This window comes from Periplaneta americana, chromosome 6 (assembly GCF_040183065.1).
Source record: "Periplaneta americana isolate PAMFEO1 chromosome 6, P.americana_PAMFEO1_priV1, whole genome shotgun sequence".
Classification (NCBI taxonomy): Eukaryota; Metazoa; Arthropoda; class Insecta; order Blattodea; family Blattidae; genus Periplaneta; species Periplaneta americana.
In genome coordinates, this window is record NC_091122.1 from 126,532,145 (window position 1) to 127,054,297 (window position 522,153).

At 35.6% G+C, this 522,153-nt stretch overlaps 12 protein-coding genes and 1 long non-coding RNA gene across 26 annotated transcripts in view; 4 read left to right on the forward strand and 9 right to left on the reverse strand.

The window, feature by feature from the left end:
* The window catches only part of Myo10A (Myosin 10A), a 696,078-nt gene extending 561,653 nt beyond the window's left edge, over positions 1 to 134,425 (forward strand). For all 10 annotated transcript variants that reach the window (XM_069828898.1, XM_069828899.1, XM_069828900.1 and 7 more), the window contains 10 exons: positions 81,338 to 81,642; positions 106,503 to 106,632; positions 111,786 to 111,959; positions 112,439 to 112,652; positions 115,119 to 115,300; positions 118,983 to 119,147; positions 120,694 to 120,849; positions 124,644 to 124,848; positions 128,633 to 128,766; positions 129,544 to 134,425. In XM_069828898.1, the coding sequence (XP_069684999.1) occupies positions 81,338 to 81,642; positions 106,503 to 106,632; positions 111,786 to 111,959; positions 112,439 to 112,652; positions 115,119 to 115,300; positions 118,983 to 119,147; positions 120,694 to 120,849; positions 124,644 to 124,848; positions 128,633 to 128,766; positions 129,544 to 129,753 (1,875 nt within the window). In that variant the 3' untranslated portion in view covers positions 129,754 to 134,425. The remainder of the gene's footprint in view (positions 1 to 81,337; positions 81,643 to 106,502; positions 106,633 to 111,785; positions 111,960 to 112,438; positions 112,653 to 115,118; positions 115,301 to 118,982; positions 119,148 to 120,693; positions 120,850 to 124,643; positions 124,849 to 128,632; positions 128,767 to 129,543) is intronic.
* Positions 134,426 to 150,331: 15,906 nt separating this feature from the next.
* LOC138701707 (uncharacterized) lies at positions 150,332 to 183,083 on the reverse strand. Its single transcript, XM_069828901.1, has 4 exons — positions 182,884 to 183,083; positions 164,630 to 164,857; positions 162,177 to 162,511; positions 150,332 to 155,834 (listed from the first exon to the last, which is right to left on the reverse strand). Exons 1-4 carry the CDS (start codon positions 182,926 to 182,928, stop codon positions 154,253 to 154,255), a joined length of 2,190 nt encoding a protein of 729 aa, XP_069685002.1. The 5' UTR covers positions 182,929 to 183,083; the 3' UTR covers positions 150,332 to 154,252.
* A 24,465-nt stretch (positions 183,084 to 207,548) lies between these two features.
* LOC138701714 (adenylosuccinate lyase-like) lies at positions 207,549 to 481,143 on the forward strand. Of its 2 annotated transcripts, XM_069828914.1 has the most exons (9): positions 207,696 to 208,223; positions 215,788 to 216,003; positions 458,580 to 458,783; positions 461,018 to 461,142; positions 463,948 to 464,257; positions 468,377 to 468,594; positions 470,015 to 470,195; positions 472,165 to 472,341; positions 476,128 to 481,143. In XM_069828914.1, exons 1-9 carry the CDS (start codon positions 207,711 to 207,713, stop codon positions 476,212 to 476,214), a joined length of 2,031 nt encoding a protein of 676 aa, XP_069685015.1. In that variant the 5' UTR covers positions 207,696 to 207,710; the 3' UTR covers positions 476,215 to 481,143. The 2 variants fall into 2 exon arrangements, with proteins under 2 accessions (XP_069685014.1, XP_069685015.1); XM_069828913.1 differs by lacking the exons at positions 458,580 to 458,783; positions 461,018 to 461,142; positions 463,948 to 464,257; ... (2 more) ...; positions 472,165 to 472,341; positions 476,128 to 481,143 and adding an exon at positions 237,848 to 241,993 and having other exon boundaries at positions 207,549 to 208,223.
* LOC138701708 (uncharacterized) lies at positions 249,033 to 256,855 on the reverse strand. The gene is made up of 4 exons (XM_069828903.1): positions 256,689 to 256,855; positions 254,324 to 254,488; positions 251,385 to 251,598; positions 249,033 to 249,702 (listed from the first exon to the last, which is right to left on the reverse strand). Exons 1-4 carry the CDS (start codon positions 256,740 to 256,742, stop codon positions 249,662 to 249,664), a joined length of 474 nt encoding a protein of 157 aa, XP_069685004.1. The 5' UTR covers positions 256,743 to 256,855; the 3' UTR covers positions 249,033 to 249,661.
* LOC138701709 (uncharacterized) lies at positions 262,400 to 271,360 on the reverse strand. 2 transcript variants are annotated; one of them, XM_069828904.1, is made up of 4 exons: positions 271,204 to 271,360; positions 270,483 to 270,642; positions 268,449 to 268,613; positions 262,400 to 262,736 (listed from the first exon to the last, which is right to left on the reverse strand). In XM_069828904.1, exons 1-4 carry the CDS (start codon positions 271,275 to 271,277, stop codon positions 262,470 to 262,472), a joined length of 666 nt encoding a protein of 221 aa, XP_069685005.1. In that variant the 5' UTR covers positions 271,278 to 271,360; the 3' UTR covers positions 262,400 to 262,469. The 2 variants fall into 2 exon arrangements, with proteins under 2 accessions (XP_069685005.1, XP_069685006.1); XM_069828905.1 differs by having other exon boundaries at positions 270,483 to 270,734; positions 271,204 to 271,342.
* Positions 280,672 to 298,530, reverse strand: LOC138701711 (protein snakeskin-like). Its single transcript, XM_069828907.1, has 4 exons — positions 298,322 to 298,530; positions 291,452 to 291,611; positions 287,620 to 287,784; positions 280,672 to 281,078 (listed from the first exon to the last, which is right to left on the reverse strand). The coding sequence occupies exons 1-4, from the start codon at positions 298,408 to 298,410 to the stop codon at positions 280,854 to 280,856; spliced, it is 639 nt and encodes a 212-aa protein (XP_069685008.1). The 5' UTR covers positions 298,411 to 298,530; the 3' UTR covers positions 280,672 to 280,853.
* Positions 283,371 to 286,089, forward strand: LOC138701710 (uncharacterized). The gene is made up of 2 exons (XM_069828906.1): positions 283,371 to 283,600; positions 283,820 to 286,089. The coding sequence occupies exon 2, from the start codon at positions 283,821 to 283,823 to the stop codon at positions 285,648 to 285,650; it is 1,830 nt and encodes a 609-aa protein (XP_069685007.1). The 5' UTR covers positions 283,371 to 283,600; position 283,820; the 3' UTR covers positions 285,651 to 286,089.
* Positions 312,678 to 335,877, reverse strand: LOC138702231 (uncharacterized). The gene is made up of 5 exons (XM_069829821.1): positions 335,625 to 335,877; positions 329,863 to 329,945; positions 324,992 to 325,144; positions 317,250 to 317,420; positions 312,678 to 312,992 (listed from the first exon to the last, which is right to left on the reverse strand). Coding segments are annotated over exons 1-5 (585 nt in total). The 5' UTR covers positions 335,626 to 335,877; the 3' UTR covers positions 312,678 to 312,815.
* Positions 343,424 to 458,296, reverse strand: LOC138701713 (uncharacterized). 3 transcript variants are annotated; one of them, XM_069828909.1, is made up of 4 exons: positions 458,071 to 458,296; positions 353,417 to 354,642; positions 351,327 to 351,494; positions 343,424 to 345,800 (listed from the first exon to the last, which is right to left on the reverse strand). In XM_069828909.1, the coding sequence occupies exons 2-4, from the start codon at positions 353,477 to 353,479 to the stop codon at positions 345,480 to 345,482; spliced, it is 552 nt and encodes a 183-aa protein (XP_069685010.1). In that variant the 5' UTR covers positions 353,480 to 354,642; positions 458,071 to 458,296; the 3' UTR covers positions 343,424 to 345,479. The 3 variants fall into 3 exon arrangements, with proteins under 3 accessions (XP_069685010.1, XP_069685011.1, XP_069685013.1); XM_069828910.1 differs by lacking the exons at positions 353,417 to 354,642; positions 458,071 to 458,296 and adding an exon at positions 365,601 to 365,720; XM_069828912.1 differs by lacking the exons at positions 343,424 to 345,800; positions 351,327 to 351,494; positions 353,417 to 354,642; positions 458,071 to 458,296 and adding exons at positions 356,158 to 357,055; positions 357,733 to 357,964; positions 365,601 to 365,750.
* LOC138702145 (uncharacterized) lies at positions 399,863 to 404,288 on the reverse strand. Its single transcript, XM_069829752.1, has 3 exons — positions 403,156 to 404,288; positions 401,943 to 402,110; positions 399,863 to 400,111 (listed from the first exon to the last, which is right to left on the reverse strand). Exons 1-3 carry the CDS (start codon positions 403,216 to 403,218, stop codon positions 399,863 to 399,865), a joined length of 480 nt encoding a protein of 159 aa, XP_069685853.1. The 5' UTR covers positions 403,219 to 404,288.
* Ssk (smooth septate junction protein snakeskin) lies at positions 427,829 to 454,155 on the reverse strand. Its single transcript, XM_069828908.1, has 3 exons — positions 453,947 to 454,155; positions 438,995 to 439,201; positions 427,829 to 431,912 (listed from the first exon to the last, which is right to left on the reverse strand). The coding sequence occupies exons 1-3, from the start codon at positions 453,995 to 453,997 to the stop codon at positions 431,697 to 431,699; spliced, it is 474 nt and encodes a 157-aa protein (XP_069685009.1). The 5' UTR covers positions 453,998 to 454,155; the 3' UTR covers positions 427,829 to 431,696.
* Positions 481,144 to 485,411: 4,268 nt separating the features above from the next.
* Positions 485,412 to 494,689, reverse strand: LOC138701715 (uncharacterized). The gene is made up of 3 exons (XM_069828915.1): positions 490,722 to 494,689; positions 488,635 to 488,763; positions 485,412 to 486,888 (listed from the first exon to the last, which is right to left on the reverse strand). The coding sequence occupies exons 1-3, from the start codon at positions 490,823 to 490,825 to the stop codon at positions 486,801 to 486,803; spliced, it is 321 nt and encodes a 106-aa protein (XP_069685016.1). The 5' UTR covers positions 490,826 to 494,689; the 3' UTR covers positions 485,412 to 486,800.
* Positions 494,690 to 495,224: 535 nt separating this feature from the next.
* Positions 495,225 to 495,600, forward strand: LOC138701716 (uncharacterized). Its single transcript, XR_011332675.1, has 2 exons — positions 495,225 to 495,380; positions 495,452 to 495,600. It is a non-coding gene; the product is annotated as an uncharacterized lncRNA (long non-coding RNA).
* The last annotated feature ends 26,553 nt before the right edge of the window (positions 495,601 to 522,153 follow it).

Consider the following 522,153-nt stretch of genomic DNA (forward strand, 5'->3'; position numbering starts at 1 on the left):
TGCAGTCATTTTAGCCTTGAAGCAAAAGACTTTAACTTTAATGTGAGCAATAGAAACCTTGAGTGAGTCCAGTCTACTGGTGCTCCAACCAGAATCAGTTTTAAGCTTCGTCTCGTGAAGTACGAACTTGCAAAGTTTTGTGAACTTAATTCAAGTGAGTTTTACTCAGCATTACTTCTGGTAAGTTCTCCAACTTGTCTTTCCTCTCGTAATTGCTGTGAATGCTTTCTAGTAAAAGACCTTGGCCATTCGCGTTCCGTCTGTATCTCCCATCCACGAGCTTTGTAACTTAAGCAACAGTTATGAAATTTCAACGAATGTCGTGATGAACGTTAAGATTTTCTGCATAAGTAAAATGATCAAATTGGTACAAGGTAATGCTGAAACATAAATTACAGCTTTATAAATTTCTTTGTGTTAAGGTATGCTCTTTTGTTCAGTTTCATTCTCGTAGGAAGAATCGAAAGTAGTTCGTTGTTTCATTAATACGTATTACATTTAAGTGGCCGTGAAAAACCCTCCTTCTCGACATCCATTCATATTAGTCTTGTTCAATGAAGTAGCAGTTATGTTTTATACTTCATTTTCAAGAAGGACGTAGGCCTACAGGTGACTTACAATGAATAAGGCACAATAGACATTTTAATCCAAATTTAGCTACACTCTTAAATACATATTTATTTATCTCTTCTTTATAAATTTCTTCCCATCACTTATGTATATTTTACTTGAATAAATGAGTAAATGTTAAACAATATACAGGGTGATTGTTAACCAAACACACATAGAATACCAATGCTTGTATCTCGTCAATGACCTTTCTTATCTGAACATAGTATCACTAGCGGGTAATTACTGCTATTTTTAAACTTCTAAATATTTTAAATTTCAAATATGTCCATACAATATGACCTAAATTGATTATAAATATTTATAGACTCAATTAAAGTGTGGTTATCATTATAAGACTAATTTTAACATATTACAAGTTTTATTAAATGTTATTTATTGCATGCCATAACGACTCAGAATCATTCTATTATTCACATAATTTTATATTGTTTTTATACATGTTCACTTTTATAATATACACAAATTTTTTCTCGCTGTGTATCACCTGTGTTAAATGTGCCATTTATTGTGTTCTCCACCTGAAGATGACTTTTAAATAAGTCGAAAATATTTGTGGAAATATAACTTTGCAATGTAATAAAACAGAAAATTAATTCTTTGTTAATGTAGATTGATAAGTTATAGACTGAAACTACTCAATTATAATTTAATTTAAATTTCAACTTATCTGAAATCAACTCTCAAAATGGCTTTCAAATATACAGGGTGATACAAAAGGTCGTTTACAACGTTTGAGGGATGGTGGGGGAGGTCATCGAAAATTCATGTCCATTGACGTTTTGCCGCTAGGGGCGCTGATAAGGTGAAGCGGTTAAGAGTCTAGGAACGCACATCCTCCATAATCAAAAGGTCGTTTACAATGTTTAAGGTGTGATAGATTCGATCAAGATGAACAACTTTTTAATGTAGGTACCAAAAGTCATGTTACATAGACCGATTTCCCGCTAGGGTGGGTCACAGCTCTACGTACTAAGTACCATTCCACGAAAGGAGAGTTCATATGTTTAACTTACAGATGTTGTTCAAATAGCTCGTCATTGACTTCAACACAGAGGTGGCATCTGCGTACCATTGATTGTCTGGTACGTTAAAAAAAATGCCAGACGTTTCCGCGATGACAATTGCAGCTGCAGCAACACGGGCAACCAGTTCTTCTGCTGTATGTACAGAGGTCGAGTAAACGAGATGATTTTTAACGTACCAAACAATCAATGGTACATAGATGCCACATCTGTGTTGCAGTCAATGGCGAGCTATTTGAACAGCGTCTGTAAGCTGAACATTTGGACTCTCCTTTCGTGAAAATGGTAATAGTTTGGGAATGTGTGACAGCATGAGATGTGGAGAAACTTCATTTTATCTACTGTAAGGCATAATGAAGAAACACAATTACTTGAAACTTCTTAAAGTCAGAGCTGAAAACCTACAGATCGAAGAAAATGTATTCTATCAAGATAATGACCCGAAACATTAAGAGGAATGCTGTTTATATTACTATCCAAAATAATGAAAATCCCAGCTAGACCTAAATATAATGGAAAATCGTTTAGCTTGAAAAAACAAATTCTAAAACAATCGTTTTCTAATAAAATAATTTAAGAGAAGAATAGGAAAATTGCTTCGAATGTGCAAAAGAAATGGTAGAATTCCCATTTCAAACTTACAAAAAAAATGTTTGGTGCAAATTATAAGCTCCCTCTGTTCCAAAATATGGTATACATTTGTTAACGTTTTCAGTAATATAATGTAACTTCAGTACATCCTCTAGATACTTATTTGTTTGATAAATTAACATAAGAAAAACATAAAAATAAAGTATATTTCATTCAGTGTGATGTCAAATTAATATAAGAAAAAACAAACATTGTTTTGAGAGAGACAAATTAACATAAAAACTGCAGTGAATTACAATCCATTTTTATACGAATGTTGTGCCTTAGATGTTCTATTCAAAATTGACTGGGTTGTTGATACATTTTCTGTAACAGGAACACCACAGCAGGTGTCCATTTTATTTCTGTTCATAATGAATTTAAATATTATAATTTGATACATTGCAGAAAATTAGAAACATTCACAACTGCACTGTCTGATAGTCCCTTCACTATTGAACAGAATGCCTCACCGCGAATCATTTCATGCACGCATGCGCAATAATCAAGCTTGTTTTGTTTGTTACTATACCATATTTTGGAACGGAGGGAGTATTAGGATTAGGAAAAAGATATTAAATATGTGGACTGTAGAGAGAGAAACTTTTCTAGCTTCACCTAACGCTATGTGATTATCAAAAGTTTGCAAGAGTCTATTAAACAGAGAAAATAGAAAAAAATGTTTGCATCGGAACGCAAAATTACAGTATGTTGTTATGAGTAATAAGCACCTGCAATATTACAGCAAAACTTTTAATGACGCATAAGAATTAGACCACACTTTTCATAGTGGAATTATGTTGATGGTGTAATTGTGCCCGTGTAGATACCAGAACAACTGAAGTAAAAGTGTTAGCGATAGTAATCTTAAATCTTACGATATAACTTTATAATTGTTTTCACTTGTATCTGTATTCAATTTTAGTGATCTCATTTATGACTCGTAGAATCAAGTTGGTAAAAAAATACACAAATAAAAGTTGCCGTCATGACAGTTAATTGAAAGCAAGAAAGTTGAATAACCTCCATTAATGACCTTCATAGAGAATTCTTTGAAAACATGTTCAAATAATCGGAATATAGATTCATTCTTATTGCCAGAAATTTCACTTTCCTAGTGAAATGTGAATTGAGAATAAAACGACACCTGAAACTAGAAGTTAGACGTAGGAACTGTTCTGACATATATTTGATCCAGACGTCAAATAGTAACGCATGACTGGAGACCTACATTTAGTCCATTTACATCATGACTCATTAGCAGGAACACAGATCTGTCCCCGGGGCTTGCACTTGTCTGGTAACCAGTTCAGAGCTCTAATGATGTGGATCTTACAAATCGCACACTTTCCAAACGTTACAAGTCACATTCAGATTCATCTCGCATCTCACATTGTTCAAACTAGGAAGAAAGAAATCGTTGACATTCCAAATAAGGTTATCCTTTTCTGAAGCATAAAATTCTTCGTATAGCCTACAGCAGTAACCCTTCCTCAAGCCATGTCTACATTAAGTGCTTACTGTCATGAAGAATTCCCAAGATTTGAAAGTTCTTGTATGCTGAAAGATGTGTGATCAGTTTACTGCCATCGAAAGGATACTCCAGAAGTTATTAGGGGAATGATATAGGTCGTTCGTTATCTCGTGAAACCAAATCCTTGTGTGCGCTGTTGATCATAGTAAGAATCTTATGGTAGGGGTAAGAGAGCTAGCTACCTGCAAGTGGAAGTGTAGCGAGGAAGGGAAGCTTTTCAGTCCACTTCTTTCCCCTTACGCGCAGGTAGATTTCACGAGATATCGAATGGCCTATAATTGTAATGATGTCGACGAGAATTATGTTATATGATAAGAAAAATTCTATTACAATTTCAGTCAAAAACTTATCAGATTGGTACAAAAACAAATTTTTGTTACAATGATCACATTATAATTCTTGGTAGTAGGCATATCCACGAATATTTTCGATTTTACAAAAGATCATCATCAGGTGGAAATAATAAATTAGGCAAGTTGAACACAAGTGAAACACATTATGTTGACTAAGAAGGAAAGCAAGCCGATCATGATGACAAGATAATTATGCTATTGTTGATGACGAAGATGACAATCGTGAAAAAAGTTAGTATTGTTTAGTCAACTGTCCGAAGACAGGTCTGAAGCGGCAAGTGATACCAAGAAGGCACCACTTACGAGGCAATTAGGCCAGGAGATAAGGGATAGGGTCGCCAGTTGCTTTTCCCCTCCATTGCGTACATCGCCGACTAGCTACATATTACACTAGTCAAACTTCAGATGTATACAAACAATAATTTTATTGATCTTCCTCTGAAACATATCAAGTGAGGTGTACTGCAAATGAGTATTACGAGTATATTATTTTGTATAATTTTTTTTATTTACTGTATGTTCAGGATTTATAGGTTCTAATAGAGAGGGTTTGGAATTGAACGGGCTACATCATCTGCTTGTCTATGAGGATGACGTGAATATGTTAAGAGAAAATCCACAAACTATTAGGGAAAGGATGGGAATTTTACTTGAAGCAAATAAAGAGATAGGCTTGGAAGTAAATCCCGAAAAAACAAAATATATGACTATATCTCGTGACCAGAATGTAGTACAAAATGGAAATATAAAAATTGGAAAGTTATCCTTTGAAGAGGTGGAAAAATTCAAATATCTTGGAGCAACAGTAACAAATATAAATTACACTCGGGAGGAAATTAAATAGATATGAGTGTTTAATAGATAGATATGAGTGTTTATTGTTATTAAAATAACATGTACAAAAATACAATCTTAGTTCTTCCCTGAAGGAGTAAAAACTCGTGCTCAGGGAGATATCTAAACACAAAGATAAATATGGGAAATTCCTGTTATTATTCGGTAGAGAAGCTTTTGTCATCCAGTCTGCTCTAAAAAAAAACTGAAAGTTAGAATTTATAAAACATTTATATTACCGGTTATTCTGTATGGTTGTGAAACTTGGACTCTCACTTTGAGAGAGCAAAGAGTCTAAGGGTGTTTGAGTATAAGGTGCTTAGGAAAATATTTGGGGCTAAGAGGGACGAAGTTACAGAAGAATGGAGAAAGTTACAGAACGCAGAACTGCACGCATTGTTTTCTTCACCTGACATAATTAGGAATATTAAATCCAGACGTTAGAGATGGGCAAGGCATGTAGCACGTTTGGGCGAATCCAGAAACGCATATAGAATGTTAGTTTGGAGGCTGGAGGGAAAAAGACCTTTGGGGAGCCCGGGACGTAGATGAGAAGATGATATTAAAATGGATTTGAGGGAGATGGGATATGATTGTAGAGACTGGGTTAATGTTGCTCAGGATAGGGTCCGATGGCGGGCTTATGTGAGGGCGACAATGAACCTCCGGGTTCCTTAAAAGCCATAAGTAAGTATATATCTACTTATGGAATATCTAATATACCAAATGCCGATGACATTTATAATGATGAGAATTGTGATTAAAATTTGATGAAAAGAATTGTGATAATGCTGACTACATACTGATAATAATATTATAATGAATATGATGAAAAAGACGCCGAGGTGTTGCGGTAATTCGTAGAGAAAAACGGATTTGGAGGGAAGCAGTCATGACTTGATTTAGAGTTGTTTCTTGTAAAGAAAGGATATGTGAGAGATGGAACTTCAGACCACCCAGCTACAAAGCGAGCACGATACTCGTTCTATTTTGTTCATCATTTCCTAAACAGCAAAATCTTGTACCTGACAGACATCCTGAAAAGGATCCTATGATATGCGGAACAATTCCGTTTTACAAAATACAGAACATGGCAGCTCTGAGATCTTTAGCCGTGTTTCTTTATTGTTAAACACGATGAGATAAAAGCTTTATTTGGAATAGCTGTTCTGCTTGATTAATGCTTGAACGTAAGGGTACAAACTCTGACTCTGACATACAGGTAATTCACTTCAAATCTGCGAGTGGCTCTCTGGCACCAGGAAGTATGCAGGTCAAGTCGTGATGCCAGCTGTTTCTTCAAAGCTTACAATATAAGCGATTCATTCAAGAGTATAAAACCGTTTGTTTTTATTATTATTATTACCTATACCTCACAGTCAATATAATAAGAATTTGAATTCATTAGTGCTGCAGTACCTCTCATCAAACTTTGTGTTGTACAGTTATAGGAAAATCCTCTGATGTTACAAAGAGAAAAGATAGCGATTTCAATGCCAGCCTGTTGAGTGATTTCTAGAAACGCCAGATATTGAGAATTTTGTTACATTTTTGGAAATTGCAATGATCTCATTGTTGAAATATATGTTTTTACTAAAAATTTTTGTGAAACGTTATAATTTTTTTTGTGACGTCATATCCATATACTCTAGCAGGGCGCCAATCTAGGGGATATCCGTGGGTACCTGCTCCCTGAAACATGAGTTCTGTCCATTATTAAGCACTTTTTTCTACGAATACTAATGTTTCTTTATTTCCATAACGGTAGGGGTTTTCTAAAGTTTTTCATTTGAAAAGTAAACCTTCTCTGAACACCGTGAAATAAAGCTACTTTATTGCACACTTCACGGCCTGCTTTATTATGAATCATCACTGTCACAATAGAAACGGAATGTATTACTGCTACATAAATATTATAGCCTACATGACTGGCATCTAAACTGGCCTTTATTTCACAGTCCTTAGCAACCTAAACAATGACTTTATTCACAACAATGAATTAAATTAATTCACTTGTGAATTAAAATTTTTAAATCACTCTCTCCTTGACAACCAACACATTAACAACAATAAAATCCATACATACATTCATACATTCATTCATTTATAACTTCTTCACAAACAGTACATTAGAAAAAGGTCTACAATTTAAAATTAAATTTAGATGCCAGTAATTAAATGTAAATACCAGTAATGGATAAAAAAAAATGTGTAGCACACAACAGTAAACAGATTTTATGCTAACTTTCCACTCGCGAATAAAATCTAATTTTATTATAGTAATGTACCGACGTACATATGATATTTCCGTGCAGGAATTCTGCATTATCATATGATGAAGGATGGCTGGAGCGGAGAAAAATTCTCTCCTGCACCGGGACTCGAACTCGGGTTTTCAGTTCTACGTGCTGACGCTTTATCCACTAAGCCACACCGGATTCCAGTTCCGATGCCGGATTGAATCCTCTCAGTTTAAGTTCCACCTCTTAGTTTCCCTTTAGTGGCCATCTCTCATGCATTGCGTCACAGATGTGTGACAGTGGCACAATGTCCAACACGCTATGTGTAGAAGTGCACTCATCATGAGTGACTAAGTGGCCGGGATCCGACGAAATTTTATTCTGTTATATGTTATTATAAATTACTATTCTCACTTCGTAATAACCAGTACATTACCAAGAACAGACCTACAATTAAAAATTTAAATTGTCTTACATACTCTGGATTATAAAAATATATACCAGTAATACATAAATTATTGTATGCAGCTAGAGTAAATCGATTTCATTCTCTCGTGAAAATTATCACCCTCGGCTACTCCTCGACCGCTAAACATTCCACTCATGAATAAAATCCTACTTTACTCTTTTGTACCGTAAATCACTATTTCGTGTAAGTAGCCCTACTGTAGTGATTAATATCAGAAATGGTTTTAAAAATTTATTTGTTCTATTTTAGTTTCTGTTTGTTCTTTTTGGCAAGAATTTACAACTATTTATTTATTTATTGTTCTTTTTGGCAAGAATTCACAACTATTTATTTATTTATTTATTTATTTATTTTGCTAATAATTGTAACATAAAATATAATATAAACAGAAAAACTTTAGCTCGCCCCTGAAAGAGTAGAACTCGTGCTCAGGAACGGATTCCTGAATTGAAATTAAGAAGTATATAATACAATTTGTCTTATCTACTACGCAATGAGAATATATAAATTTAAATTTACAATTTTTCAATTTTTTAAAAATCCATACGTAACTTTTTTAATTTAACACTAGAACTATTAGAATTGACAAGATTAAGATATTTACAAATCTCATATTTTATTGTTACTTTCCATATAATGTGTAATCGAATTTTGTTTGTATTAACATTTATTTCCGAAGTGTTCTTTAATTGTCAAACATTTTTTGTGTACTTTTCTGCAAAATCACAAATTTATATTTTCTAGTGGTTAAATTTAAAGAATTGATACATGATTTTGCTTTCCGTCTCAATGTTTATTATGCATTTGAATGTACTTTGTTTTGTATTGAATTAATCATAAGCTAATTTATTCTTTCTTCTTCTTTTCTTTGCTTTACTTTACTCGTATCTAGCGATGTTCTCACTGTCTTGGGTTCAGCAACCTAAGGTATATCATGGAGGGATGGCTTACTAATGAACGCTTAATTACGCCACACACACATAAACGGATATTTTATTTTCGCACAACTCCTCAACACTATAATTTCTCTTGCGTTTATAGCAAACATGTAATTAGTGAAAATGCGCCGAGGTGGAACATCTAGCATCTAGATAATAAAGTGATTTATGCAACAATGCATTTCTCATACAGTAATGAATTGATTACTTCGAGTGCTTTGTAGAAAACAATACTCAGGATTTCTTCAGCTCAGAGAAGTAATTAGTTAAGGGGTGGAAAGACATTAGTGGTGTAAAGGTAACTGTATGTTTTATATTATACTGTCTGGAATTAGCTCTTTTGTTGAGTACTAATTAAAGTAAATTTAACATTGGTCTTTTAATGAAGGAAACTCGTACGGGCATTGTCGGATCAGATCGTAATCAGAGAGGTGACGTGCACATGTTAGGACATAAGAAGTTGTTGTCCACCTGTGGAGTAACGGTTAGCATGTTTGGCCGTGAAACGAGCGGATTCGGGTTCAAATCCTGGTTGGGACAAGTTACCTGGTTGAGGTTCCTCCTGGACTTTCCCCCTTAACTCATTAAGAGCAAATTCGGGTAACATTCGGCGCTGGACCCTGGATTCATTTTGCTGTCATTATCACCTTTATATCATTGAGACGCTATGTAACCATAGCAGTTGAAAAAGGGTCGTAAAATATCCAATTCAAAATAAGTTGTTAGGACCTCACTACTCACTAATTCATAAATGAAACTGTTAGATAATCTATTCTAGCCCAGCATCGCTCTATTCTGAGACACGTAGGGCGCCATAACCGAGAAAGTTGAAATTCTCTGCTAAGTATATGTGTACAGAGATTGTGGAAGAAAGTATTTCTGAGTGAATATCGTTCAAAAAGATCCATTATGCACGCAATTGCCAGGAGATAGAGATGAAATTAATGGGATCTTATGTGGGATGACTTTTCAGCTCCATAGATACCGCAAAGATGACTTAGGGCCGGTATTATAAACGCCGTTTAAACCTCATGTTCAGTTTAAACTGAAGTTTTTCGTTTTGCTTCGTATTATAAATCTTAACTGCCAGTTAATCTTGAGTTAACTTGACTTTAACTTGATCGGCAGTTCTCTGCCGGTTAAACTGCAGTTCAAAGCTCAACAGTGCAAGATGGCGGTTCCCGCAATACACATGGATATTGCAGATGTTTTCCAAGAACTTATGAGTGACGATATGTGAGTGATCAATATTACTGAATGACCACGGTGGCCAAGAATTTTTCGAAATAGAGTGCACCACTTTGAAATTCACATAAATGAACATAAGTTTTAAAACAGATTGAGGTTTTCGAAGCAGACAGTCCTAACCTTCAGAATTAGGCTTATAGTCCTAACCTTGTTTCGAAAAATTGAAACTCGGATACAACATGCAACAGAAAAATGAGAAAGTGCAAAAATATGTGTTTTAAGGTTTGAATTTAAAGATGATTTGAAAAGATAAATGATTTATTTTTTATTTTTGAAAACATTCTGTTGAATCTCTGCATCAGTTACTAGTTGCGCTGCTATATTTTTCCTCTGGTAGTAGGCATACTGAAAACGATGGAAGATTTCGGAGGTGTCCGTAAATCTACTATAAACCTATTGCGCATTGTATGTTTGTGGCACACAATCTTCTGGTAAGATTTACTATGGGACCTGATTTATAAACACACTAATAATATTACCTAATTTTACTAGACTCATAAAAAATAATTTTGTTTGATTGAATTGTTTCATAAATATTCTAGACAACACATAAAATACGCACTCTAATATTATTACTTCATTACTCAGTTGATTCTGTGTGGAGTTACCTCGCGGATGGTCATGCAAGGTTTAGTTTGGTTGCATTGTGTTTGGGAGTTTAACGTTGGTAGCCAATGTTAAAAAACTATTTGAGGTTAAGTCTGACAAGCATACTGAAGTACGCGGTATTGATCCTCTTTAGGTTTTTTATGGTGCTCTCTCTGATATCGAAGAACAAAGATGTTTCTTAATGAAGATTCTCCACGAGCGTCGGCTATTTTAAATCAATAATATAATTAATCAGTTGCGAAGTTCTACTTTTCTTTCCTAGCAGTAATAGGCCTACCAATCGTATTCCACTACGGTTGAACTTAACCGAGACTCTGTAATACGGCACGTTGAGTTAAACTCATGGTTAGGTTTAACTTAGGTTTAACATAGTCCTTAGATTAACCGTAACGGTCAGCAGATAAAAGTCCGTCCCAAAATACGAGCGCCAGTTAGGCTACTCTGACATGCACACTAGCGTAAGACGTCTCTTTTCCATGACCGAATACATATCCTCTTATGCCAGCAGGTATCGTTCATTGCATACCTTCTTCCGACACCAGGGCACAGTTGATGTAAATGTTCCAATGTGAAGTGGGAAACTGATATCTTCAATCTGCATCACCGAAGCTCGTATACCTCACCTTAATGTCGTCTTTTCTTATTATGTGAAATAAAGAGAAACTTTTGCCGTAGATCCTGTACAGAGATATTATTTTTTAACGTGAAACGTTTATGCTTGAGTCTCAAATAAGTAAAACGTTACGAAAATGTTCACATCTGACGTCATTTACTTAGCAACGGCAATGAGTTAATACGAAACATTATTCACACGTTCCTTGCTTAGCAACGGGGACCCGTACTGGGACCCAGTGATTTCCATCTCTTCCGACCGTTGAAGAAGTACCTGGGTGGTAAGCGATTCAATACTGATACGGCCGTTCAGTAACGTGGCTTCAGGGACTTGGTGTAGATTTCTTCCATGTCTGCCGGCGTCGATGCCTTTGTCTACCGTTGGAACAAGTGTATGGTCAAGCATGGTGACTGTTGAAAAGTAGTCTAATGCGTACCAGTGCGTTACTACTGTGTATCAGTATATCTGCCTGTGAAATACAGTTTGTCCATGAGCGCTCTTGTTACTTTACTTTTGGAAGCAACCTCGTATGTTGGCGAGATGCCTTCGAGAATTTTCCATGAAATTACCTGACATTTGCCTTACAGTTTAGGAAAACTTTCTGCACTGTATCACGTAGAATACATCAACCAGTTTCGGGAATTAAACTACAGTTGTATTGGTTTCATTTTTTTTTTTATATATTTTTGTTTCGGTTTACAAAATGAGAGTATGGATCTCTGATAAGAGAAGTAATCAATTAAGGACAAGTAATCTATTTTCATTTCATATGAAGCGACATTCCGAAATTAGTCTCAGCTTACAACAGATTTTTCACTATAGTTAACTCAGTGTGTATCGTACGTGTCTACTAAAGATGAACAAAACTAACTGCCGCTCTCGCTCGCTGTGTTCGCTGCATTTGTCTTTCGAGTCTCGTCTCGTCATTCTCGTGCGCTTCGAGTCTCTCTCGTCATTGTCGAAATAGCATTTGGTCGGCGTGGAAAGATTTTGTATGTTTTAATAACATGCATATTGAAATAAATAACATTATAAATGTTTAAATGAGACAAAAAGACAAAACAGAACAGTATCTTAGTTATCAAAATGTTCTGGTTCTATTATATAAATAAAAAAAAAACAATTCTCAAATAAATTTACATTTCTAAGATACATAAAACATAACATTAATATCTTTTTACTTGAGATCGTACACTTGATCTCAAACATATGAAAAGAAAATTCCTAGCCTTTTAATAAGGGCCTAGTAATTAAATAAAGACTGGAGAACGGATTATTATACACTGAAAGATAGGCTACTTGATTGTTTATACATATATAACAGTTGCCAAAGTAGATAAAAGTTCAGTCAGGTATAAACAACTTACTTCGGGACCTCGGGACTTCGGGAGATATCAATATCGAGTCTCGGAACACTCATAACCAGTCTTTACGTCAAGGACGCTACGTAATACAACATTGTCGTGCGGTTTTCGGCTTTGCGAGCGCTGTTAGTCTCGTTTTCTCGATCGTTGTTCATCTCTAGTGTCTACTGTATTATTATAATATTACAGAACTCGCGATTAAAAATCAAACGAGTGGTCGCACAGGTCTGTAGCTCCTCTCGATGCCGAGATATTACTAATAGAGGTCGCGAGGCACTGCTAATTTTATACGCAACTTCGGTGCTTTTATATCCGTAGCGAGGGGAGGCGTCATCATTGGGGGTATTCACACAAGTTATAGTCCTGATCAGCTTACTTCATAACATAAGGGTGAAACCTAACCATTTTTCCCCCCGTTACTACATAATATGCTAGTGGATTGTGGTGATTTTCTAGTTTTGCAGGTTGAATTTTCTTTTGCCGACTTCGTTTCGAATTTCGATACTGACAGATAGTACAAATGGTAGTGATTTTGTAAATAGTATACTGGCAGCTGAGACAAATATCGACAATATTTGTCGGTACTGGAGTTCCATGAAATTGAAATTGTACTAGATTTCTGAGCCTGTAACTGGAAACAGTGAAATTTGAACATATTAATAATTAATTAATATCAGTATTAATATTAATACGTAATAGTTATTTTATGTGTTGCGTTGTGGTTATAATTCAAGACTATAGTCAGGTAAGTTTTCGGAGTTAGTACTAATTATTTCATGTGGTCAAACAAAATACATTTTTAGGTTAGGTCTCGTGAGTCAATTTTTTAGTCAAACTAATGAAATTCGTATTGCCAGACAAAATACTTGACATGTTGATCCCTTTCTCGTATAGTTTACCTACGAAAATATGTTATAAATTACAGAATTATTTAGAATAACCTTCCAACGGTAAGTAAATAAGTCATTTAGTACGAAAGATCGTGTGATATCTGGTAACAGTTGGAAACACTGACAAGACGGCAATATTTGCTGTTTAGAAACTGTTCTTATGTGACCCTTACTATACATTGGTTCATGGCCTAACTACTATAGCATTCGGCAGTGGCTCAGTGTTACAGTCAGCATTTAAAATTCTGCCATTTTTTTGTTTCACCACGGAACAGGTGCTTATACTCGGTGCGGGGAAAGATAATTATTTCAAGCGGATTTCGAACCCATGATCAAACGCAACGTCGTAGCTTGAGTTCCTTTCACTAAGTCTTTACCACACTGGTGTGGCCCACATATTGTGCATTTTACAGGAGACAGTAGATTCCAAAACCGTGCTGGAAGTATCTTGAAAATAAGTGCCACTTGACTCCGTCCGGGATCGAATCCCGTATTATATGGACGGCAGTGGGACATCCCTGGCAGTGTGGCAGTTGGTTAGTAGTCCAGCCACAGCTGTGCAGCATTGTTGGTCACGCTACGTGCTCACCGTTACCAGCAGCAGATGGCTCATGAAGCCCTCCATCCGTGGCCGGAGCAGAGTCAGCATCATCCGTCAAGACATGACATGCTTTCCGCGCAGTTATATCACTGGACCTGTAAACAGCCACACTAATTGAATCCTCTTGATAATCGTTTAAATTTAGAGCTTAGATGATATTTCAAGCGATAATTTACAGCGCAATAGAATTATGTCATCACACTCTCATCATCATCATCATCATCATCATCATCATCATCACCACCACCACCACCATCATCGTCGTCGTCATCATCATCATCATCATCATCACCATCACCATCACCATCACCATCATACGTTAGACATCTATTGCCTGTGGCCATTTACTTTAGTTCAATCCAACATTTCATTAAATGTATCACACTGTACTTTTCGCCATTCCGTCGTCATTATGGTAGAAATTATTTATAATACACCCGACATTGCATAATGCTATTGTTAATGATTTTAATTGTTGTAAGAGCAGAGCAGTTTTGAAATTTTTGACAACCACAGATTTATTTAACTATTTAATTTTATTTAACTAGCTCGCTAGCGAGTACAAATTAAAATTATAAAACAAAAATGTTTTTACCACTACCGTAAGGGCCAGGCTCGTGTACGGTGTGGTCTTAGTCAGTAATATAATATATAATTTACAAGGACAGCTTACTAAATACAGTAAGTAACTTAATTGAAACCAATAAATAACACACAAGAGCAAAAAAAAAAAAATAGGGGGAAAAAAAAAGAAAAAAAAACACATTTAATGAATGAATTCATTCATTCTTCAGTAGGCAGTTTCTTCTCAGCCAGTGACCCAACCAATTCCTTTTCCTCTTTCTGCATCACACTTTCTTCACCCACTCTTTCCAACACAATTTCATTTCTTATTCTGCCTGTCCACTTCACACGCTCCATTCTTCTCCATATCCACATTTAAAATGCGTCTATTCGTTTCTCTTCATTTCGTCGTAATGTACATGTTTCTGCCCCATACAATGCCACACTCCACACAAAGCACTTCACTAGACTCTTCCTCAGAAGTGCGCAGAAGATGCTCCTTTTTCTATTAAAAGCTTCCTTTGCCACACAGCTGTATGTATGTATCTCCTATGCCAGAAGATAATGGGGTAGGGTGGTCGGTTCCTTTCCCCCTCCATTGCATACCCCGCTGACTAGTAACATATTATACTAATCAGACTTCAGATGTAGGGTAAAGGTTGGTAATATTGTGATAATTCTTTTTGAGAATGTATTATAATTTTACTGAGTGAGAGAAGGACCGGTTTTGTGCAGCAACTTGTCCACGAACATTCCCTTAATACGTTGACGCAAAAAACCGATCTTCCTCTCGCTCAGTAAAATTGTAATAAATTTTCAAAAAGAAGTATTACAATATTACTCGTATCACAGTATTACCAACCTTTACCCTATACAAACAATTTATTCTTCCTCTGACACATATCGTCACGTGAGATGTACTGCTTGATAATAGATGTATCAACCAGAACCTCAATCATAGGTACATTAATTAAAGAGACGAGATAATTCATGTCTCAAGTAATTCACACATTATAAAACTATCCACTCTCAAGAAAAACAGGTATTAAAAAACAAATATCAGCCATCAGATGTGGAATATCTAGCCTTTTTATCTAATAAAATTAAAAATATATTATTAGAATGCATAGGATCTGGAGGGAAAATAACAAGGACTAATATTGTTCTAAAACTACCTTACATTCAACTGTGTAAGGTAAGGTTATTATTTGTATATTTGCATAAATCTTTGTGACGCTCTTGCTGTTAGCTTTCGATAAGTCTTATATTTGTAATGCTAATTTTCTTTTATTAATCACACAAATTGAGTGCGGGGTATACTTTAATACTTTAATGAGGAAAGTTTCTAATAAAAATATTTATTATTATTATTATTATTATTATTATTATTATTATTATTATTAAAGTGTTCAACCCGTGAAGAATTGACGGTGTCATTCGTACAGTTCCATATCAAATTAGCCTATACAATATTTAATTCACTTACACAGCACTCGAATTGGTTTCAGGTCATTACGTCTAAGGACAGCAGGTCTAATGTACAGTAGGTCTAATAAAATCTGAAGTCTAATAAAAAAAAATGTCCAGTAATAACTCAGGTCTGAAAGGAAAAAGGTCTAATGCCTAAATGTCTAAATAAAATTTACGTCTAATATGTAAATTTCTAAATAAAATTCACGTCTAATGTGTAAATATCTAAATAATTTTAACAATACTTATTTACTTACTTACAAATGGCTTTTAAGAAACCCGCAGGTTCATTGCCGCCATTACATAAACCCGCCATCGGTCCCTATCCTGTGCAAGATTAATCCAGTCTCTATCATCATATCCCACCTTCCTCAAATCCATTTTAATATTATCCTCCCATCTACGTCTCGGTCTCCTCAAAGGTATTTTTCCCTCCGGTCTCCCAACTAACACACTATATAATTTTAACAACACTTACTAAAAAGCTGATATTGTTACGATAATGAACATACGTTTCCTTAGCAATACGGTAACTTATCAGTTTTAGAAATTATTTAAGCAAAATGAATACATATACTATTAATTCGCCCGAAGATAAAAAAAGTTACAGTTCATAATAATTTCAACTACCACTTAAGATGGAGAAGTAGAACCAGAAATAGGATCTACTGGAGATGTTCACTCAGAGACGTTTACAATGTTGCTTGTGTCACCAATGAGGACTTGGGTAACATTCAAGTCTAGAAAGTGTGGAATGTGTTTAATCTTGTATTAAATGTACTCCAAAGAACTATAAATAGTGTTGAAGAATTGAACTCGAAATTAAAAAAAAAAGATTATATTTCATCATGCATCCATAGCCTATGGAAGTTTTAGAATATACAGTATAACAGACTAACGTAATAATGAAGTGCTCATACCAGCTCCTGGCAGGACATGGAAGAGTTCAGCGTCACGTAAAGAAATCGTACCAAATTAATCAAGCAGACGTTACCAGCAGTATAAAGATCGTGGAGAAATTGATTTGTACTTGAGAATTTTAAGCTGCAGGCTGAAATTTCATGCTGTACCGGAAGATGAAAATGATTAATCTACTGTATATTTTCATTACTCAACTATTCAACATTAGGCCTACTGTATTTTATTCCTGAGTTACATGTAATAAACAATAATATACAGATAACACATGTATTATTGTTATAATTTAGGCATAATAGTATTAGACGTCATTGCAAGTTAGACTATGTAGTATTAGATATTTTTGTTAATTGGACTAGGCTGTATTAGACTTGGTTCCAAAGACAAAAAGTCGTTAGACTTACAAAATTAGACCTTCTGTCATTAGACTTAAAATCCTTAGCCCTACTGACCTCTAATCCTCGAATTATTTATTCATCATATTCAATAATTCGGAATACAGGTACCGTTATGACATTAACAATAATTAGTTCGCAAAACCTACGTTAGAATTTTTACACAAATACCAACTAAAAAAAATGCTAGTGGAACCACGGGCCTAATAATCGCAAAAGGATTCACATGAAGACAGATGCTTCGTAAGAACCGACTTTATCCAGTAACCTAAAATTATGTTGTCACTTAACTGTAGTAGAAAGTAGAAGATAATTAATATCGCAAACGTCACGTCAGAGAATATTCCAGGAACATCACTAGTGAAAACTTTACTCGACATATATCAGTGACTATAACGTTTAATGGATATGTAATTCGAAACGAAATTGTTCAAAAAAAGGTCATTTTGATAGATCTAGCTGGGGTAAATTGTAAGATGGTGAATACAGCAAGAATGTAATTCAGGAATTACGGAAGATAATATTCTCTGAAGCCAGCTATACGCTATGTGAATATGAGACCAACAGTCTGCTGTTAGGCCTTGGCCTTCGATGGACCGTCGCATCACAGATTTGTTTTTAATCACATTATTTTATGAATCAATGTAGAAAATAGTATTTCCAGTTGGATTGTAAATTATTTCTTTGACGACATTATACGAATATTATGACATAGGTGCTTGAATTTATTTTAATAATCAAATTTGTGGTTTAGATTACCCGCTTCGCGTTACAATATGGATTTGTTAAATTTTATCGTTTTTGGTTAAATTTTCACATGTTGACTAGTGCTTTTCCATCCTTTTAATGATATTTTACACAGTGTAATGCAGATGAACAAGAATTCTGTTCTTTTTGTAAATGCTCGATAATATAGTTGGGTCGTTTTGTTTCTTGGCTTAGATAGGATTTTTTCTTCAGAATTGTACTGTAGGCGTTTTATCCACCAGAAAATTCTGTGTTTTTTGTAAATGTTCGATAATATAGTTGGGTCATTTCGTTTCTTGGTTTAGATAGGATTTTTTCTTCAGAATTGTACTGTAGGCGTTTTATCCACCGGAAAATTCTGTGTTTTTTGTAAATGCTCGATAATATAGTTGGGTCATTTCGTTTCTTGGTTTAGGTAGGATTTTATTCCTTCAGAATTGTACTATAGGCGTTTTATCCACCGGAAAATTATGTTCTTTTTGTAAATACTCTATAATATAGTTGGATCCTTTTCGTTTCTTGGTTTAGATAGGATTTTTTTTTTTTTTTTTCAGAATTATACTGTAGGCGTTTCATCCACCGGCATATGCCTTGTAATTTATTACTTAAATTTTGAGCCTTTTACTAGGAAAACATAGACGGGCATCTCGGTTTTCAAGTTACCTTTGAATAACGTTACGCAATGTATTAATTGCATAATGTGTATGTTTTGACTTATTAAATATCAAAGTAAGATATTTAGACTTACATTTATGATAAGAGTTTTCTACCGACACGCTTTTTTTTTTTTTTTGCGGTAACATAATATCTTATTTGTATATTTTGTCACAGCGGACTAAGAGCAGTCTTCTTCAATATAACAAAGCCTTGTTAACAAATTGTACCAAAACTCTTAAACCATAAAACCAACCAAAATCTAGATACTGATTTGAAAATCTCATGTTTCGTTCGCAATACGTACAGATTCATCTTTTGTACTTTGGGCGTGGTAAGCTATTGAAAATGAGGAATGAGAGAAAATTGTTGCATATTTTGAGTAATTCTGTATTTATCATCGTGTAAAATATTCATTATGAAATAAAATGAATTACATAGTTAAGAATCTCTTTATTTACTCTTTAATTTACATACATTTGTACTGTCTATATTTAATAAATACTGAGTTACTAGCATTTAACAATGTTACACGCCAGCGTGACTTACATTTTGTATCTAGTGCAGGCTCGTATAAGAATATTATTCAACATTAAAAAGAATTGTGAAGAATAATATTTCCAGTGTTTTGGGATGGGCTTACTGATGTATTTCCAGAAAAAGATAGGTGACAGGAGTAAGCCACATACACCGTATATTATAATTGTCACTTTGTCATCTTAAGTGGGACTGCTGAATTATACGTCCTTTTTGCCAGAATAGTCTCGACAACACTGCAGTATGTAGCCTATGACGTACTTAATAGCTAGATTTCCCGATTTAAGATATCGATTTCCCATTTTCCCCTCTTCAAGTTGGAAAACTTTGTAAAAGTTAAATTTCAGCAATTTTAATTTTGCACGTTTGGTAACATCTTGTAACAAACCTTGTACCACAGTCTACTATATAGGCTACTAAACTGTGATGGTACGTCAGATTTTTGCATTGAGCCCTATGGTACATACGAGAAATCACTCGATCATGATTAGTCGATACAGGATAGTGACGTCAAGAGAAAGGGGAAATTCAGTAAGCTTATTCACTTTGATTGGAAATAATATATGTCTTTGTCGTGTCTTTGTGTAATAAATAATAAACTTAAATATTTAAGGAAGCGAGATTCTGATGATAACGATCCTCAATCGAAGGAAAAAGTGTTAATTTAAAGAGGTGGGAAGATGTGTACAATTAGCTTGTGCCCACGCGGAATAACCCCACTGAATCTCGCAATGAACTACAAATGGCCAAACGGCAGGAACAGATACTTTACTGTTTTAATGAAATCAGAATTGTAAGTTTGTGCCAACCGAACCGTCAAGATTTTTATAATGCCCAGTAAAAAATTGTATCACTGTTCTGAGATGCTAGATCTTCAGAGAAATATAAACAATCAAACTGAGATAAATTTGAAAATATTCTTTTTTTATGAAACTCGGCATTGTTTCACTAGAATTCTCTCCCCTCCCAGTTAGTAGGACATTAATATTATGAACATCCTTATTTAGTTTAAGGAACACTGCGATAAATTTAAAATGTTTAAAATACCGCTTTCCCGAATTTTCATTAAAAATCGGGAATTTCCCTAATTTTTACAAAACCCAATACTTTCAACTAGGATACTGTATTTACATCAAGATGGAACGTTAGATTCCTTTTGCACAACTACATTCCGAAGTACAATAATTGAAACCTATGAAGGCTTTAAATGTCAAATAGAGAATGTTGCGCTGCATGTTATGTTTATGTCTTGCCGCTCATCTCCCATTCGTGATTAGATTTTCACTTTCGAGACAGGAAAGGAGGAGCCGTGTTTATTAAGAAATGCTATCAGATCTTGTCATCTTTACTACATGTTATTAATTTTACTGTAAAATGTAGTTCCACTTTTATATCATAAAAACTAACATGAATAATCGTAGTACGTGAAGGTCAGTTGCTTTATGCTTTCCTTAATAATTATTACACACTGCCAAAAATATTTCTCTCATCACACTCCTTTCCTTTCAAATCAGATGGCCTTGCTCCCTCTTCCCTCCCACCCTGTCTTTCTCTTTCTCTTCCGTCCTACTCCTCCCCACCATCCTCCGTCGCTCTTCTGCTACTTGCCGCTGTAGTAGTAAGCAACTGTTGTGGTTTTTACGGTTAGTGTTTTTTGAAGTCAGTAGTAACTGAAACGTGTTTCGGACGTTGTGTTTTTTTTTCTCTCGTGCCTGCACATGGCAGTTTGCTGACCAGTTCCACTATTTCAACTTCCTACTGGTTATTGGCGTCAAGTGGGAGGGAGTGAATGAGCTAGTGCTGGTTTGGATTAACTAGTTCTCCGTTGTAATTCTAAGTGTGAGGTTGTCAGATAAACGCACATGGCGCGTGTGATGTTATGATTCTGTTCTAGGCGAGGACGTATTGCCAACTACAACATTGAAACTGTTTCGTTTATACATTGTGTGACGTTAAATTATTTATATATTTCGACCTATGTTATGAATTGTGTGTACTGAAAGATACATTTCTTCGAACTGTTTAACTGGTGTTCTGAATCGTGTGAAACTATTATTTTTGTTTGGTGTATGTTACGACATCATTATGGAGGGAGAAACAGTGGACGAAGAGTGTTCTTCACACTTGCCTTTCAAATTACTTTTGGAATGTGAAATATCTGTGTCAAAAGGGTTGTTAGTTACGTAGTGGTTGGTAAGATACGATCGGGGAGGAACGTCTTGAATTGCGACATTGCACGTAAAATTCTCTTTTAACCAAATACATTTATTGCAGAAATATTTTAATGAATTCAGAAGTGGTTCAGATTCATTTGGTGATTTTATTAGTGTATTTTAATAAGATAAATGACTTCGAAAATAACTGGCCAGAAGAATTGGAACATACGTAGTTGAAATGTAGCGTCTTTTTATTTTCTGACATTTAATTGGCAGATTAGGTTCAATTCCATATTTTCTTTGGTATTTGAAATTAGGTTTGCGAAAGATTAGTATGGAAATGCATAGATATCTTCACTTGGTAAATGCAGTACTCCGGAAGAGTAAAGAGTGAACCATTGAAAATAATTGTAAATAACAATAAATTTTAACGAAGAGTATAATATATGGTAATTAATACTTTATGGTTAGTAGTCATTTTGAAAGTATGTTCAGTACCGTGCCAAATAACTATTTTATAAAGAACAAAAGAAGTCAGTGTTATTTAGTGATACCGCATCAGGAAGATAATTTTATTTTAATTTATTCGAAACGGATTGTAACAACGCTGTGTGGAAAAGCGTTGGACTAACAATTGATGAAGTAGTGTGTGAACTGAATTGCTTGCTGCATCTGAAAGAGACAGCGCAGTGTTGTGGGTGTGATCATCCGAGATGACAATTGGAGGTGTTTCCACGTATGCTGATTAGCGACTGTGAGAGTTCTAACCTGAAAGCAGATCAGGAAGTCCCTTCTCTAATAACGGCTTCCGGTCTGGCAGAATAACGTGTTTGTGTATTGGACCGGGTTTCCGTCGCTGGTGGCATTATCCTATTATGTGACTTGGTGACCTTGATTCTCTTGTTCCCTCGCTGATGATGCAATTCAGAGGTTAATCCACACGGGTGTTACATTAATTGCAAGAACGCATGTTTCTAATGACTAGAATTGATTTAATTGTTCCGGTTTCTTTGCCTCTGTTGACTAGTGTAAATAGAACATGGCAGATAATTTATTTTTATGATGAGAATCGTAAAAACAAAGCACCAATTTCTCTACAATAAATGTAATACAGGAAGAAATGTTCCGATGAATGCGCATTTTACCGAAAAATGCAATCTGGTTGATATAGAAATGACAAACGCTAGGGAAAGTTTTGTTATTACAGAAAATGATGCTTGGAGGAGTAAGCAGTCGTAAAGCATTAAAGGCTTTCTAAAGCATTTATTAGAAGCATTCAGCAGTTGCCATCTGCAATGATGTATGTCACTCAAAAAGATATAAAGAAGTAATTACTTTTTAGCATACCATAAGCTTTTGGGTTAACATAAAATATTGCACGTTATGTGCAATATGACAAGCTTTTAAAATGAAGCGAGGCATTTCGCTCAAGGGAGTTTGAGGCTATGGGCTCAGAATTTTCATTTGGTTTGATGGTGTTATGAAATAAACTCAAAATGCCAGAAGAGACAGAAGTAATTCAAGAGCCACATTCTGGGAAGAATGGCGGTCATCAGAAGTCAGTTGGCGGATCAAGGAAATTGCTCCAGCTCTTCAGACTCAAACCGCGACGATGGAGAAATAAGCAGTCCGAAAACAAGGGAAAGAAACAGAAACACAGCCCAGATGAACGGCGAGATCAGCTGGACAGGGACATGAAAAATAACTGGGAACAACTTCCGGCAACTTTACGAAGACGCAAAGAGAAACTGTCACAAGCTGTGCTCGACCAGTTCACGACAGACGATGAAATCCAACCAAATCCTGCTAGAGATTCTGATAACAAGCAAGTGTCAAGTAGCAGTGTTGAGTCTAGTGCGCCATCCACCGAGAAAGGAAAGGCAGAAGCTGTAAATGAGTCAGCGTTGGTATCTGAACAGGATTCTGTCAGCATAGATTCACTGAAATTATCATCAGTTCCTTCACAAATCGTAGTCAAACCTCAAATTCATAGGGAATGTGAAGATTCTAGTCTAGAACTTGTAGAAAGTTCCGGTGATAAATCATGTGAAGAGAAAGCAAGTAATGATTCCGATCTAAACGACCGGTTAGTGCCAACAACTAATGAAGAAATTGACGTTAAAGAAGAAACAAAAGCAGAAATAGAAACACAAGATAAATTAGAAGGAGATCAGTATAAAGCTAAACAAGAGGAAGGGAGTAAACGAAATGAAGAAACACATAGTCCGGAAACATCTGAAGTCGTCAGTGATGTACCAATAACAAGGTCAGAAGAAGAAGAAGAAGAAGGATCTCAAGAAAATAACGTACTAAATACTTGCTCAAATGATGTTACTCAAAGTAATTATCCTAAAGAAAGTATAATAGAGAATAGTTCATTTCTTGAAGTTAAAAATGAGTCTGTTTCATTAAGTAAAATTGGCAATTCTGTTAATCCTGATTCAAAATTGATTACGAACTGTGATACACAAAATAATGAGACAGAGGAATTAATAAAAACCTCTGCCTCAGATAATACTGACTCGCAGAATAAGACTGATTTCAAGAAGTTGTTCCTACCTAATGAGTCATATTTATATCAGTCTAAACACAAAGAAAGAAATGACTCTGTAAAACCTGAACCTTCCTCGTCTTCTAAGCTACCAGAAGACACAAGTTCAAACCAAGAACCTCCTAGACCGAGATCTCCTTTAAGTCACGAGGAACAACAAGTAATGGCATTGTTATCACGCGCAGTTTCAGAGGACAGTCTATTGATCCCTTCATCCCCTTCTTCGACTTCTACAAGCTCAGTGACTTCGTCGGGAGATGAAAGAAATCATGACTCTGGTACCGACGTCAACAGTCCTTCCCCGAGCACATCTTCATCGCACACACCGGTGTCTCCATCCCATTATCAGAACCCTACGAACGTATTGAAGTCTGTCGAAAAAGCTAAAGATACTGCTCAGGCCTCAGGCAGTACCTCGCAGGATTCTGGGAGTGCGACAGATTCTGGGTTTGAGAAATCGTTAGGTTCTCAGTCCACAGATAGTTTGTCTTCATTATCAACTTCAAAAAATAATGGGAAATCTTCCAAAAATTCAAAACAAATTGATAAGGTTCCACCAAAAACCACAGTCAATACAGCTACTGCTATATACATGAGCACTAAGCCTGAATCTTCATCTTCCGGTGTAAAATGTTGTTTTTCATCCCTTCCTGATGATCCGTCACTTTATGAAGTGGTGATTCCAAGAGCAGAGTATCACAAACCCTCACATATTGCTTTGAAAGCTTCAGAATATCAGGTACCTAAAGAAAAACTTCTTCATGAAATCCATGATTCAGCAAGTTGCCTTGCGTCGTCACAGATTAAAGAAAAATTAGTCTGCGGTGACAGAAGTAAAGTACGGAATCAGCGAGCAAAGTCTCCAATTAAAATAGAATCACTAGGCAGAGACGAAGAAGACGTTATGTCCTATTACGACTCTGTGGTCCAAGAAGAACAGGTTTCTAGTAATAAAGATTGTGACGTCACAAAAGATGGACTTGGTAACTATTCCATGCATCCAAAGTCAAAGAAAACCATGATTGATGGCAAGGAATATGAATATATTGCAAAAGGATTGTATGTGAACGATTACGTGCATGTTGACTTGCGAAATCATAAGCCAGGTTGTAGTGCTAGAAGTGAGAACGGTCACATTAACGCAGGAAATGTATTTTCGAAAAGATACGCCGCTATGGAATTTGTCTCAGGCTTTGCCAAACCAGTCGAACATAGTTCAGCGTGTTCTTTAGATTTTAATAAAGCGAAGGGTTGTGTTGGGGTTGTGGATAAGACATGCGCCGATAAGGTGAGATGGGTCCCAGAATCGGGTTGCAAATGGAAAAGACCATATTTAGAAACATTGAACAAGAAACCGGTGACTATGGCAACCATAATGGAGGAGAGAGAAGGTGATGCAGACAGCAGTGCCACCACAGGGAATACTAGTGATAGTGAGAAGTTATCAGTGCGCGAGATTTTGCGTCGGTTTGAGGAACTGGGGGGACGCATGCAGTTGCCGACAGACATATCGCAAGTGGATGGCGAAAGCGATGCTGAGAAGAGTGCCACACTCAGGGAGATACAGGAGACCCTTCGCTGTCTGGAGGAGAAGGTGCGGCATTACGAGACCAAGGCGGCTACAACGCAAACGCAAGAAGCAGAAGAGAATGAAAAGGTACAGCACAGACTTGCTTAAGGCTGATTCACAATAAACCGGGAACGGAAACAACGAGAACGAAAATATTGTTAAAATAAATGTATTTAAATGTGAACATTCACAATTAACTATTGTGAATGCTCATATTTAAATACACTTATTTTAACATTATTTTCTTTCTCGTTCTCGTTGCGTTTCCGTTCTCGGTTTATTGTGAACCAGCCTTTACACTTTAAAGTAACGTTGTACGTTGCCTCTTAACGGGGCTAACTGCGAGTCATGGCCGGGTCGTTGTAGAGGCATGTTTCTGAAAACACTCTTGCACCTGTTAATGCACATTAAAATTACATAGTGTCTTGTTGGAATTATGGTAGCTGTTGACTTCGTTTCCTTTGCCCCCTACTTATTCTCGCTTTCTTCTTATTCTATAGCGTAGACTGGCTTATGGGGGGGGGCATGGGGGGACACTTCCCTCCCCCCTAACTTGTCTGAACTCTTCTTTTTTTTTTCTATTAACATTAGAAAATAGTGAATGCAAAAGACTCTTCTTACTTTTGTTTGTGATTAAATTTCTGTACTTAAATTGATGAATTAATGTTTTCAGATCATGTGTCTAGAGACTATAATATTTATTTTAAATTTCTGAATGTATAAGAATTTCTATACCTCGTTTGAGGAATGGAAGCACTGTAATGTTTCTTTTGTAACAGCCTGCACTCTTGTGTTAGAAGTCTGCAGCGGCCATCTACTGAATTAGGTGTTAGTGAAAAAAAAAAAAAAAACACCATAGTCCCATGTTAAAGGAGTCGAAATTTTCAGTAGTTTTCATAAAACAACCAGAGTTCAAAGATTCTTTTGTCAAAACAGCCATTTTCCAGGAAGTTGGTGTGATGGTAGCATTTACAAATAATATTCCATTCATAAACAAAAACAAAAAAAGTCTTTTAAATTCAATATTTTGTAATGTTAATAGCAAAAAAGAGTTCAGACCAATTTCGGGGAGGCAGTGCCCCCACATACCCTCCCATAACTGTGCCTATGGTTATGCCCTATTATAATTTGTAGTAGACCTACAGTTGAAGCCCTATACAACTCGGTCCGAAACATCGTGGATATGGATGTAACACTGTAACAAACATGCATCCCAAAAATACTTTTATTAAATGATCATATTCCGATATACTATACCACGGTCAAGCTATAACGGGGGTGGAAATAAATGATATCCCCCGTAACCTCGTTATATCGGGATTCTATGGTTTTGCTTTGCCTCCCCCCCCCCCCAAATGAAACGGTTCTCTCTCCGCCTATGTTCTATAGCTGGGCTGACCAAGCGATGCGATTTTATATGAGTGATTGTTAACAGGGTCGTCGCGGTCCCTGGGCGTCCGCAGAGCAGTTAACGGGGGGGGGGCTGTGAACAAAATAACAATAACAATAATGTTAATAGTAGTAGTAGCAGTAGCAGTAGTTAATCGCGAAACCAGGTGGCCCGGGTTCGATTCCCGGTCGAGGCAAGTTACCTGGTTGAGGTTTTTTTCCGGAGGTTTTCCCTCAACCCAATATGTGCAAATGCTGGGTAACTTTCGGTGCTGGACCCCGGACTCATTTCACAGGCATTATCACCTTCTTCAGACGCTAAATAACCTAAGATGTTGATGCAACGTCGTAAAATAACCTACTAAAAAATCTATCACGGTCATTTTTCAGCATCTGTTGTTGTTTGGAGCTGTGACGGCAAAACATCTACGTCAAGTTTCGTTAAACTTGTGTAGCATGGATCAGCAGAAAACTGCTTTTATCATTGACACGCTTAACTTGTAGTTTTGATTATAGTTGTCTGGTTTTTATTTCTTGATCTGTTTGTTTCCAGACAATTATTATAGCAAATAACTTGAAAAGGTGAACAGTTTGATTTCAGAAAGGGATAGATCGAGCATGATAGATTTAAAATTACAGTGATTTGATGCTTGTGGACCATGAAGGTGGGGAAATCAGATTATGAACAGATATGGTTTAATGCCTTTCACTTTCAAGACAAACTGTCTGAGAACTGACAGTTCGAGAACAATCGATGCGTCTTGCGAGTAAAAATATTAATGTTGAACATTCGATGAAAATTAGTGGCATTACTCTGACACAATGTATATTATTAGCCGCTAATGATCTGTGATTATTCTATCGGTAATAAAATACAAGGTGTAGAACAAAAGGAAGCGACCATCATGAAGTAAATTACCTACGTCTATATTAATGCCGCACTGATTTGTATGAATCATGAAAGCGAGAAGTACAGGGTTGTTTCCGATCTCTGATAAGGAATTTGAATGACGTCATGTGCGTCAGGAATCACACCGATAGCTGAATTGCGGCGAGAGGTGACAGACCAGTAGTGAGTGATATATCAGAGTGCACGGTGTATCACAATAGCAATGCCCAAGAAAATCGAGCCTTTTTGGGAGGGGTACATAACAACCCTCTCCGATACCAAATACAGTTACGTGAAATTCATATGAGCCTGCAAAAAACGTGGTTTCGTTATTTCCAAGAAAGGCATCTTGTGTGTACCTAATAAGACTGGCAAAGCTCGGATGGGATTAATTCGAGAGTGGAAAAAACAAGCAAATCCACCCCCCCCCCTAGTCACAAGTCGCCGCACCCCACGAAATGATACAAATTAATTTCATTCAAGCTTTACCAGTCTTATTAAGTACACAGAAGATGCCTTTCTTGGAAATAACGAAACCTCGTTTATTGCAGGCTTTTTTTTATTTTCACTTAACTGTACTTGGCAACGGAAAGGGTTGTTATGTACTCCTCCCAAAAAGGCTCGATTTTCTTGGGAATTTCTGCTGTGAGTCGCCGTGCACTCTGAGTATGAAATCACTCACTACTTGTCTGTCACCTCTTACTGCAATTCAGCTGTCGGTGTGATTCCTGACGCACATGATGTCATTCAAATTCGTTATCAGAGATCGGAAACAATCCTGTACGTGGCTATCAAAAATATCTAACAGCACGAGTCATAAAGTAAGGCTTGAATTTCTTCTTGTTACAGCGACATATTGGGTTGGATACTTGCAAGATTTCAGTAAAATCAATAACTGTATCATGGGAAATTAATAAGACAGATAAAAGAAAACTATTAGCGACTGCGGAATTAAAACTTCTGGCAGAAGCTTCCATCCTTATGCATTAAGGTAACAAAAATTTGAGGATATTATAATAAATTAAGCTTCAGTCGATTACAACATTTGTGTGAAATTACCGTGTTCACAATAAATTCTAAAATGGTAAAATATACTATAAACTCGGTGCAAGAACAAAACTGGTGCAGTACACCTGGTTCTAATTTTACTATTAATTGTCTCGTCAACATCATCATTGTCATCACATTTGTAGATATTAGACCTAGTGGCCATAATAATTACGATGTTATGCAATTAGGGAGTCTTCCCATAGAGTATTATTATTATTATTATTATTATTATTATTATTATTATTATTATTGTGTTGATAAGATGATGTGAGTACGTATAATAGTTTAACAGATCTTCTTTAAACTGTAAGCTATTTCCATCTTAGTTTTGCTATATGACACCACACAACAAATAGTAGATCTATGTTAACAGAAACTGCTTTTCCAAAATTATGATGTTATATTTATTTACATAGTTCTTTATACCTGTCTTCGAACAGTTGACTAAACAACAACAATATATAAATAATATACGTACTACTCCTAGAATGTTAGAGCGGGTACATCAGTCCATTGTGCGGCGTTTGGCACTTTGTCCTGATGTTCATGGACGATATTTTGAACATGTCTTGTACTTAATATTCCACATGATAATTAAATGGATCCTCAAAATTATGTTCCTTTATTGAGCTTTCATATGACTCAGCATTTGTGTTTTTTTGGTAACTTAAGCAAGAGACTTTATTGCTCACGGATCCCCTATCTTAAAATATAGAGAATCATCCTCCAAACATCCCCTTAAAGTTTCTCGGTAGATTATTTTATTGCGATGTACCGAAGTACATATGATATTTTCCGTGCAGGAATTCTGCGTTATCATATGATGAAGGATCGGTGATGCAGAGAAAAATTCTCTCTGGCACCGGGATTCAAACTCGGGTTTCAGCTGTACGTGCTGACGCTCTATCCACTAAGCCACACCGGATCCCAATTCCGATGCTGGATTAAATCCCCTCAGTTTAAACTCCACCTCTTAGTTTTCCTTTTGTGGCCAACCCTCATGCACTGTGTCACAGATGTGTGACAGTGGCACAATGTCCAACACACTATGTGCAGAGGTGCACTCATTGCGAGTAACTAAGTGGCCGGGATCCGACGGAATGAGCGCAGTCTTAAATTACTAAGTGATTATATACACATATCATATACTTGCGATGTACCTAAGTACATATGATATTTCCATGCAGGAATTCTGCGTTATCATATGATGAAGGATTCAATCAGGCATCGAAATTGGAATCCGATGTGGCTTAGTGGATAGAGCGTCAGCACGTAGAGCTGAAAACCCGGGTTCGAATCCCGGTGCCGGAGAGAATTTTTCTCTGCTTCACCGATCCTTCATTATTTGTCGATAGAGTTCGGAAACACCGTGTATGAACATGAATTATTATCCCAACACTGAAAACAAGAATCTCACTTCTGTTTTCCTTATTTTTATATAAGTTTCTCGATTGAGTGTCCATATTTTACTTACACAAGAGTGACGAGCCAGCTTTTTCTTTCAATAATCTTCGTATTGTTAGTCTACTGATCTGGAAAGTGCGAGTGTATACCAATTTCTTCTAGCTAATGTAATGTATTTTCCCTTATTTTCTGAACATTGAACTTTCCTTTATATGCTAATTAGCTCTTTGAACATATTTACGGGCTACTAAATAAAAAACTCTGAGTAATATGTTTCAACAGTTTTCCAATGTGTCAACCGTACGTAATACACTCAACTTGAACGTACAAGTCGTACATGCGATTTTACATATAATTTTTCTCTGCTATTAATTTGTGTTTTTAAAAATATCAAAACAAATAACTTAACAATGAATTTGTTCTATAGAAAGCTTGAAAGCCGAGAAGCAAGACCTGTGCCTGACAGACAGGCTTATGAATATGTATTGTTACGGAAATAAATTGGGTCAACAACAGATGTAAAACAACTTTAGGAACTGGATTCTTTCTTCTCTGAATTCCTAATGTGGTTTGGTGTGATGTAACGACTGTTGAGTCACTATACTTGTTTTGAAGTCATTTATTGCTATGAATAAATTCTCTAACGTAACATCAGAATAATGCCATACGGCATTCGATGGATGGTATAGTCGTACTTTGAATATCATAATAATTATGATGTGTTTAATGATTTAGCTTCAACGGTAAATAATTTATCCCGGGTAATCTGATTTGTAGATGATGCAAGTATGGTCACCTCAAGTAAACAATGTGATCAGTTTATACCTTGTACAGAGTTGTTTTCGATCTCTGATAACGATTTTTGAGTGACGTCATGTGCGTCAGGAGTTACACGACAACTGAACTGTGGTCAGAGGTGACAGACCAGTATTTAGTGATTTCATAGTCAGAGTGCACGGTGTCGCACAGCACCAATGCCCAAGAAAATCGAGCCTTTTTGGGAGGGGTACATTAAAAACCTTTGCGATACCAAGTATCGTTAAATGAAAACCATAGGAGCCTGCAAAAAACATGGTTTCGTTATTTCTAAGAAAGGCATCTTCTGTGTACTTAATACGACTGGTAAATCTCAAATGCGATTAATTCCAGAGGGAAAAAAGCAAAAAAATCCACCCCTCGTCACAAGCCACACTACCCCAGAAGGTGATACAAATTAATTCCATTCGAGCTTTACCAGTCTTATTAAGTACACAGAAGATGTCTTTCTTGGAAATAACGAAACCACGTTTTTTGCAGGCTTCTATTAGGCCCATTTTCAGTTAACTCTGCAATCTATGAAATTACTCACTACTGGTCTGTCAGCTCTGATCACAGTTCAGTTGTCATGTGACTCCTCACGCACATAACGTCGTTCCAAAATCGTTATCAGATATCCGAAACAACTCTGTACACATCTAATACACTGTTAAATCCAATGAATGAGTGGTTTAATGCAAATAAACTAGCACTTATTGCTGATAACATCAGTGTAATCAAATTTAGTGCGATACACATAATATTCTGCTTCGTTTCTCTACAATATTACACAATATTTTAATCTAAATGAAGTGGAATTAATCTCGAAGAATTTATAAGCACAATTTTTTTCTTTTGATATTGAGTAATTACTTGAACTGGAAAACACATACTATACGTAACTCCTAATTTGAACTCTACCTGTCATGCATTAAGTTCCTTATTTTCTATTGGCGATATAAGCATCCTTAAAATGACATACTTTGCATAATGTAATAATTCTCATGAAAAATAGATTAATATTTTGAGGCAATTGTTCTGATGCTAAACATATTATTTGTTTTACAAAAGTAACTCCTAAGGATAATGACAATTGTACATAAAAGGACACCACGTAAAAATATTCAAAATTGATAAATATAGACCCTCCTTTATGAGTATACCTTATTTTATTTCAAGGAGTGCAGTTCGGTGTTCAAAGGAGCCACCGAACTGCACTCCTTGAAATAAAATAAGGTATACATTCATGTTACAAAGATAGGCTAATCAAAACATTCTTAATTGCAATATAAGACACAAATAAAATCACTAGTTTCATCTGTTATACTAAATAAAGTTTAATCCTCATATATGCACTTCCTAATTATCTTAAAGCTTTGATGGGCCAAGAGAAAAGGTTCAGAACAAAATTAACATAATTTCTGCATACTCTTACGTTCTGCTCAACTGACATTAGCGTTTAGTACTTCTTGAAAATCCTAAACCTATAATGACAAGTGTTTTTCATTGTGATTCAGTAAGGGTGAATGAAAGTTGTTGGTAGGAAAAATCATCTCGTTCTAACCGCCTGCCTGTGCCGACATAAGCCAAAAATTTGTAGAGTAGCAGTTGCTTCCAGTCAACACATAACACTGGAGTCGAGTTCACTGAACCACCATTTGGAATTAATTTTGGGGTCGCAGATATAAATCATAGAGAATGTAGATATTGGATTTCTACAAGATGTCTTGTGACACTGTTTGACGGAAGAAGCTTGAAACAAAATACAAAAAATGAAACGCAGTAGCCCTGTGAATGTCACAACATTTAAGGAACCTAAATGGAGACGACCATTATATATTATTTAGATTTAAATTAAAAAATGATGTCATAGGTTTCAGAATTTAACATATGGGAATTTCAGTTTTAATGTCGTATTTTTGTTTTGTTTTTTTATTTATTTATTTTTAAGCACCGTGATGTGGGATATGAACTGACCTTAGAAAAATGCTTGAAGGCAGTTGGTTTTATTTATAATAGGAGTGGCATTGCTACATTCAGAGATCAAAGGTTATTAGCAGGGAAAGGATTTATATGTAAATACATATTTACTTATAAAGCTAATATAATTTATATTTTTCATTATCTTTATGTTTCACAATGTGTAGGGTTGAAAAATCCTACTTTTATTTTCCATATTTTTCCATATTTTAGAGTTTAGTACATATTTTCGTTAATTTCCATATATTTTCCATATTTCATATAAAACAGTCCATATTATATTAGGTTTAACAATAAAACAAAACAAAATTCCATTAACTTTTAAAAATACATTTCAACAATAGAGATTTAAACACATGTTCAGTAATCCCTTTAACATCAGAGTTATTTGAAAATTAGCAGTCCTATCAACAATGGGAAAGTAAGTTACAAAACTGTATTAATTTAATTTAAAATTTTTAACAGACTTCAGTTGTGCAGCTCAACAGTTAAATGCCAGTCAGAGTACACATAGGTTCAGTTTTGTAAATCATACTATAAAGACGGTAAATATGCCAAAAGTACGTCATTCAGTCAATTTAAAATCAAAACTAACAAGTTACATTTCAGAATTTAAAGAAGATGGTTTATCAACTGACAATAAAATATTATTTTGTAATTTGTGTCAGTGTGCAGTATCATCTACACAAAAGTTCCTGGTGCAACAACACATTACAACTAGTAAACATCAGGCCAACAAACAACTAAATTCCAAGCAGAGACAATTGTTTTTAACACAACCAACAACATCGAATGTAAGATCTGAGTTTAACATCGACCTGTGCCGTTCTCTCATCTCTGCTGATATTCCTCTCTACAAACTAAAGAATAAGGTCTTCAGGGAATTCCTTGAAAAATATACTCAACATACAATCCCGGATGAGTCAACACTTAGGAAGACGTATGCTCCATCCATCTACGATGAGACAATACAGAAGATAAGAGATGAAATTAAAGATAGTTCAATTTGGGTTTCCATTGATGAGACTCCCGACAAAGAAGGTAGACTTGTTGGTAATGTAGTTATCGGTTTGTTAAGTGAACAATATTCTGAACGAATTCTTTTACATTGTGATGTTCTAGAAAAGTGCAATAACAAAACTATAGTTAAACTGTTCAACGAAGCTATGGGTATCCTGTGGCAAAAGGGTATTATGTACGATAATGTGTTATTCTTTATTAGCGATGCTGCCCCTTATATGGTCAAAGCTGGACAAGCATTATCTGTTGTATATCCTAAATTGACTCATTTTACTTGTGTGGCGCATGCATTTCATCGTGTGGCAGAAGTGGTCAGAGACAATTTCCCTAAAGTAGATTTGTTGATTTCATCAGTGAAAAAAGTATTTCTCAAAGCTCCCAGTAGAGTTAACGTGTTGAAAGAAATGTACCCTGAAATTCCATTGCCACCAAAGCCAATTTTAACTAGATGGGGGTACATGGCTAGAAGCAGTTGAATATTATGCCGAACATATAGACTCTATTAACAATGTTCTCCTTGCATTGGACTCTGAAGATGCAGTCTCAATTGATACTGCGAAAACAGTTACCTGTGACATAAGTGTGAAGAATGACTTAGCTCACATTCAGCATACATTTTCATGCATCATAAAAACGCTCAAAAGTCTCCAAAATAGGCACCTTTCACTATCTGAAAGTTTTGAAATTATAAATAGTACTGTGGAACAACTGAATCGTGGTAGAGGTAAAGTTGCAGATGCAGTAAGAGCTAAGGTGGACACTGTACTTTCAAAAAACCCTGGATATGAAGAACTACAAAAGGTTGTTGCTGTGATGAGTGGTGAATCAACAGTGAAGATTAACTTGGACTTATCCCCAGCAGACATTGTGAAATTGAATTATGTACCAGTTACTTCTTGTGACGTCGAACGCTCTTTTAGTCAGTATAAATCTATCCTCAGAGACAATAGAAGAAGATTCACTTTTCAGCACTTGAAAGAAATGTTTGTAACCTATTGTTATGGTAACAGACAATAAAAATTGTGTTTTGTTGAAACTACATTGGAAGATAAGGTACGTCCATTATATTTTTTGTTTAGTTTGATTAAAATGTACCAATATTTAACGTACATAGTCATTTTTTTATAATTTTAAGTCCATATTTAATTCCATATTTTGGTAAAAATCCATATTTAATTCCATATTTTGGTAAAAATAACTACATGTATATTTACATATTTCATATATTTTTAGTCCATATAAATCCGTTCCCTGGTTATTAGTAAGTTGTTTTGCTTGCATGTCCTGTATTTAGTACTACTCCAACTAGCGACTTGACATTGAACACAGAGACAGCGATAGCCACGGTCAAGCAGGAACGTGCAGAGTTCTTACGTGAAAAATTGTAAATGTCGCTCATCACAGTTTTTTTTTTTTTAATTAGATTGTAAATTGAAGCAAGTTTTATCAAGCAGGCGTCCAAGTCTTTGCATGTCCTTATTAATGCCTGTAAGCAACTTTCAAATACGTGAGCCAATTTTCACCAATCTTGAAATGTTTATCTCTGCGAAGAAAATTTTAATGCAACAAATTGAAATAAAAAATAAGTTAGGCTATGTAATATCCTTATATTCTTCAAATAATACCTCTAAGATTGTTAATACTATTTACTTTGTTAAAAACTGAGTCAGGAAAAATAAATCTGTGTTGGCCGAAGGCTCCGTATCTGTCTATCTAGCTATCTATCTATCTATCTATCTATCTATCTATCTATCTATCTATCTATCTATCTATCTATCTATCTATCTATCTATCTATCTATCTATCTATCTATCTATCTATCTATCTGTCTGTCTGTCTGTCTGTCTGTCTGTCTGTCTGTCTATCTACCCGTCAATTATCTATCTATCTATCTATCTATCTATCTATCTATCTATCTATCTATCTATCTATCTATCTATCTATCTATCTGTCTGTCTGTCTGTCTGTCTGTCTGTCTGTCTGTCTGTCTGTCTGTCTGTCCGTCCGTCCGTCCGTCCGTCCGTCCGTCCGTCCGTCCGTCCGTCCGTCCGTCCGTCCGTCCGTCCGTCCGTCCGTCCGTCCGTCCGTCCGTCCATCCATCCATCCATCCATCCATCCATCCATCCATCCATCCATCTATCTATCTATCTATCTATCTATCTATCTATCTATCTATCTATCTATCTACCTATCTATCTAGTCCACGCCTGTGGAGTAACGGTTAGCACTCTAGCCGCGAAACCAGGTGGCCCGGGTTCGATTCCCGGTTGGGACAAGTTACCTGGTTGAGGTTTTTTCCGGGGTTTTCCCTCAACCCAATATGAGCAAATGCTTGGTAACTTACGGTGTTAGACCCCGGGCTCATTTCACCGGCATTATCACATTCATCTCACTCAGACGCTAAATAACCAAAGCTGTTGTTAAAGCGTCGTAAAATAACCTACTAAAATAAAAAATCTATCTATCTATCTATCTATCTATCGATCTATCTATCTATCTATCTATCTATCTATCTATCTATCTATCTATCTATCTATCTATCTATCTATCTATCTATCTATCTATCTATCTATCTATCTATTTTATAATGATGGATAGGAAAAACAAATGAAGACCTAACATTCTAAATGCGCTAAGTGCCAATTTTTCAAATTTCATTTTATCCAATCTAAGGGAGGAACATCCATATGAGAATATCATACTAAATTGTCTTTATCGTAGCTCAACTGTAAGTGACTCATTCGTGCGCCAAAAGACGGTGTTGTAAATATCTCAACATGCATTGCGTAGGCTTTTTTTTTTCATCAATATGTCTGAAAGTTGGTTTTGGCACTTAGCACATTTAGAATGTTAGGTCTTCAAATATGATTTTTTCTAAGAAGTAATTGCAATTCCCTTATGGACATACGGATTACAGACGTGGATATCAACATCACGACATTTAAGAACAACAGAAACAGCTGAGAAGCGATTCCTAAGGTCTATTGTTAATATTGTTTTTATAAGAGAACTAAGATAAAATTGGCGTCTTCTAAATCCAAATATTTCAATTCCCACTACTCAACAGTAAGAGACATGCTTTTATGTTATTATATTCATACAGCTCACTATACCGTATATGTCGTTTGATCATATTGCATTTGTTAGTTTTGAAAAAGCATTCGGAAATAAAAAAATATAGAAACAAATTAATAAGTTGTAATAATCAGTTAATAATCAAGATTAATTTAGAGTTACGGTTAGCTACTTTACTTTAGACGATCTGAACTACGAATGCCATTGTCTCTGCCTCTCTTTTTCTCTCTCTCTCTCCTATATTCGATTTTTATCTGGGCGGCTAGTTTCTCTTTAAACATAGTGCTTTGGAAAGCCACTGAACACTGTTCAGTGGAATTAACGATTTCCCTAATACCTCTTTCCACTTCTTTAGTCATGGTATGAACCTACTTGAAAGTATTGTTGGGGTAATAAACAAGCAGATACTCTTTTCAAATTACCTGTTATTTGACGATTGTCGCTCCAGGAAAGATAATTTTAATAATATTAATCATATTATGATTAACAATGTTACGTTAAATTATTTATCATCTTGATCGTAATTTCATTTAAAACTTATTTAAGGGGTTAGGTATAGCTTACAGCAGTAAAATTTTTGGAAATATTCAAATTTTGTTTCCTTCCATTACTGTATCTTGTACAATAATGAAAATTGGTATGTGTAAAACACTATCCTTCTGCTATATGAAAAAAAATATATATTTTTACTATTTAAGTTTTTTTTTTTTTTTTTTTCCCAAAATTCTTAATGGTGGCAGTTTACTGTGCAGAGATGAAACGTTTCCCTCATAACTCATAAACTTGTTAACTTTTTTCAGCTTCCCTCTCTTTTATTTTATTCCTGAAACTCATGTTTGCAATATCACGCTCTTTCAACTACATTTCTTAATAAATGATATTTTTTTTTATTTTGTGTTAGAATAAAGTACTGATATTTGACAATTTTTTAAAATGAATTTATTTTTTATGAGACAATCTATGAAAGTTAGAGTAGTGATTTTGCATTATAATGTAGATATAACATACCCTACATAAATTCACACAAAATATTTCATCACAGAATGTTGGATAGTTTTTGAGTTATGTGGGAAACGCTTCATCACTTGCAGTGAACTGAATTTTGAAAACAAAAATGTAAATAATTTTTTTAAATCGTAAAAATGTTTTTTTTTTTTTTTTTTTTTCATATAGCAGAAGGATAGTGGTTTTTACACATACTAATTTTCATCATTGTACAAAATGCAGTAATGGAGGGAAAAAATGTTGAATATTTCCAAATTTGTATTGCTGTAAGCTGTACCTAACCCCTTAACATATTATTTGGAATGTATTTTATTGATTCCGCGCCGAGTATTTTCAGTACATATGTCAAACATGGAGTAAGGCCACTAAAGGAAAGTACTAAAGGCGAAAGATTCGATCCAGTGCTGTGGATTGAGTCTCGACGTAGTCCAATGGTTAGAGCACTCAATACGTAGAACTAGAGGTTCCGGGTTCGAACCTCGGCGCCGAAGCGAATTTTTCTCCATTAATAAGCAATATCGAGGAGACGGCCTCCAGATATGGAAGGTAGCTGTGAATATATTAATAAGGAGTCGCGGAGAGCCGATAGGGGGTGGTCCTCCAGCTTGGGGGTTGGGCGAAGGGCTAAAAACCAATCACCGTAAAAACAACTTGTTACGAAACCTTCAAATAAGCCTCGGAATGGGAATACGGTGCTTAGGAAAATATTTGGGGCTAAGAGGGATGAAGTTACAGGAGAATGGACAAAGTTACACAACACAGAACTACACGCATTGCATTCTTCACCTGATATAATTAAGAACATTAAATCCAGATGTTTGAGATGGGCAGGGCATGTAGCACGTATGGGCGAATCCAGAAATGCATATAGAGTGTTAGTTGGGAGGCCGGAGGGAAAAAGACCTTTGGGGAGGCCGAGACGTAGATGGGAGGATAATATTAAAATGGATTTGAGGGAGGTGGGATGTGATGATAGAGACTGGATTAATCTTGCTCAGGATAGGGACCAATGGCGGGCTTATGTGAGGGCGGCAATGAACCTCCGGGTTCCTTAAAAGCCAGTAAGTAATAACCAATAACAGATAATTCTGTAGGACCAAAGAATTAATCTTTACGTAGATATTTTCAGAAGTTTAAGGTCATTTTATAGTTCATTTTTCTGTGATTTTAGGTCATCTACTTCCGAGCTCTAGCGATAAGCCTATATTTAACAGATAAAGGTACCGTCGCCATATCTTCTTTGATGGACTCACATTTCCTATACCAATCGGAAATTTGTGACATAGGGCTACTGTTAGCACGATTCTGTTGCAGCGTATTTCAATCGCATATGAAAAATGTAGTGGAATCTGCAGAATCTTGTAGCCTTGTGTGTGTTGTGTTAATTGGCCGGTGCCCCAGCAGAGGATGTACTCTGATTTGTAGCCCACATAGACACGATGGCTCGCTTCGCATGTCACCTGCTTCTCCTCGAGTGTGCAAAGTGCCAATTACTGTGTAAATATTTACAGCAGGCAGCAATGAGATGCTGCATGTCCTCGAATGTGTATATCCTGTTTAGGTCCAGCCTGTCAGGTGTAGCCACGGGTATAAGCAATAACTGCTAATTAAGTTCAAGTGCCTCAAGGATGTGATTAGTGATCTCAGTTATTCTGCAGAAAATTTAAGTTACATCTGCAGGGAAAAGTTGTGCCATTCTTGCGTTCGTGTCTGTGAATGTACGCACGTGTGTATGTATACAGACTATTTCTAAAGTGATGGTCATATATTTAAAAATAAACATTACACTCTAATATAAGCAGGAAAGTCCCAGTCAACACGGATCTTCAAATGAACCGTTTGCGGGATAGTGTAGATTGTTCATTATAACTACAAGTATTATTAGACATCCTACATTTTATGGCGAATAAAAATCTTATGTCGGTATAAAAATTAGGTTAATTTTTAGTATTTTTATCGCAATTACTTAATAATGGCTTTTAGAGAACCTGGAGGTTCATTGCCGCCCTCACATAAGCTCTCCATCGGTCACTATCCTTAGCTAGATTAATCCTACCTCCCTCAAATCCATTTTAATATTATCCTTCTATCTACGCGTCGGCCTCCCCAAAGGTCTTTTTCCCTCAGCTCTCCCAACTAATACACTATACGCATTTCTGGGTTCGCCCATACGTGTTGCATATCCTGCCTATCTGAAACGTCTGGATTTAATTTTAATTAGTTCTTCTCAGCCAGTGAACCAACCAATTCCTTTTTCTCTTCCTGATCAGTTTCAGCATCATTCTTTCTTCACCCACTCTTTCCAACACAGCTTTATTTCTTATTCTATGTGTCCATTTTACACGCTCCATCCTTTTCCATATCCACATTTCAAATGCTTCCCTTCTCTTTCAACGTAATGTCCATGTTTCTACTCCGTACAATATCACACAAAGCATTTCACTAGTCTCTTCCTTAGTTCTTTCTCCAGAGGTCCGCAGAAGATGCTCCTTTTTCTATTAAAAGCTTCCTTTGCCATGGTTATCCTCTTTTTGACTTCCTGGTTGCAGTTTTTCTTGGGAAAGATAAGTGCGATAGCTTCCCGTTTCTTTCCGCACACCACTCTCTCTTTTGCATCTTAAAAGATCTCAGGAGGTCAGGAGAGTGGATTTGACTAATTAGGCCATCCGGACTTCATCGAAATTCACCGCAAAGATTAAATATCAGTTCTATCAGGGTTTTTGACCCGATCAGAGACCGGAAAATCTCAATTAGCCTCCCCCCCCCCCGACGAGACATAGTAAAACCCTATAGATTTCTGAAACGGCTGGTTTCGGGATCTATGTATATTATGATTTATGACGTTTTGCCTTGTTTCGTTGTCCTCTACTGATCCCTGCAGTTTGCATCTACTGGGTATAATTGTAAAAACACTCTGTATATTTATGTTTCTTCTAAGACCTTACATTTTAGCGTATTGTGGATTGTTGCGCTCCTTCTTTGGTATGTGTAGAACAGGGATGCAAAACTGGGGAAGAGAGGGGTGGAAGCATGGGGAAAGCTTTGGTTCCCCGTCTACAGACTCTAAATGTTATGTTATGTTTTATTTAACGATGCTCGCAACTGCAGAGGTTATATCAGCGTCGCCGGATGTGCCGGAATTTTGTCCCGCAGGAGTTCTTTTACATGCCAGTAAATCTACTGACATGAGCCTGTCGCATTTAAGCACACTTAAATGCCATCGACCTGGCCCGGGATCGAACCCGCAACCTTGGGGATAGAAGGCCAGCGCTATACCAACTCGCCAACCAGGTCGACTTACAGACTCTAAATACAAAATCCATCTACCCTACCATGTGGGGGTTAAAAGAAAGGATGAGTGACGTATTCCAGCTTGTGGCGTATGCCACAATTGGTGCCCAGTTCTGCATCCTTGCTTTAGATTACGGCTATAGGAAACACTTTGCAATAAGAACTGCTCTTTATAGCACCCATTTAAAATTGGATCTTGCACGAATACTTTATGAAATGTTGTGAAACATAAAAGAACGAACAAGAAAATGGCCATGACATTGATACTACAGAGTAGCTGACATGAGCAAGCAATTCTTGAAATTAATAAATGCTCAAGGGAACAATACAGTTAGAGAATGACGAACCATAACAAGACTGAAGCTGGAAACAGTTTAGACACGCGGCTTCCATTGTAAACCGCAGACTGACACGTGTTGTTGTCTGTCAGTCTGTTCTGCCCTCATTCAAGGCCTCACAGGCCACATGACTGCATCCTACCTGCCTGTCACCTGTTACACGTGAACAAAAACAGAATTAAATTTACAGTTAAATAAATCACATTTTGGACGACATATTGTTCTCACTATTCGTTTCTAATTTTGTCTTATAAAATATGCTTACCTGCTGCTAGTGATTAAACATGGTGACCCACACTGTGTCTTCTCGTTAATGTAGATAAAATGAGTGTCACAAAATTAATATGGCACATACTTTCTCGTTTATATACTTTACGAACTCTGCAAGAATTCAGTTCCGTTATCGTGCTCCGAATTATCTATATATATATATATATATATATATATATATATATATATAATTTGAACTGGTAATGGAAATTACGGGAAAACGGCTGAACGGATTTTAATAAATGGCCTCTCATTTTGAAGCTTGGAACCCTAAGTTTTTCATAAAAATAGCAGTTTTTGTAAAATATCAATCTTCCTACATCATTTTCCTATTTTCCAAAATCCATCTGTCGTCACTTTTGAGAAATATGGCTTTTCAGAATAAAACAAAACACAAACACACTAGAATAAACAATAGGATATTACACGAAGGCCGTGACCTGCAGGATTGCTGACATATTTAGAGCTCAAATTCAATTGGTTATTAAAATCTTCAAGACTTACTAAAATAATTCACAGGTCTGATTCTGCGGTGTGTAATTTTCTAGGTACAGCTGTGTATTGGGCATTAAAATCTACAAACTTTGAGGTGGTTTGATGACATTATTACCATTAGAAATGAAATATTATTACAGATAATGCCATGATGTGACTATTTTTTATAAATTATACATATTAATGCTATATTAATGATATGAAAGTGAAACGTTTTGGGGTTATGTAAGTAGATGTAGAGAATATCTTAAATTAGATCTTAATTTCTATAATTTACTGAGTGGCGGCTATATAGTATATATAACTACAAAACTTACATAAGATAATAATATTGTTATTAAAAATCAAATATTTTTTATAGTTATTAATCAAGTGGGGTTGGGTCTTTTTCATATACTTAATGGCGGTGTGGTGTAGATATTTATATGCGTCATTCTCTTCAGTATTGGCTCGAGAGAGCAAAAATTACAGTTCTAAGGAAAGACCAAACGGTATTACTTACTAATAAAATAAGAAGCCTACAAAATTATGTAGTCTCCCGATCATTTCAGCAAGATCTCTTAGCAGGATAAAATCATTTTACCCTCTACATTTCAAGCTCTACATGCAATAGCTATACCAAGATGCTATGTCTATTGTTCGAAAGCATAGCAAACTTGACATTTTTTTAACTTTCACCTACAATCCGCAAGGACCTGAAATAGCTATTGCTTTACTCCCACATGAAAAACCCACTGATCATCCTGACATTGTTACTTGCGTTTTCGCGCTGAAACTAAAAAACTGAAGGTGGATAGGTTCAAGAAAAAGTATTTGGCATAAAAAAGTCAGAGGGAGTATGTTTCATTATTACGGAAGCAAATAACTTTCAAAATATCTGGTATTCTTCATTCAAAATACTGTAAATCTGAAAAATTTTTATTTGAACATCTAATGAACTTAGTTTGCAGGATTTGCTGCACAAGCCACTAGTCTTGTTATAATTCTACAGCATTTAGGAAAAACCGGGTAAGTCCACTTCCGGTCGAAAACGACCATTTCCTTATGATCAGATCCAAGTTATGTAAAAAGGGGTAAGTGATCGTGCAAAAAATGGACGAGTTATTAAGTATTGAATCTTTGAGGTAACTCAATTTGCATGCACTTGTTACGTGTATTCGAGTTACATGATTTTGATCAAAGGAAACTGGAAAAATAAAGAAACAGGTAACTCTATTTATATTGTTCGACCCTCTGTGATATTTGTTTGTTCTAGTTAATAAAAGCGGGTAAGATTACTTGCATTAAGCAATAAACCAAATATTACGTATAGAATTACATGAAAATTAAAGTGTAATATTATCATAACCGAAGCTGTGTTGGAAAGAGTGGGTGAAGCAAAAATGATGCTGAAAATAATCAGAAAGAGGAAAAGGAATTGGCTGGGGCACTGGCTGAGAAGAAACTACGCTGTATGTTCTTTAAGGATACGTTCCTTATTCCGAATGAAACAAAATAAATAAATTAATTTGAAGGATTGGATATAACTTGCGTATTAAGAAAACGATGTTATAGGAACTATAAGAAGAGGAAATTACTCGATAAAACATTATCCACGAAGGAATAAACGTACGAAAGGAGGAAGACAATAAATAATTTACATAACAGATTGACAACACATATTTAACATAAAATTATCTATAGTGATGTCTCCAGAGGTCTGAGATTTGCCGATAGATCTACGAGCGAAGCGAGTGGACTTGTTTGGGAAATCTCAGACTTCGAGTGACATTTATTAGGACTATTTCTTGAATGAAATAAAAATGTAAATAATGTATCCCTAAAATTTGCTCAGAAAATGTTAATAATTGTATATTTATGAATACAATACTTAACCTATTCAGACATTGTGAAGTCGAAATTGATGAATAACAATTACTGCAATAAAGTAATTGAATATTATTCAGTGATGCCAATTGAGAAAAGCGAAATACAGGTTTAAAATGTTAATTACATGTCCTGCGCTTTTCCCTTGTTATAACAGAAATACGTTTTCATTATCTGCTGAAATCATAATTTAATTTAAACATTTTATACTATTATTACAAATAACCCAATTAATACATTAATTAAATGAACAATTGTTATGAAGGAGTATAATTTTCTTTAGATACAATGGACATGCAATTAGAAGATAAAGATGTAGATGTGGAAGTAGGATTTCGCACTTTATTTAGTACAATGGATTCATGCTCATCGATTTACGTGGAAACAGTTCGCGACACTGACTAAACAAAAGAACGATCATGTGATAAATTGATAGTGATAAATCGAGCTGCAGAAATTATCGCGATGTACGTATGAATGTGATTGGTTGGAATTCAGAATTTCATTACACCTCAATGGCTGAAAATGGAATGATGTCATATAAACGAAATAGTCATACAAAGACTAAAATTCGTAACATTCACGTGATGATGTCAGTGAACGTTATACCCACCCCTGATTCCTTCTACGAAACCATTAAATGTCTCCCACATGTCTCGACTGTTATTTGGGCTGTCTAAGCAGAAATGAACGGTTTTAGTCAGACACCTTGTACGTTAAATTCTTATTCCAGGAAACTCCTCAATTTTCAGTTTCATGTCTCTGAAATGTCGAACGTTGATCCCTTGCGTGTAAAATTGATGCATTAGCTATTTAGCAAACGTTGCGCCAGTTCTGTAAAAGTGGAAATTACAGTCACATATAAATAAACGGAATTTTAGCACCCCCGGGGCTCATACTGACCTCTTTAAAAGTGTTTTACTTTCAGCAGTTGCTCTGGTAATACATCATGTTACCGAGACAACAGGTTCGCTGTCAAACCTCTTACTTTAGGTCATAAAGCTTACAAGTTATGATCTCGCTTAACGTGGAAGAGGAAACGGTAGCCACACGACCTAAGTGACCCTGCATTTTGCTCAGATCCGAGGCAGTTTTTGCTCTCTGCTCTGTACTGACACACTTCTCTGCGCAGTCTTGATAAATGGGAAGATTGCATGCCCGCAGTGATCAAGCCAGTGCTTTAGCTTTAGCTTTCATCTCCTGTTTCATCCACGACACTCGATGGCCTTCACATTTTGTGATTGCGGATTTTTCCCCTTACACCTCTGCAACCGTCCGCACAGCTTGGCCCACTTCGGTGAAGTAGAAGTTATGTGGCATACCGGTGCTCGTATAGGACGATAATGATAATTTATTGCTCCGACTTTCACTGGAATTAATCTTATTATTTTAATGGGCGAAGTAGACTGCAAATCGGCACTGCTGACATTACTGTACGTCCTTAGATAGAAACTGGAGCTGGTCCTCGATGTACTGACACTTCTTAGATTTAAAGGTTCTATCTATCTATCTATCTATCTATCTATCTATCTATCTATCTATCTATCTATCTATCTATCTAGTCGCTCTGGATAGCGCAGTCGGTATAGCGCTGCCCTTCTGTGCTCAAGGTTGCGGGTTCGATCCCGGCTCAGGTCGATGGCATTTAAATGTGCTTAAATTCGACAGGCTCATGTCAGTATGGTTACTGGCATGTAACAGAACTCCTGCAGGACAAAATTCCGGCATACTGGCGACGCTGATATAACATTTCCAATCGCGAGCCTCTATCTATCTATCTATCTATCTATCTATCTATCTATCTATCTATCTATCTATCTATCTATCTATCTATCTATCTATCTATCTATCTATCTATCTGTCTATCTGTCTGTCTGTCTGTCTGTCCGTCCGTCCGTCCATCCATCCATCCTATCCTGTCTGTCTGTTGTCTGTATGTCTATCTACTTACATATTTACCTTGCTTTCTTTCTTTCTTTCTTTCTGTTTTTCATCGAAGGATTGGACTTCCACTACCGGTACAAATATCAAAGTGTGTGTGGAATCATGTACTATATATTCCGCGTTTTATTGAAATGTGTTGTTTTTTCCACAATTCAGACATATTTTTTAGACAATCATTCCTAAAAGTAGAAATTTTAACTCTAAGCAGTCGTATTCAAAATTGAATAATATACGATAGTGTGCGAAACTTACTTTTAACACTAGTGTGAAAAGTATTTTAACACTACTTTCAGCTGTTTGCGCCGATTTGTCAGTTTTTTCCCATTAAATATCACAAGCAGCATTCGCAATCGATCCACTTTCTTCATACACTCCAAAATTCGGACTCGGTGTCCCACATTTCTCTATAGATATTTTTTTAAGTGTATAGGGGAGTTTTGTAATTCAGCAACATAGAATAATAAGTGCAACGCTGTTATTGTCTTTACGTAATCTGGCTGTCTGACTTTTCGAGATCTGGACCCGGGATGGATCCTTATAGGTCTACTTAGGCCCATTGTGCGTTCATATACGATTATTCTTTCAATCCGACAGGTGACCTGACATTCGTGAATTCGATGCTGACAGGCGGGCCTTTCTTCCTCAGTCCGACAAAGCCAGATCCCATCACCAGATGATAAGCACCAGAGTCTGGAGCCCAAAGCCCTTAAATCGTAAATCAGTATCGGAAGCAGTATTCCCCCAAAACTTCACGCCACCTCATTTTTAACTATTATAGATGATAGATGAAATGAGAGAGAAGGTGGATTGTATTGCTGGAACGAAAGAGGGAAACGGGAGCACCATGAGAAAAACTCACGTTTGCCTTGTCCACTACAAATAGATCAAGGATCGAACCCGGGTTTCCTGGATGGAAGACCAGCGTGCTAAGTTTTCACTCTATTAAACTACTACGCACAACAAGAACAAGACCACTGGCGTAGCTCAGTCGGCTGAGGCGCTTGCCTCCCGATCCGGGGTTGCGTTCGGGTGAGGGTTCCATTCCTTCTCGGAGTGATTAATTGGTTGGGCTTTTTCCGAAGTTTTCTCCAACCGTAAGGCGAATGTCAGGTAATCTATGACGAATCTTCAGCCTCATCTCGCCAAATACCAACTCGCTACACCAATACCATCGACAATAGATAACCTAGTAGTTGATGCAACATCATTAAATAACCAACTAAAAAGACAGGAGCAAAAATGCGTTGTTACGGAGACGAGGAAATAAATGCACGTGTTAATTTTAGATTACTTTATTTATCCTATCACGATAATCCTTTATTCAGGCACTTTATTTTTATTTTTTAAGAAATTTTTTTCTTTATTGGTTCATATTTTTATTTTGTAATATATTTTCTGCTTATTTGTTGGTAATTTGGTTTTTTATTAATAAACATTGCTATTGTTAGCCGCTGAAGAATGTAAACTCTTAAAGGTTCGTGGTTAGATGGGGAAAGACATTACATGAGCAGATAGGCGTGTTTGTGTCAAGGAACATAGTTAAAAATTTTCAAGAAATAAAAAAAAAAAAAAAATCAAATGTCAATCCCAACAAAAGTGAAATGAATGGGCTATATATTTTTCGATATATATTTTTTTTATTATTAGTAGATTATTTTACGACACTTTATCAATCTCTTAGGTTATTTAGCGTCTGAATGATATGAAGGTGATAATGCCGGTGAAATGAGCCTACAGTAGGGTTCAGCACCGATAGTTACCCAGTATTTGCTCATATTGGGTTGAGGGAAAATCCCGGAAGAAACCTCAACCAGGTAACTTGCCTCGACCGGGAATCGAACCCGGGCCACTTGGTTTCGCGGCTAGATGCGCTAACCGTTACTCCACAGGTGTGGACTTTTTCAACAATAATGTTGTAATATAGGCTATAACGATTTTATTCTTTCTTTCCACGACTTTCTCGAATGAGTCACTAAATTCTCCCAACAATTTTCCCACAAATGCTTCTCCACTAAAACTTCATCTAAAAATTAAAATTCCTCAGCCTTGCAACATTGGATATTTTATAACCTACTTCTGTTTCCTGCCTTATCCGTCAGAGCTGTACGATCTTACGATATATTGACCTGTTTTCAAAGTAAAGAACTTGCTTGGCTAGGAACGACTTGCTGTATTTTTTTCAGTCAGGGACAAGGTTTCCATGCATGTCACTTGATCTCAAGTTTATTGGTTCAAACTCTTAACACGGTTTCCTTCGAAAGGGAAGTCAATCTGAAGATCTCATGTCGTTGGTTATTTTAATGCTCCTGTATTATGTTTCTAATAAAATATCTGAGTAATATATAACTGCATAGAATGTGTGCCATTCTACTAGGGGTTCTTGGTAGCTTTCCGTGCAACTCTGATCTCACAGTCAGTGTCATGGTCAGCAGTCTGGACTGGTCACCTGAAGCACCAGAGAAAGCGACCCTTGTGCCCATTGAATATGTGACGGAGCGGAGAGAGACAGAGAGTGAGGCAACATGTAGAGTATATCAGAGAATTAGCATGTACAGACACACTTCACAAACACATACTATTTAGTCATAAAACAATAAAACAAATACAATAATGCTACACTCGTCTTCAGGGCAGGAAGCTACTGTAGCTGTAACATGGAAATGCCTTCATTCGCTTTCTCCATAAGACTATTGCCTGGTTTTACCACACTTCTTTAAACGAAAGTTTCCCTTAATTTTAAAGGCGTCTTTAAAAGTTGGCCGTTTCACCAAACCTCGTTTCTTTTTAATTTACATGTGTTTACTAATAAGGAGGTTTCTTGCTTGCATATTGTATATTATAATTTCCATACGACCGTGACTCCAAAATCGCGAATGTGATTGGTTGCATAAACAGTCACGGCCGCCTGAATTGTTATTATGTTTTGATAGCCTTGCGCACTGATTACTAGAAAAAAAAAATCAAATCGTCTTGGCCTGAGATATCAGTATTACTGGCTTGTAAATTCAGTCATAGAGCCACAGAAAAGACATCGAGAGAATAATTTTGCAGCTAAAAAAAGTTCTTATTTCTATATATTCTTAAAAGATACATACAAAGTATCTGTAGTCGAAAATAAGAAGACAGATGGTACTAATCTTAAGCAGAAAGAAGCAATTTGGGAAAGACTTTGTAATGAATTTAGTGAATTGCCATAACGATGTAAGTAGGGCTGATATTTTGCCTAGATACCACGAGTCTGTAGATTTTGGAACACTGTTTATGTGTGTCTATATCATCTATAGCAAGTTGACAACTTCGAAACTAGATTTTGGAAGACCAGTTATGTAGGCCTATTTCACCTATAACAAGCTGACAACTTCGAGATTAGATTCTGGAACGCACTTATGTAGGTCTAATCACCTGTAGCAAGTTAACAACTTCCAGACTAAATTTTGGAACATATTTATGTAGGTCTAATCACCTGTAGCAAGTTAACAACTTCGAGGCTAGGTTTTGGAACACATTTATATAGGTCTAATAACCTGTAGCAAGTTAACAACTTCGATACTAGATTTTGGAACGCATTTATGTAGGTCTAATCACCTGTAGCAAGTTAACAACTTCGAGACTAGATTTTGGAACACATTTATGTAGGTCTAATTACCTGTAGCAAGTTGACAACTTCGAGACTAGATTTTGGAACACATTTATGTAGGTCTAATCACCTGTAGCAAGTTGACAACTTCGAGACTAGATTTTGGAACACAACTTCGAGACTAGATTTTGGAATACATTTATGTAGACTTATATCATCTACAGGAAGTTGACAACTTCGAGACTAGATTTTGGAACACATCTATGTAGGCTTATATCATCTACAGGAAGTTGACAACTTCGAGACTAGATTTTGGAACACATTTATGAGCCTATATCAGCTACAACAAGTTGAAAACTTCGAGATTAGATTTTGGAACACATTTATGTAGGTATGTATATATCACCTACAGAAAGTTGACAACTTCGAGACTAGATTTTGGAACACATTTATGTAGGCCTATGTCACCTGAAGCAAGTTGACAACTTACAGTAGCACAAAAATGTAGTGCTAGCAACAACTGTTGAAAAGTAGAGGATTATTTCTGTCCGTATTGTGTTTTAACCTATCTTGAATTTGTCTCAATAACAATCCAAGCACTTGTTTCTTTGACAGTATCGTTCGTGAAATTTATTTTCATCTAGTTCTTCAAAATCACTGTTTCTTGATTTATAATTTTCTATCACAGGCTCAGCATCTTCAGGATATTCTAAATAAATAAATTCAGCATCGAAAGTTGCCGCCATCTTGACAACAAATAAATGCGAAATTTTCAATTTAGAGATACTAATGACTGCGTAATAAATTAACTACGTATATAACGACGCCATTGCCTTAACGGTGCTTCGTGAAACGCAATAAAGAGTAGACCTACTTGTCTCAATAAGTAGGCCTAAATTAAAAACGCGTTAAACATAGAATTAAGGTTGGTGAACCGGCTATAAAAGTGTTTTCGTTCTATCATTTTGGGTGCGTGCTAATGGACAGTAACGCAATGTTTATCATTCAGACTAGAGGAATTTTGGAAGGGTAATTTGAGATAGGGAACCCATAATCATGGACATAAAATGTCTGTAGTACAGGGCATTAAAGTAATAAAATTAGAATTCGGTACACATTAGAGTCCTACTAAACTGGTTAGAGAAAAAGGAAATTATATATTGCTGTCATATGCCTGGTGCTGTAGGCAGTATGCAAAGTTCTTCCGTTTTGTGGACTGTTTTGTGTTCATTTTAAGGAATATTCGAGTTGTTTCGCTCTCTTTGTGGGTGGAGTATGAAGGACAGATCACATTGAGTCATCCAGTTGGGTATCGTCAAGAGCAACAATATTCAGCGTGAAAGTACAACCATTAAGAGCCTGGTAACACTGTTCTTTTAATAAAATTTTATTTTATTAATGCAATAATAATAATAATAATAATAATAATAATAATAATAATAATAATAATAATAATAATGCATCTGCTTAGGAATTAAAAAGCATTGTATATTTATGGAGGTAGCCACGCTTTTTGAGTTTAATGTACGAGTGTAAACATTAAAATGGAATGTACAATAACTACGCATTTGTTCTCCTGTTTTGTAATTAATTGTAAGTCTATTTTTGCATCTTTTTATATGTCATATTTCATATTATGCAATGTGCTTATTTCCTTTCTTATTATCGGTGTCTATTTGTTCACTTATGTATTAGTAATATATATATATATATTTTTTTTTTTTTTGTGTAAAATATTATCTTGGAATGAAAAAATTAATTACTTCTAAAAATATCTATCTATACTAAATAAATTTTACAAGAGAAAGAGTTCATCCAAATGGCTGGACTCGGGAAGAGTACCCAAAACGCTCATTGCATTTCCGCGTTGAATTGCAATACTTAAACGTTGACGCACATAAGTATTGCAACGACGATCACCGGTAATGGAGATCAAAATTTGGCCGATTTGAGATACCAAAACTTTAGCGTCATGACTCCAAGGACCGAAGGTCGCCACAGCAAAGGGGACAAAGATATAATTGTCTAAAAGATGAGCATACTTATTGCCTTTTTTTTTTTTTTTTCACGACTAATTCAGCAGCAGATGCTGCGCGTCTGGAGGTATTCGGCAAGTGAGATGGAGCTAGAGTGTCAACGCAAGTGGAGTCCCAAATTAAAGATTTTCCTCTAGACCATGGAATTAAGGTGAGACCATCGGGCCGTTTACCATCCGCGCGACTAATACCTGGTGGTTCCAAAAGAGACGGGATGCCACAAGAAGTCGGAGATCTTTTAATGATATCATTGAGTGATGTATGTCTGGGAATGCGACCCTTGCTCCTCACACAGCTGAGCAGCTGAGTGCATGATGGCCGCAAATATCAGCAATTCCTCCGCAAATACATTGGTGTGGCTGGCAGAGTTTACAACCAAGGCGTAAAGCCATTGCGATTTTAAAGTATGTACTATCTATTAGAGTGCAGATGTGAGGAGAAGGTAATGCGTGTAACCGAGCTCCAGACTCACTCTCTTGAAGAGCTAGGAGACTTGCAGTGTCTTGTTCGGATTTGAAAGAAGAAAGGAGTTATCTAAAATTTTTTGGGAAAAGATAACGTCCCACTGCTTTTGAAATTCAGGATGGGCAGGAGGATGAGTGGTTTGTGAGGAAGTATACCAACTAGTCAGAGCATCACGCACATGACAGATTTCAGTTGCATCACTGTATTATGAGTTAGTAGGATTTAAAAAGGGCGCGTTAGCTACTATGGCTATTTGCGCCCTTATCTAAAATTCTTCAATAAAATATAGCTATGAAATTACTGCAAGTTCAGAATAACAAAGATTAATGTATTAAAGTGTCCAATCGCCCGCCTCCTTGGTCTCGAGGTAGCGTGCTGGACTCCTGATGAAGGTGGCCCGGGTTCGATTCCCGGTCGTTTAGTCAGAGGTATTTTAATCCAGGCCTCTTCACGGGGACTGGTTGTCTGTCCATTGTCCAAGTGTGTGTGGTGTCTTGCAGTGGCCCCCGGATACCCTGACCCAGTAAACGGGGGAGTCCTGCAGTGTGTGCGTTTGTTCAGTAAGAGTTGTGGGTCTAGGCACAATAAGCCTCAGGCTGCGGTGCCGAAATTAGTAAAAAAAAGTGACCAACCAATTTTTTTTAGTTATTTAACGACGCTGTATCAACTACGAGGTTATTTAGCGTCGATGAGATTGGTGATAATGAGATGGTATTTTGCGAGATGAGGCCTAGGATTCGCATAGATTACCTGGCATTCACCTTACGGTTGGGGAAAACCTCGGAAAAAAAACCCAATCAGGTAATCAGCCCAAGCGGGGATCGAACCCGCGCCCGAGCGCAACTTCAGACAGGCAGGCAAGCGCCTTAACCGACTGAGCGGTTCAGGTGGCACCAATCAATGGTAGACCTATTTCAAGAAATCTGTTTCTTTTTAACCAGACAAAATAAATTTCCTTGAATTGTTGCTCCGTTTGTGTACTAAGAAAATGTTAGTGTCGTGCAATCGAAATGCGCCTGGTGTTCTGTCTAGCCTGCAAAACATTAGTGCTAACCGCTTGTATTTCGAACATTCGGTCGGATGCTCAACCTTGTCGGATGTTCTCTGACCGGTCGAATATAAACCGGTTGTAAACCCTATTCTGGAGCTCTCTTGTCCTCATAAATCAATAATAAAATCCGTGGCGCTACAGCCCGTGAAGGGCCTAGACCGACCAATCAGCCGGCTGCTGGCCTCACGCCCACATGCCGAAGTAGAGGTGGACGATCATCCAACCAGAATGGAGGTATCGTGTGATTAGCACGATGATCCCCCCAGCCGTTATAGCTGGCATTCGCAACCTATCGTAGCTCCCCAAGGCATCATGATGCTGGGTGGGCACCGGCCCCATACACTGACCGAAATTTTTAATGAGAAAATTTCTTCCCCCATGAGGACTCGAACCAGCGCGCATTCCGTAACGCGAGTACTAGGCAGGATGCCTTAGACCACGACGCCACGGCGCGGGACCATAAATCAATAGTGAAGCGAAATACAGGGACATCATTTTATTTTTACTAACATTTTTAATATTGACCTGTCTATACCTTTAGAGAACCGGAAACACCGCTTGCTCCCCCCTCCAAGACTGGAGTTCGATGATACTGGCGTAAAACACAAATCACTTTACTAGGTATAGGAAGGAAGAAAATTAGTTCATCCATTTACGTAAACTAGGAAATATCGCGATTTTGAGTTTGATAATTTTCATTAGGTTTTTCTTTAATCAAAGTACAGTACTGCATTAAGAATAAGTGTTTTTACTCACGAAGTGAGTTATCCATGCGAACGTATTCATTATGCAGTGTATATTATACTGTCTACAGCACATTAGCGTACAATATAGAGAAATAAGTTAAATTGAAAAATAATCATAATATGAATATTTAAAAACAATTTTGAAAATGGTGGCCGTTCATTTCGATGCAGGCTTCAGTTCTTTTGTGCACATTATCGCACTATAGACTGTTGCATCTAATTCCAATTACCAGTTTCGTCCTTCGTACTAGTAACTCATGTTGAAATAATTCTGTACCTACTCTACGTACTGTGAATTCAATCTTCACTTCTGCCCGACCCGAAAATATAAAATTACTCAGACATGCTATCTACTGTCCGTCCAAGTGGTTATGCCGCAGGATTGTAGAAAGGGAGGAAATCACGTGACAGTTAATTACTTAACGAGGCCCTTTTATTTAAGTTAAATTAAACAGCTGTATAATATTACGTAAACGTCCAATTCCTAAGAGAAGAGAATGTTTTCAGAAAAGAGCTAAGACAGCCCAGCTTTTACAGAGGGGCGAGCAGAAGCAGGTGGGGGAAATCGGGATGCGACGTAGACAAACGGACAGTACCTGTGCGAAAATATGATTCAATATTGAAAGCTCTTTCGTCACTGGAAAACGCGAACATATTTCTGGAACGTACTATACTCAGTAACTCAGTACTGCTTACTATCTGCGGTCTTGGTTCTGTGTGGAGTTGGAACTTCCTTAGTAGAAGGGGTAGGAGTGAAGTACATTCAAAAACTCAGGTACAATAAAAATTGAAGTAAAAATAAAATGATGTCCCTGTAGAATCACAGTTTTTATTACAATGACTTCACGCCTTCTTAGTGATCGAATGAAACCTGATTGCAAATAATTCAACGGCGTTTTCTGAATTTAGCGTTATAATCTGCAAAATTTACAGACTATTGTATGTTTGCACGCCACTGCCATATTGTTGATCGGAATTCATTTAATAATTTGTGGCGATCCTACATTTTCCATATTATTGCGAGAAATGTACTGTTAATTTATGTAACTGTTGATCGTTTTTGTGACGTACAAGATATTAAAATGGCTGTGAATTTATTCGTGATATGTCAGAAACCTTTCATAGGGTACAAGAATACAAGAATCTTATCTGCGTCGGTTTCGTCTCTTATTGCCGCTGCGTGTCGCCAGTTCCAGCAATTTCTTTAAAAACTGTGCACTTTAATAATTCAATTTTTCTTTCACTGTATCTTTTTATTTTTTTTTTTTTCTGAATTTTAATGTATCACATGGTCGTATATTCCTTGGTTTTGAAATGTAACTGTATACTGTAGTTTATTTGAAGCGTTCACAAGTAAAAGCGCAGTCATCTATGCATTACAAATTGTATTTAATTATTGTTATGACGAATTGTAATAGAAACAATTTAAAAATTCCAGAACGAAACTCAAAGGAAAATATTTGGGGCTAAGAGGGATGAAGTTACAGGAGAATGGAGAAAGTTACACAACGTAGGACTGCACGCATTGTATTCTTCACCTGACATAATTAGGAACATTAAATCCTGACGTTTGAGATGAGCAGGGCATGTAGCACGTATGAGCGAATCCAGAAATGCATATAATGTGTTAGTTTGGAGGCCGGAGGGAAAAAGACCTTTGGGGAGGCCGAGACGTAAATGGGAGGAAATATTAAAATGGATTTAAGGGAGGTGGGATATGATGGTAGGGACTGGATTAATTTTGCTCAAGATAGGAACCAATGGCGGGCTTATGTGAGGGCGGCAATGAATCTCCTAGTTCCTTAAAAGCCATATTTATAACGAAACTCAAACAAAATAGTTATACTTCTCTTCCACCTGACTCTAATATTTTGTCTACTGTGTTAAAAAGAAAACGTTACAGAAGTGCACTAGATTCAAATGTAACTCTTTTAATGATTGTATACTGTGTTATTGGTGATGGATATCACTGAAAACAACTTTCACTATGTCTTTTTATGTTCAATGTAAAGAAACTAGATCTCATCGTATTTGGATATGAGATATATATATATGGTTTAATTTATGTATCTGTTTCGTATAAAAGTTGAAGGAAAATATTATAAAGAATATAATTCGCACAATGCCAGTGGAAATGAATTGTTATGAATTGATAAAATGTATGAAAAAGCATGTGCCAATTTTTTCATACAGATTTTTATGCAACATTTCACTTCTTTTAGTTATTTACCGACATTGATTCAACTGTTAGGTTATTATTTTAGCGTCCATGCAATTGGTGGTAGCGATATTTATTTGGCAAGATGAGGCCGACGATTTACCATAGATTAAATGATATTCGCCTTGTTGTTTGGAAAACCTCGTAAAAACTCAACCAGATAATCGGTCCAAGCGGGAATCGAATTCATGCCCGAGCTCAGCTCCGAATCAGCAAGCACACGTTTCTGCTACTTTAGCCATAGACAATACAGTACAAGTTCTCCAACTGAATGTATACGATGGAGAGACTATTGAAATAAAACTATAAGTAAATGTTATTGTGGTGGAGAAAATCGGAACTACGTCTCATGTTACATTGCCCGATCGGTATTGCAGGTATCCACTATACCAACATTATTATTATTATTATTATTATTATTATTATTATTATTATTATTATTATTATTTTCCTATGTCACCAGTTTGTCATTCGACATTTCTAGTCTCTCCTGGCAATGATTTAAGTGTACCTAACCCACTTTTGAGGTTGGGGCGCTTGGAAGTCGGAATTACTGCCCCGATATTAATATTATAGGATGACTATGAATATATGATAGCAGGAGAGGTCTTAAATCTAAACTTAACCTAATTTCTAGACCATTAAAGAACACAGGAACAATTCTCTTTAAGGAAAAATTCCTATGTTCTAACCGGAAATCGAACCCGAAACGTCATAAACTGTAACCAGAAACTCTGACTACTAGACCATGTGACTGGTAATAATAATAATAATGTCATAGAACTGGTAGATTCCCAAAATGATTAGTATACATAATATCTGCTTAAAATTGTCAGATTCGTAACACATATAATAATCAGTCCCCCCTCCCCCGTCATTCCCATCGGAACACAGCTATCGACGCTCCAACCCAATGCGGCAAACTGGTAAACTTCCTTGCACCATGAGAGTTAAATCCCTGATCACATATATCGGATTGATCAGCCTAATGGACTTTCAAGGCAACCACTTTTATCAATTTCACTATACTGCTATCTAGCGACTACAGAAGTCACGTTATAACCCTTATGGATGGAGCAACTGTACTACCATTTAGCGGTCGTTGCCAAAAAATACCTTTCCAACTGTGGAAGCTCTGGTGATTTATATATATATATAATATATATATATATATATATATATATATATATATATATATAATTCAAAATATGATAAAAGAATTCAGTTATCTCTACCTATAGCGTGTTAAACGCCTAAATGAGAGAGTATGTGTCATCTACGTGATATTAATTATTTTTTACGAACGAATGAAACGTCTGAATGGATACCGGTGTGATTTGTAATCCTTTCGTGACTCATGAGAAACAGTCACTGCTTTCGTGTTGCACTGTTGTGTGTCATGCATTGCATTACACGCTTCACAAATGTCATAGCAGGATTAGTTCCATAGTATGCCGCTAGAGGGCATTACAATGTTCGTCATAATAAAATACACAATGCGCAATTACAGAAATCCCTTTCTTTCACAGCAGATCTCGGACGTATAACGAAATTAAGTGGGTTGTGACCTTCCACTGCCTTATTCAAATATTTGTGTGCACCCATTCGTGTTCCATTCATTATTCTTTCTCATTGTTGTCATTTGTTTTGAGATTTGTACGAGTATTCCAGTGGATCTACGGTTCACTGATTGTCCACACTCCCTGGTTGCACTATCTGTTTCCATTGTTCCATGAATATTGTAGCTCTTCTTTCATTTCATGTTACATGTAACAGCTAGATAAACTGAGCTTGCTATTTGTATGTCAACCTGTATGCAAAAGCAAGGGAATGTTTTATGCTTCAGATGTTACGAAGCGGTAACTGTTTGTCATATCCTGACTACATTCACATAGTGACCTAATTCTACCTTGTTCAACTTGGTTGTTAAACATGAAACAAGTCGTCCTCGGTTGCTAACTAGCTTGTTATTGAATTCTGAGTTTGCGCCTAGGACTATGATCTATGACTTTCAAAGATGTGTTAAAATTTTGACATATAACGTCTGCATTCGTACACTAATACAAAAAAAATTGAAGGGTTTTGTAGACTGGAAATTCGATTTCGGTTGCCATGGAAATGCTTATACGGCCATAGGCGGAGTTATGGGAATGCATGGAGGGTGCTGCCCCCGAACTTGTCACAACTCTTTTTTTTCTATTAACGTTAGAAAATATTGAATTCAAAAGATCTTGTATTTTTTTATTTATTTATTTTTTTGCTTTTGTTTATGATTACGTTTCTATACTTAAATTGACGAATTAATGTCTTCAGATCATGTGTCTGGACTATATATAATATTTATTTTAAATTTCTGAATATATAAGAATTTCTGTGCCTCATTTGAAGAATAGAAGCATTGTATTGTTTCTTTTGTAACAACCTGTACACTTGTGTTAGAAGTCTGCAGGTGTTCAGGCCGCCACTTGGAGAAATATGAATACAGTAACATACTGCACAAGAATACAGAAAAAAATGATCCCGGTATAATGTGTAAACTTAAAGACGATATCTTCAGGAACATAAGCTTTGTATAAAAAAGTTTCTGTTAGCACTGTTACCTAGTTTTATTGATGCATGCATGTGTTTTTTGTACGAGAGACAAAAAGGAGATTGTTTTAAGTTATGCCCTATTATAATTTGTAGTAGACCTACAGTTCAAGCCCTATACAACTCGGTCCGAAACATCCTAAAATACCTTTATTAAAGGATCATATTGTACCACGGTTAAAGTCTTCCTATCCCGAGACCTATCTTGGGATTTCGAGAAACTCATCGGCTTTATGCCCAGCCTTTGGAGATCCAACTCAATTTACTACCGGTACAAAATAATAGCAACTGGGTTTAGTCCTCTCCGGGTATTTTATTTCCCCAGTGTCCACCGTATGTATCAATGAGCATACCCCTATCTGCCACGTGGAAAGGCACCCGATGGGAGACAAGTACCTCCACACAGACAAAAGTAGATGAATTTCGGGTTAAACTTGAGTTCCTTATCAAGTCCCTGTAAATTTCATATACTCTACTGCAGTATTTCTCAAACTATGGTCCGCGGACCACCAGTGGTCCTCGAGGTCTGTCCTTGTGGTCCTTCAAAAAAGGCTGAAGAAAAAATAAAATTCAAACGAATTGCGTATCACTCAATAGCTGAAAATCTCAGAGTTTGGAAATGACACATGGCAATCACCTTTCACTTTTTCTCTCAGTACTGACATTTTATTAAATTTATTATCCTTCCCACTCTACTCTCAACAACGAAAGAGGGATTTAAAGCACTATGACTGTGGTGTTTCTCGCCATCTTTTCCCTGCACATCTAGCGCCGCCCCTGTAACCCAGTCATGGACCACTAAATTCACAACAGAGGACCGAACCTTTTTTAATGTATTTATGACTTTCTTGACAGTTTTGCCGACACCCAGTCTGCACATTGAATTGGTCACGTACTGTACATCTTACACCAATAATACAACTCTGAGGTCACAATTTGAAACTTATTTTCCAAGTAAATATGACGAATTTTCATGGGTTCGTGATCACTTTCATTGCGATATTGAAACTAACAAACTTTCATTGAATGAAAGAGAACAGTTAATTGAACTCTCGAAAGAGACCGGACTTAAAATGAAATTCCAAGCGGAAGGTATGGTTAATTTCTGGACCTCATCACAAGTAAAAAAAAAGAGAATACAGTGAACTGTACAATGGTGCTTTAGAGATTATAATTCAGTGTTTGTTTCTACGTATCTGTGTGAGAAAGGGTTTTCATCACAAACTCTAATAAAAACAAAGTAGCTACAGAAATCGACTCGATGTATGTGACAATCTTCGACTTAAGCTTACCAGCATAATATATATATTTTGATGTACCGAAGTACATATGATATTTCCATGCAGATATACTGCGTCATCATATGATGAATGAGTGATGGAACGGAGGAAAATTCTCTCCGGCGCCGGGATTTGAACCCGGGTTTTCAGCTCTTACGTGCTGATGCTTTATCCACTAAGCCACGCCGGATACAACCCCGACGCCGGTTAGAATCTTCTCAGATTAAGCTCCATCTCTTGGGTTCCCTCTAGTGGCCGCCCTCTCCACTACGTCATAGATGTCTATGAACGCAGGACCGAAGTCCATACATGTGTTGAGGTACACTCGAATGAGTGACTGGTTGGCCGGGATCCGACGGTATGGCGCCGTCTTAAATCACAAAGTGATTTATTACGCATATCATATATATATTTTGATGTACCGAAGTACATATGATATTTCCATGCAGATATTCTGCGTCATCATATGATGAATGAGTGATGGAACGGAGAAAAATTCTCTCCGGCGCCGGGATTTGAACCCGGGTTTTCAGCTCTTACGTGCTGATGCTTTATCCACTAAGCCACGCCGGATACAACCCCGACGCCGTTTAGAATCGTCTCAGATTAAGCTCCATCTCTTGGGTTCCCTCTAGTGGCCGCCCTCTCCACTACGTCATAGATGTCTATGAACGCAGGACCGAAGTCCATACATGTGTTGAGGTGCACTCGAATGAGTGACTGGTTGGCCGGGATCCGACGGTATGGCGCCGTCTTAAATCACAAAGTGATTTATTACGCATATCATATATATATTTTGATGTACCGAAGTACATATGATATTTCCATGCAGATATTCTGCGTCATCATATGATGAATGAGTGCTGGAACGGAGAGAATTTTTCTCCGTTCCATCACTCATTCACTCATTTACCAGCGTAAGTCCAAACATAGAACAAGTGTGCAAGAATCGGCAGGCTCATTCATCTCATTAATGTGAGTACCAACATTTATTTTTTTTAGTTAATAAGTTAAAGATTATCCAAACTCTAATAGCCTTGAATTATTAAAGAGACAAAAATGAATTTTCTTCTATTAACATTAGCTTAATTAGTTAATACTAATATAAAATTAATTAAATTAATTAATTCTATTTAAAATATGTCTATTGATATTAAAATATACTACAAAAATTATTAATTTTGCTTTCGAAGAGAACAAGAGTAAGGTGGTCCGCGGAACTGTTCTGACTTAAAAATGTAGTCCCTACTTCAAAAAAGTTTGAGAAACGCTGCTCTACTGCATTTTAATAATTACATTAGCAAAATGATATCGTACACCGTTTAATTACGTCTAAAATCTCACACCTATTCTCATATTAAATTGGCGTTGTAATAAACTAACCGTTCTTGGTGGCGTAGTGGCTACCAAGCATACCATCAAGTCCGATACTCACTAATTCAAACTCTCCCGAAAGGAATATTTTTGAGGTGGATAAAAATAATTCCTGGTGCGACCTCCTCAGGAAGGGAAGTCAGTCCTGAAGGTCCTTACTCTTAATGAAGAAGACTCCAGGCAGTTTTACTTGTTGTACCTCACCCATATTTCCCGATTCGCAGGCGGATGTCGTTGCATGCATTGTGATACTGCAGCGTGCTCTGATTTTTAGAGCCCCTTCAGACGAGACCACTTTTAGAAGCGCTGCTGCTTATGAATAATGGATATAAATGGGGACCTTCAAACACAGCCACAGCCACAGTCACAGAATAGTGGCGCTGCAGACGGTCTGAGTGGTTGGCTTCGACGTTGGTGGCGGCCACTAAAATTGGCGCTTCCCGGCGCGATACCAGGAATTCAAAACTAGAGAAACCTATCCGTTACAAAAGCGAGAGTTCTGAAGACTTCTACAAGAGAGTTTAAATTTTTTAAGGGGAAGGGAATTGGGATAACAGTGATAAATACCAAATAAAAGAGGTAGACGCAATGTTCTGATTGGTAGACAAGAGCTTAGCGATAATTTATCTCGTTTTTAGTTCTGATTTACTGTTCTGAGCATTAAGGTGTGTATCAAGTTTCAATTATTGGAGATTTTTCTTCAAGTTGTGAAGTATTTCAAGGTCAACTACGTAAAGTAATTGTTCGTTTAATGGAATCCAGTCGGAAGGCCATTTAAAAAGTAAAAGTTCAATAGAGATGCTTTATCAGGTATGTCATTAACACAGCTGTTACACCTGCTGACTGGAATTTTAAACGAATTTAACGGATGTTGAAGACTTTTCGAGGTCAGACTTTCCTTATAATATACAAAAGATTAATAATATATTTTTTTTTTCTGCTAGGTTATTCTTTCTTCGTAAGAATAACAAACATACGTTATTATCGCCGCGGCCTCATGCTTAACATGCCGGCATCATATTATCGCCGCGGTTTCATGCTCAACTTTCGGCAGGTCTTTGAGCGGCCTCTTGAGTAACATTCGACAGGTCTTTGAAATAACTACTGAATCTTTCCTGGCGACGTGATAATTCGAAATATTCTCGGGCTTCCAGCCAGGTCATAAGTTGGTGATCCACCGACGTTTCGAGGATGTTAATCTTCTTCATCGTCAGGGTTAAGTGATATCTGAGGGTACCTAGCTCCTTAATTTATAGTGCCAGAGGGAGTCAGCCGAGGAGCTGTGCGCCGATTGGCTGTTATTAGTGCGGACCGCGGCACACAGCTCCTCGGCTGACTCCCTCTGGCACTATAAATTAAGGAGCTAGGTACCCTCAGATATCACTTAACCCTGAAGATGAGGAAGATGAACATCCTCGAAACGTCGGTGGATCACCAACTTATGACCTGGCTGGAAGCCCGAGAATATTTCGAATTAGGTCTTTGAAATTTGCTTGTATTGTTGTTGTAAATTTCTTATGTCGCCGCTCCAATCACTCGTCTCAATTTCAATGTTGCAACCAATAAGATGCTTCCATTATAAAATGACATCTCCTTGTCTAATCCCGTGGACTAAAACCGAGGTTGCAATGTCTTGTGCTGAGGACGAACATTAAGGTATGTGATTAAAAATTATCAACGTACTCGTATATGAAACAACAACAACAACAATAATAATAATAATTAGTAATAATAATAGCCATTTAACAATATAATAGACTAGGGAAGTAGACGTGACAACGTGACGCTTAGAGTGAAACCTACAGAGCAACAATCGGTCGGCAAAATTATGTTTTAAAAGCACACCGCGCGGTATTGTATGATGCCGGCATGTTAAGCATGAGGCCGCGCGAATAATACTTAATTCTGAATACAAGAAGACAAATGGTGCTACATTCGAATATTCGAGGTTTAGTTGCTGTTTCTGGATTGCTGTGGTTATTTGATCCCTAGTACGTTGACTGTATATGTGGGTGCCGTAAATTTGGACTTCTTAGAACGGTGTGCTAATTTTACTTTGTTACCCGGTACTCCATCGGTGATGTGGTGATGATGGCATTTGGTAGGTTGTTGGCAGGGGAAATGTATGATGAATTGCACGGTGAGGGAAAAGTATTTGAAAGGAAAGTTTTCTGACATGTACTCAGGAATTCTTCATATATCGTGGAGGCACGTGGTGGGGTGCGGGAAACTATGAAAATGTTCCGTCAGACTAATCAGCCTTGAGAATTCAACTCCTAACCTCCTGCATAATACGCCAGACTCAAGCAGGTCACGTTCACTTGTGTCGATTCGCCTGTTTGAAGTTGTTTGCGTACTTGGGCTAATTTATTTTTAATATGAGGAAACTGTTTTTGCTTCACAGAGTTAAATAGCAATAAAATAGACTTTCCTCGCTGGAAGCGAGTCCAAGTGGAATAAAATAGTCTTGGGATAGGTTTTCTCTAGGTACTCCCGTTTCCTCTGTTGCTCTCCTCCGTCACCATTATCGGTTATATTCATTCATTCATTTAGTGTTCTGTCCAAGGGTAGGTCTTTCACTGCAAACCCAGCTTTCTCCAATCTTTCCTATTTTCTGTCTTCCTCTTCGTTTCCTCATATGATCCATATACCTTAATGTCGTCTATCATCTGATATCTTCTTCTACCCCGAACTCTTCTCCCGTTCACCATTCCTTCCAGTGCATCCTTCAGTAGGCAGTTTCTTCTCAGCCAGTGACCCAACCAATTCCTTTTCCTCTTCCTGATCAGTTTCAGCATCATTTTTTCTTCACCCTCTCTTTCCAACACAGCTTTATTTCTTATTCTGTCTATCCACTTCCTACGTTCCATTCTTCTCCATATCCACATTTCAAATTCTTCTCTTCGCAGCTCTTCACTTTGTTGTAATGTCCATGTTTCTGCCCCCATACAATGCCACACTCCATACAAAACACTTGACTAGTCTCTTCCTTAGTTCTTTTTCCAGAGTTCCGCAGAAAATGCTCCTTTTTCTATTAAAAGCTTCCTTGGTCATTGCTATTCTCCTTTTGACTTCTTGGCAGCAGCTCATCTTACAATAACGCGAAATTGCTTCAGTGTAACTATACCATCTTCCCCAAAAGACCAACATGGCGAACATTCTACGGAGGAAATACCTCGGGAATCAAATTAATTCTGACGTCATTTGTTTAGCAACGGATCATTCAGATAAAACACGGTAATTCCATTGTAAATACTTACACAAATATATGTTATATACCGGTATTCAAAAAAGAAATAAATGAAAATAATCATTAATAATACAACACACAAATTAAAGATATGTGGATCATATGCGGAGACTAAGAGGAAGGCAGAAAATAGGGACGATTGAGTTTGCAGTGAAGGACTTGCCCATGGGCAGAACATGTATGTATGTATAAATTAAATTTATTTCACTCTCAATCATATATATCATATCACAATCCTTATAAATAAGAACCATTTCCTTAAAAATCTAAATATTACAAAACAGCCAACCAAAAACAAAAACTTTTCATATAATTACAGAGATCCTATGAATCCCCTGTCACTTTTTTCTTTGTTGAATTTTAGAGGCAATTTCAATAAGTTTCAATGAGTGATCTGTTCACAAAACAGTCAGAATCCCATAAAGCAAAGTATGATACAATAGACTCTCGATTATCCATGCTAATAAAGGGGAAAAAGTACGCAGATAAAGAAACGGATAATCCAAATACACATCAAATGCACAGTAGTAATATAGTTAAGGTATACTTTACTTATTTACTTATGGCTTTTAGAGAACCCGGAGATTCACCGCCATCTTCACATAAGCCCGCCATCGGTCCCTATCCTGAGCGAAATTAATCCAGACTCTACCATCATATCCCACCTCCCTCAAATCCATTTTAATATTATCCTCCCATCTACGTCTCGGCCTCTCAAAGGCCTTTTTCTCTCTGGCGTCCCAACTAAAGGTTGGTCCACAATAAACCGAGAACGGAAACGACAACGAGAGCGAGAATGGAAATATTGATAATACATTTATTTTAACAATATTTCCGTTCTCGTCCTTGTTGTTTCCATTCCCAGTTTATTGTGAACCAGCCTTAAACTCTATATGCATTTACGGATTCGCCCATAAGTGCTACACGCCCTGCCCATCTCGAACGTAACAATGTTACTAACTATCCAAACTCTGTTTTAATCGCGATGTTTTAGTGACATCATAGTGGTCTGAATAATATTTTATGGAAAATGGAAATGTAACCTAATAAGTTTATTAAAATAATTAAATATTTATTAAAACCGATGCCGCGTTTAAACCGCAAAGCTGTTAATCCACATGCGGATTAACTAGAGCAGCTATCGTCAGCACAGAGCACCCTGGGGCTAGCTTCTCTTACCCGCGGAGAACACAATGCACCATGGTGCACTCGTAGCTGCTAGCGGGTATGCTCTCTACCTCCTCCTCCTGCTGCACGACGGGACACACGGGACGGCTCCGCTTACTCTTTGCACATTTCAGCAAGTGCTGACGACCACTGATCTAGAGCCTGCTGTAGTATTAGAAATATACGTAGAAGTATATCATGGAAATTTGTCCAAATTATTTACATATTCTACGTGTGACTAATATTTGTTGGTATTTAATGAGATTTATTTGGGTATCTTTTTCACCTTTACATGATAATATTGTTATCTTAGATAGTTAATGTGTGCCTAAAAATTATTATACTCCACGTGCATCATTTCCGATTAGATTTACCGGTATAATAATATGAGCAAGATCAGGCCAATAGTTGGGAAGAAATCACAGCGCTGTACGTAGACAGACGAAAACTATTTTGTGATACCAAGGATATTGAAAACGTGAATTTTCGTATTCTAGTAGTACTCAATTTATACCTTCATTATATATTTGTTTGTTAAATAACATAAATAGATTAAACAAATAGTCAAAAGTATTGTGATTAAAAGTTTTGGGCAATTAAAACAAGTATTGCTTAGATAAATTCTCCCTCTTCCCCCCTCCAATACTTTTATTATTGCCAGTTAATTTATATTAAACTTCTCTCTCTCTCTCTCTCTCTCTCTCTCTCTCTCTCTGTTATACTTCTTTTTGTCTCGATTTCTCCAAACTATCATGCGTGAGAAAATAAAAAGAGAAATTCGTACGGAAATCAACGTTTTCGTCTGTTAGTTTTCCAGGAACCGTACAATATCTTTTATTTCCTAAGCATGCACTGCGTTATTACAATGCAGTTAAGATTAATTTGGCAACATGTCTCTCCAACTAGCACGTCTTCTTTGCTGACCTTTAAATATCATGTCTTGCAACCAGTAATTTACTGTAATGAAATGACTGTTACTGAAACCAGTTTTCCCTGTAGAATTGTTAATTCCAGAAATTATATACTTTTTGTTCAGACGGCACTTCATCTTTCTGAAAGGGTAAATGCAGTAGGTAAGCGTGTTTGTAGGAAGAAGAAATCTCGATGGTTCGCAACTAAATGCGAGTTGAAAGTAAAATTGTTGACAAACGTAACGAAATCCGCTTTATTTTAACTTGGGAATTTCATCGGTAGCATGTGAAAGGTTTTTTTTTTCTTATGTACGGAAGATTTGAAGTACAATGTAGTGACGTCGTATTCGAATCTTTGTGATTCGTTTGTACTCTACATCAGAGAGAAACATTCACCTCTGTGGTTTATTGCTGTGTCAGCCCTGCCTCAAGTGAAACTAGTGCATGGCGGACAGCTTTCTTATCTCAGATGTAACTCGTTATGCTGCAGTAAAGGACAGCCGCATTGGTACGAACATGTAAAAGCTAACCATCTGTCTTGTTGGTTTTGTGGGTTCAGTCACCGCAGAGGACTGTGATATTGGTGAAATATGCGTTTTAATCGTGTTTTGGTGTGCATTCAGTGTCGTTTTTAATGATGTTAATAACGAAATGTGTCATATCAATTAATTGCAAACTTCGAGGTGAGTAACATGTGTTTCATTTTATGCAGTTATTCCGTGTATATCAGTGTCTGTTTATGCATTTGTTTAGTCTATGTATTCGCACGCGCGCGCGTGTGCTTGCGCGCGTTTCTCATGTTTATATTATTTTGTTTTTGTGTTCTGTGTGTATGTATGTATGTATGTATGCGGGGCTGCAACTAGGGGGAGGGACAAACAAGGCATCTGCCCCTGGTTGGGGGCAAAAAATGACAAAATAGTATTTGTATGCTAAATGTTTCCTGTCAATTACATTAATTTCCATAACTGGCAATAAATAATTTAATATGAATGTATTGTTTATTTTATTATGTGGAATCTACTATACTTAATGTAGGCTACTGATAATGTGACGAATCTGCCAGCTCCTGCCATCTATTTAACACTTCTCTCACTAAAATCCATGGGGGTGAGGGGGGCGCAGAATCCATATTTTCCCTGTTGACACAGAACCTAGTTGCGGTCATGTATGTATGTATGTATGTATGTATGTATGTATTTATGCGTGTATGCATGTATGTTAAAGAAATATGGTAAAGTTTAAATTTTGTTTTACATATTTCAAGTAAGAACTAGGCCTAGCATTCATTCATTCATTCATAGTGTTCTATCCAAGGGCAGGTCTTCCACTGCAAACCCAGCATTATTCAGTCTTCCCTATTTTTCGTCTTTCTCTTATTCTCCATAAAAATAACATTAGATACACATATTACAATTGAAAATTGTTCTAAACCTTTATATTATGTTGGGTATTCTTACAGAAAACTCAAAATAAATTCCCTCTCAAGCATAAGAAGCAAGAGAGTTGTGGACAATTTGTCCATTTGATGTACAATGAGGGACGTATATAATAGTTGAGCAAATAGATTTTTTTGTTAAGTCAAAGAATACCTCGCTGCGCATGCTCCGAGCCGAAAGTTTAGGTTCATATTATGACGACGAGATATTAGGTTAGCTTTCCTGTTTAAGAGGACATTCCACATTTTTTCAACCAAATTTTGAGAGCATGTTTACTATGTAAAGGACTAATAAAATCCAAATTTTGGACTCCCAAATGTTTTTGGCTTTTGATTTTTTATTATTATTTTTTAACATTTTCAAATCCAAGTTTTTATTAGAAGATCTCAATTTTTAATTTTCCTTTTTTTTTTGTTGGTTACATTCACAAGACATAGAGAAATATTTCTATGCATTCATTTTATGAAATATCTCATTTATTCACTTTCCATTTATTCTTTTTTGAAAATTTGAAAATGTTATTTTTTCTACAATTTATGAAAAAATATTAATAAAATAAACTATCAGCATTTCTTATGAAATAAATGTCATAATATCACCGTATTCTCTGGCCGAATTAACAAAACTACAGTATACTGATCTGAAGTGACAACACTGTTTCCTAAACGTAATTATCCCTTCTCTAAGTTCAATTTATTCAGGCACTACCTGCCCACTTCAGACTAATATACTGTAGTGTTGTTAATTCGACCATAAAAGACCCTGATATTATGTAGTCATACAGAGAATGAAATTCATGACCGTAAAAAATGCTGCTTGAAAGCAACATCATATACGTAGCAAAATATGTTTTGTTATATTGAATTATTTTAACGTTACAATTGATTTTTTGGGAAAATATAATTTCAATTAATGCTCCGCCATAAATGTTGTAATTAAAACCTTGTGCATCCCTCGTGTTTATCGCACGGCTCGTCCTCTCCCCACACGTTACCTGCACTTTGTTTACATTTTCACTGTGCCTAAACGAGACGCTCTACTATATATCTTTGCTGAGAAGGAATTAAAACTATAGCCTCTTATAAACAGCGCTACAGATATTGAAACATTTTCCCCGCTCAAAAACTGTGTCCCTCACTTGTACCTAGTAAAAGATGAAAAATTGGTATTATTCTAAAAGGTAAAAATGAAAGTCATTTGCACCGAATCCTTCAAAATGCTGAAGTACAATATTTCTTATAAATCTTATAAGTTATAACTTTTATCTTTCACACACACGTAAATATATATATAGGCCTGTAGGTTGTTAAGAAACAATGCCAAATGAAGATAATACTATGAGTTCATTAAATATTGGTTCTACATTTAATACGAGTATATTAACGCCGAAATATCTGTCATATGTATCATCATCTTATGTTATGCACTTTATTCTTCTTCCTCCTCCTACTATCATCCTCCAATGTTCTGAAAACAGTCCTTCACTAAATCATCCAAGTAGATGTTAAACAGAGTAGGTGATAAGGGTCATCCTTGTCGTACTCCTCTCCTTATATGACTTCCCTTTGACATTTCTTCTCCTATTCTGGCGTTGACTCGTCATATTTAAAGATTACTGACTAGCCACCTCTCCTTCCAATCGACGCCAGATTTCTTCAAGATCCCCTTAAGTACACATTTACTTAATTACTTACATATGGCTTTTAACGAAATGCTACACGTGCGGTTCACACCCGTGCGTACCGTTGCCTAGAGATTCAGGGAGGAATTTTCGAAAATGTGATTTAAATCTACTTTAAATGAAAGAGACTGATACACAAACAATCAATTGTTTGTATTTTAATTATTTTTTTTTTGCATTTTTATTAGTGAAATCCTGAAATACAATTTTTTTCTGCCGTTTTCAAATTACCGTAACTCCGTAACTATGAATGTGATCCCATTAATTAATTTACAGTAGAGCGTCTCGTTTAGGAACAGTGAAAACGTAAACAAAGTGCAGGTAACGTGTGGGGGGAGGACGAGCCGTACGATAAACACGAGGGATGCACAAGGTTTTAGTTACAACATTTATGACGGAGATTTAGCCTAATTAAAATTATATTTTCCAAAAACACATAAAACAAAAGAACACAAATTGCATAACGTTATCATATACACATTTTTAACAAACAAGCAATTTTGTAACGTTGAAATAATTACTGTGCTGTATCTGAATAAATTTAACTTTGAGAAAGGATAATTATGTTTAAGAAATGGTGTTGTTACTTCAGACCAATATACTGTAATTTTATTAATTCGGCCACAAAAGACAGTGGTATTGTGTTAGTCATACAGAGAATGAAATTCATGGCAGTAAAAAATGCTGCTTAGAAGCAACATCATATAAACAGCAAAATTTGATTTGTTATATTGAATTATTTCAACATTACAATTGCTTGTTTGTTAAAATGTGTATACGATAACGTTATGCAATTTGTGTGTTTTTTGTAAAGTGTAATTCCAATTAATGCTTCGCCATAAATGTTGTAACTAAAACCTTGTGCATCCCTAGTGTTTATCGTACGGCTTGTCCTCCCCCCACACGTTACCTGCACTTTGTTTACGTTTTCACTGTGCCTAAACGAGACGCTCTACTGTACATTTTTTTTTGTTCGAAATAACCTTAGAAATCACCTCCATAAACCGTGGGAGAATTTCGAGAATCATCCTAAAGTAAAATGTGTGTATGACTATAGCATTGTTCTAATGCTCCCGACAGTAATAAACTATGCTATAATAAATAAGCGAAATAACTCGAAATTTCTGTTTTTAGCACGAACTGCTTAACATTGAATGAACAAGGGGAGGGAGATCATACCTTATCCCTCCGCCCTGTTCGTGTGTTAAGGGGTTGATTCTCGAATCATGAAATGCCGACCACTTATCTATATCATGCGACGTCAAAGAAATACTGAGGGTTGTAGGGGTAAATTCTGCATGTCTACGTTGTTCACCTCAACTATAGTGAGGGTCACATAAGAACAGTTCCCAAACAGCAAATATTGCCGTCTTGTCAGTTTTGCCAACTGTTACCAAATATCACACGATCCTTCGTACTAAATGACTTATTTACTTACCGTACTTTATGTTGGAAGGTTATTCTAAGTAATTCAATAATTTTTTATATATTTTCGTATGCAAACTATACGGGAAAGGGATCAACATGTCAAGTATTTTGTCTGGCAATACGAAATTCATTGGTTTGACTAAACAATTGACTCACGAGACCTAACCTAAAAATGTATTTGTTTGACCACATGAAATTATTAGTACTAACTTCGAAAACTTACGTGACTATAGTCTTGAGTTATAACCACAACGCAACATATAAAATAACTATTATGTATTAATATTAATACTGATATTAATTAATTATTAGTATGTTCAAATTTCACTAGCTTCCAGTAACTGGCTCAGAAATCTAGTACAATTTTAATTTCATGGAACTCCAGCACCGACAAATATTGTCGATATTTGTCTCAGCTGCCAACATACCAGTTACAAAATCACTACCATTTGTAGTATTTGTCAGTATCGAAATTCGAAACCAAGTTGGCAAAATAAAATTCAACCTGGAAACTATAAAATCACCACAATCCACTAGCATATGTAGTGATGGGGGAAAAATGGTTAGATTTCACCCTTAGGGTATGAAGTAAGCTGACCCGCACTATACCTAATCACCACTTAACGAAACCCTTTAATTTGACTAAGTCTTTACGTCTCAGAAGCATTATTATGTTTTTTTTTTCAATATGAAATCTTTGCTGTTGTCAAACAGCATATTGAAGACCTCTTGTTTGGTACTTATCCTGTTGTAAGAAATGCAAATTGAATTCCGTTATGTTTCATCCCGCTTCTTCATACAATTAGCACGTTTATTGTTAGCAATGGGTCATTAACCCACGCTAGATTTATTCTAACATCACTGATTATTTTGTCGTAGAAGGTTATATTCTTGCTGTCTCACTTTTTCCAGTACTCTGGTAGCCTTGTAAATGTTCAAATTTCATATGTATATGTCCTTTATTACCGCCTAGTTTTTTATATTCTTCTCCTTCCTGCCATTGTCTCTTCTCTCTATTGTTTGTATAATGAAGATGTGTACAGTTTTGTATGATTTATGCTGCCATAGTTGCCGTCATTGTAGTACGGTATTGAAAGAGAAGAAGGTTCCAGCACACTGAGGAAGTGGCGAAGGTGAAGTTATCTGTGTAAGCCAACAAGTGGGAACGGGCTGTAGACTTGCAGAGCTGTGTGCTCCAGTCAGGATAAGATATTGTGACTGTGAAGTTGTGTACTAGCAGGTTGAATAGGACTTGAATGAAAGGGAATTGTGGAATAGTTTGTGTTAATTATTTTCTGTAAATATTTCTACTTTCAGTTTTTTTAGCATTACAAAAATGTTCTACTGACTTAAATTAGTACACAAAGTTTGACGTCTGTGTTACTGCGCTACACGATTGGCGGTGAATGTACGTATAGAGCAATGTCTTGTATAACCTCACAATTAATCTTCCGTGAGCTGTAATGTATGAAAAATAGTGGATTTGAACTGAAAAGGAGACGTTGGCATTCTGTCTTATTATACACGTTATGCGCCAGTTACAGTAATCTTTAATTTCAAGCTAGTCACATGATCCACTATTTCATTCTGACAGATCCTTTCATTTCAGTAGTCACAATTGTACTACTGCCTTCCTGTATAACGCAAGGAACTACAACATAGGATAATAAATAAGAGTGACACCCTCAACAATATTCTATTTCTTCCCCCGTAGTAACAATCTTCAAAAAATAAAACATAAAAACAACAACAAAAAAACAAACCGAACTGATTGAGTAATCTAGAAAATTAATAGTCTATGATCTGTTATGCATTTGACACATACTGAGCGAGTGAAACTTATATAAGTAATATTGTTTATAGTTTTTAATTTTTTGTTTAAAAAGTTTTGGATGAGTGTTGTTTGGAGTAAATGAACAAATTTTACACGTGCTTGTAAAATATTACTTTTTTAATTTGTACAAATTGTGCAAAAGAATGTATTTTTAAAGACACCTTAAATTTCTACATGCTAAAACATGGAGAATACAAAAATTAAAAAAAAAAGTAATACAGTATATCAGTTAATAAATAGGCTACATTCTTTTGCATGTTACAAAATGAAAAGTTACTGGTTTACAAACGTATGCAAAATTTGTTAATTTATTCCAGACACTCTTATGTACAGCATTTATGTATGTATGTATGTATGTATGTATGTATGTATGTATGTATGTATGTATGTATGTATGCATGCATGTATGTGTATGTATCTATGTATGTATGAATGTAGGTATGTATGTATGTATGTATGTATGTATGTATGTATGTATGTATGTATGTATTAGTGTTCTGCAATGTTCGAACATGAGAGAGAAAATCAAGACATTACAAAACTTCGTTTATTTCGTATGAAAAACTAATCGCAAGATCTATGCTAAATCCTTCATCGGTTAAAACATGAAGAGGTGGGAGTGGAGGACAGCGAATATTTTTGTCACACTGTGGAACAAATATGACAGGCCTCCTTCTGCAGAGCGAACATCGACGAATATCGAACTTCGCCATACTCGACAAACTCAAACCGAACATAGCACCTGTAATGAACGAAGCCAGTTTGTATGCATGTATGTATGTATGTATGTATGTATGTATGTATGTATGTATGTATGTATGTATGTATGTATGTATGTATGTATGTATGTATGTATTTTTTAAATCATGTTGCATGTTTGATTACTATGGAGTAATATTATTTGAATTGTTATTATCTAATTGCACCCTATAATCACAGAATATTACTAGTAATGCTTTCGTATAAGATGGATTAAATGTTACTACTGTATTATGGTTTTGGAGCTCATTATAATATATCAAAATCTATTATACTCTTCGTGAATTTGGTAATTGCTCACTGACCAATTTCCTGCCCTTTGTACTACAGCTTTCAGAAGATCTCTTTCTTACTGTAGAAATTTAGCCAAATATGAAATGGTCTACTCTTTGTTCACCGTTACTATATGGACACATTGGGTTATCTATAATTTTGTATTTGTATAAATGTAGTTTGATATTACCGTGTCCTATTAGCATTGCTATATAATTTTGGGGTTACATTTATATTCAACTTCACACTGTCTGCTATCTCAGGGAAGAAAGACTTGTAATTGAGCTTTTTGATGTTTGGTCCCATTCACTTTGCCACTTCAGTATACTAGGTTCATTTAACACTGCACTTCTTCGGATTCTGTATTAACACATCATGAAGGCATGTATACACACATATGTGTGTGTATGTATGTATATATATATATATATATATATATATATACATAAAACTTTAAAAGTATGCAAGGGGATGTGATTTTGTTAACTGTCATATAGATTTTGAATACAAAAATCTTTCCAGTAGTTTAGAAAAAAAGGTTGTTCGCAGACAAAAATCTTGCAGATTTTTACATAATATTGTTCCATATTTTCTAACATGAAAAATTAAAAATAATAAATTACAAGTACAGAGAGAGAGAGAGTGTTTTGAGATTTTTAATACACTTGATATCGATCAGTTTTTGTATTTTGAGGAGATAGCAATTTTTGTGGAGTTTATTTTCCAAAGAACACTATTCTTATTATCCATTTAGTTTAGTACCTTTCATTTCGGGACTGGTACAATTACTATGTAAGTATCCGCCGAAGTAGAAGTCTATGTAATAACAGACACATAGTTTCAATATTGTGTGGAAATTACAGTTGTGGTTTCGAGTTCCGCCTAAGGCAAGAATGTCTGTGTGATGTAAGTTTCGTCTTAGATGAAGATACGGTCCCGTGTAGACCCCACCCCAAATATGGACTTAGGGGCAAAGGCCACAAAATTAAATTAAACTCTTCTGACGAGAAATTGAGATTGCGACCTGTAAAATAAACTCTCTATTATAAAAGACATTCAGCTTTCACATTTACAATTTGAAATAGCTTGATAACTTGTTTCTGTCTTACCCAGCAAGTAATTATAAAATGTACATTTTATTGCATAGAATGGAGATGAAGAAACTATTTCTTTTGAGGGTCAGTAAAAGTGTCTTAATGTATCTAAAATCCTATCCTGCCATACAGTCTTGTGTTATAGATAAATTGTGGGAAAGAATAGAGTAGTAAGAAGTTTTGATCCTGAAATAATAACATTTATTAAATACTCGTAAGAATTATAACGTTCAAGATATATGCATAATTAATCTCATGTATATGATAGCAACTCCATTTTCGCAAGCATTTCGGTGAAATATTGTAGGATGGACATTATTTTATTACTGCTAAGTATATTTAAACTAATTACTTGTAGGTATATTTGTGTCACAATTCGTGTCTAACTGAAAGAAATCTGTACTAGTATTTTTAATAGTAAAAGGCCACCTAAATTTTGTACATTTTTCTGCTATTTCAATAGCCATCAATAATAATAGTTCATGGAGGGCGCAACTTTTTACCCGCCCAGAACAACATGTTCGCGCTCAAGCAACGTTGTCTAGTTGTATTGTTAAGATTCAGTCGCTGTTAGTGGTGTTAATTTAAATATTACAAGTGTCCGTGCAAAATATTGTAGCCACGAAGATGAGACGTATGAACTAAGTCGCGTGAAAATCATTATTATATGTGGAAGCTCATACTTTATATTAATTGCTAGGGACCTTTACATACGATTATCTTTCTTGATTTTATTATTTGCCATCGCTATATTTTTCGGGCCAGATCTATATTAATTTCACTTCCGTTAGCTTAGAAATATTTCGCCTTGTTTTTTGAAAGACCTGTGATGTATTTTCCAGTAGCAGCCTTTTCTGGTTTCGAACATTTTATCGTGTTTTAAAACAATTTGGCCAGGCACGAATAACCGTTGATACTGACGTCCCGTTTAAACAAATTACCAATAATAAAGAAAAAAGGAAGAGCTTTCTTATTTCCTGTATCGTACAGTATTTGTCTCTCTTCTTCGATTTACTGTCCAGATTTTGGTTTCATAAAGCAGTAGGCTGATAACTATTGTCTTACATAACTGTTAATTTCAGCTATTTATATGTACGGTACTCTAAATTTGTGTTTATATTCTTGTTTTATTATTTAAGTTAATATACTTTCGAAATCGTTATACATTTATTAAAATGTTTACGTAAAAAGAGTACAGTTACATTCACTACAGAATATGATTCATTTATATGAAAGGAAATTTATGTAAAACTGAAATATTCATATTTTATATCATTTTCTTCTCAGGTGTATACAGCATTGATAAGAAAATATTGTGGAATGTTGGAGTTTTGGAAAATTTTCTGTAGGCCTAGGATTCATGATAACTAGAGAAACGATGAAGCATTAAAAGCATAATGGAACATAAGGTTGGGACTGTAGCGTCAATCATGACGTATAACATAAAACATACAATTTTTTTAAATTATAACAAAACATTATTTAGGCCTACACAAAGTATAAATTGCAATGCTTAAAGTGTCATTTTTATGTAACTTCATTTTGGTTGCAAAAGATAATTTTAAAAGTTCGACAAAAACACAACCTCTAAAAATGACAGTAGTATTGTTCAGCGAATATCACAACTGTGGAAATAAACCGCCAGCTATTTTTTTTTTTTTTTTACTTTATTGCTTTTCATATTTACATTTATATGTGTATTTTATTCTCTGATTCTTCTGTTCTTTCTAGCGATACTTTAAATTAAAATAGAATAAATAGCTACTTTCTGTTCAAGACAGTCTCTTGAAGCTTGAAATTGTTTTTATATGCCTTATTTGAAAATAAATATTGAGATATTGAATAAGAGGTCCAGTAATGTCTTAAGAATCTTTATTTTCGTTGAAATTAGTATCTAAACTACTAAGACTTCGCACAAATTGAAGATACTCGTACTTACAATAACAATAACTTAGTGCAAAAGCAATAAAAAAAACTTACTAAAACATGATTTTTAAAAAGGAAAAACATAATTTACAGTTAAGTAAAGCGTAAATTTGGTTAAAATAAAACCAAGCCGCTTCTGCAATGAAAAGGAACAAATTTGTGAAAAGGCAGTAAGTCACAAGAGAATAGTTGTATGTTATTATATTCTGAAATTAATATTGCAAAAGAAAATTTAAAAGCAATCATCGTTGCATTGAACCTTGTCCTTAATAAAGTTCCAATGATTACAGATACTTTCCTTATTTCAAGAGAACTCTGCATTTGTCTGGTAAAATGTTTATTTCATTAGGTACATCTTCAGTCATCCTTACTCGTGGGTTGAAACCCGGATAGGGACCATCCATTTTTCAAGATGACGTATTTCAAGCACGGTTTTCTTATCCTTGCTCAGATTTACGACATGTGAAATAAGTCTGTATCTTAAAAGAGAAATACAGCAATATCATCTACTGGCACGGCAATTCATTGCTAAGCTTCCCCTTCGCGCGGACAGGCGTCTCTACAAGCCCGTGTGACTGTGGCGACATCTGATGCTCGAATTGAGAAAATAGTAATCATGTCATACCATTGTTGGAAGGTTCTCAAATTCCTACAAAGTTGTTTAACTTGCGAAATTGAATTTAAATATATATATATATATATATATATATATATATATATATATATATATATATATATATTCATCTTAGATAGAAGTTCCTTGTATTTTCCTCGAGTTAAATATTGTAGCTGTGCCTTATTTACATTCGAAAATCTGGAAATCCTAGTCTGTAGGCGTAATGTATGTATGTATGTATGTATGTATGTATGTATGTATGTATGTATGTGTGTGTATGTATGTGTCGCGTCTGTGACTCAGTGCTAGATCCCTGGCCTTCCATTCAGTTTTTGATGGAATTTGTTGTGAACATAGCACGCGTTGCAAATGGTTTCTCTGGATACTATATTCCCATTTCCCTCTTTCATTCCACCAACATCCTCCATTTCCCTTTCATTTCACCTATCACCTGCAATGGTTAAAAATAAGTTGCGTTGAAGTCTTGGTGTAGTAGGCCTACAGGTTTCTAATACTTATATAGGAAGGCCCTGCTCGTCGCAGAGTGGTCAGCCTCTCTCTTTCCACCGTAGCGACTCTGGGTCGATCCCCTTCTGAGTCACGAACGAATTCGTGGTGACAAAGAGGGCACATGGAATTTTTGTCGGTATTCTCTCATTTACCCTCGCCATTATGATAATAATGGTTCAGCCATTCTTTATTTATTCTGAAGGCCTGGCTCGGGACCTCGCACTGGGTGATTCTGGAGTATTGATGGAATGATGATCATTTGATGATAAATGATTTAGTAACCTCAGTCTGCGAGCTCCCGAGCCAGGCCTTCAGAACAAATAAAAAATCGTTGAAAATTGTACACATTCATATAAGGCCTTGGGACTGCAGACCTGTCAGGGCTAAGGCAGGGTGACCCACCTGTCAGGCCACCCGTCGGATTTGGAACAATATCGCATCTTCCTTTAGTTTTGTGATTGTATTCATATGTATTCAATCTTTTTTCTTAAGTTAATACTTGTATATGTATTTTCCTGTATGTGCTTCGATCCTGGTTGAGTGAAAGAGAAGGCCTGAAGACCTTAACTCCGTTAGGGAAAATAAAACTATTGTTGTTTAGTCAACTGTCCGAAGAACCTCACAAGTGATACCAACATGGCACCACTTATGAGGCAACTAGGCCAGGAGATGATGGGGTGGGATGGCCAGTTCCTTTCCACCTCCGTTGCACACATCGCCGATTAACTACATATTACACTAATCAGCAGAGACCGGAAGTTTAGGCATTATGGGTCATTAAAATAGGCAGGCAAAAAGGAATCATAAATAGCTAAAATAGGCAGGCAAAAAGGCATTATAAATAGCTAAAATACACAATAAAATGCAATTATAAAAACCTTGCACTAGACCCACAAAGGGATTTCGACCGCAAGAAAAGCATTACTTACATAAGTGGAATGCAAATTGAGATTTTCGACGATGTTGCAATTACAGTTGGAAGCAAAGAAATCTTCTTCCCAGTAGCCTTGGAAAGTGCATTTTTGTGTTTGGTTGTGCTGATATGCAATATGAAATATTTAGCTAGCTACAGCAACGTCGCAATGAAAACTGAAAGAAAAATAACGTTAGACCTGCACTCATTGTTGCCTTGTCAAATAAACACAAGCGATAATTAAAACGCTTACTGTTATACATTTTTGCACGGCAGCACTCATTGTTGCAAAGAGAATATGAACTGACTGAAAGACAATAATACACATTCGGTGAAGTCACTTTCATTGTAGCAGTTATAGAAATGAATTAAAGTATACCTGTAGGAAATTTTTAATAATAAATTAATAAATAATAGATAAATAATCAAATAAAGGAAAAAAAAACATTTATTTTGTAAATTAGGCATTTATATTTAAAAAGGCAGAAAAGGACAACATAAAACTGTGACGTTTCAATCACAAGGTATAATTCGTACAGATTTACTTTCAAAAAAAAAAATATATATATATATATATATATATATATATATATATATGTCCGGCTTCACAGCGAGAAGGGTCGCCTTCCGGATCCTAGTTGCCGTCTTCTTCTGTCCTCCCAATCACCATCTTGTAACTCTCTCTGTGACATAGCGTTATTAACTCCTTTAATCCATGTATCTCGCGGTCGCCCTCTTCTTCTTCTCCCATTTGGAACCCATTTCAAGATAGTTTTCGGCAGTCTTTCGTTTTCCATGCGCTGAACATGTCCGTACCAAATTAACTGTCTTCTTTGTATTTCTTCGATGACTGTTTTCTCTTTATGCACAAGTCTTCTAATATCCTCGTTTTTAACCCTATCTAGTCTTGACTTCATGGCTGATCTTCTCAGGAAATCCATTTCAGTAGATAAAAACTTATTTTTCATACGCTCAGGTATCTGCCAAACTTCACATCCATAGAGTAATGTGCTTTTAACTATGGATTCATATATCATCATTTTTGTTTTTGTCCTAATGTTCTTCTGTCATAGAATAGAATTTAATGTTCCTGTAACTTTCCTGGCGTTAATTATTCTTGAATTTATCATATTTTCATATCTTCCTGTATTATCAAATTTTGCTCCTAAATATGTGAATTCATTACATGATTTTATTGTTATATTATTACTCAAATTCAGGTTTTTACTTATACCCCCTATACAAAAATAATCAGTTTTATCCCAGTTTATTGTCAAACCCCATTTTGTGTATTCCTCGTGTAATTTTCTCATCATGTATTCTATATCTTGCTCCTCTTGGGCAATTACCAACTGATCATCAGCATAGAGGAGATAGATTTAACACATTTAAAAAGGCATTCTGCCAAAGTTCCGGTCTCTGCTAATCAGATTTCAGATGCATACAAACAATTTGTTCTTCCTCTGACACATATCGTCAAATGAGATGTACTGCCTGATAATAGATGTACATGTATTATTATTATTATTATTATTACTACTACTACTACTACTACTACTACTACTACTACTACTACTACTACTACTATTACTATTACTATTATAGGGCGCACATGGAGCCACTGTAAGCTTTAGCACATGGAGCCGTCCTGACTAAGTCTGTATGTGTGTGCTTGTTTGTGCGTGTGTGTATATTATGTGTACTATTATGTATTATTTATTTTATTATGTGACCGACCTGCTGGGTGCTACAAAGTAGGGTCTTTGGATGGACAATTAATAAATATGCATTAAATTACTTAGTAAATGATAATATACTAATAAGAGGATTATTTTCCTGTTAATTGCAGCTGCAGCAGAAGGCAGCACCCCGCGTCGCCGATGGGCTGGTTCCCTCGAAGATAGCTCTGGACAGCTGGACGGGACACAGTCGCAGTGCGGGCCATCAACAGCAGTCGTCGGTCTTACAGCCTCACAGTAATTCAGCTGTATCCCAGCAGCAACAGCAGCAGCATCACCAGCACCAGCAGCAACATCATCAGCAGCGCAGTATCATCACATCGTCACCTCAACCACCAGAACCACCCGGCCGTCACGACGGGAAACACTCGTTGCTTCAGTTCGCCATGCTGCATTTCAGACAGAGTCCTGAGAAGTGAGTACTCAACCTTTGACTGATACAAATCTATTCCAGTGTTTCTCGGACCACCACGGATCCTAAGTTTAAATACAGTACTAATGCATTTCAAGCTAACGACGTGGTCTTGGGGTAGCCAGCTGGACTCGTGCTCCAAGTCCATACGGATGTTCCTTCCCTTGGCGTGTGGGCTGACCACTCTTATTTGGTTTTGACGTAGAACCATGTTTAATCTTTCTTGTCATTACTAGGGAAAGGAAGTTCATGCATTTGCATATTTGTTCTCTATCGTTGCGTGAATATGCTGAAAGATTATCTACATCAGTGACCGGCATGTTCCGTGCTCTGTGACGTCATACCACGGAGCCGCCACGCTCTTTGCTCGGCAATCTCTGCATACTGAGCACAGCGTGGAGAGAAGGTTCAACTGAGCAGTGGTGGTACGGCGCCTATACAATGACAGAGCGCGATCCATTCGTCTGAGGTAGTATGGGAACAGCACAATTACAATACATTTGTACGAAAACAAAACTGTACATCCGTGATAAATCAATGTAACAAAATATTTTGGTTTGTAATCAAATTTAATATACTTATAATAATATGAAATTCATGATACAGCCAGCTGCAGAAGCGTTCGCATTATGTAAATGAGGCTCCGAAACTGCTATAAATATACAAATATAGAAATAAATAATTTAAGCAGTACTACAACACTTTGTCTACTCGGAAACTTGAAAACAGTTCAAGTGTTTTTAACAGACATTTTCCTACACAATATACAGATTGAACTATATAGGCCCTAACTTGGTGAGTAGTATGCAAAGTATATTTCAACTTTTGAAACACACCATCACTTTGTGTTACTACCGTGCCCAAGCTAAATGCTTTGTCGAGAGTTATGGAGTATGGAGGAATGGCGAAGTGTTTGATTTGTGGCAAGCTGTTTCAGCATGTAAAGAAATTCAATATACAATGTCATTATTCTCTATGCCACACAAATGATTATGACAAATATGGGGGAGAATATCGACAAGTACTAGTGCAGCAATTGAGAGATAAATTGTTAAGTGAAGCTAGGGAACACACTTCAGTGAATCAATGGTAAGCTTAAGGCTTAAGATATAGGATTTCACTAGCCATTGCAAAGAACATGCGTTCTTTTAATGACGAGGAATTTGCCAAGAATGTTGCCATCATGACCGCAGAGTAGTTATTCCCTAGCAAAATACAGGAATGTGATTCCATCAATTTATCTCCAAGAACTGTCGTATCATTGCTGCACTGACGCCACTGCGCTGGTGCGTGTTAACAGTAATACGACTCAACTGCTCGCTATTCCAAGCTCTGGAGGTCTGACTGGCTCTTACGTCATAACTGCAGCATCTGCCGGCCACTGATCTACATGAATCACAAATTTTTTAATACAATGATATTACTTTTATTGTGCATAAAAATGCATATTTTGCCTTTATTTATAAAAGCATCATATTTTAACATTTATGCAGGGAAACTGCATATAATGTACGTTTATTTGTCTTTCCTTCATTTTTAAAAGTGTGTAACATCGTAAACACGACCCATTTATGTTCATGAATTTTGAACGTAACGATGACGCCCTCATAGGGAGCCTCTCAAGTTAGCAATTGGTATTCTTTTACTGCAGTCTTTAGCAGATTTCGATAGAACAATATCCAGTTTAACATCAGTTCCAGGAAATGTAGGAGATAAAGTGAACGAGAAAACCGCAAATATTCTTTCCAAAAACCCTGGCTATTATAAACTTAAAGAAATTCAAGATATTCTCGAAGGAAAAACACCCCAAAAACCAACAAAATTTTCTATAGAACAGCTCACAGCTTTTGTGCAAGCCCCTCTTACTTCTTGTGACGTAGAACGAAGTTTTTCGCGCTACAAGCTATGCTGAGGGACAACAGGCGAAGAATGACAACAGAAAACGTACGTCACTGCTTTGCTGTGAACTGTAACAGCGTAAATGGAGCATTCAGCAATGAGGCAAGCACTTCAAAATTCATAGACTAAACGTAAGTTACCTATACCTTATTATTCTTTTAAAATAATCTCAGACTGATAATGCAAATTTTGTAGCATATTTATCTATTTTTACGGCATAAATGCATACATATTCTTTACGTTTTTATGGCATGAACTTCCTTTCCCTAGTCATTACGTACGGGGGGGGGGGAATTAAAATAGACCGTTACACAAAAATGCAATCCCCTTTTCTTGTTCTCTTGCATTCTCCTTGTTCTCCTTCTAATTATTCCTCCTATTCTCTTGAATTCCGTTTGTTCTCCTTGTGCACCTCTTCTTCTTGTATTTAATCTGTTCTCCGTGTATTTCTCTGTTCCCTTTGTATCCCCCTTGTTCTTGTCGTATTTACCTCATTCTTCTTACTTTCCCATATTATCCTTGTCTTCCGCTTGTTCTCCTTATATTCCTCATGCTCTTATGTCCTCGTTCTTGTTGTCTTTCACTTGTTCTCCTTATATTCATGTTCTCCTCGTATTCCCCTTGTTCTCTTGCTTTCTTATATCTCATTGTTCTCCTTCTCCTCCTTCACTTCCCTTGTTTTTCTTGTATTACATTTGTTCTCCTTGTATTCTTTTGTTCTCCTTATATTCTCTTTGTTATCCTTGTATTCTCTTTGTTCTCCTTGTAATACCTTTGTTCTCGCATTACGTTTGAACCAGTAACAATATGAATAGATTATTTCTGCAAAATTAATATCTTAGTAATTCTATTGCCATTACCTCATATATGAATCCAATTTAACATTACACTGTTAAAAAAGGCATAATAGGGGTTCTTCAGGTACGTAGGTCTTTGAGACCAATTTCTTTATTTGTCTCGGCAAATAGATGACCCTAGATAATCTCATACAAAGACACTTTATATGTGGCTCGCAATTCAAACTTGGGACCAATATAATTTCATAACCTGTGGTGTAACATCAGGTAGCCTATATGACGCACAGAACACTCAATGTTCTGTGCTTTATTCATATTTAAACAAAAATCCATTAAGATTAAACCATTTCGTGGCCATGTCAAGTGCAAGTGTTAAAGTTGTACTCAAGTTCTGCAAGTTTCTATCATACAAATATATGGCAGTGTCGTGAGCAAACAATATGCTATTAATATTTATATACAGGCAAATCATTAACCACTATCAAGAATAATAAGGGTCCCAAATTAGATCCTTGGGGGATACCACTATCACTGCTAAGACACTGAGAATAATTACCATTAAAAATAATTTTTGAGAACGATTTGCTAAGTTGCTTTCAAACAAATCCAATTCTCTGTCTCTGATTCCATAATAATTAAGTTTACTGATTACAATATTGGATGTTACACAATCAGATGCTTTTGATAAGTCTCGTAAGATGTCCACAGTAAAACTGCAATGCTCAAAATTTGAAATTACAGAACCAATCAAATTTTCTGATAGTTGAGAGTTTTTTCTAACGCCATTTTATGGTTCATTAAACACAGCATTTATATTAAAGTATGTCGTTAACTGAATTCTCATAACTGTCTCGACGATTTTCGTGAAACCATCAAGATAGAAATTGGGCTATAGTTTTCACGTTTGGACGGATCACCTTTTTTTTTTTCCAAAAATAAGTACTATTTTTGATGTTTTGAATATCTGTGAAAATATACCATTAATTAGGCATTCATTTATGCAATATGTTACTGGTTCAGTAATGCTGAATTACTCCGCAGGTCCCCAGTCTACCCTGAATTTATAACTTGTGTTAGGCAAGCCCATGGTTCAGGCAACACAGGGGTTTTCTCCGGCTACTCTGGTTCCCCTTGACAGTGTAACAATTCTCCATCATCATCATCATTATTCATTCATTCATTCATTCGAGTGCAACATGAGAACCACCGCATGTGGTGCACTCTGGATAATCTTTGACGAACTAAGTGATTTACGCTTCTCGGCAGCAGCAATATCTATGTGCATGCTGGTAGAGTCGGGGCGAATAACAGCTCGTTAAAAATAGCAAAGGTTCTAAGTGCCAAAAGTAGAAAGTAGAGTTAGTTGAGAAAAACGGGATACTACAAAAGCCTATGAAGAATTGTCCAGCGTCATATACCGGTCATAGTTTTAACTGCTTAGAGGTCTCATGGCATTTATCCCGATTTATATAATCATCATCATCATCATCATCATCATCATTTTCTACATGGTAGGCCTGAAGGCCTCTCCAGAGAGAATCTCTCCATTTGGTTCTAGGATGACCAACATCTCTATGACCTTCTGGTTTATATTGTAGAATATTTTTACTTATTCTATTAGAATCCATTTGCATTATATGACCATACCAGCTATTTTGATTTAAAAAAATTATATATATATTTTTTTTTTTTCATTTAGGTTAAATATATTTTGTCTATTTCTAATTTCATTATTATTCACTTGATCAAGCAAAGTAAGACGAGTTGCTCTTCTTAGAAACTTAATTTCACTTGTTTCAAATTTCCTTCCGTAAGATCTATTTAGTGCCCAATTCTCTGAACCATATATTAGCATTGGGACAACCATCACTTTATAAAACTTGAGCTGTGTGTCGATTAGGATTTTGTTTCTCAGAGTTCTGTGTATTGTACCACACAAATGTTGAAATTTATACAGTTAATTTGTAAGGTCATTCTTTCTGTCACATGAAACACTACATCCAAGATAATTAAAATGAGATTTATATGCAACCTGAAATGGTACAAGCACAATATCGATGTGACAAAAAAAAAAGGTCCGGATCAAATTGTAACCACCCACATAGTAAGGATTTGAGGTCATATAAACGTCATGTTGTATTCTTTTCATTATTTTAAAGATTTTGTGTACTATATGCATTAAAAGTACAATGACACTTCCCTATCCTTGCGCACTTTATATGAAACTCATGCAAACAAATACTCCAGAATAGTAATTTTAAACTTCAATTAAACTCAACTTAGATTTGTTTGTATTTTGCGAGTCTACTCATCCCTGGTTTTCATTGACCATTAAGCGGCTTATGTAATGCCACGCCACTTTCAAAACAAGGATCGCATGTGTTATATCATGTTCGTTTTCTAGCAGTATTAATTGAAGCATGACTTAGCATTGAGCAATGCTGTTTAGAGAGTTACCTGCAAGCGTATTGTCCCCAACTCGTAGAAATGAGATGAATGATAAATTAGTTGTTCCCTCATCAAAACTGAATAGGAGAGGACCCAGAAAATTATTCAGCAGAACAGCGTGCAATGTATTCATTAACATGCCTGAATCTGTCCTTGATGCCTGCGTCAAACAGAGTGGAAACAATTAACAGCAACAGTGTTTCATATCGCATTCTTATTACTGCAGAATCATGAGTGACTGCCTGATATTACCCTGTAATGCTTCTTCAAGAACGACTTGCATGGTCTTCTCCCACGAGAAATGCAATATCATAACTTGACTTGCATGTGGAAAGAAATGCTTTTACCATGAAAATGCAATAACAAGAACTTAAGATTCTGAAGAAAGTATGAGATCATCTTTGCAAGAATTTGTGTAAAGTCCCAAGAAGTTAATATAAACTATGTTAATAAATACAAGTCAATATAACAATTGTATGATCACATTTATAAAAATCATTAAAACATTTAATGATTTTTATAAATGTGATCATACAACTGTTATATTGATTTTTTATTTATTATCATAATGAATCAATGATCACTATACGAATTTTGACCATAGCATTTCTAAATATTGTAATAAACTATTTGTATATTGTAATTATTTCTAATACTAGAGCAATCGAAAATAAATTGGAAAAAATACTGGTAATCAATTATCTTAGCGTAGATCGTCGGAAGCTTGTAGTATGTGATAGATAGGGGGCATATTTTAACATATTTGCTTGTTTTATTCCTTAGTTGCAGATCATATGCTTGCATTATACATTAGTGACGAAGCCACATTCCACATTTGTGGTAAAGTGAATAAAGAAAACTGTCGCATATGGGGTAACGAGCCACCACATGCCATTTATGAATGGCAAAGGGACACCCCAAAAGTGAATATGTGGCTTGGACTTACAGAAGCCACTGTTTACGGTCCTTTCATGTTCGCAGAAGGTACCATTACAGGCAACACTTAACTAGACATGCTGACAAAGTTTTTGGAATCACAACTAGAGCAGGATGGCATTATTGACAGTGTTGTCTTTCAGCACGACGCAACACGCCCACATTTTGCGTTAACTGTTAGAGCGTACCGCAACCAGCGCTTTCCTAACAGATGGATTGGCAGAGGTTCATCCCGAGTATGGCCATCACGTTCACCTGACCCGACGCCATTAGACTTTTTCGTCTGGGGGGTTTATCAAGGCAAAAGTGTGCAAAACGAAAGTACGAGATCTAAAGAACCTGAGGAACCGTATTCGGGAAGCATGTGCAGCGATTACGAGCAACATGCTGACGATTGTGTTTAGGGCTATAGGTGAAAGGTGGGGACAATGCTATGAAATGGATGACGGACATGTTGAATTACGATGAATTTCTTATGTACCTACCATCACGATAACCCCATATCCATTTCATGTCCGCATGTCCATTATTTCTATAAAATGGATCGAGACTTTATAATCACTCTGTAGTAAATGGCTATTTTTTTATTTCCTTTTTCTGTTCTTTCAATTTTAAGAGTGTATAGTTCGCCGTTTTTAGTGCATATGAATCCACCCCCTAGTGATAGATTAGTCCAAAGTCTTACTTGCGAGTATGCCCTGAAGTTATGGGACCAAGACTTCAGGCAGTGAGTGCTTTCTAGTCAACTCACTCACCCCTATCTGTACCTTGTTCAATGTTACCAAGGGAGAGCAGCAGTGTGTTATTTGGAGTGTAAGAACGTTTCACAGTCTTCCAAGCAAGAAAATAGTCTTAGAAAACGTAGATTTAAGGATGATTGATACGAAAAATATTGATTTTGTGTTAATGGAGAGAATGTTGGATGTTTAATTTGTTCTAAGATTCTTAGCGCCATATTCATAGACATTCTTAGCGCGGGCTTCCGTTGGATGATCAGCGAACTAACGTCTTTCGTATTCATAAACCAGTGTTAGCGACATGATATGATATGAATCCTGTACAAGTAATCAGTCTATAGCCGGGGCTAGTTTAGCACGCTCGTAGCGCGGGCTAGCGAAATGTCTATGCATAGCACTCTTAGGGCCGTATTCATAGACTTTTTTAGCGCGGGCTTCCCGTGGATGATAGCGTTTTTCGTATTCATAAACCAGTGTTAGCGATAGGATATGATTTGAATTCTGTACTAGTAACCAGTGGATAGCCGGGGCTAGCTTAGTACGCTCGTAGCGCGTGCTGCGAAATGTCTATGAATAGCACTCTTAAAGACTTAAAATACAACATATGAGAACATTGCCTTGCCACAAAAACGATCATACAACTAGGCAAGTTAGACGTGTTCTAAATTCATTCATTTTGAAGAATGCATAAAAGTGATTGTTACACGTAATTCTATTAAAGTAAACATGTTTAGTTTAATAATGCTGTTGAAAGGATTAGATTAGTGGAGAAAATCCATGACTTCATCGAGAATCAAACTTGCTACCTTCAGGCTTGCTTGCAGCGCAAAGCTTTTACTGCAATGCAACCGCGCGACTCAGTTGCTAATGGCTCAATACAGTTTTAATGGTGTGGGTGTGGAGTAATAGTAGCTCTGGAAATACTATACTTATACTTCTGTTCACTTATAAAAACAAAGGTCATTGACTGAGGTCGAAGAAAGTTGAGGAAGAGTTACAGTACACTCGTCAACGTGATTATGGGGAGGTTGTGGCAGCTTTCTACAATTTTATGCATATACGTAGAGTCGAATCCTAAAGATTCTTAAACGAATTCAGCAACAAAGATCCTAATACTGAAATACATCATAGCTTCCAGTCAGTTCTGAGAACGAGTTTAACACGGTCGAATATAATTCATTGGAAGTGTCTGTCCAAGGGCAGGTCTTTCACTGCAAACCCAGCATTCTCCAATCTTTCCCTTTTCCTCCTTCCTCTTAGTCTCCTCATATGATCCATACATCTTAATATTGTCTGTCATCTGGTATCTTCTTCAGCTCCGAACTTTTCCTCCGTTCACCATTCCTTCCAGTGCATCCTTCAGTAGGCGGTTTCTTAGCCAGTGGCCAGTGGCCTGATCAGTTTCAGAATTATTTTTCCACTCATTCTTTCTAGCACAGCTTCTTTTCGTAGTCGAATATAAGTGGGTAAGAAACAGCCGATAAAATTTCCGTATAGTTTTCTCATCCACACATTTATGTACCGTAAATGCGACAAGAATCTCCAGTCTTATTTTCCTTTCGAAGGAAGCCATGTTAACAATCTTCCTCTTTGTCATCGCCGAGGTCATCATCATCATCATCATCATCATCATCAAGAGAAAACTGAAACAAAACAAAATTAATCTGTGAGGTGTAATACACGTTATCTAAAAAGTGCTTATGAAAGCAATGTTTAAAAGAATTGCACCTCTTCCTAAATCTCATAGTATTTACCGTTAGAAAATAGTGATTTACTCAAATTTACGTGAAATAAATTGTATAAAGATTGTTGAGAAGAACTTCTCTTAAACTACAATCATAATATTTTGGGTAGTAGGTGATGTGTGGTGATCAGGGTTGGGCAAGCAAATTTCCTGTACGTATTTTACGTGTAATTTACATGTAAAATACGTAATGTAGAAAAATGTTTTATACACGGAGTATAAACTAACATTTATTGATTTCGACAATATAAACATTAACTACTTCATTCCTTTTAAGTCCCAATAAGAAAAATGTCTGTTGCAGCAGAAAAAAAAATTGTAATTTTATACTATAGTTTTCACGTAGATTAGAACATTGTTCATACTTTAATTCGCTCTAATACTTAGAAAAATAGCAATGCTTTGCTTACTTTCAGTTTGTTTGTTGGAAAAACCCCATAACATCCTAACTAATTTATTTTTTTTGGAAACTTTATATATATATATATTATAAAACGCAACTAATAGTGAATAAACGTAACATTTAGCACTTGTTAAATACATTTTGACAATTAGAATGAAATTAATTAAACTAAACAGTTTTTATTGATTTATCATTTGTGGGGTTTTAAAAATAACAATTTTAGTGATAAAGGCCTTTTTGTAATATAACAGTTTAAGGTAATTATGGTGATTTGAACATAATAACTCATTAAATGTAATCATTTTCCAAATTTTATGTTGTAAATGACTAATCATCAAAGAGTTGGGAAGCATGGCTGCATAACTTTTTATATGTCAGAATAGTAATAAACTTATTTTTTCAATCTTCGCTTCCACTTCATTCGGTATGTAGTGCAAAATCTTCTTAAAATCTTCATTTTTTAACATTAATTGGTATCCTCGAGTTATAATTGGCAATTCAAATTGTAAATTTTCATCACAAACTGAACAAAGAAAGAGAAAAAAGTTCTTGGAGGTTTTTTTTACGTATTTTACATTTATTACGTTAATTATGCATTATTTACGCATATTTTACTGTAATGTAAATAACCTTTTTTACGCGTAAAGTCCCAACCCTGGTGGTGATACTACAATCTTCAGCATTTATTCCAGTCATGCAATAAATTTGTAGCTTAAGAATGTCTCTACTGTCCCTTCTATGATGTAAAAATGCAACGTTTGTTTTTTCCATAAGTATAATAGATGTAATTTTAGGTGTGTTTGGTCACTTTATGCCAGTATTCCGACGCCTCCAGTAAGTTTCCAAACTAGGTCTCGCAGTTGTATAATCCTGTAGGTGGATTGTGAAACGAAGTTCCCTAATGACTCCGCATTACAATACGTGCGCACGTGTGCGTGCGTATGTGTGTGTTGAGAGAGAGAAATTGAGAGAAGGGGGCGTTGTATAGAAGGCGTTAATAAAGAACGCGAAACTAATACAAGAACTAAAACATCTCCTAAAGTCTTAATCATTCCGATCATATCTATAATAGATATCGCTACACACAGGTGTCTCTTAAGTGTTCGAAATGAATGAAAAGACATCAATCAAGATGCAAAATAGCAGAAATACTTTATACATGTCCAGGAGTATCATTTCAGTTTTTGATTGGGAGGAATGGAGATTTTTTTAGGGAAGACCTTACGCGGTATATCGCGTGTCATGCTCTCCCCTCCCCAATTTCCTCTGAAATGAATTATTAGTATTTTCCATACCGTAAACTCGGGTAAACTTGACCGCTGGGATATACTTGACCATTAAAAAAAGATTTAAGATATACTGAACATATTTTAAATTTGATTCTTTTTTTTCTTCAGTTTCGTAATTACTTTTATTAATTTTTCATTAAAGTCGCAAATAGAGCTAATACCATTGTTTAATTTTTGTTTTATGGTCAAGTTTATCCCATTCTACAGTACATTTCCATTTTCCACACATAAGTCTAGTTTTAACTTATCCTATTTATACAATACGTAATTTACGTGCACTTGCTGATAGTATGACGTAGGTGCGAACAAATGAACAGACAGCATTGGCAAAGAAATTTTAATTTCAATTAACAAAACAAATGTAGGCCTATTTCTATTTACAGTAGGTAACAACCAGTGATGTAGCAAAGGGTAACGCCTTGGTTTCATTTAATCAGAGCCATTAATTAGCTCGTCTTTTATTTCTTAACCTTCCCTAAAACGGAATATTCATCATCATCATCATCATCATCATGAACTTCTTCGTTTTAGACCATGTGATCTGTAATGGTAATCTATGGAAGATGGCCTTGATCCCTCCATCGATGTCTTGGTCTTCCTTGATATCCGTGTCCTCTTGATCTATAGGGTAAAGATTGGTAATATTGTGATACTAATAATATTATGATAGTTCTTTTTGAGAATTTTTTACAATTTTACTGAGCGAAAGGAGGATCGGTTTTTTGCGTCAACGTATCAAGGGAATGTTCGTGGACAAGTTTCTGCACAAAACCGGTCCTTCTCTCGCTCAGTAAAATTGTAAAAATTTCTCAAAAAGTACTATCATAATATTATTAATATCACAATATTACCAACCTTTATTCTATACCGAGGCTAATCTTGGAAGTCTCTCTCCTTCCATTCCTTGTACATGATTCTTCCACTGCTGGTGATATTGTTGACTTTCTTCTGTTATACAAAGAACTTGTAACGTTTTTCGGATATCTGTGTTTCTTTTATGGTCCAACCTCGTTATACCCAATAACGATCTTTAACAAACGCATCTGAGCTGCTTCAAATTTCTGTGAATTTCGTTTATTTAATATCAAAATTTCGCTTTAATATTAAAAGTACAGTTCTCACATGTTTTACTTTAGTACTACTAGTACCTACTTATTAATTTCTTTTAACCTTGAACTCAGGACTGAGGACAGTTGTCCCCTGCCTCCCCTAATGATACCTCTGTACGTGTCATGTTGTACTAGAACTCCATAATGCATTAGACCCAACAAGGAACATCTACACTGGCTATTTCTTAATTTACTTCTACAGATATTTACTGCCAGAGAAAATCTGAGATGTTCAATAAACACAACAATAATGACAGTAATAATAATACTACTTAGATGGTGATGGATGACGAGGTTATGATGACGTAACTAGTAAATAATGCCGAAATTGGCACTGAATGGTCAGCAACTGCGCCGCAGGAGAAAGTAGGCCTACTCCCATCACTCATCTGATGGGAGGCTGTGTTGATCCAAGACCTGTCCTTGCCTTCAAACCCACTCCAGTCACACCCACGTCACTCCGCCCTCTGTTTGTTACAGATTACGCAGTACCCATTAAACAATCACTTTACGGAAGTTTTGCGTCATAGGCATATAGTAAAGACTATTAGAAGGAAGCCTGATGAACCACTGTCACTATGAAGTACCTACCTTCACTTCATGACTTGGTGGTGCCTGCAAAAGTGTACCGAATACACTGCTTTGGTTCTACAGGGACATCATTTTATTTTTACTAACATTTTTAATATTAATCTGGCTATACCTTTGGATTAATGGTTCAGAGCCGGAAATACCGTTTGCTACCCCTTCCACGATTGAAGTTCGATGATTCTGGCGTAAGATACAAACAAATCACTTTACTAAGTATAGGAGGGAAGAAAAATTGTTCATCCCATCCATTTACGTAAACTAGGAGATATTGTAATTTTTAATTTGATAATTTTCATTAGGTTTTTGTTTAATCAAAATACAGCACAGTATTAACACAGTCTACTATATACAGTCGCGAAGCTTGAGGTGATTTTTTGCAAATCTCGTGATAAAGCGCTCCAAGCGGTTAGCAACTAGAAACAATAGACTGTCCACGGTCGACTTTGGACTGTGTCGTATTTCCATCGGAGTGCTAGCTCGTTGCGTATTTCACATTGTGCTTGTGAAATGTTCGTTATTGGTTGTAATGAAAATGTTAATGGCTAAAATACAATAATTGGAATAATAATATTTTACTAGAGACGTAGAAAAATTAAATTTGTTTTAATGAAATTTATTGATCACGTTTTATTTTCAATTCTGGTGGGATTATTATTGCTTAGGCCTACTTTTTTTTTTCAAAGGATATGTTTTTAATTATAGCTGTTAATTTTGTTGTTATTTTTATTTGTTACTTTACTAGAGGCGTAGAAAAAGTCTGTTAGAATAAAATTTATTGATCACGTTTTATTTCCAATTCTGGTGTGATTATTATTGCTTAACCTCATCCCACTTTGTTAACTACGTAAGCCTACACTACAAGTATCGGTACACTTAAGTTCCTCCATTAATTCATATTTCCATTATTATTGTTGTAAAGGGAAATGAAAATGAATATTTATTGGTTTCATAGTTAATTATCGCTATAATCTTGAATGAGTGAAGCGATTATAGTAAATTTCAGTTCGTTTTGCACAAACAAAAATAATATTAACCTATTTCTTGCACGTATCTTCGAGTTTATGGTGGAATTTAATATACTTAATTAAAATAATAAATTAACTTCATGCATTTAATATTTCAATAATAGAAGGAAGATGTTAATTTTTCCAAAAGAACACAACGAAAGTGTAACATATTTTGTCGTCTACTAGGAGAGAGATCTGCGATGATGAGGCGATAGTAGCGATCCTAGTGGTGGGCAACTACCCATGTTTGCATTTTTACTACATATTGAGCTTCGCGACTGTATATAGTAGACTGTGGTATTAACAATGTGTTTTTACTCACGAACTGAGTTATCCATGCGAACGTATTCATTATGCAGTGTATATTATACTGTCTACAGCACATTAACGTACAATATAGAGAATGAAGTTAAATTGAAAAATAATCATAATATGGATATTTAAACACATTTTTGAAAATGGTGGCCGTTCATTTAGATACAGGCTTCAGTTCTTTTGTGCATATTATCGCACTATAGACTATTGCATCTAATTCCAATTACCAGTTTCGTCCTTCATATTAGTGACTCATGTTGAAATAATTCTGTACCTACTCTATAAAAGAGTACCTTACGTACTGTAAATTCAATCTCCACTTCTGCCCGACCCGCACAGATAACATTACTCAGACATGCTATCTACTGTCCGTCCAAGTAGTTATGTCGCAGGATCGTAGAAAGGGGGGAAATCACGTGACAGTTAATTACTTTTATTTAAGTTATTTTAAACAGTTGCGGGTGAGGGAAATCGAGATGCGACGTAGGCAAACGGACGACACTACTTGTACGAAAATGTGATTCAATATTGAAAGCTCTTTCGTCACTGGAAAACGCGAACATATTTCTGGAACGTACTATACTCACTAACTCAATACTGTTTGTGTTTACTACGACCTTAAGGCGACTTTGACTGTATACGCTTGGTTCTGTAAGGAGAACAGTTTGAAGTTTACTAGTAGAGGGAGTGGGAGTGAAGTACATTCAAAAACTCAGGTACAATAAAAATTGAAGTAAAGATAAAATGATGTCCCTGTATAAGTCTCTGTTTATACCAGTGGTAGGCAGGTTGTGCATTTATGACGTCAGAGCAAGGTCAGACTAGATGAGCACCTAAAGAGGAGCACAGCAATCGCGCCGCGGCAAGCTAGTACAGTTGTATAATATGTGGTTCAGGGAAATTGGTTAAGTTCTAATTTTATTTATACGTTGTATTGTATCTATGCAGAATGATCCTACGTAATGTCATTAATTTCAGGGGTTTATTCTTTGAAATATTTCAAACAAACAGGTTAAATACAATTTTCCTCGTTTTTGCTTCCTTATCGAGATAAAAATTATTCTATATTAAATATTTTGTAGAATTTTTGTGAAAGGCATTGGTTTAATTCCCAATATGCTCAGTCAGTTTAAGAGAGCGGTGTATTATGATTAATAATTGATTGAAAGAATTTTAGTTTTGTCCATTAAATGTGCAGAAATTTGATCCTAACAAATGTAACATTGTAAATTTCCTTTTGCAGAACGCAAAGTTAGATTTCTTCGGATCAAATTTATACACACTTAAAGGACAAAACTAAAATTATTTCAATCATTTGTCATCAATACACGCTCTCTTAAACCGACTGAGCTTATTGGGAATTAAATCAATGGCTTTCCCAAAATACGCTAAGGAATGTTACATATAAAAACCATTTTTGTCTCGAAAAGAAAACAAAAACGAGCAGAATCATATAAAATAATCATATGCACGAAATTAGATGTAAGCCTATAGGTCGTCAATATAGAGTTCAGTATTGAAACTATTCTTCGCCCTCAGAGCTCTGGATGCCGATGTTCTTAAAAGAGAGCACGGTTGCTCTGAGGGATGACGTCACAGAGCACTGATTCTGCCGATCACTGGCTTAAAGTATTTATTTCTATATTTGTATGTTTATAGCAGTTTCGGAGCCTCATTTATATATGCGAACGCTTCTGCAGCTGGCTGTATTATGAATTTCATGTTATTGTAAGTATATTAAATTGATTACAAATCAAAATATTTTGTTACATTGATTTATCACGGTTTTACAGTTTTGTTTTCGTACAAATGTATTGTAACTGTGCTGCTCCCATACTATCTCAGAAGAATGGATCGCGCTCTGTCAGTGCATAGGCGTCGTACCGCCACTGTTCAGTTGAACCTTCTCTCCACTCTGTGCTCAGTATGCAGAGATTGCCGAGCAAAAAGCTAGGCGGATCCGTCGTATGACGTCACAGCACGAAACATGCCGGCCACTGGTCTATACTATTGTTGCTGCTATCACTATAACTATGACCACCACCAGAACCACTACTACTCGTTCTACAAGAACATTGGATGTCGAATTATACATTTCCAAGATTGAAGTAAAATGTGTTTTTGGTTAATTTTTGTAAAAATACCGTACTCATATGGCCAGTATTTTTTGTCAATTTTGTTTTGCGCACATGTAAAGCAACACGGGTAGGCCTACTGTTACTCTAATTGCATCTCTCACAATGGAAGAGACGAGTGTGAACTGCAGGATAACAGCGAAACAGTGTTTGCACTTCACTCTGCATGTGAGGCCACTTTCTGCTTTGTAAGCAAGGTAACTACTTTCAGACGATGCTTTATTTTCTCTTTGTTTATCTCTATCTACATATTTGCGAATAATTATTGTTAACCAGTTGATAAAACGATCATATCGTCTGCGAGCTGTTGCTCTCTCACTGTGAAAGAGGAGCAGAAGTTTGAGGACAGTTTTAGAATAAGATAAATATATCTAAGAGAGATGTAGCGGCGGAAGAATGGAGAAAGTTACATAATTATGAGCTTCACGCTTTGTATTCGTTCCCAAACACAATTAGGACTCCGAGAGCCAGGCCAGGCAGTTGACATGAACGGCGAGAGACAGAAATGCTTACAGTCTGCTTGTTAGAGCAAATGTAGCTTTAAGACCTAAATTGAAGTAGAATATCATGAGGAAGAATTTGAGGAAATGGATTTTGAGACTGAGAATTGGATGGGGCTTGTTCAGAATAGTTCCCATTGGTGAATTCACGGAGGCTGGCTTATTCTGTAATGAAAACGGAATACCCTCGAGGAATTAAATGTAACCGAGCCTGTTATGGTAAAACTATGTTTTGGATGAAATGAAAATATTTTCTTTGTTAAATTAATAATTTTATTAAACTTTAAGTAATCATTGTTTCGTACATTAATTCGCACTGCGTGCTACCTACATGTAAAGTATATTATGTAGCATAGTAAGCTCAGCTGTTGTTGCCAACGTACTTTTTTTTTAATTTTAGGATATTTTATTTCATTACCAAATACTTGATGAATGGGATTGAGAAAAAGTGAAGAATTTTGGTGGTAGGAGACAAAGTGACTGATCTTTTATCGTTAGAAAAAAGTTATGATTTTATTATTATTATTATCATCATCTTCATCATTATCATTATTTTCGATAACTACAATTTGTTGATTAAATATCAAAGATTCACTTCAGGCTACATATTTCTTCTCAGCAAGGAATTTGTTTAGTGATTCTCTATCAAAGCTTCACTTCATATTTCTTCTGAGCAAGGAATTTATTATTATTATTATTATTATTATTATTATTATTATTATTATTATTTATCACTTTCGACAGCTACAATTTCTTAATTAAATATCAAAGATTCACTTCAGGCTACATCTTTCTTCTTAGGAAGGAATTTCTACAATATTTAGTGATTCTCTATCAAAGATTCACTTCATATTTCATATTTTCTGAGGAAGGAATTTAATATTATTATTATTATTATTATTATTATTATTATTATTATTATTATTATCATCATTATTATTATTATTACTGCTATTATTATTATTATTATTATTATTATTATTATTATTGCTATTATTATTTTCGACAACTACAATGATTGTTATTCCGTATGGAAAATTAACTTCTGGTTACATCTTTCTGAACAGCAGATTTGGAAACTGATTTTCTTAAACATTTTAAAAATAATATGAGCAGTAATAATAATAATAATAATAATAGAACTAACGATGATTATCATCATTATCATTAGTTTGAAGTTCATGTACAGATAGAAAGTACTGTATGCACATTTTATAGTACAATAATTATTATTTAAGCTTAAAACGTAAGTACAGAAATTAAAGCAGACATAGATGCTACAATGGGGAAATCGGCTCCAGCTTTTCGAATGTGAAAAAATGGACAGCACTATTTAAACATGTTCGAGAGAGAGTGGAAGACGACTCCCGCAGTGGACGTTCATTAACAGTAACAACTTAAAAAATCGTAGAAAATATCCACAATATGATGTTGAATGACCAACTGAAAATGTGGGAAATTAGCGAGGTTATGCGTATCTCAACTGAAGGGATGCGCCACATCTTAGTCAATGTCTTGGGAATGTCTAAGGTCTCGACAAAATGGGTTCCGTGTTTGTTAACACCGGAAAAAAAGCACGTCCGATGCCAAATTTCGAAGGATTGTTTGGCTCGATTCGAAGAAAATGCAGCCGGTTTTTTTTAGGCAGTTTGTAACCACTAATAAACCTGTATCCACTGTTACATACCAGAGACAAAACAGCAGTCGAAATAATGGAAATACAGTGATGCTCCGCCTCCAAAGAAAGCAAAAGCTATTCAATCGGCTGGGAAAGACATAGTTGACTATCTAGCAAAAAAAGGAGAACAATAACCGGAGAATATTATTCAAATCTTCTGCAGTAACTTACTTATGGCTTTTAAGGAACCCGCAGATTCATTGCCGCCCCACATAAGCCCGAGTCGTATTATTTGGTTTCGTAACAAGCTGTTTTTTTACAGTGATAGGTTGTTAGCCCTTCGCCCAACCCCCAAACTGGAGGACCACCCCTTATCGGCTGTCCACGATTGCTTATTCAATATATTCGCAGCTACCCTCCATATCTGGAGACCGTCTCCTCTATCCGCAACCTGAGGACGCGCCATGCCGTGGTGATAGGGACCCGTATACTATTACAACGTCTTTAATAGGGACCCACAATACATGGTAGGTAGGTAGGTACGTAGGTAGTACAAAGTAAATATAGGCCTACTCTATCGTTTCAAAATTATCTTTAACAATTTAATTAGTGCATAATAATTTGTATCATTTCAAAATATTTATCTTGGGCACAGTATAATCTGGTGTATGTTGTAATTGTTAGATTCTGACCATTGCAGTTTAACCAATCACCAAGTAGCGGATTGTATTAACATCCAGCGTTCAATTTGTTCTTATTTGTATAGCTTAGTATTCTCTTCGCCATATTAGTTTTACTATGACGTAAGCATCGAGTGACATCATGGTTCTTCTTGGTTGCTCAATCGCATTACTCATTTATGACTGCTTATTTCACTTTTGTATTAAATAAATAAGATTATTAATTAACATTGTACATAAATGATTGTATAGGACAACTCTTAGTTAGAACTCTTTTCCAGTATGCTGAACTAATATTGGCTCTAACTATCACGTCAGATTATCTACACCTTAGTAAAGGACACTTTTGCGCAGTTTCCTATTATGCAGTTGTTTGGATAGCGAAGCATAACTTATATTTCACTGTCAGAATACTTGATCCTGACAGATCTTGGGTGATACGGTGGAATCCATACAGTAAGTACAATGGAAGCTCATAAGTTTGACAGAAAACAAGTTCGACATTCTATAGTTCGACTGCTTACGTAGGAGAATTAGACATGCCCCTATACTGGCACTAAGAAATGGGTTTGCCATTTGAATGGGAATTGGTTCTGTGTCTTGTAGTGATATTTTTGTTACAGGAAAACAGAATATTTTATTGATTAGGACATCCATATTTAATCACAGATTTTAAATTACTGAATTCTTCTTTTTCTATTTGAGAATTTTGCCTTTTCTGAGACGGAACTGTCGAAACCCACTGTGGTACTAGAAGAGCATACACAAGTCTCGGGGCGGGCAGGAAATGCAAGTACAGTACTGTATTCGTTGATGGATAACCAATAAGAATTTGTATTCGTTTAACCTGCCACACTCACTACCCTTATTGGACTTTACTTTCAATTCTGTTCAGTCCAACTTAGGAGAGTCCACTGTAGTTCAAAACATCGAAGAAATAATCTCAATACAAAGTTGAAAATTCTCAAAATATTTTTCTCTAAATTAATATAGCATTTGATACCATTGAAAAAGATTTCTCTCAGTTTAATAGAATATTGTTCAGTTTAGATTCCCGTGATGATAGTGACCATAAAAAAATCGCATTCTCGGTCTTTTTTTTTTGTGAAAAATGAATCTGCAATATCTGATTCATGTGTTGAACAAGTTTCAGTGCTCTGCGGCGGTTGGATTCATAGAAATTACGTTATATTTAAATGGGTGAACTCTGGAATTTTAATTCCATACAAACTTTACAAGCTGTTTCTTCAACTCTTTTTTTCAGCACATTTCGTCATATTCGAAATGTAAAGGCTCTTTTAATACTGGGTAAATGAAATTTTTACTGCATGTTTTATATACTGTGATTAGCATTTTTATGGACTAAATACTTTTGAAATTAAGAAATACAAAACACATTTAGTGGACATTACAAATTTAAATTTTGAAGTTGCATATAATTATATCATTTTTAAGTTTGTCTCTACTTATAGATGCATTCATAGATATACAATTATAATTCTGGCTGTTAGTTTTTTCTAACCATATAATAATAATAATAATAATAATAATAATAATAATAATAATACGTTTATTTATCCTGGCGGTGTTAAGGCCATCAGGCCTTCTCTTCCATGCCACCAGAAATATCAATCAATCAATCGTTTATTAATGTCATGAGCAACAGTTTGTTGCAATAGACATAAAATAAAATAATATTTGACATAAAATATAAGAACAGATGAATACAACAATACAAATAAAATACAATACTGGTAATAATATAACAACAATAACCAATACTAATAATAATCGTAATAATGAAGAGGAATGCAGCTTATAAATTTAGAATATTGTATTTACAGTGGACTCCAGAAATTCACTAATACTGTACAATGGCTGCTTGATGTATATATACAGCGAAAAAACTAATTAATAACGTTCATTCAAACAAAACAAGAACGTTTATAATTACAGTAACACAAAACAAAAAAAGATCAAGTAAAAACATTAAAAATGTTTAATTTGTATATGTTACCTTTAAAACCCGATATCAGTTAAAACTAGTTTTAAAAACGTATATACTCGTACATAGAAAGCGAGTCATCGTAAGATCTACAATCAATGACAGGTTAGATTTGGTTTGTTTAGGCTTTTATCGTACAAAAACCTAAACTTACCAAACCTAACCTGTCATTGATTCTAGATCTTACGAAAACTCGCTTTCTATCTCCTACATTTGCTTAAACTAGTTTTTATTAGTTGAAACTGGTTTTGACGGATTTCGGGTTTTAACGGTAACATATACAGTAAGCTTAAGATCTATATTGATATTATTAATCTAAACAACTAATCGAGAAATGACAATTAATAATATAATATCAGAGATGTAAAAAAGGGAGTCATGCATGAAACTTAAATATTTAAGAGGAGATAGATATTAAAAAAAATGTGTCTTTTTTTCTTAATTTGAATAACTCAAAAACCATTCATCTGATTATAATGAAACTTATGTGCAAGAATAATTATAGAAAGAGGATGAAGTATATAAAATATGAAGTGTCTATTTCTCTACCTTGAAAATGGTAGAAAATGGAAATATCACCCTTCACCCACTTAGTAGTTAGGCCTACGAATCGAAGACGATGACCCCGTGTGTAAGCGAATGGTGAAAATACGAGTATAAACTAACTTAGCGTGTTATGTAACTTAATTAAACGGTTCTAAAATAGAATAGAGCGAGTGCATAAACTGTAGTAATAAGGCTGCGATGGGGGAAGGCAAAGAAGCGTGACGTCGGGAGACTTACCATTTCGTGTGAGAGTGTGTGCAGAGCCCAGCAAACCGTTGCGGAGCCATCATCCACGGAAACAATGGCTGTAGAAATTGAGGAACAAGTCCTCACCCTAGCGTGAACGACTGCTAGAGAGTGCGAGGCCAGCACAATGGCAAGTGGGTCTTTCTTCAGACACCTCAAGTACTTATCGCAATAACAACTTGTTTATGTTAGCTGTAGTGAGAGTGACATGTGCGATCATTTATATCAGTGGTACAAGTGAGAAATATGTGTAACGCATTTTATTTGCACCGAATTACAGTTCTGTTGCACAAAAATTGTTTTGTGTTGTGGTTACAATATTGTGTTGGTCATGCACCTAAGGTTTGGGTCTGTTATCTAATTTCGAAACACCGTATAGTTCTTCTTGAGTAACTGTATTACAGAGTACTAGATCAAGTGTGAGTGCGCGTATGTGTGTTTGTTTATTATTTCATATCAAGAGAAAGAAATATTTTACGTCATATTTATATCCATGGCTAAGAAGTGATACCTCGTATGTGTAAATTTGCAAGTGAATAAAAGAAAACTGTTTTAAAAATTAATTTTTCTCAAAATAGGCAGAAGTTTTATATATATTTCTGTTTTGCAAGATCTTCTACTCTAGAAAAAAAAAATATTAGTTAGCTGTCCAATTTTGTGAACATAATAATTTAGTTAATGTAAATAATAATGTAGTTAAACTGAATGATCATTTTTGTAGATGCGTGGTATCACTTCTTAGCCATTGCTCTGTATTTTGTGTAGAGTGGTTCATAAGTGTAATATTGTTCGGAATTTAATATAGAGATTAGAATGAAACTAAAAGTCTTGTAATACTTTTTCTGTAATTTTGGTGCAAAGCAAGAGTAACAAATAAGATAAACTGAAAGTAAGTTATATAGGTAATAACATTACAATGCTCATAATAGATCAGGGTGGCGTTATTGGTCTTAGGAAGAGACATTAGTTAAAGCTTCATTTTATTACTAATATACGTTAAACATGCCAAAAAAAGTTGCATACTTAAGTATACATTTATACGAATCTTGTTTCTGTTTGGTCTTGATATAATCTAACTTTGAAATTTAATTAATTATTATAATACAATTAACCCTCGATTGCCGGACTTCGGATATAACGAACAAATTTTTGCGGAACCTTTTATTATTATATTATGTTTAATTTATTATTATTATTATTATTATTATTATTATTATTATTATTATTATTATTATTATTATTTCTTACCACGGATATATGCATTAACTCTTTCGATGCGCAAGCTTTTCTGTTTTTATGCGGAATGACATCATAGCTATCATGTTCGAACCACCCCACACTAGAACAGTCAGATTACAAGTACATACGTATGTAAACTCTCTTGTTTACCTCTGGTTTGAAGGTGGGGGGTGGGGTGAGATGATGTAACAACTTGTTGTTCTTAAGTTCACCGGCAGTGTTTTTTTGTTCAAACGATACTGTACTAGATAGGTGCTAATGGGGGCCATTTTGAGCACTTCCTGTAAGATAGATTTCCATTGGGTATGCTATTTTTATGTGATAATGTACTGCACCATACAATGTAAGCAGGGTTGTAGAAAAGGGAAATGAAACATTTACGGACCAATGTTCAAGTACTATTTTTTCATCCTCTATATGAGAGGAATATGCCCCTAAAGTTTCGACATACATTTTAGTTATACCCTGTATATTAAAAGTCTGGCGGTCCTCCAGCTTGGGGGTTGGACGAAGGGCTAACAATCCATCACCATAAGAAAGAGCTTGTTACGAAACCCCAACATAAGTCTCGGAATGGCACGACTACAGCAAAGACCTTTGGAGAGGCTGAGACATAAATGGGAGGGTAATAATAAAAGATGGTGGGCTCATGTGGGAGCGGAAATGAACCTCCGGGTTCTTTAAAAAGTTATAAGTAAGTTTAAGTTGTATTAAAAGTCTACAATCAATTTTGTGGTCATTGTCACAACCATAATCATCCACAACAGCTTCAGGGATTGGGCTGATCATCCTTTTCAGCACTAAAACAAACTAATTCGTGGCACTTAATAGTTGTCTTTATCTAGTTCTGCGACCTTTAGGTTAGCATGTGTCTAGTTTTTTCTTAGGGAAAGGAGATCGTGAAAGTGAACTCTACCCTTTCCATGTGTTTATATCACATATCTTTAGAATTGTTGTTGTTGGTGGTGGCGACACATTTACTTCAGCAATTTATGTCTTATTGTCTACTTTCATCTCTCGCAGTTACATTAACTTAATCTAACTGATCAAATATTCTTGTGATTGTTTTCCAATATTTAGAAATATATGGTACTGTAATTAACTGAAACTTTCTGGTATCGGTACTCATATTACCAAACCACAAACGTTTTACTTCCCTCAAATGAACCCTCAAGGCCTGTATAGAGATATTAGTACCACAGTCTAGTATATACAGTGACGAAGCTCAATACGTAGTAATATGCATCCATAGATAGTTGCTAACCACTAGGATCGCTACTATTGCCTCGTCACAAACAATGCGAAGTAGTGCCTGCACAGTCTATTGTTCCTAGTACCCTCATAAACTCAAGCTTCGTGACTGTATATACTAGACTGTGTTAGTACTACGTTTATACTACCGGGCTTTTTATGTATATTACTATTACCATACTCTAATGCTTGAATAACGTATACGTCTGTTAGTTTAATAGTGTATATTTTTATAAGAATGTTCTGAAAGTACACCCTATGAAATGGAAATTGGTCGCTGTTCAGACACAAAGTCACCACATCGGAACAGCTCGGGAATCATCGTGTCTGCTATGTTAGACAAATTCATACTACAGGAGAGCGACCATTTTCCATGTCAAAGGTGTATGTTATACAGTGATTTTAAGAACTGTGCTATGTTTTGTATTAAACATTTCATAGTGTGTTTTGGGAAAGCCATTGAGTTAATTCTCAATATGCTTAGTCAGTATAAGAGAGCAGTGTAACTTATTATGATAATGAATGATCGATAGAATTTTAAGTTGGTTTTTTAAATGTACAGAAATTTGATCCGAACAAATGTAACTTTTCGTCCTGAAAAGGAATTTTAAAATATTATATTTGTTCTGGTCAAATTTGTGCATATTTAAAGGATAAAACTAAAATTCTTTCAATCATTCATTATTATAATACACTGCTCTCTTAAGTTGACTGAGCATATTGAGAATTAAATCAATGGTTTTCCTACAACACGCTACGTATGAAATGTTTCATATAAAATAATTCTGTAGTGCTCGGGAAAAGTGGCACAAATCAAAAATGTTGATCTTACATTAACTTAGAAGGAAAAAAACTGTCTTTACACTGGTTTATGTCGTTTTGATTTTCTTCAGTATGAATTATTGTAATGGGAGAAATACTGATGTCTCCTTTCCCAAGCGAGCAGATGTTCCGTAATTTATCAATAAATTATTCAAAAATGTTTGTGGTAACTGACTTATGCTACTTTTCCCAAGCAGTGCAGAATTTTTATCCCGAAAAGGAAGCAAAAATGAGCAAAATTATATTAAGCTTCTTTGTTTGAAATATCTCAAAGAATAACCTCCTGAAATTGATTACATTAGTTACGGTTTACCTTATAGGCTATATTTAATAAGTATTTTATTAAATTTGTATTACATAGTTATGGACAAAACCATTGTTATTTTCAGGCTAAAATGAATTGAGAAGTTACATAAAATCTGGGACACAGTCTTTAGAAGTTATTGATCACGTTGTAGGCCTAAAGATTTTTTATCGTAGTTATCACAGAAATGAAGTTTACTGAACTGTCGAACCTTTAGTGCATGTGTTTGTGTTTATTTTCAGGTTCGAGATGCTGAAGACGGCCGATGGGTCAATTTCTGGCTCATTGAAAGTCATCGAAAGTCTCAAGACAAACAAGAAGAGCAAAGGAAAGAAAGGCAACAAGGAGAACGATTGGACATGGAAGGAGCAGGTTAGTTGCTACTTGATTACCATGCATTTCAGTCAGTTGTTAATTACTTAAAGCTGTGGTGCGACAGCCCATAAAAGTCCAAGGTCATCCAGCTGACTGCTGGCCTCACCTTCACATGTCTGAGCAGAGCTGAACAATCATGCAGTCAATATGGGGATAATGTGTAGCCAGCCATTGGGCTATAGCCAGTGTACAGAACCGGATTTTGCTATTCACTGTGGCTCGTCAAATTCATCATGATGCTGGGTAGGCACAGATCTCATACGTTGGCTGAAATTCCATTAGAAAATATCTTCCTCCATTCCGTATCTTTAGTCCAAGGCATGACGCCTTAGATCATGTGCTTAAGAAGCATAATGAACATGATGTTTTAAAATTTGGCAGGGCTTTCAGGGTCATTATTTGCGTCCCTGGATAATCGGTACATGTCAGTCATTATGCCGTAAGTTTACTAGGTGTATTGAGAAAACATGGTGAAGTTTATTTTGTGATATTCACATAGATATACCCTTTTAGTATCGGTACCGGTATTTATAATATCAGAAAAATAGTTTCTGACGTGTTGTTTGTCTGTAATTGAACGAATTTTGTCCATATTTAGTATGTACGGGTTTATTTATTCAGGAGTGATAAATATGAAGTACTTTGATTTTTTCCTAGGAATGGACACAAGATGGCGATTTCTTCAAAATCTACTCATAACAATGTTTTTATTTTACTTAAATTAAATTAAAATGGCAAACATCTCTAACAATTTTGTGTCAGATAATTTATTATTTTCTACAGAATTGTGTTCCTAATGGACAAAATTTCAGATAAAGATCTACAGTATTTGAATTGTACTTTGAAAAATGATAATAACCCTTATCGCTAGAAATATGAAGGGAGAAGTGACATACTGTATGTACCCACATAATTTTTTGTTCTATAATTCATTCATTCATAGTTTTCTGCCAAGGGAAATATCAGCATTCTCCAATGTTTCCTCTTTTCTGCCTTCCTCCTAGTCTCCACATCTATATATCTTAATGTGGTTTATCATTTGATTTCTTCTGTCCTAAACTTTCCTTACATTCCAGTGCAGCTGTTTCTTCTTAGCCAATGAATCTGTCAATTTCTTTTCCTCTTCGTATGTGAATTATTGGAATTTCTTTACACGAGGTTTCTGGACTCAGTTTGTCGACCATGTCGTTAAGTTTGTGTTAAAATTAGGAATTTAGGGTGGATAATTGTTATTGAGGGTTGTAATTTCCTAAAGATAGAACTTATAGCAGATAAAATTCTTGTAAAAAATGAATATGTGAAAATGTGATATTTAATAATAATAATAATAATAATAATAATAATAATAATAATAATAATACATTTATTGAGCACTTTTACAAATTTCAAAATTATATGATTTATGAATTAAATTCTATTATAGTCACAATCATGCCATGGTATGAAAGAAAAATTTCACAACCTCGAGCGGGAATCGAACCTGCGACTTCCTGTTCTCTAGAGCACCTGACCGGAGAACAGGAAGTCGCAGGTTCGATTCCCGCTCGAGGTTGTGAAATTTTTCTTTCATACCATGGCATGATTGTGACTATAATAGTATTTTATTCATTAATATGTCACATCAACGGACGTATATACGTCATCCAAACATCGTAAGATGAAGATTACATATATGATTTATAATTAGCCCACTCCCAAAAAAGTCGACGCTTTTGCTCGGAAGAGTTCTTGGAAGGGCAAAAGTAAAAAATAAACACAAATAAAGTAAAAAAATAGATGTTTTTGAAAGTGTGTTTGTTTTCGTTGTCTGGTAAAAGAAGAAGAATTTTATTTGCTGATCACTAATTAAAATTGATTTATTTTACTTTCTTGATGAAGGTAGGTCTAACCTTCGAAATGGCGTGCTATCCCAATATAATTTCGTAAACAGAAAAACGGCTAAGCAAAATGCCTTCTCATAGATAAAACAAACAAAGAAATGAGTGCTATGCCAACCAACAGATGCATATTGCATTGCTTCTGAATGGCATAAGATTTCATAATCTCATTACCTTCGTGAGAATGTAACAAGACGTTACTGTAACAGCTAATGAGCTGCCCTCATTTTATTTTCATCCTTATTAAGAGCGTGATATGCGTTTTTCTTGAAGGGTGTGCGTCTCCTTGACAACAGTAAGAACAATTGGCAATTTTATAATATTACATGTTCCGAGATTAACCAGATATATCAGCCTTGGGAAATGATTCCAATGGCTGTAACCGCAAGTTCTTACTTCTGTCATACACGTAATTAGTATTAACGTTTTCATGAACGAATAGAATCGGCTTAAGAACAAAAACGAAAAGAAGAGAGGCGAAAAACAAACGAAAAGAAAAAAAACCGTGTAAGGCATATTTTTGGTTAGTTTCTTTTCATGCAGCCATGGATATTTTGTTTACTAAGCCTACAGAATTAAATATCATACATAGACTTATTTTAGGAGCAACTAATCAAAACACAAATTGTCCATCTCCCGTCAAAATTGAATTTGGAGTGGTTTCCAATAGATTCCGGTCACAGAAGTATTTAAATTCCGGCATCAGAAGTTACAAAGTCACTGGCAGCGCAGTTCATACAGTATCCAGACACACAACACAACAAAAATGAATCGCCAACACAACATAAAATGAGCAGAAATTCGCGTTTCCTTGCTAAAATAAGATTATAACAATTGCATGAATTCGTTAAATGTCCACTAAACCGCATCAAAACATAAATTGTCCAAGTTAAATAGTGTTATAACTTCTATAATTATTTTTTTTAAATGTGTGACTTTTTTTTAAAGATATGTGACAATTTATGTTTTGATTGGTTGCTCCTCATTTATAGTCAGTGGTGATATTCAGCCTGCTCGAACGAATCGGTTGTTAAATTATTTCTAGATAATATTTGAAATTACCATGCCATATACCGTATATGTTTAATATAAACATAGGTACACACCTAGATCATATAATGTAACAGATTGCTCATCCCTATGTTAAAATCAGCAGCACTTTGAAGAGAACAACTGCCAGGATTGCCACCCGTCCGCTGTAAATGAACACGAGAGGCAATACAGTCGCTAATACAATTCAAATGGGAGTTATGACGTGACTCCTTATGTAACAACCAGATGGCAGCATAGTAAACTTGACAAAAGTTGTTACCGTCAAAGCCTATAAGGCCGAGCAATCTGGGTATATATGATCTAGGGTACACATGAGAGAACTGGTTGTTAAACTTCTTGAATATCACCACTGTTTATAGTTACCAGAATTTTTTCGGAGGTCTAATGGTTATAAGAAAAGTCTTTAATATAGCGTCCTTCAGAATAGTAAAGCCGAACATCCAGTGTCCCAGACTAATGGAATACCAATAATATAAAATATATTTGCCTCTGAATGAGAGGATTCTATGAAAAATTGCAGGCCATTTTCTCATTTTTATTCTCTGCAGCACACTTCCTGCATATGATCTTCAGCAGCTTCACAGCTCCCGTGAATCATAGGAGTGCAGCTTTGTCTAATAAAGGAATATCGTTATCAAAGGGGACATTGGCAGTCGGGCATTTATTCAATTATGAAATTAATAGCTTGCCAGATATAAAGAGAATGCATTTATAAGTACGTCCGAAGAAAAACCCTAATTTTAGGTCAAACTATTCCCTCTGTACAATTATTACAAGGATATGTGTTATAGTGCAGTGTTCGATCTTAACGCATTCTAGAATAGTAGTGTTATTGTTTAGAACGCTTGCATCACTCAAGACACGTAGATACAAGCAAACAGAAAACAAACACATATGGTCAAGCTGACACACTCTTGTTATCATTCTTCCTCTGTATTTATATTTGCACAAAAAGCAGGTCATTTCTCGTTCATGTGAAAGAATATTTATATTACATTTTGTCGTTCATATTATCTGTATTTAATATACGTGAATATGGATGAATAAAGATATATTAGTTTTATTAGTTATGGCTATTATGGATGGTAGCAAGTGGTAGTGATAAAAGAAAGACAAAAGGTTGTATTTTACGCAAACCACTCACAATTGATATTTAGAGTTTACGAGTTATTTATTTTTTTAAATATTCCAGCGTTTTTCCTCTTTTAACAGACAAAAGGCTGAGTTTTGAGTCCTTTGACGAAGCGAAAGCAGTCGTTTAACTCGCCATGTCTCGGAAACCAGTAAATATTTTGAATGGCAATAACTTTTAAAAGTAATTTCAATTCTTTTTCAACATTTCTCTCACTTTGAATCCCCATCTAACGTGAAAAACAAAAAAGTTTGCCGCTTACCAACTTTTGAAGATGTAAATGTCTATTTTGAAGTTATTATTTTTTCTCTCTGTTTTCAAAAAATATTTTGATTTCGAATTTTTTTCTATACTTTTCTCAGTCATTCACCTATTAATCATAGAAATTTCAGCACGATATCTTAGGAGTACAATGTGATAAATATTTAACGCAGTGGGAAACTGATTTCTCCCTTCCTCTGTCTCCAGTATCACCACAGTCTAGTATATACAGTCATGAAGCTTGAGTTGTGAGGGTGCTAGGAACAATAGACTGTGCCGGTACTATTTCACATTGTCTGTAATGAGGTGTTAGTAGCGATCCTAGTGGTTAGCAACTATCTATGGATGCATATTTGCTATTGAGCTTCGTGACTGTATATACTAGACTGTGGTATCACCGTGCCTCTCTCACACGAGACATCACTCTCTCGCACAAGTCATCTACATTACAAGGCTACAGCAATGCCTGAATAAGAAACACAGTACAACTTATTCCTAATGTCATTAACATTTACAAAAGAAATGGAATTGGTTGGATATCATATGTTGCATACAAAGGCAAGTTGACTAATTCTGGCTGAAGTGCTCAAGGCTAATTAAAATTTAAATTTGCAATGCTCGCAGTAATTCAGTACTTCGGAAAATTGTACCATATCTCTAACTGCAATCAAATAAAAACTGTGATAGATAATACGTATCAGACACAACATATTTAAAAATACTTCGGTTAAGGATCCATTTTTGTGATCGACTGTGGGTTGTGATGAAATCATGCTTAAAATTGTCTTTTGTCACATAAGATTAGTCACAAGCTGTTTCTCTTACAGGTCGATCTGGTGAAATTCAGCTCTATTCCAATAGAGCAATCACTGCTTCGTTTAGAACCTGGCGAACTGAGCGAACTGGCTGTAGAATGCTTTGCTGCAGTCATGCGCTACATGGGTGACCTGCCTATGGCACCAGATTCTACCGAAGTCAAGTGTGTCTACACAATTCTTATGGTAAGAATGCTGTCCATAATTAATTAAAAGATATATAATATTGCATTATGGAATATGAAATTTGTAGAGGTCCAGCCACGTCTTAATCAGGTACCAGATTGTTTCTTAACAAAATATTTGTGCAGTGACAAAGATGCTATGAGATAAGTTTTTTTCTAGATTCTGACTTCCGTTTTTCGTTTTTTGTTTGACTATTACTCCTTTATCGCAATAGTCGTTTAACTCACCATACCTCAGAAACCAGTAAATATTTTGAATGGCAATAACTTTTAAAAGTAATTTCCATTCTTTTTCAACATTTCTCTTACTTTGAACCCCCATCTAATGTGAAAAACAAAGTTTGCTGCTTACCAACTTTCTTACTTGAAAAGAAATTCAGATAATGTGAAGAAAATTTCCATAAAATAAATGTCTAATAGATATTACTAATTTTGTAATGACAAAAATATGTATGCTTTATATAACATCGTTTATTGCAGCACTGCCACAAACATGAAGCTCTGAGAGATGAGGTGTACTGTCAGTTGATGAAGCAGACAACGAACAACAAATCCATGAAACCAGACTCGTGTCAGCGAGGATGGCGTTTATTCAGCATTGTCGCTGCCTACTTCGTGTGCTCTGACACACTCAAGCCATACCTGTTCAAGTACCTGGAGACAGCAGCTTATGACAAACGGCGGGCGTACCATGGTACGTGGAGCTTTTATTTTAAACTAGATGTAAGAACCCTATTGCCTGTGACTGTTATTTATGGAACTGAAAAGAATTTGGATGGGGATTTTATAAACTCACCTCTTTCATTGTTGTTGTGAGTAAAAGAAAGTTTCTGCTACTCGTCAGAAAACCATTTCACTCGTCAGTAATGCTGTTGACTATATTGTAGTCACATGTTTTCTGCAACTTTTCATCCCCTAAGTTTGACGCGTCATGCATACTTGAGTCCTGCAGGACCAATTACACGAGCACAAAACAAGAGATAAACCGAGTCTCTTTACCCTGCCTTCATTATCTCATTCTCCGTAATTCATATTACACTTTTATTATTAACAGAAATCTTCTACAATTCTATATTGTGTCATATTTCATGGTATTCCTGCAGCGAGCAGTCTAGGAAGCAAGAAACTGTGGAATTCTCTGCAGATTGACACTGATGTCTGAGTAGACAGATTCAATAATATTTCTCGGATGCAACAAAATTTGTGCTAAAGGATTACCATGTAAGCTTACAGTCAGCTCTGGATATGGGGAACTCGGTTATAGTGAACATTCGGCTAAAGTGAACCTAAATCGTTGGCCCTGATCCCATACATTAAAAAGTACTTCAATATTTCCGTTTATGGTGAATCCTCTCTTCGGTTATAGTGAACCTAAAACTATAACTTCCCCAAGAAAATGTAATTTTAAACTGGCCAAAATGGCAGTTTAAGAAAACCTTTCTCCTATAAACTTTCAAGAATATGTTCAGAACAAAATCTCAAACCTTCTACTTCTTAAGTGCATTGAAAGACAAAGGATTTGTTAGCTTCCTGGACAGCTTGAAACATGTTAAAGAGAATAGTGTACGCAGTGAGGGATAAAGAAAGGATTGTAGTTCTGACTCCTTTAAAAGAGGTTATTAGAAGAATAGGAACAGAAAGTGTTTTCTTTTGTAAAAGGGAGTAGATTGATGACCAAGGGTAAATACAAGAAGGATTACAGTATAATGGTCCTCAACTCTTTCTTCCGCATCTTTGTAAAAGTGAACCCTGGGAAATTCCAAGGCCGAGTACACAGTAGCATAACTCTAGTGGGAAGAGGTGCGAAATCGGTCAGTGCTTACTACTTACATGGCCTATTACTTACAAGTTTCGAACTGTGAACATCAGGATGTCAAAGTGTAAAGCGTTTAAGTTGGAAGGTACAGCGAACATTAGTACTGATATTGAACGTGGTCTGTCCCAAATGGGCATTAAGACTGTATGTATAGCAACGTCAGTAGTATAAAAACAGACACTTCGGTTTTAGTGAACCTCGGATATAGTACTATAACCGGAATTGACTGTATTACTCATTGACATCTTACAAACGTGTAACTAACCTTGTTAGGTTCTTTTTTAAAAATGCATGAACTACAGGTATATTCAAGCTTGGTTCTAGTATATAGGCAAAAATCAGAAGATGTCAACTGACACTTCATGTGATAAAAGGAACTACAAAAACAGTATGTATTATTTCCAAATTGTGTTGATAAATGGATATTGGTCTAAGTTACCTTATATAGATAAGCTGTTAGCTGCTTCTGTTTACATTTAATTTAATATGAAATAGTTTAATAATGTAACTAAAGAGTGTCCCATAAAGAATGCAGAGACTGTCACCCTTGTCAGACAGAGCGTTACTATCCAATGAAGTTGATTCACCGCCTTTCTCAACAATTGGCCATTCCAAAAAGCAGTTTGCAGCGAATTTTAACAAAAGATTTGCATATTATCCTTTAAAGATCCAACTAACACACGAGCTGAAGCTGATGAACCATTTGAAGCATCAAACATTTACCAATTGGATATTGAGAAAACAAGAATAGGATAGTGATTTTCATAAGAAAATAATCTTCACTGACGAGGCATACTTCCAGCATAATGGTCATGTGAATAAACAAAATTGTCAGATTTGGGGGATGGAGAATCTTCACATGATCCGTGAGAAGTCGCTGTATCCAGAATGAGTCAGTGTGCGGTGCAGATTATGGGCAGGTGGACTAATTGGGCCATACTTTTTTGAAGACGAAACTGTGCTTCAAATTAAATTAAAAATTGCGTTCTTCATGGGACACCCTTAATTTCTACATACAGTATTGGCTATTATCTCTATAAAGGGGCTTGCATAAATTTTGAGAAATCATCTTTATGGATTTAACAATTAATATGTTTTATTTAAGAACTGAATGAAGATTGTGATAATATGTATAATAAAAAAGTTGTAAACTTCATATTTTAGTTTGGAAACGAAACATGTTATATTCACAAATTTAATTGTCTGTGACACTCTAATAATATTATCATTTTACATAAATATACATTGCCTCACTTTGTAGGCCTATTCATTTGCTTCCCATTTTAAACTTAGAGAAGGATTCAGTATAAGATTTTATTAACAATTAATACATTTTCTTCACAGGTACTGCGACAGTATGTCTTCAGAACCTTCGAAAAACATTCAAATATGGTGGAAGAAAGAATGTGCCAAGTGTAGAAGAAATCACAGCGATTAGTGCTGGTCGTAACTCAAAACGTCAGATCTACAGGTTACCTGGTGGAACAGAAAGAGTTGTCAATACGAAATCTACCACTGTCGTTCAGGTAAATTTACGCAGTTTAGCGGAATGTATTACAATATGCAGCACTTACGACAGTTTCTTTCATTTCGTTATCACTTACTATTTATTATCGTTGTTGTTGTTATTATTATTATTATTATTATTATTATTATTATTATTATCATCATCATCATATCATCAACAATCATCACAGAAACACTTCTATAATTTCTCTACTGACCAGCCTCATGGTCTAGTGGTCAGAGCTTCTGGCTATAGTTCATGAGGTCCCGGGTTCGGAATTTTTCCTTAAAGGGGATTATTCCTGTGTTCGTCCATGGTCTGGAATTTAGGTTAAGTTTGATTTAAGACCTCTCCTGGCACTACATTATCATAATCATCCTATCACATCATCGGGGTAATGTAACTCCGCCTTCCAGGCTTCCCAACCTCAGAAGTGGGTTGCAATTAAGCCACAGCCAGGAGAGAAAGTACTACATAAAGAGCAGATGTCAGCACACAGCTTAAGGTTACCAGTACAACACGACTTTACAAAAAAATGTTGTAAGACAATATTTAATGGAGTCAATAATAATAATAATAATAATAATAATTAATCAATAGGCAAGATGTTCTGTACACTAGGCCTGAGTTCTATTACATGACTAATTGATTAATTCATGCATGTGACGTTTATTTCATACTACAGCTGTGATAATAAGCTATTACATGGTAGGCCTACTTATATTTCTAACTAAAATATTAGGTACGTGTTTCTATTTTACAGGTGTAGGAGTATATTATGTGATATGGAAGCGAATAAATAATAACTGTTCATTTCTCGTCCACATCAAAGCAAACGTGTTTACAATATAGGCCTAATTTAACGTCTTATACAGGCAGTATTTTGTTAATAGTTAATACTGATAATTTTCTTTTCATCTGAACTATTACTACAATATGCATTTGTATTTCTGTTCGCTCTATATGTTGTCAAATAACTATACAACATCTTTAGTTACGTTATCAAATTGTTACAGCTTTCTTTCATTTCATGTCAAACTAACGGTAACTAAGCTTGATTATGTCTTTAACGTGGTCACTTTAATTGTTATTAAGATTTTTTTTTTCATTTATCCATTCAGATTGATTTATAAGAGACACTAAACATATGGGTATATATTAAACATTCAGCATTGTATAGTGCAGCCGTCTGCTAGCCGGTGCTTCTCCCAAAGCATGGCGGTGGACGCAAGCTTCAATTTGTCCCTACTCTAAACTTCTGCGCAGCCTCGGCTGTAGGGGCTCGGATAAACCATACTACAAATAGGGTAAACATTGGTAATTTCGTGGCAGTGGTTATTTCGTGATACTTTTTCTTTGCGCTTTCCTGAACTAACGAATGGTGTTACGAGATTCAAATTTCCGCCAAGGAATTGCATATGTTGTCTGGTTTCCAGAAACGTACAGCTACGCTTAGTGTGACTATTGTAGCTGCTTCAGTGAGCTTTTATGTTTGGAGAGAGCAAGTTAGCGCCGACTTCTCAGGCGTACAAATTTTGTGGATGTTTGTAATTACATTACAGGCTTATAACTAAAAGTAAGCATATGATATTTGGTACAATGATTTATTATATCTTAATGAAATTTTAGGAAATGTTTTTGGAATTTTAGATACATCTATAGTCGCTATATAGGCTTAGCTTTACTGATAGAAATCTTAGCTGTTTGAGGCGAAATTTTGTTGAGTATTAAGCGTTACATTTTATACTATTTTAAAAATGGTATTACAATACGAGTTTTAGAAATCTGAAGATAAGATGTGATAACAAAAAAGAAAAGGGGGATGCAGTGGGTTCACTGTAGCATCTGTTTGATTTTTTATCATGCTAAGCGCCAATGATAAGTGCTTGATGACTTACTTGCAAGAATTGTGACAGAAGATGAAACATGGCTCCACTATTTTGGATCGGAGACAGAGACAGACAATGGAGTGGCATCATGCAAATTCACCAAAGAAATAGAAATTCAAAAGTGCACCTTCGGCAGGAAAAGTTATGGCTACTGTGTTTTTCGATTCAGAAGGACTCTTGCCACATGGAACCACCATTAATTCTGATGCATATGTGGCAACTCTCAAGAAACTTCAAGCTCGACTGAGTCGTGTTCGACTACATCGGGAGAAGCAGGATATTCTGCTATTGCACGACAACGCACACCCATATGTCAGTCACAATACCACAGCCCAGATCAGAAAATTCGGATAGACAACATTAAAACATCTGCCTTACAGTCCTGAACTGGCACCGTGCGATTACCATCTCTTTGGTAAACTGAAGGATCCCTTGGCGGAAAGAGGTTAGAAGATGACTTCCTTGTGCACGCTGCTAAAGAGTGGCTCAGATGTGTTGGTCCAGACTTTTACCGTGCTGGTCTACAGGCCCTCGTTCCTAGGTTACGTAATGCAGTTGAGAGGGACGGGGATTATGTGGAAAAGTGATATTTTGTTCCTAAAGGATGTATCTACATTCTGTGAAAATAGCAAAGCTGTAGAATAAAAATATAATTTTTAAATAAATGTTATGCATTACTTTTGGAGTTACCCTAGTAATATAGGCTATAGTAAAATCCGTAATAAAAGTGTTCACCCTTTCAGGACAAAGAAGATCCTTTTTCAATTTCAATTTTTACTTTGATTTCATTCTTATTATGTGTTGATGTGTATTTCTATGTTTTCTTGCTACAAATATAAGACGGAATTATTTTGTTTGAAGTCTTGTAACAATAAATGAGAATTTCATGTGACTTTAATGAATTTTTTCACAATTCTTCTATCTCTCACGGAATTATCAATGTAATATCACGAAATTACCAAGGTTATCACGAAATAACCAACCTTTTAGCTTAAGTTGTAAAAGTGGTTTTTGGCACTTGTTCAAGAACGTGTCCAATCTTTTATGTCTCCAAATTTGTACAGCAAATTATCGTCTTTTAGATGAAAAAATCAGAATAAGGATATATTTACACATTTGCATTTTAAATTAATTTTCATGAAATTATCACAAAATTACTAATGTTTACCCTACTGTAGGATTTGAATGAAATATTTACCGGTACTTGGAAAATATATCATAATAATGATTTCCTGAATTCCTAAGCATTAAAATTCGGTTTGTAAGAAATTCAAGAATAAGACTTAATATTGAGGCGTTCAGAGCTAAAGTGGATCAAGTCACAATTTTTCATAAATTGAGTTTAATTCATTTTCTGATTATTTGAAGTTGGATCTTTTCCGAGCAGTAATGAATCAAGTCTTAATTCCAAGCATTTACTGGTAGGTGACACCAGTCACTTTTGGCTCAGATTATTATTTGTTCACGATGTTCTGAGCCATAGTGGATCAAGTCACCAAAGCGTTGCATCAATTAACATCACAATTTTTTATATTTTATAAATCTAGAATTTGAGAATGGAGCAATAAAATTATTGCTACTGAAATTAGATAATCCACTAAAGAAAGTTAACTTTAAGTTCTATTATTTCAAAACTACTTCTCATGGACTTGATCCACTTTAGCTCTGAACACCTGATATGTGTGCGCTGATCCATCAAAATGTGATCCCAGAAATTACTGGTGTTACAAAGTATTCCACGTTAAAAATTTGCTGAATATCCATATTTAAATTGTATATTTTAATTTTAGTACTCTGTTATTGTTTTTTCAGGATGTGATTGAAGAGCTATGCACAGTAATAGGTGTAACAGGTGGAGAGATGGAGATGGAGGAATTCTCATTGTATTGTATAGTAGAAGGTGACACTTTCACCATGCCGTTAGCTCGTGAGGAATACATTCTAGACGTAACTACAGAATTGCACAAAAATCAACAGGTTAGTAAAGTTAATGGTACCATATTATCTGAGAAAAGAGAGAATAATATTATGTAATGTTATTAACAAAGGAGATGAAATCTGCCATAGTCTATATTTTACACAACTTAACTTGCAAACTTGTTGTAAATGTTATGAACAAAAGACTTCAATCGGATGAGGGTAATGGATGAGGTTTTTGTGAGTTTCATTTTACTTTGAAACCTAACTGCAACAGAAAAAATAACTTAAGGGCTTACGGTCCTGCACAATGCAAAGCAAAATCTTCAACACTACTACCACCATCATCATCGTCAATACTTTCGTCTTCTTCTTCTTCTTCTTCTTCTTCTTCTTCTTCCATTGGGTTTATTTTCTGATATAGAAGTGTAAGACAAGCAAAATTTTCCTTAAATTTAAACACTGAAGCTTATATCCTTTTTTCTACATTATAAATTATTCGAACCATATTTTTCATATACAGTAAATTCCCACATATCCGGCACCCAAATAACTAGCAATACCAAAACAACGGCACTTTTGACTAGGCCAAAAAAAAAAAAAATTGTCATTCATGCGAAAGGAAAGAGAAGGGAAGAGTCAGACGAAGATGTGAGTGGTTTTCACTAAGAGTAGGGACTACATGGCTTCTTGATCTGAAGTCAATTGGAACTTCGACAAAATTCGCACAGTGGAGTGAAAACAAGAGTGCATATTATAATTAATTTCTTCTAAACATAGAGGTCTGGATACATGCTGGGTAGTTCATTTCGTTTAATCTTCATCTTGCACACGAAACAAATTTGGGTCAGAGTTCGAGTTCATCGCCATTTTCTGTTTTTGATATCAAATAAAGATGTAATTAATATTTTACTAAAAATATTGTATTTCATGTGCATCAGTTATTGATAAATTGACTTGTAGATGAACAAACCCACGGGCAAAATATGGCCCACCAATGTGATCAGCATGGCCTGTGGGATAAATAACTTTTCAATTTTTAAATATAAATTTGTAACAGAAATTTACAAGAGGCAAAGCTAACGGTAAATGAAGAATAAATTTCACCCTTTATTTCTTGTTAAAAATAATACGATGTATGAGTGATGAGTGGTTATGAAAGTATTTTTCACATTGTGCAATGATAAGCTCGTTTGTCTTGCGTGTTTTTTTAGATAAAAAAAATGAATATTGAAGAAAAATTAACGATTAAAAGTCTTTACCCCTCCAAAAAATGTTGGTTTTTCATTTGGCTCTCCTATAAATAAGTTTGCCCAGCCCTTGTTTAGGATAGATCACTGTACACAGACAGACAGATAGTTGACATGCCCAAAACTACAGGTTTGTTATCAGCTGAAGACGTGTATTTTTACGAAAATCTTGAAAACTATCTTTTGCAGAGTTAACTCTTAACCTGTATTCACACACACAGACACACATCAAATGCTTTTTTCCTTCACTTCCATAAGATCGTCAACTAAACAGAAATTAACGTAGTTGATTTGTTTAAAATGTTAGTGTATCTTGTGACAAATAAAATAATTCTATAAACATGTCTTGTTTATAGGTGTTCTACCTGATCTTCTGCCGTTCTGTGTGGCACTTCCCACTGCGTCTGGACTCTCAGTTGTATGTTGAGGTCGTGTTCAACCAGATCGCTCCAGACTACCTGGAGGGTCTGCTGCTCGTCATGCCAGGGGAGCAGCTCGACCAGGACGTCATTGTAAGCAACTGGACTATATTTCACTTCATAATTGAATTTATATCTAAGGTTCCCTGGCTCAAATCAAATCTTTAATGTGGGATCTTTTGGCATGAAATAAAGTAATTGATTTACTGGAAGAAAATGAATATTGTCGTGAATGGATGAATGAGACAAATTTTACCATTTATTTCTTCGTTATGTTAAACTTCTTTTGCTCGTAATCGTCCATACTATAAGCCTATTATTAAGAGTAGGTCTAGAATTTCATATTAACAATGAAATTTGTCATACTACCAAGCAAGTACAGTAGCATGCAAATTAATCCGAACAACGTAATTACTTATGCAAATACACTCAAACGGGATAAAAAAAGGATCTAAGACATACCTCAGTAATCTATATGGCCTCCCTTGTTCCTAATAACAGCTCTGAGACGATTTGGCATGGATTCCACTAATTTCCCACAAATATTCTTCATTTCTTCATCGCGAAACCATACACCAATGAGACAGAAATCATCTTCTCCTTTGTAGAACAATCCATTTTTTGCATTCTTCTTTTGCAAATTGACCACAAGTTCTCAATGGGGTTGATGTCGGGTGAGTTGCCTGGCCAGGGGAGTACCTGAATATTCTTCTTGTTGAAGAATTCTGTAGTTTTTCGAGACGTATGGCATGGTGCCAGGTCTTGTTGGAACACACCTCTGCCATCCGGAAATGATTTTTGCAGCTGGGGTACGATTCTGGTTTCCAATAAGTGAATATATTTGTCAGAATTCATCATTCCCTTGATAGGTATTAATGCTCCAGGCCCTTCATGTGTAAAACAACCCCAAAACATTACTTTAGGGGGGTATTTGGGTGCTTGTTGGAGATGAGCTGCTGTTACTTTTTTGGATCCATTCCGTACGTAAGAAACACCTGGCCATGGACCTCGAAATGAGACTCATCGGAAAAAAGTACATTCTTCCAGTCATTCACTGTCCAGTGTTGATGTAATTTTGCCCACATTAAGCGTTTTTTGCACATAACAGGGGTTAGCAGTTGCTTCTTAATAGGCTTACGAGCCCTTCGTCCATCTTCCAAAAGCCTACGCCGCACTGTTGTGACGTGAATATTCGTCCCAGTGGTAGCCATTAACTCGCGGGTTAAGTCGACAGCAGTTATTCTAGGATTTAATTTACTTTTCCTGACAATTAAACGATCATCTGCAGGTGAAGTCTTCCTTTTCAGGCCACAGTTTCCTTTTTTCTGGGGTGTGATGGATCCAGTCTCCCTGTATCGTTTTATGATCGAATTAACAGTAGCCAAACCGATGTGACATTCTGCAGCAATTTGGCTCTGTGTCATAGAAGAATGCTCTGCTAATGTTATAATTTTAGACCGTTTTCGTGGAGTTGTATCCATTTGTGAAGACAACAGTATGTACACAGGATTGCAGTATTAAGTCTTCAACACAACTGAAATACTTATAAGTACAAAACAACAGGCAAAATGTCACATATTATAAAAAAATAATAACGACAGACCTTCAACAATGGAATTACACGTACTACAGATATCAATTAAAGCGGTATGAGCAGCTGTGAGGCCAACAATGACAGAAAATGTAAAAATATGTCGTGTTCGGATTAATTTGCACACTACTGTAGAAGACATGTCTAACAGGAGAATTTCTATGAGCCATAGTAATGAATTTTGTTGATAACAAATTTTCTATTAATTTTTGAATAGTTAGGTTATAAACAATATTGTTGGTACATGTTTCTCAAAATGTGGTTCATCCACCACCAATTTTCCTCGATCTGTTGTTAAATGGATTTATTCATTCATAATTTTCTGCCCAAGGGCAGTCCTTGACTGCAAACCCAACATTATACAATCTAATGTACCTAACATAATTTTTTATCATTACTTAATATTAATTTAGGTAGTCCCAATACAGTGAAATTCATTCATTCATTCATAGTGTTCTACCCAAGCGCATATCTTTCACTGCAAATCCAGCATTCTCCAGTCTTTCTTATTTTCTCCTCTTACTCTCTGCATATGATCCATATATCTTAATGTCGTCTATCATCTGATATAGGGTGACCAGATTCACATCGATAAAAAAGAGGACACAAAGCTTCAAAAAGGAGGGCATTGTTCGAAAAAAAGGGGACAGAAAATATATACTTTCATTTAAGCTTAGGCTTATATTATGCTTTAAATTACGTCAATATACAGTACAGGTTTAGACTTACATCATACTTAAAAGTATGTTAATATCTATTTTATTACAAAATAATTATGATAAAACTTAAAAATAATAATGATTTTACAGTTGGTTACATATGAAAGTCAAGGGAACTATAATTATTAAAGCGGACAGAAAATATCTATTTATATTTAGGCTTAGTCCTATATTGTATTTGAATTATGTCAATATCTATTTTATTATAGCATATTTATGATAAAACTTAATAATATAAAATGATTTTACATATGAAAGCCAAGGGAACATTAATTATTATCAAAAGGAGGAGCAAAGAGAGTTAAGAATGTTGGCAAAGAGTATATTCCGTCGATGCTGCTGCCGCTTACTGGCAAATTACTTGAAAAAGGCGTCCAATCAGATAGTTTCAAAATATCAGGCATACAAGTTACGAAAAGGTGGACATTTCTTGGTTTTTTTTCAAAATCCACACAGACCCCGGACAAAGGCCTAAAAAGGAGGACATGTCCGGATAAAAGAGGACATCTGGCCACCCTAATCTGATATCTTCTTCTGCCCCGAACTCTTCTCCTGTTCACCGTTTCTTCCAGTGCATCCTTCAGAAGGCAGTTTCTTCTCAGCCAGTGACCCAGCCATTTCCTTTTCCTCTTCCTTCCTGATGAGAGAGTGAAATTATTGTAATTGAAAATGTTGGAAGATCACTGTTAACAGTTGATAATCATGGGCATTAAATGGTTATGAAAAAGTATTTGTAAGGGTTTTCTCTTGAGACTGAAGTTTCTTAACATTGCCAGCTATTTTTAACAAGTCCTCGATCTTTCAGCAAATTGATTATTGAATAATAACCTTAAAAGTTTTCGTAAGAACAATTTCTACTATTGGTAAGGGTTTCGAAATATCAAATTGTTACTTGTCTGTGCACTTTCTTAAACCAATGATAGTGTTCTGCTTTAGGTTTTAAAGTGTTATATAAAAATAATGACTTCGTATTGGCACATGATTCCACTGTCCCTCCTACTGACAGCACTGATAGCAATCCTAATCCATTTGTAAAAATAGTGACTGAATCCGATAAGAATAAGAACGAAAATGATTGTGCCAGTAGGGTAGGGAGAAGTTTGTTGATATGTTCAAATATGTACGTACCGGTAATTATTTCTGTAGTTTGTTAAGAAATTTGCTAAGTTTTTTTTTTTTCTGGGCAGTAAAAGGCTTATAATTATTTTGTAAATATGCAGTTTATTGTTTATTCTAATAAGTCTTTTTTATAGGATATATAAATTTTTAAATGATAATTAACTGAAATAATTTATAGTTTTGATAATAACCACTTTGGAATACTGGTAGTGTTTCTTACAGTCCGCAGAATGTTTAAAATTCTTTAAGTATCTGTAATCTTTATTTTCATAATAGTTGAGAAATGCTGGTAAAGTCTAAATATCTTAAGTATCAGTACTGTACTTAAGGAGCTGAATGGAAGTGGCGAATTTGAAATCGTGTCAGGTGTTTGCTTGAATCTTTCATATAAAAAGTAGGAAATAGCTGTGTTCTGGAGCTAGAACTAGAGTTGTAAATGTTTCTGTTTCGTTCAACAGTACGACATAGCAAAGATGGCAGCACTGCTACACCGCGCAGCTGACATGACTCATGTGCCAACAATGAAGGAAACCAAGTTCCTGCTGCCAAAGCCTGCGCTGACAGTGCGAGATGTGAAGCCTGCGCAGTGGGTGAACATGGTGCAGAGCAACTGGAGGGATGTGGAGACTCTCACCACGATCCAGTCCAAAGCGCAAGTGCTAGGTCAGTAGAGATATTTTTAAAGTAGAACCTCGATAATCCGAACTAATTGGGACCAGGGGCAGTTCGGACTATCAGTTTGTTCGGATTATCAGATACAGTATATTCTCGTTAATCCGAACTAATTGGGACCAAGACCTATTCGGATTACAAGATTTTCGGATTAACCGAAATATTTCCTGTAATGCAATGCATGCTATTCACGAGCGCTGAGAGACAGTGGTGGGGTGGTGGGAGTACCTGTTGCTATTTTTAGAACCACAACCAACAGGTTCACTTCATTACGACAACAGAAAATTACTGATTTTATGAACATGACAGATGTGTAAATTATGTACAGAAAACACTAATTGTTGTAAGTACCCTTGAATGTGCTATTTTCATAATTTTTTGAAGTAAAAGAAATTGAGTGAATTTATACATTTTTTCTTTTCGCTACTTTGTACTATTACAATAAATTTGTTTTTTTGTTTTTTTTTTCTTAAAATAATTTTGTTCGGATTAACCAGATTTTCGTTTTAGCGTAGTTCGGATTAACGAGATTCTACTGCATATAGAACATATATAGTCCTAAATGCAAAGAAGTGATAAAAATCATTGCCTTTCTTTCTTATTCTGCTTCATGTACCATTTTATCTGATTTACGAGGGGATCCAGGAAATAACGACCGTTCGCGCATACCCGCCGCACAGCTGACTCCCCTTCCTTATTTGAAGGTCAACTGGCTTCCTTAACATGTGTTCTCATAATGTTGTGAGTACTGGTTGCAACAAGTCGCCATTGTGCATTTTGTGTTACTTCAAAATGAACGACGTGATTGATAATCCCGCCGACTGTGAGGTGAGGAGTGTGATTCGATTTTTGAATGCCCGACATTTGAAACCTGCAGAAATTTACCGGCAATTGAAAGAAGTGTATGGTGATACTGTAATGAATGAAAGAAATGTGAGAAAATGGTGCGAAATGTTCAACAGTGGGCGAACAAATGTCCACGATGAAACTCGACCCAGACGCCCATCACTCACCACAGAAGACCTGAAGACTAAAGTGAACGACAGAATCTTGCAAGACGGGCGCACGTCACTCGACGAATTGCATATTGCCTTTCCTGACATTTCTCGTTCTTTGCTTGGTGAAATTGTGTCGCAACATCTTGGCTACCACAAAATCTGTGCACGATGGGTTCCACGGCAACTGAGTGACCAACACAAAACTCAGAGAATGGCCTCAGCATTGACATTCTTGATGCGATATCACACAGATGGAGACGCCTTTCTTGATCAAATTGTGACTGGTGATGAGACCTGGGTGTCTCACAACACCCCAGAGACCAGGCGCCAATCACGTCAGTGGAATCATCCCTCATCACCCAAGAAACCAAGAAAATTCAAACAGACTCTCTCAACACAAAAAGTCATGGCTACTGTCTTTTGGGATCGCAAAGGTGTTCTTTTGCTGGATTTCATGCCAAAAGGCACAACGATCAATGCAAATCGTTATTGTGAGACTTTACGAAAATTACGGCAAGCCATCCAAAACAAGAGGCGAGGAATGCTTTCGAGAGGAGTTGTGCTTCTTCACGACAACACCCGCCCGCACACTGCTGCTTAAACTCGAGAATTGCTGGATCAATTCGGTTGGGAAATCTTTGATCATCCGCCCTATAGTCCAGACCTTGCTCCTAGCGATTTTCACCTTTTCATTAAGCTGAAAGACTTTCTGGGTGGTACGCATTTTGGAAGTGATGAAGAGTTGAAGAAGACAGTGAACACCTGGCTTAATGAACTGGCGGCAGAGGAGTATAACACGGGAATTCTAAAGCTAGTGAACAGATACGACAAATGTTTAAATGTAGGTGGTGATTATGTAGAGAAGTAAAGGAAGCTTCAGTTATGTAACAGACTTTGTTTTTTTCAAATAAATATATATATTTTAATTATTACAACAAAACGGTCGTTATTTCCTGGATCCCCCTCGTACATACCACTGCTGGTAAAGAAAGCGAGCTCCACTGGATCTTCTTTTCGGTGCCCTCTTGTTTTCAGTGCTTTCCGATAATGTACGTACGTTCGGTAGTACCTAAGTTCGGATTATTGAGATTCGAATTATCGAGTTTCTGCTGAACACCGGAAGTTGATACAAAATAATAAGTGTTTATTGTCAATCATAGAAACTGTACAGAGTTCGTTACAAAATACAATTAGGCCTATCATAAACATAACTACACTTATTTTTATTACTGTCACATTCTTCCTCCTGTTCATCATCATCATCATCATCATCATCATCATCATCATCATAAATCCTAAATCGTCTTTCAAAGCAGCTTCTACTGTTGTAATTCGTCTCAAAGCAAACCTCTTCCATATTTCTTTATCTTCCTGTGTTGTCTCGTTTTCAGTTTCCTGCTTTACTTTCTACATGTGTTGTTGATCCTCCATCTGTCTTTCTCTCTGTTGTGTTTTTTCTTTAATTAACTTGGCTCTACTTCATCCTCCAAGCTTATAGTATATCCAAACCATTTTAGGCCTAATTTTTATTCTTGTGGTTTTGGTTAACTTAAATGAAGTTCCCCTAACGCCAAAAAGAAGTCCTTTCACTTCCCATGTATTAATATTCATTTTGTATCTCTCACTGAAGTGAGGAATACATAAATTGTAAATAGACTTCTTTTCATCGTTAACATTATTGGCTTGTTGATCATCTTTTTCAAAACAGACAGTGGGATCAAGAATGAGACTTCTTTGATTCCGGCGATCGATGGCTATAATGTCTGCTCTTCTCGTTGACCCATTCTCAGCCAAGCAGTGTACTTCTTTGTAAACATCCCACGTTGCCTTCCGAAGAGTGGTTGCGCTGGAGCTTCTCATTTTATGGTGGTGATTGTTCCTCAGTAATTCTTGTTTAGGGCAATAACCCAGAACATGTCCAAGGGTTTCTACTCTGCTGCATCCTGGATGACGACAGTTTTGATCTTGAAAGGAACGACCCGGCACAGATCATACTGTTTTTGGACATCTTTATGGCATTGATTCACTCTGATGATGATATCCCTATTCTATTACTAATACAAGAGTTTCTTTTTCTTTATAAATTGTGTAACTTTTTTTATTGAAAGCCTGTTTTTACTTTACCCCTTTTATTTTCCTTAACTCTGAATATCTACTTCATAAACTACTGTGTACATATTCAATATCATGTTATTTGTAAACACAATTGCATTATAATAATGTAAGAAATAAGTTTATTATTACAATAATTAAGTAGTTTGGACTTTTTCTATTGCTGATTGTCAAAAATATATAAACTCACAACGTTTCGAAGAGTGAGTCTCTCTTCGTCTTAAGGTGAAAAGGAATCTACTGTGGGGATCATTACAAACAGCAAACCTGTCTGACTGATCGACAACTGTTTGATCGGTGTGAGAAATAGTTATTACAAAGAACGTCAAGAGACATCCAGAATAAAAAGTTTACTACTTCCTATTTTAAAATTCATAATATTATAAAGTGAACCCCAAGAAAAACGAATTATTATAAAAATGATTTTTAAAATCGATACTTGTTCCCTATCTCAGCACTGTTGAGCAATTCATTGAGAGAACAAGTTATTTCAGAGTTAAATATTGGCTTTAGTCTCTTTTGCTAATTTACTCCATTCTTTGTCATACAATGTGAGTGTGTAAACTTAAGCAATGATACACATAGAAAACTCCAAAATTGAATTAATGTAATTGTAGATATTGTATTATAATTATATAACCTTACTATATGTTGATTCCTTGCAGATATATTATCCAAATGGCCACTTTTTGGATCAAGTTTCTTTGCTGTGAAGCGAGTGTCTGATCCAAAGGAACGCTCAGACCACATTTTGGCTCTAAATAGGCATGGCGTGCACTTCATAGACCTCGTCACACATGTAAGTAGTGTAACATAATTGCGATTTGATACAGAGCAGTGAAATTATTCATATGCACTTAACACATCTATTGAAAACTTATTTTACGGAAATTTTCATTACCGGTACCGAAAAGAATGTCTGATAAACTATTCCCTATAAAATACAGTTGTTACTTGGTAGTGAGTAAAAAAGTGTTCTCAATGCAATCTTTTAAGACTGGAAAGTCTAAGTTGCTTTTAATATTGTATAAGACTTGTCTGGTATGGTTAATTTATTTCTTTCTGATGTAAGAAAAAATGTGCTTCTCAATGCGAAATAACTGTGCCTTTAACTTGTCGAGCCAAGGACTGGATAATGAAAGGATATTAGTTGGGTTTGCCTTCTCATTTACTTTCAGGATCAGAACATTCATGCACATGCTAATTGCGCTTTTTCAAGTAGTTACACAGACAACGTGTAAGAGATCTCTTTTCATTCATTATATCAACCAACCAATCAATTAGGCAATCGTTGTAAAGCGTTGTAAAGTAATCAATTAAAATAAAAGTAACTTACGCGAATACTCAGGTGTAGAAGCCAACTCCAGAGATCGTAACGGTTAATTGCTTCATGGAGAATCTCCCATTTGAATTTCACAGTATTTGTGTTTATAGTACATACGCTTTTTTTTTGTCTGGTATGGCTGATAGTCTTATCTCTACCAGGTTAAATAAATAAATAAATATTTTATCTTTAATTAAATATGGAAAGAATGTAAAAGAAAAACTTGAGATTACTTTTTATGTGTTTTTCCAGGAGACACTAACGCATTATCCATTTTCGGAAGTTATTTCAACTCGAAAAGTGAAGTCTGAGGATGGAACTTTGTTCCTGGACATGAAATGCGGTAACCTCATGCAGCAACGTATCACCAGGTTGCAGACAGATCAGGCGCACGAGATCTCACGTCTGATCAGACAGTACATCACAATGGAGCAAAGACTTCAGCAGCGTTCAGTGGCGTGAAGCATGTTCAGTGTACTCAGAACAGGAAAACGAGACGCTCAACACAAGTTTCTGTCATTGTCTGGAGAAAACTTGGAGGTGAACATTTAGTATTTCTTTTTGTGTTGTTGTTGTTGGTAGAGGAGTAATGACAGTACAGTGTCTTTTATTTTTGTATGTTTTTAATATTAAAATTCCAAGTTCACATATCCATTATTCAACATACAGTGCCAAAATAAAGCTAGTATTTCATATTATTTATTCATTCTTAGGGAAAAATAAGTGGGTTGTTTGAAAATAATATTCTGAATTATATGATTGGCGTGCAGTGCATGAACGAGAGTTGAATAATTTTAAAATTTATTAGAAGTTTTAAACAGAAGAATTATTCATAAACAGTTACCGATTTAATGAGTAGTCTTATTTGATACTAGATATTCAATGGCTGGACAAGAGCTGCAATACAATATATTGATACTTAAAAAAATAATTTGTCTCTTAGGTATCTCGCCATTAGTATGTTATGCAGTGATATACAAAACGTGATTTTCGTATGGTAAATTGTAGTATAAGTTTGAATGTTATAAATATCTTGTACAATTATTATGTTTTATTTTTTGGTACAAATTTTCCTCTTCTCGATGCAACTTTTTCCCAGACATAGTAAAATGCAGTTTGGAGTCTGAATTATACCACACATTCTATTCCTCACCTAAAAGAATGTTATAGTTGCGAAATTATGTTTAGTACTGTAATATTTTCTGAGTTCAAGATACAACAAAAAATAAATATACAAACAGAACTCAAAATGTTTACTGCACATAGACTCCATGTTGAATCTTTCGTACACTACTTTTAACACTTGAATATAAATAATTGATTAATACATAATACATCTACATATGCCGAACACATAACTAATGCTAACCACACATACAATAACATAAATACAGACATGGAAATCCTACACATACAACCCAAAAACCAAAAACTCAACACACTAGAACAATATGAAATATACAGACACACTAAAACACACTCTAATCAAATTCTCAACACACAGATCAATTTCAGAACACACACACACACACACTATTTGACACAACTCTTCATCACACGAACGCACCCACACAACAGGCAGCGAAGTTAAGATAGTGCTGAGATCTAGTAGGCTCTGAGGATGGTGTCAAGTAGCACCGAAACAGCTGTAAGCCACACATGCTTACATAATTAACACGAGTAAGATCGCCATTTAATCAATTATAAATATTAACTGATGTTTTAATTCATTATCTTTATTTTATAAAATATAATCTTTGTATATATTGAAGACATAATTTGATTTTATGCTCTTTAACGCAAACTTAATGGGACAAACAGTAACAGAACAGCCTGAAAGAGCAATCATTATTTGAAGGATTCATTCGTCATCTCTTTCTTGTGACTGTCCAGATATCGAATATCTAGTAGATAATGTCCAGTGTCACCCAGCTAACCAAAAATATTTTGTAACTAAAATAATTACATTATGTTTTATTCCACATTACTCAAAACGTGCTTTATTTTAAGGTCTGTATTTTGGATAATGATTTTACTTAAAACCGAAATAAGAATTGAAGAGTAGTGTTATGTAGTTTGAATTATATTGGTCATTCCAGACCAATATGGAATGTTTATTACGAGAAACGAATAGAGAAGCTAATTGTAAGAAAACAATACTCAGTCATATTTTTTTTGATGTCACTGGTTAAGCATATCTTATTCTGAAATGGTTGTCTGTAGTTCATTCACTGTCCATGGAATAATTGATTTGGTTACACAATTTATATATTATGCTGTGTTGTAATTATATTAAATTCTAATTTAGACTTACTTTTATACAAGTGACTGACCACTTAGAGGTCACTTTTCAAGTAATAATGATATATCGGTACAACTTATACTTCGAAGTTCTTCTCAATTACATCTACTTATGAGATGCGAGTTCAGATAGAATTGATTCACATAATGTCTGTCACACACCTAAAATAACGAGCATAGCTGTGTCTTAGAAAAACTGATTTTCTAGTTTTAGACTGTGCTCGTCTATTTTTTTCATTGCTGTGCAGTGCTATATGTGCTCTTGGTGGTCAAGTCAAATGGTTATCCTGCTTGCTACTTAACTGTCTGAGGTTCATAGTTAAAAATCCTAACCGAATTTTAACCGATTTTAAAGAACGAAAACAATGCTGAACATGATTTCCCTCAAAAGGAAAGTAAAACTAGGAAGTCCTTGCATAGATTTGTAACACATTAAGAGCCGCATGTCCCAGAACAAGAGGGCTGCAGGAAAAAAGTAGGCCTAATGCAAATTTGTTTCCTACTTCAAATTTCATCATCCTGATTCACCTATTATCGGAAGTAATGAATTCACATTAGATGTGTTCTCTTCTTTGACATTGAATTCTACACTCTGCCCCTAAGGAATCGAAAAAAAATTTAGTTGGCTATTTCTGAAAGTGTTAGCAACCAACCAAGCTGCTTCATACTCGTTCTCGGTATGTGCTTCCAACAGACTATCTTATTACATAATGCTCATTACATACAGTAAAACTTCATTTATATGTTTTCACGGGAGTCTGAAGAAAAAAACGTAAGAGTGAAAAAACATGTTAGTGAAATGGCATTCAATAACATCTGAAATAGCATTTCAAGAATATAAGGAAAGAACTAGTTAAGTCAATTTAGTAAACTTTTCACAAGAGAAATTATTTAGAACTTTATAGTTAAGCCGTCTTTGAGTCTATAATACAGTAGATACCCGTACTTAAATTCATAACACATATTCCTGAAGAATATTAGACTATTTGCAGGAAATCTTACCTGCTTAGAACTAAAGATGGCTGATATATTACATTTCAAAGTCCAATCCAGAGCATTTTACAAAATTGACTTACCTTGTTAAGTCAGTCAGCTTGCTTTTGTTTGCTCCTAAAGAATAAACCACGCCCTCATATTGCAATAACTGTTTCATAATTTGTTCAGTTACATTGTGATGTATTTATGAAACATTTCACTGTTTCTAAAGTATTAACAGCATCATTAAAGAACACAAGATTGTTGGAGGTTAGCTCATCATCTTCATCTTCCTCTTTCTCTCACAACTCCTGTCTTGTGACCTTAAAAAATTACAGAGATTGCCATGGCAAACCTTATTTTGAGCAAAATTGCAAAATTGATTTAGAATGTATCTCTCATGGTTTTAAATACGATCGTGTAAGTATAAAAAATGAATAATTGAAAAACGTAGATCCGAAATAAATTACCATGGAAGTATAGGAATTTTGCCGGGACCTAAAAAAAGAAAAACACAATTAAGTCTTAAAAATGCGTAAGTGCAAAACGTATAAAAGGAACTTTATTGTATTACCTTTATAATAGTCACAATTTCTTCTGTTTTTAGTTTTTCATTGTGATAGTTATACTTACTTTTTTTAGTGTGGGATCTCAATTAAGCCGAAGGCAAACCAAAAGAGTTAGTGATTTTGTTATCAAGTGCACAGCATTACAAACCAATTAACCAAAATGTCTGAGACTGTAAGGATCTCTGATAAAATAGATAATTATGAGATACTTGCATTCATTCGAAGATTCTGAAGACTTCCGCGAAAAGGGACGTAACTGGTTTAACAGTGTTAGGTATCTGTATGGCTACAAAAAGTCAATAGATTGGTATAAACAGACCTTTACTCTTGCACCCAAATTTAATCAGATGCAAATGCAATATAATATAATATTCATTGTTTATGATCGCATAAAATAACTGGCATTTAAGTGTGCTTAAATGCGACAGGCTCATGTCAGTAGATTTACTGGCATGTAAAAGAACTCTTGCGGGACAAAATTCCGGCACATTCGGCGATGCTGATATAACCTCTGCAGTTGAAAGCATCGTTAAATAAAACAACATTTAACATAAAATAACTCATATTGTTTGTCGTAACCTCAAATAATCTTATTCCGTGGATAGCTGTAGAGAACTGTGTGTGGATGTGAGTGAGAGGTACCGGTAGTAAATATTTCTTGATGGTATTAATCGACGTGCCCTGTCAACCAAAATGGGCTTTGAGAGATTTTTCTAATGCTCAAAAGTTATTTTAATGGAAACGATATGCTGCAATAAGTATTGCATTTATATAATATTGTTACAATTATTGTTACATGTGTAAATAATGCATTAGGCAACTAACCACTTTAGATGTAGTGTTATGAAGCGATACGAATTGGTATGGATGTGGTCAGAGACACTTGGAGAGCGGTTTGCTTAGATAAGTGTTGTGGCAAGTTGCCGGTCTGTATAGGTAGCTTATGAATCTGATTACTGGACTGTAATCGCATTTAGACAACGATTAGACAATTGTGTTATGCGCATTATCACCTTCCTGTTGTTTACAAATACAGGAAGACATTTTGTTTATATATTGCTGCAGTATATAGATGGAAAGATACTCTATAGTATACAAACGCTTCTTCTGAGATGTAAAGTTTGAAGAATCTGTTCTCTACAGGAGAATTACGAAGGAAGAGCTCAATAATTCTTTCTACAGAACACTTTTGCCAGTTTTCAATGGAATGTTTTATTTTTTATTTTAGAAATACGTTGCTGTATTTCCGATCATCATCTTGCTATGAATAAGCCAAAGTACTCACCTGACATTCCAGTCTTGCTCCGTTGCCCCCTTCCTCTCCCCATCATTTTATAGTAGTGTTTTTATACAGAGCTTATGAAGTCATAGAACTTCATACTTCTCTCTTATCCCGTCAAACCTCTCACTTCCTTGAAAAATAACATAATTTTTTCTTTCAGTAAGTTTTATATAGGCATAAGTAAAGTGATACAGATGTTTTACATACACTGCAATACAACCTACAGTTATATATAAAAGTGAAAAATAAAATTGTGTACTTATTTTTTAGGACAACGTTGTTTTATTTTATTTTCTCCCTTTCTTTTCTTTAATACGTATTTGAAAATAAATTATATTATTTATATATATTTTTTTGTTTATGTTCTTTTTTTGTTTGATTATTCGTTTTTTATTAATTTATGAGGCAGTAGAGCAAATGAACAGCTTCACATACTTGGGGTGTACTATAAGCAGTAACATGAGCTGCTGCCAAGAAGTCAAAAGGAGGATAGCAATGGCAAAGGAAGCTTTTAATAGAAAAAGGAGCATCTTCTGCGGACTTCTGGAAAAAAAAAAACTAAGGAAGGGCTTTTCGTGGAGTGTAACATTACGACGAAGTGAAGAAAAGCGAATAGAAGCATTTGAAATGTAGATATGGAGAAGAATGGAGCATGTGAAATGGACAGACAGAATAAGAAATGAAGCTGTGTTGGAAAGAGTGGGTAAAGAAAGAATGATGCTGAATCTAATCAGAAAGAGAAAAAGGAATTGGTTGGGTCACTGGCTGAGAAGAAACTGCCTACTGAAGGATGCACTGGAAGGAATGGTGAATGGGAGAAGAGTTCGAGGCAGAAGAAGATGTCAGATGATAGACGACATTAAGATATATGGATCATATGTGGAAATTAAGAGAAAGGCAGAAAATAGGAAAGATTGGAGAAAGCTGGGTTTGCAGTGAAAGACCTGCCGTTGGACAGAACATTTATGTATGTATGTACCTGTATATTTTTCTTATACTTGTTTTTTTGAAAGATGGGACACGACAGGAGCGTTGCAATCGGAAAAACAACTGAATGTCACATAGCGTGGTAGACCTGTTGCTATGGTAACAACGGTTGAGTTGCCAAACTTACACTTCCCCTTGGCGAGTGCTTAATAGCTCTATTGGCGACATTTATTGTGCACACAATGTTGGCGTTGGTACATTTCGTCTTTGATTCTCTGTCGATTTTTGTATTGTTTTCTTACCTCCGCGTAAATTGTCAATTAATGTTTTAACGTCAGCCATCTTCACAACAATTGCTGTCTTCCATCAGCTGGCAGCGTGGTAGTCCATATTGGCAACATGGCACTGTAGTTCCAAGTTCGGTCGCTTAACTGTCATGTCCCATCTTTCAAAACAACAAGTATAGTATAGGTATATTTAACTCCATGGACATTAAAAGAGATCTTACTCAATTCTTCCTCATGAAATCTTCCTATGTCTCATTTAAGGAAAGCACTAAGAAGTTTAATATTATTTCCGTTTTCTTTCCCTTTTTCACGACAGCAATTTTGAAGGTAATTAATAATAATTGGTTATAGGCTATAGTGGTATATATATATTGTATTAGAAAGCAGTTACTTAATCAACGGAAATTGCATAAGTAATGCTGTGATTGAGTATTTTGTTTTCAACTTAGCATTATGAAAAGATTCAAGATGGTCTTAGTGAGATGTGTTTGCATGACGTGATTCTTTTATTATTATTTTATACTCCCGAGTTAAGGGGACTGGCTAGTCTACACGTATGGCTGTTGTGTGTAAGTGAAATAAGTGAAGAAATTTTGCTATTATTCTTCAACTTTCGAATCTATCCCTCCGTATTTCTATAAAGAAGCTCTAAAATTAATTTTTAAGATGTAATGAAATTGTTTACCTTAAAATTTAAAAAATCAATATCAAAATTGTGCTTATGACATTTTGAAGAACTCGCTTTTAGGATTAAAATATCCTGTTAATTTTTCTTCTTCAAAATTTGGGCCCCAAAAAGTTTCTTTTTTTAACTAATCTCGAATTTAAGTTGTTGCAGCAATAATATTTCTACAAAAAAAAAATGCATCAATTAGGAAAAAATTTGAAATTTGACAATCTTCTCCATTTAAAATTTTGTATTCAATTTTTATTTTGTGATAAGACTTAATATAGGTAACATTGTTTCTTCAGAATCAGGGGAGAAATGTATTGCAAATTACTAGCATAGTAGAAATCTTTAGTTCTTCCTTGAGGAAGTCCCATTGATAATTTATTGTATAGATTTTATGAGACTTTGTGTCATAAGTTGTATGCATAGGCGGAGTTATAGGGAGGGTAGCCCCCCCCCCCCAAACTTGTCTGAACTCTTTTTCTTCTATTAATGTTAAAAAATATTGAATTCAAAAGAACTTTTTTGCTTTTGTTTATGATTAAGTTTCTGTATTTAAATTGACGAATTAATGTCTTCAGATCGTGTGTCTGGACTATAATATTTATTTTAAATTTCTGAATGTATGAGAATTCCTATGCCTCATTTGAGGAATGGAAGCATTGTAACATATCTTTTGTAACAGCCTGTACTCATGTGTTAGAAGTCTGCAGGTGTTCAGGCCGGCACTTGGAGAAATATGAATAACATACTGCACAACAGTGCAGAAAAAAAAAATAAGTAATCCCCGTATAATGTGAAAACGTAAAGACGAGATTAAATCAAATAATAGAGCTTACATTTTATATGATATCTTCAGGAAGGTAAACGTCATATAAAAGAGTTTCTGTTAACACTGTTACGTAGTTTTATTTATGTTTCTGTACGAGAGACAAAAAGGAGATTGTTTTAAATTATGCCCTATTATAATTTGTAGGAGACTACAGTTCAAGTCCTATACAACTCGGTCCAATACATCGCAGATATGGAGGTAACTCTGTAAGAAACATACCCCCGAATACCATTATTAAATGATCATATTTCGATATACTGTACCACGATTAAGCTATAGCGGGGGAAGGAGGTAAATGATGTCCCCCATAACCCCGTTATATGGAGATTCTATGGTTTTGCTTTGCTCCCCCCCCCCCCCCAATGAAACTGTTCTCTCTCCACCTATGGTTGTATGGACTCTAGTATTGTCTGTAGGTCAGTTAAGCATTATTGCCTTGTTTATTTCCTCTGAAACAAATGCTTTTGTTATCAGGACTATTAAATAGGCGATAAGGATGAATGTCTGCCATTAACTAGCAGTACTTTCCTCGTTCTCAATACTAGAATTTCTTCCTGTTACATTCATGACAAGACACCTGAATACCGATTTCATTGTCTGTATGCATTCTTCAGTTTTAAATACGGTACCTAAAACAACGGTAGTAGATCTCAGTGAGTACCTACTTAGTTTCCAATTAAACATATTATTTCGACTATTACACTTTTACTACGTCATACTACTTTTGACCAATAAAACGCTATGGAACGATGTGTTTCAACCAATCATGGCTGCTTATCCTACAGTTTTTATCATCTTCCTAGCATTTGGTGAAGAATGGTAGAATGGAGAAAAATTCTCCTCGACACCGGGATTCGAACCCGGGTTTTCAGCGCTACGTGCTGACGCTTTATCCACTACTGTTCTCCAACCAGGAGATAAACCGTGAAAGGAATGTGCTTACTACTGCGTCATCTATTGGAGCGAAGTAGATAGATAATATTAGAGTTATAACGTCAGTTTAAAAATCATGCGCTCTCCTGCATATGTTATTTCCTGTATGGAGGGATTAAAAGACCAAGAGATTAACTGTGATCTAATTTTGTAACTAGGTTAGTATAAAAATGTGTAAGTTATATCAGTGTTATTGTTTGTGCTGTGAGAGCTAGCCAATAGAAATACGAGTACCCACGTGTGTGTCCTTATGACATCAACATTCATTCACAGCATCACCCCGCTCCCTCTCATTCCCTGGAGACTTTCTCGTGGTTGGAGTACAGTAAGCCACACCGCATTCAAATTCTAATGCATGATTGATTCACTCTTGGATTAAGTTCTTGGTTCTACCTCTCTGTTTCCGTAGAATTTGTTTTGTTATCACCTCCCTAGCATTTGTTTCTTTGCTTGCTAATATTATACTTTCAATAAGTAGGCCTACCTTTTAAAATGATTCATGTTGATTTCATCATCCTTAATTAAAGCTTTTCTATTAGCCTATTATTATTATTATTATTATTATTATTATTATTATGTAGCACGAGGACATACAACTGGTAACTGACAACCGAAGTGTTGGCTCCAATGGACGATCGATCAGCTGTAATTCCCGTCGTTCGGTAGACGACCGCATACGGCCTAACAAATACTCGGCCGTTCATGTTTCTAGTGGACGGACGGGTAGACTAAAGTCCTGGAAGATCGCGTGTGTGGGATGAAAATCGAGGTAATCTGTATCGGAGACACAGCCTCAAGTTTTATGCGTGAATACGTCGCTGGTAATAGTGTTGTTGCGTCACAATGACAACCAAATCTATTCTTTCCAGGTGTCTTGAAATCCTGGTAGCCTATATCTTCGCTGCAGCATGCCACTGACAAGCAAACATTCTGTTGAGGGCAGATAAAAAAGTTATTTTTTTTTTATTTCACCATGTTAATAATGTCAAAGGAAGTACTTATACAAATTTTGGCCACTCGACCGCAATTACGAGGACTGTAAAAAATAGTTCCCCAGGGGCCGTGAACAGAAAGAAAACATAATGTCATTGGAAAAAAATTATTGAAACAAACACAGCAATTGTTGAGCTTTTTTTCAACATATTTCCCACCGGAATTGAGACATTTGTCATGTCAGGGGATCGACAGAGAGGTCCAGAGGGCTGTCAAACGCTGGTTCCGATCCCAGGCTGCAGACTTCTACGATACAGGAATACAACAATTGACCCCATAGTATGACATATGTCTCAATTCCAGTGGGGAATATGTTGACAAATAGCGCAATAATTGCTGTATCTGTTTCAATAAATATTTCCATGCAATTGTGTTTTTTTTCTGTAAACGGCCACAGGGAAAATCACTTTCTGGACGGCCTCCATCAGAATGTTTGCTTGTGAGAGTAAACATGTCGGTTTCTGCACGAGTAAGCTCGCGCAAGGAACGATTGCCGAAAAGTAAAGGTGGCGTTGCTGTCAGTTTTGACGTGTGTGTAGGCACGCCGAGGGGGGCGAGAGGCGCGGGCCGATGTTAGTACTGCCTCTTCCAAAAAGATGAACAAATGAGGACATCGCTGTGGAAATAAAGAACGTAGCAAGAGAAAAATTCGAAGCTAATTAAACGCGCAACATGTGTTTACGAATGAAATAATAATACCGTGCGATACAAGACACATATTCACATGCAATGGAACAAACTAAAGTCTTAATATAACTGTCACAACGCAAGACTGATTCTATCGATGTCATTTCTCTTTCAACTGTACCTTTGAATATCATTCAAGCTATCTCGTGACCTTTCCTGTCGCCTGCTCTTCCTTATCGCATTGTTTCATTCGCATTCCTTCCGGCGATCCAGTTTAACGTGTCAACTGCTGATTGTTGTTTGTTGTTCAATTGAGATTTTTTTATAGTAGGCTGGTTCGTTATGAATCGTTCTCGAGATTCACAGCGTCGCACAATGCAATTTTCATGATCTAGCTGGACAAAAAATAACTTCTCTCCTATTCAACAGATGTTCATGAAACTTTATGCATAACTTACAGTAACTTATTTGATTTCAATGCAAACTATGGTTACGTTTGTGTACTGTAAGGGGAACTACCCCTTTACAGGGAGTGAATTTATACTAAATAACTTTTTTCCTATCTAACATATTTTCGTGAAACTTTATGCAGAACTTTAAGGCAGCATATTTGATCTGTGTACAAACTTTGATTATGTTTATGTAAGCGGAAGTACCTCTTTATAGAGGAAAATTTAGACAATAACATCTCTCCTATGTAACATATTGTCATGAGATTTTATACAGAACTTAAAATTAATGTATTTGATTTGCGTACCAACTCTGATTGCATTTGTGTAAAGGGAACCAACCCTTTATAGGGGATGAATTTACACAAAATTAATACCTTCTTTGTTATCTAATATATATTTTAGGAAACTTTATGCAGAACTGTAAGGTAGCACATTTGATCTGTATACAAATTTTGATAACGATTGTGTAAGGGGGAACTACCACTTTACAGGGAGTGAATTTATACCAAATAACGTTTTTCCTATCTAACACATTTTCGTGAAACTTTATGCAGAACTTTAAGGCAGCATATTTGATCTGTGTACAAACTGTGATTGTGTTTATGTAAGCGGAAGTATCCCTTTATAGGGGGGAAATGTAGACAATAACATCTCTCCTATGTAACATATTTTCATGAGACTTTATACAGAACTTAAAAGTAATGTATTTGATTTGCGTACCAACTCTGATTGCGTTTGTGTAAAGGGAACCAACCCTTTATAGGGGATGAATTTGCACAAAATTAATACCTTCTTTGCTATCTAATATATTTTTAGGAAACTTTATTCAGAACTGTAAGGTAGCACAATTGATTTGTATAAAAATTTTGATTACGTTTGTGTAAGGGTAACTACCACTTTATGGGGGGGGGTGGATTTAAACAGTATTTTCTGCTTACCTTATGACAGTGCTAAGAAATTGAAGGCCTAATCTTCCTTCTCAGGAGGAGCAGCAACAGAAGAACCGGAACCTACATCTAGCCCTTTCACATTTCGTTTCGTCATCTACAACCAATCTTTACGTAAATTTATGGGTAGTTTACCACAATTTTTTCTGTCTTTTATAATCAAGTACACCGGATGTAGATTTTTGGCAGTAAGGCCTACTAGGACCACTATCACTATATTCTGATTCCACTGCCACTGTCTCACGTCAGAACTATCACAATGACACCTTATTTCTTAACCCGTGCACTACCACAAAACACGAATGTCACAAGGGAGTAATGTTACAAACTGTTTCGTGTTCACTTGTATGTATACCGAATACTGTATGTTTATTTTCTTTTCCAGTTCCGGGGTTCCAAAAAACATTATTACCAACTTATTATATGCTTACGTGATAACAGTAGCTAATTCTGTTGAGAGGATTGGAGAGACTACATACACCTCTGAGACATTTGGAAGTAAACGAAGGAAGAATCTTTGTTCGCATCATATTTGAATGGCCACCAGTAATACTTGATTTCTTAAAGCATCGCTATAATAATGTTTAGTGTACGAAAATCAAGTAGTCGCCTAGACTTGGAGACATAAGAGAGCATTGTTTACTGTGCTCCAACCACGAGAAAGTTTCTGCGGGATGAGACGAAGCGGGGTAATGCTGTGAATGAATGTTGATGTCATAAAGTCACACACGTGGGTACTCGTATCTCTATCGGCTTGTTCTCACAGCACAAACAATAACATTGATACACACATATTTATACTATCTTAGTTACAAAATTAGATCATTGTTAAGCTCGAGTCACATTATACGTCACATCACGGACCAGCAGCGTTGCATCAAAACATTGTACAATGCGTTTTGTACGGTAGCGTTCACATATACAGGCAACGTCACAGCCCATCAACGGCACGGACCGTCTGGGATTCTCGAGGAGAATGTTTTGATGTGACGTGGAAGGTTTGATAGCGTGAATTGTTTATGCTTTCTTTTTCCTCCCGGTTATTTATACTCGCTTTAACATCTTTGGTCATACTGCTAGTATCTTTTGATTGAAATCCGAAGGTCTGTTCTATTGTTGTGAACTAGATGGTGACGGTATATGTATTACTGATTTGTTGTGAATATGATTTCGGTGATGAATGAGGCCGATTCAATTTTTTCAGGTCCAGAATGCAAAGTGAGGTGGGTTTCATTAAGGGAGCAGTTTAGAAAGGCATTAAAAAGAGGAATACTAAGAGCGGACAGGCAACCAATACCGAAAAAAAAATGGAAATATGAAGATTATATATTATTTCTGATCCCGTTTATTAAAGAAAGAGAAACTATAGGAAACGTTGAACCTCAAGGCAGTGACGATTCGAACAATCAAGGAGAAGAAGAAAGTTTGAACAATGATACAAATGAAGAGACTGCAGAGATTGCTGCTTCACATCCACAGAACTTAAGAAAATCAGTGTTGCCAGAAGCAAGAACACTGATCCTCTAGTTACAGGGTCACAAAGGCGTCCAAAGAAAAAGGTGCATGAGAAGGAAACAGCGTCATCTCTCGTTATGAAATATTTATTAGAAAACAATGAAAAATAAAAGCAATTGACGTCTACCTGCAGTGCGGACCCAATAGATGCATTTTTTCAACGGCATAGCTGCCACAGTGAAACAATTTTCATCATTAAGACAAAATCTGGCAAAATAAAAAATTTTCAATATAATTTCTAATCTTGAATACGAAGAAATTCAAGAAAGGATGTTCCAGTCCCAAAGCAATGAGCTGCCTTCGATTTTTTCAGCACCACCAGCTCACTATCAGCATCCCGTGCTGCAACACAATCAGCTGCAAACAGATAGGACGACCTCAACTACGTCACATGATCTGACAAGTATGCAAACACCGTCGCCTACACCATCAGACGTGTCAGGAATATCATCAGTTCAAACCTACTATTAACAATTTTCCCCTGTGGAATAATTAACGTTTTAATGTGAGTGATTTTATGCAAGGAATGACAAACAATAATTTGTTTTAATTGACATAATTGCTTTTCCATTTCATTGTTTAGACTACAATCTAGAAGGACTTACCTTAAACAAACCATCAACTTTTCTTTTGCTGAAATTGCTTCTCTAAATGTTGTGTTTTGTTTTTGTATTTGTATTTCTATTTTTTGAAGCAAAATATAAAACTGATATTTTGACATTCTAAAATACTTATAGAAGCAACTTTCATCATCCTCCAACTGTCGGTATAGTGTATGATATTCATCTATATTCTTCCCCTTTCTGAGCATTTCTTTCATCCATATTCTGTTTCGTTTTCTTCTTGCGGCCTCTTCTTCGTCCAACAAGACAGCAATCATCGCAAGTTTATGTTTGCTAAATATCGGCATTGTTCGAGAGCACAGTTCCTACATTCTTGATGGTAGCAAACTGACGGTCACTTGCCGTTAAATGTGAATGAGTTTGCATTGGACAGTGATGGTCCGTGACGGTGATGTGACGTATAATGTGAATCGAGCTTAATCTCCTGGTCTTTCAATCTCTCCATACAGGAAATAACAAATGCAGGAGAGCGCATGGTTTTTAAACTGACGTTATAACGATAATATTATCTATCTACTTCGCTCCAATAGATGACGCAATAGTAAGCACATTCCTTTCACGGTTGATCTCCTGGTTGGAGAACAGTATAGAAATCTGTGTGGCGCCAATGGACTGTACAGCACTTGTAGCGCAGAACTACATAAGCGAAATATAATACTGTAGAAATGTACGTATATGCCTATAAAATTCCAAATGTCGTAAATTGTAACAAAGTTTAAAAATTCCCTCTTTTTGACATGTTTTTTCCCATTTGCCAATAGGATCATACATTATGTGTATTATCCTTGTGTTGGATCGTACATGATATCAAATTATCGTACATGTACGATCCATATCGTACGGTTGGCAACACTGTCTGTGAGTTTATAGAGTGGTAATAAGGAGAGGAATTTCTACGTGGAGAGGTTACACATTATTTTGAAATGGTAAGTGATGCTAACTTTTTCCAATCAATTAAGATTCGAGGTTAATTAAATGAAGGGCCAGAATAAATAAAATATTAATTTTGTGCGTCCATTACCCAAGATTTATCATTAGACTTACTTTAAAACACCAGAATTTCGACATGTGCTAAATGACATTTTTTGGCACCAAATGACTTCCCAAAAACATCAGATCTGGTGATAAAATCAACTTGGTAATACTGGAGAGTAGTGATCATCTATACTAATAATAAATCTGTAGCAAAAATTTTTCTGGTAATTTTCGATTTTCCAAAAATAATTGGTCCTAACATATATAATTAACCGCCCTGAACCGAAAATCGCTTTTTTTAAATTTTTGTTTGTATGTCTGTATGTCTGTCTGTCTGTCTGTCTGTCTGCATGTTTGTTACCTTTTCACGCGATAATGGCTGAACCGATTTATATGAAAATTGGAATATAAATTAAGTTCGTTGTAACTTAGAATTTAGGCTATATGGCATTCAAAATATTTTATTTAAAAGGGGGGTTATAAGGGGGCTTGAATGAAATAAATCGAAATATCTCCCTTATTATTAATTTTCACGAAAAGTATTACATAACAAAAGTTTCTTTAAAAATAATTTCCGATAAGTTTTATTCTATGCAAAATTTTGATAGGACTGATATTTAATGAGATAAATGAGTTTCAAAATTACAATAACAACACCATCTAAGGCGGTGTAATGAAATAAAAAACAAATGACTTCGTCTGTAAAGGGCCTTGGACAACAACAATCGAAAGCTATGAAACATAGCCTACAGAGAATGTTTCTATGTTTGTATGAAGTAATATCGGAAGCTAAATTAACCGATTTGTATAATCACCATTGGAAAGTGTAGTTTCTCTAGATAGACATAATGCTATAATGTTATTACAGTAACTTCTGCGTGAATCGAGGACAGGTAAGATTAAAATAGCTTCTTATGCACAGAAAACTTGATAGGCTATTCTGTACATTGGTTTCCTGTATTTCCTAAAATAATTTTTATGACCAAATGAGTGATCTCTGGATCAAAATGATCGCATTTTAATTTTTTTAATACAATTTAAATTAAGTAACATAATAAACGATTTATCCTTCTATCAAACACGAATGTTCCCTGGATCAAATGTCCTATTTTAATTATGCAATTACTTCATATTTATTTCTAACGGGTGCAGCGGAGCGCACGGGTACGGCTAGTAAACCTATAAACGGGTGAGTAGCAAAAGAAGTGACGAGAGAAATGAAATATGGCAAGAAAAACTTTATAGTTTCATATGTTTGCATATTCATTTGGAATTAATGGTAATTTGACCCAGGTCTTTGCTATGGACAGCTGACTTAATGGGCCAATAGTACATCCTGTTTCGTTGTGAAAGTTGTATGTTTCTTCCTTTTACTGAGCGATTTGCGTTATCTATTGTTCCTCGTGTTCGTGTTATCTACACGGCCATAGGTGAGTGAACTGCGGAGTTGCCAGCTGATACCAGGAAGTGATTACTGCAAACAAGAGCGTTTAGTATAGTAACCCGAGCCTCCCACACACAGCGGTAATTCATTCTTTCTTTTGCGTGTTGTAAATGTCGATCTCAGACTCGCAGCCCACCTGCCCTTCCGAAGGAAGCCATGCCAGTGGCGTACGCAGAATTTTATCAAGGGAGGTCATTATTAAAATTGTTTAGCCAACAATTTACATTATCGGTATTTTAAATTTTGTGTATTATTATTATTATTATTATTATTATTATTATTATTATGTTACGGTATATTTATTAATATTACAGACCGATTATTTAGTCCTGACAGCTCAGCGACGCGAAAGAGGGGAAGTAACAGGAGGAGTGGGGAGAGTTCCGGAGTAGAGATAAGGGCGAGAGGTCGGTAAAGAAAAATAGTACAGCTTAATTGTACTGGAAACATATCGCTCTACCGCACCCATAACATCCGATCACACCTGGTTGGGATTTTCCGAGGTTTTCCCCAACCAAAAGGCAAATGCCGGGTAATCTTTTGGGGAATCCTCGGACCTCACCTCATCTCACTACATCTCGCCAAAATATTGTAAAAAATTGCACATTGTAAAAATTGTAGAAAATTATTAAATTGTGAGACTGTAAAAATTTGTAAAAATTGTAATTGTAAAATTTTGACTTGTTCCACAGCTTAAAGCTTCATTGCTCTTGTAAGATCTATGGAATAAAATGAATGAATGAATGAACGAATGAATGAATGAATGAATGGAAAATGAAGCGAGTGAGTAACCCAAACACCCCTTGGCTTAACGAAATGAACTCGCCTGACCCAGGCGCACATCTCCGGAGACTGTCAGGACTAAATAATCGTACTGTATGTTATGTTCTAACATGGACATTACGACGAAATTAAGAGAAACGAATAGAAGCATTTGAAATGTAGATATGGAGAAGAATGGAGCGTGTGAAGTGGACAGACAAAATAAGAAATGAAGCTGTGTTGGAAAGAGAGTGCGAAGAAAGAATGAAGCTGATCAGAAAGAGAAAAAAGAATTGGTTGGGTAACTGGCTGAGAAGAAACTGCCTACTGAAAGATCCACTGGAAGGAATGGTGAACGGGAGAGGAGTTCTGGGTAGAAGAAGATATAAGATGATAGACGACATTAAGATATGTGGATCTTATGCGGAGACTAAGAGGAAGGCAGAAAATAGGAAAGATTGGAGATTGCTGCGTTTGTAGTGATAGACCTGCCCATGAGCAGAACACTTGTATGTATGTATGTATGTATGTATGTATGTATGTATGTATGTATATTCTAATAGAACATATTCATGCATTTCCTTATAAAATCATTGAAACTTTTTTTCTTTGACAACCATTTAGTTTTTAACAAATATTATCTGTTTAATTTTGTATAGTAAAAAATGCTTGTGTCATTATTACACTTACAAAAAAAAGTTTATATTAAATGTTTGAGCTATCAAATACACAAAACGTTAAACGAACATTTCACAATAAAGTTAGAATCGGCGTTGCCAATCCTGCGGCTTGACTGGATCGCACAAGTGCTTCCAAATTATCTTACTTTTCATAGGAGAATCATACACTGCACATAAAACTAGGCCTGTTTGGATTATTTTACCTAAACTGCCTTGACAGTGTTTTATTTACACGAGTTTTCAAATTCTCATAAGGAAATTACTGCTAAAAATTAAATATGGGCGCAAGACACTGTTTTCTGCTTACCTTATGACAATGCTGAGAAATAGAATACAAAATCTTCGTCCTCAGGAGGAACAGCAACAAAAGAACCAGAACCTACATCTAACTCTTTCACAGTTCGTTTCACCACCGCTTTTTCGGAAGTAGAGCTTACAGGTACGGAAATAAAAAATGGGCCGAATCTTGGTAGCAGTCCTCCTCTATGTAGGCAACAAGCTTCGCAAGACTGTTCACAAATAGCATACATTTAAGTGCTCTTGTTTACTGCACCTGCGCAATGCGTTGTATCTGGACCTTAGTAAAATTAGGTGGCCCAAATTTTGTTTATGGGTGTGTACTGGGATCACTATCACTATCTTCTGAGTCCATTGCCACTATTGCATGTCAGAACTTATGGCAATGACACCTGTTCTTAACCAGTGCACTATTAGAAAACACGAATGGCACAAGGGAGTAATGTTACAGACTATTTCGCATTTCTTTGTATGTATATTGAATATGTTTATTTTCTTTTTCTGTTCCGAGGTTCCCAAAACATTATTACCAACTTATTATATGCTTACATGATAACAGTAGCTAATTATGTTGAGCCTATTGAGAGGATAAGAGAGACCATAACTCTGAGAAGTTTGAAAATAAACGAAGGAAGAAACTTTGTCCGCATCATTTTCGAATAGTCACAAGTAATATTTGATTTCTTAGCGCGTCACTATAATAATGTTTAGTCTACGAAAATCAAGTTGTCGCTTAGACCTGGAGACATATCAGAATATTATTTAAAGAAATCTGTGTTGCGCCAATGGACCGTACAGCACTTGTAGCCTCAAGTGCTACACGCAGATACTACTTTAAATGCATAAGGGAAATATAATAGTTACTGCAGAAATACAGAGTGATTCACGAGGATTTACCGTCCTTTACGAAGCTTATTTTTGAAGAAATTTTGAGCAAAAAATGTCATACGAACATAGTTCCTATTCTCAATATTTTCAGAGTTATACTAATTTACAGTTGTTTGTAAAATACTTTTTTTCTTTAGTTTGAAGGTAAAATAATAATACAAATAGGGAATGAACCATTCAGAAGTATCATTTCTTTAATTGGCAAATATTATGAAGCTAAAAATGTGCTGTGAACTACTTAGTTGCTTCGTACAGACATCTTTTTCTATTTTAACTAGAAAATTAGATTATTCTTACGCACTTATCACAACAGTTATTACAAATCACACCACTTCCAGCGACTTAATTATTTGCAGTTCAATTTTGTATCCTAATTTACAGTCTTGGAGAGTTTACAACACATTTGAAAAATGTGGCCGTACGCTTGAGTACACTTGACCGCACGCTTGTGAACGGCACTCGTCGCTCTACGTAACTGCATACGGCTATCTTTGATTTCCATAGCGATCGCGCTGCCTGCTGACTGCACGCTGACCAAGATCACGCGTTCACAGCAATGCGTTCTAATAACGAAACGTAACTCTGTAAATATTGAGAATAGGACCCATGTTTATGTGACATTTTTTGCTCAGAATGTCTTCGGAAATAAGCTCCGTAAAGGACGGCAAATCCTCGTGAATCACCCGTATACGCGTATAAAATTCCAAATGTCGTAAATTGTAACAAATTTTTTTAATGTCCTCTTTTAACGTGTTTTTTATTTGCCGATAGGATCGTACATCTTGCGTACTATCCGTGTTTGAAGCGTACGATCGTATATGTCACCAAATTATCGTACTTATACGATCCAGATCGTACTGTTGGCAACACTGGTCAGAATTCAAACTAACAAACGGGTGAATATCGCTCTTAAAATAAGTTTAAAATCGACTATACAGAATTTCTAACATCTGCACTGCAGAACTGCCAAAACAACCTTTGCAATAGCCTATGTTTATGTTATGTTGGGTGATTGGATGTGTTGTGTGTGTATGTGTGTGATGGTGGTTGTTGTTGGTTTTATGTAGGTTTTGAAAGTGTGTTTGTTATCTACTTTTGTTATTGTCATGTTTAGGAAGTTTATGAATTTGAATGGAATGTGTGATAATGAGACTGAACTATAAAATAGGTCAGAGCAGGGAATATTTAACCTTCCATGATAGTTTTGTTATTAAATATTTAATTTGCTCAATATAAAAGTTGAAATACAAGTATTTATACAAAATTTTTAATACTACTACCAAAGTATTAAATTAAGATGTGTTTATAAAAAGATTTATGAACCATGCAATTACACAATTGTCTTACACAAAATATCTGCACACTACACATTGATTCTAGTTTTATCAAAAACTCAATTGCACTATTTTTCTATCATTTCATCGATCTATGACATGTTCATTTAAAGGGTAAATACATCCTACAGATTATATCACTCATAGACGATAACGTTGAATGAGTTGACAATTGTAGTGATTTCCTCTTCCTTTCTTTCTCAATGCCTTGAAAAATCACACGAGGATCATTTTCCGTTTTTGTTCCTCTCAGTAGTTTGATTGTCTGCAAGAATTACTAACATTTTTCTTTCAAAGTTTATAATGGTAATAATTTCAGCAGCTGCTTGAGTCTTACGTAAATTTGGCAGTTCACTTTTTGTTTTTGTAATACTCGTATGCGAATGACAGTATTAAACATTCTTCATCGACTAACGTACCGTTTACACAATTATTTTCTCTAAGGAAAACTTCAGAAGAAGAAATGGATTCAGAACATTTAAAAATCTGTGCGTCAGTGGCTAACCATGACAATATCTTTGAAAAATATTGGAGTGCAAGAGGTCAAATGACTTTATTGTCAAATTCCTGGCATTAGAAAACAACAACAAACTTCAGAAGGACTTCCATCACTTAATGTCATAGCAGACAACACATTAAATTCACTGATAATGCTTATATTCTGAATTAATGCACATTGATTTCGTATGTATAATGTTTATTTTTTTTTACCATTTTGTGCATTTTTCTTTGAATAGGTAGTTATTCCAGCTCTAGTTATTGCTATTAAACTGTAGTTCATGTAAATATTAATAAATGCATAAAACTATATCTACGTTTCGTTTCTTTTCTAGCAAATCACTTAAGTAAAAAAACATGGCTTGAATCGTCCCAAAGAGAAAGGGCCTAAGTCCCAGAAACAAAATGTTAGGACAATTACACAGAACTGTTTTGCTGATTACTAAAGTTCTGAAATTATCTCAAACCATTATTATGACTAGTAAAAGTGGTAAACTTTCTCATGGCTAAGTTATTTCTTTGATCCATTTGTACTTGAGAGAGTTTAAATAGATTCTGGACTTAGGATCTTTCTCTCCGTTTTCAGTGAAGGGAGTTTTCACTGAATATTAAATTAGCCAATTAAAAGACAAGAAACTGCGCAATAAACGTCAGAAAAACAAATAGTAACAGCCGTAGGATGGTTTACACCAGGCCTTCTACGTAATAATAGTGTTCAATTTGGAAAACGGAGAAAAATATCCCAAATCCCAACCTATCTCTTTGAAACAAAGTCACAGGCAAGCTCACACCATCGTTAATGTTAGTGGAACGTAGGCCATTTCAATGTGGAGATACATCTTTAAAGAATGATCATTTTTCCGGTGGTAACTCATTTTCGAAATGTTGTGGATTTAGACCCTTTCTCTTTGGTACGATTCGTTTAGAGTGCATGTTTAAACCAGATGTAACATCTTCATTTCGGAAACACATGTAGGTTCCATCTTCAAGTTAATGCGATGTTTGTGTTCAGAAGAAAAACGTTTTGGAATAAAGTTCCATCTTCAGGAACATGAAGGATTACTTACGGTAAGCGTTCACTACATCGTATCGCACTCATCGGACGAATCGCACGGATCGGAAAAAGACTATCTTTGCTGTAATTGTTATGTAACCGCGTTCACTACATCATATCGCATGCATAGACTCTCGGTAAATCCCTCCACGTTTCTCGGATGAGTAACTTTTCTGATGCGTGCGATCATGGCCTTCTTTAATACATAAATTTTAATTGCTCAATTGTTACTATTATGTTGTGCCATGTTCAGTGTCGCGCCAAAATAGCAGATTTCGCTTGTAGAAAACTGCGAAGAATTATATAATTTGAGACATTCCCTTTACAGTAATCATGTCGTTTCTTATATATATTATGTAACTAATATCTTTTTCGTTTCTTCCTCTTCAATTAAGAAGCATGAAACAATTACAAATTCTTATTCGCTAACACTCATGAAATGATTAATAGACCTAACCTCAAAACTCCTCTGTTTTCAGCAATGTCAATATCGTACGTCATATGTTTTAAACAGCTGATAGGGAATCCGATGAGACAATGAGGTAGAGCCGTTACAGTGAACGCACTGCACTTAAAACATCCGTTGCGTGCGATTCGTACGAGGGGTGCGATACGATGTAGTGAACGCTTACCTTAACTCTGTTGGGCCAGCTTGATTACTCTAAAAGACTTGGTCTTTGAGAAAAAGATCCGAAGATGGAAGTGACGGAACCTATATGTAGTTCCTAAACATTGGAGATGTTAAAGAATGTTGGATTACCCAAAATAATTCTTCTAGACACCGTGAAAGACTAATATCTCATACGTGATTAAAATATTTACGTGTTTTTTCAAGAAGGCACACATATAATAGTCTATTATTTTATATTATTAAATTATTTCAGTAGTACGCGAATTAGTGACAAATTATACTGGGCCCATAATTGGCACAATTAGGTATAGTCTAATTATATAAAACTATAAAAACACATTTAATTAATGAACAATGGTGAAGTCATCTTAAATCTGATGAAGAGACAGCAAAGAACAATTTAATCCATGACGACAAAATGATCACTAGAACTAAAGTTAAGATTTTCACTTTCACATAAAAATTGAGTAATATAATTGAATCATGGACAATGAAAAATTGCGGTGTTAGAAACATAAATTTTGTTTCCTTGCTAACTTTCTGTCAATGTTTGAATGACACGAGATGCAATTTGGCTCTCTTTACACAACAATGGAACAATGTAACATTGAGAAATATTTTCAGAACATTTTTGTTGAATCCCCAAGTTAAATGTTTCATGCAGCTAATTCTTTCAAGGATGGATGTAATGAAGCCATTTAGACGCTTGAGAATAAGTAGGTTATGAAACAGTCCATTGTGTGTTCAGAATTTTACTGGTACCAGAGAGAGAAACAAAGATGATAACTGTGAACTGTATTGAATACAGCAAACATTTCAAGGACCAAGACTAACAATCTAAGATTTCTAGCAGAGCTCTGCCTTCAATGCAGTACTTTCTAACTATTGTTATTTAAAATTCATTCATTACCGTTATATCAAATTAGGCTACAGATGGCTTCATTAAAAAAGCACAGTTATATCGAGTACAAAATATATACTTTTTTTTCCTTATTCAAAATAAAATAGTTCAAGACAGGTGAACCTATGTAGGTGAAATGCTTGCAACAAAAACATAAAACTAGCTGTAAAATACAGTTAGAATATCTGTTCGTCACGGAAAATGGTCGCCCTCCTGTAGCGTGAATTTGTCAAAGTATCGTTCGAGTTAATTCGCGATGCACACGAGGATGAAGTCAAGTCGTAGCAGCGATGTACAGTATTTGTATCGTGGAACGACATATTCCAACTATTTACTCTCCGCAAACATTGGACAGAACTTGAAAGAAATTAAATTTGAGTGAGACAATGATATGATGGCAGCAGTAAATAACTAGATTCGGTCAGAAACTTCTGAATGTTGAGGGGGATGATAAAGCTTCTGTGACTTGCCAATATGTAGTAAGTTAAAAGGTGATTATGCTGGAAAATAAATGTGTCAATTTAAAACCTTACTATTTTCTAATTAGTGGGCTAGAAACTCATTAATTTCTCCGCTCGTACATGGTGGACTACATAATTATATTACAAGAATTATTTATCATTTGTGGACCACTATTTGAGAAACATTCAGTGAAATTTTTCGGGATCTTCCATTGTCAATAAAATGTTATTTTCTTGATTTTTTTTTCGTATTTTCTCTCACAGTGTGTAAGTTTTACTCGTAATACTGGTTATTTTTTTAAAATATGAGCTAATTTAAATTGCCCATAACTTCATTATTATTTTTATTGGGTTATTTTACGACGCTGTATCAACATCTCAGGTTATTTAGCGTCTGAATGAACTGAAGGTGATAATGCCAGTGAAATGAGTCCGGGGTCCAGCACCGAAAGTTACCCAGCATTTGCTCGTATGGGTTGAGGGAAAACCCCGGAAAAACCTCAACCAGGTAACTTGCTCCGACCGGGATTCGAACCCGGGCCTCCTGGTTTCGCGGCCAGACGCGCTGACCGTTACTCCACAGGTGTGGACCCCATAACTTTATGCAACCTTGAATAGCAGGTTACTAACCCTCGTCCGGACTTTCATACATGCTCTGCAAATTAGCTTTACGTTTCTTTTTCATTATTGCATATTTCAACTATTAGATTGTGATTTGTTTCAGTCTTCTCAGCTCAATACTGGAAACATCCATGTAAAGACATTGGGAATATTTTAATGTAAAAAAACATAATACCACAGTCTAGCATAGGCTATACAGTCACGAAGCTCAATACGTAGTAAATATGCATCCATAGATAGTTGCTAACCACTAGGATCGCTACTATCGCCTCATCACAGACAATGTGAAACAGTACCTGCACAGTCTATTGTTCATAGCACCCTCACAACTCAAGATTCGTGACTGTATATACTAGACTGTGATAATACTCTCACATCCAAACAAATGAATTATCCATATCAAAGATACTATGACAATAAATATTGTAACTCATAGCAACATCTTGCTTAGTTTTGTAACTACAGTTCATATTTATTTTTCTTCATGGATTTGACTTTGCTTTTCCAATCTTCGATTTTCTCTGTTTGAGCCACTTTTGAAGAAGCTGCGTTGTAAGAGAACCACCGGACGGCATATCTGGATCATCATCGTCTGCTTCTTCCTCTTCTTCACGTTTCTTTGCTTTTTGAGATTGCTGAGTACTTGGCACTTGATGGTGTACGGGAGGTTTTGACGGTGGAGGCGGTGGAGAAGCAATTGCATAGTCACCCTCATCTGATGATTGGTGGGATTCAGACCAATGAACATGTTGACCTGATGGCGCTCGAGATGTTGCCTCAGACCAAGCCTGTGGCGACTGAGAAGGCGTTCTACCTCTAGAATCCGAACCTAGAGGAATGGATGTCGCAGATCCTGACCAATTCTGAGGTGACTGTGATGGAGTTCTAGGGGATGAATCAGGCCAGTTGTGGGCTGCATGCCTCACAAAACCTGGATCTGAAGGAGATGCGGGAAGTTCTTTTTCCGTGCGAACAAGATTTGCATCACGACTGTCGTATCTCCAGTGCCCCACTTCAGGTGACGGCGTCTTTGATATACCTTCAAATCTACCAAGTCTCCCTGCTTCTATGTCTAAGCTTCTACTGCTCGGAGCTTTAGATTTACCAATGTTCCCAAATAAATACCTCTCTTTTTCCCTCTCGTCTGGTACACTCGCCGGACTTAACCTTTCCTCGTGTCCTATTCTCCTCTGTTTTGTTTCATCATCTGAATCTTCGCTTCTTGTTTTCCTTAACCCTTTATCTTCTGACGTTGATGCTATTGGCACCATGGGAAGAAGTTTGGTGCCTTTAACACTACCTTTACCAGATCTCTGTGATTTCATTCTTCGTTCTGCATCTCCTGGTTTTACTTCAACTCGCTCTCCTCTCTCCGTCAAAAGAAAGGAGACAGTTGGGATGTGCATGAGATCATCGACTTCGCTGTCACTTCCACGATACATTTCCCTAGGTCTTGATTTGTGTGCCTGTTCAGGCGTAATACTTTCTGGTCTTTGACTAATTTCACTCTGCTCTAGATATCTTTGTTCTCCTGAGGATGTGTTGCTGTTTTCATGCTCAGAAGTGCGGCGTCGAGCATCTGGAATTTTTCTCTCCCTTATTATGACGCTAGGTCTCCCCAGATCTTGTTCTGGTGTGTACTGTGCTTGTGGCAGATGCCTTTCGGACGGTCGTTGTTGCTCTTTCGATGGGATTCTGTGTCTTCCTACGTCCTGATCTTGAATTGGGATGTCGTCAGATGGTCTTCCTTCTCTTTTTGGCCTACTGTATTTATCTCCATTCCTGTCTAATCCATTCGTTTCAGGATAATCTCTAGGGATTCTTTGAGGATGATCTCTAGGGACTCTTTGAGGATGGATTTCAATATCAGATGGAAATTGCAGTTCGTGTCGCATGGAATTTTCAGGAATTACTTGCCCATGCCTCCTGTGATCTATGTCGTGTTGTACAGGCGCATGTCCATTGCGTTGATAGCCGTTGGGTGTCTGTTCTTCAGGCGTCACTCTCGCAGATGCAGGGAACCGTCGTCCATTTCCTTGATGCGTCAAGTCTGGGGTTGAATCTCTATGAGGATAGAAAATAAATATTTTATGAGAATGTTTTATTAACTTTAACTTGAGCTTGTGAAGTGAAACTAAAACAGAGATGTAAGATAAAGATTTAGCATTGTCTTTCTATTTGATACAGTTAAACATCTCTGTGATACATCTTCGTGAACGAGAAATAAGATATTGATAAAAATATGAGTACAATTTCAATAAAATGGCTGATATCGTTGTAATACATTTGAACAAATTACATCAAGAAGCATATTACTGAGACTACACAGAAGTACTTTCAAAAGCCACATTATTTTTGGGTTCTGAAACTTGGATTCTAGTAAGGACAGACAAAAAAGAGAGAGTGGTAAGTCTTAACACTGAAGTTACTTAGACATTAGCGAGTTTCATAAAATTGAATCAGTCATTTCTAAAAGGGTTTTATTCCGAAATTATAACAGCAATGAGATCTCTATAAAGGTTATTTTACGACGCTTCATCAACAGCTAAGGTTATTTAACGTCTGAATGAGATGAAGGTGATAATGCCGGTGAAATGAGTCCGGGATGCAACACCGAAAGTTACCCAGCATTTGCTCATATTGGGTTGAGGGAAACCCCCGGAAAAAACCTCAACCAGGTAACTTGCCCCGACTGGGAATCGAACCAGGGCCACTGGTTTCGCGGCTAGACGCGCTAACCGTTACTTCACAGGTGTGGACGATCTCTATAAAAATGACCTTATTCCAGACTAGGGCTTTTCCAGAAGTGCATAATACCATTTTTTAAGAGGAAGGTATATTCAAGTGAAAATATTTGAGCAAAAAAAAAAAATAAATAATAATAATAATAATAGTAATAATAATAATAATAATAATAATAATAATAATAATAATAATAAAGCCCTTTCAAAAATGACTGATTCAATTATTTTTGGCTGAGCTTACACCAGTTACTGTATTTGTTCTTGAAATTTTGTTTTCAACTTAGTGGTGAATGCTTTATCTAACTTAATGAGTATTTTAACAGTCAGAGTTATTTATCATCTGTGAGATGATATTGGAAGTAGGAGTTCATGACAAGAACTATGATGACTAGAAGAGCTTAATTTTATCGTGTAAGGGAAGTAATTTTGCCTGGAGTTCACTTAATGAGATACGGGTTATTTTATTGTCATAAATTCACTACGCGAGATCCCACAACACTAAAGATTTTATCATCCTAAAAATCCAACCCCCTCGGTGGATGTCAAGGCAAAAACCTCACATATAATAGTAAGTTAGACCATCGAGAATCACAAAAGAGAAGTAGTCTTACGTACACCTTTTTGTTTAGTTTTTCTGAAGCAACTTGGCTCCCACTGAATAGATTTGAAGACTGGACATAAAAAGGACTGTAAGTGCCAATATCCTTGAAAATTAGTTTTTTCTAAAAAGAGTCTATATCCCTATCTCAATCCACTAACAGAAGAGTGTAAGTCCCGTAGTAATTTTATTTAGAACCCGGTTTCTCCATAGACGTGCAAAAGTATGGTATTACATTGTTAGTTGCACAAGAAAGCCCTGTTTTGTAGGGATTTCTCTCTGGCACTTACAACCTTTTTACGTCTAGTCTACATTTTATGAGAGGCAATATCCACTTGTTTCTCAAAAGTTTACCGATTGAATTAAAATTAATTCTTTTGACTATGTGCTATAAAATTGTTTTAATTCATTGTTTTTGAATGAAATGAAAAACATTAATGAAAATTAGTATAAATACAATAAAAGATCATGCATAATTTATTCATAAGTCTTTGTTATAAAACCCCTGCCTACAGATCTTTTAAACGGCAACTTAAGAATATATGAGATGGACCTCAGGGAAAAGAAAAACAATTAGATAGTCAGCCGAAGATGAGTTTGAACCTTTTCGAGCGCACCATAGACTGGCCATCATTACTTTTACATCACAGTGAATGCCGCAGAGTCACGAAAATTTATCTCGAGTGCTGGAGTTTCCTCATCTAATTGAAAATAAATTATTCTCAGTAGCCTATCTGATCTATCAACAAGTAATATAGGCCTAATGCATTTTATTGCTGAAGTGAGTAAGTAATATATGATACGTAACTTACTTACTTACTTACTTACTTACTTACTGGCTTTTAAGGAACCCGTAGGTTCATTGCCGCCCTCACATAAGCCCGCCATTGGTCCCTATCCTGAGCAAGATTAATCCAGTCTCTACCATCATATCCTACCTCCCTCAAATCCATTTTAATATTATCTTCCCATCTACGTCTCAGCCTCCCCAAAGGTCTTTTTTCCTCCGGCCTCCCAACTAACACTCTATATGCATTTCTGGATTCGCCCATACGTGCTACATGTCCTGCCCATCTCAAACGTCTGGATTTTATGTTCCTAATTATGTCAGGTGAAGTATACAATGCGTGCAGCTCTGCCACAGTCTACTATATACAGTCGCGAAGCTTAAGGTGTTTTTTTGCAAATCTCGTGATAAAGCGCTCCAAGCGGTTAGCAACTAGAAACAATAGACTGTCCATGGTCGACTTTGGACTGTGTCGTATTTCTATCGAGTGCTAGCTCGTTGCGTATTTCACATTGATGCTTGTGAAATGTTCGTTATTGGTTGTAATAAAAATGTTAATGGCTAAAATATAATAATTGGAATAATAATATGGAACAAGGAGGAGACGTTTGTAGTGCTATAAATTGTAGCAACAATAAGAGAAAGAGGCCAGAGTTTTCCTTTTTCCTATTTCCGAAAGATTCAGAAAGGTTCCTGGGTTTCCACAAGAATGCTGTGCAGAAACAAAACTCTTAATTTTGAAGTTCTTTGTGACTTAGAATACATTATATCCTTAAATTTCACAATGAAATGTTTCAGTCTAACCGAAAGGACATTAGATACCGGTTAAAGTTCTGTCACTTAGGCTGCTAAATTTCCAGAGAAATAAAGGTTAGGTCTACTTTTTTTTTCAGAGGATATATTTTTAATTGTAGCTATTAATTTTGTTATTATTTTTTATGTGTTATTTTACTAAAGACGTAGAAAAATTAAGTTTCTTTTAATTAAATTTATTGATCACGTTTTATTTTCAATTCTGGTGGGATTCTTATTGCGTAGGCCTACTTTTTTTTTCAAAGGAAATTATAGCTGTTAATCTTGTTGTTATTTTTATTTGTTGCTTTACTAGAGACGTAAAAAAGTCTGTTACAATAAAATTTATTGATCACGTTTTATTTCCAATTCTGGTGTGATTATTATTGCTTAACCTCATCCCACTTTGTTAACTACGTAAGCCTACACTACAAGTACCGGTACACGTAAGTTACTCCATTAATTCATATTTCCATTATTATTGTTGTAAAGAGAAATGCAAATTAATATTTATTGGTTTCATAGTTAATTATCGCTATAATCTTGAATGAGTGAAGCTATTATAGTAAATTTCAGTTCGTTTTGCACAAACAAAAATTATATTAACTTATTTCTTGCAGGTATCTTCATTAAAATAATAAATTAACTTTATGCATTTAATATTTCAATATTGGAAGGAAGGTGTTAATTTTTACAAAAGAACACGACAACGAAAGTGTAACATATTTTGTCGTCTGCTAGGAGAGAGATCTGCGATGATGAGGCGATAGTAGCGATCCTAGTGGTGGGCAACTACCCATGTTTGCATTTTTACTACATATTGAGCTTCGCGACTGTATATAGTAGACTGTGGCTCTGCGTTGTGTAACTTTCTCCAGTCTCCTGTAACTTCATCCCTCTTAGCCCCAAATATTTTTCTAAGAACCTTATGCTCAAACACCCTTAATCTCTGTTCCTCTCTCAAAGTGAGAGTCCAAGTTTCACAACCATACAGAACAACCGGTAATATAACTGTTTTATAAATTCTAACTTTCAGATTTTTTGACAGCAAACTAGATGACAAACGAGTGTCATTTATATTTGTTACTGTTGCTCCAAGATATTTGAATTTTTCCACCTCTTCGAAGAATAAATATCCAATTTTTATAGTTCCATTTCGTACAATATTCTGGTCACGAGACATAATCATATACTTAGTCTTTTCGGGATTTACTTCCAACCCTATCGCTTTACTTGCTTCAAGTAGAATTTCCGCATTTTCCCTAATCGTTTGTGGACTTTCTCCTAACATATTCACGTCATCCGCATAGACAAGAAGCTGATGTAACCCGTTCAATTCCAAACCCTCTATGTTATCCTGAACTTTCCTAATGGCATATTCTAGAGCGAAGTTAAAAAGTAAAGGTGATAGTGCATCTCCCTGCTTTAGCCCGCAGTGAATTGGAAAAGCATCAGATAGAAAATAGCCTATACGGACTCTGCTATAAGTTTCACTAAGACACATTTTAATTAATCGAACTAGTTTCCTGGGAATACCAAATTCAATAAGAATATTATATAAAACTTCTCTCTTAACCGAGTCATACGCATTTTTGAAATCTATGAATAACTGATGTACTGTACCCTTATACTCCCATTTTTTCTCCAATATCTGTCGAATACAAAAAGTCAGATCAATAGTCGATCTTTTACGCCTAAAACCACACTGATGATCGCCAATAATTTCATCTACATATGGAGTTAATCTTCTCAAAAGGATATTCGACAAAATTTTGTACGACGTCAACAAAAGTGATATTCCTCGAGAGTTACTACAGTTAGTCTTATCCCCCTTCTTAAAAATAGGTACGATTATGGACTCCTTCCATTGTTCTGGTACAATTTCCTTTTCCCAAATTGCAAGTACAAGTTTATAAATTTCGCTAGATACTGCCCTTCCACCCTCTTCTATTAATTCTGCTGGAATTTCATCAATACCTGGAGACTTGTACTTTTTCAGATTTTCTATCGCAATTTCGACTTCAGAAAGTTTGGGTTCCGGTATAAATGGCTCAGCAGTTTGTATTTCAATTTCGTCTCGATCATTTCTATTTGGCCTATGTATATTTAGTAGTTGCCCAAAATAGTTTTTCCATCCGTTCAGGATTGAATGAGAGTCTGCAGGCAAGTCACCATTCTCATCCTTGATCACGTTTACCCTTGGCTGATATCCATTTTTAAATTCCTTTATACCCTTATATAAATCTCGAATGTTTTTATTCTTACTATTTGTTTCTACCTCATTCAGTTTTTCCTTCAAGTAACGTAACTACTGTTCCACTTTTTGGGACCAACGATGTAGTTCAGATTGTAGCTCGCTTGTCTGATTGCTTGGTTGTTTATTTTTCAATGTTTTCCAAACAGTAAATCTAATCCCTACCCTCATCCCTCCAGATGCCGTCTTGCTATCACCAATTCCATTGTCTTCTAATAACCTCACATTTGACACAGCATCGTTAAATAACCATTAAATATAACATTTTGGTCTAGACATAATTTTCTACTATGGACTACACTACAGTGTAACTTACATTGTGAGACTTCTGTAATTAGCAGGGAAAGGAAGTTCATGTCCTAAAAACGTGAAGAATATCTATGCATTTATTCCGTAAAAATAGATAAATATGATAAAAAATATGCATTATCAGTTCTAAGATTATTTTAACACAATAATAAGGTATAGGTAACTTACGTTTAGTCTATGAATTTTGAAGTACTTGCCTCATTGCTGAATGCTCCATTTAAATATGCTGTTATAGTTCACAACTAAGCAGTGACGTATGTTTTCTGTTGTCATTCTTCGCCTGTTGTCTCTCAGCATAGCTTTGTAGCGCGAAAAACTTCGTTCTACGTCACAAGAAGTAAGAGGGGCTTGCACAAAAGCTGTGAACAGTTCTATAGAAAATTTTGTTGGTTTTTGGGGTGTTTTTCCTTCGAGAATATCTTGAATTTCTTTAAGTTGATAATAGCCAGGGTTTTTGGAAAGAATATTTGCTGTTTTCTCGTTCACTTTATCTCCTACATTTCCTGGAACTGATGTTAAACTGGCTATTGTTCTATCGAAATCTGCTAAAGACTGCAGTAAAGGAATACCAATTGCTAACTTGAGAGGCTCCCTATGAGGGCGTCATCGTTACGTTCAAATTCATAAACATAAATTAGTCGTGTTTACGAGGTTACACACTTTTAAAAATGAGGGAAAGACAAATAAACATACATAATATGCAGTTTCCCTGCATAAATGTTAAAATATGATGCTTTTATAAATAAAGGCAAAATATGCACTTTTGTGCACAAAAATAATATCATTGTATTCAGAAATTTGTGATTCACGGAGATAATCTTTCAGTATATTCACATGACGATAGAGAACAAATATGCAAATGCATGAACTTCCTTTCCCTAGTAATTAGATAACATGGCCACAACAAAGATGTCGACGTTACCTGAGTTCTTCATCCGGTCTCCTCTTGTCTTTTAGTGACGATCTCAGCTCCCTGATGACAGTGTCTCCATTGGGAACTCTATGAACCTTGTCCAGGAGGTCGAGGGAACTGGAAGCGGTTTCAGTTTGCGTTGTCTTGTGAATCCGCTGGGTTGGGGGCGGCTTCGGCCTACTGAGACCAATGTCCAGTAGGAACAAGAGGCCCGTGAGCAGTGCCAGAGTTCCAAGAATGGCGGAGTTCTTCACCAGCCTTGGGGGCACCGACTCCAGGGATGCGTACACCAAGCTTCCCACAATGATGAAGAGGAGGGCTCCTATCCCCAGGAAGAACTTCTCCTGTAAGTCACATTACAATATATTTAAGTTAGGTTAAATTAGATTACATTTAGTTTCGTCTTATTTGATATGATTCGGTTTCGTTTTTTGGTTAATTCGATTCGATTGAGTAACAATTTTGAATTGCATCATTTTCGGTGGATCATCCAAATACACCCTGCTCGGTATCTTAGTTTGAACGCAAATGAACTGAAACGGAATACAGACTTTTTAAAAAGCGGTCGTAACTTTTGATCGATTTTCACTGATCATTTATGGAATATTCTACAGTCTAAAAGCCTCTTGATCATAGATGTCCAATTGAGGGGGTCAGCGCAACAGTGGTCTAACCCTCCTCAATGCGAAAAATTAAATATTGAGCCTTCTGTTGAACTATCTTCCTACGAAGTGGAATAGACCAATCCACCATTAGGCTATATAGCTTGCTAGGAAGCATGTAATTTTTCCCCTAAAAATATCACTTATATATATATATATATATATATATATATATATATATATATATAACTTTAACTTGTTTTTTATACATTAAAAAGTGGCTTAGACCACTGTTGCGCTGACCCTCTCAATTGTAACTCGTACGAGGTAACCCCTGGCGTAAGCAATCCGCAGCGCATATTCTTTACGGTCGGTTTTGCTATTTCATATAGAAAGTTATTGACTTTAGCAGAACATGCTTGACGTGCAATATCTTCTGTTTCTTTATGCGTTTGGACACCCATGCTCTTGATAATTAAGAAAATAAACTACGAGCAGAAATATTATTATTGACAACGCGAACTCGATTGTTAAAGAATTCACAAAACTTATTAAAAAAAAGTCTGTGTCATCTCCATTACACAGATTCTTTTTAAAGTAAAACGTTTATACACTTGACATTCGAGAAATCAGGTCACACTTTCTTTAATACGGAGACGTTATTAATTATAGTAGACCTTGGAAAAGTGCAATACGTTGTTTTAAAACCAAATAGTTTCGAATTCAGCCAGCTGTAATAAAACATGAAGGGAAAAGAAATGATTATGACATCATAATGAATTCATTATTATTCGTACACAAATGGGATGATAAATAAATGCGGAGAGTATAAAGATAGTAGTAGTCAATTTATTTAACATAACCTAATCCTAAAGTAGTTATCTAGTATTAGGCTAATTTGCAAAAGAATCCAATGTAATGAAAATATATATTATCATTCATTAGAATTATTTCAAACCACTAATTGGCGTCATATTTAGAGATGGGAACGATATATCGGTTTTTACGAAATACCGATATTTTCGTTTCGATATAGCGATATATCGATATCGATACGCCATTGCCATGAATGGATGTCACATTGAGCATCTCCTATGAGCAAATGTTCAGATCTCAGAAAGTATGTGCTGTAGGACCCATGTTTATTAGACATTTTTTTCTTGTTTTGATGCATACTAGCACCTCCTAAAATATTGGATACTTTTTTTTAACACTCTGTATACTACACTTCTTTGCAGGGTGCGAATTAACGGGGAGGATGGGGGATTTCCCCTATTGGAAAGTTATTGCCCTCTCGTAAATTCATATTAACATCTCTGCCAGGGATAACTTCTACCCCATCTCACAAAATATAATTGTTTTAATATGAGTATATGCACTTTATAAAGTACAGAGTAAGCAAAGAAAATAATATTGATGTATTATCATCACCGGCAAGCTGACAACAATCAATAACTTAGGAATTACACATCTTATCTCAAGCTTGTTCACGGATATATTTATTATTATGATCAAGATACAAGACAAATAACTCAGTGCGACCAAGCGTTGAGCCGTATCGAATGAGGATAATAATAATTTTATGTATGGTATTCTCTATCTAGGATTCTATCCCCCTTCATCAGAAATCATAATTCGCACGCTGCTTCTCTGTCTGGTATCAAACCGACATCTGCAGAATTGCAGTCGGATAAACTACCATTTGTACATTTTATGAAAATTTCCATGCTAAACGACGTTCTGTTATAATATACCAATATAATCTTCAAACACTTATTGTAGCAGGCCTATGTGAAGTTGAACAGTCCATTCTTAGAATTCCCACGGAATTGTTAAACTTGAAGAAGGCATTTAACTCACCATTATCCTGCCATGCTTGAGCTCTCCAGTGAGGTATCCAATGAGGAGACCCAGTGTGATAATGACGTAGCTGCCAAAAGTAATGTATGTGAATACAGCTCCATCCACATTCCATGTGACATTGTTGAGGAGAGGCCATTCTTCAGACAACTTCTTGCGGAGGTAGAAGGTGCGGCTAGCTTCGTCATCTGTAACTCTAATGTAGATGATGCATGCGCAGACGAAGACCTATGAGAAATGTTCATGTTAGTAATATCGAAAATCATAATAGACCTATATTATTTGATACTTTAGTAGTATAAGAACGATTTGAATATTATCTACTTATTGTAACTGGGCTGTAAAGTAATCTTGAACGTGGTTGGTATAATTATTGCAGATTTTCAGGGATCGTAACGATTCCCCCAGACATTTTGCCGGTAAGATATTTTGTCCCACATTTGGAGTGAACATATTAAATTTAAAATTTATAAATGGAAAATATGAGTTTAAAATAACGTGTTTAACTTAATATTCTCGCAAATTCTTTCATATTTACATTCATACTCTACAGCCTTTCTCGGGAAAGTGTTCTTCTTGTATTTCTTCTTCTCCATGAAGATTTATACTTTTTATCTATTCCAATCTCAGGAGACTAAAAGTATCTTCCCATTTTGAAATTAATCTATTAATCTGTTTTTTTAGGCGTTTTCGCTTTTCATAGTGGCCTCTAATGTTTTTTTCCCTGTCGATAGATGGTGGACCGCTCGCATGTACCTAATTTCAATTGTATGTGACTGGTAAACGGTTGAAGATAGAAACCTACAGTAACGTTTATATGAAAGGAAAACTCAACAAGTTTCAATATGCACATCACCATATCTCTACGTGAGCTCCAGCTGTCACTGTGACGATATCGAGGCGATGAACTATTTCTTGCCAAGCACGTTGGAGCATGTCTTCTGGAATGCTCTCAATAGCCTCTATGATGCGCTTCTGAAGATCACGAAGGTCTCCGACTGGGGTGGCGTTCACTTTATCTTTGACATAGCCCCAGAGAAAGAAATCGTATTGGCGAATTCCACTCGTTTGGGTTTGTCATCCGGCTCCAGACGTTGCATTAACTGCACTTTATATGGGTACAGTTTGAGACATTTGTGGACAATTCGTTGCAATGTCGATTTTGGTACTTGAAGTTGCCGCGAAGCTCTTCTCAATGACTTCCGCGGGCTTCGCTCATACGCCGCTTGAACATTTGCAACCATTTCGTCGGATGTTCTACGACCACCACCATGCTTCTTCAACACCGATCCTGTAGCTAAAAATGTATCGTGCCACTTCTTAATGCTTTTAGCAGTTGGAGCATCACAGTTAAACACTCGCCGATACTCCCTTTGAACTCTAACAATTGATTTAAACTCCGCATACCACAACACAGTTTCTGCTTTCATCTGCGGTGTCGCCATTTTGACAATCGATACAATCTACGAAAAGAAACAGGAGTGGATCAGGACAGTACGTTTGCACATCTCCTTTTTACGTTAGGTTAGGTTCTTTTCAAGCTGAAATGACGAGTGAAGATTTTGTCACAGTTAAAATTACTCTAACCTAACCTAACCTAACCGAACCTAACCTAACCTAACCGTTTAATATGCATATGTTTTTTTTAACAAAGCAGGGATATCCAGATTGTATATTTTAAATTCTTACATATTTTTCAAGATGATCAGGAACACTGGAAATATAAGATAAAATACTTTCAAAGCTCCTTTTTATGTTAGGTTAGGTTAGGTTAGAGTAATTTTAACTGTGACAAAATCTTCACTCGTCATTTCAGTTTGAAAAGAACCTAACCTAACATAAAAAGGAGATGTGCAAACGTGCTGTCCTGATCCACTCTTAAAGAAACTGTGACTGCGCACCATCTACCGACATGATTTGAAACTTGTTGAGTTTTCCTTTCATATAAACGTTACCGTAAGGTTCTATCTTCAACCGTTCACCAATCACATACAATTGAAATTAGGTACATTCGAGATGTCCACCCTGTACTAAGTCAGTAGCGATACTTCTCGGGCAGATAGTTGACTTGTCGCGGAAAGAAATTATATGGAGTGTAGAATTGGGAAAAAAGTGAATCGTGGCCCTGGTACTATCCCACCATTTGCCTGAAGAGACTTGAAAAACCACAAAAAAAAAACCGAAATGAGGATAACCAAACCCCTGGGATCGATTCTCGGACTTCCCGAATGTACTATTACACCACCGTGCTTAGTGAGCCTAAGTGTATCTTCTTTATGTTCTAAATCTTTCTGGTTTGTAATGCAGGAATACTCTGAAAAGTTGAGATTCTGGCAAGACGTTCCAGTACTCAACAGTACAAGGTTCAAGCAGACAAAGGTCCAGTAGTTCATAATGCAAATACTATTCCAAATATTGTGCAATTTCTCACCCGTGGGCCGCCGCGGAATAGATTTTGGCGTCTGCCTTGCACGCTGGTAACCCAGGTCCAAATCCCGGTGGGTCCAAGTAGAATTTGTGGTAGCAAAAGCATTTTCCCGAATCCGCATTCCCGAACATCCATTTTCCCGAATCCACATTCCGGACAGATATTTTCCCGAATACATAATTCCCGAATCCACATTCTCGATTTGTGTGATTTCCATTTTTCCGATAATACAGTAGTGTATATTACGACACAAATGTATTTAATATAATTATTGTACAATTAATTACACGTTCTTTTTACAAAGTGGAATAATGTCCAAGTGTCCTCAGGTAATCGAGGTGTCGGTTATCGGCTGCATAGGTCTGATAATAATTCGTATTCGTGTTTGAAGTTGTAGCCACTTTCTCGTCGGTTGTGCCCTCAGCGTCTACCCAATGTGAATTCCGCAATCATGGTCCTCGTATCGCTCTCTTCCTTTTGGAGCTCAGTCAAAGCAGTGTAAAAGCTTGGATGGTGTCTCCCAAACACCACTTGCAGACGACTGTGGAAGCCTTCCGACAGATTATTTGTTCGGTGTTCATTATTTAATGTGGAATTGTACTGGTTCCACAATGTCGTATCATGCCAAGGAGGTACAGGTCGCCTTTTGCCAAGAGCTCGTGAGCCACTGATGTACGTGACATCAAAGTAATCAAATATGGGAATTACCTAATCCGAAACTTCATCACGGAATTCTTCGAAACATCGCAGAACATCTTCAACGGGCTCAAATGCGAGTGCCAGGAACATGTGAATTTGTTTCACAGTGCGGTCGTTGACATCGTTGTATTGAGCCTGAAGCCCTTCAGTCTGTATTTTTCTAAAGACTGACTGCCCAAGACGGAATAAACAACACGAAATGTCTGCAGTGGGCACGACTTCTCTTGCACTATTGATAATGACTAATTCAAAATCACACATAATGCGATGTGGTAGTGTGAAGTCTATGGGAAAAGTGCCAGCTTCTTGTATTATTTTCCGATTGTTCCGATTGTAGATGGGAAGATAATATTAAAATGGATTTGAGGGAGGTAGGATGTGATGTTAGAGATTGGATTAATCTTCCACAGGATAGGGACCAAAGGCGGACTTATGTGAGAGCGGCAATGAACCTGCGGGTTCCTTAAAAGGCATAATAATAATAATAATAATAATAATAATAATAATAATAATAATAATAATAATAATAATAATAATAATTCAAGATGAACTTCGTAAGCTCCCACCTTTGCACACACGCACAAAAACACATACGAGGCAGAGAGTTCAAATGTTTTAGAAACGTGTGTGATATCTCGACTTAAAGAGAATAATAAAATTATGGGAAATAATCTTTCCTATATCATTTACATTCTTTCCTAGTAGGAAGGAAGCTGACTCAAGATTCTATCTAGGAACTCGGAATTTCACTATTATGTAACAATAATTTCATGGTTAGTGCATTTATGCAAGGAAATTGTAAAATAATATTGCTATTAGCATGACATCATGCATCAGGATTCTGTAATTACGATACACATTACCGGCAAATTAAAAACATTTTCATGTGAGTGGAATATGAAATGAGTCAGTGTCAGCTTTATCTTCTCCAATAAAAAAATTAGAATCTTGTCTTCATTGCGGTATCTTTTATAAAACTTGGCGCGTTTGCTTACCAACTGTACCACCATATTCATGTCTAAGAGCTCAATTTTACAAGGGGGTCTAGTGGTTAATATACTGGTCATTGGACCCGAGATCCAGGGCTCAAAACCAGCTGTGGGCGACGGATTTTAAAGAACAATAAGATCATTAGCATGTCTTTCTTCAGAAGATAATTAAGCTGTGTCTCGTGTCGTAGATTTACGGAACGTAAAAGAACATTTTTCTTAATAGAGGGCGCCAAGCAAAGTTTGTCGGCCTTTTTTTGCCCTTGTTAAATATCAACACTGAATAAATTCTGCAGTTATAAGCATCATTAAATAAACTGCTACTACTTCTTCTAAATCTAATCTAGTATTTACTGATTGCCTGCCTGCATATCAGCCTACCTGTCTAGCTATCCACTTATCCTTCCATCGATCTATAATGTTATATAATGTAATGTCTAATGTATATATTGTTTGTATTATTTTATTTTTAATTTCTCTTGTTTGTTTGTAATTATATTATTCTGTATATTTAAATTTAAATAAATAAATAAATGTTCATATTAGTGATGAACAACGATCGAGAAAGCGAGACTTAACAGCGCCCGCAAAGCCGAAAACCCGCACGACAATGTTGTATACGTCGCGTCCTTGCAGCATAATAAAGACTGATTGTGAGTGTTCCGAGACTCGAGATTGATCACTCCCGAAGTCCCGGATTATCAGTACTTTTTCCTTGCATGAGGAGTCAATAACCCGGTATACCAAGACATGTTGGAACAGTTCTTGTACCACCAGGTAGCTGATCTGAAACATCAAGTAATCTTTCAACAAGACGGAGCCTCCCCACACTGGAGCCTGGATGTTTGGAATTCCCTCACAGAAACCTATCCAGATCGCTGGATTGGACGCGGCTGACCAATGTGGTGGCCACCACGTTCGCCAGACGACACTCCACTGGACTTCTTCTTTTGGGACTATGTAAGAGACTGTGTGTTCCCTACTACTCCAGTACAAGATCTTCAAGATTTACGAACTCGTATCAGTGACACAATTGCAACAGTATCAATGGACATTTTGGACAGACGTGGAACGAAATCGAATACAGACTTGATATTGTTCGTGCTGCCAGTGGTGCACATGTAAAGGTGTATTAATGTGTGACAATGAAAATTCTCTGAGTTTCTCTTTCTTTTAATAGCAGTCTCATTTCATAATTCCGCATAATTTGTTAGCAGTGATTAATTAAAATGTGGGAGGTTTGAAAGGGACACGGTATATCATTCATTCATTCTTTTTCCTTCTTTTCGTTTATTCTTGCTCTGTGTTGCTTCACTTTCTTTCTCTGTCTATGTTCCTCTTTCATTGTTCATTTACGTCTTCATTTTCATCCTGTTTCGATTTTCTAATCCGTTTACTTCGTTTATTTACTGTTTGTTTACTCTAAGACATCACGTCCCTGCAGCTTGTGCATCCTGGTTTGTACGAGTGTGTTGGTATAATGAGACATGTTAAGTACAGAGGCGTGGCCGGATGTGTGAGCAGTCCTTGAGGAACAGAATACGTTCCTCATTGTAATGAGACAATCTCACTCTTGCCTTATTTTCCCAGAGATACGCGCTCTGCGTTCTAACGGCGATGCAACACGAGGTTGCGTGCTGGGAATCCTTTCACTTGCATGCATCTTTAAAGCATACACTTCAGAATTTTATTCGTCACTGAGGTCTACTCGAAGATGCGCGTGTTCTTTTGGAAATATGTATTTATTTTAATTTTATTATACCGTATCTTATTTCAAATGACTTCAACTCTAGAGTAAGCCCAATCTTTTACTGGTGTCTCTTGTGCAGTAGATTGTAAGATATAGTCGACAACCACCAGGGCTATGAATGGTATATAAGGAGCTGATGACCGGAGAGGAATGGTGTGGTGGGCAGCACAATATCATACAACTCATTCTTACTTTTGCACAAAAACCTTGACTGCGGTGCATAGAAATGTTTAGAGATGAACAACGATCGAGAAAGCACGACTAACAGTACCCGCAAAGCCAAAAACCCGCTCAACAATATTGTATACGTCGCGTCGTTGGCTAAAGACTGCTTTTGAGTGTTTCGAGACGTCGAGATTGATCACTCCCGAAGTCCCGAACGTCAAGCAGCCTTGAATCGCCACAGTTATTTATACCTGACTGAACTTTTATCTACTTTTGCAACTGTTATATATGTATAAACAATCAAGTAGCCTATTTGAAACATCATCTCTACTTTTCAGTGTATAATAATCCGTTCCCCAGTCTTTATTTAATTACTAGGCCCTTATTAAAAGGCTAGGAATTTTCTTTTCATATGTTCGAGATCAAGCGTGCAATCTCAAGTAAAAAGATATTAACGTTACGTTTTATATTTCTTAGAAATGCAAATTTATTTGAGAATTTGTTTTTCCTATTTATATTATATATGATAATATAGCATATAATAGAACCAGAACATTTTGATAACTAAGATACTGTTCTGTTTTGTCTTTTTGTCTCATTTAAACATTTATAATGTTATTTATTTCAATGATGTATGTTATTCAAAGTTACGAAATCTTTCCACGGCGACCAAATCCTATTTTGAGAATGATGAGCGAGATTCGAAGCGCACGAGAATGACGAGACGAGACTCGAATGACAAATGCAGGGAACACAGCGAGCGAGAGCGGCAGTTAGTTTTGTTCATCTCTAGTAATGTTCCATTCCCCTCCAAATAGCACCTACATCTAAAATACTACATTATACATTTGCTGCCATCATCTGGGAAATTATCGTGTACAGGCTGGAAGAAATGTAACTGTAGATTATAACAGCTTATTGCTTGGATATAGCATAGCAAAAAGATCTAATACCATATTAGTCCCAAACGAATACCTTTCTCAGAAAAAATAATTTTCCTCTAAATGTTGACATTGTTTTACTATCCGTACGATTCTTATTTTTACTCTTATCGTTAGAGTACATATACAGAGTGGAAATAATATAACTATGCAGATTTTAACAGCTTATTCCTTGGATAGAGTACAACAAAATTATAATAATATATTAGTTCTAAATTTATACTTTTCTAAAAAAAAAAAAAAAGATTATCCTTAATGTTAACACTGTTTTACTCAATAAATGCTGTCCGTTTGAATAGTACTTATCCAGTAAAACAAATTCTAGGACTTTTTGTTGTATTCGATCCAAGGAATAAGCTCTATTATATCCACCCTGTACGTATTTTTCTATTTTCTCATAGCCTATTATTTGGAAGTAGAGAACGCTTTCAATAACATGGACGGTTTTCTTACATATTAAATCAATGAGTTGTGCTTCCAAATGAAGGTGACAAAAATACCCTTGCATCCTATCTATCTATCTATCTATCTATCTATCTATCTATCTATCTATCTATCTATCTATCTATCTATCTATCTATCTATCTATCTATCTATCTATCTATCTATCTATCTATCTATCTATCTATCTATCTATCTATCTATCTATCTATCTGTCTGTCTGTCTGTCTGTCTGTCTGTCTATCTCTGTCTGTCTGTCTATCTATCTGTCTGTCTGTCTATCTATATGGTCTGTCTGTCTGTCTTTACATCCGTCCGTCCATCCACCCGTCCATCCATCCATCCATCCATCCATCAGGAGGCTTTAATGCCCGTGAGTTCCCTAATGCAAAAACATTTTGATACTTCCCCCCCCCCTCATAACACCGATAATATTCGTTAGTACAGTTTCTAAGCATTTTATTTGCTTTCTCCAGATCAAAATACTATCGCCCCTCACAACAATAATTCCATCAACAGAGTAATTTTAAAAATTCTGCCAGGGTTTTTCTTTCATTTGGGGAAGTAAAGCTGCTACCAACGTAGGTTCACTGCGAGTAGATCCCGCAGGTTACGGTGAAAGAGGCCGGTAGTCACTAAACAGTTTGTTTAAGTGACTATTTTTTATTTCATTTATTGTATTCTATAGATCTTACATAAGCATTAAAGTTTTGAGACAACATGTAGGCCTACACAAAAGTATACAATACAAGCAGGTTAATTCAATTTACAAGCATAAACAATTCATCAGTTAAATAGAAGGTAGATATTTTGTTAATTCTGTTCTCAACCTTTTCTCTTGGCCCTTCAAAGCTTTAAAATTATTAGGTAGTGCATTGAAGACTGTAATACATGAAAAGTGAACCCCCTTTTTATAGCAGCTGAGACTAACAGAGGGTAGATGGAGATCTATGCCTTGTATTAAAATTAATTATGGATGTTTTGATTAGTACTAGCCTACATGTATTTTGGTTTTTAATATAAAACATGAAGGAAAGGATGTACTCACAAGGTAAGGTCAAGATTTCTAAATTTTAGTCCATCTTCTTATATCATATCGTTTCATGTACACCTGCCATTATCCTTCTAGTTTAATGCGTTTATGTATAAAAAAGAAAATCTGTGGGAATTTAACTGACATTTCAGTTAGTTGTAATACGATGACTGTTAGGTAATAATTTTCGTGTCCTTGACGTGAACAAAGAAATGAAAATATAAGAGATTGCAGTTGTATTTTCATATTTTAATATGTTGCAACAGTGTAATGTAGCCCTAACATATATTTTCCAACTATTTCATACATATACATATTTTAACAGAGCTTATAAAAGTTTATAAAAATAAACGGAAATGTTTCAATTTCTTGTGAATATATGCCTCCAGAACAACTACTTGGAGTTGGACAAACATATCACTTTTCCGACTCGTCTTAGAGTATTTAAAACAACAGCGCCATTTGTTTGTTACAAACACGCCAACTTTCTCTTTGTCACGAGTTTTGATAACATTTATGGAGGCTTCTTATCGCCATGCGGAAAGATTTCCTAATGAACTATCACAGACAGGCACACACAACGTAAAGGGTGAGCGTGACTTTCATTTTTTGAACCTAAAGGACGGAAATTTCATACATTAACTACAATTAATAGCCACACATATACGGTTCACATCGCGGAACAAATTTTTATTACAGTAATTATTATTATTATTATTATTATTATTATTATTATTATTGTAATTATAAATAATAAATATAATTCAATTTTCCAAAATGTAGTATTCATGAAATCGAGGAACTAATCGACAGATTTTATTTCCAACACAAACAAGAAACTCAGTTGACTGATTACAAAATCTACCCCCTGCAGAAAACAGTTATTCAGAACTCAATTGTCCGATGACAGGTTTGAACCTCATGACATCAATAAGGCATTACTCATAAGGCAACTAAACCAGGAGATAATGGGGTAGGGTGGCCAGTTTCTTTCCCCCTCCATTAGGCCTACATACATCGCTGATTAGTAACATATTACACTAATCAGACATTATTGTTATTATTATTATTATTATTATTATTATTATTATTATTATTATTATTATTATTATTATTATTGCTTACTCAACTGTCCGATGGCAGAGTTGAACCTCATGACACCAATAAAGTACCACTCATAAGGCAACTAAACCAAGAGATAATGGGGTAGGGTGGCCAGTTCCTTTCCTCCTTCATTACATACATCGCTGACTAGTAACATATTGCACTAATGAGACTTCATTATTATTATTATTATTATTATTATTATTATTATTATTATTATTATTATTATTGGGGACTTTTTTTTTCCTTTTGTTTGCACTTGGAGGTTGACTGTTCTAATCAACGAGGGAGCGAAAATAAGATAGATGTCTTTGTGAGATTTATTACTGGAAAAGGTTGACAACGCTGGTTTCAACCATGACTGTCTCCAGTGGTGGTGTCTTTCAGCGGTACACACGGTTCGTCCTAACCGCTTGTTAAATTTGGAACCAGTTGTTAAATGTTTTAAGTTAGTGTGTAGATTTGTATAATACACGTAACTGTCGTTAACAGAAAAACCACAAATTTAAGACACACAGAAATTGTGCACTCAATATTGGGTCTCTGACATCTTGTCAACCCACTTGAGGTATGTGGATAAAAAGGGAATAATTGAGCCAAGGTCTGATAGAGTTCCTGGAAAGCTCAGTCGATAGGGCGTTGGCGCGCTCAACCAAAGGTCCCGGGATTGTTGCCCGGTCCCGGAACAATTTTTCTCTTGAAATTATTCAAAATAGCTTTACAGGGTGCTATGCCTGAAAGCCACATTTATAGACCTACAGTATTCCATGTTTTGTCAATATTCTGACTCCACATTTCACATAGGAAATATCAGTAATTTACAAATATGCATTTCTGACTCTAAAAGGATCATATTCACATAATTATATTTCATCAAACGTTGATGTTTAATCCTAATGTATAACTTCTTAACAATGTTCAGATTCTTTTCTAAGATAATTGAATTATTAGCAACAAATAAGCTCCAATACGAACGTAACTTCCTGTTAAGTCATGAGTCACGTTATTTGAGTCACTCAGATGACGTCCAGTTATCTGTTTCACAACCAGTAAAGCAAAGATAATTATCGGTGTGCCGTGAATTCGTAAACTCCCTTCGTGGGAGTGCGCTTTCAGCTATTGTTCGTTTCAGTGTTTCTTGTTAAACAGGAAACAAAGTCTGTAATATTTTTAACCAATACTTAATTTCATGACATTGAAATCTCAACAAGACGGACATTTCACCTACCGTCTGTCAATGACTCGCATTCGTATTTCATGCACGTCACATCATTAGGCCTACCGTATTAAAGAGAAATGTTGCCGTGACTACAAACGTCTTTAATTGAAGACTTAGGCAGGAATGAAGACACTTATTTCCTGGGAGAAAAGTAACTGAATATATTATAGAAATAATTGAACTCTGCTGGAATGGGTGTTTCTGATTCGAATTCGATTCCCGGTCAGGACGAGTTGCCTGGGCGAGGTTTTTTCGGGGGTTTTCCCTCACTCCTATGGATGAATATCAGGTAACTTTATCAGGTGATTGGAACCTCACTCATCTTCGCCACTTCCTTTCCTCCCCCATCATCCTTTCCTCATCATTCCGTTTCTGGTTTTTCAGATCACTCTACAAGCGGCCTCCCGGAACTACTGGCTCTCTCGACCGGCCTCCGTGGAATGTAGTTCAGCGACGTTAGATGGCTTCTGCAATGGCACCCGAGGCGGACCTACTCGGGGGAGGAGTTTCGCCTCGGACCGACAGGGGGACCTTGGAGGAAGTTGCCGAAGCAGGAATGGTATATGGATTTCTGTCGGCTGTAGGGACCGGTCGTTAAGGGAGTCATGTGGTGCGCGTAGGGGATAATATGTGGCACGCAACTCATTCCATATTGAGGGTTAGCGCAATAGATCTCAACAGGTCGCAGTGCTGGGCCATCCGTGCCCCCCTCACTTAAATTCCATTCCATTCCAGACCGCGTCGGGAGAAGGCAGAGAGGAATGAGGAGATGGATTTCGCTAGTGAGATTAATTTAACACTAGTTAAGCCAAATTAAACATTTCTTGGAGAAACTGGCCAATAGAATTACATATAACTAAACAAATCTACATTTTGCTGTTATTATTATTATTATTATTATTATTATTATTATTATTATATTACCCCATTGTTTTCTGTGCTGCTGTTATTTGTTTTTGCTACGCATTTTTGGTTGAGTGGAAGAGATGGCCTTTCGGTCTTAACTCTGCACAGTCAAAATAAATTAATTACATAAATGAACAAATAATTTAAATTGTAGGAAGCATCATCTTAGTATCAGTCTTCATCATTATAATGCATTATAAACAGCCTATTAGGTCTAGTTTTGAATCATGAATAGAACGTCAACTTCAGCACAAACAAGATGCTGTGGCACGCGTCAAATATGACGTCACGTCAATATAGTCTGTAGACAACTAACCTTATCTCCGCACGTCCTGGTACAGAATACGATCCCTATTAATCACTATTTTAGATATCATTACCATTATTACTGGTTTTCGCAAGCAGGACAAAATCCGTTTGAGCTGCAATAGTCTTCCTCACCACGTCGGGAGAAGGCAGAGAGGAATGAGGAGATGGATTTCGCCAGTGAGATTACACTACAGAGATAACACAAATAACTTGATGCTTTTCAAAGGTTCATATATTTCAATTATTTATTTTCCATAAGCCACATCAAAATTGCTGTCATCTATCAGCACTTTCGAATATCATTACAGCGTCACACTAGCCTTAACCACTTCCCTGATTAACCCGAGTTAACTCGGTTTGCTAACTCGGGTCAAAATTTATTAACTCGTGTTAACTCGTTTGAGTCCCATTTTCGCTGCTAAGGATTATATCCCGAATATATACGTTTCCATTCTTTCATTAACCTTTTCCTCACTAGATGGCTACAGATATTGCTATATCTGGTGGTGTTTTTTGTACTTCTTCCTTGCGAGTGGAATTCTATGCTCATATAGCATTCACACACAGTAGTGAGTAGATGCTAGTTAGTTTTGCTGGTTTCTGTTTGTGTTTAGTGTTTTTTGTGTTGTTTTGTGTAAAGATGGATCAAGTTAGTGATTCCGAAACTTTTGATCAGGACCTATATTCCTGTAGAAGATTAGGAAATGAAACATCGGTGTCAGAAGACGAAGTTATAGACCAACAAACAAATTCAGAACAGTTAATGTCGCGTCTTTTCGACAGTGGTTTGAATAGAAGACATCTGGCACCATTTCTTCTGCACCTCCGAGGTCTCCATTCCCTGAAATTTTAACATTGTTTCTGATAACGATAATTCTAAATGTTTAAATTATTCTTTAATAATGACCTCATCAACATTATATTCGAGGCGACGATTCGGCATGCTAATAAGTGTTCACAGAATGCTGAAAATAATTCGTGGCGGCCTACTACGGACTCTGAAATACGTGTACTTTTGGACATAGTGATACTGCAGAACATTATTCACAAACCTGAGAACAGATGTACTGGTACAAATATTCAATGACTGCTACACCATTCTTCTCAAAACGCTCCCATATAGGAGAGCAGATACTACTGTCCGGAATGTAATGTGCCAGTGTGCGTAATACCCTGCTTTCGAGTCTATCACACGACAAGCAACATTTAACGCCTTGATAACAGCACTGGTATTGTACCTCATAAATTAATCCATAAAAAAACATAAGTTGGTAAATAGTTCAGGAGAAAATCAAAGTGGGACAACTACTAGAGCTGGAATGAAGGTGCACGAGATAAGTCGGGATAATAATTCAGGTATGAATGTATGTCTATTTCATAGTGATTTTTTTATGTAGCCTATGTAAGAAAATTAGTGATGTACAGTGATTCTGCAATATTAAATGACCTCTTTACGAAAATAAAAAATATGACTTTTTTTCACAAAATTGGTAAAATATATAGTAAGGGAAGAGGTTAACGTAATGCAGTAATTATTGTGATGATATATACAGAGAGAAACACAATTTGAAATAAGGGAAAATGCGTTGGTGCGATAATTCACCAAAAGAGGAGCTCAATGACTAACCAACATCTTGAGACATGAAGAGAGTCACCCGTCTGAAACGACGACAATACAACAAATACGTAAACATTATTAGCCGTTGCTAGGAAACGCATTAGCAATATTTCACTCGCTTTGCCAGAATTGGTGAATTATGAAATGAGCAATCTCGTAATGTTTTTGAGGCGCAGCTACATGCTGCGATTCCTTTTTGCAGTTTTGAAGGCAACTTTCAAGATCTTCTTTGGTAAGTAATATTAATAATTCTAGCAGATTAGGAATAGTGTTAACCGCTAATATCAACAGACAGACAATCGTGGTGCAATGTACTACAGTAGGCCTATATTCTAATCTAAAGCATTAATACACAAATAATAATAATTACTTTCTTGAATATTCTATGTGGATATAAATGTGTTCTCAGGTCTATTCTCCATTCATTTTCGAAATTTATTGAAAAGCAATGTTTCCAAAATAAGAACTTTTGCAAGTGCTCATTTTGACCTGCTACTGATCTACAGCTCGATTGCTTAAAGAAGAGCGGTGCCTTGTGTGAGAGGGGAGAGTAGGGTAATGTAGTGGGGATTTACATTCGAAGAGCACAGCGACTACACTTGGTTCCGTAATGTTTGACAGGAGAAGTAAACATTGCCGGCAGAGGAGGAGAGAAGTATAATTGCTATTCAACCAATTACAGAGGTCCATTTCATACTTATCTCGAAGTTGTGCGAGGGTAGAACGCTTCAGACCGCCCAACTTCAATTCAAGCGTAGAGGTACATATCAGCCAGAACCTCAATCAGAGGATATATATTATATTATATTATATTATATTATATTATATTATATTATACTATATTATATTATATTATACTATATTATTTTATATTATATTATATTATTTACCTCTGATTGAGGTTCTGGCTGATATGTAGGCTACATCTATCAGTCAGTACATCTCACTTGACGATATGTGTCAGAGGAAGAACAATTGTTTGTATCCATCTGAAGTCTGATTAGTGTAACATGTAGCTAATCGGCGATGTATGCAATGGAGGTAGAAAGGAACTGGCCACCCTACCCCTTTATCTCCTGCCCTAGTTGCCTCTTAATTGGTGCCATGTTGGTATCACTTGTGAGGTTCAGACCTGTCTTCGGACAGTTGTCTAAACAACAATTATATTATATTACGGTATATTATATTATATTATATTATATTATATTATATTATATTATATTATATTATATTATATTATATTATATTATATTATATTATATTATATTATATTATATTGTATTATATTATATTATATTATGTTTGTAGGCTACTAATAATAAAACTGTAACCTAAATATTTCTAGCAATTTTCGCTTTTCCAAAAATAATTGGTGTTAGCATGTATAATGAACCGTCTTGAGATCAAAAATAGCATTTTCTAAATGTTTGTTTGTATGTCTGTTTGATACCTTTTCACGCGATAATGACTGAACCGATTTCTGCAAAAATTGGTATGTGAAAAAAATTACGTTCTACTTAGATTTTAGGTTATATGGCATTCAAAATACTTTCTTTAAAGGAGGATTATAAGGGGCACTGAAGTAAATATATCGAAATATATCGCTTATTATTGTTTTTAGGATAATACCACAGTGTAGTATATCGATCGTCCAGTTCAAAAGTGCTACAACTCAAAAATTGCCATATTTTTTAGTTATTTATATTACTGAGAGCCCCTTTCGGAGCTCTTTCCGATTCAGTATTGAGATAAGTGATATTTACAACCAAAAAGAAAAAGAACTAAATAAACTGCTTTAGAAATAATTATAACTATGAACTTTACTAATTCATTATTAGTACATTTCGAAATGTATTAATAACGAACTGGAAGATAGTGATAAAATCGTCCTGAATACTGACTCATTTCTAATTGTCGTGGTTATGAACCAGAACTCTGTTCCTTTCTAAGTGATTTATTTGACCAGAACTCTGTTCCTTTCTAAGTGATTTATTTGAAACTTTCAACTGAAAATATCTCAAAACTTGTTTTTTTTTTTTTTAGTTGTCGCACTTTTGAACCAGACGATCGATATACAGTCACGAAGCTTGAGTTTGTGAAGGTACTAGAAACAATAGACTGTGCAGGCACTATTTCGCATTGTCTGTAATGAGGCGATAGTAGTGATCCTAGTCGTTAGCAACTATATATGGATGGATATTTACTACGTATTGAGCTTCGTGACTGTATATACTAGACTGTGATAATATTACATAACAAAAGTTTCTTTGGAAAACGTTTCCGACAATTTAGAGCAATCAATTTCAAAATAACAATGCCGTGCTGCCTCAATCGGGCTGATATAATAAAATTAAAACAAATGACTCTGAGATTATTTAAGATGGTCTTGTATAACAAACGGGAAATATTCGGTAGACTTTTTTAAAATTTATTGGATATGCCCGATCGAGTAAAACTCAATTCAGTGGATATACAAGAACATATAATATATAATATGTTGTACAACATAATAATAGGCAATAACAAATCATAAAATTACAGTCTGTGAAAAACATAGAACATGGCAATAATTAAAGGAAGAAAATAAATAAGAACTGTAATATGTACTGAAGTTTTAGGGAGAAAGAATAACGAGTTTGAAACAACCAAATAAATAAACCAACCGAGAATTAAAATAAATAAACTTGCCAAAAACGTTTTTTCTTAAACATATTTGGTAGGACTTTGTGTTCTAATGAAAGTTGATTATAAGTTGTTGCTTAAAATAATTCTTAATCTCTTTCGTATCATAAGTTACTGAGCCATTCTGAGAAAAAAAATACATGTGTTTGTAGGAAGTGCAGCGAAGTGCCTAGTTATATTATAAGAAATAAGAAGTAGTCTATATTGTTTCCATTGATCTAGAATATTTTAATATAGGTTACATACAGCTTTGGACTTCAAGTTCATGTTTACAAGTAATAATAATAATAATAATAATAATAAAGTTAAAAGTTCAGAAGCCAATAATTTTATTGTAGGTTACGTAACAAAATTTTAATTTCTTATTTTCGGTGGAAAATTCGTGTGTGTGTGGATGTTATCGCTTGTAAAATACATATAAAGGAACTAATATTTAGCCTACATAAGTTGTAATAGTAAAATAATAATAATAATAATAATAATAATAATAATAATAATAATAATAATAATAATAATAATAATAATAATAATAGTACTTAAATGAGTGGTTTGCACAACTTGGCTTTTGAATAGTCCAACTATTATTTATTTATTTATTTATTTCCCCCCCACTCATACCAAGGGGGTTTTTGTATTTCCACGGACCCAGATCATGTCTTTTAAATTCCTGAATAGGATATACAGCTTTTGAGTTCGAGTAGGCACTTAATAAAACATCATATTGATAAATGATAATAATCGTGTTGATATCATTATCATCTCTTAAAATGTACGAAAACCCTAGGCTTCGATTTTACGATTTTTTTTTTTTTAAGAAAGTCTGTTTTCACGAACTGTTTTCCAGTTATTACTTTCGAGCATTTTTAAATCACTTTATAGATTATCGTCGAATTTTAGTCGAGGTATGCGTGTACGTCTTTTCGTTCAGTAAGTAATAACTGATTAGCAGAGCCCGGATGTTTGGCAAAATGCCTTTTTTACAGGGTAGAAGTAAATCATTATTTGCATAGACAATAATGTGATTTGGAGTAAATCAAAGTGATAGGGCCAATTTTTATTTTGCCAATTTTGCCTTTTTAAGGTGTTTCTTACTAATAAATGCCTTTTTTTGTCATTATAAAGCAATATTTCTTGTTTATTTGCAATTTTCTAATTAATTGTAATGTAATGTGTATGAAATTTAAATATTTGAAACAATGACTAACTTTATTAACAATAGTAAATAAAAGTAATTTATTTCGGTGCTTAATCTGCTAAAAATCGTGCTTTAATAGTATTCGTGTAATATGAATAGTGATCGACAATCCACAGTTACAAAATTAATATTGTCATGTCTTCACGAAACAAACAATCAGCTTTATAATTTTAAATGTTAAGCTCGTTCTCATAGAAGTTGTCACGTAGCATTTCCAAATGTTTGCTTTCATATTTTCAAATTTTACTGTTACAATTTTGTGCTACACGTGTTTATTAATGTAGGAGAAAGAAATTTGAGTGAGGAACAGTCATTTATTGTCGGGTGACAGAAAGATCGGTTAGCTAGAATGCCTAAATTCAGTAAATCATTGAAAACTAAACTTCATGCTTACGTTAGTGAATTTGGTGTCCATGTGTTTTCAACCGATGGAACAGTTTTGTTATGTAAGGTTTGTGAAAAGACAGTTAATCACGAAAAAAAAGTATTTTATAAGTCAACATGTGTCACCTACGAAGTAAATATGTGAGTTATGTTGATATAATTTAAATTTATTGCTAAAATAATAAATATTATGTCTTTTTAAAATTTGTAATGCCTTTTCAAAGATTGTTGTGCCTTTTTTTTCTGAGTTTTTATTGACTTTTTTGCCTGCCTATTTTAACTGTTATAAATGCCTGAACACCCGGGCTGTACTGATTAGGAAAAACGTGAAGTACGCAAATAGCAAATAGAGGTGTAAACGGACTTCGCAGCACACGCTTTGGTGACTTACCAGTTCCACTATTTTAACAACCACTATCTTGTCGCATGCCACCATGGCGAACTGTTTCCGACACTATCACTGTTCTTCACGTCTTCACAGGCGTTGTATTCTTCTACGCGATCTGTATTTGGCGGCTCGTCGGTCGACTCCCATGTCTGACGTCTGTCGCACTAGCTAGGTCGTTCGTTGCGTTATGACTGTGGCTAGTCTCTGATGTGCCGGCACTTTCCCACCTGGGGCACCGCCCCCTCCCACAGGTGCAGCGACAGCCCGCGTGACCGACTGACCCCATCAACAGAGTGACATGTGTAGCTTCGCGCCCCCTTTGATATTTTCGAAATACCCGTGCTTCCTCGATCCCTTAAAAAAAAAAACTAGATATAAACATAAACTTCATTATCTTTCACAATACGCCAAGTCGTGGGATGTTGCAAAATAATAACGGCCAATTGTTCATGGATAAAAAATAAAATAAAATCCGCCTGTCATAACAGGTGACCATGTAGGTTCGGAAAACAATTTAAAAAATGCATATATGAAATAGAGAGAAAAATCAATACAGTAGGTAGCAATCATAATACAATATGCAATTTAGAAAGTTTAAAAGATTACATTATATAAATGATTATGTAAAATGCCTCTGGATTTCTTTAAGATATTTAAACAAATATTTTTAATATCTTGGGATGTCATATCATATTGTTTTAACATGTCAGTAGTATATTTATTCGCCGATCCGCGGGCACCAAAAAGCAAACCCCTCACCTCCCATGTGTAATCAATTGCATTGTATCTCTCACTCAAGTGAGGAACACATGGGCAGTAAATGACTTGTTTTTCCTGATCAACCGCTAATGCTAGAGATACATCCTTTTCGAACCGTACAGTTGGGTCCAATATCACTGCCTTCTTCTTTTGTCTTTTAAGAGCAACTAGTCCACACCTGCGGAGTAACGGTTAGCGCATCTAGCCGCGAAACCAGGTGGCCCGGTTCGATTCCCGGTCGGGGAAAGTTACCTGGTTGAGGTTTTTTCCGGGGTTTTCCCTCAACCCAATGTGAGCAAATGCTGGGTAACTTTCGGCGTTGGACCTCGGACTCAATTCACCGGCATTATCACCTTCATCTCATTCAGACCTAAATAACCTAAGCTGTTGATAAAGCGTCGTAAAACAACCTAATAAAAAAATAGCAACTATATCCGCTCGTCTGTTACTGCCATTCTCAGATATGCAATGTACTTCTTCATGTACCGTAATTTCCCATAACTATGGTCCAGGCACCCAACTATGGTCCAAAACGCATTATGTACTACTTAGTCCCCCAAAAGTTCGGTGTTTGCCATTTAAGGCGCCACTGTGATAGAATTATGTTCCCCATAGATGCTTCTTTCTACCATTAGTGGCAATGATATGGATGCTTAACAAGGTCAGTGTGCATCGTTCTATTGAATGTGTGAAGACACGAAACCATTCAGTTTATGATTTTCTGTTTTATTAAGCTCTCCTCTGTAGAATTGGTACGTTATAAATATATGATTTTTTGTACAATTAAACCTGCCTATGTAGTGTTTACTTTCATGTAATAATTACACTGGCAGAGGTTAAGGACTCTGCGTGAAAAATGTTTAACCTCAAGGCTAGAAGTCAGTCCTCAACTATGTACCACAACTTTTCGTGGACCTTAGTTGTATTTCATTTTGAAATATTTGTTTCAATAAAATGTGATCAATGTGATTATTTACTTCTGCAAATACGGTATCTCAGTATATTCTAAAACACCATTTAACATTATAGTCAAGTAAACAAAGAAACAGGATGTTCCAGATGGTCCGGTAAAACGAAAACTTCAGGGTAGAAGGAAAACAACCGTCCCTGTAAGTGACTATGAGAGCGATGAAATTGAATTGGATATAGATTATGATGTTTCCGGTGTTCTCTCCATATTTACAGACAGTGGGTCAGATGTGGAAAAGAAGACGAAATCTGTTAAATTAATGCTAAAGGCACATAGTTATATGGTAGTTACATATGAGGAGGAATTGTGGCCAGGGAATGTTTTGGAAGTGAAGAACAATGGAGCTGTTGTTTCATGTACCTATGGTAAGAAGCGGCAATTACTGAGGTGGCGAGAAATGGAAGACATTTTATCCTATAGAAAGGAAAACATAATAAAACAAATTGAAGACCTCAAATGCGTCTCGATAGAGAGAGATCTATTTTCAATTTCAGAATTACAAGAGAAGTGGAGATTCAAAGGATCGAAATAAGCCTGCTGAATGTAGTCTCAGTGTGGTAAATAAACATTATCAGTGAATTTATGTGTATAATATTTTACTAAGAATGTGTTAGTTTATTTTGATACCGTACTTTTGTTCTTTAATATACTGTAGTTGTTCATTATTGCAGGAAAATGACTTTCAGATTTCACTTGTTTATTGTGTGTTTATGCAATGTGTACTAATAAAAAGAACCACGTACTTTTAATTTATTTGTAATATTTCTGTGCTAGATTATGTTTCTACCCTTAAATTAGAACTCAATGTATTGATTTACGAATAATTACAGCTCCAGCTATAGTCCATTCGTGCTTTGAAGCATGAATATATGAGTGGACCATAGTTGGGCAACTCAGAATACAACTATGTACCAATGCTTATTATTTTTTTTAAGACTTGTAATTAAATAATTTCAAACACATATGTCAATATTTATTTAATATACACTTACAAGAGTCCGAAGCCAAAATTTCACTTAATCTGGATGAATAGTACTGAATATACAAAGAAAAATGTGGAAAATGTGAACCATAGTTAGGGGAAACTACGGTACTTCAAGATTTTTATTTTTCTTTAAGTGTAAGGCAATATAAGGGCGAAGACTATGATGACGTACATTGCGAAATAAATCTCCTTAAATAGGACATAATCCTAGCACATGACTAAAAGTCTCAGTCGCCTCACATCCTGGAGTTCTACACTGTCGTGAAGTCGTCGTTCGTCCTGGTACTGATCTTACTGCTGCAGTATTGCATGACATTTTAATGGCAGTGTCCATTCTAATGACGATAATCCTTTTCTGTTACTCATCCAAGAATTTACTTTCGGTTCATCTTGGAAAACTGATACTCCTTTTCCTTTATGCTGAAGACTAGCCCAAGCATTATAGGCTTCCTTTTGTAAATGTTTTCTAATTTGACGTCCAGTTTGTGGAACAGAATTGTTATCATATTTGATTACTAAATTTCGTAAATATTCTTCAATCTCGGACACTGAATTTCTACTAATATGAAGATGTTCATCAACAACTTGGAGTAATGTCTTAGCAGTATTAAAATCCTGAATGTTAGCATCCCATTTCATTTTAACCAAGTTCAATCCCCTAACATTTCGAGGAGCATAACACACATTATTCGGACAATCATGTGGTAGATTTAACATACATATTTCTCCATATGTGTAGGCCTACAATCTTTCCACCTTAAGAAGAGAGGATGGTTTTAATATGATGGAAAACCAGTGAATTACAAAATAGCCTTTAGGTCTAATCCTTAAATTGGCAAAACTTCATTTCTCACACTAGTTTATTAAACCGTGTCGGACTGTAAAGAAAACAACTATCGCAGTGTTCATATTTTATATGTTGTACAAGAGAGAGAGAGAGAGAAATAAATCGTTCGGCCTTAATTATTAAGGATGACCAAAAGGATCCGGAAATTAATAGCAAATAAAAATACAGTATAATCAATTAAATATGAATATTGTTGTAAAAATAAAATGTAAATGTAAATAAATGTAATAATTATGCATTAATTTTGGTTAAATTTAATTTTCCTACTATTTTTTTCTATTGTGTTGTATTAAAATTATAGCATATAGCCTATTAACCTGTTGCATCCTATAGGACACTTATACTTTGTGAATTTAAGGGTTAAAATAGACATCGATATGTGAAAAATATATTATATAAAATTCAATGCACATTTATGGCCTTTTAACTGCTGTGTTGCCATTTTTAAAGCTCTGGTGCACAGGGTTTTTAAATGACACTAACTTTGATTGCAATTTCCTGTTAAATTATTATTTCTTTAAATATACAAAAAGTTATACAGGTGGACATAAAGTCTTTTCCTGATTATTACTGAAAAACTACGCTAGATACAGGGACGCGGATTTCAGTAAATGATATCTCAACTTACCACGTTTTCATGTATATACTTCAATATGCGCTCCGTTTGTTTCCCGGAGAACATCTAATCGATACTCGATTTCATGCCACGTCTCTCGTCAATATCTCGTTTTTCCTACCCCCGAAACCGAACATTGTATCTGTTGAATTTTCCGGAGGTGTAAAAAATGTTGCACAGACGTCTGCAGTTCGCCGCGTAGGCCCTACAAAGTGCAAATCATGCAAGCTTTATTGCCAGACGACCGTCCCCAAAATGCTGCATTTGTTGCGGATATTCTGGAAGGAACTGAACGACACAATGACTGCCTTAAGCAAGTTTGTCTTTCTGATTAGGCAATCTTTCATACTTCCGGAAATGTCAACAGGCACAATGTTCGGATTTAGGAGTCGGAAAATAGAGATGTTAGCGAAAACAAGGCATGAAATCGAGTTTCGATCTGACGTTCTCCGGGCAACAAACGGGGCACATGTTAAGATGTATGCATAAAAACTTGGTAAGTTGAGGTGAAAACCGCCTCTCTATATCTAGCGTAGTTTTTCATTAATAAATATTTTTTTGACTTTAAGTTTATTATTGCAAGCAAAAATTACATACGTTAAGAAAGAATTTACAATACTATTGTAATACTCGTATATGAATATTCTTCAAAATTCGAAATTGATTAGCAATCTCATATTCAATATATTACAAATTGTTGTATAAATACAATTGTAACTGGGTCACACCCTTAAAAGCAAGATGCTTGAAGTCGGGTGTGCCCAATAATGAAAAGTGGATAGAAAAAGAAAAACAAATAATAATCACAATCACAACTGTGATTAAACTGTTAACTGTAATTACACATAAAATTTAAAAAGAATAAGAAAGAAAAAATAAAAACAAACGTTGCATGTATATAAACATACTAAGTTAAGAATACAACATTCTTAGTGACAAAAAATAAAGGATAAGAATTTATGTGATTATAATTTTAAAAACAGTCCAAGCACTTGTTTTTTAAATAATGTATTGTCCTAGATCATATAATATGTAACAGATAACTCATCGCTATGTTAAAATCGGCAGCACTTTGAAGAGAACAACCGCCGGGATCGCCACCCGTCCGCCGTAAACGAACATGAGATGGCAGTACAGTCGCTAATGCAATTCAAATGGGAATTATGACGTGACTCTTTATGTAACTAGATGGCAGCGTAGTAAACCTGACAAAAGTTGTTAACGTCAAAGCCTATAAGGCCGACCTATCTGTTATATATGATCTAGGGTACTGTTTAATAATTTTAGTTTAGGATTCTACTTTATAAAATCATTATACTATCTTGGACCGTAATTAGAACTATGTCTTAGACCTGCTTCAGTCTTACATTTTGGTTCAATGAAGGGGAGCGAAATATTGTATCTTCTTGTGTTGTGGCCATGATCGAATAATAGAGAAAGACTTTATATTCGCCCTGTACATCTTCGGAACTATTAATGCTATATATGACTATATGATATTTGGATATCGCCACAGTAGTCTAGTGCCTAGAACGCTGGCCTTATAATCCTATGGACCCGGGTTCGATTCCGGTGTACACCCGATTTATAGATTTAAGACTAGTGTTCGGCAAGTCCATGGTCCGGGAAGCTCTTTGGTACACACATTTCTTAAACTATTACTTACTGTACTTACAAATGGCTTTTAAGGAACCCGGAGGTTCATTGCCGCCTTCACATAAGCCCGCCATCGGTCCCAATCCTGTGCAAGATTAATCCAGTCCTTAGCAGCATATCCCACCTCCCTCAAATCTACCTTAATATTATCCTCCCATCCACGCCTCGGCCTCTCCAAAAGTCTCTTTTCCTCGGGTCTTCCAACTGACACTCTATATGCATTCCTATATTCACCCATGCGTGCTGCATGCCCTGCCCATCTCAAACGTCTGGATTTAATGTTCCTAATTATGTTAGGTGAAGAACACAATGCGTGCAGTTCTGCGTTGTGTAACTTTCTCCATTCTTCTGTAACTTCATCCCTCTTAGCTCCAAATATTTCCCTAAGCATCTTATTCTCGAACACCCTTAATTTCTGTTCCTCTCTCAAAGTAAGAGTCCAAGTTTCACAACCATACAGAACAAAGAGTAATATTGTTTTATCAATTCTAACTTTCAGTTTTTTTGAGAGCAGACTAGATGATAAAAGCTTCTCAACCGAATAATAACAGGCATTTCCCATATTTATTCTGCGTTTAATTTTCTTTGGAATGTCATTTATATTTGTGACTGTTGCTCCAAGTTACTTGAATTTTTCCACCTTTTCAAAGCATAAATTTTCAATTTTTTTATTTCCATTTCGTACTATATTCTGGTCACGAGACATAATCATATACTTTGTAATTCTTAGGTTATTAGAAAATTTATTTCTCGAATAAAAATTTGTTATTTTGTTACATTTCAATATCCCACCATATTTCTATAAAAATACCTCTAAAATTCGTCCTTAAAATGTAATCACTTATCTTAAATTTTTGAAAGCAAGTATCAAAATTATTCTCCAGAAAGTTTTAAAAAATATGCTTTTAAGAGTAAAATGTTAAAGAGATTTTGAATTTCCCTTCAAAAATGGTTGAAATATTATATACATTTTAGATTACATGATTTGTACAAAGAACCTGATATTATGAAATTTATAAAAATTGGGCGTTTGGAATAGGTTGGATATGTAGTAAGAACGGAGGAAACAAAAGTAGCGAAGAAAGCTTTTTTATTTAATCCAAGGGGTAGTAGACCTAAAGGAAGACCAAGAGATAGAAGGGGTGATGGTATGATGGAACATGCTAAGATTGTTGGAATACGTAATTGGATGGCAAAGGCTAGAATCAGAGAGAAACGACAAAAAATTCTGCGGAAGGCTAGATCCCTTAAAGAGTTGTTGAGCCAATAATGATAAAAGGTTGGGAAATACTTTTATAAAATGAAGGAGATTTTGTAATTCACTTCACAAACCTGTATTGTACAACAGTTTTTGCACTATCATATTTTTAAAACTGTAAATACAATATATTTTGCATTGAAAATTTAGAACAATATTATTTCATCTTTGTAAAACTGCATTATAATGGTAGGCGTAACTAAATAACAATAAACGCACTATAGTGGGTCTACTACAGTGTAGTTTTATGTTATGAAGAATTATTGTTTTCCTAGCAAATAGTTTCTGCGTAGGAATTCTAACTTTCAAGGCCAAACAATAATAGCTGTAAATAAAACAAAAAACACGATCGTGAAAAACAGTACCGTATCTTACAATATATGCGTTTCGTGATAAAATAAGACTGTCATTTTGATATGTAGGCCAATAAATTTGGTCCTGTTCCGTTTAATTCTGTCACTTTCGTAGAGAAAATAGTGTGTAAACACACTTGAGAAAATGGAAATTGCAAATTTGGAGCATGAACTCCCGTTTTCATTTTGCAATAAAGCCTTTTCCGCACTTGCATTACAATATATGAGCGTTCAGAGCTAAAGTGGATCAAATCCATGAGACGTAGTTTTGAGATGATAGGACTTAAAATTAACTTGCTCTAGTCGATTATCTAATTTGACTAGCAATAATTTTATGGCTCAATTCTCAAACTCTAGATTTATAAAATATAAATAATTGTGATGTTAATTGATGCAATGCTAGGAAAAGATCCAACTTCAGATAATCATAAAATGAATTAAACTCAATTTATGAAAATTTGTAACTTGATCCACTTTAGCTCTGAGCGCCTCATATATTACACAATAAAATATCGTAATATACTCTTCTATATTCTCTGACAGAAGGCAGTGATATCGTGGCAACAATAGTTATCAACAAATCTCTCGTTTTTTAAGTAGGAAATTTAATTCTGTAGTTACAGTTTGAATAATTTGTGTAAAAAACAATGAATTCTGGTGATGAAAATGAAACCAACGAATTTACTATTAATACGTATTAAGATTTTCAATTTTAAGCCAAGAAGTTGAACTAGCGCTTAAGAAAATGAAGAATAGGAAAGCAACCGGAGTTGATGGAATCCCCATTGATTTAGTAAAATGCTTGGGTGAAGACAAGCAAATTCTATTATTATGCAATGAAATGTATGAGAAAGGCGAATGGCCTGAAGATTTTACGGAGAAAGTGTTGTTTCCAATACAGAAGAAAAATAATACCAAGAAATGTAAGGAGTTCAGGACTATCAGTCTAATATCGCACTCGACGAAGATTCTCTTGCGAATACTGAATCGACGTTTATATTCTAAGATGGAAGAACAGTTGGAAGAAGAGCAGTTTGGCTTCAGGAAGGGACAAAGTACGAGAGATACAATTGGACTGCTACGGACAATCGGCGAAAGATACCTCGAGAAGAATACGTCTCCAAAAGAAGTAATCAAGAGGCATCAACTCAGGGGAGCGGACTGGTCATTCAATCTGACTTCCTCTTCCGATCCAACGCTCAGGATATGGGAAATTTAGAAAATCTCGTACAGCAAGAGTAGGGTTACCATGAGAACAAATTCTGTAGGAGGACATGGAATCTAAAATAAGACGACTTTTTAAAAATTGGTATGAACAAAATTAAAGATAAAGACAATGGCTCACCTTAGTCAGTTTTCTCACTAGTTGCTGGATCAGTATTACATCTGTACCATACTTATCGGTGAAGCCCAGTTTGTGCACGAGAGCCTGAAGGGACCAACTTATATCTTGTAACATATAAATATGGAACTGTTCACAAGACATGTTCTTGAAATTATATTTCACCATGAAGATACCTCTGACTATCTCCGTTAGCATGCGATTTCGTTCTTTTGTCCATTGGGGAGATATCAGGGAAAATATTCTCTCAGCACTTCCATTGTGACTTGGGATAAATAAATAGAATTTACATATTTTTAAGAGTTCTGAGAAAGTTTCAGTGCTCGCAGAACTATTGGAATTGAAGAATTTGCACCATTGTTTATCTAAACTTAAATCTTTGTCAAAATTAACTTGATTGGCATATCTTTTTACACTGCAGAATAACATTGATAAAATAGCTTAGAATCATGAATAGTGATATTTTTAGAGTGTAAGAATTCAATGCATGTCAATAGGTCATCATTTTTTTATGTGCTCCAGCTTCAACCATTGAAAGCAGTTAAATTCTTTCATAGGTTTTCACCATTTGTTTAGATATTCTATGCATAATATCGCACATTGTTCAGTATTCATATTAATTGTAGTTGAAATGCGAAATGCCGGACATTTAAATTTTTTTAATGCCTGCCGGACAGGATAAAATGATTAAAAAAGAGGACATGTCCTTCTTTTGCCGGACGGATGGTAACCCTAAGCAAGAGTATAGTATAGTGGTGCTCCATCTTGTTGCATTCACATCTGCTGATACACGATAAGTAACACGTCTTTTAACAGCTCTGGAAGAACTTGTTGCATAAATTTGTTATAAATCGTCTCATTCAAACGTGGTGACAGAAGACAATGTGTTAAAGCGACTGAAGAACTTTCTTCCTGATAAATTAAAATTAATCCTTGTACAAACACTCGTGATGCCACACTTTGACTACTGCGATATTATATTAAGTAACCTAAATGCAAATTTGAGCAACAGGCTACAACGTGTGCATAATGCGTGCGTCCGTTATATTTGTAATATTCGTAAGTATGATCATGTTTCCCCGTCTTTCCAAACTCTGTCTTGGCTAAGTCTAAGCGATCGACGAGCCCTGCATTCTCTTGTTCTCTTATTTCAAATTTTGCGCACCGCTACCCCAATATATTTGGCTTCTCGTTTTCAAAATTTATCCGCATATCATCAGCTAAGTACAAGATCTCATTATAACAATGTACTCATTATACCCTACCACAAGACATCTTTATATTCTTCATCCTATACAGTTTCAGTTGCTAGAAATCGGAACTCGCTTCCGAGTGATATAAGGGGTTGTTGGACAATAGCTTCATTTAGGTCAAAATTACATAAATTCTTACTTAACAGATGAATTGCTGATTAATATTTGTTACTTATAATGAAACTAACATCTGTCCATTCTTATTATTATTATCTTTAATTTCTCTAAATAGATTTACAAAACCTCTAATGGCAATTACATTAATATTCTCATTATAGAAATAGAAATATATATATTCTCCCTGTAACATAGTCCTAGTAAGCTTATATTAAATTAATTTTCATCATTTTACTAGCTATCTCAAATATTAAATTAATTATAATTCATTGAATTAAATTAGCTCATAAATTAAGTTACTACTTTACCTTATAGATTTATCTAAATTTAAATAAATGTGTAGTGACGATTATTGCTGGAGAACCTTTTAAGTGTAGTGAAAATATTTGTAATTTAAATTTATGTATTGTATTGATTAAGGCTGGTTGAGTGGAAGAGAAGGCCTTATGGCCTTAACTCTGCCAGCGAAAATAAAACATTATTATTATTATTATTATTATTATTATTATTATTATTATTATTATTATTATTATTATTATTATTATTAATGTGCAAAGTATAATTACATCCGCATTGTTGATCCTGACATTATAGGTTTGTACTGACTGAGGATTACGTCGAAGACCACAGGTTCCTGTTCGAAACATGTTATATTTCGACGCTCTATAAGCCCTTCAGTTTGAGCATAGCATTTTGAATCCTTCGGTATTCAAGACCTGAAAATTCGCGTAATAATAACATAAAAAAAAGGCGTTTAGTTATTTGTATAAAATATTTCCCTTGCACAAGAACTATGTTTCATCTCTCACCAAATTAAATCACGTGCTTGTAATCATACTTTCGTCTATGCGTATTGTTTACTCAAAAAATTGAATTTAATATCTGAGTACGGTTGCAGTAACACGTTCTCTTGTTCCATGCGTAATATAATTTAACCAAACCTTCTACTGGTAACAGCGACAAAAACCTTCACTCTCGACATTTTCAATGTCATTCTTTCTAGTCATTCTCTTGTTTAAAGTTTTATTGTGTGATTCTTACGAAACCCTCCCTTCCCCTCTTCCTCGTGATTCTCTTATTCTTAATACCGTGAACATTTTCTCATGGCATCCCTACTTACACAAACCTTCTAGTTCACACACTCAGCAACACACAGAACTGACTCATATGATGATTTGAGAGGCAGACAGTCATATGTAGAGCCCGGATGTTAGACAAAATGCCTTTTTTACTAGGTGGAAGTAAATCATTATTTGCATAGATATAAATGTGATTTGGAGTAAATCAAAGCGATAGGACCAATTTGAAGAGTACAGGGGAAAAAGGGGGGATGTCCACTTTCAGGCAAAATTCAGATTTCCATTCCCTTATATACTTCATATGAAGTGAATTCATTCTACACTGAGAACAGGGGAAGAAAGTTCTTAGTCACAGAATAAACTGCTGGTTAAATTCTCAGTATTATATTCGGAATGATAGAGTTTCACATTTTAAAATTGGTTTCCTGAGAATTATTTAAAAGTGGACATCCCCCCCTTTTCCCCTGTACTCTTCATTTTTATTTTGCCTATTTTGCCTTTTTAAAGTGCTTCTTACTAATAAATGCCTTTGTTGTCACTTTAAAGCAATATTTCTTTTTTGTTTGCAATTTTCTAATTAATTGTAATGTAATGTTTATGGAATTTAAATATTTGAACAATGACTAACTTTACTAACAATAGTAAATAAAAGTAATTTATTTCTGAGCTTTATCTGCTAATAATCGTGCTTTAATACTATTGATGTAATATGAATAATGATCGACAATCCACAGTTACAAATATAATATTGTCATGTCTTCACGATACCAACAATCAGCTTTATAATTTTAAATATTAAGCTCGTTCTCATAGAAGTTGTCACGTAGCATTTTCAATTGTTTGCTTTCATATTTTCAAATCTTACTGTTACAATTTTGTACTACACGTGTTTATTATTGTAGGAGAAAGAAATTTGAGTGAGGAACGGTCAGTTATTGTCCGGTGACAGAAGGTGTAAGATCGGTTAGCTAGAATGCCTAAATTCAATAAACCATTGAAAATTAAACTTAATGCTTACGTTAGTGAATTCGGTGCTCATGTGTTTTCAACCGATTGAACGGTTTTGTTATGTAAGGTTTGTGAAAAGACAGTTAAGCACGAAAAAAATAATTTGTGAGTCAATATATATCACCTACGAAGTAAATCTGTGAATTATATTGATTAATTTAAATTTATTGCTAAAATATATTATGCCTTTTTAAAATGTATAATGCCATTTTCAAAGACTATTGTGCCTTTTTTTGCCTGGCTATTTTAACTGTTATAAATGCTTAAACATCTGGGCTCTAGTCATGTATGTGTTGTCAACAACACCTGCAAGAACCGGATGAATTCACTGCTCACATATGCATGGAGAGATAAAAGGACGTTGTTACTGCAATTCTATTAGGCCTACTTGATTTTTTAGCCAGCTTTTGATTTCTGACAATATTTTGTGGATGTTTCAGAAATATCTGCGCATTGGTTAGTTTTAGGATTTTGAATATCAATAATAATAATAATAATAATAATAATAATAATAATAATAATAGTTCATAGTTTTCTATCCAAGGGCAGGTCCTTCACTGCAAACCCAGCATTCTCCATCTTAACGAGACCATTTTTTTTCCTTCAAATTCAAAACCAGAAAATTTAAAATAAAAAGCAAGTGTAGCAGTAAAACAACATTGTTTTAATGAAAAAAACTGCAAAAGTAGGCTACTCACTCTACAATCTTCATTCCTAATTTTGATTCTTATAAGGAGCATCTTCTGCGGACCTCTGGAAAAAGAAGTAAGGAAGAGACTAATGAAGTGCTTCTATGGAGTGTGGCATTGTATGGGGCAGAAACATGGACATTACGACGAAATGAAGAGAAGCGAATAGAAGCATTTGAAATGTGGATGTGGAGAAGAATGGAACGTGTGAAGTGGACAGACGGAATAAGAAATGAAGCTGTGTTGGAAAGAGTGGGTGAAGGAAAAATAATGCTGAAATGGGCGACAGCCCGCAATTTTCAGTGCCAATATTTCTGCAGCCTTTAGTTGTATAATTTGACTTTCTTATACTTCGTTCTGGTACAATAAATTTCCATCCGAAACAGAAGTATCAATATTAGAGATTCCAAAAGCATGCTCACTTCTTGCGAACTACATTTCACAATATTGTTGACACTGAAGTTAAAATTTAGTAGTAGAAATGGTTGATTTTTGTTTATACTTTTCTATAAAAAGTTTAATTATAAGATTTTTACGGTAATCAAATCGCAATAAAATCGGGTAAAACGTTGCGATTTTAATTTCCTCGGAAACTCTGAGAACATCTCGGAGGGAGGTGAAGGTCGTGCAGTATGTAATAGCGACACTTGCTCCTTAAGCCACTCTTAGCGGCGGCAGTGGCGGCTCCCTGCGGTTTCAGTAGAGGGACGTCGGTCATTATCACTCGTAACTGCTACACCAGCGCCAGACCTTGGCGGTGTCATTGCGACAACAAATTTAAGAGACGTGCGTAGCTCTCGTCAGTATTTTACAGAGAGGAAAGCTTTGTTCAGAAACTGTGTCATTGGACAACACGCGCTGTGTAAACAATTCGACTTCCCACTCCAAAAACACGAGTTTAAATCCCGACGGGTGCAATTTAGAATTTAACGAAGATTAATATGTAGAATTAGACATTCGGTTTCAGAAACATGAGATCGAATTCCGACGAATCAAATCTGAAATTTGTTGTGGATAAAGACGAATCAGATAGTCCAGCGTTTCTCAAACTTTTTTGAAGTGGGGGACCACTTTTTAAAGTCAGAACAGTTCCGCGGACCACCTTACTCTTGTTCCCTTCGAAAGGAAATTTGTCACTTTCGTAGCATATTTTAATACCAGTATACTTATATTTTAAAATTGAATTAAAGTTCGGTACTTTGGTCCTCTGTTATGAATTCGGATGATCCCTGGCTGGGTTACAGGCGCGGCGCCAGATGTGCAGGGAAAAGATGTCGAGAAGCACCACGTAGATAGTGCTTTAAATCCCTCTTTTGTTGCTGAGAGTAGAGTGGGACGGGTAGGGCAATAAATTTCATAAAATGTCTGTATTGGGAGAAAGAGTGAAATTTGATTGCCATGTGTCATTCCCAAACTCTGAGATTTTAAGCTATAGTGTTATACGCAATTCCTTCGAATTTTATTTTTTCTTCTGTCTTTTTTGAAGGACCACAAGGGCAGACTTCGAGGACCAAGGTGGTCCGCGGACCGTAGGTTGAGAAACGCTGAGATAGTCTTTTCAGAAATTCGATTCTATACAAACCCGACAAATCCAACCTGAAATTTGATGCGGAGAAAAACGGACTGGAGACTCGGCTTTAGAAATCCAGGATCAGATTTTGACAAGTGAAATCTGAATTTTGGTAGTTAAAGAAGAATAGTCAAAGTGCAGCGACTTCGGAAATCCAAGATCAAATCGCGACGGGTGCAAACTGGAATTTGTACTGAAACAAATAGTTAGTTTCTCTACTTGGGAAGTCCAGAATGAAATTATAAGAAGTGATATCTGGAATTTTTTGTGGATAAAAACGAAGAGATAGTCGATTTTGGATATGAGAGGTCAAATTCCGCCCAAATGTCACAAGGAGAACTTAAAAAGATTAAGAAACAGGGATGCCGGACGCAATAGAAATACGTTTCTTGAGAGAACTTGTTATTGTTTAAGAGAGCAGAAACTAGGTACCGAAACGGATTAATCAACAATGCGGTAGAACTAGGGGAACTATTATCTTGCGAGTAGAGTTGCCTTACGGAAATCAGCTGGGTTACCTCATAGACTTATTAAATTTACGCGAGTTAAATCTATGTTTACAATGTTACAACTTGAATCAATACAGTGAAACTTCCCAATAGCGGACTCCGCCGGGGAAAAATTAAATGTCCGTTATTGAGAAGTGTCCGCTATTTATAAAATCGTTAGTATGTATACAGTACATTAAAATTTCTCATACATACTCAACACTATATTTTACAGTGCAGTACAGTAGATAGTGAGATTGTTTACAGTATTCATCCAGAGAGAAATCGTACCAGTAAATGTTTTGTAAATGAAATAAACATCAGTCATTGTACCACTTCACCTTACACAAAGAAATCTAGAATTGCATTCTCAGTGTATGATTTTAAAATAACATCCTTGTTTTTCAAAATTTCACTAACCTGAGTTTTTCCCACATTAAACTTTGTGGCCAGCTCACGAACACTTAATTTCTCCTTCTCACTATGCTTTACAATATCCACTTTCTCTTTTAATGATAAACGTTTACGTTTTTGTGACATTTTTAATGTGACTGTACTTCCGAACACTCAACTTGACAAACTAGGAAAGTACGGAGAAAGACTGCTCACGTACAGTATCACAACTAACAACTGTGCTGCTTACATTCAATAAAGTACAAGAACGTTCAAATGCACGATAATGATTCTTGCAAAGAATTCCGTTTAATTTACAACCTTTTTTTTATTTTTTTTTCTTTCACGCTGTCCGTTATTTGGAAGTTTTAATTGTTGTTGGGAGATACATTTCAGTGTCCGCGTCCGTTATTGAGAATGACCGCTATTTGGAAGAATTTTATCATAAGGGCCAATGTTATTTTGCAGGGGAATTTTAAAATGTCCGCTATTGGGAAGTGTCCGTTAAGGGAAGTTTCACTTTATAAATAAAAATATCGGATAATAGGAAATGCAGACTAGTTTGTTTAAATTACGTTCTAGGCTATTATCTCTCAAATCGGGATTTTTATCAATTCCGACTCGCTTTATCGGGATTCAACCAGGAAATTGGGAGAATCCCGCCTAAATTTGGATACCCGGCAACTCTGGCTGTCAGGCTTGCATCATTTTCATAGGAACTCTGAATGTGAATATTCATAACCACGGTTAATAAAAGAATTAATTTAATCTGTAGATTAAACTCCTGTGTGAAATTAAAAAAACAGTATTATTATTATTATTATTATTATTATTATTATTAGTAGTAGTAGTAGTAGTAGTAGTAGTAGTAGTAGTAGTAGTAGTAGTAGTAGTAGTAGTATAAGAAACTGTTTCATTAATCCGTAACTATGACAAGAGTTACTTTCAATCAGTCATATTAAAAAATAACTTTTTATAATTTATACAGTTTCTGTATCTTTAATTTCATCGAATAATTATTCATGTACGCACTGAAACAACAGGTGTTTGAAGAAAATGAAGGATATGGAGTGGATGAAGAACAATAACAATGTATATGGTAATAACGTAGTTTGAAAGGTAACAAATATTTTCGAATTGAGTTGAAAACATTGAATGATTCATTGTAGGGTAGAAATTCTCTCTGCGGATTGCACAGGTCTATCCATTTTCGGTTAAGGAAATCTTTACTCAGAGGAAGCATTTAAACGGTCGTATAAGTACAATAGTTTGTCTTCTGTAACATAATGCGGAGCAAAAATCGTCGTAGAAATGGAAGATTAACTAATCAGTCAAATATAACATTCCTTCCGTCTTTATCTTTACATCCGTGTGCATTGCTGCAATCAAAAGCAGCACACGAACGAACTATACGTCTTATTCAGCTGAACCCAAAGACGTTTTATAGTTTAACCGCTGAACCAAACAAATAGCCGTCCGAACACTAGCGCCAGTGAACGGTCTAGCGGTTATTTAGTAAGTCTATGATTTGTCCCTACTCTAAACTTCTGCGCAGCCTCGGCTATAGGGGCTCGTTTCTTCCTATGGAAAGCAAAGTGGAATGAATTCTGAGGAGTGATACGATTAACAAAAATTATCGCATTATCGTATAAGTGTTATCGCATATCGCATCAGGGTTAAAAAAATATCGCATAATGCGATCATTTATCACATGGTTGGCAACGCTGTTGCAATGGAATCTTAGGTGCGAGTTACTCACCAGACGTGGGCGGGTGGAAGACATATTGTACTTCAGTCGCCTGTGTACTGTCTGGCAACGTGCAGGGTCAGATGTCATCGATAACAAATCCACTGTTTTCATCTACTGAAAGTACAGTCACTGCTAAATTTAATGCTGCGTTTTCTTCATTTGTTAAACCTCACGCCAATAATCACCGGTATTAAATCCTAGATCATATATACTCCAGATAGGTCGGCCTTATAGGCTTTGACGTTAACAACTTTTGTCAGGTTTACTACACTGCCATCTAGTTCTTACATAAGGAGTCATGTCATAACTCCCATTTGAATTACATTATTATATTATATTATATTATATTATATTATATTATATTATATAATCATTATTATATAAACTTCTTAAACTTAACATACCTAATGTCTACATTCAATTCATTTCTAAATACCTATACAACAGAACCTTCAGAGTTCGATGTGGATCGTCACTTTCAAGTTCTCGAGTTATTGAAGCTGGGATTCCTCAAGGATCAGTTCTGGGACCTACTTTATACTCCACTTACGTACAAGATCTTCCAAAGAAACCTGAATGCTTACATATGCTCTATGCAGATGACACAGTTCTCTATACAAGACAGTGGCGGTTCCTCGGGGGAGGAAGGGAGGAACGTCCTCCTCACATTTTCTTCTTTTGAAAGTAAATACCAAATAAAATATGTACCTTGAAATTCGAGGAAGATTCGATAATTTTTAAGTTCACAGCTATAAGAAAAACTCGGTTGATCGAGTTTTAAACGACGCGCGCTCATGTGCTGTAGAAAGCTGTGAGAAAGATGCGAGATTGTCTGTGTGGAGGAAAGGCACTCCATTCCTCCTCTACTGCAGTTAACACACATAGACAACAGCGCACTAGCGGCCAGAGAAAGAAGCAGAGTTTTAAAGCAAGTAAATGAACGGAGAGGGAGGAGATCCTCCTCTGAATCAGTCTTGGAGGGGAAATAGAAACCGACTGGTCGTGCAGCAAGCTCGCTTCCGCTGCCACCTAACGATGTTGCATTCAACCAGACTAACACATCTTGGAGGAGGCACAATAAAAACAGTTTTAACGCAACGCTATGAAAGACACCATGTAAACGTTTTTTTTTTAAAATTATAAGTCAAAATTATTATTCATTGCACTTTATATAGGCTACTATTCATGGTTTGAAACTTTCGTGGATATTTGAAAGTTAAAGTCGGGTTTATGTAAAAGAAAAAGGAAGTAGTTCTACGTAGTTGGCCTCTGAAATTCACTTCTATTCATTATTTACTAGACAGGGCAACAGCCAAGTTGTCAGTTTTGTACAAATATATTTGAAATTGAAAATAGGTACTCCAAACTACATCATTTTTAACATAAAAAATTAATCGGCCACCGGCAGGTTTCAACAATAATGTTAGTATGACTTTACAAGAACTGACATTCTCTTCAAAAGTATGTGATACTGAACTTGTAAAATGTACATGTGGCAACACAGACCACGTGGGTGGGTGCAGTGTTCCGGTTACAAGTTAGTAGCTAGTTTCTTCCAACACGTGTGATGCTGTAGTGTGCTCAAAAAATGCTACGAGGTTGTGAATTTCCTTGTAATTGTTAATTTGCGCAATTATTCAACAATGGGCGGAAGTGAAAACATAATATATTTTGGACAATTTAGGAAACTCAGTTTACAAGAACAGATTATTGCTATACAGAAGGGAAGGCCAACCCCAACACTACCTGGTCTTACATGTATGCATGTAGGCTAATTTGTAGCATGTTTCATTCAAGAAGGTGTCATTTCGTGCTGTTAACTTCTTTCCTCCTCTTAAGAAATATGCAGGAGCCGCCACTGATAGAAGACATAATATTATTTTCGCCTGTCAACAAATGCAAGCAGCTCTTGATTTACTTACTCAATGGTCAACAAAATGGCGAATAAAGATTAATGGAACTAAATCACAGGCAGTGGTTTTCACTAAAAGATTCCCACACTTACCAGAAGAACTCACAGTTCAACAACAAAACATACCTTTCAATTCGGCTGCAAAATATCTCGGCGTTTATCTTGATAGAAGACTGACTTATAGACAACATATAGGTTTAATCAGAGACAGAGCTTTTCAACGTTTCATGTTGCTGTACCCTCTTTTCAAAAGTCGGATCTCTCTTGAAATCAAAGTTTTATTATACACTTGGCTGATCCGTTCATACATGCTATATGCTTGCGAAATCTGGTCAAATACACATATACGTCATATGAAACGACTGGACGGAATACAAAGATCAGTATGTAGGACAATCACGGGAGCAGACTATGACATCAGTAACTCTCAACTATATGAGTCACTAAATATAATGCTATTTAGTGATTATATTCAAAATGCCAGAACCAAATTTATACAATCTGTAAAAACACATCCAAATCCACTGCTCAATAGTTTAGTAATTTCTAGTGTTTAATGTATGAGTGATTTCTTGTAAAACACTTCACTCCTGGTGAAAGTGTTGAATGTAAATTATATATATATATATATATATATATATATATATATAATACTGAATCATGTATTAGGTTACATACATCTTGTAAAAGGCATGGGTCCATTTTGCGACCTGGTACTTAAATAAACATTTCTGGGGAGAAAAAAAAACATTGAATTACATTAGCGACTGTACTGCATCTCGTATTCGTTTACGGCGGACGGGTGGCGATCCTGGCGGTTGTTCTCTTCAAAGTGCAAACGATTTTAACATAACGATGGCCTATCTGTTACATATATGATTTAAAACGAAGTTTTACTCCATGTTTACCAAGAGGATACATATAGCCCTTTTGGTATTTACGTTATGTCGATTCTTGGACAAGGCACACCCATTACCAAATGTAATGGTGACATTGTGTTAATGTTTTATGTAGGCCTAGCACATAATATCACACATTTTACGAACTTAGAAACTAATCTCCTTCCATTTCTTCCACACCCGTCATTTTCTTTTTCTAAGGACCCTAAAGGTCACTTTAATTTTCGTTGTCTTCGTCTCTGCTTTCCATTCCATTGTATTCAATTCCGTTTGGCGGATCTCTTCATATATTTTATTTTAAAAAATTCTATATCTGTTACCAACTCATAGCTTGATATCTCCCTAAATTAATTCAGTGATATTCAAGTCGGGATGGTAAGGTGGAAGTCTCAAGGTTGTATGATTGTTTTCAGCTAATATTTGGTCAACTAAATAGGTAGGCCTATTCTATGTTGAATTTTCCTCCGATTGAGGTTATGACTAATAAGTACTCTACATCTATTGTCAGGCAGTATAGGTCTCGCAAGCAGGGAATACTGACGGAAGGAATGCGAATGAAACAATGCGATAAGGAAGAGAGGGCGACAGGAAAGGTCACGAGATAGCTTGAATGATATTCAAGAGTAACTTACAGTCGGAAGATAAATGACATCGATAGAATCAGCTTTGCGTTGTGATAGTTACATTACGACTAATTTGTTCCATTGCATGTGAATACGTGCCTTGTACCGCACGATATTACCGGTATTATTTCATTCGAAAACATATGAGCCGTTCAGAGCAAAAGTAGTGTAAGCCAGAATTGGGTAATGAGTTTTAAAGTAAAAATTCTGTAAAATACAGTGCAAAGTAGCAATTAATATTAATATGTCCTTCTTGCCATTCACTGACTACTAATAGTTTAAATAAATTGAATATTAATTGCTACATTGCGCTGTATTTTACAGAATGTTTACCTTAACCCTCATTACCCATTTTTGATTTACACCACTTCTGTTCTGAACGGCTCATATGTTGCGCGTTTAATTAGCTTCGAATTTTTCTCTTGCTACTTTCTTTATTTCCACAGCGATGTCCTCATTTGTTCATCTTCTTGGAAGAGACAGTACTTCCATGGACCCACACCTCTCGTCTCCTCGGCGTGTCTACATCCACACGTCAAAACAGACAGCAACGCCACCATTGCTTTTCGGTAACCGTTCCTTGCGGGAGCTATACATCTCACTTGACGATGTGTGCCAGAGAAAGAACAATAATTATTTGTATTCATCTAAAGTTTGACTAGTATAATATGCGGCTAGTCGGCGATTATGCAATGGAGGGGGAAAGGCCACCCTAACCTAATATCTCCTGGCCTAGTTGCCTCATAAATGGTTCCTTGTTGGTATCACTTGTGTGGTTCAGACTTGTCTTCGGACAGTTGACTAAACAACAACTATGTTGGCTTGCAGGCTAAGAATAAATAGTATATTTTTTATTTTAATGCTGCTTTCATCATATGAGATGTTGTTTTGTTTTACTAGCAAAGCTTGCATATCTTTTCGTAAGGAATGTGAGGTTGGGAGTTTATCCAGTTGTGTATTATGATACGAAGCATTGACTAGAGCTAGGGGATTTGGAATTAATATTGTACAAAGCAGTGGTTTATTTGGACCTTAACGCCGTTCCGATAAATAAAATGTAGGCCTTTGCATGAGGATGCCGAACTTGATATCCAGTACGAATTCATTTGGTAATTGCTAAATTGATACGGAGAGTTCCTGCAAATATTTTTCTCCAATTAAATCATTGGTACAAACCGGTTTGATGTACTTATCACGTTATCAATATTCATATCTGTGTGAAAATTTCCAGTTTTCAGTTGCGGCCCGTAAATAATCAGCCTTTGGCACAAACCCGAACTTTCCACCCTCATGAGCGATTTTGTCATCCCCCTTTTGATGCAGGAGCCATCAGCCCAACTTTTCGGTATGGTGTGACTACAATGTACTGAATATAGCCTACTATGTATCATCTTCATACAGTATTGGCCGTCTCTCAGCTCTGTATTTTTGCAGACAAGTCTGTTATGTTTCACGAAGGGAATGAATAAGCTTAATGCCTTTTTCAATCAGAACACTTCTGCTGGGTCTTATTCTTTTTTTTTTTTTTTTATCGAAAGCAGAAGTTCTTGATTATTGTTTTAAGACCTGTGATTTTACCTTCGAAATTAACACCAAAGTGATTTCTTAGTTTTCTGCAGTAATCTTCTTGTTGATGCAGCTTTCTCAGTAATTCTCCAGAAAAGCTACACTAAAAGAAGGCACAATTTTCTTTTGCTTCATTAACTTCTATGAAATATATTTAGTGATAGGTACGCAGTTTTAGTTGCAGCCACAAATATTTTCAACATAAAAATCGTTTTATGCTTACCCGTATAATCTAATGCATTGTTGTAGCCCCCTCATAGGCTACTTGTTGATTACTAACATAACAGGACGAATTACTAGAAAAGTGGTCAGTTTCCTTACGATTGTGTCCTGAATCTCTCGAAAGTGTTATATTATTTTGTAACAAGTTAGTGGGGGCTACAACAGTGCGTTAGGATAAACAGGTAAGTTGTTGTTTAGTCAACTGTCCAAAGGCAGGTCTGAACCTCACAAGTGATACCAAGAATGCTTCACTTATGAGGCAACAAGGCCAGGAGATAATGGGGTAGGGTGGCCAGTTCCTTTTCCCCAAACAGCAAAACGATTTTCATGTTAAAAGTATTTCCAGCTGCAAACTAAACTTGCGTACTTATCACTATATACGGTACACTTCATTAAAGCAAATGAAATAAAAGAAAAAATAATTGTACCCTCTTTGATGTAGCTTTTCTGGAAAATTACTGAAAACTCATAGAAATTGGATCCATATGTAGTACGACCAATTACACATTTATCGAAATTATCGATGTCAGTAATTCTACTTGGAACGTTCTGTCCTTATTCAGGGGTTGCCAAAGATATTCCTTCCTCTTCATGCTTTCTCCTGTCCCGTAAAATTATGCGAACAGAACTATGCGACATTCCAGTGGCTGCAGCAACTCCTAAAAAAAAAAATAAATAAATAAAAAACTCAGGCGAAAATTGATCGTTTTCTTTTTTCTCCTTCATGTAATCGTAAACGTTAGCAATAACCTCGCGACTGACTGCGCAATATTTTTCTTATCAATTTTGAAACTTTAAGGGGCATAATAATGATATACCGGTATTAATAATTAGTATCACAATTACAAACTAGTAACACATGCTTGTGTATTGTTTGTTATCCACGAGTTTATGAGCCCGGAATGAAACGGCGGTGGGAAATTTGTTAGTGATATGAATGCGCTTTATAGCCTATTATGTGACGCAATAGTGATACTATAATTAAAAAATATGTAGACTTCATCAGTTACGGTACTCTTGTGCTCAGGAAGTGAGATGTCAAGCTATTAATTACAATTCGTAATAGATCAAGCGAATTTTAATTAATTTATGGTTTTCTGCCCATTGCAAACCCAACAGTCTCCAATCTTCCCTATTTTCCGCGTTTCTCTTAGAAGCAATTATTAACAGTTACTTTATCAAAATAATTAGTACCTATCCTTTAATTTCCATACACATGTTATTACAGGGATGCTTATCTGAATAACGTTTATCATAATCAGGAACATACTGCATATTATGAAGGTCACATTCCTTCCGATCGTCTTCTCATGAGTAATCAAGAATACAATGTTCTATGTAGACCTACCATACGAAAATTTACAAGGACAGTGTACGCTGGTGTAATATGAACAAAGGAACGAACATTGTTGTGGTAGGGTCATGTGTGTGAGGGGGATATACAGCGTTAGGGAGAATGACTCTAGGTTCGCTCACTGTATTTGACGATCAAGGTCATTCTTCAAAATCCCTTGCGAAATTTCGAAAATCAGCTATAACGGCTGGAGGAATCATCGTGCTAATCACAAAATAATATGCCCGTATGGGTTAGATGATCGTTCACCTCTGCTGAGGAATGCTGACGTAAGGCCAGCAGTCAGTCAGCTGGTCGGCCTTGTCGCGCCACGGATTACAAATTTAAATAAAACATATCGTCGGTTAGATGGCGCTAAATATTTCTTTATTTGTGATGCAATGAAAAGTAGCATGGTTTAGTAAAAGAATTTGTTTTTACTTAAACGTGTTCATTGGCTCAGCATTACATTCTCACAGAGTGAAAACTTTCTTTGTGAGCTTTTAGTGCAATATGATACGTTATAATTTTCTTTGCTACTATTTATTGGATGAATGCCAATAATCTCCCTTCTCACTCTTGAAATGGAACTGCAAAGAATGTTAGTAGGAACTGTCAGATTTAAGCCTACATCCTTTAACACGCGATATAATATCCTGTCCAACTACGTGCAATCGGCGCGAAGAGCCTGTTCTTAAGAAAGCTTGCATTCTTCGTGCACACGGTCAATGATAATGGAACTATTATCATTTTGCTATACGTATATGATTAGATGTCATCTGTAGGTATGCGACATTGATGCTGTCACCTGTTTTATTTACAACTGTACTGAGACTAAAACAAGCGGCAACGTGTGGCCAATAAAATTCAAACGAGATCATGTTACAACAATGAAGTTAGCAATAAATATACGAACGCCATGTAATTACCGCCTTTTCGTTTAGTTCGTTCGGCGTCATTGATGAGGTGACAACTGTTCCTAAGCTACCTAACGCAATACAACTGATTTCGCGGATTTTAGTAGTGTTAAACTAGATCACTCATCGTGGAATTACAATCTAACTTACGTATCAGAATTACCTCTCAAGATCAACATAAAAATAACGCGAAATAACCATAAAAATCTGTAAATGTAAAAAGCTATGGCGTCGTTATGTGAAAGCGTGGCTGAAGAAAACAGTATGGCTTCAGTATGTAGTTCAAATGATCGCACGATAGACCACGCAGGTTTGACTAAAGTCACAGTAAGTCTCCTTGAACTCATGGAGAAAACAGGTTATCGGTTGGAACAGATAAATGGACAACGTCGCTACGGAGGACCCCCTCCGAACTGGAAGGGCCCACCACCACCTAGAGGCAGTGAGATCTTCGTCGGCAAAATTCCTCGCAACTGTTTCGAGGACGAGCTGGTACCGGTGTTCGAGAAAATAGGACAGATCTACGAGCTGAGGCTGATGATGGATTTCAGCGGCACTACCAGGGGTTACGCGTTCGTTATGTACTCGTCACCCGAGATTGCGGACTTGGCAGTCAAGAAACTGAACGGCTACGAGATCAGGGAGGGAAGGAGGATCGGCGTCGTCAAGTCTGTCAACAACTGCAGACTCTTCATCGGGGGACTACCGATCGATAAGAGCGAAGAAAACATCAAATGTGTAACTATCATAACTTGCTACTTTAATTTTAAACTGTCCACAAACTACGCTTATCTTTCCTTTTGCTTGGCAGTCTTTTTTTTTCAGTTTCTCAGCTGTCAAACTAACAATAAAAATTTCAGTATACGGTTACCTCACTGGCAACAATTTATTAGGCTATCAAAAATACTGAAAAGAGCAGATTAAGTACTCTGTGTTTGTCGAATGTGTATCATAATACTTACGAAAAGGCACTTTACAGTGCCAACAATTTATTTTGTGTACACAAAGTTGGAATTTTGGAGGAAGAGGGAAATGAAGGTAACCGTGTTCTGAAATTTATCCAAAATAAGTCATCTGATTTCATTTCGAAAATCGAATAAGCTTATGAGAATTGTCATAGTTATTACTAGGCTATACTGTAATTTATATTAAAGCTATATTACTGTAATTTATTTAGGCCTAAATTATTGTGCTGTAAATACACGTAGGTAGACCTAAGTTACTGTTTTTCTAGGTTAGATTACAGTTTAGGCTAGCATTTGAGCTGCTTATCGTCTAAGGAACACAGTAGGACTACGTGATTTTTTTAAGATTATTTATAGTACACACATTAACGTCTAGGTCATTTACGTGTGTATGATCTTTGGATATGCCTATCAGTAGGCCGTGAACTATTGTTTATATTCTGTTTCTGATGTATGTTATAAGAGCTTGTATTAATTTAACTGCTTTCAATTTTATTAATGATTGTGATAATGTTGATTAAAGCGGTGATGGTACCGATATGTAAATTCCCAATCCGACATTTGTCTTTTTGACAAAGCTGAAAAACTTCAGTTAGATTGAACCCGGGATCTCTCGAATGTGAGTATAGTACGTTACCACTGAGCTACTTCGTTGGATCAGTGCTTAGTTGTTACACAATTTGTGAAAGAAAAGACTGTGGGAAGACGTCCTGCCAGCCAAAAGGAAGGTTTTCTTCAGCGTTTCTAAAACTGGCCCTGTGCCCATTAGTGATTCTCGAAGTGTAGATCTGTGAATTGCATTAGGCTATAAAACTGTAATTGGAACAATAATTATTGTTTGATTAATACTTGCTAACATTTCGCCTAAAATAAATCATATTTGACAAAACAATTTATTCGAAGTGCGGTAATTAGATTTAGGCTATTTGTAAAAGTCTATACTAGCCTATATAAAGCTGTTCAATAGTTCGTAGCAGTGATTTACCGGTACAGAATTAAAAATAATAATAAAACAAAATGAATTTCACTTTAACGAGTTCAAGAATAGCTAAGTGTCGGGAAATTTGGGCTTCACGTGCAGTCAACTTTTGCGCCCCTTGGGTGAAACGCAGCTTAATATCAGTTTTATAAATGCAAGAATTGAACGTAGGCCTAAAATAATGGATTGCGAATAGCCTTTGTGAGTCAGTGTCGATGCCATGTCAGCGTTAAAGCCATTCTAAGAGACAGCAACGTTTTTTATAATTGAATCATGAATTGAAGAAATTCCACATATCCATTTGAGTAAATTTTTCAGGAAGCACAAAAAACTGATTATCTTCAAAAGTGTTTCGTATTTTGTAGTGACTATTTTTTTTATTAAAGTAGGCTATAATAACAAGTTTTAGTGTTTGATATACATGAACTTCATTTTTTTTTCTTTAGCGTTTTCTAGAAAAAATATGAATTGCTCTGACAAGTGGGGTTTCTGCCATTCACGACCAGTAATAATTTTGTTTTATTTCTATAAAACAACTTTTAGGTGAAGAAGACTAAGAAGGACAATTTTTTTTTCTTATTAACAACTTTGTTTAAACCAAACAGTTGAAGGGTTTATACTGAGACAGTCCAAAGCCACACTTTTAACAAAAATAGTTCTGTATGCGAGTTCATTTCTTTACATATGTGGGGGAAGTTACTGGTAAAATATTATAAAAAATTACTCAAGAAGTGACGTAAGTACCTTTATGCTGAAGAAATTATGATGCAGCACTTAATAGCATTGGGCTCTAACTTTTAATGCACCCTCCTGCGAAATTTTGTTTTTGTGGCTTGGGACTGTATCATTGTGACCCCTTCAATTGGAAAAATTACACAAACATAAAAAATGCAAAATTATTTGAATAGCATATTTAATGCTTCAAAATTCCTTTAATCCCATAAACAGACGAATAAAAGCAAACTGAATATTTTTTTATATTTTCTAAAAAATTCCACATGCACTGGATTTGTGGTGTTCCCGAAATTTCCTGCAATTCACTGTAAATTATTGCCACCGTTAATGTAAACTGAGTACTAGACGTGTGGGATTTCTGTCTCACTTCAAAACTCATTGTGTGATTATTACAATCATATGAAAAACTGAATGTGAAAAAAATGTGACTTGTGGGGTTTCTGAAATTCACGATTCAATTGGAGTTTCGCATTTAAATTAATTTCGTTGCCACAAACTGTTCGTGCTACAAACTGTTCGTGCTATTATCTTAATATTAAAGGACTCCTATTGTATCCTTTCGCATCGAATACAATGTATTATCGTCTCTTAGGTGTATAAACGTAACATTTTCTTAGGCCCATAAAGAGTTATACAGAGCAGTATTTTTTTAAAAAGGTGTTATTATCAAAACATAAAACATTTGTAATTAAATGAAACGACATAAATAAAATAATTGCAAAGTATAAATCACAGAAATAAACTTGTTTTTTTTTTGTCGAGTTTATTTCTACGCACTTCAACATCTGTGGTCATATCGCGAGCTAGGATCTGTGGGTATACCATTAGGTCGTTGTTACTATATAGTTGAATTCCTGTTTTCTATTGTGTGTTGTAGATGGCTTATTTGATGTAACTGTTTTAGATTTGTATTAATGTTTATGATATTAGTGATTGAGGCGGTGATGAATCACGGTATATACATTTCAAACCCGGAATTTGTCTTTATGACTGAGGGAAACCATAAAAATCCACTGTCAGATTGGCCGACCATGGGGTTTGAACCCGCAATCTCCCGAATACGAGTCTCAAATGCTACCATCTGCAAACTTGTCTTAAAATAATATTACTATAAAATGCACAACATTTAGGTAAACATTTATAAAACAGTATGTTCTAATTTGCTATAAATCTAACTCCCGTATGAATAAAACTCGTGTTCGGTGTGAAATTTGGGCATATAGTACACAGCTTAATAAATTATTACGAAGAAACAGCTTTAAACATCTACAGTAGTTCAGTAGGCCTGTAGCCTACTTTAGTTGATACAGATTGAAAATTGCAGCTTTAGGCGACCAAACACGAGAAGAGTTGGTTCTCCTCTTTGCCTGAAGTCGGAATGCGTCCCGTGTTTGATGATGATGATGATGATGATGATGATGATGATGAAAGAAATGTAAATGTTTATTGCTTTGGGTCAAGCTAGCCTTACCTAAGGCTTCATAGACGACTACGGTATATTCGAGTATGTATTTTTGCACGATAGTGCATTATTTCGTTTTTATCATTGTTCTTGATGACCTGAAAATGTACAAAATCTTGCCCAGACATGTTCAAACATTTTTAACAAGAGCCAGAACAGGTCACATTGTCACACAATTGTACCTACATCGATTTCACATTCCCGATAATCCTACTTGTCTGTGGTGTAATAATCATGATGAAGATCCGGAACACATTCTTCTATACTGTCCATACATATACCACAAAAGAAGTAAATTAAAATCATTAGTACCAGTTGCAGAAGACAAACCATGTATTGCTTTTTGCACGATCGTGTTTTTTTGTTGTATTTAGTATTTAGGCCTTTGAAAGTTAGAATTCCCACACAGAAACTTGTTTCTAGGGAAACCATTCTTCATAACATAAAAGTATACTGAAATAGACCCGTTACAGTGCACTTATTGTTACTTATGTAGTTACCATTACACTATAGTTTTGGGAAGGCTTTGGAATAATATTGCTCTAAATTTTCAATGCAAAATAGCCTATATTGTATTTGCAATTTTAAAAATATGATCGTGCAAAAAATATTGTACAGTGCACATTTGTGAAGTGCATTACAAAATCTCGGAAATTAAAAAACTCGCTCTGCTCGTTTTTATGATTTTCCTCGATTTTGTAAAAAGCACTTCCCAACCTTGTATCGTAATACATACCTATTCCGCACGGTCATGCGGTAAATAAATTGGCTTACAAAAGGATCACACGTAGCCATTCTCGACTAACACTTCCCAAGAGACTTAACTATAGTTTTCCTGATAAAAGTGCAGAATCCGAGGCGATATACATTTTTTTTTATTTTTGCTGTACAGTAACTATGGAAATAAGACATAAAAAGAAGAATTTACCAATTTCTACTAATGTCTCTTTCTCCCCCCTCTCTCCCTCAACCCCTATCGTCTTTTTTGTATCACTTTAACCACATTTTTATCCATAGTACAGAGCCTTCAACTTCGACGCAATCCTGGTCACGGCAGATGGGCGGGCGATAGGCCGATCTCTATAGCGGGAAAACCCAACGGTGTTGTGCGGCGGCAGATAGGCGGGCGGATAGATCCGCGAATGGGTATGTTAAAACATAAAGTGTACGTGAACAATCCTCATACATTAGAGCAGGCATGTCAATTGATGCCCACAGGAGCAAGCGCGCGCTTCAGAGCCCAGGAGAGCCTGAGCGCTTTACAGCGGAAAGGAAAGGGACAGACGAAAGAATTGGTTTATGCCGCTTAGTCGAGCTATATTCAGGGATGGCCAGCACTGATTCAATAGATAAAGGGAAGAGAACTTATTAAAACTGTATCCATGTTAATTTTTAGATTTGTCTGAGAAGTATAAGTGCATTATAAGAATGTAAGTTTTAATTTTAATGTTCATTTTTCACAAGTTTGATTTTTTTATTCGAAAGAAATATTTTCTCAACTTTTCGTATCGAAAAGTGAAATTTTCAGGTATAGGCCTATTTATTTAGTAGCCTTACAGAATGTTTTCGTAAATCTAATATACCGTATATAGGCCTACGTATTACTGAAGATAGTGTATTGAAAATGTTGAAAATATTCGCATGGAAATTGTTTGTAAGGAAATGAATTAACAAAGCAACTACTGTTACATCATAAGCAAAGATACGTGCCCATGTGTTGTAAAAATGTCAGCTCTATAGCTTCAGTAGATTTCGAGAAAATAATTTAATATTCTGATGATAGGAAGTTGCTCACAAATATCACCTTGAAAGCATAATGCGATAAGAGTTTTGTTATGTAATATTAGTTACACTTAAAACAGATACAGTACCTAGGTAACTTTGCTTTGTACTGTAATATTGTTTTGATTAGTTTATTGATTACTTTTGTAAGGCTAAAGATGCCATCAATATAAATTCCAACTCATCATGTCATACTCAATCTCTTTCTTTGGAATATCACTTTCTTTATGAATGATGTGTTTCATCCACTTAATACAGTATAAAATTATACTACTATGGAATTTAAGTGAATATTCCTTCTTAACTCTCTATTATGTTATGAAGATTTAAAACACAAGTGCAATATTAAGAAATCAGTGTTAGTACTTTTGTTTTACAGACAATATAGATAATATCAAACAGAAAGCAGCCATATAAAAATAACGACATAAAATTTCACGTTCCGTTTGAAGTTTGTGCACCACTGTTTTCTTAATCCAACAGGTTGCTTATTCATATACACAACCCTTCCTCTTTCCATACTTAGTGCTTGCTGCCCGCGCACGACATCAAGGTCAGAAAAATGCGCTTGCTTTGACATCACTGCATTAGAGGAACTTCAAGAAAATATTCGGGCCGTGATCCCTAACATTTCAAGACAGGAATTGGATCGCGTATTTCAGCATCTTCTTCGCCGGTGTGAGCGTTCTATTGAAGTTGATGGAGGTCATTTTGAACATCTTATGTCTTAAACACTATTCAATTGATTTTACAGAAGATAACTAACACTAAATACGAGTAGAAAGAATGCATGCCGGGCCTCTTAGCAGTTCAATTACCGCACAACGCCGCTGGGTGTTACCGCCTGAGAGTATGGCCCGCCTGCCGGTGCCTGGGTTGCGTCTTAAGTTGAAGGCGTGTATTTAATTGTAATCGTAATAGTTTACTTACATTTTTATTTTCCGATGGATTGTTTCGAACCACTGAAGTTGACCTTCATAACAAAACACCCCTTAACGCTCTCGTATAGGTCTACTTGGAGGAAACAAATCTAACATGTTCTTAATATCTATACGGAGGCATGTGAGACATGAAACTATATAGGGACATGGAAATCATTTATTTGAATTTATTTTAATCATGTTACATAGAAAGATTCCACATCGTTGAGAATGTCAAATCAAACTTAAATGTTAATTGGTACAACGTCCGCAGAGAAGTTTTTGAAGTACATAATCATGTAAGAATAAAATACATAGCTGCCGCATGTATGGCATAAGCGTTCTAGGGAAATGACACTGCACTAGTCCGTAGTCGCGTTACGAATTCTTCCCTTCTCTACTCCCCTTGAGTTTTTTCTCCATTTCACTTTTCTTTTCTTCATTTTTTCTTTCTCCATTTCTCTACTTGTTCCTTTCTTTTTATGTTTACTTTCTTTCTTATTTCTTGATCTCTTTCCTCTTTTCTTTTTATGTCTCGTTTCTTTCTCCATTTTCTCTTTCTTCTTTTCTTTCTGCATTTCTTCATCTCTTTCAAATTGTTGAATCGAAGTTTGGGAAAAGGACGTGTCGAAGGTCAATGGTTATTTGATGAGACAACGGTACTTAGGTTCATGGAAAATACTCTCCTTTCATGTTATGCTTTCTTTTATTTTTTTACTACAGAGGACAATGTAATTTTGTGATCCAGGAAAGTGCTCTTTTTTTGGGCCCAGGGAAAATACTTGCCCTTGATTCGCTGTTTTTTTCTGCAAGTAAAAGTGCAATTTTTTTGTTTGTTTTGACGTGGATTCGTAACTCCTCGAATTCTACACTTTAACCTTATTCACTTTCACAAAATAAGCTACCGATAGTTTCTCATTAGTCACTCATTTTTTCTTAATTAGCTATTTTTTGAATGTACTGTATGCCTTTTCAATCAATACAGTATCTTGTTTTCGATTTTTGAGACACTAATGAATCGCAATCAAACTTACACGCCTTATCTACTTCATTTTCGGGTTCATCGCATTCTTTAGTGATGATTATATCAACCATGATGCAATTAATGTAATAAATTAAATATTTTAACAAAAATACTCAAGACTGCATTAAGGATTTATCTAACAATAAGCTTTATTTACTGCAACAGTATATACACATTTCTATAGCAACGTGCGATAAGGAAATTGGCTACAAAAAGAGTAGACACAGAGAATAATTCTCATTCAGTTTATTCTTATTATAGCCTATTTTCGTCTTGTAGGCCCTATGTACAATTATAAATTATCTCCATAAAATGTATTTATTTAAATTTAAACTACGATTGTCGTGCAAAAAGCAATGTACGCTAGAAGGTGAATCAATAAGCAGTTCGCTTCACTACAGCTGTCCAGGAAGTTGACTTTTGTGATGCCTGCAGGTCCTGCGTCGTCTCACAGAAGGCGTTATGGATCTATGGCTGTTCAAGACGGGCTCCAAGTCTCGACACGCGAACACTGGTGTGCAATATGCTATTGTTGAGTACGACAGCCATCGTTCTGCTGCCATGGCGCGCAGACGCCTTATTCCGGAGAGGGTCGAACTCTGGGGCCGAGAGATCATCGTGGATTGGGCCACACCTCATTCTCGTCCCAAGGTAAAGAAGGTTTTTCACATAACTCAGTGTGACACATTCCTAAGGGAATCGTATTTTAGTTCGGTGTGGATAACTAGACCATATTTTAAGGGAAGACTCCACTGAAAATCATAAAAATTTTTCCAAATTTTTTTAGCTATTTCACTTATTCAGAATTTATATTTTCATACCCCAAATGGATTCAGCTCAATTCTGATTACAAATACTCGTATGTTTACACTTTTTAAATTAAGGCTGGAAGGGGGCGTGGAATTTAAAGAGCTGTCAAAATTGTTTTTCATCGAAGAATTCTTTTTTAAAATTTCTGATTACAAATCTAGTAACTTTTTGTTGGCTCCCTGAAGTTACTATATGAATGTAGCGGAAGAGAATATTAATTTACATAAATATTCATCTTATTTTCAAATCTATTTTTCTGTGTTCTTAATGCTGCTAGTTTATTTTATTAATATTTTTCTTAAGAAAAATATTAATAAAATAAACTAGCAGCATTTCTCACAAAATAAATGCATAGAAACATGCAGCTACCTCATAAATTCTTGCAGTAAAAATTTAATCCAGATTGATTAATATTTGGCATAAGAAAGTTGGTGTTGAATCAACAAAAATGAACACAGAAAAATAAATTTGAAAATAAAATGAATATTTATGTAAATTAATATTCTCCTTCGCTACATTCATCTAGTAACTTCAGGGAGCCAACAAAAAGTTACTAGATTTGTAATCAGAAATTTTAAAAAAGAATTCTTCGATGAAAAACAATTTTGACAGCTCTTTCAATTCCACGTCCCCTTCCAGCCTTAATTTAAAAAGTGTAAACATACGAGTATTTGTAATCAGAATTGAGCTGAATCCATTTGGGGTATGAAAATATAAATTCCGAATAAGTGAAATAGCTAAAAAAAATTTGGAAAAATTTTCATGATTTTCAGTGGAGTTTTCCCTTAACTCCATATAAACACTACGAAGTCAAGTATAAACTTGTAATCCAGTCAACGTAAACAAAAAAGAAAAAATAAACAATGATAAGTACTTTAATTTTCGTTACTAACAGGAGAATTACATTAAAATGACAAAATCTTCATCTATCGCTCACACTAAGAAAATAATTAAAAGACCTTCGAAATTTCACATTCAAAGCAGACATCATCAAATGAGAGCATGGGAAGAATGTAACATGTTTGCATATTAATGTGTGTTATATTTCGTCACTGATCTTTTTCTGTCTTTTTCGATAAACATCTACACTGTTAGGAGGAGCTAAAATACATTATTATTATTATTATTGAAGGTTGCTTGGGAAAATTCTGTGAATTTGAGCTGTATTGCAAGAAAAGTTAGTAAACAAACCAACTCTCTGTTTTCTTGAATCTGGTGAAGAATGTGGCCATGAACTGCCTTATATCCTTCAACAAAATTATTCAGATTCGCGTAGTAAAGAAATGGTATCTTAAAAAAATATCATCTCACGTTTAAATTCCATAAATGGTATTGTCACACCCATGTCTTATAAATGTACCAATTTCGTCGTACTTTTATTTGATTTCGCTTCTTGTAAGGGATTTAAAGACTTAAGTGTATTGAATTGTAAAAAGTGGAAATAAATACGTAAATTATACCAAAGTGTTTTGGAGTATTTTAACATTAATTACTGCGAAAATATACTTTGTTAATGATAAATATTAATAAATAAATTATTTATTTCCTTTCTGTTTATTTTACTGGATCATAAGTAAGTTTATACTTGTTAACTTCTTAGTGTTTATAACAATAGTGTAATATTTATTACAGTATATCGGTACATTATATCATATAATAACATGTATTTATTATTATTATTATTATTATTATTATTATTATTATTATTATCATCATTAAAAGTCACATCATTGTTTACTAAATGTTATTCATGAGACTACTTAAATTATAAATGCCACCATTTGTTTTCGAATGAAATAAAAATGCCCAGAAACAAAAGTAGACTGTTACATACCAGCCTTGGAGTTTGAATTAAATCAGTAATATCGGTCCGCGTGCATTTACGTTATTAAATTCCATAGTGTATAATGAAGACCACAAACTCGATAATAATGTGGTTTATTCGATAAGGTTTACATTAAAATTGCTGACACTATAATGAAATGTGTTTCCGAAAGCATTTCTTCAGGTATGGAAAAAATGGGGTCTTAATGTGTTTGAGGTTCGTTTGCTTTTTAGTATCTTGCAACTAATTTTATTTTATTGCAACATTATATTAAGCCGATAGTTCCTGATAAATATTAGGATCAACAACATCAAACGAGATCAATCATTACAAAGCTTCGGGGTTATTTTAATTCAATTCAACTTTCGATTATTTTTCATATAGTAAAAGAAAATGTTTTACGTCTGTCATTTTAATGTAGATTTTGAACATACACAATATAGTTGTCATCTTTAATTTGAAAATATTCGTTAAATAATCAGCAGAATAACAATTAAAACAAGTCATTATTATTATTATTATTATTATTATTATTATTATTATTATTATTATTTAGCATAATAAATTACTTTAGTAGTTTGAACCGTTTGCAACGAAACGTTTAAAAAAGTCTGCCCCTTAGACACCAGTTTGTGCATTGAACATACAATAAAAAATAATTAGTTTATAAGCTAGTATAAGACTAATAGATATTAATTAGCTTATTAGTGCGTGATTGTAAGAAATGCGAAGAATTATTGTTAAGTGATTTTTAATTATGGAACGGATGCATTATTTTTAAGAACGTAGTTCTTTTCCAACAAGTTACAAAGTTACCATAGAAACGAAATGTTCGTGTTTTTGTACAGACATCATGTTTTTCTTGTTTGTTACTGACGTCTTTTGCATTGATGTTATAAAATATTTCGTCACATAGCTTCTGAATTACGTTAGTAGTTTCATATTGCATAATGATACATCATAAATGCTTGCCCTTGTAGTTTCAACCGATATTTATGGTTGTAACATGTGAAATTGAAATTTCTATGAATCACCGTGGGAGCTGAGCACACTTGATGTGTGGTTTGTGACCTTGCAAACATTGAAAAGAAATGAGAACGTGAGAAATATTCTCAGGAGTGACAATATTGGATGTTGATTTAATGAAAAATGCTACGAGCCTCCGAGGTTAGGGTCCGCTCATACACAACACGTATAAAAAGGGATATCGTTTTATTATTTTCGTTTAATTTTATCGCTAGATAACCCTATGATCTCTACTTCTTTATGTACGGTCATGGCCATCGGAGTTGTCTTACGTAATTGGAGATTTGAGCGCCGCGGTTGTATGTGCGACCATGTGCGACTGTCGTAATGCTTTTGTCTTCCCTTTAACAATGTTGCCAATAAAACGAGTGTCAGTGGATTGAAATATATCTTAATAAACATGTTTTGTCTTACTTAATCAATTTATTCTGTAATAGTTGTTGTTTTTATGTAATAATTGATTACAGCTCTTAATTATACTTACATAATTAAATCGAATCTTAATTTCATCAATCGCAATCAGAAGTCGTCTCAGTTTGCCAAAGTGGCAGTAGTGTAGAGCGGTATTAGTGTATCGAGTGCGGTTGAAGTTATTGTGGTCTTCAATAATTCTTTTTCCGGTTAATATCATTATTTTAAAATGAATGAAGGATATAAGGAAAACAATGCGTTCTGTAATTATCGATCCCCACTTTCAACACGATACGCATCTAAGGAGATGCAATATAACTTCAGTGACATGAAGAAATTTTCAACCTGGCGTAAATTGTGGGTGTACCTTGCTAAAGCAGAAAAGGTATGGTACTGATGCTATCTGTACGAATATTACTAATCGGGGATTATTAAGGTTATTATTATTCTAGGAATACTAACAATGTATTACGTATTTACTAGTACAAGCATTATGATTAGTAATGTATTAGGCGTAGTGAGGTTATGGTTTCCTTAGATAATGTCGGTATTGTGATAAATCTTCTGAATGAGTTACAATATATGTGTTGTATGTACAATACGTGACGACATTTTAATCGTTAATCTTTTACATTACCTATATAGCATAGTTATTAAAGTTTTCTTGAATTTATAAAAATGAGGGGTTTCTTAGTTCTGTTAAGTGCTAGATATTGTAATAAATATTTATTTCGATAATTATTGTAGGCCTATAATCTTATTTTGGGACCTCTAATTGATTTTGAATGAATACTTTGTGAAGGTGTAATTCAATTTACTCTCAGGAAACTGTAGGTTCATTGGGGTCGTTCCATTGTTACTGGTGTGACAAAGTACAGGTTCTTTAGTAGATCTACATATGAATTAGTTTGGAGCTTTACGAGATTACCACATGATATTGTATAATTTTACAGCAGTAGGGGTGTTATACTCTTTCATCTTGGAAAGTTTCAGCTTCAGTATATTTATCAAAGGTGAGAAAAAATATTTTCATTTTGTTATGAGGTGTGACAAAAATTACCTGCGAGTTGTTTGTCTTTAAGGTCATATTTCTGTTCTTCTTGGTAACTGAACTCTTAAATCAATTTTTATAATATTAAACCATCTATTCCAAGAAAGGCTCTGTATTTAGTGTTTTTTTACACCTCTTGGCATAGCGACAATTTTTTTTTCAAAATGTTGAAAGTGTTACGAGTGTGTCAAAATGGGATAAGTAGGTCAATAACATTATAGGCTAATTGTATGGTGTTATAAACATGAATTATCTACTCTAATGTAAATGTAGATTATCATACAGGATACATATGAGAGACATATGGGCCTAATTATAGGATACAATTCAGAAACATAATTAGCCTACTTTATAACTTTAACAATACTGGTATACACAAATCAACTCTCGCACTTGCCACTTGGATGCATATATTTAAGCATCACATATTCACCTTCCATGTCAACTTTCAGTACTTTGAATATAGTACTCTTTCTTAATATTTTGAGGCTTTCCATCAACATTCCAACTTACACAAACTGACCTGCACTTACAGATTGCACAGCTGATGAAAGACTATGAGATGAAGTTGAGTTATCTACGTAACATTTCATCAGGACATTTTCGGAATGAAGGTCCAATATTATTACTAGATTTTCTCCTTTACGAGTTGTCATAACTTTAATCACATCTTCTTTGTTGGGACCAAAAGAATGAAGACTATGCAATGTAGGGATAGGTTGAGCAATTTTCTATCTTGCATCTGACATTGCCAGTGAAGAATTCACTTCTTCTAAGGCCTACTGAACAAAAGAGGAAGTGAACACTTTATCACTTCTTTGCACAGTCATAGAAACTTTCTGCATTGAGTATTGTGATCTGGCAAGCTTATCCCTAACAAGGAAATTTACAACTCTTTCTTTTGTGTCGTTGCTCATGCCTTTTTTAACCCTCCTTGGAGAATTTTTTTTTTTGCAATATCAGGCAATAAGTGTAGTGTTAACTTCTTTACAACTGCTATCTTTTTTCTTGGACTTGCTGGCAAATTCCTCTTCACTTGGAGCCTTTCCTAAAGACTAATTAGAACTCTAAGAATCTTTGTTAGAGATTAAACCAGGTTGATATTTCTGTTTGTTTTGTTTCATTTTATTCCTTTGACAACATTTTGACACTGCATTCCTTCACTGCTTACCTCTCTTTCTTTCCTGTCTCAGATGTTCTTCATATTTCTCCTTATTTTGTTTCAGTTTTTTGTCTTAATTACCTCACCCTCTCTTTAGATGATATTGTCAATTTAGATAAAATACAATGAAAGAACAGCAAAGCCATGGACCTAAACCGTAACTTTATATCTAAATTATATTTTACCTATTAACGAGTGATGGAACTTGACATACTAATACAACAAATACAGAGAGATCAGATGAGGTGTAGACAGAAGTGACAGGGTTTACTGATGCACTCGTGGCGGGGAACGGACAGTGTAGAGTTGCAGTGACACAGCCAAGTTTCTCTAAAGGCTGGTTCACAATAAACCGGGAACGAGAATCGGAACGAAAACGAAAACGGTAAAATTGTTAAAATGTGTACATTTAAATGTGAGCATTCACAATTAACGAAAAGCTTGCCGGAGCCCGGGATTGGAACGAGAGAGTTGGTCAAGTTTCAACTTTGGCGTTCACGTTTCCGATCACAGCCCACTAGATTCATTCTATTGCCATCTAAAAGCTATTTTGTCGTCGTATATTTTGTAGCAAAAAGACCATGACATAGACTATGCATTATTTTGTTCTGTGCTTTCCATCATGTAGCAAGTTTTATTTGATGAGATTCTAATATTGAGTGTTCAGGAAAATCCTCGTGTTTACGATAAGCGGCGCGCCTTATATAAAGATGAGAAATAGCTGGATCTTTGAACACCGATCGTAAGTGAATCATATTTTATTACTGTATTGGTTGTATTACACACTACATATTCATGCTTCAGTTCAATAACTACTGTTGTGTTCATTTTTGTTCTATTACAAATGTTTCTTCTCTAATTATTTTACGTCATGGTAGACTTAAAGTAGGTTGTGATAATAAAGATGCATGGGCATATTTATAGTACCGTACTTAATGAAATGTTTCAGTTGAAATTTCGAAGTTGGTTAACCTGTGTTTATGTTGGCTGCCTTGTACTCATGAAAGAACGCCATTGATCAATTATACACACATAACATCAGAATGCGTAATATCGACTTTACATATCGTTATTGACATGCATATCGATATGCATAGTGGTCTATGTTCTCGGTTTATTGTGAATCAAAAATTTTCATATTCACGTCCTCTGCTTCTCGTTTTCATTCTGGTTCTCGTTCCCGGTTTATTGTGAACCAGCCTTAACACTTCTAAAAAGTGTCTTATTTACCAACTTTATTGATTATATTGGAGAAAAATTCGTTCCGGCACCGGGAATCGAACCTAGGATCTCTCAGCTTTGCGTGCTGAGTGCTCTTTCCATCTAAGTTATGCCTAGACCCGATTCACAATGCTGGCCGAACTCTTCTCCTTTGTATCATCAATGGCCTACTATCTGCATTTTAGACATAGTAAGTCATGTGTGCGGGAGCGCATATTTAAATGGCTTTATATCCATTTTCGACAACAGTTTTTGAATAACTGTTAAATATATATATATATATATATATATATATATATATATATATATATATATATATATATATATATTCATATATGAGGCCTCACTGTCCTCATTGAATAATCAAGACTATATGTAGTCAACGTGTAGATACCGTATCTATTATTGGAGAAAAATTCATTCTGGCACACTAAACTTTGCGCACGCTCTTTCCATCTGAGCTATGTCGAGACACGATTCATTGTTGGAGGTTCTGAAACTGGCTGCCTTCGTAGTCCACACATTTTTGGCAACTCTTTATGAAGTGTTGTCTGAGAAAAATATTAAATATGGGCCTATTTCGTAAATCTGTGGTGCTACAGCCCATGAAGGGTCAAGACCGACCAGCCGGCTGCTGGGCTCACGTCCACATGCCGAAACAGAGGTGGACGGTCATCCAACCAGAATGGAGGTATTGTGTAGTTAGCACAATGATACTCCCAGCTGTTATAGCTGGTTTGCAAAACCAGGTTTTCGTTACCGTCATAGTTCCCCAAGTGCATCACGATGCTGGGTGGGCACTGGTCCCATACACTGGCCGAAATTTCATGAGAAAATTTCTTCCCCCATGAGGACTCGAACCAGCGCGCATTCTCTATGCGAGTCCTAGGCAGGATGCCTTAGACCACGACACCATGGCATGGGACATATGGGCCTATTAGTCCGTTATAATTATCATTCAGCTTCCTTTCATAAAAAGCATGCATACATGCTGGATTGCCTGGTTGAGCATGTGTCTTAGTTATTTTATATGGCTGCAACTGCAACTTCAACTATGTAGTAGCTATTTGCACAGAGCCAAAAGAAATTCGTACTTGTGAAAGGTGCCTAAGTGATTTTCTAGGAGATTGTTGCAATTGTTTAGTAGCACTCATTGTCAGCACCACTTCTTTGTACACAAAATGGAATATTCACTAAAATTAAAATTATTAATTATATTGTTAATTTTACATAAACTCCTAAAAGTTCTATACTGAATTTTATAAAGTCCTGAATCTCTCATTTTTAGCACTTAGAAATCCATTTCCTAGTGATCACATATGAAAAGGCTTCTTTGTCCAAATCAACGATTTGTAAGACTTTCGCGTTTTTTAATACTAGTTACTTTCTCATTTTTAGTTTTACATCTCTGTTAAAGAATTCCTTTTATGCTGTGCTTTTGTGTTTTTAGTTTGACGTTTCAACTGCCTTGTCATGGTGTTGAAATTTGTTTGCTGCTTCTTTTCTTTGTTCGGTGTGTTCGACCTTCATGGGTTCTGTATTATGAAAGTGATAATTGAATCCTGACACTTTCTTTTCTTTTAATTTCTTCGTAAAGGTCGAGCAAAACTCTAGTGGGAAGCTGTTGTGTCTATGTATGTTGCAAGGAATGTTAGCAATTCTATTAGGTTGAGAAAATAAGTTTTATTTTACAGATTAATTTCTAGTCATATGAAATAGTGTCTCTTGGAATGCTAGTACTGGAAAACCTCTTAAGTATCGATGTAGTGCTAACAACATTTATTTTAATAATAGATTAATATTTTGTTCTTTTAATTATGTTTATGCTCTACCATGCCGAAATGTAGTAATTATACACCTGGTAGTAGCCCTTTAATGCACCTCATTAAAGTACATCTATTCATTATAATTCAGTTGTTCAGCCAATGAGAAATCACCATTGTACCATTATAAAACCGCAAGTATCGATTATTCTCGGATATGCAATCGAAAGACAATTAGCGAAAAGTCACAGAGGCTGAAAATCCAATACTGTCGCTGAAGGTTGTGTTCTGTTACTATAATAATTAGCGTTAATTGTAAATAATATTCAAATAAATTCAATTTGTCATCTCGTTTTTTCAATTCTAAATCAATTTCCAGGTTATATCAAGCCTAATGTTCATGTTATTCTCTAGATTATATCAAGGTCAATGACATTCGTTCCTCGGAAAAAATCAATACTTTCGCGTCTGCGGACATCTCACAATTCAGCTCAGTTCCGCTCCTCAGTTACATAACCATAACATGAATACTTATGAATAATTTCAAGTTAGAAATATGGTCGAGCATAAAAAGTCGTATGAAACTTGCCTATAATGGTAATTAAGACACTTCTATGAAAATTATGAAGCTCGCTTGCGCTCGTTTCATAAACAAACATACTCGCGTCTTAATTACTACCATTATAGGCTCGTTGCATAATGTACTATTATACTGGTATTTGTATTAAGATTGTAAATTTTGTGTAAAATTAACTTTTATTTGTTTGTGTATAATCTTCTGGATCCAAGGGGTCATCCTCGTTGGAGGGCAGATTTTCGTGAATATATCGATTGCACTAGCTTTTACATATGCCATTAGGAAAGTTCAGGATAACAGAGAGGGTTTGGAATTGAACGGGCTACATTAGCTTCTTGTCTATGGAGATGACGGGGAATATTTTAGGAGAAAATCCACAAACGATTAAGGAAAACACGGAAATCTTACTTGAAACAAGTAAAGCGAGGTTTGGAAGTAAATCCCGAAGAAACAAAGTGTATGATTATGTCTCGTGACCAGAATATTGTACGAAATGGAAATATAAAAATTGGAAATTTGTCCTTTCAAGAGGTGGAAAATTTCAAATATCTTGGAGCAACAGTAACAAATACAAATGACACTCGGGAGGAAACTAAACAGAGAATAAATGTGGGAAATTCCTGTTATTGTTTGGTTGAGAAGCTTTTGTCATCTAGTCCGCTGTCAAAAAATTTTTAAATAAGAATTTATAAAACAGTTAAATGGAATGAAGATAAATGCCAACAAGACGAATACCTGGTCATAGGAAGAAAAATAAAGAATTTGCGAATTCTAAATGAGGCAGTAGAGCAAGTGGACAGCTTCAAATACTTCGTGTGTACTAACATGAGCTGCTGTCAAGAGGTCAAAAGGAGAATAGCAATGACAAAGGGAGCTTTTAATAGAAAAAGCAGTAGGCTATCTTCTCGGACCTCTGAAGAAAGAACTAAGGAAGAGATTAATGAAGTGCTTCGTATGGAGTGTAGCATTGTAAGGGGCAGAAACATGGACATTACGACGAAGTGAAGCGAAGCGAAGCATTTGAAATGTGGATATGGAGCATGTGAAATTAACAGAGTAAAAAACGAAGCTGTGTTGGAAAGAGTGGATGAAGAAAGAATGATGCTGAAACTGATCAAAAAGAGTAAAAGGAATTGGCTGGGTTACTGGTTGAGAAGAAACTGCCTACTAAAAGATGCACTGGAAGGAATTTGGTGAACGGGAGAAAAGTTCGGGGCAGAAAAGGTATCGGATGATAGATGACATTAAGATATATGGATCATATGCGAAGACAAAGAGGAAGGCAGAAAATGGGAAAGACTGGAGAATGCTGGGTTTGCAGTGAAACACCTGCCCTTGGGCAGAACAATATGAATGAATGAATTACTGGTTGTTCTGTATGGTTGTGAAACTTGGACTGTCACTTTGAAAGAGGAACAGAGATTAAGGGTGTTTGAGAATAAGGTGCTTGGGAAAATATTTGGGAATATTAATTTCTCCTCAAATATTAAATATTAAAATATTTGGGATTAAGAGGGATGAAGTTACAGGAGAATGGAGAAAGTTACACAATGCAGAACTGCACGCTTTGTATTCTTCACCTGACATAATTAGGAACATTAAATCCAGACATTTGAGATGGGCAGGTCATGTAGCACGTATGGGCGATTCCAGAAATGCATATAGAGTAGGGCGGCAATGAACCTCCAGGTTTCTTAAAAGCCATTTGTAAATAAGCCCTAGCATTTAAAGATTACTTTCAGATGTAAAACTGTAATTACTGTAAGATAAGTTACAGCCATTGAAGCCACAGTGTATATATTGACTAGACATGATTTTTTTACTACTTTATTAGGCCATATTAAGTATATGTATATAGCCTATTCTGTATAGGCTTACGGAACATTCTAACTTTTGCTATAAACTTTAGCAGTTACATACTTGCAGATTCAATTTCGAAATTTCGTAACGTGACTACAGTAGTCCTACTTTAATCACTGTAAGTTAGAATATAGTTCATGTTTATTGGAGTTGCATTACTTTATACAGGGTGTTAAATACATTCAATATTCAGAGAGATGGTTAGTAAGTTATTCATAAAAAAAAGTCTGATAAACATGGGTTCTAAAATTAACATCTTTCGAGATGTAATTATGTATTTGTTAATCAACGTCATAGGAGATGCTCAGTGTGATTTCCATAAAAAAAAGACATTCAGTATTTTCAGAGCTAGTGGTATTAAAACAAAACAAAACAAAAAAGACCCCTAATAAACATGGGTTCTAAAATTAAATTTTGTATGAAACATGGGCTTTGTAATTGGTATTGTAAGAATAGCGTATCTTCTAATGTAAGCTCTTTGCTTGTTTCTTATTGAGCTTACTATTTACTGCATTTCCGATACGATACTGCATATACACAATAAGAAAAAAAGGAAAGAATTCACATTAGAATATATCATCGGCTAAGAATGAAAACCTCTTATCTCAAAATGCTTTTTTGGCTTAATCGGAAGATAATCTCGTAATTCATCTGTAAAAAGTATAAGAACAACAGTTTCTGATTTAAAAAGATAATTTGGTCAATTAGGCCTATGTTTAAAAACTATAAAAATGAAGTCTACAGACTGTTTTTGGTTCCTTCTGTAAAGTTTGGTTTTCATGAGATACGAGGTCTTCATTCTTAGCCTATGATCTGCTTTTCTTACAGTAGGATTGCCACCCATCCAGATTTCGCTAGAATTGTCCCAGAATTTGAAACACTGTCCTGGATCCCAGGTAAATACACTTTTGCTCTGCCTAAGAATACTGATTTTGAGAGCAGCAGAGAAAAATTCTCTCCGGAACCGGGATTTGAACCCTAGTTTTCAGCTCTACGTGCTGACGCTCTATCCACTGAGCCACACTGGATTCCCATCTCTGTTCCACTCATCCATCATCATATGATGACACAGAATTTCTGCACTGAAATATCATATGTACTTTGGTACATCGTAATAATATATATGATATGCGAAAAATAATCACTTTGTGATTTAAGACGGCACTTATTCCATCGGATCCCTGCCACTTAGTCACTCATAACGAGTGCACCTCTGCACATGTGTGGACATTGTGCCACTGTCATACATCTATGACACAGTGCATGAGGGTAGGCCACTAGAGGGAACCCAAGAGGTGGAACTTAAACTGAGAGAATTTGATCCGACATTGGGATGGGAATCCGGTATGGCTTAGTGGATAAAGCGTCAGCACATAGAGCTGAAAACCCGGGTTCAAATCCTGGTGCTGGAGGGAATTTTTCTCTGTTCCACTCATCCATCATCATATGATGACGCAGAATTTCTGCACTGAAATATCATATGTACTTCGGTACATCGTAATAATATACCTCCTATCGTGTTGATGAGCGGATGTTCATGTTTCAGAAGGTATTACTTTTGGAACCTTGTTTTAATTAATACTACCACCTCTCAAAATAGGCCTATTGAATGTTTTTTCCAACACCCTGTAAAGGTCGGTAGACATAATAGATTTATTTATCTATTGTGAATTTACATAAGTTAATACACGTGATTAAGGTTGTGACCTCTTTTGATTTCATGTTCAATGTATCCGTATTTGTCTGCTTAATTGGAAGGGTAATTTTGCAACTATTTGTTGGAAAAGAACTTTTTTACAATAATTTAGTTTTTGAAGGAAACTTCATTTACTGTTGGACAACATTCAAAAGAATACATGTTGTACGACGTCATTTTTATATTCCCTCTATTCCAACTCCTTTTTTTACTGTGTTTTTTTTTTCTTCTTAATTAAGTTGAAGACTTTAATTCTGTAAGGACACAGGATGAAACTCTTAAGTTGTGATTTATTAGGAGATATTATTGTCCCTGATATCTTCAGATACATTAAAGAATTTATGAAATATAAGAAAAGTAGGCCTACTTTAAAACTTTATTTATCACCAACACATTATGCCCATTTCTGTACACTTACTAAGACATACAAAAAACAGGAAGGCAGAGCACTCATGCTTCCTGGACCTTAGCACTTTGGAGGAGGAGATGTAATTTACACCGCATTTTTATCACATTTTATTCTCTGAAGAGCCACAAGGGGGAAAGTACATGGATTTTTGTTCTCTGTAGCCATTGGATCAGAGGTTTGTGATCTAACGCCCAGCCAAGGGTGAAGAGTTTTAAAGGGTGATAAAATCTTCAACATGGCTTCCTCCCTGTTATGGATCGAAAATATCCACATGTACTCCTCCATGATCTTTGCACAGATGGATGTATCTCCAGATAGCACATTTTCCTCGACATTTGTGGCATCACGGTGAGCTGTCACATTTGGATTTAAAAATGGCGTGAAGAAGCATGCAACTTGCTTCTTCGCCATTTCCCAAAGAGAGAAGGTGAAAGGAAAATTATTTTTTCTGATGAATGTGATGTTTGTCGAAGTTATAAAGATCTGAACTTTTCTTTTTTTGTCGAAGGAGAATAACATTTTTATCAAGAAATTGAACAAAATCCACCTCACATTATGGTTTGGACGGGGTTAACAGATCAACTACCTGTACCGTATTTCTTCAATGGCCGGTGAATCAGATGACTTCCATTATGATTAACGAATGGTTGGTTCCTGAATTCCAGAGGAAAAACATCTGACATGTGGCTTCAACATGATGGCATACCAGCTCATTTAGCCATGAGTGTGAAAATGTGTTTTATCAAACTTTTTGCAGATAGGTGGATTCATTGGGAATCCGAAAACTTTCCTTCACTTTTGACTTGATCATCACAAAGCTCAAATCTCACCACACCAGACAATTCTCTTTGGCGAATCATAAAGCAGGATGTCCACAAAAGACACTTTGTTTCAAACGCCAAGTTCAAGTATTCTGTGAGCAATGTCTTCATGACTGTCACATCACAAATGCTATGGAAAATGAACAAATAGATCTGGAGATACAACCGTCTTTGCAGGGACCATGTTTCGAATGTTTTGGATCAAATCAAATGAAGTCAAATCATTTTAATTCTGTATAGATGATGGGTATATGGACTTTTCACCCACTCTGTAAATATGACACATAAAAGAACCCTGCTCCGATTCAGGACTTCGGACAAAATTTGTTATTGGTATCTGTTTCTTACCCACATGTATTTTATTTTCCATAGAAAATATAACTTATAATTTCATATTACATCCTATTCGAAAATTGTAACTCTTTCCTGATTAAAATACTGTGAGTCCCAGTGAACTTTCCAGGTGTTTCTGTTAACTGACCAGCAGCAGGTCCTGCGCACAGCTATTGCCAATGCGTGGATTTGAGAACTCCCCTCACTTTGCTGTGGATTAAAATTACATACAGTACTGTGTTATATTAATAATATTCGGTACTCACCCTCCTCACAGCAGCTTCTGGAAGTGTTGCCCGTCATGTGTGATAGGCCTACATAATTCACATCACATCATTCACAGAATCGGTTTCATTAATCCTGCTCATTAATTTTTTTTATACTAATGACGAGTATTTTACTATCATTCACCCAGATGAAGCCAGTTGTGTAGACAGTTTACAAACAGTCATTGTCCAGGGTGTGCCATAGGAAGGCTTGTCTACACTACACCTGTGATAATATGAAATGATGATGGAGAGATTTGTTGGAAGAAATTTAACTTATGTCTGAAGTTTTTCCTTTTTATGCCACACAATTTCTTTTTCCATAAGTATGTACATTTTCAAAATTGGACATCTCTGTTTCATGACTAACCACTATAGATGCTGATTCCATTATTCTCACGAGTTCATTTCCCCTATGGCTGCTTAGCTTATTTCTTCATTCTTGTCTGGTGTTTATGTTATCCTTCAGGTATCATCTCTTGTATATGTACCAAGAGAGAGGTAATGAGGAAAAAAGAGATACAGATTACCACTTAAAACTGCATGGTTGATGAATTTCTGTCCCCCGAAATTAGTTGTGTCAGTCTATAGTCTGTCTTTGACAGATGGCAGAAAATGTTCATAGTGACTCAGCTAAGAATAAGTGCAATTTATTACGTTGTGTTGTGTTTTGCAATAGTTACATACTATTCAGTGTGTGAACATATAGCCTACACATTTTGAAAACATACATATGGAAATAGAAATAGTGTAGCAGAACAAGGGAAATGTTTAGACATATTTGCCTGGCCGCCAAGTTCTGTGTAGGAAAACAGTATTAGATTCATTGAATAGATTTAATGAAACAGGTTTTGTGAATGTTGTGATGTGCATTATGTATCACACAATATGGGCAGCACTTCCAGCAGCTACTGTGAGTAGGATGAGTAGCGAATGCTATTCATATACCATACTACAGAAGTTTTTCTGACAAAGTGTTATGAGTTCGTGGGTGCAAGCTGAGGCTATAACAGGGGTGTGGAGACTATAGCTGATTGGCTATCAACAAGAATGTTTGCTGGGACTTAAGTATAGGTCTACCTGTAAATATCATGCAATAAAATAAAAAGTCACTTGACTCAAAAACACCATTTTGTTGATATGATGTCACAGCATATTATGTTACTCCACCAACATTTATTTTATTTGTAAGGAGTGTAACTTAAGTTCCTGCCAGTTGCTTATTTGTCAAATATTTAATATCTGTTTTTTTTTCTGCAAGGTCTCACATAAAGAAATCTCTTGTTTGGTTTTTTTTTTTTTTTTTTTTTCAGTGTACAAAAACACATTAGTCTTATCTTCTCTGCTTAGGACACATTTTGCAATTCACTTTCCACTTTCGCGATTGACTTTGACATATCCTACAAGATTGTCTTTGTATAAATCTTGAACAGTATTGGTTATGATGTTACAAGAAACATGTATTATAATAACCTCACATGAATAGACAATCCAAGAGGATTTCATGCTGATGCTTATCTTGGGAACCATGGCAACTACTGGATCATCCAAGTACTGTCTGACCAGAGCTGCAACAGGGATTGCGCCGGTGGTAAGCTATTGCTTCACTTCAGCCGGGCAATACATAACTCTGTTGTTCAGCCAGTGAGAGAAGTGGGGAAAAAACCAGAGACTGTATGCTACCCCAAGATTTTCGCCTGGCATACCTCAATTTAAAAAAGGCATACCCTCTCCCTTAAAACATACACATAGGCCTATATGATGTATACAATAAATTGTTTCGTGCAGTCCGTAACGTGAGTCTTTGGAGCTTACACAACATATAAAATTTCTTAATAAAATAATTTCAGTTATTTACTAGATTATTTTGCAATGTTCATTGAGTCTTATCGTTTAAAATAATGTTAAAGCTTCAAAGTACCTTACTTAATCATTAATAAAAAATGCAACAACAACAAAAATGAATAGTCACTAAATTGGCAACAATGGCCACTACAAGCTACACATGTTAAAGCTTCAAAGTGCTTTACTTAATCATTAATAAAAAGTGCAACAACAACAAAAATGACATAGTCACTAAATTGGCAACAATGGGCACTACAAGCTACACATGTTAAAGCTTCAAAGTGCTATACTTAATCATTAATAAAAAGTGCAACAACAACAACAAAAATGAATAGTCACTAAATTGGCAGCAATGGGCACTACAAGCTACACATGTTAAAGCTTCAAAGTGCCTTACTTAATCATTAATAAAAAGTGCAACAACAACAAAAATGACATAGTCACTAAATTGGCAACAATGGCCACTACAAGCTACACATCGCAGCCTTCTGTACTTGAAATACTACACTTGTAAGCATTCCAGGGGTTGATTTATCAAATAAATGTGCCTAAATACCAACGAGTTAGAATCTAACTCGTTGCTCAATATATGTTTAGTTCAGTTCCAGAAGACTATGGTTTAGATTTACGAAGCAAACAGATAGTACTCTTTGCTGTGAAGAAATGTATAAACAATTTTTACGAATCACTTTCTTTCAGTGACGGTATGTCATTTTTCACTAACGGTATCTTTTCTAGTCATAGAAACCATTGGCAGTATTCTATACTGGCACATACTGTCTCACTTCCCTCACTGTGTTCAGCAGTTACTTGTTATGCTAGAATACTATCCAATAAATTCTAATGCACTTTATAAGTTATGTACCTACTCGCCAAACTTAGACGACCCCAGCTCAGAGGAAAGAAGTCACGTCAACATGCTCTCAATGTTTATGTTATGCAGCTGACTGCGTCTAATGATTGAATTGCTTATAACAGCATTGCCAAACATAGACGGCCTCAGCCCTAGTAGAGAGGTCAACTTATCTTGCCGCAAATGTTTAGGTGTACTGTCCAACGATAGGTTCGTGATACCTCAGAGGTATTGCAAGAATGATGTAATGGGCTGATAAGAGTCTTCTTGCAAGAGACAACTATTAACTTCTCTGTAAAAAAAAAAAAAATCGTATTTGCCTCAGCCCAGCGACTGGGCTAATTCAGAGTCATAATGTGACAACTATGCTCTGATTGAGGTTCTAGCTGATATGTACCTCTATTATCACACTTGACGATATGTGTCAGAGGAAGAACAATATTGTTTGTATGCATCTGAAGTCTGACTAGTGTAACATGTAGCTAATTGGCGATGTATGCAATGGAGGGGAAAAGGAACTGGCCATCCTGCCCCATTATCTCCTGGCCTAGTTGCCTCATAAGTGGTGCTTTTTGGTACCACTTGTGAGGGTAAGACCCGTCTTCAGACAGTTGACTAAAAAAAAGTGACAAAGTTGCATAACTAACAGACACGCACCCTATGATTTATTATGTTTTGGGTAAGGCACGAGTTAGCAGAGTCATGTGAGTGAGGTCGTCTAAGCTTGGCGAGAACTTATACTCACCCATGTCACACAAGAAAGATGCTGGAATTGTCTGCCTCCATTATCCACATTTCTGGCATCTGTTTAGGACATTTGTTAGGGTTAATTTTCTAGGCATTGTCCAATGTCATCAAGAGTTTTTTCTGTGAGCACTGTATGTTGCCTTCTTCGCCTTTTATCTTGAACACTTTCCATTTCCTAAAATTTATTAACTAATTTATGAATCATATCACGACTTGAAACTCGATCACCTGGCAATATTATCACCTGACAGAGAGCTGTTTCTGTATGGACATATGAATCATAAATAAACACCCAATGTGGAATGAAATAATTAGGCCTATTATTTGTTATTTATTCTTAGCAGACTGTACACGTATAGTTGGTTGCACCGTTCAAACAGTACGTGTCATGTGAGAGTCAGGTCAAAACCAGTCAACCCCTCCTACCCCCTTCTCCATCGGGGGCCGTAGGCATTGCCTTATCGGCTGAGGCAGTTTCTGCTGCAACTCTGGTCAGAAGATAATTGGATGACCCAGTAATAGCTAGGTTCTAGTTCATGTGCATACGGTAAACTAAATGTGTACTGTGTTGTCGCACCTGTTTTCACATTCCTCGCAGAACAGAGAACAAAAATACATTTTTATATTCTATATAGCGATATTTTAAATCGTCCACTTTCAATCTTTAAGATCTTAATGGTTGTAAACTCGAATTAAAAATAAAATATACTTACAGTTTGTTTCCTGATATGTAGGTGACTTGAAGCTTGAAGCCATTTTTGACCTTTCAGGTTGAAGTAAAATTGTAAAAAAAATCCAAGATAAAAGTCCACATAAGGCATAAAAAGTCTGCATAAATAAATTACCACTGCAAAATGTCCACTGATGTTCAATTTTGTCAAAATATCCATATTTAATTTGCCCACACTATCTGTACACTTTCAGAATACACTTACTACAGCATAGAGAAACCATGGTAATAATATACAATTGCACGAAGATTCGAGCATTGTTAGCATTGTATTGTAATTGTGTTGCTAAGAAATTGACATCCGTCAGAATCATTTTTCGTATACTCCCACACAAATAAATAAAATTTTGGTAATGCTGTACAGTTGCGCAAAGTTATGAGAGCATTTTGTTGTACTTTCATTGACCAAGTATAGAAGGTTATAGCAGTTATGGTTTATCTATAACGCGACAAATTAAAGACTATAGACCTTCTGGACACTGAGATGTAGGATGCTCACTAGAAGATGAGCAGATGACTTTATTCCTATGTGAGCGAAACGGATCTTTGAATCCACCATGAAGATGATAATGTTTTCAAAATGGGATGTTTGTGCACTCGCCTTTTGCATTGGAAAATTTGATCTTGAATTGTTCTTGAAGTTATGCTGGGCTTGATCACTTAAAGGGGTTAGGTATAGCTTACAGCAGTAAAATTTTTGGAAATATTCAACATTTTTTTCCTCCATTACTATATCTTGTACAGTAATGAAAATTGGTACGTGTAAAACACTGTCCTGCTATATAAAAAAAAAATATTTTTACGATTTAAAAAAAGTATTTACACTTTTTTTTTAAATTCAGTTCAGTGTGCAGTGATGAAGCGTTTCCCACACAACTAAAAAACTATCCAACATTCTGTGATGAAATTTTTTGTGTGTATTTATGCATGTCATATCTACAATACAATGCAAGGTCATGAGACCTTTGATAGATTGTCTGATAAAAAATAAATTAATTGAAAGAAAATGGTCAAATATCAGTATTTTCTTTTAACACAAAATAAAAAAAAAATTATTAAGTAATGTAGTTGAAAGAGTATGATATTGTAAACATGAGTTTCAGCAATAAAATATAAGGCAGAGAACATGAAAAAGTTAACAAGTTTATGAGTTATGAGGGAAACGCTTCATCACTGTGCAGTAAACTGCCAATATTTTGAATTAAAAAAAATATATATATATATATATATATATATATATTTTTTTTTCTTATAGCAGAAGGACAGTGTTTTACACATACCAATTTTTATTATTGTACAAGATACAGTAATGAAGGAAAGAAATGATGAATATTTCCAAAAATTTTACTGCTGTAAGCTGTACTTAACCCCTTAAAATAGTCCTCTAGGAAACATTACTTAAATTATGTTTTTGTATGGTCTCCCCTCAGTGATCTCGGTTTTGTGCTTGACTGTGGACCTTCAATAGTTATTTTTAGACACTGAACTTTTAGGCAGAAAAATTCTATCATTTGAAGTTGTAAAGTTAGAAGGCAACTATTGTTATCTTAAGAATTATTGTGGCAGCATCTTGTAGAAATAGAATGGAAACGTGTTGATCTAAAATCTCTGATCCACTGTCTTCTTTGCATGATGACACCAGTTAACGAGGTGAAAAAATTGCAAATGGTTGTTAGTTAAGCCAAGAGAAGTTAAGAAGAGCCACATTGACTTAGTTATGTGTATGATATTGGAAGTTAATGAAGTTTTTTTGTCTTGTATCCTTAAAGAATTCTTCTCTTCAAATAACCCCTAGCTGTCCCCATTAGGTCAGCTTTGATATATACTTTGATAATAGAGAAACTTATCCAAATCCAGGGTGTAAAAAAAATCATGATTTGTATTTAAAAAAAATGATTTTTTTAAAAATTTAAATCTGATTTTTTTAAATTAAATTTTTGCTTATATAAATCATTTGAAATTTTTCTCAGGTTGGCGTGTGCTTCATTGTTTATGAAGTACGTAGGATGAATAATGAAGAATCAATCTACATGCTGTTTTTTAACAATAATTTGAATTGGGATATGATATGTTACAACATATTTTTGAACCAGTTCTTCTGTTTTACAGCTGAATACAATAGAAGGAACTGTTTGTAGCATAACAGAACTTTGCAATTTGTTTGAGTCCTCGTTCTGTTTATTCACTTGTTCAGATGACAAAGGGACTAAACTGACTTCGCTTTCGCTCAGTGGATAGGTGATCCGTAACTAATGATCTCTTTTGTTTTGATACTGAAGGTACAACTACTGCACCTATCTCTAAATTTTGATTTTCATTGTCAGATATTGGAGTAGGCCTATTCTAATTTTTTCTTTATTTATCTTTTTTGCTGTTACATTTTTGAATATGTAATTTCATTGTAGCAACTAAGTTAATTCCTGCATTTCTAAATCATACGATTTTCATTTAGCTTTTATACCTTTTCCATTTGAAGTGAAAAAAAAAAAAAAACTAAAAAAAAATTTTAGTTTTCTCCAAACTGGATCAAGTTTTCGGTCTGGATTACTCATTTTAAGTTAACAGCAATGTTCTTGCTACCTTTTACAAGTAGAACTTAATACACTCAATAAAATGACTTCTCTTAGCATAGTTAGTTATTACTAGATGTTAAACTAAAAAATGACAGAAAAACTGAAAAGAAAAAAAACAGCAGTTTGAATTTGAACAATAATGAACTATAAGCATTATACAACTATAAGAAAGCAAACTGATTTTAATTATTTACCCATTACGTATGTCATTAACATTATAGGGTGTATGTGTAAATTATTACTTCAGAAATTAATATTAAACATAATTTAACTGATTTTTATCGTAAAAATAATTTGATTTAAATCAGTGATTTATATAATAGAAATCAAGTGGTTAAAATCATGATTTAAATCATTTCACTCTGTCCAAATCTGTCCAGGCATAATGTCCTTTAATCTAGCTTGCCATAACAAAAAATTATCTTTACTGAATATTTGTCTTGTCCAACAGTTAGTGGAGTTTGTATTTATCTTTATATAATTTTCGATTATTGATTTGTTTGCTAATAAATGCAGCCAACTGAACGAGACTTCCATGAAGAGCTGCTGAGAATGAGTGAAGAAATTTCTGTACCATCTGCTTCAGTTCCACAGCGCACTAGTTTGGGTGTAAGTCGCAGCAATGATAGCGGTATTGGAACTTCGTCATCACGCAGTTCCAGCAATTGGAGTCTGGAACAAGCAATGGACAATGCTCTGTATGGTGATTCGTCCATTCTGTGCTGCAGAGAACAAGCTAACAACAATTCATTGGTCAGAACCATATCAGCTGAGATTCCGACTACAACCAATACATTCAACCAGCTTTCAGGTGTAGCCTTGAACAGAGAAGTTGCATACGATGTCAGATGTAGAAATGGCACTTTAACGAGAAAGAATACTGGAGTAAAACTTTATAAGAGTAAATTAACAGGTGCACATGTGGACAAGAAATCCAAAATTTACCAGCAAGAAAATTTCTTCCATGAAGATACTCTTGGATCTGAAGAGAACTGTGATCCCAATCTCGGATCACAAGGAATGCAGAATTATTCAAACGGTTTGTACAGACCAACAGAAAATATTTATCTCAACGGAGCAGCCCGTACTCAGATTTTGTTTTCTGATTATCTTGATGGTAGTGCATGTGCACAGAACGTTCAGACACCATCTTGTGAGAGACCTGCGTTGTCTGAGTTGACATTTGATCAGTTGCAAACTGGGAACCCTGGAAGATTCAACAAGCAGACACCTTGTAGACCTATTAGAGGAACTGGAATTGACATGTTGGCGAGTTCGGCAACTATGCCATCTTATTCAGGCAAACCTTCGTGGATGGAAAAACAAGGATTGCATTTGGTAGGATTTGTACCAGTGAAACCTGACGAAAACTCAATACCATTCAATAACAGAATGAATGAGAATGGAGTATGGGAAAACGAGAAACAGAGTTTTGTTCTTGGAGAATATATGCCAAATGTTGATCGTGCTTTGTCTAACAATGTTGCAGCAAAATTACATGGATATTCCTGGATGGGGAAACAAAATGTTGCGATGGCACAGGAACAAGTGCCTATGTTAAACACAAGCTCTGGTGTTTTTGTACCGATAAACAGTATTGGGGGAAATAATTCTTCTTCATCATGGAATGCAAAGCGTGATATTACTTCAGACAGTTTTTCAACTGAAAACTTGGAATGTAAACACATGGAATTGCCTTTCTGGGCATCTGATAAACGAATGCTGGTAGATGGAAACATTGATGATGCTATTCAGAAGCATGACATTATTTTTAACAGAGCTCCGGGAAGCCCTATTTACTATGCTGGAAAATGCAATTCTGTAAACCAACCAAAACATATTATTTCTGATGCTTTTTCTTTTGGGAATTTGTTTTAGAAAGAAAAAAAAAAAGTATTCTTTGTGTGTTCAGCATTTGTACAATTTCTGTCTGCCCTCAAGTGAGTTCATGCTGTGTTCAAATGTAAGTTAATTACTATTTTTCTTTATTTTTATGTTTCTACTTTTTTTCTATACTCGTTTAGATTATTCATAAAATACTACATAATTAATTAAACATTTATTACAAATCTCAAGAAGATTGGAAATATACTGAACATTGCATACATACTGCATCCAGCATGTGAATTTATTGTTTTCTTATGTGAGAGAAGTTACTGAAAGTAGCCATCCTCTCGTTTTTCTTTGTGTGGTAGTCCGTCAGTGTGTAAACCTATTATATTTACAGAAATTCTAAAATATTTGAATTATTGTATTTTGTGAATTATAATATTGGCATTTTAGATAATGTCTTAGGCAGAAATATTGTATGGTTGGCAAGAATTATTTTTTTCTTTTACAGTTATATCTTAAGTATTAGAGAATAATTTTCCTAATTGTAATTCTTAAAACAGTCTTCAACTTAAATGTTTTGTTAAAGAATACTAAAATATTCAGTTCAGAACAGTATTATGACAGTGTTGACTTCGGCTGTACTGATAATGTATTTCTAGTTGTTCATTTCTTATAGTTTATTTTTCGTAAAGAATTCCTATTTATTTGAACTAACTTAAGGTATTTAAAATCTGAAACTGTTTTGGAGAGAATTTTCAAGTCTATGCATAATATTCTAAATCTTGTATTTCTTTGTTACATATCTCTGTACATGCCCTTCATCTTTCCATAAGGGTATTCGAGATTTTGTTCTGCATGCAAAATGATCATCGTATCAATAAATTTAATCTATTTTTATTTCTCATTTCAAAAGTTAGAGAAAAGTATCAAGTTTATGTGGCCAGGGCTCATAAATTTATGAGTGTTTCGTTGTATGCTTTGAATATAAACTTGGTATTTTTAAATATCACTGAAAATGAAGTTAACTACACACTGGAAAGAAATATACTTAGTATACATTTTTGGACTTTGTAGTACATTTTATAAAATATTTAAAACTCTGATCATTTTGAGATTATGCGACAATTTGTTCAGGGAATTCATACCATGCATTTCGTACCAAGCACAATTTGTACCGTGACAAATTTGGTACAGACTGTTCATCCCAGACAATTTATACTATGACAACATTTGTCCCAAACACTAAGTACCAAGGAAGTCAAAGTGTAATAAATATTTATTTGAAAACAATTAATGCAATAGAAGCTTAAAATAAATTGCCAGTTGTATTGTGAGCAATAACTCGCAAGTAACCAAGTATGTCTTCATTATCTTTATATTCATCATATCTTTCAAGAATTCTGGTTATTCTTTTGTCTGCTTCAGCATAGGCCTAGTTTGTTTTCCTGTTTTTGGGGAATTTGGAGGCTGTAGTTTAAGCCTTTCTCTTTGTACTGTATGCCTTAATGAATCAGTTTTCGGAATTTTTAGGCAAGTTTCGCGTCTGTTTCTCCTACTTACCTGCTTATTACAGAACTAGTAGATTCATTGGAAGATACTGCAGCTTTTTAAATGCATGACACCACTTCTAAAGCCTTGAATCTGCTCCAATGAGGTCCGTAGGAGTGGTCACTCTCTTTAAGGCCTTTATGAGTTCCACTTGCTGTACAGTATGATTCACGATATGCATTCTCCTCTTTTCTCACATCTCCATTCAATTTTTCTTCCACTTTCCCTGTGCTTCGTATAAAAGTACCCTTTATATATCAATTTTCGTTTCCCCCTCTCTGATAACGTTAACCTTGGATGATCCATAATTTATACACTTTATAATGTAGAATATATTTATATAGCCTACTTTTAATTTAGAATATTTTATTCAGTTTAAGTCTTGTCATTTTCATAGAAACTTAGCATTCTTTGATGCACTGTTGTGTTTAAAGTCTTGTCGTTTCTGTAGAAACTTAGCATTCTTTGATGCATTGTTGTGGTTCATAGAATGTTTTATTTTCGCTGGCTCCACTCAACCAGCCGGTATGAATTAAAATGGAACCAATTGACTGGGACAAACTTGTAAAATGTGCCAATCGTCGCAGGTATGAATTGTTTTCTGGTACTAATTGTTGTGACAAATTGACCAGGACGAATTGTCGTGACACCTCATTTTGATTCTTAATATGGGCCAGTTTTGTGATCTCTTTTGGCTGGAAGTTTTGTAAATGAACTGATAATATTTTACAAGCAGTGTGAATGTTTATGAATTTGTTTGAATATCGTATTTAATTTTTTATTTAATTTTGTATATTTTTCTGCATCGCACATGGAATTAAGCTACAAAAAATAAACCATAAATTTAATATTTCATCAGTCTAATATTTCCATCAAACAGAAGGATTGAAGCTATTTTTCTACTTTATAGTGGAAAGCTCTTTCATAAAAAAAAGTTAGATATTGGATCCTATTCTTTGAATGAGAGGATCTCTAGATAAGACAAGAAGGTTCTTTCCTGTTGTGTGAAATGATAGTATTGAACTGATGAATTAAGTTTAAATTGAATTATTTTCCGCCAATCTCAGAATCAAGTTGACAACTCCAATCCCATCTTGAAGTTTGTGTTGAAAAGAAGAAGCTGTGTTTACTCTTTGTCAGGATGAGAAAGCACTTGTATATCTTTTCTTACAAAAAGTAGATGTTTGGATTTGAAAATATTCCTTATAATTGAAGGTTATTTATTTTGAAATAAATACTGCCATTTGTAATTGTATGAATTTGAATTAATAAAACATATGAAACCACGATCTTTAGTTTTATTGTGTGTAATAGAAATAATAATTCCATATAGAACCATATGCAGAGATTACTCGAATTTGAAATTTGAATTCCTCCAACATACAAAACAGTAGATGCCTTATGTTAGAGTGCTACTCAGTTTCTGCAATGTTTTCAAAGCTAACCAGTGTAGGAGATGAAATGTGTTCAGGTCATTGGTTTTTAGTCTGTAGTAATAATCAGTGACGAAATTAAGGTGTAATACTGGATAGGCTGAAAAAATCTCCTTACCTTATATTTTTATACAGCAGGTTCAGGCGTCGATTTTTCTTGGTTGCAAAAGTATCAATTACCCATTTCTTGAAACTCTGATCAATTGTAAATAGTTTAACCAGTTTCTTTTCAGTGCCGATTGTACTGAGAGAATTTAATCTTTCATTCTTCATTGAATCATTTTTTAACCCTTTTCAATGTGCTTATAGTTCTTTTGGAGGAAACTGTAGTAACGGTGAATGCCAAGACCAACTAGATAAGTCGTGTTACCTTTTTATAGATGACTTAAAGACCAGTGCTAATTATGAATTTCAGGAAGTCTACAGAGAGCAAATGCTTTTCTTCATCTACATAAATAGTCTTTAATTCATTTTCTAATTGTTCTTTATTGAAAAATGGGTATGTGGACAGAAGGTTTAATTTCATCACAGGAAAATTTAATTTATATCCCACAAAGATATTTTGATCTAGCAATTCAACACATCTTTCAGTATCTCCAAAATGCATTTCCATTTGTACAGTCATTTGTAGTTAAAAAGCCGGAAGAGCACTTCAAATGATCACATATAAATTGTTCTTGTCTGGAGAGATGTTCCCATAATAATTCAAGATAATTTCCTTTGTTGTCAGAACTTTCATCTTAATGCTCTTGCTTACCTGAGAAGCAAACAACTTCGATAAGTCTCTTAATTACTAGGGTCACTCCAAAAGTAATGCACAACATTTATTTAAAAATTAAATTTTTATCCTACAGCTTTGCTATTTTCACAGAATGTAGATACATTCTTTAGGAACAAAATGTCACTTCCATATAATCCCCGTATCTTTCAACTGCCTTATGACACCTTGGAATGAGGGCCTGTATATCTGTACAGTAAAAGTCTGGACCAACATGTCTGAGCCACTCCTTAGCAACATGCACAAGGGACTCATCTTCAAACCTCGTTCCATGAAGAGATTCTTTCAGTTTACCAAAGAGATGGTAATCGTATGGTGCCAGATCAGGACTGTAAGGCGGATGTTTCAGTGTTGTCCATCCAAGTTTTCTGATCTGGTCTGTGGTCTTTTCATCTCCTGTCACAATTCTTGCAAGAAAGTTATCTGCACCATTCTCATACTGGTCCTAAAGTTCACTGTACACTGTTTTTTGAGTTTCTTTGTGGGGTTCTGTCAACATCCTCGGAACTCACCTGGCACAAACGTGTTTTAACCCCAACTGTTTTAATATTCTGTACACGTCTTGCTTCTCCTGTTCCAACTTGGTGTGATAATTCTTTCACTAATACACGTTTGTCAGTCACAATCATGTTGTTAACGTGCTGTACATTGTCAGGACTTCGTGCAGTGCAGGGTCTGCCACTGCGAGGAGTATTTCGAATATTGGCGTGCCCTCTTTCACCAGATGATCTGCTTGCCCACTGACTAAACATACTGCGATCGACAGTTGCATCTCCATACACCTTTTTCAACCTCTTGTGGATGTTTCTCACTGTCTCATTCTCACAACAGAGGAACTCGATAACAGCACGTTGCAGCCATCTTGAAGGAGTGTCATTATGGTGCCACTCACGGGAACGACTTAACAAAAAATAAATAAAAAAAAATGTTGTTCATTACTTTTGGAGTGACTCTCGTACAGATCTATTTTATTTCACAATTTTATTGTGTTTGATGGCTTGAAGCTTGGCTCCTTCAGAAATTAAATGTTCATCTTCCACGACCTAACAAGAGAACACTCTCTTCATTCTGAAGAAGATGTCTTCTTTAACTCTGATGTTTCTCGGTTTTTTTTTTAATATATAGGATAATTTTATTGTACTTATTATAGTACATTAATCAATATTTTTTTTGTGACACCCTATAAGAAGATGACCACTCAGTTCCACCCCCAAACAGAATACAGGTATAATATAATTTACTAGTCACAGTAAAAACAACTTATATATATACACATTTACAATTTTATAAAATGATGGCTAGTCCAGCTCTGCTATATGGTTGTGAAACCTGGATTATGAGACAAAAAGACCATGGACATATTCAAGCAACAGAAATTAAATTTCTTAGATCATTATTAGGATATACAAACCTTACTTAATAAGATTACAAATGAAGATGTAAGAAACCAGTTAAACATATTTGCAATAAATGACAAAATAGAACTAGTACAGAAATAACTGGAACGACCATCTTGAAAGAATGAATAAAAATATAGGATGCCAAAACTTATTTTCACTTATAGACCTATAAGTTGAAGAGACCTTGGATGACCTAGACAAAGATGGAATTGAGGCCAGAACAGGCTGAATGGCCTAATCCGTGGTAGGAAGAAGAAGAAAAACTTATTTGTCTCAGAGCACGCTGTTATCCAAGGATATTTCTCATATCATGAGAATTGAAATTTTCTATTTTGTTTTCCTCTATTCGCTATTTTAATTTGTAAATGTGTTGTCGATCTCTGTCTTTGTAAACACATTTTGTTTCCTACGTCCAACTTGAAAATGGTTTCTCTTTTAATCCAACAAATAAGGACTTCAGTATTCTCTCAGTATGAGCAATTTTTCACAGAATTAGTATGTAAAACACACACACGCATGCACTTTTGATGAAACCAACACTCAACATTCACTCAGCATTCACAGAAGACCAATATAGCATGGTGTATTATATCGTTGTTCTTGCAATAACTAATATGTAACATATTTATTGATTTTCAGATTTTTGCTCTATTAAATAACTTAAATAGTGATAAAGCAAATAATAAAATCTCCTAAATGTAATTATATTTCTGGTCATGATAATATCTTTGAAAAATATTGGAGTGCAAGAGGTCAAATGACTTTATTGTCAAACGCCTGGCATTAGAAAACAACAACATTTCTTTCTTTCGAAAATGTAAGAATTCACAATCTCCTATGTACCACTGCCATAGAATGAGTAAAGTCTTTTTCTTCCTACTGAAAAATTATATATTTTGCACATAGTTATTGCAGGAACAACAATGATATACGTGTTGAGGCTAGCCATCTTTTCTACAGAGCTGCAGTAGCAAATCGATAGCCCCTCCCCTCCCCTCCCCTACCTTCTCACAAACTTCCGAGTACTGGTATCTATGAGGAGGCTGGTAATTAGTTACCACTGCCACCAGGTATATACCCACTGCAGTGTGAATAAATACATACATACATAAGCCTCTCACACAGAACTCAACATGCTGAAATGACTGCCAGCAGTGAATTTAATATATGGGAGGATCAGAGTGAAACCAAGTATTACGATGCATCATTGTTACGAACTTACACTGTTACTAGATATAATAACTCAAATATTTTGGATAGGCATAGCCTCAAAAGCCTCTGAAGAGCTTCGCCATTGATAATAATTCTGAAATAGGTCATATTCTTACTGTGTTTATTTATTTTATTTAATGAATACTGTTATTTGGTTAAGTGTATAGAATACATCATATATGGTATGAAATTAAGTTTTCTTATACATACCAGTATGAGTTAAATAGAACAAGTTTGTATACATTTTTTGATAGATTTTATATTATTCGAACTTCTGAGAACAAGTTGGTGCTTATTATATAATACTTGGTAAGCTGTCATTTTATGAACTATATATGACTTTCTCTCAATAATAATTAGAAGGATAAATATGTTAATGCCATCAGAGAATAAAGAAGGTAAAAAGTTTTACAAATCTGTTGAAGTTCAATTACATTAATGTAAATTGTAATATTGCCAAAGAATTCACAGTGAAACCTAAACTTATTATTGGAAATTTTGAACACAAGATGTTTACAGGTAGGCATCTTAAGCTGAAAACTATGCTTGGGATGTGAAAAAAATGGATATTGTTAGAATTTTCCTCTTAGGGAATAGTAAGAGTAAATGGAGAGACTCAAGAGCCCTGTATTTTTAATTTTAAATGTATTTATTGGTCAAATTTATAATAATTAGTGGTTGATGCTACTTCAGTCATGTTAACTACAGTGAGTATTTTTATATTCAAATTGTTATCATACGATATTATGAAGGAAATATTCAGATGTGGACAAATTATTAGACTAAATGAATTATATGTGCAACGAAGCTGTATTTATCGGCAGAAATAATGAATAAAAATGTATTTTGCACAGAAATAATGAACAGAAAATTGAGTCTTGAGGTTACTAGTATTTTGTGAACATTCCCTCATTCTTTATTAATACATTGATTTTGTCAGGGATGCTGAAAACAAAGTTTGATACTTTCTTTGAATATCAGCATCATTTAGCCAGATATCAGACAGTGCTTAAATGAGTCCATGTTTTGTTGTCAGCCTCTTTTTGTTCACTTTCTTCTTCAGTATAGGTCACAGATTTTCCATTTCGTTCATGTCCAGTCTTCTTGCAGGCCATAGGAGAACAGACTTTCTGCAGTATATAATTAAAACTCCAGTAGTACCAACATAGCCAGAAAAAATATGCTTAACCATAGGAAAAATATACCAGAAGATGTAAACAATCATATTTACAACAATAGAGACTGTGAATTATACTGGTAGTTGATATGACGAATTATATTATGTTTCCAAGAAAAACGTTTTAGTCTAATAATTTGTCCACGTCTGTATTACATTAATTCACGTGAGTTATAGATCAGATCATTAGGAGCAAATTTTGTCAAATGTTTTTTATATGACCAATAAATCAATTGAGGATTTTGAGTTTTCCGAGAAAATTAAATACAACATGCAACAATACTGCAGAGCATAAATAACATTACATACTCCTTCACTTTACTGAGTTATAGAAGGGTGAGTGTAATTGTATGAAGTACAGTACTCTGGCTGCAGCATTGCCAACTTTCCACAGCCACATTACTACAAAATACAAGTGAAATTTGCAATTCCTTTTTTAATAAATTAATTGAAACCCGTAGTTTTTATGACTTAATTACTACTGAAACATGTACATAAATAGCTTACTGTATATTGCCTTAAAATTTTATGGAATCTGCAATCAAAATTTTAAATTCCCTCAAAACTGTTAGCAAAGAAATAAAATATTGTTACACTTTTTTGTTCATCATACTTTTAGGAATTATATTTAAGAAAGAATGTAATACATTTCCTTTCACTTTGTATCGGAACTCCTGGTACCTTGATTTCTACACTGGATGTTGTCCTGTTAGTTTGTTGTGGCCACCGGTTTGACGATTGACAACAGACACAAAAATTATTTAAGGCCATTAGGCCTTCTTTATCACATCACCAAACATTCGAATAAAAAAAGATAGAGAGAAATAATACAAGCACAACAGATACAAATGAAAAATGTAGAAGGAGAGAGAGTTCCTATGCAGATCAGTCCCACTCCAACCTCTACCTACTAAAATCTGTTGGTGGGTGGCGAGTGGTCATACATCAGCATATGGTCAAGTCTGCATGTTGCCCTATGCAGATTGGTCCCACTCTACCCTTTATTGCTTAGATTCCTCAGGACGGGTGCTCTGCACTATGGTCATTAAGTAGGGCTTTGAAGTTGATGAAATATCATCTTTTTTCTGAGACATCACAGACAATGCAGAATGCAATACAAATGCGTTTCACTTCAACACAAACCAATATAGCTTACTTTTATTTTGCATTTTTTCGTCTTTTATTGTCTACTGGTCTTTTTTTTAGGAAATGTTCTACTTTTTGTTGCATTTTTGCCCATTTCTCCTTATGAATGGATTTTTTTTATGCTGTAGTAGTCTATATTCGAGAATCTACTGCAGATTGCTTACGCAATTTGATTGCATCTTACAGGAATTTTCTTTATGGTTACATCAGCCTTGACTCCTGATCATGTGTGTTACGTGCTTCTCCCATTCATTGCAACAGAACAAATACTGCAGCCGCAGTCCCTCCAGTCAACATATTGTATCTCACAAGTCAAGACGTAAAAATGCCTGAAGGAAAACAAAGCAGACGAAGTTTTTTTTGCGACAGTTAGTGATTGACTTCGGTGACAATGTATTTTCCATAGATGAAAGTACAGTAGAGCATCGATTATCCAAATACTGATTAACCGAAAGCGTTCCAGTCAGAAAATTTGAATTTGCACGCGTGCCATGTAGAAGTTTCGCTAGCGCTGTTTGCGAGATTTAGCGGCAAAAAAACGAGTCTCAGCTTTGAAGCAAAAACAAAAAGTTTGGACTTCTTTTCCTAAACTGTAGATCAACTTTAATGGCCGTTTTGAACATGTCAAACTAGCAAACTAGGCTAGTCAGTTTTCTGTGTTATTTGTAAGACGTGAGATACAAAATATATACTGTATGTACAGTTTTGTGTTTAATATCAGTGTTTTGTTGTTTCATACTGCTCCTATGACACCGATACAATTTCTTTTCGTAAATGATCAGTTATCCAAGCACCTCCTGTCCCCAAATGTTTTGGATAATCGATGCTCTACTGTATATTATTTTTTTTTTATATTGTACTGTTATAATCATGGTAATTTTTTAAAATTTTAATGTGATATTTTCAGAAATTTACTGTCATTTTATAGATAATTTTTATATGATTTTTAGATCATCAACTTCTGAGCCCTATCAATAAGCCAACAGAACAATACTAACTGGAACTGGTCTGCATAGGAACTCATTAATTAACCTATTTAAGTAACTAAACATTTCAAGTTAAATAAAGACTATACTGTTTCGAAGAGAAATAAAACAGTAACATTTTCGAAGCTTTTACAATAAAATTAACATTTTCAGTTGGCTGCATTGTACTCTACTCAGTAAGAAAATGGTTATGAAGTTTGTTTTGGAATACTATGAAATTATGACAGTGTGTAATGTTGTTGGGTAGGGTCTTCCACAAACTCAGTAGTGAGATAGTGAATGATGATGAATTTGTTGATGTACATCTTAAGTAGGTGTAGAGATGTGAGGGACTTAGAAAGGGAGATCAAGGAAATGAAAATTTCTTCACTCGTTTAACCGAAACAAGTTTAGAGTTTGGGAGGATGGAGTAATGTGGTCAGCAAGACAGACATCACAGACAAAGTGAACACACAATCCTAGCAACATGCTTGACATTGAGTTCGGTCACTGGAAGATCTCATAATCAAAATCCACAAGAAATAAAAATAACAATTTCACGTTCCTTTCAGCATCTCTGGCTGGTTGCAGTTGCTGCTGTGCCTCTACTGTATTATTTCAATTTTGTGTGGAATCACTACTTGATTCTCATGTTATTTGTTCTTCATGTCATGTACATTTGTCATACATCAAATAGTACTATATAGTACACGAAAACTTCCATATTTCTGATTTTCAGCAGAGTATCAACCATTTTCTTTATTTTATTCCCATCTTGGTCAACTTCGATGGTCATTAAATGCTGATACTAATAACTTCACCTGGTGAGTAGGTCGTTTTAGATATGAGCAGTATGATACTGGTCCAATAGTGGCTTACCTAAAATAAGAAACAGTAAGTTATATTATGTACAATATGCGGTGATTTTATGTTACTAAACTGTGCTTTGAAATTTAAATTAATATTAAGACATTATTTCGTGTCTTTCACGTATAATTAGAGAATGTGTAGATAGTTACATACTAAAGTAATACAGAGCTGTTATTATCATACGTCCCAGAAAAGAGCAGCCTGCTGGCCACGCCCTGCTGCGCTGTTTCTTTCGTGCAATCAAGTTTCAGTAGCAATATGGCATTCAGTGTGCTTAGAAGTCGTGTAATGAAACTTTCGATTCTTCAAGTGTACAACGTTAGTGTATAAAGTTTAGTGATTATTGTGTATTTAGGTAATGCTTAGCAACAAATTCTCACTGTGTGAACATGTGTATATGTACAATAATACATGAAAGACAGAAGGTCGTGTGCGAAAACAAGACGAAAATTTCGAATAAAGTTTCTAAACAGACCTGTGCCTTCTGTCAAAATAATTAGACGACTCACTAAAAGATTTAAAGAAACAGGCTCAGTGAAGAATCGAAAATCAAGCAGAAAACATAGATTCTGCCACTGCTCTTACAGCTGCCATGTCAATGAGGGAATTGAGGCGTATTTTCGGTATGAGACTAATCAGTAATAATTTGTAGCCTCCACAAAGCCCAGATATAACACCCTCTGATTTTTATTTACGGGGAACACTGAAAGATAGGGTTTATAGGAAAAATTCTCATTCTATAAATGAACTAAAATACTATATACGAGAAGAAATTCAAGCTATCAATGATATGGAACTTCAGAGTGTTGTTCATTCTTTTATCAGAAGATGTCAGTTGTGTGTGGTGGCAAATGGGGGCTATTTTCAGCAGTGACTGTGAGCATAGTAAGTCCAAATTATTGAACATTTATTGTTAGTACTGTTATAGCTTTATTGGAGAAGCCTGGAGAAATGGTTATGCACTCGGTGGAAACCATGCAAGGCGCGACCGACCGACCGGCCGGCTGCTTTTTCTAGGATGTATGATGATAATAATAGCTCTGTTGAATATAGCTACAAGTGGATTAGATCAGTTCTCAGCACTTATGCTCCAGTGGAGTGTCTATATTTTACATCAGATAATTCAGTAGATATGAAACTTCGATTCCAGAAGATTATTCATAATCCCTCTGGTCTCTTCCATTTCTCAGATTGATGAAAACAAATAGCCCTTTCTGAGTAGAGATGGGGAAAAATTATTTTTTGGAACTGATTTTGCTTGAAATAGCAGGTTCGAAAAAACAGTGTGATAAAAGAACTGGGAGTTACGACTTCGACACTAGTATGTCGTATGAGGAGAAGTTCTAGGAGATTGCCGTAGCATAGTGTGCTGTGAAAAACCCAATTAACATCTAATTGGAACTTACGGTATATATGTGAAACATTATTAACAGAATTTGGAGAAATTTCGATGATCCTTGGATTTTTCACAGCAACATGAAACTTTAAAATGCAATGTTCTCAGTGCAGTGAGTTGTTTCCCTTTTGAACTGGCTCGTCAGTATGTGTAAGAAATGAACTCGCACAAATAACTATTTCTAAAGCATTTAATGTTTTTACATTTATGGAACTAGACCTTACATTGCATCTCATGTGGAACCCATTGCGTGCAAATGTTAAAGATCTTATTTTAGTAGTAAGAAATCATGTACCGTATTCAGCTTTATCCATATATGTGAGAACGATGTCCATCAGGAATACAATGGAAGTGACAATGGTGAAAGCTCCAGATGTGAACCCCAAGATCATTTGAAGCTCTCTGTCTTTGAAATGAGGATAGTTATCAGATTTGGTTTTGTAGGAATTGATTTGCACACTGCCAGCAGCCATAAAGAGGAAAAATCCCCAAATCATGTACAACATATCCTGTGAAAAGAATATTACATGCAGTAATTAAACAATCATTATTTACCGGTATACATTTTGTTTGCATATGAAAGAGGACCAAGTTGTCTTTTGTCATTTTGTGTGGACTACAAGAAATTTAGTAATTTTTTTTTATAGTTTACGAGTTTTCATGTTTTTCTACAGCATCTTTAACAAATTGTTCTGCCAAAGCTGTCAAAAGCAAAGAACAGGCTTCTGACAGTTCTGTAACGTCTATTTTTGAATATCCTTCTATAATATGAAGACCTCGGGGGTAAATAGTGATAACCCTCAAAATTGAGATTGACAGTTTTCTGGTTAACAGCCTTTAAGCCACATTATCTTTCATTTGGTTAAGTAATTATTTAATATGTTAACAAATTATTGGATTATGCTGCTTGAAAAATAGGGCAGTCCTTTGGTGTTTGCAGTAAAAATTAAAATATATGCAATTTGTATATATGGGTTATCATTATTTACCCTCGAAGTCTTCATATTGTAAACATTCTCCAACACACATAACAGTAATGGACATAAAACACAAAATCTCTGCCTGCCTACTGTCTGCCTCTGGAGGGGTGAGGGGAATGTTGCTAACTGCAGTGCCACACACTGTCGATACCTTTCACAGGCTGCATTAGAGACATAAGAAGTCGGTTCTTTGATTGCAACAACTGTAATGTCTATCACAATGGGCTAGAAATAGATGATAAAAAAGGTGGTGCCAATAGTTCCACCTGGAGTTCATAATGTCAGTCGAATTTTTATACTAGAATCTAGAAATTTGTAATTAATTAAACCAGGATACCGGAATTGAAACAAATATTTTAATGGAATTTTAAAGTTAATTAGGTTCGGTAAATGAAGGCAATGCGTGTTTATTTGAAATAAAAAATTTGTTTTATAATATCAAATATTGTCACAAAATTTGTTAAAGGTTCTATGTTTCTCTAAATACAAAAGCATCTGCATACAGATATTGTAAATCTTAGTTGTATCTAAACATCCATGCACCTGTTCAAATAAAGTGAGCTCTTGAAAATTGGGGTCCTCCATAATATAAATGACACTTTCCTTACACTGTGATATCAACTACCATTTGTAACTTCAGTTTATAAAACCTATTTAGCGAGGAAAATGTTTATAAAACACTTACAAATAAATAGAAGTGCATCTTACCTATATTACAAGAGATATCCAATGTGTCCTCCTCCTGCTTGAATATATTTTTGACGTCTCCGAAGATTGTTATACAATATTGGACCAGTCTTTTCTTGTAAAATATTTGAAATATATTTTTTTCTACTTTTTGTATAACTTATACTACAAAAATGCTGCAGTATATAATTCTCAGACAAAAAAAAAAAAAAAAAAAAAAAAAAAAAAAAAAAAAAAAAAAAAAAACATAACTTGCCTTCCACTATCCACGAATAAGTAATCCCTTCAGTATTTTCAAACAATTAGAAAAAAAAAAAGATAACTTGCACTGCATAATGCACAAATCAGTAATCCCTTCAATAGCTCAGTAAAGACTGTTGTGAACTGCGCACATGCAAGATCTGACAAACATTTTTGATCTTTGGCATAGGTATATGACATGCAAACTGTAGGAGGCAATATTTTTGTACATTCCGTGGTGTCATATACAGAGAACTCTGTAGTTGAGCAGACAGTGCACAGTGCTAACACTCGTAAGAAAGATACCTGAGAGTCGAGTTTCTGACAGTACTGTCAGAAATGTGTCTAATTTCGACAACATTTTTGTGAGAAACAAGTAATAGATTCTGTTCTGAAGTAATTTTAAGAGTGGATGAAGATAAATGTGCTGTTTTTGTTGTAATTTACAAAATTTATAGCATGGAAAGTGTTCAGAAAAATGTTGGTTAAACCAGCGAGAGAAAGCTTATGGAAGCATGTTCAGCCCATTAAATTAATAGATTGGGCTGTAGAAGATCCTTCAGAAATTTCGTCAGAATATTTGCATAAGTGAATTTAATTATTCCACAAAATGTTTTTACTTTTATATTTTATTTAATTATTTTGAAAATGAAACAGGTTATCTAATCAGAAGAACAGCTGCACTGTTAAAATATTCTTTCTAGAAAGGAAAGGTTGTCTGAGTCCTCAGATTATGCAGTTCCCTTTGTATCTCTTGTGGATTGCATTTGAAATTTTTTTTTTTTCTAAAATGCTCTGTTAATTTTAAAATTCTGTTTTCGTAATGTTTATGGGTTGTATTTTGTAGAAATTAATTTTCTTCACATAACTGAATTGTTTCGTTTCTTCATGTCTCCAATCTTGCCCATTTATTTTGTCGAGAGTACTCTTAGATGTGCGAAAGAGGAACCGTGAAAATACTATCAGGGAGGGAAGGTCAAGAAAAACTGTATGATAATACTCTCAGTCCCTTATCTCATTTCAAGTACGATGGTCGTGAGTCATTGTCAGTCGTTTCTCTTTCAAATGTGTCTGTTGCCTTGAACTATTGAATATTCATACCGAGAAAAGCCGTCAAGAGACACAAAAGGAGATTGATTGATGTTGAAAGTAAACTAGCTGTTTGTGAACCTCTGAAATAATTAGTGAATAAATAAATGACAATTTTGTTAAATTTGAGAGATTCTGTTTAAATTGCAGGTCATATTTTAATGAATGTAATGTCCTGTTGCGATTTTTGTTTGAAGTTTTAGGTCATAAATTTCTGGTCCTTGTTCATTATACTCACCATCTTTCTAGGTACTCTCTCATCGATTACAAGACCTATAATGAGTCCTGTGATGATGAAGATGTAGCCTCCAAGAGCTACAGGGTTGAGAAAATGTATTAGATGGTTGTTTGCTGATAGCACAGGTGCATTTGTGTACAAACCCATAATGGTACATATTAATACCTGCAATGGAATGAATTATTAAAATATTTTTGCAATATTGGCGAAATAATTAGCAGAGGACAAAATACAGGTTTTTGCTACTTGTAATTCATTCTTGGTTTTCATCGCCATTAGATAGCAGAATTTTATATACTAAACATTATCAAAATATAGGCCTACATGCAAGTACCAATAAAAATTGCTCAATTGTTCTCTAACATGGAAAGAATTTATAGCATAATTTCACGGTTGCTTAATGACACATAATAGAATAGCTCCTTAACATGTCAGGTCACTGACCCTTTATCTACTGGCACTGCATCCGCTACTCTTACAGCATCACATTTTCTTAGTTCATTTTGCGTATAAAATAGCGATTTTTTTTCAGGCTAAAATGAAAAGATTGAAACTTGTGTTAGCAAAATACGTAAAAATGTAACAATTTCTTACAATTTGTACAGATGAGAAACAAAATTTGGGCCAGCTGAATATTGAGCATGCAGTATGGTATAACTGGAACTTGGAAAATTAGGATGTAGCTGACTAGGATGTCCTGCGGTTGTATAGCCAAGGTCTAGAGTTTCTCGATGAAATGAGTAGAGTCTTTGATCTATCAGAAACTGAAAAAAAGTGACAATCCCCATTGACCATGTACTAAAGAATTATGAAAAAAAAAAAAAAAAATACAAATTTTTCCTATATCTTTAGATCTCCTGTGGCTTGGTGAAAAATGTAGTCAGAGACCAAGTTTTTTACTGCTTACAATAGAGACTACAAGGGAACTTTTGTAACCCTTACGTTTTGAATTTCGGATTTTTTTTTTCGATACGCCCTATTGTACAACCATATCCTCCATATTTGAAATATGCTGATTCCATTATTATTTTTTTGTCGTAACTCTTTATTGTATCTTCTGAACACTACATAATTCGCTTATTTTTCAATCTTCTTCCCATTTGCTCTAGGTACCTTAATGTTCATATTTTTATAGTTTAAATATAATAATTCTGGGTCTGAAGTGGGGGGGACGAGAGCAATTAATGTATGATCGCGGACATAATAATAATAATAATAATAATAATAATAATAATAATAATAATAATAATAATAATAATATATTTTTAAAGACCTAGAAATTGATCATATTTTAGAGAAAATTCAAAATTATAGACAGAAATGGAGATCTAATGTACATACGGTACTCAGAATGCCATCTACAAGAATACCATGCAAACTACCGTTATTTGGGAAAAAAATCTTCGCGCCGTTCGCTGAAACAATAGAATGAGATCGTAACAGACAACAAGGCTTAATACATGATAAGAAGAATAAGAATTTTTAAACGTTCTATGAAAGTTTAAAGCCACCGGCGTGGCTCAGTCGGTTAAGGCACTTGCCTGACGGTGTGAAGTTGCGCTCGGGCGCAGGTTCGATCCCCACTTGGGCTGATTATCTGGTTGGGTTTTTTCCGAGGTTTTCCCCAACCGTAAGGTGAATACCAGGTAATCTATGGCGAATCCTCTGCCTCATCTCGCCAAATACTGTACCATCCCGCTATCACCAATCTCATCGACGCTAAATAACCTAGTAGTTGATACAGCGTCGTTAAATAACCAACTAAACAAACGAAAGTTTAAGCCTCAAACTATGTTGCGTTATAATAAAAACAAAAATTATTTTTACTTTTTAAATTGATAAATTGTTATCTACGAAGTTTCCCCTCACCCCCTGCTTAACAAAGACAACAGAAGAATGAATTAGAGAAGGAGAATTAATTTGTCTGCTTTTCATTCATTTTTGGGATCAGAGGAGCTGTCGTGCTGTGTAGACACACAAATACATACACCCGATGTCTCTCTGGATGTTGAAGTGTCTTTTAACTCCAAACTATATGGTTCTACATTCTACACTTCAGGCCAGGAGCCCACACTGAAGTAATCTGAGGAAAAAAGTGGCATCATGAAAAAGGTTGAGAAACAGTAGTTTAAGAGATTCGTAGTTTTTGTTGTGCTAGGTCTTGTTTCTAGTTCGTAAGTGAGCATGGGAGTAATATCTTGAATGAAGAAAGAGTAATTGTCAAATCTTTGGGAGAAAGCAAGGGCCTTGACTCAGCACGTGACGTTTCGACGGTTGTATGTACAATTGCCATCACATGATTAGGGAACAAAGAACTCTTCAAATTGACCAACGTGTAATGAGGTTTTAAAAATAGGCTACTCACCAGTTCTACAGTTTTGATTGTAACTCGGAAGTTCGTTAATTCACTTCTCGCCATTTTTTGAACAATTAAATAACAGACTTCGTAACACAATTGCAGTTGCACGTTTTGAGCTGTAGAGTGTTTGAAACTATAACTGTGCCTTGACTTCCTGTGGTACGTTTGATTAAACGTACATAAATTGAATGTGAAACTTGTGGTTAGTTAAATTATCGCTCCGTTTCCTGTATTAACTGCCATTCTTAATTACGAAGCATGCAAACAGATTTGCCAGATTGGGCTACATAAACAGAGATTTTGCGACTTATTTTTACAGAATTGCGACTAACGCCATTTGGGCGACTTTTGCCCGGAATTTTGCGAAATTTGGGTGACAGAAGAAAAATCACTTAATCGTTTATTAATTTTATTTTATTGAGTAGTTCATTGCTGGTACATTCCTAATCCAATCCAATCCGTGACATGAAATATAATACTTATCATTGTTGACACACTGGAACTTGTTTTTTTTATCCAGTAAAACTTTGTTGTAAAAAATATACTGTAATTTATACTGTAGTTGAGCCCCGGAACTTGTCACCAATTTTTTATACTGGTTTAAACAAACGTATCGGTCTTTCTGCCCCACTCCAGGGAGTAGTTCTACAACGCTACTTTTTCTTAATTTGAAGACCAGTTAACTGATAAATATTGGAACTTAGAGACGAAACATTGTAGAGAATTTTTTAACAACGTAAAAATTAACAATCTAACCGTAGTTCCTACTTCAACTCCCTAAATATTTCATTCGTCCAAAGATGTTAATATTGAGATTGGTTTAATTTGTAGTGGGGGGGGGGGGTTAACAGTGACTTGTGTTGTGCAAAATTGGAGAAGTGGGGGAAATGTCAAAGAGCGTTGAGTAACTTCCGCCGATTTTGGAATAGACATCGACGCACTTGAACTGCCAACATAGAAAACAAAAAATCACTACCTGTTCAAGAGCACCACACTCAATCGCTTTCACCTTCATCTTGACGAGGATAATAAAAGCCTAAACTAACCTAACCTAACTTGTCACTAAAATCCTAAATTAACCTGTCACTAAAATCCTAAACTCACCTAACCTAACTTGTCGCTGATTCGCCTATACAAGGCACAACAAAAGCCAAACTATCCTAACCTAACACTAAAATCCTAAACTAACCTAACCTGTCACAGATTTCCCTATACAAGGCATAAAAAACCCCTAAACTACTGTAACCTAACCTTTCACAGATAGGTACGTAAGACATAATAAAAGTCTAAACTAACCTAACCTGTCATAACACTCCATTCTTTTATCTCTACACACATACCTGAGGTATGAAAATGGCCGAATTTCTATCCCGCTGGAACATGGCAAACTAGCGTGAAAAGTTCGTAATGTCTCGTAAGTTATGTTGGTAAGACATGTAAGACGACTGAAGATGCATATTCGCAATAGTAAAAGAAGTCACTCACCGCTCGTTTAACCCAGAAACCAATATAAAGCGTACCGTACGCCATAAATACTAAATTTATAGAATTTATTACATAAATATAATGTAATTTTTAAAATAGAAAATTGGCGACATTGAGCTACAATAGCACCAATGGCGACTTCAAGTAAAATCAATCTGGCAACTCTGCATGCAAGTCTGGTAGTGTTACATCGAGACGTTCAGTAATAGTGACGTTATTATTATATTATTAAATATCCGCTCAAAAGAACCCTAATTCACCAAGCGGTATGCTAGGGTTTTAATGTGGCTGTTTATTTGCAACAGTTTGTTCATTTCCTTTTTTTATTTATGATGGATAAAGAGGAAGTAGGTCTGTTGGGTCGCTGCAAATCGATGTCTGATAGGCCTACCAAAAAAAAGAGGGCTAGTGTGCTGGTCGTCCATCCAGGTGGCCCGGGTTCGATCCTTCGCCAGATCGTAATGGAATTTGTGATGGACAAAGCAGGCGTTGCATAGGACTTTTCTCGCAATACTCCCATTTCCCTCTGTCACTTCTACCATTACACCAACTCCCCCTCATTTCATCTGACTACAATAGTTAAAAATAGGCCGAAGTAAAGTCTTGGGGATCGTACGCTTGAAACTTCGGATCCTGAGACTTAATCAGGTACTCGTATGAGGTGGGACCTGGCTCTCTCAAAGCTGAGGCAGGATGTTCTGTCATCAGCGTCGGATTCACGACAAGGCCACTTATCGGACTTAACAATCATGCATATATAGGGCGCATAATGGGAGATAAAACTCCTGTGGAAAAAAAAAATGCTCAGAAAGAAGAGACAAAAATATTTTTGAGACAATGAATATTTATTATTTCTGATAATATAAGTCTAAGTACAAGGATCAGTCCCGGATCCAGCTCTCAAAAAAGCTAAGTCAAGTCTGTCTATCTTTTTTTTTCCATGTACAGCGATTTCTTCTAAATAACTGGACGGATTTAGTTCATACTTACTACTGCGTGGGCCACGAAAAAGTAGCCCAGCTCCTCTCCGCAGAATGTAAAAGCGTGCGGCGTTGGACTCTAAAGAGCATTGTAATAATAATAATAATAATAATAATAATAATAATAATAATAATAATAATAATAATAATACAGTAGTTATACATTATACAGTTGTTCGTTGTTTCTGTCTGGGGTTACTTTTTCGAGGACCACTCTGTATCTAAGAGTTGATTTATCCGTGAATAATAGACATTACATAAGTTATAGTAATTTTGGTAAAGAATTAATGAGTCTATATGTCTAATAAAACGTACACAATTTTATTCCAAATCAAGATAGATGAATTCATTCGTAATTTGTTGTATTTTGTATTAATTGAACAACTGGCAGATATACTAAGAATGAAATAATATAGTATAGCATTACATATATACAGCTACAAATCTGTAGGGAAACGAAGTGTTGGCAAACCAAGAAAACGCTGGAGGGGGGGGGGGACAGTTTTAGAATAAATCGAACTTTTTGAAGCCGAAACAGTGCAAGAGGCATAACCCGTGTAGTTTATGTTGATGTGGATGCTGATGAAGCTGAAGAAATAGCGTAGTTCATATGAAAGGAAATATGTTTGCCTAAAATAAATTACAAAGTTATTTGGTACTTTTCTTTGCAATTTTAGTCAAAATTTTCATTCCCTTCGGCTAAATGACTGCTTACTTATAGAAGGGTCTCCCATTCTTAAAGGATTAACATCCACTGGTTGTAAATTTTGTTGTGAATGAATTAATTCCGACGAAAGCAATTGGTGTTATAAAAGGTATCTCTCCTCACATAATCTGCTTAAGCTCTATAATTCAGAACTATGAAGTGAAATATCTTATTTGTGTGTCATACAGAAAACGAAAGTGTATATTCGTATTTTTGTACATCGCTAAAGAAAATTAACTATGAACAATAGGTCTAATATAATTTGCAAAATGATGAAATAACTGAATGATTGCGAAACGCGTAGAACTTATAATGAGCAAGCACTGCCATTAACAAATAATAACCATAATAGAGAATTGTGTAGAACCAAAAAATTAAAAATCTTTACATAAATTTATTATTCGTCGAACTGCGCAAACAAAACTGTGGAGTCCTGGCCTCACAAATCACTCAAATGAGTGCACTCCTTGTATGGTGACATAATACTGTATATGTCGAGCATGGAGTAAGGTCGCAAAGGGAAAAAAACCAAAGGAGAGAGATTTGATCCTGTGCTGTGGCTTGAGCCTCGGTGCAGCACCCAGTACTAGAACTGGAGGTCCTGGGTTCTATCCCCGGCGTCGAAGCGAATTTTTCTCCGTCATTAACAAATAATAACCATAACAGAGAATTCTGTAGAAACAAAAATGAAAAATCTTTACATAAAAAAAAAAGAATTACCCTCGATAAAAGGATGATATGTGAGTGAGATGACTAAGTTTCATGTTACGTGTAGCTTAGCTACTCGTCGCGCTGATATATGGATTTTTTTTTTATTTTATTTGGTTATTTTACGACGCTGTATCAACATCTAGGTTATTTAGCGTCTGAATGATATGAAGGTGATAATGCCGGTGGAATGAGTCCGGGGTCCAGCACCGAAAGTTACCCAGCATTTGCTCGTATTGGGTTGAGGGAAAACCCCGGAAAAAACTCAACCAGGTAACTTGCCCCGACCGGGATTCGAATCCGGGCCACCTGGTTTCGCGGCCAGACGCGCTGACCGTTACTCCACAGTGTGGACTGATATATGGATCCCAGAGTTTACTTACACGGGAACTAACAATGAGTCATATCAAAACCTACCCCGAAATTTTGGTAATATCATCTACGTCCTATAAAATGTTCATATGTAAGAAACCAGCTGCGAGTTTTAACTGGAAGTACCCGAATTCGAAACTGGAATCCCGAGAAACGTGGTAGTATTTAGATTTCCGTTTGGACAACCCTGATTACTGGCGGAACATCTGTACATACAGTAAGCTTCGATACGTGATTCACAATAAACGAAAGGAACTATTCTGTCTTTTGGCATTGGTAGTCTATTAGATTTAAGGTTTATTCTTGTTAAGATAGATCAATTAGCTTGTATTTCTGTGAGAAATAAGTCATGAATCCAGTTAATACTCATATACTAGAGTTTTCGTTGTGTTATTTCCAAAATGTTTTTCACCTTCGGGCGAAATAAATTGGAAAGAAAGGAAAATGAGTCAGTATACTATTGAAGTAATTGGAAAACATCCGATGGGCGTTAATGTAATTACGGAGATGTAGGATAAAGTTGCCTATTTCCGTGATACTCCTAATTCCGTGATACTTTTTAAAAATTGAATGTCAGTCAAAGCTCTGCCGTTCGACCATAGCGCCAGACATCTTTCTCGAAAGAGTGCATCTTTCCCCTACTTTTGAGAAATCGGTGAACTTCATAGCAAGATACCCAATCCCGTGACATTCAGTGAAAAAAAGTGTCACGGAATTAGGCAACTTTACCCTACAGAAAAAAGATGATGATGGTGATAGGATTAGTGACACTTCATATTTTTATCTGCTAGTGAGACCCACACTGCAAGCATAAACGATGTTAAAGGTCCGTCTTCTATCTTTGAATTGAAGGGTTTTCATTGCAGGACTTCCATCTTGCTTTTGAAGACCTATGCAGTGTGTCCCGAAATTCGCTCGCACGGGTTACATCGTGTAAATGTAAATCCTGGATGAAAATGGAGACGGAAATGTTAGTGACAAAATTTGTCTGAGGAATATTTAATCGCAGGATTGGCCGACATAGCATAACATTGAAAGTTTTTGTAATCTGCTGTAATGTTTATTGTAAGTAATAAGCAATAAAATGACAAGAAATGTGTCAACAATAACTTATTACGAAGTTATGAAGGGACGTAATGCAACATGGAAATAATTCGTACATTACAGAGAGATAATTAAAATAAAACTAAAAAACGAGACAGTTTGAACTATGAACGTCCCATTTTAAATCAGCCTATGGATAGCTTGAGCCACAATCACAGGAGTTACTTTGTTTGCAAAATACAGTGTTGCCACATTGTTAAATAAAAAATTTTAGGGACGAAATTGTGTCATCAACATTTTCGTCTCCATTTTAATCCAGGATTCACATTATGCAGTCCGTGTGTACGAATTTTGGGACACACTGTATAAATAAACGATTTCAGAGTAGCGTAGAAATTCGTAATAACTTTTAAATTCATTCATTTACTTTTATAATAAATTCAATATATTTATTTAGTGGAATCACGGTTATTGTTGGCCTGTTGACTTCAGTTACAAGTTTGCTAGAGTTGTATGCACACTCCAAGCGACGTCGGCAAAATAGATGATACAGTTGGCAAAGCAGAGGATGCCAGACGCCAATAGAAAGACTCCATTCTTCTTTGTCTCGTCCCCGTCGTATTGTAGTATTTCGTCCTCTGTGTTCACATCATCATAATCTTGAAATTGTACTACGAGTGTATGCAGTTTGTAACCTTGCATTATTACAACCCCTGCCACCAGAAACAGGATGCCAGCCAGTGTGTTGAATACTCGAATCTGTGGACAAATCATGTAAGTTCATACAGTATATCGTTTACAGTACGCTCATTCAGCTTATGCAAGCCTATCTATGCGCATGCGGCATGCACATTAAGTTGTTTGTGCAAACCTCGTTAGTTCAATGCAAGTTATGAAAACGAACCGGGTTTGTGCAAACTTGCGCATGCGCGTTACAATTTTTACAAGGACAGCTGATTATCTGACTGCCTGGCTCTTGAAACCAAGACTCTTAGAAGCCGTAGTTGAAGCATGGCCTTGTCATTTCGCGCAGGTTACGTGGGTGCAGCACGTGGAAGTCTTACGGAGTAGACGCATTTTCGTCAGCGCATCCAAGGCCATGCTTCACCGTGGAACGGCTTCTAGACAAATGGCAGTAAGCGGTTAAAGTATATTTGTTTCCGTAGTTAATAAATGAAATACAAAGCAAAGTCGTACTGTGTCAGTGTTGTCACATTTAGCATGTCCCTTTCTTTCCTGTGGGAACGGAACTAACAGAGGGGAAATTGCAACATAGCGTTTGACAAGGACTCCACGTTGTGGTACTAACAGCAGGAAAATATTATTGATTGGTCGAATACTTGTTCTGGCCAAAAGAGTGCTGCTTCACCATACCCCCTGTGGATTAAGTAAGGTTTGATATCTGAATTCTACTGTAAATCAAGAAAGAAAACCGCTCACCTTACCGTGGCACGTTAATCATGAAAATGTATAGCCTATTAAGGTCTCGAGTTAAGTGTTAGGCGCTCGGAATACATTTATCACCAGAGGTTTCTGCAATAGTTTCTTTGCCCAAATTTCATGCGCAAAACAGAGAGTGCAAACTGCAAATGTAGTCGAAACTTGATTGAAAGTCTCCCAAAAGTAGTGCACTGAGCGTTACTTGTTAAGACGATGTTTAATGCTTTTGTTTTACTTTCATTGTCCATCTTTAAACAGGTGAATGAGCTTCAATCCGTCTTTCTTTTGGGGGCTTTTGAATCGAATAACAGTTCTGTGTAAATCTAAACATAAATAAAAATCATTTCCAGTGATGGTTTCAGTTTTAGGACCTTGAAAGCTACGTGCTCTGAAGACCTATCTACTCCCCTACTCCAGTTTTGTTCTCTAGATTTCTACTATCTCACAAGATGTACTGCAATGATATTGCATTCCCAATCGAGACATTGGTCAGCAGGGACATTTGTTCTCAAAAGAGGAGTACTTGTGGCGAGATACTGCCAGTCGGTAATTTTGCTTTGTTAGGGGATTTTATGTCTACGGCATGTCTCCTATTGTTTTACTTTTCTATGAAAACATAACGGAAGAAATGATAAATATGCCTTCCTGAACCCTTGGGGCTTTCACATGATACATTTGAAGAGTCCACTGCAAGAATGATGGATGTCACTTTTTTGTCGAAAATGAACCAAGACTGTCAATGCTTAGCTTAAGACATATAGAATGTACATACAGAGTTATATGGCATTAACACTGATAGTCATTGTCCAGTAATGATCGGAAAATCACAGTTAAGCTTTGAGCGCTAAGCATTTCAAACTTTCAATTGCTTCTTCTGCAAAGTGTATTCCAAATGACATCCATCATTCTTGCAGTGGACTCTTCATTTCATTTATGTGTTTGCACAGGTTATCGTGGATGGTTAGGAAAAATGGGAAGCTAGATGTGAAAGAGGAGGAAATGCTAAGAAATAGTGAGCGTTGCACGTGGGCAGAAGCCGCATACTTGTGTAACAGTTGGTATTAATCAGTCTACAAATATTGTCTCTTCTCAGTTGATTAATTCAGGCTTCGGTTCATGTTTCATTCAGTCGTGGTTAGCAGCTAACAGTTACTAATCAGTGTACAGGTGGAAGTGAAATATCCTTGCAGATTGAAAGGGACCATAAGATACGCTTAAATAAATAGAAAACCTTAGTTACATTTTGTGATTAAATGTACAGTTAATTAGAAAATTAAGCTGGAAGTTCCAACAGTCTGGCAACCTCGCCGCTAAAAGTCTCCTTTCGTATCGCAATACAGATATGAGATGTCAACGAACTCAGCGTACGTGTACTACTGCCCCAGATCACATTTAGATTGCTCATTCCTATGTTAAAATAGGTTGCACTTTGAAGAGAACAACCGCCAGGATCGCCATCCGTCTGCCTATAACGAAGACGAGATGGCAGTACACTCGCCAATGCAATTCAAATGGGAATTATGACGTGACTCTTTATGTAACAACTAGATGGCAGCATAGTAAACCTGACAAAAGTTGTTACCGTCAAAGCCTATAACGTCGAGCAATCTCGATATATATGATCTAGGCTACTGCCTCGCGCCCCCTTCCCTTGCAACAATGTTGCGATGTAGATTGCATCGTTCAGTGGTTTGAAAGAATTAGTGGGTTTTAAATTAAATTTACACGAATACCGCCAACGTAATTAAAATACGACAGAGGGATAAATTATTCTTTATTAGATTTTCTATCGATGTGGACACAATTCACGATCAAATTCGCAATAATTAGGCCTACCGAATAAGAATGTGTTAAATATTTGGGAAAAAACATTCCCTCTGAGAAAATTATGAACTTTCCACAAATATGGTATTACAGTTTCTTTGTTACATACAACATGAGCTATTCGCTCTAAATATCTGCAGGGTTATTCCACTTCCACTATGTATACTTACAAATGGCTTTTAGAGAATCGTGAGGTTCATTGCCACCCTCACATAAGCCCACCATCGGTCCCTATCCTGAGCAAGATTAATCCAGTCTCTACCATCATATCCCACCTCCCTCAAATTCATTTTGATATTATCCTCCCATCTACGTCTCGGCTTCCCCAAATATCTTTTTCCCTCCGGCTTCCCAACTAACACTCTTTATGCATTTCTGAATTCGCCCTTACGTGCTGCATGTCCTACCCATCTCAAACGTCTGGATTTAATGTTCCTAATTATGTCAGGTGAAGAATACAATGCGTGCAGTTCTGCGTTGTCTTTCTCCATTCTCCTGTAACTTCATCCTCCTTACCCCCAAATATTTTCCTAAGCACCTTATTCTCAAATAGGCCTATTCTTAATCTCTGTTCCTCTCTCAAAGTGAGAGTCCAAATTTCACAACCATACAGAACAACCGGTAATATAACTGTTTTATAAATTCTAACTTTCAGCTTTTTTGAGAGCAGACTAGATGACAAAAGCTTCTCAACCGAGCATTTCCCACAGTTATTCTGCATTTAATTTCCTCCCGAGTGTAATTTATATTTGTTACTGTTGAGCCAAGATATTTGAATTTTTGTACTTCTTCAAAGGACAAATTCCCAATTTTTATATTTCCATTTCGTGCAATGTTCTGATCAGGAGACATAATCATATACTTTGTCTTTTCGCGAGTTACTTCCAAAACTATGTCTTTACTTGCTTCAAGTAAATTTCTGTGTTTTCCCTATAGTATGTGGATTTTTTCCTAACATATTCACGTCATCCGCATAGACAAGCATACAGAGCCTGTACCCTTACACTCCCATTTTTTCTCCAGTATCTGTCGAATACAAAACATCTGATCAATAGTCGATTTATTACTCCTAAAACACTACTGATGATCCCCAATAATTTCTACATATGGAGTTAATCTTCTCAAGATAATATTGGACAAAATTTTGTACGACGTTAACAAAAGTGATATTTCTCGAAAGTTACTGCACTTAGCCTTTTCCCCCTTCTTAAAGATAGGTATAATTATGGATGGACTCCTTCCTTGTTCTGGTACAATTTTCTTTTCCCCAAATACTCGTAGCAAGTACTCGCTAGATAATGCGCTTCCACCTTCTTGTATTAATTCTGCTGGAATTTGATCGATACCTGGAGACTTGTACTTAGATTGCAATTATTAAGTTGAATGTTGAATTATTAGTTTACAATTTACAGCACTGTTTAAGTTACTTTCTATGAAAGTGAATGTTTTACGATGACGATACAGACAGCTATAGCGAACTGTAATTAACACCTGAAAAAAACAAGAAGACCATATACTCAAATACGTCAAGAGCGGAGAATAGGTCGCATAGGTGGTGTAGACCATTTCATGATCTGGGTATAGTGCGTATGTGTATGTACAGTAGTGGCAACAATTACCGGACCGATCCTTGTAGCTGATTTCAGAGCCTGAGAAGGAAACTTTTTTTGGTTCCTTATTCAAATTTATTCCCAATACTTTTCGATTGCTGGTAAAATTCATGTTCTGGGAATAATAAGTTAATTAAGTAGTAAAATATCGCTGCAATCGAAAAGTATTGGGAACAAATTTGAATAAGGAACAAAAGAAAACTTTCCTTCCCAGGCAGGATTCGAACCACGAAAGTCTTAGTTACCAGTCTATCGTGCTCTGGGTGAACAAGGCTCTGAAATCAGCTACAAGGGTCGGTCCGGGTTTTTGCCACTACTGTACATTCATGAAAATAAATTTACATATATTTTGAATCAAAGTCAGGGTAGGAAAATAAATGTCTGAAGGAAGTGAAATAGGGAGAGGAGTAGACAGGGATACCCTTTGTCACCTACCCTGGTCAACATATACTTGGAGGATTTAGTGAAGAACTGTATTCAGAACATGGGATTGGTGGTAGTAAGAGGAAGAAGAATAAAGTGCATAAGATTTGCTGATATGACGTTGCTAGCAAAAGAGGAGATGATACTAAGGGATATGCTAGTGGAACTAAATGACAAGTGTGAGCATTATGGGATGAAGATAAATGCAAACAAGACGAAGACCATGGTTATCGAAAGAAAAGTAAAGAAAGTAAACTTGCGAATTCTTAATGAGGTAGTAGAGCAAGTGGACAGCTTCAAATACTTGGAGTTGTTCCTTGTAAATAGTTCTCTTAATCTATCACAAAATATCTCAATATATGGTAATTTATCACTATAGAATTTTGTTATTCTAGGTTTAATTTGTAATTCAGTAAATAAAAAAAAATATTCTTTGTTTTTAACTTCTATGATAAATTGTCTAGCTTTCATTAATCAGGTAATCTTGTCGTACTTTAATTTTTATTGTAATTGTAAATTTAATATTAATTGTAATTTTATTCTTCATATTATAGTTGTAATCCCCTGGTATAGGGGCAGAGAGGGCCTGATGGCCTTATCTCTACCAGGTTAAAAAAATACTACTACTACTAAAATAAGCAATAAGCATGACCAGGAAGTCAAAAGGAGGATAGCAATGTCAAAAGAAGCTTTTAATAGAAAAAGAAGCATCTTCTGCGGATCTCGGAAGAAGAACTAAGGAAGAGACTGGGGAAGTGCTTTGTGTGTAGTGTGGCATTTGTATGGAGCATAAACATGGACATTACGACGAAGTGCGGAGAAGCGACTAGAAGCATTTGAAATATGGAGAAGGATGGAGCATGTGAAATGGACAGCCAGAATAATAGGAAATAAAACTGTGTTGGAAAGAGTGGATGAAGAAAGAATAATGCTGAAACTGATTACGAAGAGAAATAGGAATTGGCTGGGTCACTAGCTGAGAAGAAACTGCCTACTGAAGGAATGGTGAGCGGGAGAAGAGTTTGGGCCAGAAGAAGATATCAGATGATAGACGACATTAAGATATATGGACAGAAAATACGAGAGATTAGAACATCCTGGGTTTGAAGTGAAAGACCTGCTATTTGGTAGAACGCTATGCATGTATATTTAATTTCGAGACATTTATACTCACCATAAGTTCAGGCATTTTCTGCCCCATGCAGTAACTTAGAAGAATCACGGGCGTGATGACGAGGTAGATAGAGCAGACGATGTAGGGAAACAGCTGAGATGTTATGCTGTAGACCACAAGTTGCATTCCTTCCGAATATAGACCCATGCACACGATTGTGATAATCTGCAACACGTATAACAGGTGACATTGGATCTTCCTGGGTTTCAAGCTATACCTGGTAAGGTTTATCTTGTCTCAGTAGCAATAAAACCAAGTTCCTTCTAATGAGGGTGGAGATTATAGGAGGGTTGTAAATTTTCAGGATTCCTTTCAAAATCTTGTTATTGTACAGGCTGCCGGAACTCAGTTTCTGGAAAGACAAGCTCAGTGACGGAACTACACAGTACGAAGAGAAATATTTTGTTATTTTATTTTGTTCTACAGAATGTATCAACTAGTCCCTTCCGCCACTGGATAGGTGGACGGCACCGCTCCGCTCCCCCATCGCCATAACAACACAGGCGAAGTAAGACATCTCTCCTTTCACAGTGAGACAAGGTACATCACACAGCCTTTAGAAAATCGACGATGAACAAAGCTTTGAGTTTTCCCTGACATCATTCCATAAATTGTTCACTACTGTTTACACCAGAGATAGAGCCGACCACTGTAAACGCGCATTCACTATACACCAACCTAATTTTAAAAGAACACTGAATGAGAAAATATTCAAACCTTGTAATTTATTTCCTTTTATTTAAGTGATAATGAGACAGACTCAAGTTTATTAAACCGAAACTAAACAAAAATGATATAATATTTAATAAACTAGCTGCGTGCATTTGGACGTAGACTATTATGTAGTGCAGATGAAATATTGATTTTTCTATCGTTATAATGCACGTGAATTGTAGTCTAGGTATCAGCACAGTCTAATATATACAATCACGAAGCTCAATACGTAGTAAATATGCATCCATAAATAGTTGCTCACCACTAGGATCGCTAATATCGGCTCATTACAGACAATGCGAAATAGTACCAGCACAGTCTATTGTTCCTAGCACCCACACAACTCAAGCTTCGTGACTGTATATACTAGTTTTGCAATTCATTTTGATTAATTTTCAGAAAAGTCTGTGATATACTTACTTACTTGTTTTTAAGGAACCCGGAGGTTCATTGCCGCCCTCACATAAGCCCACCATTGGTCCCTATCCTGAGCAAGATTAATCCAGTCTTTATCATCATATCCCACCTCCCTCAAATCCATTTTAATATTATCTTCCCATCTACGTCTCGGCCTCCCCAAAGGTCTTTTCCCTTCTGGCCTCCCAACTAATACTCTATATGCATTTCTGGATTCGTCCATACGTGCTCCATGCCCTGCCCATCTCAAACGTAGTGAAAACAAGAACATGGGCACAAACAAATCAGCTAGTATAGATCAAAGACTGTAATGCATCTCTTCACATAATATAGTATATAGTTTTTATTTTTATTATTTTATCAGTGAAGTCCTGCAATGTATTGTAATCACACGTGTGTTTTTAATCAATTGACAGTAGGGTGTAGTCACACAAGAAAAGAAATATATTGATGTCCTAAATTATGTTGTTTTTATCATGTTGTATGTCATTAATATATATTGTATTTTGGTTGTAGAGACATATGTACTTATTAGAGATGATATTGCTGTATAAAATGTTGTATCTGATGATGTTGGTATGAAACCGACGAAAACGTTCATACAATATTAAAATCATGTAATGTAAGGACTCGCACCTCACATATATAGAAAGTAAAGTCATTGACTGAAAATAAATATTTCGTATTATGTATATACTAGACTGTGGTATCAGGTCAGCTGCAGTTCGTAAGCCGAAATCGTGACAAGTGGTTAGGGACTATGGAATATTTGATATCTAAATACCTTCAATATCGTGATTTAATAGTATAAGAACTTGTCACAGTGTCATATCAACTCTTAAGGTAAGGTCACATGTCGCTACTTTTGCTGCGCAACTTTTGTACTGCAGCTGCAATACGTACCACTTGCAGCAGCTTGAAAATGCAGGGTGATGGCAGGGAGTTTTCGGAAGACGTATCCTCCTCTGATGGGTCTGACGAAAGCAGGTCCCTGTGGCTGTCCATCCAGGACACGTTGCTTTTGGGAGTCGAACATGACGGAGAGTTGCCATCACGATCTGTTCTGCAATCAGCAATATAGTTGTCTCTAGTTTATTTCCATAAACCATATGTTACCCAGCTGCTCATGTACAAATTTCCTAATTTGTCCTGCCACTAGAAAAAAATATATATTAATTTCAGAAGATTATTCTTCGAGAGATTTCAAACAAAAAAGTTTAATATAATTTTGCTCGTTTTTGCTTCCTTTTCGAGAAAGAAAATTGGTTTATATGAAACATTTCATAGCGTGTTTTGGGAAAGCCATTGATTTAATTCCCAATATGCTCAGTAAATTTAAGAGAGCAGTGTATTATTATGATAAATGATTGAAAGAATTTTAGTTTTGTCCTTCAATTGTGTAGAATTTTAAAATGCTACATTTTTGTTCGGGATTTTAATAAAACTGCATTGTTTAGTACAGGCAACAGATGCCTAATGCATGAATGATGATAAATAAAATTGATGAGATCACTAATTTTTAATTAAAATATAATAATTGAACGTTAGATCATTCCGTCCTCACATGAAAATTATTTTTTTAACAACTATAAAATTTAGCGCAACTTCTGTTACAAATATTCACCTGTACGACAGTAGAGGCAGTTTGGGCTTCAGTATAGGTGTTTTCTGTTCTGGGGCTGGAAACTGTGTTGCCATGACACTACACGTTCAGCTGCATGCTACACTCGATGTCTCTCTGGATACAATATCGGGATGAACGCTACAAACCTCAGTTTCCTCCCCTTGACGTCAGATCCTTTGTTGAGTCATTTCTGAGCTCAGTGTTTCCTGGAGGTAAGGGCATGGACGAAACAAAACATTGTCAATATTGTAACACTTTCCTTAGACTGTATGATACAGTGTGTTATGTTTATTGGATGCATATATTGCATATTGGCAGAGTAAATTAATTTACAGGAAATTAAATGAGCTAGTGAGATTACTACGACGCGCTATTAGTCGAATGACTAAAGTGGGGCCAACCAAAGCTGATTTCTGACGTTTGCTAATATGTAGTTACGAAGCATGTGCACGTCTTATAGGCCTACAGCCTATCATAGTTCCCGCTTTTGTTTTTGTTTCCATAGCAACTCTACTCTGGTGCCAAAATTAATACCGGTACTTAGATTTTTTTAAGGCGTTGCGCTACTGAAATTTCTAAAATCCACAATTTTTTAGCTCGAGAGTTGAAATTTTTACTGAATATGCATATCAATATCATAATCACACATTGTAAATTTCAATCTTTTCTCATAAACACTAAAAAAAGAAATAATTTTGTTTTTCTGTTTTTTTTTTAATTTTCTTAGTGAAAATCGTATTTATAAAAAATTATTACTTTTTCAAAAAACTAATTTTTTCTTAAAGGTAACACTGCATTTTGTGCAATGGAGCATTAGTAATGTCGTACTCTAATTTGATCATTTGTAAAAAAAAAAAAAGAATAATTTGTTCAATATTCAAACATTAATAAAAAAATAATACTGCTTTAGTCTACGTATAATTCTCTAGCAACACAACTATGCTGAATACAGCGAATGAAATGCTCCATTTCACAACAGAGATATTAATGAATAGGAAGGGCCTATGCCAATTTTCATCACTCTAGCTTTAACCACTGAGAAATAAAATTAATACTTGTTCAAAATGTAGAAAATTAATTTTCTGAGATAATTACATTTAAAGTTTTGGTTGCACATGACTCGTGCATTAACACAACTTCTACCAATTATATGACGCTATAATTGCAATTGAGATAAAATTTTCACGAAAATACTCATTATACCGTACATTTTAAGCGTTAAAATAAAAAATGATAAATATATGTCAATTCGACTATTTTCAGTAGCACATAGCCTTAACATTGCCACGTGTGTTCTCTTTCGTGCCTTTCAGTGTGAGTGTGTTTCTGGAAAAAGTGGTAGGCTATATAATAGTACATTATGCAACGAGCCTATAATGAAGGTAATTAAGAAGCGAGTATGGATATTTATGAAACGAGCGCAAGCGAGTTTCATAATTTTCATACGAGCTTCTTAATTACCATTATAGGCGAGTTTCATACGACTTTTTATGCTCGACCATATTTCTAACTTGATATTATTAATTTTCTTTGTATCTGACCTTGACCAATGTCCCGTATGTTGTGAGATGTTGGCAGACGCGAAAGTATTGATTTTTTCCGAGGAACAGATGTTCACATTGACCTTGCTAGGCCATAAGAACCTACAGAGATAACATTGAAATTAAATTAGACATTGAAAAACGAGATGACAAATTGAATTTATTTGAATATTATTTACAATTAACGCTAATTATTATAGTAACAGAACATAACCTTCTGCGACAGTATTGGATTTCCAGCCTCCGTGACTTTTCGCTAATTCTCTTTCGATTGCATATCCGAGAACAATCGATAGTTGCGGTTTTATAACGGTAGAAAGCTGACCTGTCATTGGCTGAACAGTTGTAACCTGAGTCGTCATTGGCTGAAAGACCTGACCTTTAATGAGTAGGTGTACTTTAATGACATGCATTAAAGGTCTGCTGCCAGGTGTATAATTACTACATTTCGGCATGGTTGAGCATAAAATTTATTATTTGCATTGTTGTACATTACCTTTTGGAATATGTTATATACTGGGAGATTAAAAAATCCGTGCAAAAGTTTAAGGAGTAATAGAGGGAAGCACAACAAATTTTGTTTGCGTGACAACGAGGTCGAACTGGCGTCTACAGATGCGAAAGAATGTAAACAATTTTTTTTTTTTTTTTTTTTCCGATATTTTCCTTTGAAGGCAGAAATGTTTCATTATTTTCGGAAACTTTAGAAAGAATTCGTATGCAATTAGCAACGCTAACTTAAATAGCGGAAACACATTATCATCCCTCACGTGGTCTTCTAGCTCTTCTCCAGGCGGACTGACTTACAGGTTGTCTTTATGTGTAAATAGTAAAATTGTAAACACTGAACACAGGGAAGTGGAATTCCTCTGTTAGGCACAGTCTCCTACCGGCAGATACGTAAACACCTCTTGTACTGCAGTTGTACTGGTGCATCTATTACTTACGACAATCTGCATGTATTTAATTCAACATTCTCTTTGACGTTGCTGGTATTGAAAGGGAAGGTTCTGATTACGTGAGTGCTGAGGTTATTTAAAGTAATCGATGAAATAGCTCTAAATTTGTGACTATTATAACAGATAACAGCTAACCACTAGGATCGCTACTATCGCCTCATTACAGACAATACGAAATAGTACCTGCACAGTCTCTTGTTCCTAGTACCCTCATAAACTCAAGCTTCGTGACTGTAATACTAGATTATGGTATTAAGATGTAATACCTTCACATGTATTGTATAGGATCGCCGTGAGCTCTGTTTCGAGGTCAGTGGTGGTCACTTCGAGCGCCTATACTGTAACTTCGAACAGGGTGGTTATCCAGCAGGATGATGTGTGCTGCGTGGTTGTATCGGCTTTCGCATTGCCTACGGACTAACGCTGAACCGATGTCTGACAGAAAATATTCCTTCCTTCAGTTTTTTTTATTCAGTGACGAATGCCCGTTTTTTCTACATGAGTATCCTCATACACAAAATGCACGATATTGGCCCAAACAACCCGCGATGTCTGCGTGTATCCTATAACCCTAGTGTTAAAAAAATAATGGTGTGAGCAAATGCTGGGTAACTTTCGGCGCTGGACCATGGACTCATTTCGCTGGCATTATTACCTTCATCTTATTCAGACGCTAGATAACCATAGCGGTTGATAAAGAGTCATAAAATAACCAATTTAAAAAAGTAATGGTGCGATGTTGAATAATATGCGGGACCATATTTGTTATGGAAATGTGAACCAGTCAGTACACATTTGGCGAATCGTTAGATACCATTGTAATTGATTTGACACCGAATAAACGGATGGTGTCAGCTGAATGGTGCCACAGCACATTATGCTATGACAGTTCGTGAGAAATTAAAATAGCATGTTCGATGGACACTGGATTGGACGAAGTGGACTTCAGTCGTGGCCTTCACGGTCACCAGACTTCATATACAGTATATAGATTTGTGAAACTGCATGTTTTTCAAACAGTCTACATCTATAGATGAATTGAAACCGAGATCATTCATGTTGTCCAGCACATTCCACAAGCGACACTTAAAAGAGTGACAGAAGAATGCTAGAATCGAGTGCACCTTATTTTCAAGTGGAATACATTTTGAACATAGCACTATGCGGTTGTACTGAGAACAGCAATCTTTAAATGCAAACCTAGTTATGTTTACCAGAGAGTAATGCAATATAATAATGTTCTATACTGTATGATCATGGTAGAATATGATTATTAAGAAATTTGTTCTAAAGAAAATAATTTGCTATGCCTTTGTCATTTCCAAATAATATCGTTTTCCGCATTGGGCAAGATACTTTTGTGTTACACAGTATATACCGTAGCACAATCTCCGATTTACATGCATAATTTGGGCTTCAGATCATAATTACCATTTCAGTGACCACTGGACAAGCAATACTGCAATATTCTAAAATAGTGAAGATATTTACACGGAATACAAAGAAACAATGCCGACTTTGTGCAGTTTCAATGTGTTCAATTTATTGACAACGAGCTGTTCGCATCACGAACTTCGTGAAATTAACATAGACTAGGCCCTACTATATCATAGTAGCACAGAAAGTAAGGAGGATGGAATTATTTTGCCCCTAACCTCCGAAGTGGGAGTTGTCTCTCGTATCTTACCTTTGCATCGCATTCACTTAAGGGGTTAGGTACAGCGTACAGCAGTAAAATTTTGGAAATATCCAACATTTTTTCCTCCATTAGTACTGTATCTTGTACAATAATGAAAATTAGTATGTGTAAAACACTGTCCTGCTATATGAAAAAAATATATATATTTTTACGATTACAAAAATTATTTACATTTTTTTTTTCAACATTCATTTCACTGTGCAGTGATGAAGCGTTTCCCACATAACTCAAAAACTATCCAACATTCTGTGATGAAATTTTTGTGTGTATTTATGCATGTCATATCTACAATATGATGCAAGATTACTTCTCTACCTTTGATATATTGTCCTATAAAAAATATATTCATTTAAAAAATGGTCAAATATCAGTATTTTCTTCTAACACAAAATAAAAAAAAAATTATTTCTTAAGGAATGTTGATGAAAGAGCATGATATTGTAAACATGAGTGTCAGCAATAAAATAAAAGAGAGAATATGAAAAGGTTAACAAGTTTTTGAGTTATGAAGGAAACGCTTCATCACTGCACAGTAAACTACCACCATTTTGAATTTTGAAAAAAAAAATATATATATATACATATATATATTTTTTAAATCGTAAAAATATATATATATATATTTTTTTTTTTTCATATAGCAGAAGGACAGTGTTTTACACATACCAATTTTCATTATTGTACAAGATATAGTAATGAAGGGAAAAAATATTGAGTATTTAAAAAAATTTTACTGCTGTAAGCTGTACCTAACCCCTTAATTGAGCGACGAGTATCATGTCGGCCACCTATCCCGGAGTCCCGGTAATTATGATGTTCAGTGCTGATTCTTGTCCACCGTTGTGGCTATGTAAATAGCGTGCGCACTTTCCAACCAAACGGTCCGAGATTCAATTCCCGGCGTACACAATGGAAGAAATTTATTTTCCGTCCACAGAACTGGATGTTGTCCGTTGTCTTGATTGCCTTGTGATGTCTCTGCGGTGGCTCTGCGTCATGTCGACCCCTTGGTCAGGGAGGCCCGCCCGCATTTGTGAGTTCTCCAGTGTGCGGTCCAGTGAATCTCCCTCCCCTGCCTGTAATGATGTGTAAGTCGGATAAAAGGCAAGGGTAAACAGGGTAAGAAAGAAAGACGCTGATTTGTGATACTCGTGAAAGAAGGATAGAAGGGAAGGAAAGGTCCAATATTCTAAGAAAAAAAGAAGAATGTAGTCGTGATAATGGTGATAGGTTATATTCTAATATCATACCTAATTCTATTTTGTAGATAGGCCTATTTGTTTATAAATTAGTTTATTTATAATCATAGAAAAATACATTTTAGATTTTGGGTGAAAATCTTGCCATTTTTTTTATAGTGCTTATGATATTTTATACTGGGAGTACTGCTTAAAATAATATTGTCAGATTTCATTACAGCAATTTTCTGAATATTTAATTTCTATTTAATAAATTGCGATTTATACCTATTCTATCACATTTTTGTTCAAAGTTCTTGAGTTCTTAACATAGGCTGCATGTACTGTTATAATATATATTAATATTTATGATATATTTATATTTCACTACAGTTGCGAAATTAGAGCCTGTAATCATGTTTTTGAAATATATTACAGTACGAAATAAGGGACAGAATTCTAAACTCTAGTGAATCAGATGTACAGTCTCTTCACCGTATTTTTAATACCGATGTCAACAAATGCACATGTTTGTAATTAAAAAAAACTAGTCATGGGTAGAATGATTTCTGCGAAGAACTTGCAACCCGCCGCATACAAGGTTAGCATTACTCACATATGCATTCATTCATTCATTCATTCATTCATTCATTCATCCGTCCATTCATTCATTCATTCATACTTTTCTGTCCAAGTACATATCTTTCACTGAAAACCCAGCATTCTCCAATCTTTCCTATTTTCTGCCTTCCTCTTAGTCTCTGCATGCGAGTGATATATTTTAATGTTTTGTCATCTAATATCTTCTGCCCCGTTCACCATTCCTTCCAGTCCATCCTTTAGCAGACAGTTTCTTCTCAGCCATTGATCCAGCTAATTCTTTTTTCTCTTCCTGTTTAGTTTCAGCATTAAATAGCAATAGGCTATATACAGGGTGATTCACGAGGATTTACCGTCCTTTACAGAGCTTATTTCCGAAGACATTCTGAGCAAAAAATGTCATATAAACATGGGTCCTATTCTCAATATTTACAGAGTTACGTTTCGTTATTGGAACGCATTGCTGTGAACGCGTGATCTTGGTCAGCGTGCAGTCAGCAGCCAGCGCAAGCGCTACGGAAATCAAAGATAGCCGTATGCAGTTACGTAGAGCGACGAGTGCCGTTCACAAGCGTGCGGGCAAGTGTACTCAAGCGGATGGCAACATTTTTTAAAATGTGTTGTAAACTCTCCAAGACTATAAATTAGGATGCAAAATTGAACTGCCAATAATTAAGTCGGTGGAAGTGGTGTGATTTGTAATAATTGTTGTGATAAGTGCGTAAGAATAATGTAATTTTCTAGTTAAAAATAGAAAAATATGTCTGTACGAAGCAACTAAGGAGTTCACAGCACATTTTTAGCTTCATAATACTTGTCAATTAAAGAACTGATACTTCTGAATGATTCATTCTCTATTTATATTATTATTTTACTTTAAAACTGAAGAAAAACGCATTTTACAAACAACTTTAAATTAGTGTAACTCTGAAAATATTTAGAATAGCAACTATGTTTATATGACATTTTTTGCTCAAATTTCTTCAGACATTTTCATTTCCGTAAATGACGGTAAATCCTCGAGAATCACTCTGTATAGGGTCTACTGGATATTCTCATGTATCTACATACAATACAGGAGTTAATTGTTAATAGTCTGTGGCTCAAAACTGTTCTTTACTTGTCTTCTTAATAGTACAGTTTGTTTTATTGCGATGTTATATTATTGGAGGATTGACTGTTATTCATAGCTTATTTCAGTCCGTTCATTAGACACACTTAAATCTTAAAGCAAATTATATTTAAGTAACGGTCAGCGAGTCTGGCTGCGAAACCAGGTGGCCCGGGTTCGAATCCCGGTTGGGGCAAGTTACCTGGTTGAGGTTTTTTCCGGGGTTTTCCCTCAACCCAATACGAGCGAATGCTGGGTAACTTCCGGTGCTGAACCCCGGACTCATTTCACCGTCATTATCACCTTCATCTCATTCAGGCGCTAAATAACCTGAGATGTTGATACAGCGTCGTAAAATAACCTAATAAAAATATTTATCCTAATTCCATTACCGATACCTTAATTTTTGTACAGACCTTACAATCGAGATTTTCCCCTGTCACTTTTTACATACTGTACTTTGTAATGAAACTTAATTACGTAATAACTCGTTTTAGATTATATAACGGTTTCGTATTTATATCTGATTTCAAGAATCGAATTGAAATCCAATTGGGGCGGTGGATTTGTATACCAAAGAATTTGAAGTACGATTTGTTACTGAATAGAATTACGCAGCTGATCCTATGAAACAACATCGCTTCATTCGACCGAATGTCCGCAAAAAAAAGTGAGGTCTATCTATACTTTTTATATTCAGGTGCAGATGGCTCTGCTGGCTAAACATTGATGATGTTCTTTTAACATTTCTGCATTTGCTTCACTTCTCAGTGGTGTTAATATCTTAATAATTTTCAGATTTTGACGATACTGGTTCTTTTGGAATACGTTCAACTTACTTTCTGTGTCTTTTGGTATTGCAGTGTCTTTCACTGTTTTTTGTCACTTTTACGTTTATTTTACACAATTTATATGTAATGTTGTCTATATTGACAGTCTATATTATGCACTGCAGTATTACACGATTGAGCGTCTTACCTAAGGCATTTTACCTCTGCAATGAACCTTCAATCAGTCACAAAGATGTAGTTATTTAAATAATACGACTAGTAAGAGCAGTGATCGATAAGACTACTCACTATGACTGCGTCCCGATTTAGACTTTCTAGAGGAAGAGGGCAAAGGATGCGTAACGATTTTGTATACGAACGTACTTATACCTGCGCTGTGACGTCACATATACTTTGAATGAGGCAACTTCATTCCAGTTTATAGGTAGCTGGAATACGGAGCCTAGTTATAACTAATCTATATTTTGTACTCGTATATGATTTCACCTTACATGCTGGTGTATTGGTATAACTAACATAAATTACTAGATTTAGACTTACTGTAACATTTCATTACATTCAACTTACATAGTCTTATCTTCCTTCTGTATTACTTTTCCTTCATGATCCTCTACTTGGCTTAGTTAACATTACACTGTACGAGCATGAAGTGAAGATATATTTTACAGTGGCGTAGCGTCAATGCAAGCTAAAAAGCTCAGCTTCCCCAGTTAATAACTCCATAATAAACCTGCAGTTTATGAACAAAATTATTTATTAATTTTAATACAATTATATGTATGCCTTAAATGTTGTGATGCGGCAGGTAAGGATGATTTGTGATGCAGCAGTAAACATGAAACCTGCACACACCAGCTTCCAATCCGCTCCACAGACTCGTTTCTTTCACCCACCCCGCAGATTTTCCATCCCTTTCTAACTAAACTACCTTGGTCGCAAGGCTCGCAAGAAGCTAGCTTTGGCATTGGAAAGAATTTAGCTTCCGAGATATCCCTTTCGTGAGTTGTGTTCAGTTGAAGTGTTAGGTTGCACTGTGGCTGATATAATAAATAATGAGTGAAATAACAGTTCCTGACACTAATTTATGTAGTCAAAAATAATCTTCTGATAAAGATTTTAACGTTGATTGATGTAATTTTACTAACACTGTATCTATTGACCGTTAATATTGTGATTTTTCTAAATATGACAGGGAGTGAGCTAATGTTAAATTATACGTACTGCATCTGTCTATTTCTTAGAGATATGTGTAAACCATGAAATCATATTTTACTACCATTTGAGGTGATGCCTTATTGGTGTTACTTATGAGGTTCCAACCAATCTTGGGACAATCTTGACTTGACATCGACTACTATTTATTTTAAGACTATATTTTTGCAATACGTTTCCTCATACATGAAAGACAACTTGAGTTAGCTTCCATTGCTCAAAATTTCACGTTACGCCACTGATATTTTATTTTTACTGTCTTAACAGAAAAATGGTATTATGAACTATGATATATAATATTTAAATTTGAATACGTAAATACTACAGCGATCGCGGGGGAAGAATCGACTTACGACGTCTCTGTACTTTTTTCTTTCGAGGGCCGGGCCTAGGTCCTCGGGCTTCACCCGAGCCCGTGCAGACCTCTACCCTGTACGTCTAAGTACAAGTCACAGTTTGTGCCGTCATTGTTCATAAATCTTTACTGGGCGAACCCTTCTTCTTTCTCCTGCAGAAATCGGTATAAATTTGCTGATCGGAGCCTTATCTTGATATAATGCTAGGGTTCTGCCAGATATGTGTGGACACTCCTCGCCACATCCGCGAGGTATATTAGGGAGTTGGCCAGGCAGAGCACGCCGGTCGCCAGTAAGAACATGGCCGCCTTCACTTCGTTGTATTCGGATCGACCTGAATGCTTATCTCTGTAGGAGCGCCAGTCCATGAGAGCGACTATTCCAGCCATCAGGAATAAGATGCCGCCAAGCGTGTTGAAGATCCTTACCTGCAACAGACAGCAAGAACTGAGATCCGGAATTCATATCCGTCACCACGATTTGATCTCATCACGCAAGTTCCCGAGGTCAATCTCAGGCTGTTAATGTACATAAGCTGATGAGGTTGATTAAGCCTGAGGCAGCAGCTATTGTTATAGCTATTACCTAAATCCCTTGCATTCTCTGAAGGATCTTTATGATTTTGCGACGAATAGCGGGATGCTCTTTGCTGGAACACCGTAAAAATGTGGACATATTGCAGGAACTAAAAATGGATCCTATAGTTAATTTTGTTCAACAATATCGACTTCAGTGGAAAAAACATGTCGAAAGGATGGATCGCACACGATGGCCTAAACAGATTCTTACTTATGTACTAAGAGGAAAGAGAAAATTGGGAAGACCACGCAAGCGCTGGCATGAGACCGTAACAGATCCTGCAGGGTCTAATACGTGAGGGATATGATGATGATGATGATGATGATCTTTATGATTTTGGCCATAATCTCTTTATTGTACCTTACAGAACTCACTTTGGATATCTTACTCTATGTAGGACTTAGCATTATCTCAGGAATGTTATACACCTGTAAAACGTACCAGTATTTCGGTCATTCTCTGTCCTGTGGAACTTATTAGTAGGGACCGGATTTTTATGTAATATCAAGGTGTGAAATATGTACATATTTATGTAAGAAAGATAAGCTGAATGTGTACCAAAATATGTAAATCATGAAAATATTTAATATCAATATCTGCGCTGGTTTGTATTGTGAAGCCTAGATATTTGTAGTCTGGTACTGGTACGAGTTTTAATTTTCTGTTCTTCATGACGATTTCTACTGCTTCTGGTGCTTTTCCGCCGTTTCAGAGTATCATTTCTGTCTTGTTCACATTTATATCAAATTTGTTTTTATTGCATCATTTTACCATGATGTTTATTGTTTCTTTTAACTTTGTAAGGTCTTTAGACCCTACTACTATGTCGTCCGCTTATGCGTATGAGATTATTCCCTCCTTGATTTTTACAATACAAAGTAGTTGTATGAGAAAGGTTGTCTTTTGTTCATTCATATTTACAGTGGGCGGTAAGGGGTGAGTGCCTCTTTTACTTTCTGGAACTTAGATGTTATGTTTCGTCCCGAAGTATATCCTTTCTCGGGTAGGTAAAAAGGCTTATTTCAAGTTGTAAACTTCCTTTTCCTTTAAAAAAAGTAAAAATGAATAAAACCTCTAAATATGTAGATTTATGTAATACCAAGCCATAATATGTAATGTTGGGTAAATATGTAAAAATATGTAGTATCAAATTTTAATAGGCCTATATTAATGGTAATTACAAGATTCGCAAAAATTTGTTATTTATATACGGTTAGGTTCAAAGAAATATAATATGTAATTACATAAAAATCCGGTCCCTACTTATTAGTATCTCAAACACTCTGTTGTCCGCTAGAACTCCATAGTGTCTAGAGCATTCTGTGCTCCCGTAGAACTCTCCAGCAAGTGAGTCATCCTATGCCTTTAGTAGAACTCACCTGGAATTCTGTGCTCTTGTAGAACTGACTTCGCATTCTATAACATTAAAAAAACTTACTGGTGTCTTCAACTTCTTGTACTGTAGAACTCACCAATATCTCGTACATCCTAGATCTCTGTAGAAACACCAGTATCTCTAGAACCTTATGTTTTATTGTATTTGGAACATGCTGTCACCACGTAGGGCATTATTTCAGGATTGCTATACACCTGTAAAACGTACTAGTATCTTGGTCATTTTCTGTCCTGTGGAATTATTAGTATCTCAAACACTCTGTTGTCAGAACTCCATAATGTCTAGAGCATGTTACTGATCATTATCCCTATCTAGGACATGTTCCATCCCCGTACAACTCATCGGAAATCTCGTGCCCTTATAGAACTCGCCAATATCTCGGGTATGCTGCATCTATGTAGAACTCACCACTGTTTCCGGAGTCCTTGTAAAACTCGCCAGTACTTCGGGTACGCTTCGCCTGTGTAGAATTCGCCTCTGTTTGTCCTTGTAAAGCTCGTCATTATTTCGGTCTTTTAATGTTCTGTAGAACTCATAAATATCGAGGTCATCTTTAACTCCGTAGAACTCACCAGTATCTTGGAAATACTGCTCCCTTGAGAATCAATCGGGAATGCTGTGTCCTTATAGAACTCACCAGTATCTTGGAAATACTGCTCCCTTGAGAATCAATCGGGAATGCCGTGTCCTTATAGAACTTACCAGTATCTCGATTATTATATAATATTATAGGGGACACCGGGGCCAGTTGTTACAAGGGGTCAGTTGTTACAGTTGGTTTTCGAAGGCTTGCACAGGGCGCAGCACGTCCTTGCGAGCATACTACTACCCTCGTGCGTGTAGGAGCTGTTTCGTTTAGTTTGGCTGCTGAGCGTGAAAGAGACAGCGTGTTGTTAGTGATTTTGTGATTTTTCAGTGGAAAAGTAAATTCTTTGACCCGAGTTTGAACTGTGATATCAATCAGAAGGACTGTAGGTAAGTTCTCATTATTCTGGCATACTTACTTTGATTATATTTAAGTACTATGCTGCAGTGTTTATTATTTCTTTTCGGTTAGCTTCTGAATTGAACGCTTTCAAACAATATGGCGACGCTCGGGGCTAATTGTTACACCGTACTCGGGGCAGGTTGTTACACTGTAACAACTAACCCCACAATTTCCACATTATTATAACTAGTTTGTTTCGCCCACAGAATGGTGCGGACGTACAAAAGAAAGACGAATAGAGGCTGTATAGATGAAGAAATATACGAGAGGGCAGCGAAGGATGTTAGCGAGCGAAACTTATCTATCAGACAAGCTGCAGAAGCTCATGCTGTTAATTTTATGACTCTTCACCGTTATTTGAAACGGAAAAGGGAACAGGATGAAGATCGTAGTTCACGAAAGAATTTAGTTGGCTATGTGAGGCACAGACAGACTTTCTCTGATGAATTAGAAAAACGTTTAGAAGATTACATAATTCATTGTAGTCGTATCTATTATGGCCTATCATCCAAGGATGTCAGAACTCTTGCATACGAATACGCCGTTGCATGTAATATCAAATTTCCTGAAAAGTGGGCTGAAACAAAAATGGCTACAGAAGACTGGGTCCTAAGTTTTTTAAAGCGACATCCAAAACTATCTCTAAGGACGCCAGAGGCTACGAGCCTAGCTAGGGCTACTAGTTTCAATGCTCATAATGTTGGCCTATTTTATAATAATTTGGACCAACTTTTCCAAAGACATCAGTTCGAGGGCCATCAAATATGGAATCTGGACGAAACAGGCGTCACCACAGTCCAGAAACCACCCAAAGTTATTGCAGAGAAAGGGAAGAAGCAAGTTGGAAGAGCAACTTCTGCAGAAAAAGGAGCTACTGTCACTATGGAGGTGGCTGTGAACGCAATTGGGAATTCAGTACCTCCACTTTTTATCTTCCCTCGGGTTCACTTTAAACCCCATTTCATTCTGCAAGGTCCTCCAGGTTGTATCGGAGCTGCCCATCCTAGTGGATGGATAACTGGGCCCATTTTTCTAGAGTATGTGAAACATTTCCATAAGCATGTCCCCTCTTCTGTGGAAAAACCGGTACTCTTGCTATTGGACAACCACATTTCCCATCTGTCAATTTCCGTATTGGATTACTGTAAGGAAAACGGCATTATTCTTCTGTCTTTTCCACCTCACACCTCCCACCGTCTCCAGCCCCTGGACCTGAGCGTCTATGGACCCTTCAAGAAATATTATTACACGGCATGCTGCGATTGGATGAATTCACACCCTGGTTCTCCAATCTCAATCTACGACATTCCTGCCATGGCTAAGGAAGCCCTTGCAAATAGTTTGACCCCAAAAAATATCATGGCTGGTTTTCAGAAAGCGGGGATATGGCCCTTCAATCGTAATGTGTACGGCGAACAAGATTTTGTAACTGCTACCGTCACTGACAGGCCTTTGCCGGAAAGCGATTCCGTAACTAGTTGTGAAAATGAAAGTGTGTTGCCACAAGACTACAACCAGCCAACAGTAAGTGGGATGCAAACTGTCGGAACACCTACAAGAAATGTTGCAGATTATGGTCAAAAGTCTGTACTAAGTCCCGAAGATGTGAGACCATACCCGAAGGCTGCACCAAGAAAAATTAGCCACACAGGAAGGAAGAAAACAAAATCTGCCATTCTCACTGACACACCAGTGAAAGAGGCTCTGAGGAAAGAAGAAGAAGCAAGAAATGAGAGGAAAAATAAGAAAGCTGCTAATGTGAAGAAAAGAATTCTAACTGACTCAAATGAATCTTTGAAGAAGATAAAGAAGCGAAGAAATTACGAAACAGAACTGAGTTCAGAGACCGAAGATGACGAAGACTGCATTTGTGTTGTGTGTCTGAAACCATATTCAAAAAGCAAACGAGGGGACGATTGGATTCAGTGTACAATGTGTAAAAAATGGGCTCATGAACGTTGTGGGGGTGACGACCCATATTATGTTTGTATTCACTGTACTTCAGATTTGTCTGCACATTCAGACTCCGAAGATTAGTAACTTAATTGACCTGTTGTAATCTGTACTTTTAAGTCCATATGAAGAGCTAAGGAACAAAACCAATTACATCCACTTTGCAATTAGGGTCTTATTCGTGTAAATTGTCCAAAGTACATCCCTTCTTAACTTGATTAATGAGCCATTCTCCTCTCACTCTCTTACTCGCTGTACAGCAAATTGACTTTTAATAACAAATGGATATAAATGGTTATGAATATTAATTCTTCATAATTATACACTGTATACTTGATAAAATAAGATGTCACTCTTCATTAAATGTTATTACTTATAATTCTGTACTATTTTAACATTTATTTTCTTGTTCTGCAAATTCTCAGTACAAATATTATAAATGTAACAACTTGCCCCTTCTCTGTAACAACTGACCCCATAGTGGGGCAAATTGTTACATTGTTCCTAGTTGAACAAATATGCAAATTACAGAATGTTAGTGAATCGATATCAAAGTGCAAAAAAAAGCAGTGTGCACACAAGAATACACCTTATTGATGATGAGAAATTCCAATTTCTAAACTTGAAAGGAGACTCGCAAAAAATTATTAAGATAAAAGTGTAACAACTAACCCCAGTCTCCCCTATACAACTCATCAATATCTTATCTCAGGAATGTTGAAACTTCATAGAACTCACTTATGGGGAATTCTTTGTCTCTATGTAACTCATCACGATCTAGTAAAACTTATCTCTAATACATGTGTACTGTATAACAAATCAGTATCCTGGACTCCTTGTTACCATGTAAAACTCAGCATTGTGTCGGATGCCCTGTTTTTCTGTATAACTTGTTATTGTCTGTATTGTATGGCCCCTGTAGAAATTAAATTCCAGCAGTTTAGTATATACAGTCACGAAGCTCAATACGTAGGGAATATGCATCCATAGATAGTTGCTAACCACTAGGTTCGCTACTATCGCCTCATTACAGACAATGCGAAATAGTACCGGCACAGTCTATTGTTCCTAGTACCCTCAACTCAAGCTTCGTGACTGTATATACTAAACTGTGTTACCAGTATGGCGGATATTCTTTATTCTCTTAAAAAGTATCAGTATCTCTGTTCCTGTAAAACTTACAAGCAAATCGACATCTTGTGCTCTTGTAGAAGTTACCATTATCTCTCTCACTGTAAAACCAGTATCTCGGACGTCCTATGCTCATGTAGAATTCACTATTGCCACGGTTTTTTCATGTTTTTTGTTAAGAATTAATCGATATATCGGACATCCTGTGCCCATGCAGAACTTATCATTGTCTCGGATATTCTGTGCCCTTGTAGAAGTCACCAGTATGTCTGTCGCTGTAAAACTTACGAGTGTCTCGGGAATTCTGTGTCCATGCAGAACTTACTATTGTCTCGGATATTCTGTGCCCTTGTAGAAGTCACCAGTGTGTCTGTTGCTGTAAAACTTACGAGTGTCTCGGGCATCTGTGTCCATTCAGAACTTATCATTATCTTGGATATTCTGTGCCCTTGTAGAAGTCACCAGTGTGTCTGTCGGTGTAAAACTTACGAGTGTCTTGGGCATTCTGGTCCATTCAGAACTTATAATTATCTCGGATATTCTGTGCCCTTGTAGAAGTCACCAGTATGTCTGTCGGTGTAAAACTTACGAGTGTCTTGGGCATTCTGGTCCATTCAGAACTTATAATTATCTCGGATATTCTATGTCCTTGTAGAAGACACCAGTAGGGTATGTCTGTCGCTTTAAAACTTACGAGTGTCTCGGGCATTCTGTGTCCATGCAGAACGTATCATTGTCTCGGATATTCTGTGTCCTTGTAGAAGTCACCAGTATGTCTGTCGCTGTAAAACTTACGGTGTCTCGGGGATTCTGTGTCCATGCAGAACTTATCATTGTCTCGGATATTCTGTGCTCCTGTAGAACTCATTAGCATATCGATCATAATGTGAAGTCACAATATCTCTGGCTCTGTAACACTTACCAGTACCTCGGGCATCCTGTGCCCCAGCACGTAGCTGATAAGGATGACGGGCGTGATGATCATGTAGGTGGAACAAACGAAATATGGGATCATCTGCGCGTTGGTGGAAGACGTGACGGCGTTGACCCCTTCAGAGTACGTCCCCGTACATATGATGGTCACGAGCTGCGAACAATAGTTCCCATCATTTTGTGCAAGACTTTTACATTGTGACACAGAAGCAAGAAATATTAACATTTCAACGTTTTGGAATAACCTCTCACTTTTGATTTAGAGTAGTAAAACAAGTTTCGAAATATCCTTTTCTCGTGACAAAAGGAGTCAGCGAGAGAATATTATTGATAGCATGTTAAGAGACACGATTTGCTGTAGTGCGTTTCACGAATAGAGATGGTTGCCTCGCCGGGTTTTTAAACCAGTAGCAGGTCAGTTTTGCAGAAGGGCGATAGGGCTACCGAAAGTTTCAAAAGATACTTGATAATCCTGGTAGAACATTCATGTATGTATAATGTATTACGTTATGCATAACAATCACAGAATTAGGTGGAATATTAGGTAAAAGCTGCTCTTGAAACCATTTTTTTCCGTTATGCTACCATCTTGTTGTTTCACAGTAGCCTGTTTACTTCAATTATATTTTTACTAGTGGCTTGTGCAGCAAATGCTGCAAACTAAGTTCATTAGATGTTCAAATAAAATTTTTTCAGACTTATTTTCAATGAAGAATACCAGACATTTTGAAAGTTATTTGTTTCCATTGTAATGAAACATACTCCCTCTGAATGGTTTTTTTTATGCCAAATACTTTTTCTTGAACGTATCCACCTTCAGTTTTTGAGTTTAAACGCGAAAACGCAAGTAACAATCAGCGTATTCCGAATCTCGTCGGACCGGTGGACAACAATGACGTCACGCTGCAGCAAAATAGGAACAAAACTGCTGGAAAGATCGATGGCTGTCATGGCGACTGTATAAGTTGTTGTCTGTACTACGCTAGCAAAATTTTGCGAAATTTCCGTACTGCCATCTCGTTCAAAGAAAAGAGAGCATAAACAATTTATTTCTTGAACCGGTAGTAATAACCGGTCCGTTGACATGTTCGCTCATAAGCCATTAACATTTTGTTTTCACGTTGTGCTCATTACAAACAATACAGCAGAACACACCGCCATGACACAACAGTGCACGATGTCATTCGTCTGCTACTGTAATTCCCGTCCTATACAAGAACCAATCAGATTCCCTGATGGCGGCTGATGGAGACTGCCACCACCTCTGCAAGCTGATGGCACCGGTGCGACACCAGTGGAGCATCAGTGACTCCATCGGTGAAATTCGGAACACCGTGATGCTATCAGATTGCTCAGCGCTGAGATTCGGAATACGCTCAATGTCAGGACGATCAGTGGATTTTTCATGTGGGAGTAAAGCAATACCGGTATCTATTTCAGACCATTGTGGATTGTAGGTGAAAGTTTAAAAAAAGTCAGGTTTGCTATGCTTTCGAACAATATACATAGCATCTCGGTATAGCTGCTGCATGTAGAGCTTGAAATGTAGAGGGTAAAATCATTTTATACTGCTAAGAGATCTTGCTGAAATGATCGGGAGAGTACAAAATTTTGTATTTTGTATTTTATTATCAGTAAGTAATACCTTTTGGTCTTTCCTTAGGAACTGTAATTTTTGCGCTGTCTCGAGCTAATACTGAAGAGAATGACGCATATAAATATCTACACCACACCGCCATTAAATATATGAAAAAGACTCAACTCCACTTGATTAATAACTATAAAAATATTTGATTTTTGATAATATTATCTTACGTAAGTTTGTAATATATATATATATATATATATATACATACAGACGTGGACAAATTATTAACAAAATGGACGATTTTTATGATAATTCTGTTTACAAAATTTGACTTTTCAATTTAGACTACATTTGACAATTTTGGATATTTCCATCATTACAGTAGAAAGAAATATGCAAAAATGTCAACTGTAGTTTAAATTGAAGAGTCAAGTTTTGTAAAAATATATAATAAAAGTCTTCAATTTTGCTAATAATTTGTAAATTAGCAAAATTGTCAACTGCATTGAAGAGTCAAATTTTGTAAAAATATGAAACAAAAATCTTCAGTTTTGCTAATAATTTCGAAATATCTCAAATGTCAACTGTAGTACAAATTGAAGAATCGCATTTTGTAAAAATATACAACAAAAACCTTCAGTTTTGCTAATAATTTGTAAATATGCAAAAATATCAACTGTAGTCCAAATTGAGGAGTTAAATTTTGAAAAATATACAATACAAATCGTCAATTTTGCTAATAATTTGGAAATACACAAAAATGTCAACTGTAGTCTAAATTGAAGAATCATATTTTGTAAAAATATATAATAAAAATCTTAAATTTTACTAATAATTTGTCCACGTCTGTATATATATATATATATATATATATATATATATCCAATACACAGCTATACTCAGAAAATTACATACCGCAGAATCAGACCTGTAAATTATTTTTAGTAAGTCTTGAAGTTTTTAATAACCAATTGAATTTGAACTCTAAATACATCAGCAATCCTGCCTTCGTGTAATAGTCTATTGTTTATTGTTGTGTGTTTGTGTTTTGTTGTATTCTGAAAAGCCATTATTTCTCAAAGCTGACGACAGATGGATTTTGGAAAATAGGAAAATAATGTAGGAAAACTAACATACATAGATTTGATTTATTTTACGACGTTTTATCAACTGCTATAGTTTCTAGTATCTGAATGAGATGAAGGCGATAATATCAGCAAAGTGAGTCCAGGGTCCAGCGCCGAAAGTTAGGTGGTGGTTTCCAAGAGCCACGGATCCGATGCACCGTGCGTGAAATTCTCTTGACACTTGCGGTATATATCGCCTAAATTGATTGCCAGTCGCCAAATGATATTTTTGAATGCCACCATGACTATAAAAGTAGATTATTTGGCGAAAAGTTGCCCAGTCTAGAGTCGACGGCAATTCGGAAGTCGGTTGTCTGCTAGCGTTTGCGTCGAGAAAGACAGATAGAGAGAGCAAGGCGGCGTACAACATTGCCACATCGTACTTCACGAGCACGTGCAATACAAATAGCGCAGGAGAGAATTTAAATTTATCAAAGGACAATAATGACCTTAGCCGTTGATTACTGTAAGCATGACACCAAACAAACCCTCTTTCCTTCACTAACAATATTCTTTGCACGGTTCTCAATCCCACACCACATGCTTCTGCAGTCGTTTCCTGCATGTTGGCAACGTTGCTGCCAGCATCAAGATGGCCGGCAGCGTTCTGCTCGTTAACATTTTTTAAATAATTATACACCTTAAACACTATTTTCCGCGCCTGCCTGTGTAATACTTGTCTTTTTACAGTCTCTTCTTCCATTTATTTACCTTACATACACACAGTAAATGTTAGTTTTACTTATTCAATGTATTGAAATACTCGCACGTGAACAAACGAACTCGGGAAGTGCTTGTTATAGACTGATTCTGATTGGTTCTACTGTACAAGCTTGTGACGTCACATACCAGAAATGCTACGGCGCATATAGAAGCTAACCACCTTCCGAAATGCCGTCTAGTCTAGCACCCTTGCCTAAATGTATTCATCCGCAATAGTGGTCCCGTTATCATAGAATCTTGAAGTCCCTCTTTGTTTATCTGTAAGTTCAATTTCTCGTTACTATACATACCGTATTTTACTAGATATTTTTCTTTTTCCTTTATTGAACACCGTATTCTGATAACCGGTATTTGTAATGTATGTATAGACGAAGTGTTGTTACCAGCTGTGTGAGTTTGAAGATGTAGGAAGACACGGGCACGTGAAAGTACACGGGGGAGATGTTCTGCTGGTTGACTAGCTGCAGGGCGCTCTGCCGCCTCTCCATCCACGTCATGTTGCTGCGTGGGGTCGAGCACGGGGACATTCCGCCAGGATCCGAGCTGCGAACATCCAGGAAACACAGCTGAGTCATCGGTATAAATGCGGCCTCTCTCAGGTCTACAATAAATGCGACTTTCCTTGATTTCTTTATTTATGTGTTCTCCAGTAGTAGTAATAATAATAATAATAATAATAATAATAATAATAATAATAATAATAATAATAATAATAATAATAATACAGTAATAACGAGCTGTCAACTACTGCATACTTCCACCTTTTTCGTCATCGTTCTCACGAGCTATTTGGACAAACAATAGGCATTAACAAACAGCGGGGCTCCCTGCTCATATAGTCAGCGTGGCACGAGCCTAGCACTTGGCATTGTAATAAATAATGGTAGCCTATATTATGAAACAAGTTTATAATGTAATAATTGTACAGGGACATCATTTTATTTTTACTTCAATTATTATTGTACCTGACGAAAGAGCTTTCAATATTGAATCATATTTTCGCACAGGTACTGTCGTCCGTTTGCCTACGTCGTATCCCGGTTTCCCTATCCGCTTCTGCTCGCCCCTCTGTAAAAGCTAGTGGATGGGCCGTCTTAGCTCTTTTCCGAAAACATCAATTTCTGTTAGGAATTGGATATCTACGTAATATTATACAACCGTTTAAAATAACTTAAATAAAACGGTCTCGTTAAGTAATAATTAACTGTCACGTGATTTCCCCTCTTTCTACGACCCTGCGACAAAACCACTTGGACGGACAGTAGGCCTAGATAGCATGTCTGAGTAATTTTATCTTTTCGGATCGGGCAGAAGTGAAGATTGAACTTACAGTATGTAAGGTACTTTTTTTGTATAATAGGTATAGAATTATTTCAATATGAGTTACTAGTACGAAGGACGAAACTGGTAATTGGGATTACAGTAAGTACAACAGTCTATAGTTAGATAATATGCACAAAAGAACTGAAGCCTGTATCGAAATAGACGGCCACCATTTTCAAAAATGTGTTTAAATATCATATTATGATATTTTTCAATTTAACTTTATTCTCTATATTGTACGTTAATGTGCTGTAGACAGTATAATATACACTGCATAATGAATACGTCCGGATGGATAGCTCATTTCGTGAGTAGAAGCACTTATTGTTAGTACTGTACTGTATTTTGATTAAACAAAAAACTAATGAAAATGATCAAACTCAAAATCGCGATATTTCCTAGTTTACGTAAATGAACTACTTTTCTTCCCTCCTATACCTACTAAGTGATTTGTTTGTATGTTACGCCAGTATTATCGAAATCCACTCGTGGAAGAGGTTAGCTAACGGTGTTTCCGGTTCTCAACCGTTAATCCACAGGTATAGCCAGGTTAATATTAGAAATGTTAGTAAAAATAAAATGAAGTCCCTGTATAATACAGTATTATAAATTACTTTCACAACCTCTGGGTTCCTTAAAAGCCATTTGTAAGTAAGTAAATTCTTTAAGCGGTAGGATTCTGGCTAACGACGACCACAGATCCTAGTTCAAATTCCGGAGATGGCGAAATTCATTTGTACAGAGTGTCTGACACAAGCCATTCATAAATTGTTTTAGGCATCACGCACAACACGACTAGGGGTGGAGAGATAATACTTTTCGTCGTTGAAGTTTTTTAACTCGCAGCGCTTGTATTTTAGTTTAAGCAACGATTGAGAACAGCTAAAATAATAAATAGACATAGGAGCGGTGGACTGATTAATATGTTAATTCATACGATGCGTCCAAGTGAAGAAACAAACATTTATAATACGCTGATCTCTCGAGAGGATAGTTCCTGGCTCTTATGTGTTCTTATGAATGTCCCGACTGCCTGAGAGGGTTCGATGCTCGGTCGTTCTTTTCGTACCTTTTAATTTCGAACGTGGAGTCCAATTGATTCTAGAATATTCTAATTAATACTATTTTAAAATGAAAATACGCAGTCCATCGCAACATCATATGAACCAGAATGTTCTACAGCAGGAGCTATGAAAGCTCAAAATCTACAATCGGTAACCTTTCACGGTTTGAATACCTGAAGCTTATAACGGGAAGAGTGAAAGATAGCGAGATAAGAATTAAATATAAGCTGTTTCAGCGGGCAAACTACGTCGATTATGGTCCAATTCCATGCGGGTTGTTATCGATCTCGTATGTCTTAGAGCAGGGGTCGTCAGCACAGAGCACGCTGGGGCTAGTAGCATCTCTTACCCTCTGAAAACGCAGTGTACTAGGGTGCACTGCGTAGCTGCTAGCGGGTATGGTCTCTATCTCTCCCTGCTGCACGACGGTGCACATAGGACAGCACCGCGTACCCGTTGCACATTTCAGCGAGTGCTGACGACCAGGGGCGAAGCTGAAGGGTAATCTGTGAGCCTTAGATTACCCATTGGATTTTGAAGAAATAAACGCATTTATATTTTCCAGTTTTCATTGGTATAGGTAAATGAAATCTCTAGTTTTCGGTCTAGTTAGGAAGGATTGACGCCAGCTCCTCGGCGCGGAATCAGCACGTAACTACAGTGTGGCTACTCGCTGATACTGCTTCAAACCAGGCTCACGGCAGCAGCTAGAGAAAGCATATGCATATGCGCATGCGCCAAGCGGAGTGCTTGCATACGTCACTAATGCTAGACAACTCTGTGAAGAGCCTAGACTCAGCAGCACCAATCTCAGAGTCTGCTTCTGCTACAAACGTCCCGAAATTCAGCTACAAATACCAAAATGAAGCCACACACATTCGGAGAGTAATAAACAGAATCCACGACCAATGCTATAGTTACAATGTTGGAAGGCGGATGTGTTGGATATGTCATTCATTAATTTAGGGCTAGTTCATTTTTGTTGCATAGGCGACTCCCAATAAAGACACTGTCAGGTGTCGGCGAATTCATGAATCCAAGAATTGATGGTTAAACAATGGGCGCTATTCACATAACAGGAAAAAAAGAAAACTGAAAATACCAAAGCTTTCCTTGCCATAAATAATGTCGCTGTGTCCGGAATTCAGTCCTACCTTAAATTTTCTGTTATGTTTTCGTAATTTTTTGCGGAAGCGAGAAACTTCTTATGGCTATTAGAGTGCGAGAAAATAAAATTTGATAGAAGAACGTGTTTACACATAAAATTGAGAGTATTCACAAATAGTCATTCGATCGAATCTCATTCGGCTACATTTTGCCATTGGACTATATAGCTAAAAGCTACGTTTACCGAAATCGGCCACGGTTGGCAACGCTGCAGTATGTCAGTGTGTGAGAAATAATAGGGCAGTATTCATTTTTCGTCGGTCTGTTTCCCTAAAGTGCAGATGTGTTCATTATTATCATATATCATTCATTATCCACTTACGTTTTTATTCAAATAATCACCTGTGGGTTCGGTATTTCGGTACTACGAATACGCTTATAGTATAGAATTCGAATTAGATTAACTACTAAAACGAATGTGAAATTGAAAATATATTTAACGGTTGGTAAAGAATACTACGTGAAAACGAACTTTTTCTGACACATTTCGACGCAGGAGCATGACTATTGGTTAGCAGCAGCGTCTTTAAATAACGACGCGGTGGTGAAGTGAGAGCGGTATTCCAGTGCATGTTTGTGAGTTTAAAAACATGGATCACAAACGTTTATTGTGACTAAACAAAGCATTTGCCTGCAGGTTTTTTGCTGAAATATTTTTTGAACAATGGCCTAGAAAAAATTTATCAAGAAGCAGTGCGGTTCATAAGACTGATTCTCATCTTCCCTGTATCTACTGCGTCGAGTGAACGAAGTATGAGTGCATTGAAGAGAGTTAAGACATTTTAAGGAACTCCATGTCAGATTCTAGGCTGAGCAATTTGAGTAGGCCTATTCTGGCTATTGAGAAGGGTTTGTTAAACAGTCTTTTCAGGGATGACATCTTCAAAGAACGCATCATCGACATCTATGCAGAGCAAAAAACACCCCGACTGGAGTTTATCTAATATATATATATATGTATATAACTTTAGAATACCCAGTTGCATGAATGTAGCTTCGCCACTGCTGACGACCACTGTCTTAGAGCCATCTCCTACGTGGAGAACCTCAGCCGGAGTGTGATATGTGCCATGTTCCACTTACGGTGGAACATTTTTTATTGCATTGCAGAAAATATGACCTTGTCCGCCGGCAATATGGAATTCGGCCGATACTACGTGACGCTCTTGGAAATGATTTTAATTGTACAAATGCAGTTCTGAGATTTTTATCGAATACTGGACTGGATCAGGTGATTTAGTTTTTTATTGACCCGTTTTACTTATCCTCCGGACCCTTTACATTCGGAGGTTACATTTGTTGTTTTATATTTGATTTTACATTGTGGACATTTCGGACTTTATACATCCGAATATTTTATAAAATTTTATGGTTTTTGGAGTGTGATACACAATTTATCTCTGGTGGCCTTAGTTTAATTATTTTATTTGTTCGTTTTGAATACCACCTACAGTCATCGAATTGCTCACTTTTATGATTCTGTACAAATCACCTTGTGTATACTGTATTTGTGTACCTCGTTTTACCGTGACAACGCTTTTTAGTTCTTTTAGCACTGTGATTATTATATTATTTATGTCTTTGTTTTATTAAGAATTTTAGATAAGGACACAAATAGCCATAGTAGCTGACGCGCCCTTTTTAAACCCTACTACTACTACGTTTGTCTTAGACCATATGGTCTGTCACAGTCTGAATCCGACTTTTTTTCCATGGTCTACCCAGATTTTGACGTTTTCATGGTAGTGACACTAGGCGTGACATATTCAAAATATAGTCGCCCTGTGTGGCATACTTGGTATAGCTCTGGCCTTCTGTGCCTGAGGTTGCGGGTTCGATCCCGGTCCAGGTCGATGGCATTTAAGTGTGCTTAAATGCGTCAGGCTCATGTCACTAGATTTAGTGGCATGTAAAAGAACTCCTGCGGGACAAAATTCCGGCACACCGGCGACGTTGATATAACCTCTGCAGTTGCGAGCGACTTTAAATAAACCATAACTTATCAGTTATTATTCAAAATATATCGAACTAAATAAATTTTGTTAAAATTTTGCGCTGTCGATTCTTTAAAGATGTGTTGCTGATCCCGAATGAAACAATCCACTTTCGTTTTGTCAATTTATAGGCTAGCTAGAAAGAACTCAAGTCCCCAAGTTAAAATGTTTATATAATTGTAACGTTCTATTTAATTACTAAAAATGGATAATTGTGCAGAACAGCTACGCACAAGATAATGCGGAGATTTTTTTTTGTATATAGTTCTGCTGGGTGTTCAGTTCAAAGTGTGTCATGGCTCGCTGTATGCCGTCATGTGGCTAGTCAGTGAGCCTAGAGAATTCAGTCTTCCTACACTTCCGCTATGTGCTAGAGAAGTTGCCTAGCAAGTACGGCGTTCATTCTGAAGAGTACGTACCGATACGTACGGTAACGCCGGTAGTGGTAGGAATGTGAACTGTTTGGAAACACGTACTGAGGTGAGTTTTTTTTTTACTGTCAAGGTATGAGGAGAGGGTTAAGACGATTACTTACGTACAGTATTTGTTGACATTAACTTCGACGGTCAATATGGACACGGAGCATTTGATTTGTATTGTGGAATGTTGCCGTACGCAACCCATGATAACAAATACCCTGCTTACGACTTGCCCGCGCAAAACACAGTTCGAAAGAGGTTATGGTAGCACACAGACCGTACAGACCGCCATCTGTTGCTACGACGTTCAAGTTATACCGTACAAGTTCTCAAGTTCAGATTGAACGCCTTGATTAATAGGCAACTTCTCTGACATTAAAAAGCTGAAACTCGCTTCAAATCGCTGACTCACAACGGTGACGTCATGACACACTTTGAAATGAACACCCAGTAGTATGAAGCAACAAATTGGTATTCACATATAATCCAAAAGAATGTTACCTACAAGTAAATGGAACATAGTCCCTGGACCTTATACTAACTACATACATTACAAAATCGTTCTTAGATCTCCATTTTCTTACTTTTAGCATTCTACAGCATATTGTATAGGCCTATACTATCCATAATCACATCAGTATTAAGAAGAATAATATAATTAAAGGGAGGATTTATGAAATTCTTTTGGGAAATTATGATCAAGTGTTTGAGTCCACCCAATATTTTTAAAATGTTGGCGCCACTGATATGGAATGTAGGTATATCCATATATCCAGTGGGGGTGAGTTAGGCTTGCTGGAATTATTTGAGGGAAGAGACAGGTCCCAAAATGAAACTTACTTTCAACATATCCCTAGGTACAATAACAGCGAATTTATCATTTCCGTGTAACCCGCCATGTAGCAGAGAATCTCTCTCAACAATTTGAAGTATCACAAGATTTTAATTAATTGATTCTGCTGTTGTAAGTTCAAACATTTATCTAGACGGCAGTGGTTCTAACCAGTTTGAAAATGCGTTGGTACAGCTGAAATTAGTTTTCAAACCGACCATGCGCAATAATAAATAAGGTTGGAACAGTTTTCAAACAGTTCTCAAACAATCACAAACTTGCTGAAAGAACAAACCTATTGTATATTGATCTATTTCTATTAGGCTATATAAAAAAGTGAATAATGTGTTTGTATATCCAAATCTTAACAATTTTTATGAAGTCATTTCTACTTATTCCATATATTGTGATACCAATGGTTATTGTTATTCCCACATAAGGAAATCACTGTTACCTGAATGATTTGAGTTGTAGTAAAGGCAATTTGGGCCTCTGGGGGTGTTGTGTAGTTTTATCCGTAGGTGAGGTCGGTAGCGTCGCCATGGTGACGTAGACGTCTTGTTTGCTGCGTGACTGCTGACTCTCTGCTGCAATATTTACTCACAACGTGGAATTACAGACTTCGGTTTGAAGGAAAAGACCGCAGAGTCAGCTTCCTTCCGTCCACATTTGTGGGATATTGTCACATCCTCTGTCGTGTTGAGAATTTGTACGGGTAGAGCTCTATTTCACAAGTCGCTTGTTCATTCGTTCAGTGTGTCGCTATCAGTCTTTTGACGTCTGAAAGAGCAGTTGACTTACGGGAAGAACCGTTTTATACGATTGTTCTATTGGCGATATGAAGGGAAAATAATTACCGTACACAATTTTTAATAGCATATATTATATAACTTATTACGTACTTGGTGAACAATTTATCTCCCGACCGGAAAGCAGCAACTGTGACTATCGGCATACGGTCTCTCACACGCTGGTTATGGAGACAGTGTAGTATCGGTGATTCGAGTCTGACAAACCACAGACTACTATATAAGATATTTTTAAATATACCTAAGCAATTAGAACGTAATTTATTCACCGAAATTAAGAAAGGAGATTATGAAACTGTCTACATTCTTGTTCTGAACATTTTTAGCACCTGTTTTTCCCTTTGAGAATTGGAGACAATGTTTTCTCATATGCTTTTTTTTTTTTTTTTAGTTTCAGGGTGTGCACGTTATTTTAACGTGAACTATAATAATGAATTAAGTAGTACGGAGTTTGGGTCCTGGAATGTATTGTCATTGTGAAAGCTTGTAAAAAAAAGAATTAAAGAGATCGGTTCTGTATCAGATGAAAAACGTTGTGGTAGACCAAAATTCATATAAAACGATGTGAATGTCGCGATGGTTTTACAAGAAGTCTAGGAAATTAGACAAAATTCATAATATGGAACATGCAATATGAATTAAGTTGTTAAGCGACAACAGATGAATTAACAGAGTGAACTATTCTCAGTAACTGGTTGATACCTGAATAAACCCCACTCTCTTATGAACTAAACTAGCTACATTATTTTTCTATAAAATTGCTTCTTAATAAAGTTAGAGAACTATAAAATATTTCGTGGCTTTTAGAATAACCCTGCACCTAAATTAGAAATAAAAGTACCTATGTAAAATGGCTAATTTCTTAAATATTGACCTTGCCGAAGACACTCCCACTTCCATGAATACTCTAGTCAGAACAGAAGACAAATGAACACTAACAGAAATCTTACCATTCAGTGAGAAAGAACGCAACTGCATGGTTTTCGAGGTGCACTATATCTCTGCAAATCACTTTTAATGTGAATACATTTATAAGTTCGGTCCAGTACTAGGGTGCCATCCCAGAAAGTCGACTGACACATTTTCGGGCCAGTTTTGTCGCGCCTGTAATTTCTAAACTACACGACATATTCCAATGAAGTAAAGCGACGCTGGTGCTGCTATCTAGACGGCCGGTGTGGCGATACTCGCGAAACAAGCTGTAATCAACTGCAATGTATATTGTTGCTGAGCTAGTTAATAGTTTTATTAATTAGTGCTGTGTTAAAATGTCAGGGTGTATATGTGCTGTTTATAATTTCTACAATTACAACATTACAAACTGCTCCAAATCGTACTTTTGATTTCCGAGAGCTAATAAAACGTGAGTCAACAACATTCTTTATTAGGCCTAATGCCTTTGTTTCTGTGTTGATACTTACTTACTTACTGGCTTTTAAGGAACCCGGAGGTTCATTGCTGCCCTCACATAAGCCCGCCATTGGTCCCTATCCTGAGCAAGATTAATCCAGTCTCTATCATCATATCCCACCTCCCTTAAATCCATTTTAATATTATCCTCCCATCTACGTCTCGGCCTCTCCAAAGGTCTTTTTCCCTCCGACCTCCCAACTAACACTCTATATGCATTTCTGGAATCGCTCATACGTGTTACATGCCCTGCCCATCTCAGACGTCTGGATTTAATGTTCCTAATTATGTCAGGTGAAGAATACAATTCGTGCAGTTCTGTGTTGTGTAACTTTCTCCATTCTCCTGTAATTTCATCCCTCTTAGCCCCAAATATTTTCCTAAGCACCTTATTCTCAAACACCCTTAACCTATGTTCCTCTCTCAAAGTGAGAGTTCAAGTTTCACAACCATAAAGAACAACCAGTAATATAACTGTTTTATAAATTCTAACTTTCAGATTTTTTGACAGCAGACTGGATGATAAAAGCTTCTCAACAGAATAATAACACGCATTTTCCATGTTTATTCTATGTTTAATTTCCTCCCGAGTATCATTTATATTTTCTTACTGTTGCTGCCAGGTATTTGAATTTTTCCACCTCTTCAAAAGATAAATTTCCAATTTTTATATTTCCATTTCATACAATATTCTGTTCACGAGACATAATCATATACCGTACTTTGACTTTTCGGGATTTTCCTCCAAACCTATCTCTTTACTTGCTTCAAGTAAAATTTTTTTGTTTTCCCTAATCGTTTGTGGATTTTCTCCTAACACATTCACGTCATCCGCATAGACAAGCAGCTGATGTAACCCGTTCAATTCCAAACCCTCTCTGTTATCCTGGACTTTCCTAATGGCATACTCTAGAGCAAAGTTAAAAAGTAAAGGTGATAGTGCATCTCCTTGCTTTAGCCCACAGTGAATTGGAAACGCATCTGACAGAATTTCTGTGTTGATAGAACAATAAAAATTAGCTTTCTTATTTAGGCCTAATAAATTAAATTTTATTGTTGTCCACATGTCTTTACTAATTTTATTATTACAAGCATCAGATTACTACCAATTTTATCTTTGCAGCAATGCGTATATAAAGCAATATTTCTCATAATATGCAGTTTTGATATAAAATAATGTTACAGTAAATACTATTCAACATTTCTTAAGTGTCTCGTATATTATTCCACATATACCTCACGTTTTAAACACTAGTCTGATTCCCGCTATGTTAATATTTGTATTTGTGGACGTAATTCCATGCTGCTTTGCTAGATGTCAGGTCCGCGACATTTCGCACTCACGTCAATGCTGCTAGTAGGTACAGCTGTCAGGTATTATTATAGTAAGGTATTTGATAAACGATGATCGAGAGTTGAAGGAACAATGCATCCAACGTGATCTTGATGTGGAGTAGGTGACGTCATCTAAAGATATGCGAGAGGGAGAAGTTGAGGCACGAATTGATGGGTCGCATGGCAGCCGTGGCAGTGTAACTCTACAATGCGAAGCAATAGAACATTTGCTTTGGTGTCGTGATTCATAACGAGCCAGGCTACAATCTCAATTGAGCAACAATCAACAGTCGACAAGTTGGAAAAATTCTTGAGTGAAGTTGAGTGAAGAGAAAAAATTCAAAATGTTGTGACATATGCAGCGCAAATATAAGTGGGCATATAAACAAAGACTACCTTACATTCAACATCCCATCCCGAGAGACGTGTTCACGATTTTTTTATGTTGCATTTTCTCCATACAGATATAACAGTTATGCTGCACCACTGTAACTTGGTCGTGAGAGCATCTTCTGTAGGAAAGGGGTTCATCACTAGAAGACGACGATGACATTTGGGTAGGAGATTCATTCATTTATTTTATTCCATAGATCTTACATGAGCAATGAAGCTTTAAGATGTGGAACAAGTCAAATATTTTACAATATTACAATTACAATTTTTACAAATTTTCATAGTTTTACAATTTAGTAATTTTCTACAATTTTTACAATTTTTTACAATATTTTGGCGAGATGTAGTGAGATGAGGTGAGATCCGAGGATTCGCCAAAATATTATCCGGCATTTGCCTTTTGGTTGGGAAAAACCTCGGAAAAACCCAACCAGGTAATCAAATCAAAGGAGGGTAATCAAATTAAAGAGGTTGATGCCAAGGACTCGCCATAGACCATCCGGCTTCAGTCCCACAGCTGTGGAAAACCTCGGAAGAAACCAAAGACCAAAGGGGGATCCAACCCAAGCCCGAACACAGCTCTGGATCAGCAGCCCAGTGAGTCTGCCGACTGAGCTACATCGATGGCTGTACTAAAAGTATACAATACATAGCCAATCAGATTATTAAATTTACAAACGCAAACGATCATTCATCAGTTGAGCTATATGTATAATACAAAACAAGTAAATTAATTAAATTTAAGGCATAAATAATTCAACCAGTTGTGATATACAGAAATTGATCATACATATCATGCAAACTACTTCAGATTACAAACACAAACAATTTATCAATAGAGCTATATAGATTACTATTCCTATAGAGAGGTTATGGGCTTCACTTCACTCTCCCTTAATCCCCCCTTTTTTGTTACGTTAGATGTTTTAAAATAGGTTTCTTTTATTGATGTGATATGCATGTATGATTACTTTATTTGCAGATGAATTTGAAAAACCAGTACGGTAACACTATTTATTGAAGTAGAAATCAATAGCATTTTAAATTAAATAAAGACAAATATTTGTAGTGTACTGATATTATAAAAATAAGAATAATTATTTTCGATAATAGTTATTAAACACTACATAATATTAAAATTAGAAGATTGTATGTACCTAAAAATTTATCTCATTACCACATTCTTGCTTCTATTGTGCCACACTTGTTTTCCGTACTTTCACAGAGCACACTCAATTGTTGCCCCAAGCACTTTGTGTCCGTTAATGTATATTTGAATAATGTGTCATTGTCACAAAGAATTCGCACCGAACTCTCTCTAGTTTGACCATCACTTTAAAAGTGTTCAATGATATTTCCGCCATGATGAGGCGTCTCCTTTTGGCGCCTTGCTTCTGTATGAATGTGCAGCACATCCATGGTGTAGATGATGGTGACCGTATAGTGTGACACTCTGATGGGCTTCGCCCACTTCAATCCTTTATAACATGAATTACTATACCAGCACACATAAATAATAGTGCTTTAAATAATGCATGAGTTAACAAATGAGATCAATGGTCAGAGAATACCTGGATGCAAACACCTGTTTTTTCAATATATTGAATAAACACGAGACGTTTATTAGCCATGTCATCTATACTAATAATAAATCTGTAGCCGAAATTTTTCTGGTAATTTTCGATTTTCCAAAAATAATTGGTCCTAACATATATAATTAACCACCCTGAAACCGAAAATCGCTTTTTTTTTTAAATTTATGTATGTATGTATGTATGTATGTCTGTCTGTCTGTCTGTCTGTCTGTCTGTATGTTTGTTACCTTTTCACGCGATAATGGATGAACGGATTTCGATGAAAATTGGAATATAAATTATGTTCGTTGTAACTTAGATTTTAGGCTATATGGCATTCAAAATACATTATTTAAAAGGGGGGTTATAAGGGGGCGTGAATTAAATAAATCGAAATATCTCGCTTATTATTGATTTTTGTGAAAAATGTTACATAACAAAAGTTTCTTTAAAAATAATTTGCGATAAGTTTTATTCCTTGAAACATTTTGATAGGACTGATATTTAATGAGATAAATGAGTTTTAAAATTAAAATAACTGCCATCTAAGGCCGTATAATGAAATAAAAAACAAATGACTTCGTCTATAAGGGGCCTTGGACAGCAACAATCGAAAGCTATGAAAGATAGCCTACAGAGAATGTTTCTGTGTTTGTATGAAGTGATATCGGAAGCTAAATTAACCAATTTGTATAATTAATTATTATTTCACCATTGGAAAGTGTAGTTTCTCTATATGGACATAATGCTATAATGTTATTACAGTAACTTCTGATATAATATAATATTAATATAATATAATATAATATAATCTTCATCTTACGATGTTTGGGTGACGTATATACGTCCGTTGATGTGACATATTAATGAATTAAACAGGAAGTCGCAGGTTCGATTCCCGCTCGAGGTTGTGAAATTTTTCTTTCATACCATGGCATGATTGTGACTATAATAGTATTTAATTCATAATATAATATAATATAATATAATATAATATAATATAATATAATATAATACATACTAGGTTCAAAAAGTTCCCGGAATTTGCTAGTATCATAGAAACAACGTACCTTAAACACTATTCTACAGCATTCCTTTCAAAATAGTTGCCTTCCGCAACAACACACTTTTGCCAACGCGTGTAGAGTTCCTGGAAGCAGGCCTGGAAGCCATTTTGTGAAACCCGTCTTAGTGCTCTCGTCGCGTTTGCGATAACCTCTTCAGCATTGAATCTCCGTCCTTTCAGATGACTTTTCAGACGGGGAAACAGAAAGTAATCAGGTGGTGAGAGATCAGGAGAGTCTGGTGGGTGATCCAAAGCAGTTATGTTGTGCTGGCAAGAAAATTCTTTACAATAATTGCGCGATGAGCAGGTGCATTGTCATGCATAAGGAACCAGTTGTTTTCTACCCACTTTTCTGGACGTTTCCTTCTCACTGAGTCCCGGAGGCGAAGGAGGATTTCTACGTACAATTCTTTCATTACAGTACGACCTTCTGGAATGAACTCATGGTGGATGAGACCCTGAGAGTCGAAGAAAACTTCCAACATAACTTTGCTTTTGGAAGTGTCCCTAGGAAATTTTTGCTTCCGAGGAGATGTTTTCAATTTCCACTCAGATGACTGTCGTTTAGGGACTGGGTCGTACAAGTAGCACCAAGTTTCATCACCAGCAATAATTTTGTTTAAGAAATCTCTGCAGGAGTTTTGTGTAACAAAACACAGAACTTGATGTTTGTACGTTGCTCTGTGGACATAATTACAAAATGCGACGAACAAACAAAACACTATGATAAACAATTGCCTACAACTCAAAACCAACAATCGCCATTATCAACAAACTTTAAGGAAATGACATCATGAATGTTACCAACAAAACAAATGTATAATATCCCTTGTTATATATTAATACGAAAAATGGTAGTAAAATTCCGGGAACTTTTTGAACCCAGTAGTATAATATAATATAATATATGCAATGTAATATTATATAATATAATTTAAGTTATTTGAAGGGTTCAGAACCATAGTGGGCCAAACGCCATTTACTGAATACGTAGAAAACAAGGGTTAAAATTAAGTTATTACCATAATTCAATGGAAACCTATAACAAGTAAAATAAAGTATACACATTAAATCTAAATGATGTCAATGTTCACTAAACTATGGTTGCATGTAATAAAATTAGAAACATGTTAAAGGAATTGTCATTGCACCAATGAGTGGTCTCTGGACCAAAATGATCGCATTTTAATTATTTGGATGCAATTTAAATTAAGTAACATATTAAACGATTTATCCTTCTATCAAACACGAGTGTTCCCTGGATCAAATGTCCTATTTTAATTATGTAATTACTTTATATTTATTTGTAACGGGTGCAGCGGAGCGCACGGGTACGGCTAGTTCAGAATAAAAGGCCAAGCACTACTGAAACATCCCCAGCAACAGACGTGGAAAATATATCTTGAAACATAAGAAGAGTAGAAATAATTAAATGAATTGCATTTGTGCAGTTTATTTACTGAAGAGAGGCGGACTAAGTTAATACAATGAATACAAAATACAAATAGAATTAAATAATAATACATATAAGTATGCCTAGAGCCCGGATGTTTAGGCATTTATTTTGGTTAAAATAGGCAGGCATATAGGCACTAAAAGCAATGTTCATAATAAAGATTTAAAATGATATCCCTCTACTGCTATACAAAAACGTGCATGTACCTGAGACTGTTCAACTAATTTCGGATAGTTGTGCGGCCTTATTCAATTTGTCACTGTAGTTCTTCTTTGTCTGGAAAGTTTTTAACATATTCTAGTGATTTCACAATTCATATGCCCTCATGGCTGTAAGTTTAAAGCATTCTGACTGGCTGATCAATAAGGTCCATTACGACTTCATTTGTTTGGATAAGTAGCATTGATATGATTTCTGAGTTCATGCAGACTACTGTATGTAAATCGTGAGCTGACTTGTTTTATAGGAAGAAAGTTTGTATTGTTTGTTACTACTGTTTCTTTACGTTCTAACTCTGGAATAAAGATTCTTAAGTATAACTAGCCTGTTTTGAACCTTATCATTACAGTCTTTCCTTACATATTTGATATGAAATACTCTATATACCAGTACATATATTTTATTTAATGTTTCTTGCTAACTATGTGATACAACAATTTAAATGAAGTTTTACAATTTTCTTTCTTATGGATTTCTAAATCCTAATAATGAAACATCAGGAGCAGGGTATTATATTCCAAAATATCAAGAAAGTTATTTCATACCATGTTCATCCTCCTCCTCCTCCAGTCTCGACACTGAATTGCTAGTTATTGATGCTGCTCTTCAGTGTGTTACTCAAATTTCTGAAAAATCTATTTGCATACTTACTGACTCCAAAGGGGCTATATTTAATATAATTAAATATGTACCAAACCTATACGCACATAGAATTATTCCAATTCAGAAACAACGAAGTAAACTAAAAAAACTCCAAAAGGAAATAACATTTCAATGGATACGTAGTCACTGTGGTATACCTGGAAACGAGAAAGTCGATAATATTGCAAAACAGGCAACATATTTGCAACCAAGACCTCTTCAAGTGATATCTCTATCCAGTGCTTTTGCTTCAGTAAAATCTCATTTTATAAACCTATGGGTCTCTTCTGACAAAGGAAAAATTTTATAGTCTGTACAAAAGAAACTAAATGACCTGGAAATGTACAAAAACTTGCCCAGACATGTTCAAACATTTTTAACAAGAGCCAGAACAGGTCACATTGTCACATAATTGTACCTACACCGATTTCACATTTCTGATAATCCTACTTGTCTGTGGTGTAATAATCATGATGAAGATCTGGAACACATTCTTCTATACTGTCCATCCATAAACCACAAAAAAAGTAAATTAAAATAATCAGTACCAGTTGCAGAAGACACAGTCATTCACAAATATCTTGAAATGTTGTGTCTTTTAACACTTTTGGATATGTTTGGATTTTTTATTCACAATTGGACCTGTGGTTTTGAATTTAGGATTTGCAGCATAAAGAAGAGATCTAATTTTTTTGCCGTTTTTAAGTTATAAATCATATCTTATCAGAAGAATATGCTCTTCCATTTGCTGCAATTAGGCACAAGTTCCAAGCATTAGTATTTCGTTACTCTGTTGCTCAACAAATGGAGCTGACTCTTTGTTCCATAACATTTTACATGTTGGCAAGCATAAATGTCGTGCTGTTGTGTCCAGTGTTTCACACACAGTTTTGTTCTATTCTGTGCTATTATGACGTATTGTACACTACAATTTTAATATCTTAGCACATTGAAAACTTTAAACATCATTTGATGCATAAAGGAGGCAGCTTCAGAAATAAAAAATTCGCTCTTTTCCATTAGAAAGTTATTTTTACTTCTTAATTGTTCTGATATCTCTGATTGAGGTTCTGACTGATATGTACATCTATTATTAGACAATACATCTCATTTAATGATATGTGTTGGAAGAAGAACAATTGAGGACCGTTTTTGAAAACTTGCTAACTGAAAAAACTAAATTTTACAGGAGAGACAACACTTTAGTAAGCAAGTTTTGCTGTCTGAATTCTGATTAGTGTATAATAGTCAGAGATGTATGCAATAGAGGGAGAAAGGAACTGGCCACCTTACCCCATTATCTCCTGGCCTAGTTGCCTCTTGAGTGATGCCTTATCAGTGTCACTTATGAGGTTCAAACTTGTCTTTGGACAGTTGACAATTGTTCTGAATAATGTGTGGACAATAAGTAGGCAAAACATTTTTACTTCAAGTTCAACAGAAAATTTTTAAACAGGTTTTTTTCAGTTTGTCAATATTTAATAAATTGGATCTGCCTCCTTTTTGCTGCAAACCCTTCAATTTATTAATTAATTTATCAATTATGGCTCATATTTTCCATGAAACATCGATGTTTGATGCAAGTAAACTATTCCAAGATGTCACTGACTACGTCATGTTAAGTCATACATCGGGAAAGCTGGTAAAGGCTGGCAGACATCACCCACCAAAAATGTCAACTAGGTTGTGAATGGCACAATACTTAGCAAAGGAAACTGCTTTGAAAATGCTGTGATCTAGCCAAACTGACATGACAGAAATTATACTGGAGTCAGTTGTACTCATGTTATATTACTGGAAAATCATTTGTTAGAAATATATAGTTCTGAAAACCAACCTGCAAGTATAGTATACAATATACAGGATGTTTAAAAAATACGGGGCATAATTTCAGGTATGTATTTCCCACATGTAGACAATCAAAATAGTTCATTACAACATGTGTCCGGAAATGCTTTATTTCCGAATTATGGCCTTCACAACATTGAAATTCACCGGAACGTTTTTCTTTCCGCAGGTCGTTGCCGTCAAAGGAGACATTAAGAGGGCACTGTGACAGTTCATTCTGAGGCAAAGGTTACATTCAGTGTTGTGTAGGCGTTAGACTGTGCGACATGTATTCAAATCAAGAGCTGGCAGAGATACACTTCATGTACGGTAAGGCGGATGGCAATTCTGTGCTGGCTCATCGTTTGTACCAGGAGAGGTACCCACGGCGACAATGTCCAGATCGGAAGACATTTGTACGAGTCCATTACCGTCTGTGCGAGTATGGAAAATTGAACTCTCCTGGTTTGGGAAGGGGACGACCAAGATCTACAACTCCAGAAGTACAGGAGGAGATTCTGGAGGCTGTGAACATGACTCCTTCTATCAGCACACGAAGGGTAGCGTTGCAAGTCAATGTTCCTCATACAACTGTGACTGTCTGGAGACTGTTGAAAGAGTATCAATTGTATCCTTATCATTTGCAACGTGCAACAGGCCCTGTCACCAGCAGATTACCCTGCACGAGTTAGGTTCTGTCAGTGGTTCTTGCAGCAGTGTGGTGTAAATCCGAACTTTCCTGCCTTAGTATTATTTACAGATGAAGCACAGTTCACACGAGATGGCATAACAAATTTCCACAATCAGCATGTATGGGAGTATGAAAACCTACGTGCAACTGTTCCATCTCATCACCAGATGCGGTTCTCCCTCAACATGTGGGCCGGTATCATTGGTGATCGATTAGTTGGAACCCATGTACTTGTAAACAGACTTACGGGGCAGGCGTACACAAACTTCCTGGAAAACACCATACCTCATGTTTTAGAAGACACTCCACTGATCAATCGTCAACACATTCACTTCTTGCATGATGGCGCTCCTGCACACTTTAGTCGTACGGCTCGCCGGTACTTGGATCGAAGGTTTCCTGATTGATGGATAGGTAGAGGTGGCCCAATTGCTTGGCCTCCACGCTCACCTGATCTGAACCCTCTCGATTTCTACTTGTGGGGCCATTTAAAATCATTGGTTTATTCGTCTCCGGTGCCTGATTTGGAATCCCTTTGGAATCGAATTGTGGCATGTTCTGAGGACATACGCAATACTCCTGGAGTTTGGGATCGTGTTCGCAGGTCAATGAGACATCGATGTGAGGTCTGTATTCAAGCAGGAGGTGGACATTTTGAACATCTTCTGTAATGACAACGACCTGCGGAAAGAAAAACGTTCCGGTGAATTTCAATGTTGTGAAGGCCATAACTCGGAAATGAAGCATTTCCGGACACATGTTGTAATGAACTATTTTGATTGTGTACATGTGGGAAATATATACTTGAAATTATGCCCCGTATTTTTGAAACATCCTGTATAATAAGATATACGATATCCGTACATCTGATCTCAATTGAATTTATTACTGGTGTGTGGTTTGTCATATTAGGTTAGAAAGGTGACCCCTTCCAGGTTTTAAGTGTTATTATCCTAATCGTTAAACTTTTAATTAGTTCTGGAACATTTTAAGTTAAATCTCAATACACAGTTGCAAGATTTGAAATCTTCATCACACATTCTCCAATACTTAATGTAAGACTATCTCCAGAGTTTTCCCTATACTCTATTAAAATTTGACAACAAATACAAAAAACGATAACAAGAATAAGAGTTATTATTTTCATTGACTATCAACTATTTTACCCGCCTAAGTTTGAAACTGTTGGCAATATCAAGTCCATCAATTTGAAGGAAATGAAATCTAGAGAGGAGTTTTCAACTTTTTTTTATATATTAAATCGTAGTCTATGAAGGAATGTTGTTATAGATTAGAACAAGATGTAGTCAGATGGTGTAGCATCTGAATTGAGTACTGGATGGTGCAGCACTATGATTTAATTTAAATCATGGAATTTTTTCTGTGTCGATTTTGTCCACTGTGCTGGAACATTATCTTGTTGAAGGAGAGAATGCTTTCTGAGCGGCAATGCTTCAAAATTTAGTGTATTCAATGCACTTGTCGAGAGCAGAGTTCGACGATGACGGCATAGCCATTTTCAATAAGTTTGATATGCACAGCATCGCCGTGTGTTTCAACCATTCATAAATAAATGTATATTACACAAAAAGAGTTAATTAATTCTAAACAATTGTGCGTAATTGCTGGTCGACATTCTTCACCACAGGATACTCAGTGGTTTCTTTTTTTAGGGTTATGCAGGAAGATAGATCCATTCTTTTTAACCTAGGTCGTAGTCTGCTTCCAGAACTAATCACCTATAGGATTTCTTAACAGTTGTTTGCAGTCTTCAACTCATCACAGGATCTATGCATCATTCATTTCGCACAGATATGCTTGTCTTTTTTCCACGTTATCTCAATTTGATAAAGGTGATGACTAACTATGTCTTTGGAAGGATGAAGACTTGTCAACTGCTCTCACAGTACTGGCAAGTGCTGTTTTTCCAACTTCTCGAATAGTGTCTCTTTCCCTACTGTAACACGAGATCGTCCTGAACGGGGTTTATCTTCAAGGTTTATGTCTTTATCATTGACTCATCTGAACCAGTTTAATGCTGTCCTAGTACCGATCACACATTCACATTCTACTTCACAATTTCCTTTCTAACTGCTGACTTTGCATCCATGCCTCTTTTCCAGAAATGCAAAAGCACTCAAATTGCAATTTTGTCATTGCACATTCTCGACAAGAGATTCCATTGTACCACAAATACCGGTACTGGTATGATGCAGTTATAGACCATTCAGTATCTTGTGAAACCTACCTGCGTGTAAGGGGAAAGAAGTGTGGAACGGGAAGCTTGCCTCCTTCGCTATGCTTCCACTTGCAGGTAGCTAGCTCTCTTACCCCCACCATAAGGTGCTGCAGCACACACAAGCATTTGGTTTCACGAGGTAACAAATGACCTATAGGCCTACATTCTTTTTGAAAAGTGCTTCAAAACAGTACCTAGAATGGATGTAAACAAATCATCCATTGCCTAGCAACAAATTATTAGCACATTTAGAAAAAAAATTGAAACTGACATTTATCATCATCATCCTGATAAGTATTAGGCCGAGTGTCTTTGTTTTCTGTCCTGAAACTGACATTAAAGAGATCATAATAGTTAACCAATTGATTTGGAAAGACATAATAGTACTACATTCTTTAATCTGCAATTTTGTGTCTGTGATTTTCCATTTATATTGTGCGTTATACAGCACCCATGCATTTTGGTGTATTATATTCTTAAAATTTGTACTTTTTATGCTCTTAATATATGTACAGTATTTAGGTTCCACGTATGAGCAAGAAGTCAGCACTGAGTTAAATAAAATAATTGTATTGTTCCTTTATGATTTTGTTTTTCTTTCAAGCACATAATCTGCGATCCCGCCCTGCGCAGGGTTGTGTAGGATCTCTTCTATAAGATCTGTAACTCTAGAATTTAAAAAAGTTTTGATTTTGTTGTTATTTAGTAAGTTCATCTCTTAAAAATAATTTCAGTTCTTTGATATTTGTTCCCCCCCCCCCCATAAAATGCCAGTATTTCAATATTCTGCACCGAGTACTGAACTATTAATAAATAATTGTTTATTATGCTATTAAAGCTAAAATTAATGTATCTCTCGCAAGTAGTGGTGTCTTTTATGAAATTACTTATGAAAGGATAAAAGAACTGAAACCAATATACCAATCAAATCAAACTGTCAATCTAAACCAGTACTTGTTCATGATCTAATTTTTATTCAGGTAATGATTCTGTCCATTAAGACTGTAACATATGTAAGTTTCAGAAAAGGTACATTATAAAATTAAATCCATTTTAGTTTTTTTTTTATAATTTTTATTACACTGTATAATAAAACAATATCACAAAAATATGACACAAATAAAAAATTCAAATAAAAGTTTAGGATTACAATTTTTATTATATGAGTTTAAATCTGCTACATGAACATCAGTTTGATTTGAGAAGAATAAGATATCAGACAATGGTAATTGGTTTTGAGTTCTTCAAAATTGGTAGACTACGTGAATGAACAAAACTGATGGTGAATTATTTGTACCAGCAAAGACAGACTGCGTCCAATATAAATGTCATAGCTGTGATGAGGGCTATTATGGCAGTGCTCAGCAGGAAACCATATTTTGGTCGAATTGTAGTGTAGTTGAGGAAACACACGATTGCCGAACCTATAAACATTCCTGTTCCCAAAATGCAAAAGAAGATCGCCTGAAAACAGAGAAATTCAAGTTTCAGTGTTAGAGCTTATCATGGTGTTATTTTTAACACTTAAAATTTTAAGGGAAATTTGATAGTAATATCACAGTCTAGTATATATAATCACGAAGTTTATGAGGGTACTAGAAACAATACACTGTGCAGGTACTATTTCACATTGTCTGTAAAGAGGCGATAGCAGTGATCCTAGTGGTTAGCAACTATCTATTTATTACGTATTGAGCTTTGTGACTGTATATAAGTTTAGACTGTGGTAATATTGAAGAAAGTCTATATGAATAAAAATATCTAGATTTACCTATATAGAATCCTGAAGTCATAAATTCTGCACGTATTTAAATCCTCATTATTACAAGATCTACTGGCCATGTTGGTATAAGAAAGCAAAATGATCGTTACAAATTCTAATCAGCGAAACTAACAATGGCAAAGGTGACAGGCATTGTCAATTAATCAGTTCTGGAGCATAAGGAGAATTTGGATTTTCTACAAAAAATTAAGAATTTAATCAGAATCACAGATTAAATTGAGGTTATGTCAAGAGGATGGAAAATAAGAGATTTCCAAAATAACTATTAACATACAGAGTGGAAGTGATGTACCGTAACTGTGCAGAGTGAAGGGGAATGCATTAAAATAAAGAACCTAGTATGCGTTTTTACTAAGTGCATGGCTAATTAGAAAATTAGGCTGAAGGTCTGCATTGCTGGTTCATGTATGAAAGCAGACACATACTTGGTCTGAACAGCTGAGTTCCGTCCCTTAGTCTCTCCAGTAGGGTTGCCAGACTTCTTATAATAGTAGGAATTAGGGTACATGTTAATCATTTTATTTAATTTGCAAGAAAACAGTCCATTTTATTGAAAAAACTGCAAAGGAATAGATAATTCCTTATTAATAGGGGTGTTTGAAAATGGTGTTATTTTTTTTTTTAAATTTGTTGAATTAAAATGCAAAAAATTTTTATATCGAGTGAAGTTTTCTGTTGTATACAAGAACTAATCAGTAAAAGTCACTTTTCTATGTAATTATAATTTCTTCTGACACATTATCTAATCTAGTCACAAGACTCAAAAGAAGTCTGGGTTCAACGATGACAGTCATGTTTGCTTGGATCTTTTCAGCTCTCATCACTGTGGAATAGTTTCTATTCTAACATTTTCTTTAGGGACCCAATAAATGGAAAACACTTGGAGTAAGGTCCTGATAATAGGGGTACTGGAAGAATTTCCCATTTATAGTAAAATCCCTTATAACCGGCACCCAAATAACCGGCAATACCAAAAACAGTGGCTAGATAAAAAAAAAAAGTTTAAATCTGCCACATTGCCACAGCTTGGGCAGTCAGTGTTGTCACATTAGGAAGTTCGCACGAACTTTCATATTCAGTGAATATTCGAACCTAAAATTAATGTATTATTTGTGTTGTATGATGAGTTTTATTAAAGAAAACACATACAGTTTTTATGTTTGTTTAATTATGATTGAGCCATCAGTGTTGCCACATTAGGAAGTTTTCACGAACTTTCGTTTTCAATGAATATTCGAACATAAAATTAATGTATTATTTGTGTTGTATGTCGTGATTTAATAAAGAAAATTCACACAGTTTTTATGTTTATTCATCGGCCTCAGTAGCGCAGTTGGTATAGCATTGGCCTTCTGTGCTCGAGGTTGCGGGTTCGATCCTGGCCCAGGTCAATGGCATTTAAGTGCATGTAAGCACATGGATCATGTCAGTAGATTTCTTCTTCATCTTCTTCTTCTTTGGCACTACGGCCCTTGTAGTCTAGCCTTGGTCTCCCTTAGGATTTTGTTCCACTCCTGCCTAACCACAGCCTTCTGCCTCCATCTTCTCACTCCTAAAGTCCTCAGATCATCCTCTACTCCATCCAACCATCTTAGTTTCTGTGTGCCAATATTGCATCTACCTTCAGGTTTTGAATTTAAAATCTTTTTGGGTATATTAGTAGATTTACTGGCATGTAAAAGAACTCCTGTAGGACAAAATTCCGGCACACCGGCGACGCTGATATAACCTCGGCGGTTGCGAGCGTCGTTAAATAAACCATAATTTTTTTATGTTTATTTAGTTATGAGAAAGTGACAGAGAAATAAGCTTCACATAGCTGTAGTTTCAAAATTTGGCACCATGAAATAACTTTTTTTGTATATACTGGTATTTATTCAATTATCCGGCAAAATTTCGTATCCGGAACTAGCCTGGTCCCTTTGGTCCATCTTAAGAGGGATTCTACTGCATATTGTTGCATAAGTATTTTCATGGCATTTGCAGAGCAGTCAGCATTGTCATGGTGCAAGATTACTCCAGAATAGCTTCTCTGAACCTAGCACCAAAATACCTCTCGATATTCACAATTACCCTTAGTCCAGAAACTTGTTAAGTAGTAAGTCCTATTCATCCCGAAAGACCCTTAATGTCACATTCCCAGCACGCTTCTGACTCTTGAATTTCTTATTACTGGGTGATGTAGTATGCTTTCATTCCATGGAGGCCACTCTGCAGTTGGGTGTATAATGAGGAAACTGCGTTTCGTCACCAATAACCATCTAGCCAATAACGCTCCAAATGTGCCAGGTTCAGTTCCATGCGCAATATTATTATACGTTTCTCCTAATGGGCAATTAGGAAGGCTACTAGGTCAAGTTTATGGAAGATGTTTGCCCAAACAATCGTGACCAGAAACTAATCTAAACACAGCAGAGTTCAGGGATGGTTCAGGGATTAAGTTACAGCTGTTTGATAAATGTTTCACATTTTGAATATTGATCTTTATTTGTTGGTTTGTGCTGTTAGTTGTGGTTGATTTTCTTTTGATGATTTTTAATAGACTCATAAGAACAATTTTGCTTTATTCTAATTTTGACTTTAGATCCTTTCTTTGCCTTCTTATTACCATATATCTCACAGTGGGCTGGAATCCACTGGAGTATTACATTTTTATTTAAATTCTTGATATTGTTCAATCATACTGTGAATTTTTTCAATTTTCCCCATCCTAGGATTGTTACTTTCGAGTCTAAAAATAAAATTATATTTTTGCATTTATTAAGGAATGCAAATATATTTTGTGCGAGATCGTGCGTATTTGCTTGCTTTCCGCACACAACCAATACGCGGTAAGTGTGAAATACCACATTCAGTATTCCCAACGTAACACACATAACAATTTCCCTGTTCTTACCGCTTAAGCGTCATATTCATTTTACTGCTTTAGGCTTCTAACATATTATTTTTAAAGACGTTCAATATAGTAATAATTATAGATTGGAAACTTACCACTGCAATTTCACCTAAATTGCACTGTTAATTATTGTTTTTAAATATTTGCAAAAATTAAGTAAACTCTACAACACCACAAAAGTTACTGCATTTGTAATGCAAGTAACATTAAGGAAGCCGTGAAAAAATCAACAAGATTCCAGACTCAACATAGACTGGGGGGAAAAAAAGACAGACGTATATCACGGCCTGCTGCAGTATAGTAAACAGAGAAAACATTTTATAGGAACAATGTTGAAGATAGATATATTTGTTTTCCAAAGTTGCCGTCATTGAACAGAAACCAAGATGGAGATTTCATTGCAACTAATTAGAAATTCCTCTTTCAGGTATGTAATAAAGGATCTTCGCACAAAATAATGTACGATACACGAGCGGTATGTTTGTTTTCATGTTCTCGGAAATTAAAAAAGCTCAACTACGTTTCGCTTTTTCAATCTTTTCCTCGAACATGAAAACGTCAACATACCGCTCTTGTAACGCATATTACTATTTAAGAGCAGAATGAATGAGTGGAAACATTTGGGCTTTTCTACTGAAGATGTTTGGAAGATGTAATTCTGAATAATTTTATAACTTTTATTTTAAGTAATGGTTACGATTTATTAATAATTGTGTGTGTGTGAACCAGTATTTCCGTCAACATATTAAAATATACTACAGCAGTAATTTCCAACCAGCCAACCTGTGACATCGAAACGCATTTCCCCCTTTTGGAGCAAAGCTAGTAGAGCATGTGAGGGAAGGTAATGTTGTGTCTTCACTAGGTATTTAAACATCTCCATCCCTTCCATTGCCACTCCCCCTATTTTGCTCTTATAGCTATGCTTCCCCTCTCAAGAAGCTCGAACGCAGAGATGTGTGACGTTACAGATCCAGCAATTGGAAATGTCTGTACTTAGTATAGTAGTACCATATAGTTACCATATAATATAGGTACTTACCGGTGTGTGTGGTATGGGATAACCTGCAACTTGGCTTAACATGTCTACTAGCCATATGATAGTGAAGCCCATAAAGGTGGTGTATAAAAATCCTATCAGATGTACTGATACAAAGAAGTTATTGTATTCAAGATAGACAATGTACAGAGCCAGACATATGACACACAGAATCTGAAAACAAAAGTTCACAAGTTATACAATTTATTATGTTGCAGACTTTGATACCTCTTTAAACGAAGGTGTTACAAGTTATAGGAAGAGTAGCCTACTTAATAGGATTATAAGAAATAAGTGTAACAATTTGAAATTACATCTGATATGGCTATATTATTGAATAATTGGTTTTGAGTCTGATTACACTGGTCAACAGTGATTTTGTTAAATGTACTATTTCTGCTGTTTCTTATGTAATGGCATCTGCAGATTCCAAAAATGTAGTCAGAATTTTTCTACCACACACCATTTTTTTTTTATTTTAGAAAAATTGATTTATTTTTTATTGCTATATACAGTCCTTAACATGCTAATTGAAGGAAAATATTTCAACTATTTCATTTTATTGCTTTAACAATTGACGTATAACTATAGGTCACTGTTGCCTATGAAGTCAGAATCATAAAAATGAATTTTATTTCTCATAATCATAAGACTGTGAGTGTTAGTATTAACCCTTAAATTGGCAAAACTTCATTTCTCACACTAGTTTATTAAACCTTATCGGACTGTAAAGAAAACAAATATCGCAATGTCCATATTTTATATATAGTATGGTACAATATTAAAGTATTGTGAAATAATTAATTTTCCTACCAATTTTTTTTCTCTTGTTCTATTAAAATTATAGCATATAGCCTATTAACTTGTCGTATCCTATAGGACACTTTGTCAATTTAAGGGTTAATTCTCAGTTGAGTTGGAACTTACAATCACGAAACAAGTTTCATAACCCATGTTTTTTTATCCTAATTTTAAGTGTGGTAAAAGTATCTTATAAAATAGAACAAACCTCGAAATACTGTGTAAATCACAAACAATTTTTGTTACGTTTGTAGTTAATTAACTTTGAAAGCACACAGGTGAATTTTACTGTGCTAGTTAAAAGAGCTTACGAGCATTCTTTTGATTGCAAAATACATGAGAACAGGAACTGGGCCCCTGAAATCTGTTGTGTTCCATGTAATTCTATTAGCCTAACTGATTGGCTAAAAGGATTCCGTCATACCTATGCCTTTTCCATTCCAATGGTATACCGGGAACCTAAGAATCATTCAACAGACTACTACTTTTCAGGAACCACAGATCAGAAGATTACAGAGAACTTGTCAGCGAGTGATTCAGAACTATAACGTGATGGGGTGTCATGTATCTCTCTAAATAACTTATTGAATTCTCATCTATTTTTTCTTTCCTCAAAACCTTTGGGTAGTAGACGACGAACATGGGGAGCATTTTCATCAGGATTTTTTTTAATTGAAAGGCGCTGCCAGGCAAAATGAAGCCCAAATATTCTGGCAGAATACTGCTGGACATTCAAAAGAGATGTTTCTCAAGTGAATTACAGCCTAAAATCTATTTCACACATATTTTAGGTAAATAAATATGATTTTAGGTAAAATGTTACAAGGTAGGCTATCAATACTAGAAAAGTCTGAAGTACATTTCATATAATTACTCAAAAACCCTGGTTGATAGAAAAATTTTGACAACAGATCTGAAATCAGCACGAAAAATGCTATAAGAATCACACATTCTTTATCTTTTAACAAAAAATATGTTTCAATTTGTTGACCAGTGTTATCATTTTATCTTCTCTCTTGTTTATTTTTGACTGCATTTAAACAGAGTGATTAAAAGTGATGATCCATAACATCATAATGTGGATTCATTTTAAATTAATCAATATCAGTTCACTTATTAAAGTTATGGCGCACAACATACAAACATAAAATTAGTAATAGAACTTGCATAGGGTTACCAACCTTCAGACTTTATGTTTTGCTTTCTATCATTCCATTTTTTAATTGTTTGTCATTTAATAATATTTGCGTTTTGTCCTTATAAAGTTACAAGAAATGTAGAAATTCTTAAACAGATTATGTTATGTGAGTAATTGGGTATATGACTCATACAGTATGGCTTTGATATACGTTGTGTAGGAAATAGAGCGAATTCGAGGATTACCTGTCTTCCTCTGCTTTACAATACAGTAGAACTCCAATTATCCAGACTATTTGAAAATTAGCATGATTTGGATATGCAGAAATCCAGACGATAGGGTAAGTGGAAATCACTCTGGCAATATGTTATTGTTAAAGTGCAGTATTGCATGCTTCATGTATTAAAAGAACATAAGTTACAAATATAGGGTGCAGCAGTGGGATATGTCGGTTTTTATAGCCTTGTTGTGGGACACTCAGGACAAACTAAAAGAAAACTCATATACTGGTGGTAATCTAGTACAATGCAATTTATTAATGTCTGATTACTTTTTAAAAACTATATTTCATAAGTAGTCTGCACGGCAATGAATATATTCCTGCAATCTTTTATGAAAGTTCTGCATAACTCGCCCCAACAAAACAGGTTCGATGGCACTAATTTCGTTTCTTATGTTTTGTTTCAGCTGGATGATGGTGCGAGGCTTGTTGCAACACGCCCTACTTTAGAGATAATCCCATAGAAAGTAATCAGCACACACTGCTCATGCTTCAATGAACTGTCTGCAAAACATGTTTCCTTACTTACTTACTGGCTTTTAAGGAACCCGGAGGTTCATTGCTGCCCTCACATAAGCCTGCCATTGGTTCCTATCCTGAGCAAGATTAATCCAGTCTCTACCATCATATCCCACCTCCCTCAAATCCATTTTAATATTATCTTCCTATCTACATCTCGGCCTCCCCAAAGGTCTTTTTCCCTCTGGCCTCCCAACTAACACTCTATATGCATTTCTGGATTCGCCCATACGTGCTACATGTCCTGCCCATCTCAAACGTCTGGATTTTTTGTTCCTAATTATGTCAGGTGAAGTATACAATGCGTGCAGCTCTGCATTGTGTAACTTTCTCCATTCTCCTGTAACTTCATCCCTCTTAGCCACAGATATTTTTCTAAGAACCTTATTCTCAAACACCCTTAATCTCTGTTCCTCTCTCAAAGTGAGAGTCCAAGTTTCACAACCATACAGAACAACCGGTAATATAACTGGCAAAACATGTTTCCAGGACGAATAATTTTATAATTTGGAGAAATTGCCTGGCTGCCAAGATCTCCTGACCTGACCTGACCTGACTGCAGCTGATTACTTCCTATGGGATTATCTCAAAAGTAGGATGTATCGCAACAAACCTTGCACCATCATCCAACTGAAACAAAACGTAAGGAACGAAATTAGTGTCTTATTGGGGCGAGTTATGCAGAACTTTTATAGCAGATTGCAGGAATGTATTCGTTGCCGTGCAGGGTACTTATGAAATCTAGTTTCTAAAAAGTAATCAGACATTAATAAATTGCATTGTACTAGATTACTTCCAGTATATGTGTTTTCTTTTAATTCGTCCTGAGTGTCCCACAACAGGACTATGAAAACCGTCATATCCCACTGATGCACCCTATATTTAAGCAGTTACATACACCTTGAACATTAAAAATTGATATGTTTTATGAATTCTATTCCTCTGTATTCTTAAGCTCTATTTTCATGAACTTTTATATGCTTAATGTTGAAAATTGCTCTTCTATCTAAAATAAAAATTTTTGCTTCCATAAAAAGTTTTTGAAATTACGGATTTTCTAAATTTCCATTTTGTAATTTGTGTCATATTGCTCTTAAAAATTATTCCCAAAATCTTTAATACCGGTAATTTTTTTTTTTTGCCTTAAAAGCAAAATTCATATTAACAAGTTTTAGCTCAATCGTTAAAACATCTGTGCTGCAAGAGGAAGAACACAATTTTTTTTCATATATATTTATATTAAAAAAAAAATGTTCATTGAATTTTTTTGTTTTGTTTCCAAATTTCTGTGAAATAACGGATAAAGATCGAACTACAATTTGTTAATCTTACCAAGAAAAAAGGCCTTGCAAAATTTCATGCAATTATCTAAAAAAATTGTGAAAGTTATGATTTAACATTACTGAGAAAATGAGTGATAAACTTACAGATTGTTGGCTGATAGGTATTGTCTTTGCATGGCAGGACATTGTAATGCATCATGGTCAATTTTATAGGTATCTTAAAATTTCTTACATATACAGGGTGAGTTTTAAGTCCACCAACAAACTTCAGGGAGTGGTTTCCTGACTGCTGAAAATGGAGCACAAAAGTTCATATCATCTTGTGTCCGGAAATGCATAGTTTCCACAGTAGATGGCACTGACGACATTCTCTCATAACTTGCAGTGTGCGTTTTGTGTGTTGCAGACAGTGTGATTTGGGCAACGTAGAAGCACAATGGTCCGGTATTCATTCCAGGAACAAGCTGAGATAGTGTTCGTGTATGGCCCAGCAGGTGGAAACTGTCGAGAGGCAGCACGGATGTACAGAGTCACGTACCCTGACAGACAACACCACCCACATCACACGGTCTGTGGCCGTCCTGCACGTCTCAAAAGACCTATGCGCACACAAATGCTGAAAAATGGCTCCAAATGTTGTGTGTTATGGGTGGTGCTGTCTGTCAGGGTACGTGGCTCAGTACATCCATGCTGCCTCTTGACTGTTATCACCTGCTTGGTCGTACACAAACACCATCTCAGCTTGTTCCTGGAATGAATACGGGACCATTGTGCTTGTACATTGCTTAAATCACACTATCTGCAGCATACAAAACGCGCACTGCAAGTTATGAGAGATTGTCGTCAGTGCCATCTACCGTGGAAACTATGCATTTCCAGACACAAGGTGATATGAACTTTTGTGCTCCATCTTCAGTCAGGAATCATCCCTAGAAGTTTGTCGGTGGACTTAAAACCCACCCTGTATATAAAGCTTAAAGTTCATATTAAATTGTATAAGAAAAATGAATATTTTTGACCCTCGAAGGTGTATATAACCCCCATAAACACAAAAAGCATTTTTTAAAGTAGTACCTACTGTACATGCAATGAAACATCAACCCTAGCATTACCACACTGGTTTCTACTTGCTGGAAAACATGGTTCATTCACACGGAAGGGACGAAATAGTCGAAAAGTTGCAATGGACGGGTTAGTTACTGAAGTCTATGTGGTTATGTGTTCAATTTTAGCTACTGAAATCGTTCGTTTCTTGCAACGAAGAAAACACAGTAGGAGATGGTGGGTTAGGCAGTGGATACGAAAAGCATTGGGAGCGTCCATATTTATTGAAGGAGAGCTTAGAAATCATCCTGAGGATTTCAAAAATTTGTTAAGAATGAGAGAGGTACTGTTTGAAGATTTGTTAGAGCGAGTTCGACCTCTAGTAACAAAATGTGACACAAATATGAGACAAGCAATAACTACCAGAACAAAATTAGAAATAACTTTGCACTATTTAGCAACAAGTGATTCGTTTAAAACATTAGAATTCTTTTTCCTTGTTCCTAAAAACACGATAAGCAAATTCAATCCATACACCTGTCATATGATCTACTGCTCCCTGAAAGAGTTTATCCAGGTAAATAAACATTAAAGTTTTTAATATTAAAATATTATAAAAATCAAACTTAAGAATATTCTTACATGATCTTTAATATATTATAAAACAGTAGTACAAGTGAATGTTATAAAATAGTCGAAAATATTATATATTTACATTTGAAACATAATTTAATGATCAGAACTGAAGAGATAGGCTTATTACAAGTTTAACCAGGAATATTCCTTGTCCTCTAAAGAAGGAGAATAGACGTTTTCAGAATTCCCTCCATCACTGCAGGATGTAGAGTGCTTGGTCTGGATGGGTTATTTTGAGGAGATAATTCACAAATTCTGTCGGTAATTAAAGTTATAATTTCTTGTTGCAACATAATAGCATCTTTTTTTTCAATTGTACGTAGTAATGAAGCTATGTATTTTCCGAAATGGTCTTAGCTATCCTTTTTCTTTGCTGCTATTTGTGCAGCTGTTGTGGATATGGTTTGCAGTTTATTCAGGGCGTTCTGCATGAAACTAACATCCTCAGACATGCCTCTACTTTGTTTCTTTTTTGGAGGTGCATTTTCTGGTACCACATCCTTCATAGCTAAATTTCCTTTTTCTCCAATTGAAGCAATGTCAAAAGTTCTTGTGTACAGTCATCCTGAACAGAAATTTCCACAATCTCATATTTAACATTAGTTCCAATGTCAGGATTCGTATCATTACTTCGAACATTCTTTTGAGACACCTGGAAAAATAAATTATGTTTCAGGTACTGACACGAAAAGAAGACTGGAAAAATATTGAATACGGTTTCAGAAATCACTGGAACTTCCCAGACTGCATGAGGGCTCTCAATGGGAAACATGTTGTCATAAAGGCACCCCCTGGAAGTGGTTCAGAGCATTACAATTTCAAAAGTGATTACAGTGTTGCGCTACTTGGATTAGTCGACAGTGATTACTGCTTTCAGTATATTGACGTTGGAGCCAAGGGAAGAGGATCAGATGAGGGAATTTTTTTTCAGAACAGTTCCTTATTTGCAGCTTTGGAAACAAATTCTCTTAACTTACCCTTACCACCCAATGTTGTAATTGTTGGAGACGACGAATTTCCCCTTAAACCTTACCTTATGAAACCTTACAGCCGACGTAATTTGTCTCAAAATAAGAGGATTTACAATTACAGACTCTCGAGAGCCCGAAGAGTTGCCGAAAACACATTTGGATATTTGTTAGTAAATTTAAAGTGATTGAAAAACCAAATAGAAACAGTGGACAAAGTGGTCTGTCCATGTTGTGCTTTACATAACTGGCTGAGAATAACCAATCTGGGCTACATACCTACAGGAATGATTGATTATTGTATTATTTCCTGTTCATGGCGACAATATACAATCAATGGATTACAGAATTTACCGCCAACACGTAACAGGCATGCAAATTGTGAAACAGAAAGAAAATGGGTAATTACTGTAAATACTTCAGTGAAGGAGGAGCAGTAGTATGGCAACATAAAGTATTACAAAACACATTGATAACAAACTAAATACAGTTTGGAGACCTCTCTCAAAGAATGATATCCCCACAGCAATGGTGAAACAAGGTTATTAATGGAAAAGTGTTTCAGTTCATTACTTACATTTAGAACAGAAATTGGCAGAAAGGTTGGAATGTTTATCTTTAAAATACTTCATGCTACAACTTGGGGATATTATCAATTAATATTATGTTCTGCTAGTTATTGATTAATCTTAATTTTAAATATTAGATTAGTTGAGATCGTAGTACCTACCATAAACTGGGGTTACTTTGAACACAGAGGAAACTTTGAACATTTTTTCAGAAAATCATATTTAGGTTTCTACATGCTGCACTTGTTATAGATGAAGGCAAATTATTATAAAATCATTCTCATACAAAATTTACCTCCATCTGTAACAAGAGCAGCATGTAGAAACCTAAATATGATTTTCTGAAAAAAATGTTCAAAGTTTCCTCTGTGTTCAAAGTAACCCCAGTTTACGGTACTTGATTTTCCTTATTTGTGCTGTTAATGTGTTTTTGTTGATAATAATAATAATAATAATAATAATAATAATATATGTCCAATGAAGAAAAATAATTGGCGTTCTACTTACCAAATGTGATTGAGTGTTCCTCTGTTGTACATAAGTTTGTACAAAAGTTTCAATGAAAGAGTTCATTTTCATGAACGAAGGAACTTCAGGTGTGTAGACCTCATTGGCAGAAGACTTTTTTGAGCTGTCACTCTGAGAAATCATCTTCAATTCCTGACAAAAAGAACTTATCAAGTTTTTAAATTTCATTATCACTTCCTTTGGTCCAAATCCTGATATATTTAGGGTATGAGATATTCGTTTAGCCACTGCTACCCACTTATCGCGATCCCAGTAGTCATCCAATGGATTGTAAAGAACAAGTTCCATTTGATATAGTTCCAAAAATCGTATTGTATCATCACTGAATATAAAAACAAACTTACAAGACATCGTGCTTCACCAAAGCCACGCGGCTCATGACTGAAAATCAAACGTGTTTGATCCCATCATAACCGAATCGTGAGCTGCTTGACGTCAGAGGCAAGCTTGCTACACCACGTTCACACGGGTAGTGACTTACGAAAGCTTAATTGACACAAGCATTTCACGCCCTGTGGGAACGCAGCATAAAATTTTATTATTAGAACACTGCAATATGATTGAAGCAGAAGTTAAAGAAAGTGTTCCTAGGCTTCTTTGCACTCGCTAAATTCGAATTGTCTACAATAATACAGGCATGATAGTGCAATTTTCTGTTTTTTACATACCAACACAATGTGGAAATCAGAATATTTCATTTTATTATAGTGACAGGTCTTGAAAACTTCAGCAGTGTATAGATTGCATTGTATTTTAGAACAGCTTAGCTGCAAGCAAATTATTAATTTTGAATTAGTTTTATAAATGATCCCTAATGAAAAATGTTCTGTAAGTGTACTGCTTAAGAGGGGGTGGAAGGACATGCAACTTAAGCAACTGATGGTGTCTCAATATTCTTATGTAGAGGGATCGAGAAATAAATGCTCACCATTTAAAATCAGATGAAGATATTGTTTTGATTTACATCTGACAAGATGCAGAAACTGTCCAAGTTTATGCATCAGTGGTTTAAAAACAGTTGCATGATCATACTTATGCGCACTAACGTTTATCGTGGAAACAAGCCTGGTGGCATTCAGTAGAACATTCTGTCATTGGACCATTCTCATTCATCAAGGTAACAATCAAAGGGAATGTGTATTTGGACATGTGCAGAACTTTTGTTGTTGATCAACTCCCTTAGGATCGATTTTTCAGCAACAAGGAGAACCCTTGCCTGGCCACCTAGGTTACCCTACTTGACGCCCGTTGGCCTCTTTCTGGGGCTTTATGACGAATGTTGTGTACCAATGTGGTACAGTTGACATTGGAAAAACTGAGACAACGTATTATAAATACAGCTGCGCTAATCACTCCACAAATGTTATGGAACACTTGGCAGAAAGTTGAGTACCTTTTGGATGTCTTCAGAGTAGCTCGAGGCGCACACATCGAGTTGCACTGACCATTCTCCGAAACTCGGAGAGTTTTTACATCAGGTTGTACAAAAAATTATGTTATAAAACCATTATTTATACTTTAAATTAGAACTTATTTCTCAATCCCTCTAAGTGGGACACGGTGTATTTTGTTATTTTTAGTGCATATATCATGGTTTTTAAGTACATACGTGCATGCATATTTTCTCGTTTTTTGGTGCATATGAATCTGCCCTCTACTTATCACTATTCAATAAACATGGGACCCGCACTTCTGTCAGAGTTTTGGAACTGGGACTTGGACAATGCCTCAGAAGTAGACATTAAAAATAATAGATGCATTTTACATGAAAAATAATACTAAGAAACTTTATTGATGACCTTAAGTTTAATTGAAAATGACTGAATTGAGGAAGATATTTAATGTTTTTGAGATGATAGAGCGTGATAGTTGTGTGGTGAATCCTTGAAGGGAAGGAAAAGAAAAATGATAAATTTGTAAGGACAGTGAAAAGAATGTGAATATTGAAAAGAAAGAGAAAGAAGAAAATTAACTTGGGAGAAGAATGAGTAGAAAATTAAGCTTGGATAGGAGGGGGAGAGGAAGATGGAGAATTAATAAACAGCGTTAAGTATGGGTGGAAGAGGTGAGCAAGATTGAGAAGTAGATAAGAATAAATGTGACAGCAAATCAGTTGCTCTTTAAGATTTTATAGACATGTAATCTGTTCTTCACACGAACATACAGAAAAAACACGTATTAATGAAATAATGACTTAGAGTCACTGATCACTAGACATCGGAAGTTAAGGCACTAAAAAATGGTATTTTAGGCGCCTAAAAAGGCTCTAAAAACAACAAAAATAGGGCAATAAAAGGCATTGGAATTATATTGAATCACCTATAATTCATAAAGTAAACATCCACAAGACCATAAGTAACTTAAAATACACTGGAAAAATAGTTTCTCTGTTCTGTAGACTTGTTTCACTTGTACTTATTATCCACAACTTCACGTCCATAATTTGAGTTACAATAAACAACAAGCAACTTTTCAAGATTAATGCACAAACTTCTGTCACGTTTATTGGACAAAATCAGTGTGACGATGATTAATGTACGGTAATAATAATGAGATGTTAGTAGAGTCGCTAAGTCCTACCAGCAAGCACCGTGTTTGTACGCCACAAATTAACTTATAATCGGACTCACCGGGATTCAAAACTGGGTTATCAGTGTGGAAACCCAACACTTCATGTATTCGACTAATAACTGATGTTTGTTGTTGTTTAGTCAACTATATGAAAACAGGTTTGAATCTCACAAGTAACACCAATAACGCATCACTCATGAGGCAACTAAGCCAGGATTAATAGGGTAGGTCAGTGCTGGACTCAGGCAGCAGTGCTGAGTAAAGACAAGGTCGATTCTGAAGTAAGCAAAACAACAGCACTGCATTGCAACAGGGTGTCCCATATCTATGGCTACTGCAATTTCCTTAGTTTCGAAAGCAGAAAATAAATGCAGTATTGTTGCGTGAGTAGTCATGTAAAGAAAAAGGCAAAAAAGTACATATAAAAGCAAGAAAAGGGCAAAAAAAGTAGTCAGCTCTGAATATAGTAAACTCGGATGTAGTGAACATTCGGTTATAGTGAACCTAAATCGTTGGTCCCGACCCGCATGCATTAAAAGTGCATTAATATTTTCGTTTATAGTGAACCCTCACTTTGGTCATAGTGAACCTAAAACTTTAACTTCCCCAAGAAAATGTAATTTTAAAATGGCCAAACTGGTAGTTTAGGAAACCCTTTCTCCTATAAACTTCCAAGAATATGTTCTGAACAAAATCTCAAACCTTCTACTCCTTAAGTGCCTTCAAAGACAAAGAATTTCTTCAGCTTCCTGGACAGCTTGAAACATTTTAAAGAGAATAGTGTATACAGTGAGGGATAAAGGAAGGATTGTAGTTCTGACTCCTTTAAAAGAAGTTATTAGAAGAATAGGAAGATAAAGTGTTGTCTTTTGTAAAAGGGAGTAGAGTGATGACCAAATGGTAAATACAAGAAGGATTAGATTATAATGGTCCGCAACCCTTCCTCCTGCATCTTTGTAAAAGTGAACCCGGGGAAATTCCAAGGCTGAGTACACAGTAGCATAACTCTAGTGGGAAGAGGTGCGAAATCGGTCAGTGCCTACTACCTACATGGCCAGATTAGATTCAAGTTTCAAATTGTGAACATCAGGATGTCGAAGCATAAAGTGTTTAAGTTGGAAGGTACAGCGAACATTAGTACTGTTATTGAACGTGGTCTGTCCCAAACAGGCATTAATGCTGTATGTATAGCAACGTCAGTAGTATAAAAACAGACACTTCGGTTTTAGTGAACCTCGGATATAGTGAACGAAATATACTGGTCTGCAGAGGTTCACTATAACCGGAGTTGACTGTACATATTAAAGTAAAAAAGGCGTAAACGGCAAAAAAAGCAAGGAAAGGCAAGATCAAACTTCATCAGAATGCTTCATTTCTCATGATTCGTGCACATTTACTAAAAGCCTTGTAATATTAGGTACCCTCCACAAAACTGGCTTCATTTATACACCAAGGTGCTGGTGCAGGTGTTATATGCTGTCTCTTCTCACTCCATAGATCTCTTGGATATGGAACAACAAGTTTTGATGGAGAAATCATTGCAATAAGTGAAAGTCTCAGGAATCTTCTATGCCACATCAATAAATTTAGGAATGCAGTTATATTGTCAGACTCCAAAGCAGCTATTCTATCAATAGTCTCTAAACACACATCTTCATCTCAAACAGCAGAAATAACTAAAATGCTCTCTCAATTAATATCACTCAATAAAAGAATTGTATTCCAATGGATACCATCCCATTGTGGAATCTTGGGAAATGAGAATGCGGATACTTTAGCAAAGAAGGGCAGCACTGTTACTTACAGACCTGTTACTAAATCTACGTATTACTCTGTGAAAAGATTTATTAAATCTACATACTTAGACTTCAAAAAACAAAATTTGATAACACAATCTCAAGGGAAAAAATGGCACTCTCTGCATCATAATCCACAATTAATTCTCAATTTACCACGAAAATCGTCTGTAGCTGCATTTAGATTGGCAACAGGCCATGATTGTTTGGCCAAACACCTGCATAGAATTGGAATATATCAGTCCTCTAACTGTCCATTGTACAACCCAAACCAATAAATGGATTCGGAACACCTCAAAATCTGTGCTTCAGTGGCTGGCCATGATAATATCTTTGAAAAATATTGGAGCGCAAGAGGTCGAATGACTTTATTGTCAAATGCCTGGCATTAGAAAACAACAACAAGAACTAAAAGCCTTTAAATATGAACATTAAAATAAAATAGGCATTTTCCTAAACATCCGATGTCTACTGATCACTCACGAGCTCCAGCAGTCGCAAAGGCTTAATGTATGGCACCACCTCCTCCTCTTCATCTGCTTCTCTTGATTCAGTTCCTGCCCTCACTGTGGAAAAGGGGAAAATGTAGATGTTAGTATGCAGTCACCGGTACTAAAAAACTAAACTCATTTTGACGTACTGTGTAATTAACGTAATTTTTATTCTGTCCTTCCTTAATATATCATTTTCAAACTATCTCTTCTGAACTTATACCAAAAAAATTCTTGGACGACGATGACAAATTAATAAAAAGTGCACTGAAAGAGGTACTGAATCTGCCTACAGACATTCCTGATGCAATGGTCTATAATCCCAGGAAGTACAAGGACTAGGAATTTTTCGAACAAAATGGGAAGCACTATTACAACAAATTAATGCCCTTCGATGTTTATACAAATCTCAAAACCCATACATCATACAAACACAAGTTCATGAGGAGAGAGCATTAGATGTGTCCAATCTCTGAACATTGATCCAGAAGATGTCTTATTTCATAAGAATGAACATTTCTTAAATGCTACAAAGATTCGTAACCTTCTGAGGAACAGAGAATTTGATATTTAGTGTCGTCATCCACAGAAAGAGAAAGGCGTAGTTTTATTTAAACAATATCCTGGTGCCAACAAATGGATTTGTAATCACGAAGGACTCTTCAACAGCGAATGGTTGGAAATGTTGCTGCTGCAGTACGTGCTGTACCGGAAAGATCTCAGGACAACCTCTGTAGGCATTGCCACAACGAGGTTGAAACTCTTGCACACATCCTGGGATCCTGTCCGCACGGCGAAGCTCTGCGAAATGCTAGACACCACCAAGTACGATCAATTATAGCCACTGCCCTTAAAGATGCCGATTACAACACCTTTGAAGAAGTACATGGTCTCTCCGTCACTGGCAGTACACGGCGCATAGATATAATAACTTTCAAGGAATCTACAAGATCTGGATACATAATTGATCCCACTGTGCATTTTGAAATGGATGAGGAACAGACAGCAGAAGTGGATAATGAAAAAAAGAATATCTACAATCCTACCATTCCTAATTACCTCCAAAAATACCAGCTGAAAGAGCTTGAAGTAATCAGACTTCTGGTTGGAGCAAGAGGTACTGCTACTCTCTTCATGAAAGATGTGTTTAAGAGGCTTGGAATACCTACATCTATTATTCCGGTTGTAATCTTAGCTGCATTGAAAGGATCAATTGCTCTCCTGAAGCATCATCTATATTCGAGATTAAACTAAGTTCATTAGCACTCTTTACTTTTTTGTAACACTTACCTCTCTAAAAGTAGGTATATTTCCACTAATCTCAAAATGTATTTGCAGCTACCTATGTACTTGTAGAAGTTTCATTGTTAAAAAAAAAACAATGCTTCAATGAACTTGTAAACATTTATATGGTTAAGTACTCTTTGTCCTTTGTGGCAGCTCACGAATGATGAGAAGATTTATAAATTAATATAGTCACTTTAACTGCCAAGTCATATTGAGACCAATGGTGTATTTCAGGCCTGGCAGTACCAGGATACTATTTTTCGAAGCTGGGCAGTGTCAGGGCACTTTTAATGATTTTCATATTATTGTTCAATTTTATTCAAAGTTTTGGGAATTCACAAAAAATTGTTTTATACCATCTCTAACGTTTTCATCGTCATGAAAATTACACAATACATACTCAATGGCATTTAGATTCATAACAAACATATTCAGAATCCATAATATTAATAACTTTTCTGCAGTTTGAAATTAAAAAGTGAAGACTTGGTCAGTTCTTGACTTGAGTTGAAAAAAATGAACATATCATGAGCAAACGTTACATTTATTGTATTGCAGTACATTACAGATTACATTAAATATGATACATATATTCAACATTTACACATACTATGAAAGAATATTTATTTATTTAATTTAATGCCCGGTTGTGAAACTTGGACTCTCACTTTGAGAGAGGAACAGAGGTTAAGGAGTTTGAGAATAAGGTTCTTAGGAAAATATTTGGTGCTAAAAGGGATGAAGTTACGGGAGAATGGAGAAAGTTACACAATGCAGAACTGCAGGCATTGTTTTCTTCACCTGACATAATTAGGAACATTAAATCCAGACGTTTGAGATGAGCACGTCATGTAGCACGTATGGATGAATCCAGAAATGCATACAGAGTGTTAGTTGGGAGACCAGAGGGAAAAAGACTTTTGGGGAGGTCGAGACATAGATGAGAGGATAATATTAAAATGGATTTGAGGGAGGTAGAATATGATGATAGAGACTGGATTAATCTTGCACAAGATAGGGACCGATGGCGGGCTTATGTGAGGGCAGCAATGAACCTCCGGGTTCCTTAAAAGCCATTTTGTAAGTAAGTAAGTAAGTAATGCCCGGACACTTGACACAAAGTCATTCTTCTACGTACTTCCCAGTAGAGTTCACCTGTTGACTTATACTGAAAGTCTTTTAATGCACTACACTTTTGAACGTGAGCCCAGTCCATAACACTATCACTGTATTTGCACAAAACACAAGACGGTGATGGCAAAATGGAGATCTGATGAAGATGAGCAGCTAGAAGATCATGACCAGTAAGAACACGGACTGCTGCAACTTTTCTCTGCGTGGTTGGAGATTAGTAATGAATTGCACTTCTTGCCTTCGCTTGTTGTTTGATGGTGTCTACGTACCTCATCTTTGAATTTTCTATTTATGTAGAGTTTAGCCGAATTGAATGGTATTTTGTAATTTGGAGTTATTACTATTTGTGTTTTTTTGCTAGAGTATCAGCTATCTCTTTCCCATTATCACAGTTGGAGGGAATCCATTGAAATTTTATTACTTTTTTGTTGATGTGTAGCTTGCATAGTGAGTCATGGATTGTTGCTATTCTCGAATCAAGGGGATGTGGTGTGGCTGTGGCTTGTAATGCTGCCTGTGAATCACATAGGATAACTGTCTTTTTGAAGTTTTTGGATCTTATGCATATTTGATCCAACTCCATTCTTATTGCTTCTACTTCTCCATCAAAGTTTGTGTGAAATTTTCCCTATATATGATAGAAACAGAATAAATTACTGTATATTCCCACTCCAACACTGCCATCTCTATCAATTTGTGACCCATCTGTGTATATATGTAACCAGTTTGGTGTATTAATACCATTTATAATGTGAAATTCACGATCAATGTAGATTATCAGTGTTGTATTATTCCCTTTCTCCTTCATCAAAGTCTGACCCTGAATCATTCCCAGGTGTTGAATTGTCTGATTGTATTGTATTTACTTATTTCTTTATTCTCTGTACAATCTATTACAGATTATAGGTTCGTCATTAAGTACTCGCACGCACACACACACACACACACACACACACAAATAAGATTTCTAGTATGAATTTAATTTTAACATACTTAAGTTCTTCAAAGAAATAGTAAAATTACACCAAAAGATAAATAAATAACAAGTTACATAAAAAATATTCAGTTTACAAAGACATTAAAATAAATCGAATAATTAATAGATTAAATAAGACAAGATACATAATGAGATTATATGAAACAAAGTTATCACCTGAAGTGATTTATTAGGAGAGCGATTGATCCTTTAAGAGCCAAGAGTCTTCATCTTAGTTATTCTGTATATTTATTATTAATATTGTTATAGGAAAAATTATGTGCAACAGTAATGAAGGTAGGTAAGTTATTCAGTAATTTTGAATGGCATGGACTGAAGCAAAATAGTTCTTACTCTGGTTTTGAAACGTTCATAATTTAAATGTTTAATATCTCCAGGTGTCTTTTTTATATAATAAGATGTCTATATGCGAAGTACTGTTAAGACTTTTGGTAATAGTATGACAATTTATATGCAAGTTGTTGGCAGCTCTAGTGTTATAGTCGTGAATAAGGGGCGGATGTTGATGAAAAGTCATCTTATTTTTCACATTAGGACCTATTAATATAGAAATCCTTTCTGTGTTAATATAAACGTAAAAAAGTAATTTCTTATATTGCATTTTTTTTTTTTTGCGTTTTTGAACTAATAGGTCATTTATATTTTTTTCCCGGCATTTTTTGGTCATTTTTAATTCTTTGAAAAACTTTTAGATCATTTGGAAGGCATTTTACTTTTTTCTTCACTGATAAGTCTGTTAAATCATTTTCTAAGCAAATAGGTCAGTAGTAATTACCTACTGAATAAGTGAATAACAGTGAAATTTGAATTTTATAGTTTGAACAACTCTAAAGTCCACCCTTCATTCCACTGAAGGCTTCACTTCACACAACGGAAGTAATATAAAATACTTGACAGCAGCTTAGTTTAAGTGAGGACTTTAACCGCTACTGTTCTTTTGTCGGTACGAGGTTATCTTTAGAATTTATGTTTGGAAGGGGGAAACTTTCACCATGTCCTGGATAGGACGTTGTGTCCTCAACATGGTTCGGAAGGGGTGTCTACTGTAGTAGACAGTATTTTTAAGACAAAGATTGCAAGAATGCACGCTGCGCCCACAATTTGTTTTGTCATTCACACTCCCTCATCTGGAAGATCTGATAACAAAAGTGAAGCACGGAAGGAGGAGACGGAGAATGAAGGCACTGACATGGACCACCCCTGATTGAAACACATTGTAAATCCCCATTAAAATCTATAGTTTTCGCTTAAAACCTTAATTTTGTTGCATGTTCTTTTCCTTTATCTTAGCTAAATTCCAGGAAGTTGCCTAGTCTCTCCGAGATTTGCAGGGCAGTCATTGAAACAAGGTGACTAATTTTTAAGAAGTTCTGGTGCGAGTACGGCGAATAATATTTAAATGTCATTTTCTTTTAATTTCATGTCATTTTTCCATTAGTTTAGGGGCATTTTAATGATCATTTTAAGTAGATTTTTAGGTCATCAACATCCCCCCCCCCCCTAGAATAATCGCTTTTCCAAAACTCACTTTTTGCAGAAATGGAGTTATATATGGAATATACCATTTTAAGGTACTGGTTTTCATATTCTTCTACGTGTTTTAACGTATCTCGCTTAGTTCCGCCATGATAAGCTGAGAAAGTTCGATCGTTTTTTCCAAAACTCGCTTTCTGCTACGAAAGCGACAAAGCAAAACTCGCATTTTACTCTGAAAAATGTTTATTGCAGGGACTTATGTTTCCTTATTTTGGTTTTAATATTCAAATTAATACGTTTGTAGCTCTCACGTAATGTAAGTCAGATTGGCCATTCCATCGCACTAACGTTTTTGGTCCAGGACAATTTAAACAATTTTTTTGACTACAATAAAGATAAGTTCTTGCCGGGACCGCTAAAGTTTACCATTGCCACCTTTTGTGTGTAACACCCAAAAGAAAGAGAGCTTACGATATTTGCGGACATACTAAATTATTCCATAAGTTATGTGTATGTATAGTTGAAGTAAATGAACTGTAAACGCTAATATCATTCACAACATGATATACGTAGCAGTTTCTGTTGCGAAGCGCTTAGAATGTATACTCAGAAAGTGAGCTCTTTCTTCTTGATACCCGTATTTTGGTAGATCCACGGATATATCACCCGTTTAAATAAAAACTAACAGATTAAGAATTGGTAAGTTGTTAAATGTAATAATCCAGAATCGAACCTTTCCTTCGGCCTAATGAATAGCCTACGGCTAGCACAACTCTCGCCTTAATTGTATTTAAAACTATTAACAATCAATATATTACAGTATATTATAAAAATGTAATGACATATTAAATATCACTTACTATTATTATTATTTTAGAGCTGTCAGCAACCGAAGAATATTTCACAATTCGCACGTTGTGCCAGTCACCGGCATTTCATAAAATAATTCTAATGTTTCGTACTTGAATCTATATTATTTACTGAAAATTGAACATTCACATACAAAACAAATCATAAACACAACGATACAAAGTAATGCCTCTATGATATATCGTATTTTGGTAAATTAAAACATAAATACAATATCGTTAAATAGTTTTCATTCTTATCATGAAGCGCTTATTGTTATTTTCATTGCCTACCTTGTGTGTTTTGTGTAACCAAGGCCTCTTGACATTAGGTCTAGTAAATCATAAATTTGTCCCTTTGTTCTTTATTAAACCGCTTTTGTTAACATTATGTATTAGTCGTAGTGACATAAAAATATTGAAGTCTTAAAAAATTTTGAACTCAATAAACAATTCAGACGCCATATATAATTTTTAGTCACAATGACTACCTTGCGCCCGGACTTTGTCTACCCTTGATTTTTATAATAATCAAAACACATTTAGATATTTTAGATCTAACTAAAGTTTGGATTTAACAAATGAAAAATTGTAAATTTCAGCACAAACTTAAAATAATAAACTTTATGAGTGCGTGCTTCACGAATCTTTACAAATCACGACTCTGATCGTTTTAAGTGCTTCAAATGAACAATTTTTCCTTATTTTTGATAAAATACATTTTCTTCTTTCCCAATGACGTGCTTGCTACCAAATTCTTCTATTGTAGGTAGCACTAATTTTCAACTGCCAACCTTTGTTTTGTTTTCGTATATTCACTGACAGTCGCGCTCAAACCTCCTGACGTTTGCAGGTGTGTCCGCTTATTGGCGGTAGCCAACAGCGGCAGTGCTGCGTTGCAATATATGGGCACGCAGACTCGCCGCGTACTCGCCGCTTAGAAAGTCTCAAGATCAAATAACAAGTGCTCTCGGAAAATTAGTATATTGTAAGGGCCCTGCATGTATATATGATGTTTAATATTCTATGAACACACAGCAACAAAAATCACATTTCTACTCAGTGATTCCAATTTTATGGGTTAATACAGTAAAACCCCGATAAGACTTGGTTCAAGGGACCATGTGTAAACCGCGTATTAACCTGGACAGCATATTAGGCAGGTATAGGCCCTACTAATTTCTTGTCTTATATACATTATCTATTAGCATTTTTCTTTATTGAAATACATGATTCATGAAAGGTAATACAGTATTACTCCATTATGTAATTACTGTACTGTACGTCAAAGACATTTACAATATGTACTGAACTTAATTCTTTCGAAAAAAGCCATTTATAGTTGTTTGCCGTGTGCGTGCTCTCCAAGTCCTCATGTTTACCATATTCACTTTCCTGCGCTTACATCCTTCCGACGTCACAGCTGTAGTAATTGAGTCGCGATTTTTTTATTATTGTCCATAATGTCGATGATGGGATTCCTAATAAATCAGAGAGTTCTTTCTGAGTAAGAGTACTGTTTTCATCGTATTTCGTAAGATTTCCAATTTTTCCGACACAGAAAGCACTTTTCGTATAACACTCATTGTAATCACACTTCAATACACTAAAGGACAACAAACTGACCAGCAAAAATTTCCATTCAATGGGCAAAATGCTTCATTGCTGTTACAGTACATTGCTGAAAATTATATCGAAAATATTCCACAAAATAGAGTAGGCTATTTTGCGGGACTTGAGCGCAACAAACGGGATATTTTATAAAGGCGTCATATATGAAATGTGCGGGCATACAATGACCGCTATTTTTGCAAGAATATGCTTAGATAGCATGGGAATATATGCTATTTAGGGCCATGTCAATCCATTTGTACAGAAAATTACTATTTCAGATTAAGCCTATCACCAATTTATTTTATCACACTGCGCCTTTGTGTTATTCGACAACTTTATTAACCCTAATAAAAGTAAAACTATTACAAAAGTGATACAAACTCAGGAGTAAGAATTAAAAAAATTAAATTATGATTTATTTAACGACGCTCGCAACTGCAGAGATTATATCAGCGTTGCCGGTGTGCCGGAATTTTGTCCCGCAGGAGATCTTTTACATGCTAGTAAATCTACTGACATGAGCCTGTTGCATTTAAACACACTTAAATGCCATCGACCTGGGCCGGGATCGAACCCGCAACCTTGAGCACAGAAGGCCAGCGCTATACCAACTAAGCTACCCAGGCCGACAGCGAGTAAGATTATTTACGTCTGACTCAAGTAATTGTTCTATATTTTGTAGCTTTTAGTTTCATTCGATGCAATCTAAAGATATTATTATTATTATTATTATTATTATTATTATTATTATTATTATTATTATTATTATTATTATTATTATTAAGAAGACTGGTACATCTACCTATCAAACTAATCTCAGCTAAAGGGTCGCGCTCCACAGTTTTAAAACTACTGCCGCTGAGGGACAGAGCCGGAGAGAGTACTTGTGACAACGTCGCGCTCGCATGTTACTGGCCCTCGCCAAACGTCAGGAGGTTTGAGCGCGGCTTGGTAACGTTGAATGTCGTCAAGCTATACTCCATACTAGCCGTACCCGTGCGCTCCACTGCATTTGTTAGAAATAAATATAAAGTAATTACATAATTAAAATAGGACATCTGCCCCAGGGAACATTCGTGTTTGATAGAAGGATAATAATGTTACTTAATTTAAATTGTATTTAAGTAATTAAAATGCGATCATTTTGGTCCAGAGACCACTCATTTGGTGCAATGATAATTCCTTTAACATATTTCTTATTTGTTATTACATGCAAATAATTAAAATATGATCATTTGGTTCAGAGAACATCTGTTTTTGATGCAACGATAATCCGTTTAACATTTTTCTAAATTAGTCTTGAATGCATCTTTAATAAATCACTCCAAATTAATAGAGTGGATTGTGTACGAAGATAATTTTTCTGTGCGTAAAGATCTATTTTCATCTTACCTCATTCCTTATATGTAGTATTACATCCATCTAGAGAAACTACAAATTTCAAATAGTGAAGGAATTATCCAAATTAGCTTCTGAGATTACTTCATACAAACAGAAAAATTTAATATTCTCTGTATATTACCCATATTGTAATGGGTAATATTGATAAACGTCAAGGCCGCCTTAAATAGACGGAGTCATTTGTTTTAATTTCATTATAGCCATCGATGTCGTGCAAACCCTATAGAATCGTCAATGGCCAAAATATAAATTGTAGTGTAATATTTGGATTGAATCATTAACTCCTTTGTGACATATCGATTTTCAGATTTTTGCTGTATTAAATAACTTAAATAGTTATACAGCAAATAATACAATCTCCTATATGTAATTATATTTCTTTCTTTCGAAAATGTAAGAATTCACGATCTCCTATGTACTACTGCCATAGAATGAATAAATCTGTTTTTTCTTCCTACTGAAAAATTTTATATTTTGCACATAGGAATTACGGAACAACGACGCTATAATCTAAGGCGGCGTTGAAAATGTATTGTATTGTTATTTTAAAACTCTTGTATATCCTTAAATATCAGTCCTATCAAAATTTTGCCTGGAATAAAACTTATCGGAAATAATGTTTAAAGAAACTTTTGTTATGTAACATATATCACAAAAATCAATAATAAGCGAGATATTTCGATTTATTTAATTCAGGCCCCCTTATAACCCCCCTTTTATATAAAGTATTTTGAATGCCATATAGCCTAAAATCTAAGTTACAACGAACTTAATTTATGTTCCAATTTTTATCGAAATCCGTTCAGCCATTATCGCGTGAAAAGGTAACAAACATCCAGACAGACAGACATACATACAAACAAAAATTTCAAAAAAGCGATTTTCGGTTTCAGGATGATTAATTATACATGTTGACATCAATTATTGTTGGAAAATCGAAAATTACCAGAAAAATTTCTCTTATAGATTTATTATTAGTATAGATATACCTACATTGTTGCGGGTTGCTTGGAGGCTTTAGGTGCCAAACGCAGGACTCTACTGATAATAGATGTACATACCATCCAGGATCTCAAGCAGAGGTGTTACAACCTATTAACGAGGTGAATTCTGTGTACTAAACCTGATACCTAGGATGGTGTATACATTTTATCTTTCCTCGCTCCCATACATGCAGCTGCTCTGCCGCGTCCGCTTTACACCCGCGAGCGGGGGAAGATAAAATGTGTGCACTGTATATTTGCCTATTCATGATACTGTACTATAAAAATACGGTCCATACGACACCTGGTACTCTGGATCGAAGGACAGTGCCAAAGAAAATTTTATTGTTTGCGAATTTTGCTTTAGATATCAATCGGTCGAATGTCGTGGGGTTCTTTCATATCCCACAAACTTTGTATGATCTAGAGCATGGGCGTCCAAAAGGATCGTCTGCGCCGAATCACTTGCAAGACGCTACTTGCATAAGCTCATGACCTTGGTTGGGAGGGTTGAAGATGTAGGTAGCGACAGGTGAGTTAACTAGAACAGTGGTGGTTTATTGTACGCTAGACATCATCGGGGAAGTTTGTGTACTTTAACTTGATTCAAAATCTTACTGTACTTTTAGTCTGCCAATTAAACCCTTTTTCTCGGCAATAATGGAACGGGCTCCATCAGTTGCTATGGACACTAGCTTTGACTACTGTAAATAATTATGTTTATGTACGCACGAGCAAAGGTCATTGAATATTTCTTCTCCAGTGGTGTTACTTTTTAAAGAAATCCGGTCTAATAAATATTCTTCAACACCTCGTATAAATATAGATAACTGAGCCGTACCTATCAAATCATTGCTTTCATCACAAGCAAGAGAAAAATGTAAAACGTTATGAATTGTAGCATCAATCTACCTAGATATTGTATGTCAAATATTTTAATTCTTCGTGCAACAGTTTGTCGAGAAAGGTGTAAATTGTGAAAGTGTTGCAATCTTTGGGGCACAAAATTTCTGCGACTCTAACCATGCATGTTTTTACAAACTCGCCTTCCTGAAATGATTTGAGAGATTTGGCTATCTCGCATGACACAGTTTAACTAACAAATCTTTTTCTGTCATGTCAGGTGCAGGAACGTCAATATGCAGAGCATGCTTACTTAACAGGTTACTCAATTCTTTTGCCCGATCTACTCCTGGAATAATGAAGGAATATGCATAATAATAATATTAATAATAATAATAATAATAATGGTAATATAATATTCAATAACGCTAATATAATAATATTTGTAATAATCAATAATACATTTCATCTCAGCATATTGAGAATTCCATGCACCAAATGACGTTTTACATTCCCTCTTCACATGTCGGAAATTATCTTGGAACATATAAGACATTTTATATTATCACCATCTTCAAAGCAAAGAAACTCTATAATGAAGAAATAATATAATTTCAGTTTTGTCAATACGGAAACAAAACTGAAATTATATTATTTCTTCATTATAATTCGACTTATTTGACAGCTTTATTAAAATGAATTCAAAATTCAAAGAAACTCTAGTTCCCACTCTACATTAAATTTGGAGGTCGAAGGCTTGGACAGAGACATTCGTAAACCACCTTATAAATCCGGTACGCCCGCCACTGCCTTGTTTACTGTATCAAGCACACGCTATGGCAGTCAGGGTGCCTTACGGGGGAGGAGGGTGAATGGGGGGGGGTTACATTGCAGGTTGCATAGTGACTACACAGTGATTCGCGAATCACCTTTTGGACATCTCTGATCTAGAGGACTCAACTTTACTTCCTTCCTGAAGGAAACCGTGTCGTACTTTTGATAATTTTCATCCTAAAATTCAATCATCATCGACCGAGTTTGAATTTCTCAGATTCTTGGTCCAGAGGCAGTACAGAAACCAACAGACCACCACATGCCTTTAGGGTTACATTTTGCTTACCAACAAGTTTAAGGCCTACCACAAAAATTTTCAAGAATGTCTGTTCATAGTAATTGTTTGACAGCCAATGATGACATTGTAACGTTTACATTTATGTTTTCGTTTTATTTTGCAGGTAAGCCAGCTACAATATAATATGCAGTGAAGATATTTGGCAGCCATCTGAGTTATTTTGGTAAGTAGTTAATCCATGTAGTAGTCGAATTGTCATAGGTTCGTGAATTTATACGAAGGAAATGAATAACTCGCGTGATATTTAATTTGACTGTTTCGAGAATAGGCTGTAGTACTAAATACGTAAATATTTGATAAAACAAAGATAACGCATAGGTACTTTATTAAATACGATATTTGATTTACCTACTTCGTACCATATGATTATTTTTTACAATTAGGCCTACGACCACGGCCATCTAGTATTAATAATAATAATAATAATAATAATAATAATAATAATAATAATAATAATAGTAATAATAATAATAAAAATAATAATAATAGTAATAATAATAATAATAATAATAATAATAATAATAATAATAATAATACTTCTTACTTACAAATGGCTTTCAACGAACCCGAAGGTTCATTGCCGCCCTCACATAAGCCCGCCATCGGTCCCTATCCTATGCAAGATTAATCCAGTCTCTATCATCATATCCCACCTCCCTCAAATCCATTTTAATATTATCCTCCCATCTACGTCTCGGCCTCCCCAAAGGTCTTTTTCCCTCCGGTCTCCCAACTAACACTCTATATGCATTTCTGGATTCTTCTATATGTGCTACATGCCCTGCCCATCTCAAACGTCTGGATTTAATGTTCCTAATTATGTCAGGTGAAGAATACAATGCGTGCAGTTCTGTGTTGTGTAACTTTCTCCATTCTCCTGTAACTTCATCCCGCTTAGCCCCAAATATTTTCCTAAGCACTTATTCTCAAACACCCTTAACCTATGTTCCTCTCTCAAAGTGAGAGTCCAAGTTTCACAACCATACAGAACAACCGGTAATATAACCGTTTTATAAATTCTAACTTTCAGATTTTTTGACAGCAGACTAGATGATAAAAGCTTCTCAACCGAATAATAACACGCATTTCCCATATTTATTCTGCGTTTAATTTCCTCCCGAGTGTCATTTATATTTGTTACTGTTGCTCCAAGATATTTGAATTTTTCCACCCCTTCGAAGGATAAATCTCCAATTTTTATATTTCCATTTCATACAATATTCTGGTCACGAGACATAATCATATACTTTGTCTTTTCGGGATTTACTATTAATAATAATAATAATAATAATAATAATAATAATAATAATAATAATAATAATAATAACAAATCATGCATTAAAACAAAATTATCGCCTACAAATTGGCCAAATGGCACAACATGATCAGCCAAACATTCATTTATATACCTATCAGCTGTTAGTCTTCCATTTTCAACAAAAACCAACTCTGTACGAGCATCCGTACACACTCCTGCCCAAACCATCACTCCACCACCTCCATACGGCACATTTTCGGAAATGCAACACTGTGAAAATCGTTCTCCCCTCCTTCTCCAAACTCTTTCACGTCCATCAGGTGAGCACAGATTGAAACAGGACTCATCGGTGAACAGAACACAGCTCCATTGTCCATTTCTCCAATCCCTGTGATCATTTGCAAAACGCAGTCGTTCAACTCGATACATCCTGAGAAGTCTGGGACCAGTTGCAGGTCTACTTGATATCATATTATTATTGGGTTATTTTACGACGCTGTATCAACATCTAGGTCTGAATGAAATGAAGGTGATAATGACGGTGAAATGAGTCCGGGATCCAGCACCGAAAGTTACCCAGCATTTGCTCATATTAGGTTGAGGGAAAACCCCGGAAAAAACCTCAACCAGGTAACTTGCCCCGACCGAGATTCGAACCCGGGCCACCTGGTTTCGCGGCTAGACGCGCTGACCGTTACTCCACAGGTGTGGACTACTTGATATCAGTCCACTTGCTTTCAACCTCCTAACTGTTTTGGCCGAAATTGGGCGTCCATGCATGTTAACAAATTGCTGGGCTACACTAGTAGCTGGCAGGTTGCACTCCCTAAGAACTCTCAACACCATATACCTGTCTTCATTTGGATTTGTAGCTCTTGGACGACCCGAACCTGGTCTTCTGGCATATTCTAGGGTCTCTCTATACCGTTTTATGGCATCATGGGTTGTGCTTCTAGCCATATTCATAATATTTGCAATGTAACGTACACTGCGTCCATCATCGTAAAGGGCTACAGCTCGAGTCACATCTTCAGGTCGCATCTTGTTTTAAGACAAATGTTACAACCCCACTTAAACTCAGAAAATGTAAAAATAAAGAAATAACGAATGATAACGATAATGAAGCACAAAATGGTTGAAACAAAATTGTTATAGCTGAGACTCCGAAAGCAAAATTGGAATATTTGGTTGTAATAGCTTGTTTATAAAACAAAAAAAAAACAATCAACAATGTATACACGTCTCCATAACAGCAGATGGCTACCATAATATTGTATGAGAAGATAATGTTTTGCAAAATACCAGCAAATATTAAAGTGTCCGGTTTTTTTTTGTCCCTGAGTGTATTTCGTTTTATTCTATCTAAGAAATAGCTGTTAAAATCTGCGGTTATATTACTTACATCCTGTAGAATGAAGATAGAAATCAGAAAAGAAAAAAAAAAACAATCCAAATGAAGCTAAATATCGTTCATGGAATCTGTGAAGTATTGTGACATATGTCGGAAGAGGGCTGAACCTGACAACGCCTGCTTCCCCTTCCCTTAACTTTCTCTTTCTCCAAGCCAGTTGTGTTCCTTTCCTCACGCATTTCCCTTCATGCCCTGGCTACTTATTGGAACAGCCATCTATAACGTTACATGCGCAGAAGGCTTTTTTTATCCAGTGTCGCTTCACAGATTCCATGGATGGGATTTACTTATCCAAAGAGTATAATAACCGAACAACGCTCATTGGACGAGACAGACTACGTCATTTCCTTTGCCATCGCACATTCGTCTACAGAAGGCACCTGCTTAAGGGGGGATATACAAGTTTGAGCACTAAAAATTAAGGAAATTCAATTTTTTTTGTCTCAGCACTAATGACTCTTTCACCTTACAATTTGACATGCTCAGTATTCACTGCTTCTTCAATTATAGACTATTTTCAGATTTACTAAAACTTTCACCATTATGAGTATATTTTATAACCAAAAAGTGGCCGTTTTTGTGCACATATATGTGCCCTTTTATGATAATGTTCACAAATATGAATATTTCTGGCTCATTCTTTTTTCTGTCGTTTGCTTAATGCCAAATGTACAATATGAAACGTGTACAATAGAAGTATTTTTTTATTATGAGAAGTTAAATTTTTTATGTTTTTAGATAAAAATTAAAAAATAAACTATAAATGTTAAGCATTAATTGTAGTTCATCTTGTTCACAAGTATGAAAGACAGTTGCATGCAAAATTTTACTGCGGTATCTTAAAAACTTATCGAGTTATCGCAAAAACGGTTTTAAAAATTACAAGTTACGGAAAATGAGCGTTAAATATACCTTAGGTGTGGAGAGCTAAATAAGCGCACGCTCATGGTCGGATCTACCAAAATATTGTATAATATCGTAAAAATTTCTTCATTGACATAAAGATAAATGTCCAATCTTTATATAAAAATAAATTGAAAAATTACTTTTTTTGACCCTCAAACCTGTATATCCCCCCTTAAACACTTCTACTCTAGTTGTGTAAGAAAAAGTGGCGCTCCTACTTGTAGGATTAAATTAGAATAATTATTATTGGATTTGGAAATATTTATTTCGGTATAACTGATTATACTTTACAGAATTAATTCCGGAAGAATCGAAACTTTTATGTGTCGGTCTCTTTGTGTTTATCACGTATTCCCAACATAAGGCTATGGCCGTAGTGCGTGATAGATTTTCTGTAGTTGTCGACGTGTTTAACCTCTTTCGGTTTGGGTCTGGTCATAAATGTGATGGCGGCATCTATTAGGTAGAATACGCCGAGAATATTGCACAGCATGCCCGCGATGCGAATCTGCTGCACGCCCATCATCCAACTGAAGGACGGCGGCTCGTCCTTGTTTTCGGGTTCGTCAAACCCTGACAGCATCGTCTCGCGTCCACAGATCAGGAACAAGATTCCGCCAGTCAGAGAGAATGCCGTCAGCTGCCAAACAAAACAATAATAATGAAGTGAACATAGAGATTGCGGGGATCAAGAGGAAACACGTGACCAGACAGTATTATATCAGTTAATGGCGGTTGACTGCAACCTACAAGGGCGGCTCCTTAACGTTGTATCACATTCGTGCTACAACCAAATATTTTTGAAGTCATAAACTGCTTAAAATAAGAGTTTAAGGCCCGGTTTCTTCAACCTTTGTTAAAATGCACCTAACATAGCGTTAATTAACTGTAAGTTAAAAGTATGAATTGCTGTTCAAAATATTGCGTTTCTTCAACTTTACATTTCACATTTTAACATTCTGTTTGTTAACTCTCTGTTAGGACCAGAGATTCTAGAGTTTAACCATAACCTATAACCAAGTATACGCTCACTTCTGTTTTCTGAACTCTGACAATTGCGATTCTCGCTTGTTTCCGTTGTTTGATTCAGAGAGGATAGAAGTCTTTCTATTCTCTCAGGTTTGATTTCTGCTTCTTTCCTCGTCTGTATCACAATAGCGTGGAACGGCGTATTGGTATTGCTGTTATGAAATGGAAAACATTGGAACAAAAAAAAATCGTGGGACTAATTTCGCTTCGTTCGAAAGAAATCTTCTGCTGGAAATTATTTCACAGTATAAACCAATTAATGAGAATAAACAAACAAACGGATCTAAATTGAAAGCGAAAAGTGAGGCTTGTCAGAAAATAGCCTATACCTTTGTATGAACTTCTGGTCTGTCAAATCACAGAAATCATCCCCTCTGTTTATGTATTCATGGATATCATTTTCTAAATAATCCAGATATATAAGTTCAGCATCTAACACACCAGCCATATTGAATACTTCTATGCTAACAGAGAGTTAAATGATTTAACTCCATGAAATTGGGCAGTTAAATTAACATAGGTTTTAATGCTTCAACTGTTAAGTTTACAGTTAAAATGGAATAATACACTGTTATAATTTAACAAAGGTTGAAGAAACCGGGCCTAAGTAATTTAGTTCTTCCTACTAGATGAGTGATGTCAAAGAAAGCGCATTTTTCTGACCTTGACGTCGTGAGCGGGCATCAAGCGCTAGGTATGGAATGAGGAAGAATTATGTATATGAAAAAGCAGCCTGTTGAATTAAGAAAACAGTGGTGCTCAAATTTCAGACGGAACGTGAAATTTTATGTCGTTATTTTTATATGGCTTCTTTCTGTTTGATATTATTTATATTATCTGTAAAACAAAAGTATTAACACCAATTTCTTAATATTGCAGTTGTGTTTTAAACGTTAATAACATAACAAAGAGTTAAGAAGAAATATTCACATAAATTCCTTAGTAGTAAAATCTATACTTTACTAAATGAATGAAACACATAATTTATAAAGAAAGTGATATCCCAAAGAAAGAGATTGAGTAGGCCTATGACATGATAAGTTGGAATTGATATTGATGATATCTTTAGTCTTATAAAAGTAATCAATAAATTAATCAAAACAATATTATAGTACTGTATAAAGCAAAGTTACCTAGGTATGTGTTTTAACTATAACTAATATTCCATAACAAAACTCTTATCGCATTTTGCTTTTAAGGTGATGTTGGTGCGCAATTTCCTATCATCAGAATATTAAATTATTTTCTCGAAATCTGCTGAAGCTATAGAGCTGACGTTCTTACAACACATGAGCACATATATTTTGTTTATGATGTAACAGTAGTTGCTTTGTTAATTTATTTCCTTACAAACATTTTCAATGCGAATATTTTCAAAATTTTCAATACACTATCTTCAGTAATATGTATTTACGACATATTACATTTACGAAAACATTGTTTCAGTGCCTATAAGGCTATTAAGTAAATATATGTGAAAATTTCATTTTTCTATAAAAAAAGGTGAGGAAATATTAATTTTGAATAAAAAAGCTAGCTTGTGAAAAATGAGCATTGAAATTAAAACTTACATTCTTATAATGTACTAACAGATCTCAGACAAATCTAAAAATTAGCATGGATACAGTTTTAATAAGTTCTCTTCCCTTCATCCATTGAATCAGTGTTGGACATCCCTGTTTATACTCGACCAAGCGACATACACTATCTCTTTCGTCTGTCTCTCTCCTTTCCGCTGTAAAGCGCACAGGCTCTTCTGAGCTCTAAAGCGCGCTCTTGCGCCTATGAGCATCAGTTGACATGACTATACTAGATCATAGGAATATAATAGCTTGCTTCAGATTCGCGCGAATCAAAGTTGAGTTGCGTAATGAGATCCAGGTCAATAGAAAGCAGATAGTCGACTCCAAAACTGAAATCCGTTTCGTCTGATGTCCATACGTTTAAGAGTTGTGAGGCTTAAAAAATCAGTGTATCTAGAAAAATTACTCATCGTGTTGGACGTAACTATTCAACTACAGATGTCGGTCTGCAAAATAAAGTTGATTCCTTCATAGAAAAATTGAGAAATCTTATGATTTCTATAACGACTCAACCTCACCAGGTATTTAACATTGATCAGAGTCGATTTGACCGTGCTAAAGGAGACAAACGTGTCCTCACTTCGGTGAATTTGGCTGCAGCTACTACTCATATGATTATGCCAATAATTGCTACAGATGGTAAGGCTTATTCTTCCTTGTATATGTTGGTTCCAGAATCAAATCCCTAACAACTTTTCAGATCTGAAATCATCAAGGCCTGTACGTATACAAGTTTTGATGGAGAAATCATTGTAGTAAGTGAAAGTCTCAGGAATCTTCTATGCCACATCAATAAATTTAAGAATGCAGTTATATTGTCAGACTCCAAAGCAGCTATTCCATCAATAGTCTCTAAACACACCCCTTCATCTCAAACAGCAGAAATAACTAAAATGCTCTCTCAATTAATATCACTCAATAAAAGAATTGTATTCCAATGGATACCATCCCATTGTGGAATCCTGGGAAACGAGAATGCGGATGCTTTAGCAAAGAAGGGCAGCACTGCTACTTACAGACCTGTTACTAAATCTACGTATTACTCTGTGAAAATATTTATTAAATCTACATACTTAGACTTCAACAAACAAAATTTGATAACACAATCTCAAGGGAAAAAATGGAACTCTCTGCATCATAATCCACAGTTAATTCCCGATTTACCACGAAAATCGTCTGTAGCTGCATTTAGATTGGCAACAGGCCATGATTGTTTGGCCAAACACCTGCATAGAATTGGAATATATCAGTCCCCTAACTGCCCATTGTGCAACTCAAACCAAGAAATGGATTCGGAACACCTCAAAATCTGTGCTTCAGTGGCTGGCCATGATAATATCTTTGAAAAATATTGGAGTGCAAGAGGTCAAATGACTTTATTGTCAAACGCCTGGCATTAGAAAACAACAACATATTAGTACGAAAATGACGAAAAAGCACTTTTATGACTTCCTTCAAGATGTCTTCTTTCAGACTGTCAAAGAAGAGAAGATTCTCCTGATTCTTGACTCCTGGAGTGGGTATAATAATAGATATGGTTCCTTAACACATCTTATTCGAGATAACATCGAGTTTTCATTGGAACAAGTATCCTGAAAATGCATTTGATTTGTTTAATCTCTCGGTGTTTATTTCTTCCGTCCAGACAAGAATGTTGTCAAGCATATTACAGACACGTTTCTCATTCTAGCACCAGATTATATGGCATAGGGATAACTTCATCAAAATGCAAGCACTTGTTCACTTCCAGTTTTTCGTACCTCGCTTCCAGTCTTTAACAAATATGCTTTTCACAAGTGTCGATATACTGTATATAGATGAAGAGCCTATGCAGTGCTGTTTTGATAGTACTGGTGGTAACTGTAACACTTGTGAAACGCTTTTATACGATGAGCTCATTGTGCAAATTCTTATTGTTACCATTATGCTGTAATTGATTTACACTATTGCAAACCGTAGGCCTATACTACAGACATGCAAATATCTTAAATAGCTCATATTTATATTGTGAAGCCTCACAACTCTTAAACACATGAACGTCAGCGGAAACGGATATCAGTGTTGTAGTCAATTATCTGCCTGCTTTCTATGACCCAAGTCTCATCATGCAACTCAACTTTCACCCCATACACTTCTCTTGTGTGAGAGAAAACAACACCTGATTCTTTATGATTGTAACTGCTGTGGTTTGAAGTTCTTTTGCTTGACTATTCACTTATGTCTAGCACGTATCAATATTTAATTTGTGCTAACAATTTTGTGCGCATGTTAAGTGTTTGAAGGTGGCTTTCATATTTTATAAACATGAATACATCGTGTCCCGCTTTGAGGGATCGAGAAATAAGTTCTAATTTAAAGTATAAATAATGCTTTTATAACATAACTTTTAGAACAATTTGATGTAAAAACTCTCCGACTTATGTAAAATGGTCAGTGCAACTCGATGTGTGCGCCTCGAGCTACCTTGAAGACATCCAAAAGATACTCAACCTTCTGCCAAGTGTTCCATAACATTTGTGAAGTGATTAGCGCAGCTGTATTTATAATGCGCTTTCTCAGTTTTTCCAAAGTGCCAACTGTACTACGTTGGTACACAACATTCGTCATAAAGGCCCAGAAAGAGGCCAATGGGCTTCAAGTCGGGTGACCTAAGTGGCCAGGTAAGGGTTCTCCTTGTTGCTGAAAAACCGATCCTGGGGGAGTTGATCAACAACAAAAGTTCTGCATATGTCGAGATACACATTCCCTTTGATTTTCGCTTCGACGAAAGAGAATGGTCCAATGACGGCATGTTCTACTAAATGGCATCAGGCTTATTTCCACGATAAACGTTAGTGCGCGTGCGCATGAACATGCAACTGTTTTTAAACCATTGGTACATAAACTTGGACAGTTTCTGCATCTTGTCAGATGTAAATCAAAACAATATCTTCATCTGATTTTAAATGGTGAGCATTTATTTCTCGATCCCTGTAAGCGGGACACGGTGTACTGTAGAGTTGTAGACTGTAGAGTGTTTGTTAGAACAGTCGTTTTCAGTGCACGCTTTGGAATGAAAATTTGATATTAAGGGACGTGAAATTTCACAATGTTCTGTTAAAACGAAGACTAGATCGTTTAATAGAAATTTTAATTCAAATGTAAGTTATATGAATATGAAAAATTTCAGTGGTTGTGCGGATGTGAAAAAAGGAAATGTTTGTTTTTCCCCATGTTCTTTGCAACGAGAAGGGAGAGACATGCACATTTGCACTATAAGTAGATGAGTTATTGTGCTTCTTTTGAAAGTAGATTGCAATATTGTTATGTTACATTTTTTAAAAATGTTTTCTTGTTTAAGAATGGTTTGATTTAGCATTGGCATTATTCTTATAAATTATATTTTTACTTCTGAATGTTGTATATTGTGTTTTGCTCCTGACATAGTCTTGCAATAAAGGTATAATTCTGGTCGGACGGGATCTATATTAATAATTACTGATTTTATGAAAGTAAACCACCAAATTTTCCAACCACCAGCCGCCACTGCTAAACTATGTTGTCTAAATATTTACCGCAAACTGTGGAAGCGTCTGCTGGGCGAAGAAGCACAGAAGGATGACGACGTTAATTAAAATGAAGGAGCAGGCCGCCACGTAAGTGATGCCGATGGTCTGCCATTGTGGTACGGCGCCATTCATCACGGCGTCCTGCGCTAGGCCCAGGCATACGCTCGACAGCACCTGTCACAGCAAATTTAACTAAACTGTACAATAATTGAGCGACACAAGGTGCATTTCACTTTTTTCGTCGTGATAGCTTGCTTCAAGAAAGGGAAAAATCTTGTTTCAAATTGTCTGAGAAAATAATATATTAACCTCTTTGCCCTACTTGGGTTTTCTGTCGCAAATAGCTTAATCAACTCACGATGTAAGAGTAATGGAACGGAGAAAAATTCTCTCCGTTGCCGGGATTTGAACCCGGGTTTTCAGCTCTACGTGCTGATGCTTTATCCACTAAGCCACACCGGATACCACCCCGGCGTCGGACAGAATCGTCTCAGATTAAGCTCCAACTCTTGGGTTCCCTCTAGTGGCCGCCCTCTGCACTACGTCATAGATGTCTATGAACGTAGGACCGAAGTCCACACATGTGCTGAGGTGCACTCGTTATGAGTGACTAGTTGGCCGGGATCCGATGGAATAAGCGCCGTCTTAAATCACGAAGTGATTTACACATATCATTTATATTATTTTAATGTACCGAATTACATATGGTATTTCCATGCAGATATTCTGCGTCATCATACGATGTAAGAGTAATGGAACGGAGAAAAATTCTCTCTGGCGCCGGGATTTGAACCCGGGTTTTCAGCTCTATGAGCTGATCCTTTATCCACTAAGCCACACCGGATACCACCCCGGCGCCGGACAGAATCGTTTCAGATTAAGCTCCAACCGGAGAGAATTTTTCTCCGTTCCATTACTCTTACATCGTATGATGTCGCAGAATATCTGCATGGAAATATCATATGTACTTCGGTACATTAAAATAATATAAATTAATCAACTCATCCTGGCGTTCGTTTCGCTGAAGTGCGGGCGTCAGCAATGGATATGCAAAGAATCTCTGTTATTCGTGGTAATGAAGGAGTGGTCTGAACGTTTAATCTAAAATATCGGATAATCTGTACCATAAAAGATTTTCCTAAATTAAATGCTTAATACTTGGGCCTACAGTTTCGCAATTTCCTTCATGGTCTTGTATTTAACATGCCAGGTAATGGATTAGAAGTTCACTAATTTAAATCCGCTGTCAACGATGGGTTGACTAAATGTTCACTACTGTCAAACAGAGACGTTCAATGGACAATAGTCGCTGGCACTTGAACTTTGAGATCACAGGAAGAAAGACAGTGAGTGACATTTTCATTTACTAGGAATTATTTAATAGGAAAACTGCAAAAGGTCAGTATCATGATTATGAAGTCAAGCTAGACAGTTCAAATAAATCATCGATACCAGTAGCGTGTTGAGAAAAATGGAATCACAAAGACGTCCTAAGCTTGCTACAAAAATATAAATTGATACGAAGAAATTTCAAATTTTGAAATATGAAACACTCAATTTACACAATAAAATTTTATGAATGTGTTTTACTCTGATAGTCTGGTTAGGCTACATCTGTATCGATATTGTGTATTCGTATTTGAAGAGTCCACTGCAAGAATGATGGAATGTCACTTTCTTGTCGAAAATGAACCAAGACTGTCAATGCAAAGCTTAAGACATATAGAATGTACATACAGAGTTATATGGCATTATCACTGATAGTCATTGTCCAGTAATGATCGGAAAATCACAGTTAAGCTTTGAGCGCTAAGCATTTCAAACTTTCAATTGCTTCTCCTGCAAAATGTATTCCAAATGACATCCATCATTCTTGTAGTGGATTCTTCATTTGGCAAGATATATCAATAATGTAAACATATTTACTTCGTAATGGTTAAATTTATTGCCAGCTTTTAAAAATTCATATATTTAATTAACAGCTTATGTAAGAAGGGTGTTATAATACTGAACTATTGATTGGATAGAAGAAACGAAATGGATAAATAACTCTTACTCGATCAAGACAGCTCGATACAAAGACATCCGTGACTTACCAGTTCTATGGTTTTTCTGTAGAATGTTGTTGCACGTATCATATTTTTAATACTTCCCATCATGATGATTTTTTTTAGTATTTTATATAATTTGTAGATATAAAGCAATGTAATATTAAATTAAATATGTCCTACATTGTTAACTTGTAATTTTTAAGGTCTAAATTTAATCCTTTTGCTTCCTAAGGATGGCAACACTTATACATAATCATGATTTCTATGGTGATAGGGAGACTCGTTTAATGAAACAAAATACACACTAGTTATTTTTGTATTTATTGCATTTTATTATAACTTTGTACACAGATGGATGCACATTTTACCATTGTTCTATGTTAATTACCTCTGGTTGAGGAGGTTCTGGCTGATCCTACATCGATTATCAGGCAGTACATCTCACTTGAAGATATGTGACAGAGGAAATTATATTAAATTATGGTTTATTTAACGACGCTCGCAATTGCAGAGGTTATATCAGCGTCGCCGGTGCGCCGGAATTTTGTCCCGCAGGAGTTCTTTTACATGCCAGTAAATCTACTGACATAAGTCTGTCACATTTAAACACACTTAAATGCCATCGACTTGGGCCGGGATCGAACCCGCCACCTCGAACACAGAAGGCCAGCGCTATACCGACCACGCTACCGAGGCCGACTATGTGACAGAGAAAGAACGATTTGTTTATATACCAGTACATCTGAAGTATGATTAGTGTAATATATAGCTATACTAGTTTCCACACGGTTTCCACGGCGTATAGAGAATTAAAAGTATGGACACTTCGCATTGGTACCTTTGATGTAGCAGGACTGATTTCAATGACCTTCAAACCAGCTTGAGCGTGAGATTCTGCTTTCTCGCTGGAGTTGGCACTGACATCGACACAGCGGAAATATAACACATACAGTTAATACATCTAGGTACATTATGTACTCAAATAAAATAAATTGGACCGATGAAATAATAAATCCGTCATTATCTGTACTGTCTAGACTCTAGAGTTCCTTTATAATGAGAGTTGAGACGTTGACCCCCATCAACAAATAAAATATGTAATGATTTGATAGCGCTGAAAATGGAAAAACAAAACTCCTATGAGAAGTAAAACCATATACCTATATTATATTGTATACAAATATTAAACGAATTTGATACATAATTTTATAATGTATTATATTATTTTATAATATAATTTTTATATATAAAATATAAACAATTATTATTAGCTGTTAACTTGAATTTATTTGAAGCAAAGCGTTTCCGGATTGTGCAATAAGGTAGGCGATATATGGATCCTGTGTCTCAACTCTATTCTCAGTTATTATCTTAGCGTATGCTCGATTACACTAACCTCTAGCGCTAGAAAGTGGAACTAAACGTCAGCGCACAGAGAAACAAAACACAGGAAAATTCGCTGTGTCCATTCTTTGTAATCCTTATTCGCTGGTTTCACGTCTTTATGAAGCGACTAAATAGGAAGCAACATCATGTTGCTGTTAGTAGAGACTCAGTTGCCACATAGATAATTTCTATTTCCACCATCTTATAGTCTTCGCTTCCATTTCATGTTGAAGCATTCAGTAAATTCCATGCTTCTTTTAATCATAGTGTTAGTAACACTTTTACACTCGCAATAACAGCGGCAATGATACAGCACACGAAAAAAAAGAAGAAAGAAATAACTGTTGCCACTATCAGGGGTTCCTTACAAATTTTTAAAAACCATTGCTATTATTTACCTTAATTATTGAACTTTTCAGGATTTTTCACTGTTGTAAACTTCAATTGTCTTTAACTGAAGATTGTGTTTAATGCATTATATAAGTTTATTATTATCTGGTATGCTTTGTCTACGGGCAACCTCAAAATTTGAGGAAGCAAAAAATAAACATAATACTTCGTATGGAAACATTATGACTAAGATACAACATATTAAAATATTTTGTTAATCATAGCAATGTGATTTTGATAAGCAATTTGACGGACATACCTATTCAATTATTACAAAAGAGCTTATCGGACACACACATCACGTTCATCAATTTTAAATGCACGATGTTTTGCAGCCATATTGGTTTATAGTCATTCTTTTGTTTTTTAAATGAACGACTATCATCGCTGTCAATTTGAAACCAAGTCAATCCAATGAACGCCAACACAGAACCACAGTCTACTATATACAGTCACGAAGCTTGAGTTTTGAGGGTGCTAGAAACAATAGACTGTGACGGTACTATTTTGCATTGCCTGTAATGAGACGATATTAGGGATCCTAGTGGTGAGCAACTATCTAATGTTTGCATATTTATTACGTATTGAGCTTCGCGACTGTATATACTAGACTGTGACAGAACACTGAAGCCTACGCTGAACTAGAGTTCCTCGAGAGACCTTACGCTGAACATTCACAGTGGGCCAGAATCTCAATCTAGCTGGAAAAAATAGTATTTTTCAGAGTCGCTGAGTTGGTGTTTCTACTCTGTAAACACAAACCAGATGTCTGCACTTCAGAAATCCGCAATGCAGAAAGGGATTAGTGTAGGAGTACCAACTTTGACTTTGAAAAATATATTTTTTTCCAGCTGGATTGAGATTCTGGCCCACTGTGCGTTGTAAAGAAACCAATCCGTATATTGAGCTAATCCAGTGGTCACCAGCTGATTTGCACTGTGCATCTCGTTAGCCCGCTCGCTTGCCCCGAACAACCCAGTGTGTGGTAATGGAGCTGAGGTTCCATGCAGTGGCGGTGTCTCTGTTTTTTAATGAGCAAGACATTGGACATGATTTGAATAAATGATATTATTGCATTATGTAGAATATTTATATATTGCATATTATCCAAACAGAAGAAGGCATTAAATAGGGCAGCACAATTGTTACATATTACTGGCACAATTTCAATTAAATACTTGTTAATAAAAACCTTGTATGCTAATCGAACGGCGTTGTTCGCTCGGCGATGATCGTCATAGCGGAATCATAGCTTAAACCCTAGATCAAGGCTTAAACTCGCCGACTGCCCATTACGCTGCTGCACACATTTTTTCTACTGGTACAGCTCATGCATTTTGTCAAGACACTCGCGATGCGAAGTAGGGGAACAACGTTACTGTTGAGGGGGTAGGAGTAGAAGGGAAGGTCGGACGTGTGTCTACCGAGTTCAAGGCAAAGACTAACCCATTCCCCTATAATTCGTAAGTAGACTCATCCGATCTCCCGCGCAGTTCTGTAGGAAGAGTAGGGAAGTGTCTGGACATAATGCATGAGCTGTAAAGAACGAATGTCTTTGCTGTAACTGATAATAAACTTTTCCTTTCATCACAAAAACGCTCTTAAAATTATTATATTTCTGTCTATTCCATTTTGCATGTATGCAGTTAAGCTAGAACCATGGATGTTTCTTTTGCATTGTCGATAGGCAAGTTGTTTCCTTCATCCAAATGCAATAACAAGACAAAAATCTACGAAATATATGAAAGCGTTAAATATGGCGATAATGCCGGAAGCGATCATCATATCCATGTACTGCTTGGAGTATCCCATGTGCTTCAGGCCTCCCCAGAGATTCCTCCAGTCGTCGATTATAACAGAGCCGGCTGCCAAGAATACAGCCCCGGCCGTGAACGAGAGAAGCGCCCACTGAAACAAAAGAAAGCTACAGATGTAGATTTTCTCACGCGTATGTAGGTATATCTTGACTATTGGATACTATTATAAAGGGATATTAAAATATATTATTAATTTCAAGGCTATAATACTGAAAAAGCAAATGTGGTTACTATTCATAACGATAATATAATAAACACATATCCAATTTGATTTTCAACAATGCATTCTTGTTTATAAAACAGTTTCATAGTATAATAACGTGATACCGGCTTCACACTTTCCTTTTACTCTCGCCACGACCACGGCAATGCGATAACAAAACAATACCCACTTCCACAAGGTGTTTAAGAACAAAGTTCAGAAAAGATTTACCAACAATTTTTTTAAAAACAATTTTCACTGAAAAAAAGGAAGAGAAAGAGAAAATGTCGCCCCCCTCCTGGAAATTGCCTAGGCCTAAATCCGGCACTGCACGTGACGTAACAATATGAGTGATTTATTTAGGAATACGACAGAGAAGTGCTTTAGAACCGGAAGGTTATGCCACATATTTCCCTGGGAAGGGAGGCTCTCCCTCTGCTACGCAACCAGTTTGCAGAATGTTGCGTAACTTAAAAATGATACTGTGGAATAGAACTAGTGGAACAGTTTCAAATAGCCCCATGTTCACCACAAACATCACAGTAAACTGAGGTCCCAGTGCTCACCATGTACTGAGGCATGCGCTCAGCCTTGACCTGTCCGATGATGATGACGGTGTTGACGACGATGTAGCCGGCGAACGTGGCGTAAACTAGAGCGACATGGTGCATGTTGAGCTGCATCTTGTGGTTGATGGGGTCCACGATGAGCCCCACGCAGATGATGGACAGAGAGAGCTCCACCACCTTCAGTAGGAACTGCACCCTTTTGACCATGATCTTCTGATCCTCCGACATCCTGCAAACAAACACTGACACCTTAGCATTGAGAACGAATTTAAAGACGGGCATGCTACGTGGTGTACAGACACCTACGTGGAAATTTTCTATCGGCGGGCACACCAACACACGAAACGTTGATATTGCATGTATTGTTTGTTCACTTCGCGCCTACAACTGCAATCCACTTATTAAACTATAATTACACACAACATTCAGTGAAAAATCAAGTAATGTTAACTTTTCTGCTAAAATCGTTGACTCTGAAAGTTTACCTCCATATCCAGCTTACCAGTCTCTGTTTCTGATGGAGAAGATGGTCACACTTCATTTACGTAGGTCTCGCAACCACGGATTACCGACGGAAGGAATGCGAATCAAACACTGCGATAAGGAAGAGCGGGCGAGAGGAAAGGCCACGAGATAACTCGAATGATATTCGAGAGTACAATCGGAAGAGAAACGACATCGATAAAATTAGTCTTGCGTTGTGATAGCTACATTACGACTTTAGTTTGTTCCATTGCATGTGAATGCGTGTCTTGTATCGCACGGTATTATTATTTCATTCGTAAACATATGTTGCGCGTTTAATTAGCTTCGAATTTTTCTCTTGCTACGTTCTTTATTTCCACAACGATGTCCTCATTTGTTCATCTTCTTGGAAGAGACAGTACTTCTATCGGCTCGCACCTCTCCCTCCTCGGCATGCCTACATACACATGTCAAAACAGACAGCAACGCCACCATTGGTTTTCGGTAATCGTTTCTTGCCCGAGCTATACCAAGCAATATTCTTGTTAAAGCAAGGGCCCATGTGACCTGAAACTTGTAATGACGTATTATTGACTCCACCAAATAAATAAATAAATAAATAAATAAATAAATAGCTGCTAGCTGGTGTCATGTCAGCGCCAACTCTAGGGAAAAAAGCAGAATCTCACGCTCAAGCTGGTTTGAAGGTCATTGAAATCAGTCACTGCTACATTAAAGATACCGACGCGAAATGTCTATTATATATAATTCCCTATACATACGCTGATGTGACCGTCTTCCCTTCATACTGTCTTGCTTCTACTGGTAGTGTTCTTTAGGTAATGTGTTTTGATTTCCTTAGTACATTTTTCATTCAGTTACTTCGACATTCGTGTGTTTCCTTCCTGTCATTTAATTTCATTCCATTACTGCTTTATTATTGTTTGGCTTTATTTTGCGCAGCACTTTGTATCAAAACCTGCCATATCCATTTTTTCAAAAATCGAGTTGCCTTATGTATTTTGGAGTACTTTCTAGCACCTACCATATGCACTGGCTGGCTTTTTCAAATTTGAACTATAATCCATATATAATGCATAGTAAAAATTGGAGTTACTTTCAAAACCTGCCACATCCAAGGAAAATACTCGATGTCTCACTTTCAAAACCTGCCACATCCATTCACAAATGACTGGAAGTTATTTAATCGCGTGAGCTCAGTTTTATGGGTTCCTCAACATTACATCCGAGTCAGTTGTTACAGTATTAGAGATGGCCGATATTTCACAAACCGATATTTTGTCACAGGGATTTTTTTGTCACAGATAAACCTGTGACTGATGACGCGAAATATCTGTGACAAAATATCGCTATCGAAATCTGCTCCGTATTCAGTACTCTGTGACTGTTGCAACGTCTGCGACTGATATTTTCTCCTCTACGTCGTGGGTTTGCGCATGCGCATGATACAATAACAGCAATCGGGCGGTGGTATTTGATTATTTTTTCGTGATTTGTTCAATATTATTTTTTTCAAAGTGATGATGTGTTGCAAAGTTATTAGCGGCAGTATAATAATATAATCATGAATCTGACATTTTGTTTTCATATTAAGTCTGAATATATGTTTTATAAATATTTTATATATTCCCCCGAGATCTTCACATTTTCATATTACTGTGAATATATATTAATGTATAAGTATTTTCCACTCAATTTTTACGCAGTAACAATATTTTTTTTTTTTTTAGTTATACTATTAATTACAAACAGAATAGTTACAGGAGCCTACATTATTTTAATAACTTTACATGTACTTCTCTCATTTATGTATGATCCAGTTTTAATGTATAGCTCTAACACGAACAGTGCAGGGTAGTATTAATTAAAATAATTAAACTTAAAATAAAATTATTTGTAATAAGTTCATTACCGGTATGTTGTTTATGGTTATTAACGCTTAGGAAATCGCACAGTGCTTTCTAACATTGGTACTCGTGTGGGGTGTTATTTCATCCAATTAATAGGCCTAATCAATGTTCTAAACTTGATATTTAGTGATATTTATCTAGATATTGTTAAAATCATCAACTTGCAAGTAATTTTCAACTTTTAAATATAATAATATGGGATAGTTAGCAAAAATTGTCAATTTTATAAATTCCAAAAAGATCTGACATCTAGCAGAAATTGCTCCAACAAATCGTTCTCATTGCCCTTGCACACTTTTAAAATAGACCTACACTTACACATAAATGGGATAATTAATTACATTTGAAAATAAGGGGTATCAAACGTAAATCATGTTAGTTCACTCCGTGTCACTGAACGTTATGCTCTTCCGAACTTTCGAAGCATTTCTCACAAGCCGACAACAGCATCTATAGAATTAAAACCGAACGAGATAAAACTTATTTGGCTAAACTAACCTTGAGGTAGTTTCCTTCGTATTCCCCTTATACACCTTGCATATACGAATCTGTGACAGGTTAGGTTTGGTTAGTTTAGACTTTGTTATGCCGTGGATATACGATCAACTGCATCTCCACAAACAATCAAATTCAACGATTTTCACTTCCGAAATCACCGAAACTACCTCAGCGCTAGTTTAACTTGAGCAACTGTCTCTCCACAAAAAAAATTCCTTATAAATGCAATGATTTTCACATCCGAAATTGCCGAAACTACTTCAGCGCTAGTTTCATCATCTTATTATAAATGATATAGTGATTACACGATTTACATAATAATAGTAATAATAATAATAATAATAATAATAATAATAATAATAATACCATTGGTTACCAATACTTTATCTTGTGTAAAATCCTGTCTGAACAACTGTCTTGTTCTGTAATTATTTTCAATTGTTTTTCCGAATACTTATGTTTCGTTAATATTTATTCTGACTCAATATTATAATGTTAATGCACGACTTAAAATAATTTATCAATTATATTATATACAATAAAAAGGATCAATTTTTAAAACGATTAGGATAATCACATAACCTCAATTTCTCCGTACCCAACTACATTAAAAATTATCAACTGATTCCATATCTACAATCAACTACGATATAACCTCTTGGTATATGAGGTTAACCTTTTACATGTTACTGTTCAGTTAGATTAGTATTTATTTGTTAATGGTACATGTACATAATTTATTTGTTGGATTTTCCCATATAAACCACTGAAGTGTGGCGTGTATAGAGAAATCGTATTCACATTGCACTGCTCTTCAATATTTCCTGTTAATTTTTATCGGTGTGACAAAATATCGGTATAATTCATGCATATTGTGCTTACTTAGCGATATAAAATATCGGTGTGACAAAATCACAGATAAAAGTCACAGATATTTAATTGTCACAGTCACAGTTGTCACAGATACTTGAAAATATCGTTTAAGCTCAACTCTATACAGTATTGTTGTTTAAGATGTCACCTGCACTAACTACACCGAAAACATCGCGGGAAAAGGCCGTTCGGCATTCACAATGGAGCACTACAACGAAGAGGAAGCAAAGATAAGAAAACTGTTTCTTTTCACTGGTGTACGATAATTGAAAATATCAAGTCACGTGCCATGTTTAGAATTGTTATAAAATGTGCCATTGTTGATGCTACAGCATGTCATTTGTGGATTGTAGGTACACATTAAAACCGCCGACTTTCCAACAATGCGACCATAAAACAAAATCAAAGGCTTTGAAATGTTCTGAACTTTCTGAGGCTGATATACTCAGATTAAATTCTGCATTCCATTCCCACAAAGAAAAAAAAGAGGCCAAGATGCATTCATTTTGGAGCATGTATCTGTAAATGATTGCATTAGACGCAAGACCACAAGTGAAAAGAAGGTTTCTTTACACTACTTCATAAGAAAAGACAAGATCTGTGTTCGTGTTTGCCGCAAAAAGTTTCTGGCAACTCTGTCTGTTGGTAGATCACGGGTGGAATCAATTGTTACACATTACCATCGTACAGGGCAGGTAAATATTATTAATAACATTTTTCATAAGCTGTAGCTTTGAAATAAGTCTTGTAAGAAGGAAACTGTCCATGGCTTAAAGGTGCTCACTCTCTACGTTTTTTAACGAAAAATTAACTAATGTAATTACAATATTGTTATTGAGTCATTAGAATTAGCGTAATAATTGGTAGATGATTAAAATATGAAATTAATATTTCTATGCTTTTAAAATGTTTTCACATTAATGACAATATTACAGTTAGGTTTATTACTACATACAATTCATAAAAATACGCTATAAAAGCACACAGAAGATAAATTGAACAATAATATTACAGGAGAAATACCGGTACCGTACTCTTACACATAGTATTGTTAATTCTTTCACGAACACATACATTTTACGTATGAATAGTGGCATCGTACTAAACATGACGATAACATTGCAAGGTCAATTTTGCCTGGTTTTTAATTTCGAAGACACTCTGACTCATAAGCAGGAACATTTCGCTGGCACATAATATGTACACATCCTTGACTCTAGACCAGCTCACATAAACAAAATATTCAGGAAGTTCAGTACAATGCACTGAGAGGTGTCCAATTCGGAGAAAACATAAGAATGATAATACCCATTGCATTGAATGTATTAGTTCTAATGAACTCATTATTTTCTTGCACAAAGTTAATATTTCTCTACTTCTACCATATTCATAGGTCCGATATGAACACCGTGGTGATAATCAGAAGGAAGAGGCTTTTTCTTGAAAAGCAGCTGCAATAAAAAATTCATACAGCCATTTAAACGGATGGAGAGCCATTATTGTCGAGGATCTTAAAAAAAGATAGTATCTACCGCCATCTTTGAGTAGGAAGAAGCTGTGGCGGATGTATTCCAATGTTACCGCTGTAAAAGAGTAATATTTTCGCAAGATATTCAATACCAATTTCAATGTTGGATTTGGAAAACCAAGCACCGACATCTGTTCAACCTGTGTAAGACTGAAGAATCAAGCAAAAATGAAAAAAAAATGAAGAAAAGAAGCAATCTTTTATCCTTCAGCTCAAAGTTAATAAGAAACGAGCAAAATATTTTCCATCAGTTGCTAAAGAGGATCACAGATGACGAGGTAACTTTGGTTTTGACTGTGAAAACCCAAAAATACCCAAAATAGAGGATCAGTCAGCATAGTATAGCAGATAACTTTACCTACACAATTTCGCTTTTTTGACGATGCTACCTAACAAACAACTAGGCATAAACAATGTTAGGTGCTATGTTTGGACTGAAAATGAGAGGTCTAGAGAATCCAGTGAAATAGCTTCAGCCATTTATGATAGCTTGCAGAAAGTGAATTCAGCCAAAATACGGAAAATACGACACTTTTCAGACGGCTACACTGGTCAAAATGAGAACATGACTATGGTGTCAATGGCAGCAACTTGGTTAGTATTTAAGTCACTAGAGAACATCACTGAGAAGGAAATTCATTTTCCCGTTACTGGCCATTCATTTTTACCAGCAGATAGAGTGTTTGGTTTCATAGAAACAGCAGTACGCAAAGAACAGGAGATTTTGAACCCACAACATTACATAAACATTGTCGGTAAGTATGGCAAGGTGTGCCGCATTGGAAGAGATTGAAATATTTATAATTGGAAAGAATCTTCACTTTCAAATATCTACTGTAAAAAGAATTAAAACACAAAAGATAGACAATAGAACTGTTATATGTGGGGAATCGACTTACATGACTGACACTGCCATTGGGAAAACTATAGTTCGTCGTGGAAAAAGCCTCTCACAACTTGAGCCTATGGTGGTAAATATTGGTGTACCTGTATGCGCTAAAAAGATCACAGACGTTGCTAATCTGTTGGAGAAACGTTTTGGAAGTGAATGGCAACAAGACGACTGTTTGAAATTTTATGCGAATGTACTAAATTCTGGAGCAACTGAAGAAGAAGCAGAGGAAGATTACTGCGAGACTGAGCAATTCATTAACCCTCATGATGAAGTCATTGTGTGAAACCTGTGTTTTTAACTTCGAAAAGCTTGAAAATAAACATTATTTTATATGTAGGCCTATGTCCATATTCTGGAGTAACTGAGGAGAAGCAGAGGAAGATTACTACGAGACTAAGCAATTCATTAACCCCCATGATGAAGTCATTGTGTGAAATCTGTGTTTTTAATTTCAAAAAGCTTGAAAATAAACATTTTATGTGTACGCCTATGTCCATATTCTGGAGTAACTGAGGAAGAAGCAGAGGAAGATTACTGCGAGACTAAGCAATTCATTAACCCCCATGATGAAGTCATTGTGTGAAATCTGTGTTTTTAATTTCAAAAAGCTTGAAAATAAACATTATTTTATGTGTAGGCCTATGTCTAAATTCTGGAGTAACTGAGGAAGAAGCAGAGGAAGAGTACTGCGAGACTAAGCAATTCATTAACCCCCATGATGAAGTCATTGTGTGAAATCTGTGTTTTTAATTTCAAAAAGCTTGAAAATAAACATTTTATGTGTAGGCCTATGTCCATATTCAGGAGTAACTGAGGAGAAGCAGAGGAAGATTACTACGAGACTGAGCAATTCATTAACCCACATGATAAAGGCGTTGTGTAAAAAACTGTTTTAATTCAATAAAACTAGAAAAAAAGCTTATTCATGTTAACAGAAAAATTATTAGTTATTTAACACATGTTCTTATGAGTGATATATCAAAATCAACCATATCCATTATAAACTGTCAAAAATATAATTATTTATGGGGGCACGATTTTCTGAATCTTATTATTTTAGTAGATTTCCACGAACCCCAATCATCTGCTAAAGAAGAGCCACATACATCTTATATCAAAGTAACTGCACGTTTTTCTCATTTTTTTCGAAATGTAGCAAAGTGGATGTGGTAGGTTTTGATACTAGACCCCTCACTTCTCACTTTCGTAGCCGATTTTTTATTTATTTTAGTAGGTTACTTTACGACGCTGTATCAACATCTCAGGTTATTTAGCGTCTGAATGAGATGAAGGTGATAATGCCGGTGAAATGAGTCCGGGATCTAGCACCGAAATTACCCAACATTTGTTCATATTGGGTTGAGGGAAAACCCCGGAAAAACCTTAACCAGATAACTTGCCCCGACCGGGAATTGAACCCGGGCCACCTGGTTTCGTAATTTAGTTCTTTAACATATTATAAATTTATGATTTACTACAGTAATGTATTTATAAATTTTTAAGTAAAGTTGTTGTTAAAATACAGACATATTCCTGTACATTATTTGAATAAATAAAGTTTTGCATTCTTTTCGTATTTGACAACAATCTAATTACAGATGTGCTTCATGTAGACACACTCGTAGCGTTCAACTGTTCGCAACTGGTTCACATAATGGTACGGCATGCTACTTACTTGAAACAATTGAAGTGTCACTTCGATGCGTTGTTTGTCGCTTCACACCAGAGACAAGCACGTTGACTAATAGCGCGGTTTGTGTATCTCCTATTTATACCTTCTGGATTAAGTGTGTACACAAGGCATGTTTGAACACTACTACATACGTGTCAACAAGACTTGTCCTTAGCGTTGTATGAATGGAATATTGTAATATTAGCGAGTTTGTTTATCAGGGTGATAAATGCTCTAAATACTCCGTTTCTTCTGTCATCCACAACAAAATAAAATTAGAACATCGAAATGCGTGGTCGGTTTTAAGATACGTCATTTTAAAGACATTTTCGCGACTGTAACATATTTGTTACAATTCGTGTTCCAACTGTTATTGTTTGTTGTTAAAGTTTATCTCTTTCCATATCATAGGCAGTTTGCTGTGAGGAATAGAGAAATTAAACAGATTCTTGTCTTATTTTCATTGCGATTTCAATCGAAGTTATTATCGTCCTTGTCTCACAACTTTACACAGGCTTGTCTTCAAGGATTAGACTTCACTATTTTAGTCGCCTTGTGTTATGATCGAGTTGGTTTTTACAGAAGCAATGTGTTTTACTATTCAGCCTCTAACTGTCTGATTTACAGTACTGTTGATTATTTGGAAAGAAAGAAATTTGCTTCCAGTCTCATTATAAAACCACGATTGTACAGAATATTCGACTCGAATATAACCTAATTTCAGTTGCCTGCAAAAGTTTAAGGATTTAAATCAAAGGAAGAACCATAATATGATAGGAAAACTTTTAAAGTTTAACTTTTTGCCGTAAGATGGAGCAGAGGTCGAGGAATGTTGAATCGCGGGCAGACATTTATTTTTTTACTATCTCGAATGTGTTCAATTAAAGTGTGAGGGTTTAGTGAGCCCTAAATGCGAATATTATAGCAATTAACCTGCCTTCAAACATAGAAAGTTAGCTCATCAGAGAAGAAAATCTTGGAGAGAAAATCATCTGTACTTGGTTTTTTGAAAGATGGGACATGACAGGAGCGTTGCGATCTGAAAAACAGCTGAATATCACATAGCGTAGTAGGCCTGTTTCTATGGTAACAACGGTTGAGTTGCCAAACTTACCGTTCCCATGTGGCGAGTGCTTAATAGCTCTCTTGGCGACATTTATTGTGCACACAATGTTAGGATTGGTACGTTTCGTCTTTGATTCTCTGTCGATTTTTGTATTGTTTTCTTACATTCGCGTCAATTGCCAATGGATGTTTTAACGTCAGCCATCTTAACGTCAATTGCTAGCTTCCATCAGCTGGCAGCGTGGTAGTCCATATTGGCAACATAGCGCTGTAGTTCCAAGCTCGGCCGCTTAACTGCCATGTCCCATCTTTCAAAAAAACAGGTATAGACAGAAGGTGAGGCATATCATTGGCATACCGCATTTGTGTGAGCTTGTAGTTGAGTAGAGATGACCATGGTCTATATTTCTTCTAGGATGTGAATAAAATCTGTAGGCGGCTTTCTTTTGAACACATAATCAAGTGTTGAACAGATGTACGGCTTATTGTTAAAAATCCAGAATTTTCCCTCAATGTTTGCCCGTGACCGGTCAGTTATTTTGTGTCTTGTGAGTGAAGTGAGCAGAAGTTCTACGTCCCTTGTGTTAGAACGTTACTCTATGGGGCAAGTGAATCTTGTGTGTTTCATTTCAAGTGTAAATCTTACTATAATCCCCCTCGTATTTTTATTAATTGCTATGGCCATCTCACACTCACAAATGGGAGAGTTGGCCATACAATATTCCGGGAGATTTGGCCAGCCACTCAAGAGGCATATTCGAATTTATATTTTGATTTTTCATAGTAAATGTTCTGGCTTTTATCACCTGAATGTGGTATTTATCGATCCGAAAACCTACGATTCGAGTATCGATTTATTATTATTTTTTTATTCTCATTGGTTATTGTTATTATCCTGTGGTCTACATGTCACTATGGGAAGTTACCAGTATTTTAAAATATAAATTAACTTGTCAGTTTTCTTTAATCATTCTTTAATATGCCAAAGTTACCGGTATTAATTGGTAGATTAACTTTAGAGTTATCTTTTGTCATATTTTCACATACCGACACAGTATGAAATTGAAAGGCTTGGTAATATGGAATGTGGAATAAGAATGACCTTAGTAATTGTTTACATGTGTAAATGCATTAATACACTATTAGATATACTTCTTAACTATGAAAATTGTGTGGCCATCTATCCCTGTATCCCATGGCCATCTCTCCCTGACACAAAGGGAAAGATGGCCAGTGTATTGTTTTTTAATGTCAGAGGTTCTCCTCCGAAATGAATTTATTTCATCATAAACACGTGTTATTGTAATGTTTACCTTCAACTTCATTTAACTTGTTTCACGGACACTTTCTTAATAATTCTTCATTATTACAGGGCACTGAAAAAACTATGGCCATCTATCCCGGACTTACCCTATAGATGTTGCACCAATTGTACATAGTTTGCATGCAGTCAACGATGTACAAAATTCGATGAAGTGTTGTCAGAATTTATATCTCTTAAGAAGCCCGCCTGAGTAACTTACGCGGCTCCTATCGAATGAAACTCGAACATTTTCCGCCGGATCCTCTAATACTCTGTGGCTGCCGCCTTGTTTTTTTTAATACATTTCCAATAGCTAAAAATGCATGTCTTTATGATTTTAGCATTTGGAGCATCCCGGCTAAACACTCGTCTAAACCTTTGTACACTAACGATGGATTTTAGATAAACATATCAGATTACGACCTGGCTTTCATCTATGACGCCCGGTAACTTTATTTTTTGTATCCTCTCATTTTTTAAATTCCTCTGTATTGTTTTACGTACCACTTGAGCTTGTCTTGTTAGAAATTCCCTCACATGTAAATAGGGAGTTCACAACTAGTAGTGAAGACCTCTACGCTACCTGTTGAGTCATCCCATAAGGTCGGAGAGAGAGTGAACATTTAGAAGACTAAAATCTTAACGGGAAGTAGAACTAATTATATATACAATTATTATTTTGTCTGAAGAAAATATTTTTCCTTCGATAAGAACTTCATCGTTTCATCAATTTTTTCAACATATATATAATATGTCACGAAATATTTCGATTTTATTTGGAGAGTATAACCATATTTTATGATTTGGAATAAACACCCATTAATTTTTTACTATTACACAGGCGAGTCAGTAAGGTATAAGTCGACGTAGCCAACTACATTTTTAATGAGGTACTTGAAGCTATTTCCGCTAGATGGCACTGTGAAGCAAAGAAGCAGCAGTTGCGAGATGGCGGTACCTCTGCACGAGTGTATGCTACCCCGGATAGTCACAGGTAATGAGTTTTGGGTGCGTCATTAACAGCCCGACACAAAGCGTGCATCCATGCTCGGATCAATTGTACACTCGTACAGAGATACCGCCATCTTGTTACTGCTTCATTGTTTCGCTCGTTGCTTACGAGATTATACAAGCTGGCGCATAGAGCTTGAAAAACGAGTCTGAAGTGGTTCCCTCGCAATGCCAATTCCGCCGCTCGGAGCGCTGTTCTGCCCTATATATTCATAGCAGAACACTTAAAAGACATTGACATTTGGGACATTTAAAGGACTCATCATTGCTTATTAAATGCTTCGTACAATATTTTATGGACAGTAGACGTAATTTGCAAACTTCTACTCCTCAATTATATTACAATAAAAGGCTGTCATTCTTGATATTAAAACATATTACATATAAAATGAGGGACTGTCTGCTCTGTACTTCAGTTCATACACCAAACATTTCCGGAAATAAATTAACTTGACATCTTACATATACGCACTATAGCCTACCCTTTTCACCTAATATTATTAATATTGTTATTAAATAAGATATTGCAACTAATTAAGGTACTGCATTATCTTTAATTTCCTTGAATTCATAATTACGCATTTGCAAGAAGGCCTAACTTTTCCCTCTCTTTTTTAAAAAAATACGGACGTCACAATAACTGAGAAGTATAATTATTGCGCGATTTTTTCTTGCAGTGGTGAAAACATTTCTATAGGCCTACTGATTAATCTATTGAGCATAGTAATAGTAAACGCTGTAGTATTTTAGTGCGTGTACGCCTACTCAGCTCTTGTAAAACGAAATTTTCACTTTCACTTTCAACGGAACACTCACTTATATTCAGTTCTTGTATCTTGCAGTAAATTATCCATTTGTGATCATCTTTCCAATATAACCTCCCATTGAAACGACCACTTAAAATCATGAGCTAGAATTTATTATTTTAAAAACATTTCCACGTACATACTGTTATAATTGTTATGAACCACAATACAATAGACAACACTGTGAAATTGGATTAATTTACCAAGATCAACATCAATACCGGTAGTATAAAATCACATATAGGCCTAGGCTATATTATTTCATTACTTTATGGTATTAATTAGAAGAATTAATTTTGAAGAATTTACAAATATGCTGAAATAATTTATGACACCTCTTATAGAAATGTAAAAATATGTATGTACATTTTGAAACAATGGGTATAGCACCACTTGAAAATGTTGAGCATTTTAACAGTAACTTGTAAATTGTTCCATCACGTTGTCTATAGTGTTCATTTATTGTAGCACTTTTAGAACGAACGTGGTTCACATACATAAGAAGAAATGACGATGGAATGAGTCTAACACATACAGTTTTCTTTAATTTTTAGCAAATGATGAAGTTGAATATATACTGTTACTTCATATCCTAACATAAGTAGAGTTGCCACCATAGATGTAACACCTGAAATGAATATTATAAAATAAATTAATGTATTGGTAATGATACAAGAATAAAAAGAAATTAGGCTAGACATAACCTCACAAAATTACAAACAATGCTAAAACAAAACAAAAAAAAAACTTTACGTATCCGTATATAATAAAACTAGATATTCCAGATATAATTTGTTTCACACGATAACCACCTCAGCCTATTTCGGCAGCAGCCATTATTAGTTACAGTTTGAGGTGCATACTTAATCTCATACTAACCTTGTTAAGTTCTCTAACCTAATTCACTGATAATTACGTAACAATACACAGGTCTAAAATACAGACAAATACACATTAATTACCTAATAAGTACAGCATGAAGATAATTCATTACTTTTGTCGGTATTTTCTAAAAGAGAAAGGGAAAACAGTAACAACATTATCTTCTATGTTTACATCACATCGTTCACATTTTCATTAGGCCTATATCAGTAATGCTTGGTAAGTGAAACAATGCATGAAATTATTTTACATTTCGGGTCACATCATTCGAGAGTCGGAAAATGCAATTCGCCACTTTTAACATAGCATTGCTTGTTATATGAGAGAACTTTGACATTTACCTTAACCTATAAAGATACGACCTGTTGGTACCGAGTTCTTCACATAGCAAAACACAGACAATTTTCGAATATAACTTAGCTGAACAAACTTCAAATAACACTGTAATATGCTTGGCATATTTATAATATTCGTACTCAATCAGTAATGCACAATTAATCGAACTATTTTCACGATGCACAATGCTTTGTAATGGTACTATTCATCATTTCATAGGGCTGAGAGGCGAACCTAGCGGTAGAAATTGTCATGACTCACAGAGACCTACTCTCGATCGTGCTATGCGCCAGCTTGTGTAATCCCGTAAGCAACGGTTTCGCTTATGCATACATCGATAATAGTGCCATCTATCGGTGATAGCTAAGGCGCTCATTCAAAATTGTAGGTCGCTACCAGTGACGAAGTCAGTATTTAAAGAGTGGGTAGGCAAAACGTAGTACATTAGACCTACTATGTTATTAATGTTGAAGAAAATTTTATTCCTGACGCTAAGCGACTTTAAAAAAAGTCACTAAATTATATTTAAATAATTTATAATATATCTACTTAAAAGCGCGGCAAAGTCTGAATGTTCTTTATTGGTCGTGAGTTATGCCTCCTAGCTACATGGAGGGAGTTGCTAGAAATTCCTTCTGACATCGAAGAACTTCACGCTATTTTCCGTTTCCCGCAATCCTCCATCCCCCGTTAAGCCATGGCTGTTGAAAAGGCAGGAGAAAATTTTCCTCACCCGTAGATCCTCATCACCCTGTCCGAGCACATCTGTTGTTGACATGTGCCACCATCTAGCGATTGTTGAGCGAAGAACCCATCAACCCAGTACAATCAGCTGATTTTTTCAATCACCCTGTTACGGCGAAGAAATTTATTGCAGTAGGCCTATGTATAAATTTTTTTCATGAGGATTTCTTTGGGGTAGGCATTGCCTACAAGTAACTTTGACACTGGTAGCTACTTCAGTTTGTTACTTACTGACTCTCCCTTGTATTTTATTTCAAGTTTATTCCTGACTTGTAGATACAGTTAAAGATTCAACGAGGATATCTCTTACGAATCATCCGAGGATATCGTACAATATCTACTGCAGCCTCTCAGGTTATAGCAGATATTGAACCATTATATTTGGTTGGTGAATTTAAAGCAAACATCAGCAATATAAAACAAGGCCGAAAAATCCCTCAGTTTTTGACACATCTCCGTGTAGAAGAACCAGCAAATCCTCTCCAGGCAGGGCATCCATCTTTATACATCCCTGTCTCAAAGAAATTTGTGATGCAGATTCCCATGACTGTTTGATCTATACAGATGGATCGCGTTTGGGTAAACTGTCGAATCAAAATGCCAAAGTAGGCTGTGCCTTTGTTGCCTACAGGAACGACAGCGAACACACCTCAGCCATCTTCAAACTCTCCTCAGAGTGCTCAGTGTTTGCTTTGCGAGAAGCAATCAAATGGTGCAGTCAGTCTGGTTACAGCGCTTGCGTTCACAGTGACTCGCAGTCAGCAGTAATATCAGTTAATGATAAATATAACACTAACATTATAGCCTCGAGATAAGAACTTTAATAATGAAAAGTGCCGTCCATATTTGTATAACTTGGGTCAGAGGGCATACTGGGATAGTTGGAAAGATGGCAGCCAACTCTGATGTGCCACTGTCGTACAATTTATGTCCGATATCCTATATCAAAAAAGTAGCCAAAGAACATTATATGCAAGAATGGAACGAAAGATGGGTCAATAGTGACAAGGGAATTCTTACAAAAGAGCTGTATTTTCCAACGGTCTATGATCGTAATAAATGTAAAGTAATAACGCCAAATTTTGTACTGACACAGTTTTTGACTGGGCATGGAAAATTCGGGGAATACTTAAATAGATTCCATATTAAAGACGATGCAACTTGCGTTTGTGGGGAGGAATCTCAAGATGTCAAACATGTATTATATGATTGTCCAGTCTTTTGCCGTGAAAGATACGAGCTTGAGTTGTTACTGAACACTTTAAATTATACGTTTACCAAACCGTTAACCAATATATGTACTTAACAACTCTAAATCATATAAGTATTTCATGTCATTCTTGAATAGAATATTCGTGAAACTGTAACATGTTAAATTATTCCGGGAAAAAAAAAATCGTATTAGTTCTAATCAACTATAATGAAACTGTAAGTCTTCAATTTCGCATACTATAATATTGTACTATTGGTTTTAATTTTTATTTTAATTAGGCATTTGATTTCTAATTTTGAGCCATTTCTTGTAATACCTGATTATTGCCAATTGTTGTTACTATATAATTAATGTATTTAATTCGCAAATTTTAAGCCATCTCTTAGTATAGCTATTTATTGCTTCTAAAATAACATGTTTATATAGCTATATATATATATATATATATTTCTTCCTATAACCATTAGATATAAATATAGAGACATGCCTTGAGGCTTTATGAAACGATCCATTCTTTCATTAAGGTGCATTCTTGTACATAATTCATGTGAATTGTAACCTTGACAATAATTTTGTATTATAATTTTATTATTGTTTATTGCTTATAAAATATGTATTTTGATGCCAACTATAACCCTAATATACCTCAGGGTGAAATAGGGTTTATTACATTGGATAATAATAAAAAAATGGACAAAATATGTCCTGTACTTAGGTGAAATCGCTGTGCACAGAAAGACAGACAGACAAACAGAGATATAGCATGCCAAAAAACGCTTTTTCGTTATCGGCTACTTAAAACGTGGATTTCTGTGAAAACCTCGAAATCGTTTTCTTGCATAACTACAGTGGGCTAGTTTCTCCTTATACTTGTATAAGTATAATGAAAAAATAAAATAGCAACTACATGGACGGTTGATGCGTGATTTGTCGTTCTAAATATGAATAAAATGTAGAAAACCAATTTCGCTCTTACATATGGACCAAGTAATGTGAAGTCATTGTTTATTCCCCATGTTAAACTACAGACCTAACATTAACAAATATGCTTTTGCGTAAGAAAAATAAAAGACTAATTGTATTTTTCTGTAAATGGAGATGTGGAATTAGTTCAGCTGAAGAGCCGGTAGAAATGTTCATTTTTTCTGGCACGAAATAACGGAATTAAAATCAGCTCATTGCGATACTTCTTGTGGAAGGTCACTTTTTTCTACCTATGCCTCTGCCTTCTGGATGGCTTGGCAATTGGCGTCAACTTCCATGTAATGATAACATCCAGTGTTAAAATGATGCAGTTGGTAAATGCCACACCTCCTAGCGCTGTCTTTAGAGTCGTAGGCAGGATACGTTCAGATTTGTTGGAAGGAAGATTGAATCCAAACGTATACATCCTGTCTATGTCATCTTCGTGGTGCTTCACTGTTATGTAAACTCCGGCGGAGTACGATATAATAGCACCACTTACCACATATAAGGTTGTCTGGAACAAATTGAAACATGTCAGTCATTTCCAGAAAGAATACTTTATATTTGTTCCCTATATTCATTTCTATTGATTTTCGTTAAGTTGCGATTAAGTAGTGTAGACTTGTACAGGGTGTATGTAAAATGCTCCGACAAACTATGAGAGGTGATTTTGGACACAGAAACAACTAAAAAAAATCATAAAAATATACGTATAAAATCGTACTGTTTAATAGCAATCCCCCAATTTACACAATGCATCCAGAATTGCTATAATTTACTTCGTGTAGAGCAGGTTTCCGCAACGGAATGCAGTAGAATAGCCTTGCCTGTAACTCTTCGGCCTAATAATAAACCGTGTATAGTTTTTATACGAGACTTATGCAGCGTAGAGACAGAAAACGTTACTAATAAACCCCTTGTTTAAGCGTTGTATATAGAGAAAAAATTGCCGCTCCTCTAACAGCTGTTCGCATCGTCTGTCATTTTATGATGATGGATGCCTTGTAACCACAGAAGAACACACCAAAGAGCACAGAATAAGTAGAATATTATTGCTGTAGCTTGTACTCTTTGACCAAAATATAGTGTGGTAATCGATCAGAGCCAGTTGTACTATCGATTCTTAACACGACACACTAGAGCGCTCTACCGGATGCAATAGAGAATCTCAGATATTCTATTACCTAATGACGAAACTATGACGTATACTGTTATACACGACGTATGTAGTGATTATTAGTAAGGAATTTACACACGACTTATAAACGAGGCACTCATTGTATAAGAGAGTTAAACGTCTGTATATAGAGTTTTTATTAGTAAGACCGCTAGTGTTTAGATAGCTTGGCTGGTCATAACTAAAGACCGGAATTTAGGTAAAAACCTATTTTTTTTTTTCCTTTATTCATAAAGGCTTGAAATTTAATATTTACATTTTACGTGGAAATATAGGTATAAATAAAGGAGTTTTATAGTGCCTAAAACTGCCTATTTCGACGTTAGTGTCTATTTTTAAGATTTTTTAAATTTTTGCATCATTTTCGTAACTGTTCACTGTTTTTCTTTACATCCTGTACCGTTTACATTCCAAGACGGAACTCCTTCCTAGCAGTGAACAATACAATAGAGGAGTACCTCCGGGCCACCTCTTCTCAGTCTTTCAATCCTAAAATTCCAACTTTCAGTCGGCCTGGCTGGCGTAGTTGGTATAGCGCTGACCTTCTGTACTCGAGGTTGCGGGTTCGATCGTGGCCTAGGTCAATGGCATTTAAGTGTGCTTAAATACGACAGGCTCATGTCAGTAGATTTACTACTATGTAAAAGAACTCTTGCGGGACAAACTATTATTATTATTATTATTATTATTATTATTATTATTATTATTATATCTTCCTCTGTCTCTCACCAATTTAACACAAACTCGCATTGTGACTACCTCATACATCCCCTTTTTTTCTTGTTAGTAACAGATGAACTTTCCTGGCTTATTGCGCATACGTTATGACTAGAGAGCGGAATTTTAGGCCCTAAAAAGTGTCATTTTAGGCGCCTAAAATAGGCTCTTAAACTCCTTTATTTAGGCTTTATAAAATAAAAAATATTTTTTTTTTGTTAAAGTTACTAATGTAAGAGTGTTTTTCATTCTTACAAATGTATTATTTTTCCCTGCAAGTGCGTAATATACTATTGCCAAAACGTTAGTACCGGTACCGTAATGGAACTAGTAAAAGACATAGTAGATGATCAGCACCAATTGTGGCTATTGTGTCGCTGTGTGAAAATTGTGCTGTTCCCATACTATCTCAGAAGAATGGATCGCGCTCTTTCAGTGCATAGGCGCCGTACCGCCATTGTTCAGTTGAACCTTCTCTCCACGCTGTGCTCAGTATGCAGAGTTTGCCAGCAAAGAGCGTGGAAGCTCCGTAGTATGACGTCACAAAGCACGGAACATGCCGGCCACTGTCCTACTACAATGTGCCTTCATGATTGTGGCGAGAGAGAAACTCTTGGACATGTGCTGGGATTTTGCAAGAAAGGTGAATTATAAAGAAACACTCACTACCTTGTCAGATCAGCCGTGGCGATAATATAATTTAACATGGATATTGTACGTTTTTTGCAACTTTTGCTTTCGCCATTTCGTATGTGGTTCCAAAATATGGTATCACCTGTTATTTCAGTTTAGAATTTCTTGGAGTTGGTACCTTTTTGAAGTGAGCTTCTCAATTCTACTAATGATGCATATATTTTAATTTTAATATATTTTATTTATTTAATACTTTACACTTGAGCTACATTAGGCATTGCAGCCCGAAAGAGCAGAAGCTCGTGCTCGGGCGCAGTTCAGAGCAGTTATACAAAATATATCACAAAATTAAGAGAGTTCATTGAGCACAGTAACATGAATAAATGATAAAATAATACAGCATGTAATAATAGGGTCTATATACAAATAGAAAATACAAAAGTACATAAATATTAGAGTATAAATTTTTAACTCAATTAGCTTAAACAATTAAATAATTAATCTGATTTGTTTCTTAAATCTGTGTGTGTTAAGTGTACTTAGCTCAGGGTAAGCTCTAATTCATTATATATTTTGGGTCCAAAACTTCTGCTGTGAGAATATAATATATTTGTACAGTTTTGCCTAGTGGAGCGTTTTACGGCCTAACTCTGTCTAAATAAGTAAATACATACATAAATGCATTTCACATTCCGTGAGTGAACAAATATAAAAATGGACAGAAATAAAAATGGACATCAGTATGTGTGGACATAGGTTACATGGACCCAAAAATGTGAACATAAATAAAAGTGTGTAAAAATTAAATTGGACGTAAATGTATGTGAACATTGGTGATATGGACATGGTGTCAATGGACGTATCGTCCTGGAAGCATATGCAATTTCACATTGAACAGTTTGACTTTAATGTGTCTAAATGCATTTTGGTTCTGTAAGCAAAGCATTCACTTACAAGAAGAGGTCTTGGTGGCTCTTTAAGAATAAAAGCAATAATAAAACATTGAGCATTGGTGACATGGACATGGTATCAATGGACGTACCGTCTTGGAAGCATATGCAATTTCACATTAACAGTTTGACTTTAATATGTCTAAATGCATTTTAGTTCTGTAAGCAAAGTATTCACTTACAAGAAGAGGTCTTGGTGGCTCTTTAAGAATAAAAGCAACAATAAAACATTGAACGTTGGTGATATGGACATGGTATCAATGGACGTACCGTCCTGGAAGCATATGCAATTTCACATTGAACAGTTTGACTTTAATGTGTCTAAATGCATTTTGGTTCTGTAAGCAAAGCATTCACTTACCAGAAGAGGTCTTGGTGGCTCTTTAAGAATAAAAGCAACAATAAAACAGGCTAGAAACATGCTCTGGGCCAAGAATGCCAGGTCCAGTAACACAGACTCGTCCTTGTATGCTGCTTTGTTGATTATATAACCGAACGTAGCTAGAACCTGCAAATAAATCGGTCGGCTATGTTATTATACTCCTATATGCTTACTGTTTATTTCGAGAAATTAACTTACTGACGTAACCCTGTATCATTAGAAAACATGTGCCTAAGTATAGACTTTGTGGGCTGCAAAAAAATGCCGGTTGAGTTTCAATCTATACGTGAACGTTTCAATTGTTTGGTGTCATAAATCCTGATAGAGAATATCGCGAAAATGTATTTTTCGTTAATTGTTGAAGTATTAAACTTTAAATCAGTGATACTAAATTCTGCCATTAATGGCTCTTGTCTTCGTTTTGCTCGAGTAAGTCCAGAGTATTTCACGATCTGATCTGCAGTACAATGCATCTGAATTTGAATTGAATACCTACAGGCAAAAAGGTTGTAACACACATTTTTTTTTTTGCAAAGATAAGTTTTCTATGCAGAACGATTATGTGCGCCATGGTAAGTGTGTCTGTTGGGTTAATATTGGCAAAACTGATGTTTTGCTAGTCACATTTCAATAGGCAAAAAGTGTAATAAGTAGAGACCGGATTTTAAAGGGAATCCCTTTTCCATATTTCAACACGAAGCTTGAAGTAAAATTAATTACGATGTTCAAAACTATCTTCCACCACCAAATTATGTGATTTTGACTTTCCTTTTTTCCCTTTTTTAGTCCATATTCCCTTTTTTTCTCCCCTTTCTTTTAAAAACATCTCTTATTTTGGTCCTCTTTGGACAGAATATCGCAAACATTTAGATAATTTTTCTATATTTTTCTGATAAACATATAACTTCCTGAGCAAGCGAAAATAAATATCGTTCTTCTTCTGATTCCAGACATTGAAAACTAATAAAGTGTGCTGATTTAGAGTTCAGGATAAAAAGAAAATTTTCACTTCTGATTCAGTTGATGTCGAGCGGTCATTTTCTGTTTATAAAGGCATTCTACATTCGAAGAGACAGAATCATATTGAAACATATTGAAATGTTGAATGTGGTCAAAAACAACACTTTCCTTATGTTGCAAAGCGATAAATATAAGCTTGTGTGTGCTACGTCTGTGTATCCATGAATGTGGTGAAGTGTGTTTTCAATTAAAATAGCACCCTTCTGAGGGAGTACTATAGTCATTTTTGAAGTCTTTCTTTGACTACATGAAATACAACACTGTCCTTATGTTGTGAAGCGATAAATATAAGCTTATGTGTGTTATGTGTATCCATGAATGTGCTGAAGTGTGTTTTCAATTAAAATAGCACCCTTTTGAGGGAGTAATATAGTCCTTTTTGAAGTCCTTCTTTGACTACATGAAATACAACACTGTCCTTATGTTGTGAAGCGATAAATATAAGCTTATGTGTGTTATGTGTATCCATGAATGTGCTGAAGTGTGTTTTCAATTAAAATAGCACCCTTTTGAGGGAGTAATATAGTCCTTTTTGAAGTTCTTCTTTGACTACATGAAATACAACACTGTCCTTATGTTGTGAAGCGATAAATATAAGCTTATGTGTGTTATGTGTATCCATGAATGTGCTGAAGTGTGTTTTCAATTAAAATAGCACCCTTTTGAGGGAGTAATATAGTCCTTTTTGAAGTCCTTCTTTGACTACATGAAATACAACACTGTCCTTATGTTGTGAAGCGATAAATATAAGCTTATGTGTGTTATGTGTATCCATGAATGTGGTGAAGTGTGTTTTTAATTAAAATAGCACCCTTTTGAGGGAGTAATATAGTCCTTTTTGAAGTTCTTCTTTGACTACATGAAATACAACACTGTCCTTATGTTGTGAAGCGATAAATATAAGCTTATGTGTGTTATGTGTATCCATGAATGTGCTGAAGTGTGTTTTCAATTAAAATAGCACCCTTTTGAGGGAGTAATATAGTCCTTTTTGAAGTTCTTCTTTGACTACATGAAATACAACACTGTCCTTATGTTGTGAAGCGATAAATATAAGCTTATGTGTGTTATGTGTATCCATGAATGTGCTGAAGTGTGTTTTCAATTAAAATAGCACCCTTTTGAGGGAGTAATATAGTCCTTTTTGAAGTCCTTCTTTGACTACATGAAATACAACACTGTCCTTATGTTGTGAAGCGATAAATATAAGCTTATGTGTGTTATGTGTATCCATGAATGTGCTGAAGTGTGTTTTCAATTAAAATAGCACCCTTTTGAGGGAGTAATATAGTCCTTTTTGAAGTCCATCTTTGACTACATGAAATACAACACTATCCTTATGTTGTGAAGCGATAAATATAAGCTTATGTGTGTTATGTGTATCCAGGAATGTGCTGAAGTGTGTTTTCAATTAAAATAGCACCCTTTTGAGGGAGTAACATAGTCCTTTTTGAAGTTCTTCTTTGACTACATGAAATACAACACTGTCCTTATGTTATGAAGCGATAAATATAAGCTTATGTATGTTATGTGTATCCATGAATGTGCTGAAGTGTGTTTTCAATTAAAATAGCACCCTTTTGGGGAGTAATATAGTCCTTTTTCAAGTCCTCCTTTTTTTTTTAAGAAAAATTTTCCCTTTAAAATTCGGTCTCTAGTAATAAGTCTTGAGCTAGGTCTTCAGCCTGTCATGTAGGCGGTCTAGGTTCCAGTCCCGGTCAAGTCTGAATCCTTAATGATACTTGTGGCGAACAAGATTGCTTTTGGAGTTTTTCTGATGGTTCCCCATTTTAGACGTCAACACCATTGTAGACCTAATAGTTTCTTACATTGTAAGTTACAATATTGTGCCAGCCGATGTTCAGGGACTGCTATAGGCAGTGGTCGGCATTTCTTTACTCGCGAGTCAACCCCTTAATACACAAGCAGGGCGAAAGGGTAAGGCATGATGTTTCTCCCCTTAGCCATCACCATTCCTTCCGATCTCAATTACCTCAATAATCCACTGGGCCATAGTCCATACGATTCCTTGGTGTTCTCCATGAAGCATTCATTAAACTGAAAATTCTCCTGGAAAAACATTGCTAACTGGTATGATTATTCACAACGCAACAGATCAGACTGACAATAAATAACTTAGTGAGCAGAGAGGTAATAACAAACAAGATGCGTTGCCAAATTCATTTAGCTAGTAACAGATTGGTCAGCTTATATTTTCGTCTGCTTGAAGAACCTCCAATAAGAATATCTGACATTTAATGTAAGGTTTTAACATGTAACCGAACACCGGACAGTTGTCCCACCGCAGTTCGGGTAAAAGACTTCGCAACTACCAGGGCTGTGATAGCGATGCACCGAGGTTTGTAGCAAAGTTGGAGAGGGTTTGATAAGGGTGTAACAGTGTGACAGGCCGAGCTCTGTGACAAATAGCCCTGAGGTATGTGACACATAACCCCGAGATCTATGGCACATAGCCCGTGGTTATCCCAGTGATTTCATACGTGCTATGAACTGGTGTAGTCTGCCCTAGCTTAACTTCCTCCGAAGTCTCGATCAGAGAATATTACCAAATGAGCTTTTATTGATTAATATGTCACGACTATTTTATTATTCTGCTCTTCTGATGTAAAAGTAGTAGACACAATAGTATTGGGGTGCTTATGGCTAACTTAACCTACGTTTAGTCATGTTCAGTTTCTCTGTTCAAGATTTTTTTGTGAGACTTAATACAGTTTAGGTTTTTTCAGCTTAGTTTGAAATTCAGTAATCGACTTAGTACGAGAGTTTCAAGGTCCATAATATTCGTCCGATTTGTAAAATATAATTTTTAACTGACAGTTCATTATAATGCTGTGTTCTGTTACTTACCATTGCACTGAATTTCAGAACAAAATGAGGATTTGTGAAAAGATTTTCAATTTTCGTTTTCACTCTCCTGCTATCCATTTTTCACGTGTAAGAATTAACTTTTTATTTATATAGAGTATATGTTCGACAAGCATTGTAGGTTATCTGATTTCCATACAGAATAATATTGCTGCTTGCAAATAATGTGTTTAACCTTCAGCTTTCCAAGGCCACCTTTGATTATATATTAAAATATTATACTACGAGTACAGTCTAGTATATACAATCACGACTTGAGTTTATGAGGATACTAGGAACAATAGACTGTGCAGGTACTATTTCGCATTGTCTGTAATGAGGCGATAGTAGCGATCCTAGTGAATAGCAACTATCTATGGATGCATATTTACTACTTATTGAGCTTTGTGACTGTAAATGTTAGTTTATTGTAAACAAATTTCTTGTAAGACATTTTTAATGTCATGTTAAATGTTACTGTTTAACATTCTTTGTCTTTGGCAACCTTACCAAGTTGAAGATTATAGACTGTGATTATACTACGACAAATGTATCAGTCATGTGCGATTCTTTTATATTCTTATATCAAGAGCACTGTTTCAGTTATAGATGACGTTTCTCAAGCACTACTTCCATTCCTACGGCGATCTTCGCCGACGATCATCGCTGGCGATCTTCGCTGGGATTCTGTCCCGTTGATTTGAATGTGCATGGTTTCTTTACGGCGATGAACGTCAACGAACGTCGCTGGGCTCGACGAACATCGTCGGCGTTTGCCTTGGAGGTAAAAACCTGGCGATCATCGCCGAGAAACCAACTGTAAAATTGCAGTAGGTCGTGAATTAAATCATTTAATAACATGTGATTTATACATCATACATACAATAATGGCGGTAAAACAGAAATCTTTCTGCAATTTCTCCACTAATGAAGATGAGATATTAATTGATTAAACAAAAATCCCTGTTCGACAAGAGCCAAAAAGAAGAACCAACGTAAACAATAACAAATCTATATTTTGCAACAACCAGAACTGTTAATACAATTGAGTAAAGTGATTCATAATTGAAGGATACATAGACGATGCGGCAGATTTAGCTAATGAAGCAAAAGTTAGAGTGTGAAATAGTAAGTGAAGTGGAATACCGAGCAAAGGAGAGGAGTGCAACAACCTCCTCACATTATTTCTTTTATTTGTAACATTATGTCCTAAATAAATGCTCTTAAATGAAAAAAATAACATTGTAAAAAGTAAAAATAAAGTATTTATATAATTACTTTTTACCTTAAAGTTATATTTATCTTTCAGCTGGGCTTATTGTTTGTGAATAAATTTTGTGGTTAATTTTACAATATCATTTTCAATTGAACTTAAGATAAAATAAAATTATTCGGAAGAAAGTCTGAAATATTCCTTAAATCGGTGGGTTCATTTTCAAGATGTCTTAATATCAGTGAATTAAAAGACCCCTCTGTATATCTATTTCTAAACATGACATTAACTGCCGGTACTTTAAAGATCCGTACTTGTTTTTCAAGGCAAAACTTATATTATAATTTATAACGTTATCATATTGTCATCCACATATATTATCAGCTGATCAGACATGGTCAACTATATAGAACAATTTACTATCCATTTACGAAGTTCGCCGGTAAAGAAACCACTCTCTGACGATGACCGCTGGCGATTTCAATCGTCGGCGATGTTCGTTCGACGAAGATCGTCGTAGCCAAACCGTAGCTTAGGGAAACAAAACCGTTTCTATTTTTCGTAAAAAAAAAGTCTAAGAGAAAAGAAAGGTGTCACGTAAGTTGTCCGTCCACGTCAGATTTTGAACGGTTATTCGTTGTTGATGTGAGTCTTGAGTTATCTGTAGGGTTGCCGGATTTGTTTTAGGAAAATATGATTTTCATAAAAAGTGAGGAAGATAGTATATGCGAACTTCAAGGGATTTAGTGGCATGTAATTTGTTTATTGTTTAAAGTGTGAGGTCTTTATCATTCCTAACTTTATCATTCCTAACTCTATTTTAGTTATTTAACATTATAAAATACATTTACAGACCTACATATGAGTATATATTTTTGCAAATGTAATGATACAATTCGTACTTAGGAAAAAAACAAAGCATTGATATTAAATTGATATTAAAAGAGATGATTTCGCAGCTTGAAGTAATTTTGTATTATTTTTATTCTCTATGATAAATTCTCTGCATTACTTTATTGAAGTAGAGAACTGTCTCCAGTTCAGCCAGTATCAAATCCACAGAACACCATTTCATATATCTGGTCAGATTGTTTTACTAGGAACAATAGACTGTGCCGGTACTATTTCGTATTGTCTGTGATGAAGCGATAGTAGCGATCCTAGTGGTTAGCAACTATTTATGGATGCATATTCCCTACGTATTGAGCTTCGTGACTGTATATACTAGACTGTGCTGATATACTGAACAGAAAACCAATTATTACCTTCCCAATGTTTGGAACCTTAGGTACATTCACTTTAGAAGAAAAGTCAACCTACTTTTGAACACCGATTTCCTTCGTGTAGCTTATGTATTGTTCTTTTGATTCACACAACTCTTCAAACAGTTCATCAAAGTTAAGAAAATTATGCAAATAAAAGAGACCTACAGCAACTTCAAAGTCACAATATTGGATTTTATCTCTGCACATAGGCCTAGGTCTATTGGACTGTTGAAAATAATTGTGTTACGTGGAGGTGACATAAATAACTCTCAAATTACGGAAGCTGTATTTTAAGGTAAAAAAAAAAGTAAGAATACGGGTGCTGGAACGTAAAATCTGGTAACCCTACTAACCTTAGATAAAGATTTCTGTTTTCATGAACTAATTCATTTAAGATATTTGCCGTACATTGTATGAAATATTCCTTTAAATCAAGACAGAAAAGAACTGAACACATGAAATCCCTGTTTAAAATTTATGCTATTAATGACAACAATGACACAATAAAATGCGTTGTTATGTGGAATTCCGAGTCATTTTATTTAGGTAGGTTGTAAGGCCTACTTTGTTTGGAGTATTCTTTTTCTGTCACCTTACTTTGCAGCATGTATGTAATTCGGGTTAAGTAGCTGATAACAGCGTGTGAGTTGAAACATGACTCATGTCCTTGTCTCATTGTTTTTCAGACTTTCCACTCCCTGCATTCTTTTAACACTTTTTGTAAAACTAATGAAAGGCCAAGGCCGGAAGTTTCTATATAGTCTTAATTTTTGCTTATAATATTTAAAAGAAAAATATTATGGTGTTTAAAAAGTTGTGAGCAGTGCATGAGGCACGTATGAGCGAATCCAGAAATACATATAGAGTGTTAGTTGGAAGGCCGTAGGGAAAAAGACCTTTGGGGAGGCCGAGACGTAGATGGGAAGATAATATTAAAATGGATTTGAGGGAGGTGGGATATGATGATAGAGATAGTGACTGGATTAATCTTGCTCAGGATAGGGACTAATGGCGGGCTTATGTGAGGGCAGCAATGAACCTCCGGGTTTCTTAAAAGCCAGTAAGTAAGTTGAAAAAGTTGACTTGGCGGAAAGAAGATGTGTTGTTAACATTGGCATATCTTCAGTGCACTCTTTGATTAAACCATTGGAAATAAGACATTTTTAATTGTCAGCGTCACTATATCCCACGAATACAATGAAATGTAAGAATTTTACTTGTAAACTCATAGAAGTGTAATTAAAATCCGAGGGTGGGAATCAGGGGAATACAAAAATGACTGTTTGCACGATGGTGCATTATTCCATAGTCACCGTTGTTGTTGACATGCCATGTACAGTAAATTGATTGTTCCACCACAGTATCTTCTTTATAGTATGGCACCAGCAAATAGGGATTATAAAGAATAGACACTGAGCGAATTTTCTTATGTTTTGTTTCTCGGCGTTTAGTTCCACTTTCAAGCGCTAGAGGTTAGTGTAATCGAGCACACGACGCACACGCTAAGATAATAATTGAGAGTAGAGACACAGGATCCAAACATCGCCTACCTTATTGCATAATCCAGTAACGCTTTGCTTCAAATAAATTCAAGTTAACAGTTTTTCCTTATTTCTCAGTGACAGACTAGTTGTAATAATAAATTTTTTTATATTTTGGATATAATAAATTATATTATAAAATAATATACATTATAAAATTATGTGTCACATTCGTTTAATATTTGTATACAATATAGCCTAATATACGTATATGGTTTTACTTCTCATAAGAGTTTTGTTTTTCCATTTTCAGTGCTATCAAATCATTACATATTTTGTTGTTGGGATCAACGTCTCAACTCTAATTATAAAGGAACTCTAGAGTCGACACATTACAGTTAGTGACGGATTTATTATTTCATCGGTCCAATTTATTTTATTTGAGTACATAATGTACCTAGATGTATTAATTGTATGTGTTATATTTCCGCTGTGTCGACTGCTAGCTGGTGTGATGTCAGTGCCAACTCCTGGGAGAAAGCAGAATCTCACGCTCAAACTGGCTTGAAGGTCATTGAAATCAATCCTGCTACATCAAAGGTATCGACGCGAAGTGTCTATACTGTGTATAATTATCTATACGCTGGTGGTACTACCACACGATAACTGGTTACTACAGAAACCCTAGATATAACAGCGTTGTTATGAATGGCATACGAAAAAATCACACAAAGCCAGTAATTCTCTAACTAACCCACAGCAACCACATGCAAATTCTTAATTTTCGTGTAATTTGGCATTTTAGTCATACTAGCCATGATGCAATATTAATGTAATACATTATTAAATATTTTAACAAAAATACTCAGACTACATTAATGATTTACCCATTTTTGTATAATTAATTGGCGTACAAAAAGATTACACACAACCAATTCTCAATGCATTCAAAATATACTTTTTATATTTTCGTGCAATTATATAAAATTAAAAACTACATAAAATTTACTCTATGATCATCGTGCAAAAAAAAAAAAAATAAAATAAAATAAATACTGTAACTTTAAATTAATTTTTTACGCCCATCAATCTTGTACGAATTGTTGGACCTACCTCTCGTGGCAACCTTTTACTTGAAGAAAACACTTTTACTCTTACAAATCTATTTTCTTTTAACATGTAGATATTTGATTATTTTAGTGTTTTGAGTTCTTTTCTAATTTTATATGATTTTGACGTGTAACTTACAAGATGATTAACATATATATTATTTGAATCATCTTTATTTTGGTGCAAACTATTTCCTGGGACTTGTAAAAGCAACATATCGTCGTTGTTCCTGCATTAACTCCTATATGCAAAGTATAAAATCTTTCAGCAGGAAGGAAAAACACATTTATTCATCCTATGGCAGCTGTACATAGGAGACTGTGAATTCTTACATTTTCGAAACAAAGAAATATACCATATAGGAGATTTTATTATTTGCTATATCACTATTTAAGTTATTTAATAGAGCAAAAATCTGAAAATCGAAAAATATGTCACATAGGAGTTATTGCCGGAACAACGACGATATACTGTTTGGGTTCATGGACAGTATTTATTTCATAAATATCAATTGAAGCTCTGATAGGAAAATAAGTAAAATGTATACTTTTCATTAAGTATCTTTAATATATTTCTAAAGTTATACCTATTTTAGCCTATTTCAACTATGACGCAGTGCTCGAGAGAAAAAAAAACTTTCGTATCCTTCTGTTACTGTATGAGATAACATTTTACCTCCTTTCTTGTTGTAGGCAACAATTACATAAAAATCATACAAAATACAAAGTTTATAACATATTGTTAGTATGCGTATGGCAGGAACGTTGTCTCTTCAATGCAGATTTTTTTTAACTATATTAGTCCTGAGTTATACGCGAAATACATACTTTGATTTCGTTTTTCACTTCTTTGTACTCCGTAGTCTTATTTGTCATGTTTCGCTTAATTGTATTTCGAAGGTTTCTGGAACAGAAAAGAAAAAAATGTATTTATATACATTATACAGTATAAGTGTTAGAAACATTCCATTACGAACTTCAGTAGGTCATTCCTCACTAAACATAATGAGAGAAATGTATTTACAGTATATACATACTTATATAGTGTGTCAGAAAAGTTCTGTTACAAACTTCAGTAGGTAATTTCTCACTAATCATAATAAGAAAAATGTATTTATAGCCTATAGTGTTAAAAAAATTCCATTACAAACTTCAGTATAGGTTATTTCTCACTGGACATAATAAGAAAAAATGTCCTATAAATATAGCCCTATAAAGAAATCTGTGGGTATCGCGTGATGTTATCGTGTGGTGGTGGTGGTGGTGGTGTCCTCTTGTTTCTGTATACTCTTAGTGTGGACACGGTGTACTAGCGGATTAGCTGTAAGTCTTCAGTTCTGTTTTCTCAACCGATATTGCCCGTCTCTAGAATATGTGTGCTTTTACCGCTTTCCGCTTTCCACGTGTAGAAAACGTCCAATGTGAGTAGAATAACGTTGACGACGGCTACAATTGTGAGCACGATCATATGACCCGTCACTGTGGAGCCCTCATATGAATCACTGTAGTACTCTGTAGTCAGCACGACGACCGTTGAGAAGTTGAAGAATACACCAGACAGCGAGAACAGCGTGCACTGGAACAGACAGGCTTGCCGTAAGCTTGAAACAACTTGGTAACCACTCAAGTAACAATACATGTAAAACAGAGGAGGAGAGGGGAGATGATCCAAAACAGCGATATTGAAAGATATTGAGATATTGAAAGGGTACTAAAGATGTGCAAAAAACTAGAGGAAACTTGTAAAAAGGTTCAGCGAGATATATTATAGTTAGAGCTAGTTAATGTGTTTCTGCCATAGTAAGAGAAGTTGTAGTTAATGCAATTAGTAAGGGTATATGAATGTGTTAATTTTGTGTGTATATATATTTTCATTTTTTTATCATTAATCTAACATGCCACAGGGCAAAACATGCTGCAATAAAAGGAGATACTACTACTACTATTAATAATACGAATAATCACAACAATAATAGCTATAATATCACTGTTTTATATCATATATAAGTTTTATGTAATTTTCATTTTTTTTTCTGTTTTGTCTGTGTACTTTATATAATATGTCTATGTGTTGTACATGCATTTGTATGTCATGTGTCTATTTCATATCATTTTTATGTCATATATGTCCTTAGAAGTAATATGTATGTTTCTACGAAATGCTTACCTATTTTGTTTTATGTAACAAGTCTGTGCGTGATGTGTCCTGGGAAAGTATGGTATGTAATATGTCTGTGTTTCATATATTGTGCATCTATTTCTATGTATTATATCTATTTTATCTCATATCCACGTATTTATATATAATATAAATATGAATTTTATTATGTCATGCATATTTAATGTAATATGTGTATTTTATGTCATAAATATGTACTGTATATATTTTATGTAAATATTTGTACATGGCTAAGATATGTATGATTTAACTACAGCCCTAATATACCTTCGGGTAAAATAGGGTTCTATAAACTTGGAAATTCAATAATAATAATAATAATAATAATAATAATAATAATAATAATAATAATAATAATAATATAGTTAGAGGGCGGATGTTGATGAAAAGTCATCTTATTTTTCACGTTAAGACGATGCCTATGTCCACACCTGTGGAGTAACGGTCAGCGCGTCTGGCCGCGAAACCAGATGGCCCGGGTTCGAATCCCGATCGGGACAAGTTACCTGATTGAGGTTTTTCCGGGGTTTTCCCTCAATCCAATACGAGCAAATGCTAGGTAACTTCCGGTGCTGGACCCCGGACTCATTTCACCGGCATTATCTGTTTTCTTGTGCTATTTATTTGATTGTGTTTAGCTCTTCTTTGTAATCAGATACATAGCACAAGAAAACGGATACAACTACAACATAATACCAAAGACAAAACATAATCACAAAAAATATAAGAATACAACACAAACACAAGTACACAAAAAATACATCACACTAACATACGAAAACAAAAACACACACAAGATTGCAACTTCATTTCTAGAAATTAAATTACAACATCGCTTACAGGACAAGTAATACTCTACAAAAACATCTCAACACACAAACAACACAAACAAACAAATACAACCACACAGGCGTATACAAACTCAAATGTAATTCCTGCATCAACTTCTACATAGGACAGACAGGCAGATCATTTCAAACACGTTATAAAGAACATATCACAACCATAACAAAATTACAAAACACTTCCATATATGCAGAACACATCACAAATGCTAACCACACATACACAGACATCAACACAGACATGGAAATTCTACACATCCAACCAAAAAGCCAGAAACTAACCACACTAGAACAATACGAAATATACAAACATACAAAAACACATCCAAATGAAATTCTCAACACACAACTCAATTTCAGAACACACTCTTTGACTCCACATTACGCTACACGAACACACCCCCACAGGAAACAAAACAAAAGGCGCCAAGACCAGCAACAACCAGTTATGATGATGACCAATAGCAGGCCGAAACATGTTAACAAGGTAACATAAAATTTAACACGTAAAAGACATATAATACATTTTCCAAAGGTAATTTTTTGTCTTTTTCGTCTTTCGGCTTAGGCTGGACACAAACGGAGCCATTAACCACCGCCACCAGTGGCTGCCACAAGCTGCGGTCTGTATTTTGTATGCAGCTTTAATAGACTCAACGCACATACGGCGTTCACGTTACCGTGACCATGTCTTGCTGCTTCGACCACCATTTAGCACGCGCAAACGCAGCCACTCGCGCCTGCTACGCCATTCCTACCTCCCCATCTATCTCATATAACAATTCATTTAATGTTGTCAAACTCATTTCAAAATACTTAAAAAGTAATAATCTCCGTGCCTCTTTACCTCCTCGAAAAGCGTAACAAAATGGCAGTGTGCGCTGCGGATTAGCGATATTGAATGTACCCAAAAACGGTGGTCTTTGTCGTCATTTACGTTGGCGTTGTCTTATTAGTATTGCGACCTATGTTTCCATATCGGAAGCATATTTTAACTTTTATTTTCCTTTATCTACCACAGACCCGACAACAATGTGACTTTATTTTTATTAATTCACCCTACAACAATGCGTTTTTCACTCAACAGAGCAGTCGTTATTGCACTCCACACAGCGACAATGACAATACACGTGTATTATTGAGAAGAACTACAATGTACTCTTAATTTCAATTAATGTTCACAAAGCACTGTGTGCAGAACAAAACTGTCAGTTCTCAGTTCACAGTTCGCTTGCCTTGGCTAGTTCTTCTAGATCACTGTTCAAATTCACTGCACATCGAACTCAGGTCTTCCGGATGCGTCGCCCTCGCCTGGCCACTGTCAGTTACTGACTCATTCAAGTTCACTGCACGTCGAACTCAGATCCTCCGGATGCGCCGCTCTAGCCTGACCACTGTCACAGTTACGGACTCACTCAAGTTCACTGCACGTCGAACTCAGATCCTCCGGATGCGTCGCCCTAGCCTGGCCACTGTCACAGTTACGGACTCACTCAAGTTCACTGCACGTCGAACTCAGATCCTCCGGATGCGTCGCCCTAGCCTGGCCACTGTCACAGTTACGGACTCACTCAAGTTCACTGCACGTCGAACTCAGATCCTCCGGATGCGTCGCCCTAGCCTGGCCATTGTCACAGTTACTGACTCACTCAAGTTCACTGCATGTCGAACTCAGATCTCCGGATGAGTTGCCGCTGTCCAAGACAAGACTTGAAGGCTGAGTGAAGACTGACTTTCTTCGGCAACTCACGGTGTTATCTATTTACCACGAACATCTAGAATGTTCTGCGTCGCGAAGCTTCTGGACCTGCACAACAATCCTGTTTCAGATGCTTCCTTACTTCCGCCTAACCGCAGTAGTTTTTCTCCCCCCCCCCTTTGCTCCGTACTGCTGCTAGCGTCAGGGGTTCGTGTTTCCGTTTCCCCGCGCCTTCCTTCTCACCAGATACGCGCGCAACTCCCCGACGGGACCAGAATATTCCAGACGGGTGCCACAATATTAATATTATAATTATTTATACGCTATATATGCTACTGACGCGCGTTTAGAGAAAATATATAAAGTGGAAACTACTAGTGGTCGTGTTAGCCACCGGTGGCGGTAGCTATTGACTGCCAGTGTGAGATGGGTCCCGAAATTGCTGGAAAATTTCCCAGTTGTATTATAGAACTATAACGGAAACCATATTTTGATCAAGTTAGGCCTACTGTACTCCAACCACGAGAAAGTCTCCAGGGAATGAAAGGAAGCGGGGTGATGCTGTGAATGAATGTTGATGTCATAAGGTCACGCACGTGGGTACTCGTATATCTATTGGCTATCTCTCAAAGCACAAACCATAACACTGATATAAACATTTTTATATTACCCTAGTTACAAAATTAGATCACTGTTAATCTCCTGGTCTTTTAATCCCTCCATAAAGGAAATAACATACGCAGGAGAGCGCATGATTTTTAAACTGACGTTATAACTCTAATATTATCTACTTCGCTCCAATAGATGACGCAATAGTAAGCACATTCCTTTCACGGTTTATCTCCTGGTTGGAGAACAGTATATACGCTTGGCAACTTACTGCACTGTTTCCAACCTGTTGTCTTCTCGTGTTTCGTCGTGTCTGATTCTATGTGCATCACATCATAAGATATCAATGGGGCTCAAGTGCCACCAGACAAAATGTTGCGCCTCGCCGAGCCTCGTCTCATGCTGTGTTCACCCAGCCTTAGTTTCAAAAGTTTTGTTTTTTCCCTACACAAAATTTGACGCATGTACTTACAATCAAGCAGCTAGGTGGCTCGAACGCAAACAAGACGTTCACGATGATGATAAGAAGAAACAGCCAATGGCCCATGAAGGTAAGTGTGACCAGATGCGTGGTGAAGTAGTGGGAGTTCTCGAAACCTTTGACGTTCGCAATTACGAAACCAAAAAATGAAGTTATCTGAAACGAAACGAACATAGATATTTACAAATATACTTATTACAAAAGTTATTTTGCAATTTGGTGATCAAGATCTGTACGGATTGCGACAGTTTAATTTATCTTATGTCAACCTATGAAGCATGAACATTATTAGGTGAACGACTGAAGCTTCAACTGTCCACGTCGGACAACCAGATCAAGTCGAAGTTGAATTTGTGGTGGGCACTGTGTTAGAGGCAGGTATTTTTTACATTCTCTTTTCTCCTACCACCACTCCAACATTTCTTCATGCACTATCATAAAAAAGAGAAGGAAATGCTGTAACTATACTGCCACTGTAGTATGCCCCGGGATATCATGTTCGATTAGGATGACCAGATTCACATCGATAGAAAAGAGGACACAAAGCTTCAAAAAGGAGGACATTGTTCGAAAAAAAGAGGACAAAATATATACTTAGATTTAGGCTTAGGCCTATAGTATACTTTAAATTACGTCAATATCTATTTTCTTACAAAATATTTACAGTACGGATTTATGCTTATATCATACTTAAAAGTATGTTAATATTACGAAATAATTATGATAAAATTTCATAATAATGATTTTACAGTTAGCTACATATAAAGTCAAGGGAACTAGGCCTATATTTATTAAAGAGGACAGAACGTATATATTTAGATTTAGGCTTAGGCCTATATTATACTTAAAATTATGTCAATATCCATTTTATTACAGCATACCTATAATAAAACTTAATAATATAAAATGATTTTACAGTCAACTACATACGAAAGCCAAGGGAAGTATCAACAAAATACGTAAAAAAGACCGCACAAAATGTGAATTTAATATTACTTTGTAATATCGTTGGCAGAGAGTATATTCCGTCGATGCTGCCGCCACCTACAGGCAAATTACTTGGAAAAGGCTTCAAATCAGATAATTTCAAAATATCAGGCATACAAGTTACGAAAAGGAGGAAATTTCTTGATTTTTTTTTTAAATCCACCCGGACCCGGACAGAGGCCTAAAAAGGAGGACGTGTCCGGACAAAAGAGGACGTCTGGTCACCCATGTTCGATGGCAGTTACCCACTAATGAAAAAAAAATTACTGTAACTTGTTCCACTGGACCTATAGGCCTATTTGTTTCCAAACTCTGAAACCACTGAACTCGAAATAAATTTCAATATTCGAGAGATTGTTTCCATATATAATGGCTGATGATTGCAAATTTGTGCAGTGCCTTAATTGATTTCTAGGTCTCAAAATGAAATTTAACTCAATTTAAGGTAACTTTTTAAGCCTATATTTAGTCATAAGCATTCTTAGGGCGGGCTTCCGGTGGATGATCAGCGAACTAACGTTTTTCGTATTCATAAACCAGTGTTAGCGATATGTTATGATATAAATCCTGTGCAAATAATAAGTCGATAGCCGGGGCTGGTTTAGCACGCTCGTAGCGCGGGCTAGCGAAATTCTATGCATAGCATCCTAAATTTTTAATCAAAAGTACTTATCATATAGGAGTTTGAAACACTTATTGTTTTATTACCGTACTATAAACAATTGAAACAAAGGTTTTCACTTTACATTATCAGGTTTTATATTTCTTTTACAATATCTAAATATACTTTTATATTTTAAAACAGTTAAAATATAACAGATATTCAAATTCAAATTTATTCAAAATTTTTATTTAAATGATGATATGATTTGACTAAAGTTACCTGAAGTGAACACTGCTCGTGCTCGGGAAGAGTCAGGAGGGCTGTATAACCCTCTTGGATACAGTCCAGTAGAGCAAAAGTTAGGACTTAACCTACATAAAATTTTACACAGACATCAATAATAATAATAATATTAGACTAATAGTGACGAAAAATAATACCAATAATATATTAATACCAATAATATATTAATACCATGTGAAACTTGGACTCTCACTCTGAGAGAGGAACATAGGTTAAAGGTGTTGAGAATAAGGTGCTTAGGAAAATATTTGGGGCTAAGCGGGATGAAGTTACAGGAGAATGGAGAAAGTTACACAACACAGAACTGCACGCATTGTATTCTTCACCAGACATAATTAGGAACATTAAATCCAGACGTTTGAGATGGGCAGGGCATATAGCACGTATGGGCGAATCCAGAAATGCATATAGAGTGTTAGTTGGGAGACCGGAGGGAAAAAGACCTTTAGGGAGGCCGAGACGTAGATGGGAGGATAATATTAAATTGGATTTGAGGGAGGTGGGGTATGATGATAGAGACTGGATTAATCTTGCACAGGATAGGGACCGCTGGCGGGCTTATGTGAGGGCGGCAATGAACCTTCGGGTTCCTTAAAAGCCATTTCTAACCAACTAACTAACTAACTAATATATTAATACCAGTAATAATACTAATAATAATAATAATAATAATAATAATAATAATAATAATAGCAATAAGTTTGATATAAATTATGTACGTATTATATACAAAACCCCTTAAGCGAGAGTTAACACATTCTAGAGAAGCATACCATATTGTAATCAGAAGAAAAAAAAAACTCGAAGTCCACGAAGAACTTCATTGTGTCGCATAGATATTACAATATGCATTAGGAAGGAGGAAAAAAAATGAAGCCGAAAATTACATCCCACCATCCTCTTCAAATCTTCTAACGTATAACTATAGGAAGTTAATACTGAATATGAATTAACCATTCCTTATTTCCGGGACAAATACAATATTCATTAATTATTAATCAGATTTCAGTTACAGGTCTCCTCTTTGGTGCTACAAATATCACATCAAAATTTTTTCTTCAATGACGGGGAAAATATAAATTTGAGAAATCTCTAGAGACAGAGATATTCTAGTGACTAGTATAATCAAATATTGTGTGACGATACTAAGAAATCGTTTGCATTGAAACATACACTGTTTAATTTATCTTTTATCTTTATTTGTAACCTAATAAAAATATTGCATGAAATTATTATTTTAATATTCTGTGTTATAAACAGACATTTAAAAACGAATTGCAGAATGTTTTGATTGTCAGATATTGAACTAACATGTCATTGTTTATCACGCATTTAACCGTATGTATTGATGTAAAATACAGTATAGTTTATAAAGTTTTGACTGTTTTAATTGTTTACAGTATGGCAATAAAAATGAATTTTTCATGCTTTTATATGATGTATTTATGATTGAAGATAACATACTGTAGAACTATTGAAATAAACTGACAAGTAGAACTGCTAATGAACTCATGTCGAAACCTCCCCTGAAACTGGAAACACTGTTAGATCTCCGCAGGAGTAGAGAAGTTACTATAGAAAGTCGGTTGTCTATACTTAGGGCGTGAAAACTTGCTTGTAATATTGCATACGTTGCATACTTGGAGAAAGCAATTGCGTTGTCATCGTCGGTGAATGTCTTCTAGCCTGTCACTTGACATGCGAGATAAGATCGTACATTCGACGCGCTTCTCTGCCAGCTGAATGGGCGTTGTCTACTCAGTACCGGGCTACCCATTTTTTCGATAATCCTTTATTCAAGATTTAATTCCGCAAACTTACGGTTAATGTGGGCTGATATTTTGGCGAAACTTCCACATTTAGCCGCACTTCTTAAACCTACACAATAATTCAAAATAACCTCTAAATTGTAGCACACCTAGAGACACGATGTGATGGCATTTTATCTTTTAAAACAATTGACTTGATTGGAAATGAGAACTTTCTCAATTAACATGGACTCACATAAACAGTCAATAACGATTATTTGCCTGTTATACCTCTTATCTCAAGTAATATTCTACAACAAATATTTTAGGAAGAAAAGCTGTTTCCACTTTCTCCTCAAGGATTCAGATAATACTACATTTTCCTTACCTAACATAACTGTTCACATTGGACGTACCATTGCGATGACCTTGAACACGTACTCCCTTTCATTGACTAGATTCGCACAACGGCTCATCTCTTTGCTTCGAGTATTTGCATTTAGATTTCAACATAGACTCGGAATACATTTTATCATTTACCAGCTTTAGTAGTGACTTGTGTTTTATTTTAAACAATCGATATATTAGAGTCATGGCCTCCTGAGGTGATATGCATTTCGTTTCTAAGAATGTGAGGAGAGAACATAAGTCTGTGTGTAAACCACTGCCTGCTGGATCACATCCTATGGCTGCTTATACTGCCTGCCCAATCAACGATTATGCGTGAACAGTCACTAGGTGGCAGGTAATGACTTTGCATATACTAATAATGTTAATAACGGTGGGCATTGCCTGCCACCTAGCGGAAAAATAACTTTGATTGAGCAGGCAGTTTACGCAGAGCAGGCAGTGGTGTAAACCTATCTGATGATATTCCCCCCCCCCCCTTTCTTAACTGTAAATGAGCACAAACGGTACTTAGGTGTAAATTTTTCTGACATTTTGTATATTCGATTATCTCATCGTTTCAAATGGATATCATTTTACCTTTTAGGTCTGTTTCCAAATTATATGTAATACGCTTTGTCAAATCTGGCAACCTTTTCATAAGGGAAGCTAACTTTCTTCTTCTTCAACCTGCCAATATGATCGTAGGCATATCCGGTAGGGAAAGTTAGCTGTTTTGTTGTGGTTAAGACTTCTGTGATTTGTATTAACAAATTGTTATACACATTTGAGGAGATTAGTGCTATACCACAGTCTAGTTACAGTCACGAAGCTTGAGTTTATGAGGATATTTATGGAGATCGCGAAAATCACGACATAATAGATATAAAATAGATTTTCACTAATCTTTACGAATTAAGTGATTCTGATTAATAATATGCGGATAATACAATCGCGACATATCACGAAATAGAGTTCTATCGAAATGTGAACACATTCGCGAATTATTACTATTGCGTTGTTTTATAGCGAATTTCATATTCTGAGTTTTTTTTCGAATTTTTTTTTTTCACTTGAATATGTTATACAGTAGAGTCTCGTTAATCCGAACTAATTGGGACCAAGACCTAATCGGATTACAAGATTTTCGGATTAACCTAAATATTTCCTGCAATGCAATGCATGCTATTCACGAGCGCTGAGAGACGGTGGTGGTGGTGGTAGTGGTGGTGGTGGTGCAATATTACAAGCAAGTTTTCACGCCCTAAGTATAGACAACCGACTTTCTATAGTAATTTCTCTACTCCTGCGGAGATCTGTTTCCAGTTTCAGGGGAGGTTTCGATATGAGTTCATTAGCAGTTCTACTTGTCAGTTTATTTCAATAGTATCTACTGTGTGTTATCTTCAATCATAAATACATCATATTAAAGCATGAAAAATCCATTTTTATTACCATACTGTAAACAATTAAAACAGTTAAAACTTTATAATCTATACTGTATATTACATCAATACATACGGTTAAATGCGTGATAAACAATGACATGTTAGTTCAATATCTGACAATCAAAACATTCTGTAATTCGTTTTTAAATGTCTGTTTATAACACAGAATACTAAAATAATAATTTCATGCAATATTTTTATTAGGTTACAAATAAAGATAAAAGATAAATTAAACAGTGTATGAACCACTACCCAGCGAATAGGGATTATAAAGAATGGATACTGAGCGAATTTTCCTGTTTTGTTTCTCTGTGCGCCGGCGTTTAGTTCCACTTTCAAGTGCTAGAGGTTAGTGTAATCGAGCATACGCTAAGATAATAATTGAGTATAGAGTTGAGACACAGGATCCAAACATCGCCTACCTTATTGCATAATCCAGTAACGCTTTGCTTCAAATAAATTCAAGTTAACAGCTTTTCCTTTTTTATTTCTCAGTGACAAACTAGTAGTAATAGTAATTTTTTATATTTCAGATATAATAAATTATATTATAAAATAATATGATACATTATAAAATTATGTATCAAATTCGTTTAATATTTGTATATAATATAATATAGATATATGGTTTTACTTCTCATAAGAGTTTTGTTTTGTTTTTTTTTTTTTTTTCCCAGTTTCACTGCTATCAAATCATTACATATTTTAATTGTTGTTAGGGGTTAACGTCTCAACTCTCATTACAAAGGAACTCTAGAGTCTAGACATTACAGTTAATGACGGATTTATTATTTTATGGCTCCAATTTATTTTATTTGAGTACATAATGTACCTAGAAGTATAAATTATGTGTTTGTTATATTTCCGCTGCGTCGACTACTAGCTGGTGTGACGTCAGCGCCAACTCTAGGGAGAAAGCAGAATCTCACGCTCTAGCTGGCTTGAAGGTCATTGAAATCAGTCCGGCTACATCAAAGGTACCGACGCGAAGTGTCCATACTTAGTTACCTATACGCTGCACTACCTGCCTGCCTGCTTGATTTTATGAACATGACAGATCTGTAAATTATGTACAGAAAACACTAATTGTAAGTAGGCCTATCCTTGAATGTGCTATTTTCATATTTTTTGAAGTAACACGAATTGAGTGAATTTATACATCTTTTCTTTTCGCTACTTTGTACTATTACAATAAATTTAGTTTTTTCTTAAAATAATTTTGTTCGGATTAACCAGATTTTCGGATTAACGAAACTCTACTGTATATCCAAGTAGACTACATTACATGGTATTCCAGGTGTTCTGATTACATTAGTGAACTCAAGCGACGGAGAATTCAACATTTCAATAATAATTTGAAACTGTTAATTTGAGAACTGCAAGTTTTTTCGTTTTTAATGGATGTGTTTTAAATACAGTTTCAATCCAACAAATATCCAACGAACCTTTAATATTACTTATTTGGAAAGTAATATTGATACTGAGTTAATACTCTAATTCCAAAGTAATTGCATTTTCCAAAATTTTCATTAATCTCCGCCAAGAGTACAAATCAATCTCCAACACTCTCCGCCGACACCGATATTTAAAAAACACAAATGATAAAATTAATCTCCATAAATAGCTGCCCCTGGTCATCCGTAAAAAGTGTAAAAACAACTGCTTCTATTTCTGATTTAAAAGTTAAGTTTGGTCAGTTGTGTTTAAAAATATAAAAACGAAGTCTACAGACAGTTTTTTTTTGTTCCTCCTGTAAAGTATGGTTTTCGTGAGATACGAGGTTCTCATTCTTAACCGACTATACAAATGTGATCAGGGCCATCTCAAGTTTCAAGAATTAGCTGATAGCTATAAAATAAATTGAAAGCATGTACTGTATATCTGGGTTTATTACAACTTCATGGCTACTTGTAACAATGAGGACACAATCCACGACCATGAAAATGGCGCCCAGAAAGGCGACGAAGGACAAGAAGAGCCACTTGCCAGTGCCGTCCATTTCCTCGGAGTGCTCGAAGTACTCGTAAGTCAGGAAGCTGCCCGCGATCGTGTGCGAAATGATGCCAAACGACAGGAACGTGATGCTCTGCAAGTAAAGACGTCAAGTGTTCAATGAGTTTCCTTCATTTTTCAAACATGTTCGGAGACGCCATATTATACGAAGCACTCAATTAAAATGCCCTGTGGTCTCCATTCCAAACAACCTCACTACACGAAACAAATCTAGGTCTACAAAGCTCTGTTTTGTATAGTAATGTTTGCCTTAACCCTTTGCAGCACAAATTAATTTTGTATGTTTTTCATATCATGGATCATAACAAACCTTCGATCATTTTTTTTTTCAATACACGCAATTTCAAAGCACAAATGACACCTCTATGTATACTTAAGAAGTGGTTCCTTGGTGGAATATCCGTGCCATAAAAGTTTCTTCTGAACAACACTATGCTGCAAAGGGTTAAGAGGCCTTGATCCTGAAATGTGACCAAAATTAATAACAAGTAGCCACCGGCATAACTCAGTCGGCTGAGACGCTTGCCTGCCGATCTGAAGTTCCACTCGGGCGTGGGTTCGATTCCCTTTTGGGCTGTTTACCTGGTTGGGTTTTTTCCGAGGTCCTCTCCAACCGTAAGGCGAATGCCAGGTAATCTACGGCTGATATGTACATCTATTATCAGGAAGTACATTTCACTTGACGATATATGTCAGAGGAGGAACAATTATTGTTTGTATGCATCTGAAGTCTGACTGAACTGGCGGATCAAGGTCAAGCAATGGACTGCATTAGCCACGCGTGTTTACCCATTCCTGGACCATTCTCAACTAAAGTGAGATGGGACAGCCGGGATTACCTGTGCTTCAGTTCACAGTTTTCAGTTCAGTGACTCGTGCGTAGTTTGTACGTTTGTACGTGATCCTGATCCGTCAGTTCGAAATGGGCTGATAATGCAATATGTAGCTAATCGGCGATGTATGCAATGGAGGGGGAAAGAAACTGGCCACCCTACTCCATTATTCCTGGCCTAGTTGCCTCATAAGTGGTGCCTTGTTGGTATCACTTGTGAGGTTCAGACTTGTCTTCGGACAGTTGACTAAACAACAAATCTTTAAGTAAATTTACTATATGTTATTAAGGCCCGGTATTATAAATATGAAGATTGAGTTAAATCGAAGTTAAACCTAACCGAGAGTTTAACTCAATGCGCTGTATTACAGAATCTCGGTTAAGTTAAACTGTAATGGAATATGATTGGTATTACTGCTAGGAAAGAAAAGAAGACAATCGCTGCTGTTTTATTATGTTATTGCTTTTAAAATGGCCGATGCTCGTGAACAATCTTCATTAAGAAACATTGATAACAGAGAAAATATCATAAAAACCTGTAGAGAACCAATACAGCCTACTTCAGTAGCTTGTCAGATTTAACCTCAAATAGCTTCTTAACGCTGGCTACCAACGTTATACTCTCAAACACATTGCAACCAGACTATAAATGTTCTCATCAGAATTTTGATCGTCCCTTGGATTTTTTTCAACTTTAATGTAAATATTTATAGTGGGTAATTGGTCGTCGAATCTTCTTACACGTTCTACCTGTTTAGGTATAATTTTACTTCTATATAATTTGTAATCCCTATCGAGAGATGAAGCCGGAAGCCGCCATTTTTAAAGCAGGTAAGAAGCTGTGTTGTCTCCACAGATTTCTTTTATATTGTACATAGCCGTGCAGTATACATACTGAGTGTGACGTTATCACGAAATTCCGATGTTATGTACCGCTTTTGGGTGCACAAATAACTTACGTGAGTAATACATGCTTTCTTGTCCGCTCGACAAATGGCGGAACAGCAAATTTACTGCCTTAGTCCCTAAGCTACCGAGATAGCCAGTTAGCGATCTCTGCCAAGTTACTGACCGTCAATTTGTCTGGCGGTTGCTCTTCCAGCAAGTAGATTAGTATGAAGACAGCCAGCACGAGTGTGAAGCAGGCGAAGGCCACGACGACCGAGATGTGGCTGTAGAAGTTGTAGTAAAGCAGCTCGGTCTCCACCTGCGAGTATATCAGACCCAGCAAACACGCCATCTGCAAGCACAGTATTACAGTACTTCAGTTTCTCTTACCTTCCTCAGACTTTGAGTAGAGATAGAAAGTTCGTATCAAAACAGATTTCAGGTTGTGTGCAGCCACGCATATAGATCTCACTATTTGTCTGCTACGTATTCTATACTCTGTTCACATAAACAACTAACAATATATCCGCAAGTGTGGATGGATGACTTTCGTAACTATATTATAGCAATATGCAAAGTAGAGAAGCAGTTTCATTACGTGCTAACGTTTGCAGCGGAGTTGTGCAGTTTAGTGAGCGGCTTTTAATATGACAGATTTTAAATCTTCAAATGGAGATACATATTACGTGGAAATTATGTAATGTATATACATAATCAGTGGTGATATTCAAAAAGTTTAACAACCAGTTCTCTCATGTATACCTATGTTAAATATATACAGTATATGTCCATGGTAATTGCAAATATTACGAACTGAAAAGTTCGCCAAACCTAGAAATAATTTAACTGGTTCGTCCGAACCGGTGCGAATCGGCCGAATATCACCACTATACATAATGTAAAGAAGGAATATTATTTCAGGAACGCTAGGCAAGGAAATATTTAAATGAAATACTTTCCTTTGCATGGGGATACAACAATCAAGAGAAACATTTTACTTCAAAATTTGACTCAAAATATACAGGTTATTTTGCTTTCTCGACCTCTGTATGATGTTGGTATGTTTCAATATCCCTTCAAACAATTGCCTAGCTTCTCTTATGTTTTTCTGTGAGGAACATTTTTGACGGATATTTATTTTGTAAATTTGACATTGAATTCATTTCCACAAACATTAGTGTAGATTAGGGACTGCCCTAAGTACTATAATAACAAATTTGCTCACAATTTGAGGTTATGTTGTAGGCTATCACGCATATGTTTATTTGATAGTAATACTAGTAATATATATGTCTTAGAGAAATTAAAATAATTCTTTTTCCTTTCATTTCATTAATTTTAATATTGAAAATATGGTTAACCTTACGTTAGGTAATTTATGTGTGGAAGGTTCTTACCAACTCTAGACCTTTCATGTAGAAACTGTAGTCGACAAGAAGTGCGGGAAACGATGCTACCATTTTGTATTGTATTTCTCTTTTTGTGCAATATTTGATAAGTTTATAACTATCCACTAAACATAAGATTCCGTTAACATAATTCCACAGTTTTGTTACATCTTAATAATCAACGTTATACATGACTGAAAACAGATAAAACTGATCAAATGAATAGCATCCACATTATTATTCTCACATATGACTTGAAGGAGGCTTTGGTTACGAAAGGAGCAACAGTTTTATTATTGTATGGCATTTCTCTAAATCATTCCCTTCATCAGAAGTTATTAATCTGGATCAATTGCCTATTATAGTTTGAAGGCTGGGACAGTCAAGCGAAAAATTAGCAGAGCGCTCGTTTTAAAACTGCGTTCCGTTGAAATTAATGTAGGTCTATTCACTTTATATAACTAAAACTGGAGCCTTTTTCAGGCCTTGAATACATAGTAAGCAATGTCTCGATTCGATCACGAAAAATAATCTTTATTTTTATTTACCGGTATATTCCAGGAAATCATGTTTTCATGAATCACAAATACATCACGGTTTAGGCCCTTATGCCTGTTCCATTTCCAGGAAATCAGAACTGTCCTTTTCATCTCTTTCTGGGCCTGCCAAGATCCCTTCTACCAACCGGTTGATACAGGAACATCTGTAAAGGAGTGCGGTTTATGTCCATTCTCATCAGATGTTGGTACCACTGCTGTCTAGAAGAGTCTAATCACAGAATATATTTTACTGAAAGTAAAACGTTGCTTACTAATCTTACATTGCTGGGAAATTCGACGGTATATGAATATCGGAATAAGTTCCTGTGTATTGCAACTCTCTGCCGCTAGGAGCGCAGATTGACAGACTTATAGTAAACAGCATTTTGATAGAAAACATAGTAGAACCCCCTCAGGTAGAAGCTAATCATTGCATACTTACTTACTTACTGGCTTTTAAGGAACCCGGAGGTTCATTGCCGCCCTCACATAAGCCCGCCATCGGTCCGTATCCTGAGCAAGATTAATCCATTCTCTATCATCATATCCCACCTCCCTCAAATCCATTTTTATATTATATTCCCATCTATATCTTGGCCTCCCTAGAGGTCTTTTTCCCTCAGGCCTCCCAACTAACACTCTATATGCATTTCTAGATTCGCCCATACGTGCTACATGCCCTGTCCATCTCAAACGTCTGGATTTAATGTTTCTAATTATGTCAGGTGAAGAATATAATGCGTGCAGTTCTGTGTTGTGTAACTTTCTCCATTCTCCTGTAACTTCATCCCTCTTAGCCCCAAATATTTTCCTAAGCACCTTATTCTCAAACACCCTTAACCTATGTTCCTCTCTCAACGTGGGAGTCCAAGTTTCACAACTATACAGAACAACCGGTAATATAATTGTTTTATAAATTCTAACTTTCAAATTTTTTGACAGCAGACTGGATGATAAAAGCTTCTCAAGCGAATAATAACAGGCATTTCCCATATTTATTCTGTGTTTAATTACTGTTGCTCCAAGATATTTGAACTTCTCCACCTCTTCGAAAGATAAATTTCCAATTTTTATATTTCCATTAAATTTCCAATTTTTATATTTCCATTTCGCACAATATTTCCGTCACGAGACATAATCATATACTTTGTTTTTTCAGGAATTACTTCCAAACCTATTTCTTTACTTGCTTCCAGTAAAATCCTCGTGTTTTCCCTAATCATTTGTGTATTTTCTCCTAACATATTCACGTCATCCGCATATACAAGCAGCTGATGTAACCCGTTCAATTCCAAACCCTCTCTGTTATCCTGGACTTTCCTAATGGCATACTCTAGAGCAAAGTTAAAAAGTAAAGGTGATAGTTCATCTCCTTGCTTTAGCCCACAGTGAATTGGAAATGCATCTGACAGAAATTGACCTATACGAACTCTGCTGTACGTTTCACTTAGACACATTTTAATTAATCGAACTAGTTTCTTGGGAATACCAAATTCAATAAGAAAATCATATAAAACGTCTCTCTTAACCGAGTCATATGCCTTTTTGAAATCTATGAATAACTGATGCACTGTACCCTTATACTCCCATTTTTTCTCATTATCTGTCGAATACAAAATATCTGGTCAATAGTTGATCTATTACGCCTAAAACCACACTGATGATCCCCAATAATTTCATCTACATATGGAGTATACCTTCATTGCATACCTTCTAAAAATATATTTTTAAAAATAAAGTGAGACCAATGTGCTTGAAGTATACAATATTCCTATTTCTTTTCTCCCCGTTATACAAGATGGGTCAAAAGTCACTATCCATTTCATTCATTCATTTATTTTATTCCATAGATCTTACATGAGCAATGAAGCTTTAAGATGTGGAACATGTCAACATTTTACAATATTACAATTACAATTTTTACAAATTTTTATAGTTTTACAATTTAGTAATTTTCTACAATTTTTACAATTTTGTACAATTTTTTTACATTTTTTTTTTTTACATTTTGGCGAGATGTAGTGAGATGAGATGAGGTCCGAGGATTCGCCAAAATATTACCCGGCATTTGCCTTTTCGGTGGGGGAAACCTCGGAAAAACCCAACCAGGTAATCAAATCAAAGGGGTTGATGCCAAGGACTCGCCATAGACCATCAGGCTTCAGTCCTACGGCTGGGGAAAACCTCCGAAGAAACCAAAGTCCAAAGGGGGATCCAACCCAAGCCCGAACGCAGCTCCGGATCAGCAGCCCAGCGAGTCTGTCGACTGAGCAACATCGATGGCTCTACTAAAAGTATACAATACATAGCCAATCAGATTATTAAATTTACAAACGCAAACGATCATTCATAAGTTGAGCTATATTATAATACAAAACAATTTAATTAAATTTAAGGCATAAACAATTCAACCAGTTGTGATATACAGAAATTGATAATACATATCATGCAAACTACTTCAAATTACAAAAACAAACAATTTATCAGTAGAGCTATATAGATTACTATTCAATTTAAAGCATATACAATTCATCGGCCAAATCTATACAAATATATACAATACAAAGTAGCATACTTTCATTAAGCTATACAAATTTGTGCAATTAATATCAAGTAGATTAATTCAATTTATAATCATAAACAATTCATCAGTTGAGCTATACATATTACCATTCAATTTACAGTAGGTCTATATACAATACATCAGTAGAGCTACACAGACTAGTAATCATTTTAAGAACATATACAATTCATCAGCCAAACTATACAAACATATACAATCAAATTAGTATTTTCGTTAAGCTATACAATTCATATGAAGTAGATTATTTCAATTTATAAGCTTAAACAATTCATCAGTAGACCTATACAGTATACTATTCAATTTACAGTACATACAATTCATCAGTTATGCTAAACAAAAAATACAATACATAGTAAACAGATTAAGTCACTATAAAAACATATTTTAGTTGAGCTATATAAAATTGTACATGTCATTTAAGTAGAATAATTCAATTCACAAGCATAAACAATTCATCAATTGTGTAGAAGGTATGAGTATGTAGAAATTTGGTTAATTCTTTTCTGAACCTTTTCTCGTTGTTCTTCAAATCTTTAAGATAATTAGGCAGTGCATTGAAGACTGTTATACATGAATAGCGAACTCCTTTTTTAAAACAGCTTAGACTAACAGAGGGTAGATGAAGATCTGATTTATGTCTTGTATTAAAATGATGAATGTCTTGATTAGTACTGAATTTATCTTGGTTCTTAATATACAGCATCATTAGGGAAAGAATGTATTCACAAGGTAAAGTCAAGATTTCTAAGTTTCGGAAAATATTTTTACATGAGGTCCTTTTATGCACACCGGCCATTATTCTTATAGCTTTCTTTTGTAAAACAAAAACGTGTTTAGCTTCAGACGAGTTACCCCAGAATATTAATCCATATTTCATTACAGAGTGAAAATATGCAAAGTATGACATTTTAAGTAAGTTTATATCACCAATAGTAGATAAGGATCTTAATGCATAACAGGCAGAGCTCAATTTACGAGTAATACATTCTATATGCGTTTTCCAGTTCAAGTGATTATCCAATTCTAATCCAAGAAACTTTGTGCTTACAGATTCTTTGAGATGAGTTCCATTTAATCGAATACTGTAGGAAACCTGAGCACTATTGTGTGTACTAAATTTGACTGCACTGGTTTTATCAACATTAAGTGCTAGTTTATTTGCATGGAACCATTCATTCATTAGATTCAGCACTGTATTAGAAGTGTTTATAAAATGATCGTATTGTTTGCTTGAAATAATTACACTTGTATCATCTGCAAATAAAATTACATGGGATGAATTGTTTATGGTCAAGGCTAAATCATTAATATAAACTAGAAACAACAATGGACCTAAAATTGACCCCTGCGGAACACCATGTTTAATATTTCTAAATTCTGAATAAGTAACTTTATGACTATTTGGTACATTTATTTCTACTTTTTGTTTTCTATTTGATAAGTACGATGTAAACCAACCCAACATCTCATCTTTAATACCATAAAACTTCAATTTTTTTACTAATATACTATGGTCTACACAATCAAATGCTTTAGCCAAGTCACAAAAAATCCCACCTACATGTAGTTTCGAATTTAATGAATTTAGTATTTCATCCACCAAACTAAAAGCAGCATTCTCTGTCGATTTTTGTTTTCTAAATCCAAACTGTTCTAAAACTAATATATTGTTGGACTCCAGGTAATGATATAATCTATTATACATAACTTTCTCAAACACTTTTGAAAATGTTGTTAATAATGATATGGGTCTGTAATTAGCAATAGTACATTTATCTCCCTTTTTGTATATTGGTTTTACTATTGAATATTTGAGTCTTTCTGGAAAAATACCACATTGCATTGACAAACTGCATAGATAGCTTAACGGAGGGGATAATATTTCAGAACAAGCTTTCAGAACTTTACTTGGAATTTCATCATATCCAGAGGAATATTTTGTTTTTAGTTGTTTTATCACATGCATGATTTCTGCTGCGGTAGTGGGAATAAATTTGAGACCTAAAAACTCAGTGTTAAATGCATCAGTTAGGTAACCAAGTGCAGCATCTTCTGCACAATCTTGAATGTTTAAGTTCTGAATAATATTTATATAGAAGTCGTTAAAATGATTTGCAATTGATTTCGGGTTATCTATTTTACTATCATTGATTTTAATGCAAGTAATATTTTCACTCTTTGAATATCGATTAGTTTCATTTTTAATAATATCCCAAATAGTTTTAATCTTATTATCTGAATTTTGTATTTTTTCATTCAGATACATTTTCTTTGCATCTTTTATAACTTTTGTCAAAGTTTTACAGTAATTCTTGTAGTAATTAAGAACATGAGGATCATCACTATTCCTACTCATTAAATATAGATTCCTTTTTCTAGTACATGATATTTTAATTCCCTGAGTTATCCACATGTTTTTACTTTTACATTTTTTCACCACCTTGACTGGAAAACATTCATTGAAATAATTCGTAAATGTAGTGAAAAATGCATTAAATTTAGTATTAATATCAATGGTATCGGTACTATATACATTTTCCCAAGATTCATTTTGTAGACATGTATTTAAATGATGAAGAGATTCAGCATTTATAATCCTTTTTTTATTTTTAGATTAACACTTTGGAATTTTTCACTCATATTGAAAACACTTAGAATTTGTGCATCGTGATCAGACAGGCCATTGACTAATGGTACTGTTGAATAGGAATTCAATCTACTTTTATCTATAAATATATTATCAATGGCAGTACTACTTCCAGCTTGTGTTCTGGTTGGAAAACTTACTGTGTGACTAAGATTATAAGTTTCAAGAAGTGAGTTTAATTTTCTTTTACGTGAGCTTTCTGATAGATAATCTATGTTTATGTCACCACAGATTACAAATTCGGTATGTGGTTTATAAAGTCTTTTCAATAATGAATCTAAGTTAGTTGTAAATTTCTTATAATCTCCCATTGGCGCCCTATAAGCACATAAGATAATTAAATTTGATATCTCATAACCAATTTGTATTCCACAGATTTCAATATCTTGTTCAAGGCAAAAATCAGATATATCAATTTTACTAAATAATAGATCCTCTCTGATAAAAATACAGGCACCCCCTTTTTGGAAGACATGTCTACAGAAATGAGAACCTAATACATATCCATGTAAAGACAGTTGTAGTATTTCCTGTTGCTTCATATGATGTTCAGTTATACATAATATCTGAGGTTTATGCTTTTGAGTTGCTAAAGAAGTGATCAATTCATCAGTTTTTTGTTTTAATCCCCTAATATTTTGATGAAAAATAGTGCAGTTACTGTGTTCATTACTAGAAACATCAGAGCATTTACAATTTAGTTGAACTTGTTTCAAACACCTTACTGGTGGGAGGTTTAACCTAAAAAAGGAGAAGCCCTAGCATTAACTAACACAGGAATATTACAACTCTGCTTTTTAACATGGCTGCCTCTGATGCTATTAGCAATAAGAACCGAAAGGTGCTCCTTGCCTCTACCATTCAGATGCAGGCCATGTGACGTATATTCATACCTTCTTATAGGGCTTACATCTATCAAACCAATGTGTGATGCCCCAGGTCTCATCAGAGCCCGCTCAAGCCGCATATTCACGCTCCGCACCCTCCTGTGAAGATACGACACTTCAAGAAATTTATGTTTAGGAGGAGTTCCAGATGTATTAACGCAGAAGGAAAACAGTTAAGAACAATGGTGACATTTGTTCTTTGATTCATCCACTAATATCTGAGATGTTCATTATGCACTTGTGTTGCCTTACTTTTTAATTTAATTAACCTAATTGTAAGACGGTTTATATTTTTCTTTATTGGATTCAGTATTCATTTGTGAGAAGAGCCTCTTTTAAGAAGTTTGTTGTTTAGTCAACTGTCTAAAACAGGTCTGAACTCCACAAGTGAGACCAACATGGCACCACTTACGAGGCAACTAGGCCAGTTTCTTTAACCCTCCATTGCATACATCGCCGACTAGCTACGTATTACACTAATCATACTTCAGATGTATATGAACAATTGTTCTTCCTCGGACATATCTCGAATGAGATGTTCCCCTTATGTTATGTAACTGATTTTGATTATGTGTAATTTTCTACTTTATTTTATATATTACATAACCGATCTTGACTATTTGTAATTTTATATTATGTAACTGACCTTGACTATTGTAATTTTCTACTATATTTTATGTAATTTCTAAGGTATTTTCTTTTGTGTTGTTTTGTAATCAAATTTTGCATTTCATGTATATTATTGAAACCTGGTTGAGTGGAAGAGAAGGCCTCCTGGCCTTAACTCTGCCAGGCAAAATAAACCTACTACGGTACTACTACATATCAGCCAAAACCTCAATCAGAGGTATTCCAAGATGTATTTCACAATAATTAAAGGGCGCGTGTTTAGAAGACATCGAGTTCTAGCGGGCGACATTACGCACAATATTCGGGGAATTTCAAAGTAATTAAATACTTAGGCCTAATGGTTATTTTATAAAAGAAAACGCCAGTTTTTAATACTTACTCCATAAATTCTTATTACCTCCAAGTATATCATAATAACGGATACAAAGGAAATTCAAAGGATATCAGATTTTAGTCAGAATCAGTGATAATAATAATAATAATAATAATAATAATAATAATAATAATAATAGAGAAGTATTACTACATAGACATTATGACGTGAGGCAAGAAAACGGCGAGTGATTCGTGGCCTACTGCTGTTGCAGGCGAGCGCGTAATCATTTTTCCGCCACTTCTTTACAGTACTAACAATAAATGTTCAATAATTTGAACTTACCTTGCTCACAGTCGTTGCTGAAAATGGCCCTCATTTGCCGTCGCACACAACTGACATCTTCTGATAAACGAATGAACAACACTCTTAAGTTCCACATCATTGATAACCTCGATTTGTTCTCGTAAATTCATAATTCAGTTTAAATTTCATTCGACTATTAGGGGATAACGGCATTGTCTTCTAGATCACACGAAGGAAGTTGTTTCAGGAAAGAGAAATGACCGATGTCTGCTTAAGGAAGTAGTCCATGAAAGTATGCGTACTTCGTTACCAGATGCCATGTAATGCTGAACGATTAAATATGTAGAAATGTTCATGTATATTTTATAACGAAGAAAATTGTCATGTTTTATTTGGAAGAAAGAGAAATTTTTTTGTGTGAATTCTTCATAAAAACCTTTTTTTTTTTTTGTTTAAAATATTGTGATTATGAAGCAATTTCGTTGCTTTCTAGCAGTTCACTCAATTTTAAACTTCCATTAAGGAATTTGCATTTTCCAGGCGTAAAATTAAGTTTTTAACACATTTCGCGACATATATCATATAAAGGGTGTTTAAAAATACGGGGCATAATTTCAGGTATGTATTTCCCACATGTAGACAATCAAAATAGTTCATTACAACATGTGTCCGGAAATGCTTTATTTCCGAGTTATGGCCTTCACAACATTGAAATTCACCGGAACGTTTTTCTTTCCGCAGGTCGTTGCTGTCAAAGGAGACATTAAGAGGGCACTCTGACAGTTCATTCCGAGTCGAAGGTTACATTCAATGTTGTGTAGGCGTTAGACTGTGCGACATGTATTCAAATCAAGAGCTGGCAGAGATACACTTCATGTACGGTAAGACGGACGGCAATGCTGCGCTGGCTCGTCGTTTGTACCAGGAGAGGTGCCCACAGCGACAATGTCCAGATCGGAAGACATTTGTACGTCTCCATTACCGTCTGTGCGAGTATGGAAAATTTAACTCTCCTGGTTTGGGAAGGGGACGATCAAGATCTACAACTCCAGAAGTACAGGAGGAGATTCTGGAGGCTGTGAACATGACTCCTTCTATCAGCACACGAAGGGTAGCGTTGCAAGTCAATGTTCCTCATACGACTGTCTGGAGACTGTTGAAAGAGTATCAATTATATGCTTATCATTTTCAACGTATACAGGCCCTGTCACCAGCAGATTATCCTGCACGAGTTAGGTTCTGTCAGTGGTTCTTGCAGCAGTGTGGTGTAAATCCGAACTTTCCTGCCTTAGTATTATTTACAGATGGAGCACAGTTCACACGAGATGGCATAACAAATTTCCACAATCAGCATGTATGGGCGTATGAAAACCCACGTGCAACTGTCCCATCTCATCACCAGGTGCGGTCCTCCCTCAACATGTGAGGCGGTATCATTGGTGATCGATTAGTTGGACCCCATGTACTTGTAAACAGACTTACGGGGCAGGCGTACACAAACTTCCTGGAAAACACCATATCTCATGTTTTAGAAGACACTCCACTGATCAATCGTCAACACATTCACTTCTTGCATGATGGCGCTCCTGCACACTTCAGTCGTGCGGCTCGCCGGTACTTGGATCGAAGGTTTCCTGATCGATGGATAGATAGAGGTGGCCCAATTGCTTGGCAACCACGCTCACCTGATCCTAAACCCTCTCGATTTCTACTTGTGGGGCCATTTAAAATCATTGGTTTATTCGTCTCCGGTGCCTGATTTGGAATCCCTTTGAAATCGAATTGTGGCATGTTCTGAGGACATACGCAATACTCCTGGAGTTTGGGATCGTGTTCGCAGGTCAATGAGACATCGATGTGAGGTCTGTATTCAAGCAGGAGGTGAACATTTTGAACATCTTCTGTAATGACAACGACCTGCGGAAAGAAAAACGTTCCGGTGAATTTCAATGTTGTAAAGGCCATAACTCGGAAATGAAACATTTCCGGACACATGTTGTAATGAACTATTTTGATTGTCTACATGTGGGAAATACATACCTGAAATTATGCCCCGTACTTTTAAAACACTCTGTATATTATATCATATCATATCATATATCATATCATACATATCATATCATCTCATATAATATCATATCTTATCACATTGTAATATATCGTGTATTGTAGCATATTATGATATCATATAGGCCTTTTATCGTATCACATAGAATAATGAATCTCTTAGGCCTACCTTAACATTTTCGAAAGAACTTTGTGTAATCTTCTAAAGGTCTTTTTTTTTTTTCTAATTATTAAAACTAAGCCATTTTACTGCACTTACTGAAATCGTCCGTTATTTTGTGTGCACATATTATTAACCAAATTTAAAATGCTACAGTACTACACGACAAAAGCTTCAGGTAGATATCTTACAATCACGAATGTTATACGCTTCCTCTGTATAAAAATATAAGGTCGCAAGTCATAAGACAGCAATTGAGAAGCGCTAGAATTGCAATGACCAGCCATTCGTAGACTTCCTCAGCCTGAATCACGAAGTGGAAGACGTAGCACGCATCAGATCCGGTGATTAGAACCCCGAACATCAGTAAGAACGTCGTCTGCAACAAACAACGATATTCCTATTAGAACTACAACATGGCTCATGTTGGTTCTTGCCTGTTCACGAGCAACATGACATTGGCCAAAAATTTATGGACCTCAGACAAGCGAGGTTATCAGGGGTTTATAGAATTCTGCTGCATTCATTTCTTTATAATCATCTTCCAACCTTTTCATTCATAACTCTTACTTTCAAATGTTTTTTAGACAACCCGGAGGTTCATTGCCGCCCTCACATAAGCCCGTCATCGGTCCCTATCCTGAGCAAGATTAATCCAGTCCTAGCATCATATTCCCAACTTCCTCAAAATCCATTTTAATATTATCTTCCCATCTACATTTCGGTCTTCCCAAAGGTCTTTTTCCATCTGGGCTCCCAACTAACTATATAAATTTCTGAAATCGTCTTTACATGCTACATGCACTGCCCATCTCAAATGTCTGGATTTAATGTCCCTAATTATGTCAGGTGAAGAATACAATGCCTGTAGTTCTGCGTTGTGTAACTTTCTCTATTCTCCTGTAACTTCATCCCTCTTAGCCCCAAATGTTTTCCTAAGCACCTTATTTTCAAACACCCTCTCAAAGTGAGAGTCCAAGTTTGACAACCATACAGAACAACCAGTGATATAATTACTGTTTTATAAATTCTTACTTTCATCTTTTTTGAGAGCATTAACTCAAATTTCATATGAGATGGTACGTTCACGGACTACAAGCCAGAGGTGTCGTGAACAGAGCAAACGTATTTTGATGCTCATCGAAGTATTTGAATCGTTTATGATTTTCCCATGACAGATTACATATGAATAGGGATACCAGATTACTTTAATTAAATTCAGGACACAATGGTTCAAAATGCAAGATGATATAGATAATGTAGGGAAACTGAACATACAAAATATATAAACTGCAACTAAAAACTATGTAGTACATACACATTTCATATTTTCTTATATTCAAACACACAAAGAATAATTGTATATTGTGACAGCTGCAACGGGGTTCGAATACGCGTCCAACAGGACGCGCGGCAAACGAGACGCTGGTACGGGGAGCATCTGCATGCTGAAGGGGAGAGGGGGTGTATTACGTCAACGCGACGAGGGGAGGTTGCGCGCGCAACTGCTACGTGCGGAGTGAAGGGGGGACGGACCCTCCCGACTCTTCCAGCAGTCCGTCGAAGTGGAGATATCCAGATAATTCGAGAGAGCTATCTCTGCACACCCGTAGAAATTTCTCGCAACTATGGTTTAGCTATAAAAGAAGAAACGCGAGCGAACTTGAGCAGTTTCAGTTTATTCAGCCAGTCAGTAAGCTAGCGTTGTGAACAGAGCAAACCAGCCAGTCTTGTGTACCGGAGTTCGACTTGAGTGTGCGTCCGCAACTGTGTTAGCATCCGAAGATCTGAGTTCGAGTGCAGTGGACCGCAGTTGGAGGGACCTGAGTTCGAGTACAGTGGACTGTCTCTGAAGGTCTGGGGTTCGAGATTCTGTGGACGCGAGTGACTGAGTCAGAAGAACTGTGAACTGAGAACTGACAGTTCTGTGTTGTAAATAGTGCTTTGTAAATATTAGTTAAGATTAACAGTTCATTGTTGTTCGTAATAGTCCAAGTAAATTGTCATTGTCGTTTGTGGAGTGCACTAACGAATACTGTGTTACGGTGTGGAGAGCAAATACCATTGTTGACGGGAGTGAAGTTAAATTGTAGAGAGTGAAGAATAGTTATTGTTGAGATAATAAAATTACATTGTTGTTGAGTGAAATAAATTTACAATATGAACTGCATCTTATTTCTCTGAAGAACTAATGTTATGCACAGGCTTCTTTGAAATCTAATCATGGAACTCTGCACAACTGAAGATTTTAAAATCATTTTTCACTAAAACGTTAATTTTCACCGAATCAATCGATGATTGTTCCTCTCGTCTGTCTACTGTGCTGATGTCAGTGAAAAATGTTAGCGTTCTGTGTATGAATAGAATAAAAATACTTCACTAATTCCAGCAGTTTAAAAGTGTGGTTTTCATGCTTACTAGCAATGAAGTATGTAATCAAATTTTCATTACAAGACAACTTGTCAAGAGCAGAATTATACTGTTATAAAAATTAGTTCCAATTATACACCTGATCACAACACTACATAATCAATTACAACGCCTTTTTCACTCAAAAATTGAATACACTTTTGAACATCATCCGTGCATACTTCCCTATTCAATTTCACCAAACACTTGTAGTCTAGTGTAACATTGCACTATTGCCACATATTTAGGCCACTGCCACGATAGCAAGGACTATTGAATAACTATTATCTTTGACGATAGCCATGTTGCCATGCAGCTAATTCCGTTCTTTCCGGAATCGTTAACCCATTTTAAAATTAATGAATTTTTGTTTCTCAGAATGTAGGACACTCAATACTTTTAAGAAATCCCTCACCCCGGACGCCGCACAGTGGGGTATTTGCATAAAAAAGTTGGCCAAAAGTATTAATTATCATAATACAATTATTATTGTGTTCCAATCGCATTTAATTGGGATAATATATTAAATTAGGATGCAATAAGGAGATTATGGCACTTGGAGAGAAATACAAAATATGTTTTATGTTATTTATTGATTTATCCAAGTTCTTTATTTATTATTTTAAATCGCAGCAACTTCAAGGTTTTCGACTAATATGACTACCTATACACATAATTACAATTACAAAAAGATAATCAGTAGTGTCATTAGAGTAGGTATACATTAGTAGTGAAAATAAACTATTATTGCATCATGTATAAACTTACATTATATGAAAGCCAAAAATCAAAACGAAATTGTTACATTTTAATGATACATATTTTATAATGATTAGGCTATGTAATGTTTGCAATTTTTACACTTAGTCAATCAATTAATATAGGCCTAATGGTCTTAAACATATATTCTTCATACAGCAGATACAGGTAAATTTATATCTCTGTAGCAAAGATTATAGTTCATTTACGTAAATCTGATTTCGTTATACAGAAGGCAACAACTCAACTTAAATAAAATTTAATTTCTTCTAATTAAAGACATAAATATATAATAATATACGAGTACTTTGAAAATAAGTTAACACTAATTATATAATATATGTAATTATGTAAGTATATAAGATATTGATCTAAAAATACGTAGATGGTTTCCATGTCATGAATATATAAGTTTATTACTAATTTTTGTTTACCTAAACATTTAGCTCACTTTCAGTATGTTAGATACTCTATTAATGAGATTATTCCCAAGATTCCTCATCAGAAGACTCTTCAGCTTCACTTGCAGATTCATCGTCTTCATTTCGATCAGCAGAAATCGTAAATAAAGAAGGTAGTAGCATTTCTGTGGTTTCCTTTAAAAATGGTTTCGTTCTCTTTCTCTGGGTTGGTCTCATGCTTGTGAGCAGAGGATCCGAGCTACGCAGCAGCCTGTTTATGATATCTAGGTTACATGACTCTCTAGAAAACTTCCTGGCATAATTTTGGCGATAGGAACGGAAGTGCTTATTCCTTGCTTCAGCTGCTTCCTCTGACAGTTGTCCAATCGGTAAAAGGGCATTTTCAATTACAGTTGGGCCATGAATTAAAATCTTATGCATTGTGGGGGTCATTGGATGCCATGAATACAGCTGAACATATAGTTTTGCTGTATCCATGGCGTAAGCAGCGAATTTTAGAGTATCAACTTTATGTCCACTTGATATAACTTCTAAAATGACTCTGAATCGATAGATCAGTTCAACATTCATACCTGTTATTTCAGCGGACAAAGCAGGATCCATAAAAAATCTTGGGCTGGTATTTCCATCATTGCTGTTTCCAAACCCAGGTTTAGGAACATCTACAATAATGCCCATTCTATTCTTAAATTGATTTTGAATGTCCGTCTTCCTCTGTTTATAAATCTCTTTGTCATTTTTGTTCTCAGTTGCCATTTTTTGAGGGGTAACTTATAAGACAAGTGCAGTAGACTCTCAAATAATCGAATTCTTGCATGCAAGATGGATAATCCAAATTTGAACGTGTTTGATCAGCTTCCCTTCTATTTGATAAACTGTTAAATTCTTTTGATGTGGCTCCGCAGATATAACATTTCATAGTAGATGTAGTATTAGTGGCCGCATTGCATATTTTGGCATCGATCATAGTTAGTATCAGTGTGTGTTTTATAATCAAGTTTCTTCCATTTATTTCAATTTTCGTTTCATTTAAAGTTACTATTTTTGGTTCCAAGTAACCGATTTCTTCTCTAGTTAAATCAGCTGACTCTTTCACAAATCTAATCTTAATGGGCCGACAATATCGAGGAGAAGAAAGTTAGGAGTTTTCCATATTACCTTCTTTATATCTGTACCGCAAACTAACTGTAAAGGTACTAGTGAGCTTTGAAATATATTGGCATCTGAATCTATATCAGTTTCAAATTTATTTTTAAATTGAGTCTGTTGAGATCCGTCGCACCCCCATTTGGTTATTAATTCTAATGTATTGCATTCATCTTCACTCAAAGTTTGCACAACTTCTTGCAAATATAACAATAATCGAGCAACAGTGTGGTTTAATAAGTCTTGCAGATTTATTTCTGCGCAAGTAGCTGTCACTTGATAAGATTCAGGTACAGGGTAACAGTCTTTCTTAGCTTTCTGCAACACGGAGTGGCATGGGTAAAGCGTTTTGTCGCTGGCTCTTACGATCTCGCACTGTCTTCTTGATAAACCTATAAAGAAGTATATAAAATAAATATTTTTCATTTGTTTGTGTACATCTGAAGTCTGATTAATGTAATATGTACCAAGTCAGCGATGTATGAAATGGAGGGGGAAAGGAACTGGTCACTCTACCCTATGCCTCTTTGTTGGTATCACCTGTGAGGTTCAGACCTGTGTTTGGACAGTTGACTCAACAACAACAACAATGGAAATAGAACAGATAATTAAGGAACAATAAGACATAAATAGCAGGTGATAAAGTAAATTACCTGCTTCCACAAACATAGAAAGAGCTTGTAGAGGTGACAACTGCCCTCTTTTTCCTTGTAGACTGCTGGAGTACGCCTTCCTGTATTTTGTCGCTCGCTTAGGAGATTTAGTAATTTCCTTAAGAACTTTTGATGCGTCTGGTTTTCCACAAGCTCGCAGCTTCATCTGGGTGGCAAAAGTCACTTCCTCGGTATCTACTGTTTCTCTAAGTCCTTGAGTCTTCCTTGTTTTACTTCTTTCACTAGAGTCGCTGAAAGATTTTTGTGGCCGTCCGAATACAATCGTAGCCGCGGTCATTGCTTTGGGTAACTCCAAGGTCCCTTGAAGCCAGATTTCATTCTTTTTCCTGAATAAATTATCTTTTCTATTTGCACTCAACCATCTCCCTTTTAACTCTGCCTTTGTATACGAAAAGGTATGTTTAAAAGCCTTAATTTGTTCCTCTGAGTAATTCTCTTGCATCAGCAACTATTTTTCGAGATATTCTAATTTTTCGTTGATATCACATTATTTTTGCTCTTGCATGATATCATATAATTGTTTCCTTGACAAAATTTTGATCCGAGATGGCCGTAGTAAAAGAAAAAATATATATATTTGTAGCAGAGTAAAAAATTGTATGTGTTACAAAAATGTGTGAAAATAAACAATTCGCACGAGATCGCAGCCAATTTCTTTTCTATTACACACCCAAAGATCTAGTCTTTGTAATAACATAGGAAATAACATCGGGACTCACCCTGAAGTACACTAAATCATTAAACAAAAACTTGGGTTCGTAAAATAAATACTGAAAATATAGATGGTTTTCTAACCGCAATAATATTTTATATAAACACAAAGAGCCCTCAAAAGTGAAGTACATACCTTGCTGAGAAGGATCCATCCTGTAACAGGCCACACTGTTTCTTTAAAACGTAGAAAAACAATAATGAACTTGTCAACTTGCTCAGAGCGTCAATAAGATACACGTATACTGTCACAAACATTCAACTTTCGACTCAGCTGACGACCACATGATGAAGCAGATGAAACACAAACTGTTATCTTATCGCTCCCCCACTATTTCTTTCTGTCAGGGAGCAAGAATTTCAGGGGTAGGACAATATTGAAATATCGACTTTTGGCCAGCTTTTTGATGCAAATACCCCACTGTGCGCCGGGCAGAAGATTAAAATATAGGATATATATGGGACTTTCCGGACGTCTGGTAACTCTATCATATAACATATTGTGCATTTTTCCATGTCAAGCCTTTAAAAAGAATAAAGCATTCCATTCATGAGTAAGTTCGCTTTTAAATAACCCAACATGAATTTTGGATTAAGTTTCTTAACTTACGTAGTGTGTGTGTGTATGTTTGTGTGTGTGTGTGTGTGTGTGTGTGTGTATATATATATATATATATATATATATATATATATATATATATATATATATATATATGAATAAAAAGGCATATAGCGCGTTGCTCGAGCTCTAATGATGAATTAAGAAATGAACCCCGTGAGAAGTTACTTTCAATGTAAGCATTTGATAGCGGAGAATAGGAATCATATGTTTCATATTTTAATGTTGCATTAATTGCATTAATCCAGATATGGTGAAATAACCTATTTCACTTAATGACAAATTTTATGTCCAGAGGGAAGAGTAATATGACATAACTCCGCAATGAATTGACCGATTATCATGAAACAAGTTCTGGGTATATTATCTTAGTGTATATTATCATAATAACTGCGCAAAATGCTAAATAAATTAGTATAGTAATGCGTTTACAAAATTAACAAAACAGGTCTCACACTGCGGTGCATCTATCTGCCCCTTCAACATCCAGGCGTGCCGTTTATTTTACCTGGGCCTCCCCGTCCAAACCCACAGGCGGGACAGTATGTTATCCTGACTAGCTTAGCTCGGAAGAATTTTCAAGTGGATGATTCGCATATATTATATACTTAGGATTAGGCACCAAGTACTACCTGTGGAGAAAAAAGCATACGGTGCATATTCAAAATTTATGTACAAGAAAGTAATCCACGTAATTTTTGTCATGAAACGAAACTGCCTTTTAAAAGAACGGTAGGCAAATCTAGGTTAATTTGTGTCCAAGTTAATACCAACGAAGGCTGAAGTTACTCTGACATTTACACTAGCATTGTCAGTAATTCATTTCGAGTCGAAACAGGCAACCCAATTGTCAGTTACGTATACATCTTACGAGGGAGATTTGCGGAGTGTTCCCGACGATCTCTAGAAGCACGAGGACGCCGATGATGACGCCGTAGGCTGAGAAAGCGAACATGGTGAGATTGCCGATGGGGAAGTTCAGCTGCTGTATATGTTTGCGGTCCTTATTGTGCCAAACTTCATCCAGCAAGTAGATGTAGACTATTGATCCCAGAAGAATGGTCACCTGCAACTCATATTCATCCTAATAAGTTCGTTGTACCATACTTTTTAGCTAAATTCTATTATTATTCTGACAATTGTCGGAAATCATCTCCATTCTCTTTAGTAAGGATGCTTTCACATTTTTAAATTGGCATGAATGGAGTTAATATTGAAAATTTGATTCGGGGTTAATACAACGTACGAGAGGTCCAAAGTGTGCGTACCCCCCTGTATTACGACACTACGATGAGTATCGTGGCTAACGGAAGGTATGGTTGATTGATTGATATGGGCATGTACCTGATAGTTTAACGATCCAAGACATCGGTATGAAGACCTTCATTTTCATGTCCACACCTGTGGAGTAACGATCAGCGCGTCTGGCTGTGAAACCAGGTGGCCCGGGTTCGAATCCCGGTCGGGGCAAGTTACCTGGTTGTGGTTTTTTCCGGGCTTTTTCCTCAACCCAATACGAACAAATGCTGGGTAACTTTCGGTGCTGGACCCCGGACTCATTTCACCGGCATTATCGCCGTCATATCATTCAGACGCTAAATAACTTAGATGTTGATACAGCGTCGTAAAATAACCCAAAATATATATATATATATATATATATATATATATATATATATATATATATATATATATATATATATATATATATATATATATATATATATATATATATTCATTTTCATAGCACAGCTGAATTCTACGCAATGTCCTGGCAGATGTTTTGCGGAGATAATCAAGGGTCACTTCGTTGAAGGAATCTTCCATAGCTACTCATAATTGTGCCATTGTGTTATAGCGGTGATTTTGCACTTTGTCTTTGATGAACCCCCAGAGAGCATTATCAGATGTTGTGAGGTCGGGACTTCGTGGTGGCCAGGCAAAAGGAGCTTGATTATCTGCAGATCCTCTTCCAATCCACCGGTTAGGAAAGTTTGTATTCAGGTATCGGCACACTTGCAATGCGAAATGTGCTGGCGCTCCGTCTTGTTGCGGGACCACAGTGTCTTCGATACCAGCTTGTTGCAATTGTGGCACCAATCATTCACGAAACCTTGAAAGAAGAAAGGGCCGAAAATGTGTGTTGCACTCAGTTCCGCCCACACCATGACGTGGGGTGTCACGAAATTTCATCTTCACTGTTTCCACGGTGTCACCGGTATGACGTCTTTCATAAAGCCATACCACTATCACCAATCTTTGTTCGATGGTAAACGGATTCTGGTCAGCCATGTTTGTTTATAACTGGACGGTTACCATGGTACCAACGTAAACATGGGGTATCAAAACTAAGAATACTTGGGGAGTACGCCCACTTTGTGACCTCACAAGAACAAGGTGCAAGAGAGAGGAAAAATATTCTCTGGGCTGTAACTGCGTTTTATCGAGAAACAGTTGACAATCTCTGTGAAACAATTGACAGACTTCATATGAATCTGTAGTGGAACCTATAGGCCTGCGAATAATGCATTGAGCATGAAATACTCAATTTAAAAATAAAAGACTTTTCACATATTTCTTGACTATCCTTGGACACTTTTGGACGATGATGCCTTTTTTTCCCCCCCTACTTACCGTTGTTGTTTACATGCTTCGTAAGTTGACAATCCTTCACGTTCTCTGGTTGCTATACAAACAAAAGAAATCACAGTGCTGTTTATTACTTACCGCACTCAATTCGTGCATTTATTAAATGTTACCGGAACAGTACGATCCATAATTTTTAAGATGAGACTTTGTAAAATACTCCTTAATACAAAATAAGCCGGATACAAATGACTGCACTAATCCTCAACAAATTGTGGTAAACCTAGCGCTGAGGTAGTTCCTGTGATTTTGGAAGTGAAACTCTTTGGATATGTAAGGGATTTTTTTTTGTGGAGATGCAGTTGGTCGTATATGCAAGGTATAACAAAAGTCTAAACTAACCAAACCTAACATGTCACAGATTCGTATATGCAAGTTGTAGCCTATAAGAGGAACGCGAATGGAACTACCTCAGCGCTAGTTTAGCCCAAATTTAATTATAAAAACAACAATGATTGTTTACACTGAAACAGAATTATGTACATACTGCTTCGCCTCGTTTTTTTCAAGCTATTTCCTCGGTTCTGTTATGATGCACTTACCACACTTGTATCACAATATACAGAGAGTTCTTATGCAGTCTGGTCCTCTTCCAACTTGTACTATAAAATCTGTTTGGCGGCGAGCGGTCGTACGGCGGCATACGGATAGATCCGTGCACGCTTCCCTACGCAGACCAGTCCCATTCCATCCCTTACCAATTACAGTAGCTTCCCGGGCCAAGTGCTTCATTAAGCCGACGGAACAATACTATCTGGAACCGGTCTGCATAGGAAGTCTATGTACTATGTGTATTACTATGTAAAATAATTTTCTTTATCTGTATGAGCTTAAAAGAATACGAAAATAACAGGTAGGTTTTAAGTACCTACCGGACCTTAGTTTTAGCTTAACTGAATTACCGAACTTGTAAAATGAAGTGACATTACTGTTAAATGTATTAAAATACTCTTTGATGATTTATGAAAAATATTGTTCAGTACTCACCAGTTCAGCAACCCTGAAAAGGAAGTTTATGTTTGAAAAGGCTTTACACATTTCTAGATTACTTGTAACTATCTTTATATGCCGTTATTAAGTGGCACAATATAGTAAACGTGACTATTAAACTGTATGCAGTGATATCTTTATACTCATAACAAAAAAGTACACTGGTTGTCTGCAATAATTCTCGTAGGTGACATATTGTTAAGAAAATGCAAAATCGATTTCATTACAGCATGTTTATGTTTCATGGCCTTCTGTAATAGGAAATGAGACGTGAGACCAGCTGGTGAGACGTTTAGTTTTTAATAATAATGAAAGACGTGTAAACAAGCAACAATAGCGCCTTGGCGCTGTAAATAGTTTCTCTCTCTGCCGACAGCAGCGCTTATGTTTTCTCTTAACACTGTACTCTTAACTATAGTGAGGGTCACATAAGAGCAGTTCCTAAACAGCAAATATTGCCGTCTTGTCAGTGTTGCCAACTGTTACCAGATATCACCATATGAAGTAAAATCACGATCATACGTACTGAATGGCTTATTTACTTATCGTCCTCTACCATTATGTTGAAGGATAACTTATTCTAAGTAATTCAATAATTTGTAACATATTTTCGTAAGCAAACTATACGAGAAGGAAATCAACATGTTAGGTATTTTGTCTGGCAATATGAAATTCATTGGTTTGACTAAACAATTGATTGACGAGATCTAACCTAAAAATGCATTTTGTTTACCACATGAAATTATTAGTACTAACTCCGAAAACCGAATATAATCATGCAATGTATTCTTAATTGCTGTCTCCGTGAGCATAATTCCTTCTTCATTATCTTATTTCTGTTAAATCTGAAAGAACAGAACGCCAGGGGAAGTTATCCCCACTCTCGCAGCACGCTTTAAGCTGACTTGGTGGAGTCGCTGCCATGCTCTTTCCTCTTTCTTGGCATTATTGTAATAAAAATCTAATCACGAAGAAATTCATTAAAATGTGAAATAGTATTTCTATCGATCAACCACCTGCATTATCACACCCAAGTATGTTATATTTATTAACATTTAGGCCTACCTGACTATATTTTTGAATTGTAACCAACGCAAAACATAAAATAACTATTATGTATTAATATTAATACTGATATTAATTAATTATCAGTATGTTCAAATTTCACTAGCTTCCAGTAACCGGCTCAGAAATCTAGCACAATTTTAATTTCATGGGACTCCAGTCTGTCTCAGCTGCCAACATTAACAGTTACAAAATCCACTACCATTTGTAGTATTTGTCAGTATCGAAATTCAAAACGAAAATTCAACCTGCAAACTAGAAAATCACCACAATCCACAAGCATATCGTTGTTCCTGCAATAACTCCTATGTGCAAAATATAAAATTGTTCAGTAGGAAGAAAAACATTTATTCATTCTATGGCAGTAGTACACAGGAGACTGAATTCTTAAATTTTCGAAAGAAAGAAATATAATTACATATAGGAGATTTTATTATTTGCTGTATCACTATTTAAGTTATTTAATAGAGCAAAAATCTGAAAATCGATAAATATGTCACATAGGAGTTATTGCAGGAACAACGACGATATGTAGTAATGGTGGGGGGGGGGAAATTGTCAGGTTTCACCCTTAGGGTATGAAGTAAGCTGACCCGGACTATAGTGTGGGTGGTCTGCTAGTGAATATGATGAATATTGAGATCTTGCATATCTTTATTTTCCTCTTCATCTACTATTTTAACATTTTTGGGCGGAATAAGAATTTTTATGCTTAGTGCACAAGAATTCGAATAGAATTGTACAATTCTGATTTGATATTAAGAAGTGTTGGTTTCCTTTCATAAAATAACCGTCCGAACTTGTAATGACTTTTAAATTTTCGAATGGTGGAGCAATCAATGATCTGTTAGAACTCGGTGTCTTCGAGTCGCGTGTCCTTTAATTATTATGAAATATTCTATTTTCTTTAAGAGTATCATGAGAACGGTAAATATAAATTACTTCATAGTTTTAATTTCAAATTAATTGAATTTTAAAGCAAGTCGTTACCATTGCGTTATGAAAATCTCAGACTTAGCCTGTATATTTGAGAGAAGAAACAAAAAGAATCTGATTACATATTATTTCAAGTATATTGGTAATATTTTTTCATAAAATATTTAATTAAGCCTGCAATAACTTATACTGCATAGTGTTCTAGATCAGTGTCGTCTATCCGCGATACTAGCGGCGATGAGCTGCAACACATGTGGACTTGCTTTGAGTGCGAGGGGGGAAAGAATGAGTCATCAGAAGGAGTGTTTGTTTCATGATGGTTAATATTATACGAATCTATCGACACGGAAGTTCGTCTCAGACTAAAACCTATCTTCCCCCTCCATACCCATTGACGACATAGCCACGGCACATGGTAAGGTCATAGGACAGGTCTTGCCTGCTCTACCGCAGTCCAGTATATACAGTCACGAAGCTTGAGTTTTGAGGGTACTAGGAACAATAGACTGTGCAGGTACTATTTCGCATTGTCTGTAATGAGGTGATAGTAGCGATCCTAGTGGTTAGCAACTATCTGTGGATGCATATTTACTACGTATTGAGCTTCGTGACTGTAGTCTATATACTAGACTGTGGCTCTACCGTAGCTAATCCCCATGCCTAGAAAAAGAAAGTCTCTTCGTCAGAACAGGGTGTAGAATGAGATAAAGGCAGAGCTTGTCTAGCCTTCTTAATTCGTGTACTTTTTTTTTGCTGATGCCTCCGACTGCTTTGTAACAGGCTGGTGCATCTCTTTTTTCCTGTACCACGCAAAGTTGCCGCGAACGAAATTTTTTCCGGACTAATAGTTTCCAGTAAATGTAACTTTAATTTTCTTATTGCTATGATCTACCGAAGTACATGTGGAGTTTCAGTGTAGTAATTCTGCGTTTCCATATGTTTCATGCTTTTACTGCTGCTTTCACAAAAAATAATAATGCACGCGCCCGCTCGCGCGCACGCGCGCACACACACACACACACCACCCTCCTCCCCCCTCTTTCGGAAACTGGAATTCCTGATAGTCAGTTAATTTGATGTTCAACATCACTTGGAACATCTTGAAGTTCTGACAATATGATTGAAAGTTTATTTTATACTAACTTATTATTTTATTTTTATTTTACTTTATTTCATGTTTTATTTTTGATATTATTTAATTATATATTTTTTTTAATGTTCACAGTTTCGTGACTCCGTTTTGCTTGCAACCAAACTTAATAAAACTGCTGTTTGGAAATTGAGAGCCATGTCTGAAAATATAATTAATATCGGTTACATCTGCAAACTTTTGCAACGACCTAAACTAATTTCACAGTGGTAATTATGTCGAAATAAAATAAAAAAAATAGTTTCCGCAATGATCAGAACAAATAATTTTTATAAGCCTGTTTAAAGTTTATGATTTTTTTAATATACTAAATTTTCTTCTTAATTTGTTAGATGCATATTACGAATGTTGATATACTTAGATGTACAAAGGAAGGAAAATATTAAAGTACAGTAGTGGCAAAAAAAACCGGACCGACCCTTGTAGCTGATTTCAGAGCCTTGTTCACTCAGAGCACGATAGACTGGTAACTAAGACTTTCGTGGTTCGAATCCTGCCTGAGAAGGAAACTTTTTTTTGTTCTTTACTCAAATTTATTCCCAATACTTTTCGATTGCAGCGATATTTTACTACTTAATTAACTTATTGTTCCCAGAACATGTATTTTACCAGCAATCGATTTACAGCTCGAACTTATTGATCTTCAATGTGACCTAAGGGCTAAAGATCGTTTGAATAATACTACTAGCCTGGTTGAGTTTTACAAGACTAAACATTAGCAATAATATCCACGACTACACAGACTGGATGTCAAAATGATTGCTATGTTTGGCTCAGCATTTATATTTGTAACTGTTTTCTATAATCAACTTTAATAAAGGCAGACATCGAACATCTGTAACTGATGTTTCATTACGATCAGTAAGCTACTGTTCCTTTCAGCGGCTCGGAGAGCGCAAACCTTGTGCAGGCCTGATCTAGATTAATCATTTTTCACACTGTGCTCTGGGTACTTAAGCTCGTATGAACTACTTTTGGACGAAGTAACTTTTTACACATCATTGTCCACATTTTTACGAAACTTTAAAGTTACAAAAAGGTTTTTATTATAATCTTACATTCATTTACAATATACAGACCCAACATAATACATCCATGTGAGCTACATTAAGTGATTCACATTATAACAGGTTATATTCATGAATACAGTAGTTTCATTCATGTCTTTGTACGTTATTTACCGTTCAGGACACTTATGTGCTCTTAGTGGTATATTCATAACATAATATTTGGATTTCTTCAATGTAATTAAGTTGTGTTTATAAAAAGTTAAGAAGTCTTTGCAGGATGACAAATGAACTTCAATTAAATTAAAAATTTTTCCATAAACATAGCCCTTTTATTCAAATTTAATGAACCCGGCAGTCTCATTATTGGTTTTCTTTACAAAAATTTTCTAGGCACTGTAGGTATCTTTTAAATTTGTATACTAAAGCTATTTCACTGCTGTTTTTGTTAAACTGCTCTTCTATTTAGAACAATATTGCTGTATAATTTTTACCACATATAACAAATAAAACATGTTTTGTGGGTGAGTACAACTGCGTAGTACTATGTATTTCCGGAAAAAAATTTATTTTTCATTTGTCCGTCTGTAATTTAAGTGACCATTTTATGATTTTGTGTGCACAAGAAAGTGTTATGTAAAAGTTTTCTTTCTGGAATATAATTGACTTAAATTAACTTCAGTTTTCTTAATGTTCTGAAAATGCACCAGTTTTAGACAGAATTCACAATCTATTTCGCAAAATTTAGTATCTTGCATGTTTTTATTTTATTTTTACCTTATAAATACAATAACATTTCTATATATTTTACTGTGGTTTAGGATCACGCATTTCTAAAAATATAAAAATTCTGTTTGAGTCGACTTCAGAGAAACACACGTGGACTACATATATAGTCTCCAGTTTTTATTATAGGCTAAAAATGTCCAATTCCATCGTTCGTATAAAATTAGTTTTAAATACAAATTACTTCTGAGGACAGAAACATTTTTTTTTCATTATATTGCGTATTTAGAATCACACAATTTATTGTGTATGGTGTGATAACGTTATTCAAATTATGGACCAAACTATAATATATTCATTCTGGTGCTCTAATGCAGAGTGAGAACATCATTGAATCTAAGGAAAAAGAATCCAATTCTAATTGTTAAGAGGACACTTTTGTGTCCTTACTTGCTAGTGCATTTTTTTTGCCTCTTTGCTTTTTGTTACTTGTTATGTTATTGTAATATAAATCGTTTCCCGCTTAGAGGGATCGAGAAATAAATGCTTACCATTTGAAATCAGATGAAGATATTGTTTTGATTTACATCTGACAAGATGCAGAAACTGTCCAAGTTTATGTACCAATGGTTTAAAAACAGTTACATGTTCATGCGCATGCGCACTAACGTTTATCGTGGACACAAGCGTGGCGCCATTCAGTAGAACATTCCGTCATTGGACCATTCTTCTTCATCGAGGCGACAATCACAGGGAATATGTATCTGGACATGTGCAGAACTTTTGTTGTTGATCAACTCCCCTAGGATCGGTTTTTCAGCAATAAGGAGAACCCTTGCCTGGCCACCTAGGTCACCCGATTTGACGCCCATTGACCTCTTTCTGGGACTTTATGACGAATGTTGTGTACCATCATGGTACAGTTGCCACTTTAGAAAAACTGAGACAACGCATTATAAATGCAGCTGCGCTAATCACCCCACAAATGTTATTGAACACTTGACAGAAGGTTGAGTACCTTTTGGATGTCTTCAGGGTAGCTCGAGGCGCACACATCGAGTTGCACTGACCATTCTCCGAAACTCGGAGAGTTTTTACATCAAGTTATACAAAAAGTTATGTTATAAAACCATTATTTATACTTTAAATTAACACTTATTTCTCGATCCCTCTAAGCGAGACACGGTGTATTTTTGTACTGCTATATTTTTATCAAAGATAATTGCTATTCTGGTATGCATACCATTTGTGAAATAAATAAGTTACGTAATGTCAAGCACCACATTTTAAAATCGCTTCATTATTGATAGTTGAGTGTGTATGTAAGCCCTGATCACATATAACAGATTGATCAGCCTAATAGACTTTCAAGACAACCACTTGTATCAATTTTACTATGCTACCATCTAGCGACTGCTAAAGAAGTCACGTTATAATCGTTATGGAATTGCATGGAGCAACATACTGCACTTCCATCTAGTGATCATTACCAAAAAATGCCTTTTCGACAGTGGAGACTGTGTTGGTTGTTCTCTTTTTATGTTGCCATTTCATAACATGAGAATTTCCAGTCTGATATATTATGTGTATGATCAGGGATGTAAGGTACCGCGTAGATTTCATTTTTTTTATACATAGGGATTTAAAGAGATTTAACAGTGTCATTAGAAACTTATTTATACCAATTATTATTATTATTATTATTATTATTATTATTATTATTATTACGAATATCAAACAAAAACAGCCAGTTGCCACACGACGACGACTGTGATCATGAATCTTCTACGGAAGTGACGTCATGAATAATGCCAACACCAGAAACAGAAATATACCGCATAACATTATTCATTTCGGCGAAAAAATGTGGTTGTGGTGGTGGTGGTGGTATCTAATGCATTGCATGTGACGAAGTCATCAGCAGTCGAGCCTTCCAATATTTGGACACACTTTCCGATGAGAAAGCAGGACAAGAACGAAGATGTTCTCCGTTCATGATGTCTTGGGAATCACAGAGAGTGCAGGTTGGAGAACATGTGATTTTTAGCTTGTGGAGATGGCGAGCAAGAACATATTCCGGAAACTTTTTGAACCGAGTTTTATTTCTAATTGCAGTGTTAAATCCATATGTAGACAAAAAAAAGTTGAAATCCACCTATTATTATTAATAAGAGTCTAGACACGTGGAGCGAGAAATCATGACCTGCAGTATTCTTCTAAGCATGAGCTTTCGTTCCCATAGTAACCATATCTTGTAGTGATAACACAGTCTGGTATATGCAGTCACGAAGCTCAATACATAGGGAATATGCATCCAATGACAGTTGAACTTCAGTTGCTAGCCATTAGGATCGCTACTATCTCCTCATCACAGACAATGCGAACTAGTACCAGGACAGTCTATTATTACTAGTCCTCTCAGTTGCTAACCGCTTGGAGCGCTGTATCGCGAGAAATTCGAAAAATCACCTCAAACTTCATGACTGTATGATATTAGACTGTGGTGATAACATCATGACCTGACTTCATTGTGTATAATTATTGAGATTGATAGCAATAGTTTGTACCTTTGTGTTCAAGCCAGGTAATAGTTTCTGGCTCCAGCCAATCAAAATGCATCCTCGACTCTTATTGATAATAATATATAAGCCTACATACAGGAGCTCTAATGTGACTGTTCATTTATTACAACGGCAATCTTCACATTGAAATTTCAATAATATATTTAATGTTTATGACCATGATTGCACACAGTTACGATGATTTCGTGAAGACATTGCTATGCAACATGCTCAGAAATCTGGGAAAATCGATTCCTTTGTTAATGGTTATGTTAACCTTTATTTTCTAACATTTTAAAGATATAGTAATAAGTTTTCCTAGTGAGGTCATGGGTTCCTTAAAAGTCTCTAGAGGCCATTCTTATCCAATCTTGTTTTCAAGCCACGAAAATTTCACTATAAGTGTTACAGTTTTTTGTATCGTGACAGTATCAGGCATTGTCGTCTCCCACATGGCTACTGTCACTGACTATTTTAGCAATGCTAAAGCAATTTTGATAAAAAAAATAGATGAATTGTTATGCTTCAGAAATGAACTCATCGAGGATAATGAAGTTTGAAGTTGTCATGACTGTTGAAAGTCTTGAGTGCGGTGATTATTTGTCTTTGCTGAAATGAAGGAAGCTGATGACGGTGTCCAGGAGGTACGTGGCTCCACTTAAGACGCAGAGACTGCCTACGGCGAGACCCACCTCCCTCTCAGTGCTGCTGGTTACGAAACTGTGGTCGCTCAAGTATCCGTGCCAGTAGTGCAGGGCCGTGCCACCCACCGCGATCCACATGAAGCAGCCCACGAAGTTCATGATGATCTCCTGCAACACGTCAGATATACAAGTTGATATACACTCTTTAGTTACAGTACGTTTTAGGCTAAGGTTACCAGGCATCCCCATTTCCCAGGTACAGCACCCGAATTCATACTAATACGATTTTATTTTATTAGGCCCTATTGTTAAGTCGTCAACGTCAGAAATGTTAACAGCCAATTATATCATAGATTATCTCTTTATTGCTTTTAGACTGTAATAAAGGATTGGCAACTGGAAGAAATTTATATTAAATTTGATAAATTGTATTCTCCACTAGATGAAGAAAAGATCGTGCTCATAGCTTTTTTTTTAATTACACTTTTAATGCATACAAAAAGTTTTAAATTCGGAAATGGAATTGCTTGTAGTGGCAGTAGTGTGTTGGGTAGGTAGCCAATTATAGCTATTACGCATGATGAAGTAGACGAGTTTTGTACTCTTATTTTGTGTGCGGTATGCAATGTAAAATATTTCAGATCGGAAAGACTTAAATGTGTTCTAAGTGATACGTTGTTGAAAGAAATCTTTGAAGAGTCAAATTAATGATCATATCACTGACTCACCGTCTGTTTATTGTGCCAAACTTCCTTATCCATCATCAGTGACGGAAGAACTTCTGTTACTGAACACATCGCACATGACATAGAAAAGTGACACAACTCAAAAAACGTAAATTTTCAGGAGAATAAAAAAAACTGAAAACGTATAAGTAAAAACGATATTATGCTGATGTTAAAAATCAAGAAGATATTATCACAAGACATATAGTTATTATCCGGGCTAATTGGCGTTTGGCATGATCGGGATATGCGGAAATCAGAATAATTTGGTCAGAAATGAAAAAGTCGCTAACCACTAGGATCGCTACTATCGCCTCATTACAGACAATGCGAAATAGCATCTGCACAGTCTATTGTTCCTAGTACCCTCACAACTCAAGCTTCGTGACTGTATATACTAGACTGTGGTACAGCTTAACTGTACTAGAAACATACAGCTCTAGGTATACCTCACGCATGGCATCCGATCGCTCTGTAGGCAAGCGACGGTAACTCAAACACCCCTTGGCGTAACGAAATAGCCTCGCCTGACCCAGGCGCACATTGCTAGCGACTGTCAGGACTAAATAATCGTACTTGTAACTCACACCCTTATAACTGGAAGTAGGAGTGCCGGAGAAGAGCGTCAAGGTCATTGCTCTGCACCTAGCAACCGTACAAAACAACCAAACGGGAGTGAATGCGAGTACGTTCTGAAACATATTGAGCAGTCTTTTGGGTTAAATAAAAGTATATTCTGTCGCTGAATAAACAATTTCTAAATTTCCTGAAAGTCGATCCGAGCATTTGGCGATCCGGGTATTTGACGTTCAGGTAAATGGGTTTTACTGCAGTTGAGTGCATATTAAGTGATTTCATATAGTTACGTCTTTTGAATATCCAATTGTAAGCGGTAGTATCATTAAACATGATAAAGAAACTGAATTATTGAGAAAGACGTTAAATATAATATTGACACAATAGATCTATGCATCACTTCTGTAACTTAGCTAGATTTGCTGAAATATATCATTCAGATTCTATCTTATGGTATGCGTTTCATTAAAATATCATTCAGATTCTACCATTTGGTGTGCGTTTCATTAAAATATCATTCAGATTCTACCATTTGGCATTTAGATTCTACCCTTTGGTATGCGTTTCATTAACATATCATTCAGATTCTACCCTTTGGTACGCGTTTCATTAAAATATCATTCAGATTCTACCCTTTGGTATGCGTTTCATTAAAATATCATTCAGATTCTACCATTTGGTATTTAGATTCTACCCTTTGGTATGAGTTTCATTAAGATATCATTCAGATTCTACCCTTTGGTATGCGTTTCATTAAAATATCATTCAGATTCTACCATTTGGTATTTAGATTCTACCCTTTGGTATGAGTTTCATTAAAATATCATTCAGATTCTACCCTTTGGTACGCGTTTCATTAAAATATCATTCAGATTCTACCCTTTGGTATGCGTTTCATTAAAATATCATTCAGATTCTACCATTTGGTGTGCGTTTCATTAAAATATCATTCAGATTCTGCCCTTTGGTATGCGTTTCATTAAAATATCATTCAGATTCTACCATTTGGTATGCGTTTCATTAAAATATCATTCAGATTCTACCCTTTGGTATGCGTTTCATTAAAATATCATTCAGATTCTACCCTTTGGTATGCGTCTCATTAAAATATCATTCAGATTCTACCCTTTGGTATGCGTTTCATTAAAATATCATTCAGATTCTACCATTTGGTATTTGGATTCTACCCTTTGGTATGCGTTTTATTAAAATATCATTCAGATTCTACCCTTTGGCATGCGTTTCATTAAAATATCATTCAGATTCTACCATTTGGTATTTACATTCTACCCTTTGGCATGCGTTTCATTAAAATATCATTCAGATTCTACCATTTGGTATTTAGATTCTACCCTTTGCTATGCGTTTCATTAAAATATCATTCAGATTCTACCCTTTGGTATTTAGATTCTACCCTTTGGCATGCGTTTCATTAAAATATCATTCAGATTCTACCCTTTGGTATGCGTCTCATTAAAATATCATTCAGATTCTACCCTTTGGTATGCGTTTCATTTAAATATCATTCAGATTCTACCCTTTGGTATTTAGATTCTACCCTTTGGCATGCGTTTCATTAAAATATCATTCAGATTCTACCCTTTGGTATTTAGATTCTACCCTTTGGCATGCGTTTCATTAAAATATCATTCAGATTCTACCATTTGGTATTTAGATTCTACCCTTTGGCATGCGTTTCATTAAAATATCATTCAGATTCTACCATTTGGTATTTAGATTCTACCCTTTGGTATGCGTTTCATTAAAATATCATTCAGATTCTACCATTCGGTATTTAGGTTCTACTCTTTGGTATGCGTTTCATTAAAATATCATTCAGATTCTACCCTTTGGTATTTAGATTCTACCCTTTGGTATGCGCTTCATTAAAATATCATTCAGAGTCTACCATTTGGTATTTAGATTCTACCCTTTGGCATGCGTTTCATTAAAATATCATTCAGATTCTACCATTTGGTATTTAGATTCTACCCTTTGGCATGCGTTTTATTAAAATATCATTCAGATTCTACCATTTGGTATTTAGATTCTACCCTTTGGCATGCGTTTCTTTAAAATATCATTCAGATTCTACCATTTGGTATTTAGATTCTACCCTTTGGTATGCGTTTCATTAAAATATCATTCAGATTCTACCATTCGGTATTTAGATTCTACTCTTTGGTATGCGTTTCATTAAAATATCATTCAGATTCTACCCTTTGGTATGCGCTTCATTAAAATATCATTCAGAGTCTACCATTTGGTATTTAGATTCTACCCTTTGGCATGCGTTTCATTAAAATATCATTCAGATTCTACCCTTTGGTATTTAGATTCTACCCTTTGGCATGCGTTTCATTAAAATATCATTCAGATTCTACCCTTTGGTATGCGTCTCATTAAAATATCATTCAGATTCTACCCTTTGGTATGCGTTTCATTTAAATATCATTCAGATTCTACCCTTTGGTATTTAGATTCTACCCTTTGGCATGCGTTTCATTAAAATATCATTCAGATTCTACCCTTTGGTATTTAGATTCTACCCTTTGGCATGCGTTTCATTAAAATATCATTCAGATTCTACCATTTGGTATTTAGATTCTACCCTTTGGCATGCGTTTCATTAAAATATCATTCAGATTCTACCATTTGGTATTTAGATTCTACCCTTTGGTATGCGTTTCATTAAAATATCATTCAGATTCTACCATTCGGTATTTAGATTCTACTCTTTGGTATGCGTTTCATTAAAATATCATTCAGATTCTACCCTTTGGTATTTAGATTCTACCCTTTGGTATGCGCTTCATTAAAATATCATTCAGAGTCTACCATTTGGTATTTAGATTCTACCCTTTGGCATGCGTTTCATTAAAATATCATTCAGATTCTACCATTTGGTATTTAGATTCTACCCTTTGCTATGCGTTTCATTAAAATATCATTCAGATTCTACCCTTTGGTATTTAGATTCTACCCTTTGGCATGCGTTTCATTAAAATATCATTCAGATTCTACCCTTTGGTATGCGTCTCATTAAAATATCATTCAGATTCTACCCTTTGGTATGCGTTTCATTTAAATATCATTCAGATTCTACCCTTTGGTATTTAGATTCTACCCTTTGGCATGCGTTTCATTAAAATATCATTCAGATTCTACCCTTTGGTATTTAGATTCTACCCTTTGGCATGCGTTTCATTAAAATATCATTCAGATTCTACCATTTGGTATTTAGATTCTACCCTTTGGCATGCGTTTCATTAAAATATCATTCAGATTCTACCATTTGGTATTTAGATTCTACCCTTTGGTATGCGTTTCATTAAAATATCATTCAGATTCTACCATTCGGTATTTAGGTTCTACTCTTTGGTATGCGTTTCATTAAAATATCATTCAGATTCTACCCTTTGGTATTTAGATTCTACCCTTTGGTATGCGCTTCATTAAAATATCATTCAGAGTCTACCATTTGGTATTTAGATTCTACCCTTTGGCATGCGTTTCATTAAAATATCATTCAGATTCTACCATTTGGTATTTAGATTCTACCCTTTGGCATGCGTTTTATTAAAATATCATTCAGATTCTACCATTTGGTATTTAGATTCTACCCTTTGGCATGCGTTTCTTTAAAATATCATTCAGATTCTACCATTTGGTATTTAGATTCTACCCTTTGGTATGCGTTTCATTAAAATATCATTCAGATTCTACCATTCGGTATTTAGATTCTACTCTTTGGTATGCGTTTCATTAAAATATCATTCAGATTCTACCCTTTGGTATGCGCTTCATTAAAATATCATTCAGAGTCTACCATTTGGTATTTAGATTCTACCCTTTGGCATGCGTTTCATTAAAATATCATTCAGATTCTACCCTTTGGTATTTAGATTCTACCCTTTGGCATGCGTTTCATTAAAATATCATTCAGATTCTACCCTTTGGTATGCGTCTCATTAAAATATCATTCAGATTCTACCCTTTGGTATGCGTTTCATTTAAATATCATTCAGATTCTACCCTTTGGTATTTAGATTCTACCCTTTGGCATGCGTTTCATTAAAATATCATTCAGATTCTACCCTTTGGTATTTAGATTCTACCCTTTGGCATGCGTTTCATTAAAATATCATTCAGATTCTACCATTTGGTATTTAGATTCTACCCTTTGGCATGCGTTTCATTAAAATATCATTCAGATTCTACCATTTGGTATTTAGATTCTACCCTTTGGTATGCGTTTCATTAAAATATCATTCAGATTCTACCATTCGGTATTTAGATTCTACTCTTTGGTATGCGTTTCATTAAAATATCATTCAGATTCTACCCTTTGGTATTTAGATTCTACCCTTTGGTATGCGCTTCATTAAAATATCATTCAGAGTCTACCATTTGGTATTTAGATTCTACCCTTTGGCATGCGTTTCATTAAAATATCATTCAGATTCTACCATTTGGTATTTAGATTCTACCCTTTGGCATGCGTTTTATTAAAATATCATTCAGATTCTACCATTTGGTATTTAGATTCTACCCTTTGGCATGCGTTTCTTTAAAATATCATTCAGATTCTACCATTTGGTATTTAGATTCTACCCTTTGGTATGCGTTTCATTAAAATATCATTCAGATTCTACCATTCGGTATTTAGATTCTACTCTTTGGTATGCGTTTCATTAAAATATCATTCAGATTCTACCCTTTGGTATGCGCTTCATTAAAATATCATTCAGAGTCTACCATTTGGTATTTAGATTCTACCCTTTGGCATGCGTTTCATTAAAATATCATTCAGATTCTACCATTTGGTATTTAGATTCTACCCTTTGCTATGCGTTTCATTAAAATATCATTCAGATTCTACCCTTTGGTATTTAGATTCTACCCTTTGGCATGCGTTTCATTAAAATATCATTCAGATTCTACCCTTTGGTATGCGTCTCATTAAAATATCATTCAGATTCTACCCTTTGGTATGCGTTTCATTTAAATATCATTCAGATTCTACCCTTTGGTATTTAGATTCTACCCTTTGGCATGCGTTTCATTAAATTATCATTCAGATTCTACCCTTTGGTATTTAGATTCTACCCTTTGGCATGCGTTTCATTAAAATATCATTCAGATTCTACCATTTGGTATTTAGATTCTACCCTTTGGCATGCGTTTCATTAAAATATCATTCAGATTCTACCATTTGGTATTTAGATTCTACCCTTTGGTATGCGTTTCATTAAAATATCATTCAGATTCTACCATTCGGTATTTAGATTCTACTCTTTGGTATGCGTTTCATTAAAATATCATTCAGATTCTACCCTTTGGTATTTAGATTCTACCCTTTGGTATGCGCTTCATTAAAATATCGTTCAGAGTCTACCATTTGGTATTTAGATTCTACCCTTTGGCATGCGTTTCATTAAAATATCATTCAGATTCTACCATTTGGTATTTAGATTCTACCCTTTGGCATGCGTTTTATTAAAATATCATTCAGATTCTACCATTTGGTATTTAGATTCTACCCTTTGGCATGCGTTTCTTTAAAATATCATTCAGATTCTACCATTTGGTATTTAGATTCTACCCTTTGGTATGCGTTTCATTAAAATATCATTCAGATTCTACCATTCGGTATTTAGATTCTACTCTTTGGTATGCGTTTCATTAAAATATCATTCAGATTCTACCCTTTGGTATGCGCTTCATTAAAATATCATTCAGAGTCTACCATTTGGTATTTAGATTCTACCCTTTGGCATGCGTTTCATTAAAATATCATTCAGATTCTACCATTTGGTATTTAGATTCTACCCTTTGGCATGCGTTTCATTAAAATATCATTCAGATTCTACCCTTTGATACGCGTTTCATTAAAATGTGGCGTTTCAAGTTTCGAGAACAAGATTGAAGTGAGGTAACGAAACTTACCACAAGTGACTTCTTATGCTCCGTTGTGCCAAAACAGAACGAGATGAGAACGACCAGGGTGTATATGAAGAAGCCGACGAAGACGCCGGACGCTACTATTTCTGCATCAGGATTTTTCTCTTCATTCAGGTTCCACGTACCTCCGACACCCAGAAACCTGCCGTCGTAACCCACTCGATACAGAATCAGAATTATCAGATTCAACACCTGTGAACCACAAAGTAACACGTAAATAAAGTGAGTCGGAAGGAAATATATTAGGTCAGGTGAGGTAAATACAGTATAACCAAAAATTTGCATACTTCAACTTTACTGACACTCGAGCGATACTCCTGTTTCACCCTAGATAGTCATGTTATTGGTTATAAATTTAATTCATTACAATTTATATGAGAAAATTTTCTAGGAAATGTTTATAGGTCTACTTTACAATCACAAAAAATGTATATTAACATAATTTACATACGGTACAAAATCTTTATAACATTTTTTTTTTCGAAAAAATATAGACTGTTATAATTAACTTAATGTTACACAAATCTGGTCTCGAAATTAATTGAAAAGGTTTTGTTCAAATGTAGGACGTTCAAATAACAAATATTTAACAATTTGTAATGATTCCTGTCATACACAGAACTGTTCTTTGTAGCGATTTTAAAACTCTCAAAATAACTGTCATATTTGCCATAGCATGATAAAGACTATGTTAACACAAAGTTTGGTTGCATTAATTAGATTCTGACTTATGAATCCTTTGATAAATTGTTGGGAAACATAACTCTTTTGTTAAAACTTATGCGCTGTGAATTCAGTGGTCATTCCAGAAATCTTTTTATGTAATCATTTGCCATACTATACGATATACATTCATTCATAGTTTTCTGCCTAAGGATAGGTCTTTCATTTCAAACCCAGCATTCTGCAATCTTTTCTATTTTCTGCCTTCCTCTTAGTCTTTGCATATGATCCATATATTTTAATGTCGTCTATCACTGATATCTTCTTCTGTCCCGAACTTTTCTCCCGTTCACCATTCCTTCCAGTGCATCCTTAGTAGGCAGTTTCTTCTCAGCCAGTGACCCAACCAATTCCTTTTTCTCTTCCTGATAGCTTCAGCATCATTCTTTCTTCGCTCACTCTTTCCAACGCAGCTTCATTTCTTATTCAGTCTGTCCATTTCGCACGCTCCATTCTTATCCACATTTCAAATGCTTCTAGTCGTTTCTCTTCACTTCGTCGTAATGTTCATATTTCTGCCCCATACATTGCCACACTTACACAAAGCACTTCACTGAGCTCTACCTTAGTTCTTTTTTCAGAGGTTGGCAAAAGATGATTCCTTTTCTATTAAAAGCTTCCTTTGCCATAGCTGTCATCCTTTTGACTTCTTGGCAGCAGCTCGTAGAATGTATTTATTGTTGACGGAATGGGTAACTTTAATAGGGTAATGCATAGCTAGAAATTTTAAATTAAACTAAACTAATGAAATGTGAATAGGAATATTGTAATTGCAATAAAAATTCACATTCTTTATATGTTATTTATTATTAAATACACTCAGTGACAAAAAAGTGAGCCACTTTAATTTCCCTGCACGTTATTAACATTTTGAAAAATATAAAATCATCATTGAAATATAATGATTGTTATCTCAATGGACATTGTTGTAGCACACCATTTTTCTGAAATCTCATTAGAAATTGTTGGGGCATATATTCCAGGTCCGTATAAAGAATAATTCATTCGTTCATTCATTATTTTGTGTCCAAGAGCAAGTCTTTCACTGTTTACACATTTAATTCATTCATAGTGTACTATCCAAGGGCAGGCATTTTACTGCAAACCCAACATTCTCCAATCTTCTCTATTTTTCGCTTTTCTCTTAGTCTTTGCATACGATCCATGTATCTCAATGTTGTCTGTCATCTGATATCTTCTTCTGCCCCGAACTTAAGGATCTAAATTCGCCGTTTTATTAGCTCACGCTTTACTTGTTTTCAATCTATGAAACGATTAAACCGGAAGAAACGTGTTGCCGCCCATACTCGAAGACTATTGCCGTATAGTTGATCAAGTTTCAAAGTCTGTTCAGCGTCTTAAGCTTATCACCAGTATAAAATCGAGTGTTAAAGTTTAGGTATAATAGTAATAACAGTGAAAATTAACAACATACAATCTGGTCAAGCACAGAGACGTCTATCTTGTGTGGTCTAGCAATATTAATTTTTCTGCGCAGTCTCCGAGAACATGTTGCCAATTTATGTTTTGCTCTTTCTAGCAGATGACATTTTGCAGGAGAAATCCCAAGGAGCTATTCGTTCTCTCTCAGTGTGTCAGCATCACTCTTCTCTCATTCATTCATTCATTCATTCATTCATTCATTCATTCATTCATTCATTCATTCATTCATTCATTCGAGGAAGATCATTAGCGTAGTATTCGAGGTAGCGTGAGTCAGTGCACAGTTCTCTGTAGCTTTGTTAATTTCTTGACGAGGCGTGAGTAATTTTATTATTGCATAGTGTTGCGTTGCTTATCATCGTTGTTTGTATGCGCTATCAAATCGTGACCCGCTTATCTGACGCACCTCGCATCGTTGTGAAACTCCGAGGTCCGATTATTTCAAGATTTTATCAAGAATAAACCAACGTAGCGAGGTGTATTGCACCATAATTCAGCTCTGTAGTCTGTACGTACATTATCAGTCAGTAGAACAGTCATCCATATGTGTTTTCGTCTTCAGAAATACAGCATATAATCTGTAAGAACTTGTAACAAAAGAAGACCTAAAAGTGAAGAACGGATATATTACACTGTTCAATAAGTAATGCACCACATTTATTTTTAAGCCGCCTTTGATTTCCAAAAGAGCAAGATTTTATATACTACATCTCGAAACCTTTCTGCGTAACTCCATGTAGTTTAATCATTTTCCATTAGATGGCAGTGATGCAATTAGTGTTCAAAATTGCGACTGCACAGAAAGTACGTACGAAGTAGAGAGCTGTGATTGAATTTATATTTGCGGAGGAAACCAATGTAAACATTTACAGACACTTTAAAAAAGTCTATGGAGATAAGGCCTTGCCATGGCTTTAGTGTTCTGAGTCTCTGAAGGGGTAATTCTGGTTGACACATTACCGAAACAATATATTCAGAAGTTTACGTGAAGACTCTAAAGAAACTTAAGAAACAGTTTATGCGTGTTCGTCCCCATAAAGACGTCAAAAGAATTCTCTTTCAACATGACTATGTTGCGCACAAGCTTGCGCACCCGTCAAGAGTTCACAAAAATTGGGAAGGACAGTCCTTCCCCATTCACCCTACAGCTCCGATCTTGCACCATTTTATTTCCACCTGTTCGGTCGTCTGAAAGATGCAATCCGCTGGAAGCGATACAGTGATGAGGAAGTCGTAGCCAAAAATAAAGACGTGGCGAAGAGGAAGACCAGCTGAATGGTACGCAACGGCATATAGGTGGCGTATCTATCATCTAGGTGGCGTAAGGCTATAGCTTTGAAAGGAGACTATGTGAAGAAATAGTTAAAGAATTGGTGAATGACGTGGTATATTTGCAATTGCAATAAAGCAAACTTTGAATGAAAAAATAAAATTGGTGCATTATTGAACCACCCATGTAAAATGTCGGAAGAGAGCAACAATGATTTGCAAATATTTCATGTTTCAGTTTGGCTGCTATTACACTATCAAAGTTCTTTGACAAAATGTAAGTGAATCTTGTTATCTTTGATAAAAGATTTCTATACCTTGAAACAAATATGGCGGAAAACAAATATAACTGGACTGTTACTACCACAAAAATGCTGATATCGGAGTATGAAGGAAATGAATTGTTGTAAATAATAATAATAATAATAATAATAATAATAATAATAATATTTATAATAATTTGTATAACTTTTCAAGTCCTCGCATTGTAGCTCTTTCAATAAGTTCTGATGGATAGGTACCTCTCTTATCACGTTTTGCAATCCATGGTTTGACCTACAGGCGTTTCTTTTTCAGTAACATGCATATTGTAATAACTGAACTAATTGTAGCTAAACAAGAATGATACTGTTCTTCATTCATGGTGTTATAAACTTAACGCCTAAATATTAATATCAACAAATCATAAACTTAACGCATAAATATTAATATCAACAAATCATAAACTTAACGCATAAATATTAATATCAACAAATCATAAACTTAACGCATAAATATTAATATCAACAAATCATAAACTTAACGCATAAATATTAATATCAACAAATCATAAACTTAACGCCTAAATATTAATATCAACAAATCATAAACTTAACGCGTAAATATTAATATCAACAAATCATAAACTTAACGCATAAATATTAATATCAACAAATCATAAACTTAACGCATAAATATTAATATCAACAAATCATAAACTTAACGCATAAATATTAATATCAACAAATCATAAACTTAACGCATAAATATTAATATCAACAAATCATAAACTTAACGCATAAATATTAATATCAACAAATCATAAACTTAACGCCTAAATATTAATATCAACAAATCATAAACTTAACGCGTAAATATTAATATCAACAAATCATAAACTTAACGCATAAATATTAATATCAACAAATCATAAACTTAACGCATAAATATTAATATCAACAAATCATAAACTTAACGCATAAATATTAATATCAACAAATCATAAACTTAACGCCTAAATATTAATATCAACAAATCATAAACTTAACGCCTAAATATTAATATCAACAAATCATAAACTTAACGCCTAAATATTAATATCAACAAATCCTCGGAACATGTATTAACTCGTGTGGAATAAGTGTTAAGAGAGCTTTTGTTCCTAATTTTAGGTTATCTTTTATCAAAGATCTTTGATAAAATATTTTATATTCTTTGTCAAAGAACTTTGATATTGTAATATCAGCCTTTAACTTGTTGCTCTGCATCAATTCTAAGTTCTTCATATTATTATTTATTAGACAAATCGTCACCATATTATTATTTTAACGCCATCCTAATTTTCTTCTTCTTTTTCTTCTTCTTGTAGAGTTCTAGAATTAGGCGAACTGCCTGCACCGGTTTCATGGTAAATCTTTTAACCGTTTTCTCACTCTCTATACTGAGTGTTCAGCATTGCTCACTGCTGGGAACGCGCGCAGCAGATATGCTTGCACGGTCGACGTAGACTGCATCATTATCGATCCGTAACCTCCCGCGTACTTTTATTCATGTAACTGATTAATAATAGCATGCACACAATTATATTGTTATTTAATAATGCGTAGATCTACTAACCTGTGTTATAGGAATTGTTCAAAGTGGTGGGCATCTGCATTCACACATTTCCCGCGTCTTTTTATGAAATTGCTATTCACACACTAAACAAATCCGAAATAATGAGAGTATACAGAAATAACTACGACACTATCGACGAACCTAAGGCAATATAAGAACAGAAATTCAAGCATTACGGAAATGGATAGAACTATTACATGTGAATAACAATTTCATCAAAAAGATGACATGCACCACTGGCACTAAAATAATACTATCACTATCATCATCATCATGATCGTCGTCGTCATCATCGCCATTATCATCAGGATCTCAATTCTCTCATTTTCTGTTAAGAACATCTTGTTTTACGTTGATTTCATGAATAAAACTGCTTTCACAACATGACTAACAAAATGTATCTACAATTAAATTATTACCATAGTACCCTTAACCATTATAAAACCAATTAAGTAGGCTATTGCAGAAGAATAGAAAAAATTGCTCTTTCAGACGATAGTGAAAAACTATAGGGTGTTATCTAAAAATTCTATCGATAATGTCATAACTGACACATTAATCGCAAATATATTTTGTTTCCATAAAAATATTCTTTTATGCATTCCTAGCAATAAAACGCGCTTGTTATGACGCTATAAATCGCGCACAATTGGCCTAATTCTGGCACTAGTGTCAGAAAAGGTCATTTAGAAACTAGTATTCCATGACGTTATCACCGCCTTCACAACACAATTTTATACAAATACCAGCAATAAAAAGCTTCAAACAACAACAAAATAACATTGTCTTAGAAACGGTTACTTAGCAACCATGCAATATATTACGTCATATCCAATTCTCATGTCTACGTCATAACATTACATTTTGTAAATATACATGGGTTGTAAATAAAGTAGTGGCAACACTGCCGGGAATGAGTCTTGCGCATTCGCATGCGATAGGAGACAACCGGTGATCGTAGTTGGAGATATTGTCGATGTTTGTATTGAATTATAAAACCGGTTGCTATGACAACAGATGCAATTGTGCGTGGTTAAATTAGAATACAATTTCTAACTGCTCTAAAGAATGTTTACTAAATTTGAGCAGCAATCGTGGTTAAAAGTCGAGGTAGCCCATGGTAGAAATGCACGCTAATGTTATCAAGTACCGGTATTACTTGTAGCTTGTGACAACGATACACTACCGTATCGGACGGTTGCAAGATGGTTATCTGTATTTCACACAGGTCGGAATGAGACGGCACATGTGGTTCGCACAGGTCGCCCGTCCATTTGTGACGAACAAGTGGAGTTAGTGCGAGATCTCCTTGCTGTTGACCATCGCTGGACTGTACGAGAATTATCCATCGAGGTTGGACTCAGTCACCAAACTGTGTGGCAAATCCTGAAGAAAAATCTCCACATGAGAAAAATTGCAGCACGCTAGGTTCCTCGTAACCTGACAGAAACACAGAAGTGGCACCGATACGCAATAGCTCAACTCCACCTACAGAGATACCACAACGAAGGGGACGTATTCCTGCAACGTATTGTTGCCATTGACAAGACGTGGGCACGGGCATACGAGCCTGAACTAAAGCGCCAGTCTAATGAATGGCACCACAAAGGATCACCACGTCAGAAAAGCGCAATATGAACCCTCTAGGGTGAAAATCATGCTGGTAGTGGTATATGACAGAGAAGGTGTTATCATTGACCATGTCGTATACTTCAAGACCAAAATGTCATTGCAGCGTACTCCATCATTTTCTCGAACACAACCTACGTCCAGCTATGCTGCGCAAACGTCAATATTTCCTGAGAGACAATCTACCTTTCATCTTGCATGATAATGCTCGTTGTCATGTCGCAGGAGCAATGGCTGAATTGCTACAGAGATGGGATTGGGAAGTATTGGAACATCCTCCGTATTCCTCTGACATGAGTCCCTTGTTTCCACAGTTGAAAGAACCACTTAGAGGCAAGAGGTTTCCAGATATTGCATCAGTGCTTCATGCAGTAGGGCAGTCCATCAAGAGATCAACAGAAACAACCTCGCTAACGGCATTCAACGGTTACCACGGATTTGGAAAAAGATACAGGAACACGCTGGTGATTATATTGAAGGGATGTAAATATATTTTCCATGTAAGTGCAATAATATGTTCGTACTTCTATGTTGACACTACTTTATTTACAACCCTCGTATATAATAGTTTTTATGCTCGACCATGTCGAAATGTAGTAATTATATACCTGGTAGCAGTCCTTTAATGCATGTCACTAAAGTACACTTATTCATTAAAGTTCAGGTTTTCGGATTATTCTCGGATATGACAACGAGGGAAACGTCACGGAGGTTGGAAATCCAATACTGTCGCAGAAGGTTATGTTCTGTTACTATAATAATTAGCGTTAATTGTAAATAATATTCAAATAAATTCAATTTGTCATCTCGTTTTTCAATTCTAAATCAATTTCCAGGTTATATCAAAATTAGTTCATGTTATTCTGTAGATTACAAGGTCAATGACATTATTGTTCCTCGGAAAAAATCAATACTTTCGCGTCTGCGCACATCTCACAATTAACGAGCGATGCACAAGGTCACTTCCACTCTTCACTTAGATACGAATAAAATGAATACTAATGAATAATTTCAAGTTAGAAATATGGTCGAGCATAAAAAGTCGTATGAAACTTGCCTACAATGGTAATTAAGACGCTCGTATGAAAATTATGAAACTCGCTTGCGCTCGTTTCATAAACAAACATGCTCGCGTCTTAATTACTAATCATTATAGGCTCGTTGCATAATGTACTATTCTTTTACATATTTTAATGCTAGAATAGCATAAAACGTTGTATGTAACACGTGTATAATCTTCATTACAAACACTCGTGAAAATTAGTGCTGTCACTTACGCTCACTCGATAAACATTTACTAGTGCCATAATTACCAAGATTATACATTAATTACATAAATTACTCTTCTACATACAAGGTTTTACGTCTGAGCGTTTTGTCCAAAGTTCCCTTATTTAGTTTTAATTTATTGCAATAATTATGCTTTACTCTTTAAAAACCACAAATTCTATTCGCTGTAATCTTGGCCATACGATTTATTGGATGAATACGCGTAGTTGTCCTGATTGTTGAAATAAGACAGTCAAGAAAAGTAATAAAGCTATTATCACTATCAGACTAGTTGGAATACAAGAGAATGCTCATAGTAACCGGCTATAAACTTAGTCTGGGTCTTCTTACTTTATACCGTAAGGATGATACCTAACCCTTTTCCCCCATTACTACATATTCTAATTCATTATAATGATTTTATAGTTGTTAGGTTGAATTTTCTTTAGCAAACTTTGTTTCGAATTTTGGTACTGATAAATACTGCAACTGGCAGTTACTTCCTAACTGATATGCAACTTACTGCATTGCCAAAAACTAAATTGAATTGCACTGAATGGCAGTCAGCTGTATAATAATTAATTTTGACGTCCCTTCAGACTAATTCAACGTAATTAATACATAATAACATTAACATCAATAAATAATACAGCAACAATTTCGTTAATAGGCTAAATAAACAGCATACATTTTAAATTGGCATTCGGTTTTCGGACTTAGTACTAATCATTTCATGTGGTTAAACAATATTGTATTTTAGGCTAGGTCTCATGAATCATAAACTGTTAGTCGAACCAATGAATTTCATGTTGCCAGACAAAATACATTTCAATATTTGATCGATAATAAATGTATTATTATTATTATTATTATTATTATTATTATTATTATTATTATTATTATTTTCGTACGCGATTCCACGTGCTTTGGTGGTATCTGGTAACAGTAACATTGAAAATGGCCATATTAGCTTTCAAGGAACTAATCTTACGTGAATTGCACTCTAGTTTATATGTATGTTCTCTTCGTCTCGGTACGACTAACTCTGCGTGCCTGTAAGCAGGCAACCTGCTTTGTGCGTAGGCCTACTCTTATTGCAATGGCGATAAAAGTTCCTAACATGGCTGCCTCTGGAAGCGAAGTAAAGCTGAGAGTTTCGTTTCGTAGATTTACAGCACGCAAAGGAATTCTGTGCTCGAAGAATAGAACTCCAGACAAAATTTGTTCACTTAAGGGGTTAGGTACAGCTTACAGCAGAAAATTTTTTGGAAATATTAAACATTTTTTTCTTTCATAACTGTATCGTGTACAATAATGAAAATTGGTATGTGTAAAATACTGTCCTGCTATGTGAAAAAAAAAATATATTTTTACGATTTAAAAAGAATTTTATATATATATTTTTTTTCTTTCAGAATTCAAAACAGTGGCAGTTCACTGTGCAGTAATGAAGCGTTTCCCTCATGGCTCATAAATTTGTTAACTTTTTCATGTTCTCTCTCTTTTATTTTATTGCTTAAACTCTTGTTTACAATATCATGCTCTTTCAACTACATTCCTTAATAAATAATATCGTCCACACCTGTGGAGTAATGGTCACCGCGTCTGGCCGCGAAGCCAGGTGGCCCGGGTTCGAATCCCGGTCGGGGCAAGTTATCTGGTTGAGGTTTTTTCCGGGGTTTTCCCTCAACCCAATACGAGCAAATGCTGGGTAACTTCCGGTGTTGGACCCCGGACTCATTTCACCGGCATTATCACCTTCATATCATTCAGACGCTAAATAACCTAGATGTTGATACAGCGTCGTAAAATAACCCAATAAAAATAATATCCTTTTTATTTAGAAGAAAATACTGATATTTGACCATTTATTAAAATGAATTTATATTTTATCAGACAATCTATCAAAGGTATGGAAGTGATTTTGCATCATATTGTACTGTGGATATGACATGCATAAATACACACACAAAATTTCATCACAGAATGTTGGATAGTTTTTTAATTATGAGGTAAACGCTTCATCACTTCACAGTGAATTTTGAAAAAAATATAAATAATTTTTTTAAATCGTAAAAATATTTTTATCGTATAGCAGAAGGACAGTGTTTTACACCTACCAATTTTCATTATTGTACAAGATACAGTAATGGAGGAAAAAAATGTTGAATATTTCCAAAATTTTACTCCTTTAAGCTGTACCTAACCCCTTAAAAATGTGCCGGCCAATTTCCTGCTCACGTCGTTTTAATGTAGCACAATGAACCAAAATATGAATGACCTACTCTTAGTGGCTGTGTCCAGCCTTCCGCATGTAGAGACTAACATACCATCCACGTTAATTTCTCTTCAGAGAGACTACATGAAATTGTAAAAAATAAAGAAACTGGTAGGTATCAAATCTAAATTGTACGATAGCTTTTGTTTTGTAACTTAATGATTTTATTTCGAGGAATTTTATCTTTAGCCATTACTGATAACGATAAGCTACTTCTGGCTGATTAGGATGTGGTACTCGTATATTTCATTTATTCATGTTCCAAACTCTTTCAGTCACTGTATGAATCATCTTTCCCAGTAAGTTTGCGTTTATTAAGCTATTTCACGTACGTTATGCTGTATTTTTATCGACTGGTAACAAATTGTCTCAATATATGTTTATCGACAAATATTTGATTTAATCGACAGTGAAAAACTGTACTCGTGATATCATTTAAGCTCAATCGACTGTTCACATGCTAGTCGGTGTCATCACAGATAAAATCATATGCGTCACTTCCGTTTCCGTTTTCTGGTTGGTTATTTCACCAATAATGGAGATCTTAAATGTTTCGGTCCAAGGCCAGCCATACCTGAGGGCCCCCCCTCTCGCACTCAACAAGTCGTGCATAATCAATTAGGATGCCATTCATAGACATTTCGCTAGCCCGCGCTACGAGCGTGCTAAACTAACCCCGGCTATCGACTGATACTTGTACAGGATTCATATCATATCACATCGCTAACACTGGTTTATGAATATGAAAAACGTTAGTTCGCTGATTATCCACTGGAAGCCCAAGCTAATAAATACATTCATTTGAATTATCGTAACAGCAGCAGACGTTTTACATTCATGAACAATTACAAGCCTTGGTAAAAATCCCTTTCAAGCCAAATATATCAACTTATCATAACGAAAACGTGGTATTGTTCCACGAACCCAAATAAATATAAAAGAAAGAATGTCTATGAATATGGCCCTTAGGTTTTAATCAGTGCTGTCATGGAGATCATACGGGGCCATACATCGTATGGGAACCTACAATTTTTTTTTAATTAATCGCATGGGGAAAAGAAAATTTTGTCTGTATGGAGCCATATGATGTATGATGTTCATAAACAAAAATTGTCAACCTCTGCAGCACTGGAATCCAGAATTATATAAAATAATGGTTGAAAAACAAGAAGTGCTGCAAATACATACTCCAAGATTGATCAATACAAGTGTGCATCTACTGTGGGGCTACGTGGTGTATTGTATAAATCAAACTTGCTGTACAATTGAAATGTGAAGCAAAACAATTTCTTTACTTCTTGTTTAATACTGGTATTAAAAAATCATTAAATGACAGTCGGAGAGATAGAGAGAGGAGAGTAAAATATATTTCAAGGGAGAAAACAAGGGGTGGGGCGTATGGCCAAAAGAAAAATTACCATGACAGCACTAGTTTTAATAATAATAATAATAATAATAATAATAATAATAATAATAATAATAATAATAATAATTAATCACGCATACTTCATTCAAATTATTATTATGAATGTGCTTTATCTTAACTTTAGAAACAGTGAAAATAGAATGTGTTAATTGCTCCCAAATAAAACTAGTAATTAGTCAACAACAATAATTTACAGTATTTTAAATTAATAGAGGAAAAACAAATACACTTACTGAAATTAGGGCTTACATGAGTTTTAAAATTCCGACTTGTAATACAATATAAAATGTATAATTGAGTTTAGTTGCCATTACACAGTACGGTGATAGAATTTTTAAAGAAACTTCAGAGAAATAAATTTGCATTTCAGGACACGTAAAAGTGTACGAAAATTATAAATCCCCGAGATTTTGCCAAGCAACTCGACGACGAGCTTAAATTATATTATTTTTTATTCATGTAAGCAACAACTCACTACTCCCTCAGGGTTCAACAGTAAGTTGCCGAGCTCATAACTTGTAACGCGGTGTTTGCGTTTCGGGTTCGATTCCCAGGGCTAGTGGAGGTTTCCATGCTCAACATTCTACACATCACATTTAATATCGGCTTCAGTCTTTTTCAACTTCTCTTCACTTCAACATTTTTCAAATTTTCTTCAGAGGAACGGTAGCCAACAGAGTGAGACAAGTGACCAACTGGCTGGGAGCTCACGTTCTTTCTTACCCATTGCCTTAAGAAGCGCGTTCTTGTACCTATTACTTTATCATTTCCCCTTCGTCCTTATTTTAATTCCGCCAAAATACAACGAAATCCGACTCTTAGTTGCCGTTATTATCTACTTCAAGAAGTAGAGGGCTACGTAGCTCATTCTGTCCTTGCTCACTCTGCTGAGGTGTATGAAGGAAAAGTATACATTCACAAGATGGACGGCATTCTGGGTGTGATGAACACGGCTGAAGATGATTGATTGAGAAATACAGAGAGAATCAAACCTAAATACAGAGAGAATCAAACCTAAGTTACCGGCATTCTTACCGAGCCGCGAGGTTGCTTTTTGTCGGACGGCGTATTGGGTCTTCTTGGACTCTCTTTTGCTCTAAGCTTGCGTAGATTTTTCTTATCAGTTGTTGCACTAAGCCTGCAACACTATTCTGCTGATACTTTTACTGTACATTGTCAATCTTAGTCAGATGTTTGAACTATAGTATTGAGAAATGTGCATTTTTAACCATGGATACTGTACACTATACAGCAACTCCTATTCCTCGTTGAAATGTATCTACTGAAGAAGACGCCGTATGAGTTGTTTTTGCGCAAGTTTCGGCGTCACATGGATTTATGAACTCTCGACACTTTATGAGAATGACACGTAAGAAATTTCAAACCCTTTACAATAGAATGTTACGATATGAGGCTATGAAATGCAAAACTCGCCTTATCCAGGTAAAGTGATTTGTCAGAAAACAGGAAAAACCGTTATGGATATGGACAGTTTTGCATTTGATAGTAGTTTTCTGAGCTATATGGAAGAGGAATTAGACAAGATTTGCATAAACCGACTATATCAGTAGATAGAGAGCTGCAAGACGTACAGCATCCCATATGTAATTAATTTATTTTTAAATTTTGGATAAGGCGAGTTTTGCACTTGATAGCCTCATATGTTCAAATTATATGCTAGGCGCCAGGTGCTTTTCCTTTGGTATAAAGATACTCTCACTTGTCAGCCGTATCTTTAATTTCGTGTTCTGTTAGAGCACCCTTCAGACAACGTTTCTTCTTATCGAGAACTGAACCTGTTTAACAACTCTCGACACTCAGGTTGGCAACATTGAAATCAAGAGTCACTACATTTTTTATATAATTTCTAACAGCAGAGTGAAAGAAGTGAATCTTCGATCCCGCTACGCACAACACACGGGAAGAAAAAACCGTACTTATCATTGAAAAGAAGTAACCCCACAATTTTAGCACACCACTAGAACACGATGTGATCGCTGCGAAAGCTGTAAACCCACCGAAATCATACGAAATCTTCACGTAACCCAATGATACTACCATTATGTTGCACTACACGGGAAAGCATTCCTTTCTTCGGTCCAGGATAAATCTGTGTAGGCTACCTACCTACCAGAAAGAGTATATGCAAGACATACAAAGAACGTAAACAAATCAAACCTAACCTGTCACTGATCCCGACTTTATGAAAACTCGCTTATTTATTTTTTCAGATTTATGTATATTTGTAAAGTTATACAATCTCCGAGTTCAATTTCGACATGAAATAACGCAACATAAATCAGACGTCAGTCCCGTCTGTAGTGTCTATTGAGATCGGAGATTCAATAAAAAAAATATGCAACTGCATAAATAAAAGAACGCAGTAGTCTGACAGTTTGTGTACAAATACAGATGTCCTTTCAAATTGAGCATTGTATAAATTAAAATAACTGAATACGAATTTTAAAATCGTAGAAGATTATGTTTGCCTGTTTCAAAGAGTAGAGTCAATTGTGCAAGTCTCACATACTTGCATCAATTAAACAAACATTAGATTCGGCGCCTAGACAATGCTGAAGTTATCTATAGTTGAAAGTTTAATATGCTTAACTTAAATTTGTTTCATTTTTTAATGTAATGCCTTCTCATTGTTCCACATTTTTGCATTCTTCGAAACTACAAAATTTCCCCGAATTTTCACAAAATGTTAAAGATTTCCTTTTCTATCCCCTTCCCTGTAACATCAATGACAATATTTCTCCGATGAAAAGAAAAATTTCCAACAGCTTTCCAACACTATCGTATCCCCTGCAATAGGTAACTCAATGTAAAAAAATAACAAAAGAAAACTGTACTTCTGTGTGTGTACGTGCGTGCGTACATGTGAATTCTCTTGATATTAAATTTATGTTAGCTCTAATTCATGTCTTTAGTGTAGAACCTCGTTTCCCATTAAGAGTATAGCGAAGTCATTTCTTTATCAGATGAATGGACAATGAACATACGTAGATTTTCTAGTACTTACAAGTTTCAAAATCTTCATGAATATAGTTGCGATCGTTATAAAATCTGCCATGGTGGGTTAAAGTAATTGTCACTAGAAACAGTAAATGTCCACAATAATCACAGAATTTCACCTACTGGTACCAACATAAAATCTTCTAACTGCGAAGATCACAAAATCAAGCCAACCTTTGTGACTCGTTCGTCTAACAGACCGACTTCCACTTTATCTCATGACGCATTTTTTGAAGGGTGTACCCACCATATCTTTTAATTACTACAAGCTGAATAAGATAACAACGGCATAAGTAGCAAGAAAATCCATTAATGAATCTCTTAAAATTTAATTTGAAAATCCCTGTTACGATATTGGGTTTATTTGTAAGTCATCGTTAACAATTTGGCATTTAGCTTCTTTATTTTTTAGCTTGCGTGGCAGTACACATAATTATACGTAATTATTTGATTTAGAGTTTAAATTCCTAACTAAATGTACCTTAGTCCGTTGTGTTAACTCCACTAATATCTTATCTTTAATTCCTTATAGGCCTGCGCAGAAGTAAGCTGTTAGTGATAATGTGACAGCGTGGGCAGATAGATAACATTGATAAGTGATGAACATCCATTTAGAGGCAGTGAACTATGTGTCCACATTTTCTTACGTTTTGTCATTAGCTTTGAAAGACTTAAATCTCTTGCTTCCAATCTGTAATACACAACAATTTTCGAAACTGAGATGTATGCAGCTTAGCATGTGCCGTGGAAAATCTGTATATTGCACTTCCAGTAAAATAGCGTCGTAATTCGAAAATTATGATTTGTAAAGATATGCTATTTCCTAGCAAAATACTGCTGTAAAATATTTTAATAAATAGGTACCAAAACCATTCAAACATCTTGGAGCAACAGTAACAAACATAAATGACACTCGGGAGGAAATTAAACGCAGAATTAATATGGGAAATGCCTGTTATTATTCGATTAAGAAGCTTGTCATCTAATCTGCTGTCAAAAAATCTGAAAGTTAGAATTTATAAAAAGTTATATTAGCGATTGTTCTGTATGGTTGTGAAACTTGGACTCTCACTTTGAGAGAGGAACAGAGATTAAGGGTGTTTGAGAATAAGTTCTTAGGAAAATATTTGGGGCTAAAAGAGATGAAGTTACAGGTGAATGGAGAAAGTTACACAACGCAGAACTGCATGCATTGTATTCTTCACCTGACATAATTAAGAGCATTAAATCCAAACGTTTGAGATGGGCAGGGCATGTAGCACGTATGGGTGAATCCAGAAATGCATATAGAGTGTTAGTTGAGAGACCGGAGGGAAAAGAAATCTTTGGGGAGGCCGAAACGTAGATGGGAAGATAATATTGAAATGGATTTGAGGGAGGTGGGATATGATGATAGAGAATGGATTAATCTTGCACAGGATAGGGACCGATGGCGGGGTTATATAAGGACAACAATGAACCTGCGGGTACCTTAAAAGCCATTTGTATGTATGTATGTAAGTAAGGTACCAGAACCTTTGATAATTTACTATTTTATTATTAGAATTTCATACCTCCAACCAGTGAAACAGCGTTGGAAATAACTTACGAAAGTAGTATCTGATTTTCGACATACGACAGTATTTCACTGGGTGTGCGATATTATCTATGTATGTATACTATGAACACCTACATTTTTGTTCTGATAGTTTGTTTTAGTGTTCTAAATTCATTATGGATTATTTCAATGCTGGTTCAAGAATGTAGGAACACAATATGTCGAATTCTTTACTGATATTGTAGGTAACAAAGAAGCTAATACATCGGTTAATAGGAGGGTTGATCCTTTCCTGTTGGGCGAGAGTCCAATATCCATCTTCTACTCGATTCACTGGAAGAAAACCTTATGGAATTCGAAAGGGCTTGGGCGTGTAACATCTGCTATAAAACAAGCTTAATTGCTCATTGAGAGCTTACGGACAGCTTCTGTTAGTAAAGACTGCGAGAATTAAGCCATAATCTTTGTCAACCAACATCTGTTTCCTTTTAACAGCGCGAGATTCATAGTTTGTTCAGCGCCTTCATGTTGTCACTAATATATTTAAAATACAAGTAATAAATGTAAGTTAATACAGAGGTTCCTAAAGTCTCCATACATAGGCTGATAATTGGATCGGCCGACAAGGACCCGTCGAGTGGCCACCCCGCTCCCCAGATCTCACACCCCTTGATTTTTACCTACCGCAGATCTACCAGGAGAAAATCCGGGACTTGCACCTCTACAAACCTCATTGTCGACGCTTGCCTTCATGTGACACCGGACATGTTGCAGTGTATGCGTCGGAACTAGTTGGAACGTATTCAGTGAACTGTGTCTGACTGTCGTAGGCCGCCACATTGAGGACATTTTGTGACAGTTCCTATTTATGGAGACTTTTGGGACACTTTGTAGTAATTGTAGTAATAAAGCAACAACACACGAACCGACTTCTGGAGTACAAAGCGACGATAAGCTCATGTGATAAGGCAAAATACAGTACCCTCAATGCAGGAGGTGCCGCCAATAAGTGGATACCATTTCAGCTAAGATATCCGAACTAGCTAGGGACAGCCTTGCTAACGGAAAAATTTACCTTCCCAAACTGTAATATTTATCCTTTGTAAGAACACTGCAATTTTTCCATGGAAGCGGGCTGTAAGTATGTCACGTCTAGATCTGTCGATTTAAGACAGACGTAGGCCTATTTACGTAAAACCCACACTCCGATTTTTTCTTCCACGTTTAAGATAATTTCTGCAAATATATAGGCCTACTCAGTAACATTTTTTTTTTCTGAAACGCTCTGGAACACCATTTTATTGTATTCGTATTTTGCATAATGGAACCAAGAAATGTGTTAATAATTACGTTTTTTAACATAATTTTTCTTTGAACTCCGCTTAGGCCCTGAAAATCTTAAAGCTGGACGAAAAGGACGTTAAAAACGACAAGATTCCCGTGCACTTGACAGTTATCATCTATCCGTCCGCTATAATAATATCACAGTCTAGTATATACAGTCACGAAGCCTGAGTTTATGAGGGTATTAGGAACAATAAACTGTGAAGGTACTATTTTGCATTGTCTGTAATGAGGCGATAGTAGCGATCCTAGTAGTTAGCAACTATCTGTGGATGCATATTTACTATGTATTGAGCTTCGGGACTGTATATACTAGACTGTGATAATATTCTACTGGGTGAACAGTATGCAGCAGAACAGGTTTCACGGCTTCGCGCGGCCTTGAGTCCCCCACCTCCGCGCGCATAGCCGGCCGTCCTGCCGTGAAACCTGTTCTGCTCTATACTGTTCACGAAGTCTGAATCTCGAATTCATTACAAAGTATATTAGAGTCCCATCATCTTTTTCTCTAGAAGAAATGCACTGGGCCTACTAACGGGAGGTTATTACCACAGTCTAGTCGCGAAGCTCAATACGTAGTAAATATGCAAACATTTATATAGTTGCTCACCACTAGGACCGCTAATATCGCCTCATTACAGGCAATGCAAAATAGTACCGTCACAGTCTGTTGTTTCTAACACCCTCAAAACTCAAGCTTCGTGACTGTATATAGTAGACTGTGTTATTACGCTGTGGAATCAGCGAATAGGGATTATAAAGAATGGACACTTCGCGTCGGTACCTTTGATGTAGCCGGACTGATTTCAATGACCTTCAAACCAGCTAAAGCATGAGATTCGGCTTTCTCCCTAGAGTTGGCGCTGACATCACACCAGCTAGCAGTCGACACAGCGGAAATATAACACATATAATTAATACATCTAGGTACATTATATACTCAAATAAAATAAATTGGATCCATAAAATAATAAATCCGTCATTAACTGTAATGTCTAGACTCTATAGAGTTCCTTTATAATGAGAGTTGAGTCGTTGACCCCAACAACAATTAAAATATGTAATGATTTGATAGCACTGAAAACGGAAAAACAAAACTCTAACGAGAAGTAAAACCATATACCTATATTATATTATATAGGCTATAAATATTAAACGAATTTGATACTTAATTTGATAATGTATTATATTATTTTATAATATAATTTATTATAGCCTATATTATCTGAAATATAAACAATTATTATTACAACTAGTTTGTCACTGAGAAATAAGGAAAAGCTGTTAACTTGAATTTATTTGAAGCAAAGCGTTACTGGATTATGCAATAAGGTAGGCGATGTTTGAATCCTGTGTCTCAACTCTATTCTCAATTATTATCTTAGCCTATGCTCGATTACACTAACCTCTAGCGCTTGAAAGTAGAACTAAACGCTGGCGCACAGAGAAACAAAACACAGGCAAATTCGGTTAGTGTCCATTCTTTATAATCCCTGTTCGCTGGTGGAACGGAGTGCGTAGGAAATGCAAGCTAGACGCTGATGAGCTACGGCGAATACCGCGCGAGCCGGAGTACAATAATCTTCCTGCGTATTGAATAATTGTGATCAGTTATCAAAAGCAATACTTTTTACATAAAATATGTCGTCCGGCGAGATTTCCCCATCCCTGTCTGTCATAACTGGTTTCTTGGTAATGGGCTGTGGATTTTTTTTTTTTTAATCTTAATAGTGATAGCACATTTTTAATTTGGTTTCAGGAGCTGGGTTTGGCTATTACCGATGAGCAGATCTCAGAGCTGGAGGCCCACATCTACGATGTTGATTTTGCGAAGGCAGCGGCTGAAGAGAAGCTGACCCGTCACGACGTGATGGCCCATGTCCACGTGTTCGCAGAGCTGTGTCCTAAAGCCGCACCTATCATTCACCTCGGTGCTACGTCCTGCTATGTGGGAGATAACACTGTAAGCATTGTCTTTCATTATGATTCGTGTTTTTGAATCCTAGACACAGGTCTGTATTTACACATGGGCCCGGGTCCAGGGCGGAAAATTCGTAGGAGCGGCAAAATGTTGGAAAAGAAAAAAAATCGACATGAAAATAAATTTTTGATATTCTCCTACTTCGCAGATTCCTTTTATCTCCTCATACCTGCTTTAGATAGCATATGTTAAGTTGTGTAACATGCCACTTTTTTATACAGTTTGACTTCTAAATGTCTTAGTTTGCGTAAATTAGTTGTGGGACGAGGTACAACATTTTTCGGGCCCATGAGCCAGCACTACCTAAATGTGAGGTTATCGACACGTAACAATATTACCTAAATATTTAAAATGATTTACCTGTTCGATATTTTGGTTATTTATGACTATATTGCTTCTTATCAGTGAATGTTCTTTAAATGCCATTGACTTTGTTTTCTGTATAGATTGTTAAGTTGTATTCTTGTATTATTTTTGTGTTTATGTTGCTTTTTATAGGTTATATTCTAAAACTGGATATTACAACCTAGTCATCTGCAAATAATAGATTTGTGAATTCTTTATTGTGTGAAATTGGAATTCCAATTTTATTTTCCTTACGCCATTTTGCAATATCATTTAAATATATATTGAATAACGCTGGTGAGAATGAACATCTTTGGTGTAGCCTACTCCTTTACCGGTGTCTATAGTGATTTTGTCAGACAATTTTGAGTTATAATTGTTACCTAATGGTTATAATAATAATAATAATAATAATAATAATAATAATAATAATAATAATATAATGAGCTAAAATTCTTTATGAAAGGCTAAACTCATAATAGATTTCTAGTTTTTTGGTCTAAGAATCATTTGTAGAAATTGGGTATCAAGATTGGTGGGCAACCAGTTCACATGTCTATGGCAATACATTTCTAATATTGTGGATATTCTTAGTATTTAGTCATACTCGACGGTCTATTGGCTACCGTGGTGGTCGTTGGATCCGAGATTCTCGGATTCATACCCATTTGAATACGATGAATTCCTTAGCATGTTTTCTGCGGAAAGAAGTAAAGCAGTGGGGGAGCCTGTGTCATACAATTACGGCACATAAGAGAATCCTGTCCCTGGTAGGGGGCTTCAGGCAACATTTGTCTGCCATTTCTTGTCCATGTCGAAGTTTGGATATAGCACGATGGTGTCAGGACAGTGGCGTAGTGGGCGTGGGCTTGTCCCTTTCTCTGGCACAGCAGAAGGAAACAGTATGTCTTTTATTAGGGTACAACTACAAATGAAGAACACACTTGCCCCGAAAGCTATCAGTCGGTAAAATATATCTACTGGTAGTATGAAAGAATTTGAAATTGTGAATGCAAGTTTATTCAAACTTCAGCATCGTGATGGAGTGCAGTGTAACACACTGTAGGATGCATCCCAGCCTGGGTGAAAGTCATAGTTGTCAAGCATCACTGCAAGATTATATTACGAGTATGTATGTCAAAACAGTAAAGCAAAGGCAGCTGTTATTAACACTTCCGACAGTGTTTTGATAATATATACAGTTTGACAGGCAGATGTTAATATGGTTGCTCTGTAATAAGTAATTGTGAAGTGTCGATTTATACATTTAAATTAATTGGTATATTATGACCACTGTCCTGCGACACTGTTCTTGCATGGCATTTTTCGAACACTCCATAAAATTTTCTTTCTTTCTTTCTTTACCTTTGTTTAACCTCTCCCTTTTAGGTTCATTTATACGACCCACGCCACACGAGCCTTACAGGGCCGCGACCTGTCGGGAGAGGAATTAATGTATTGGATCACATACATACTTTTTTGACCACACAAGGACATGGAGGGCCTCCCCAGATGAGGGATCAGCTCAATGCCAGGGCCACCTCCGATACAACACAAACATTTAAGACATTACACAGCATTCACTCACACATATGAAAGGATTAAGGGAAGGATCGCCGTCCATGGCCGGACTTTCAAGAGGTACAATCCCGGCATTTGCCTGGAATTACTGAGGAAACCATGAAAAACCTCAGTTAGGATTGCCGGCCCCTGAGATTCCATAAACCTACAAACGAAAAATAAAACAAGATGTCGGAGGTTCTACGTATATTGTGATGGAATGATTAATTTTTAATTTATTTTGATAAAGCAAGTGACGTAAACTCTAATGTTTTGATATGTTTTTTAACAGCTCTTTAATGTTGTTCCAGGATCTCATAATCCTGCGGGATGGCTTTGAAATTCTTCTTCCAAAGTTGGCTGGTTGTATCCACAGATTGGCAGGATTTGCAGACCAGTACAGGAGCTTGCCAACACTCGGTTTCACCCATCTTCAGTAAGTATTTCCAGTCCTAATATTGCACCTTATTGTAGAGTGCATTTCCAGAACGTTGTGTCATTATTATAAATGTTGAGGAGAAAGAAAAAAGTGGTGCCGAATATTACAACGTAATGACTTGCACTCATGCTCAATACCACATTTCTACCTTTTGGATTGGCAATGTCGAAACCTATTTCTATTATAAGATAAAGCATGGCACTCAAAACATTAGGTGCAGAAGTACAATAATAGGCCCTAATGACACTTAAAACGTTTTGGAAATGCACTGTTCTTATATACCGGTACAGTACTTTTTGGAAGCACTAGGGCACCATTCTTCAACCTGTGTGGCAAGGACGTAACTGAATATGCAATTGAATGGAAAATTCAGGTAAATCATATAATTCTTCTGTATTTTTCGTAAAAGAGTAATGAAAACAATAGTTTAATACAGGGACGTATAAGAAATGCGAATGACCTTCGATTCTTTCGCGTGCTACCGGGAAGCAATATACAGGGCGACCCATATTTTTATGTCCAACTTTTTATTCGTTTAGCACAAGTAAATTAATTAACATGGCAGGATCAAAGTAGCATGAAGTAATAGTCCAGTCATTAGGATTGCTTAAAATCCACCAATATTAAAATTTGATGTAAGCACCAGCATTTGCTGCACATTTTTCCAGATGTGGCTGAACGTTCTGTACTGCTCTCATAAGCATTTCATTTGGCACCCGGCCACACTCCTCTCGTCTGACCATAGAATGTGTCGCAAAAGGTTAGGTTCCTCTTGAATCCATGCTAGTAGAGACTCCGCAAACTCCATTCTGATATCACAGTCCTCACATGACAGCTTGCACAAAGTGTGGCTTCCATGGCCGCTAGTTCATTTCCTTCAGCAACCGCTGCACGGACCCATAGGATACTCCAGATTTCCGCTGGTATTGTCGAATGGATTTCTTAGGACTTCTCTGGAAGACCTCAGTAGCGGCTGCTTTGGCCTCTTCTGTGATCACTGTTTTTGATCAGCCAACACCCTTCTGTTGCGTAACTGAGCCAGTGCGAATCAAGTTGGCGTGAAGTCTCTTGATGGTTTTTTTTTAGCAAAAAGTCGCATAGTGATCCTCGCGAGGGTAGTAAAAATTTCACATTGGCAAATGTTTCTTTGCAGTCGCAGCATGACGTCGCGAATGTTCCTTCCGAAACTAGTTTCACATTCCCTTGTGAAAACTCAGCTGATAGTAATAATAATAATAATAATAATAATAATAATAATATACATTACAAAATTTAAAAAAAATACCGATAATGTAAATTGTAAACAGTTTTAATAATGCCTCCTCCCCCCTTTCCTCCTTGTCAGAATTCTGCTTATACCATTCTTTTCATATAGGCTAATAAACTTATTTAGGAAGATTTTAACATTACAGATTTGAAATTTATGCCTAGTTCCCTCTCTTGTCAAAGACATATTGCGAGACATTATGATATAGCAGGATCTCCCTCCTACAAGCTTTCAGCAGTGTTCTATAGCATTGAGTTGCTTTTTTCTTTTCATGGACAGGTTGAATTTTTATGAAACTTTGTTACTCACACTTATCATAGGCGGAGAGAGAACCATTTCCTAGGGGGAGGGGAACAAAGCAAAACCGTAGAATCCCCATATAACGGGGTTACAGGGGACGACATTTATCTCATAGTTTGACCGTAGTACAGTATATCGGAATATGATTACTATATTTTCGAGAGCATGTTTCTTACAGTGTTACATCCACATCCGCGATGTTTCGGACCGAGTTGTATAGGGCTTGAACTGTAGGTCTGCTGCAAATTATAAAAGGCATAACTTAAAACAGTCTCCCGCTTTTTCTCTCGTACAGAAACACATGCATACATCAATAAAACTACGTAACAGTGCTAACAGAAACTTTTTTATATGAAGTTTACCTTCCTGAAGATATCATATGAAATATAAGCTCCAATTATTTTATTTAATCTCGTCTTTAAGTTTACACATTATACCGGGATCGCTTTTCTTTTTTCTGCATTGTTGTACAGTATGTTATTCATATTTCTCCAGGTAGCGGTCTGAACACCTGCAGACTTCTAACACATGAGTACAGACTGTTACAAAAGAAACATTACAGTGCTTCCATTCCTCAACTGAGGTACAGAAATTCTTATAGATTCAGAAATTAAAAATAAATAGGCTTATTATAGTCCAGAAGAGCAGACATTTCCTTTTTTGTCTAATTATTTGTGTTATTATTTTGCTCCTGTTTTTAGATTATTTTTGTCTTTGTTGGTTTGGTTTGTAATTCCTTATTTTACTGGTTTTATTTCTTTTGAACTCGGTTTGTTATTTTATCTTTGTTGTATTAGCTTGGGTGTATATACTGTCATTATTGCTGGTTGATCATCTAATTCTAACCATGATCTAATGACATTAATTCATCATTTTAAGCACAGAAACTTAATCCTAAACAAAAGCAAAATAGATCTTTTGAATTCAATATTTTCTAACGTCAATAGAAAAGAAAGAGTTCAGTCATGTTTGGGGGGGGGGGAGTCCTCCCCCCACGTCCCCCATAACTCCGCCTATGACACTTATGAAACCATCCTTTTAGAGCAGTGTTGCTTACGATGTTGGAGAAAAAATCGATGGAAACACTAACAATATCAGTGATTAATGATTCACTACTAACAAGCTATTGATGATCACCCCTAGAATCGCAAATTTTTGGTATTGTTACCAATAATTTTCTAATATCCTAGTATTTAGGAATCATGACCCTCAGATACATGTGATGTTTGTTTTAGACCTGCGCAACTGACGACAGTTGGCAAGAGAGCCTGCCTGTGGCTGCAGGAACTGTTGATGGACGAGAGAGCTATCCGTCGAGCAAGAGATGACCTGCGGTTCCGAGGAGTGAAGGGAACGACTGGTACGCAGGCTTCGTTCCTTCAGTTGTTCAATGGCGACAGCTCCAAGGTGAAGACTCTGGACAAGCTTGTGACTAAGATGGCCGGCTTTGAGAACGCCTTCATCATCTGTGGCCAGACCTATACCCGCAAAACTGATGTGGAAAGTGTTGCTGTCCTCAGCAGTCTTGGTGCCACAGTTCATAAGGTAAGCTGGTGTTTGCTTCTCATTTCTGAGCTCTGGGCTTACCAACGACTCACTTGTCCTTAGAAAACACATCTAAGTGGAACTCCATAATGGAGGCTGCAAGTTTAGGCTTCATGACCTAACGTAAAAAAAATTCAAGAATTACAATGGGTGTACTGGTTGGGTAGTATAGCCTTAGGAAACACGAACACATGATGGGACTCTGTGATAAAAATTCTACTTATGTGGGCTAGAAGAGAATGACTGATATGTAACTTATACAGGGTGTCCCATTTATCTTGTGCACCTATTATAACTTTTTTGTTTGGATAGATATTGGAATTTTTGTTTTTGAGAGTTATGTTAGAACGAGAAGTTAACATGAGCGTAGAGATTTGGTGCATGTAACTACATTATGGTACAAGATACACGTGACGTCTTTAATTTTTCAAATAATACTACATACTTTAATCATGTTGCATTGATTAAACACATGAAGACGAGTTCAAAATGTATCACAATGTCACCTTCCCAATCAATAACAACAAAATGCAAAATGAATGCCATCAGAATGTGCCGTTTGTTGTGGTGCCCCATTCATCTTGTGCATTAACTTACACAAAACGAAAGACGACTGACGTCCGTATACACATTGTGTGTTGTGTGTTTGCTGTCTTAACATGTAAACAAACTACAACAACTGTCCTTGCCACAATCCACTTACAGTGGCCTGCACGTTCTCCAGACCTGTCGCCACTTGACTTCTTCCTGTGGGAAACTGTAAAGGACAGTGTGTATCAGAACATTCTGACAACACCAGACGACATACAGCAACGCATTCGACAGGCTTGTGTGTCCAATCAGCCAGCAACATGCCGGGCAGTCATACGGTCTTTCAGAGAACGTCTTCGAATGTGCATTAATGTGAATGGTCACCATTTGGAACATCTTCTGTGACTTTCGTTTTGTTGTTATTGATTAGGAAGGTGACATTGTGATACATTTTTAACTCGTCTTAATGTGTGTAATCAATGTAACATGATTAAAGAATGTAGTGCTATTTGAAAAATTGATGACGTCACTTGTATCTTGTACCATAATGTAGTTACATGCACCAAATATCCACACTCATTTTAGTCCCTCGTTCTAACATAACGCTCAAAAACAAAAATTCTAACACCTATCCAAACAAAAAAGTTATAATAGGTGCACAAGATAAATGGGACACCCTGTATATGTGATTCATCAAGACTTGTTTGTTCCATGGCCTACTCCATATGAATACACATATTTATTTTGTGTTACATTATCAAAGCATTTGAAAGAACCATAACATTTACAAGAGAGCATTCATAATTTATTCTGAGTGAAACTTCTATTTGTATGTACAATTGAATGGAGATTTAAAATATGTAAAATTTAATATAGAGTGCCTTTTAAAAAAAGTTTTTTTTTTTTTTTTTTGCCACAGCCTGTACATGAATCAATACTTTTGTGAGACCACAGCCATAAGTTTTAGTTAGATATCTTCAACAACTTTTGTTTGTGATATTTTTTCATAAAGTGAATACAGTCAACTCCGGATATAGTGAACCTCTGCGGACTTGCATGTTTCGTTCACTATATCCGAGATTCACTAAATCCGAACTCTCTCCCCTAACCTTAAATGACAGAAATGAATGAAATTGTGAACAAGAAAATAAAATATTCCATTTTTGTGGAATGGATTACACTGTATACTGTTACACACAGTTGATTTGCTTAAACTATGCTGTCGACCCACATCTGCTTACGAAAGACCTCATTCAATGTTCAATGTCACTTATAATATTCACCTTATCTTCCAAAGGAAAACTTCACGCTTCGACATTTTTATACAATACATTCACTGTTGGAACACTACAAACAGACTGATCAGGTAGAAATGACAAATGCTGTTATGGTGTGACTGCGTACTCAGCCTTGGAATTTCCCGGGTCATTTAATGGAAACTGGGAGAGGGTTGACGGAGTTTGAAAGCCATCGAAATCTTACCTTCCTTTTTATGCTCTGGACATAATGTCCGTCCCCTTTTAATAAAAGAAGCCAATTTCATTTTCCGTTGTTTGGATGCTATCCATCATAATGTATGTATGTATTTATTCACATTGCAATGGGTATATACCTGGTGGCAGTGGTAACTAATTACACTCAATAATGACAATAATAAACTTATTAATTAAAAATACAATTAATAATAATAATACTAATAATTCATACTAACAATAATTTATAATAATAATAATAATGATAACAGGGAACATCCTAAATTAAATGAAGCATGATCACTTAAAATAACATTTAAAGTAAATCTAATTTATATCTTAAATCTAAGTTCGAACTAAAACCCACGAGTATGATATGTTTATATCTGCACAAGTACCTTTCAACACTACACTCATTTCGCTGTCAACTCACTCACTGCACTGGAACTACGACACATTTCACTGATTCTATCCTGATTTCACTAACACTTCAAAAACATTTCACTGTTCAAATATTTTGCACTGCCACTATAAACTATAAAATTCACTGACAGGAACACGTTTCACTTACAAAACACACTTCACTGACACAACATAATTCTTCACTGATACAACACTTCAATAACAAAATATCATTTACACCCTTTAAATACTGTGTATAATTACCGTCTAATGGAAATGTTCCTGAGAACATAATGTCACTCTTTGTGGGTGGGGTGAGGTAAGGTCGTCACGATTTGCCTGGATTGTACAGGTCATTGTCTAGGAACCACTAATCCTACCTTTGTCCTTTGACTAAAGGAGTAAGGAACTTAGAATGTTGTTCTCAACACATTCTTTCAATTTTATACACGAAGGTCTGACTTCAAATAAGAATTTGTCAGGATACAAGGTTCACTGTAACCGAAGTGAGGGTTCACTATAAACGGAAATATTAATGTACTTTTTAATGTATATGCGCGCATATTTAGTGACTCCCAAGCTGCCCTTCACTGCATCGCTGACAAGTACAACCGTCACCCATTAGCGATAGAGGCAAAGGAATTACTTGAAAAGTATGCGCAGCACATATGCCTCACTTGGGTCCGTGGACACAATGGTGTAAGAGGAAATGAAAGAGCTGATGAGCTAGTGAAAGCAGCAGCCTCCAGCAGCGAAACTCCGACCTACAGTCTACAACCTATATCATACATAAAGAGACAAATACGACAACAGACTCATCAAAACTGGAATATTAGATGGACGACAAGCACAACCGGATTACTAACAAGAGACACCTACTTCCCAACAATCCACGACCGACTCAAAAGCCATCACTTCAAACCTACTTTCGTGACAACGCAGTTTCTTTCTGGACATGGGAAATTTGGCACTTAATTCGACAGATTCAACATCCCAGCAGACATCGACTCTACATGCTCCTGCCGTGAAGACCTTCACAGTGTGAAACACCTTCTATTTGACTGTCCTATTATTGAAGCAAAGAGATTTCACATAAAGGCACATCTTCTGGACTGCAATACCGAATACAGGACTCCACTATGTGAAGTAATCAAAAAACCTTGTTGCTACAGACAATTTATAGACTTGCTAAACTTCATCTTTAAAAGACTTTAGATACATATTTCACCATTATCTGTGTCAAAATAAATAGTATAGATAAGTAGTTTACCCATAACAAAAAAACTAAAACCCTAGCATACCGCTTGGTGAATTAGGGTCCTTTTCCGCGGATATTTAATAATAATAATGTATACGGGTCAGGATCAACGAATGTTCACTATAACCGAGTTCACTATATCCAGAGTTGATTGTATATAAAGAGTTATTAGCAATATTCCATACTTAATTAACACATTGTATAGAACAATGAAGAAAGATAAAAAAAAAATCACATTCACAGATTGTCTATAAAAGTCTATATTTGTTTGGTCCAGCATTTCTTTTGATGTCCTACTTCCTACATATCTTTTACAAAATAGTTTCTAATTTTTAAGATTGCTGAGGTAGTTTTGAAATATTCATTTGATGCACATGAAGTGCGAGTGGAATACAGCTTTCCTTGCTTGGCTTAAAACTTGTGAAAATCCAACAATATTTTACTTGTTTTGTGCAGATCTGTTCCGACATCAGACTGCTGGCTAATATGAAGGAGTTGGAGGAGCCCTTTGAATCAACACAGATCGGGTCCAGTGCCATGCCCTACAAACGCAACCCCATGCGCAGTGAAAGGGCGTGTTCCATTGCACGTCATCTGATGAGTCTGCACAACAACACTCTGAACACTGCTGCCACCCAGTGGATGGAACGTACTTTAGATGACTCCGCCAATAGGTGAGTTTACACCTGCAAGGAATCAAATCTTCAGCCGTAATGTTTACAGCTGGTTACTTTACTGACTTTAAAAAGCCTCATTAATGAGAATTCCTGTTTTTAGTTCATGTATCTTAGTAGTTTGGCATTTACATTAACAACCGCTGCTATAAGACTAGTGTGTTAAACAGATAACAGTCTTCATTGGAAGAATTGTTTTGTCGAATTTTGATATTTTACAGAAGGAATTTGTAAACTAATTTCTTTCAATAATATGTTTGTCTCTGTTGCTTCCTTCTTCTGACTATTCTGCCTTTCACTTTTCCCCTGCCTTCTCTTCTTATTATTCTTCGTCTTCTGTTCCTTTTTCTTTTCACTCTCGTATTTCTTCTTCCATTCCTGACTCTCCTTTTCCTTTTGACATGTAACGTCTATATTGAACCTACACTAATAAAAGAAAAATGAGAGAGTTTGTGAAATGGAAATTCGACTTCAGTTATCATGGAAATGCTTACACCATATCCAATAAGCTCTATGAGTCCACAATGAGAGTCCACATATTACATACTCACCTATTTGGAAGAGTTTATTTACAGGGTGTTTCAGAGGTGGTGTTACAAACTTTCAAGGATGATGGCGAAGGGCACATATATCAATTTGAGATAAGAAACCATGGTCCGGAAATGACTGAGTCGAAAGTTATAAGCAAAAATAGTTGTGTGGAAATGGAATTGTAATTTGGCACCACGTGCCCTCCTTCCCTTAACTTTTGGAACAGTCGTGGAAAGATGGTATGGGCCGGATGTCTCCTACGTGGGTACTTGTCCTGATACGATCTGTGAGCTTGTCTACTGTTCCCATTGACTCATCCGTATTCGAAAATCAGGTCTGCTTATTCCACTCTCGTGTACTCCTCCATTTCACTAGGACTGATCGACTGGACACTGCAACTTGTACACATACTCTGCTGTCCACAGACGTGCATATCAGGACTGACCATATCCGTTACACATTACTCTATCTGCATTGCTGTAGTGTAGTTTCCTGTCCCCATCCCTCAGACAGCGCACTGAATGGAATACTGTAAGTAGACAACATCAGATGAATACAGTATGTGTAAGATGTACAGATAAATACACATAAATAAGGTGTACAGAGGAATAAAATTATTTCAATTCCACAGAACTATTTTTGCTTGTAACTTTCGACTCAGTCATTTCCAGACCAGGGTTCTTATCTCAAATTGATACATGTGTCCTTTGCCATCATCCCTGAAAGTTTGTAACACCACCTCGGAAACAACCTGTGTGTGTGTGTGTGTATATATATAATTAATATACAGAATGCAATATATATATATATATATATATATATATATATTGCATTCTGTATATTAATTACTGTATGTTTATAGCTCTACAGTGAAATATTCAATTTACAGGAGAATCACGTTAGCTGAGGCATTTCTGTCAGCTGATAGTATACTTGTGACACTGCAGAACATCTGCGAGGGCATTGTTGTGTATCCTAAAGTTATCGAACGTCACATCAGACAGGAACTCCCATTCATGTCTGCTGAAAATGTGATCATGGCCATGGTGAAGGCAGGTGGAGACCGACAGGTGAGTAAAACATTCTATTTCCCTGAATAAGTTCCATTACGAGTGCACTTTCTGAACCAGTTCGTACTGACTGTGTTAGTTTCACCAGACTATATATGTCTTGAAAGTAGGTTAATCTAGTGTTCAGTTATTGGGAAATGAAGTCATCTTATTATCTTGCAGAGGGTTTCCATATCTGCCATAAAAATAGGGACATCCCTTTTTCGCTGATGTGTCCCATTATTCCGAAAGAGGTTTTAGGGACTTGTTTTTGTCCCTTATTTAAAATTTAGTGACCAAAAAAACACAATTGCAAATATCAACTGCTATTTTATTATAAATATCAATCTGCATCACTGTCGGTGTACAGTGGAATTCATAAAGGGTTGTTCAAAAAGTGCACCAGTTTTGAATCACTTGGTATTTTTTTGTTTGTCGGTTGTCGACATTGTTTTATTTAATTTCGATATCCTTTCGTCATTGTGTGTCTAGCCATGGAGCAGTTTACTATTGCATGACATGTGGTTCATGAAAGTGTGACTATTGGTCCATTGAAATCGGTTCTTCGCTGTTCCCAAATATTAGGCATAGGATGTTCTTCAGTACGGCGAATTCTCCGATATGATCTCCATTACCACCATGGTGCCACCAGTCACTCTGCCTGCGAAACAATTGAGTTGCTCCATGAGCCGTTCCCGGTTCGTCTCATCTCGCATAATGGTGACCACCAGTTGCCACCAAGGTCATGTGATTTAATGCCATGCGATTTTTTCTATGGGGTAATTTTAAATCATTGTTGTATGTCAATAAACCCCGAAACATCCGCGAGTTAAAAGAGGAAATTGGACGAGTTGTCGGGGAAATTCAAGTGGAAATTTGTCAGGCAGTCATAGCGAATTTCACAGACAGAGTTCTTGTATGCCAGCGCAGTAGAGGGGGTCATATGCCCGACATCATTTTCCATACCTGAAATGGGAAGGGGAGTTGAACATGTTTATGTCCTGGTTTAAAGTATTTTGAAGAAAATAAAGTTCATAATTTGATATATCAAAACCGGCTTTTGAATGATCCTTTACATTTGTAACATTGGAGGTGACACTAAAGGTATATATTGTTCTTAAAACATTTCATTCTATGAAATAAACTGCTACCAGATGAAACATTGTTGAATCTTACTTGTATGATGAGACCATAACTGTAAAAAATGTTCTGAATTCAAAAGTAGATCGTGAATTGAAGGAATATCTTAAATCAAAACATTTAGATGAAATCAGGGCACGTCTATTCAGAAGTGTTTATGAAAAGCTTCCAAATTTAAAAAGTGATAGAATTTATTATGTATGGTATGTCCTTGGTACATGTGGCTAGACATTTCCTTGGTGCTGTTATCTGTTTTAGTTGCATTTATTTACATATTAAACCTGGTGTTTATGTTGGGACACCCTTTATAGACTGCATCTTGAATCCAGACTGGACTGTTTGTTTATACAGTGCCTTTTTTTTTTTCATATCTCGTAAATATTTTGAAGTGAAAACATTATACTGTATTTGCTGACATATAAGACGTACTTTTTTCCTTTGAAATTGGGTCTGTAAAACAGGGTGTGTCTTATATATTTGTGAATAGGTCAGAGCTTCACGAGATGCTGTAGAGACTGAGACAGTGGTTAAATCATTTAAGAAGTGTGGCATTAGTAATGCACTGAATGGTAAGGGGATAATTTGTTGTATGAAGGTATTCTTTCTTAGTTAGATTTCGTATTTGATGAAAGTAAATCTACGTATTACTTTATATTTGAAATGCTGCAAATTTATTATTCAGTGATAAAATTTTTTTCCGTAAAAATGTGTACAAAAAAGAGAGTTCGTCTTATATGTCGCTATGTCTTATATACCAGTAAACATGGTACATCTCAGTGATAAAGATATGCTAGTTATTTTGTTGCACAATGATGTCATTCACTCCACGTACATTAATTTCTTAACCCAGGTGTGTCATGAGCACATTCGAGTGTTGTCGCAAGAGGCTGGAGCCCAGGTGAAGCAGCACGGACTAGACAATGATCTCGTGGATAGAATTCGCAAGACTCCCTACTTCGCTCCTATCCTTCCTCAACTCGACAGCTTGCTGGACCCCTCAACATTCGTGGGAAGAGCTCCAGATCAGGTGAGAGAAGTTAAATATCATATTTTTAAAAGTTAACATACTTAGTTAATGTTTTAAAAATTGGGTGGGCTAAAACGAGGATCTCTTGCTGCTTTGTTGCTTTACAAAGAAATGAACTTTATAACTCATGAAAAATACAGAAGCATTTGTTCGTAATCTGCTGAATAGTTATTTTGCAAAAATTAATTAATTAAATTTTGCATAATCTTATGTGAACAGGAAACAATGTTAATTTGTCCTAAGAATATTAAAAAGTGGATATTTTCAGTAGCTGCACTTTGTAAGCATGCGGTTACAGACGCTTGCACAGACATGTCAACCATAACCTCAATCAGAGGTAGCTCTGCAGGTTGTGAGACATTTAAACTCCTGTCACTCTTCCACTCTGTTATGCACTTACTATGCTATACGAGCACTATTTTCAAGGTGTTGGAACCATGGCTTGCTGTCGTTCGTGCTATAGTTAGTGATGGGTGACTGAGGTTTAAGAGATGCAGACTCGTTAAGATGTATATTCGGTCAGTACACCAAAACATCATCTTATCATATATTGTGCAAAGTTACAATATTTTGTTGCTGTTGGTTGTTTTTGACACTTAGAAAATGAACAATAAATCGATTAACAAAAACAGTCCCATTCAGCTAATGTTACATGTGAACTGAAGATAATTAATTGGAATTCACCAGTAAATTAATATGGTATGATATGATTTATTGCCACTCAACCGTTTGGCCCTGTTGGCCCTTCACATTCTGTATTCGGGCCAGCATTCCCGTTCTTATATTACTTACATAATTTTAGTGGACGACTCATGCACTTACCTTCCTTTATTCAATGCTGCGTCCTTTTTTTGTCCATTCTTTTACTTATCACTTCATCTATTTTGCACTTTATTCATCTGCATCATATATTGTTCCAAAACCTATCTAAAACTAATTTCCCTATCCCTACCATTATATTTATTGTTTATTTCAGACTCTATTTTCACTATAAATACTTTTCATTATTGTTTCTATCTCTTACTTGTTATACTGGTATATAGGGTTCCCAGACGTCCCATAAAATACAGGATCATCCCATTTTTCGCTAATGCATCCTGTTGTCCCTAGAAAAGTCTTTGGGCCAGCTTTCCATCCCCTATTTTTAGAGTTCTAAACTGAGAAAAAATGGAAAAGTTACAATGTATATTCTATATTACAAATTACAAACATCGCACTTCATCATTGCATTATAGATGTGCTATTATGAAACAATTATTGTGAGTTATTAATTTCTCAAGACAAATGATGGTAACACCAAATGTTTAGATGAAGTCTGGGTGAATATTTTTAAAAGCATTGAAGGAGAACTCTCAAATTTGAAGAGGATAGTGGAGTTCATTATGTGTATCCCTAGAACAAATGTGTGTGTCGAAAGATTATTTTCTCGCATGAACGCTCTATGGATTGATGAGAAAAATAAATTGTCTGTAAAAATAGCAAAATCAATGCTTGTTGTAAAATCATTCTTCAGTGAGGATTGTGTTGCTTTTCATACATTATTCTTCAAAATAAACAATTGTTAAGTGAAATTCATTCTTTAGAGAAATATTGCAAGGCCAAAGCGGATTGATTTGTAAGAATATTGTCACGTGAGTAACTTAGTGTATTTTGTAGCTATTTCTGTAATAATTTAGTAAAAACAATTTGAAGGCAACTTACATAAAGAAGCTTAAACTTAATGCAATCGTGGGTGCTCGTGTAAAGGGGGTTAAGTATGATTTCGATAAACTGGGATAAGTACAGATTTCAACTCCAGAATTACTTTTTTCTTGTGTTAAAGGGATTAAATCATTCTTGCATCCATGATGCAGCTACAGTGCTCCGTATTTTGTGACAAAGGGGTTTTGTTCAGTGCCAAAACAGAGAAGTTTACATACCTTACAATTTGACTTAACCCCCTTTACACGAGCACCTGCGATATGCTACCTAACAATTTTGTGTATTATTTGTTTACTTACTTTAATATTAATTGTTACCCTTAGGTAGTTAGTAAATTGTTTGTGTAGTAAACTTTACTACACACACTCTTTGAAAGATGGCATATTTGATGGATGCGCATACTAAACTTACTCAGTGGAAACTGATAAGTGTCCTGTATTTCTGTCCAATATGTCTGGGAACCCTACTCATATGACATAAAAAATCTTTTTCGGTATTCTCTATCCAACCTGATATATATTCCTTACTTTCCTAATTCTTAGTTCTCACTGACATGCAACATGGTTAATTCGTACTCCTCGCTTACTTTGCTATTTACATCACTTCACTAATTAATTTAATATCTTTACACTATATTCTTACACTTTACTTACTTACTGGCTTTTAAGGAACTCGAAAGTTCATTGCCACCCTCACATTAGCCCGCCATTGGTCCCTATCCTGAGCAAGATTAATCCAGTCTCTATCATCATATCCCACCTCCCTCAAATCCATTTTAATAATATCGTCCCATCTACATCTCGGCCTCCCCAAAGGTCTTTTTCCCTCCGGTCTCCCAACTAACACTCTATATGCATTTCTGGATTCGCCCATACGTGCTACATGCCCTACCCATCTCAAACGTCTAGATTTAATGCTCTTAATTATGTCAGGTGAAGAATACAATGTGTGCAGTTCTGTGTTGTGTAACTTTCTCCATTCTCCTGTAACTTCATGCCTCTTAACCCCAAATACTTTCCTAAGCAACTTATTCTCAAACACTCTTAACCTAAGTTCCTCTTTCAAAGTGAGAGTCCAAGTTTCACAACCATAAAGAACAACCGGTAATATAACTGTTTTATAAATTCTAACTTTCAGATTTTTTGACAGCAGACTGGATGATAAAAGTTTCTCAACCGAATAATAACAGACATTTCCCATATTTATTCTGCGTTTAATTTCCTCCCGAGTATCATTCATATTAGTTACTGTTGCTCCCAGGTATTTGAATTTTTTCACCTCTTCAATTCTTACACTTTACATAATTTAAACGACTTGTGCACTTATCTTCCATTGTTCTACACTGTATCCTTCCATGTCCTTTCTTTTCTCTTAGCACTTCGTCTATTTCGTACTTTACTCATCTGACACTATTTGTCACTCAAAATCTATTTAAATCTAAATCCAATTCCCTATCCCTCACACAACGTTTACTATTTATTCCAAACTCAATTTTCACTACACAAACTATTCCAACCGTAAATGAATACAATATAATATTTTATTTTATTACTCAGTCAATGACAAATCAATGTAAAATAATGACTTATTTTATAGTCATTAAGTTTATATACATGAATTACAAGATTGCGAACGTTTTCGCCTATTCAGGCATCCTCAGGCAGAGTTATATAATATCTCAATGTCACATACGTAGCTATTGGTGGTGAGTGGTGAGTACTATTTAAAATAGTACTCACCACCAATAGCTACGTATGTGACATTGAGATATTATATAACTCTGCCTGAGAATGCCTGAATAGGCGAAAACGTTCGCAATCTTGTAATTCATGTATATAAACTTAATGACTATAAAATAAGTCATTATTTTACATTGATTTGTCATTGACTGAGTAATAAAATAAAATATTATATTGTATTCATTTATAGAAATTGACAATCTGAATATTCCATCATGCTTTCTAAGTTATTCCAACCGTTTCAACCTTTCTTACCAACTTCTTATACTTTTCACCAGTAAATTAAAGCAGCATTTTACGCATTCTCTTCTTCCAATTTCATACAATGAATTTCAATTTGTTGCAGGTGACAGAATTCCTTCAAGAAGAAGTCCATCCAGTGCTTGAGAAATATAAAGGAAAGATCGACAAACCTGCAATTCTCGAAATTTAGTACCACCTTTGGATCACATATGATTTGTTGGCCTTAGGTACTGATATAAGAATTCTGTACCTATTTTGAGTTTTGTCTAATGGAAGCTAAAATGTTAAAATCAGTGTTGAGTATATGACTGTCTTACGCTGCCCAAACAAATTCATATAAACAACATAACTTCATACACATGCATGTCGCACTTCCCCACAGAGTTTCTACCATACAGAATACAATAAATATCACTTAATTTCTGTAGCTAACTATAATAGCGTTCACTGTCACAAATTTAACCAAATAAAACAAGTATTTCTGTACTGGAGATTCATGTCGTACATTTAAATAGAGAAAAATTACTCACGCGTAATGTAATATGACACAGAAAACGCCTTAATTTACATTTTTATCTTGTGATTTAAGTTTTCCATGCACATTGAGTAAAATCAGACGTAATGGAAAACAATATACATGAATTCTAAATTTCTTATGAGCTATATGAGGTTGTTACATAGGCTAATAATTGAGGTAACTTGAAACTATATTAGTTGAACCGTTAAAAGTGTTATAATTTAAACAGGTTATGCACCTATGACAGATGGGTCCCGTTTCAACACCGGTGTGGTGTCATCTTCAGTGTCTTTCGAACTACTGCTGTTCCAGCTGACCTTGATTTCCGGCATTTGCATTTGTCAGTTGTAGGGATGGGAGTGTGTTGCTCTTATGGTGAGGGGTGGTTGTTTGTGTGTCATGTATTATGATGTCGAATAATGTGTGGGTATTGAAGTGTAATTGTGTATTAAGTATATGTTGTGGGGTGTTATTATGTGCTTGTATATTTCGTATTGTTCTAACATGTTTAACTGTGGAGTTTTTGGTGTGTAGTATTTCCATATCTGTTTCTATGTCCACAGTTAAACATATTAGAACAATATGAAATATACAAACACACAATAATACACCCACAACATATACTTAATACACAATTGCAGTTCAATACCCATACATTATTCGACATCATAATACATGATACACAAACAACCACCACCCATCGGAAATTCAAGATCAGCTGGAACAGCAATAGTTCGAAGGACACTGAAGATGACACCACACCGGTGTCAAAACGGGACCCGTCTGTCATAGGTCAATAATCTGTTTAAATTATAACACTTTTAACGGTTCAACTAATATAGTTTTAAACAAGTGTTAACAAGAAACAATGATAATTGAGGTAGTGTAATTTGAATAGTCTGATTGTTTTGGACAGTTTTTACTCAGCACTGAGATATGCAGATGTGGACATCTATAGGGACATACAATCAAGTGGTTATGTGCCATTTTGTATTTGCACTTGTTATTGTTTGTAAAGTTTTTTGTAATTAAAGTATTGTTGGGAGAAATTTGTTGTGAGTACTTTAAACTGCAGATGCAATGAAATGTTTGGTTTGGTTTCTCTTACTTACAAGAAGACTGTTAATAAGTTCATACCGGAAGCTCCCCTCAAGCTATGCCATAGATTTCCACAGCAGGTAAACAAAAAAACTAGCTGCTCATACTAACTTAGGCTAGGAAAACTTTCTTGGTATATAACATTAAGGGGGCACTCAACTATATTTTGGAACTTTTTTCCTATTTGACCAATCTTTTTCAAATTTGGAGAAAAAGTTTAATATACACATGGAAAGTAACATGCAAAATCTCAGCTCATTAGATCCAATACTTTTCAAAATAAAAAATATTTCAATTTTTAATCAATCATTAATTGAAATATCACTTTTAATTATCATTTTTTATTTTTCGGCTTTGTGCATTTGACTGTGACTTCTCAATGAATAGGGGAAGAATTCTGCGTATTGATTTAGCTCTGTCACGTAAATTAGTGTAGAAATTTAATTTTTCATTTCTATGACACTTTTTCTGCAATTTTTAAGTTGAGTGTCCCCTTAAGAAACAACAGCACACACTTACAGAAGGTAATTGAGTTCTCTTCCTTTGTGAATGTTTTAAGCTGTTACATGTCTTGCCAAGTGACTTTTTGCGCTCAACATCCTTTACCAGTTGATTGAGCACAATCTCCTTAAGATCAGAGCTACTCAATTTTTTAGTAATCCTTTTTCCAACTTTTGATTTTGCGATCTTATTCCTATAGTCCCGTCGCTCTAATTTCCGGCAGCCAATTGTGTTGCAGGTCGGCTACATTTAAACGTGTGTGTCTTGTGATTCGCTGAGGAAGACGTTATTCATTTCTTAAGGCTCGATAAATACTTAATATAATCGCCCGCCATTTTGGCTCTTTCATTGACGTTCACAGAAAGCACACGAAGACGTTATTTACCACTCAATTATTTGCAGAATTACAGTGCGTTTGATTTATTATCATAGGAGCTACGACATGATAATGTTTAACGGTGTGGGAAATAGATTCCTTGTATGGTAGCTCGGCAACGAAAGAACAAAAATGGCGAACGATACTACCTACCTAGACTTTATAGAGCCTTCACTTCGTAAGACGTAAGCAAAGAGGAGGAGTCATGCTGGGAATAACAGCGTCGCGACTATAGTTATGAGGAGCTATTTTTTTTTATTTGTCGTCTGCTATGGAGATCTAAGAATGTGTGGAGTCTGAGGGGAGATTTCGACACGAGCTCATTAACAATTTCGACATTAGCATTTGACATCTAGATTATTAATTTTCCGAGACTGATACCAGCTTAATTGAATTTGCGCTCCTTCTACTAGTACGTTAAGAGAACTGTGAATCAGTGTTATTTTGAATATACATTTTCCCGCAGTTTTCTACCAGAAACCTCTTTAGTCACCATTGTGTTGATGTCTGTTATCTAGACTTGAAAATTTTGGGTCTGGAAATGTTGTTGTTTTCTAATGTCAGGCATTTGACAATAGTCATTTGACCTCTTGCACTCCAATATTTTTCAAAGATATTGTCATGGTCAGCCACTGAAGCATAGATTTTGAGATGTTCCGAATCCATTTTTTTGTTTGAGTTGCACAATGGGCAGTTAGGGGACTGATATGTTCCAATTCTATGCAGGTGCCTGGGCAAACAGTCATGGCCTGTTGCCAATCTAAATGCAGCTACAGACGATTTGCGTTGTAAATCGGGAATTAACTGAGTATTATGATGCAGAGAGTTTTATTTTTTTCTTTGAGACTGTGTTATCAAATTTTGTTTGTTGAAGTCTAAGTATGTAGATTTATTAAATCTTTGCTAAAGCATCCGCATTCTCGTTTCCCAAGATTCCACAATGGGATGGTATCCATTGGAATACAAATTTTTTATTGGGTGTTATTAATTGAGAGAGCATTTTAGTTATTTCTGCTGTTTGAGATGAAGGTATGTGTCTAGAGAGTATTGATAAATAGCTGCTTTGGAGTCTGACAATATAACTGCCCTCCATTTTTGTTCTTTCGTTGACGTTTGCAGAAAGCACACGAAGACGTTATTTTCCACTCAATTATTTGCTCAATTACAATACATTTTAATTATTATCATAGGAGCTACGACATGATAATGTTTAACGGTGCTCGTCTGGTAGCTCGGCAATGAAAGAACAAAAATGGTGAACAATACTACCTGCCTAGACTTTATATAGCCTTCACTTTCTAAGGCATAAGCAAAGAGGAGGAATCACGCCAGAAATAACAGCATCGCGACTATAACATTACCCTCCTGTAGATTAATTCAATTTTTCTACTTTGGACTTCATTAAAATAATTCACTGTATTACTGTTGCTTTATAATATGCATACATTATGAATATGAATATGTCAGTAAAATATATTGTTGGCAATCTTTATTTTTTGTAGTCTGTCAAGATTAGTCTACACTCCACCATAAGTACAGACGCATTTTATGCAATATCAAACGTGCTGTAACCAACCTGAAGATATTCAGGAAAACTGCTAAATAACTTCACGGTATGCAAGATTCACTTATCCAGTGTAGCAGCCACAAGGCTTTGTGAAATAATTGTAGCTGGATTGTTAAGCCTGGTGATTGGTTGTAAATTGTGTTGTTAGAATTATGTCATGTTAAATAAGACAGATTTCAGTGGTAGGTGTCCTGTAGCTAAAATTGATAATATTAACATCCAACGTAGTAGTAGTAACTAACTTTTCATGACAGTAGTCTCTTAAAAACACGAATTGTCATTTACGAGGATGTTTTGAAAAGTAATGCCTCCTAATTTTTTGTGTTATTGTTAACATATTTTGGAGTACTAGCTGTCACACATTCTACTCAGTTAACTTTCATGCTTCACTGACGCAAGTTTCGTACCTCTGCCGCTGGAGGGTCTGAATTATAATCTGAAACATGGCGGTATGTATCAGCACTATGTTGGTGCGTCTGAAGCAGTGTGCTGCCATACAGTTTCTAACAACAGAAAATGTGGCTCTGATTAACATTCATTGAAGAATGAAGACTGTTTATGGAGATGAATGTGTAGACATCAGTACTGTGCAATGTTGGTCTGTTTGTGCTTTAATGAGCCTGGTGAGACTCTCAACTTGTGTGACAAAGGACGGAGTGGAAGGCCGCGTATTGCAGCTGATGATGCTCATCAGAATCATGTCGATGAACTCATTAAACAGAATCATCGCATAATGCAGGAGCAGCTGTCAGTGTGGCATAAATCAGGAGTATATCCAGACGATAATCCAGAACTGGAATTCCGAAAACTTTGTGCATGATCATCCTGCATACAGTTTCGATCTGGAACCATCAGATTTTTGTCAGTTCTCGAAGCTTAAAAACACCTGAGAGGACTATACTTTGATTCTGATGATGCAGATGCAGACAGAAGTGAAGCTGTAGTTCTGTCGTCAAAGTGAAATATTCTACAGTAGGGTATCAAGAGCCTGGTCTGCTGTTAGGAAAGATGTGTTGATTGCCAGGGCAACTATGTCAAGAAATAATTATACGAGTATGAATATCAAAAATAAAGTTGTAGGAGTTAACACTTTTTGTTCTACTCAATTAACTACACCCATTTTCAAATATAAAATTAAGAGGCAAAACTTTTTTTTAGTAGGTTATTTTACGACGCTTTATCAACATCTTAGGTTATTTAATGTCTGAATGGGATGAAGGTGACAATGCAGGTGAAATGAGTCTGGGGTCCAGCACCGAAAGTTACCCAGCATTTGCTCATATTGAGTTGAGGGAAAACCCCGGAAACCTCAACCAGGTAACTTGCCTCAACCGGAAATCGAACCCAGGCCACCTGGTTTCGCTGCCAGACGCGCTAACCATTACTCCACAGGTGTGGACGGCAAAACTTTTCAAAACACTCTCGAATATTATAGAAAATTATTGATTTGATCTTCATTAGAGACATATACAGTCCAGTAGTGTTTCGTCTAAAATGTAATTTAACATTCCTAATAATGATGACCATGATGAGGATGATGATGTTGTAATATCTGTTCCATTGGAGCACGAAGTGTTGACCACACCATCCATGCCTAGGTATTCTAGGGCCCATCCTATCTCAGGATTAGGATTGGAATAAGAGTTTGAGATGTTATTGTCAATCTGTTTTAAAAGTTAATCCTATTTCTGTCCGTAACATGTCATTTCTTCGAGTACGTTTCTTATTTTTAATTTTTCATTCATTTTCAATCTCGCTGGCCATGTAGTGATTTCAAAAACCTCATCTGTGGCATCTAACAGATGTACGCCTGGAAACAGGTTTCACTTAGAATCAAGCGTGGCTCCTTAAGGTTTTAGCAAGTTTGCGCTACATCTGAAAAAATTTAAGGATATTTTGGTTTAAAATACAAGTTAAATTATTGTGGCCTAAGTATGCGATTGGTATGATCAGCTGTAGTAAGTTTCTCATCCAACTAGAATTGTTTGTAGGAGTTTCATCATTAACTTGACACAGTAAACGCCCGAGCTTCTTACGGAGTCTGGCTTTAACTTGGGTATGTCCTCGGGGCGAGGGGATGAAAGAGGTGTTGTCCAGTGTGGATTTTAAGTTGTTGATAAACGAACAGGGAGGTAAATGAGCCTTGAAAAATGGAAACAGATGGCAGTATCTCACAGAGCTACTGATGAGTGACAATGAATGAGTCAGAGAGATGAAGCATGACAGCACCACGACTCCAGTTTGGCACGAAAGCAAGCTTTTTTTTAGAGGGCGAACTTGTATTTTATTCGTGTTTTTGCTTTCCGTTTCCACTGCAGTTGCTTGAGTTGAGTTGGTTGAGAGCATGTGGTGGCAGGTAAGAAGTTCTTTTAATAAATTAATATTTTTATTTATGCCAGTATATGTATTGTCTACTAGGCCTATATTAAATAGACCCTAGTTAAGATGAGTACTATTCAGTCTTTAATAGAAAATCCATTTTCATTGCGCAGCTTAGAAAAGAAGTGTGAGAAAAGCATTTTGGTAGATTGACTCCATACCTTGAAATTTCGCAGTACGTGAAAATCAAAACCAGGTCGTTCAGCAAAAATTTCAATTCTGACACATACGAGAAGTTTCAGTGGTTATGTAACTGTGAAAGAAGAAAATCTTTGTTTTGTTTTCCTTATGTTTTGTTTGGGGGGAAGAGATGTGGACAAAGGACGGTGTTAGTGGCATCCAATGTCATCAGAGCGTATCCATTCATAAATTAAAGGAATATTTGCACTGAACTTTCAGTTTTTTATGGGACTGACGAGTTCAGAAACATTTCAGGCTGTGTGTCGTAATGGAATTTTTCAGAGACAACAATTTATGTTCAACTTTCAGCGAGTGTACAAAATTACTAGAAATTTTACTAACAATCCCTATGACGACTTCAGAGACTGAAAGGTGTTTTTCTACTCTCAAAAGAGTAAATCATTTTTGATGAGCGTAATATCTGAAGAATCGAATGTTAAATGTTAAATATTATGTTTTATTTAACAATGCTCGCAACTGCAGAGGTTATATCAGCGTCGCCGAATGTGCCGGAATTTTGTCCTGCAGGAGTTCTTTTACATGCCAGTAAATCTACGGACATGAGCCTATCGCATTTAAGCACACTTAAATGCCATCGACCTGGCCCGGGATCGAACCCGCAATCTTGGGCATAGAAGGCCAGCGCTATACCAACTTGCCAACCAGGTCAACAAGAATCGAATGTGAGCCCTTGCAGTGCTGTCAATAGAACATCACTTCACCTTGAGCATTGTTGACTTCAATTAGCGGGTCATCGAGAAGTTCACAAGGGGTAAATAGAGACAGGCCAGTTTTCTGTATAAATAGGTGAGTTTTTGCAAATTTTTACGACTGTAGCATGGTAGACCTAATATTTTGTAGTAAGAAAGTAAATGACCAAAATTTTGAAGCACCAGCCGCCACTGCTTAGTATAGTGCAATTCGAAACGTGACATGCTTGAGCAAATGACAGCCTGCTTAGTTGTGATTGAGCATATGAACTTTTGGCAATAAAATGTCGCGACTTATGCAGTACATTACAAAATATAATTTATTGGCTTACCTTATAATAGATGCCGGAACTGTAGACCATTCTCTCTGATGCACATTTCACATGTTTTGAAAATATTTCTAGACAATCTGGATTTCGTCACTACCAATATAATTGAACTCTAGGCACATGGTCCGTTTCATTCTGTTTATGAATGACTGTTATAAGGCTTTAGTTTTAACGATTTAATCACTTTCCAAGCTGATGTCTTGGATACACTTGCCTATTGATTCTCTCACTTTTTTCACTAAATTTTGGATTGTCGAATCAGATAGTTGTTGAACATCATGTTTAGGGGGTGGATGTTGATGAAAAGTCATCATCTTATTTTTCACATTAGGACAATGCCTATTAATATAGAAATCTTTTATATGTTAATATCAACGTAACAAAGTCATTTCTTATATTGCATTTTTTGCATTTTTTGAACTAATAGGTTATTTTTATATATTTTTCTGCATTTTTTGGTCATTTTTAATACTTTGAAGAACTTTTTAGATCATTCTTTACCGATAGGTCTGTTAAATCATTTTCTAACCAAATAGGTCCGTAGTAATTACCTACTGAATAAGTGAATAACAGTGAAGTTTGAGTTTTATAGTTTGGAACAGACTCTATAAAGTCCATCCCTCATTCCACTGAAGGCTTCACTTCACACAACGGAAGTAATATAAAATGCTTGACAACAGCTTAGTTTAAGTGAGGACTTTGTCCGCTACTGTTCTTTTGTCGGTAAGAGGATGTCTTTAGAATTTATGTGTGGAAGGGGGAAACTTTTACCATGTCCTGGACAGGACGTTGTGTCCTCAACATGGTTCAGAAGGGATGTTTACTGTAGTAGACAGTATTTTTAAGACAAAGATTGCTGCGCCCACAATTTGTTTTGTCATTTACACTCCCTCATCTGGAAGATCTGGTAAAAAAAGTGAAGCGCTGAAGGAGGAGAAGGAGACTGAGAATGATGACACTGACATGGACCATCCCTGATTGAAACACATTGTAAACCCTCATTAAAATCTATAGTTTTCCCTTAAAACCTTCATTTTGTTGCATGTTCTTTTCCTTTATCTTAGCCAAATTCCAGGAAGTTGCCTCCTCTTTCCGAAATTTGCAGGGCAGTCATTGAAACAATGATCATTTTAAGTAGATTTTTAGATCATCAATATCCGCCCCCTAGTCATGATACTTTCGTAGAAATTTAACATGATACTTTTTGTGTGATATCTTTATAATATACATATCAAATTATGATTCGCTGTTATAATGTATATTACATTTCTACACACTAAACTGAACTTCATTGAATGTAAGTCAGCTGTATACTAATGCTCTAACATTGACATTTCTTCAGCCTGTTTTACCTCTCTATACTATGTAACACAAAACCTTCCAATGCTCGATCTAGGGGAAATGTACACACTATTTCCTCAGCAGTCATGTTTGATCTATAACAGTTAAAGATTGACTGCATTTACCTGGGCAAAACCTGTTTTCTAGTGAAAAGTCTAATAGTTTCTGCGCATCCCTTTTCTATTAATTCAAGTTGTGCCATATATCGGTATTTTTTTTATTAGATTAACATGTATAGGTACTCTCATTCTTTTTGTCATTACTGGTACTTCAACATTCCCCCATTATCATGACATCACAGTTCCAACAGTAAGTGCCGAATCTTGTGAACCACTGCAACTTATATTCTAAAATAATGATATATTTATAAATAATAAATATAAATGACGTCAGATATGAACCAGAATTTTATTATTTTTTTCTAAAAGCAGTATTTTGAAATACAAACGAATATAATTTTACAATTTTTTTTGTTTCTTTGTTTTACAGTACAAAATATTTTATGACAGTATACAAAATATATGAAAACCAAAATTTACAGCAGACAATTACAAAAGTTTTATATACATTATAATATGACTTGTTCGAAGATGAACAAAGTGATTTTGTACATGAAGATGTTTTACAAATTGGAGCAAAGAAGAAGTCGAAATATTTCTTTATCAAAACTAAAACAAGTGATTACTGATATTAGAAATGTTTATTCTTCATTTATAAATCCTAAAAATCTTTCAGTATTAAAATATTTCACTGAAATTTTATAAGTTGAATTCCTTACAAAGATTTAATAAAATTAAGGAATAGCATTACAAAATGTTGAACTTAGGAAGGAGCTAAAAGAAAGAAAAAAGGAATATGATAAAAAGAAACATACATGAAGAAATTTGTTCGGTTTCGAGACTGCCACATTAAATATAGAAATTTCATCTTTCGTCAGATAAGAATTGAAGATGAAATATTAGCGGGAGAAGAATCTTTGAAACAGATAATTAAAACTACAGAATTATGATTGAATGTAAAATGAGACAGGAAGAAAAATTCAGTACGAAAATGTTTCAAATTCAAGTTATGTGCAAGAAATTCCACAAAATCATAGCCGAAATAAATAAGATACTGAGAGAGAGAGAGAGAGAGAGAGAGAGAGAGAGCGAGGAAATGAAAACATACCAATAATGAATAATTACCACTTCTGGTGTTCTTCATAGCGAACATATAGCATGGTCAGTTTACAAGCTCTCCTGCAATATCTCATACAGTAAATACAGACGTAATATCTGATATGAAACTATAACAATTTTTTTAATTAATTGTCAGTGATATAATTCTATTTGTCCTGTAATAAACTTCCTTTTTCTGCGTAACTAGTGTCATTTCGTTACCTAATTTTAATTATTTTCTTTCTTTAAGTACATCTCACTTTTACTTGTTTCAGGTATTAGAAATTCAAAGAATTTTCCTTGATTTTCCATTACACATAACCTTAATGATAATGTTAACATTTCCCCCTATGAGAAATAACATGGAGAAAGTATATTTCTGATGCAGATTAAAGAATAGGTTTTATAGGTACTGTTTGTGGATGGAAAATTTTAGAGCCTACATCATCTATTACAGTTCATATAGGTGGTGAAACATATAAACCATCCCATTATTCCACTTAAAGTGAAAATGAAGATGTATAGTATTTGTTTTTCATGTCTTGAATACCGACCGGTATGGGTGTAAAAAATAGTTGGGTGTAAGATTATCTTAACATAAGCATATTTGTTGAACTGCTTCTAATCTTGCCGACTTAAGTTCTTGAAGATCTTCTCTTTTGCTTCCATGTACAATAGGTTGTTAATGGTCTCCATCAACTCATAGAACCTGAATTAAAACAATAAAACTGATTTTATTTCTGCGTCTAATAGCATTTAGTTTAATATAAAAAAGATAAAGTGTTAATGATAGATGATAAAAAAATAAGTAATAGGAAAACAATAAACTTGTGTAGTTTTAAAAGGAAAAAAAGGAGTGCATGTTATTTACAGATATGTTCAGCAGACACTAAAATTGTGACATAGAGAAATAAGAACGTACAGAGGTATTGGTCAGTCTAAATCGTGAGTTAATTTCTGTGATTTTGGTTGTGTAAAATGTGCAGGTTTAATGATCAAATTATGAAATTGATTGATTGATTGATTGATTGATTTTGAAGAAATAGGTCATTCCACATTAATCAATCCCATTTTTAATTACATTTTGTCTTATGGTTCCCAATTTTTATTCCACTCAATATACTTGATCCGTCAAGACTGATTACAAATTTTGATTATGAATAATTTTTGTCTTGTAGGTAGGTAGTTTTAAAATTATAAGATTTTAAATGTTTAAGAAATACACTTTTTTTTTGTCATGCGTGAGCCTACAGAATTATGGTTGTTTTTACTCGAGGATTTAGATATAATTCAATAAAATAAATAACTATTTGTTTCAGAATGTTACACTAGGATTGCTATATTTAAAAATTGAACATCCACGACCCTTTGCTTTCATCTTTAAAATGTCCGAAATAAAAAAGAGTACATTACAGAGTAATTAACTTCTTCGCATTAGATGGTGTACTAAATATAAAATAACCTAAAACTTTAAAACAATCAAAATGCTTGACCCTTTGAAGCATAGTGGTTACATAGAAGAACCACCGTTTTCTTTCTTTCTAAATTTTATGGCACAGATATTCCACCAAGGAACTACCTCTTGAGTATACATTGAGGTGCCATCAGTGTTTTGAAATTGTGTGCAGAGTTAAAATATTGAAAAAAGTTGATCTAAGCTGTGTTATGATCCATGATATGAGAAACATAAAAAATTAATTTGTGCTTCAAAGGGTTAACCAAAAAAGGCTTACATAGACTATATCGTTACAAATAAAACAACACAAAATTGAGTTTGTTGGCAATGAATGACGCATCATGCTCTAACAAACACAGAAAATGTGCAGAAAAATTCAGTTACCTCAAAAGAAAACACACCTATTTTATATTCAGCACCCAGCACGTGATTAATTGCTACTGACTTCTGAGATTTGAAAAAATATTTCCTGGTAGGGGGAGCAATGGAAACATATGATGATTGCTGCATATATGAAAAGTTAATTTTTTTAACCACAATTATTTACTAACATATAACATTTCCATCTCATAATTTTTTGTTTTATCAATATTTTTCTACATTTTCCGTTGTTGAATATCTGATATATAATGCCAATGCAATGTGCCAGCAGAATTGTGTCACTATCTTAGTGCAAATACACCTGATGTCCTTTGCCATGCTTAAAGCAAATAAAAGATGCCAGGAAAACCCAATGCACTGATGCCACACAGCAATTCCTCAGGCTTGTTAAGAGTGCTGGTAACTTAGGTTTGACTCTCTATGTATAGTGATTCAGTTCAGGTTTATTAATCCACAAAGAAACGTTGAAAATATAAATATAATAAACAAAGCATATTATACGTGTTATCTTTTGCAATAACAGTATTCTGGAGAAATGAAAGACTTACTTAAAAACTATATGCATATTAATAACAGAACAAAAACATGTATCATAAAACTATTGTACTCTTGCATTACCTCTCTTCGATGACGTACATTGTATGGTTCAGGAAATTATGACCTTCCATGAATTCTGTCTCTTCACACACTTCAGCCAGCAAGTCTGCTAGTATCTGCATCAGTTCGTCTTCACTAACGCATTTCATCCTGTTAATAAACAGTTGAACAATGGATAAGAAGCTACGTAAGTGAATTTTTTGTTGTACAATCTTTTACACAGTGTACAAGGACACAATTTAGAAATTTTAACTATTATTGAATTTCTGTGTTTTATTAGGAAACGGGTTAAATATCTATAGTTTTAAAGACAATAAGTTTATTGCATGTTTTCTAGAGTTTGAATACAATATTAGAGCGTTTTCAATACTAAATTCATTTATAGCTAGAGTATGAAGTAATTCTCTCATTAAGAAGGAATTTATTATAAAATTATGATTTATTTAATGACGCTCGCAACTGCAGAGGTTATATCAGTGCCGCCGGTGTGCTGGAATTTTTGTCCCGCAGGAGTTCTTTTACATGCCAGTAAATCTACTGACATGAGCCTGTCGCATTTAAACACACTTAAATGCCATTGACCTCGGCCTGGATCGAACCCGTAACCTCGAGCATAGAAGGCCAGCACTATACCAACTATGCTACCGAGGGCGACGGAATTTATTAAATGATCTAATGATGGCTTGATGAGAAAGTAACCAGCAGAGTTGAATTTTTATATAGTTAATACATTTTACATTTCTTTTTTCAATCACGGACAGTGATCTTTCACTTGCGTGTATGAAGGCCTGTATTCAGGCATGAGCAACATGTGCAACTGGACATGGCGGCAAAATACAGCTAGTAGTAAAACGATCTTAATATTTTTATTGCTTTTATCATTATAAAACTCATATTAGATTAGCGTTCTGGTACTATTAATGCATCACTTCACCTGAGATGTCAGCACTATAGCTACCATATATTTTTGTCTTCAAAATAATTTATGCATTTTTAACTTGGACATTTGTTTTGTGTGCTGTGTATTCATTTCCGTTTAAATATTTCAGTACAGTTTAAAATTGAAGTAAATATTTTCACAACTTATTGTGTTAGTCTGTAAATGAATAGTGATGGAAGAGGTGGTGTAAAATAAATGACTGCACAAGGGTGTCATACATCTTAAATACAGACTTGATTGTATGCCATAACACTCAAATACCGGTACTCAAACATCAGCATCAAGTCCAGAGATTTCCTTGATTGCTTTTTCTCTAGAATTCTCATCATGAAGACCTGTGAAATTGGTCTCTTTGGAAAGCTGATATGGTACACTAGTGCAGGGGCGTATTTTGCGGGCTACCGGGGCTACCGGCGGTAGCCCAAGGAAATTACAAAAGAAAAAGTTTATAATATAACATAATGTAATAATTTTGTATTATTAGTTTTACCATAGTAATTAAAATTAAAGTAATTGTTAGATATATTTTGTGTAATAATAGGGTCAGCAGTAGCCCAAACCCTTTAACCAGTATACGCCACTGCACTAGTGATAAGACTGATTTGAATTGTGGGGAATTGGTAAAATAACTGCAAGAAAACAAGGTATTGTAACCACAACAGCTCTCCAACCGTGCTTGGAATGTGGTAGCAGTCAAGTGCAATAAAGATTATTGTTGATTGTAAACAGTGATTCTACTAGCTTCTTAGCTTCTACTGCCTATTCAAAAAACGTAGTTTACATAACTTTTAGTTTGATACACTGACTACCAACTTCATGGGAAAAGCATTTTCCAATGAATGCAAACTCAATCCCAGCCCAACACCCTAATTCATGCAAGACATTCATGTGGAGGGCGCAAATAGCCATAGTAGCTGACGCGCCCTTCTTAAACCCTACTACTACTTCATGTGGAATTCATGTGGAAACCATTCTCCACTTTCCAAATTCTCAGGGTCGTTGCCCAGTGAATTGTTCCGTTCCTTCTGTCAGTGTCAATGCTGCACTCAATACAATTCTAGTCCACACTCCCCTCTCGATCATAAAACTACTTTCTGTTTCACTGAAAACCATTATAGCGGTAGAATACATGCATATATAATATAACATACACAAAGCAACTACTTACCTCGCCATGTTTTTGAGAATCATTGCACGTCCTTCCAGCTGTAGTATTTCCCTGTTAATGACCTTTATGAATGTTTGTAGAGTCTCTATTTCTCGATGGTACATATCATCTGCGTGTCTCACAGATTCCTGTATTTCCACAACTTTTTGGTGTAGTTGTACATTGCTGTATATTAGTTAGTAGTTTGAGTTATTAATTGTTCCAGTATTTGTACCAATTTCCTGGTATCACATTGAAGACTCCTTTTTCTACATTAGATGTAAAATCTGTTTCATAGATTGTAATTGTTCGTCATCTATGTTTGGCTTGTCTTGTTTTTCTGTTTTTGGTTCTGTGTCTTGTTCCTCTCTCCATGTTATTGGGCTTACCTCCATAATCAAAGGAAAGAAATGTTTATATATGTAAGGGAAAATATTACCTATATTTAATCGAAGGAAGCCTGTACTCTTAATTGATTCTAAAATAATTAAGATCTTGTTCAAAAAATATAATTAATAATAACAATAGCGTTCATTAATGGTATTTGTATATAGAGACTTATAAAGATTTATCTTTCTAGGAAAAACAACTTTCTGCTATGCAATATCGTCTGATTATAGTTATCATCGCCATTATCATTCAGTGGTAAGTAATTTATATATTTCCAACCGTTTTAAATTCTTAGGCTGTTTAGTTCGACTTGCATTACACGCCAAATGTCTGTGCTCTTTTTCATTTGTGTCTAATACAATTAATTTTGACATATTTGTTTAAACTTAGAGAATTTCTTCATTTGCCTAGCAACAAAATCTTTGTTTCGGTATATTCTTACTATTTGTAACAAATTATTTTAATGTAAATTTTCATACTCGCATAACAGATTTCTAGTTTCATTTTATATTGTGAGTTTCTGTAGTTCTAACGATAGCCTGAGTAAAACCTGAGAAGATGAATGAATATGTTTGCTGTTGGATTTATGTACAAATAAATTAATGTTATTTTACTACAAACTAATCCTGTGATATAAGCAGCTTTTATAACTTCACTCTGGTATTTAAAATTGATTAAAAACTATTTCTAGTTATTAGAATGGTTGTAAAGTGTGCTAGATTGTTTTTGTGATAATTACATATTTATGAGAAATTCTTTAAACTAACTGAGATATATTGCAATTACTATTCATTAATATTTATATATGAAGGACAGCTATGATCGATGAACTCTCGTCTTGAACTGTGAAGCTGTTTCTGATTATAATCATAAAATTCATCGTTTTTGGGTTACAAGATAGCAGATGGTTTTATTTTCAATGGTAGGCATTGGAATCCAGCCAGTTTTAGTCTTAAGCATATAGATATTTATATTTGAAAAACATATCAAATCTATTTCTTCATTAGAAACTTGGACAACAATATTTTCTTTGTTAATAATCCTTCAATAATCACGTTAGCTGTTTCCATGGTTTGAGCAATATTTTATGGCCGGATGAAGTAACAGAACAGAGAAATGTTTCTTTCAACTAGGTATGTACCTGTACTGTGTATATATATGACATAATTACGCATATTAAATAATAGATACAAATTCCATCATATAAAACTTATATACAAGAGTAAAATTGTAGATTTAGAGGTTATAACACATGAAATAATATCGGTACCTAGTTATTAGTCCTATATTACGTCTTTCTACCACTTAGCTGCCTGATAATATTAGTGTAAAATATGTTCAGGAAGTGAAGTGAAATATTTAATGTTGCTAATTGAATGAAGATTGACCAAACCGAATTGTGCTTGTAGCTGTTTGGAAAAACTAGGAAAACAGATGATGTACTGTATAAACATCTCTCGCATTGGAATGTAGTAAGAAAGTTGTGAATAATAAAAGACTAAGGATAATGAAATAATAAATATGTTAAAAACAGAGGAAAGAAAAAAAACAACTAATTAAAAACATACAGAAAAGGTAAATGAAGATATTTAAAGTCATAGAGAAATGTACAGATACAGTTTAGATTCTGACGAAGATATTGACTAGAAATATTTGAAAACAGTGATGCAATCACTAAAGAGAAATTAATAGATCACAACGAATTGTTTTCAAGAGTGAAATAGCTAGTCTCTTCCTTTTTATCATAGTTACAGAGCTTATTTAGATAAGATCTGACTAGACGAAAGCTTCTATATTCACATGTCTTAATTCGTTGATTTATAATAGTATGTGCTTTCATTGTCGTCAAAGGAAAAGCTTTTCATACAACTTTTTTTTTTATAAATAAACAGTACAAACTTACAAAGACAAAACTAAGCAGCCACTATAGTAACTTATTTATGAACTTGTATATAAACATTATAGAGTTGATATAGCCTACTATTTTAACAACAAGAAAGTAGGAACAAACAAAAAGAACAAAATTCTTATAATTATAGAAGAATAACAGTAGTGGATAGAAGGTAGACAAAAGCGAATAGAAACAATGAGAAGCAAACTGAATAACACTGTGGAAAGCTTATTGACAAGAAGGAAGAATAAAGAAACTCGCTTCAAATGAAATAGGGCATCATTAAAGAATTAAAGAAGGGAAGATAGTTGGATGAATGGGTAGATAGGAGGTAAATTGTATAGAATGGAGCCAGATAAGTGGAAATAGAAACTGAGAAAACAATAGGAATTTTAAAGAAAAAGTGCAATTGTAGAGAAACAAACATCGATATTAGCAACAAAGAATAGAGTAGTAGGAGTGTAAAGAATGTAGAATCGGAATATGTAATGAAACATTAAAGTGAATATTTTATGTGATATTTTGTGCAAAAACAAATACATAATTCCATATGTTCAGTGTCTTCATATTGAAATAAAATAGTAAATATTTAAATGTGTGGAAGAAACATTGGCCTATATATGCTTTCTAATACAATTCTGAGTCGACTGTGAAATTTTTATAAAACAAAAATTATGCATGCAGGACCATCCATAGGGGAGAGGAACTCTACTTGAGGGGTTGGGATATTTTTAGAGAGAGGAATACAAAATATTTCTTTTTACATGAAAGAAGAATTCTGTTACGTACATAACATAGTATTGAAATACCTAGGAATTATGTTTTGGCAGTTATAAGAAGTTGGCTACTATCGAAGGGTTATTTCCGCATTTGTGGGGACATTCCAATAAAATGTTCTTAGCATGTTTTCTTAGTGCTGTGTCTATTATTGAATTTCTGCATTCATTAAAATATTGACGAGGGAGTAGGACCCTGACAAAAGTTTGTGGGGTGGCCCACAGTAATATATTGTAAAGAGGACGATATTATTTAAATGCCACAAATTAATGCACATGCATGTGAAGTATAGGAGAGAAGAATGTTTCTGAGAAGAAAACCATAAAATAAATAGAAAACATGCATTAGAAATATAGGAGAAAAGAAAAAAAGAACATGCATGAAACGAATAGAAGAAAAGAAATAGATAACATTCATGAGAGTAACTTACAGATGAAAAGAAAATAGAACATGCATGAAAGTACAAGAGCAAAAGGAATAGCTATAGAGAACATACATGAGAAGTATAGAAGAAAAGAAATTGAGAACATGCATGAGAAATAGCTATAGGTGAAAAGGAATCTAGAGAACATAGCCTACATGTGAAGTACAGAAGAAAAGTAATTGAGAACATGCATGAGAAGTACAGATGAAAAGAAAAAGAGAACATGCATGATAAGTACAGATGAAAAGAAAAAGAGAACATGCATGAGAAGTAAAGATGAAAAGAAAAAGAGAACATGCATGAGAAGTATAGGTGAAAAGGAATATAGAGAACATACATGAGAAGTATAAAAGAAAAGTAATTAAGAACATTCATGAGAACTACAGGTGAAAAGAGAAAGAGAAGATGCGTGAGAAGTATAGGTGAAAATAAAAAGAGAACATGCATGAGAAGTATAGGTGAAAAGAAATATAAAGAACGTACATGAGAAGTATAGAAGAAAAGTAATTAAGAACCTTCATGAGAACTACAGGTGAAAAGAGAAAGAGAAGATGCGTGAGAAGTATAGGTGAAAACAAAAAGAGAACATGCATGAGAAGTATAGGTAAAAAGGAATATAGAGAACATACATGAGAAGTATAAAAGAAAAGTAATTAAGAACATTCATGAGAACTACAGGTGAAAAGAGAAAGAGAAGATGCGTGAGAAGTATAGGTGAAAACAAAAAGAGAACATGCATAAGAAGTATAGGTGAAAAGGGATATAGAGAACATACATGAGTAGTATAGAAGGAAAGAAATTGAGGACATGCATGACAAGTACAGGTGAAATGGAAAAGAGAACATGCATGAGAGGTATAGGTGAAAAGGAATATAGAGAACATATATGAGAAGTATAGAAGAAAAGAAATTGAGGACATACATGAGAAGTACAGGTTAAAAGATAAAGAGAACATGCATGAGAAGTAGAGAAGAAAAGAAATTGAGGACATGCATGAGAAGTGCAGATGAGAAGAATACGAGAACATGCATGCATGCATGCATGCATGAGAAGTACGGGTGAAGAGAAAAAATGAACATGCCTGAGAAATAGGTGAAAAGGGATAAGAACATACATGAGAAGTATAGAAGATAAGAAATTGAGAACATGCACGAGAGTACAGGTGAAAAGAAAAAGAGAACATGCATAAGAAGTATAGGTGAAAAGGAATATAGAGAATATACATAAGTACAGAAGAATAAAAATTGAGAACATGTATGAGAAGTATAGGTGAGAAGGAATATAGAGAACATACATAAGAAGTACAGAAGAATAGAAATTGAGAACATGCATGAGAAGTACCTATAGGTGAGAAGGAATATAGAAAATATACATGAGAAGTATAGAAGAAAAGAAATTGAGAACATAAATGAGAAGTACAGGTGAAAAGGAATATAGAAAACATATGAGTTTACAGGTGAAAAGAAGAAGATAACATGCATGAGAAGTATAGGTGAAAAGGAATATAGAGAATATACTTGAGAAGTACAGAAGAACGGAAATTGAAGACATGTATGAGAAGTACAAGTGAAAAGAAATATAGAAAACATACATGAGAAGTATATAAGAAAAGAAATTGTGAACATGCATGAGAAGTACAGGTGAAATGGGATATAGAGAACATGCTTGAGAGTACATGTGAAAAGAAAAAGAGAACATGCATGAGAAGTATAGGTGAAAAGAAATATAGAGAACATACATGAGAAGTATATAAGAAAAGAATTTGTGAACATTCATTAGAATAATACAGGTGAAAAGAAGAAGATAACATGCATGAGAAGTATAGGTGAAAAGGAATATAGAGAATATACATGAGAAGTACAGAAGAACAGAAATTGAGAACATGCATGAGAAGTACAGGTGAAAATGAATATAGAGAACATACATGAGAAGTATCGAAAAAAAATTGAAAACATGCATAATAAGTATAGGAGTAAATACACAGGGAACATGCATGAAAAGAATAAGATAAAAGAAATAGGGGACATGCATGAGAAATATACCAGAAAAAGTGAAGAAGAATATTTATGAAAAGTAGATGAGAAAAAGTATAGAAAACATGCAGGAGGAGTTTAGGAGAAAAGAAATAAAGAAGAATATATATTAGAAGTATGGGAGAAAAGGAATACAGAAAATATATGAGAGTATCGGAGGAAAAAAATACGGAACATACATTAGAAATGTAGAAGAAAAGAAATAGAGAAGAATATGTGTAAGTAGTATAGGAGAAAAGATATACAGAAAATACATGAGAGTATAGGAGAAAAGAAATACGGAACACACATGAGAAATATAGGAGAAAAGTAAGTAGAGAACATGCATGAGAAGTACAGGTGAAAAGAAATAGAGAATTTGCATGAAAAGTATAGGTGAGTGGAAATGGAGAACATACATGAAGATTAGCGTGTGAGAAAAAAAATAGGGAAGATGTATGACAAGTATGGGAGAAAAATCGGAAACATGCGTGAGAAGTATAGAAGAAAAGAAATGGATAACTTGCATGAGACGTACAGAGGAAGAGGAATGAAGTACTTACATGAGAAGTATGGGTGAAAAGTAAAAGGAAACATGTATAAGAAGTATATGGAAAAGAAATAGAGAACATGCATGAGAAATACGGGAGAAAAAATAGAGAACTTCTATTTGAAGTGTAGGAGAAAATTTATAAATAGAGAACATGCATGAGATGTGTAAGGGAAAATTAATAAAGAAAATGCATAAGATATACGTATAAGATAAAAGAATAAAGAACCTGCATGAGAAGTACAGGGGGAAAAAATTGGAAAGGATGTGAGAAGTAGCGCAAAAAAATATAGAAAAATATTAGGAGTAGAATAAAAGAATGGAAAACATGCACGAGACGTATAAGAGAAAGAAATTAGGAAGGATGTGACAAGTAGAGGAAATAAAATAGAGACCATGCATGAGACGTATAAGAGAAAAGAAATAGAGAAGAATATTTTTCCACGAGCGGGAATAAATGTCTGTTTGTAGATTACCAAAGTCGGGAAAGAACTATCGTAACAATGAAATCTACCAAACTTTGTCGCATGAAATTTCCTTTGCATCTGTGCATATATGCTCAGTGAGATAGCTCAAGTGAGGTTCAGTAATTATAATTTCGGAAATAAAATGGAATAATTGTTTTCTGTCGAGGAAAAAATTATACATATATACACCACATGATCGAAACACAATGCCATAATATATGATGCACTATTATGAGAAGCATAGGAGAAAATAAATAGACAACATGCAAGAAAAATATGGGAGAAAAGAAATAGAGAGTATGCATATGAAGAATAGGATACAAAAATAGACAAATTGCAAGAGAAATATAAGAGAAAAGAAATAGAGAAAAAGCATGTAAAATGCAGAAGAAAAGAAATAGAGAACGTGCCTTAGAAATATGGAAGGAGGAAGTAGAGCACATGCATAAGAAGTATAGGTGAAAAAAAGATTAGGGAGCATGCATGAAATATTCAGGAGAAAATGAAAAGACAATATTTTTTTATGGGAAGGGTAGAAGAAAAGAAATAGACAACTTACATGAGAAGTATAGGAGAAACGAATTAAAAAACATGCATTAGAAATATAAGAGGAAAGAAACAGAGAACATGCATAAGAAGTACAGGAGAAAAGAAATGGAGAACATGCATGAGAAGTATAGAGAAAAGAAATAGGGATCATGCATGAGGAGTATAGGAGAAAATAAATACAGAACATGTATGAGAAGTATAGGAGAAAAGAAATAGAGAATATGCATGAGAAGTATAGGAGAAAAGAAATAGAGAACATGCATGAGAAGTATAGAAAAAAGAAATACGGAACATGCATGAGGAGTATAGGAGAAAATAAATAGAGAACATGTATGAGAAGTATAGGAGAAAAGAAATAGAGAATATGCATGAGAAGTATAGGAGAAAATAAATAGAGAACATGTATGAGAAGTACAGGAGAAAAGAAATAGAGAACATGCATGAGAAGTATAGAAAAAAGAAATAGGGAACATGCATGAGGAGTATAGGAGAATATAAATAGAGAACATGTATGAGAAGTATAGGAGAAAAGAAATAGAGAATATGCATGAGAAGTATAGGAGAAAAGAAATAGGGAACATACATGAGAAGTATAGAGAAAAGAAATATGGAACATGCATGAGAAGTATAGGAGAAGAAATATATCGAGAGTGTTTTGTAAAAATGCCGCTATCAACAAAATCAGGCGCTCTAAAGATTGTTTAAGATTCATTATTTCATAAAATGAAAGGGCGCAAATAGCCAGAGTAGCTGACGTGTCCTTTTTAATCCACACTAACTAACTCATAAAATGTGTTATTTATTTATCTCAGTTTTTTTCACTACTTTTTCATACATCAAAGGAATGAGACGGACATTTATTAACGTCGAGCTACAAAAATTGTTGATAACGCCCTTCTTACAATACACATCGATATAGAGAACAAGAATGAGAAGTATAGGAGAAAAAATAGAGAACTTGCATGAGAAATGCAGAAGAAAAGAAATAGAAAAACATGCATGACAAGTAAAGGAGAAAAGAAATAGGAAACATGCGTGAGAAGTAAAGGAGAAAAATAATATAGAGAATATACACGATATGTATAGGAGAAAAGAAATAGAGAAAGGAGAAAAATAATATAGAGAATATACACGATAAGTATAGGAGAAAAGAAATAGAGAACTTGTATGAGAAATGCAGGAGAAAAGAAATAGAGAACATTCATGAGAAGTATAGGAGAAATAAAATAGAAAACATGCATGAGAAATGCAGAACAAAAGAAATAGAGAAGATGCATGAGAAGTATAGGAGAAAACAAATAGAGGACATGCGTGAGAAGTATAGCAGAAAAGAAATAGAGAACATGCATGAGAAGTATTGGAGAAAAGAAATAGAGAACATGATTAGAAGTATAGGAGAAAAGAAACAGATAACTTGCGTGAGAAGTATATGAAAATAGAAATTGAGAACATGCATGAGAATTATAAGAGAAAAAAATAGAGGATATGCGTGAGAAGTATAGGAGAATAGAAATAGAGAACATGCATGAGAAGTATAAGAGAAAAGAAATAGAGAATATGGGTGAGAAGTATAGGAGAAAAGAAACAGAGAACTTGCGTGAAAGTAAAGGAAAACAGAAGTAGAGAACATCCGTGAGAAATATAGGAGAAAAGAAATAGAGAACATACATGGGAAGTATAGGAGAAAAGAAATAGGGAACATGCATGAGAAGTATAGGAGAAAAGAAATAGAGAACATGCGTGAGAAATTCAGAAGAAAAGAAATAGAGAACATACATGAGGAGTATAGGAGAAAAGAAATAGGGAACATGCATGAGAAGTATAGGAAAATAGAAATAGAGGACATGCATGAGAAATATAGGAGAATAGAAATAGAGAACATGCATCAGAAGTATAAGAGAAAAAAATAGATAACATGCATGAGAAGTATAGGAGAATAGAAATAGAGAACATGCATGAGAAGTATAAGAGAGAAAAATAGATAACATGCATGAGAAGTATAGGGGAATAGAAATAGAGAACATGCATGAGAAGTATAAGAGAAAAAAAATAGAGAACATGCGTCGGAAGTATAGGAGAAAAGAAACAGAGAACTTGCGTCAGAAGTATATGAGAACAGAAATAGAGGGCATGCATGAGAACTATAAGAGAAAAGAAATAGAGAATATGGTTGAGAAGTATAGGAGAAAAGAAACAGAGAACTTGCGTGAAAGTATAGGAAAACAGAAATAGAGAACATGCGTGAGAAGTATAGGAGAAAAGAAATAGAGAAAATACATGAGAAGTATAGGAGAAAAAAATAGAGAACATGCATGAGAAATATAGGAGAATAGAAATAGAGAACATGCATGAGAAGTATAAAAGAAAAAAAATTGAGAAAATGCATGAGACGTATAGGAGAAAAAATAGAGAACATGCATGAGAAGTATAGGGGAATAGAAATAGAGAACATGCATGAGAAGTATAAGAGAAAAATAGAGAAAATGCATGAGAAGTATAGGAGAATAGAAATAGAGAACATGCATGAGAAGTATAAGAGAAAAAATAGAGAACATGCGTGGGAGTATAGGAGGAAAGAAACAGAGAACTTGCGTGAGAAGTATATGAGAATAGAAATAGAGAACATGCATGAGAAGTATAAGAGAAAAGAAATAGACAATATGCGTTAGAAGTATAGGAGAAAAGAAACAGAGAACTTGCGTGAAAGTATAGGAAAACAAAAATAGAGAACATGCGTGAGAAGTACAGGAGAATAGAAATAGAGAACATGCATGAGAATTATAAAAGAAAAAAATAGAGGATATGCGTGAGAAGTATAGGAGAATAGAAATAGAGAACATGCATGAGAAGTATAAGAGAAAAGAAATAGAGAATATGGGTGAGAAGTATAGGAGAAAAGAAACAGAGAACTTACGTGAAAGTAAAGGAAAACAGAAATAGAGAACATCCGTGAGAAATATAGGAGAAAAGAAATAGAGAACATACATGGGAAGTAAAGGAGAAAAGAAATAGGGAACATGCATGAGAAGTATAGGAGAAAAGAAATAGAGAACATGCGTGAGAAATTCAGAAGAAAGGAAATAGAGAACATGCATGAGAAGTATAGGATTATAGAAATAGAGAACGTGCGTGAGAAGTGTAGGAGAAAAGAAATAGGGAACATGCATGAGAAGTATAGGACAAAAGAAATAGAGAACATGCGTGAGAAATTCAGAAGAAAAGAAATAGAGAACATACATGAGGAGTATAGGAGAAAAGAAATAGGGAACATGCATGAGAAGTATAGGAGAAAAGAAATAGAGAACATGTGTGAGAAATTCAGAAGAAAGGAAATAGAGAACATGCATAAGAAGTATAGGAGAATAGAAATAGAGAACGTGCGTGGGAAGTATAGGAGAAAAGAAATAGAGAACATGCGTGAGAAATTCAGAAAAAAGAAATAGAGAACATACATGAGAAGTATAGGAGAAAAGAAATAGGGAACATGCATGAGAAGTATAGGAGAAAAGAAATAGAGAACATGCGTGAGAAATTCAGAAGGAAAGAAATAGAGAACATGCATGAGAAGTATAGGAGAATAGAAATAGAGAACATGCGTGAGAAGTATAGGAGAACAAAATAGAGAACATGCATGAGAAATGCAGAAGAAAAGAAATAGAGAATATGGATGAGAAGTATAGGGGAAAAGAAATAGAGGACATGCGTGAAAAGTATAGGAGAGATGATAATATAGAGAATATAGGTTATACGAGAAGTATAGGAGAAAAGAAATGGAGAACATGCGTGTGAAATTCAGAAGAAAAGAAATAGAGAACATGCGTGAAAAGAATAGGGGTACAAAATAAGAACATGCATGAGAAATGCAGAAGAAACGAAATAGAGAAGATGCATGAGAAGTACAGGAGAATATAGGTTACACGAGAAGTCTAAGAGAAAAGAAATAGAGAACATGAATGAGAAATATAGGAGAAAAGAAATAGAGAATACGCATGAGACATATAGGAGGAAGGAAATAGAGAAGCATGAAGAGTATAGGAGAAAAGAAATGGAGAAAATGGTAGAAGAAAAGAAATGAAGAAAATGTATGAGTAATATAGAATAAAAGATTACAGAACATACATGCGAAGTACCGGGTAGGAGAAACGAATTAGATAACATGCATGAGAAATATAGGAGAAAGGAATTAGAGGACATGCAAGAGAATTGTAGGAGAAGAGATATAGAGAACATGCATGAGAATTATGGAAGGAAAGAATTAGAAAATATGCATGAGCATGAGAAGAATGGGATAAAAGAAATAGAGAACATGTGTGAGAAGTATGGGGGAAAAGAAATAGAAAAGTGCAGGAGAAAAGAAATAGAGAACATGTATGAGAAATATAGAAGAAAGAAGTAGAGAATATGCATGAGCAAGAGAGGAATAGGATGAAAGAAATAGAGAACATGCATGAGTAGTATAGGAGAAAAGAAGTAGAGAATATGCGTGAGAAGTATAGGAGAAAAGAAATAGAGAATCTACAGGAGAAAAGAAATAGAGAATCTACAGGAGAAAAGAAATAGAGGACATGTGTGAGAAATATAGAAAACATGCATGAGAAATACTGTATAGGAGAAACGAATTAGATAACATGCATGAGAAGTATCGGAGGAATAAATTGGAGAACATACATATGAAGTGTAGGAGAAAAGAATTAGAGAACATGTACAGTATATGAAGTATGGGAGGAAAGAATTATAAAACGTACATGAGCATGAGAAGAATAGAATAAAAGAAATAGAGGACATGCATGAGAAGTACTGATATAAGAGAAAAGAAATAGAGAACATGCATGTGAAATACATATGAAAGTATAGGACAAAAGAAATAGAGAAGAATGTTTATTAGAAGTATAGGAGAAAAGTAAGGGTATATGCGTGAGAAGTATAGAGGAAAAGAAATGGGGAACATTCATGAGAAGTAAAGAAGAAAAAATTAGAGAACATGCATGTGAAGTATACAGGAAAAGAAATGGAGACCTGCATAAGGAGTATAGGAGAAAAGAAGTAGAGAACATGCATGAGAAAAATAGAATAAAGGGAATAGAGGACATAACACGAGAAATATGAGAGAAAAAAGTACAGAAGCACATTTATTTATAAGAGGTAAAAAAAGAGAAATATAGAACGTACATGAGAAGTACCGGTACAGGAATAAAGAAATAGGGGACATTCATGAAAAATATAGGAAAAAAGTAGAGAAGAATATGTATGAGAAGTAGAGAAGAAAAGGTATAGGGAACATGCAAGAGAAGTATTAGAGAAAAGAAATAGAAAACATGCATTAGAAGTGCAGGAGAAAAAAATAGAGAATAATATTTTTTTCGTGAACTGGAGTAAATGTTGGTTTCTACATTGCCGAAATCGGGAGAAAAATATAACGTAACAATGGAACCTATTTGTCTTCGCATGACATTTCCTTTGAATCTCTGCTTAAGCGTTCAATGAAATAAATCTAGTAATCTTCAATAATAGCAAATTCGAAAATAATTTGCTACAATTTACGCTCAGCTTTGGGAAAAAATAGTACCTATATGCACCACAGGATCGATACATTACTTTGCCGTAATGTATAATGTACTATTATGAGAAGTATAGGAGAAATGAAAGAGATCATGAAAGATAATTATTGGAGAAAAAATAGAGAACATGCATGAGAAAAATAGGAGAAAAGAAATAGAGAACATGCATGAGAAATGCAGGAGAAAAGAAATAGAGAACATGCATGAGAAGTATAGAAGAAAATAGGTTAGAGAACATGTATAAGCAGTGCAGGAGGAATTAAATAGAAAAGCATATTTTTGAGAAGTTTAGAAAAAGGAAATATAGAACTTGTATTAGAAGTATAGGAGAAAATAAATAGAAAGTTATTTGGAAAATATAGGGAAAAGGAGTGAAGAAGAATATTTATGAAAATTGGAGAAAGAAATAAATAGAGAACATGCATAAGAAGTATGAATAAAGGAAATACAAAATATGCATGAAAAGTGGAGGAGAAAGGAAATAGAGAATATGAATCAGAAATATCGGTGAGGATTTGTATTAGAAGTAGGCCTACAAGAGAAGAATAGAGAACATGCATGACATGTAGGAGAAAGGGGATAGAAACATGCATGTGATGGATAGGAGCAAATAAATAGAGATCAGACATAGGGAGAAAAAATAGAGAACATGGAAGAGATGTATAGGAGAAAAGAAACGGAGAACATGCTTGAGAAATGTATGGAAAAAAAATAGAGGCATGAATGAGAAGTACAGGAGAAAACAAATAGAGAAGAACAAATTTGGGATGTATAGGAAAAAGAAACAGCATGCATGAGAAGTGTAGGAGAAACGAAGTAGAGTACATCCATGTTAAGTAGAGGAGAAAGAAACAGAGGAAAATAATTATAAGAATTATAGAGAGAAATAAGTGTAGAATAATGTGAATGGAGAAGAATACAAATGAGAAGTACAGGAGAAAATAAATGTAAAAGAACTTGCATGAGAAATGTGGCAGGGAATACTTGGTGAAGAACATACATGAGCAGTGCAAGTGAAAAATTAGGGGGAAAATGCAATGGAACGCAACTTTCATTATGAAAGAAATAGACAAAAACATAAATGAGGAATTCAAGAGAAAACAAATTCAGAAGAACATACATGAAAAGAATCAAAAGAAAAAAGAAGAGAGACTAAAATTCATTAGGATAATTACAGCCTCAATAAATATTTACAGAAAATTGGTGTTCTTAAATCTCGTACATGACCTTTCTGTAATCTTAATGAAGATATGGATCAAAATTCTTTCCTTCACTGGTCAACTTTTTTCCAATCTTCCTGTTAAATGTTTCAGTACAGTGGAGCAAATTGCATCGTCAATTGCTCGATATTAGGTACAATCGAACCAACATTAAAGATAATAAATTGATTACAATTAAGAGAGAACAAATATTGAATACAAAATGCTAGGGAAATACAATAAGACACGAATATACATAATAAACCAGTCAATTGCAAAGAACGAGACAGAGAGAGAGAGAGAGAGAGAGAGAGAGAGAGAGAGAGAGAGAGAGAAATGAACCTAAGAATTTAAGGAAAAGGTAATAAGTAACAAGCATGAGAATAAGTTAGAGAATTAAAAGAGAAAAATGCGGGAGCAGGAAGTTAAAGCGACAGGGAGTACAGATTATAGCAGCATAGAATAGGAAACGAGAAATAAAAGAAAACAGTAGAAACTAAAAGAGGTAGAGAGTACAGATCATACTTGCATAGACTGGGAATGAGAAATGGGAGAAGACAGTAGAAAGTAAGAGTACAGGAAGTACAGATCATACTTGCATAAACTAGAGAGAGAGAAATGACAGGCAATACAACTCATACTTGGATAGACTAGGGAATATGAAACGAGAGAAGACAGTAGAAAGTAAGAGAGAGAAGTACAGATCATACTTGCATAGAATAGGGAAAGAGACATGACAGGAAACATAGGAAGTAAAAGAGACAGGGAGTACAGATCATACTTGCATAGACTAGAGAATGAGAATGAGAGAAAACAGTTCGAAGTAAAATAGACAGGGAGTACAAATCATACTCTCATAAAATAGGAAAAGAGGAAAGAGAGAAAACAGTAGGAATTAAAGAGGCAGGGAGTATAAATCATACTCGCATAAACTAGGGAAAGAAAAAAGAGAGAAAACTGTAGGAATTAAAGAGACAGAGAGTACAAATCATACTCGCATAAAATAGGAAAAGAGGAAAGAGAGAAAACAGTAGGAATTAAAGAGGCAGGGAGTATAAATCATACTCGCATAAAATAGGGAAAGAAAAAAGAGAGAAAACTGTATGAATTAAAGAGACAAAGAGTACAAATCATACTCGCATAAAATAGGAAAAGAAAAAAGAGAGAAAACAGAAGGAATTAAAGAGACATGGAGTACAAATCATACTCGCATAAACTAGGAAAAGAGACAGAGATTATAGATCATACTTGCATAAACTAGGGAATGAAAAATGAGAGAAGATAGTAGAAAGTAAGAGAGACAGGGAGTACAGATCATACTTGTATAGACGAGAAAAAGAAAAATAACAGGGAGTACAGCTCATACTTGTATAAAATAGGGAATGAGAAATGACAGAAGACAGTAGAAAGTAAGAGAGACAGAAGTACAGATTATACTTGCATAGACTAGGAAAACAGAAATGAGAGAAAACAGTAGGAAGTAAAAGAGATGGGAGTACAGATCATACTTGCATAGACTAGGAAAAGAGAAATGAGAGAAAACAGTAGGAAGTAAAAGAGACAGGGAGTACAGATCATACTTGCATAGACAAGAGAATGAGAAATTAGAGAAAAGAGTACGAAGTAACAGAGGCAGGGAGTTCAGATCATACTTGGATAGACAAGAGAATGAGAAATTAGAGAAAAGAGTACGAAGTAAAAGAGGCAGGGAGTTCAGATCATACTTGGATAGACAAGAGAATGAGAAATTAGAGAAAAGAGTATGAAGTAAAAGAGACAGGGAGTACAGATCATACTTGGATAGACAAGATAATGAGAAATTAGAGAAAAGAGTATGAAGTAAAAGAGACAGGGAGTACAGATCCTACTTGCATAGACAAGAGAATGAGAAATTAGAGAAAAGAGTACGAAGTAAAAGAGACAGGGAGTTCAGATCATACTTGGATAGACAAGAGAATGAGAAATTAGAGAAAAGAGTACGAAGTAAAAGAGACAGGGAGTTCAGATCATACTTGGATAGACAAGAGAATGAGAAATTAGAGAAAAGAGTATGAAGTAAAAGAGACAGGGAGTACAGATCATACTTGCATAGACTAGAGACTGAGAAATTAGAGAAAACAGTACGGAGTAAAAGAGACAGGGAGTACAGATCCTACTTGCATAGACAAGAGAATGAGAAATTAGAGAAAAGGGTATGAAATAAAAGAGACAGGGAGTACAGATCATACTTGCATAGACTAGAGACTGAGAAATTAGAGAAAACAGTACGGAGTAAAAGAGACAGGGAGTACAGATCCTACTTGCATAGACAAGAGAATGAGAAATTAGAGAAAAGAGTACGAAGTAAAAGAGAGAGGGAGTTCAAATCATACTTGGATAGACAAGATAATGAGAAATTAGAGAAAAGAGTACGAAGTAAAAGAGACAGGGAGTTCAGATCATACTTGGATAGACAAGAGAATGAGAAATTAGAGAAAAGAGTACGAAGTAAAAGAGACAGGGAGTACAGATAATACTTGCATAGACTAGAGACTTAGAAATTAGAGAAAACAGTACGAAGTAAAAGAGACAGGGAGTTCAGATCATACTTGGATAGACTAGAAAACCAGGAAAGACAGGGAGTATAGCTCAAACTTGCATAGACTAGGGAATGAGAAGTGAGAGAGGACAGTATAAAATAAGAGACAGGGAGTACGATCATACTTGCATAGGCTAGGAAAAGAGAAATGAGAGAAAATAGTAGGAATTAAAGAGACAGAGAGTACAGATCATACTCGCGTAGACCGGGGAATGAGAAATGAGAGAAGAGAGTAGAAATTAAGAGAGGCAGGGAGTTCAGATCATACTTGCATAGAGTAGGGAATGAGAAATGGGAGAAGACAGTAGAAATTAAGAGACAGGGAGTACAGATCATACTTGCAATAGACTAGGGAATGAGAAATTACAGAAAATAGTAAAAAGTAATAGAGACAGGGAGTACAGATCATACCTGCATAGACTAGAAAAAGTGGAATGACAGGGATTACAGCTCACACTTGCATAAAGTAGGGAATGAGAAATGAGAGAAAACAGTAGACAGCAAGATAGACAAAATTACAGATCATACTTGCATAAACTAGGGAATGAAAAATGAAAGAAAACAGTACGAAGTAAAAGAGACAGGAATACAGATGATAATTGCATAGACTAGAAAAGACGTGAGAGAAGACAGTTGGAAGTACGAGTAAAAGAGACGGAGTAGGGCCTATGGATTATACTTGCATAGACTAGGCAATGAGAAATGATAGTAGACAGTAGAAAGTAGGAGAGACACGGAGTACTGATCATACTTGCATAGAGTAGGGAATGAGAAATGATAGTAGACAGTAGGAAGTAAGGGAGACAGAGTACAGATCGAGAAATGGGAGAAGACATTAGAAAATAAGAGACAGGGTGTACAGATTATACTCGCATAGACTAGCAAATGAGGAATGCAATGATACAGAAGAAAGTAGCAGAAACAGGGAGTATAGATCATACTAGCTTAGACTAGGAAATGAGAAATGAGAGGAGACAGTAAAAAGTGAGACACGGAGTACAGATCATACGTGCGTAGGCTAGGAATTAAGAAATGAGAGAAGACAGTAGAAAGTAAGAGATGTGGGAAGTTCAGATAATACTGGAAAAAATTGTGAAGTGAGGAATGAAAGAAGAGAGTAGAAGGTAAGGGTAACATCGAGTACAGATCATACTTGCATAGGTTAGGTAATAAGAAATGAGAGAAGACAGTAGAAAGTAAGACACAGGGAGTTGAGATTATACTCGCATAGGCTAGGAATTAAGAAATGAGAGAAGATAGTAGAAAGTAAGAGATGTGGGAAGTTCAGATTATACTGGAATAGATTGTGAAGTGAGGAATGAAAGAAGACAGTAGAAGGTAAGAGTAACATCGAGTACAGATCATACTTGCGTAGGTTAGGTAATAAGAAATGAGAGAAGACAGTAGAAAATGAGACACAGGGAGTTGAGATTATACTCGCATAGACTAGGAAGTAAGAAATGAGAGAAGACAGTAGGAAGTAAGAGACAGGGAGTTCAGATTATACTCGCATAGACTAGGAAGTAAGAAATGAGAGAAGACAGTAGGAAGTAACATACAGGGAGTTCAGATTATACTCGTGTATACTAGGAAATGAGAAATTAGAGAAAAGAGTAGGAAGTAAGAGACGGGAATACAGATTATACTCGCATAGGCTGAGAAATGAGAAAAATGAGACTAGACAGTAGGAGGTAAGAGACAGGGAGTTCAGATTATACTCGCGTAGACTAGGAAATGAGAAATGAGACGATACAGTAGAAGGTAAGAGACGAGGAATACAGATTATACTCGCATAGACTGGGAAATGGGAAATGAGACGAGACAGTAGAAGGTAAGGGACAGGGATTTCAGATTATACTCGCATAGACTAGGAAATGAGAAATGAGAGAAGACAGTTGGAAGTAGGAGAGATAGGGAGTACAGGTCATACTGACATATAGTAGGAAGAGAAAAAGAGAGAAGATTGTAGAAAAATAAGTGACAGGAAGTACAGATCATACTTTTCAGAGCCATAGAATAAGAAATGACAAATAACGGAAGACACTAATGTTAAGACAACTGGAAAGTACGGTAGGAGACAAGAAATACAGATTATAGATGCATAGACTAAGAAATGACCGAAGTCAGTGAGAAATATAGATCACTTATGTGTAGACTAAGAATGAGAAATGAAGGAGAATAGCGGCAAGTATGAGACACGGGTAATACAGTTCCTACATGCATTGATTAAGAAATTAGAAATGGTAGAGTCAGTAAGATAAGAGATTGAAAACAGGTAGATGATACGTACAGAGACTTAAGAAATGAGAGAGGATACCATTTAGAATTAAGTGGGAAATTAGAGATGAGAAATGTATAGACTAATAAGTGAGAAATAGTAGATGAGGGGAACAAGAGTAAGTGATTTAAGAAGTAGAGATTAAGATACCGGTATAAGAAATATGAGATGAAATAACTGATAAGTAAGAAATGAAGGAGTAAATGTTATACATACTGAAATTGAAAAGTGATATTCTATTGATGAAGGCTACATAAGATACCGATAATTAAGAAGTGGGCATAAGTGTTATTGTATTCAGAGAATAAGAAGTGAAAATTATAGTAACATTATTGCAATGAATTATGAATGAAGACATTAAAATTATATCCGAAAAAGTTGTGAAGGTAAAAGTAAGGTACTTATACATATCAGAAATTGTGAGAATATGAACGTGATAAGAACTGAGAAAAACATAAAGAGAATGTAATTGTATTGGCAACTATAGTGAGAAGCTATTATTAAGTTAGAAGAAATGTAGGTACCCTAATTAAGAGAAAATATCTTAATTGTTGGGGAGTAGGAAGTAAGAGAATATAGTAGAAATAGAAAAGCTAAATGAGATCGAAACTAAAGAGAGCGAAAGAGACTGTATTATGCTTTAATATTACTCATGAAAGATAAGTTATTTAAATTAAATAAATATCAACTTCACTTTGTTAATATTTAAATTATGGTGTTATTTTAACTGAGTGACTAGTTTCTATATTTTATCCATCATCCTCTGAATTCTAATCTGAATTAATATTATATGATAATTGAGGCAAAGTGGAATGTGACAGTTAATACTGAAATGGCTGTGATAGATAGTATACGAAATTTAAATCATATTAAGTATAACACAAGGAATACGGTACCTTTAAGTCAGAAAAGATTTTTTGGGACATTTCGATAACATAAAATATGTGCAGTAAAGATAGATATTGTGAAATTAGGTACCGGTACTCTAAGAAAAAGAAGTATACAACGTATAATATTAGAAGATGAAGAGGAAAAATTATAGAAGATACTTGGAGAAGAAAAATGGAAAAATTTATGAACCAGTTATGAGTACATTTTGAGTGTAATATAAAAGAATAGGAAATAAGGAAACAATACGTTACGCCAGTGTACCAAATTTATGGATATAATAGATTAAGTATCGGTACAAACATAAAGGGAATAAGGAAAATATGAATTCAAAATATTTGAAGATAACAAATTAGGTACCTATACTGACATGCATTGTTACTGCAGAATTCGAGTATCACCAAATGTAGTTTATTAATGGAATAAATCGATCTACAAAAATCGCATAATTTTGTTTGTCACATCGGAACACTAAAGAAATTACGTAGATTAAGATTGATTTAAGTATTAGAACTTCCATGTAATTATAATAGAACTTAGATGGTAAGAGATGCAAATCTCTTACAACTTCATCAGGGAATAAAATGAAAATAGGAAGAATAGACAGAAAGAAAATAATGTTAAGACAACTCTCATTCATTTCGGTATTCTTTGATTTCGAAACAGAAGCGTGGATGTAGAAAAAAACACACTCGTTAGAAGAGAAGGAATTTGTTGCAGGTAAGAGAAAAGAAATGAACTAATAGATGAAAGTATTTATAGATGTACGTCATAGTTTAATATCAATATATGCATATAGGTGAAAAGTATCAAGATTACATAAGAAATACACACTATGAGAGAACATATAAAAGACGGATATGAAAAAAGACAGGAAAACTTGAAGTAAAAAATGTAGATTTGTACTTTAATATCGTATTTATGTAACAATACGAAAATGAAGGAACGAAGAAATAAAGAAAACAGAAGGACAAGAAAGTAAGTGACGTAGGCAGAAAAAGAAAGATGCATTTATGAAACTAAAAAAGAAAAAAAGAAACAGACAGACATAAACATATAATTGATGGAAAGGATGAGATGGAAAAGTAAAAAGAAAGATGGAAATGTAAAAAGAAAAACAGAGTAGAATAAAAGAAAAAACGGTAAAAAGAAATAAATAGAATAGATAGAAGCGAGAATGAAAAGAAATAGCTTAGAAAATAGAATATGACGAAAAGAAGATGCGGTGAAGGAGCAATTTATTTTATGAAACATATTATTTTTGACATGTTTTCTTTCATATGCAAAATAAAGCAGAATACAGACAAAAACTGAGTCAAAGGTGAAGACGGAGAGAGACAGAGAGAGAGAGAAGAGGGAGAGAGAAACAAAGACGGGCATAATTATAGACAAAGGATAAAAGAAAACAAAGACGTATTATAAAGACAGGAACAGAAAGAGACAAACAGAGAAATTTATAAAAAGACAGAGGTGACTAAGGTAAATAAAAACCAGATAAAAACTGAGACAGTAAAACAGACATAGAAACAAAGGCAGAGGTAGAGAGAAACAGATGAGGACAGAAACAAAGAGAAAAACAGAAAGACTGTCAAGATAAAGGAAGAGATAAACATCAAACAGATATTAGGGTACTTAGAAAACGGAGATACAAGAGAAATTTAAAGAGAAAATAGAAGTAAAATAAAATAAAGACAAGAGAGAAGAAACAGAGAGAGAAAGATGGATTCATAAATAAAAGTGGGAAACGCAGAGTGAGTTGAGAGACAGAGGAAGAGAGAAGGAGAAAAACGGAGACAACACAGAGGCAGGAAAACCAAGAAGAAAAGTAGAGAAACAGAGAGAAACAACATGAAGTTAGTGATAAAGAAAGTGGTAAAAAGAGACAAAAATAGAAAAGTAAGAGGATAAACGGAGAGAGAGAAAGAGAAGAAAGAGAGAGAGACAGATGAAGATACGAAGTGAGAAAACAGAAAGTGATAAAGGCAGAGAGAAACAAGGACAAGAAAAAAAAGACGAAGGGGACATGAGATAGATAACGAGACAGGAAGTAAAACGAACAAAGATGAACACAGTGTCGAAGAGAGAGAAATAGTGAGAGACATAAATAGAGATGGAAAAGACAAGGAAAGATCAGATACAAAGAGAAAAATAGAAACAGAGTCGGGAAGGGAAAGACGCAGAAAAAACATGAGCTAGATGAAGATAGAGTCACAAACGTAAGGAAAAAAAATGTGAGAGACATGCATGAAGACAGAGTCAGAGTGAGAGAAGTAGGAGAACGCAGGTTGAGGCGGAAGAAGAGGATACAAAGAGAGAACAACAGCAAGATAGAGATAAAGATGGAAACGTAGAGGAAGTGGTAGAGGAGAGATAGGCAAAAAAAGACAACAATACAAGAAGAGATAATCAAGGAAAAGAGATGAGAAACGTACATAGAATAAATTCGAGTCAGATAAGAATAGACAGAGATGAAAGATGGAAATACAGGGAAGAAAGAAACAAAGAGAGACAAAAATAGAAAGGGGAGAAAGATGAAGACAAGTAGAGAGACAGAAAAGAAAAACGAAGTTAGAGATAAACACAGGAAAAAGAAAGAAAGAAATAATAATACAGATAGTGAAGAAAGACAAATGGATAAAGAGAGCTGGAGGAAGAAATGACAGAGGCAGAGGTAGTAAATAAAGGATAGAGATGCAGGCAAAGACGATAGAACAAAGAAATAACAGGCCTAGAAAAAGGGACGAAGAGAAGAAAAATGGGGAGAGATGAAGACAAAGGAAAGGGACGCAAAGAAAGAAAAGATTGGTACAAAGATATAGACAGTGACAGAATAAACAGAGAGATAGCAGAGAAATACGAAGACGAGATAGATACGAAACAGACATAAACAGAAGCAAGAACGCAGAAAAACAATGAGACAAAATCAGAGAGAGCTGAAGATAGACGCTGAGGGAACAAAGAGAGACAACAAAACAGAATAGAAATAGTTATATGAACAAAAGGAAGAAAGAGAAAAAAACATTTACAAAAGCATGATAGAGATAGAGGCATATGGAGATAGTGAAGAAGATGAACATAGATAAAAGTGTGAGAACGGAGATAAATAGGCAAAGATAAGGACAGGGACAGGTAAAATAGAATCAAGAATAGAGTTGGTCATAGAGGAGGAACATAAGGAACAAAATTGAAAACAAAGATAGAGAGAGACAATGAGGGAAAAAACATGTGGAAAGAGATGAAGACAGAAACAGACAGAAAAAAACACATAGTCAGAGATAAAGATAGAGGCAAATCTGAAGATATAGACAGATGCAGAAAGCATAAAGATAGAAACAGAGGGAGAGACATCTGTAGAAACACTTATAGGTACATAGAGTCAGAGGAAAATAGAGAAAAATATAAAGACAGAGAGAGGAAGAGGCAGAAAGATAAATATGTATATAGGACAAAATGACAGAGACATAGTGACAAAACAAAGATAAAGGGAAACATAGAGACAGAGACAGACATATAGAGAAAAACATATAGACACAGAAATAAGGACAGAGGCAGAGACGGATGGAGAAAAACATGCAAGGACAAGAGATGAAGAAAGGAAAACATAGAGACAGGCATAAGACAGGGAGAGAGAAAAACATATAAAGACAGAGACGAAGAGAGGAAAACATAGTCAGATACAAGATAGAGAAAAATATATAAGACTAGAGGGCAAGAGACAGAGAGAGGAAAACATAGAGACAGAAACAAAAAAGAGAGAAAATCATATAAGGACAAAGAAGAAGAGACAAAGAGGTGAAAACGTAGAGACAGAGATTGAGAAAAAATATAAAGACGGAGACAAAGAGATGAAAATACGGTATCGGTATATTGAGACAAAGATGAAGATAAGGGCAGAAAAACACAGATAAAAACACAGACAGTTTATATAAAGACATAGTGAAAGAGAAAGAAGTAGAGAAAAAACATATAAAGACAAAAATAAAAGACAGATAGAGAGGAAAATATATGTACAAATATAAAGACGGGAAGGCAGAGAAACAACTAGAGAAAATCTGTAGAGACGGAGATAAAGACTGAGATAGAAAGACAAGTAGAGAAAAACATGTAGAAGTAGAAGTAAAAACAGAGATAAAGAGAGATAAATAAAGAGAAACATATAGAGTCAGAGATATACAGGCAGGGACAGAAAAAGAGAGAAGACATGTAGAGATAAAGACGAGAGGCACAGCTAGACAAATAGAGGAAAATATATAGAGAATGAGACAAATAGAGAGAGAGAGAGAGAGACAAAAACATATAGGGACAAAGCTGAAGGCAGAGATAAATATAGAAGATATAGGGACGGAATTAAAATTTAAGGTAGAAGAAGACATATACAGAAATACCTGTAGAGACTAAGACAGAGGGACACAAATGGAGTAAACATAGAGACAGACAGAAAGACAAATAGAGGAGAACATGTACAAATGGAGAAAGACACTTATGGAAGAATATACTTGGACATAATTAAATATAGAGACAGAAAGAGAGAAATAGAAAAAAGCATAAAGACTGATACATATAGAGACAACTGAAGATAATAATAGAGGAATAGAATTGGATATAGAGGTAATGACAGACATAGAGAAAAAAATGTAGAGACAGACTAAAAGACAGAGGCGAGGAGATAAGTTACAAGTAGAGGATAGACTATATAGGGACTGAAAAAAGGAAAATAAAAAAATACAGTGACTGAGATGAAGACAAAAGAGAAGAGAGAAAAAATCAGAAAACATGTAGAGGAAGAATAGAAGGCAAAGACAATGAGATAAAAAAGGGGAAAATATGTATTAGAGATTAAAACAAAGGCAGGCAGAGGAATATATAAAGACAGAGACAAATAGGGAAAAAATGGATTTAGAGACTGAGATAAAGATAGGAAAAGAGAGAGAAAATGGAGAAAAAGATACAGTATATAGACAGAGGTAAAAACAGAAGGCAGAAACAAAGAAATCGTATTGCGAAAGTAACAACACAGGCAAAGGAAGATAAATAAGGGGAAACATACAGAAACATACATAAAATGAGACGAAGATAGAGACAAACATTCAGAGGCACGTATAGAAACGGAGACGAAAACAGAAGCACAGAGATACAAACAGGAAAACATGCAGGAACAGAGATGAACAAAGAGGAAGGCAGATAAAGACAAATAGAGAAAAAAGTGTACAGATAGTGAAGAGGGACGCAGAGAAAGAGGGACACATAGATAGAAACTTATAGAGAAAGAGAGTTACAAGTAGAGAAAAACATATAACTATAGAGATGAATACAATGACAGAGACAGACAGACATGAAGACAGCCGCAGGTAGTGACATCTGGAGAGAAAATTATATAACAGAGATAAGGACAGATGCAGTTAGACACAAATACAGAGGAATATATAGAGACAGATGAAGACAGTTGAAAATAGATGTAAATAAAGAAAAAAAAAACACTCAAAAGACTCAGACAGACAAAAAGAGATAATTACATGGAAACAGAAATGAAGGTAGAGGCAGAGAGGGACGAATAGAAAAAAATATTTAGAGCAAGAGCTAAAAGTAGAGACTGATAGAGACAAGCAGAGAGAATCATGTAGAGACGGATATGAAGACAGACAGAGAGAGACAAATAGAGAGAAACAGAGATAGATGAAGTCATAGGCAGAGAGGCAGAGAGGACAAACAGGGAAACATATTGAGATATAGGTGAAGACACAGGCAGAGAGAAACATATAGAAACAGATATGAAGACAGAGGCAGAAAAAGAAACATTTAGAGAAAGAAATGAAGACATAGAAAGATAGGGACATATAAGAGAAACATATATAATAGAGATACAGTAGAGACAGATATGAAGACATAGCAGAGAGAGACAAATCGAGAGAGACAGATATGAAGACAGAGGTAGATATACACAGAGAAACATTTAGAGACAGATATGAAAACAGAGACAGATAGAGATACAGAGAGACATTAAAAGACAGATATGAAGACAGAGACAGAGATACAGAAAGAAACATTTAGAGACAGATATGAAGACAGAGGCAGATAGAGATAAACAGAGAAACATTTAGAGATAGATATGAAGACAGAGACAGATAGAGATACAGAGAGAAACATTTTGAGACAGATATGAAGACAGAGACAGATAGAGATACAGAGAGAAACATTTAGAGATAGATATGAAGACAGACACAGATAGAGATACAGAGAGAAACATTTTGAGACAGATATGAAGACAGAGACAGATAGAGACACAGAGAGAAACATTTTGAGACAGATATGAAGACAGAGACAGATAGAGATACAGAGAGAAACATTTAGAGACAGATATGAAGACAGAGTCAGATAGAGATAAACAGAGAAACATTTAGAGATAGATATGAAGAGAGAGACAGATAGAGATACAGAGAGAAACACTTTGAGACAGATATGAATACAGAGACAGATAGAGATACAGAGAGAAACATTTTGAGACAGATATGAAGACAGAGACAGATAGAGATACAGAGAGAAACATTTAGAGACAGATATGAAGACAGAGACAGATAGAGATACAGAGAGAAACATTTAGAGACAGATATGAAGACAGAGTCAGATAGAGATAAACAGAGAAACATTTAGAGATAGATATGAAGACAGAGACAGATAGAGATACAGAGAGAAACATTTTGAGACAGATATGAAGACAGAGACAGATAGAGATACAGAGAGAAACATTTAGAGACAGATATGAAGACAGAGACAGATAGAGATACAGAGACAAACATTTAGACACAGATATGAAGACAGAGACAGATAGAGATACAGAGAGAAACATTTAGAGACAGATATGAAGACAGAGACAGATAGAGATACAGAGAGAAACATTTAGAGACAGATATGAAGACAGAGTCAGATAGAGATAAACAGAGAAACATTTAGAGATAGATATGAAGACAGAGACAGATAGAGATACAGAGAGAAACATTTTGAGACAGATATGAATACAGAGACAGATAGAGATACAGAGAGAAACATTTTGAGACAGATATGAAGACAGAGACAGTTAGAGATACAGAGAGAAACATTTAGAGACAGATATAAAGACAGAGACAGATAGAGATACAGAGAGAAACATTTAGAGACAGATATGAAGACAGAGTCAGATAGAGATAAGCAGAGAAACATTTAGAGATAGATATGAAGACAGAGACAGATAGAGATACAGAGAGAAACATTTTGAGACAGATATGAAGACAGAGACAGATAGAGATACAGAGAGAAACATTTAGAGACAGATATGAAGAGAGACAGATAGAGATACAGAGACAAACATTTAGACACAGATATGAAGACAGAGACAGATAGAGATACAGAGAGAAACATTTAGAGACAGATATGAAGACAGAGGCAGATAGAGATACAGAGAGAAACATTTAGAGAGAGATATGAAGACAGAGACTGATAGACATACAGAGAGAAACATATAGAGACATATATGAAGACAGATACAGATAGAGATACAGAGAGAAACATTTAGAGACAGATATGAAAACCGAGACAGGCAGAGATATAGAGATAAACATTTAGAGGCAGATATGAAGACAGAGACAGATAGAGATAGAGAGAGAAACATTTAGATACAGATATGAAGACAGAGACAGATAGAGATACAGAGAGAAACATTTAGAGACAGATATGAAGACAGATACAGATAGAGATACAGAGAGAAACATTTAGAGACAGATATGAAGACAGAGACAGATAGAGATACAGAGACAAACATTTAGACACAGATATGAAGACAGAGACAGACACAGATACAGAGAGAAACATTTAGAGACAGATATGAAGACAAAGACAGACAGAGATACAGAGAGAAACATATAGAGATAGATATGAAGACAGAGACTGATAGACATACAGAGATAAACATTTAGAGACAGATATGAGGACAGAGACAGATATGAAGACAGAGACAGATAGAGATACAGAGAGAAATATTTAGAGACAGATATGAAGACAAAGACAGGTAGAGATACAGAGAGAAACATTTAAAGATAGATATGAAGACACAGACAGATAGAGATACAGAGAGAAATATTTTGAGACAGATATGAAGGCAGAGACAGACAGAATTACAGAGAGAAACATTTAGAGACAGATACGAAGACAGATATAGATAGAGATACAGAGAGAAACATTTAGAGACAGATATGAAAACCGAGACAGACAGAGATATAGAGATAAACATTTAGAGACAGTTATGAAGACAGAGACAGATAGAAATACAGAGATAAACATTTAGAGATAGATATGAAGACAGAGACAGACAGAGATACAGAGACAAACATTTAGAGACAGATGAGGACAGAGACAGACGGAGATACAGAGGGAAACATTTAGATACAGATATGAAGACAGTGACAGATAGAGATGCAGAGATAAACATTTAGAGACAGATATGAAAGCAGAGACAGACAGAGATACAGAGAGAAACATTTAGAGACAGATATGAAGACAGAGACAGACAGAGATACAGAGAGAAACATTTAGAGACAGATATGAAGGCAGAGGCAGATAGAGATACAGAGAGAAACATTTAGAGACAGATATGAAGACAGAGGCATATAGAGATAAACAGAGAAACATTTAGAGACAGATATGAAGACAGAGACAGATAGAGATACAGAGAGAAACAATTAGAGACATATATGAAAACAGATACAGATAGGGATACAGAGAGAAACATTTAGAGACAGATATGAAGACAGAGACAGATAGATATACAGAGACAAACATTTAGACACAGATATGAAGACAGAGACAGATAGAGATACAGAAAGAAACATTTAGAGACAGATACGAAGACAGATACAGATAGAGATACAGAGAGAAACATTTAGAGACAGATATGAAAACCGAGACAGACAGAGATATAGAGACAAACATTTAGAGACAGATACGAAGACAGATACAGATAGAGATACAGAGAGAAACATTTAGAGACAGATATGAAAACCGAGACAGACAGAGATATAGAGATAAACATTTAGAGACAGTTATGAAGACAGAGACAGATAGAGGTACAGAGATGAACATTTAGAGACAGATATGAAGAGAGAGACAGACAGAGATACAGAGACAAACATTTAGAGACAGATATGAGGACAGAGACAGACCGAGATACAGGGAGAAACATTTAGAGACAGATATGAAGACAGAGACAGATAGAATTGCAGAGATAAACATTTGGAGACAGATATGAAAGCAGAGACAGACAGAGATACAGAGAGAAACATTTAGAGACAGATATGAAGACATACAGATAGAGATACAGAGAGAAACATTTAGAGACAGGTACGAAGACAGAGACAGATAGAGATACAGAGAGAAACATTTAGAGACAGATATGAAGACAGAGGCAGATAGAGATACAGAGAGAAACATTTAGAGACAAATATGAAGACAGGCAGATAGAGATAAACAGAGAAACATTTAGAGACAGATATGAAGAGAGAGACAGATAGAGATACAGATAGAAACATTTAGAGACAGATATGAAGACAGAGACAGATAGAGATACAGAGAGAAACATTTAGAGACAGATATGAAGACAGAGACAGGTGGAGATGCAGAGACAAATATTTAGACACAGATACGAAGTCAGATACAGATAGAGATTCAGAGAGAAACATTTAGAGACAGATACGAAGACAGATACAGATAGAGATACAGAGAGAAACATTTAGAGACAGATATGAAAACCGAGACAGACAGAGATATAGAGACAAACATTTAGAGACAGATATAAAGACAGAGACAGATAGAGCAATAGAGATAAACATTTAGAGACAGATATGAAGACAGAGTCAGACAGAGATACAGAGAGAAACATTTAGAGACAGATATGAAGACAGGGACAGATAGACATACAGAGATAAACATTTAGAGATAGATATGAAAGCAGAGACAGACAGAGATACAGGGAGAAACATTTAGAGACAGATATGAAGACAAAGACAGACAGAAATACAGAGAGAAACATTTAGAGACAGATATGAAGACAGATACAGATAGAGATACAGAGAGAAACATTTAGAGACAGATATGTAGGCAGAGACAGACAGAAATACATAGAGAAACATTTAGATTCAGATATGAAGACAGATACAGATAGAGATACAGAGAGAAACATTTAGAGACAGATATGAAAACCGAGACAGGCAGAGATATAGAGAGAAACATTTAGGGACAGATATGAGGACAGAGACAGACGGAGATACAGAGAGAAATATTTAGAGACAGATATGAAGACAGAGACAGATAGAGATAGAGAGATAAACATTTAGAGACAGGTATGAAAGCAGAGACAGAGATACAGAGAGAAACATTTAGAGACAGATATGAGGACAGAGACAGACGGAGATACAGAGATAAACATTTAGAGACTGATATGAAGACAGAGACAGACAAAGATACAGAGAGAAACATTTAGAGACAGATATGAAGTCAGAGACAGACGGAGATTCAGAGATAAACATTTAGAGACAGATATGAAGACAGAGACAGGCAGAGATACAGAGAGAAACAATTAGACAGATATGAGGACAGAGGCTGACGGAGATACAGAGATAAACATTTAGAGACAGATATGAAGACAGACAGAGAAAGACAAATAGAGAGAAATATATAGACTAGGACATGAAGATATAGGCAGAGAGAGAGAAATAGAGACAGAAATGAAGACATAGGCAGAGAGAGAGAGAGAGAGACAAATAGAGATAAACATAGAGACGGAGATGAAGAGACAGGCAGAGAGATACAAATAGAGAGAATTACATAGGAGCATAGATGAAGAGAAAGGCAGAGAGAGAAACATATAGAGACAGATGAAGACATAAGCAGTGAGACAAATAGAAAGAAATATATAGATAGGGTGATGAAGACATGGGCAGAGAGAGACAAATAGAGAGGTATATGTAGACACAGATGTGAAACAGGGACAGAGAGATACATATGGAGATAGAGGTGAAGACAGAGGCAGATAGAGACACGGAGAGAAACATGTAGAGACAGAAATAAAGACAGAGGCAGATAGAAACAGAGAGATACATATAGAGGAAACAACAGAGATACATATAGAAACTGACATGAGAGGGCAATAGAAACATACAGAGATAGCGATGGAGACAGACGCAGATAGAGACACGGAGAGAAACATATTAGACGAATAGAGAGAAAGAGAGGCAGATGAAGAAAGAGGCTTATAGAGATACACAGAGAAACATACGCGGAAAAATATAGAGAAACATATAGAGACAGATGAAAATAGGGGCAGAGAGAAACAGACATGAAGTTAGAGACACAGAGATGAAGACGGAAGCAGATAGATACACGGAGAGAAACATTTAGAGGTAGAGATGAAGATAGAGGCAGAAAGAGACAAATAGAAATATTTAGAGATAGAGAGCGACGTACAGAGAGAAACATATAGAGACAGATATGAAGAAAGGGGCTAAGAGAGAGATAAAGATAACTAGAGACAGAGAGAGAGACAAATAGAGAGAAACCTATAGAGTCAGATATGAAGACAGAGAGAGACATGTGCAATATATAGAGACAGAGATGAAAACAGAACCAGATAGATACTCATAGAGAGAAGCATTTAGAGTCAAAGATGACAATAAAGGCAGAGAAAGACAAGTACGTAAAGATAAATATATAGAGATACAGGTGAAGACAATCACAGACAAATAGAGAGAAACATATACAAATGCAGAGAGATACAAATAGAATTATAGAGACAGAGATGTAGACAAAGAGAGAAAAATAGACAGAAATATAGACAACGACGAAGGCAGATACAAATTAAGGCACAGAGGA

Coding starts and splice junctions, on each gene's coding strand:
- LOC138701707 (XM_069828901.1), bottom strand. CDS start 182,928: ATGGTGGCATGCGACAAGATAGTGGTTGTTAAAATAGTGGAACTG. Junction 162,512..164,629: donor TCAAGCATGGCAGGATAATG/GTGAGTTAAATG, acceptor TGTGACTTACAG/GAGAAGTTCTTCCTGGGGAT. Junction 155,835..162,176: donor AGACCGGATGAAGAACTCAG/GTAACGTCGACA, acceptor CTATCCTCATAG/AGATTCAACCCCAGACTTGA.
- LOC138701714 (XM_069828913.1), top strand. CDS start 207,711: ATGGCGTCGTTATGTGAAAGCGTGGCTGAAGAAAACAGTATGGCTTCA. Junction 208,224..215,787: donor GCGAAGAAAACATCAAATGT/GTAACTATCATA, acceptor TGATGCCTGCAG/GTCCTGCGTCGTCTCACAGA. Junction 216,004..237,847: donor CACCTCATTCTCGTCCCAAG/GTAAAGAAGGTT, acceptor TAATAAATGCAG/CCAACTGAACGAGACTTCCA.
- LOC138701708 (XM_069828903.1), bottom strand. CDS start 256,742: ATGGCGAGAAGTGAATTAACGAACTTCCGAGTTACAATCAAAACTGTA. Junction 251,599..254,323: donor AGAGAGTACCTAGAAAGATG/GTGAGTATAATG, acceptor TTCTTTTCACAG/GATATGTTGTACATGATTTG. Junction 249,703..251,384: donor TATGGATAAAGCTGAATACG/GTACATGATTTC, acceptor TTCTTATTTTAG/GTAAGCCACTATTGGACCAG.
- LOC138701709 (XM_069828904.1), bottom strand. CDS start 271,277: ATGGCAACACAGTTTCCAGCCCCAGAACAGAAAACACCTATACTGAAG. Junction 270,643..271,203: donor CTGCCTCTACTGTCGTACAG/GTGAATATTTGT, acceptor TGCTGATTGCAG/AACAGATCGTGATGGCAACT. Junction 268,614..270,482: donor TTTTCAAGCTGCTGCAAGTG/GTACGTATTGCA, acceptor TACGTGTTGCAG/ATTATCACAATCGTGTGCAT.
- LOC138701710 (XM_069828906.1), top strand. CDS start 283,821: ATGGTGCGGACGTACAAAAGAAAGACGAATAGAGGCTGTATAGATGAA.
- LOC138701711 (XM_069828907.1), bottom strand. CDS start 298,410: ATGGCGACGCTACCGACCTCACCTACGGATAAAACTACACAACACCCC. Junction 291,612..298,321: donor CTACAACTCAAATCATTCAG/GTAACAGTGATT, acceptor GGATGTTCGCAG/CTCGGATCCTGGCGGAATGT. Junction 281,079..287,619: donor ACAGGATGCCCGAGGTACTG/GTAAGTGTTACA, acceptor TGTCTGTTGCAG/GTAAGGATCTTCAACACGCT.
- LOC138702231 (XM_069829821.1), bottom strand. Junction 325,145..329,862: donor CTTTGCGACTGCTGGAGCTC/GTGAGTGATCAG, acceptor TCTTTTTGTCAG/GAATTGAAGATGATTTCTCA. Junction 317,421..324,991: donor GGAACACTCAATCACATTTG/GTAAGTAGAACG, acceptor TTTTGTTTTCAG/ATTCTGTGTGTCATATGTCT.
- LOC138701713 (XM_069828909.1), bottom strand. CDS start 353,479: ATGATGGGAAGTATTAAAAATATGATACGTGCAACAACATTCTACAGA. Junction 351,495..353,416: donor ACAGAAAAACCATAGAACTG/GTAAGTCACGGA, acceptor TTGCTGTGACAG/GTGCTGTCGAGCGTATGCCT. Junction 345,801..351,326: donor AGACGCTTCCACAGTTTGCG/GTAAATATTTAG, acceptor TTTGTTTGGCAG/CTGACGGCATTCTCTCTGAC.
- LOC138702145 (XM_069829752.1), bottom strand. CDS start 403,218: ATGGTAGCATCGTTTCCCGCACTTCTTGTCGACTACAGTTTCTACATG. Junction 402,111..403,155: donor ACATGAAAGGTCTAGAGTTG/GTAAGAACCTTC, acceptor CTGTGCTTGCAG/ATGGCGTGTTTGCTGGGTCT. Junction 400,112..401,942: donor AACCGCCAGACAAATTGACG/GTCAGTAACTTG, acceptor CTTTACTTGCAG/AGCATCACGTTCCTGTCGTT.
- Ssk (XM_069828908.1), bottom strand. CDS start 453,997: ATGGCAGATTTTATAACGATCGCAACTATATTCATGAAGATTTTGAAA. Junction 439,202..453,946: donor TCATGAAGATTTTGAAACTT/GTAAGTACTAGA, acceptor TGTGGTTCACAG/GTGTTGAATCTGATAATTCT. Junction 431,913..438,994: donor AGCATAAGAAGTCACTTGTG/GTAAGTTTCGTT, acceptor GACGTGTTGCAG/GAGATCATCATGAACTTCGT.
- LOC138701715 (XM_069828915.1), bottom strand. CDS start 490,825: ATGTACCATCGAGAAATAGAGACTCTACAAACATTCATAAAGGTCATT. Junction 488,764..490,721: donor ATTCTCAAAAACATGGCGAG/GTAAGTAGTTGC, acceptor GTTTATTAACAG/GATGAAATGCGTTAGTGAAG. Junction 486,889..488,634: donor ATGTACGTCATCGAAGAGAG/GTAATGCAAGAG, acceptor GTTTTAATTCAG/GTTCTATGAGTTGATGGAGA.